At 46.2% G+C, this 539496-nt stretch overlaps 14 protein-coding genes, 1 non-coding gene and 1 pseudogene across 36 annotated transcripts; 11 read left to right on the plus strand and 5 right to left on the minus strand.

Annotated features, from left to right (window-relative positions):
* The first annotated feature begins 590 nt into the window (after window positions 1-590).
* On the plus strand, window positions 591-3397 carry SIGMAR1 (sigma non-opioid intracellular receptor 1). The gene is made up of 4 exons (XM_061163777.1): window positions 591-878; window positions 1012-1212; window positions 1346-1438; window positions 2352-3397. The coding sequence occupies exons 1-4, from the start codon at window positions 728-730 to the stop codon at window positions 2576-2578; spliced, it is 672 nt and encodes a 223-aa protein (XP_061019760.1). The 5' UTR covers window positions 591-727; the 3' UTR covers window positions 2579-3397.
* Window positions 3398-10030: 6633 nt separating this feature from the next.
* On the plus strand, window positions 10031-16217 carry ARID3C (AT-rich interaction domain 3C). Of its 2 annotated transcripts, XM_061164025.1 has the most exons (7): window positions 10031-10351; window positions 12155-12227; window positions 13960-14143; window positions 14300-14583; window positions 15159-15341; window positions 15571-15660; window positions 16117-16217. In XM_061164025.1, the coding sequence occupies exons 1-7, from the start codon at window positions 10031-10033 to the stop codon at window positions 16215-16217; spliced, it is 1236 nt and encodes a 411-aa protein (XP_061020008.1). The 2 variants fall into 2 exon arrangements, with proteins under 2 accessions (XP_061020008.1, XP_061020009.1); XM_061164026.1 differs by lacking the exon at window positions 15159-15341.
* A 1003-nt stretch (window positions 16218-17220) lies between these two features.
* On the plus strand, window positions 17221-24368 carry DCTN3 (dynactin subunit 3). Its single transcript, XM_061163778.1, has 7 exons — window positions 17221-17356; window positions 19368-19452; window positions 20288-20374; window positions 21991-22074; window positions 23137-23195; window positions 23794-23853; window positions 24041-24368. The coding sequence occupies exons 1-7, from the start codon at window positions 17261-17263 to the stop codon at window positions 24128-24130; spliced, it is 561 nt and encodes a 186-aa protein (XP_061019761.1). The 5' UTR covers window positions 17221-17260; the 3' UTR covers window positions 24131-24368.
* A 2016-nt stretch (window positions 24369-26384) lies between these two features.
* Window positions 26385-28576, plus strand: RPP25L (ribonuclease P/MRP subunit p25 like). 4 transcript variants are annotated; one of them, XM_061163781.1, is made up of 2 exons: window positions 26385-26452; window positions 27184-28576. In XM_061163781.1, the coding sequence occupies exon 2, from the start codon at window positions 27217-27219 to the stop codon at window positions 27706-27708; it is 492 nt and encodes a 163-aa protein (XP_061019764.1). In that variant the 5' UTR covers window positions 26385-26452; window positions 27184-27216; the 3' UTR covers window positions 27709-28576. The 4 variants fall into 4 exon arrangements, with proteins under 4 accessions (XP_061019764.1, XP_061019763.1, XP_061019762.1 ...); XM_061163780.1 differs by having other exon boundaries at window positions 26386-26490; window positions 27187-28576; XM_061163779.1 differs by having other exon boundaries at window positions 26388-26490.
* Window positions 28577-46965: 18389 nt separating this feature from the next.
* On the plus strand, window positions 46966-84798 carry CNTFR (ciliary neurotrophic factor receptor). 5 transcript variants are annotated; one of them, XM_061164027.1, is made up of 10 exons: window positions 46966-47101; window positions 54968-55081; window positions 66867-66951; window positions 71159-71392; window positions 77960-78077; window positions 78243-78409; window positions 79457-79620; window positions 83365-83545; window positions 83891-84059; window positions 84154-84798. In XM_061164027.1, coding segments are annotated over exons 3-10 (1119 nt in total). In that variant the 5' UTR covers window positions 46966-47101; window positions 54968-55081; the 3' UTR covers window positions 84155-84798. The 5 variants fall into 5 exon arrangements, with proteins under 5 accessions (XP_061020010.1, XP_061020011.1, XP_061020015.1 ...); XM_061164028.1 differs by having other exon boundaries at window positions 46992-47101; window positions 55008-55081; XM_061164032.1 differs by lacking the exons at window positions 46966-47101; window positions 54968-55081 and adding an exon at window positions 55897-55919.
* A 31453-nt stretch (window positions 84799-116251) lies between these two features.
* On the plus strand, window positions 116252-118142 carry ENHO (energy homeostasis associated). The gene is made up of 2 exons (XM_061164033.1): window positions 116252-116452; window positions 117366-118142. The coding sequence occupies exon 2, from the start codon at window positions 117496-117498 to the stop codon at window positions 117724-117726; it is 231 nt and encodes a 76-aa protein (XP_061020016.1). The 5' UTR covers window positions 116252-116452; window positions 117366-117495; the 3' UTR covers window positions 117727-118142.
* A 113-nt stretch (window positions 118143-118255) lies between these two features.
* Window positions 118256-180483, minus strand: DNAI1 (dynein axonemal intermediate chain 1). The gene is made up of 21 exons (XM_061163956.1): window positions 180472-180483; window positions 180365-180382; window positions 163235-163267; window positions 161395-161493; window positions 161152-161232; window positions 155784-155910; window positions 155418-155539; window positions 154913-155032; window positions 153706-153765; window positions 152311-152445; window positions 147864-147948; window positions 144463-144580; window positions 144164-144207; window positions 133892-134139; window positions 128232-128321; window positions 128017-128104; window positions 127387-127466; window positions 125257-125405; window positions 125052-125151; window positions 121727-121912; window positions 118256-118525 (listed from the first exon to the last, which is right to left on the minus strand). Exons 1-21 carry the CDS (start codon window positions 180481-180483, stop codon window positions 118427-118429), a joined length of 2094 nt encoding a protein of 697 aa, XP_061019939.1. The 3' UTR covers window positions 118256-118426.
* Window positions 180484-185293: 4810 nt separating this feature from the next.
* On the plus strand, window positions 185294-246614 carry FAM219A (family with sequence similarity 219 member A). Of its 4 annotated transcripts, none has more exons than XM_061163783.1 (6): window positions 185294-185644; window positions 237007-237106; window positions 240161-240263; window positions 240500-240580; window positions 241453-241507; window positions 243748-246614. In XM_061163783.1, the coding sequence occupies exons 1-6, from the start codon at window positions 185585-185587 to the stop codon at window positions 243904-243906; spliced, it is 558 nt and encodes a 185-aa protein (XP_061019766.1). In that variant the 5' UTR covers window positions 185294-185584; the 3' UTR covers window positions 243907-246614. The 4 variants fall into 4 exon arrangements, with proteins under 4 accessions (XP_061019766.1, XP_061019767.1, XP_061019769.1 ...); XM_061163784.1 differs by having other exon boundaries at window positions 243751-246614; XM_061163786.1 differs by having other exon boundaries at window positions 237007-237055.
* Window positions 246615-247076: 462 nt separating this feature from the next.
* SPMIP6 (sperm microtubule inner protein 6) lies at window positions 247077-261533 on the plus strand. Its single transcript, XM_061164034.1, has 7 exons — window positions 247077-247211; window positions 255047-255191; window positions 257338-257489; window positions 258454-258529; window positions 258740-258974; window positions 260150-260236; window positions 261400-261533. Exons 1-7 carry the CDS (start codon window positions 247077-247079, stop codon window positions 261503-261505), a joined length of 936 nt encoding a protein of 311 aa, XP_061020017.1. The 3' UTR covers window positions 261506-261533.
* A 1409-nt stretch (window positions 261534-262942) lies between these two features.
* Window positions 262943-270714, plus strand: MYORG (myogenesis regulating glycosidase (putative)). 2 transcript variants are annotated; one of them, XM_061163789.1, is made up of 2 exons: window positions 262943-263115; window positions 266686-270714. In XM_061163789.1, the coding sequence occupies exon 2, from the start codon at window positions 266752-266754 to the stop codon at window positions 268897-268899; it is 2148 nt and encodes a 715-aa protein (XP_061019772.1). In that variant the 5' UTR covers window positions 262943-263115; window positions 266686-266751; the 3' UTR covers window positions 268900-270714. The 2 variants fall into 2 exon arrangements, with proteins under 2 accessions (XP_061019772.1, XP_061019771.1); XM_061163788.1 differs by lacking the exon at window positions 262943-263115 and adding an exon at window positions 263134-264354 and having other exon boundaries at window positions 266457-270714.
* A 5963-nt stretch (window positions 270715-276677) lies between these two features.
* On the minus strand, window positions 276678-287535 carry NUDT2 (nudix hydrolase 2). Of its 2 annotated transcripts, none has more exons than XM_061163791.1 (3): window positions 287410-287535; window positions 279397-279530; window positions 276678-277271 (listed from the first exon to the last, which is right to left on the minus strand). In XM_061163791.1, exons 2-3 carry the CDS (start codon window positions 279521-279523, stop codon window positions 276955-276957), a joined length of 444 nt encoding a protein of 147 aa, XP_061019774.1. In that variant the 5' UTR covers window positions 279524-279530; window positions 287410-287535; the 3' UTR covers window positions 276678-276954. The 2 variants fall into 2 exon arrangements, with proteins under 2 accessions (XP_061019774.1, XP_061019773.1); XM_061163790.1 differs by lacking the exon at window positions 287410-287535 and adding an exon at window positions 287177-287403.
* Window positions 287536-287755: 220 nt separating this feature from the next.
* Window positions 287756-351384, plus strand: KIF24 (kinesin family member 24). 2 transcript variants are annotated; one of them, XM_061163792.1, is made up of 14 exons: window positions 287756-287908; window positions 309812-310459; window positions 312036-312143; window positions 313702-313891; window positions 319603-319700; window positions 322629-322844; window positions 326393-326480; window positions 333587-333708; window positions 334480-334585; window positions 339205-339276; window positions 341094-341203; window positions 346729-348981; window positions 350162-350255; window positions 350948-351384. In XM_061163792.1, the coding sequence occupies exons 2-14, from the start codon at window positions 309837-309839 to the stop codon at window positions 351086-351088; spliced, it is 4221 nt and encodes a 1406-aa protein (XP_061019775.1). In that variant the 5' UTR covers window positions 287756-287908; window positions 309812-309836; the 3' UTR covers window positions 351089-351384. The 2 variants fall into 2 exon arrangements, with proteins under 2 accessions (XP_061019775.1, XP_061019776.1); XM_061163793.1 differs by having other exon boundaries at window positions 312039-312143.
* A 1409-nt stretch (window positions 351385-352793) lies between these two features.
* UBAP1 (ubiquitin associated protein 1) lies at window positions 352794-418352 on the minus strand. 8 transcript variants are annotated; one of them, XM_061163799.1, is made up of 8 exons: window positions 418141-418352; window positions 400332-400372; window positions 377869-377909; window positions 370203-370327; window positions 362540-363463; window positions 355220-355402; window positions 354431-354532; window positions 352794-353930 (listed from the first exon to the last, which is right to left on the minus strand). In XM_061163799.1, the coding sequence occupies exons 3-8, from the start codon at window positions 377900-377902 to the stop codon at window positions 353790-353792; spliced, it is 1509 nt and encodes a 502-aa protein (XP_061019782.1). In that variant the 5' UTR covers window positions 377903-377909; window positions 400332-400372; window positions 418141-418352; the 3' UTR covers window positions 352794-353789. The 8 variants fall into 8 exon arrangements, with proteins under 8 accessions (XP_061019782.1, XP_061019778.1, XP_061019779.1 ...); XM_061163795.1 differs by lacking the exon at window positions 400332-400372; XM_061163796.1 differs by lacking the exons at window positions 400332-400372; window positions 418141-418352 and adding an exon at window positions 417622-417936.
* Window positions 418353-472435: 54083 nt separating this feature from the next.
* On the plus strand, window positions 472436-509787 carry DCAF12 (DDB1 and CUL4 associated factor 12). Its single transcript, XM_061163804.1, has 9 exons — window positions 472436-472816; window positions 474132-474386; window positions 494514-494720; window positions 495774-495834; window positions 502656-502849; window positions 503792-503857; window positions 505096-505258; window positions 507008-507186; window positions 507704-509787. Exons 1-9 carry the CDS (start codon window positions 472739-472741, stop codon window positions 507860-507862), a joined length of 1362 nt encoding a protein of 453 aa, XP_061019787.1. The 5' UTR covers window positions 472436-472738; the 3' UTR covers window positions 507863-509787.
* LOC133071255 (iron-sulfur cluster assembly 1 homolog, mitochondrial-like) lies at window positions 475923-484804 on the minus strand (annotated as a pseudogene).
* A 7881-nt stretch (window positions 509788-517668) lies between the features above and the next one.
* On the minus strand, window positions 517669-517735 carry LOC133071531 (small nucleolar RNA SNORD29). The gene has a single exon (XR_009696470.1). It is a non-coding gene; the product is annotated as a small nucleolar RNA SNORD29 (small nucleolar RNA).
* Between the last annotated feature and the right edge of the window lie 21761 nt (window positions 517736-539496).

Consider the following 539496-nt stretch of genomic DNA (forward strand, 5'->3'; position numbering starts at 1 on the left):
TCTGTTTCTTCTGCTTCTCTGCCTTTATCACTCCCCCGCGGCTGAGAACCTTCAGTTGGTTTACAAGGCCCTCCTCTCACATTTTGTGCTTCTGAATAAAGAAAGAATTATCGGCCCCCAGAAGACCCCACGCTGTGTCTCTTCTCCATGCCTTTGCTCTTGGAGAAGGTCTCACTGGCTCACTGCAATGCCCTTCCCATCGCTCTTAAAGACACTGCTCAAGAGTCACCGCCTCCAAAAGCCTTCCATACATTGCCAAGGTGAAGAGCCTCCTTCCCACCTTCTGTGCTAACAAAGGCGGGCCTTTACCATCACAAGTCCCGGAAGACTCAGCTTCCGAGTCAATGAGCCCAGGAGGGCCAGTCCATTCTGCGTTTCACCGCCTTCCCCTCCAACCGCAAGTAGGACGGCGCTAGGAGAGACCCCGCCTAGAGGCCCCAAGGCCGGCAGCTCAGAGGGCTTGGCCCCGCCCCCTCGCCTGACGCGCGCGGCGGCGCCCCGCCCCCTCGGAGCTCCCGGCTCCCCGCTCCCAGAGAGATAATGGTTCAACCCGAGAGGCGGTGCCCCGGCGCCCTGGCAGTTCCGATTGGCTAGGGCGAGCCGTACCACGGCGGTGGCGGGGGAACGGGTAGTGGACCGCGCGCCGCAGACTCGGAGGCAGTGAGAGTCAAAGCCTCTTGCCCCGGCATCCCCCCCAGCGCTGCACTGTGCCAGGCCACCCACAGGGATGTGTTGGGCCGTGGGCCGGCGGTGGGCGTGGGCCGCGCTGCTCCTGGCGGTCGCGGCTGTGCTGGCCCAGGTGCTCTGGCTCTGGCTGGGCACTCAGAGCTTCGTCTTCCAGCACGAAGAGATCGCGCAGCTGGCTCGGCAGTACGCGGGTGAGCCGGCGGGTGAACGGGTGGAGGACCACGGGTTGGGGCGGGCCGGGACGAGCTGCAGGTTCCGGGGGCACCGTTTCCCAGTTCCGGACTGGTGCTGGCCCTGACTCTGTTGTTCCTCTTACCCCACCAGGGCTGGACCACGAGCTGGCCTTCTCTCGGCTGATCGTGGAGCTGCGGCGGCTGCACCCGGGCCACGTGCTGCCCGACGAGGACCTGCAGTGGGTGTTCGTGAACGCGGGAGGCTGGATGGGCGCCATGTGCCTTCTGCACGCCTCCCTATCCGAGTACGTGCTGCTCTTCGGCACCGCTCTGGGCTCTAGCGGCCACTCGGGTCAGTGCTGGCGGCGGGCCGGACTGGGAGGCTGGGGCTGTACAAAGGCCCATGCCCTCCTTTCTGCCGTTTGGCCAAGCCATAGGATGCTACGGATACCCTGGTATTCAGTGTCCATTTGATTGTTCCTCAGGGCGCTACTGGGCTGAGATCTCGGATACCATCATCTCTGGCACCTTCCACCAGTGGAGAGAGGGTACTACTAAAAGTGAGGTCTTCTACCCAGGTGGGTTGGGTGACTTTGTCAGAGAGGTGGGTCTCTTCATTCTTGGGTGCCTGTAGTTGGGGGAAGGAGCCATGCCATGGAAAACGGGGTGCGTTGAGGGGCCCTCTGCCTAGTTCCTTTGCCCTCCAGGTAAGCCACAGGTGGTTGTGAGACAGTGTTGAGGGTTTCTGCGACTTTCCCCTGTCCAAGTGGAAACATAACTTCCTGTTAACCATGTCTGATTTTTAATCATCCAGTATTCCAGCAGTTACTGGAGTCAGTTGGGTAATCAGAAATGCTGTCATGCCCCAAAGACAAGGCAGACAGGTTTCTCCCCTTTTTTGTATAATGAAGCATTAGGACTGCTAAGTAAGTTTGGGGTTGAATGCTATAAGCGTGGCAGGCATGGGATTTCCCTGGCAGTCCAGTGGTTACGACTGCACTCCCAGTGCAGGGGGGCATGGGTCAGATCCCTGGTCGGGGAACTAAGATCCCGCATACTACACAGCACAGCAAAAAACAAACAAACAAGGGTGGCCGGCATTGTAATTGAACAGCTACATTTCTCAGAAAGCCTAGCAAGTTTCATATTCATCTCACCCTATCTAATAGGCCCAGCCCAAGTTTAGCTAAACTTCTGCTTGACATGAGTGAGGCTTGGGAGTGCAGACTTCCTTGGCTCCCAGACAGTGATGTGGGGCTAAGTAAGACTTCCCCTACGAGAGGACATGAACCAGGTGATGCCACAGAGGAAAGTTCAGGAGTGGCCATCTTAGCCCCTTACCCAACCAGACCAGTGAGGTAAAGCTTTTCTTTTCCTGAAGCTGCCTGTCCATTCCCTACCCCTAGAGAGCCTATAGGCAGGGGGTGGGGGTGGCTGTGGAACGGAAGGGCAGGGCCCAGCTCCTCAGGTGGTTGCTCCCTGTCCCCCCAGGGGAGACGGTGGTGCACGGGCCTGGTGAAGCAACGGCTGTGGAGTGGGGGCCAAACACATGGATGGTGGAGTATGGCCGGGGTGTCATCCCCTCTACCCTGGGCTTCGCACTGGCTGACACTGTCTTCAGCACCCAGGACTTCCTCACCCTCTTCTACACTCTTCGAGCCTATGCCCGGGGCCTCCGGCTGGAACTTACCACCTACCTCTTCGGCCAGGATGCCTGACCAGCCAGGCCTGAAGGAGGACCTGTGGATGGACGGGAGCGGGCGGGCCCGCACACATCCACTTGCTGGAGCCCATGTGAAAAGACAGGAACATACCACATGCAGATACTGAGGCCCTGATGTGTGAGCAGGGACATACATGCTTATACAACCAAACATAGAGAGTCGTGGGAACACATGAGACACACATTCAGATACTGAATCCTGTGTATATGGCAGCATTCACACCCATCCAGAGAGGGAGCCCCACGTATACCAAGGGAGCCAGTCATGTTCCAACACACATCCCACAAGCTCGACTCACTAACTCAGGCCTCTCCAGAGCCTCTCTGCCCCTAGTCAGGGCTCTGGAGTTAGGGATGGGGGTGGCTATTTCACACTGCCTGGGTCTGACCCTTCAGCCCAGCAGCCATTGATTAGGGGGGATGGGGGAGAAGAGGGGCTGCCTTTGGAGGCTCCCTTCATCTGCAGCTATGATGCCCTTCCCCTTCATCTCCCATCCTCACCATATGCCTTACCCCTTTTTGTTCCCCTGCTATGCAAGTATCCTCATGGTCTGTCCCCTACCCTCTGGAGAACCAGGAGAATGGAAAATGCTGAGGTCACACCTCCCTCCAGGGTATGATGGGGAAGCTGGCCTCAGCCCAGGGCCCACTGCTGGGACAAGTACCTGGACAGGTGGACCCAGGTCCAAGGGGCCGTCGCTGGCCTAGAGAAAGCCTTTTCTGTGCACACACCCATCACAGCTTCTGGACACTGCCCTTGCTGCATTCTCTGTTCATCTGTCTGTCTCTGTTAATAAAGACCTGTTGAACAGTTTCATTTCTTTTTGTGTCTGAGCAACAGGAAAACCTCTAACTCCTGGGGGCCTCAGGAAGGTCTCTCCCTCACTGTGTGATTCAGTTTATGACAACGACTTTTTACTCAATACTTCAGTGTTCCCAGGAGTCACCCGCAGGCTCATTGATTCTATAGATTATTGTGCCCAGTCCTCAGAGATCAGTTCTGGGTTGAGGCCTTGAGATCAGCATGTTTCATAAGGTTCTCTCCGCCAGGTTTGAATGCCACAGTTTTAAGAAATTCACGGTTAACTGAGGTGTGTGTCTCTTGGTGTCTGGTCTTAACTCTGCTAGTGCTGTTCTGGGAACAGTCCTGGGATTCCTACCCTGAATGATCACTGGGTGGCAGTGTGCAGCCACTTTTGAGCTGAAAGGCCGCGTCATTCTCCATCTGCTTTGCACTAGGTCTCCAGGGTAGCTTGTTCACCTCCACCCAGAGCAAGAGTTCCTCCTCCAGTCGGTTTTTTCCAGGACCCCTTACTTCAGTGGGAGCTCCCAGGAGTGGGCAGCAGGCACACTATCTGGTGATGTCTGAGGTAGTGAGGGCTGGGACTAGGATGAGATCAGAGAGGTGCCTGAAGTGTACACTCTCACGGGCCCTGCACTTGCCTCACCCTCCTACCTCGCTCTGAGGTTGAGCAAGGCCCAGGCCTCACTTCTTAGCACTCTAATATATTTAAAATGGAAGAAACATGGTTATAAAAAATCTCTTATTCTAAAAATTTGACATTCTAATGAGCAAAAATACAAAAGACCATATATAACCATTGAGAACATCAAAAGTCTAAACTGATCACACAGAATGAATGTGAGGTCCAGGCAAGATGGCCTCCTGAGAGTCCACCATCGCCGTGTGGGCCATGACAGGCCCTGGCTGCAGCCTCTCCATTTGACCACAGGTTGCAAAGTCAAGCCTCAGGATTTCTCTCACCCTGAAACCCACCTTTGCCTCTAGGCTTAGAGCCCACATCTACTAGGGACGCCCCAGCTCCCTGTGTCATTTCTTTCTTTCACATAGGACTAAGCTCCGGGGCTCCTCCCCATCTCTGCCAAGTCCAGTGGTTATTTCTTCTCACTTTAACTTGACACAATCTTAAAACACTCATGTCACTTAGAGGACACTACTCTTCCTTCTTTGCCTCCTTTGCTGGATCTTGCTTATTTCTTCAACCTCTGACTTCCCAGGTCTATACTGCTCTGAGGTGATAGCAACCATTTCTTGACTTTAAATACCATCTAGGAAATTCCCTAGCAATCCAGTGGTTAAGATTTGAGGCTTCCACTGCTGGGGTCCTGGTTCAATCCCAGGTCAGGAAACTAAGATCCCATAAGCCACATGGGACAACCATAAATAAATAAGTACCACCTATATGTCTATATACCAGTTATACTGAGATACAATTGACATGCAAGGTTTTATTAATTTTAAGGTATACAACATAATAATTTGATATATGTCTATATTATGAAATGATTACCACAAGTTAACATTCATCACCACACAGTCATAATTTTTTTCTTTTGATTAGAGGTTTCAAGATCTACTCTGTTAGCAACTTGCAAATATGCCATATAATATTGTTGACTATAGTCAGAATGCTGTACATTACATCCCCAGGACTTATTTATCTTATAACCGGAAGTTTACCTTTTGACCACTCTCATTTCTCACCTCTGGCAACCACCAAACTGTTCTCTGTTTCTATGAGTTCAGTTTTTTGGTTTTTTTTAGAGTCCACATTTAATAACATTTGTCTTTATCTGATTATTTCATTTCACATAATACTCTCAAGAATGAATGGATAAAGAAATTGTGGTATATATCCACAAGGAATGTTATTCAGCCATGAAAAAGAAGGAAGCCCTGCCATTTGCAACAATGGTTGGAACTTGAGGACCATCTATGTGTCTTGATGTGTCATTTTTGGTCTCAGTCTAAACGTCCTCTGAGTTCCAGATTCAGATAGCTGATTACTTTCATCTCCACTTGACCTCTTCACTTGGTCATCTAATTGGCATCTCAAAATGTTCAACACAAACCGATTTCTTTCCCAATCCTGCACCTCCTGCAGTCTTTATGGCCTCAGTTAAGGGCACCTCCATTTATCCAGGTGCTTTGGCCAAACACCTTGGAGTCATCTTGGATCCCTTTCATTCTCTCACATTCTACATTCAAGACATCAACAGATCCTGTCAGATTTATCTTCAAAACATATTCAGCATCTTACCACTCCTTGCCATCTCCACTGTTACCACCCTGGTACAAGCCATCATCATCTCTTGCCTGGATTATTGCAATGGCCTCCTAACTGAGCCTAATGCTTGCATCCGTTGTGGAAGGTCAGAGCCAGACTCAACAACCAGAGTCAGACTTTCACTGTTTGCTCAGACTTTCACTCTGCTCAGCCATTTCCAATGGCTTCCCATCTCATCCAGTCCTTTCACTGCCTCCAAGAACCTACTCCAAGGTCCATGTTACCTCTGACCAAACATCCAACTGGTCACCTTGGCCACTGTGTTCTAGACCAGTGGCCTTGCTTTTCTTCCAACGCATCGAACTTCCACTTCAGGGTATTTACACCTGCTGTTCTGACTGCAAGTCTCTTCCCCAGATATCTGGATGGCCTTTCCTCCCTCAAATTCCTGCTCATTGAGTCCTCCCCTTAACATTGGGTAGTATCAGCCCTTCTGTGTTGGTTTTCAAATAGCAAATTTTTGATACTCTTCCCTTTAAGAAGTGAAGCCTAATTCCCTTCCCCTTAAGTGTAGGCTGGACTTAGTTATGTACTTTTAACAAATAATATATGGCAGAAGTGACAGTGTGTGACTTCTAAAACTAGTCTATAAAAAGCTCTCTTCCCTGTTTAGTCACTCTCTCTGGGGGAAACCAGCTGCCAGGTTGGAGGACACTCAGACATGAGGTCCTCTCCTATGGAGAGGCCCAGCTGGGGAGAACAGCCTCTTGCCAATAGCCATGCAAGCAAAGAGGATCCTCCAGTCCCAGCCAAACCTTCAAATCACTGCAGCCAACATCTTGACTACAACCTCATGAAAAGACAGTTAGCACCCCTCAGCTAAGGCACTCTCGAATGCCTGATCCACAAAATTGTGAAAAAATAAATGCGGTTTCAAGCTGCTAAGTTTGAATGTAATTTGTTGCACAGTAATAGGTAACTAATACATGATTCCCTTTCTATTCCCCCAACCCAGATTTATTTTTCTCCATTTTGCTTATTATACACACTATATATTTCTCCCACTGGAATTATGCCATTATAATAGGGACTTTGCTATATTTACTCCTGTGTCCAACATTGCCTCGCATAAGGTAGGTGCTCCATAAGTATGTGTTGGATGAATGGAGGTCTAGATCTATCTCTCTGTGTGAGGTACAGGCTAAGAGGGGGCTATATATGGGTATAAGATGCCTTTCTTCTTCACAGATGGAGAGAGAGAGAGAAAGAGAAACCAAGTTCCAGTCACCTTATTCCTTCTCCTCTACCCTTCCCCGTTGTGCCTTCCTAGCCTAGACCCAAAGGTGAATTTACTATGCTTCTTTTTTAAAAACAGAATTTCATTTATTTTTGGCTGTGCGTAGCCTTTATTGCTGCTCAGGCTTTTCTCTAGTGGCCGGCTGACAGTACTCTATAGTTGCGGTGCGAAGGCTCCTCATTGCAGTGGATTCTCTTGGTGCGTAGCACAAACTTTGGCACTCAGGCTTCAGTACTTGTGGCACATGGGCTCATGAATTGTGGCTCCCAGGCTCTAGAGCGCAGGCTCAATAGTTGTGGTGCGGCATGTGGGATCTTCCCAGATCAGTGATCGAACCATGTCTCCTGCAATAGCGGACAGCTTCTTTACGACTAAGCCACAAGGGAAGCCCCCCTATTCGTGAAGCCCCACTTGATTCTTTTCCTTGGGGAGTAGCATCCAGTCCCTTATCCCTCTTCATCCCCTCCAAAGCAATCTCCAGACCCTCAGAGCTGGAATTCCCCCCAAGCCAGTTCCCACCTTTCCAATAGGAACCTAACCTCTGTCCCTCTCTGGGCACTTCCTCTCTGAGCAGCCTGGGAAGTTGGAGGGTGGGGAGGGAGGCAGGCAAGCTGAACACAGGAGTTACCTTGGAGGTGGAGCAGAAGAGGGGCTTGACTCTGTCCTGGGAGAACTTACACCACACAAGCCGTGGGAGCAGGGGGCATCGGATTTGAAAGTGGTGGGATCACCAAGGCTTCTTGGTGGAGGTGGTGTCCGGGCTGTCCAATCTGAAATCTGAGCAGGTGGGCACTGGAGTGATCCAAGGGTATGAGCAGGACTGAGTCTCACTGTGCCCTAGCAGGAAATGAGCGGGGGGCAGGGTGGAGGCTGGAGCCAGGGGGAGCACAGGGGTGTTACCCATCAAAAGAGCTTGGTAAGAAGAGTTGGTGGTCCAGGCCAGAGCAACCCGGGTCTGAGAGGAACAGACTGACTGGGAGAGGGTGGAGGAGGAAGAAGAAGGTAAAACTCACCCCTGAACTTCTGCCTCCTAGAGGAATCTTGGCCCTGGCACTAGTGTACCTCAGTGAGTATGAATGACAGAGCAGAGTTTCACAACCATGCCAGCTATCACTCCTACAGAGGCGTGATGCCTCACACACTTGGCATCACCTCTGGGTGACCTTCGGGGCTTTTTGTAGGTCGATTTCCTTGGGCATAGGAAGAAACTGTGGAATGTATGAGGGTGCTTAAGAGTGGGGTCCAGGCTGCTAAGGAATGGCATCTCCTCACCTGGAGGATAACTGGGGGTGGGGTGAGCCTGGAGCAGTTGGAGATAGTTATGCAAACATGGGTGGAGGGTGGCTGGAAAAATGGGCGAAATGTGATCACTGTTGAAATTCGTGAGGAGTGCGGGAGGCTCGTTATTCTAGTCACTCTTCTTGGGAATATGTTGACATTTTCCATAATAGAACGTCAAAAGAGCTAAACACGGTGTAGCTTTGTATCTGCAGGTGATATGTGTGCCCTGATGTTGGTGTGCAATCAGCTCAGAGACCTCTGAGTGTGTGAGTTGCAGAAGTGAGTTCACCATGTGAGAGTATGGTGCAAGCTGCAGCGCGCCTGCAGCTGGGACCAGCACGTAGGCAGGGCAGGGGGAAGCTTCTGCTCTGTCCAGGCCCTGCACTGTCACCCCAGAACCCTGCAGTGATTCCCCTCCTGATCACAGCCAGTCTAGGCATTGGCGCCACAGCATCCCTGTAACCAAGCGTGTGAGACACGGCGGCTGTGTGTGAACTCGGGACAGGGTGTGTTGGTGTGTGAACACGAATGTTGGTGTTTGGATGCCGGGCACGGAGTACTGGTGTGGGGCCCCTACCCCGGACATGTGCGGCCGGGGAAGGACCCTTGAGGACCGGAGTTCAGAGATGGGAGACGCCTCACTCTCCTTTGCACGATCCCCAGCAGCTCTCCAGCGCCCTCTCCTCTCCGAATCTGGCTGTATGGAGGGTGGGAGACACCTGTTGGGGGGCTGGAAGAGCCCCCCCTCCCCTCCTGGGGCCTCCCCCTGCCTCCCCGCCCGCCCTGCCCCGCTCGGGTCCCGCCCTCGCGGCCGCCGCCAGCAGAGCAGCGAGTGAGCGCACGGAGGCCGGAGGGGCGCGCGGCGGCAGGAGCGCACGGCAGGGGACCCTGCGCAGGGAACCGAGCCGCGACAGGGGCCGCCCGAGAGGCGGGTTGAACGGAGGGAGCGCCGTGGAGACTCCGGGGGCAGCGGGCCGCGCCAGGCTGGTGAGTGTGGCAGCCGGGAGCCGGGGAGCAGGCGAGGAGACCCCGGCGTCCCCGGCCCCGTCCCGGGGTCTGTCCCGGGGATCCTCTGTTCCCGCTCCTCCTCGGTTCTAGTCCTCAGCCTCTCTGCCCCGTGTCCGTCTTCTCCCCTGTCTCTGCCCCCCTGTCTGTTTACTGTTTTGCCCTGTCTCTGTCGAATCTCTTTCTCCTGTCTCTGTCTCCTGCTGCGTCGGTCTTCTCTGGTCCCTCTCTGCCCTGGTCTTACTATTTGTCTGCCTCTGTCTCTCTCTGACTCTCCCTGGACAGCCTGTCACTCAGGTCTTGGATATTTATCTCTTGCTCCTCTATTGCCTACCTTCCTAGTCTCCCTATCTGATGTCTCTATTAATCTCATCTCTCCCCATCTCTGTCTCTGCCTGCTGTCTCAGCCTCTCTCCACCTTGGTCCCTGCCGGTCTCTTGCCTCTCCCCATCTCTCGGTCCCATCTCCATTTCTGTCCTCACGTCTCCCTGTCCTTCTCTCTCCCCTCCATCTCTCTCTGTCCCTTGGTCCTTGTCACCCTCTTTGATCTGCTCCGTCTCTACCTGTGCTGTCAATGTCCGTTTCTGTCTCTCTGGGCCCGGTCCCTGTCTCTCCTGCTCCTTTTACCTCTCGGTGGATTTCTGAGAAAGCGATCTTTCTGACTTTTCCTCATGCCCCACCTCCCCCCCCACCCGGTGCTTCCCTGAGTCCATGACCACCTCCCCTGGGTTGGATCCAACGCCCATCATTCCCTCCCCCACAGGCAGCCCTTTCCCCAGGGCCCCGCCTGGTGCCAGCCCCTCCACCCGTGGGGGGACTGCGCCTGGAAGCTGTCATGGAAGCCCTGCAGAGACAGCAGGCAGCCAGGCTGGCCCAGGGGGTGGGGCCACTGGCCCCTCCACACCCACCACCACCAGCAGCACCCCCAGGGCCTTCCTTTCCTGGATCCCGGACCCTGGAGGCCCCTGAGAGGGGGTTGGGGGAGGTTGGAGCTGAGGAAGAAGAGGATGGCCAAGATGAGGAGGAAGAAGAAGCTGGGATAGAAGATGAGGCAGCCGAGGACAGCCGGCCAGGGACCCGGGGCAGCAGCTCACCTTCCAGCCAGCCCCCTGGACCTCATCCCCACGAGTGGACCTACGAGGAGCAATTCAAGCAGGTAGGACCCTCTCAATGTCAGGCCCTCCCCCTTCCTACTCTTTGGGCAAAACAGAGCCAGGGGATTAATAGCACCCCCACCCCCACTGCGCTCAGCAGGATGGAAGGACAGAGATAGAGACCTGGAGAGACAGTGGGAAGACAGGGAGAGACCGTGACAGGGAGAGAGAGATGGAAAGAAGGCGCACATCGCGAGGTGCAGGAGACACCCAGGAAAATGGAGGCTGACAGACTGAAGGCACTTGTTGTTGAGGCTGGAAGGGCAAATGGGAGCGGTGTAGGAGTCTTCAAGAATTCGGAGGGAGGGTGATCTGGGAGCTGCGGATTCCAGTGCCAGCACTATGCCACCTTCTCCACATCAAGTCACAAGGTCAGAGTCCGGGGACCAGTCAGGGTGTCCTGGGATGCCCACCTCTGTCTTTAAAAGTGGAATGGAGGTTGCCACTCCTTTGGCAAGCTGATATCCGCTTAGTCTCTTTCTTGTCCCCTTCTCCCCATCCAAATCCTCTTCCTGGCCCAAGTCCTATGGGGTGACAGTTGCCAGCCCATGATGATCACTACAGTCAGTGGGACTGAAGGGCCCCTGGGCAGCTGGGAATGACAAGACCTTACTCACAGGGCCTTAATTTGAGGCTCTTCATCCCCGCAGAACCCGTCTGGATGTTATTCTAAGGCACTACTCTAGGCTGTCATTAGAAAGTGTTATGCAGGGCACTGATTCTAGGTGTGCTATTCTGGTGGTGTTACTCATAGGGTGTTGGTTTGGGGTATTTTCCCGAAGTGTTAATCTGTGGTTAGACTCTGCGGCTTTTGTGTAAAACTTGGACTGTTTCTCAGGACTCTGTTACTCTGGAGGTGTGGCTCTAGTGACTATTTCTCCTGGGTATAATTCAGAGGCTTATTACTTGGAAAGCACACGTGTTATCTGCAGGTATCCATCTCAGACTTAGGGCTCAGTTCTTGTGGGAGTGTAGATCTAAAGGTACATCTCTGAGGTTTGTTACTCATGGGTATTTTTTTACTCTGAGAGTTCCTATTGGGGGATGGAGTTTACCTGTCGGTGTTTCTCAGGGATTATTACTTGAGTAAAAGACACTATTGCCTTGGGGATTGTCCCTCCTTGGGGTATTTGAGAGCTGATACTGGAAGTGGGTGACTGAGAAGGGGTGGGAGGATCCCTGGCCTTTCAAGTCCTCACCCTACAGGTCTTGGGTGGTCCAGAGCCATTGGCTCTGTGGCAGCTTCTGAAGTGGAGGAAACTGTTCCTGGAAGGAGATCAGACCAGAATGTGGGCTGAGAGGCCCGAGGTTTCAACCCAGCTTTCCTAAGCATCCACCCTGCCAGAGGGATGGGTTAGAGGCATCTCTGCCCCTCATCCCCAGTCCTGGCACACAGACATGTGAGCAGCAAGAAGCCCTTGCAGGAATGAATGAGTGAATGAGTGACTCAGCCATATCTGTCAATTTCCTCAATGTAGAACACAGCACCAGCCTGACTTCCTCCCTGGGGCTCTGGAAGGCAGGCAGAACCTCTGCAGCTTTCGCTTCCCTTACTCCCCAGGTGGATGGTGTTAACTGCCCAGGACAGGGCACTACTAGCCAGTAGAGGGTGTCTGTATGTATCAGGGGGGAAAAAAGTGCCCCTACCTGCCCCCAGGGCAAAGAGCTCAATGCTCTCTCAGGAAGTCTATGTTTCAGAACCTCCTTGCCCCTTCAACTGGGGTCCTTTATCCAGGGGTTGGAGTTGAAGGGGGTCCCAGTGTGGGGGGATACACAGAGCTGGGAAATGACCTGTTTTTCCCCAGCTGTACGAGCTCGATGCAGACCCCAAGAGGAAAGAGTTTCTGGACGACCTGTTTAGCTTCATGCAGAAGAGGGGTGAGTGGGTTGATGTAAGAGAGGGACCCTCACGTACCAGGTTCAAGGAAGGGAAACCCCAGGGTTTAGTCCTCAGTTTGGGTCCTCTTTGCAGAGATCTGGGCTTGGCAGCACCTATCCTTTGGGTCCTCAATAGCGTCTTTAACCTCTGACCCTGCCCCCCTTCTCCACCCAGGGATTAATTAGTGGGCAGCCCGCTGGCAGGTTAATGAGTGTGGGATCAATTGGGAGGGTGGGAGGGTGAGTGGTAGGGGGCTGGCCTGGGGTGTGGGGGTTTCCAGAATTGGGGGACTGGGAGTGCCTTGGTTCTCTTCCCTGGCCCTTCCTCCAGCCTTGTCTCGCCTCAGTTTCCCCTTGCTTCAGGCAGGAAACATCCAATGTGTTCTGCAGCAGGAAGGATTGGAATTAGACCCAAGGAAGGACTTCTCCAGGGGTAGGGGGTGCTTTGGAGGAGAAGGAATTCCTTTCCAGAAATCTCAGAGCCAGAAGTGAATGCAACAAGGGTCCATGAAGGGATCAGGGTGGGCGGCAGTCCATCACTTCAGTTTCTCCCCAGATTCATGGGTCCAGAAGACTGACTCATTATCTCTCTCTACAAAGCTAATTAACTCACTCCTAGAGCGGCCTGATAAGCCGCTAATTAACTGGCTGCACTGGCCCCCCCTCCCTTAGTGCAGCTGGCGGCCAAAGTCCCTCAGGCCCCCACCCCAGGGCAGGTCAGCACCCGCGCAGGTCCCTTCCCAACCAGGGACCCTCAGTGGGGCTCCAGGGCCTTTTGCTCCCCAGGAAGGCTGGGTCATTCCGATCCCAATGGCGCCTCCCTGCCCCTTCCTCCCGGTACCCCCTCCACTGGGTCGGGTAGTGTGGTCTGAGCAGATCCCAGCCCCCTCTTCCCCCAGCTCTGCCTCCCTCAGGTCCCTGCCTTACTCTGCTCCCTGTGCGGGGGAGGGTGTCCCGAGGGGCCGATAATTTCCCCCCATTAATCAGACCGCAGCTAATTGTTCGGGTCCAAAGGCGGCAGCGGAAGGGGCCGAGATCGGTAAGGAATTAACTGGGGCCCATCGCTCAGCGCAGACAGGCCCCTTTGTCAGGACCGGCCGGCGGGGGCGGCGGGGACTGCGGAGTCGGCGAGCCGCGGCGGGGGCTGCTTCTTCCATTCACCATGCCCCTGCCTCTTGCAGCCACCCGGGGGCAGCTGCTTAGAGGAGTCTGGCTCTTCAGTACTGTCAGGAAGTCCTTCCTATGGTCTACCCCAGGGGGCGGCAAACTAAAGCCAGGAGGCCAAATCTAGTCGCCCACGAGAAAAGAAGGGGGTTTAACATTTTTAAATAAGGGGAAAATTTGAAAGACGAATAACCTTTCTGGACGTATGAAATTTGAATTTAAGAGTGTGTAAATAAAGTTTTATTGGACTAGAGCCGCGTTCATTCCTTTAAATATCCTTTCAGCCTGCAATGGCAGAGTGGAGTAGCTCTAAGAGACTGGCCCGGAAAACCTAAAACATTTACCATTTGTTTGGCCCTTTACAGAAGAAGTTTGCCACCCCCTAGTCTAGCCTCCCGTCCTTCCTGCTACAGTGGAGGTTCTGGGGGCTGTGGGCCCCGGCTGCAATCCCACCTCCCCATCTCCAGGGCCTCGCCAAGACAGGTCCAGGAAGCCGATTCCTCCAACTCTCTGTGGATGCCGGCAGGCAGGGTCTTAGTGTCCTGACTCTCTGCTCACCCCTCCTCAGGGACACCCGTGAACCGTGTGCCCATCATGGCGAAGCAGGTGCTGGACCTGTACGCGCTGTTCCGCCTGGTGACGGCCAAGGGCGGTCTGGTGGAAGTCATCAATCGCAAGGTGTGGCGGGAGGTCACGCGCGGCCTCAGCCTGCCCACCACCATCACGTCGGCCGCCTTCACTCTACGCACCCAGTGAGGCCGGGCGCGCGCGAGCGGTGGGAGCGAGGCGCGGGAGCTGGGGGCTGGGGGTTGGGCCCCCCCCCCGCCGAGGGTTCTTGTCCGGGTGTGAGGCTTGATCAGCTGGGCCCAGCCTCCCACCCCACCCCACCCCACCCCGTCCGCTCCTAGGTACATGAAGTATCTGTACCCGTACGAATGCGAGACGCGGGCGCTCAGCTCCCCTGGGGAGCTCCAGGCTGCCATCGACAGCAACCGACGCGAGGGCCGTCGTCAGTCTTACACCGCAGCCCCACTCTTCGGCCTGGCTGGGCAGCCACCTCGGGGCACTTCTGGCCCCGCCCCTGAGCCCGGGCCCGCCCCGCCCACGCCCGGCCCACGCTCTGCTCATGGCCCCGCCTCCGGCATGCCGGCCCACGCCTGCGCGCAGCTAAGCCCAAGCCCCATTAAGAAAGGTGTGAGGGTAGAGCGGCTGAATTTGGAGGGTCTCTGAGACCTAGAAGGCTGCTGAGATAAAGGGAACATTAAAATATGGGAACTCTGAGGTCTGGGAGGCATCAAAGAATAGGGACAGTAAGGACTGATGGGCACTGAGGTTTGGTGCATGCTAAGGTTTAGGTGTCGTGATATTTGGGATCAGTGAAACGTTGGGAGCTCTGGGGTATGGGTTACCGCGCGGTGTGGGGCTGAAGCTCAGGAAAAGGTCCTTTACCTAGAGCAGCTTCATTCCACACCTGTTCACTGATGACTTCTATCTGCATGTGGTTTATGCCTGCTATTTTTCCTGGATTATTTAACAACCAAAAGGAAGGGAATCCCCCAGATTGGACCAACCTAGTCAGATATATTGGCCTTTTTGAGCTCTTCAGCTTTCAGAGCCTCTACGCTGAGACTGGATGGGAGGGGAGATTGAATTTTGTGCTTGAACTTGAGTAACCTCCCTTGGTCCCAGGCCTGTGGGGAGAACTAGACGCAGGGACAGCGTTGTTTGGGCCAGGGGAGCTAAATGATCTGGTTTTTTTTTTTTCAGAGGAGAGCAGAATTCCCACCCCTCGGCTGGCACTGCCTGTGGGCCTGGCCTTTGGACCTGCACGTGAGAAGGTGGCACCAGAGGAACCCCCAGAGAAGAGGGCTGTGCTGATGGGGCCCATGGACCTACCTCGACACGGCGCACCCCCCAGTTTCCTGCCCCGTGGCAAGGTTCCACTTAGGGGTGAGGAGGGACTTGTTGCTGAGAGGGCTTAGGGCCGGTGCAATGAGGGAGGACAGACTCATCACCCAGTAGGCATTGGAGGTGGGGCAGATAGATCCCTCAGTAGATACTTCTGTGATTACAGGTGTGGGGCTGAAGTGGGATGGGGGCCGTCTACAGGGATGGAGGGGGGAGCTTGTAGCTGAAATCTAATTCCCCAAAATGTGACTCCCTGCTCCCTCCGGGACAGAAGAGCGGCTGGATGGGCCTCTCAGTCTGGCAGGCACTGGTATCAGCAGTATCAACATGGCCCTAGAGATCAACGGGGTGGTCTACACTGGTATGGGTCCTGCAGGCTGTTTCTGTTCGCATGAGGTCAGGGGTATTTATGCCGGCATGGAGGTTTTATACTTTCTCTACTAGCATGAGGTTCAGGGATACCCAAACCTGCATGGGTAACATGGGGTTCAGGGGATCGCTACACTGGCCTGGATTAAAGGGGGTGTCTATATGGCATGGGGTCCAAGGCATGACCTCTCTGGCATGAATACCATGGGATGTCTCATCATGGGCTTGTGTATCTGTGTAAATGTTTCTTGTTTACATGTTAGAGGGTATCTATATTGGCACAAGAGTCTCTAACTGACTCAAGGGACTTGTCCTCGTTGGTTGTGACAGGGCTCTGTGTGTGATGTTCTAGCAATCAGGACACTGATTTTGTTTCCCTCTTCTATTTCTTTGCCTTACCTTTTCCTGTTTGTCTTTGCCCTCTACCAATTCCTCATCTCTTTGCTAGGTGTCCTCTTTGCCCGTCGCCAGCCTGTACCAGCTTCCCAGGGCCCAACCAACCCTGCACCCCCACTCCCGACAGGGCCCCCTTCCAGCACCTCACCCTGAGAACTCTTACTTGAAATTGAGAGTCCCAACCCCATTGCTGAGGGGGAAGGAGACCCATTCTTCCAGGGTGCCCATTCTAGGACCCAGCCCTGGGAGGTGACCACTACCCACCCGCCCCCCCCCCCCCACTGCCATATGGACTTGAAGCCAAAGAGATTTCTTTTGATGTTACATCTACCTCATTGTAAAAGGAGGGCCCTTCCTCCCTGGCCAACTCCAGCAGCATCTACCAAAGAGTTCTTCCCCCAATAATAATAAGCGTTCTTTCCATCATCTCCTCATGTGCTCCCCTGTGCCAATGTCATCTCTAGAACTCCACCTCTTTGAGTCAGACCTGCTTCTCTTCAGGAGCCAGGTGAAGGGATGGGTTGGGTTGTTGTGAAGGAGATGTCCCTCAGTTCATATTTGGATAATAAAGCTGCGATCCCTCCCTCTCCAGTGCCTCCTCTCCTTCTTGTTTGGGTCTCTGGGTTGGGGAGGAAGAGGAATTATGTGGTATACACAGGCTGTGTTGGGCCAGGGGTTTTCAGAGAGGAAGAAAGAATAGCAAAGGCCATGAATAGGAGAACTCAGTCTCATGAATCAGAGTACCTGAGTTCAAATCCCGATCCTGCCACATCTGTACAGTGTTGAGTGTTCTTAGGCAAGACGCTTAATCGCTTGAACCTTAGAAGATTCCAAAAGTATCTCACGGGACTACCTACTATTCTATGGGAATGGACCAATCTTACAATAATGGGTATATTTATATGTGCCACCTCGGGGAAAGGGCAGGGGAATCTCTTTGGTAACCTGGAATTGGAAGAAGAGAGGCAAAGTTCGTCTTGACAAGCAGGGAAATTAGCGCCTGACAGGTAGCCGTTGCCTAGGTTACCAGGCAGCTTTTCGTTGGCCCTGCCTGCCACTTCCGCATCGAAGGGCTGAATCATGGCGTCATTTCCTGTATGCAAGGGCTCCCGTCCACTCGGATTGGCCCGCCTTCTCTATTTGGACGGATGTCCTGCCCTCTGGCTATTCCTGGCTGAGGCGGGGCAGCGGTAGCCATGGCGGCTGTGACCGATGTTCAGCGGCTACAGGCCCGTGTGGAGGAGCTGGAGCGCTGGGTGTACGGACCAGGCGGGTCTCGCGGCTCGCGGAAGGTGAGCGGTTTGGGGTCCAGTGGTCCCTCTCTGGGGCAAAGCAAGAGTGGCCTATTGGCCTGGTCCTGCAGATGGATGCTGCAGCTCCAGCCCCGTTGCTCGCAGCTAGGCTATTGAAATAGCAAAGGTCCGAGACCTCCCAGAGCATATCGGACCCTCGGGATCCATTTCCATGGAGGGAACTGTGGGCTTGAGGTGGGCTCAAAGAGGAGACTCTGTCTTTACCCTCGCGGGATAGTTGGGGAGACCGGACACACGCGAGAAACTGACTAATGAGTAAGAGCTTCCAGTAAGCGCCGAAGTCACAGTGAAAGGGACGTTATGGAGCCTTGCCTAATTGCTAAGTGAATTGTGCAAAGAGAGGTCCATGGGACCCCAAAAGAAGCAGACCAGAGATGGATAAGGAAGGCTCCAGGGAGTTAGGGATAAGGTCTGAGAGGGCCAGAATTAGGAGGGGAAAGGAGTGAATACTGGGTGTTCAGATATGGACTGACGGTCCTTCCCTCTAGTGGCTGATTTTGACAGCTCACTTCCCGTCCATTCCCGTTTTTAACTATGGAAAGACCTTTCTCTGAAGGTGGCTGTATCGGGCATACCCTGGAGTTAAGTGCCTCAGAGGTAATGACGTCCATTCGTACACTGCTTGTGATATTAGCTATCACCAGATTGTGTCCCATTTGAGAACTGACTTCTCAAAACATTTTTTCCCTTTGTCATCTATAATGCAAATCCTCCTGATTTTCCTCCTGTCTCTCTGGCTGCTTTTACTCAGTCAGATTGCCGGGAGAAATATCAGTAACCTCAGATATGCAGGTGACACCACCCTTATGGCAGAAAGTGAAGAACTAAAGAGCCTCTTGATGAAAGTGAAAGAAGAGAGTGGAAAAGTTGGCTTAAAGGTCAACATTCAGAAAACTAAGATCATGGCATCCGGTCCCATCACTTCATGGCAAATAGATGGGGAAACAGTGGCTAACTTTATTTTTCTGGGCTCCAAAATCACTGCAGATGGTGATTGCAGCCATGAAATTAAAAGATGCTTGCTCCTTGGAAGGAAAGTTATGACCAACCTAGACAGCATATTAAAAAGCAGAGACATTACTTTGCCAACAAAGGTCCATATAGTCAAGGCTATGGTTTTTCCAGTGGTCATATATGGATGTGAGAGTTGGACTATAAAGAAAGCTGAGCACAGAAGAATTGATGCTTTTGAACTGTGGAGTTGGGGAAGACTCTTGAGAGTCCCTTGGACTGTAAGGAGATCCAGTCAGTCCATCCTAAAGGAGATCAGTCCTGGGTGTTCATTGGAAGGACTGATGTTGAAGCTGAAACTCCAGTACTTTGGCCACCTGATGCGAAGAGCTGACTCATTGGAAAAGACCCTGATGCTGGAAAAGATTGAGGGCAGGAGGAGAAGGGGATGACAGAGGATGAGATGGTTGGATGGCATCACTGACTCAGTGGACATGGGTTTGGGTGGACTCTGGGAGTTGGTGATGGACAGGGAGGCCTGGCATGCTGTGGTTCATGGGGTCGCAAAGAGTCGGACACGACTGAGCGACTGAACTGATTTGCCTCCTCATAAATTTGATCCTTGAATATCCGCATTCCTTACCCTCTAATCTAAAACCTGTGTGAGATCATTCACTTTCATAGTCTCTCCATCTATTCAACCCTTTAATACTGGAATTCCTCACCCTCTACCCTTAAAGCCTAGATCAGTTCAGCCAAGAGGAAGGGATCAGTGAATATATAGTATGTGCTAGTGCCCCATAAACCCTAAAGTAGTTCATTACTTCCCCAGTCACATGAAACTCCCCGAGGAGTACATGATTATCTACCCCTTCATACTGAGGATTCCCAGAAGGTGGAGTTGGATCTCTTAATACAAGAGAAGGGGGTGATTGCAGGGACAAGGAAGTTTGGAGTCTGAGGAAATGAAGATTCTTTATCTCTTCCAAGCCTTGAGCCAAGTGGTAAATCTTGGAATTAACTTCCACTCCCCTTATAGGTGGCTGATGGCCTGGTCAAGGTGCAGGTGGCTTTGGGGAACATCGCCAGCAAGAGGGAGAGGGTGAAGGTTCTGTACAAAAAGAGTAAGTGTTTCCATGAGGTGCCTGCCTGCCCTCCTTCTCAAGCCTATGCCTCCTGGTTCCCTGCCCAGGCTGTTAAGCCCAATAGGTCACTGGAGTTTCCCTTTGGGGATAGCAGGTGAAGACATTTTCCTGATGAAATGGTGGATTGGGGTAGGCTTTCTACTTTGTGGTTAAACCCCAAGCCCATGGCAATGTCCTAAGTTTTGAGATGAGAGCTCTGCCTGAAAGTCCGCTGGGGAAGGAGAGAGGAGGAGTATGGAATTTCCATAGGCAAGGTTCAGGGGCAGGAAAGAAATCAGGCACTGAGAACCCCAGCCTTGGCTCAGCCAGGCCTTTTTGATTATGTCAGAGATAGCAATCTGTTCAGTAACTAGAAATCAGATAAAGTTCTGGCATGTCTTGGTGGCACAGAGGGGCAAGGTATTACCTTCTACCCTTGAAGATAGATCAGTGAAAATGCTGAGGGCCCCAGGGTATTGGAGGCAACTGTGTTCCCAGCTGTAAAGTCTGACTCTGGCCAGCAGGATGGTTAGATAGCATCACTGACTCAATGGACATGAATTTGAGCAAACTCCCGGAGATAGTGAGGGACAGGGAAGCCTGGCATGCTGCAGTTCATGGGGTCCAAAGAGTCGGACACAACTTAGTGACTGAACAGCAGGTGATCAGAGGGAAGAGACAGGGAAGTGGGGATGGGGGCCTGGTGGACCCTGTGGGTATCAGTTCCTCACTCAAGGCTCTCCCCAAGGCTGACCCTTCCCCTGATATCCTTCCTTCACAAGACTGATCCCCACTCCCCAACCTTATTCCATTTTCCATCTTGTTACTTTTCTAGTTGAAGACTTGATCAAATACCTGGATCCTGAGTACATTGACCGCATTGCCTTACCTGATGCCTCCAAGCTGCAGTTCATCTTGGCAGGTAGTGCTGGGTAGGATGTGCACATGCATCTGGGGGAAGTTGGGCACAGAGGTGGCCTCCCTCTCAGTCCTCTCCTGGATGCAGCCCAGGAAGCTGATCTCTGAAATCTGGACTGAGGCTGGAGGTGGACTTGTGGTCCTCTTGTAGGCACTGGGTACAGTACACCCTGGAGCCAGCTGCAGACCAGAGTGCCAGCCACTGTGGAGGTGACTCCAGTGTTCTGTCTATGGCATGCCTCTAGGATTTTCCTTCAGAACCTTCCTTACTTCTGCTCAGTAGACATAGAGCTTCTAGGAAAGGGTGGGGGCAGAGAGCATTGCCGTGGGAGAGATGAGGATATAAGCATGGGTTTCAGCATCTTGCAGGTGGGAAAGTGCTGGGATTTCAGAGTTCTAGACAGGAACTATTGTCTTAGCAATGTTTGCTTATCGGTTAGTTAGCTACTCCACGAGGTATGGTTTGCCATCACCTGTGTTTGTTCATGCATTCAAGTGCTCATCAGGTGTGGTCCGGACTATCCTAGGTGTGAGGTATGCAGTGGTGAACCAGAACATCCCTAAACCACTGCTGTGACTCAGGCACCATTCAGGAGGTCTTCCCCTGCACCGATTCTTGAGTCCAGCCTCTCCACCCCTCCCTGTGGCACTGTCTCGGTGTTCATCCCCTGGCACTTGAACAGTTTCCTAAGTTTTCTTTTTATTTATTTGTTTTTTTTTTTCTTTCTTCTTCTCCCCCCCCCCCGCCCCTTTGCTTATTCCTAAGTCCTCTTCTTGACCCTAGTTTCCCACTTCTTGCATGTGGCTCACTATCATCTTCCCCAGACACATTTCCAGCATGCCACAGTGTTTACTTTGGAACCTCAGTATGTGTGTATCTTTCTCTTCCTACTAGGATAAATTCCTAATTCCTTAGCCTACCATTCAAAGCTCCCTATAGACTGCCGAATCTCCCCTCCCATCTAGCTGTTTCCTGTGCTCTCCTTACTCCAGTTCAGCCAATTGAATTCTTTTTCCTCTGCTGATTGACATGCATTCTTGCCATCAGATGACTGAGATAACAGTCCTCCCTTCTTGAATGCCCTTCCCACTCTGCAGTCATTGAAACCCCCTGTGCACAGGGCCATCGCAGTCCTGCTGCGCTTGTCACTGTACCCTCCTCTTAGTGTCCCAGCTCTCCAGGAACTTGTAATTGTGCCTCTGTGATCCACTGAGCACTACCCGCCTGGTATCTTCCACAAGTCTCCTCTTTCAGACCTTCCCAGGAGCCCTTGGGTACTTCAGGTCCGAAGTACTTTGTCTCCTGTGGCCTAGTAGGGGCTCTCTGAATTTGTGGATAGGAGGCTAGAGGGAGAGGCCTCAGAGTTAAAACTTGGAGAAAGGTTGGATTTGGAGGCACTTAGAGCCTCCTTGGGCTCAAGATAGTTCAGACCAGTGGCATCCAGGAGAGGTGGAGGCAGACTGGGGGAGTGTGCACAGAAAGAAGGGGACAGTGGGCAGAGTGGCTGCCCCCGGCTCCAGAACTCAGCCCTCTCCCTGGCCTGGTCCCCAGCTCCTCGCCTGGGAGTGGCCGTGCCTGGGCCCGCCTCACTGCTGCTCTCTTGTCTGTTCATGCTGCAGAGGAGCAGTTCATTCTCTCGCAGGTTGCACTTCTGGAGCAGGTGGACGCTCTGGTGCCCATGCTGGACAGCACTCACATCAAAGGTACCTTCTGGGGTTGCATCTCCTCTGCTCTACGTGGGGAGGTCGGTGGATGGGCAGGACTTCCCTGGGCTCAGACTGGCTCTGCTCCTTGTCTTTACCCTCACCTGAGGGTACTGGCCACCTGCACTGGGATTAAAATTGCCAGGGCAGAGAGCTCAGCTTCAGAACTCGGGCAGTTTGGCCCTAAGGACACTCAGGTAAGCCCAGTGGCCTCCCACTCTAGGATTCCTTCTGTTTTCTACCCCACCCCTCAGCATCTGTCCTTCAGGGTGTTGCAGAGGCCAGGTTTGACTGTAAGAGTTCCTGCGGGGGCGGGGTGTGTGTGAATGTGTGTGCAGGGGGCGGGGGGGGGGTGTGTGAATGTGTGTGCAGGGGGCAGGGGGGTGTGAATGTGTGTGCAGGGGGCGGGGAGGGGTGTGAATGTGTGTGAATTCTTCCTGCCGCGCCGCCTAGGGCAGTCCCTGGGCCAGGATTTTGACAAGCAGACAGTGACTTTAATTGAATCCAGATATCCATCTTGTCTGTCTCTGGAGGTATTTTTCCCAGCTCCCCCTCCATACCCCTGATCAGTTTCCTGCTGAGCATCTGACAGCCTTAAGCTGTGGGCCCAGCATGGTGGCTGAGGCTCTGGGTGTTGGGTTCCAGGTGACCAGCTTAGGGACCTTGCATTTGTCCTTAGCCCACCTGCAGGCTCCCTGTTCCCTGGGCCAGGCAGCTCTGGTCCCGCCGAGCTGAGAGCAAAGGAACAGATCCTATAATAATCAAAGCTTTCTTTACCTGCCATGCTCACAACACTGGGGTGGGTATATGGGGCAACTCTGGGAACCCCAAGGTTTTGTCTTCCAAGGGCCTGTATCTTCCCCTCCCCTTTGGGTCCTAGAATAGGACTGGGGTGGGCAGGGAGCCCCACCACCACCACCTCCAGCTGCAGCGGTCGATGAAGCTGGCGTTTGTTTAGCTTCTCCACTCAATACTCTAATCCTGCTGAAGACCTAATAGACTATTGAGCAGTCCCGGGGGAAGGCAGCAGCATCACTGGGCAGCGTGCGTTGTGTTTTACAGCCGTTCCTGAGCATGCCGCCCGCCTGCAGCGCTTGGCCCAGATCCACATCCAGCAGCAGGTACGGGAGGGGAGAGGCCCGGTGGGAAAGTAGAGGTGGTGAGGCTCCTTGTCCCCACCCCTGCCTCCTGGGGAAGTAGCCTCAGGAGCTGATGTCAGCTTCAGGGGAAACTTAGGGTTTCTCCTTTGTCTTGCAGGCACCTTCCAGAGGGGAAGGGACTTGCCTAGGGTAAAATCTAGGCCGCCTGCCTCCCAGAATAGGACTATCCTGAGACACCAGAAGATTGATGTTGGGAGGTACCCAAGAATTCCTGGGGGTGATGTGTCCTTGACCAAATGTGGAGGAGCTGTTTTTTCACTATTGCCAGGCTCTAGTGTGAAGTTCAAAGAGGGTTCAGATATAGGGGACAGGGGAGAAGGAGGCATATACCAGTAGGAATAGGTCTTTAAATGTGTGGTTCGCTCCCTCTTCCATCAGCCTCAGGACTGCAGTTAGGCTACCCATAGCAGAGCCTGAAAGTGCCTCTTTAGAAATTTGCTCCTTTTAGCTCTGAGGTTAAACATGGCCTTTTCTGAGGAGCGAGGGTCCTTGATGAGGCAGGCAGTGGGGCGTGTGGGCTCTGTCTAACGCTTTTCTTTGCCCCACCTTGGCCCCACAGGACCAGTGTGTGGAGGTCACTGAGGAGTCCAAGGCTCTCCTGGAGGAATACAACAAGACTGTATCCTTTCCGCTCAGCTGGGTCCCTGAGGAGTGCTGTATGGAGCCTGGCCTTTTACTCCATTCCTAGTTCTGTCTCTCATCCCATCCCAACCAGTCTGTGTGTCCCCCAGCTCCCCCTGCCTTGAGGAAAGTCAGACATCTCTCTTCTGCCTCTCATTCTCATTGTCACCTTGACCTGTGACCAGACAGTGCTTCTCTCCAAGCAGTTTGTGCAATGGGATGAACTTCTCTGCCAGCTAGAAGCTGCCAAGCAAGTGAAGCCTGTGGAAGAGTGAATGGTGCTTCCCATCCCAGGGTGGGCTGGGGCAGCCAGGCTCCAGGACCTGTGCCAGCCTGCCCTTGTAACAGAGCAGAAAAGAGGTGGCTCTGTATTTATTGGATTCAAGACCTACCTGGTTGCACTCAGGTGGGGCTCTGAGGTCAGAGGTCTGGTTACTTGAGATTTGCTCTTTGCACCTCCTCCCTTCATCAGCGTCCTGTTCCAGTGACAATAAAACTGTAGAGACCACTTCAGTAGTGTGTTAGCTTCCTGGTCTTGGATGGGTATGGTGGTGGGGATGAGGGTGGTGGAGGCCAGAGTTGTCCATCTTCCTAGGAGTTGGACCACCAGCTATACTCATCCTAGTCTAGCTTTCTGGAAGATATAGAGCTCTCAGGATGAATGCTCTCATTTGCTTGATGTGAGTGGAACATTTGGTTTTGTATCCATTTATCCCACATTTACCAAAGTGAAAGTGAAGTCGCTCAGTCATGTCCAACTCTTTGCGACCCCATGGACTGCAGCCTACCAGGCTTCTCCATCCATGGGATTTTCCAGGCAAGAATACTGGAGTAGGTTGCCATTTCCTTCTCCAGGAGATCTTCCTGACCCAGGGGTTGAACCCGGGTCTCCCACATTGTAGGCAGATGCTTTACCGTCTGAGCCATCAGGGAAGTCCAGCATTTACCAAGGACACTCTAAATGTCAGATGCCAAACCAGGTGGGGAGGTCACAGGTGGGGTCCACCTGCCCTGTACAGGATAGCTGGGGAAACAGTCATGGAAAAGGGGAGGGAACCATGTGGCACAGGGTTCTCTGGGGGCACAGAAAAAAAAGGGATGTGGCAGGTAGCCCTGGAGAGTGATATGCAGGGTCTTTGAGAACCAAGGGAGCAGCATGTGCAAAGGAGAGGGGAGCCTCTATGTTGCTCTCCTGGTGCTACGAGAAGAGAAGGGGAGCCTAAAAGAGGATGCAGAGGGCTTTGGGGTGGGGGTGAGGCGGGGCGGTGGTGTGGCTGGAAAGGAGGGAGAGTTGGCATATTAAAGAGCAGAGAAACCAATGGCACCTCACTCCACCAAGTGTTTGCTGTCCTCTTGTGGTCTCTGGGACTGCTGCGGCTCCAGGCCCCTTTACGTCGGCCTGCCTGCCACCATACTGGCACGGTCTCATTGGCATCTCAAATCCAACATGTCTGAAACTCTGAGCCATCCTAGACTCTTCCCTCCTCCATCCATCCGAACAGTCGCCAAACCCACCTCGTAGTATCTTCCAACTTAATTTACTTTCCCCCATTCCCACTGCTGTTTCTCTGGCTCATTCTTTCAACAAATGCTTTAACAAATACTTGAGCACTTATTATAGGCGGGGCAACTTAAGAAGCACCGCGGACATGGCCCTGGAACGAACGTGCGGCCAGGAGTCACCAGAGGGAGGCCCGAGAGCTGCGCACACGAACAGGTTTGACCTGCGCCTTGATGAGAGCCCCCGTGGTTCGCCAGTGCCCACAGTTCAGTTCAGTTCAGTCGCTCAGTCGTGTCCGACTCTTTGCGACCCCATGAATCGCAGCACGCCAGGCCTCCCTATCCATCACCAACTCCCGGAGTTTACTCAAACTCATGCCCATCGAGTCGGTGATGCCATCCAGCCATCTCATCCTCTGTCGTCCCCTTCTCCTCCTGCCCTCAATCCCTCCCAGCATCAGGGTCTTTTCCAATGAGTCAACTCTTCGCATGAGGTGGCCAAAGTATTGGAGTTTCAGCTTCAGCATCAGTCCTTCCAGTGAACACCCAGGACTGATCTCCTTTAGGATGGACTGGTTGGATCTCCTTGCAGTCCAAGGGACTCTCAAGAGTCTTCTCCAACAGGGTGAAGTTAAAGTTCAGAACTCGGTGATCAAGGCTCTCGCGCCCGCAGCAGCCACATCACCGGCACCTCTAGCTCCGGTCCAAAGAGAAACCCGCCACTCTGCCTCTGCTACTGCGGTGTGCTCAGCAGGTAACGCCCGCCCTGCATCTTCTAAGGGCCGAATCCTCCGCATCCTTCCGACGCGGACTTCGGACGCGGGACTCCTCGGCTGGCCGCTCCTCTCCCCCGCAGCGCTCTCTCAGCTCGCAAAGCAGTGCTCCTTGCCCGGGGCAGAACAGCGAAGACACCCGGCGTGCTGCGGATCCGGGCGTCCGGGGCCAGCTCACTCCCCGGCGTCCGGCACCTCTCAGTTTGCGAACCCGGCCCCTCAGGCCCCGCCCCGTCCGGCGTGCGCGGCCCCGCGACCTCGGCGCGCTCTCGGCCCGCGCCATCTTGGCTTCAGATCGAGCGTAGGGAGTGCGCGGCCGCGGCGGTGAGAGCCGGAGCCCTGCGGGGCGGGGGCGCCTGGAGGTGCGAGGAGGAGAGGGGAGGCCGGGTCCTGGGCCTCTGCGGTGGCCCGTGGCGGTGGGGACGGCGGGGCCTGGCCTCTCGCGGCCCCGACGCCAGGGGTGGCCCGAGCCTCTGCTTCCCAGTGTCTGAGGGACCCTCGGTTGCGGGGATCGACCCTGGAATCTCTGGATGAAAAGGGGTGCCCGGCCCTGTCCTCGGGGTCCAGGAGTTGGGGAGGGGATCGTTTCTGTCTTTGAGGAGCTTTTGGATGAGGGCTCTTGGCTCCGTTTGGGGGAGCATGGGGTGTGGGGGGGAGGGCTTGGCCCTGACCTCTGGTAGCACGAAATGAGGCGCCTGCGTTCTGTCACCCCGTGGGGAGCCCAGGGTGAGGAGCACTCAGCCTTGTGCTCGGGGAGTCTCGAGTGAGGGCCCGGACCCAGTCCGCGGGAGCCCCAGATGAGGAAAGTTCATTCCCAGTGCCAGGGAGCTGGAGATGCAGTGGCTTGGCCGGTGTTCAGTGTCGGTGGAGGGTCATGGCCCTGTCCAGAGGACTGGGGTACATCCCCCCCTAGGGGCAGGCAGGCATGACCCCTTGTCCTGGGGATGAGGGGTTTAAGGTCCCATTTCTGGAATATCTGGGCAGAGCAGCGCCCTAGGGAGGCAAGGTGGGGGTGGCCTGGGACACAGCGCCCACCATCCTCTGACTTCCTGCAGCAGGGCAGCGAGGCGGACGCGACAGCAGGCTGGATGGAGCACTACCGGAAAGCTGGCTCTGTGGAACTCCCCGCACCTTGCCCGATGCCCCAGCTGCCTCCTGATACCCTGGAGATGCGGGTCCGAGCTGGCAGCAAGATCCGCAACCTCCTGGGCCTGGCGCTGGAGCGGCTGGAGGGCGGCAGCGCTCGCCACGTCGTGTTCTCAGGCTCTGGCCGCGCTGCAGGCAAGGCTGTCAGCTGTGCTGAGATTGTCAAACGGCGGGTACCAGGCTTGTACCAGCTTACCAAGCTGCGCTTCCTGCAAACCGAGGACAGCTGGGTGCCTACCTCACCTGACACAGGCCTGGATCCCCTCACGGTCCGCAGCCATGTGCCTGCAGTGTGGGTGCTGCTGAGCCGAGACCCCCTGGACCCCAATGAGTATGGCTACCAGCCCCCCGGGGCACCCCCTGACCTCGGGCCCACACCTGCCTCCAGCTGTGGCCCTCAGCCTAGAAGAAGGGCTCGCGATACCCGGTTCTGACGACCTGTGGGCAAGCTGTTGTCTAGACTGAGTGTCTAGGATGGCTGTACCTGTGAGAAGACTCTAACTGCTCAAGGTCTCCAACAAAACTTGAGTTTACGGAAGTGGGCCTCCCTGTCCTACTTCCCCTTCCCGCTGGCTCCTGGAAAGGGACTTTTGTGATGAGTGACCGGTGTGGAAAAAGTAACATCCCAAGTCAGTGTGTAGGTCAACTTGCCACAGCATAAATAAAATACAATATTTTGTAGAGAAAGAAGAAGGGTTACTTGCCTTCTACATACAGTGCCTCTCATCTGTCTTCTGACAGAGATCCAAGGAGTGAGTGAGGAAATAAAGGCTCTGTCCGTTTGTCTGATGAACCTCTGCTTGGCCTGCTGTGTGGAAGTGGGATTAAGGGAGTGGGAGTCCCTGCCCTTGACCCCCAGGAGCTCCCAGTCTAGAGACAGGAAAAGTAGGTTCAGATGGGTGCTGGGAGGATCTGGACTGAAGAAGAAGCCTCAAGCAGTAACCTGACTGTCTAGATCCCTGGGTGGCTGTCTGCTTCCTGTTTGGGGCTGGTTGAAGGACTCTGCATTTTTCTCCACTTGCAGCATAGAGACATACCTCGTATTGTTGCACGTCGCAGATACTACATTTCTTACATAAGAAGTGAAGTTTTGTGGCAACCCTGCATTGAACAAGTCTGGCAGCGCCATTTTTCTAACAGTGTTCACTTCATGTCTCTGTCACATTTTGGTAATTCTCAAAATATCTCAGACTTTTAATTATTATTATATTTGTTATAGTGATCTATGATGTTACTACAGTAACTCAGTGAAAGCTCAAATGATGGTTAGCATTTTTTAGCAATAAAATATTTTAAAATTAAGGTATGTATGTAGATTGTTTTTTAGACATAATTCTGTCACATTCATAATAGACTACAGTATAGGTAAACATACGTTTTTTTAAGCACTGGGAAACCAATAAACTTCTGTGACTCACACTGTAGAGATCTTCCTTTTAATGAGGTGGTCTGGAACTGAACCCAAAATGTCTCTGAGGTATGCCTGTATTACAGTATAGTGGTTGAGATCATGGCTTTGGTCACCAGACTGCCTGGATTTGAATCCTGGTTCTGCCACTTACTAGGGAGTTACTGCTCTGTGCTTTAGTGTTCTTATCCATAGAACAAGATGTAGTGCTTGCTTCATAGGATTGTTATGAGGATTAAATGTAGAAATACACATGATTCTTGGATACCACCTGGGCCTGTATACCCTCAGCTCTCCATATCTGTGGATGGAGAACTCGTGGATACAAAGGGCTGACTGTACTCCGCCTTTTTATTTAAGGGACTTGAGTATTTTGGTAAAAAGAAATCCACGGGGGCTCCTAGAGCCAGTTCCCTGAGGATACCGAGGGATGACTGTAAATGTTCATTGCCCTCATTATTAATGAGTCAGCTTACAAACATGCTTTTTCCTTAAAAACATAACCTCAATTCCACATTCCCCCTTCAGTTCTCACCCTTTTTATCCCTAGCAGTTCCTCTTCTGTCTCACCTTGGCTGTAGACTCAGGGTCACCATGGACAGGTCAGGAGCATAAGGAGCGGTGAAGATTGCAGTGGTGGCCAGGAGGCTACAGGAACCAGAGCAGGATTGTGGGCAGTAGTGGACTCTGAAGAGTTGAGCAAATGGGGTCTTCCACTGGTTTTTATGTTCTCCATTGTGTCCACAGCTTGGGTGTCCAATCACTAGGTAAGCACAAAGTGTGGACTCATGGGACCATGTAGCAGGGTGGGCACAGCAGTTGGAGGGTGTTGAAGTGATGTCTGGCTGAGTCCAGGCAGGTGGGGTTGAGATATTGGGAGAGATGGAGTTAGGGGACTGGAGGCCTCAATAAGGGCTTAGAGCAGGCATGAGGGGACCACAGGACCAGCAGGCTGTGGTCAAAACTTGGAGCACTGCATCTCTCTTTCTAGGGTAAGTTGCCCAGAGTGGAGGGGTGAGAGATGAAGATTCAGGGCATACTAGGAAAGACAGAAAAACCCTCTGCAGCTTCCCAGCTGGGCCTCTCAACTTCAGAAGGTCATGAAGCGTCTGATACCATCCTAATGGCTGTGGTCCTGACTCAGTGTCTTGCTACCAGCAACTACTTGACTTACTCTCTGTGTCTAATTCACGTTTTTTGCTCCCTCTCAGCTTCTGCATATTGCCATTTCTCTGAACATCTCTACTCCTGTGTCCTTTACCATCAATAGCTCCCTGTGTATCATCGGTCCCCAGAGATTTGGGACCAGGCTTCTTGCAGACTATTGATCTTTGGCTCAGCATCCCATCTTGATCCAGTGTGTGGCGGCCAGGGTGGAAAGAGCATGTGAACCAAGCGTGGTGACTATGTTGAGGGAGTGATTCAGTAAGGCAGCATCATAGGCTCTGCGATTTGCAGGATGGACTCCCCACTGGGCAGCTCCTCATTAAGGCACCACCTGGGATCTTGATGATGGCAGGGGGAATGTGGAGGGAAACTGAGCTGCAGTCAAATCCGTTGAGAAGAACAGGATCTGCCACTACTGAGAGAATCAGGAGATAGGACACAGGCTGAGGGAGCAACGGCTAGTGAATCTGGGGCCTTTTCCCTCCTTGGCCACTGCGGGGACCCAAGTGAGTCCTACTGGAGGAATGGCAGGGAGGGAGCCAGAGTGAGGCCTTTAGAATCAGAAAGCCTGACCAAGCTTAGGAGGGAGGGAGCATAAGTGCTACGTACATTTGCCAATTCAATTTCTTCTCACTCACTTTCTCCTTAATTCACTGTAATAGGGCTTCTTCCTCCATAATCTCTTCGCGCAAAAGGTAGGGAAGTGGAGATAACTTTTTCAACAAATTATTGTGATGGGAGGCGAGAGATGATTCAGGGATACAGAGAGTTTTATTTGTTTATTTTTAATAAATTAGCAGAGACTAGTTTGTAGGCTGATGGGGGAGGCCAGTAGGGAAAGGAATGGAGATGCAGGAGATTGTGGCTAACTCAGAATGAGACACCTGGGGGCGAGGAAAGGGAATGGGTCTTCAAGTGGGGAGGTACAGGCCTCCCAAGGGGCAGAGGAGAGATGTCTGCCTGTAGCAGGAGGGACAGAGTTGAGGGTGGCTATGCACGCAGGTGGGTATAGAGGTAAAGGTGAGACACGAGGGAATTCAGAGTTCAGAGGCTTCTAATCTCAAAGCAGGAGTCCAGCTCTGCTGCTGAGAGTGGACCTAGGAGGCTGGTGGAGAGTTGCTTCAACTGGGGAAGACAGCTAGTGAGGTTCGGGAGGGTGCCCAGCCAGGGCTGGGAGCCCAGATGAGGTTGGTGACCATGACCTTGTAATATCATCAGTCAGGGTGCACTCCAGCAGCACCCACAGGTCAAGTGAAGATTCAGGAAGCAGGAATAGTGAGACTGGCAAGAGAGTGTATGTGAAGAAGGTCCAAGGAATCCAATCTAGGTCGGGAAAGAAGTGAAGGTAGAAAGGCGCAGGGGTCAGTGGCCTAGAAGTCCTTATAAAAATGGGGTGGAGTGAGGTGGAGTATGTCAGAGAAGTGGGACAGTATCAGATGCTTCCCTGGTGGCTCAGAGGGTAAAGCGTCTGCCTGCAGTGCGGAAGACCCAGGTTCGATCCCTGGGTCAGAAAGATCCCCTGGAGAAGGAAATGGCAACCCACTCCAGTATTCTTGCCTGGAGAATCCCATGGACGGAGGAGCCTGGTAGGCTACAGACCACGGGGTCGCAAAGAGTTGGACACGACCGAGCGACTTCACTTTCAGTTTCATCATAGTGGTACCAGTTTCTAGGGCACCCATAACAAAGAACCACCAACTGTGTGGCTTAGGACAACAAAACTGTTCTGTCTCACAGTTTTGGAGACTAGACACCCCAAATAAAGATGTCAGAGCCATTTCCCTCCGAAACCTGCCTGAAAATCCTTCCTTAATGCTTCCTGGCATCCGGTGTGCCGACAGTCTTTGGTCTTGGCTTTCGGCTGCTTTACTCCAGTCATCTGTCTTCACATTGTCTTCCCTTTGTGTCTGTTTCTGTCTCCAAATTTCTCCTTTTTATAAGGACGCCAGTCATATTTGACTAGGGCCCATCCCAATGGCCTCATTTTAACTTACCTCTGTAAAGATCCTATTTTCAAATAAGGTCACATTGTGAGGTACTAAGGGTTAGGACTCCAACATATTTATGGAGGGATGCAATTCAACACTTCATAGTAGCCAAAGGATGAAATGAGATCAGTGAGTTTGAGAGTTTTAGGATCTAGCAGGACTTGATAGTGGGCATGAGGGTAGATACCTGGTGGTCTAGAGGGAAAGTCACTGAAGATGAGGTTGAATTTAAGAGGCTGGGGAGGGCAATCATGGGTATGTTGAGGAGGTGGGAGCATCCAGGATAGAATGTGCTGAGCATTTTCACTACCTGCCTTAGAGGTGGCGTGCACAGTGAGTCCCCTTGAAGTGGGGACTTCAGAACAATATGACCGAAGGAGCTATATACCTCCCACATGCAAGCAGGTGCCAAGTCCTGGCAATTTTGCTTCCCAGGTCTCTCCATTCCCACAAACTCTGGTGATTTGTGCCCATCGTTGTCTTGCAACAGTCTCCTTGCTAGTCTCCCTGCTTCACTCCCCTCTGAGCTCTCCAACAGGGAACTAGCTGTTCCCTTTGTTTGGAATGCCCTGACAGATACCTGCATGGCTATCTCCTTGCCTCCTTTAAGGCTTTGCTCAAATGTCACCTCAATGAGGCCTGTTTTGACCATTCCATTTAAAACTGCAGAAGAGCACCTCTGATCTCCCTTACTCTGCCCTTTTTCCTCTTACTTCCATGGCACCCTCCGTCTTTGACTCAGTCCCCTTGGACCCTCGGCCCTGGCCACACTAACTCCTCACTCTTCCCACTTGTCATGAGATTGTTCTGCTTCTGAGCCTTTGGTGTTGCCATTCTTTCTGCTTAGAGCTCATCAAGATTTTTCAAAGGACACCAGTGGCACTCCCTGTTCAGAGCCTAGCTCCTCACTCTCCACCCTTTGCCTGGAGCTCCAGGATCAGTGCCGGTTTGACAGGACATAACCACTCCCAGGTAATGTCTGGCTGCACTTTTGAGTTTGTCCATAAGATGGCATCATTTGCGAAGGAATAGCCCATTCCTTCCCTTTGCAGGGTCTGTGCAGTTAGGACACAGAGGGTAATCAAGGCTTGAAATTTGGCCTTCCATAGGCTTAGTGACCTCTCAGGGCTTCCCAGGTGGCACTAGTGGTAAAGAATCCGCTTGCCGATGCAGAAGACATAAGAAACTGGGTTTGATCCCTGGGTCAGGAAGATCTCCTGGAGGAGGGCATGGCAACTCACTCCAGCATTCTTGCTGGGAGAATCCCCATGGACATCCCCGGAGGAGTCTGGCGGGCTACAGTCCATAGGGTCGCAAAGAGTCAGACACGACTGAAGCGACTTAGTGACTTTTCAGTTATTCAACAAATAGCTAATTATCACCCATAATGTGACAGATATTGTCACTGGGCTTGGAAGCTCCAGCCCCATGAGGGCTATAAGTCATATAGATCAGTGATTTCATTGTTGGTGTGATAAGTATAGAAATTAGGCAAGTTCATTAGACTTCAGGTGTTCAGAGTCCCTCATCCAGTCTTTAGGAACAGGCAAAGCTTCAAAGAGAAGGAGGTAGTGCCTATGTAGGATCTCGAATAAGAGCTATGACTATCCTGAGAATCCAGTGGTTAAGACTCCATGCTTCCAGCGCATGGGATGCAGGTTCAATCCCTGGTTGGGGAACTGAAATCCTGTATGGCATGTGGCATGGCTCCCCAAAAACACTGGAAGAAAAGTGGAAAGGACATTCTGTGTAAAGGGCAGGAATGAGCTAAGGCATAGTAGTGAGAAGAGCATAGAAATGATCGCTGGACTGTGAAGTTCAAAGCAGGGAGTATGAGGAATGAGGCTCAGAGGTGGGTGGCAGCCGGACTGGAAAGGCCCGAGTGCGTGGCCGAGGAGTTTGCACGCTTTCTTGAGAGTGATGGCGAGTCTCTGAAGGTGAAGAGGGAGGAGTGGTGGGGGGTATTAGATTGCTGTTTCAGAGACAGCTGTGGCTGCTGCAGGGTGGAAGGTGTCCTGGGGGCACAGGGCAGGGTGAGCAGTGAGGAGGCTGCTGCAGGGAGATGGTGAAGCCAAAATTATGGCTGGAGAAGCCCTGCCCACGTTGCAAGAGCTTTCAAGGCTTGGCGCTTTGAAAGGGTTCTTGTCCCTAGGCAGTCTCTCCCCCACCATTGGAGCTACCTCAGTCCTGTTCTGGAGACTCCTTCAGGCTCTGTTCTAGCTCCTCGAGTTATTCCTGCCAGAAGCCCAGGTCTCTGTCGGTTTCCACGTGGAGGCTACAATGTCCTCGGCCCCTCTTTGTTGGTCTATCTGCGGCCTTCAGCTCTGCTGAGACCTCAGCCTCTTGAAGGTGATCCCTTCGTGCACTCTCTTCTCTGACTCCAGATGGGAGTGTGACTGAGGGGTCTCCTCCACCAGGGAACCAGGGTGAGCCCGGCTCCCTTGCTGTCATGCCCCCACCACCAGAGTTCATGTGCGCACACGCAAGTGAGTGTGTGTGTAAGTGCCTGCATGCATGTGTACTGTCGGCAGGACTGATGCTGAGAAAAGGACATCAGCGTCCCTGGAAAGCAGAGGGGCCTCACCTGAGGAAAGGTCCGGCGGTAGGGAAGTACAGGGGGAATGTTTGGGGAGCAGGGCGAGCAGGGATGTTGTTAGCAGGGTCTGGCAGAGACAAGTCAGGGCCTGCGAGGTTGAGCCTGGAGCCATGACTGGGTACTGCAAGCCAGGGGGCACCACAGCCAGGTTTTGAGCAGGGACTGGGAGAGTCACCTTCATTCACGGTCTCATGAATATGCACGGAACCTGTTGAATTATGCAGATAGAAAGGATGTAGATGTACATGCAAATTCAGTGCTGCCCTCCCTGTTGCTATGGAAACCAAAGAATAGCAAGGGGGTGGGGGGTCCAAACCCTGGAGAGATCAGGCTGGAGAGACTGGAGACTGGGAGACTCTCCTCTGTCACCTGCTTTCCCCATGCCTGCTGTTGACCTCACTCTCTGCCTCATTCTGTCTTTGTCCCCCCTTTGCCTTGCCCTCTCTCCATGGCTCTGCCTCTCTGGATCTTTCTATCCCTGTTCCCATCATCTTCATCTCTGCTTCTCCCTCCCGTTTTTCTTTTCCATCTCCTAGTCTCTGAGTGTCTGTCTGTGTCTGTATGTTGTTGACGCTGTGTCACGGTTCCTCTGAGACTCGAGGACAGTTCTCTTTGACTCTGTGTCTTTAATTCCCTAGCTCTCCCTCCTTCTGCATCTCCCTATCTCTGTGTCTCTGACTCACATCTTATTTCTTCGCATCTCTATTTTTGTGTCTGACTCTGATTGTGTCTATTTCTTGGTCTCTCTCCCAAGGTTCTCTCTCTCTTCTCTTGTGCTCTGTCCCTCGGAACCCCTTATCCCACTGCTTGTCTCCATCTGATGGGAAAGACGGGAAACTGCACATCTGTCCTTGCCTGATGGGATGCTCCAGGCCTGGCCCAGCTGCCAACATGTTCAAGGATTCCTCGGCTCTCTCCCCACATAAGCGCCTGGTTTTGGTCTGGCCCCTGTCACAGTGTTGGCACAGGATCCCCGTGACAGACCCAGGCTGGCTGCCAGGACATCAGGGCTCCCAGCCTCTGCCTGCTGTGTGACCCTGCCTGCTGCGTCTCCCTCTCTGGATCTGTAGCTCCAGCTCTCTCTCTGCGAAGCTGGCGGGCACCTTGAGACAATGATGCACTGGGAATAGGGAATTGACCTCAACCCTGGCCCTCTGCCCAAGGGTTGACGTGAGGGGCCTGGCGGGGACCCAGGTATGGGGGCATTTGGGGCTAGTTGAGACCAATCCTGGCCCCCAGAGAAGATTCCTTGCTGAGCCACAGAATCAAACAGTAGCCTTTCCACAGCCTACCCATGGTTCTGCCTGCTGCAGCCTCAGCCATCCAATTCCCTGTTTGGGGTCCTTTGTATCCCCCTCCTCCATTTGGTTTATGTTCCTAGAGCACCTGTTTCACACATGCTTTCTGCCTTCACAGGTCCACAGTGATACAGAAGTGACACCTAGACTTTTTGTCTCCCCCAACCCTCCCAAGAAGGAACTCTTTGGTCCAAGTGAAGAACCTAGACTCTTCAACCCCCACAGTTTCCCATCCTTGGTAGCCTCAGTTTGGGGGTGCAGATGTCATGGATCAAGGTTGAGACAGAGAACTGCCTCTATACAGGATTCAGGATGGGGTATGGGAAGCTCAGAACAGGACTTGGGGATGAGGGTGGGCGAGAGTGTTTTGAGGGCAGGTAGACCACCCCATGGAGAAGGAAGTGGCAACCCACTCCAGTATTCTTGCCTGAGGAATCTCATGGACAGAGGAGCCTGGTGGGTTACAGTCTAGGGGATCGCAGAGTCAGACACGACTTAGAGACTAAACACGCACAAACCACCTCCACAGTGAAGCGGAGGGCTTCCCCTTTCGGTCCTGGGCTCTGGGGAGGTTGCCTTACCTCCACGCAGGCTCTCAATATGGGGGATCTGGCTTGAGCCCAGGTGTGGGGGCGGCCAGCTCAGTCAGGGCAAGTCCCCTCTCCTCCAAGAGGCTGCCAGACTGAGCCCCCATTCCTGCCCCTCCACAAGGATACAGACATAATCGCTTTTCCCACCAACTGTGATTCACCCATGTTCAGGCCCAGGCGTGATCCTGCTGCTGGGAATTCCGTGTTTGAATTAAAAACCTCCCCGGACACCCCGCCTCCGTCGGCCTGGGCTGGTTGTACCAACATGGGTTGGAGCAGAGTCAACCAGCTGGACAGAGCTGGATGTGGGGAGAGGACAAGAGAGAGAAAGGTGGACAAAGACTGAGAGAAATAGAGTGATGTAGATAGCGAGATGGAGAGAAAGACCAACAGACAGAGGAGGAGACATGGATGGGGAGAAAGTCCAAGCCAGACGGGGCTCTAGTGCCCACCAGGCTGGTGCCAATCACTAGACTGGATTATCTCATTTCACTGAATCTTCACAACAGCCCTAGGTGTTAGGCATGATTATGATCCCATTTCACTCCTGGGATACTTGAGACACCAAGACAGTAAGTCACTTGCCTGAGGCCACAAGGCCAGTAAGTGATGGAGTAGGTATTTGATGGGGCTTTCCTGATGACTCAGCAGTAAAGAATCTGTCGGCCAATGCAGGAGATGCAGGTTCGATCCCTGGGTTGAAAGAGACCCATGGGGAAGGAAATGGCTACCCACTCCAGTATTCTTGCCTGGAGAATCCCAAGGACAGAGGAGCCTGGCGGGCATCAGTCCATGGGGTCACAATAGAGCTGGGCAAAACTCAGCGACTAAAAGAACAAAAGCAACAAGGTGTTTGATCCCTTTGGCCTCCCTGAAGCGCCAAGGAGAGAGACAGACTTAGAGACTGGGAGGGAGACAGATTCCCACGGCAGCACTCCCCGGGAATTTGGGAATCCTGAAATCGCCAGACAGCTGTGTAGGAGGAGGGCCCTTCCCATCAGACCAGCAAACATGTGGCTTCCTGACCTTGTTGTCAGAGACATGCGGGCAGGGAAAGCGGGGGAAGGGGAACTCCACAGAACTGAGTGGACCTCCCTCCTTGCTGCAACCCTGGGGTGCAGCCTGTCCTGGCCCTGCTTCAGATTCGGCCCAGCTGACCCCTGGCTTTGGTGGGGCCCAGGTTGGAAGACTCATTCTTTCTTTCTCACGCCCTTGTGGAGCACCTGCTAGTTGAGAGGCACTTCTGCCCCACATCTCTTCCTCTCTCTTTCCTTTCTCTATCAAGAAACCCTTCCCATGGTCTTCCTTTAGCACCCTAGGATAGCTTCTGCAATAAGGGACCCAGATTTGAGTTGGGGGATGCTTTGATATGGGGGTCAGCCTAGTATACACTGAGGTTGTCTGAGCACAGAAAGGAGGTCCCTGCAGGCTGGCTTTGGGAGCCTTCTGGTTGGAGGCCCCTGGTTTGGGGAGGAGGGTCATCGGCGCAGCTGGTGGGGGCCTAGAGAGCCGAGCTGTCAGCAGCAGAGAGGATCTGGCAAGAAGAAAACCAGGAGCCAGCCTGGGGGAGCCGGGGAGTCGGCGTTATGGTTTCTAATGTCTTAGCCCTGGTTTTAATTACCCCCAGGGTCCCCAGGGTCCCAGACTGCTTCGGGCTCCCGAGCTCAAGGCGGGCTCAGGACCCTCCTGGGAAGTCCAGGGGCACAGGGATGGCAGTCTGGAGGTGGGGGAGCTTTTTCATCCTCTTCTTCCCCTGGCCCTGGCTGAGAGAGGTGCTTTCAGACCAAGCAGGGCCCTGGGGACAATGGGGAGGCTGGGGAAGGGGGCCCACCCTCTGCTTACTGGCCTCTGTATCAGCCAGCTCCAGAGCACCAGCTTGGCCCCGCTGGCCTCCCCCGACTCCTGGCTGCTAAAGCCCAGGGCTCTTTCTTGGACTCGCCAGGCTCCTTTTTGGTCCTGTGACAACCCTGACTCCTGGCTCTCCTCCTCCCTCTGGAGCTACTACCCCTTCCCTGCGCTCTCTGTCATTTAATCATGCTTCCCAGGCTTTCAGCCTCAATTTTCTCCTCCTCCTCCCCCTCATCCCTGCCTTTCCCTGCTCCCTGGTATACCCTGCCTGCTTCCAGCACCTTCATAGTGCTCAGGTCAGTCTGAGATGTTGATGAATGTCCGTGCAGCCAACACGTGCTGGTGTAGAGGGTGCGGGGAGCTGTGGACAGGGACTACACGCCTCCAGGAACCCACCCTCTCTCAAGTTCTCTGCCCTCTCCACTCACACCCCTGCTGGCCACCATCCCACAGACCCTTCCATGGGCCACATCAAGCCCCGATCCCCTCTCCAGCCCCTATCCAGATGATGGATAGCACCATCATCTCCCAGCCACATACCAAAAACCCCGGAGTCCTCTGCGCTTTCGTACGCAAATGTTCCCTCTTGGCTTGGCACACAGTAGGTGCTGATAAATGTCTGTTGAGGTGAATTTAATTCAGTTTTCTCTCTTGAACTCCCCTACTGCCTCTGTCGGTTTCCCTGGGACTTGGTGTTTGTGGCATTCAGCCTCCAAATCTCTAATCTTGTTCTATCTTCTCAATCACCGCAGTTGAGTTTCTGGGGGAAAGTGGGGCCTCTTTTCTCCCCTCTCCCTCTGCCCCAAGGAATCACAGGCTGTCCAGGAATGGAGCTTCAGGAGATGAAGGGAGAGAGCTGGTCTTGGGGCCACATGGCCCTAAGTCTGGTTTGGAAATCCCAGCCCTCTTTCTTATCTTGGAGGCGGTTCGACAGCAGCAGGGATCAAGGGCAGACTCTGGGCTGGTGCTCCAGGGGAACAACCCTTAAAGACATGTGCCTCCCCTGTGAAGAAAGGGAGGGGAGGGGGATCAGGGCCCATGGGGGTGGGTGTTTCTGAGCAGGGAATTAGTTTCATGCAAACTTTTTGCAACACAAGAGGAAAATCTGCATCTGTGATTGTGCAAGTCTGTGCTCTCGCTCCCACCTTCCAACACACAGGCTAGTTGCCCTGTCCTCTTCTGTCCCTCTCTCCCCACCAGCTCTGGATCCTCTCCCCCATCCCTGACCATCTACTTCTCTTTCCAGACAGCCTGGAGCCTAGGATCACCTGGGCCTCGGGACCTCGGGAGAGGAGCCCCTGGACAGTGAGTGTCTGGGGATCCTGCTCTCTGTGTATAGGGGAACGGTGTGGGGGCGGGGGGGTTCCCTCCAGTGGTAATGGGAGCAGATGAAGACAATGAATCTGAATGCCCATGCTCCCTGCCTCCTCCAAAGCCCTGTATTCTCTCTTCCGCCCCATGGCCCTGCCCCTAATCAGGATGGAGGTCTCTCTCCCACTGGTCACTGCTAACACCTCCTTCCCGGCTGCCCCACCTCCAGCCTTAGCCTTTCTCACCATCCTCTTCCTGGCAGGCTCAACTTTCCCACTAGAAGGCAAATCTGGGTCTGTTCCTCACCTACTTCATGCCTTTTCAGGCCTGTGTGGCCTTGGCACCAGAGGTGCTTCAGGATGTGGTCTCTGAGCCACTCAGGAAACCTCATTCTGCCTTCGAGGGCTCTGCTCAACCCCCTACTGAATACCAAACCCTGTTTCCCATTCCTGGGGGTTGTGACCCATCCAGACAGGCTCTCTCCCCTGTGTCCTGGGACTCTACTTCCCCAGTTCCTGCTTGCATCAGTTGTTCACTCACTCATTCGACATTTATTTAGCTCTGCTTCACATGGTAGGGGCATCTGTTCTATGGCAGACCCGGCTCTAGGTGCCTGGAGATGGAGGCAATAGGGCTACCCTCATGGAGCTCACAGGTGCCATCCAAGCAGCTAGGTGGTGGAACATCACACTCACTACTCTAAGGGGAAAGAGTGTGGCACTCTGGGGAAGGGCAGAGGGGCTTATCCAGGCTTCTTTTAGGTGACATGTAGGCTGTTGTTCCTTCCCCAAGGGGCCTATGGAGTCAGAGTCAGCACTCTTACATAGACAGACTTAACACTTACTTACTTTATTTAGTATTCATCTTCCCTGACTAAAATGTGAGTCTCATGAGGGCAGGAGATTTTTAAACCTCTTTTTTATCTTTTTTTCAAAGGCAAAAAGTAAACAATAAAGTGCACACATCTTAAGATCACAACTTAAATTCTGACATACATATATATGCTCTTGGAAACCTCCCTTCCCGCCCCAGCCCACCTCCACTCCCAGCAAAGGTAACTGCAATTCTGGCTTCTCTCACTGTAAATCAGCTTTGCCTTGAGCTTTATAGAAATGAAATCATTCAGAACATACACTTTTCTGTTTGGTTCTTGTTTCCCCCCCTTGCTCAATGTTCTGGTTGTGAGTTTTATCCATTTTTGTTGCGCGTAGCTATAGCTGGTCCTTTTCCATTGTTGGAACTCTATCACAATCTATTCATTCATTTAGTGGTTTCCAGTTTGAGGCTATAATGAATAAACTGCTGAGAACATTCTTGGTACATATGCACAATAATTTCCTTTGGCTATACATCTAGGAGTGGAATTGCTGGGTCAAGGGATATACCTATGGTTTAGCTTAGAAGATCCTGCCCAACAGTGCTCCGAAGTGGTTGAACCAACTTATATACCCACCAGCAGTGTGTGGAGTTATAGTTGCTCCACAGCCTTGACAGAGAAGGGATTTTCATCTGGTTGGTTCACTGCTGTCTTGTCACTTAAGTCAATGCCTGGCATCTACTAAGTGTTTAATACATATTTATTGACTGCCTTATGGATGGAGGAGCCCTCAGCACTGCTGGGGTCCTGTTCCGGCTCTGGTACTAACTTGCTGTGTGGTTCTGGGCAGGTGACTCCCCCTCTCTGAGCTGATTCCCTGTCTGTGTCATCAAGAGAGGGATACTGGGGGCTCTGCCTTCGGTACCAGCTGCATGTTGTGAAAGCTGGACACCTGTTCCTTCGTTGACTCCACTCGTATTGATTGACATCCTACTATCACTGGGGTGGCGGAGGTGTGATCTCTGACATGCTGCTGTCAACCTCTTTTAGGTCAGCCAAGACCAGGTCACTGCCCATCCTGTCCTGGAGACTGCGCCTCCTCCCTGTGTCCAGCCCTGACCCCAGGGGGAGGGGGTCTGGACTGAGCCCGCGGATGGAAAATGTGATTAATAATCAAAAAAACGTCCAAGAGGAAGAGACCAGGAAAACAACTCAGGGAAGGCTCCTCGCCCAGGGGAGGGGGGCCATGTCCTGGGCCTCGGGACAGCGCCGGCCGCTCTCCCGCCGCCCTTTCTGGGAAGCTGCCATAGGAGTGGGTGACTTTAGCCAAAAGTGAAAAAAAAAGTCACCCTAATTATTCAGGAAAAAAGATGTCCCCTTCAATGTAAATGACACTTCCCCCGGGGACTTCCCTCGACTCTGTTACTCCCCTCTTAGTGGTCCCCCTGCTTGGTCAGGCTGGGGGGTCCTGGAGACACTGGGCTGGGGGCAGAGGAGGAATTTCAACATGAAATGTTTTGTTCATTAAGAGAGAACATAGGGGGAAATTCCCTTTCTGCCTGGGCCTGGGCAGCTCAGGCAGATACTCAAAAGCTATTGTGAAAAATTGAGTCTGAGCTGCAGAATGGGTGGTGGTGGCGGCGGGGCGGGGGCGGGGGGGACACGGACCGTCTCTCCTCTCCTCTTAGACTCCTGACTGTCAGCAGTTTCCTAAGCCTTAATCCTTCCTCCTTTCGGGGATTTCATTCCCCAGTTCCAATGTCTCAGGTTGCCCTCAAACTTCCTTCTTAGCAAAACAGAAGGAACTGGGGTTAGACTGGCGTTAGAACTTCCAACTAAGGAGGAAGGAAGGATACCGAAGGCAATGGGGGAGGCTTGGATCTATTTGGAAAATTTAGAATTCTGATAGAATATGTTGGGAGCCGTAGGCAGCGAATCTGAGGGTGCCCGGGGCAAGAGCAAAAGCATCTGTTTCTCACAGCGGCTTTAGAGAACCCCAGTGAGGATGAAGAGGAGATGGCTCCAGAGAACTGGGGGCAATTCCCGGCTGAATACTTAAGTACCACCGTTACGGCTTCAGCCCTAACCCCTTCTCTACCTTTAGGGAATTTGCTCTTTTTCAGTGCCAGAGAGTGGAGGGGTCAGGGTACACTCAGGTGGTGATCCAGATTCCAGAAGGGGGGGTCTGCAGGGGGTACTGTAAGTGGGCCCTAGGTACTGTCCCAGGATGCGGGTGAGTCATCTCTGGGGGGCTGAGCTGGACCCTGAGCGTGCTGGGGGTGGGGGTGCTCTGGGCCCCCCTCCCTGGCTCGGCCCAGGGCTATGTCGGATCGGGTTTCTCGGCGCCTGGAGCCTCCGCGAGGCCGAGCTGTTCCCGAGCCCCGGCCAAGCCGCCCCGGGCGCTGGCACTGTGCAAGGAAGCAGGCGGGGGGTGAGGGGGAGCAAGGGAGGGCTGGGAGGGCGTTTACGTAACTGCCTCTGGGAGCCCGCCCCGACCTGCCAAACCCCAGTGTGGGACTTTGTGTGATTGAGAGCGTGTGTGACTCTGAGTGTGTGCCACGTGGTGTGACTGAGTACATGGTTGTGTGGGTGATTTGTGTCTGTGTGTTAAGTGTGTGATTCCAGGAGTTCAGTCCTTGAGACCTCTAACTCCCAGCCCCAGGCAGGGGTCCTGGACTCCCAATGTGCCATAGTGAGGTTCAATATACACATTTCACTCTTTGAGACTAGGTGTGTGACTTGATGGGCTTCCCAGGTGGCGCTAGTGGTAAAGAACCCACCAGCCAATGCAGGAGACATCAGAGACCTGGGTTCGATCCCTGGGTCAGGAAGATCCACTGCAGGAGTGAGTGGTAACCCACTCCAGCATTCTTGTCTGGAGAATCCAATGGACAGAGTAGCCTAGTGGACACGACTGACTGACTTAGCACACACGCAGAAGGAAAGTTATGACCAACCTAGACAGCATATTTAAAAGCAGAGACGTTACTTTGCCAACAAAGGTCCGTCTAGTCAAGGCTATGGTTTTTCTAGTAGTCATGTATGGATGTAAGAGTTGGACTATAAAGAAAGCTGAGTGCAGAAGAATTGATGCTTTTGAACTGTGGAGTTGGGGAAGACTCTTGAGAGTCCCTTGGACTGCAAGAAGATCCAACCAGTCCATCCTAAAGGAGATCAGTCCTGGGTGTTCATTGGAAGGACTGATATTGAAGCTGAAACTCCAATACTTCGGCCACCTCATGTGAAGGGTTGACTCATTGGAAAATACCCTAATGCTGGGAAGGATTGGGGGCAGGAGGAGAAGGGGATGACAGAGGATGAGATGGTTGGATGGCATCACTGACTCGATGGACATGGGTTTGGGTAGACTCTGGGAGTTGGTGATGGACAGGGAGGCCTGGCATGCTGCGATTCATGGGGTCGCAAAGAGTCGGACACGACTGAGTGACTGAACTGACATGTGATTTTAAATAAGGTGTGTCCAGCATTTGGGGGTACGACAGTCTGGGTGTGTATTTGTGATTTTGGGTAGCCAGGTAAGTGCCTCAAGGTGGACCTTTCTGATGGTTTAACAGGTTAGAAATAAGCACCATTTCCTGAAGGAGCACTGGAAAAGGTAGATGGGGTGGGGGCTGTATTTTCTTGAGGACAAAGGAATGGGAAAGGGTCCTTGACACCCAAAGGCTTGGCATGGCACAGCTATCTCCTGGGAAAGGGGGGTGGGTGGGAGGTGGTCCAAGTGTAGGTCAGGATGGAGGAGGGTGGAGCCAAAAGTCTTTCATGACGGCTATAAAACTCTGAGGAGTTTTACAGAGTCAGGGAGAACCCCCACCTCCAATTTCCCAAGGCCTTCCAGAATGCTCAAATCTGTAATCCCCATCTCTTGCAGGGCACTAGGGCTCTGAACTGGGGACCTTATTTCCTGCTGACCCCATAGGAGAGGCAGATGGTGAAGATGGCGTGGGGTTGGGGGAGGGGGTCAGGAAAGTGGGATGCGGCTTCAGGATAAGTGGGCATGAAAGAGAAGGGGATTGATGCAGAGCTGGGGCTACCGGGGATAGGGGCGCCTATTAAAGCCGGAGAGGAGAAAGGGCCAGCTCCTGCAAGGGCTTTGAAGAGCCACCAACGAGGCTCGGCTTTGCCGCCAGGGAGATGGGGTAAAGGAGGGTTCAACACGGAGACTTAGAAAGCTCAGAAGCTCGTTTGCAGACAGGGCACTGGAGCCAGCAGGAGCAGAAACGCACGAGTAATCTGTTGCCCCAACTGAGACGCAAGGAGAATCTCTTCTGGACCAGGCGGCAGGGGCAGAAGGGAGAAAGGGGCCGCACCCTCGTTGCTCCGTTAGGAGGACGCTGCTGCCTCTGCCGGAGCCGCGGCTTGAGCGAGAACGCGCCTCCCGCACCGCCCGCCAGGTGTCGCTGCGGCCCTGGGGAAGCGGGCGCGGCCGCCGGGTGCTGCGCCGCGAGAAGCTGCGGATAGACTGACGCTGGAATCCGTTCCGACGTGCGCCTCTGGTCTTCGCTAATCCTCGGAAACAGCGATTTATCCGGCTGCCGGACCCACCCGGACCCTGCCCCGGCACCCGCGGGCTTGGGCACGACCTATGGCACCCCCAGCGCCCCCAGGTGGGGAGGGCACGTTGGTCTGGGGCGGATCTCCCCTCTGATCTCAACCTGGCAGAAAGCTGCTGAGTCCAGGACACGGGCAGATCTGGAGGTCAAGTCAGCCCACCAAGAACCCCGCAGATCTCGTCGCCAGACTGCGCCTCGAGGAAAGGGGCGCCCCCCGCCCCAGCACCCAACCTCTCCCAGGCCTAGTTTCGGCGCAGGAGAGGCAATTCCTGACACCCCCATCGCCGCCCCCCGACCCTCCCCCGATTCTGTCGCACCGTCTCCACTCCTTCCCGGTGCCCACCACCCTGTCTCCGCCCGTGGCCTGGGTTCTTGTAGGCTCCTGACCCAGAGAGGCCAGATAGAAGACACCTACTGTGGGTGGGCGTGAGCTGATTTCGGCTGGAAGCCACTCTTTCTCTGTGTCCCCCTAAGCCCCAGCTGGCCCTCTCTGAGCCCCAGCCCCGGCTGACCCCTGCTGGTTGCACCGATGGGATCCTGCGGCCACAGAAGTAAAAGTGAAAAGCCCGGGCAGTGGCGGGAAGGTTTTTTTCCTCTGCAATGGGAGTCCCTGAGGCATTTGTTGGGAAAAGGGCCCGGGCGCTCTGGGCAGCCTACTAGGGAAGGGTGTAAGGAAGTAGCAAGATACTTCCTTCCCCCTCTCCCGGCCCGCAGACCTTGCGCAGCTCCCGGGAGGGGCCAGGCAGCTGGGATTATGGGTCAAAGGTCAGGTGAAAAATCCAAGGGGTGGGGATGGGGGTGGGCCACTCGTTCTCCGCCCCCTGGCATTCACCCTTTCTGTTGCGCTCTGCCGTGGCCTCAGAAGTAGTCGGGTTGTCTAACCTGAATTCCCCCCTGTAATAGCCAGACCCGAGGCCCGGGGGCGTGTGAAGTGAGCAAACCCACCCCCCAGAGGCCCAGGCTGCGAGAGGGAAGCTCGAGGGGTGAACCTCCAGCGCCCAACTCTGGCGCTCGCGCTCTGGCATTGCCGATCCGGGGAAAAAGGGCGCACTCTCCCTACATCCCGCATCCCAGTGGCGGTCACTCCCCAGGCCGCGTGTCCGGGGATGGGTTAGGTGAGGGTGAAGAAGGAGAGGGGAGAGGGGTAGTTGTGGTTTATCACCGGAGACTTGGTGGGAGGCGAGGGCCTGGTCCCAGGCTGGTTAGAGCTCAGTTCCCAGGTTAGGGCTGGTTCCCAGCCTGGTACACCTAGGGTCTTGCGAGCAAACAGCCCCACTTCCTTCGGTGTGAGGGGTGTAAGTGTCTAAGACTGGGAGAGGGGGCGTCGTTGCTGGTGGCGGTAGAAGATCTGGGAGGGGCGGAGACGGCTGGCCTCTCCGGCCCAAAGTGGGGCCTGGGGGCTCCTGCTCCAGCTCTTCTCACGGAGATGCTGGCGGGAGGACCCTGAGAGTTGGCCCCGGGTGTGCCAGGGTGTCCCTGCGAGGCACTCAGGGCTCGAACGTGCGGGAGTGTGCGCCGCGGAGACCTGGCCAAGGCTGAGTGAGCGAGGGAGTGTGAATGAGCGACCCTGGGGGATTGGATGCGCGCCCAGCGGCCCTGGGGGATCCGGCGGAGTGGGTGTGGGTGTGGGTGCGCGCGCGTTTCTGAGACCCGCGGTCCGGGCTGCGCGTGAAGCACGGGCACTACAGCCGTCTGGAGGGCGTTCCCGAGAGAGGGTGAAGGCGAGGGGGCCACGCGTGCCAGTGCGGGCAAGTGTGCCCGCGGGGGGAGGGTGGGAGCCAGCCTGAGTGAGGGGAGTGGGGGCTCACAGGCCTGCGCAGGATGACTGTGCCCGCGCGTGCCAGGAGCGGGAGCGTGCCACGGCGGGGGCGCGCGGGGGCCGTGGTCGGGAGGGGGTCGCGGCGCGCGGCCGCGGAGGCGCGGGGAGACAAGGAGGGAGGGGGAGGGGAGCGAGGGCGCGCGCGGCCGGGCGGGCGCCCGCGGTCACATGGGCGAGGGAAGGAGGGAGGGAGCGCGCGAGGGAGGGAGGAGGATGGGGGGGTTAAAGCCGCCCAGCGCCGAGGAGCCGGTGCAGAGCGGGCGGCGGCGGCAGCGGAGGCGGCGGCTCCAGCCGGCGCAGCGCGGGGCTCGGCGGCGGGATCTGGCGGCGGTGCTAGCTCCGCGCTCTCTGCCTCTCTCCCTGCCGGGGGCGGTCGAAGAGCTAGGCGCGGAGCCCCGGCGGCCCGAGGGCGCGGTGAGTACCTCGCGCGGAGCGCTCGCGGCCGGACCCTCAAACCCTCGGGTTGACCAACAGATCCGCGGCCCTCGTGCGCGCGGGAAGAGGGAGGGGACGTGCGTGGGCCCGAGACTGGGGTGGGGGGGACAGGAAAGTTCACGGGAAACTTTGCCCGTAAAGTCGGGGGCGGGGGCGCAGGAGAAGCAGCCCCCCACGTCCGGGCGCGCCGGGGGTTGGGCGTGGTGGTGGTGGGGCGGACAGTCCGCCGGCGGGAGGTGGCAGGGATCGATTGCCCTAGCCTCCGGGTTCGCCCTCACCTCTCAACGTCGCGCGCAGGGTCTGGGAAAATTCCGGAGCTGGGGGCGGGGGGGGTTCGTAGTGACCCCCGCGTGCCCAGAGGCGGCTTCCTTCTCCAGCAGAAATCTGGACTTGAAAGCGCCCAGGGGTGTGAACGGACGGTTGCGCGTCCGCCGGTATATGGGTGTCCATGTGAATCCGCTTGTGTGTGTGTGTGTGTGTGTGTGTGTGTGTGTCGACGTGAGCCTGCCTGTGGTTTCCTCGTGAGTCCGCCTGGATGTATCTCCAGAATCTCTTTGTAAGTGCTCCCGTGTTGTGTGTCCGTGAGTCTGCCTGCGGTGCATCCCCGCCTCTTTGTGAGTCTGCCGGTGTGTGTCTTCCCCTAGTGCGGCTCTGCTGGAGGCGGCCTGGGTGTCCCCGTGCTGCTCGGAGTAGTGTAGCGCCCGGTGCGTGGGGGCTGGGCCGCGGGGAGGTCACCAGACGGACAGCTCTCCTCCTCGGCTCGGAGCCTCTCCTCTGCCGAGCCTCTCTTCCAGCGCTCGATCTCGCGCCCGCCCGCTCCCTTGGCCCCCTCCCCCCGTCAGTAGCTTCAGGCGGGCAGGACTATTTCACGCCTTGTTGAAAATTCAGGATTTTCTTTCTCTTTCCGTCTAGTCTCTCTTTTGAGAAGCGTCTGTGTGGCTGGCGGTGTTGTGTCTGCAGCACTGGGTGTGTGTGTGCATGCCGCTGGAGAAGTGTGTCTGCAACACTATTTGCTTTGCCTGTAGTACTTGGTGTAATTGTGTCTGTGTCACTGGGGGTGTTCCTGTGGCTGTGATCACGGAGGTGGTGGGTGTATGAAATGCTGGGTGTGTTTATACATCCCTAATTGCTGTTTGTCCGGGGGTCTGAAACACTGAGTGCATTTTTGTGTGTCTAACTCTGGGTGTGATTGTGTACCACTGCATATGTGGGGATGATGGAGCTTGGACAGTTAGATGTTTCTGTGGCTGTGTGTCTAGCCAGAGCTTGGTGGGTGGAGGGGACTGTGTCTCCATCGATTCTGCATACCTGCTCCACTGCTGGATCCACACAGATCCTCTGGGCTGGTTCTTAAGGCTCCTGGTCGGGATTGCTGATGTGCAGCCGAGGTTCACACTCCATCACGGTTAACACCCCGACTGGGACCCTGAGCCTTATGTGAAAAGTAGGAGTTTAAAGTTCACATACAAGACTTCTAGGGGCCCTGGAATTTATACTCAGCTTCATACTGGGACACTTAAACTCATATGGACTCACACTCAGAACTACCACAGGACAATGGACTTGCACTCAGATTCACACTTATATTCTGGTTATCTCCAGTGATACATTTCAGTCCTGGAGCTTACACTCAGACTCACATTGGAACTCTAGGCTCACACTTAGATTCACATTTCTGTCCTGAGGCTCACAGACTAATACTGAGACTAGAGCCCATGCCCAGAACTCCCTGAGGTCCTAGGGCTCACACTGGGACTCACACTGACACCCTGGGGCTTTCTCAGATTCACACGTTCTGGGGCGCACACCCAGACTCACCTGGAGAACCTGGGGTTCATCTGAGCTCAAGGACTCACCTAGGACATTGGGGTTCATACATGCATGCTCACATCTTGGAGTTCACACTCAGATTCACACTAGGACATGCAATATACTCACTTCCATCCTTGGGATCACTTAGGGACCCATACTTATAAAGGGACCCCAGTGCTTATACTCAGACTCACACAAGGAACCTTAGCTAACACTCAGAAAGCCCCGAAGACCAGGGGCTCACATGAACACTAGGACTCTTACCTGTACTGACTTGTTTGGGAATCCTGGGGCTCACAGTTAGATTCCCACTTCAGCCCTGGAACTGACAGTCACATGCACAGTGAGACCAGCATTCACACTCAAACCTAAACTTCAGTCTTGGTCTTCACACTCAGACTGACATCCCTGGTAGTTACATTAAACTTGCTTCCATCCTGAGGCTTAGATTCAGAGTCACACTAGGGCCCCAGTGCTCACACTCAGACTGGCGCTTGCACCTTGAGGCTTTCATATTCACATGGAAACCCTGGGGTTCACACTTAGAATCACACCAAGTTAGCTCTCCATTCTAGGACACTCAAACCCACATTAGGATTATGTTCACACTCCCAGGGGAACTTAGAACTCACGGTTCAACTCACCTGTGCATTCTCTGGTTTATGGTATGTCTCAGGGCAGCTGGGAACAGGAACAGAGACTCTTACAAGATCTATGTTCTCCAGAGGTGGGGAGTGGAAGAGATATGTGTTTGATCACGTCCCTTACTTGGGTTGTGGGCTGGTGGAGAGAGTGGTGGGGAACACCCAGTTAAACCTTTCTGCCTGTTCTTCCAGAGGAGACTAGGCTGTCAATCACTCTCAGGACGGCTGAGTGGCTTTTTGGTTCAGGGGTGACATGTACCCTTAGGGTTCCCTATGAACCATGTACATGCACATCTTTGTTCAATAGTTTTGGGTACCTCTCCTGTGATAGAGAGGCTCAGGTATGGGGAAATAAGACTCATGTCTTCCCAAGACATCTCCCCCATCCTAGTCATTCTTCAGATGGGAGCAGTGTGAAGGTTGACTTGAGGGGGATAGACATCTGGCTTCTTTGACCTTTCCAAGATGGCAAATCTCTGGTTGTGCGGGAGATGGTAGCCCCAGATCTGTGGTGAGAAGGTGGCTGGAGGAGAAGACTGGAGTGGAACGCACCCTCTTCTCCCCTTTTCCTTGGCTGGAATGGGGTTGGGCCACGTTTTGTTCTATCTCCCAGTGTCTCCTGGAATGCCTGAGTCCTTATCCTGTCTCCAGCATCTGCCTGGGGTTCTCCACTCTGCCTCCCCAAAGAGCAGTAGCTCAGCGGGGGTGGGATGGGGTGGCAATTGGGTCAGGTTGCAATCAGTCTTAGGACTCCACCTGCCTTGAAGACACTGCCCAGGGCTTTACACCCTTCTTTTTGTGGAGGCCAGTGCACCAGCTCCCCTTGGGAGCCCACGAAGTATGGAACTGGCCCTCCGGCTCAGATGGCTAGGCTGTAACTGCTCCTTGTCCCAGAGCGGGACACGTGCTCTCCAGCCCCTCTATGAGGGTGGAGGGCTTGAAGGCAAGGCGCCCTGCTCTGCCCCCCCATGGTGAGTTGAAGTGTAAATGAATCGGAAACAGATGGAGCGTATTTTCTTTGAAATGCAGATGGGTTGGTGGGGGGACCATGTGTGCCCGGTTGGGAGGGGGGGTCCCAGAGAACTAGGAGGTTGAGTAGAGAGCTGACCCCTCCTCCAGACCCACCAAGGGATTGAGGGTGTGTGAGGGGAATACCTCAGCTGTGTAAACTCCAGTGGCCCTGGGTGACCATACCCACCCCAGACTCTAGCTTCCTGTGGCGAGGGGCTGGGGAGGCCATGGTCCCAGTGGGCTGAGGGCACTGGTTGCAGAGGGCAAAGAGGGCCCCCAAAGCATAGAACCATGCTGGGTTGGGGGTCACCAGAGCCCAGGAGGTAAGAGGAGGAGCTGGGCAGACGTGGGGAAGAGTTGGACCCTACAGCTGTGGGGAACCAGCTCCTCGAAGCTGGGGCTGGAACACCAGTCCGAAGGGGCCAAAGTTATTAATAGACTAGGGTGGTGACTCCCGGGCGGTCCAAGGGCCCGTCCTGGGGTTCAGGAATGGACTGAAGCATCCTTAGTCCTGAGGGAGGTCAGAGTGCCCCACTGTACACTGCCTCTGCTTCCTCTTCGCAGTGCTCAGCAAGGCTGCAGAGTAACTCACTGCCTGTGAAATCTGGGACCTAGGGGTGGGGGTGCGCAAGGCTCAGCCCCCACCCACCCTGCCCCTGCTACAGACAAGGTACACAGTGGGAAACCAGTGTTGAGTAAACAATCTTTCTCTCCAGTCAGACTGAGTGGTGTTGGTGGGCAGGGCCATGTCCCTAATTCCCTGGCCGGCAGGGATTAGGTGCTCAAGAGATGTTGAGGCATGAACACTGAGTGGGACAGACCGTGGGGAGAGGGGACTCTCCAGGGCTTGAGACTCTTGTGGCTTGAGATTCAACAGCCTCTGTGGCATAACCCTGTTTTTTGGTTTGAATCGCCCCTAAGTGATTTGCAGGCAAGACTAAAGGAAGGACTTCCCTGTATTCAGGGAAGGAGTGCAAAGGATGGGCAGCTTCTTCCTTGAAAAGGTCTGTGGCAGAGGTCAGAGCTCACTTCTGCCCTCCCCCCAGCTTCAGGATTTTTCAGAAGATGGGAAAGTCCTTTTCTCCCCCACGTGGTCGTGAGCATGTCCCTTGCTTTCTCTAAGTCTGGGTTTCTTGGACTCTAGCTAAGGCAGTGGACCCCAGGTCTGAGCCTTTGAGGCTGGGCTTCCCTGGCGGCTCAGCTGGTAAAGAATCTGCCTGCAACGCAGGAGACCCGGGTTCGATCCCTGAGTTGGGAAGATCCCCTGGAGAAGGGACCGGCTACCCACTTCAGTATTCTGGCCTGGAAAATTCCATGGACTGTATAGTCCTTGGGGTCGCAAAGAGTCGGACACGACTGAGCGACTTTCACTTCTGAGGTTTAGCTGCTGTGGCCACCATGGACTGTCTGTATTGGTTATTAATGTCTGTCTGAGAACACAGAGTTCAGATCCTAAAAATACCCTGTCCAGCCAGAGCCTCGGAGGTGCTGGGGTAGCAGTGGCTGCATCTTGATGGGATAGGCACAGAGGCAGGAGAGACAGAGAGAGTGCGGGGAAACTGAGGCAGGCAGCATGGGCAGGGAGTTGCACAAGAGACAGCCTTGCTTTGTAGGGAACAAAGGTTTCTAAAAGAGTGGTGCCAGTTAGTCACATTAGGCAACATTTAAGGTAATCTGTTATCTCGCGCCACCAAGAATTTCCTTCTCAAAGAGCCTGGAGGTACAACTAATAGCAGACATAAAAATCAAGCAGTCACTCGTAACCATTTCAAGTCTAGCTTCAGGATGTTCCAAAACGGTGTGTGACCAAGGAAAATGTCTTCCCCAGGTAGCCTTTTCTGAGCTGCTGACTCTGTCCCTTCTAGAGCTCTTCTTTGCAGCCCGAGTCCCGGTGCGTTTCTTCCACACCCCGTTTTATACATCCCCACCTCACTTCTGACCCCCAGGCCTCAGTGGAGCTCCTCTGCCCCAGAAGAAAGGGACTCACAGTGGTCCCCAAAAGGTAAGATGAGCCCAGCCTCTGAGGACAGATGTCATGTGACCTTGGCCCATGAGCTGACCTTTCTGGGCCCCTCCGTGAAATCACGGGATGGGGGCTGGGCCCTGGCCCAGGCCCCAAGAGAAGGCGGTTTTGGCACCCGTCCAGGTCCCTGACGTCAATGACTCTCCAAATAATGGAATCAATATTGGGGGGGGTGGGCAAGCGTGAACCAGGCCCCAGCGATTAGAAACAGATCAGCACAAACCCACAGCTGACTCTGATAGAGCTGCCTTGGAGAGCTAGGGTGGGGGGCCTGGGAGGAGGTGGCCTTGAGCAGGGGGCTCAGGAATGGAGGCAAAGTCACCGGGTGTCCAACGCGTGGGAGTGTACAAGTGGGCAGAGACTCTGGCACTGCAGGGTGGGAATGATGAGGTGGGAGGTGGGGGGCTGTCTTGGTCCCTTCCGCGTTTGAGCCTGTGGGGTTCTGAGACTGGGGTAACTTGGTGAATGGAGATTTCTTGCAGCCAGTGAGTGATGAAGGGTTCATCTCTCTGCATCCCAGACCTGGGCCCCTTGGCCATGTTAGGGCTCAGAGGTTATACCAGGGGAACAGGGGAACTGGGGGAGGGTTCTGAGTGAGACCTAAACGGCATGACTTTTTTCTTAGAGGCATGGGGCGTTAATCTGCCACAGAGAAATGGGTATTCCCCTTCAGATTGGGAGTCTGGCCTCCTTCCCCCAGTCATGTCCTCTCAGCCCCCTATAAGGCAGCAGGTGAGGATGGAGGGGGCCCTGGGGGTCTATAGGGGGCTGGCCTGGCGGCAGCTGACAAAAAAAAAAAAACAGGAAGAAGGGCTGGGGGGAGTGGCTGTAATTATGGGGCATTTATTATTAATCAGATGAAACTGCTAGAAGCAGCTGGTGTAATATGTGTAGTGATACAGACTCTGCATGCCCCCAACACAGGCACACTCGAATGCGTCCTCACCTACACGCTCACTTATACATGCGTCCTGTTTTGCTTTCAGAGTTTTCTTTTCCTGAAGGTTGGATGACTCTCTGTTAGTCTGTCTGTGTATGTCAGTGTGTATCTGTCTGTTTCTTCATGTCAGCCTGTATCCTCCTCTCCCTCTGTTGTCTCCTTTCCCCACCATCTCTGTCATTCCTCGCCCCATGTGTCTGTCTTTGTCTTCCTGTCTCTGTCTCTGTGGGCCTGTCGGTGTGTCTGTATCTCTTACCACCAGTCAGCCTGTCCCTAACACCTTGTTTGAGTTTCCAGCCATCTCTCCCTGGCTGGCGGTACCTCTGCCTCTCCGGGCAGAGTTAGATGACATGGAGCTCCTTTCTTGTGCGTATGTGTTGAGGCACCTGATCGTGCCTTTAGCAGACACAGCTGGGACCTGTTGTGGTGGGGAATGGAGCAATTGGACCCTGAGAATCTTCCAGGGTCTTGTAGAAGTCGAGGGCTCTGTTCAAGTAACTGGAGTCCTAGAAGTAACAATGACTTTCAGAATAGCTTTCTTCAGAACCATTCGTGTGACATTGGGCAAGGTAAGGTGCTTTTGTTCTCTGAGCCTCAGTTTTCTCATCTGCAAAATGGGAACAGGATTACCTTCAAAGGTTGTTTTGGTGATCTGGTGCAAAACTGTATGTTAGGTCTTCATCATGGTATTTGGCTCATCAAGGGCCCTGAGCAAGTGTTAGCTGTTCCCATTATTATTGGGAAAGGCACTGTGCTGGCTGGGGAGAGATCTGCAGAGGCAAGCTGCACTAGCAGAAGGGCTCCAGAGTGAGATATGCACTCAAATCTCTGTCTGGAATTGATCGGCTATGTGATCTTGGGCAAGTTAACCTCCCGAAATCTGTTTTTTGAGCTGTCAAATGGGAATAATAATAGAACCTACCTCATGGAGAAGTCATGAAGATTAAATGAGATCATGTATATAAAGTGCCTAACACAGTTCCTGGCACATAACAGATGCTCAATAAATCATAGTGGTGATGAGGAGAGGACAGTATGATGGTGTGTGTTTCTGCCTGCTGGGGGCCCTGTGTCCCTGTGTGAATGTGCATGGGAGGATGTGTGTGACATGGAGGTGCTTGTGTCTGTGAACCGGTTGTGTGGGGATTTCAGATGGTCTGTGGGTTTGCATCTATGTGTGGTGTCAGGCCGCTGGCTTCTGGCCTCTCCTTGTCGCTGCGGTTCAGAACCTAAAGTCTGCAAAGGGTGCTTCAGGGAGTCTGGACCACTCCCAACTTTTTCTCCTCTGGACACTGACCTGCTGCCTGCCTCAGTCTCCCCTTCTCACAGTGGGGCTGTGAGTGTGAAATGAGCTCTGAGTTCAACTAAGGTCTGTGGCTCCTCTGTGGCCTGATTTGTGCCCTTTGCCCTTCTAGAATCCAGCCTTGTCACATCATCCCGCCCCCTTGGTTTCAGAAGTCTCCAGAAGAGCCTGGTCTGGAGGAAGAGGAGGACATTGATGTGCTCGGTGTGAGGCCGTTGGTGAAGAGGTATGTGCTGGGGGCCCGGGGGAGGCAGGTCAGTTTCAGGGCAGCTGGCAGGTGCCATGGGGGCCATGGGTCTGGGGATGTGAGTGAAGGAGGGTCTGCAATCCCTTCCTGTTCTTCCCCCCTCCTTCCTCCTGAGGCTTTTCATGGCCCCATGACGGGCCTGTAAAGGGGAGGAGACTTACCCACCATCACACAGGCAAGGGCAAAGCCAGGTCAGAAAACTGAATTCTGCACTGCTGGGGCTGAATCCCGGATATGGGAGCATGTTTCTGTCTCATTGTCAGCCTTCTTCTCTGCCCAAAGCATCTCTCTGGCTTGATTGGTGGGGAGCCGCCGGGCTTGGAGGAGATGGGATGGAGGGTCAGAAAGTCCAAAATCTTCTGAGGCCAGCCTTGGGGGTTGGGCCTGACTCTCCGCCTTTCATTCTGGCCAGGCAAGGCCCCTGGATTGGCAGCCCCAGGGTGGGGGTGCTCAAGAAATCGAGGCGCTGGAGCGGAACGGAAGGGCCTATTGTCGAAAACCCGCCAGAGGCCCACAAAGGCCGGCAGGGCTTTTCATCTCAGCTCCCAAACAGACTGGCCATTTTCCCGGCCTGGAAGTGGGGTGGGGGTGGGGGGGCTGACCCTTCAGAACTAGCAGTGGGGTGTTGTTGAGGGTGGGGTCCGAGCCGAGTGTATCGCAGGCTGACAACATCATGGCCATAAAAGGGACTTAAAATGGAGCTGGGGTTCTGAAGAGTAGAAAAGGGACTTTAGAAGGCTGGAGAGGATTACACTTCTGTCTCCCGGTTCCCAGAGGACCTGAAGAACTTGGAGTGGGGTGTCTATCAGAAGTTCAGGTTTGCACAACAATGAGGGGAACACCTGGGAGGAGCTTGGTGGCCGGTTGGGAAAGTGAGCTGTTGAGCTGTGCTAATCACCCCCCACACACTGGGGACACCTTAGGGAGCCGGAACTGGGATCAGAGAAGAAAAGGCTAGCGGTCAGGCAAGAGAATGGGCTCCCTGGAGCAGGAGGGACTGAGGCCAGACAGCAGGAAGGACTTTCTGCCAATGAACAGTAGCTCAGATGCCCTGACCCTCTCCCTGGGGATCCCTGAGGAGCGCAGAGAGCAGGGGAGCTGGAGAACACCCCCCGGGGGGAAAGGCTGAGACGGCTTCTGTGGGGGCAGAGGAGGAGGCCGTGAGGGAGGACTTGGCAGTTCTGTCCACCCTCCCCCAGCAGCACCTTCAGCACCGCTTTAAAAACAGCTTTTTAATTTAACAAAGTGGATGAAAAACTGTTTTTGGAAATAAAAGATATCTGCTGTCTCCCAGGCTAGCACTCAGCCCTTGCAGAGAACCTCTCTCGGTTTCTCCTTGCTCTTGGTGGCTCATTTCCTCTCTCTGCGTCTGTCTCTCTCTTTTTGGTTGTTTCAGCTCTTCAGCCCCCCAGCTTCCCCTTGGCCTCCCATCACCGTCCCCCCCCCACCCCCCACCCCCCAGTTCAGCCTCTGCGGGAGTGTCATCCTCAGCCTCTTATTTCCTTGTCCCTGCATCTCCTTCTGTCTCTCCGCTGCCAGTCTCTCTCTTCCGGGCTTGTCTCTCTCTCTTCTGATTCGTCTCTGTCTCCCAGCCTGTCTCAATCTCTGTCTCCCTTCCCCCCCTCCTTTCTCCCCCAACCCCTGCTCTAAATGGGTCTATTTAAAACACCCGACGCTGCCAAGTCAGAAAAGCGTCTCCTGATAAAGCGCATTAGGCGGAGGGAGGGAGGAGGAGGGGGAGGGAGGCGGCGGGCGGATGGATTGATTCAAGCCCGTAACCCCATTAATCAGGCATCGTGGATCCCCCTCCCTCCCCCAGCTTCGGCCCCTTCAGAGCGAAAAGCCCCTTAAATATTTATCACCCCTCCCCCATGGGGGCGAGGGGAGAGCAGTGTGGCCCTCTGTGTGAGCATCCCCAGCCTCCTGGTCTCCCCCACCTCCCCCCGCCCCATCCCGTGGGTATGTGTGTGTGTGTGTATACACACGTGTGCATGTGCTCCTGTGTGCATGCATGGATGTGCACACACCTGACAAGCCCAGGGCCCAACTGCCATCTTGCTCTCCCCAAACCACTGGAGTGGCCTGCTCCCCTGAGCAGCCTCTAGGGTACCTTAGGTGTCTGGCCTGGCTTCTGCCCCTCCTGAATGGTTGGGCATGCAGTCCACTGGGGGTCCTCGTGCCCCTCAAAGTGCAGGACTGGAGGACTGGCTGGCATTGAACTGTCATCCTCCGGAGGGAGAGGGGTGAGCTGTGATTCAATGTCCAGATTCCCCCAAATTTCCAACGCAGGTCACTCGGGGAGTAGAGTTGGGGATTCCAGCTTCTAGAGTGCACAAGGTCCCTAGGAGGCTGCTGGAAGTTCCCCCTTTCTCCTCGGAGGGCAGAAGTAGACCTGGGGTGGAATGGGGGCTTCCCCTGACCTCAGACGGGCAGGAAGGCAAGCTGGACCGGGGGGGGGGGGGGGGCTCCCCATCACCCCTAGAGATTAGACTGTCTGGGGGTGATGTGAGACGGAGAGCCTCCGCTGCAGAGGTCAGCCCTGAGTGAGACCGGCCGGGGTTGGTCCCAGTTGGCCTGAGAAGATGGCCCCGGGCGGGGGAGGGGAGGCCGCGGCAGCCCCCAGGGGTGAGGAGGGGCGGGGGTGGTGGTGGGCCGGAGCCGGGAGGGTCCCTTCCCCCTCCCCTCCCCCTGCCTCGAGTGCCACATCTCCTCCTGACTCAGACAATTAGATTCAAAGGATGACCTCACTGCCTGCCGTCCCTCACTCGCTCCCTCCGCTCGCTCGGCTCGCTCGCCCGCCGCGCGCTCCTTCCTCCCCGCCTCCCCGGCCGCTCGCCGCCCAGCTCGCTCGCAGCGGCTCGGCCCCCCGCCCGCCGGGGCTCTCGGGGGTGGGGGGACACGCCGGCTCCCCGGGCCGCCCGGGCCCCAGCCCCGAAGCCCCGGGGGGCCCGATGCCCGCGGGCGGACGGGCGGACCCACGCAGCGCCGGAGGCACCGACGGGGCGCCTGCGCGGGGACCCAGGTCAGTGGCCGCGCGGCCGCGGGGCCGGAGAACTTGTCACCCCCGCCCGCGCCGCCCGCCGGCCCGCCCGCCCCGGCGCTTCCCGCTCCTTTCTCGGCCCCCGCCCCCCGCGGCGGCTCGGCGCTCCCCCTGCCAAGCTGTCTCTCTCCTCTTCTTTTTCTCTCCCCCCAGCAGCCCCCCTCTGCCTCTGCAGCCGGTGGGAGGGACTGGGACTTCCTGAGGTCCCAGGGATGGGGCCGGGGCCCACTGGCTGCAGCCGGACCAGGCCTCCAGCAAGAGGAGGGGGTCTGGCCGTGTCCATTGGCCTGGGGGAGGGGACCGCCACCGGGGTGGGAAGGGGGCTACTGAGAGAGAGGCCCCGGGTGTGGGGGTGACGTCCAGACCGAGGGATGAGCTCCCAATATCTTTCTTTTCCTACATCCTGTGGGCCTCTTGCTTGGCTTCGTTGGTCCCCACCTCTGAGCTAAATAACTTCGGTCCCTGCGGCCTGGTTTCATCTGGCCCCCACAGCCTGTGTTCTTTGGAGCCTTGTCACCTAGCTTCCCTTAACCCGGCTGCCTGAATTCTTTTGTCACTTTCCCTAAGTCCCCGTCACCTGGCTTCCTGGGCTTTGCCTTGCTTGGTGTCCTTAGGCTCTGCCGCCCGGTGTTCCCTCCCAGGCCTGGTCCGTGGAGTCCAGGCAGGCTCGCTTTAGGATGGGGCATCAGGGCTCACACTACACGTGGAGCAGCAAGTGGTGAGGATGTCAACAGCACTGACGGTTGTTCCCAGGTTGGGGCCTGGCCAGCCCAGCCCGGATTCCTTTCTGCCTGGACAGCGACACAGCGTCTTCTCTTATGATGGGGGCCGGGGTTGGGGGGGGGGGGTGGGATGCAGGGTCCAAGGACGACGCTTTAGGATTCTTGTCCTGGTGGTTTGTTAGGGCAGCGCTGGCTTGGCCAAGGCTGTCTCCATTTCTCTTCGGGTCTGACAGTGATGACAGGGCCTTGGCAGGGGCTGGGGCTTGAGGTCAAGGTCTCATCTCCTTCCCCTTCCCCCACTTCCTGCAGCCAGGCCTGACATTCAGGTGCCCTGTAAACAGCTGTAGGCTCAGAGAGGTTTCCCAGAGGCCTGGGCTCACCCAGCAGTTAGCTAGGCTGTGAGCTGCTGCTGCTCCTCTTCTTGGAGAAGAAGTGGTGAGGAGGGGAGGCGGGAGGGCCCTGGGGAGCAGGCTGACTTCTGGGGCTTGCTGGCTCCTGCTGCCACCATGCCACCATCTCTTCGCCTGGGTGCTTCCTCACTGCTCCACTCTAGCCGGGATCTCTCCTCATTCCTGAATGCTGGTGAAAGCAGGGTGAGGAGAGAAAGGAGCCAAGTAGGGAATAGTGTTCTGTTTCCTCAATTTTTATAAACTTTCCCGTTCTGTGTTAGGCCACCCTGAGCTTTATCCTCCCTTCCCCTAAGCACGGGCCTGGCAACCCAAGGTCCCAGCAGGGAGTGACTGTTCTGGGTGTGTATGTGTGTGTTTCCTATGCCGGGTGTAGAGGTGTGAGGGCTGAGGGTGATGGGGGTGGGGGTGGTGGACTCTGAGTTTCTGGAGGTGCTACAGTATCTGTGTGCAAGGGTGACTGTTCTGAGTGTGTGCTGGTATCCATATGTGAGGCCAGAACTGTTTTGATTGAGCATGTGTGTGAGAGTCTGTGTGTGTGACTGTGACTGTGATTCTTGTGTGCATGCACACCAGCATGTGCGAGGATGTGGTAGTGGGTGTCCACGTGGGAGGCCGTGATGAGTGGCGGTAATGGGAGAATACGATGCCAGTGTCTGCGAGAGGGGTGCCTGGGTGTGTCTGTGAAGCTCTAGCTGTGTGGTGGAGATGGGGGGCTTTGGGGAGCTCTGCAATGGTAGTGAGAGCCTGAGTGTGCATTCTGTCTTGGGGAGAAGTGAGCACCGGGTGTTGTGTGCCCCTGAATCGCGGGTGTGTGTGTGTGTGTGTGAGCGTGTGTGTGTGTGTGAGCGTGTGTGTGTGTGTGAGCATGTGTGCGCGCATACTCATGCCTGTGTTTACCCATCAGGAACAGATTGCTCTGGCTTCCCCACTGTGCGGAGGGGAGAAAGGGGGAGGAAGGATGGCTTGCTTTTGCCCAGCAGACCAGAAGCTTCCTCAGAAGTAGTGTGTGCAGTGTGCGTGCGTGGAGGGGGGTTGAGGAGAACAGCACACTTGAAGACAGTCGAAGTTTCTGTTCCCCCCACTCAAGTCTGACTCTGTCCGAAAGACCATCTTCAGTTCTTTCTGTTACACATCGACGCTTCACACGCACTGCCCACCCCCCCTTGTGTGTGTGTGTGTGTGTGCATGCACATGCACCCACATATACACAACTTGCGAGCGTCAACCTCTGTGTATGTATTCGAGGTTGTGTCTGCACCGTAGTGGTGACGGGGCCCTGCATGGGGGGTAGTGGGAGAGGCTGAGGCAAAGAGGTCTTTGTCCCAGCCCCCAAGCCTGGAGAGCGATTCTGTCCATCCTTCTGTCTCCACAGAGGGCTCTGCAGCCTCCTTCCTGCTTCATCTGCTGTGAGTCTGCTGCGAGCCCCCTCCCCTGTCAGCTGAGGGAAGTCTTGGTCAGCCCCGTTGACCTGCCCATCCCCCACCTTCCATGGAGGCCTTCCAGCTGTCTATAACCTCCTGAAAGCGTCTGTTCCTCCATGAGGAGCCGCCTGGCTCCCCCTAGACCTAACCTGACTGGTGTGTGGCCCTCTTCTGCATGGAGGGATCCTCCTGATTCTCCTAGAAGCCAGGAGGGACTCTGGACTGGGGCTAGGGGGAGATGAGTTAGTGCTTGCATCTCAGAATGCTGTGAAGCTGTCCAGAGCCCATGTGCCCACGGGGAGGATATGAACTTCTCTGCCCCTTCCTGCTCCCCATTGGAGAGGCAGAGGGTTGGGTCAGATGACTTTTCAGGGAGCAAGCCTGGACCTTTCTAGAGGACTGCTCTCGTCCAGGCCCGCATACACGAGTGTGGACGAGCCAGCGCCCAGGTCGCCGGGCAGCACACAGGGCTCGAGTGGGGCTCCACGTGTGGGCCCGGCTGGTGCGATGCAGACGGGTATCTCCCTTGGACACCTCCCAGTGGCCCAGCCAGGCCCGGCATGGGAAGCGCGCAACACGCCAGCACACATGTGCAGCAGGGCACGCACATGCTGATCTCAGGGTCCCCGCGGTGCAAGAGGTTGAGGGGTGGGGGGCGTGAGCACTCAAGAGCCCAAGCCGCTGCCAAAATCCATTGGAATCTTGTCCCCCCCCAGGCCCCCGTCTCCGGCTGCGGAGGTCACAATAGCAGGTGCGGATACCCACCCCCACCCCCCCCCCCACAATTCATTCACGTTGGGCCGCCTCCTTTTCCACAACCTCAGCCAGAGAGCGGAGCTGGGGGACTGCTTCCCACCCCCTGCCTCCCTCCTGGCCCCCCTCCCCTTGGTGCTCGGCTTCACCCTGCCCCCTTCCATGGGGGAGGAGTGGGGCTATGTTTGGGCAGTGTCCTTCCCCCAGAGCACGGGGGCGGGGGGGCGGGGGGGGGGCTTGCCCTGGAGTGTGTGGGGATGGGGTAGCTTCGGAGGAGGAGATAAGGCTTGAACCCAGGCACAGCTTCTGGGCCCTGCACCCCTTCAGGTGAGGTGGGGGGGGGTAGGCGCTGAGAGGAGGGCCGGGTCTGGAGTCAAAGAGAAAGAAAGAGACCAGAGACTCAGCCACAGGGAGAGACGCCATGGGGAGTGGGAGCCTGCCCCATGGCCAGCCGGCCCCAGCCCAGGAGCTGGCCCCTGACCTGGGCCCGCCCCCTCCCCCGTGGGGGGCCTGCCGGGCCAGCTGCCAGGGGCCAGGCCTCCCTCCTCGGCCTCCCCCCACCCCCGGCCTCTGCCCCCCGCCCTCACCGCCCACGCTGTCCAGGCTGCCTCGGCCTGGTGGGATCTGGGGGCCTTCTGGCCTCAGCCCCTCCTCCCGCTCCTGGAGCTTCCCGCCAGCCCAGACTGTCTCTCCCAGGCTCCCGCTCGGCCAGGGCCAGCCGGGGCTGAGCCTCCCTGCCCACCACGGCCTTGTCCCTGCCTCTGCCCCTGGTCTGCCCCTCATTTTCTCTCTCCGACCCCAAGAGTACGTGCCTCTCTTCCTCTCTTCACCCTAATTCCTCTGCAGGTCTGAGGCCGGTAGAGTTCCCCAGGCCTTCGAATCCGCCGGTCCTTTTGTCCTGGTTCTTGCCTCATTCCCAGGATGTGTCCCATAGGGCCATTGCAGGGAGAGGAGAAGGTGATGAGGCCCCAAGAGAAAGTGCCTTTCCCCTTTCCTGGAGGATCCCAGAGTCTGGGGTTGCTGAAGGGGACTGGAAGCCATGGAGATGTCCCCATGGCCCCCACTGTAGGCCAGATGCTCTCCATCAGAGAAACACTCCTGACCTCACCCCAGCCCCAGGCCAGGGGGGTGGGGTCCAGGCCAGTGACCTTCACTGGGTCTCAGTTTCTCAAAGGCACCACGTGGGCCCTTGCTATTCATTCATTTTTCAGGCCAGACTGAGCCCACCTGACCTTCAGCACACCCACACCAACCAACATCCTGAAGCCTAAAGCTCTGAACACACTATTGCATATCAGCAGACAGTCAGAGCTGGGCTCCAGGCAGTGGTGCTCAGAGCTCCCATCCTCACCCTGGATGTGGCAGGGATTCCTCAGGGTTGGGTTGTTTAACTTAACCTGCCTTATTTCTGCAGGATGAATAGGGGCTTTCCCAAACTTCACACTTCCCTTTCTTAGGTTTTGCCTTCGGCTGGGCAGGGGGTGAGGGTCGGGGTGCAGGGTACCTGGGACCTTGCTGGGACTGGCGAGAGGGGTCTTTGGGCCCTGGATCCTAAGCCAGAAACTTGGTAGTTGAGATCCCTGATCCAGAGCCTGTCACTCTGTCAGTGTTACGGCTGGAGACTGTCAGCCTCCATGGTGTCAACATTTCTGCGGGCTGGTGTTACTCTATGTGACTGTCCATCTTACCGAGTCTGTCAGCCTCCCTGCATCACTGTGGATGTCACGGTCACTGTCAGCCTGAGTGACTGGCGGTCTCGTTGCATCTTGGAAACCAAGGTGACTGTCACCGTGACTGTGTCAGTGTCCACAGGGGTCATTGCCCTGTTTGTTGGCGTCATCGTGTGTGACTGTGACTCGGTGCATCATCACCCCTGTGGCGACTGTCAGTACCCCGTGGGCATTGGCACCTGTGCGCCTGTGTCGTTTTTAGTGAATGTTGTTCTGACTGTGTAGTGGTGTCCTTCTGTCGTCATGGGACATGACGGTAAGTTGGGGGCTAGGATGGTCTCTTGATGTGTCACCTATGTGTTTGTATGTGGCGACACTGGGCTTCTGTGTCGGGAGAGGAGCTGGGCTTCTGGTCACAAAGGGTTTGGGCTGCTGGGCATTTGTTAGTGGGGTGCCTTCTGTTCTCTCCTCACTGCTGGGTCTGGGGCTGGAGGCCAGGCTGGCCCTCTGGAAAGGTCTGTGGATCCTGGGCCAGTTCGCATAGCCCTCATCTGGGGCTTTACAGGATTTCTGCTCTAGATCTATCCCAGAGCCGTGGGTGAGGACTTGGAAAATTCCTGGGAAAGATGCTCTTTGCCCTGGGATGGGTGGCCTGAGGTGAGCTAGGGCAGGGCAGAGGTGTAGCCTGGATATCTCTGGCCTCAGCTTCCCTACCTGGGAATGGGTCCAGCTGGGACTTGGAGGGAAGAGAGAAGTGAAAGTGGCCTGGGACTTCCTGGACCTATAGGTGGCGTGGGGTTTCCATCCACTCTTATCCCCTAGGGGCTAGGCTCTTGGCTTTAGAAGCCCCCCAGCCCCCTGGAAGCCCTGCTTTTGTCTCAGATCCGCCAGCACGGCTGCACTGACAGCATCCTCCCCTTACACTGCAGGAGCTGAGTGGGCTTAGAGATGCTATCGGTGGGCACAGAGACCCTGCTTGTGTCTCGTTTCTGTGGCTCTCTCCAGGTTGTGTCTCTCCCACTGCCCTTGAATCTCTGCTAGTATCCTGTGCTCCCCGGGTCTTCCTGTGTCTCTTCTTCCATTTCTCCCTCTGTTGGTCTTTTCTTGTCCCTCAGGGACTCGGCTCGCAGCTTTCCCTCTCTCCCTGCCTCTCGCAGCTTTCCCTCTCTCCCTGCCTCTCCGTTCCCCTTTCCCCGGGTGTCTCCCTTTTCTGGGTGCCCCCAGCCGTGCAGCATCTGCTTGGTACCCCATCCCCCAGCCTCTGCAGCGCTCTCGGCAGCGCCCGGCTCCCATAGCTGCAGCCTCTTTGGCCCAGGGCCCGGCCCTTACAGTAACTCATCGGGCTGATGGAGGCGACTTTGATGAAGAAGCCACCCCTCCCCCTGTGGGGACCCGCATGTGTGTGTGTGTGTATTTGCTTGTATGCATTACACTCGTGCCAGGCCTTCTCCTCACCCCCCACGCCCCTCCCAGCTGGGACCAGGAAGGAGCTAGAAGGAGCGGACCACCCTGGCTCTCTGCTCCCATCCTGTCATCTACCCTCTGTCCCCTCTGTCTGCCCCTCTGCCTCCCAGGCCCTGGGTCCTCTCCCGTGTGCTGGGCAGCAGGTTCACCCTGAGGTGGAGTCTCTTGCTGGCTGTGAGGAGAAAAGCGGATGGTGGAGATGATAGGGGAGGGTCTGAGGGCTCCCTGCAAGGGTTGAAGGCGGAGGGAAGCTGTGGGGGGCCGGGGGGAACCAGGTGGGCTTCCAGCCTCTTATCTGTTTCTCTCACACCGGCTCTGAATTTAAAGCTGGCTCATCCTGGGTTCCTTTCTTGGCCCCAGCACTTGCTGACTGTGTCCTTGGCCATTGTCTTCACCTCCTAAGCCTGAGGAGTAGCTGGAGGAGGGGCGTGGCTGAGGGTCAGGAGCCAGGCCAAGTGGTAGCAAAGGCCTCAGGAGTCACAGATGTGGGAGGGGTTGCCGAGGCCGGTCGGGGCCTAGAGAGGCAAGCGGTGCCCGGGAGGGGCAGCCGGGGCTCCAGCGGCCGCCGCTGGAGGAGGTGCAGAGGGCAAGGCTGGCCTGGGGAGGGGCGAGTGCAGCCGTGGACAGGCAGGAGCCCTTCCCGCGAAGGAGCCCCCAGAAGTCAGGTTCTCCCCCCTCCCCCACCCCCACTTGGCTCCAGGCTGACACCCACACTCATCTCCCCTGCTCTAGCCCTCTCTGCAGCGTCTCTGGCTGTTTCTCTGGCAGCGTTTCTGACGGTGTCTCTGGCAGTGTGTCCGACTGTGTGTCTGAGTGTCCCTGGCAGGGTTCTGAGTGCCGTGGATACTTCCTGACTGAGCATCTGGCCGCGTCTCTGGCCCTCTCTCCGGCTGTTTTTCTGGGTGTACGCCTGTTTGCGTCTATCAGTTTCTCTGGTATTTCTCTGCCTGTGTGTCAGGCAGTTTCTCTGGCAGGGTTTCTGACACTGTCCCGGGCCTGCGTCGCTGATGGCTTCTCTGATATATCTGCCTGCATCTGGCTGAGTCTGGTACGGTGTTTCTGGTGGGTCCTTGATTGTGTGTTGGCTGTTCTCTGGCCATGTCTCTGGCTGGTTATCTGGTTGACCTACCTGTTTCTCTGGCTTGTGCCCCACACAGTCTCTCCAGCCTGGGTGTAGGCTCTTTCTCTGGGGCTCTGTCTCTTGTTGGGGGCAGAGTCTCTGCTGTGTGTCTGACTGTACCTCTGGTGGTGGCCCTGGTTGAGTGTCTGGGAGTGGTCTGTCTCTGGATCTCTGCTTCTCTCTTGTTGACAGAACTTTGTCTCTCTTCAAGACTGGAGCGAGCGAGATTTGGAACCTCTTGGGCAGGAAATAGTTGTTTCCCTCTCCTTAGATATAGGCGTGTGCTGGGGTGGAGCAGTGTGAGGGCAGCTGGACCCATCCTAGAAGCAGGACAACACATTGAGGGGCCACTGGATCCATCCTGGCTTCTGGAAACACGTCCTGACCATGCTGTGTGTACCCACGTGGGAGTGTGCAGACCCTGACGTACATCTGCTGGACTGGGGCTCTCAGGCTCCTGGGCTGAAGGGTGATAGGCTGGGGTCCCTGACTGGGATGTATATCTGAAAATCCTTCATCCTTTTCATGATCACTAGTGTTCACTAAAGCAGGAACCACATCTGACCTGCTCACAATGTCCCACTGCCCTGATACCCTGCTGCTCTGAACTTCCCAGAGCCCTGCCGGGCAAGGGGTGGGGGGCGGGCAGGTAGGGATAAGGTGGTAGGGCAGATCCAAGGGGCTCTCTCCCCAGGAGCATGTCAGGGGCCTTCCGTTCAAGGCAGTTTGGAGATGTATAGACCTCCAATCAAGTTAAAGCATTACCCTTTCAGTTTGCAGTGTTTATAGCTAATTAGCTAACCTCACCAGTAAAGTTATTTTTTTTCTAGAAAAATGGCCCTAGCATTACCAGTGTTTTATAACTCATCTGCGGTTGACTACATCCTGCAGCCAGCCTCCTTATCGAACAACAAACCACTGTAGGTTGCCTTCTACCATCTCAGCAAACCTTTGTGTACAGATGCCAATAAGGTTATTTTCTGTTGCTTGAAGAGGGTCCTGAGCTCCATTAAGAAGGGCGCTTGGGGTCAAGGTGCCCTGGCCCTAGGGCTGGGATTTCCCAGTCTTCCCTGAGAATGGGGTGGCGGGGGGGGTGCCTCCCCAGGCGGCTGCTACCTGGGCTGATGCTGCCCCTTTCCCCGCCGCCCACTTTTTCCCCAACAGATGGCTGCTCCGGTCCCGTGGGCCTGCTGTGCCGTGCTCGCTGCCGCTGCTGCTGTGGTCTACGCCCAGAGACACAGTCCGCAGGGTGAGTGCCAGGCGGGCGGGGGGCGAGGGGTGCTCCCTGCTGACTCCCTCCCAGAGCTCAGCAGGACCCTCTCTGGCATAACTGCACGTACCCACCCAAGAGCCACATACTGCCGTGTGCTGGCATCGTCACACATGAACATGAGTCATGTGACTCTGATACATGGGGTGACCCCCTGACATTGTCCCATAAGCACAACCCCCCAGTCACTGCTGGGTGGTTTCATGCTGACGGCATCTCTGGCTGAAGATTGTCCGATCCTCTTCCCCCTACTGTGGATACAGGGTACAGGTGGCTTAGATGGTAAAGAATCTGCCTTCCATGCCGGAGACCTGGGTTCAATCCCTGGGTCAGGAAGAGCCCCTGGAGAAAGGCATGGAAACCCATTCCAGTATTCTTACCTGGAGAATTCCATGGACGAGAGGAGCCTGGTGGGCTACAGTTCATGGGGTCACAGAGTTGGACACAACTGAGGAGCTAGCATTGCGGGCAGCTAGGAGCAGGGCCCCGTACAGTATCTGGTGAAGTGGGGTCCCTTCGGGTTTATGGGGGGTGCAGTGGGAGGCACTGGGAGAGACAGTGGGTAAGAATGCCCCTCGCTTATCCTGGAAGGAACACGGGGACAGGAATGGTAGTCTCAGGACACACTGAGGGGATGGGCAGGATGACAAGTGGGAGAAGGCTGGCCCACCAGTGAGCTGGGATGGCTGGAGGGGTGGGGGGTGCCCAGGTGGGGCCATTGATTTGCCTCCTCCCCTTCCCCGACCACTTGTCCAGTGCAAGCTGCGTCCTCCTCACAGGGACACAGACGCGCAAAGAGCGGAGACGGGCGCGGAGCTACACCCCTGCTGGGAAGGGTGACCACATGACCCCTAGCCCGTCTGCATTTGAGGCAGCACTTAAGATGGCCACATGAGTCCAAGTTCTGACCTCAAAACTCCTCGAATGAGGTTCCAAGTGTAGGGAGCTCCCCGCTTGGTTGTGTCCTGCCCCCCCGCACCTCAGCTGGCCCAGGTAGAAGCAGAGAAGGTGGGGCCCAGGCACATAGCAGGCCCTGATGACTGAGCTCCATGACCCTCAAGGCTGTGGGTTCAAAGAGTTCAGTAGGTCAAGGCTCCTGAGGCCTCTTCCTTATGAACCCAATGCTGAGGCCCAGAGAGATCATGGCATACCCCGGGGCTGCTCCCCAGTGGGTAGGGACTGAAGGGACCACCAGGCCAGCCCATCGAGCCCCACCTGCAGTTGGCATGCCAGGGGCTCGTGTACTGACCCGACCAGCCCAGGCCTGCCGGTCGCCTCTCCCAGTGGCCTTGCCCCGGCCCTGTGCGGGGACGTAAGCTGCATCTTTGGGTGTGAGACCGTCCTTGTGCACCTGACTGTGTGCTTGTGTGGGTGAGACTGTGTGCCTGTCTGAGTGCATTTCTCTGTGTGGTCACATCCTCGTGGGCTGTGCCCTGTGTCCTGGGAGCGGTTGTGTCCTTGTAGCTGAGACTTTTCTGCCATGCGTGATTGTTTCTCTTTGTGTCTGCTGTGTGTTTCTGTCCCTGTGTGTGAGACCATGTGTCCGTGTGTAACTGAGCCTCTCGCTTACACTTCCATTCCCCTACATATATGTCACCGTCACGTCCCTGCCATGGGACAGTGTCCCAGTGTGGCCTTGACCTGTGGATGGTTGTCCTGTGTGTGCGTGTTCTTCTTATGGTGACGGTCCTCATCCTATGTGTGTGGCGACGTGAAGTTGCTTAGGACGCCCTGGGGGGGGACCGTTTCCGGCATGTGGTCCCCATGTGAGCATGTGTGCACAGGTGTGAGGGAGCCGTCGGCTCTGTCCCTGTGCGTTCCCCGTGTCCATGACCTCATCCTGTCTCTGTCTCTTATCCTGGCTTCTAACAACCTTTTCACAGCTGATTCCTTCGGAGCATTCGTCACTGCGTCAGGGCCAAGAACCCCATCCTCCCCCTGCGGCTTGATTTAATTTCTGAAATGGACAGCACATCAGTAGGGGCGCCCATGGGGCGGGGGGCGGGGGGGAGCTGTCCAGAGACAAAGGATTGAATCACGGCCATCGTTGGAGCTGTGGCGTGGCCGTGCGTGTTGCTGTTGTTGTGCCGTTGTAGCAGTTGTGACGCCGCAATGGCCGTGATGGTCACCACATGTTTTCCCTTGCCTCTGCACTGTGGCCTGTAGTCGTCTTCTGTCATTGCATCGTCATGTTCTCACTCCTGCCCTGCCCTTCCATGGTTGGTTTGTCATTGTTGTCAGACTGTGTTTCCATTTCTGTGGTGGGGGGGTTCCCCCGCTGTGTATTACCCCACTGCCATCACACTGGTTGTGCCGTTGGGCGGGTGTCCTTCTCTCGTGGCTGTTCCTGCCTGCCCCAGGAGTAGTGAGCCGAACTGGGACCACGTGAGTGCTGAGCCTCTGTTGGTGGGGGGCCCTTGGGACCGTAATGACCACGCCCCTCTCCCCCCACTCTTCCTGACCCCCCGACGGTCAGTTTTCAGCCTCCTCCTCAGGCAGCTGGATGCAGAATCTCTGCTGGGGGCTGGGGGGTGGTGTGTGCAGAGAGAGGGGCTTGGCCTGCTTCCTGGAAGCTCCAGGTTTTTGGAAGGGAGGCTGGAGGGGGGCTCGGAGGCTAGGGCTGGTGGACTGGGGGGGCTCTATGGCTTGAGCCCTGGACCCTGGGCCTCTGGTCAGAGGGAGGCCCCCAGTCAATCTCTACTCTAGCCTCACAGCTGCGGCCTCCAAGGTCCCCCCCAGCCGCCGCCCTTCCGCCCGTTCATCCTCTGTTCGGCTGGTCCCAGGCCCCACGGACGAGTGGTCAGGGCTGGCGGGGTTTCCTGCTTCCCTCTCCTTTGACAGGGACAGAGAGGCTCAGAGAGGGGCAGGATAGGGCCCTGCAGACACACAGGGATCCCGGCCTGGGGAGGGCCACAGAGGCAGCAACTGGGGACAGATGTTCCAGCCCAGAGAAAAGCAGGGCTGGGAAGGGGTGTGTGAGGGAGGGGAAGGGGGCCGCTGGCAGCATAGGGGGAGCCCTACCTCCTGCGGCCCCAGTGGTGTTAACAAGTCTAATTAAGAGGCCACTGGCCCAACTTAATTGGCTCGTTAACAGGAATTGCCTCTGAAAATCCCCCAACTCAGCGGGGTGGCCCTCTGGAGGGGAGACCAAGGGAGTGTTAACGAGGGATCCCGCAGCCCCCCCCCCTCGCCCCCCTCACTCTGCCCCTCCCACCCTCACTGCACAGAACTGCAGGTCTGGGGAAGCATCTATCCTTCCAGGCTGGGGGGCGGGACGAGGAGAGCAGGCCCGTGTCTCCGCGTGCCCTGCTGCTCGGCCGTGTCTGGAGGTCGGTGTCCAGGCCTTCCTCCGTCCCATGGCCCCCCTCACCTTGCTCTCCTCGCAACAGTTGCCCCCTCTGCCCTTCCACTCCAGTCTCCTGGGTTCTGTCCATCATGCCTGGGTGGCTGAGGCCAGGGCTGGGCTTTGCTTTGGGCTCTGACAGGCCGCTCCTGGGGGCAGGAGAGGCATGGTCAGAGCTCCCGCAGTCCCACCCGCACCCCATGCAGTTCCTGCCTCACCATCACGTTGACAGCTGCCAGGATCTCCCTCGGGCTCCTGTGCCCACTCTTCCTCCTGCTGCTGCCTTGGACAGCTGGGGGACAGGGCCTTGTCGGGGGTTCAGAGCTGTCGGGGAGAGGGAGAGAGGCAGGACACAAAGACCAAGATGGGGAGGATGAAGAGAAGGGAAGAGACAGAGGAAGGAGTTCAGGAGGGGGCCCCTTGGCTCAGTTTGCCTGGCTAGCAGATGTCAGTGACCGGGGCTGGGCCTGTTGGTGGCAGGAGGCTGGGGTTATGGGGGTCAGGAAAACTTTCAAAAGGGCCTGGTGACTGGAGGTGACCTAGGTCTTCTGTCCCAGCACTCTACACACACACTCTCTCTCTCATACACGCACACAGGCTCGCCCAGTCACACACACAGTCCCCGGACACGCACGCACACATCCAAGTTTGGAGACACTCACATACTTGTGCCCTTGCACGCCATGAAGGAATTTTGCAGATCCCTTGTCTCCCTGAGACACTCTCACGCTGAGCCTCAGGGTGCCTGCTCTCGCTTGAGCACGCGCACAGGCTATCATCTGGGAGTGCTGGGCAGGGCTGTGACCTGTGACTTCTGCCTTGTGCCCTCCTCACCCCCCACAGAGACGCCCCACGTGCAGTACGAGCGCCTGGGCTCGGACGTGACTCTGCCGTGCGGCACCGCCAGCTGGGATGCGGCGGTGACGTGGCGGGTGAACGGCACAGACCTGGCCCCTGACCTGCTCAACGGCTCCCAGCTCGTGCTCCGGAGCCTGGAGCTGGGCCACAGTGGCCTCTACGCCTGCTTCCACCGCGACTCCTGGCACCTGCACCACCAGATCCTCCTCCATGTGGGCTGTAAGTATGACTCCCAGCCCCTCGTTTGACCCCCCACTTCACTCAGTGGGGGAGTCCCTGAGGCCCAGACCCTTGGCCCAGATTACACCCCCTTCCTGGTGGTGGTGGAGGTCCTGTCCCCTGTCCTCTGATCTTGTCCAAGCCTGCTGTTCTGACCTCTGAGCCCAGTGTCGCCCCCTGAATCCAGACCCCTGGCATTTTGCACTGGTATCCACCCTCCACTAGAGGTCTTTGAGATCCAGAAATCCTGTCCCCTATGACAAGATGGGCTCAGGAGGGCCGACAGGGCACGGCCCACGTGGGACCTGGTGGGAGGAATCCTAGGTCACAGCTCCGAGCTGGGTTGGTCTCATTCCACCGCATGCTCTTGCAGGGGCTGGCTGTGAGGGCCTTGGGGGAAAAAATGGGATATCTGGTGATGCTGGGAGAGGTGTGGTCAGTCTAAAAGGCCCCAGGGAAGAAGGAAGGCTTCCTGGAGTGGGAGGCATGTGGAGACTTGGGAATTTGGAAGAGACATTGAAAAAGTCCTTTCTGGCCGAGAGCTGAGTGTGATCATAGTCCTCAGAGGCTGAAAGGGCCTGGGAAGGCCACTTGGGTTGCTGTAAATGGCAGAAGGGAGCTGAAGGAGGGGAGGGACATGGTCAGGGTCATGTTGTTGAAAGCTGTTTCTCACTGTGCTGCAGGGCTGGCAGGTGGGTGGGCAAAGCCAGGGGCAGGAAGGAGGCTATTGCTGGGATGCAAGAGAGTGGAGGAGGACCTGGGACTGGAACATGGGGTTGAGAAACTGAGAAGAGTGATTTCGCCTCCAGGAGTCGCTGAGGGATCGGAGGTAGGGAGAGTGGGAGAGTGGACAGTGGGAAGAGTCAAGACAGCTAGTGGGACTGATCGCTGCAGCGGAGACAAGGAGCAGGGGTCAGCTGGAGGAGGAGACAGTGTGTGCTTTTCGTGCCGTGTCTCAGTTTGGCTTTCCCTGGAATCAGAACCCAAGATAATAGTTCGCAGGCAAGTAGTTTATTTGGCAGGTGACAGAAACATCATCAGGGTATGGGAGAATGATAGAGAAAAAGCAGTGAAATTAGCCAATCAAGAGGGAGTTACCTAGCCATTGCTTCTGGGCAGCTGGAGCCCACCCCGCTGGGGGAGCTCTGGGAGCCGAGAAGGCAGAGCAGGTTCTCCTGCCTGAGGGCTGAGGGAGCCCGGATGCTTGCACACTAAGGAGGGCGGGGAGGCTTTCATTCCCCAGCACTTTTGGCTTGATGCCCCGGCAGGCAAAGCAGGTTTTGGTGGCCAAAGAAAGCTCTTAGGCAAATAACTGCAGAGGCGGTCAGCGGGTACGGGTGAGGGATCTGCGGCACCATCTGCTATAGATGTTGGGTTTCAGTCCCTGGGGGACAACCAGGAGTCGATGGCTGGTAGCCAGTGGATCTGAGGTTCTGGGACTCACGGAGAGGCCTGTGCTGGAGATGGGAGTTGAGGGGGAGGGGGCAGGTTGTCAGCATTAATTCTTTGGGAGAGGATGAGATGGTCAAGGGTGAGACTGTGGGATGAGAGGAGCAGAGGACCCAGGACCGAGCCCTGAAGACCATCGCTGTAAAAGGGGTTGATCTAAGGAAATGAGCCACAAAAAGAGATGAGAGATCAGAAGGAGCCAGGCAGGAAGGGAGAAGGGGGAGCAGGTGAGTGGGATTTAGAAGAGGTGTTAGGAGTTTCGGGAGGAGGAGGTTATCAATGTTGCTGAGGGTCAGCTGGGCAGGTCCTTGGTGCTCAGCTGAAGGCATCAACTGACAGAATAAATACTCTGAACATAGTTTCATTTCTTTTCTTGAGCCAAGGATTCAGGCTTCTCTGGCCTCATCCCATTTGGGTGATACACTCCACTCTATTTACTCCCTTGGAGCTGCTTTCTTTACTCCCTCTGAGCTGCTGAGGGGAAGAGATGCTTGAGGGGCCTGTGAGCGGGTCTTTGCCCCACTGTCAGGCGATAGGTGTGGACAACTGTGGGAAAGTTTAGGCTGAAGGGTTACTCAGCGTCCTCCACGAAAACACTGACCCATCAGTGGGGCCAGAGGAGAGGGGAAAGTATGTTTTGGCAGGGATGTTCCTTTCCCCACAGAAAAGCCTTTTTACGTGTTTAAACTGGAGAGATGGCAGTCATAACGAAACGTCTTAGTTGCAAGCCCAGGGTGGAGTGACGCCTGCCCACTGGAGGCTTCCCTGGCCCAACACAGGGTGCGCTAGAAGTGGACCAGGCAGCCTAGCCCTGGGCCCTCACATGGGGAAAGAGGCCACATGCTGAGCGGCATGCAAGGAGGATGAGGCCAACTTGGCACCAGTCACCCACACCCTTGTCTTATCAGCTTGAGCCCCAGAAGTCTTCTGATGGACAGAGTTGGCTGTGATGGCCAGGCGTGGGGGACTCTGGCCCTCATTCCCAACGACTTGATTTTCTCTGAGAGGTCACTGAAGGGAGTATTGGGTCTCGAAGTAATGCCGGTAGCCATGCCCACAGGCCATGCCCACAGCTGCTCTCTGTGACCAGAGCCCAGCCTTTTTATATATCGCGCTGACCACCCTTCAGGCCCTGCCTGTCAGAGTGGTGCTGGCCATGAATTGGCTGTAGCATTAGTAACAGGTACTTATCTCACATTGCCTTGTTTCCTTCTAGGGTTGGTCAGAGGAACAGGAGACATTAATCATGATTGTTTCAGTCACTTTATATTAGTAACAAGAGACTGGGTTTGGCAACATTCAATATCAAATTATCCTTCTCGTCAGCGCTCAGAGAACAGGACAGAGTCACCCCTGATTTGTGGGCCATTCAGACTAAAAATTATTTAATATTTATCTTAAACATGTAAGATTTTCGCGTCTCTATTTCCAAGGGAACCTGATTATAAAAATATTCTGTTGTAAGTCCCCTTAACCAGGCTGATGCCTAAACTGCTTCCTCTTGACCCACCTTTCTTCCCTGAGGCAGATGATCACACCCCCTTCTAAAGAGGCCCCTACCCAGGGTGATGAAAGGACACCCCCCCACACACACACATTAGGAAACAGGATCACAAGGTTCCTTTTAGTAGCATCCTTTCGTTTCACTAGACACTGCTAATTCCATGTCATTCTGATTTTAAGCTGAAATAAATCAGAGGTTGACTAATTTCAAATAGACAGTTCCTTGTCCAGTTTTAAAGTATTCGTATTTGATTGGTCAGGACAGGAACTCCAGTCCCCCTGGTTCAGCATTGCTTCCTCCTCGGCTCTGTTCGCTGGGAAGAAAAGAGCAGCCCATGGCTGAAGTTGGGGAGAGAAAAGATGGGTGGAAGGTGGGCATTTGGGAGTCCAGAAGAGATGTCACGAGATAAGGTTAGGACAGGCCACGGGCCCTGAATGCCCAGGCAAGAGGAGGAGGAGGAGTGTGGGTGCGGCCTGGGAGGGCTGGAGCTGGAAGGGTCACCCCGCCCTGCCTGGCCTGATCTGGCCTGGCCAGGGGCGTGGGCAGCCTGCCCCTCCTCCTCTCTGAGCCGGCGGGCAGGCCTCATGCGTGCCGGGGGCTCCAGCCCAGGCGGGCTGGCGAGATGAGAGGAAAAACATGCGGTTTGGTGGGCTGGACATGGAAAAACAAGCCAATTAGGAGGAAAACAAACAAACCCTGGGCCAGCGAGGGTACACGCACGCATGCACACGCGCACACGGCCCCGCGTGGGGCTCTCGAATCCCCCGCTGCAGGCCAGTGCTGTCATTCGGGCATCTCAGGAGCCCCCACAGGGGCGACTCGGGAAGTCCGGGCACCCCGGAGCATGCGTGTTTGTGATAACGTGACACGCATGCGCACGGGCTTTGGCCCACACACATGCCCTCACACGGCATTCTGCCCATACGTGTGAACACAGGGGGGCACCTTCCCACACCCACGGTTTGAAAAACACCTCCAGGCCGAAGGTCTGTCTGACACCCAGGGCCGCAGGGCCGTGGCCTTGCCATCACTGTCTCACACGCAGTCGCGCGTTTACAGGCCTCTGTACAGAGGACCGCGGCCACACGGCCTCAGACATGTGAACAGTCCCCACATCGCCACAGCCTCACCCCGAGTCCCACACACACGCAGTCAGCGGGCCACACACGTCCGATCGCGGTGACACAACTGCCCGGACTCCCAGTCACGCGCAGGAAGCCCGTCGGAGTCCCACACGCCGCCTCACGACTGCAGTCGCTCACAAACAGCTTCCCCCCTGACGCGCAGCGCGCTCTCCGCAGGCCTCCCCGCTGCACACTGTCCCACAGCCTCACACTTGGTCTCTCGCAGCGCCCCCACCTCCACCCACCCCGTCCCTCAGCTGGGCTCCAGCTGCAGCGAGTCACTCCTTTTCCTCCTTTTCTTTGTTTTTCTTTCCTCCTTTTCCCGCTGAGAAACCTGGTCCCTGTCAGGAAACCCAAGCCCTTCCCTACTCAGGGCCCAGGGCCAGGCAGGAGTAGCCGGATGACAGACAAAGCCCTGCCCGCCCCCCGCCGCCCCCCATGACCTGCCCAGTCAGAGAGGGGCACTGGTTTTCCGCGGAGGTTTGAGGGGAGGCTCGTCTGAGCGGGGGAGGATGGTCAATGGGGAGGCGAGTCGGTCCCTGCTCTGCCCTCCAGAGTCCCAGGTGGCAGGGAGCTGACTCTGCAGGCTTCAGTCCTCACCCCCCCAGCGCCCTCTCCTTTGAAGCCTGGGCTAAGGGAGGGTGGGGCGGGGTGCGGGGGGGAGTGGAGGCTTCTCAGCCGACCTCGGAATGTCCTTTCCTCCTGGGGTGGCTGCCAGCTCTGGCCTGGCCCACAGGCCCCCACAAGGCACTTCCTGTGTCCTTGGCCGCCCCCCCACCCCACCCCCATGCCTCTATGCCCCTGGGCAGATAGGCAAGGGATATGTGAGGCACACAGGATGAACACAGGACAGACACAAGATGAACTCAGGGCCAGGAAGGCTTCCCAGGGGAGGCAGACCGCAGCGGGCAGCAGGCAGGTTGCCCGTTGTGCAGGCTCCGCTGGCCCCCAACTCTCCCTGCAGGCCTGGGGCTGGAGACATCTCAGCCCCCACCATCACCCACTCTGCCTGCTACACACGCGCTCCCCTCGTGCCCCTCTGACCCCCTCATCACTCCTGAGCTCCTCTAATTGTCCCTCTGACCCCCTCATCACTCCTGAGCTCCCCTCATGCCCCTCTGGCCCCCTCATCACTCCTGAGCTCCCGTCACGCCTGTCTGACGCCCTCATCACTCCTGCTGCAGAGCTGGATCGCTCCCTGGGGGTCTGAGCACATACATACCTCACACATACTGGGCATGAACATGAAATCACACAGAGTCACTCACAATCACGTGCACCCTGGATGAGAGCCCACGGTTCCCTGTGTATCACCACCGCCACTCAGCAGGCGTAGACATGCCCTCCCCTTCACCATCCCTGGCTTATGGAGCTGCCCCCTCCCGCTTCCTGTCCACCTGTCAGGCAGGGGGCGGGGTGGGAGGGCACAGAAGGGAGGTGTCAGTGTCCCCGGAGCTGTGGACGGACATTCCTTGCCTGGGTCAGATCACAGAAACTGCCTCCTTCCAGGAACCTGAGCCGGCTGTCCTCACGCCTTACCCAACACCCGAGGGTGGGACAGCTGGGCTGAGTGCTCACAGCAGCAAAAAGAGTGGTTAGAACGCAGGGAGGACTTCCCAAGTACGTAGGTGTGGTCATGTCGGTGGGTATTCCCATCCTGGTGCTTGGCACTGGCTCCGGCTTGCTGTGTGACCTCAGGCATGTCCCCAGCCCTCTCTGGCCATCTGCGTTCCCCAGAGTAAGGCAGCTGCCGACTCTATAAAGGGCTTCTTAAAAGGGTCTGATGGAGAGGCTGGGGACTGGGGCTGGGGTGAGTACACGCCAAGGGAACAACACACACACACCCGCAGTCACACGTGTAGGCATGTGGTGTGAGCTGCATATACGGACCCTCCTACATACACTCCCACATTCCATCACACGTCACTCATGTCACACACACACATGTAACACATACATGCACGTGAACAGTGCTGTCGTTTGTGTGGAGTCTTGTGTTCCTCGTTCTCTCCTGAGGGGAAGCCTGGAATGTGTCTTCAGCCAGGAGTGCACCCCGCTCACCCCAGCAACCAGAGGACCCGGTGGAGCCCCCTACCCTTGACCTCTGTTGCAGTCTCCCTCTGGAGATGGACGCAAGGTGGCAGGAGACGTGGGGCTGGGGCCAGTTCCCCCAGACATCACCTCCGTCCCGTGATTGATGAGCTGAGGCCCGCAGCCCCCCGCTCCCCGTGGTTCCCGCCTCCATTGAGCAGGTGGAGGGGGGCTCCCTCTCCATTCAGCCCTTGTTTTTCTTTAATTAAACATCTGGCTCTCTGTGGCCTGGGAAGCCTCAGACCCTCGCTGACAGCACTCCCCACCCCCACCTCTGGCATTGCCGTTGGGTTGAAGAGGGAGAGCTGGGGGTTTGGGGCCCACCTGTCCCCACACTCGCACCAGGGACTGGGGGTTCAGGAACACCCTGACCGTGCTGTCCTCGCCCCCCCCCCCCAGTGCCGCCGCGGGAGCCTGTGCTCAGCTGCCGCTCCAACACTTATCCCAAGGGCTTCTACTGCACCTGGCATCTGCCCACTCCCACCTACATCCCCAACACCTTCAATGTGACTGTGCTGTGAGTAGACACACCCAGGACCCGGTCCAACCCTGACCTCTCCCAGACCCCCTCATGCCCTCCATCCACACCCTATAGCCCAGCCTTGGGCTTGGCCGTCCCCCAGCATCCACCCTGCCCGATCCTTGAGGTTGGTGATGGTGCCTGGGCTTCACCCCTCCCCAGGCACGGCTCCAAAGTGATGGTCTGTGAGAAGGACCCGGCCGTCAAGAACCGCTGCCACATCCGCTACATGCACCTGTTCTCCACCGTCAAGTACAAGGTTTCGATAAGTGTCAGCAATGCCCTGGGCCACAATGCCACAGCCATCACCTTCGATGAGTTCACCATCGGTGCGTGGGGATTGCGGGGAGGCGGGGGGGCTCCCTGCTTCATCCTGCAGCGGGAGTGTGTAAGCGGATGTTTGCCAGAGGTGTGTATCAGCATGCGCGGGGATGTTTACGTGTGTCTGCCCAGGTGTGTGTGGAATGTGTAGCATGTACATCCACGCATGGCATGTACACGCCTGTGAACATTTGAGTGGATGCCCTTTACCTGCCGGGGCCGAGAGGCCTCTCCAGCAGCTCTTCCCCTCGTCTCTCTGGCTCCCAGAGCATGCAGGAGGGGGAGGGGGGCAGGCCGGGCCAGACCCGTGTGCAGCTGCAGCCTCCAATCCACCCCCCCACAACCACGCTAATGGCTTCCTTACGGCCTGTGATGAATGAGGTGTCAGAATAGGAGACAGGACTGGGACAGAGACCGCCCTCCTCCCAACCCCCATCCCAGCCAGACCCCCTGCCTGCCCCTGTCCCATCCCCAGCCAGACCCTCTGCCTCCGACCACACCCCCGCCACCACTGAGTCCTCAGCCAGACTCTACATGACCTCGGCCCTTAGCTGCTTCCATCAGGTCCTCAAGCCCACTTCCAACCCAGATCTGCAACACCTGTGAACTGTCTTTTAACCTTGACCGACAAAGCAGCTTCAAGCCCAGACTCTTCCAAGGGAGGCCGTGTCTTAGTTGGGAACTGGAAAAGTTGAGGTGGAAAGCCAGGCTTGGGGAGAGTATATGATGCTGGTACGGGAGTGGATGATCCAAGTGATGATGAGGGTCATGATAGAGCATGACACAGGCTTAGTGATTGGGATGCTGGTCATCATGAGGATGGGGTTGGGATGAAATTTATGATGTTGATATCATGAGCTGGTGACAATGACTGTGGGCACAGTCATTGGTGATGACAGGGATGTGAAAGGTGGAAGGAATGAGATGGTTGTTAACAGTAGTTGCCAAAGCTGACAACAGAGGAGACCAATGATTATCGATGTGCACTGGTTGTCATGGTGGCTGGGGTTGTTCCAAGAGATCAGTGTGGTACCAAAGCTGTGTTTCCTAAACAGTGAAGCCTGACCCTCCGGAAAACGTGGTAGCCCGGCCGGTGCCCAGCAACCCTCGCCGGCTTGAAGTGACGTGGCAGACCCCGTCGACCTGGCCCGACCCTGAGTCCTTTCCTCTCAAGTTCTTCCTGCGCTATCGACCCCTCATCCTGGACCAGTGGCAGCATGTGAGTGCCCTGCCCTGCCCTGCCCGGATCCTGACAGCCGGAATCAGAGCCACATGGCCTGGGAGGCCTTGCTGCTGGCTGTTCTAGTGGGAAGCCTGAGAGCAGTCAGAGAGGCTTTCTGGGGTGGAGGGTGGGCCTGGAAGGATGGATGGAGCTGAAGGGGGGCATCCTGATTGACCCCCATTAGGACAGTCAAACACATCTGTCTGTGTGACTCCCCGGGATAGTGGAGAGAGATGCTGGGGGCAGATGGTGGCAGTGTTCCCCTTTTCTTGTCTCTGGCTTCATCCCTGATCAGACATCTCTCTTATACTCTGAACCAGGCTCTGGGCCTGGATCCAAGGGACAGGATAGTCCCTGTTCTCACAGATGGGCTCCAGGGGTCAGAATCAGGCAATAGAGTCAGGCTCAACCCAAGGTGTGAGTTCAGGCCATGACTAGTGTCATGGCTCCAAAGTCAAGCCTAGCTTAGGTGTCAGCTTAAAGTTATGGGTCAGAAGGTGATCTGGGCCAGGAAGCAAGCAGTGGACAGGGGCAGCACGGGGTCAGGCTGTTGTCTGGGATGCTGATCAAGCTACGAGAGAGAGCTCTGGGGATCTGCCAAGGGTTTGGGGCAGACTGGAGTTTCTCCTTGAGAGCCCGGGGTTATGGGTGCTGTGCGAGGGCTGGAGGTCTGAAGGCAAGGACTGGGGCTGGGAGGATGCTCCCCCAGGCAACCCAGGCTAGCACTGAGGGTCACCCTGTACCCCCACCACATCTGCCTGGTTCCAGCCCCATCTCCTCATGCCCCCCTACCGGCTGGCCTTTAAAGTACGTAATTCAATTCCAGGGCGCCTGTCCTGGTTGCAGGCCTGGCCCCCACAAGGCTGCTTATATGCTCATATGTTCCCTGACAGAGTCCGGAGTCCCTCCCGCCTGGCCAGCTGCCCACGACTAATGCATTGCTAATAACCAGGGTCTAGTTTCACAAGCCCCCCTCCCCTGCTAACGAGCTACAGGCAGCAGCCCTGCGTGTCGCGGTGCACACGCCTTGCCGTGGACCTGGCGCACTGCCCACCACACACACACGGGAACATGCACACACACACGTGGTCCCCAGCAGGGACCATGCTCCCACCATGCGTGTGACTAACGTGCCAAGGCCACGCACTGGCCTGCACCATGGGCAGAACTGACCCCCACGCTGACACGGGCAGAGCGGAGGACGTGGGTTCCATGGCAAGGACACGCGTGGCCTGTGGCCCACGTTAGCCCTGTTCCATGTCATGTCGGCATGGTGGTTGGCTAGATGTGTGGTTCTTTTGAACTTGAGTTTTGCTGTGAACAGCATTGACTGTCCCCAGTCCTTCGTCTTGGGGAGAGGCAGGTGTATGATGGGGCGGGGCGAGCAAAGAAAAACATCACTTGGCTTTTCAGGAGGAAGTGAGAGATACAGGCCAGGAATTGCACAAGAATGGGTACCCTGAGGTCTGGCAGGGGCTCTCAAAATGGACCGGGGGAGGCCAGCGCTGGGTCACAGCACCGGTTCCCTGCATCTTTCGGCCCTGGGCCTCACTCAGCAGGAAGGCCGGAGGGCATGTGGCCGCAGGCTGGAGGGAGGCCTCCTAGGCAAGGCAGATGCCAGCAACTCGAGAATTCCTGCCACTTGTGGGGCCATTCTCTGAAGGGGGTGGATTAAGGGATCAGTGAAAACCTGACTAGAAGGGCCCAGGCCTAGGAGACGTGGCTTCCTGGAGAGCCATGGGCTCCTAGGCCACAACACTAGAGGTATGATGGGTTGCTCACCCTTGGCCTGCCAATGAGGTGGTCATTTGAACTGCTCCCCATGGTTCTCTCCCTTTGGGGATAGATCTGGGGGACAGAATCAAAGGAGGGGGCCTGAGAGTGGAATCCTGGCAAGGGGGAGAAGGAGCTGCATGAGCTGGGTTTACTTAGCAGAGGGAGTCTTTGCAGAGACGGAGGGGACCAGAGGTGGAACTGGGCTCCAGCTCCAGGAGGGGAGGGACTCTGAGTCCCACCCATCTTCTAGGGCTAGAGTAGGACTCACTGAGCCCAGGTCTGGGTCCAAAATGTCTTCCACACTGACTCTGGCTCTACCCACACCTCCTGCCTGAGGCCCACAGACCCTGGAGGGGTTGGGAGGCCTTCCTGCCCCACTTGGACGCAGCTACGCACAGACACACACAGACACACACTCGTACTCACAGGCTCTCAGCCTTCCCCCCCACTTGGACCCAGCTACACACACACACACACACATACACACACACACACACTTGTACTCACAGGCTCTCAGCCTTCCCCCCCACCTGGACCCAGCTACACACACACACACACACACTTGTACTCACAGGCTGTCAGCCTTCCCCCCCACTTGGACCCAGCTACACACACACACACACACACACACTCAGGCTCTCAGCCTTCCCCCCCACCTGGACCCAGCTACACACACACTCGTACTCATAGGCTCTCAGCCTTCCCCCCAACTTGGACCCAGCTACATACACACACACACACACACACACACACACAGGCTCTCAGCCTTACCCCCCACTTGGACCCAGCTACACGCACGCGCACACACACACTTGTACTTACAGGCTCTCAGCCTCCCCCCACCTGGACCCAGCTACACGCAGGCGCGCGCGCGCACACACGCGCGCACACACACACACACACACACACACACACACATTTGTACTCACAGGCTGTCAGGTCAGGTAGCCTAGACCCTGGCTTTCTGGGGCCAGGGAATGGGGACCAAAAAAGCCCCGAAGCCAGACATGGCCCAGAGCGGCCCCTCCTCCGCCCCTGCCGGCTGCCCCTGTTTACGAGGCGGCTTAATGAGGCGGCGGGTGCCGCTGAGATGAACCAGAGCCCAGCCTGGGCCTGGGAGGGGCGCCGGACAGGCAGGCCAGCCTGGAGAGTGGGGGAGACCAGCGTGATGGGGCTGGCCGGGCGGGGGTGGGGTGGCGATGCCTCCAGGAGGAAACGGGGCAGCTGTCCTGCTGTCCCGCCGCCCCCGGAACCGCCCCCCACCCCTTTTCCGCCTCAGGCTGGAGGCCTCCCTGAGGGAGAGATCCATCTGGGGCCAGGCTGGTGGGTGCGCTGGGCATCGGGGAAACCCGGGCTCCGAGTTGGAACCCGTGATAACGACAGAGCTGGCTGAAGTCCGTTTGGCCCTCACCCTGTGCCTGCGTCCTCATGACAACCCTGTGAGGGAGATCGTTAACGCCATTTTACAGATGAGGACTGCAAGGCAAGTGGAAGTTGAGCCAGTCACCTAGCGAGGGAGGGGATGGAGGGAGCTGAAATCCAGGCTCGGGCAACCCTGCTCCAAGTCTGTGTGTGTAGCTGTCCCGCTAAACAGCTTCTTCATGGGGGAGGAGGAGGGCAGCTCCGCACTAACCCTCTCTCACCCCAACCTCGAGTTGCCTCCAGCAGGGACCGAGGTCAGGCTTGTGAGAGACCTGGGTGGCAGCAGGGTGGAGATCTCCCTCAGGACTGTCTTTGCTCCCTGGGGGCGGGGGTCTCCTCCCTGGGGTGTCTTTACTCTCCTCTAGAGGTGTTCTCAGTAGCCCCTCCCTCCCCCAGGGACGTCCTCTGGCCCTCCAGGGGTGTCTTCACCCCCGCTCTCCTCCCCAGAGTGTTCTCCCGTCTCCTGGGGGCGCCTCACTCTCCTGACCTGAAGGGTCCACCGTCCCTCCCTCCCCGCCCCACTCCGTGGTGGTTTGGCTGCAGGTGGAGCTGTCAGACGGAACGGCACACACCATCACGGACGCCTACGCCGGCAAGGAGTACATCATCCAGGTGGCGGCCAAGGACAACGAGATTGGGACGTGGAGCGACTGGAGCGTGGCTGCCCACGCCACGCCCTGGACGGAGGAGCCGCGACACCTGACCACTGAGGCCCAGGCCCCCGGTGAGCCTCCCCTCGCCTGGCGCCGCCTGCTGTCCTCCTGGGACTTGGCGCGTCTGCCCTAGGGCTCTCTGAATGCTGTGTGGCTGCCACACGCCCCTCGGTCTGTCCAGCCCCGGCTGGTCCTCGTCCTTGCTGTTTGGACATTCTCAGCAGGGGCCGCTGGATGGAGGGGTCATCTTTGTGCCTGGGGGAAGCAGCCAGAACCTGCCTGATGGGTGAGGCTGGGGCTGTCTCACGGGGGAGGCAGCACTGGTCTGACACAGGAGGCAGGAGCCGTGTCGCGTGGACCCCCAGATCTGGGGGGGGGACCCCAGCCCTCCCCTGAGTTTCCCCCATGTTCCCCAGAGACCACGACCAGCACCACCAGCTCACTGGCACCCCCGCCCACCACGAAGATCTGTGACCCCGGGGAGCTGGGCAGCGGCGGGGCGCCCTCAGCGCCCTCCTTCGTCAGTGTCTCCGTTACCCTGGCCCTGGCTGCCGCTGCCGCCACTGCCAGCCGTCTCCTGATCTGGTGAGTCGAGTGAGGCTGGGCGGCAGAGAGGAACCTGGGGGGACCCCCGGCCCAGCTGCTTCCCTCATGGCCTCCCGCCCTGTTCACCCCCCAGAGCCCGGCATCCTGTGAGGACACGCCAGCGCTCCTGCGGAGGAGCGGGAGGCCGGAGCTGAGCCCGAAGACCCCGGTTTCTATTTTGCACACGGGCAGGAGGGCCTTCTGCATTCTCTTCAGACACAATTTATAGAGACCCCGGCAGGCCCGGGCCTGCCGTCCCTCCCTTGGCCCCGCCACCCCATGCCGGCCCACCTCCCTCCCTCAGGGGAGGGGGCCACGCAGCTAACCCGCCCACCAAAGACCCCACCACTCGCCCCTGTCCTGCCCCCCTGGGGCTGGACCCTCCAACGCCAGCGACTCCCAGGAGCCCTTGGGGGGGCCTGAGGGGAGTCCCTCACATCCAGTCTCCTCCTGTCCCCGCCTCCTGTCTCTCCCAGGGTCTCTGTTGGCCACCATCAGATTATAAGCTCCTGACGCTGGGGGGGCCCAGCCATCCCCTTCCCCCCAGCGCCCACACTTTTCAGTCCCCCACCTCTGCCCCTGTTTTTGTACGACCCTCCCCCTTTCCTACTACCCCCCGCCCCCGCCACAGTATTTAATGCCCTGTCAGTCCCTTCTAGTCTGACTCAATGGTAACTTGCTGTATTTGAATTTTTTATAGATGTATATACAGGGGTGGGAGTGGGAGGTTCTCATTAAACGTCACCATTTCATGAGTCCTTGGAACAGACCGGCTTTGGGAAGGTAGCCCTCACCCCAGGACCTCTCCCCTTCCAGGCCTGGAGGACGGAAGAGTGGGGAGGGGCAGGTCAGCTCCCAGGAGGAAGTGTCTGGGGTCAGGGCTTTCTGCTTCTGGTGAGGAGGGAGGACTCCCTGGAGGCCACGGGCAGAGTTGTGGGGAATGAAAGGTCCCAGCCAGCAAGGCAAGTCTCACCTGGGGATGTCCTGACAGCCCTTGCTTGCTTGCTTGTTTAGTCGCTCAGTCATGCCCAACTCTGCGACCCCATGGACTGTAGCCCACCAGGCTTCTCTGTCCATAGATTCCCCAGGCAAAAATACTGGAGTGGGTTCTAGTCAGCCCTGCAGGCTGCTAAATCCTGGCAGGGCCACGGCCTGTTAAGGGCTGCCTTCGGAGCTTCTGCATCCACAAGTGCCCAGGCCTGGCTTTACCCACAGGGCAGAGGGGCATGAAGGGGAGGAGATCAGGCTCCATCCCGTGGATGGAGGGCTTGTCATCCCTGCCAGCCAGGAGACACAGGCCAAGGTTCAGCCTGGACTCAGGGCTCAGGGCTCAGAGTGGCCTGGGCCTGGGCGGGCGGGAAGGTTACCCGAAGGAGGCCACCTGGCAAGTGTGCTTCAGGGCGGGGAGTGTGGAGTGCATGGTTTACCCTGGGGTTAGGTTACAGCGAGGATTCGGTGTGAGTGGGAGAGGAGTGGGCCTTGGCTTCATAGGGTACTCAGTCTTTGGTCCAGCCCCACACCCTGCTCACACCCACACCCTTCTAGTCCCCAGACTGGGACTCCAGGTTCCTCTTGATTGCTCCTCAGAGGAGGAGCCTCTGGCTGCCCCAGGCCTGCTCAGGTCCAGTCCAACTCTTGTCAGAGCCACCCCCCTGCAGCTCCTTGGCTGAGAAGGCCCAAGGCTGGGGCCAAGTTGGAAGCCGCCTTTGGCCTGGGGGTAGGCGCACAGGGTTAGGCCAGAGCACCAGACCTGGCCGTGCTCTGGGCAGCTGGAGCAAGGAGAAAAGTGGCGTCAAAGCCACGAACATGCAGGCCCTCCCCACCCCCCAGCATGCACCAGGCCATACCACCACTGAGCCACTGACCCCTGGGTCACACATGCAGCCCAGGTTCAAGCCTTCCTCCTTAAGCTGCGGTCAGGAAATGGGCATTCCATTGCTGGTCTCCCTGGCCACCTGGGATGATGTCCTGGGAGGAGGGGCTCCTGGTTCCAGGAGCACTGATGAGTCAGGCCTGGACAGGACTCTGGGTTGGTGAAGGCCTGAGAACAAAGGTGCCTGGCCCTCCTCCAGCCCGGGCGCTGGAGGACAAGGGGGCGTTCCAGGCTGGAGATGCTGTGGAAGGCAGAGGCCGGTGTCAAGCTAGAGACGCCTATGGTTTTTCAAGCCAGAGAGCCCCAGCTATGAGCATGCTGCTCCTCATCCACAGGAAGGGGCTCCCAGGATGAACCTCCTGAGAAGCGGCTGTGGACCGTCTCTGTGTCCTGGATCCCCAGTGTCTGTCCTGGATCCTCTGTGTCTATCTGGTCTCTGTGAGGAGCAGCTTGGAAACTGCTGCATTCCAGGAAACCTGCATTCCAGGCCCAGCAGGGGTGGAGGGTGGAGAGGGTCACCAACTCTTGAGAAGGACATTGTCTTCTCAAGGTGGGTCCGAGCCTCCCTCTTCTCTGTCCTTGTGACAGGAGAGCTATGGTAGGGGGTCTCAGGCGCATGCTCTTTTCTGCCTTGAGAGCCCTGGTCAGCCCTGACCCACCCACCGCCCACCCAAGGCTTGGGCATCATCAATCTGGCCTCCATTAGCAACATGGGAAAGCAATTATGTGGGGCCTGGGGAGGAGAAGGAGGGGAGGGGGCTTGCAGGAACCTCAGAGGCCGATGCAGAGGAGGATCAAGGCATCTCCGTGACTCTATTCACAAGGGAGAGCCCCATCCCCATCCCAAGCCCCAAGGGGGCTTCAGGGACAGTGTCCTCATCTCTGACCAGACTGGACCTGGGCCCAGCAGTGGTCATCCCTCTTTGGGGGTCCTGGCCCCCAACCTCACAGAGGCTGCTCGCCTGGGGAGGGTCTTGGCTGCTGTCTGTGGCTGCCTCCTCCGGCTGGCTCTTCCGCATCCGTTATATCTCGTTGTGGTTCTGGGGAGCTGAGGACAGCCTTGGCATCAGTTTTTGGAGCTCAGTCAGAACCTGGAGAATTAAAACCCTGCTGGCGGGGTTGGGGGTGGGGCAATGCTGGGGGAGATTTGGATCCCACCCCGCGGAGCAAGCAGCCTAGCCTTTCAGCTCACTAGTTCTTGCTCTCTCAAGGGGCACGGGAACCTTCCTCTGTGCCATTCCTGTAGCACTAACTTGTCTGCCCATCATCTTCTCTCTGAACCCATTCCATGCCTATGTCTCCTTCCCATGCCTATCTCTGAACCTTTGTTCTGGTCTCTATCCTTGTGTTTCTCTCTGTATGTCTCCTGTGTCTGCTGCCCGCTTTGTCTTTCTAGCCATCTCTTTCTCTGTCTCCATCCCTGTCTTTGCCTCTGTCCCTTCTCTCTATCTCAGGGTCTTGTCTTTTCCTGCTCTGCTCCCTCTGTCCCTGTGGGTCTGTCCCCATTGCTCAGTCTCTGTGTCTCTCCCTGTGTGTCCGTCTCTGTGTATATATCTCCAGTCCCAGCTGTGTGTCTCTCTTCCTCCTTCCAGACTCTGGCATCCCTTCCCTCTCTCTGCCTCTCTCTCTGTGTTCCTGTCCTGGTCCAGACCCCAGCCCCTGGCTGCCATGCCTCCCTGGCCTGAGCCAGGGGCTGTCCTGGCTTCTGCTGCCCCCTCTCGGCTGCCTGCCTGCCCTTCATCCCCCCGGGCAGGCAGTGGTCAGTGTGGGCATCCCACGCCTGCCTCCCAGCAGCCAGCCAGGAGAGGGAGGTGGTCAGGAGACTGCAGGCAGGAATACCTCCATGCATCCCCCGGCATTGAGAACTCCCTAGAGCCAGTGAGCTCACCAACTCCCTAGGCTGGGGCTCTGAGAAAGCTTATCCTCACATCTAAAGAATAGGGTACTGGCTCCAAACCCAGCCCTGGGACCAGCACCTGTGTGTCTTTGTGTTTGGAGGTCCCTGTGTTCACTATGCCCAGAGCTACTGAACACGAGCAGGTAGAGACAGAACCTTCAAGGGGTAGCACCTCCCTGGGGATGTAGGGCTAAAGCCTGGGGGGCAAGAAGGACTGGAGTGTAATCCTCACCCCTTTTCTCAGAGGAGGGAGGTCTGAGGAGAGAAGTCTGATGGAGCTGGTCTGAGGAGGGAGGCTGGAAGGGACTTACCTGACCGTCACTCTGATGGGGAAGGCTAATCTGGAGGGGAGTGGGTCTGAGAGGGCCTGTGTGACAGGACTGGTCTGAGGGAGGCTGGCCCAGGACAGTTGCGGCTGAAGAGATCTTGTTTGGAAGGGCCAATGTGAGGGCCTAGGCCGATCCAGAGATCTCTGAAGGGACCAGTCTGAGGAGGGTCTACTCTGAAGACATGAGGGTCTGAGAACAGGACCAACTAGCCCTAGTTTGCCTGGGACTTTCCCAGTCTTAGCACTGAATACCCCCTCGTTCCCAGGAAAATAGAATAGTTGGTCACTCTATTTGAGAAAGTCTTGGCCAACAGCACTGGTCTGATGGGAGAGGCCTGTCTATGAGCCAGCGGATCCAAGGGGGCCTGGCCTGACGGTGCCTGAGGTCTGAGGGGAGAGGTTGCTCAAGGCTAGAAGCTTCTTTGAGCAGGAGGAGAAGGGGATGACAAAGAGATGGTTGGATGGTATCACCGACTCAATGGACATGAGTGAGCAAGCTCTGGGAGGTGGTGATGGACAGGGAAGCCTGGCGTGCTGCAGTCCATGGGGTCGCAGAGAGTCGGACACAACTGAGCGACTGAACAGCAGCAAAGGCCCTGAAGGGAGTGGACGGTTTGGGGCCTTCCAGAAGGGCAGTGGCTTGGGGAGTGGCCACCAGGGGGCAGGGCAAGCTCTCAAGAGAACCAGAGCCAAAGGCTCCAGAGGGAGCCAGACAGTGTGGGGCTGTGTGTGAAGGGTGCCCGCGGCATCGCGGACACGTCTGTGTGCCGCTGTGCAGTCCTGTTTTGGTGTGACTGGGGAAGCAGGGTCACGTCTGTGATGTGGCAGCATGTGCCCACTGCGGCTGCAGCTGAGGCCTTGTGCGTGGCTGTGGGGGGCGGAGCAGGGGTCTCTTGGGGCACCTGGACAGGGAGGCTGTGGGTGGACTGTCAGAGAAGTTTCCCTGGGAGGAGCTGAGATGGGGAGGAGAGGTGGACCCAGGCCTCCCCATCTGTGCCCACGCCTGCACACCAGAGGATCCTTGAGAGTGCAGACATGATGCTTTGGTCACTCACAGGGGCAATCCCCCAGGCCAGTCTGCACGACTTGGCCCTGCCTGCCCTCCTCTCCAGGGTCTCTCCTCCTGCTACCTTCGGCTGGTGCTGCTCCAGCTGGACACCCCACGCCCACCCCACTGCACCCCATTCCTCCGTCACTGTTTCTAGTGCTCCTATCTCCATGTCTTGGTTCCTGCTTTTCCCTGCCCGATATCTCATCTGATGCTGCCTCTGTGAAACACTCCCTGCTCATCCCTCTTCATGGTGGGCTGGGTACCCACTCTGTGCAGAGGCCTAGTCCTGTGGACCCCGGTCTCACCACTGGGACCTGTGAGTGTTGGGGATGGGGCTGCTAAGATCTTGTCCAGAGCGGGGGGTCCTTGAGAGGAGAGGCATGGACCAAGCAAGGCTGGGAATCTCCGAGTTAGGACAGCAAAGAGACGTCACCATCACAGAATCACTCCACTTGGTCCTACTCCCCACTAACAAACTGAACAAAAGCCAAAACAAACCAAAACAAAAATGCTGTTACAAGCTCAAGTCCAACCAAACAAGGAAGTTCTTTTTATAAACCTTCAAATGCGATAGCCAAGGAAAGGAACAGAAGATTCTGAAGCAATGTGTGAGTGGTATGTCTCCTAACCCCATGGCCAAAAGTAGCACTGAGAAAAGGCGAGTCAACAGAACACCAAGAATTCTCACTAATACACTGTAATCTGAGAGAAGTGGACTGTTGAATGAGTAGGTAGCCTCAGGGAAAATCTGGGGAGGGGTGGGAGAAAAAAATGCTTTGTAAATGTGTGTGCATGCGAAGTCGCTTCAGTCGGTTTCCAACCCTGTGGACCCATCAGGCTCCTTTGTCCATGGGATTCTCCAGGCAAAATTACTGGAGTGGGTTTCTGTGCCCTCCTCCAGAGGATCTTCCTGCTGTATTCCTCCATGAGACCTCAGGAGAGGAAGGAAGAGGTGTTATGGCTTGGCATCTTCCAGGGTACTGGTCTGAGGGTGGGGGCTCCAAAGCTACAGGATGGGGTGTGCCCCGCCCACTAGCTGTGGCAGGATCTCTAACATGGCCTCAGAGAGGCAGTGCTCAGGCCCCATCAAGGTCAGCAGGCAGTCCCCCCAAGCCACCCTCAGGCCACAGAGATGGGGTGGGTGGACTTGAAAGCAATAGCCAGCTTTTAAACCATAGCTCCCAGGGGAAGACAAAATGGTCCAGACAAGATGGGCAGGCATTTGACTCCAGAGCAAGGAGAGATCTGCTAAATGTGAGCGTGGCAGATGTAAGAGGAAAGAGCATGGCCTCTAGGCACATGGATCAGAGCCACGACATAGGTGGGAGGAAGGGAGGGAGGCAGGGAAAGAACGGAACAGGAGCACGGAAGGCAAAAACTAGATAAACAGCCCAATCTAGAAGAAAGCACAACCAAAGGAATAAAAGTAGATTTCTGGCAAGTTCTTCCTGTTATGGAAGGCTATAATAATAGTACGAAATCAATAGAACAGGAACTCAAAGACAGGATGATAAAACAGCAATGAGATGAAAGAGAGATCACAGAACTAAGAAGAAGTAATAAAGGACCAAAACAGTACCATTACATATATAACAAATAAACCAGAAACAGCAAAGCAGAGAATGGATATGACTGGACACCAAAGTAAGGTGTAGGAAAGACTTGAAATACCAAGAGTAAATGTGATTGGAAAGGTAAAGACATTCAAGCAATTAGAGTGAAAGACAAAGACAAGCCCCCATAAGCATAATTAGCAGCCCTAAAGCCGAGGTTCCAAAAATGGAACAGAAAGAGTTATTAAGGTATGAAACACAGGAAGGCTTCCCCTGAAATGAAACAAGAACTGAATATTCAGATTGAAAGTGCACACCATATGCTAGAAGAATTGATACGGAATAGCATTGACATTAAGACACACTGATTTAGTAACCAAACTTAGAGGATAAAATAAGAATACTTGAGGAATCTAGGCAGAAAAAGCAAGTCATGTCAGGGTGGTGGGGGGAAATTCAGTCTGAACTCAGATCTCTCCAAGGTAACATTCATCAAACGAAGATAATGAAACAAAATCTACAAAATTCTGAGGGTAAAAAAATGTCACCCCCAAAACATAACGAACCAAAGGGTTGATCTCAATCATGAATTTAGGGATACAGAACTCAGGAGTCCTTCTGGAAAAACTAGGCAAGGACAAAATCCAACCAGCCAAGAGATGAACCAAAATAAGGAGCTGAGAAGGGGAAATTCATGGTAAAAGGAGTGGAGCGTGCTCCGGCACTCAGTCGTGCCTGCCTCTTTGCGACCCCAAGCTGCTCTTTGCAGCCTGCCAGGCTCCTCCAGTCATCATGTCTTCCTCCAGCAGATCTTGCCAACCCAAGGATCACATCCATGTCTCCTGCGTCGCCTGCATTGGCAGTTGGACTCTTCACCACTGAGCCACCTGGGAAGCCCCAAGAGGACTGGTGGTGAAGATTAGTTCCTTTAGATTAAGATTTAACTGTTGGGAATTTTAGTTGCAGAATGGAATGTAAATATTATAAATCCTGATAAAACAAAAACAACATTGGCAACACAGTCTTGAATGGAGGGAAGGGGCGGGAAGGAGGGCAGAAAATGACATTTTCTTTCATAGTTCAGAGCAACTAATATGCAGATAAAACCAAAACATAATTGTAAAAATGCTACTCTAATCTCTTAACTGAAATTGTTTTTCTTAACTTGAGAGGGTGCTTTTAAGAATGAATAGCTTTTTGAGGTGAGGAAATATTTAGTTGAAGTTTGTTTATTTCTTCATTTTCACTTTAGTTTCTTTCCCCTCTTAAATACAACAATGCACTTTGCCCTTTAAAGAAAAAAAAAAAAACTTCTATAGTGTGTCTCATTCATTTTTCTGCCTGGCTCTATTTCTACTTCTCCATCTCTCAACCTCCCGTAATGCTTTATGCATAAAAATGTTAATACTGACCATTTCGGTCTGGTGAGATCTTTGAATGACTGGTTGAATTTTTCTCTGTATTCTTTTATATGACTTAAAAAAATCATTTAAAAAATAAATTTGCATCTTTTTTCTATTTTTAAAAAACTGTTCTCTCTCCCTTTTGGTTTAAAGTAAATCACCTAATCTTGAGCCTAAGACTCCTCTTCAATCTGGAGATTACAAGATTTACATTAGAAGATGTTACGAAGATTGTGAGATAATCTACCACCCACCTTGTGGTAGGCTGAATAATGGCCCCCAAATTAGTTTGCATCCTAATTCCCAGAAACTTTGAATGTCCATTTACATGGTAAAAGGATTTCACAGCTGTGATTAAATTAAGGGTCTTAAAATGGGAAGATTATCCTGGATTAACAGGTGGTGTGGATGTAATCACAGCTATCCTAATAGAAAAGATGCAGGAGTCGTCAGAGAAGGTGATGGGATGATGGAAGCAGAGGCTGGAAAAATGTAGGAAGGGCCCACAAGCTAGGGAACACAGGCAGCTGCTAGAAGCTGAAATGGCAGGGAAATTGATTCCCCTCCAGAGCCTCCCAGTGCCAGGTCCACACTTTGACATCAGTCCAGTGAAAGTGGTTTCAGTCCTCTGACCTTCAGACTGTCGGAGAATAATCTGTGTTGTTGGAAGCCATTACGTTTGTGGTAATTTATTAAAACAGCAACAGGAAACTAACATAAGACATCCCCATGTGCTGTCCTGTGGTCCAAGTTGACCTCCAGAGCCATCTGTTTCATCCTCCCAACTCCTACTTGTTCAGTGTTCAAGTTTCCCTGACGTCGCCCAGAGAGGAGCGTGTATCCCCCATCACAGCACTCACCACTCTCTGTTAGAGCTGCTCACGGATAGGTGTCTCTCCCTCCCAGGCTGTGTTTGTGAGGTCAGGGCTGGAGACCAGTTTCCCTGCTTCCCAAGCCCAGCAGAGGACCCAGCTCAGTAACTGCTAAATGAACAGATGGGTAGGTGAGGGCAAGGTGAGCAGCTGGTGCCATGTAAATAATCATTACTCTCATTCCTTGGTGTCAGGACCCCTCTCTTCCCGATTTCCACCTGGCTCTCTCCCACCAGCCTCTCCTCGTCATTACTCGCATGCTTCCAATCTCTAGAAAACGGATCTGTGTCTTTATCTCTGAATTCTTTTCCTTGGTCATTGATCCAAAACACATTTGCTGATACCTGTTGAGTCTATGGATAGGTTTACCTTTGGGTGTGCATTTGTGTGTGTGTGTGTCATGGAGACCCGTGAACCCCTTTAAGTGTATTTTCCTGGATATGCAGGACATGTACAGTGAGCGTTAGACATATGTGTACTGTATGGATGGGTGATTTCATGTGCATGCCTGTGTCTGTGGGTAAGCTTGTTGTTTCTGTACACATGTGCCTTTGCTTACGTGCTGTGTGTCTCTGATTGAAGGTTATGTGTCTGTGTTAGTGTGTGTCTGTACATGCAGGGGGAGACACCTTTTGATTTCTGCTCCCAAGCGATCTGGCCGCCTGAGGCAGACATTTGTGTGCCAGCTTAGCCCATAGGGTTGCTGTCTTCCCTTTCCTGTCTCAGGCATACAGCTGGGCCTTTTTCCTCCTCTCCTGGGATGACAATCTCAGGTTCAAGGTTTAGCCAGCCACAGACATCTTCCCGCCTCTGGCCTTCTGGAGGCCTAAGCTTCTTGAGGTGATTTTGCTAAGAAGAGGGGCAAAGTCACCCAGAGAGACCCTCCAAATGAAGAAGGGGTCTGCTTTTGCATGGGTAAGTGGGATCCACAAACACTCCCTAATGATGACCTAGGAGAGGGGTCAGGGCAGGCTTAGGAAGGAAGGATCCTGGACATTGAGCTCCAACCTGGGAATCTCAGTAGAGACCATGTACACCACAGCATCAAATATCCAGTGTCTTGGCACAGTTGAAGAGGATAGAGTGGGGTGGTACCCCCCAAACTGACCTTCCTACTGCTTCAGACCTTGGAGAGGAGTTACATTTAATTTGGTTTGGTTTAACACTTGAACCATTTTAGTAAATAAAGTGTTGAAGTGTTAGTCACTCAGTCATGTCCGACTCTTTGTGACTCCATAGACTGAAGCCCGCCAGGCTCCTCTGTCCATGGAGTTCTCCAGGCAAGAATATTGGAGTGGGTTGCCATTCCTTTCTCCAAGGGATCTTCCCGATCCAGGGATTGAACGTGGGTCTCCTGCATTGCAGGCAGATTCTTTACCATCTGAGCCACCAGGGAAGACTGTGTGGATCAGAACAAACTGTGGAAAATTCTTAAAGCAATGGGGGTACCAGACTACCTTACCTTTATTCTGAGAAACCTGTATGTGAGTCAAGAAGCAACAGTTAGAACCAGACATGGAACAATGGAAAAGGAGTTCAACAAAACTGTATATGGTCACCCTGCTTACTTAACTTCTATGCAAAGTACATCACGTGAAATGCCAGGCTGGATGAATCATAAGCTGGAATCAAGATTGCTGAGAGAAATATCAACAACCTCAGATATGCAAATGATACCACCCTAATGGCAGAACATTGTGTGTGTGTGTGTCTGTTAGTCACTCAGTCATGTCCGACTCTTTGCGACCCCATGGACTGTAGCCAATCAGGCTCCTGTGTCCATGGGATTCTTCAGGCAAGAATACTGGATGGGTTGCCATTTAGCTTCTTGATAAAGGTGAAAGAGAAGAGTCAACATTTAAAAAACTAAGATCATGGCATCCAGTCCCATCATTTCATGGGAAATAGAAGGAGAAAAAGTAGAGGAAGTGACAGATTTTCTTTTCTTGAGCTCCAAAATCACTGTGGACGATGACTAAAACCATGAAATTAAAAAACACTTGCTCCTTGGAAGGAAAGCTATGACAAACCTAGACAGCATATTAAAAAGTGGAGACATAACTTTGCCAACAAAGGTCCATATAGCCAAAGCTATGGCTTTTCCAATAGTCACGTATGGATGTGAGCATTGGACCATAAAGAAGGCTGAGTGCTAAAGAATTGATGCTTTTAAATAGTGGTGCTGGAGAAGACTCTTGAGAGTCCCTTGGACAGCAAGGAGATTAAACCAGTCAATCCTAAAGGAAATCAACCCTGAATATTCACTGAAGGACTAATGCTGAAGCTGAACCTCCAATACTTTGGCTACCTGATGCAAAAAGTCAACTCACTGAAAAAGACCCTGATGCTGGGAAAGACTAAAGGCAAAAGGCGAAGGGGACGACAGATGACAAGTTGGTTAGATAGCAAGTCCAACTCAATGGACATGAGTTTGAGAAAACTGGGGGTGATAGTGAAGGACAGAGGAGTCTGGCTTACTGCACTGCACGGGATCGCAAAGAGTCAGATACAACTTAGGACTCAACAACAACAATATAATTTATATAAAATATATTTCATTTATAGAATTATATGGTTTATAAAACAGAGAAACATTACCAATTTTGCCAGCCTGAGCACACCCAATCTCTGGGCTCACTGTTACCAGAAAAGCAAGCACATACCAGTTGTAGGAGAGACTGTGGAGAGGCAGAGAATGCCACCCTGGGGGGGAATGAGGCTCCTCCTGTGGGGACGAGCGGACTGGGTACAGAGTTGGAGCAGCAGAGAAGGTGGACTTGGGCAGGCTGGGCTCTGAAAGCCAGGCTTAGGTTCAGGAGCTTCTGCTGAGAGTCAAGGGGCCCTGGGAGCTGGGGAGGTTGTGTTGGGAAAGACTGCGCTGGGGCCATGCAGAGGAGGGAAGGAGGAAGTGAATTCAGAACCCATGATGGTGAGAATAAAGCAGGACTGCGTGAGGTGCTTTGAGAGAATGTCGTGTGAGCACTAGGGCCGGGGCGATAAGAACCATGGCTTTTTTCGCCTTTTTAAAAATTTTTTTAAAAACTGAAGTACAGTAGCTATACAATATTATATAAGTTCCAGGTGTACAATAGAGTGACTCACAATTTTTAAAGGTTATGCTCCATTTATAATTTTTATAAAGTATTGGCTATATTCCCTGTGTTGTATAGTACTTTCTTGTAGCTTATTTTATACACGGTAGTTTGTAACTCTTACTTCCCTACCCCTGGGTTGCCCCTCCACGCTCCCCTCTCCCCACTGGTAAAAACCAGTCTGGAGAACTGTGCTTTTAGAGCACAGAACCACCACGTCTTGAGCGTAGGGTGGAGAAGAAAGGGAGAAGAAAGAGACCTGGGCAAGCCCTGTTGACTGGAAGACAACAGGGCTGTTTATTGAACTAGTGAGCATCGGAGGAGGATAGGCTGTGGGGAAGTTGATAATAATTGTGCCTCAGACACTCAGTCACTTGCCTGTGGTTACATAGCATGTAAGAGGCAGCCAGGCTCAGATGAAGACACATCAAGTGTAAGCATGGAAGCATCCAGTCCGTAGTTACCAGAATGTGCTCGGGGCTCAGGTAACCTGGGCTCCTGTTGACCTGGGACAAGGTGATTAATCTCTCTAAGGCTCAGTTTCCTTAAGTGGAAAATAGGAAGACAACACTTATCTCATAGGGTTGTAAGGATTTAATGAGATGATGTATATAAAGAAGTTAGTACACTGCCTATTATGTTGTAAACACTCCATAAATCCCAGCTCCTAATAACCACAGCAGCAGCAGCAACAAATACTAGTCTGGGACTTGGGAGTGAAGGCCTGGGTTGGTGTTAAAGCACTATTGACACAACAATGGGTGCTTAACTCATGATGCCAGGGAGGAGCTCACTGGAGAAGAGGAGAGGAAAGGAGGGCGGGTGCAGAGAGGATAACCCGCCCTGGAGGCTGCAGAGGGGCCCGAGAAGCGAGAGAGCCATGCAACATGGCAGAGTTGAGGGTAAGGCGGCAAATTCATTTTTTAGAAAAATTAATTAACTTACTTATTTTTGGCTGTGCTGGGCCTTTGTCACTGCATGCGGGCTTTCTCTAGTTGCAGCGAACAGAGGCAACGCTCTAGTTGTGGTGCCCAGGCATCTCATTGCAGTGGCTTCTCTTGTTGCAGAGCACTGGCTCTAGGGCACGTGGGTTTCAGTCAGTAGTTACAGCTCCCAGGCTCACAAGCACAGGCTCGGTAGCTGTGACGTGCAGGCTTAGTTTCCCCGTGGCATGTGGGATCTTATTTCCCGGACCAGGGATTAAACTCATGTCCCCTGCATAGGCAGGCAGATTCTTAATCACTGGGTCACCAAGGAAGTCCCTCAAGTTTGGGCTTTAATCTAGGCTGTCACTGCTGCTATGGGGCTTTAGAAAAGCCCCCCAATTGCCTTGATCCCCCGTCCCTTCACCTGCTCCACTGACCTGGTCTGTGTGCAGGTGAGGGAAATCTGTGATGCCTGTACAGATCTGGGTGCTTCATAAACAATAGTTGTTGTTTTAGTAGGAAGAATAAATGTTCCCAGAGACAGTGGTTTCGTGGGAGACAAAGAATGGTAGGGTTTTAAGAAGGGATCCACGGCCTCACTGCTGCCAAGAAGTCAACAAAGATAAAGGCAGAAGTGTATTCATCGGATGTGACAAGGAGATGAAAATGACCTCGGTGAGCCAGCTTGAGGGATGCTGAGCACAGAAGGTGGGGCAGTGGCTGAGGAGTGATGGGAGGTAGGGAGTGGAGCTGAGCAGGCAGGTGACTGCTTGGCAGGGAGGAGGGAAGATGATCAGGTGGGGAGATGGGGAACCAGAGCACATGGCACATTTGCCCATCCCAGAGTGTGACTGCTTTGTATCAACCCTGCCTCCACCTGAGGTGCTGGCTCCTGGCCTGGGACTGTTTGTTGTCTACACAAAGCCTCTCTGTCTGGGCACAGACCATGTTACCATCCCAGGGCCATGGGTGCTCCCTGGGCCCCAACCTGGGTCACCCAGCGTCAAGGCCGGGCACCTCCTCCCTCCACCCTACTTTCCGGGGTGGCAGAGGAAAAGTCAAAGTGGTTCACACCTTCTGCCAGGGCCTTTGCTTCTGTTCCTCTCCCTTCATGCCTGAATCTGTGCAGCCCGGGGGAGATGGAGAGTAATAATAAAAATAGCTATCAATTATATCCTTTCTCCTGGTTCCTTCTCACCAGTATTTAAACAATCCTGTGTTATAAACCCATAAGATAGTTTTATTTTATTTCTATTTATTTAAAGAACCATCTTGCCTGAGTTAAAATTCAGGGTTCTTTTTTAAAATTTATTTTTATTATTTGTTTATTTGGCTGTGCTGGTCTCAGTTGCAGCAAGTGGGCTCTAGTTCCCTGACCAGGGATTGGGGTTTCCCAGGTGGTGCTAGTGGTAAAGAATCCACCTGCCAAAGCAGGTAGAAAGACATAAGAGTCTTGGGTTCGATCCCAGGGTTGGGAAGATCCTCTGGAGGAGGGCATGGCAACCCACTCCAGTATTCTTGCCTGGAGAATCCCATGGACAGAGGAGCCTGGTAGGCTGTAGTCCATAGGGTCGCACAGAGTTGGACACGATTGACGCAACTGAGGACAGTATGCACGAGCAGTGATTGAACCCAGATCTCTTGCATTGGGAGTATGGGGTCTCAACCACTGCACCACCAGGGAAATACAAAAAAATTTCAGAAAAATAATTCCTCTAATTCCACATCCTTCTGTATCATTTCTCTTTCCACGCAATTTTTCCAGTCAGTCATCTATATTGCATGCACTTCTTATTCCTGAAGTAAGAAAAAGCTAGAGAGTTCCAGAAAAATATCTACTTCTGCTTCATTGACTACGCCAAAGTCTTCGACTGTGTGGATCACAACAAACTTTGGACAATTCTTAAAGAGATGGGAATACCAGACCACCTGACTTGCCTCTTAAGAAACCTGTATGCAGGTCAGGAAGCAACAGTTAGAACTGGACATGGGACAACAGACTGGTTCCAAATAGGAAAAGGAGTACGTCAAGGCTGTATATTGTCATCCTGCTTATTTAACTTATATGCAGAGTACATCATGAGAAACCGCTGGGCTGGAGGAAGCACAAGCTGGAATCAAGATTGCTGGGAGAAATATCAATAACCTCAGATATGCAGATGACACCACCTTTATGGCAGAAAGCAAGGAAGAACTAAAGAGACTCTTGATGAAAGTGAAAGAGGAGAGTGAAAAAGTTGGCTTAAAACTCAACATTCAGAAAACTAAGATCATGGTATCTGGTCCCATCACTTCATGGCAAATAGATGGGGAAACAGTGGAAACAGTGACAGACTTTAATAGATGGGGAAACAATGGAAACAGTGACAGACTTTATTTTGGGGGGGCTCCACAATCACTGCAGATGGTGACTGCAGCCATGAAATTAAAAGACACTTACTCCTTGGAAGAAGAGTTATGACCAACCTAGACAGCATATTAAAAAGCAGAGACATTACATTCCCAACAAAGGTCTGTCTAGTCAAAGCTATGGTTTTTCCAGTGGTCATGCATGGATGTGAGAGTTGGACTATAAAGAAAGCTGAGCGCTGAAGAATTGATGCTTTTGAACTGTGGTGTTGGAGAAGACTCTTGAGAGTCCCTTGGGCTGCAAGGACATCCAACCAGTTCATCCTAAAGGATATCAGTCCCGAATATTCATTGGAAGGACTGATGTTGAAGCTGAAACTCCAATACTTTGGCCACCTGATGCGAAGAGCTGACTCATTTGAAAAGACCCTGATGCTGGGAAAGATTGGGGGCAGGAGGATAAGAGGATGACAGAGGATGAGATGGTTGGATGGTATCACCGACTCAATGGACATGAGTTTGAGTAAACTCTGGGAGTTGGCGAGGGACAGGGAGGCCTGGCGTGCTGCAGTGCATAGGGTCGCAAAGAGTCGGACATGACTGAGCAACTGAACTGAACTGAACTTACTCCTGAAACCACTATACCCCATCTCCACTGCCCACTGCAAATATAGAGTGAACTGCTTTTTGCCAAGATAATAACCTCCTTGTTCTGATGTCCAATGGTCCCTTCCTATGAACTACCTGGACCTCTCTTTGGCATTTTGGATTGCTGATCTCTCCCTCCTTCTTGAACCTCTGTCCTTTCTTGGCTTCCTTAAAACTATGTTCCCTCCTGTAAATATAGTAGAACATAAAACTATGTTCTACCTCTTTGAGAGCTTATTCCTTATTTACTTTGAACATGTATCTTTTCCCCTGTATCCATGAACATCACTATGGTATCCTCCTTTAGGTTTCTTTTCCCTTCTGGTGGCAACAGCCTTTTACTCATATGATTTCATGGGAGTCACATCCTATGACCCCACCTCCCTTCCCTCTCCACAGGTCATTGATGTTGTGGTCCAAGCATAGGTTGGAAGAGAATTTCCAGACATGAGGCAGAATGAATGGAGAATAGAGTTTATTAGAGCAGATGCTGATAGAACAACAGGCTCATCTCCTGACAGACCAGGGAGACCCAACGCCTTTCATGGGCTAGTAGCCAATTTTTTTAGCCTCAAGACAAAGAAAATTCCTGCTGGAAGGGTGGCATTAGGTGATTGGTTAGGGTGCTATGACAAATCTAGACAACATATTAAAAAGCAGAGACATCACTCTGCTGAAAAAATGTCTGTATAGTCCAAGTTATGGTTTTTCCAGTAGTTATATTTGGATGTGAGAATTGGGCCATAAAGAAGGCTGAGTGCTGAAGAATTGATGCTTTCAAATTGAGGTGCTGGAGAAGACTCTTGAGATGCCCTTGGACTGCAAGGAGATCAAACCAGTCAATCCTAAAGGAAATCAACCCTAAATATTCATTGAAAGGGCTGATACTGAAGCTGAATCTCCAATAACTTGGCCACCTAATGTGAAGAGCTGGCTCATTGGAAAAGACCCTGATGTGGAAAAAGACTGAAAGCAAAAGGAGAAGAGGGCAGCAGAGGATGAGATGGTTAAATAGCATCACGGACTCAAAGACATGAATTTGCGCAAACTCCAGGAGATAGTGGAGGACAGAGGAGCCCGGAGTCCTGCAGTATATGAGGCTGCAGATTTGGACATGACTTAGTGACTGAACAACAATAACAATAGGGTGTTATAGGGTGGGTAACAGGGTGGGTATTTTTATCTAATACGGAGTCAGGGGGCTGGCCTGTTTAGATCGAGGTGGGGGTGGTGGTGCTCATGGCAACGGTTGCTATGGGGTTCAGTCAGTTTCAGGGATGACCTTGGTGCAGGGCTCCACATCTGTGACCTTGATATAGGGCTCTGTAATTGGTGCAAGGAATGGCACCTGACCAAAGCCAGGCTGATGAGAGCAAGTCCTTAGGAATTTTGGAGTTTGAACTGAGAAGCATAAACCTGAACTGGAACTGAAAGAGATGAACCAACATTCTGTTAGGTACCTGGATTTAAACTGTCAACTTGAGCATTATCAGAAGCTGGGTTTGTTATTATTATTATTATTATTATTATGGTGGTGACTGAGGAAGTGTAAGATGCTTGTCTGGAGAGAAGAAAGGAGGGAGAGAAGGTAGGGTGGGGACAACAAGCAGGGCTTGTTCAAGTCCTCTGGCTCTTGCAATGTACCTCCTTCTTGACTGCTGGGACCTGGGCCTCTCAGGTCCAGGATATCAATATCAGAGAAGAGCTGATAACTTAGCTTCTGCAGTCCTGCAAGGTGCATGAATGATCTAGCTCCTAGCAGTCTGAGGTCAAGACTGACACATTTCCATTTCTGAGTTAAATAAGTTAAAACTTGCCCTGTTGTCCTCTCACTGCTTTCAGACCACCATTTTAGATATCTCCATCCTGCCAGGTGTGGGTCCCCTGGTGACTCAAGCAGTAAAAAAATAATATCCACCTATCAATGCAGGAGACCCAGGTTCAATCCCTAGGTCGGGAAGATCCCCTGGAGAAAGAAATGGCAACCCACTCCAGTGTTCTTGCCTGGGAAACCCCATGGACAGAGGAGCCTGGAGGGCTACAGTTTATGGGGTCGCAGAGTTGAACGTGACTTAGTGAGTAAACAACACCACCACCACCCTGCCAGGCAAACATGGTGATGCCTCTCACCATAAAGTGACTTGAATTGGATGCAGGAAAGGCAAGGGCATCATTCAAGGACAGGTTGAAGAAAGGTTTCCAGCCTTGTCACTCCAGCCTATGATGTCCCAGGAAGCCAGAAACCACATCAGAGGGACTGAAAGTGCTTCCAGACATAGCGCTAAAAAGGAGAAACTGCTCCAAGAGCTGGCACAAACCTTCTGTCTTCTTGGCAAACCTGAAGATTCAGAGAGTGTGGTTCTACAAAATTCTAGCATTGATTATGGAAGTGGAAGTCTTGTTGTATTCATGGATGTTTTCAACTTTTCAATAGTGTTCCTAGCTGGGCAAAATTCTCGTTTAAAAACCCAGCTTCCGGAGAGGGTGTGGAGAAAGGGGAACCCTCTTACACTGTTGGTGGGAATGCAAACTAGTACAGCCACTATGGAGAACAGTGTGGAGATTTCTTAAAAAACTGGAAATAGAACTGCCATATGAGCCAGCAATCCCACTCCTGGGCATACACACTGAGGAAACCAGATCTGAAAGAGACACGTGCACCCCAATGTTCATCGCAGCACTGTTTATAATAGCCAGGACATGGAAGCAACCTAGATGCCCATCAGCAGATGAATGGATAAGGAAGCTGTGGTACATATACACCATGGAATATTACTCAGCCATTGAAAAGAATTCATTTGAATCAGTTCTAATGAGATGGATGAAACTGGAGCCCATTATATAGAGTGAAGTAAGCCAGAAAGATAAACACCAATACAGTATACTAATGCATATATATGGAATTTAGAAAGATGGTAACGATAACCCTATATGCGAGACAGAAAAAGATACACAGATGTATAGAACAGACTTTTGGACTTTGTGGGAGAAGGCGAGGGTGGAATGATCTGAGAGAACAGCATCGAAACATGTATATTATCAAGTGTGAAACAGATCTCCAGTCCAGGTTGGACACATGAGACAAGTGCTCGGGGCTGGTGCACTGGGAAGACCCAGAGGGATGGGATGGGGAGGGAAGTGGGAGGGGGGGTTCAGGATGGGGAACACATGTAAAATCCATGGCTGATTCATGTCAATGTATGGCAAAAACCACTACAATATTGTAAAGTAATTAGCCTCCAACTAATAAAAATAAATGAGAAAAAAAAAAAACAAAAAAACCCAGCTTCCTCAATACAGAAGTCAGAACTAAAATTCCAGGCACCCCTTGCATTTTGTCTACAGGCATGCTACTTCCCCCACATGAATCTTTGATTGGAAGTGAGCAATCTGAGCGAGGTAAATATCACTAAAGTTCAGCAGTATTTCTGGTTCTCCTCTCCTTCTAAGCACCAGGAGGACTGTGCTTGTGGTCATGAGATTTGTTTTGATCAATGCAGTGTGAGCAGAAGCCAGTATACACTTTCCAACCTCACTCTCTTCTGCCACAGCCAACTCTGAAGGTTCATATCAAGAAGGTAGCATCAGGACTTCCCTGGTGGTCCAGTGGCTAAGACTCTGTACTCCCAATGCCGAGAGCTCAGGTTCAATCCCTGGTCAGAGAACTTGATTCCACATGCTGCAACGAAGAGGTCACATGCCACTATTAAAAGACCCTGTGTGCCTCAACTAAGATCCAGTGCAACCAAATAAATACTTTAAAAATTATTTAAAGAAGAAGAAGGTGGCATTGTAAGCTGGTGGAGCTTCCAATAGCTTAGATCCCTCAGTGACTACAGTGAGAAGACTCTTCCTCTCCCTTTCACCCATAATGGAACTCTAACTGAACAAGAAATACATCTTTGCTGTTTTAAGCCAGTAAAATCTGGGGGTTGTTTGTAAGTACTGTGTTATCTAACAAATTCTGACCGATATGAAAGGAGGCAGGTTGGACATAGGACTTCAATTTCCTATAGCACAAGTGTCTAGCTTTTGGGAGTGGTAGTGGCAACAGCAGTGGCTTCCTAGTGGTTACAATACTGAGTTCTTGATTCACGTCAACATATGGCAGAAACCATCACAATATTGTAATTATCCTCTAATTAAAAATAAAAATTAAAATAAAAAAAATACTGAGTTCTTACCACCGAAGTGCCTTAGGGCTTAGTATTTGGAGCAGTAATGACTGCCATTTCCTCATCAGGTTGTATGGTGTGGTTTGGGTGTTGTTACTAGAAACATCCTCAAGTCCATTCCCCTAACCCTCCTAACAATGCTGAGCTAAATAATATCTTTTATTTTTTTTCCAAGAGTAATGTGACTTTATTTTTTTTTTCATTTATTTTTATTAGTTGGAGGCTAATTACTTTACAATATTGTAGTGGGTTTTGTCATGCATTGACATGAATCAGCCATGGATTTACATGTATTCCCCATCCTGATTCCCCCCTCCTACCTCCCTCTCTACCCAATCCCTCTGAGTCTTCCCAGTGCACCAGCCCCGAGCACTTGTCTCATGCATCCCACCTGGGCTGGTGATCTGTTTCACTAGATAATATACATGTTTCAATGCTGTTCTCTCGAAACATCCCACCCTCGCCTTCTCCCACAGAGTCCAAAAGTCTGTTCTGTACATCTGTGTCTCTTTTTCTGTCTCGCATATAGGGTTATCATTACCATCTTTCTAAATTCCATATATATGTGTTAGTATGCTGTAATGTTCTTTATCTTTCTGGCTTACTTCACTCTGTATAATGGGCTCCAGTTTCATCCATCTCATTAGAACTGATTCAAATGAATTCTTTTTAATGGCTGAGTAATATTCCATGGTGTATATGTACCACAGCTTCCTTATCCATTCGTCTGCTGATGGGCATCTAGGTTGCTTCCATGTCCTGGCTATTATAAACAGTGCTGCAATGAACATTGGGGTGCATGTGTCTCTTTCAGATCTGGTTTCCTCAGTGTGTATGCCCAGGAGTGGGATTGCTGGGTCATATGGCAGTTCTATTTCCAGTTTTTTAAGAAATCTCCACACTGTTCTCCATAGTGGCTGTACTAGTTTGCATTCCCACCAACAGTGTAAGAGGGTTCCCTTTTCTCCACACCCTCTCCAGCATTTATTGCTTGTAGACTTTTTGATAGCAGCCATCCTGACTGGCGTGTAATGGTACCTCAGTGTGGTTTTGATTTGCATTTCTCTGAGGATGAGTGATGTTGAGCATCTTTTCATGTGTTTGTTAGCCATCTGTATGTCTTCTTTGGAGAAATGTCTGTTTAGTTCTTTTGCCCATTTTTTGATTGGGTCATTTATTTTTCTGGAATTGAGCTTCAGGAGTTGCTTGTATATTTTTGAGATTAATCCTTTGTCTGTTGCTTCATTTGCTATTATTTTCTCCCAATCTGAGGGCTGTCTTTTCACCTTACTTATAGTTTCCTTTGTTGTGCAAAAGCTTTTAAGTTTCATTAGGTCCCATTTGTTTATTTTTGCTTTTATTTCCAATATTCTGGGAGGTGGGTCATAGAGGATCCTGCTGTGATTTATGTCGGAGAGTGTTTTGCCTATGTTCTTCTCTAGGAGTTTTATAGTTTCTGGTCTTACATTTAGATCTTTAATCCATTTTGAGTTTACTTTTGTGTATGGTGTTAGAAAGTGTTCTAGTTTCATTTTTTACAAGTGGTTGACCAGTTTTCCCAGCACCACCTGTTAAAGAGGTTGTCTTTTTTCCATTGTATATCCTTGCCTCCTTTGTCGAAGATAAGGTGTCCATAGGTTTGTGGATTTATCTCTGGGCTTTCTATTCTGTTCCATTGATCTATATTTCTGTCTTTGTGCCAGTACCATACTGTCTTGATGACTGTGGCTTTGTAGTAGAGTCTGAAGTCAGGCAGGTTGATTCCTTCAATTCCATTCTTCTTTCTCAATATTACTTTGGCTATTCGAGGTTTTTTGTATTTCCATACAAACTGAGAAATTATTTGTTCTAGTTCTGTGAAAAATACCGTTGGTAGCTTAATAGGGATTGCATTGAATCTATAGATTGCTTTGGGTAGAATAGCCATTTTGACAATATTGATTCTTCCAATCCATGAACACGGTATGTTTCTCCATCTGTTTGTGTCCTCTTTGATTTCTTTCATCAGTGTTTTATAGTTTTCTATATATAGGTCTTTTGTTTCTTTAGGTAGATATACTCCTAAGTATTTTATTCTTTTTGTTGCAATGGTGAATGATATTGTTTCCTTAATTTCTCTTTCTGTTTTCTCATTGTTAGTGTATAGGAATGCAAGGGATTTCTGTGTGTTAATTTTATATCCTGCAACTTTACTATATTCATTAGCTCTAGTAATTTTCTGGTAGAGTCTTTAGGGTTTTCTATGTAGAGGATCATGTCATCTGCAAACAGCGAGAGTTTCACTTCTTCTTTTCCTATCTGGATTCCTTTTACTTCTTTTTCTGCTCTGATTGCTGTGGCCAAAACTTCCAAAACTATGTTGAATAGTAGTGGTGAGAGTGGGCACCCTTGTCTTGTTCCTGATTTTAGGGGATATGCTTGCAATTTTTCACCATTGATGGTAATGCTTGCTGTGGGTTTGTCATATATAGCTTTTATTATGTTGAGGTATGTTCCTTCTATTCCTGCTTTCTGGAGAGTTTTAATCATAAATGGATGTTGAATTTTGTCAAAGGCTTTCTCTGCATCTATTGAGATAATCATATGGTTTTTATCTTTCAATTTGTTAATGTGGTGTATTACATTGATTGATTTGCAGATATTAAAGAATCCTTGCATTCCTGGGATAAAGCCCACTTGGCTATGGTGTATGATTTTTTTAATATGTTGTTGGATTCTGTTTGCTAGAATTTTGTTAAGGATTTTTGCATCTATGTTCATCAGTGATATTGGCCTGTAGTTTTCTTTTTTTGTGGCATCTTTGTCTGGTTTTGGAATTAGGGTGATGGTGGCCTCATAGAATGAGTTTGGAAGTTTACCTTCTTCAATTTTCTGGAAGAGTTTGAGTAAGATAGGTGTTAGCTCTTCTCTAAATTTTTGGTAGAATTCAGCTGTGAAGCCGTCTGGTCCTGGGCTTTTGTTTGCTGGAAGATTTCTGATTACAGTTTCGATTTCCTTGCTTGTGATGGGTCTGTTAAGATCTTCTATTTCTTCCTGGTTCAGTTTTGGAAAGTTATACTTTTCTAAGAATTTGTCCATTTCATCCAAGTTGTCCAGTTTATTGGCATAGAGCTGCTGGTAGTAGTCTCTTACAATCCTTTGTATTTCAGTGTTGTCTGTTGTGATCTCTCCATTTTCATTTCTAATTTTGTTGATTTGGTTCTTCTCCCTTTGTTTCTTAGTGAGTCTGGCTAATGGTTTGTCTATTTTGTTTATCTTTTCAAAAAACCAGCTTTTAGCTTTGTTGATTTTTGCTATGGTCTCTTTAGTTTCTTTTGCATTTATTTCTGCCCTAATTTTTAAGATTTCTTTCCTTCTGCTAACCCTGGGGTTCTTCATTTCTTCCTTCTCTAGTTGCTTTAGGTGTAGAGTTAGGTTATTTATTTGACTTTTTTCCTGTTTCTTGAGGTAAGCCTGTAATGCTATGAACCTTCCCCTTAGCACTGCTTTTACAGTGTCCCATAGGTTTTGGGTTGTGGTGTTTTCATTTTCATTCATTTCTATGCATATTTTGATTTCTTTTTTAATTTCTTCTATGATTTGTTGGTTATTCAGAAGCGTGTTATTTAGCCTTCATATGTTTGAATTTTTAACAATTTTTTTTTCCTGTAATTGAAGTCTAATCTTACTGCACTGTGGTCAGAAAAGATGACTGGAATGATTTCAATTTTTTTTGAATTTACCAAGACTAGATTTATGGCCCAGGATGTGATCTATTCTGGAGAAGGTTCCGTGTGCACTTGAGAAAAAGGTGAAGTTGATTGTTTTGGGGTGAAATGTCCTATAGATATCAATTAGGTCTAGCTGGTCCATTGTGTCCTTTAAAGTTTGTGTTTCCTTGTTAATTTTCTGTTTAGTTGATCTATCCATAGTTGTGAGTGGGATATTAAAGTCTCCCACTATTATTGTGTTACTATTAATTTCCTCTTTCATACTCGTTAGCGTTTGCCTTACATATTGCAGTGCTCCTATGTTGGGTGCATATATATTTATAATTGTTATATCTTCTTCTTGGATTGATCCTTTGATCATTATGTAGTGTCCTTCTTTGTCTCTTTTCACAGCCTTTATTTGAAAGTCTATTTTATCTGATATGAGTATTGCGACTCCTGCTTTCTTTTGTTCTCCGTTTGTGTGAAATATTTTTTTCCAGCCCTTCACTTTTAGTCTGTATGTGTCTCTTGCTTTGAGATGGGTCTCTTGTAGACAGCATATATAGGGGTCTTGTTTTTGTATCCATTCAGCCAGTCTTTCTCTTTTGGTTGGGGCATTCAGCCCATTTACATTTAAGGTAATTATTGGTATGGTAAGGTAAAATAAGGTATGGTCCCGTTGCCATTTACTTTGTTGTTTTGGGTTCACATTTATACAACCTTTAGGTGTTCCCTGTCTAGAGAAGATCCTTTAGCATTTGTTGAAAAGCTGGTTTGGTGGTGCTGAATTCTCTCAGCTTTTGCTTGTCTGTAAAGCTTTTGAATTCTCCTTCATATCTGAATGAGATCCTTGCTGGGTACAGTAATCTGGGTTGTAGGTTATTCTCTTTCATTACTTTAAGTATGTCCTGCCATTCCCTTCTGGCCTGGAGGGTTTCTATTGATAGGTCAGCTGTTATCCTTATGGGAATCCCTTTGTGTGTTACTTGTTGTTTCTCCCTTGCTGCTTTTAATATTTGTTCTTTGTGTTTGATCTTTGTTAATTTGATTAATATGTGTCTTGGGGTGTTTCACCTTGGGTTTATCCTGTTTGGGACTCTCTGGGCTTCTTGGACTTGGGTGGCTATTTCCTTCCCCATTTTAGGGAAGTTTTCAGCTATTATCTCCTCGAGTATTTTCTCATGGCCTTTCTTCTTGTCTTCTTCTTCTGGGACCCCTATGATTCGAATGTTGGGGCGTTTCACATTGTCCCAGTGGTCCCTGAGGTTGTCCTCATTTCTTTTGATTCTTTTTTCTTTTTTTCTCTCTGCTTCATTTATTTCCACCATTTTATCTTCTACCTCACTTATCCTATCTTCTGTCTCCGTTATTCTACTCTTGGTTCCCTCCAGAGTGTTTTTTATCTCATTTATTGCATTATTCATTTTTAATTGACTCTTTTTTATTTCTTCTAGGTCTTTATTAAACATTTCTTGCATCTTCTCAATCTTTGTCTCCAGGCTATTTATCTGTAACTCCATTTTGTTTTCAAGATTTTGGATCATTTTTATTATCATTATTCTAAATTCTTTTTCAGGTAGATTCCCTATCTCCTCCTCTTTTGCTTGACTTGGTGGGCATTTTTCACGTTCCTTTACCTGTTGGGTATTTCTCTGCCTTTTCATCGTGTTTAGATTGCTGTGTCTGGAGTGGGCTTTCTGTATTCTAGAGGTCTGTGGTCCTTTTTATTGTGGAGGTTTCACCCAGTGGGTGGGGTTGGACGATGGTCTTGTCAAGGTTTCCTGGTTAGGGAAGCTTGCGTCGGTGTTCTGGTGCGTGGAACTGGATTTCTTCTCTCTGGAGTGCAATGGAGTGCCCAGTAATGAGTTTTGAGATAGGTCTATGTGTTAGGTGTGACTTTGGGCAGGCTGTAAGTTGACGCTCGAGGCTATGTTCCTGCCTGGCTGGAGAATTTGCATGGTATGTCTTGCTCTGAAACTTACTGGCTCTTGGGTGGTGGTTGGTTTCAGTGTAGGTATGGAGGCTTTTGGATGGTCTCTTATTACTTAATGTTCCGTGTAGTCAGGAGTTTTCTGGTGTTCTCAGGTTTTGGGCTTAAGTCTCCTGCCTCTGGATTTCAGTTTTATTCTTCCAGTAGTCTCAAGACTTCTCCAACTATACAGCACTGATAATAAGACTTCTAGGTTAATGGTGAAAAGATTCTCCGCCGTGAGGGACACCCAGAGAGGTTCACAGAGTTACATGAAAAAGAGGAGAGGGAGGAGGGAGATAGAGATGAGCAGGAGGAGAAAAATGGGGACTCAAGAGGAGAGAGACAGATCTATGCAGTTGTCTGTTCCCAAAGTGTTCTCCGTAGCCCAGACACCCACCGAGATCACAGAATTGGCTTGGGAAGAGAAGGGGGAGGGAGGAAATAGAGGTGTTCTGAGGTAGAAAACGGAGAGTCAAAAGTGGGAGAGAGTAATCAACACACTCCTGAGTAAAATTGGGAACTGAATATTGGATTCTTAAATGTCCAAAATTTAGATCACATACTGAAAAACAAAGATTAAAAATCTAGAGTAGAGGTTAGACTCTTAAAAATACAATATTGAAAACAAAAACAAAAACACAAAAAATTTTAGAAATATATATGAAGTTTGGTTTAAAAATAGGGCTTCTTTTTTTTTTTGCAAGGTTATAGTGAAATGAAAATGAAAATTAAGGAGTAGTAGAGGAGTAATAGAGGACTTTAAAAGAAAATAAGAGAAGAAAAAGAAACGAAAGAAAAAAACAAGAAAAAATTTTTTTCCTAATTAAAAAAATCATAAAAATATATGAAAATGAAAGTTAAGGAGTAATGGGGGAGTAGTAGGGAATTTTAAAAGAAAATAAAAGAGAAAAAAGAAAAGAAAAGAAAAAATTTTTTTTAATTTAAAAAAAAAAGGGTAAAAATATATCCAGGAATTTCTCTGGGGCTGTTGCGGTCAGTGTGGGTTCGGTTCAGTTTCAGATAGCTCCTCGTTCCAGCTTACACTTCTCGATATCTATAGGCTCCTTCCGGTGTAGTCAGTGTTACCTACAGGGATTTTAATCTGTTGCACCGGTCCCTTCTGAAGCGGTTCCCTTTGTTTATTTGGCTTCTGTTTGCCGGTGTCTTCAGTGTCTAATTTCCACCCTGACACAGGCGGGCAGAGGTGGTCTCTTGTTCAGGTAGCTAGTTCCCTGGCTCTGCTGGGAGGGGGCGGGGGTGGGGGGCGCTGTTTTCCCCGTCTATGCTGCTCAGGCTCCCGGCTGCTCTATATGGAGCGTGCCCTGCGCTGCGTGCGGTTCCAGCCCTCAGGTGTTCCACAAAAGCGTGGACTCGGTTGCGCCTGCGTTTTGTGCCTTCCCCGGCCCGAGCAACTCAGGCAGCCAGGAGCTTGACGGGCGCACTCTCCCCGGGTGCAGTGTGCCTTCTCCCCTCCGCGGCCCCAGCCTCAGTTTCCGCCCACGCTAGTCGGGTGCATGCGCCCTGTGTCTAGCCATGACCCTCCCGGCGGAGGTCGACCATCCAGAATCTCAGGAAGTCTTTGGTTAGAAACTGGAGGCCTGATTGCAGTCTGGTAGGGGATGCCGTCTTTGGGGCCGAGTTTGCCCCTTTCCCCTCCCCCCTGCCTCCTGCCTCCAGCGGGGCTGGGCCGGTCTGCAGCCAGCTAGCTCCTCTGGACTTGCTCAGACCCTTTGTTCTGCGAAGACCCGGCAGTGTGTTCGGGCCTGTTAATTTTCTCTCTCTCTTTTGCTGTCCCACAGTTTAAGTTGGTATCTCACAAAAGCTCCCTCTGATCGCCCTCAGGGCACTCAGGCCCGGTCCTTACCCTAAGCAATGCCGCCTGCTCCTCTCCGTTCAGCCCCCACTTGCTGGTGACGGATGCGGGCGTCTGGGGTACTTTTCTGCTGGGAGTTGCTTTTAGGCACGTAATCTGTGGGTTTTATTTATTTTTTTCCTCCCAGTTAAGTTGGGTTGCCCTCCGAGATTCAAAAACTTCCCGTAGACCCGCCAGTGCGGTGTTTGGAAACCTCCTCTATTAAGACTCCCTTCCCGGGACGGGTCTCCGTCCCTAGCTCTTTTGTCTCTCTTTTTATCTTTTATATTTTGTCCTACCTCCTTTCGAAGACAATGGACTGCTTTTCTGGGCGCCTGATGTCCTCAGCTAGCGATCAGAAGTTGTTTTGTGAAGTTTGCTCTGGGTTGAATTGTTCTTTGAATGAATTTGTAGGGGAGAAAGTGGTCTCCCCGTCCTATCCCTCTGCCATCTTGGCTCCTCCTAAATAGTATCTTTTAACAAATCCCTTTTATGCTTCAACTATTCAGAGTGGATTCCATTATTTGTGATAAAGAACTCTGACTGATAAACTTGCTATATTTAGTAAATCGCATGTTCCATCAATTATAAGAGGCAAGTTATTTGAATTACTAAATGAATAATATGAATCACTAAAAAAAATAGAGGCTTGAAATAAAAAATAGAGGCTGTTACATGTCATTAATGGTAAGATATATTCTGATTTTAGAGTTGTTTAAATCAGAAAAAAAATGTGCCTCTGGATCAATGAAATATGATATTAGCCAACGAAATTCTCCCCACCCCCACCCCAGATGAAATTGACAGATGGCTGATTTTAAAAGAATAGTTGTAAAAGAATAGTATCATCTGGGAGGAAAAATAAAACCATACCCAATCCTTATAAATGCAGAGATATGTGATTGCTCAATTCCAGAAAAATCCCTAAGACACCACCAGAAAGTGTAGTGCTAATCAGTTCAGTGTCCCATAGAGAAACCCTTCCACAATGGTGGTCTCAGAGCACTGGATAAGGAATCTCATTTTTGTGGGCAAAGCCTGGGGCATCCAGATTGGCTGATGGAAGAACTCTGTAGTCAAAGAAGTGAGTCAACCAATAGCTGCCAAGAGATTCTCTAGTCTCATCATTTTCATTGTTACTCATGGCCAAAATACATTCTATTATGGCCACTATATAATGGCCACTATATAATTAGTGGCCACTATACAATGCTTTCTTTCTACTCCATTTTACTCTCTATTTCTTCCATCTCTAACTATCAGGAGGCTTTTATGTGGGTGGGTGGGGAGGAGTGGTTTAAAGGGTACAAAGAACATTGGTCCTGTGATTTAACCTCCAGAAGCAGCAGCTGGATGTGTCATTGAGCTGTCCTCCACTGAAAAGGAAGTTAATTTATTGGCATATACACAGTGGGATAGTTGGATTAAACAGGTGAGGGCATTTCTGGAACCATACATATAGGTAAACAATGTGTTTGTGCTGTGCAAACAATGAACTATAGTGAACAATGCCATTCTGCTTTTTCAGAATCTCTCTTCTTCTGCTCTATTCATCCCAAAGTCCATACAGTTATGACGGTAGGGCCATGTTAAGCAATCTGTTCCTCATCCATTCCTTGGCCCCAGTTAATTGGTCCAAGCCGCTAACTAAGCTGAGCCAATCAAAGTGCTTCCTGAGTAACATGCAAACTGCAGCCAAGAAAACGAAGCCAGTGTCTTTTTGGATGCCTAGACAGTACGATTTTAAGCTTTGGGGTTGTCTGAAGTTTTGTTTTTCAGCACATGGACCAGAAGAGCATTGGAAGTCAGTCTCGGGGTGGGGATGACAATACTCAGGGAAGGCAGGGGATGGAAATGAAGGAGACAGGCAGAAAATAAGAGAGATGAAAAGTGGAGAGAGAAGCTAATGGCTTTTGTACCTATTAGTTTCAGTTGTTCTTGAGGCATCCTTGTCTTTAGGTTTCAGGTATCTGATTATAAATGTATCTTTTTGTTTAAACCAGTTCCTATTTTTCCTGGATGAGTTCTTTCACTCTCTTGGTTTGACTGCTACTCCTGTGCTAAAACTCACAAAATGTTATCTTCAACCTGGACCTCTCTCCTGCACCTCAGACCTGTTTATCCAACCATCTAGTGAACATCTCAACTTGGATGTCCAATTGGCACCTGAAATTCAACATACCCAAAACGGAACTCATCACCTCCCCACTTCAAACCCCTGTTGAAACTTACTCCTTTTCCTGTGTTCTCTATCTTAGCAAATAGCATCATGGTACCACTATCACTGGGCTTCCCTGGCGGCTCAGCGGTAAAGAATATGGAACCCAGGAAACCCGGGTTCCATCCCAGGGTGGGGAAGATCCCCTGGAGGAGAACATGGCAACCCACTCCAGTACTCTTGCCTGGAGAATCCCATGGACTGAGGAGCCTGGTGGACTTCAGTCCATAGGTCTCAAAGAGTCAGACACAGCTGAAGCATCTGAACATGCACACATGCATCCCTATCACCAGCCTGGGGGTTATCCCAGACTTTTCCTCCCTCTTACTCCTCATATCCAATAGGTTTAGGGCTCTAAGTCCTGCCAATTTTAACTTAGAGAATTGTATTCTCAATGCTTTCTTGATCTCTCCATTCCTATTTCCCTACGTCATTTCAATCCTTTGCCTACACTCTCAAATGCCTTCAATCCCTCCTTCTACCCAGCAGCCCAAATCATCCTTCTAATTTCTGAATATGATCACATTTACTCCTCTGTTCAAAATTTCTTCAGTGGCTCCCCACTGTCTTCTGGATAAAATCTAAACTCCTGCAGCTGGGTCACAAATTCACTCATATTACACTCAGATGTGCAATATTATTAGTCTTCTCTCTTTCCTAGAACTGATTTGATCTTGTTCACAGTGCCCCCACCCTGCTGGGTAACAGGAGCAGGGGAAACTAAAATTAATCCACTCTGGTAAATTCAGTCGGGTCTGAAAATTTATTTTAGACAGGTCTAAGTAACTCAGTAGGTTTGGATGACTCAGCCTTTCAGGTTGTTTTACCCTTCCCTGTCTCATTTTCAAGATAAGACTTGGATTTATAGAGATGTCATTGAGGGAAGGGGGTCCCTTACCCTGGTCCCTGGGGTTGTGTCACTTGGCATTTGCTGAGATGTGGCATTTGCTGAGATGTGTCTGGTATAAACACCATCCTCAGAGGAAGCTATTACAGATAAGGAGGCTGAGGCTAAACTATTTTACACATGAGGAAGCCAAGGCTAAAAGAGGTTGAGTGACTTGCCCAAGGTCACAAAGTTAGTTAAGTGGCAGAACCAGAAATCAACACCACCCTGATTCTGATTGGCACTTGGATTTGCATCCAGAAGTCCAGAGATAAGTTAACATTGGATTTGGGAGCACTGAGAAGACTTCACGGTATAGAGCTGTGCTTACCCATGGGAGAGTATGTCTAGTGGAATGAGAAAAGGGTCCATTCAGAACACTGAGGAATCACTGGCATATAAAGTAGGGTAGGAAGCCCTACCTGATGGCTCCTGCCCAAGCAGACCTTTCTGTTAGAAGAGCTTCTAAATGGAAGAGTCAGGAGCTTCTAGGATGGACAGTCATGCCTGATTCTATTCCAGCCACAGCTAAGCCATCCCTGAAAATACCCCATTCCCCTCTGTCCTAGGCTCCCCCATAGAAGGTCAGAGTACGAAGCCTGACCAGTACTGGGTGGGAATTCAACATGTGTCAAAACAACTTATGTTGTCAGAGCTGCTCACACCTCCTGAGGTCATGGAATGTGGAACCAACCACAGACCCCCTGAAGTGGGGATGCAGGGTTCACATTCAGGTGAGAGTGGACGTGCGGGGTACAGGGGATTTCAACACCAGGAGGTTCGGTCTCCTCCCGGATGTGGTATCCCAGTGCCTTCCTGCAGATGAAGGGGGTCAGAGACCTCTCGCAGATATGAAGGGCTGGTCCCCTCAAGTAGAGGGATACAGAGGCTTTGGCCTTTCTCAGCTTTTGGGTGTGCAGATCTTCCTGGTGAGGTAGGTGCAAGAAATCCCCGCAGATAGGCGGGTCCCGCTCATGTCCCCTGCCCCGGGGGAGGGATCCGGACTGAATAACCCCTTCAGCCCTCTTCCCACCCCCGCCCGCGCCCGCACAAGGGGCGGGCCAGTCTGCTCCAGGGCACAACCAATGGCAAGGGAGCCTGGCACGGGCAGCCAATTAAATAGCGGCAGCGGCGAGGGCTGGCTCCTCCTCCGACAAGCCGCCGGCCGCGGCCTCCCAGGAGGCGGGGCTCCTTCGCTGTTTTTTGCGGCCGGCGGAGCCTGGCCGAACCTAGCCGAGAGACCAGTCGAGCCCAGCCGAACGCAGCCGAACGCAGCCGAGCCTAGACGAACCCCGCGCCCAGACCGCCGCCGCCGCCCGAGCGCCGCCGTGCGAGCAGGCGAGCGGCCGCGGCCGCGGAGGAGGCGCCGCCCCAGGGGGAGGAGGTGGCCGCTCGCCGCAGACCGCCCGCGGCAGAGGCCGCCCCGGTCGCGCCGCGGCGGGAGCGGCCGGCGGAGGCTGCGCTGCTGAGGGGGAGGGTCGGGGGAGGGGACGTCACCCCTGCCCGCCTCCCGCTGCCCCCCGCCCGCAGGCTCCCGAGCATCATTCGGCGCCCAGCATCCCGCTAGCCCGGATCCTCCCGCGGGCGCGCACCGGGCTTAACTCAGGTAAGAGGGGCCCACCCACCACGGGCATGGGGGTTGAGAACCAGAGACGGAGATAAAGAGGCTTAAGACTCAGAGACACAGCCGGGGAGAAAGAGAGTCAGACACAAAGACAGACACGCTAGAGACGCTCTGAGAACTACAGAGACCTTACAGAGAGGGAGAGAGACACGTCCACGGGGACAGATGGACACGCAGCGGGGAGAAAGAGAGACGAGAGCCACAGGAGACCTAGGCATACGGAGACCGATCCAGAGATAGACAGAGAAAGAGACTAGGAGAGAAAGGAGACACGAGAGACGCTCAGGACTCAGAGGTGGGGACACATGAGAGAGCTACAGATGGGTACACACCGGGGCTGGGTATACAGAGGCCGAGGCGCACATCCAGGCAAGAACCGAGGGACAGAGTAAGAGCCAGACACAGAGACGCACGCACCTGACCTGGCGAAACAGCCTCTCCGAGAGGCGCACCTAGGTACACGGTTTTGGGTACACAGACCCACACACGCCTGCCAGGCCTCCACAAAGTTCCCTCTGTGTGAGCTGGCGCCTCTGGAGGTCTCCTGGGCCGGCTGGCTGAAGTCTTGAGAGCAGGGAGGTGCCCAGGCCACACCAAAGCTGGTCACAGTGCCCATCCTTCAAGGCCTTGGGCTTCCTCAAGCCCACCCGCTCCTACAGTTCTTCTGAGGGCTGGACGTTCAGTGGACAGGTCCAGGTCATGCCCACTCCGGCTTCCCCACTGGGGCCACACCCCCATCCAGGTGCCCAGAGCCAGGTCCTGGCTCTGTGGAGTGTTTATATCTGTTGGGAGCCCGGAGGTCTGGGAGAGGGCTGTCTTCTCCACCCTCTCCCCCTCGGCCTCACCCTCCCCTTTCCTTCTCACCATAGTTTGCCTCTGCTGTGTACCCCCACAGGCTCAGACATCTCCACTGCCCAGGGATCACTGACTGTGTGGAAGGCCGGCTGTCCCAGCGCCCAGCTTCGGCATGGGTCCTGCCGTTGAGGCAGCTTCTCAGCCTGTGCTCGTCTGAGGGTGCGCCCGTCATGGGGGCAGCCCTCTCCCAGGGGGCCCTCATCGCCATCATCTGCAACGGCCTCGTCGGGTTCTTGCTGCTGCTGCTCTGGGTCATCCTCTGCTGGGCCTGCCACTCACGCTCTGCCAACATCGACTCCCTCTCCGAATCCAGTCCCAACTCCAGCCCTGGCCCCTGTCCTGAGAAGGCACCCCCGCCCCAGAAGCCCAGCCATGAAGGCAGCTACCTGCTGCAGCCCTGAAGGCCCCTGGCCTAGCCCAGAGTCTGGGACTTAAGTCCACCCCACCTGGCACCTGGAATCGGGATCCCAGGGTCCAGCCGGCCTGAGGTCCAGAACTCAGAGTCCAGCCTGTGTGGAACTGGACCTAGCCGCCCAGTGTCTGGTCGGCCTGGCTCCAAGAGGGGCCCTGCTGGCCCTAGGTAGACAGGCCTGGGGCAGGGGTTCATGAGTTGGTGCTAGGGCCAGGGCCATCTGGACTCTGATCCATCCCAGCGGTCGGGGGTGGGGTCCACCCTCCCCCTAGGCCAAGCGCCTCTCGGCCCTCAAGGTTGGGGAAGCAAACTAGAATCCATGGCAATAATGGGAGGGTGTCCAGGCTGGGCCCCTCCTCTGGTCCTCCTACTGTTTGCTGGATAATAAATGGATCTAAGGCTCTACCCTAAGATTCTCTCCTCTTCCTGGGGGGTCCTGCTGTAGCAAAATTAAAGATGTGGCTGGACTTCCAGAGACAGGTTTATTTGTGCAAAGTAAGCGAGGGTAACAGGGGTTGAGGACCGAGTCCTGGGGTGAGGTGATGGGACCAGGGCCAGAGCAGGGGGCTGGGACCTGATCAGGGGTAGTTGTCAGACACATACTGGGTACTAAGGCTGGGCTGGGGTACCGGGGTCAGGGGCTACAAGTACTAGGTTCAAGACATGGGCCAGGTTCGGAGGCCAGGCCCTCAGGTCTTGGTTTTCACTTCCCTCACCAGGTTCAGCAGTTTGTCCAATTTTGCGATCTCCACAGCTGGCCCCTTCTGTACTTCCTGGCCCTTCTTCTCCTGGGGAGAAGTACACAGTAGGGAGGACTGGTGAGGGAAGGGCCACCTCTCCCGCCTCCCAGCATCACCTCCTCAGCCCAGCTTACCCCAGCACTGCCGCGCCCTCTCCTCCCAGTTAGCTTCTGGACCCCTGCCTCCCTCTCCTTCCTGGTTAGCGTCCAGACCTCTGCCTCCCCCAACCTCTGCAGGATCCTTCCCCATCTCACGTTCGGTGACCAGGGCCCAGCTAAGGCCTGGAAGAAACATCCAAGTCTTGTTTCTGAACCTCAGATGGACAAGGAATCCTGATGGTGGGGGCAGCAGGGAGGGGGGCAAGCCAGGAAGAGCCGTAGTCCCAGACCTCTACCGGTCGGGACCACCCTTCCTACAGGAAGCTCTCTGGCTGAGTCCTAACAAGGAGCTAAGGTGTGTGTGTTTGTGGAGGGAAAGTGTGGACAAAGCCACAGGTGCTCTTACCCAGTACTCCCAGCTCAGGCAGGGAGTGGGGTACCATTTGGGGCCAGGCCTGCTGTGTCGGTTATTCCCAGGTGGGGGAGGGTGTCAGGAGGGCAGATGGCACGTCCCATGTGGTTCCAGATGTCCTCAGCTGGGACTGTCCCCGAGAACAGCGGGTCTTAAATTAATGACCCCACCCCCCACCCCTGGCCACGGCGTTTCACATGTGGCGCAGTGGTAGAGAATCTGCCTGATAATGTAGGAGACGCAAGAGACGTGGGTTCGACCCCTGGGTCGGGAAGATCCAATGGAGTAGGAAATGGCAACTTACTGCCTGGGAAATCCCATGGACAGAGGAGCCTGGCACGCTAGTCGTGGGGTCACAAAAGGGTCAAATATGACTGCGTGCATGCGTATGCGTGCGCGCACACACACACTTGCCTACAGGGCACTCTCATCCGTTCGCTGGTAAGCTGGGCCCTGAGAAAACGTGCTGGGCCCCTGGGTGTGTGTGACTCCCAGGCCTGAGAGCTCCTTGGCAGACCAGCACCAGGGCCATCCTCCCTTCTGTCCAGGCAGCGGGGTGCGGGCTGGGCTGGGGGAGCTGCCATTTCTTGCCTTCCCTCTGTGCCCGAGCCCCCTGCCCTCTCAGCCACCTGTGCCCAGGGCTCACTGGCACCTGCCCCAGCCTTGCCTGCTGGGGACCCAGCCTGGATCTGGCCATGGCTGTGAGGTGGGGGGAGAGGTGGGGCCCGCGGGCCCTTTTCTGGCCCATCTTGGCTGCCGACACCCGGTGGAGCTCAGATTTCCTCCTGGCGTGACTCCTGCACCTGTTTCCAAATCTGTCTCCCTCTCCCCTCGTGGCACAGCGCCTTCGCCCCTGCCCCGCTCACCCCCACACTCGTGAGGCAGAGGACAAAGATGTCTCTTTCTCCCTTCCCTCTCTCTCTCCCAGGTTAACCTCATGTTCTCTTTTCACCCTCACCTCATCTCCTGGGAGTCAGGAAGCCTGGCTTTTAGTTGTTAACTCCCTATATGACTCTGGGCAAGTTCCTTGCCTTTCCGACCTACAGCTGCCATCTAGACAGTAGCTGGGGAAAGCAGGCCTTGACCTTTGGTGGGCTCTGACACCAGTCACAGGATGCTCCTTGGGCTGGCAGTCAGGCCTCTGTGGCCCAGCCCTCTTGGGGAGATCAGGGAGACTGCAGCCTGCAGAGGGGGGCAGGAGGGATGCCCACAGGACTTCCTCTGGCCCGAGTCACTTGGCTGCGGATAAGAGTCAGGTGGCAGTTTCACAGGAACTGCCAGTCCATGCAAGAACTAGCCCCCAGCTGTCACCTGCTCAGGTTCTCTGACACCCAGGTACCCATGTCCTCAGATCCTCAGAGATATTGATGCTGACCCTTGCTCTGAGGAGTTGACTGTGGAAGACCCTTGCCTCTCTGGGTCAGAGTGGGCAAGGCAGGCCTCCCGCCACATCTACTGCCTTCAACGTGTGATGGCTGTCCCCCAGCCCCCAGAGGTCACCACCATCCCTCCCACGGGGCTATCCAACTCTACCAGCTTAAGCCTGGGTCTTGCTCCTCACTAAATCAAGAGCAGATTTTATCTGTTCCACAAATTGTAATGCCTTCCTCAGGCTCCTGGAGGCCAACTAGCAGGGCTTAGCAGAGTTTAAGACCACGCCCAACCCACCCCCCCAGTCCCACCCCACCCCCAGCCCACCACAGCCTCTGGGCCACAGCTGCAGGCACTCAGCAGCCTTCTGAGTATTTATAGCCAAGTCCACCCCCTCCCCCAGCTGGCTACAATTACAGGCCCGGCCAAAACCCCAGCCCTTGCCTCCCTGGCCACGGTGGGGAACAGGCCAGGCTGGCGTGAGAGGGTTAGTGCAGCGGCGCCTGCCTTGGTGGTGGCACATGGGGGCAGGTGTCAGCAGTTGAAAGAGGACCCTGCTGTTTCCTCAGACTGCAAGTAAAGGCCTCAGATGGCAACCCGGGGGTACAGTCATCAGGGTAATGTGGCTCAGCCCCAGCTCAGCTCTGACACTGGTTCAGAACCTAGCAGGGAGCAAATTCTCTCCTAGCACCCAGATGGACAGGACTGGGATCTAGGGTTTCGGATTTTTAAGTTGAACCCTTGGGCTCTGGATTCTAAAGTCTGGGTTCTTAAGTGTGAATCAGGACTCTGAGATCTAGACTTTGAGGTCATGGCTCTGGGCTCTGTGGCCTGTATTCAGAGCCCTTGCGCTCTGGCCAGGATCTCTGGATCATTCTAGATCCCAGAAAGGAACCAGAGCTCAAAAGGAGGACTGCCTAGCTACTGACCTAGTTACCCTCCTCATGGCTCATTTCCTGCTTCCTGTGTGGACCCACAGCTCCCAGTTCAGGGACCATTGAGGTTGAAGCTCTGTGCAAGCCCAGCGAATGACCGGAAACTAAGCCTCGAGCCCCTGCTTGGATAACACCAAGCGAGCCAATGATGCTCATGTACTTCCCCCAGACTTTGGACTGTAGTCACCTGCTTACCTGTTGTCTCCACCTGGGGCTCAGATTCAGCGTGTCAGAACCCATCTGTCCCCCTACAAACCTACTTCTATGCTCCTCACTTGGACAACGACACCACCCTTACCCTGGGCCTCGAAAGCCAGAACCCTGGGGCTATCCCCTGGCTCCTCCCCTTTCTCTCACCACCCACCCGCCTCCCCACCATCCTGCCATCCTGGAGACTTTCTTTTGTGGCAGCCCGAATTCCCCAAGACTGTACCTTCGGCATCTTTCGCAAGTTGGGTGAGAGCTTGAGGCAGGTGACTTGCCCTCGGTCATCGCCCACAATGATGATGGGGTGGATGGGGTTGAACTGCACGTGGGTGAGCTTGTTCTTCTTTCTGGCCACCACAGGCTGGTTGCAGATGGCCTCGTACTTGTTGATGGACAAGTCAAACACGTGGGTCTGTGAAGAGGTAGGTGTCAGCACAATCAGGGAAATGGGGTCCCTGTCCCACCTCCCCCCAACCAGAGGAACTGCCCCTGGACTTTCTGGAGCTGGAGGCAGTAGGAGAGGCGATTTGTATCTCTGTTTGTTTTTCCTGTGGTTGAGGGAATGACAATAAAATGTTTAGGAGAAAATTTAAGTCTCTACAGAATTAACAGTAATAGCAGCTGCCATTTATGGAGCAGTTACAGCTTCCCTGGTGGCTCAGATGATAAAGAATCTGCCTGCAGTGCAGGAGACCCAGGTTCAATCCCTAGGTTGGAGAGATCCCCTGGAGAAGGGAATGGCAACCCACTCCAGTATTCTTGCCTGTAGAATTCCATGGACAGAGGAGCCTGGTGGTCTACAGTCCATGGGGTTGCAAAGTGTCAGACACAACTGAGCAACTTCTACAGTATGATGTACTAGACTCTGGGCAAGCATGTTACCTGGTTGCATCATCTAATTACAATAGTCACAGCCACTCTATCAGGTAGGTTCTGTTATTTTCCACATTTTATAAATGAGGAGATGGAGGCTCTTAAGCCTGACTTGCCAGTAAGTGGCAGAGCCAGGGTTTCTACCAAATGAATATATGTCAGGTGCTTGGACAGTGCTTGTCATATAGGTGCTGAACAAAAGTTGGATCTTATTTTTACTGCATTGTAAGTCCAAACCATTAGCAAGTTTTGCCTAGATGACTATGCAGCATGCTAACTGGTCTTCCTGCTTCATCTCCTCCCCTTCTCTTATCCATCCTCTGTGTAGCAGCTAGACTTAACTTTTAAAAATCTGGAATCCTCCAATAGTCTCCCTGGGTATGCTACATAAAAATTCTGATTCTTTAGATTCTGCACCATTTGCTCTCATCTCAGGCTCTCAGCCCTCTGCCTACTAGATCCCGGCCACCCTAACTTCCTGTTCCTTAAACCTTTCCAGCGTGTTCTCCCCTCAGGGCATTTGCACTAGCGGTTCCTTTGTCTGGAAGGCCTCACTCATCTTCACCTGACCCTTTTGTGTGACCCAGCTCTCTACTTGAATGTCACCTCTTTAAAGAAGATTTCCCTGATCACTTTATCTAAGAGACCACCCAGTCCTTTCCTTTTGCATCACTCTATTTTTAAAGATATAACAGCTTTGAAAATGGAAGTGTTAGTCACTCAGTCATGTCTGACTCTTTGCAACCCCATGGACTGTAGCCTGCCAGACTCTTCTGTCTATGGGATTTTCCTGGCACGAATGGGTAGCCATTCCCCTCTCCAGGGGATCTTTCTGACCCAGGGATGGAACCCAGGTCTCCTGCATTGCAGGTGGATTGTTTACCATCTGAGCTATCAGGGAAGCCCCATAACAGCTTTGTGGAGATATAATTCATATACTATACAATTTACCCATTTAAAGTATACAATTCCCATTTTTTAGTATATTCAGTTATGTAACCATCACCACAACCAAGTATAGAACATTTTCATCACCCCAAAACAAACCCTTATACCTATTACCAGTCATACTCACTTTCTCCCAACCCCTCTCTCCCTAAGTAACCACAAATCTACTTTATTTCTGTAAATCTGCCTATTCTAGACCTGCATAAATGGAATCAGAAAATGTTTGGTCTTTTGTGACTGGTTTCTTAATTTTTTAAAAGATTTTTTTGATGTGGACTATGTTTAAAGTTTTTCTTGAAGATGTTACAATATTCCTTCTGTTTTCTGTTTTGGCTTTTTGGCCAGGAGGCATGTGGGATCTCAGCTCCCTAACCAGGGATCAAACCTATTCCTCCTGCATTGGAAGGCGAAGTCTTAAACACTGGACAGCCAGGGAAGTCTCTGAGACTGGCTTCTTAAACTAAGCATGCTTTCAATGTTCATCCATGATATAGCATGTATCAGTAGTACATTCCTTGTTAGTGCTGAATAATACTTCTTATGGATAGAGTACTTATTGTTTACTCATTCATCAATTACAGACATTTGGGTTGTTTCCACTTTTTTGGCTATTATGAATAATGCTGCTGTGAACATTGGTGTACACACATCATCCTCTTTTGATCTCTGCCTAGCACTTAACTCTATCGGGGGTTTGGTTGTTGTTTTCTATTTCTTTCCCTTCACTGGAACATAAGCTCTGTGAATCACCTGAATCACCAGGCCCTGGCCTGGAGTTGGGAGCCACAGTTGGCCCTTGGATAGACATTTGCTCAGCAAATAAATGACTGACTTAAGGGTGATGCCTTAATACACTCTATTCTTTCCTGGCAGGTGCCTCTCAGCTTACATCAAAGTCCGTAAGTAAATTATGTTGCATAAAAACTTTCCCACAAAAAAGTTTCCCCACAAGCTGTTTTTGAGCTTTCACCAATTCTTATTGTTGCACAGACCCCTCCCATCTCCCCTCTCAGACTCAGCTTGCACACTCCCAGGGATGGGGACCTCACTACCTTTTAGATGCTATTTCGACCACAGATTGACCCTGGTTAATAAGTTTCTCTTTATATCAAGCTGGCACCTGCCACCCCGTAGCTCCCTCCCCATGGCCCTCAGAGAAGACAGCTCCTCCTCATGGGATCTTATCTCCCATCTTGCTCTCTCCTTCAAGGAGAGCTCCACTCTCTCCTCCAGGCCTCATGGGATGACAGACCCCTCTGTTATTTATTTACTTTTGGCTGTGCTGGTCTTCTGCCTGGATGCGGGTTTCCACTAGTTGTGGCAAGATGGGGCTACTGTCTAGTTGTGGTGTGCGGGCTTCTCATTGCAGCGCTTCTCTTGTTGAGGCTCACAGGCTCTAGGCATGTGACTTCAGTAGTTGCAGCATGTGGGTCCAACAGTTGTGGCCCACAGACTTAGTTGCCTCATGGCATGTGGAATCTTCCAGGACCAGGGATCGAACCTGTATCCCCCGCGTTAGATTCATAACCACTGGACCACCAGGGAAGTCCCTGAATGACCCGTCTTTTGACAGGGCCCCGAGTGGCCTGGCCCTTGAGGATACACAGAGTCCTATGTTCCGCCTTCCCCCAGCTGCCCTGGGCCTGGGGTGGGCCCTCCAGGAGGGACGGCTGAGCTGGCTCATCCTGTCTTCAGTAAGGGGTCAGCAGGGTCAGGAAAGGGGCACTTACCTTCCCGTTGGTGGTGACTGCTGCGAACACAGTGGACGAGTACGGTGCCCAGGCCACGTCGCCCACAGCTGAATTGAGGTCATAGATGAACATCGGGGTCCTGCAGTGGGGAAGGGCAGAGAGCAGAGAGATCAGGGGGTTCATGGTGCCAGAGCCCTACCGGTCCCTGCCCAGGGTGCAGCCCAAGGGAGGGCAGGCCCCTCACTTGATGGTGTGGTCCCATATCTTCACTGTCCAGTCGGAGCTGCAGGACATGAAGACCTTGGTGTGGTAGGGGTTCCAGGACACGGCATCCACGGCCATGTTGTGGGCGTCGTAGGTGTCGAGGAATTGGCTGGAGTAGGATTTGGAGCACTGGGGTGGGGGTGGGGACGCGTGAGTGGGAGCAGTCAGCCACCACTTCCCCAGGGGGCCCTGGAGGGTCAGAGCCTAAGATTCCTCTTCTGTCCCCACCCTGCCTCACTGTCCCAGCTGAGCTGGGGCCAAGCTCTTGGCTGTTCTTCTCACTTTCAAATCAACCAGAGAGAAAGGAGGGGCTTAAGGGACTGGGGTTTGGGTGGGCGGGGGAGCCTTCCTGGAGGATGAGGGAAGTCTGCCCAGAGGATTCCAGGCCAGGCAGAAGTGGCCTTTCCTCCCTGAGGCTTCCCTGGGAGCTCAGCTGATAAAGAACCTGCCTGCAATGCAGGAAAGTGAAGTAGTGAAGTTACTCAGTTGTGTCCGACTCTTTGCAACCCCATGGACTATAGCCTAACAGGCTCCTCCGTCCATGGGATTTTCCAGGCAAGAGTACTGGAGTGGGTTGCCATTTCCTTCTCCAGGAGATCTTCCCGACCCAGGGATTGAACCCAGGTTTCCCGCATTGTAGGCAGACGCTTTACCATCTAAGCTACCAATGCAGGAAACCCTGGTTCAATTCCTGGGTCGGAAAGATCCCCTGAAGAAGGGATAGGCCAACCACTCCGATATTTTGGGGCTTCCGTGGTGTCTCACACGTCCAGGGGATCACAAAGAGTCAGACACGACTGAACGACTAGGCACAGCACAGCCCTGAGCCCAGGCAGAGCAGGTCTAGGGGTTCTGGTGGAGGTGTGGTCTAGTCTGTGTCCACGCCGAGGCCTGTGGACAGGCCGATGGAGCCCTGGATCCACCAGCAGTCCACAGACAGAATCCTTGCAGCAGTGGTAAACATCCCACCTTTCTCAGGTAGGGGTTCCCCTCGTGGCTCAGATGGTAAAGAATCTGTGGGAGACCTGGGTTCGATCCCTGGGTGGGGAAGATCCCCTGGAGAAAGGCATGGCAACCCACTCCAGTATTCTTGTTTGGAGAATCCCAAGGACAGAGGAGCCTGGTGGGCTACAGTCCATGGGGTCGCAAAGAGTCAGACATGACTGAGTGACTAACACTTTCACTTTCATTTGCTCACAGAAAAACAAGTGCAGAGCCAGGAACAAGTCCCAGTCTCAAGATTTCTCATTTGGTTTCCTGCCCTGGCCACTCTGCCCTTCACTTCCTCCCTCCAGGAGACTGAGTGACTGACTGGTCTCTTCCTGTCTCCCGCAGCTACAAGGAGGGGTGGAGAAGGGGGGTGGGGACATCTTTTGCATTCAGATCGGCTCTGCCTGGGCCTCAGGGGCTCCCGGGAGGCTGCCTGTAATTAACATTCTGAGTTTCTGCGCCTAAGAAAAGCTTGCAGCAGAGCTATTTCTGGATGGATGAAGGTTCAGAAGGATGTTCACCTACTAACACTGAGACCTGCAAAAGCAGGCCACGAAGTTCCACCCCGCCACCAGCTGGGAGGAACCCGGTGTTTAGAGATAGGTTTTCTTGTTACCCAGCCTTCAAAGCTCAGCTCAAGTTCATATCTTCTCTAGGAAGTCTTTTCAGGATGTTCCAAGCCCCCCCTCTTCCCCCGCAACCCCTGTGCCCAGCTCTACCTCCTTCACTCCCAGGCAGGGAGCAGGACGTGAGGGAAAGCTGCTGGGCTAGGCTAAAGTCACCCTCTAGATTCTTCCTCTCCTTTCCTGCAGTCAGCCCTTCTTCCTAACACCCAAGCAGCTTTCAAGAAATGCATTCTGGGAGGGGACATGTGTATGGATTCCTATGGCTGATTCATGTTGATGTTTGGCAGAAACCAACACAATACTGTAAAGCTATGATCCTTCAATTAAAAATAAACATATTTTTTAAAAAAAGAAAGCAATGCATTCTCTTTCTCCACAAAGCCTTCTAGAACTGATGAGCCCTGAGATCCATCCGAATATGGTCTGTAGAGAATGACAAACTCCCAGGTCCAGTGGCCCTGGAAGGAGCTGGCATCGGCACAGCGCCGCCTCACCTTATAGATTTTCCCCTCCTCTGTGCCCACCAGAAACAGGTAGTCGATCTCTCTGTGGAAGTCAAAGGCAGTGCCGCAGCCTTTGGGAGAAGAGGGAACCACTTTAGGCCAGTTCTGGAAGGGATGGAGGCCCCCAGCATCCTCCTCTACCCAGTAGGCCCTCCCCTGGGACAGCCTGAGTCTGGGTCCTATGAGGGCTGGAGCCAGCCGGGCAAACAGAAACTGGGTCCCTGGGCTGCTTCTAGAGCCCGGCAGTTGGGACTCTGCACACGGGCCAGGGCTTCTGCAGACAGGAATGGGGCCTGGATAAACAAGGTGGGGATTGAGTTAAACAGGGTCGGGGTCAGGATAAACAGGGACGGGGTCTGCAAACAGGGATATGGTCTGTGCAAACAGGGATACGGTCTGCATAAACAGGGGAGGAATTGAGTAAACAGGGATGGGATCTGGGTAAACAGGGGCCTGATCTGCATAAACAGGGAGGGTCTGCAGACTGCTCAGGACCAGACTTTCTCCTTACCCCCTCCTACCCGGCAGGAGGGGAAGTGGGGTGTGCAGAGAGAGAGAGGACCAGACCTCCTGGGCCCGGGTGATGTGGCCGGGCTGGAGGTGAGGTGCAGGGGCTCTTACCCACTGTGTGTATCTGCAGGCCCTCGAGATCTTCCGTGGTGCTGCCCTCCACCTTCAGCTTGATGACGTCAGTGTGAACCAGCTCACTCTGCGGTCACACAGGGAGGAGAGGCGCACCGGTGGGGCTGGACCAGCAGGGTTGGAGTCCCCCTGCCATTTGGCTCCCCCCACTTCCCAGCTTCACCCCTGCATGACCCTTCCTGGGAAACACGCACCTTCACGAGCGTCCAAGACACGATCCTGCCGTCGGATGACACAGAGAAGAAGTTGAGGTTATGGTCCATGTCATCCTTCTGCCACCTGACCTGCAACGGCCCACACTGTGAGCTCTGGGGTCCTGCGAGGGTGTCGGGTTAGGGCTGCGAACGGAGCAGGGCTCACTCGAGGACCCTTCTGAGGCCCAGAAGCCAGTTCTGGGAGCCCATTTCCTAGGGTCCCATGATGGGCCCATCCTCCCTCCTCACTCACCGCCCCCCCCCCAACCCAGAGCATCCTGAGGCAATGTGCCAATGTCCCCGGGCTCAGCAGTGGAGGTACCTGGTTCCTCTCTGCATTGGCTGCTAGAAGCCCTGTTGTTTTGTTTGTTTGTTTAGAGAAACTTGTTATTAAATTTTATTTTCATTAAATAAGTACCTTTTTCCCACCCTCACCCACATGGGGGGAGGAACAGAAAGCCCCCAGCCCTTCCATTTGTGGGATTCCATGTATAAAACCTGAGATGGTGAGGATGAAGTATAAAAATACTGTTTACAAAGGGAAAGACAGTGTCCATTGTGACCTTAACTTTCAGACACCCCGATCTGCAGGCCCCTTTTTGCTCCTTTAGAAAAACTCCTGGGAATCCGTTTGGATGTAGGACAAGCCTTTCTTCTGGTAGGGTATGCGGGGGTGGGGGGGGCGTATGTGACGTGAGTTGACCAGTTGTGTCTGACTCTTTTCAACCCCATGGTCTGTAGCCCACCAGGCTCCTCTGTCCATGTGGATTCTCCATGCAAGAATACTGGGGTGGGTTGCCATTCCCTTCGCCAGGGGATCTTCCCAATGCAGGGATCGAACCCAGGTCTCCTGCATTGCAGGCAGAATCTTTACTATGTGAGTCACTGGTGGTGGGGGGGGGGCGGGCAGTGAGGGGATGGGACGGGGAAGGGGGTGGGGAGCTCCCAAACCCCAACACAGAATAGGAAGCTATTTTTGTAACAAGTTGTTAGAAAGCAGTGGCTCTGCGTTCGACCTCCTTATGTCGAAAGCCCATCAACCAGCTTCCTCATTTCTAAAACAGAAACCATAATAGCATGAGTTTGTTGTAAGGAATAAATGAAATAATGAACGTGAAGCTCTTAGGTCAGAACACTGCAGATATTAAGTGTTCAATAAGTAATAGCCATCATCCTAGGAATCAAGATGCCAAGGTTCTTGGGGGGCTTTTTCCTGCTTGCTTCCCTCCCCACCCAGGCTTGGTTTTTTTCCAGGTAGCCTTTCTTCTGTTACCACCTTCACTTCACCACTAGCTCCTGTTTCTAAAATCTTGCTCCCAGCATCTCAGATATGAGCTGCATTTCTCCAACTGCAAATTGGGGTTAATAATCCTTCCCCACCCATCTTCTCTGGGCTGGAAGCAAACATATGGGAAAGTGTTTTGGAGACAGAGCTGTTGTCTTATGAAGATGACACGCTTGAGGCTCAAGTTTCTGTTGCCAGATGTGGAGGCCCAGCAGAGCTGTGTCTGGGAGGGCTGGGGCGGGGCTGGGTGCCCAGAGCTTTCCAGCCTCCAGGCCTCCTGCTCTGGGACCACCATCTTTCCCCTGTCACAAGGAGAGGCCCAGCGAGGGCGGATGGGACCCCAGGGGTGCTGTCTGTAACCACAGTTGTAACCTGGCTCTTGAGCAGCGTACGTGGGGCGGGGGGTGGTGTGGAGGGGATTTCTTCTCCGGGGGACCACCCCCCAGGCCTGGCTGTCAGAGCTGCAGGAGGCAGACCTCGTCCTGCCTGGGCCTGTCGGGGCAGGCTGCTCTTCTGTGATTTCACCAAGAGGCCTAGAACACCGCACAGCCTGTGAGGCACGTCAGAGCAGTCCTGATGCCGAGACAGCTCCCTCTTCCGTGTAAAGGGGGGAGCGGATGGGGGTGTCAAAGGCCAGACAATAAGAGGCACAGGGGAGCTGCAAAGGGAAGTGTTTAATGAGTGGCCGCTGGCGCGCATGGAAATTCTATTTCACACCCCACTTAGCAGCCTGATGCCCAGTCGGGGGTGGTGCGTGTATTTGCAGGTGTGTGTGTATGAGTGTGTGTGTGTGCAAGTTGCACACATGCTCCTGGAGTGGAGGTGGGAGGGTAGGAATAAAGAGGGCATAGAGGGGGCAGGTGGAAGTGGGATTGAGAGAATGAACGAATGCCCAGGAAGCAGGCGGTAGGGAGGAGACAGAGGCCTGCATCACTGATTCCTTCTCTTCTGCATTCTCTCATCAGGGGAGGCGTGTTTCACACCAGGGTCTGTTCATATCCTTCCTGCCTCCTACCCCAGTGTAGCAGAGGATACACACACACACACACACACACACACACACACACACACATATTCTGCAGAGTGCTGCTAGTTTTGGGGCTTCCCAGCCGGGCCTAAACAAGGCTACGCTACCTAGATGGGAGGCAGCCTGTGCTGTGGGACCAGAACCCTGTCCCCTTTGGAGTCCCTAGCTCCAAAACTTTCCATGGCTCCCTGTTACCAACAGAACAAAGTCCTTCGGCCCCCAGCCTGGCTTTTGAGATCAAAAACAATCTCTCTGATTTCTCCCAAGACATAGTCCCTTGAAGAAGGACCTAAGACTCTGATGTCTCTGATACCTCCTTCACGAGCCCCGGCTCTTTTTCAAGCTCCCGGATATATAACCAACTGCCTGTAGGATGCCTCCTCTGGCTTCTTGTATTAACTTCTGGCCAGAATTCTGTGGCAAACCAGAATTTCAGGCGCCATCACCAACTTTCCCTTCCCCCATAGCCAGCCAGTCACTTCCTTCTCTTGATTTTACTCCTCAACAGCTCTCAACCCTATTTTCTCATTTTCATCTCCGCTGCCCCTGTTGTGGCTCAGTCTTAAGCTCTTCTCATGCTGCGGCTGGAAGGTATCTCCAGGACACTGCATGACTGTGGGATTTCTTTGCCCCCAAATCCTCTGATGGTTGGACAGTGATTTTCAAATTATGCTGGGAGGAGCTCTTGGGAGCCTTGGGAAAGTAGCTCAGGGGAGGTGGGGAGCGATGATAGGGGACCCTCAAGCAGTCAGGACTCTGATCTTATCAGAGCAGCCCCACTCTCATCTTTATAATACATTGAGCTTCTGTACTTCACTAACACTAGGCTTCCCAGCTGGCACTCGTGGTAAAGAACTTGCCTGCCGATGCAGGAGACTTATGGGACATGGGTTCGATCCCTGGGTCGGGAAGATCCCCTGGAGGGGGAAATGGCAACCCACTCTAGTATTCTTGCCTGGAGAATCCCACAAACAGAGGGGCATGGTGGGCTTTACAGTCCGTGGGGTTACAAAGAGTCGGACACAACTGAAGCAACTTAGCACGCATGCACTAACACTTCATTTGAGACCACTGACATGTGGAAGCCAAGCTTCCTCCTTGCCGGAGAAGCACACTCAGGACTGGGCACTTAGGCTCTTCTCAGGTCCCGCTGCTCCTCCCTGTCCTGCATGCGGTGCTCCCCGTGGTGCGTCATATCCAGCAGGCCCCTCTGCTTGTGCCCGTGTCTTTCTGGCGCATGTGACCTCTCTGCAGCCTTCTTCATCAGTGCACACTTCCTCATGCTTCACAATTCTGCTCAGGTGCTTCTTCCTTTAGGAAGACCTCCTTGGCCTTCCGGTCCCTGCTTCTCATCCCCCGGCACTCTGGACAATCCTCAGCCCTCCTTGACACTTAGCACACGCCCTATCTGCTCAACCTTGGCTGCTGTGTGTCCCCGCCAGGAACTCCGGAGACCAAACCCTTGAGCATCGTCAGCCTCCAGAGGGGTGGACAGGCAGGAGTTGCTGAATGAATGAATGAATGAATGAAGAGACGAATGAGGAAGTAGGGAGGGAAGGAGAGCAAGCGAAGGAAGAGAACAGGAAGTCGTTAAAGGAGACAGAGACAGGCAGGCCCCTCCCACGTCACAAGCCCTGATTCCAGCCAAGAACTCCGAGTCTTCAGTTTTGCAAAGGCAGCAGCCCTGTTCTCCTGAAAGGATGGTGGGAGAACAGAAGGCCACCCTGTCCAGTCTCCCTGGCATCCATCCAGGGAAGGGGGAATGGTCTCCTGCGAGCCCCACTTCTCTCTCCAACTTGCTATTTGACTCTGAGAACAGAGGAGAGAGGGAGTAGGCTGGTTGGCCGTGGCCTCTCGCCCTTTCCTGGGCTTGAGGAGAGTCAGGCCACCCTGAGATGCTCTGCGCTTGGCCGGGGTCTGTGTGTTCGAGCTGGCAAAGCAAGGGCAGGTCTGATGCTGCTTTAGTTTGATCAAAGCAAGTCTTTTCTCTCCCTGGGCTTTAATGTCCGTGCAGACATTCTCCCCATGTCTGGAGCCCTGAATGCCTGGATGCGATGACTCGGGAGGTAGGCTTTCCAGAGGAGAGAACCCCTGAAGCTGCAATTCTGGCTCCAGCTTTGGTTGCGGGGAGGGTATTTGGTGGGAGGAGGTGCCTCCTTCCTGTGCCCCAGATCCGGGTAAAGGATGAAGCTGAGAGGCCCCCACTTCCCCTGTGCCTGGACAACCCTCCTTCTGCTCAGGCCTGTCTGGGAGCCAAAAGCCAGGGCCTGGGCATCCACGTGACTCACGAAGTTCAGGGTCAGACACACAGGGGTACAGAGCCCGCCGGCAGACCCTGTCAGGTCAGGGGGCAGAGGACAATGAGAAGACAGACCCCCAGCACTGTCTGAGCCCCACAGAGGCCTTGGGCAACTTGAGACAGAAATGTGTGCTTAGATTCTCCCAGGCCAGACCACGGGGTGAGGGTGCCTAGGCTCAAAAGGAGGGGCAACTTTGGAACACAGTGAGGAAGGCCTATGAAGCCAGAACTAAGAGGCTCTGAGAACAAAACTGTGAAACCCACTCCCAGCGCAGTAAGGTGGGAGATGCAAAGTCAGGGTGAAATCCAGCCGCAGCGACCACAATGGTCTTATTCCATGCCTATCTGGAGAAGCTGGGTACTCACAGGCCCCACCTGCCAGGTCTTACAGCCCCACCCGGAAGGCAGAGAACCACCAGCACCTACCCTTGTCTGGGAGATCCCTCAAATCTAGCCCAGATGGCAGAACAGAGTCCCTGTGGGCAGTTGAGGAAGACCATAGACCCCTGGCTTCCTGGGTAGCTCACACAGTAAAGAATCTGCTCGCAATGCAGGAGAGCTGGGTTCGATCCCTGGGTCGGGAAGATCCCCTGGAGAAGGGCATGGCCATTGCCTGGAGAATCCCATGAATAGAGTAGCCTGGCGGGCTATAGTCCATGGAGTCACAAAGAATCGGACATAACTGAGCGACTAACGCTTTCACTTTTCATAGACCCCTGGAGCCCTTAACGTACTCAGTGGAGGCCCATCAGGCCCAGGAGCCATCCAGCCACCAGCTCTGAGTCATTGAGCATCATTCCTCAGAGATCCGCGGCCCTTAGCAGATGGAAGGGCAGGAGACCACCGCCCTCATGGCAGACCCTCTTGCCTCCTGATGCTCGCCTCTGCCCTTCTCACGCCTGGCTCCTTGGCCTCTAAGCCGGTAGTTGTCGTCCCCAGCCCCTGGCCTGTGGCCCTCTCCTCCCCACGGTCCCTTCCTCCTGTGCTTCCCAGGCCCACCCGCTGCCGCTCAGCCACACCCACGCCTCCCACCCGCTTCGGAGGCTGACCTGCCACACGGGGTCCGTGTGCTTGCCAGACTTGGCTGAGCTGCGGAAGGAGGGCTGGGACTGGGGCTTCTTGAGGTTGTAAATGGCCACGTTGCCATCGTAGTGGCCCACCACCACCAGGTAGGGGTGGTCCACGTGCATGTCCAGGCACATGATGCCACTCTCGCTGCTGAAGATGTACTCAGGGAAGCTGGGGTTCTTCATGCTGTATAATAGCAGCATGCCACGGCTCTGCTTCATGAAGTCATCTGTCCCGGGGAAGAGGCGGCGGTGGTGTGAGGGTCCGAGTCCCAGCCCCTCCCCCGGAGGGCCGACAAGCCCTGCCCCCCTCCGTCTCCCACAGAGTGTGTGGGGAGATGCAGGGGTCAGGGGTGCTCTCTGGTCTTCATCTTCTCCGTCTGCAGAACGGAACCATGAGACTTGGCCCACCCCCTCCTTGGGGCTCAGCGGTGGGCGCAACAGACAAGGTGACCGGGTGTACTTGAGGGATGGACAGTCATTCTCCTTAGCCTCCCTGGGGGTACAGGAAAGGGGGTTGCCAGCTCAGAGTTGTTACGTGAAGGATGTGGGTGGGCTTGGGACAGAGCAGTATCCCCAGATGCCCAGCCCATCTGTTGTGCTTAGGTGCTGGGATAATGGCCGTGTACCCCTCATCCCCAGCCAAGGATAGGGGTTCTGTCTGGACTAACATGGAATTGCCTGTGTGGTCCCACACTAGCCACCTGTGGGCATCTTCCCCTACCCTCCAGCCCCACAGTCCCCAGATGCAGCCGAGCCCTACCTCTAAAGTGAAATTGTCAGTTGCTCAGTCGTGTCTGACTCTGTGCGACCCCATGGACTGTAGCCTTTTAGCCCTGCATCTTCTTCCCTGGTGGCTCAGAGGTTAAAGCGTCTGCCTGCGATGCGGGAGACTTGGGTTTGATCCCTGGGTTGGGAAGATCCTCTGGAGAAGGAAATGGCAACCCACTCCAGTATTCTTGCCTGGAGAATCCCATGGATGGAGAAGCCTGGTGGGCTACAGTCCACGGGGTCGCAAAGAGTCAGACACGACTGAGCAATTTCACTTCACTTCACTTCAGGCTCCTCTGTCCATAGGATTCTCCAGGCAAGAACACTGGAATGGGTCACCATGCCCTCCTCCAGGGGATCTCCCTGACCAAGGTCTCCTGCATTGCAGGCAGATTCTTTACCCTTTGAGCTACCCGGGAAGCCTAGCTCTACGCTTGCTCCCAGATTTGAGAAGTCCCAGGCCAGCCAGCGGGGCTTCGGTAGGCCACCATGGTATCTGTCCCTCTGGCCGGGGCACAGTTTTTGGTGGTCGACAGCGGACCACTTAGCAGACGTCCTTCTCCCTGCCCACCCCCAGCGAGCGGGTGATACCAGTCTTTCATTCTCTGCTCACCCGGCGCCCACTGGGATCATGCAGTCACCGAACAGAACACAGCCCCTGCCCTGAGTTCTGGCTCTCCCACCACCAGCCCAGGACCCTTCCCAAGCTCAGAGGAGCCAGAGCTGGCAAGGCGGATGTCTAGAACAACCCCCTGCCCCCCTCTTGGGGGTCCTATGCTAAGGCAGCCTTTTAGCTGACACAAGGGCTCTCCCCTGTGCCCCCAGGGCTAGCTCCTCTGACCCCCGCAACTGCAGATCGGGCCCTCCTGACAAAACGGCCGGTCCTGAGGTGTGGAGCCCGTGGGTGAGAAAGAAAGGGAGGCAGCCCCAACTTGGTAAGTTTTGCAGAGTCATTCTGTCTTATTCCTAAGGCTGCCCCTTTCTGAGGGGAGCAGGTGACTGGGCTGGGCTCCCCAGGCTCTGGGAGTGAGCTAACGACCACCGTCCCAGGTACCCTCGCCCCGGGCCTGCTGCAGGCAGAGCTGACGCTTCCTGGGAGCCAGGGTGGCCTGCAGTGAGCACGCTGGCGCGCCCACCAGCACGGCCACCTGTGGGGAAGCCCACCTTCCCTTGCTGTGGCTACTTGTCAACCAGTCATGGGCACGGGGCCTTCCTATGTAAGGAGCGGCTGCCCCTGGAGTGGAAGGTACCGCGGACCAGCCTGAACCACAGGGAGGCACACCGTGGTTCCAGAAGGAAAAGGCTCCTGCTCTGGGGCAAGTGAGGAGGCCAGGCTGGTCACCCTGCGCCTGGCATGTCGCCGAGCCAGTAGGGGACTGGCCTCGAGGTAGGGGCGGGAGCTGGCAGTACCTCACCCCGCAGGGTCCAGGGTAAGCCCCAAGAGCTAACTGTTCAATTCCAGGAGAGTTCCACAGTTGGCTGAGGGAGTGTCTTTCCCAATCAGACCATGAAGGAAACTGAACTGGGCAGTGGGACAGTCCCTGGTAGCGCCTTTGGTTCATTACCCAAATCCTGAGTGCCTGACTGGGGCCTCCCTCTGGGCTGAGCCTGGCAGGGACACACCCAGCCCTCTGGAGACATGGGCCTGCCCTCGGCGGCTCCTGGTGTGGTGACAGGGAGCCAGACCCCTGAGGCTGAATGGGCAAGCCCTTGCCGGGTCATCTAAGTATGAACTGCCAGGCCGGAGGTGAGTTGTCGACGCCCTGGACGCCCTGTGGTCTGGATGCCAAGCAAGACTGATGGGAGGAGTGGGCGGGCAGGAGGGTGAATGAAAAGGTGGGCAGTTGGGTGACAGATGCTCAGGCTGAGGATCTGGATGCTCTCCTTGCTACCCCAAGGGTCAAAGGCAGGCGTGATCCCCACACTTGCTCTCACTATGCCCCAGGGATCTGGTCCCTTGAGGGACAGCAGGGATGACTCACTTTTTCTAGACACACTTCGAGCAGCCCCTGGCCTGCCACACCATGCACAGAACCTTCACGACCAGTGGAACCAGGAAAGGAGGGTTGGAAACCCTAGGCTGGCTCAGTAACTCTGCAGTGTGAACATCTCTGACCTGCTCCCAGAACCACCAGATGCTGAACTATGGCCCCCAGATTATATAGGTGGATAAACTGAGGCCCTGGTGGCTCAGAGAGTAAAGAAGAATCTGCCTGCAATGCAGGAGACCTGGGTTCCATCCCTGGATCAGGAGGATCCCCTGGAGAAGGGAATGGCTACCCACTCCAGTATTCTTGCCTGGGAAATCCCATGGACCGAGGAGCCTGGCAGGCTACAGTCCTGGGGTTGCAAAGAGTCAGACACGACTGAGCAACTAACACTTTCACTTCAAACTGAGGCCCGGGGGGTAGAAATGATGTGCCCGAGTACATTAGACCCATCACTTGGTGCTTGTCACACCCAATATCCTGTTTAGTTACCCTGCTCAGGGTAACAGCACGAATCCAAACTTTACATGAAGGTAGAGAAAGGAGGGCAAGGGGGCACCAGACTTTTGGGGGCAATGGGGCATCTGGCAAAGCAAATAATCCCTTCAGAATCTGGACGAGGGGATGTGTAAAGGCCAGGGCAGCCACTTGTGATGAGAGGAAAGTTCTGGCAGAGAGAAGCATGGATTTCATAAGACAGGGACACAGAGAGCAAGCAACCGGCCACACTAAAGCCTTAGCGCCTGCCAGTGCTCCCAGGCCACACACATCCTGACAGTAAGCCTCCCGTTCTTAACCTGGCTCAAGTGATCTCTGTTACTTTCAACCAAACAAGCCGTCCTGACACAAAGATCACAGCTTCTAATCATGGCTAGACCATGTGTTTCCTGAATTCCAATTCAGGGCTTTGTCTGCCAAACCACACCAGGAAAACAGAGAAAAACTCTCATTCAGCTAGGGCTTCCTCTCTATCTTATTCTATGATGTTCTTGTCCCTGACTCTGGACCCCTGTGAACCCTCACTATTCTATCCTGTGAGGGTACCCAGAGTGACGTCAGGGCCCCAACCTGCAACAGTGCTACAGGAGAACATCATCCTGTCTTCCAAAAGTCCTAAAGTGACATCACCACTCAGACCATCGGTGGTCTCCATGTGACATCATCGCTGAGGCTACCAGCAGTCCTGGTGACATCACTGCCCAGCCTGCCATCATTCCCAGTATGATGCCACCAACCAGGTCATCAGAAGTCCCAGTAAGACGTTGACCTCAAGGTCACTCCCAGTGCCTCAGTTCCCAGTGAGTGGTAGAATCCCATCATGTTCAAGGCTCACAGAGCCCCGGGCCCTGGGGTACTTGATCCTGAGTCCCACAAACTACCCGGCTCCCCAGCGCGGGACTGGAAGGTCCAGTGACACAGGTAGAAGCCCCCAGTTCCACACTCCATTATATAAAGAGACAGGAGCCCTGACGTCTGGGGCCAGTGAAGGAATTTCAGGTTCCTCTGGGGCCATGGGATTTCAGTGAATCTGTGTTGGCTGGGTGGAAGGGAAAGAGGAACAGAGGAAGAGGGGAAGGGAGAGGTGATAAACCATCTGGCCTATGACTCCAAGACAGGGGGAGAGGGAGGGCCACTGGTCTGGCCTTCGCTTCACTTTGTAATTTTGCCTTCTCCAAGAAGCCTTCTAGGCCATTCGGCTTCTCCACTATGAGTGCCCACCTACCCCCTGGAATTCCTCAACCTGTACTCTATTATTACAGGTGTATTACTATTGCAAGCAGATTTTTCCTTAGCCTGCCACCAAAGGATGGAGCATGGCCTGGCATGGCCCAGCAGGCTTCCTCTCTCAGAGGAAGAGCTGCCTCCTGCTAACCCTGCTTCGCTGGATAATCTCTATGGCCTCTCTGACTCTGGCCTTCAATGATTCAGGAGGTTTGGGGGAGGAGAGTCAACTCCCTAATAGAGCGTGATCTGGCCATTCTCAGAAAGCCATCGTCTCAGGGGAAGGGTGGCTTCCTTCCACATTTGACTGAAGCTCTCACTGCCCTCAGCACCCTCTCCTGGGGCCTGGGCAGCGCCACTACTCCACCCCTGCCCAGAGCTCTAGATGGTAGGGTGCCGCTCTGGAGAGTCCTGGCTGTCAGGAGAAGCCTGGGATTCTGCTCAGGATTCAGGGAGTGCAGAGCAGGCAGAGGGCATGTTGGGGCATCCGGCTTAAGCCAGGCCAGTGGTCAGAGAGAAATAGGTGCCAAGCTGCAGAGACAAGAGTGCCAAGCCAGCGACAGCCAGCAGGCCTCCTCCTCTCTTCCTGCAGCTCCCTGATGAATCCGGCCCAGGGCTTGAGCCCAAGGCAGCAGCTGTTTCATGATTCCCTTATTAAGTCATGTAAGAGGCACTCGGAGGGGCTGTGGTGGGCAGAATAATGCCCTCCCCGATGTCAGTGTCCTAATCCCCAGAGCCCATAAATATGTTACTTTGCACAGCAAAAGGGATTTTGTAGATGTGATTAAGTTAAAGACCTTGAGATGGGGAGATTATCCTGGATTATCTGGGTGGAACCAGCGTAATCACAGGGGTCCTTATAAGGGAAGGAGGGAGGCAGGCAGGTCAGAGCTCTGACACCAGAAGCCGACGTCAGAATGAGGCACTTGCTAGCTGGAAAGAGGCCACAAGCCATGGAATACGGGCAGCCTTGAAGCTAAGAAAGACAGGGAAATGGATGGCCCTCCAAACCTCCAAAAGGAACAAAGCCCTGCTGACACTTGATTTTTGCTCAGCAAAACCCATTTTAGACGCTGACCTCCAGAACTGTAAGATAATAGATGTGTGTTGTTTTGAGCCGTTATGTTCAAATCAGTCAATCCTGAAGGAATTAACCCTGAATACTCATTGGAAGGACTGATGCTGAAGCTCCAATACTTTGGCCACCTGATGCAAAGAGCTGACTCATAGGAACAGACCCTGATGCTGGGAAAGATTGATGACAGGAGAAGGAGATGACAGACGATGAGATGGTTGGATGGCATCACTGACTCAATGGACATGAGTTTGAGCAAACTCTGGGAGAGAGTGAAAGACAGGGAAGCCTGGTGTGCTGCAGTCCACGGGGTCACAAAGAGTTGGGCATGACATAGTGACTAAACAACAACAAATCCCTTATGTTTGTGGTAACTTGTTACTGCAGACAGAGGAAACTAATGGGGTCACAGGGAAGTGTGACCCAAACTCTACTTTTAGGAATCAGAGGGAGAGGTCACCCAAGATGGCTGTTCTCTTGCTCTCTGCACATCCCCCAGTCAACCAGCCCCTGCTTCACCTCCACCTGCTCACATGACTTTCCAATCCTCTTAATCACAGGGCTTACTCAATAGCTACCTAAGTGCTTGCCCCTCACCCAGCTGCTGGCTCCCCTGGCGACTGATGAGCCAACCTGATGTCAATTCCCCTATAAATGGTAGGCTCCTCCTCCCCCAGCAGTGAAGGTTTTTGCCATGTCCTGTCTGTGGTCTGACATATGTGGTAGGGACCTTTTGCTTCTGACTTACAAGACTCCCTATCCAGTTACGTTTAAGTTGTGGGTTTCTCTATCACTTTCGCCTTCTCTGGTCTCACAGTGGGGCCATGTGGGGCTAGCAGGTCTGTGGTGGGGGGCAGCCCAACAGGCCATAGATGATACATTTTCTAGGGTGATTTGGAAGCAGTCCCTCTAGAAATCAGGGGGATGGAAACTAATGACCCCCAGCTCTCCTGATGACAGTAAGGAAACCCTTCCTCAGTTTCCCACATCCCAGCCCTGCCCCCTTGGACTCTAGGCACAGACTGCCTCTTGGGTTAGGACTTTCAGTCTCCAAAGGCAGGGGACGAGCCTAGGGCTGCCCCCAAGAAAGGACATTGGTGTTACAGGGTTCCGAACTGCTAGTATGACCCTGAGACAGGTGCCAGGCTGGATCCAGCCTTCCAGGCGTCTGGGCTTTTCCTAGAGTTCTCACCCAATTAGGAGTTGGGATATTTAAACAGTGTGGGAAATAAGAGCAAGGCCTTGGAGACAGAATACATCAAGCGGGACATTTAATTTGATTTAGGGAAAATGAGGCAAACATTTGAGAACCTAAATAACTAACCAGTAATTAAACTAACAACAGGAATGCCCTCGCACTACAACCCGGTGAGCACAGTGGCCTTTATGGACTGTATTTACAAAAAGACCTGACAACATAATTAGTCCTGTAAATTTTACGCGGCCTGCAGCTGAGGAGTGATGGATTTTGTGTGTGGAGGATGAACGGGGAGAAATGAGGTGGATGAATTTCCATTTTCAGTAAATGAAATTAACACTGCTTAATTAGTGAAGCTGACAAATAAATGACCGGGGATGATTTAAATCCCTCACAAGTGGATCCCTGGCCTGGGCAGGCTGAGGGACCAGCCAGGAGGCGGTGGGACAGGGTGGGAATGGGTGTAATACTGGGACTCAGGGCCTGACTTTGGCCACTTTTGAGGGTGCTGTCCCTCTGAGGCTGGGCTGAAGGTCAGCTGGCTCGTCCGCCCTTCTAAGACATGACCTGCTGGGAGGTGTCCTCCCCGTCTCCTGTGTGAGAGCCAGTCAGGACACATACAGGGTCTAGGACCTGATCCACCATCCCTGCCTGACAGATCACAGGGAGTCCCCATTTCCCTGATGTGAATGGCCTAGTGGGCCCTCAGTGCAGCAGGCTGACACAACGGTACCCCAGCTTGACCCCATGGGCCATCTCTTCCTAGACTACCTCCCTCTGCCCTCCAGTGTTCCTCCATCTGCACTCACCTGCTGACAGCCTTTCTCCACTCAGCTGAGACACGGAGCCTGGCCCCAGGGGGAGCCCCAGTCTCAGCCCTGTATGCAGCCTGACATGCCCACCACCTGGTACCCAGCAGCCACGAGGGAAGGCAGGTGTGACTGCTCTGTGCTGTTGTAGGCGATTGCCCAAGCTCTCTTCCCCACCTGCTTCCTCCCAGCCTGGCTCCAGCCAACTGGCCTTGTGCCCAAATGCGGGCTCGGCCCCAGTGATTCCTAGGTGCCTGCCTTCCCCTGCCCGAGTCTTATTTGACCAGGTCAGAGAGTCAACATTGGGGTATCCCAGGCAAAAAGAGTCCTGGGCTGAACTCACCAGGGTCAAGCCCAACAACAAACCCAAACTCTCACTTCAGAGTTTGTCCACACGAGGCAAAGTCTGATGATGGGAGGCGGGCATCTGGGAATTTCCAAAATAGGGTAATGGAGGCTGGTGAGCAGCTGCTCCTCACAGCAACCCATCCGGGCATTAGGGTGCCTTTTTCCTGGCCTTGGCTTTGCTCACTTTCTTCCAGGGAGACACCTGGGTATTTGCAGCATGGGGCTCCCTGGGGAAACTCAGGAGTGAATGCAGGAGCCCTCTGAGTCCCAGTCCAGCCTGGCTCTGCTCAGGCCTCTGCAGGGTGGTACTGAGATGTGCAAGGCTCTGAGCCAATAGATGCCCAGTGGAAAGCTGGTCAACAGCTCCCGTGCCAGTGAGAGTAACCACCGCCTCTGCTGGGCCCAGCTGTCTAAGAGAAGAGGTGGGGCCTTGTCTGACTCCTCCCTGTCCCCAACAGGCCTCTCTGCAGCCCTGCCGGAAAGCTAGGAAACAGAAAGACAAATCAGCAACATTCATCGTCATTTCTGTGCAGATGGTTCCTACAGCTCAAGGGGCACATTTGTTGCTTTTCTTCCACGTGTGTCTCATATCATGACAGGGTGGGGGGGTACCAGGCGTCAGCCTCTCCAGGTCACCAGGGGAAAAACCAAGGCTCAGAGCAGCTTTCAGCTTCAGGTCACACCACTGGGAAGTGACCCTCCAGCCAGAAGGCCTGCAGCTGATAGCGGTGCCACCCAGACACGTGGGTGTGGCCGACAAAGAACAAAGAGACCCTTCCAGGGCGCACGCCTGCCCAAAAGAGGCCACTGGGTCTGTTGGAATTGGGGCTACCAATTCCTGATGGGGGTGTCACTCTGCGCCACTGCCTCTGGCTAACCCTGCCCCCAAGGACAACCTCTATATGACCCCAGCCAGCTGACATTCCACTCTGGCCCTCGGTGAGAGGAGGAGACGGGAGAGCTGAAGCAGTTTCTCCTCCCACCTGCTGGGGAGCCTCCCCACTCTCCCCACCTCGGTCCTGGGCAAAGAGCCTGGGCTGAGAGCAGCCCCAGAGAGGGGTCCCCACCCACTCCTAGGAGGCCCGCTCAGCACCCGGCCCACGTCCAGGCCCAGTAGCTGCAGCAGGGGGAGGAATGTGCTAGCTCCCTGCCAGGGGGGGTGGGTGCCTCCTGCTTGGCAGCAGCCCACCCTCAGGAGTGGGGACACAAAGCGGGCATTTAGGGCATCCTCGGAGGCGGCGCAGACCATGAGACTGGGAGCAGCTCCAAGGGTTTCCTCCCCGAGAGGAATAACAAACACCCACTCCTCTTGGCCCTCGCCTCCCTCCCCCACCCCGGGCAAAGAATGGGCTGGGCGGACAGGCGGTCTGAGGGGCAGAGACCGGGAGCTTGTATGCCTGCCAGCCAGCAGTAGCTTGGAGAATGGGAAGGCTTTTCTGTTTGCAGAAGCTCATTCTCTCAGCCAGAAAGCACGCCGTCAGCCTGGGGAGCTGTGGCTTGCACGAAGTCTGGGGCCCTCTCCTGTTAGGAAGGGGGAATGTCCAGGCCAGAGGGGAGGCAGGGGCTTATGCAGGGCCCAGGAAACAGAAGGAAAGCCATACAGTTCCCACAGTGCTGCCTCCCACTGTGGGGTGAGGGAAGCTGGTGGGGAGAGAACATCCCGTAAGGCAGCGGTCTCCGAGCGGGCAGGGGCCAGCGATGAACGTCGAACCCTTGTCCTCCATCTGCTCCAGAAACTCTCTTCATGCAGACCCCACCATCAAGGCCCTCCCAGGTCGGGTCCAGCCCACCTTCTCATGCTTCTCAAGCCCACTTCTTCGGCTTCACTCCACGCTGGTGGCTCAGAGCCTGCCCTCTCTCTTTGGGATGCCTTCCCTAGTCTCCCAGCTGTCTTTAGCCTCCAGTCTCCTGCCCGCAATTCCTCCCTGCAGTGGTTGTATCCCTACCCTTCTCAAATTCCTTCAGTGGTTTCCCTTTGAGAGAAGGTCCAAGCTTCTTGGGATGGCTTACCAAGCCCTTTGGGCTACCCGGCCCCCTCTACAGCTTCATTTCCTCCCGTACCTCTCCTGCCTCCCAACCTTTGCTGCTGCCTCAGATGGAAGTCCTCTGCCCCTCCTGCTTCACCATAATAACTCCTTCGAGGCTCATTTTGGCTCATCCTTCACGTAGCACCAATTGCCCGTGTGACAACGGGGCTTCTCCCCTAGACTGTGAGCAGCGTGACCAGATCTTAGTCACCTCCCTAGCTTTCACACCTGGCAAAGAGATCTGCACTGAGTAGGTACTTAGTGTTTGTCGGTTGAGTAAGCAGGTGAACAAATAGCCGGTGAACAAATTACTTACAGGAGCCATGTCCCACTGCAAACAGATCGTTGTACTTTGGATTCCTGCAAAAGAAATGAGAACCCATCAGCCTAGGAAATGGACATGGTTTGCCCATGGACACAGGCCCTCCCAGGTACACTGGTGCCTTAACTGCACTGCAGACAGACACTGTTGACCTTGGAGACCTAGGGTGGTTCCATAAGAATCCCAGTCTCACTTTCTCCCACAATGCTACGTGTCACCTTCAAGGTGGTTGAGCTGCTGGGTACCCAGCGGGTGCTCAGGCACTCCAGGTTTTCTGCAATGCCTCTACTCACCAGAAGAGGGCGGTGACGGCCAGGCGCTTTGCTTTGTCATTTTGGAACTTCCAAAGAGGCAGCAGGGTACCCTCCTGGTCCCGATACTCGTCAGCAGCATCCTCATAGTACTTAAAATCTTAAACACACACAGACTGAGTCAGCCCTGGACTACCGTTTTCTGCCTGGACCTCTTTGGCCAAAACAATTAACCTCTTTGTGTTTCCGAGTGGGAATAGTAAGAGTACCTACCTCAAAGGACTGCTGTGAGGATTCATTGCTAATATCTGTAAAGCACTCAGAAAAATACCTGGCACAGAGTAAGCTTTCTGTAATGTTGTTGTTACTGTTATCGTTGTTTTTGGAGATGAATTACACTAAAGTGGCTATGTTCCTGAGGATAAAATTCCAGGTTTCCCCATCTTCATATTCACTGCCAAGCCCACCACAGTCAAGATGCCTGGCTCCCTCATGGGTGCTCCGAACTCAAGTTCATCTCCTGCCCTAAACTCTCTCTACCTCTCGTTTCCTCTAACTTAGGCAGGAGCCGCATCCATCTTTCTACTTGTCTATACCAGAAATTTTGGTAATCCTTCAATGATCTCTTTTCATCATCCCTCATATTTTCCTTCTGATTATCTTTTTAATCTATTCACTTCTCTCCGGCTCCACAGCCACAGTCTAGGTTCAGTCCCCAACAGCCATCACCCAGACTATGACACCACCCTCCCAGGCGGTCTCCCTCCCTCCAGACATTCCTCCTCCAGCCCACATTCCGCAGAGCCATGAGAGGGAGAACAAATAAGCCAGCTCCCCCACTGCCCTGAAAACCCCTTGGTGGCTCCCGTGGCACAGGGGCTTCCTGATTGAACCAAGGCTCCAAGCCGCTACCGTGTCACCTCCAGCCAGCTGTTGGCATACTCTCTACATCAAAGTGTCTAAAATGCTCTGCTCCTCCCGGAAACTCCCACTCTCTGTAGATCCAGATCAAGCTCCTCCTCCTCCTCTGTGAGGCCTTCCCTTTGTTGCTGAGCAGAGTTCACCTCCTCCTCCGCCCCACCCCTGCCTCTGGTCTGCTGAAACATGGGTCACAAAGTGTTGTGCGTTTGCCTGTCTCCCCCAGCCCACAGCTCTAGGGGGACAGGAAGCACTGTGTTATCATCTCTGGAGCCGCAGTGCCTAACACAGGGCCAGCCACAGAGCGGCCACCCGGTGGTTGTTCAAAGAAGGAACAAAATATATCAACGAAAGGGAAATAGTTCTCAGTCTTCTTTCCAACCAAGGGTGCCCCAGTAGAAAATGACCCTCTCATCCACCATGGTCAAGGACAGGCCCAGGCACAGCCCCAGCCTCTTTCCCAATGTCCCACACTTTGATGTTTGGGGACTTACACCCAATCCTCAAAAATGGTTCAGAACAAAAAAAAAAGATTAGAGTGGTCAGAGGCATGAGCCTTGATCACATCAGAAATCCCTGAGCTCGGACTGTCTTTGAAAAGACTTCATTTTAGAGGGAGAGATTAATTGGTAACACTTCTGTTTTCACTTCTCCTTCACAAATACACTTTCCCAAAGGGAAAAGTGTATGCAATTAAAAAAAAAATCAAAGTTCAATGCATTTTTATGTGCCTGTGTTCTTATAAATGAAAAAGGTTCACCAAGGCCAATTTCTCCATGGATATTAATCATGCTTGCAGCCCTTCAGTGGGCTGCTTGCAGAGGCTGGGTTTCAGGAAGCCAAGCTGTGTGAGTGACAAATTCATTCACAGCTGCCGTGTACTTTTGACAGCTCTGAAAAGCACTCAAGGTCGTTTTCCAGCCTGAATGATAACAAGGGGGCTTGTTTAGGCGGCTGGTCTTGGCAGCCCTGGCTTCTCTGTCCCATGGGTGAGCAATGAGCATCAAGTCACGGAGAAGAGCCCTGGGCTGTCAGCAGAGGAGATCAGCCAGCAGTGGGGAACTGCCAACTCTGGGGAGGCAGCCGCTCCAAATAAATGCACAACCTCTCAGGGAAATACAAGCCACTTGGGAATGTGCTGTTCATGCCATGGGAAGGATTCCGTTTCCCTGGCTCTGTCAAAGATGCCAGAATTTCCCAGGCCCCCAGGATTTAAGCATTTCTGAATCAGTCTCTTGCTTCACCACATCACTAATTAATCACTCGCCCAGACCTATTGAGTGTTCATTTGAAATGTCTCTTCCAGATCAGTGCCTCTGTGGTCTCGTGCTGAAGCGCTTAGGCTCTGGATCCAGGGGACCTGTCTTGGAGTCCCGACTCTGTCCCTGACACCTCAGGCTAGCTGTGGTTTTGAACAAGTGGCAACCTTTCAGCCTGACTGTCTCATACATAAAATGGAGGTCATAGTGGTATTCACCCGACAGGGTGGCTGTCAGGATGAACTAAAGTAATACATGTAAGGAGCATAGCACAACACCAGGTGCAGAAGCCATTCCCAGGGAGGGCTGGCGCTTGCTTTTCACTATTCAACAGCTCCTTTTCCTCCATTGCTGAAGATGCATCCTGAGTAAGGTGTAGGGAGGCCCACTCGACCCACACCTGAACCTCACCCTCACCTCTGCCCCCATCTTCCGCCTCGTCATACCCTTTCCCCTTCCTCCAGCCCTGCTGTCCTCGGGCTGTGTTCCTGCCTAGAGGAAGCTTTGAACTCTGCAGAGAAAGCTCAGATTCCCTGTGCGATATTCAAGGCCCTTCCTTAACTGGCTCCAACCATCTCTCCAGCCTGAATTCTCCCCACTTTCCAAGAGAGCCCCTGTCAGGGTCACTGAGCCTGCTTCCCCTCGTCCCCAGAGTCCTTTCCGTTCATTTTCACTACTGAGTGAGTCACTGCCCGTGCTGTCCCCTGCCCGAACATCTGCCCTCCGCTAATCTCCCACTCAGACGCCACTTAGCCCTTGGCATCCAGCTCAGCCCTCCCTGAAGCCTTCCGTGACCGTGGCCGCTCCTCACTTCCTCCTCCTCCGTTCTCGAGGAGACCAGAGCAGTCTCTGTCTGCAGTCTAGCACTTAGACTGTCCCTCAGCTGGACAGAGCAGAGAACAGAACACAGAACTAGGAGGCTTAAGACCCAGGTTTGGGTGCCCTTGGCCTTGGCTTCCTCATGTGTGAAGCAGGGATAAAATCTCTGCTTCCCCACAGTGTGGGGAAGATGACATTAAATAACTAACATGCCGGTGTCTTTGCTGCACCACTGTCAGATCGCATCACTACACCCATTTTTTTCTTATGCCACGGTTCCTATTTGAACTGTGTAAGTCTTATTTCCCTAGTGACGTCCAGAGGACGGAGGGGTTATTTTTCTCCTCTTGCCCCTGTATGACCCAGCATGGGACACTCAAATACTTACTTTGTATGAGCGATTTTTAATAAAGTAATAATAGCAGTTGCTGGCACTTTAAATCTTACCCTGAGCAACATCGTCATACGTGTTTTGGTTGACCATCCGCTCCACGATTTTAGCTGCCTGGGTCACTTTGGTGATGTCATCGCTCTGTGGAGATACAGGGGCCGCCGGTCCTCATAAGCCAGCATTCTGGAAGGTCTGGCCCTGAGCTATAGCCCTGACTTGCAATTGGCTCAGCAAAGCCTCTCTGACCCTGCCCACCCCAGATAGCTCTGTAAAGGTTCTCACCACCCTTTTCCGGGAATGCCCAGCTCACAAGTGGCACGAGGCGTCTGCACTGCCATAGTTGGCCTCTAGGTAGAGCTTGCCTCCTGCTCTTTCATCCTGAGTTTATTCTGGAGATGGCTCGTCTCTAAGCACAAGACAGGGCCCTGAGGAGAGCCCAGAAAGGGTACCGGAGGGGAGAGCAGACGGGGCCGGGAGGAGGCTTCTCTGGTGGGGACAGAGGTTTCACCAGCCTGAGCAACAACAAGGACTGCCATTAAAGGTCCCAGAAATCTGTGGTCCAACTTATTCAGTCAAAAGGTGAGGGGTATGTAAAATAGATAGCCAACGGAAATTTGTTGTATGACTCAGGGAATTCGAACTGGGGCTCTGTAACAATCCAGAGGGGTAGGAAAGGGTGGCAAGTAGGAGGAAGGTTCAAGAGGGAGGGGGCATATATACACCTATGGCTAGTTCATGTTGATGTATGGCAGAAATCAAGCCAATATTGTAAAGCAATTATCCTTCAATTAAAAACAAATTTTTAAAAAAGTTGAGGGGAAGGTCCAGGGAGGGGAAAAAGACATGCCTTTACTATAGAGAGTATGAGACAGAACTGACTCCTAACTCAAGGCCCTGCCCATGGCCAAAGACAAAGCAGGAGGTTTCATATCAGGGAAACATGACTCAATTTGAACAAAAAACAAGTTCATTATCATGTGAAATTCCATAAATCCCCAATGGAACACAACTACAGCAGGTTGAGAGAGGAGCAAAGAGTTTAGGGCTGGCAAGACAGGTCCAACATGTCTAGAGCAGGTGGCAGGAATGAACCAGTGGAGTGGACAGCCCTCCAAGGGGGCCCCAGAGGGCCACGGCTGTCTGGGATGAGCTTTCCCAGGACGGCCAGTGTTGCGCAGAGGTTAAGAGAATGGGTTCTGGGGCCACACAGGTCTGCATTCCCACCCCCTCCCACAGATTAGGAGCCCAATGGCAACCTTAGGTACGTGAAGGTCTCTGTGATTTAGAGTACTCCTGCTACAGTAGGGATGGATGATGCCTTCTGCATCATAGGGTCATTGTAGGGCCCTAACACATGTAGGACATGTAATAATCACCGTGGTGTTAGTCACCCAGTGCCCAGTGGTAACTGATGGTGGTGTCAGAGGGAACATGCAGCCTGGTGTAGTGGGGACTGACAAAGTCACACATGGGGGCTGCCCTTTGAGACTTTTTGATCAGTTTTCAAACTGACTCCAGAAAACTCACCAAGGACACTCATTGGCGTCTTATAATCATAAGCCTCAGAGCTCACCTGGAACCAGCTACTCCCCCTACCCCCTGACCCAAAGCAAGAATCTGTCCCCCTTAGCAGCTTCCTGGCAAGTGTTTCTCCCCATGCCAGGCAGTATTTTGTGTAGTCAGACAGCCTGCTAACTGAAACCTACTTCCCTGAGTCTTATCCCCATGGTCCTAACTCTGTCCTCCAGCCACAGAGGTGTGTGTGCCAGGGGACAGCTCCTCTGATGTGGGAGGACAGTGCCTCATCCCTCAAGTCAGTACTCCCTCAGGTGACCCCGCCCAGCTCCACCAGCCTTGGCGGCCTCTTAACAGTCAACACCTTATCAACCAGAATCAAGCAAGGGCTTATCTTGGGGGCTGTGCATACATCACCTTGGGTTCTCAAGACAAGCTTGCAAATCAGGCATCATTAGGCTGTTTCCTTGGGCTTCCCTGGTGGCTTAGTTGGTAAAGAATCTGCCTGCCAATGCAGGAGACCCAGGTTTGACCCCTGGGTCAAGAAGATGCCCTGGAGAAGGAAACTGCAACCCACTCCAGTATTCTTGCCTGAAAAATCCCGTGGACAGAGGAGCCTGGTGGGCTACAATCCATGGAGTTGCAAAGAGTCAGACACAACTTAGCAACTAAACCACCACCACAGATGAGAGAACAAGTTTTTAAAATTTTCAGCTCGGTGACAAAGTCAGGATATAAACTCAAACCTATGGACTCCAGGGCCCATGCTCTGAGTCCCATACAGAGAACCATCCCTCCCCAGATGACCACCCTGGTCCTGGGGGACTCAGGGCTCCAGATGTGCTCTGAGGAGAGAGTGTGGTTAGGGAAACTATGCTACTGGAGCAGACGTGGCTCTTTATTGACTGAATTTGTGGCCTCTGAGCCCTTTCCTCCATTCCTGTCCTAATTGTTCAGATCAGAAGAGCTTACATTCATTTCTGTACATTCACTCAAATCATTAATGAGACAGAAACCTGAGATCTACCACTGCAGACCTTCCTCGGGGTATCATGAAGCTACTCTGCTTTCTCCTCTCCCATACTTTTGAGCTTTATACAAACCTAATCAGATCCAGGTCTCTGAGAAAGGGGTATCACTTTGTTCACATGCTGAGCCTCAGCAAAGCGGAAGGCAACTCTTACCTCTACTCTGGTCTACAGACAGCCTGTCCTAGTACTTGGGATCCACAGTTAGAGATCAGTTCCCTTGGGGGAAGGCTGAATAGAATACTAAAGTATTATTTTTAATTTATTTATTTTTACCTGAAGGATAATCGCTTTATAATAATGTGTCAGTTTTTGCCATACATCAGCGTGAATCAGCCAAAGGTATATATATGTCCCCTCCTTGAAGCTCCCTCCCACTCTTAGAAGCATATACACTACCATGTATAAAATAGATAGCCAGTGGGAATTTGCTGTATGTCTCAGGGAACTCAAACTTGTGCTCTGCGACAACCTAGAATACTAAAGTATTAACTGGCTATGTTACACCCCCAGTATCCTGCTCCACTGTATTTCTTGGTCCAGAGGGCTGGAATCTGCCTACATCACAGCTTTTCGTGTTAGTCAAGCTGAAAGAACCTGGTGTGTATTCCTGCCTCCCTGAGGGTGTTAGACACCAATTCTGGTAGGGTTGAGACCTAAGGACAATTTTCAGCCTTAGTCAAAGGGATCTTTCTTATTTATACTTCATGAGTCCTGGTGACTGCAATTAAGGTTTCTTTAACCATGCTCCCAGTACAGAGCCCATAGCCAAACCCTGATGGATTTTCAAGTGAATCTTGACCCAGGCCAATAGCCCCCCTGAAGCCCCTAAACTCTAGGAAACGGTGCAGGGGAAGTTAAGGGGCTGGACAAGGCAAATGCAGGGCCAGAACTTATCTTTCACCTCAGGGTTCCAATACCAGCACAGTCATGATCACCCAAGTGCTTGCTCTGATCACACGAAACTCAACTGGACAGCTCCTATTAAGTCAGGGCCTGGAACCCTCAAACCTCCCCTAAAATGTGACTTTATCCTGGGCATGGAATTGAGTGGAAGTGGGCATACTTTAGAGAAAGGAAGGGTGTGATCTGGTTTCGATTCCAGGGTGGAGCAGAACTAGTTCCCTGAGAGCTGTCGGGAGCTCTCCAAGGTGCTGAACATGACAGCTTTCTGTGGACCTTGTCCTTCCTGACCCATTCATTGCAGGTCAGACTCATCCTGATCTCCATACTGGGACCCTGGCTCCTGACCCAGCTCTCTCTCTATTGAAGGGACACACATGGCCCCTCAGCATCTCCCTGTGGTGACCATCCCTATAGTGACTTTTCACCGTAACTTCCATGATGAACCCCAACCTATGCTGGCTACACCCACAGTGAGCTCCCAACCATGATCTCTACCATGACTCTTGCATAGTTCTTCATTGCAAATACAACCCAGGGTGGCCACTCATTGGCCTGGACTCTCTGGTACTTGTGATTAGCTCTGACTTGCCTTCTGGACCTCAAGAATTGAGTGCAAGTAAACCCAAGGACTGAAGCCCAAAAAGCAAATCTCCCTCCCAAACCTCATGAACTTTTGTCCAAGGAGGTGGAGCCTTATCCTCACATGCCACTCTGCCCTGGGAAGCCTCCCCAGCTCTCCCAAGGTGCATATCAGGCTTTTAATAACATCCATGTCTCTCGCTGTCTCCTAGCCCAACAATTCTGAATTCCTGCTAGCCTCCAGACCTATAAGAAATTGTGGGGGGGGGGGGAGGAATGTGTGGAATGCCAGAGGCAGTTATAGCTCTCCTCATACTTTCCTACAAGAAAAGAGTTGTTCATAAGTATCACTAGCATGCCTCCTGTCCTTAAGTGTCTGTGAAGTCCTACCAGACAGCCAGGCTCCTTTCTACCCATGAGCCAAGAGCCCACTCAGTCATTCTCTGTGACAGAGCCATGGGAGCCCTCACCAAACCTGGGACTCCAGAGATGTCATCTTCCTCATGGCCATCTTCCCCATCTTTTTAGCCACTGGGGTCTTTGTCTTCTCCTTCTCTTTAGTCTTTTCCTGCTTCTCGAGCTCTTCCATGTAGGCATCGTAGATCTCCCACTAGGCGAAGGCAAGATGAGAAGGATCATCTCGGGGCAGAATCTTCACCAGGCCAGCTCCTCTTCAGCCTTTAGGGCTTGAGGAGTCAATCCTAAACCCAGTCACATGCCTTCATAGCATCCTCTACTTGGCCCACTGCAGTTATGCATTCAGTGACACTCACTGCTAATGGTCAGCTCTAGGACAGGAATGATGGGACACTCAGGGCACCCCTGAAAGCTGGGCTTTCCACTCTGCAACCCAGGGGCTCGGTGTATCAGCTGGAGATCAGTATCATTCCAGCCTACCACCTCCGCCAGGCAGAACAAATGGGCAGCGATCCACTAGATCACCTTTTTCTTAGTGATTTATGAGACTCTGAACTAGGAAATTTTAAAAAATGACCCCCTATTATGGAGATGGGATAAACATATTGGCTCAGGCCGGCTGTCTACAGCCTTGATCATACCTTCTCAGCATAAAGAGAGAAACAAAAAGTAAGGGAATTCCTGCTAACTGGATCTGACAGCAAGAGAAGCCCAAGGATAGTAGCAGAGGAAGCCGCATGGACCAGGGGCTGGGCAAATGCCCCAGGTGTGTGCTCCCCAGAGCACCTGCAGGCCAGAGAGGCACATCCCCCCTTTAATAACTCCCCCAGGGGCCAGTCCTGCACACTGCACTGTACTTCCGTTATCTCACTCAAAGCCCCCCGGCAGCCCTGTGAAGCTGCCTGTCATCCTCATTTGATAAAGAAACTGAGGCATGCAGAGTGACATGGTTTGCCTAGGATTGTACAGTGTGAGCAGCAGAGTTGGGGCCTGAGGTCAGGTTATCTAGCACCATATCCTGCCCAATCAGTGTGGTTATCCCATAGGACTTGAGGGGGGAGGAGGGTCTGCAGGAACACTTTTGGCTGCCAGAAGGCCAGGGTCAAAGCGCTAACACTGCAGAGCCAGCTGTGAGGTGCCACGGGCTGCAGAGAGTCCTGGGGAATGTACCTTCTCCCCAGTCTTGGAGGAACTTCTAGAAACCATACCTGTGTCCCCCTTGGACAGTCTTATCCTGGGCTGTTTCTGAGCCCTCTGAGTAGAGACCTACTGTCTCATGTGCCTGGAGTTCAGATACTGGACAAGGAGCCGGGAAGTGGGTGGATGGGGAGGGCAGACTTCCAGAGGAATCTATGACCACACCAGTCTCCCTTGTTGTTGAGGGAGCAAAACAAGGATCCGGGATGGGGGTGGGGTGGGAAGTGATGGCTTTTAGACTGGCCCAGGGTCTCACCTGGTTGGCTGTGGCTGAAAAGTTTGTCCTAGGAGGAGGCTCCATCTGACATTCTCGGTCCTAGAGAACAATGACAACGGGTGACCCACAGGAAGCCCTTAACTCCTCTTTCTGCAGTGGCATAGCCACATGAGAAGCTCCTCTTTCCACAGTGGTATAGCCACATGAGAAGCATTTTGCTTGGAGCTGAGGGAGGCGTGGGACACAGCACTGGGGAAGTAAAGAGTGGCCTGGGAGAAGGACAAACTGATGCAGTGAAAGCCTAGATTTTTCATGCAAGCCTCCTTCAGAAGGAGCCTAAACTAGAAAGTAGGGCCACTGAAGCCCGACTGTGACAGTTTCAGTCAAGAAGAACTCCAAGTGGGGGTTGGACAGGTCTACAAGAAGTCAGGCCTTGGCCAGCCTCCGGATGCTTGACCAGAGGTCAACCTCTGGCAAGCCATTGGGCCAACCTTCCTCACCTCAAGAAGATTTCCCCCATATACTGGGGTCTCTGGCTTCACCAGGTGAGTGCACCGCACCCCCCCCCCCACCATGTCTCACCCAGATTACTGTCAGCACAGGGACAGTGGTTAGGAGCTGCCAAAAACCCACCCTGCAAATATTTTCTCCCATCCAGTAGGCTGTCTTTTCATTTCATCAATGGTTTTCTTTGCTATGCAAAAACTTTTAAGTTTCACTAGGTCCCATTTGTTTCTTTTTGCTTTTATTTCCTTTGTAAATATCTGCCCTCCTCCCGGACTGACTTGGGTAGAACACTGCCTTACATGTGTGTGTCTCTCACCTGAAACCTGACAGGTGCTTTCAGCCCGTACTCAGGTTCCTCCTTTACGAGCCAGGGAAATACCAGCCAGTCTATCAAAGAGACCATCAGCTTCAGTCAAACTGGCTCCTAGTCTTGTCTCCCTGGCACACTCCGATCTCCTCTACCTTCCCCAAACTCTGACCTCAGCTTCGAGGCCCAATTCATGTTTCAGTCTATTGATAGAGGAATCCAGCTTCCTTGTTATTCCCTCTGAACTCCTGCCTGGATGACTCACAGGGACATGCACACATGCTCCCAGCTCTCCTTGGAGAGCAAAACGGTTCCATCTGCCCTGTCACCTGTCAGGCTGAGGGCTGCAGGGGCTGGGGTCAGGCCTGCTTCTTCCCCACTATGGACAGTGTGGACCTTCGAGGCAAAGGGGCTGGGCGGGGGTTGCTTTACCCGGAGAGGGTTATTGAAGGTCTGTGAGGCCCTCTCATTGAAGTTGAACTTGTTGGTGAGCTTTCGCTCCTTGGGCTGCTTAGGAGTCATCAATTCTTCTTCAGCCACTTTCTGAGATGCCTGGGGGGGTGGGGTGGAGAAAAGGCCCACAGGACCAGGACTCAGCTGTGAGAAGAAGGTGGTGTGGGATGGGGAGTGGGGAGAAGTCGTGTCCTGGGGTAGGATGGGAGTGTTAGGGAAGGATGATGCCAGAGGTCTTGGCACCTGTGGCCTCTTCACTCCTCACTTTCAGTACCCACTCCCGAGTGTCCTTGAAGCCTCCAGTCAAAGCTGGAGCCGTAAGGGGTGGGCACATGCGTGCTCAGTCGTGTCTGACTCTTTGTGACCCCATGGACTAAAGCCCGCCAGGCTTCTCTGTCCACGGGATTTTCCAGGCAAGAATACTGGAGTGGGTTGCCATTTCCTCCAGGGAAGGGGTGGGATGGACAGCAATGTTATACTGAACCTCAACTATAGGCACATCTGTTTGACTCCCAGCTTCAGCTTCCTTGGGCTCTTCTTCTTCTTCCAGGATTTCTGTTTCCGAAATCACCAACTTGGCAGACTCCTGAGAACCTTGGTGGGATACTGCTGTTGAGCCCAAAGTCCCACACACTCCCCTACCCCCTGGCAGAGCAAGGCCTTCTTGGTTTCTATCTTGCAGACCTTGCCTGCCCCAGGGTTCTCCCAGACCTCTCCAGGAGAGCCAACTGTGAGACTTTATGAAAGGAGAGGCTCTGCAGTGGTCTGGCTTAGCCACCTCCTCCCTACAGTGACCAGAGAAAGGGGACCGGGCTCTGGGCTGTGGCCTCAGGTTGACCCAGGGGCTCACCGGCTGCTAACTCATCACGGTAGTGCTGCCGCCGCCCTTCATCCGAGTCTTTGGGGATCAGGTTCCCGACCTGGGTGAAGTGAACTGCTAGTTGGTCCACAAAGCCAATGAGCTTGTATGTGCCTTCCTGGGAAGAAAGGGGCCACATCAGACCAGAGATCTCCAAAGGGCTGGCCTCAAAATACAGTCTGCCTTCTCTCTAAAGGCCTGAGATGGTCCATCTGTTAACAGAATTATAACTTACTAAATCCTCAGTTGACCTGAAGTTTTCACTGCATTCCAGTTTCAAGAAGAGAAAACAAATGAAGTTGTGGCTGTTTTTAAGTTCTCATTAAGACTTTCTTTTTGGCTTTTCTTTTTAAATTTTATTGAAGTATAGCTGTTGTATTGGGTTGGCCAAAACGTTTGTTTGGATTTTTTTCATAACAGCTCGCAGAAAAATCCCAACAAACTTTTGGCCAACCCAATACAATATTATATAAGTTACAGGTGTACAATATAATGATTCACAATTTTAAAGGTTATATTCCAAGTTTTGTTGTTGTCCAATAATAGTTATTATAAAATACTGGCTATATTCCTGTGTTGTACAGTATATCCTTGTAGCTTATTTTATATTTAATACCTAATAGTTTGTACCTCTTACACCCCTGCTCCTATACTACCCTCCCCACCTTCCCTCTCCCCACTAGAAACTACTAGTTTGTTCTCTGTATCTCTGAGTTTGCTTCTTTTTGTTAATTCATTAGTTCATTGTGTTTTTTAGATTCCAGATATAAGTGATATCATATAGTATTTGTCTTTCTCTGACTTATTTCACTTAGCATAATGTGCTCCAAGTCCATCAATGTTGCTGCTAATGGCAAAATTTTATTTTTATGAGTAGTTTTCCATGGTGTATATATATATATATATACACACCACATCTTTATCCATTCATCTATTGATGGGCACATAGATTACTTTCATATCTTGGTAATTATAAACAGTGCTGCTATGAACATTGGGGCACATGCATCTCTTTGAAGTAGTGTTTTTGTTTTTCTCAGATATATACCCAGAGTGGAACTGCTGGGTTGCATAGGAGTTCTATATTTAGTTTTTTTCAGAAACCTCTATGTTGTTTTCCACAGTGTCTGCATCAATTTACATTCCCATCAACGGTGTACGCATCCTCACCAACATTTGTTATTTGTGGTCTTTTGATGATAGACTTTCTGACAGGTGTGAGGTGATACCTCATTGTGGTTTAGATTTGCATTGCCCTGATGATGAATGATGGTGAGTATCCTTTCATGTGCATGATGGCCATCTCCATGTCCTCTTTGGAAAATGTCTAATCAGGTCTTCTGCCCATCAGGTTGTTTGTTGTTTTTTTTTATGTTGAGTTATATGAACTGTTTGTATATTTTGGAAGTTAACCCCTTATCAGTCATATCATTTGCAAATATTTTCTCCCATTCAGTAGGTTGTCTTTTTGTTTTATCAACAGTTATCTTCGCTGTGCAAAGGTAACCATTTAATTAGGTAACCGTTTAATTAGGTCCCATTTGTTTCTTTTTGCTTTTATTTCCTTTGCTTTAAGAAACAGATCCAAAATATGTTGCCACAGTTTATGTCAAAGAGTGTTCTGCCTATGCTTTCCTCTAGGAGTTTTATAGTTTCCAGTCTTACATTTAGGTCTTTAATCCATTTTAAGTTTATTTTTGTATATGGTGTTTGAGAATGTTCTAATTTCTTTATTTTATGTGTGCTGTCAAAGACATATTTTAAAATACATTCATCCAACTCTGAGTAGCTCTGAATTGACCTGTCACTGACTCCTTCATCCATGTCAAGAGATTCTATCTCGCCTGCCTTACCAGAACTCAGAGAGGTCACACATAGTCATCAGACACACCTGACCTGGCCTTTTCTCCACTCTATTTAGTGGATGCCAGGGCTAGATAGATCCTCAGAGACACCAAGTCCCCCATCCCTTAAGAGGATCACAAAAATCTAGAAAAGATTGGGGCTTGGCACTTGTCAAGTCTCATGGCAAATGAGAAACATGGCTAGTATTAAAGCACAGGCAACCTTGTTCATTCCTTCGTCAACAAATAATTTTTGAATAGACACAATGTACCAAGTATTTTCTAGGTTCTAGAGATACAAAGCTTAGCAAAAGCAGATATGACCCCTGCTTTTATAAAGCTTATAGTCTGGTTCCTCCAGGCTACCTCCTTAGTGATCAGCATCCTAACCCTAAAGTTTGAGATCAGGGGTCCATTCCTTTTTTTATATTATTTTATTTTATTTATTTTTGGCTGTGCTGGGTCTTCATTCCTGCGTGGGGGCTTTCTCTAGTTGTGGCGAGCAGGGGCTGTTCCCTAGTTGTGGTGCATGGCTTTCTCATGTGGTGCACGGATGTCTTCTCTTACTGTGGAGCACGGGCTGCAGGGTCATGGGCTTCAGTAGTTGTGGCTCATGGGCTCTAGAGCATGGGCTCGGTACTTATGGCACATGGGCTTAGTTGCTCTGAGGTATGTGCGATCCTCCCGGAATTGAACTTGTGTCTCCTGCATTGGCAGGCAGATTCTTAACCACTGGACCTCAGGGGAAGTCCCCAACCCTTTTCAAGTCATACAGAAAAGTATTACCTTTGTATGGCACACTGGGGTAAATTCACCACAGAGGAAACCAACCTGTGGGCTGGTACCAGGCCCAACTGTCCCTGGAGAACAGAAAGAATCACTATTTCTGCACACAGAATGGGACACGCTACCTTTAAAAGTCACCATAAGGCTCTTCCTCTCTCAGTAACATAGATGGATGGGGAAATGGGACAGTGCAGTGCTTAGAAGCATGGTCTATGGGTGTGGGCAGGACTGGATCCAAATCTTGATTCTGCTCCCTATTATCTGTGTGATCTTAGGCTTAGCCACTCTAAGCCTTAATTTCTTCATCTGCAAAATGAGAATGAGTAGTTTGCAGGATAGTTAAGTATTGAAAATAATGAAAGCAATCGATCAGGCCCTCGAAACAGAGTATCTGACACATAATAAGTGCTCAATAAAAATACTAGCTATTATTTTGACAATGGAGATGTCCATGGGAATAAATTATCCATACAGTTGTCCTTTGAGATGTCACCTTCATCCTGTCGCCAGTAGTGACTAGGACCTTCCTCTTCAATTTAGGGATGGAATTCAGATTCCATTGCTTCTGTGCAAGGAGGAGGGGCCTGCTTAGATCTGAACACTCTGCCTCCCCAGACCAGCACTCCAAGGGAAAGTAATAGCTTTGGAGACCTAAAGCTCTTAGATCTCAGGGAAGGACTCGGAGGCCAGCTCTGTGGGAGGGATGCCAGGCAGGCCTGGGAGGCTGTTAGAAGGTTGGAGGAGGTGGGCCTGCTTGGGAACCCACGGCTACCCAGCTGGCAGCTGACTCACGGGAATCTTTTCTAATAACGGGGCTTCCAAGAGGGCAAGAGAGGTGCATTGACACCAATCCTCTGCCTGTAGCATGCCTCCCACTGAGTCCCAAAGAGATCCTCTTTCGGAGGTCAAAAGAACAGGAGCTCATACAGCGCGCTGCACTCCAACATAAGCTCAGGGACGTGAGGCAGCTTCTCTCTGCCACCCACCCCCTGCCCCTTAACGGGCTGCCTGAGGGACACCATGAGCACAATTCACGAGTGGGACCTCTCAAGAAATACACCTGAATTTGTCCCAACCTCTTTGTGGAGGGGGTGCCTACTCAATCTTGAGTAAACAGCAGTGTGTTCACAAAAAAATTCACAAAAACTGGTACACGAACATTCATAGCAGCATTGTTCATAATAGTCAAGAAGCAGAAACAGTCCAAATGTCCATCAATTGGTGGACATTCATTTGGGTAAATGACATATGATATAGTCATATGGTTGAATATTATTTGGCAATAATAATACCGGGACATATTACAGCATGGATGAACCTTGAAAACAGTATGCTAAATGAAAGAAGTTAGTCACAAAAGATGACATATTATTTGATTTCTCTTGTATGAAATGTCCAGAAGAGGCAAATCCCTAAAGCTGAAAAAGGGATTAGTGGTTGCCTAAGGTTGGAAGAAATGGAAAACTAGGGAGTGACAGCTAAGAGGTATGGGGTTGGTTTGGGGGGAAATGAAAACATTCTAGAATTGCTTGTGGTGAAAGTTGCATAATCTATAAATATACAAAAAGTCATTGTATTGTACACTTTTAAATGGGTTATTCTATAGTATGTAAAAATTATATCTCAATAAAACTGTTTTTAAAAAAAGAGAAAGAAACTGTTCATAGTGTGCTATCCCAAAGGAAAAGGACAGGAGAAGGAGGTTTAATTTCCATTGTATATTCATTGCTCTTTCAAATCTTTTGAAGCAAACAACAATAACAACAACAAAAAATCTTTTGAAACTACTACCATGGGTTTCTAGATTTCTTTTATATATTCAAAACTCTGTATCTGTACGTGTGTATGTATGTATACATACCATTTTTTTAAAGAAGCAGTGTAATGTTGCTTTAGAGTCAATCAAACTAGTTCAAATTTTGCTTTGAATCCTGGCTATGTGACTTTTGTAATTTGTCTCATCTATTTACCCTTGGTTTCCATAAAATGAAGGTAAAAATTGTTCCGTTGCAAAGAAACCTGAGGATTAATGAGATATCCTATGTAAAAGTTCTAATATAGGACCTGACATTGGTACACTGGCCCCTGGAGACCCAGTGATTGGTGTTAGTGACTAACACATTACATACATTGGAAAAGCACTTTTCCTACCAAATTATTCACTTCAGGGTTCTTGAAAATAGTGGCTCTGCGGGGCACTTAAAACAATGTAATTAGTGAGACTGAAGGAAGATTCGTAAAGAAATTTCAAAAATCTCTAGAAAACGCCATGTAAAATCTCAGGGTTTCAGCCAGAAAACTCACTTTAAAGGTGATTTCTGCAAGAACTGAGAGGCAGGACTCCCCTGGTGGTCCAGTGGTTAAGAATGTGCCTGCCAGTGCAGGGGACATGGGTTTGATCCCTTGTCCAGGAAGATCCCACATGCTGTGGAGCAACTAAGCCAGTGAGTCACAGCTACTGAGCCCATATGCCATAATTACTGAAGCCTTTGCCCGAGATTCTGTGCTCTGCAACAAGAGAAGCCACTGCAATGAGGAGCCCTCACACCACAGCTAAAGAGTAGTTCTCCCTCGCTGCATCTAGAGAAAGCCTGCGTGCAGCAACAAAGACCCAGCACAGAAAGAAATAAATTAAAGTTTTTTAAAAAGAGCCGAGGGGCTTTTGCAACATAGCAAGTCACCAAGCCAAGGAGCACCCAGAGGCCTCTACCCCAGAGAGGATGACTTACTTTGAAGCTGTACCTGACAATGTTCTGGGGTGCGTGTGGGTTGTTGGCCGTCAGAATCCGGGTGAACTCCTCCTTCAGCTCCTGAGGGAGAGAAACACCCAGAGGGTCAAATGTAGAGGCCCCCACCCCCTCTGAAGATACCCTGGGATGTAAGCAGACATCTGGCAACCTAGGTTCTGTGCAGAGTCCATCTCCAAGGCTGGAGGTGGTGGAAGGGGTGGGAGTAAGATGCTGCTCACTTACCGCATCAGTCAAGTCCAGTTGGTCAGGGGGTTTAACTGTGGCTTTGGACTGTGCCCATTCATCTGTCCCTTCCCCTACTTCAGTCCCTGAGTCTTCATCCTGGACAAAAACCTCACATGAGAAACAAGAGCCTTACCTGCTTAGACAAGCAAGCAGAACTGCAGGGAGCCCTTTCATTCACCATCCTCCCAGAAGCCAAGCTCTGCCCCAAGACATAGAATGCAAAGCATACGAGACAGCACTCATGCGAGGGTCCAAAGGAACTGCTCAGACAAGAGTTCTCATTGCCTGGAGGATCATGGCCACCTCAGTCCTGGGAGTCTGGGTTTAGCTGGAATACTGTGGTGGGTCTTTGGCCCCAGGAGCGAGATCAGAACCGGCTCATTCTTACTGCTTCCCATGCAGCCTGGAAGCTAATAGCCAGGACCAGCTGTGAAAAGGCCCCCAGCCATTCTTTAAGCTACTTCAACTCTGATTCACATTTTACCTTCCAGTTTGCCACCTTAAGGTTATTCTTACAATAATACTCCCAGTACTTTTTAACTTGAAGCCTCATAGTCCTATCAAAGCCTTGAAGCAAAAAAAAATCAATAAGTAGAAGTTTTCCCCTTCCCTGATAGACAGTTAAATACCTTGCCACAGTGGCCCAGGACATATTAAAAAATATTCACCCTCACTTGCAATCAAAGACATGCAAAATAAAACAATGCAATTTTTTCATTATTGAACTAGTGAAGGGCGGTGACCTCTTCCCCATGAGAACACACAGAAGATCTCCTTCATCCCTGTCCAGAAGAGGAGACACAAGAAGAAGCTCCTGGTGCAGAGCTCCAATTCCTACTTCATGGATGTGAAATGCCCAGGAGTCTTTAAAATCACAGCTGTCTTTAGTGAACACGCACAAACAATAGCTTCATGTGCTGGCTGCTCTACTGTCCTCAGCCAGCCTACAGGAGGAACTGCAAAGCTTACAGAAGGATGCTCCTTCAGACAGAGACAGCACTAAAAGCACCCTAAATCCAGAAGGATGGGAAACCATCCTAACCAGTGCATTTTGAACACAAAAAACAAGCAAGCAAGCAAAACAAAATGAAACAAAAAAACTATTTAAAACCAAAGAAAACCGAACAGACCAAACCAATATTCAATGTTGGCGAGGTTGTGGGAAAATGGGCACTTGTAAATTAGTACAACCTTTCTAAAGAGCAATTTGGAAATATTTATCAAAAGTCTAATAAGTATTGAGTTGGCCAAAATGTTTGTTTGGGCTTTACCATAAGATGTTAAGGAAAAACTTGAACTATCTTTTTGGCCAACACATTATTTGTACTCTTTGACCCAAATTTCTATGTATAGAAATTTATGTTAAGAAAAAAAATAAGGATAGGCCTAAAGATTTAAAAGCATGAATGTTTGTTGGAGGGTTGATCATAATAGTGAAAAAGAGGATATATTTAAATGTCCGACAGTGGGGCATGGTTGAACAAAATTATGGAATGGCCTTAATGAACATAAGGTAAAATATTGTGCATTAATTTAAAATGATTCTATGAAAGTATATTTATTGACAATGGAAAGTACTCTAGTATGTAAAAAGCAGATAGTAAAAGAACATTCAGTTTGACTCCATTTAAAAATAAATACATGTAATTTTTATATGTGCATTGAAATATCTGGGAAGATATAGCATTACATGTTAACTAAGAGGTTTCCCAGAGTGATTGGTTTAAGGGTGATTTTAACATCCTTTTTGCTTTTCTTTAAAAAGATATAACTAATATTTCAACAGAAGAAATGCTGTTAGTTTTTTGCTGAGAAACTGCGTGGTCTCAGCACTTACTCTCTTCCTCGTTCCTCTGCCAATGTTGATGCTCTGAAAAAAGAACAGAAACAGAAGATAAGTCATAAGTGACTCTCCACAGGAATATCAGAAAGAGAATTACAGGGGGGCTTCTGCCCAAGGACCTCAAAGACAAGCGACACTGAGCTTCCTCAAATCTCACAGTCTTCTCATCGGCAACAGGTGCCCAGCCAAGGAGGCCCGATATCTGAGGCAACCTGATTCCAGCATCAGTGAGACTGATCTCTGAAGAGCAACCGGGTAACTTACTGCCTGGCATTTCTTATCTGCAATTAGCTCAACAAACATTTTAAAAAATCATATACTAAGTGCTCATCTCTGTGCCAGGCATTAAGGGGATTCTGAGGGCAGATTATATTTATAAACAGTTGTTTATGATGAAGGTTTGGGTACTCTGCTGTCTCAGAATATAGCAGGTATTCAAAACACTTATTGAATATATGAATGAATGCCATCAAACCCCTTAGTAATCATGACCCCGGGAAAACGTTTCTCCTCTTGAAGCCTGTTTTCTCATCTACTGTAAGATACACAAGATTGGATATGATGACCTTCCAGTTCTAGCATGCTAAAATTTTATGTTCCCAAGAGTAGCATGCTTTTTTAAAAAATTATCTATTTACTTATTTATTTTTGACTGTGCTGGGTCCTCGTTGCTGCATGTGGGCTTTTTCTAGTTGTAGAGCATGTGATTTGGCGCACACAGGCTTCAGTAGTTGTGGCACACAGGCTCAGTAATCGGGGCACACAGGTTTAGTTGCTGTGTGGCATGTGGGATCTTCCCAGAACAGGAATCGAATTCGTGTCCTCCGCATTGGCAGGCAGATTCTTAACCACTGGCCCACCAGGGAAGTCCCAAGAGTAGCATGCTGGATTCAACTAGATAAACATTTGTTGAGCATCTACTCATGTGTCAAAGACTAACCTAGGCAGTGAGACAAAGATGAAGAGAGATGAGGTCCCTACCCCTGTTTGCTCAGTGTCCATGGAGGACACAAGCATGTGATCAGTGCTCATTATTTAGTCACTCATTCACTCAGCATGTTCTCTTGAAAGTCTGCTCTGTGCCAGCAGTAGAGACACGTGCCCAGGGTGTTCACGCATGGAGACACCTAGCCAGCCTGGTGGCTGGCTCACTGAGGTAGCTATTTCTCAGCTCAATACCAAAAGACAAGTATGGGTTATCCAAGTGGAGAAAATGCTTTTCAGAAAGGCTGTCCAGAAGAGGAAAACAGCATGTGAAATGGCAAGAGCAGAACAATAACAGAAACTATAAAATGCTCCACCAAAGAAATAAAACAAGACCCTGCAGTATAGACACTGAACAAATAGTTGTTTCAGGTCATGGAGCAAGAAGGAAATCGGAGGAGACTGGAGATGTGTGTGTCAGGGGAGCGGTAAGCTTGGAAGAAGCAGGTCTAGGCCTTGAAGGAGGGGGCAAGGTAGTCAAGGAACCAAAGGGCACATGTTGGTGACAGCCTGGCACTCCAGGCAGAGACCCTGGCTCCCAGCTCTCGCTGACCACCTGAGTGATCTTAGAGGAGGTCTCTGGGTCCTAGTTTCCCAAATGCAAAGTGAGGGGGTTAGACCGGAAGGACTCTCGCAATTCTTCCATGGCAGGGGCTGTGGAGAGGCTTTGATGGTGGATGGGGAGGGGATTCCAGAGAGTCAGAAGGGCATGTCCTGGCTTAGGCAGGGATTGTTGCTGGGAGGGCAGCAGCAGGATTCAGGTTTCTGCCAGGCCGCCTAGGTTTCCTGGGATGGGAACCTTCCTCTGAGGCTAAGCCACATGAGCCAGAAAGCGGCTTTCCTTTGAAGAGCCTCTAATCCCTAAGGTAATGAGATGGAAGCGCCACAATGTCCAACAGTTTTCTGGCCCACGACAGAGCACTGGAGGGCCAACCCCACCCCAGGCTGCCAGCCCTAAATAGGAAACGAGATCCAGTTACCATTGCCCCCCGTAAATATGTCTGTAAAACATTTATCTGGCAATAAAAGAACTGACAAGGCAATTTGAGTGTAATTGTTTTTGGCAGTTGGAAATATTTCAATTAACACTCTGTAAAAGCCACACTATAATAAATGCAAAACAGGCCAATGAAATCAGCTGCAGCCCTGACTTCCCAACCATGACAAAGGAGATTGAATGTCAGGCCACCACCTTGGGCTGTTGGTCTTCCAGAAGGAGAAGCCTGAGGCAGACAAGCCTGTATTCCTGAAAGGTTTCTGAGGGTTCCTCCCAGAAGCTGTCAAACCGCAGAAAAAGACAGCCCAAAGTCCCTCATCTGGCCCTCGGAACTCTATCATGCAACCCCGCATCTCCGGTCCAGCCTGCTCTCCCGCCACTCTTGAGATGCAAACCAGCAAGGTATTCACATTTCCTGAGCTTGGCCTCTGCTTTCCCACTCCTGCACCTTTGCTTTTACCATCCCTCCTGCCAAGAATGCCGTCTTCTCCTTCTCCCTCCCTGTTCCTACTCTGTGTGTGCATGCGTGCTAAATCGTGACCCACTCTGTGACCCCGTGGACTGTAGCCTGCCAGGCTCCTTTGTCCACGGGATTTTCCAAGCAAGAATACTGGAATGGGTTGCCATTCTTCCTGACCCAGGGATCAAACCTGCGTCCGTTACATGTCCAGCATTGACAGGCAGGCTCTTTACCACTAGCACCACCTGGGAAGCCCTATCTCGGCTCCCACTATCTTGGCCTAACAAAACCCTACCCAGCTAGCCTCTGCTAGTTCCATCATCTAATCCTGACCTTTCTCCTACCTCCCTCTATTCTTTCTGTCTGCACTCTGAGCAAGGATCTGCCCCGTCTCACATCACCACCATTAGCATTGGCTGTGGAGAGATGAAGGACTAAATATAACTTCAAATACTCTGTTGTCTCCAGGTTTTGTTCTGCAAAAGGGGACAGAATTATGAAAAGAAACATGAGAGTGCAGCGCACATCAGAGGCAGCTAGGCGATCCCAGCAAGGGAGATGCCCCATTCTAAAACACTGACCAAAGAAGACCCTCTACTCTTGGACGCGGCATTTCAGTCATTCTGTGAAGTCAAGGGAGGAGCCCGTGAAGGAGTGGTGCCCCCGCCCCCACCACCAGGCCACCAGGGCAATCAGGGTAATTGATGATCAATGGGATAACAGATTTCCCAGCCTGAACTCCTTCATAGTAAAGCACTTTTCTATTTTCACTGTTAAGAGATTTTAGTGTGAGCATCCTGAAGGCAGGAACTGGTAATGACCCCACCGCCTAGAGGCTACTTCTCAGTTCTCTTACAGGACCTGGCATTGCTGAGGGCTCCCTTGCTCCTGCTAGAAACTTCTCCACCCCCAATAGTTCTTTCTCAATATCCTTGATCCCTCCAGGAATGGGTGCTTGACCCCCTCGTCTTCTGTATCTACACATTCTCCTGGGTGCTCTTATGCCCACCCGCAGGTTCATCTTCTTCTTTGTCTTGAAGCTCAAATGACAAAGCTTAGATTTTCAAATTTGTGACAGAGTACTCAAACTCAGTATCTTAAAAAAATCAACCTCATTGTGTTCTTTTTACACCCCAACCATCATCTTTTTTTTCCACTCCAAACTTCCATCTCCTCTAGTATTTCCGATCTCACTCAAGTGTACGACCATTCAAGCACCCAGGTTGGAAACTGGGAGCCGTCAGTCACCTGTCTTTCCCTCATCCTTTTACTAGCATCATATTTCTAAGTCTAACAATTCTATCACTTTAATATCTTTTATAACTATCCTCTCCATTCATATCCCCCTTTAATTCAAGTCCTTACTCCCTCTTGCCAAACCACATTTGATTACCCTAACTCCACTTTCTCTCCACTCTCATAATTATATCTATCACCATTTTCAGCTATTGAGCACTGACCCTGAGCCAGTCATTTACTAAGCAATTTATGTACATGATCTCGTTTAATCTCCATAAACATCCTGTGGGGAAGGATTATAACATCATTATTCCTGTTTTACAGATGAGGACCCTGAGGCATAGCAAGATGAAGCAACTGACCCAGAGCTGACCAGAACATGAACCCAAACTCTTAATCACTGTAAGTAATCTTCTTAAAACATAAACTTGATCACTCTCCTACTTTAAAGCCTCTAAGGGCTCTCCGTCACTCACGAGTGGAATCCCCAAATCCCTAACATGGCATCCACCACATCTCCAACTCTTTTCCTGCCACAGCCATGGAAGGGTGCTTTGAAAAAGAAAGTTCAATGTAACAGATGATTATTATTGCCACCTACTGGGCATTTGGGGCTTCCCAGGTGGCGCTAGTGGTAACTTGCCTGCCAATGCAGGAGATATAAGAGAAACAGGTTCTTCTCCTGGGTAGCGAAGATCTCCTGGAGGAGGGGGCATGGAAACCCACTCCAGTATTCTTGCCTGGAGAATCCCATGGACAGAGGAGCCTGGCAGGCTACAGTCCATGGGGTTGCAAAAAGTCAGACACAGCTGAAGCCACTTAGCTCACACCGGGCATTTATCTGCACTTAGACTTGTTTTGGGGCTTCCCAGGTGGTGCGAGTGGTAAAGATCCCCCCTGCCAATGCAGGAGACATAAGAGGTGCTCTAGCTCTGGGTCAGGACGATCCCCTGGAGGAGGGCATGGCAACCCACTCCAGGATTCTTACCTGGAGAATCCTACGGACAGAGGAGCATAGGGTCACAAAGAATTGGACATGACTGAAGCAAGCGAGCACGCATGCAGACTTGTTTTGATACACGACATACTGCACAGTGTAAGCAATCCAGCTGTCCCTGAATATATTTTAGGGGTAAGTCAGGAGATCAAAACTTCTTAAACTGATCCCTATTATGAAGATATTATTTTAAAAGCAAGTATGTGCTCAGATGTATCCATGGGGCCCAAATATGGGCTTTGAAGTCAACCATACCTGGTTTGAGTCCCTTCTCTGCCATCCGCTAGGCAAGTTACTTGTCTCCTCAGTATCCTTATCTCTTAAATGGGCATCATACCAATGCCCTCTGAAGGCAATCATAGCCCATAGTTATGAGGATTCAATGAGTCAATGTACATAAAGTGCAAATTGCAGTGCCTGGCCAGTTAAGGCCAGGCCCAATAAAGGACTGCTGGTAGTAGTATTATTCCCACTTACACACCCTGCTCTGCCCTAGCCATGCAGGATCTGTCTGTCCCTTTGCTTACTAGGAAGCACTTACTCTGGGGATGACTACAAGTCTTCAGCAGCTCACATGTCCACCCAAGAGTTCCTTGATGAAATGTGTTCTTTTCTGGAAAGAGCGGCTCTTTGAAGCGTGCAAACCCACAGACCCTGCATCCTCCTTCCTGGGGCCCCAGGAGATTTTGTTCACCATTTCAGTTGTCTTGGTCCTTATTTTAAAACTCCCTAACAGGTTTCCATTAAGCTAAAGTGAAACTAAATACCTCACCAGCTTGCAGTTTCCGTTTCTAAAAGGGTAAAAGCTCTTAGTCCCAAAGGAACAGTAATTCACCAACAAATCTTCCTCCAGCTTCACTGACTGCATTTCAAATCCCTGAGCCTAGTGCAAGCACCCAGAAGGTGCTCAGTAAGTATGGTTGAAGGAGATCTCAAAATTTTGAAACACTAGGTGAGAGTTCCTTGGATAGCAAGATCAAACCAGTCAATCCTAAAGGAAATCAACCCTGAATATTAATTGGAAGGCCTGATGCTGAAGCTCCAATACTTTGACCACCTGATGCAGAAAGCCAACCCACTGGAAAAAGAGCCTGATGCTGGGAAAGATCGAGGGCAGGAGGAGAAGGAGGCAACAGAGGATGAGATGGTTGGATGGCATCACCAACTCAATGGGCAAGTTTGAGCAAACTCCAGGAGATGGTGAAGGACAGGAAAGCCTGTTGTGCTTCCATGAGTCACAAAGAATACGACACGACTTAGTGACTAAACAACAACAAAGATAAACACTAACAGGTACTATCATACACTATTGCGGGCATGCCAACTCATGCAGGGTTAACTGGCAATACCTGCCAAAATTTCAAATGCATATACATCTCAACTCAGCAACTCTGCTTTTTTGAATTTTTTCTATATAAATACTATAGTATTTATATATATACTATATATATATGCATACTATATGCATAAGTATACTTATGCATACTATAATACATATGCATAAGATGTATGTACAAAACTGCTCACTGCAGCCTTTTGGTAATATTTCAAAAATGGGGGAAAAAAAACTAAATATTCATCGATAGGGGCCTAGTGAAATACATTATGGTATAGCCATTCAATGGGATAGTATGTATATTTTTAAAAGAATGAGAAAAAAGAAAAAAAAGAAAAAGAAAAAAAATGAGGTAACTTTTATGTATTGTTATGTAAAGCCTCCAAGCTTTTTTTTTATTGTTAAATAAACAAGCAAGTTACATAAACAGATGACCCATCATCTTACTGTAAGAATTTATGCACATATGAAATTTCTGGAAGAATAATATAGATTCCGTTGAGAGTGGTTTGGTCCAGGGAATGTGACTCGGGAGTTGCAGGGAAGGGAAAAAATGCAGTTTACCTTATACTCATTCTCATGGTTTTAATATTTTAAATGTAAATGTGCATTAGTTTTATAATTTAAAATGCTAATTAAGAATTTTAAAAGTTAATACAGTTAAAGAGGGTAGTTTTGGTTTTTTTTTTCCCCCCTATTAATGCAGTGTTAGCATAGTGCTCAGAATGCAGAAAAAGGAACATGAGACCAAATTCATGCTTCCCTGGAAGACCAAGAGGGAAGAAGCCAAAGCTATGGGCCTCTTCCCAATTAAGGCTAGAGACGGCAAGGCAGGGTAGGGTTTAAAACCTGAAGCTCTAGTGTAAGCCTGGCTGGATTCCTGATTCTGTTACCAACTACATGTGCGACCTTGAGCAAGGTATTTATGTCCTAATCCTCATTCTCTCATTTATAAGGCAGAGAAAAATATTAGTACTTTCCTTAGATTTGCTGTGAGGATAAAATACAACAATGCATGATGAGAACCTTACTCAGAGCCCAGCACTCAGTAAGCCCTCAAGTACCAGAGGCAGTGTTATTACTTTATTATTCTATCATGGTCTGCTGTGCATGCCAATTGAGTCTCAATCTGAGGGCATTTATTGAATAGTTGAAAAGTGTGTTGTCCAGGTCCAAGAAATCCTTGTCAGAAAGGAAGCTATAAAATCTCAGGGTGTACAGCAGAGGGATGAAACTAAAAAAACTTTCCCTTTATAAAGCATCTTTCAGTTTCCTGAACATTTTGAAGTACATAATCTCATTTGGCCTTTATTCTTATCTTTGTGGGTAGATGCTGAATCTTGTAAGAAAATTAGAGATACCAAGGGAACATTTCATGCAAAGATGGGCACAATTAAGGGCAGAAATGGTATGCACCTAACAGAAGCAGAAGATATTAAGAAGAGGTGGCAAGAATACACAGAAGAACTGTACAAAAAAGGTCTTCACGACCCAGATAATCACAATGGTGTGATCACTCACCTACAGCCAGACATCCTGGAATGTGAAGTCAAGTGGGCCTTAGGAAGCATCACTACGAACAAAGCTAGTGGAGGTCATGGAATTCCAGTTGAGCTATTTCAAATCCTAAAACATGATGCTGTGAAAGTGCTGCACTCAATATGCCAGCAAATTTGGAAAACTCAGCAGTGGCCACAGGACTGGAAAAGGTCAGTCTTCATTCCAATCCCAAAGAAAGGCAATCCCAAAGAATGCTCAAACTATTGCACAGTTGTACTCATCTCACACGTTAGTAAAGTAATGCTCAAAATTCTCCAAGCCAGACTTCAACAATACGTGAACTGTGAACTTCCAGATGTTCAAGCTGGATTTAGAAAAGGCAGAGGAACCAGAGATCAAATTGCCAACATCCGCTGGATCATCGAAAAAGCAAGAGAGTTCCAGAAAAACATCTACATCTGCTTTATTGACTATGCCAAAGCCTTTGACTGTGTGGATCACAATAAACTGAAAGAGAAAAATCTGAAAATTGGAAAATCTGAAAGAGATGGGAATACCTGCTTCCTGAGAAATCTGTATGCAGGTCAGGAAGCAACAGTTAGAACTGGACATGGAACAACAGACTGGTTCCAAATAGGAAAAGGAGTACGTCAAGGCTGTATATTGTCACCCTGCTTATTTAACTTACATGCAGAGTACATCATGAGAAATGCTGGGCTGGATGAAGCATAAGCAGGAATCAAGATTCCCGGAAAAATATCAATAACCTCAGATATGTAGATGACACCACCCTTATGGCAGAAAGTGAAGAAGAACTAAAGAGTCTCTTGATGAAAGTGAAAGAGGAGAGTAAAAAAGTTGGCTTAAAGCTCAACATTCAGAAAATAAAGATTATGGCATCTGGTCCCTTCACTTCATGGCAAATAGATGGAGAAACAGTGGAAACAGTGACAGACTTTATTTTGGGGGGCTCCACAATCACTGCAGATGGTGACTGCAGCTATGAAATTAAAAGATGCTTGCTCCTTGGAAGGAAAGTTATGACCAACCTAGACAGCATATTAAAAAGCAGAGATATTACTTTGCCAACAAAGGTCCATCTAGTCAAGGCTATGGTTTTTACAGTGGTCATGCATGGATGTGAGAGTTGGACCATGAAGAAAGCTGAGCGCTGAAGAATTGATGCTTTTGAACTGTGGTGTTGAAGAAGACTCTTGAGAGTCCCTTGGACTGCAAGGAGATCCAACCAGTCCATCCTAAAGGAAATCAGTCCTGAATGTTCATTGGAAAGACTGATGTTGAAGCTGAAACTCCAATATTTTGGCCACCTCATGTGAAGAGCTGACTCATTTGAAAAGACCCTGCTGCTGGGAAAGATTGAAGGCAGGAGGAGAAGGGGACGACAGAGGATGAGATAGTTGGATGGCATCACCGACTCAATGGACATGAGTTTGAGTAAACTCTGGGGGTTGGTGATGGACAGGGAGGCCTGATGTGCTGTGGTCCATGGGGTCGCAAAGAGTCAACACGACTGAGCAACAAAGAGAAGAGGTGAATCTTGTCAGCTTCTTTTCTGAATCTACTATGATGTTGTCATATGTTTTTTCCCCCTTTTTTCTGTTAATGTGAAGAAATATATTGATTGGGTTTTTAATGTTGAGCTAACTTTGTCTTATTGAAATAAACCTCACTTGGTCTGATATATTATTTTTTTAATACATTGCTGGAACAGATTTGCTAATATTTTGTCAGATTTTTTTGCATTTATATTCATGAAGGATGTTGTCTATCCTCTTTTCTTATAATAGTTTTGATTTTGATATTAGAATTATACTGACATCAAGTAAATTGGAACTTGTACCCTTCTGTTTCCCCTAAGACTTTGTATAAGATTGGTATTATATTTATTCCTGACATATCTGATAAAATTCATCAGTGAACCCATTTGGCCTGGAGTTTCTTTGTGGGAATGTTTTAAATTATGAATTCAATTTCTTTAAATAGATATGGTCTTCATATTTTCCATATTTTGGTGTGTTAAGGCAAACTGTGTTTTTCAATAAATTGGTCCATTCCATTTACATTGTTGAATTTATTGCCATAAAGTTGTTGATAATATCCATTTATTACCCTTTTTAATGTCTGTACAATCTGTAGTGATATCACATTTTTCATTCCTGTTATTGGCTATTGTGTTTTCTTTTTTTCTTGATGAGCCAAGCTCATCAAGCTTGCTAAGTTTTTTCAATTTTATCAATCTTTTCAATGAACCAATTTCTGACTTTGTTAATTTTCTCTATTGTTTTCCTCATTGTTTCTATGAAACAATAAGATAAATGAATAAATTAATAAAAGAAAGGGAATCGATGAAATAGATTTTGCTTCTGTTATTCTGAATTTAATTTGCTCATCTTTTTCTATTTTCTTAAGGTAGAAACTTAGAACATTGATTTTAAATCTTTTTTCTTTTCTGAAATAGGCATTTAAAACTACACATTTTTATTAAGTCCAACTTCAGCATGACCCCACAATTTGTGATGTTTTGTTTTCATTGTTGTTGTTCAGTCACTATCTCATGTCCAACTCTTTTGCAACCCCATGGACTATAGACTGCCAGGCTCCTCTGTCCATGGGATTTCCCAGGCAAGAATACTGGAGTGGGTTGCCATTTCCTTCTCCAGGGGATCTTCCCAACCCAGGGATCAAACCCCCATCTACTGCATTGGCAGGCGGATTCTTTACCAGTGAGCCATCTGAGAAGCCCATCCAATTAAAAGTGCTTTGTAATTTCCTTTGTTTTTGTTTTTTTACATTTAGAAGTACATTCATCAATTCTTAAATATTTGGGGATTTGCTATTTATGATTAATTTAATTTCATTTTGGTCAAACTATTCCTAGTATACTGAGATTCTTTCTGTCATGGATTGATGTTGAATTTGAATTGAATGAAAACCTGTAAGGTATTAATATTTTGAAATGTATTGAGACTCACTGTATGTCCCAGTGTATGGTCTATTTTTTTTTTTTAACGTTCTGCCGTTCTTGGGTTCTATAAACGTTAATTAGGTCAAGTTGGTTAACAGATCTACATATTTCAACTGAGCAAAAAGTGTTAAAATCTCCAGCTATCATTGTGTCCTTTATATTTCTCCATTTAGCTCTGGTCAGTTTTTGGTTGATGTATTTTGAAGTGCTATTAGTAGGTACATACACATTTGAGATTTCATATCACCTCTTGAATTGATCTTTTATCATTATGAATTGTCCCTATTTTTCTTCGGAAATACTCTTTGTCTTGGAGCCTACTTAGCTCTGATAATACTATAGTCATGCAGCTTTCTTATGCTTGCTACTTGCCTGGTATGTTTCACCACACTTCTATTTTTCAAACTATCTATGTCTTTACACTTAAACTATACTTCTTACAAGCAGCATAAAGTTGGGTCTTGCTTATTTTCCCCCCTAGCTTGATAAACTCTTCCTTTTAATTGAAAGTATTGGTGTGGTTGTCTTTACCATTCTCCCCTTTGTTTTCTATTTTTCATCTGCTTTTTCCTCTGTTCATCTTCTCCCTTCTTTTACGTTAGTTGAGGTTTTTAGTATTTCATTTTATTTTCTCTGTTGGATTTTTAGCTGTGCCTTTTTGTATTACTTTCTAGTGGTTACTCTAAGGTTTATTTATTTATTTTTTTCATTTATTTTCATTATGCTCTAAGGTTTATAGTATGTACTTTAAACCGGTCATAGTCTATTAAGAATAAATAACATACCACTTCATATTTAACAAAGTAATAACCTTATCACAACTTAATTCCGTTTATCACCACAACCTCATCTTTGAGGTTGTTGTTACCTATTTTATTTCTATATACATTATAAGTTTTAGCTTACAGTGGTGTTATTTTCATTTTAAACAGTCATATGCCTCTTAAGAAAATTAATAGAAGCTAAAAATATCTAGTATTTTATCTTTAGGCTCATATTTACTATTACTAGTACTTTTGGGGCCTTCCCACAGACAGAGCTTCCATCAGGTGTTATTTTCCCTCTGCTGAAAGAACTTCTTTCCATACTTCTTTTGTTTTTTTTAAGATTTATTTGGCTGTGACAGGTCTTATTGCATTATGGCTTATGCATTTGGCTCTCCCATGCAGACGTAGGAGAAGAGGGGATTCTTCCCCAACCAGCGATCAGACCCATGTTCCTTCCACTGCAAGGCAAATTCTTAACCTCTGGACCACCAGGGAAGTCCTGCTTTCTGTACTTCTTGTAGTGAAGGTCTGTTGATGACAAATTTTGTCAGTTTTAGTTTATCTGAAAATGTATTTACATAAAACTCTGCCTTTTGAGGGATATTTCTGTTGGACATAGGATTCTGGCTTGATGGGAATTTTCTTTCAGTGCATTAACTATGACATTCCATTGTCTTCTGACTGCTTTTGTTTACAACGGGAAGTCAGTCACGATCTTAGTATTCCATTCTGTTCATTGTGTCATTTTTCTCTGGTTACTTTCAAGATTTTATTTTTATTCTTGGCATTCAGTTTTTTGATTGTGAGCAACCTACCCTTGATTTTCCTTGATTTATCCTGCTTCAGGCTCATTGAACCTCTGGCTAATAATATGTTTTCCACCAAATTTAAGAAATTTTTGACAATTATTTTTTTTAACTACTTTCCCTCTCCTCTTCTTCTTTCTGGGATTCCAGTTACTTACAAGTTACAGATACAAATATGACATATTCCCACAGGTCCCTAAGGCTCTTTATTGTTTCTAATCTTGTTTTTTTCTGTTTTTCAGATTAGATAATTTCAATGGTCCATCCTCACATTTACTATTAGGACTAGCCAATAAATTTTCATTTCTGATATTTATTTTTCTATTGTTTCCATTTTGGAGGCTTAGATTCCCCATCCTTTAAGACAATGCATTTTTTAGTCCATAAATGTATTTTAACAACTGCTTTCAAGCCACTGCCTACTAATTCCAACACTGGATATCACTGGTATCACGGTGCTCTCCTTCGGATCTCTCTCCCTGAGCTGTGATCAAGAAATTGACCCAAGAACTTCCCTGGTGGTCCAGTGGCTAAGACTCCATGTTCCCACTGCAGAAGGCCCAGGTTCAGTCCCTGGTCAGGCAGGATGCAACTAAGAGTTCATATTTCACAGCTAAAGATCCTGCATGCCGCACCTAAAAAAGAGGGCATATGCCGCAACTAAGACCCCGTGCAGCCAAAAAAAAAGAATAAGTATTAGTTAATTAATGATACATTTGAAAAAAGAGTTTAAAAAGAGAAGAAACTGACCCAAGGCAGAAAGCAAAGATAAACATGTGACTCATGTTTGGGTGTTCTCCTTCCCTTAAGATTGGGCAAGTACCTAAACCAGCTGCTTCACATATTGTGTCCAGGATTACGGGCTGTTCATATGGGATGGTGAGTCCAGTATGAAATGCTCCATCATGGCCACAATATATTTCCTATGTCAAGGTCTTTAAAAATTATGCATAAAGTGTGATGCATTTAAAAATTCATTGTAGAAATGTGCTATTTAAAAAAAAAAACAAAAACCTCTTTAAGTAAAAGGCTTTTGTAAAGGACAGAACCTTTTGTAATGTAAATATCGGCCCTGAATGGAAGCAACCAGTTGGAAAATATCTGAGGCCCTTTCCGAACGTATGAGAAAGACTTACCAGAAGCAATGTAGAAGTTACTTTCAGTAAAGCAGGTTATATCCTGCACCGGAGGAGCCAAGGAAAGACAATACCTTCTTCTAAGGGAAATTGCCCTGCTTCACAGCTTTGGCGCCTTAGAGAGTCATAGGACCTTATCCCTCCTTGATGCAGCCTAGCGTGAACAGGTAAGCTGGGGACAATCAGATTTCTTCTCCAAGGGTTTGAATTGGGACCACAGAGAGAACTGGTGGAGGGATGTAGATAGTGATGGAGACCTTTTACGAGACAGAAGAGGCCACAGTAGCCATGATGAGCTGAAAACACAGTAAGTTATGAGGGAGCTGAAACCATAGAAAAGTTGACTGCTTGGGAAATGAAAATAGGGAATGAAATATAGTTGCTAAGAAAAGTACAGCGGGGACTTCCCTGGTGGTCCAGTGGTTAAGAAGCTGCCTTGCGATGTAGGGGATGTGGGTTCAATCCCTGGGCAGGGAACTAAGATCCCACATGTTACGGAGCAACTAAAGCCCATGTGCCACAACTACGAAAGATCCTGTGTGACACAACAAGGATTCCGCGTGCCTCAACTAAGACCCAGTGCAGGCAAATACATAAATATTAAAAAGAAGAAGAAAAGCAGAGAAGCTATGAGAGACGTGGAGAAAGAAATTAGTACCAATATCTGTTTCAGAACGAAGAGTTTTCTGAGTCTAATACTAGGCTATCTATGTATTTATAATATCTACCCACAAACCCCTAAATATACACCTTCCTCTCCACCCATCCCACCTTGTATTTGAGGTAACATAAGTGAGCCTCTATTCTTTGCCACTTACAGAGCTTAGCTAAAGGCACATATATTGTGCCTTACAGTTTACCAGGCTCATAAAGGGCAGAAGTTGGATAGGCTCAGGCATTCCAGGCAGAAGGAACAGAATCATTAACAAAGACGCAGGGACCTGGATCCAAGTGTCTGTCCAGGGGTTAGCAGATTTGTTTTATCCATTTGTATTCCAATTTGTTCCAAAGCAAGATTTGAGGCTGAATGTATGACACATGGAAAAAATAAGTAACTGAGAAAATGGATGTCTGATAGGAATAGAAATAGGAAAAGAAGGTTAATGTCAGGAGTGGGGTCCCTAAAAAAATTAACAGAATTGGGTGCTTTGACTAAAACAAGGAGGCATGAGTTGCTTCTTCTGCAGGCCTACAAGGAAAAGTTAGGGTTCAGAGTATTGCAGTACATACCTTTCCATCAGACTTCCAGGGTGGCGCTAGTGATAAAGAACCTCCCTGCCAATGCAGGAGAGGTAAGAGATGTGGGTTCAATCCCTGGGTTAGGAAGATCCCCTGGAGGAGGGCTTGGCAACCCACTCCAGGATTCTTGCCTGGAGAATCCCACAGACAGAGAAACCTGGCAGGCTACAGTCCATAGGGTCACAGTCGGACATGACTGAAGTGACTTGGCATGTATGCACACACCCTTCCATCAGTCATTTACTCACCCACTAATTCATTCAGTCATTATTTATTCATCCAGTATTTATTAAGCATCTACTATGTACCAGATGCTAGGATGGCAGCTAAAGAAGAATAAAAGTTGAGTTGGTCCCACTCCAAGGGTTCTCAAATCTAAGAACGGAGCTAAATGGAAGACATAAACACACTACATAAACCAGAATCCAGAGACTCTGTGAACAGGACAAAATATTGTCAGACACAAAGCAATGAAACCAGTTTGATCAACAGCCGTGTTCTTTGCTCACGTCTTCCATACCACTCAGTCTCAGCAACTGGGAAAACTGAATACTCCATACCAATTTCTAGCTGGCAGAAAAAACAGTTTCGTATGGCTTGTTCACAGCTGGAGCCAGAGAACCAAAATTATTCTTCGGGATCTGCTTGCAGGTTGCAGAGCCCAGGGAAAAGCACAAGACACCTCTGCTATTATTATTCGACTACCTGGCAAGTACTGAGTACTAGTCATGTATGGTAAACGAGGTGAGGGGCGGGGATGGGGGTGGTGACCGAACTCCGGCCTCAAATGCTCCCAGCTGTTTTGTAATCTGATAATTGTGCATGAAAAACCTCAGACCATGACTCTGAAAATAGCAGGACTGTAATCATAACAAAATGGAACAACCACTGGCAAAATTTATCTTCTAGTTATCACTTCCAGAAGGAATTCTGTAACACTACTAGGGAAAGAGAAGAGAAAATTCTTTCAACTTCCTGTCACTAAGCCTCTGAATTATCCTCATCTGCATCCATCCCTTCCTCCTTTCTCCTTTTCTGTTACAAAGTGTTCCACCTCTTGGCCACAGCTGATCCACTTCCACCTCCTCAGACATTGGTTCTAGTCTTCATTTTATCTCTTTCATCTTCAACTTCTCTCTGTTTCTGCCAGGCAAATGCCTCCCCTTAGCATTTAACATATTCAAGCCTTAATTTCATGTGGAAAAAAAAAAAAGAAATCCTGTCTACATGGTCTTTATGCCTTCTTAGCTCAATACAGTCTGCTTTTTATCTCTAAAATTGTTTCCAAGATCCTCAATGACTTCCTAATTATCAAATCCAATGCTGTGTCTAGTTCTTCTCTTCATTAGCAGATGCATCATGACTGACCACATAACCAATAAACACCCTCCTCCCCAGAAAAACATTATTCTTCCTTAGTCTTCTAATCTCTCTGGTCAGTTCTTCTTATCCTACATGTTGAACCTTTGTCCAAACCTTGAATCATAGTGTTCTTTCTAGAAATCTTCCCTGATTCCCCCAGAATCAGTGTTAGGATCTCCAACCACAGGCTTCCACTGTACCCAACGCTACTTCCTCAACTGCATCCCATAGTTCACTTAACAATCATTCATCGAGAGCTTCTAATGTAATGGCCACTGTGTTAGGAGCTGAGAATACAGCTGTGGGGAAAAACATCCACAGGCCCTGCTCTCAAGGCCTCACAGTCTAATGGCAGAGACATAGAGTAATAAAATAATTACCCAAACAAGTGAATAATTACACCCTGGGATGCATGCTCTAGAAGAGAAGATCATGGACAATGAAACTATAAATATAGAGAAAATGTCACTCTCTTTGCTAACAAGGCACAGGCCGTTAAGCTGGCTGTGGGGGTGGACCGGAGTCTTGTGAGTGAGTGCCGCGATGAGGGAGAGAGGGCGTGGAGAATGTTCCACAAAGAAGGGACAACAAAGAACCCAAGTACAGCAGTGACTGGGCAACAGCGCTACAAGTTAAGGCTTGGACACCCAAGCAGGCCTCAGCCCACATAGGCACCTGAGGGGTTTTTTGTTTGTTTGTTTGTTTTACCTGAGGGGTTTTTTTAAAAATTGGTCCCTCTTTGGGACTTCCCTCATGGTCCAATGGCTAAGACTCCCCAGCTCCCAATGCAGGGGGCCTGGGTTCAATCCCTGGTCAAGGAACTAGATCCCACATGCTGCAACTAAGACCCAGGGCAGCCAAATAAGTAATAATAATAATAATAAATAAGATAAACAACTGGTTCCTCTCCTAGAAGAAGTAGGAAGTCACTGAAGGGTTTTGAGTGGGGGATGACATAATCAGATTGACAGTTCAAAAAGATCCCTTGGTACGGTATAGAGAATGGATCGGAAGGGACCTGGGTAGATGAGGGGAGTACCGGTGACAAAGCTTGACAAAGCTTTTACAGCTGTCGAGGTGAGAGATGACGGTAGACAGGGCTAACGGGGTGGCCGTGAATAGGAACAAAGTGATCTGATTCAAGAGATTTAGGAAGTAAAGGGGCAAAGTATCAGATCGAGGGCTTGAAAATGAGATGAGGATGAGAGTGTAAGGATGTGAGGAAGTAAGGAGGACATGAGGAGAAGGGTCACAAGAGGGAGGATCTTACTTAGGACAAAAAGAAATGTATCAACTTGCCTTCGATTCTGCTTACCTTCTCCTGTCCTTTCTTCTGTGGATCCCAGGCCTAGTCATCAGACTCAAAATCTCCGAATCATCTAAGACTGTCTTCTGGACTTGCACCCACTCTTGCCCACTTACCCCTATCCTCATTACACCTCATCAAGATCAGTATTTCTAAAAGTATTGTCCCAAAGGGGCTTTTGAAGAGATCACACGAAGTGATCCAAAAATGCAAGACTTTTCTTTGGTTCCTACAGGAAAATGATGCAAAATTCCAGACTTTTGATTTTTTTTTTTTTTTTTATGGTAACTGAGTTATAAAAGAGTACTAAAACTTGTTAGTCATAAACTAAAATTAGCCTTTAACTGGAGTTCACAGAAGACTCTAATTCAGTTCTCTGCTGAGGAGTCTGGCTGCCAGGCAATGTTTGGCAACGATGCAAAACTCCTCTTGCATATACACATGCAGCCAGTTGGAATTCTCGAAATTTTCAGGAAGGACACTCTGTTATTGGGGTATTACCAGTGATGTTTTGAGCTGGTCCTGGTTTATGGTGCCTGACGTTCATGAATTTTAATTACAAATTATGATTCATGGAGCTTCATCATGATCAATTTAATATGCCATGGTTATTTGATTAACCCTCTGGAATAGAGGGGAACACGTCTCTGACCGTATTTCCTGCCACTTTTCCTCCTCCCTTCCTTGCTGATCCAGAACATGTGTGAGCAAGCTCCCATCTCAGGAACTTTACACTTGCTATGCCCTCTGTCAGGAATGCCTTCCCCCCAGAATATCACACAGTTAATTCCTTCACTGCCTTCAGGTCTTTCTCAAATGTCACCTCTATGAGCCACTGCTTCCTCCCCTCTCCCCCGCCAAACCACTATGTTGAAACCATAATATTCCGGTTCCCTGAACTTCCTTTCCCTCCCTGCCTTATTTTTCTTTAGGACACCCATCATCATCTGACAAATGATATATTTTACTTACTTGTTTATTGACAATTTATCTCCAACTAAAAGATAAGCTCCATGAGAGCAGGGATTTGTGTTTGTTTTGTTTGCTGCTATATCACCAATGGGCTATATCACCAATGGTGACTCAATGGTAATGAACCCTCCTGCCAATGCAGGAGACACAGGATCAATCCCTGGGTCGGGAAGATCCCCTGAAGAAGGAACCCCCTGAAATGGCAACCCACTCCAGAATTCTTGCCTGGGAAATCCATGCACAGAGAAGCCTGATAGACTGTAGTCCATGGGGTTCCAAAAGAACCCGACACAATTTAGCGACTAAACAGCAACAACAAATATCATAAATACCTAGAACAATACCTGGCATATAGTAGGTGCTCAATAAATAATTGTTGACTGAGAATATTTATATCATCAGCATTTTTGTCCTCAATTTCCAACACCCAGCTCTTAAAGCATAGGTACATATATTTCAAATCTGAACCATTCACAGCCTTACTACCAAAGCAGATATAAATATAAACCCAGAAAAGTGTGCTTCTACAGTCACATTTCCTTGTTATCACTCCCCACCAGTCTCCTCATCCAAGGCTCACCCTTTCCTATCCTTCAAACTCACCCAGATCAAAATTTCCAAACAACAATTGGAAGCATTCAGGATTCATATTGCACCCATTTTCAGGATTTAATATATTCCAGGTATTGTGCTAGGTTCAGGGGAATCAACAATGAATGAGACAGACATGATCCTTGACATCAGAGTTTACAGTCTAGTGGGGATATCACTACATCCTGCCTCCAGAAAGGGACCTTAACCCTTGATAGGAGAATATGCTGGGCAAACTGATATGTGATGTATGAACAGGAGATTAAGGAGAGATTTGGGGCAGGTTGGCATGGGGCAGGTGGGAGCAGACAGAAAAGACTGTACCAAGCAGTCAGAGGAAACAGCAGTGTCAAAGGCTTAGAGGAGAACGACAGCATGGATGTCATTTTCCAGGAAGTGAGGGCACTTCAGGTGTGGTGGAACTAAGGAATCTTCAGAGAGCAACGAGGAGATCTGAAGTCAGGTGGGTAGCAAAGGTTAGAACTGCCAAGGCCTTCTAGGCCATACAAAGAAGTTGGGCTTTTGGGACTTCATTCTGAGAGCAAGAGGGAGCCAATAGAAGATTTGATCACTGATACAAACAGTGGAGTTTAAATTCTTCTCCGTCCCCTAACAAATCCAATCCTGACCTTCCCTCTCCACTGCCTCCTTCCTGAAGCTTCTCTGCTGCTCCAACCTGCATACCTCTCTCCCTTTCAACCCCAGGGATCGCACCCTCCCTTATCTTTATATGCCTTTGTTCTGTCTCCCCCACAGGCCTGAGTTGCCAGAGGACAGGGACTTCTCAAGGTTCTCTAGGTTGTCCCACACCCAGTTCACAACTGACCCAGGCTATAGGCCTCATGGAGACAAAAGAGTGATGAATATAACCTAGCACAACCCAGCTTCTGCTCACATCCCACACAAGTATATTTACCCTGTTCTAAAACAACCCTTCCTTCCAAAGCGGCAGCACTGATGTGTGCAAGGCCAGCTGACCCCCGTTTCTGTCTCCTGTCACCTCTCTCCACTCTCAGTTTACCTAAAACCTCTAATCTCTCCCCTAATGGACTGGAGAAACTGATTCCCAAGCTTGTTCAAACCCCTAGAAAAATCCAATCTGTAGTTGACAGAAGCAGATTAGTAATTCCTTGGGACTAGGAAGTTGGGGAGAATGGACTGGGATGAGGCACAAGGAAACTTTGGGGAGTAGAGGAAGTGTGCTATATCTTTATTGTGGTAGGGGTTCACAACTGTATAACTTTGTAAAACCTGTCAACACATACAACTAAAATGGTCCATTTTGTTGTATGTGAACCAGTCCTCAGCAATGCCAAATTGAAAACAAGCTGCATGTCAATTAAGAGTCAGTAGCCCCAAGGACAGTACGAGCTTCAAAACACAGTTCAACCCTGACATAAAACTAGAGCAAGGCCATATAGGAAAAGCAGCCTTTCCATGGTTGCAGAGATCTAAGAATGGTGGGCACACCTGCTATGGAAGGCCAGGTGAAAGAAGCAAAGGAGACCAGGCAAGTAATATGGAGGGGTGCATGCTCAGTCGCTTAGACGTGTCTGACTCTTTGCCACTTCATGGACTGTACCCTGCCAGGCTCCTCCATCCATGGAATTATCTGGGCAAGAATACTGGAACAGGTCGCCATTTCCTACTCCAGGGGATATTCCTGACCGAGGGACCAAACCTGAGTTTCCTGCATCTTCTGCATTTGCAGGCCAATTCTTTACCACTGTTTCACCTGGGAAACCCAATATAGAAGAAGCCAGACCCAAATATGTAAAGTCATAAACAGCATGCACACAGATACGGTCTCCAAATATCAAAATATTATTTTTTTGATATTATTTAAGAATAAACAAACAGGAGCCCTGCCTCACAAAGCAAGAAACTGCATATTAATCATAAGATGATAATTCACAAAGTGAAAGTCGCTCAGTCCTGTCTGACTCTTTGCAATTCCATGGACTATATATAGAGTCCATGAAATTCTCCAGGCCAGAATACTGGAGTGGGTAGCCTGTCCCTTCTCTAGGGGATCTTCCCAACCTAGGGACTGAACCCAGGTCTCCTGCATTGCAGGTGGGTTCTTTACTGACTGAGCTATCAGGGAAGGCCGATAATTCATAAGAAGTTTGGAAAAAGTGATCCTTGTAGGACTGAGTGGCTTTGCCGCAGAGAGCCCCTCAAGAAGCTGGGCCTTACTTCTCCTTCCAGGGTGAGCTGGGTGGGTTAAGAGGGGTGACTCTTAGGTTTCCTGTGAGAAGAGATGACATCTGTCCACGTGGCAACAAGGGCAGTCCGGATGAGCCAGTTTGGAGTGTGCAGTGTGTGAAAGGAGATGGGAAAAGAGCTTCTTTTCTCTTGGTCTTTGTCTGAAAGCGCTTTCCTCACATCTCCCAACACAGGAGACCTGAAGCATAAAACCCCACATAACCTGTGTCTCCTGCACAGTTCTCCTGCACTTCTGTGAGCTCCCGAAGGCCTGCGTCTCCACCTAGCCCATCACTGTGCACTCAGCAAAGGACGGGAAAAATAAATTCTCTGGGACAAGACTGTGAGGGCAATGAGGGACATATTGGTAAGAGACGGGGTGGGGGCTTAAGGAGGATGGGCTGGTCAGGACGGGTCATGGAGTGAGGGAGTGGAATGGTGAGAGGACAAGGGAAAGAGTGGTAGGACACAGCGGATCGGGGCAGTGTGGGAGAGGAGGCTAGGATTAGTGGGAGAGAGCAGTGACCGGGTCAGAGGTCACTGGGAACACAGGCGAGGAGTCACAGGGAGAAAGTCAACAAGGATAGGAAGATGAAGCATCAGTAGAAGAGGGATGATCACTGGCAGCGAAGGTCAGAGGTCATCAAGACAGAGCAGGTCGAGGTGTGTTACCTGCTTACGAGGAGGCGGTTGTTTGTGGGGCATCTTTGAAGAAGCAGGAAGCACCTCAACACTTGGAGAGCCTACAAAACGCTCCTCTGCCTGAGGACAAGAAGTTTGTCCGTCCCCTCAATGATGCACAGAAAATCCAGATTCTCTTTCACTTCAATTCCCAGTCTCAGGGGTTCTCTGGGGACAGCCGACGTTGTGGGTCCTCCGCGCCCTTGCAGAAGGGAATCGTCTCCTCCCTCGACGCGGTTACCCAGCAACTAACCAGCAGCCAAGGCGCAGGCGCCTCCGATGCCCCCTCCCGGCTCGAGGGGAAGGCGGGGCTGGGCGCGCGGGGAACCACCGGCTCCACCAGGCCCCGCCCCCTGAGGCTGGACGACCGGCGGCCCCGCCACTAGAACTCCTGCATGCGGGAGGGGCTCGGGCTCCAGACACCGCCTCCTCATGAATAATGCAGGATTCAGGCGGTGTCCCGGACCCGGAAGTGGAGTTGCCGAGTCACCGCAGTGGCTGAGCTGCTGACAGGAGGCGGCGGCGGAGGAGGAGGCGAGGCGAGACCTGCGGCTTTGCCGGGCCACTGACGCTGTAGCGCTCGGCAAGCCGACGGAGCCACGCCGGCCTCAGCCCGCCTGCAGATCTCCTGCCCCGCGCCCAACCCTCCGTCTGCCCGACTGGTCCGGGGCGGCCTAGTCTGCACCACCCACCCGGCACCTGGGGCCGCCGCCCCGCGCGGTCCCCGTCGGCGTCCCCGGCCGCGCCCGGCCCCCGGCCCGCTCGCCCGCCGGCACCATGATGGAGGAGATCGACCGGTTCCAGGTGCCCACCGCGCACTCGGAGATGCAGCCGCTGGTGAGGGGGCGGGCGGCGGGCAGGCCAGGGCCGGGAGGGGGCGCTGCGGGAGGGGGAGGGAGGGAGTCAAGCCTTGGGGACTGTGCGGACGCCTCGGATGGGGTAGAGAGCCAAGAAAGCGCATCGCCGGGGGAGGGGGACTTGTAGGACGAGAAAACCGTGGGAGAGTATGTGGGATGACAGCAAAGAGGCCTATAAGGGCGGAGAGCACTGTCAGCGGAGACAGGCCGAGGAAGCTACGGGGATCGCCGTCGGATGGAACCGAGCGGGGGCACAGTGGTGCACAACGTTAGTGGAGGCCCATAGCGGGGAAAGGAAGGGAACTGTCACGGGGCACCGCCGGTGGCAGGCCCAGGGGGCGAAGATGGGAGGTAGGGAGGCGTTTAGACCTTAGAGGCCTGTGATGCTCAGAGCGGGGGAGGGGGCCAGGAGCAGTCAGTCTGAGGGACGCGAATAGGTTTGTAGAGGAGAAGGGGCCTGCCCGACAGCTCACTGGCAATGGGTGGGAACGCGGGGCCCGGGCCGAGGACCCGTAGGGGGACGGTGTCCATGCAGGACCCGGGAATTCGGTTCTTCTCCGGAGAAGAGTGCACGCAATCTAGGCTGGGGATGCAGGAGCCGGGAAGAAGAGAGCACGGTGGCGAGATGGAGTATCCAGGGCTCAGATGAGAGAGCTCGGAACCGGCGGGAGAGGGGGCGGGGCCGCACAGGAGCCGCCTGTGCCCACCGGTTCGGAAGAACCCCGAGCATCCTAGGCCTGCGTGCTGGGAGTCCTTGCTAGGCTCCGATCCTGCCTGCGGTCCGGGAGTCAGGGAAGAATGATGTCATCGCTGCCGGCGCGGAGGGGATGGAAGGGGGAGGGCCGTGCACGGAGGCTGGGCTGGGGGAGACCATTCCCACTGGCGTCGGCTCCCCGTGTATACCTGACTGGCTTGTACATTTGCCCGGGGAGACACGCTGAGGCCTAGCGGCGGCGTCTCTCCCACCAGTATAGGGAGAGGGAGAAGGCGGGGAGTGCCTCGGCTCTGTTAGCTTTGCTTTTCCTTCTTCCCCACTTGGAGTCCGGGTGGGAGCTGGAAGGAGGCAAGGCAGGCCGAGAATCTGAAGATGTGGGTGCGGTATTCTCTGAGCTCAGCTGGAGCTGAACAGAGCTCTCCAAGTCTTGAAGCTCTAGGCTTCCTAACCCTCTCCCCTCTGTGTTAAGTGAAGGTGAGGAACAGATTCTACCTTTGCCCCCCACCCCCACCCCGCCCCTGGCTGACAGACGTGCTTTGTGGTATTCTGAGCAAGTAATGTGTCCGTTACAGCAGCCAAGACAGATCTTGGCAGGACCCGTGACCTACTCTAAGCCACACCTTTTGGAGATGGTAGAGGAATCATTAGAGGCCACCTGGCAGGAGATGTGTCTTTTTTCCCCCCTTTCCTGATGACTTAGACAGTTCTAGAAGCCCAGACAGACAAGTTCTACAGAAGTGTACAATGTTAAACGGGGGAAAGAGATGCTGATGGACTTCTTTCCTAGCCTGATGCCGTTGTTGGGTCGTTTGAGGGCCAGAAAATCCTGGTAAGAAGTCTGTACCATGAACCTGAAGAACTTCAGGCTGGGCTAAGAGAATGTTCCTTTCTGGATTATCCTTCCAGCCAACCTGGCTTGTCAACCTAAACTGCCCTTCCAGTTCTTATCTAAGCAAGAATCAAAAAGAGGGCAGATGAAGGAGCAGAGGAAGAGATCCAAGGCATCAGAAGAGAGCAATGAGTTGGTTCTTGCCTCCTATCTGGGGTTCCTAAGATGGGAGGCAATAGCTGTTTTCCAGGGAGCCGGGAGAAGGAAGGGGTCGCCAGGCTCCCCGGTTGTCCCTGATGCCTCTGTTGTTGAATGAAGTTATCAACGATGGTTTGTTTGAGTGAGTAGTGGCCTCAGAAGACTTCTGAACTGCTTCTGGTCTGTGTGGCTCCAGAGTAGAAGTGCTTCTGGCAAGGAGGCAGGCAGTCAGCTTGGACTCTTTTCTCCAAGTCTAAAGGAGCACTTCTCTGCAAGAGGATACTTTGTTGAGGCTGAATCTTATGGAAACAGCAATACAGTCATCCCCCATTTAGGGATCATAGCCATCGCCCCGCATGTCTCTACCTCCCCATCTCTGTTCCCACATCAAAGTTGAGGATTCCTAGAACTCCTTCAGCTTCCCAGGTGGCGCTAGTGTTATAGAACCTGCCTGCCAATCCAGAAGACATGAGACACAGGTTTGATCCCTGGAGAAGGGCATGGCAACCCACTTCAGTGTTCTTGCCTGGAGAATCCCCATGAACAGAGGAGCCTGGTGGGCTACAGTCCATGGGGTTGCAAAGAGTTGGACACAACTGAAGCGACTTAGCACGCATGCACGCATGCACAGAACTCCTTAAGTGCTCTCTGTGCTACTGAAGCCAATAGAATCTTGTGTGGAGTTTCCCTAAGAGTCTTCATTTCAGGGCGTAAGGAATCAAGGTGGCATACTGCAGAAGAGAAGAGCAGAGTAGCTCTTTAGGGGTGTTTGGATAGACCATGAAAACCAGGGTCTAAGACTCAGCTGTGACCTAGTTCATTTTTTGCCATTATTTATTGAGACCTCTAGGAAATCTCTCTTCTCTGGACTCAGTTTTCTCATGTATGAAGTGAAGACAAACTATTTCTCTAAATAATAGTTCCTTGCTCTTCCAAAGAATATCATAGCATCCTGATGTCATTGTTCCAGCAAATTCATTCACCAAATACTTGGTGAGCACCAGCTCTATTCCAGGGACTGCGCTAGGTACTAGGGACACAGTGGTTAGCAATACAGATATAGCCCTGACTTCTGGATCTCACAGTTCCACAGAAGTTACTGTTCATGCTCACCCCCCTCAGGGTGAGGCCCTCTGAAGGCAGAGTGGGGGCTGTCTCCTTAAATCCTGAGGGAAACAGGGCAATACTGGTGTCAGTATCATTGTCCCTTCAGGACCAAGCTGAACTTACTGATAGTAGCCTGTCACATGGGTTTGATCAGCAAATAACCCTATCCCACCCTAAAGTGGCTGGAAGATTCCAGGGGCCATTCCTTACTTGGAAAGATGAACTCTAGATGGAAAACATCTTTTTAATTTTACTTGAAAGAGAAACTTGCCCTTGAATAGGAGGCCTAGGGGACTGACAGGAGCTGGGAGGAAAAGCGCAGCCCGCAGACCTGGGTGTTTCCAAGGTGCTAATTTAAGCATTAGTTCTCTGTGGGAGGAAGAGGAAGAGGTCCCTGTTCTGTTGTTGGTGCTGCTGTTGCCACAGCTGCAGGAGCCTCCTGTCCCGGGTGGGAATTTGCCTGAAGGGAGTCCCCTCCCTCCTGTCCTCATCACACCAGTTGTTTAATTGGCGTGGCTGCGTCTCTGCAGCTGAACCAGGCCTGGGCCCAGCCCTGAGAGCTCCACAAGCTCTCTTTCTGTCTCTTCATGAAAGGAATGAGAGCTCCTCTTGGAGACCGAGTCCCTGGGTTCCTCTCCTGCTACGTCTATCTCCTAGACACTTCTGAGTGTTTCTGAGCACAGATTTTCCCCCAAGAAACTGACAGGGACAGGCACACCTTGTATGTCAGTTCTGTGGCCAAGCCACACACTGCAGTGATCTAGAGAGGCTCCCAGCTGTCCACAGTTCACTGTTGAGCAGGTGGGTTGAATTTTGGCTATTGTTTGTATCAGCAGCAGGGATAGGCTCTCTGGCCCTATTGTCTGTCTGCTGGGCTGGTTGGTACAGCCTCACAGTTTATATGTCTTCTCTTTGACTGTAATTGGAGAGGAAGAGATTTGGTGAAAAAACAGGGGTGGGGGGTGGTGGCACATTTGGCACCAGGTGGGGTCTCTGTGCACTTGAGAGAAATACTAGTCTAGCCTCACTGAAACCCAGGTTACCCATGAACACATTTGTTTAGTTCATGAGCATATGCTCAGTTCCTGGTACTTTACAGATAAGGATAAGTAAGATCTGTCTAGGGGGTGGCCAGGAGAAGGCTGGGCTCAAAGGGCTGCAGGAAGGTTTTAGATACTTGTTAGGAAAGGGTGGAGATCAATGGAGGGCATTCCTGGAAAAGAGGGATACCTCCCAGGGGGAATGCTGAGGTTCTGACCCTTTGACCACGTGAGATTGGAAAAGAGTTTCAGACTCCTCCTGACTCCTGGCACTCAGGGGTGGGGATGGTCAGGACATTAATTTAACGGGTGGGCCACCGCAGCTCCTGAAAGTGGCAGAGGGAACATTGTAAAGCTAGTAAGAAGCCACTATGGAAAATCGACCTACATATATTCTGTGGTTGGGGCACCTTAGGTCACCTCCTTATATCCATAGGAAGATGACTCTTCAGTTTAAGGGTGGATTCTCCTAGTGGTCCACATAGCTCATGACCCAATTTCTCAGGCTCTGAAAGAGGCACACCCTTCTCTCTCTTCCTATATTGCAAAGTGAGGATCAGGTTTGCTCAGACCTGCAGCTCCTCCCTATTGCTCACCTCCTCAGTCAACAAACACTAACAACCTGCTTTCTGCTAAATGTTGTGCTGGGCTCAGTAGCACACCCTCTTGCTCCAGAGATGGATATACACAGTCAAGGCAGATCGAGGCACTCAGGGTAATGAACCCTGTAAGAAGTAAGAACCAGGTTCACCAAGGCCTCTCATCTAGTGGTCAGAGAAGGCTTCACAGAGGAGACATTGCTGAATGGGCTCTTAGGAGAGGACCAGAAACTTGGCGATATTGTCAATATTGGCATATTTGTCAATATGAGGAGGTGAGGACAAGAGTTGCAGGTAAAGAGCATAAAGGAAGGATCAAAAGGATGCATTTGAATAAATGAAGGCTTATAGTTAAGGAAATAACATGACCAAATTTGAATTTAGGACTGTCACTCCAGCAGTGGTTGAGAGACTGGAAAAGGTGAGACTGGAGGTTGGGAAACTAATATGAAGGTGGGTACAATAATAATCTGGGCTTCCCCGGTGGCTCAGACAGTAAAGAATCTGCCTGCAATGCAGGAGATCAAGGTTCAGTCCCTGGATTGGGAAGATCCCCTGGAGAAGAGAATGGCTACCCACTCCAGTATTCTTACCTGGATAATTCCATGGACAGAGGAGCCTGGCGGGCTGCAGTCTATGGGGTTGCAAAGAGTCAGATACAACTGAGTGACTAACACACACAATAATAATCTAGGCAAGAAATGATGAATGCCTACACTAAAGCAGAAGGAGAGGAAGGAACATATATACAGATACAGTAGGAAGGAACATATATACAGATACAGTACCTGTTTGGAGTAGAGTGGAGAGGTGGGGAGTCAAGGATGACTCCCAGGTTTCTGGCGTGGATATCTGGATGGCAAAGAGGTACCATCGCCGCCCAAGGAAATTTGAAGGGTCTGTGTATGTTTTGCTTCAGGAACTGCTCGTTTGGGGGAAGACTGCTTTTCCTCTGCTTTGTTGCTGAATCCGCAATCTTGGGTGATGGGGGACCCAGGAGTCCTGAAAAACTGAAGAGCAGAGTGACACTGGCCCCACAGCCTCAAAAGGATATGGAGAAATGCACTCATCTGCCAGTGAATGCTTTCCCTCTGTAACCTGCTTTGATGGATGCAAGTGAATTGGTGGCAGTGAGGAGCCATGGTGGATTTTTTTCTTCCCAGCAGCACTTTGATAAAGAAAAAATAAAACTCTCTGTTGGTTGTGAGAGTGTTTGATGTTGCAGTTTCTGGCCTTGCCTTGCCTTCTATCATCATTCTGGTCAAACTTCTGGTTTTCTGACTGACTGGTTCACTGATTTCTTCTAGAATAGTTGTATGAGTTATTGCTTCACTTGCAAGAGTCAGAATGGAAAGGAGCATATATACAGATGTTCCTTGGCCATCATAACCTTCCTTCTCCTTCCTTCTCCTTCACCTGGTTTAGGAGCAGCGCCCAGGCTGCTGTCTTCCAGGCAGGGTAGCAGACTTCTGGGTTGAGATCACTCTAGGGTGAGCTGGCTTCTCAAACCCCCCCAGTGTAGCCTTTGCAGATGGGCATGTGGTACCAGGAGGTTACCTGGCTCCATGGTGGCTGGGAGACAAGCTGAGTCATTTCCAACTCCCAGCTGCCTGCTGCCCTCGACTGACTATGGCTCAAAGTGAGCAGAGCCTTCCTCACTTGAACCTGATCAGCTTCAGGGACTCTCCACCCTCTTTGAGAGGCCAGATGGAGCCTTTTTTTTTTTTTTTTTTTCGTTTATTTTTATTAGTTGGAGGCTAATCACTTTACAACATTGTAGTGGGTTTTGTCATACATTGACATGAATCAGCCATGGAGTTACATGTATTCCCCATCCCGATCCCCACTCCCACCTCCCTCTCTACCCAATCCCTCTGGGCGACCAACACTTTTTGACAAGGGGCAGGTGGCCGGCCAGGGTGAGTTGGAGCGGTGGAATTGGTTCTTCAGGTCTGGCCCTGCTGCTCAGCATGGTTGCTGTGAGTCCCGAGTTCAGCCCTGTGGATGCACACAGTCTCTGCAACCACTCACCAGCCCAGGAACCTGGGGCAGTAATGACTAGAGCTGCCACAAGCAGAGGTGTGCGAGTCTTTGTGTGTGCACACGCATTCATTTCTCTTGGGTAAATAGATACTCAGGAGTGGAATCATCAGGTCATGGAGCCTTTTGTCTGGAAAGAAGACATGGGAGACTCAGCTGCTTCTTCTTTTTAAAAATATTTATTTATTTAGGCTGTGCTTAGATGTGGCACATGGGCTCTTTAGTTATGGCATGTGAACTCTTAGTTGTGGTATGTGGGATCTAGATCCCTGACCAAGGGTAGAACCCAGGTTCCCTGCATTGGGAGCACAGAGTCTCAGTCACTGGACCACCAGGGAAGTCCTGAGACTCAGCATCTTGGCTTAGCTGCTTCCTGGCTTCCAGCAGAACCCAGAAGGACTGGTGCAGGAAGCCTCGGAGGAGGCAGGAAGCAGAGAATCAGGCTTAGGGCTGATACCCAGAGGCACTGGTTGAAGGAAGCAAGAGGCGTGGCTCAGCAGACTCTCAAGTCATTGTTTCCTAAGGAGACTCTGGTGGGAATCTGGCGGGAGTCTGGGCGGGAGAAAGGAAGGAAGGAAGGAGGCAGAGCTGGGAGCAGCTCTGGATCTGGCTCGGCTCTGCAGTTCAGAAACTGGCACGTGACCCAGAGGCCTCACCCTGGAGCAGCAGAGTGAGCTCCTGGCTTTAAGGAGGGACTCTGGAGTGGGGAAGTTGTCTAGGAAGAAGGCCCAGAGGGTCTGGAATGGGTAGGTGGGGGCCGTAGAAGTTCCCTCTACACTTTACATTCTTAGGAAACAGTTCAAGGAAATATATACTTGTGTTTGTTGTTATTCAGAGATGTCAAATTGAGGATCAGATGGCTGTGTCTCTTGAGGGTGAATTTTAAGTTTCTATAATGATGATAATGTATGTGAGTGTGTATACAAGTAAGAGGGGACTAATGGCTATAAAGGGGGCTTCCCAGGTGGTTCAGTGGTAAAGAATCCTCTTGTCAATGAAGGAGACATGGGTTCCAGCCCTGGGTCAAGAAGACCCCCTAGAGGAGGAAATGGCAGCCCACTCCAGCATTCTTGCCTGGAAAATTCCATGGACAGAGGAGTCTGGTGGGCTACAGTCCCTGGGGTCACAAAGAGTCAGACACGATTGAGCGACTAAGACACACACACACAGTGGCTATAAAGAGTGTTCTCTGAATGACCATTCTAGCCCCAGGAAGTATTAAGTATGACAAGGGGCTACACCTGTTAGGGGAAGCACACTGATTGAAACCGCCCACCCTGGTCAGGTACCATAGTAACCATTTGCATGAGTTGTTTTATGGCAGGAGATCCTGATAAGGAATACGGAACTAATAGGCCACCACCAGCCGGAAGAGTTCGGGAAAGATCGAGAGGAGACACTACCTGTCCGTCCACTTCCCAGAATCCCTCCTGCTAGCATCCATCTTGGCTGAGCGATGCGTGCGCCACCAGGAAAGACTCTGAATTAGAATGATTGGCCAAAGACCACCCGGAAACTAATCCCATCACCATAAAACCCAAGACTGCGAGCCACGCGGCAGAGCAGTTCTCCTGGGTTCCCTTACCTCCTGCTCTCCACTCGGGTGCCCTTTCCCAATAAAATCTCTTGCTTTGTCAGCACGTGTCTCCTCGGACAATTCTTTTCCGAGTGTTAGACAAGAGCCCAACTTTGGGCCCTGGAAGGGGGTCCCCCTTCCTACAACACACCCAGGCAGAAATGAGCCCAGCTACTGTGGTTCCTGGCCTGGCTTTCCCTGTTTTCATCACCAGATTCTTGGCTGTCTTAACCAGAGTCCACCCCATCTATCTATTTGGAACAGTACCTGAAGGGGTACTTTAACTAAGATTGATTGAATTAATTGCACCCAAACTGTGGTGTGAGAACCATATATATTTTACAATGTAGTTAACTTAAACATAATTATGTGTAAACTATAAATGATTTATAGTTCCCATATTAATTTCCAGTTTTATCCTTACAAAGGAATTAGTGAAGCTTTCAGGCAAGCCTGGCTCAGACCAGCATTTCCTATAGTACATTCTTAGGAATATTGGTCCTTTGAGATACTTTATGGGGGGATAAAAGAGTCTATAGACAAATTCCGTTGGGAACCTATACACTCTATCCTATCACTATGTTTGCTAGCATTTTAAAGACTCTGAGAAGCCCTGCAATAAAGAAACCTTCCCAGCTTTGTTTAACCCAGTGTTTCTCAAGCTTATGTAACTATGGAACTTTTTCTTTGTTATATCTATTAACATCTTGCAGAACCGTTGTGTTTTTGTGGAATACTCTTTGGGAAACTCTGACTTAGAAATTAGTCCTATGATTTCCCTGGCAGTCCAGTGGCTAAGACTCTGTGCTGTCATTGCAGGGGACCCAGGTTCAATCCCTGCAGGGAACTAGATCCCACATACTGCAGCTAAGACCTGGCACAGAACAAATAAATAAATTAAATAAATAATTTTTTTTTAAAAAGAAATTAGTTTCCGTTCTGATCGAGTCTAGGTTTCTCTTCTTCCAAGCTCTTCTGAGCCTGTTTTATAAGCCACACCGTTTTGCCTCCTGCTAGTTTCTGATAGGATGTTGCTGCTTTATGTGGGGATCTGAAGTTGTTGCAATCAGTAGGAAGTTCTTAGTGAACTTTGGTCAGGTATGGAAGAAAATATCAAATGCCTAGTTTTTTCTCAAGATAATGCTAAGGGGGGTGGTGTTGCTTTCCTTCAAGTCCCTCTACTAAATGCTGCTTTGGTGAAACCAGCATTTTCATCATTAACTTTTCTTTTTTGGACAGCTTCAGTGAGACATAATTCATATCCTGTACACTTTACCCATTTAGTATTTTACTTTTAATTGTGGTGTGGCTGCTGCATGCCTCAGTTCTGTTCACCCCTTATTCCAGTGCCCACTGATTAGTACCAGCTGCCTGGAGCATGTGTTATGGTGAATTCTGAGACTAAGTACTGGTTCAAAGAGAAACAGTGAGCTGGTTGAGCTCTCGTGTCTGCCATAGTCTTCAGTGGGGAAATGTCAGCTCTAGTGTTCTGCTTGCTATAACCTTGCATCGTGATAGCCATCCTAGGCAAGCAGTGAAGGAAAGGAGTTCTGGAGATGGTAGCCGGTTTAGCAATCTGTTTCACTGAGCGCTGGAGTCTTAGGATGTGGCTCCTTAAGAAATGAATGGAGAAAACTGATCTTTCCTACCCTGACCTTCAGCATGGGTTTTTGAAGTATTGACTTGATATAAAGGTAACAATCCTTTGAAAATAGGCCATGTAAGAGGGAATAACCTTGACTCTACTGAGCAGATAAGAGGGGAAGAGAGAAAAAAAAGAAGGGAAGAGAGGCAGATTCAGAGAGAGATCTCATAAATATGTCATAAGCGGTTGGCCACACTAAAGATGAAACTATAAGCAAAGGAGCAAGAAGAAGTAGGCTCCAAGAGGAAATCCTTAAGCCAGCAGTTATGGGAGGGGAGAGGCCCTACCGTGGGCTATACAACCTTAGCATTCTGTTTCCCAAGCTAAACAGGCTTTGTTTCTTTCTTCTACCATTTTCCTGGACTCTGGTTTCCAAATCTGTAGTCATCCTGGCTGCTCCAGTGGGCGCTTTTGAGTTTCCCACTCCTGGCCATAGGCACAGACCTCTTCATGTGATCTGACCAGTACAGATAACTGTGGGGCTGCCACCATCCAAAATACTGCTACTGTACTTCTCTTTATTGTCAATGGAAGTTTTATGATCATGTTTAACGGCTGTACCTATTTTCTTGTTTTGGCCCCACCACATGGCATGCGGGATCTTATTTCCCTGACCAGGGACTGGACCTGTGCCCCTTGCAGTGGAAGTGCAGTATCTTAACCACTGGACCACCAGGGAAGTCTCTGTACCTATTGTTGTATTGAGCTTAGGACACATCTGAATTAGGGTAGCCCTTTGCCTAGTAATGTAGAACGAAGGCAAGAACCTCCAATGAAATCTTAGGCCCGGCTGGCTGCTAATATAGATAAAAGTCCATGGGGGCTAGTGAGGTAGTGGTTTCATACTTAGTAGAAACTATGCTTCCTGTGTGTAACATGACTCCTTTGCTCAGAGATGTAGCTGGCTGAATTCAGCACCTTGGAATTTACATGTGGAATTTAAATAGGAACCTCGGTGAGGGTGTGTGAGTGGGTAGACTAGGGTAGACCTTCAAAGAGAGCTAGTGCTATGTGGACAGATGCTTAATGGAAGTCCACTGTGTGATGTGGCCACCAGACAAGCTAATGTACTATTAGGCTATGTTTATAGAATTCTGGGGTTTAGGTCTTAGGAGGCAAGAGTCCTACTCTGTACTGGTCAGCGCCGTCCAGATGCTGCATCTGCAGCTGATGTTATCCTTCAAAAGAAGAAAGGACTGAAAATGAAAGGAGTCAAAACCGTGTCCTGTGGGAATAGCTGGAAGAACTGAGGCGGTTCGGCCGGTAAAAACAAAGCAGAAAAAGCAACAGTCTCAGAAAAAAGCATTAAGCATTTTAAGGTTTTCAGATGCCTAAAGGACTAGAGTTTAAAGGAAAGATGGATAGACTTCATATTACCTGTGGCTTCACAGGGAGGAACCAGGGCCTTTGGGCGGGAGCATGGACTTGCCTCTGGACTCCAGTGCCTCGTGTTTTCTGTGGCAGCAGTTCCTAACTGGGGCCAGAAGCCAGGCACCTAGAAGACACGTCGCTCTTTGCAAAATGCCACACTCTCTGTAGAGCAGGAGCTAGGAACAACATTCCAGCATTAAACATGACTTAAGTGTGTGCAATATAAACATGCCCCCCAAAATTCACTGTGGAGCTTAGTATGAGCAGGACTTTCCTATTTGTCTGTCATTATGTGTTTCTAATCTTTCCTCTCTTTCAGGGCCAATCAAAAACACCATGTTTTTCATGTATCCTTTCCTCTCCTTCAATAAGATATGAATTCTCCATTCTACCTATCCCATGGCCTTAATCCATTGTCTTTGTGTGAAGTTTATGGATACAGTTGTCTTATCCTTATCTTGGATTCCTTGTTAAGGTAGATGCAAAGACATTTCCAAAACACCTGAACCCCACCTTGTGCAATAGATTGAGAAAGTAATTTGTGCCTACATTACAGATATGCCAGCAGAATTCCACAAAGATAAATAGACTTGGCCATTGCCCAGCTGGTGGTTAGAATGGCTGAGACTAGAATTCAGGCATCCTGACTCTCAGGCCCATGTTATTTCCCTCACAATCTGGAGCTTAAGTTCTTCTGTATCAACTTCAATTTCTCTGCTGGCTTTTAAGGCATCTGTACTATTTTTCCTTCCAGCTGGCTATACTTTCTACCATTCACGCCAACTTTCATCCCAGTAGGTCCAGCAATGCCCTCCTTTCACCTCCTTTCATCTTTTGGCATCTTAAGGCCTCCTCTCCTATTAAATATTCTCTCTCCTCTCCTTCTAGGCCGATTCCATTCTTTCCCATGCTTCAGAAATCCATATAAACTGTTCTTCCCCAGGAAGCCTTCCCTGACTATTGATACTGAGTTCTCAACCAATCCCCAAAGCCTAACCTCTAGCATGTAACTTGATACATATGACATCCTGATTTGCAGTGTCCACTTATGATGCATTGTGAGTCTCATCACCCAACCGCCAACTGCCTCCCCCGCCATTTTTAACTCTTGGATGGATAGCTTCTGCTCCCAAAGCTCACAGTTTGGCAAAGAAGAAACTTGCTCTCATGAAACAAAATTATAGAAGACTATAGCTGCATCCTTTAAAAATGAGTAAGAGTGGGGAGGTTGTGAGGTGATTCTAAGGAGGGGAGCAGGAGAGACCCAGAGGGGGATGACTAGGTGGGACTTCATTAGCAGAGTATATGGAACATGTAGGGAATTATGAGAGATTCAGGGGGATACATGAATTGGGACACTCATTTGTGATTCAAAAAATAGCTTTTGAGCACCTGCTATATTCAAAACACCATACCAGACACACAAGGAATGATATGGTAAATAAAGTGAACGTGGGCCCTGCCTTTATGAACTGGCAATCCAGTGGGAAAGAGAGATGTCAAACAGATAAGATGCACAAACAAAATTACAGTGAAAACTATGACAAGAGAGAGAGAACAGACAGGAACAAGGTAGCGTGAGAGAATAATAAAGCTTCCCACGTTAGACTGGGGGTGTCAGGAGAGGCTCCCGTGAGGAAGTGATGTTTGAGCTCAGACCACAGGATGAGAAGGAGCTTGAGTGCTCTGACAGAGAGCGACTCACTAGGACTTCCCTGGTGGTCCAGTGGTTAAGACACTGCCCTGTAGTACAGGGGCCACAGGTTTGATTCAAGGTCCAGGAACTTAAGATCCCACAGGCCACGGGGCTCTGCTACTCAACTATTGAGCCCACTTGAGCCCATGCAGTGCCACAGCTAGGGAGAAGCCCACATGCCATGACTAAGACCCACCAGAGCCAAATAAGTGAATTTTAAAAAAAAAAAAGATTTAGGGGCTTCCTTGGTGACTCAGTGGTAAAGAATCTGCCTGCCAATGCAGGGGACATGGGATGGTCCCTGGACCGAGGAGATCCCACATGCCGTGGAGCAACTAAGCCCATGCACCACAGCTCTTGAGTCCGAGCTCTAGAACCCGTGAGCCACAGCTGCGGAAGCCGGAGCACCTGGAGCCCATGCTGTGCGTCAAGAGAAGCCGCCACAGTGAGAAATCCGAGCACTGCAACTGGAGAGTAGCCCCTGCTTGCCTCAACTAGAGAAAAAATGCCCACACAGCAACAAAGACCCAGCACAGCCAGAGACAAGTTAATTAAATCTTTAAAAAAAAAAAAAAAAAAAGATTTAAAGGGCACTTATTTGAAAAAAAGTGAAACATGGGGGAGTCAATCCAGCCACTCCCCTGTTGGTGGCACAGCTGATGATCACGCTGCCCACTTTGTTGTGAGGCTAGAAAAGCTATGAATAGAGTTGTGATGTGTAATATTTAGTGAGCAAAAATCTCAGTTCTGCTGATGAAGAACTCCTACCTGGGTCTTCCACCATTGGATGACTTGCATGCATCCTCTTGGAGATGAAAAAGCATATATAAGGCGCTCTTAGAGGAAGGGCAGAGTGCCAACCTCGATGTCCAGTTCTTTGTCTGTCAGGCATAGGGTTCACATTCTCCTTAGCACAAAAACCAAATGCTACAAGCTGTTCTGTCCAGGGGCAGGCGTGCCTCTGGTGTGAAAGCCAGCAGTCACGTTGGCATGTTAATTGCAGCAGCTGGTGAGAAGGACCTCCACTGGGCCTCCTGCAAATCCTGGAGGGGTCCCCTGAGGACTTCAGCTTCCAGAAAGTCCTCTCTGCTTTCAGCAGGTCTGCTGCTTCCAGCCCTGGCTCAGAGGAGGTCATAAACTTAGAGGATGATGGGGATCATGATGTAGGAAGGTGGTGGTGGCTGGTACGTAGTTTGGGGAAGAGGAGGTAACATTATTACATGGAGTCAGGGAGAGAGACCAGGCTGGGGGATGATATTCAAGACAGAAAACACTGGCAACAAAGAGAACCCATCAGCAACCAAGATTTGCTCAGCTCTCAGCCTCCCCATCAACTTCCTGATGGAACTTCATGTTTCAGAGCCTTCATTGGCCAGGGGCAGAGCTACAGCAACCAGGCAGGCTTAGGGAACTCCAGGAGAGGAATTGGTCTGAGTGTCCTTGAGCGGGGTGTATATGTGTAGAGATCTGGGAGAGCTAGTGAGGGGCATGGGCCTCAGGGCAGCAGCTGTGCACAGCCCTGGTAGGTAGTTGGCCAGGCATATTCCAGCTCTAACCCTGTTGTTATGACCTTTGGCCAAGCTCCTAATCTTTTAAACTATTTATAAAATAAACATAAGATCATGTATATGAAAATGAACTGCAAATTACTGTATCATTTCTGATCTAAAGGTTGATGGTGATTAAAGAGCTGGTGATTTCCATTTTTTGCCAGTGCCTCCCAAGGGAATTTTTACAGGAGAGGGTGAGGAGATGGTTTATTATTCTTATCACCAAATGAGGACAGTCCTTGGCCTCCTTGGCAGGGCCCTGGTTAGGCCAGGCTAGAGATGGAAGACTCAATGGACATGAGTTTGAGTAAGCTTCGGGAGTTGGTGATGGACAGGGAAGCCTGGCGTGCTGCAGTCCATGGGGTCGCAAAGAGTCGGACACGACTGAGCGACTGAACTGAACTGAAAGATGAAAGTGCTCTGTGCTCCCATTGGTTCCCAGAGTAGGCTTTATTGAGTGGGCTTGGGCTGGAGGGCTCTGCCCCTGGCCTTTCAAGCCCTGGCTGTTGCATAGTCCTGTTGGTGGAGGGGGCCTTCCTGGAGAACCCCACTACTGACACTAGTAAAGGAAGTCCTGCTTTCATTTCAGCTCTCAAAGGCCAACTCTCAGGCTTCAGGAAACATTTGAAAAAGTCCACATTGCAACTACTCTCCCCACAGGTCAGTGGGCTGGAGAAGAAGGCAGTTTCCAGTCTGCAGACTTTCTCAAAGATGTTAAAACACTTTGTCATGGAAAATTTCAAACACATATTAAGTGGAGAAAAAGGTAAAGTGAACCACTCGACTTAAATCATTATCAACCTAGGGCTAGTCTTGTTTCATCTGTACCCACCCACTAGATTACCTTCAATAATTATTTCATCTGTTGTCCTCTGTCTCCGGTATTTCTGCAGAGTGGTAATTAAACCTCAAGGTCCGATCAGATTCTAATTCAACTTTTTTGTGAAGGATACTTCCAAGGTGGTGCTCCGCATCCCATTGCATCGTATCAGGAGGCACTGGACACATGGCTGTCCTCCGTGTTGTGTTGTTCGAATTGATTAGTGGTGTAGTTAGCCTGATATCTCCATCACAAAGGTTCCTCTTCAGCCTTCCACCTAATGTTTTTAGCAGCCATTGATGGCTATCACCTCAGTCCATTTTTCCTTTTTAATTTATTTTAATTCAAAAATAGTTGATTTCTCCTGTGCCTCAGATGGTAAAGAATCCGCCTACAATGCAGAGGACCCCAGTTCGATCCCTGGGTCGGGAAGATTCCCCTGGAGAAGGGCAGGGCAACCCACTCCAATATTCTTGCCTGGAGAGTCCCACGGACAGTCTCAAAGAGTCGGACATGAATCAGCAGCTAAGCACATAGAGTTGATTTACAATGTTGTGTTAGGGTCTGCTGCTCAGCAAAGTGATTCAGTCATACATTCTTTTTCATATTCCTTTCCATTATGGTTTATCATAGGATAATGAATGCAGTTTCCTGTGCTATGCAATAGGACCTTGTTGTTTATCCATCCTATATATCATAGTTTGCATCTGCTAGTCCTGAACTCCCAATCCATCCCTCTCCCACCCTCCCCCCACCTTGGCCACCACAAATCTGTTCTCTGTGTGTGATTCAGTCCATTCTTTCATCAGGTGCTTTTTACACATTTGAACAACAGAGAACCCCTGTCAATTCTCTGCTTTTGTCCCCAGACATACCACAGCTTTCCCTAGCCCTTTCTTCTTTAGGTCCTTTTTCTACCACTGCCCTTATCCTATGCCATCATTTCCTTCCTTATCAACCCAAGATGGCCCCAGGATGTCTTTAGACCGCATGTGCCCAGCCCGCTTCATTGTGGACCTGGGTTCTGAGGGAGCGTCCTTCCTTGGGGTCTGTCCTCACTGAGAGAGCACTGTCTGTCCTCATGAAGCCCCTAGGTGCCCTCTGTGAGTCCCGTGAGGGCCACACTGGACAGTGCTGGCAAGTAGCAGCAGCTCCAGTCCCCTCCTCCTCTGGGAGACTGATCAGCACGGGCTGGGTTTATTTTACCTTCCCAAGCATTTCTGAGCAGCCTTCTTTTATGCTAAAGAGGGTCTTTCTCACTGGTTTCCTGAGCTTCCTGCCCCAGCCTGGGCCCTGGCAGGGACCCAAGCCTGGTTTCCTGTTTAGCTGGACTGTGGGCCTGAAGAGGCAGGAGGAGGGGATGGATGGGCAGGCCCCTTTCTCATTCCAACCAAGTTCAAAAGCCTCTGAGGGCTAGAACATAGCCGCCACCTCCTGGGATTTTAGCATTTCTGCGCGGCCCTGGATCTTCACTCCCGGGTGCCCGTCTTCACGGAGGAGAGACTGTAAGGATATGCATTTCCGAGTGCGCATGTGCGCCCAACAACCAGTGAACGCACCACGGGTACTGCGAGCCGGCTAACCAGGAGGGCACACAGGGCCTGAGAGCCACTTCCTGCAGACCGAACCACCCGGGGCCCTGCTCCCCCACAGTCGTGCTGCACTTCCACCACCCAAGCCTCACCAAAGGCAAAGGAACATCTGATAGGGACTTCCCTGGTGGTCCAGTGGTTAAGACTCTTCACTTCCAACGCATGGGGCCGATGGTCTGGGAACTAAGATCCCACATGCCACATGGTGTAGCAAAAAAAAAAAAATTAAAAACAAAGAAAAGAGCATCGAATAGTGCAGGAAAGCTGAGAAGTGGAGGCTGGCTTCGCAGTAGCCAGAAAACATTAGCTTTGTAGTGACAGCTCATCTACCAAGTACAGAATTTCTGATGAGTCTCATAGCCTTGGATGCCCCTATTCACATTCTTCCTATGTCCAATTCTTCCCTGGGCAGTGTGGATCTAGGTGCAGTTGCTCTCTTGACAAGAGACCTATTGCAGATTACTTCTTTGTCCCTTTCTCTTGGATGGCTGCAGCAAGAATTGTGGGGAGCCCTATCCTTTCCATCCCCACGAAAGGAGGTATCAGAGGAAAGCATTGCCAGGTAGCAAGGATGCCCAGTACAGCACCTTACAGCTCAATGGCTTCCCCCTTGTGCTTGCTATAAATACCCAAACCCTTAACGTGGCCTACAGGCCCTGTGTGGTCTGGTCTCTGTGGTGACCCAAGGATGGAAGAGCAGATGAAACCAAGGAGGGTCTTGGAATGCAGGAACGGAAAAACCAGACCCTTATCATCCCTCCCTCCCCCATGTTGTAGCTACTAATGGATTTCAGGTCCCCTGAGCAGTGTAACCTCTCTCCCCTGCTACTCCACACAGGGAGAAGGTATTTGCTGTACTCTTCCCCCACCCAGTATACGTGCCTCCTCCAATCAGCAAATGACCCACAAGGCCCCATCCTGCACCTTGTACCCTAGACTAAGGATGCCTGTTCAACGTCGGTTCTGCCTTGAGCTGGCCTGCTATTCTAACAGCGTCTCCCACTCTGATAAACTTTATTCTCTTCTTATTCTGCCTCATGTCTGGAAATTCTTTTCCAAACCTCACACAGGCCATGACAGTCTCCAGCTCATCTCATACCACATTAACCCCATCAGTACACCCAGCCTCAATGGCTTTTCCCCTACTTCCCTGGCGTCCTAGGCTCCCTTCTGCTGCAGGACCTTTGCTCCTGTTGTTCCTTCTGCCTGGAATGCCTTCCGTGCACCTTCTACCTTGTTTTGGTTACTCTGACACATCCTTCAGATCTCAGCTCGGCTATAATTTCATCACAGGGAGCTCCTCTTGAACTTCTAGACTTGGTCAGTGGCCTTCTCCTTGCTTCACTTTAAAAAATTTATTTATTTTAAATTTCTGGCTGCCCTGGGTCTTCATTGCTGCATGCAGGCTTTCTCTGGTTGCGGGGAGTGGAGGCTACTCTCTAGTTGCGGTGCAGGGGCTTCTCATTGTGGTGACTTCTCTTCTTGCAGAACACAGGCTCTAGAGTGCACAGGCTTCAGTAGTTGTGGCACATGGACTTAGTTGCCCCACAACATGTGGAATCTTCCGGACCAGGGATCTTTTCGCATTTTGCCTCCTGTGCCTCACAAGTTTTCTTACACATAGTAAACACTCACTAGATACCTGCTGAATGAATGAATGAACGAATGAATAAATAAACTAAATGGATTCAATCTTCCTGTCTCTTTTACTTGGTAACCCCATGTCCTATCTGACTATCATATTCAACCATACACCCTCCAGATGTGTGTCCTGCTTTTTATGACAACTGTGTGTCTGCCACCAGACAGACATTTAATTTCATCCTTTCAACAGTGTGAAAAGGGTACACCCTTACTCTTCAGAGAAGGCAAATGAGACCAAGGTCACACAGTAATGAGTGGCAAAGCCCTGTTTCAAGCCTAGGTGTGTAGTCAAAGCCCATGCTCCTAACCATAACACTACACTGCCCCCTTTTGGGAGTTTGGAGAGTTGTCACTGAGCAACTTCTATCACAGGGTAACTAGTTAATTTCAACCCTAAACCCATACTTTTGGAACTTAAAAACCCCAAGAAGCTATAATCCAGTTCCAGAGGAGTCAGACTGTGGACGGACACAGGGAAGGGAATTCAAGCTGGACTCCCCAGTGTCCCGGACTGCATGTGTCTTGAAGGCTGTCTCTTATCTGTTTTCCATGAGCCCTTTGTAGCCTCCAGGGCTTAATGTAGGGTCCTGTTTTGAAGAGCTGGGGGGCCAGCCCTGGAAATGGCCTGATCACAGTGTCCTAGGGAGCAAGCGTGGCCTGATTAAGATCCTAGGAAAGATCATTGAGAGGCGGAGAGTTTGTCTCTTTGTGATTTAGTCACTAAAGATAGAGCTCTGCAAATTGGCTGCAAAGCTTTCCTGGGAAATTCAGACTCAGTGAGAGGGCAATATCTCTTGCTGATGATTAGAAAAACTCAAGTTAGTTAACATCCCAAGCTCTTTTCTGTGGCCAAGGAAATTGGGATTGATGAATCCTTTAGACCAGATGGAAACAAAGTAAATGAAGACAGAGCAACAAAGAATTACCATTTGCTATAGGTGTCAGGCATGCTGCAAAGCGTTTTATATACATTATTTCATTTAATTCTAACACTGGCCCTGGAAAGTAAAGGGATATTAAGAAAGGTAATTTGCCAAAGGTCCTACAACCAGCTGGCCTTAAAACCATATAATCCACGTCTTCTGATTTCAAAACCTGAGTATCCCCCCAAACCCCTTTTGATGAGGACATACATTATCACAGCCTCTCTGGAAAGAAACTGGCAATACAATGTATGCAAGACCACTGACCCCCTCAGCAGTCCTACTTCTAAGAATACATTAAACTGAAGAAATAGACAAGTATATAAAGATATTATAATAGTTATAAATAAATATATATCTAATATTATGTAATATTGTAACATTATAGTAGTTATAAATAGCTGTAACATTATAATAGTGGGGGGGGGAGAAAAGAAAGCAAACAACATGAATCTCCATCAGTGGGGGTTGATTAAATAAATCATGGTACATCATCCCACAGCATACATGCAGGCCAGCCTTTTAAAAGAAGGAAAGATCTAATCCATTTGAATGCAGAGTTCCAAAGAATAGTAAGGAGAGATAAGAAAGCCTTCCTCAGCAATCACTGCAAAGAAATAGAGGAAAACAATAGACTAGGAAAGACTAGAGATCTCTTCAAGAAAATTAGAGATACCAAGGGAATATTTCATGCAAAGATGGGCTCAATAAAGGACAGAAACAGTAGGGACCTAACAGAAGCAGAAGATATTAAGAAGAGGTGGCAAGAATACACAGAAGAACTATACAAAAGAGATCTTCATGACCCAGATAATCTCGATGATGTGATCACTCACCTAGAGCCAGACATCCTGGAATGTGAAGTCAAGTGGGCCTTAGGAAGCATCACTATGAACAAAGCTAGTGGAGGTCATAGAATTCCAGTTGAGCTATTTCAAATCCTAAAAGATGATGCTGTGAAAGTGCTGCACTCAATATGTCAGCAAATTTGGAAAACTCAGCAGTGGCCACAGGACTGGAAAAAGTGGAAAAACTGGAAAAAGTCAGTTTTCATTCCAATCTCAAAGGAAGGCAATGCCAAAGAATGCTCAAACTACTGCACAATTGCACTCATCTCACACACTAGTAAAGTAATGCTCAAAATTCTCCAAGCCAGACTTCAGCAATATGTGAACCGTGAAGTTCCAGATGTTCAAGCTGATTTTAGAAAAGGCAAAGGAACCAGGGATCAAATTGCCAACGTTCACTGGATCATCAAAAAAGCAAGAGAGTTCCAGAAAAGCATCTATTTCTGCTTTATTGACTATGCCAAAGCCTTTGACTATGTGGATCACAATAAACTGTGGAAAATTCTGAAAGAGATGGGAATACCAGACCACCTGACCTGCCTCTTCAGAAACCTGTATGCAGGTCAGAAAGCTACAGTTAGAACTAGACATGGAACAACAGACTGGTTCCAAATAGGAAAAGGAATACATCAAGGCTGTATATTGTCACCCTGCTTATTTAACTTCTGTGCAGAGTACATCATGAGAAATGCTGGGCTGGAAGAAGCACAAGCCGGAATCAAGATTGCCAGGAGAAATATCAATAACCTCAGATATGCAGATGACACCACCCTTATGGCAGAAAGTGAAGAAAAACTAAAGAGCCTCTTGATGAAAGTGAAAGGAGAGAATGAAAAAGTTGGCTTAAAGCTCAACATTCAGAAAACTAAGACCATGGCATCCAGTCCCATCACTTCGTGGCAAATAGATGTTCCGAGAAACAGTGGCTGACTTTAGTTTTTTGGGCTCCAAAATTACTGCAGGTGGTGATTGCAGCCATGAAATTAAAAGACGCTTATCCCTTGTGTCAGGTGAGTGTATGCTCCTCAGTTCTTTGTCTCATCACAACAAAAATTTGGAATGACGGACATTAAAGCCCCCTCGGCGGGTCACAGCTCTCAGGTCTTGGACAGACTGTATTATAGCTCTCAGGTCTCGAACGGACCGCGTTATAGCTCTTAAATAAATCAGTGTTACAGCTCAGTATTACAGCTGTATTTTATTTAGATAATAGCAGGAAAATCCATCTTCAAGGCGTGAGGGCACGTCTATCCAAAGACGTGAAGAGAAGAGCGCCCCATCATGCGGGAGAGAGAGAGAGAAGAGGGCTTTGGCTCCTCTTTTTTGTATGTTTTTCTGTCCCTGGGCCTGTCCTATGTAAATTGGGCCAGCCAGGAGTGTTGTTTGTTTTACCTGAAGTTCTCACTCCGGTCCTCGGACCTTCCTTTGTTCTATTTTTGTGGGCTTTTCCTTCCAGGTCTTTTAGCCACTGCCATTCTGGACTCTTTTTCCCTATTCTCACTACCTAACACTTGGAAGGAAAGTTATGACCAACCTAGACAGCATATTAAAAAGCAGAAACATTACTTTGTCAACAAAGGTCTGTCTAGTGAAGGCTATGGTTTTTCCAGTGGTCATGTATGGATGTGAGAGTTACACTATAAAGAAAGCTGAGCGCCGAAGAATTGATGCTTTTGAACTGTGGTGTTGGAGAAGACTCTTGAGAGTCCCTTGGACTGCAAGGAGATCCAACCAGTCCATCCTAAAGGAAATTAGTCCTGGGTGTTCATTGGTGGGACTGATGTTGAAGCTGAAACTCCAATACTTTGGCCACCTGATGCAGAGAGCTAACTAATTTGAAAAGACCCTGATGTTGGGAAAGATTGAAGGCAGGAGGAGAAGGGGACAACAGAGGATGAGATCGTTGGATGGCGTCACCAACTCGATGGACATGAGTTTGGGTGAACTCCGGGAGTTGGTGATGGACAGGCAGGCCTGGCACACTGCGGTTCATGGGGTCGCAAAGAGTCGGACATTACTGAGCGACTGAAGTGAAGATCTAATACAGATTAGCATGGGAAGATGTTCAAGATATATATTTTTTATTTTGGTAAAATACATATAAAAGTTAACATTCTCACATACATTTGGAATATGGATGATCTGATTAATCTATGTTTAAATTTATATATACATTAAAAAAATCTAAAAATATGTAACAGACTGGTAACAGTTCTGACTTACAAGGGAACTTTCACATTCTTCTATGTATTTGAATTTATTGTAACCAACTGATGGAAATCAGCATTAGGTTTTCTCTAAATCATTTTCCCCCATTTTAGGAAACAAGTGGTGAAAATCATTTTCTTTCTACTGTGTCATTGTCTACCCTGGAGATTAGCTCTTGCCTCATAATTCCCACATTTTCTAAGCAGACATGCAACAAATCGGTGAGATGAATTGGCTACGGAGATGCTGCCAGATACTTGTATGCCACTTGTCTGACTGATCTAGCCCCTGCTGGGCACCTCCAGCTTTCGTTTGGCTGCATTTGACCCAATTCTTCTCACTTCCTTCTCAAGTTTTGCAGAACCCTGAAGATTTCAGGAGGCAGAGCATGTCTTTGAGAATGGAAAGCCACCTGCATTGATCAGATACACTCCTCTTCTCTCCTGGTTAGGTATGCGCCTTCTCACCTTCACCACAAAAGAAAAACATGGGGGCAAAATTGTTCTCACACTCCCCAAGGCAAGGATGTGATGACTGGTGTGTCAGTTTTCTGAGTGGTTCTCTTTGGCTCCTGGCCTTTCTCCCTTTGATGCTGTGATTCTCAGTGTGGCCCTTTTGTGTGGTAGAGTAGGGAAGGGGTCAGGAGACTTAGGACCAAGCCCGAGCTGGAGGACTTCAGGGAAGCTGCTTAGCTTTACAGGGTGTCAGTTTTTTCTCTATCAAATTGGGATAAACAATAGATGCTGGATTTTTAGGGCAGTGAAAATACTGTTTGATACCATAGTGATGGATACATGTCATTTTACGTTTGTTCAAACCCAGAGTGTACAACACCAAGAATGAGCCCTAATGTGAACTATGGATTTGGGGTGATTATGATAAGTCGGTATAGTCCATCAATTTTAACAAATGTACAGACATACCTCAGAGACATTGTGGGTTTGGTTCCAGACCACTGCAATAAAGCAGATGTTGTGATAAAGGGAGTTACACACATTTTTTTTTTATTCCCAGTACATGTAAAAGTTATATTTACACTACTTTACTGTAGTCTATTAGGGCTTCCTAGGTGGCTCAGTGGCAAAGAATCTGCCTGCCAATGCAGGAGATGCTGGTTCAATCCCTGGGTTGGGAAGATCCCCTGGAGAAGGAAATGGCAACCCACTCCAGTATTCTTGCCTGGAGAATCCCATGGACAGAGGAAACTGACAGACTACAGTCCCTGGGGTTGCAAAGAGTCAGATACAGCTGAGCGACTGAGCACATGCATCTGGTCTATCAAGTGTGCAATAGCATTATGTCTTAAAAAGACAATATATATACCTTAATTTATAAATGTGTGCATTGAGGGAGGCTGTTGTGGAAGTTTCTCAAAATAAGACAAAGAATTTGCCACATTGTTTGGCTCTTCCTTTCGTGAACAATTTTTCTATAGCATTTGATGCTATTTGATAACATTTTACCCACAGTAGAGCCTCTTTCAAAATTGGAGTCAGTTTTCTCAAGTCCTACCACTGCTTTATCAACTAAGTTTATGCAATATTCTAAGTCCTTTGTTATCACGTCAACAATCTTTACAGCATCTTCACCAGTGGTAGATTTCATCTCAAGAAACCTCTTTTCTTTGCTCATCCATAAGACGCAACTCCTCATCCATTAAAGCTTATGATGAGATGGCAGCAATTCAGTCCCATCTTCAAGTCCCACTTCTAATTCTATTTCTCTTGTTCTTCCTCCACATCTGCAGTTATTCTTCACTGAAACCTTGAACCCCTCAAAGTCATCTGTAAGAGCTGGAATCAGCTTCTTCCAAACTCCTTGATATTGATATTTTTACCACTTCCCATGAATCACAAATGTTCTTAATGGTATCTAGAATGAAAATCCTTTCTAAAAGATTTTCAACCTACTTTGTTCAGATTCATCAGTGAAATCACTCTCTATGTCAGCAATAGCCTTACAAAATGTATTTAAGTAGTAAAACTTGGAAGTCAGAATTACCCCTTGATCCATAGACTGCAGAATGGATGTTGTGTGAGCAGGCATGAAAACAACATTAATCTCATTGTACATCATCAGAGCTCTTGGGTGACCAGGTGCAGTGTCAGTGAACATGAATATTTTGAAAGGAATCTTTTTTCCTAAGTAGTAGGTCTCAACAGTGGGCTGGAACAGTTGTGCTGTTATCCAGGCTTTGTTGTTCCATTTATAGAGCACAGGCAGAGTAGATTTAGCATAATTCTTAAGGATTTTTGGAATGGTAAGTGATCATCGGCTTCAACTTAAAGTCCCTGGATGCATTACCCCATAACAAGAGAGTCAGCCTGTCCTCTATCGAGTTTTGAAGCCAAGCATTGACTTCTCCTCTAGCCATGAAAGTCCTAGATGGCATCTTCTTCCAATACAAGACTGTTCCATCTACTCTATTGAGCATCTGTTTTTTAGTGTAGCCACCTTCATTCATTATCTTAGCTATATCTTCTGGGTGACTTGTGGCAGCTTCTACGTTAGCACTCGCTGCTTCAGCTTGCACGTCTATGTTCTGGAGACAGCTTCTCTTAAACTTCATGAACCAAAAACTCTGCTAGCTTCAAACATTTCTTCTGCAGCTTCCTTACCTTTCTCCGCCTTCATAGAATTGAAGAGTTAGGGCCTTGCTCTGGCCTAGGATTTGGCTTGAGGGAATATTGTGGTTGGTTTAATCTTCTATCCACACCACTAAAGCTTTCTTTATATTATCAATAAGGCTGTTTCATTTTATTATCATTCCTGTGTTCACTAGTACTTTTGATTTCCTTCAAGAACTTTGTGTTTGCATTCACTTGCCTAACTGTTTGGGGCAAGAGGCTGTTTTCAGCCTGTCTCAGCTTTGGACAACATTCTTCACTAAGCTTAACCTTTTCCAGCTTTTCACTTAAAGTGAAAGAAATCTGATCCTTCCTTCTACTTGAACACTTAGAGGCTGTTGTGGGCTATTAATTGGCCTAATTTCAATATTGTGTCTCAGAGAGTAGGGAGGCCCAAGGAAAGAGAGAGAGACAGGGGAACAGCCAGTTGGTGGAGCAGCCAGAGTACACACTACATTTATTAAGTTCATCATCTTATATGGGTATAGTTTTTGGTGCCCCCAAACGATCAGTAATCACTGATCACTGATCACAGATCACCATAATAAATATAATAATGATGAAAATGTTTGAAATACTGCGAGAACTACTAAAATTTGACCCAGAGACATGAAGTGAGCAAATGCTGTTGGAAAAATGGTTCCAATTGTCTTGCTTGATGCAGGTTCACCACAAACCTTCAATTTGTAAAAAATGCAGTATTTGCGAAGCACAATAAAAGTGGTAAGCCTGTATCACACTGGTGGGAATGTTGACAATGGGGGAGGCTATGCATATGCGGAAGTAGGGGGTATATAGAAAATCTCTGTGCCTTTCCCTCAATTTTGCTGTGAACCTAAAAAAATTAATATTAATAATAATAACAATATAAAGATGCTGTTTCTATCTCTTAGGATTATCAGAGATTAAGTGAGGTAATATTAAGCGGAAAGGCTTTGAAAGCATAAGTGCAATACACATATCAAGATATGTATTTTTTTCTGAATTTAACCTTTTCTGATTTGTATTATAAAGTCTAAAGTCATAAGCATGTCTCTAAATCTGTTTGCTGTGATAGGGAGATGTAGGAGAGATACTGAACAATCTCAAAAGGTCACTTCATTCTTAACCAGCCTGAGGAAGGGGGAGGGCAGAGGAGAGTAGAGACTCATTTTGTATCTTAACCTCTTCTGTATTGTTTTAATTTCCCCCATCAACGCGTATTACTTTTGTAAGTTAAAGAAACCAATAAAGTTTTTTTAATGGCTTAAAATGACACACTAGTCTGAGTCTGCCAATGCCTTCCTTGATCTTGAATTCCCTAGACTCCAGAACCATGAGAAATAAATTTATTTTGTTTATTAAAAAAAAAAAGACACACTAGTTAGGACCAGAGGCAGAAATAGGAAGTCATCTGCATATAGGGCTGACAGCTGGAACAAAGAGAACAAAGGATTTGGAAAGATGAGTAATTGGAGAAGCAGCCAGATTGGTAAAACGTTGTTACAACTATTGAATGTCAGGTCAAGGAGTTTTTAAGTGGTGGGAGCCATTGAAGGGTCTTGCACAAGGAGATGCTGTAATCAGAGCAGTGTTTAATTCCCAGAAGAGTAATTTAAGAGCAATGCACAGGGTAAGTTGAAAGAAGAGACACATTGGGGTGATAAGTGGGTCACCAGTGTAGTGGGCCTGGAATAAGATGATAAGGACCTGAAGCAAGATCTTGGCTGAAAGAATGCTTTTTAAAAAAAGATAAATGTTAGATATTTTGAAGAAAGTGCTACCATAGGTTCATGATTAACTTGCCAGAAAGATTAAGGAAAAAGAAATGGGTCAAAATGACCCCACAGACAGGTCAAAAAGACAGGAGCCAACTTGAAAGAGCTCCCAGTGGCCAAAACTGGAACAATTTAAGCAACAAAATAAATAACAGTTGCATTGGATTATAACCGGCCCCAGGGATATTAATATACATAAATCCATACTGAGAAGAATGAATGACTTAATACATAAATAAATAAACTGAGAAGGAACAAGTGTTCCTTTCAGAAGAATTCCAATTTTTTATGTAAAAAAAAAGCTTATTAAAATTTAAAGTTTACATTTATTTATAAAAAGAATGAGGAAAATTTTAAAATAGCCATTAGAACATCATAATACATATTGCTGCTGGCAAGATCCACTGATTGCTAAAAACTAGTGGGTGAGACTTTAAGGAGAAACAAGATATTTGCGTAGTCTATCAGAATCTCTCCCAAAATTTGTATTGTTTACTGTGGTAGTTTTAACATATGTCCATAAATTCTTTGATCCTCTTCCCTCTAGGAAGTAAAACTTAATTCCCTTGCCCTTGAGCGTGGCCTGGAGCTAGTGACTTGTTTTTAACTAGTAGAATATAGTCAGAATAAGAGAAAAATTGTAACTTGATAGGGGAGAAATCTGGCAAACACCACCCTAAGTGATTAGTTAACATCACCAGCATTAAGTCATGTTCCCCTGATATCCTGTGATGAGAAAGACACATCACCTATATAGTGTTCTTCCAAGAAATCCCATAGCCTCAGTCTAATCATGAGAGAATGATAGATAAATAGAAATTGAGGGAACATTCTAGAAAATGCCTGATCTTTTCGGTCATTTCTACTCCTGAAAGCCAAGAAATGACTGAGAAACTCAGGTGACCATGGAGACATGTCAATGAAATGCAACTTGGATCCTGGGACAGAAAAGGGGATATCAGTGGAAAAACTGGAGAGATTGCACAGAGTCTGCAGTTTAGTGAATAGTATTGATTTAATCAGTGAGCCATGGTTCTACAAGACGCTAACATTAGGAAAACCTGGGTGAAAGGTATATAACTTTCTCAGCACTGTCTTCACAACTTTCTGTAAACAAAATTATTTCAAAGCTAAAAGGTTTTTTGAGTTTATTTAACTGGGAAAGTGGTTGTGCTATTAACAAAATAAGGGTAGTTAAAAGGAAGAACTAGCCTGGGGAGAGGGGCATGACATCAGTGAATCTAGTAGACAATTGGAAATGTGGGTCTGGAGCTTAAGAGAGCAGTGAGAGAGATCAATTTGAGAGTAAAACCCATAGAGAGATTGCTTGAAATAATAAGTTTACGTTACTATTGTATTTCCACGTGCCAGGAGAGGCCATGTGGAAAGAGAGACAGCGGCCTTACTGAGAAAGTCATCTATATCTGGAGCATGAGAGGAGGAGCCACGGGGAGGATGGTCAAAACAAATAGGGATAGAATGTTTTTATACAAGCCAAGAGAAAACAGAATGTCTAGAAAGATCTGGTCAGCACTGCCCAAGATCGCCTGAGAAAAGATGATTGGATTTTAACTGGGAAGTCAGTATCAGAACAGGAGAGGTGGGGGGAACTCAGCCAGGACTCAGGCATCAAGGGAGCAGGCTCAGCCAGGCAAACAGTCTTGTGTAGGTGCCAAGAGGAAGGAGCCCGTGGAGGAGAGTGGGACACTCAAGGGCAGAGGGGTAGAAAGTGCTGGCCAGAGCAAGTGGGCCAGCGGGCTGTGGCCTAAAGCTCAGTAAGAGGAGAGGACCTTGACCTCTGATGGCAGGAAGCCCCTGCTTTCTCCTGTCTGCAGGACTCAGGCTGAAAGCTAGATGCCCTGGATCAAGGACTGCTATTTACCGCCCTGAACTTGAAGGCCATTCTCTTTCCCAAGACCCAGCTTATCCCTACAGGGGCCTAGAAAGTTGGGCCAGATGGGAAATGAAGAAAACTGAACTTACTCATCTTCTCTTCAGCTTTTATCTGAGATGGAAAAGAATCTATATTTTAAAACTGGGCATTAAATAGTATTACAAAATGATTTCTATGAGGGTGTATGTATGTATGATAAGAGCTACTCCTTTATTGACTGCTTACCATATGTCAGGGCCTGTGCTAAGCACTTTAATCCCATTTAATTCTTCCAACAACCCTGTGAGATGGGTACTATTACTTTTCCCATGTTGAAGATGAAAAACAGACTCAGAGATATAAGAAATTTTATTAAGACCACACAGATAAGTAAATGGCAGAGCTAAGGATTACTCATGCTTTTAACCACTGCACTCTACTGCCTCTTACTGACAACTCACATGGGTGTGCACACATACATGCACGCACACACATACACACACACACACACACACAAGGATCCAGGCTGTGTGCCAGGAGATTTACATTGGCTATAGCTCCAGATGATTGGATTAAGGGTGATGATTTTTTTCTTCTTCTTTTCTGCTTATCTGGACTTTGTGCAATGACTACAAATTCCTCTTGAATTCAGAAAAAGAAAGAAAGACTTTATTTGTTTAACTTTTGATATTCTTTGCCGAATTTCTGTAACATCCAGGATGGGAACAAAGCAGGTGCACTCTGCTCAAGCGTGGACAAAGGAGACTACCTTTGCTGCTGCATACAGGCTCCGCAGTGACAGTCCAGAAGATCTGGCATTTGTGTGTATGCATGTGTGTGTCAGTGTGTGTGTGCACAGCCCCAAGCTGTCTGGGGATGTGTCACATGGAGAACTCTCTCCCTTCCCTCTGGCCACCTTGTCCCTGAGCCAGGCTCATTTGGTCCTGAGCTTCCGCAGGGACTGGGAGATATTTTCTCACACACACACACCAGTATCCTCAAACTCACCCCTTCTTGCAAAACTGGCCAGGGAGTGAGGCTGCTGGCGTGAAGCCCAGTCTGCAGCCATAGGGAGTGATTAGAGTCATGCTGGACCTACTTCAGACTGTGGGCCATGGGTCCAAGCAGGCAGTTGGTATCAGGCATGAGCAGAGAGCAGCCAGAAGCATTTAAGATTTGCATTAACTGACAGGCAGGGCTCTTGGTCAAAGTCACCCAGGTCTTCAGATGAAGGCGGTTCAGGACCCTGGACAGCTCCTAAAAGCGCCTGGTCGCTGCCAGGTCTGAGAAGTCTAGGTGCCTGAGTCCTTCAGGCACTTACTTATTGGATGCTGAGCCACTTTCCTGCACATGTCTCTAGTTGTGAAAGGGGTCTGGCCTCTTCTCTTTCCAATATTAGTCCTATGGATCCAGGGACTCCCCCTTAATTCCTCCAGCCCCTGCCCCACCCCATATCACCCCCATACACATCTAGCCAGACTGAGCTCTCTGCTGAGGTCTCCATCACTGTGAAAGTGACATAAGCCTTCAAGACAAGCATGTCATGTCCTGAGCTGTCCTTGATCAGGAGATATTACCCTGTTACCTCTGGGCTGTAGGACACTGAGTGAGTGGGGGTGTGGGAGTGGTAAGAGTCTAGTAGAGCAAGAAACGTTAAAAGAGCCTTTGTCTCTAATAGTCCTCTTCAGTCTGAGAGTAGAGGGTATGAGACAGGGGAAACGGGAAGCACTGAGCAGGTTTCAAGGTCTGAAGCTGGAACCTTTCATGAGCTCTCACTGCATCTTCAGCCTGGCAGTGGGAAGACACTGGATTTAAAGACATCTTTTTTTAGGGGAAGGGCATTGACATCAGGTGGAGGGGGGCAGGTCAGTCAGCAAGTAGAAACAGAAACAAAACAGCCTGTCACTCCAACTCTAGACACGCACATGGCCCCTAGGTAGAGGAGAGTTAAATCAGCCCTATAGGGATGTCTCCTTCCTTATGCCTCAAGTCATTTAAAGGAGGGATGTGTGTGAGGTGTCTGGAAGGGCAGAGAAATCATAATCATCTACTAGGGGCTGGACTTTCTAGCTGAAATTCCTCCTCTACCTCCAGGCCTCTCCTATGGGTGAATGAATCAGATACCGGCAAACGAGGTTACTGTGCGCTTTAATTGCCTGGGCAGGTCAGGAGGGGAAGTAAGTGCCTGCACTGAGCCGGAGTGAAAACACTCGGGATCCAAACCCTTCCCTCCTAGGCTCCCGGGTCCCTGACTGAAGGCAGTGTCTGAGCCCAGAGGCCATTACATGCCTTCTCCTCAGAGAACCTGCTGGTCATGGAAGCAGGTGCTATAGCAATAGTGAAACCGCTAGGGAACAGCTGCAGGCGCCCTCCCTTAGCACCAGGCAGTCATAATGGAACAGGGAGAGGCCGGGAGGGGGAAGGAACATCCAGTGTTCGCTGAGGCCTGGGTGGACCTGGCAGAGTTTGGGCTGGAAGGACTAGGGCTAGTCCTCCTGGAGATGGGAGCATTAACAATGAAGCAACTGATTTATGGATGAAAAGAGGATCCGGATCCAGACCGTCCTCCAGCCTGGCCCCTCTCTTGCCCCTGGCTTCCAGGAGAGACCCTTACTATGGAGCTAAACACAGGCCTTTGACACACAGGGAAGCCTGGAGAAGGAATGAGAGCAGACAGGACTCTGCCAGATCCCAAGAGAGCTGTTTGTGTTGGGTTTTGTTCAAGTAGAACAGGCCTAACCTCAGCCAGGGCTTGCTTTTGGCTGTTCTCTCAGGGGCAAAGGCGCCCCATGCTTGCCTTCCTTACCTTGGATGCTCCATAGTCATTGTTTTCCTTAGGAGCAGTGATTATGTGACCACAGACCTTACTAAATTGAATACAATCCTGAGTATTCAGAAGAGGAAACAGTTCAGAACTCAGGGGAGGGAGCAGCTGGCTGGAAAGAAGGGCTCATGAATTCTGATCCCAGGGCTGCCATCTGGCATCAACCCGGGACAACTCATTTACTCTCTGCCCTGGAGGCTCTTCCTAGAATCTCGGGGCCTGAATAAAAACAGATCTGGGCACTCCGAGAGTGAAACAACCTGTCTAGACTCTCAAAGTCAGTGCAATCCACAGGCCCCACTCTGCAGCCAGAGGCTGTGTTTACTGTTCAGGGAGATTTCTCACATTTTTCTTTGCCATCTCCTTGCCCTTATGTCTGACTCCCAAGAGCTCCCCTGCCTTGCGTGGTTCATGCCTGGTACACATGACTGCAAGCCCCAGGTTGTCAGAAAGCACTCTGAACAGACGGAGGAGCAGAGCAGGGACCCCCCCACCTCCCTCCAAAGGGCTTTCTGGTGGCTGGGATGCCAGGCGGGCTCCCTCCCACTCCTCTGACACTTGACAGTAAGAGTTGGGCCTTATGCATATGGTGACAGGTGTGCTTATCTGCAAGCAGAGTCTGAGCCTGGCCCTTGAGTCATGTAGAAAGCTGTGTCTGCTCAGCTAGGAGTGATCAGTCTCCATGAGAAAGTGACTGAGAGTTGAGCTGCTGCTTCGACCATGAACCTTAAGTGAGTTTTTAACAAGGTCAAGCCTTCAAGTGAGCAAGTGAGTGAAGGTTTGGGGGAATTCCTACTTTGGCTGTTCTCCAAAATAACTTCCTGAAGGGCAGTCTTTCACCTACATAGATGAGGTGGTCCTACAAAAAGCACAGAATGCCACATCTGTCTGGGGCACTATTAGACAAGGCCCTGGCACCCCCTGGCAGGCCACCAGCCCTTTGCCACCTTTCTGTTACAGAAATATCCTTGCTGCAGCTTCAAACCAAGTGGAGGCAACCTATTTGTCTGTTATCAGATGATGTCTGTTCCTTCTCCCTGCTAGGCACTGGGAGGACATGGTGGAGGCTGGCATGGTCCCTGCTTTCCTAAATATTTGTTAAGCAAATAAATTATACAAATAATCATTAGAGTAAAATTTGATAACTGCATGAAAGAAATGTATGAGGAAAGTATGTTGTAGGGGGACCTAATGTAGGGGACACCAGGGAACCTGGTGTTCATGGGAAGCTACTTTTAAAAAAACTATTTTTAGTTGCACTGGATCTTCCTTGCTATGCATGAGCTTCCTCTAGTTGCTTAGCAAGTGGGGGCTACTCTCTAGTTGCAGTGCCTGGGCTTCTAACTGCAGTGGCCTCTCTTGTGGAGGCAGGCTCTAGGGCATTCAGGCTTCAGTGATTGCAGGTCCCAGGCTTTAGCGCGCAGCCTCAATAGTTGCTGCACACAGGCTTAATTGCTCCACGGCTTGTGGGATCCTCCCAGACCAGGGATCAAACCCGTGTCCCCTGCATTGGCAGGGAGATTCTTAACCACTGGACCACCAAGGAAGTCCCAGGCAGCTACTTTTAAGGGGTGATGTGTCAGCTGAGCCATGAAGGACAAGATCTAGCCAGAAGGGGAGCAGGAGCAGGATGGGGTGGGGTGGGGGGAGGGGATCATGGCGCTCGATTAGGAACAAAGAAGACCTGTGATGCAAAGCATAGTAAGCCTGGGGAAAAGTGCCTGAGATGAGGTTGGAGAAACAGAAGGGAAGGCAAGTAACTGCTTCTTTGCCTTCATCCTGGTCTGGATAACTCCTTTTCAAAAAAGGGGGGGAAGGGTAGTTGAGATCCACTCAAACTGCTATGGCATGCCCCCACAAGAGGCTGGTCTCCTTAGCTCAGGGCGCACTCACAAGAACACTCAGGAGAGGCTCCCGCCTGGGATTCACACAGAGTGATCCTCACAGCCCAGAGGAGGTGGGAGAAAGGAAGCAAGAAAGATTCGACACCTACTTTCCCTACAAATCCTCTCTGTATGTTTCTGCACGACTTTGAACTATTTATTACTACATGACAGAAGCCATTTCCCTATTTAGATGGTTCTGCTGGGAATTCCACGCCATCACCCCCCTCCTGAGGACAGAGATTTTTAAAAAAGTCATCTTCCAAGATTTTATACTTGGATTTCAGGAACTAAATTACATTACTACGTCCGGTGAGACGGCGCCATTGCCTGTTCCTATCTGCGTGCTCCAGGCACTGTGAGGCCGATAACATCAGTGAGTCGAAGCAACTCAATCCAGACAATTTGCAGCTGGCTGGAACTGGGCCAGAGGAGGGGGTGGGGCGGTGGTGGCAAAATTCTCTCAGAATCCAGAGCAGCCCACGGTTGACTGTACTCTGTGACCCAGGAGTTTCCAATTCTTCCCATAGACCGTCAGTTTTCCTACCTATACAGAAAGAATTTGTCCTAGGCCCAGCTACATGTAACAAGGAGTGGAGAATTACTCTCTTAAACATCGCAATAGGACAAAATCACCAAGGAGCCAATGCTTTGGTTTCCATTGGAGTGAAAGATGGAAGGGAGTAGGGGAAAGAGTAGAGGCCATAATATGACAAGGCAGATTGCCACTGCCTGTGAAGTTATGTGTCCACATAGAAGCCCTAGTAGCTCCGTCGGTAAAGAATAGGCCTGCAATGCAGGAGACCCAGGTTTGATCCCTCTGTCGGGAAGATTCCCTGGAGAAGGAAATGACAACCTACTCCAGTATTCTTGCCTGGGAAATCCTATGAACAGAGGAGCCTGGCGGGCTACAGTCCATGGGGACACGACGTAGTGACTAAACCACCACCCCATGGGAGCCAAAGGGCTTCCCAGGTGGCACTGTTGGTAAAGAACCTTCCTGCCAGCGCAGGAGATGTGAGATATGGGTTCTCTCCCCGGGTCAGGAAGATCCCCTGGAGGAGGGCATGGCAACCCCTTCAGTATTCTTGCCTGGAGAATCCCATGGACGCAGGAGCCTGGTGGGCGACAGTCATGGGGTTGCAAATAGTCAGACGGGACTGAAACAACTTAGCACACATAGAAGCCAAAATACTCCTGAAAAATGGTTATTCTGGGCTGCTTAGAATCCGAGATGAGACTAACTTTGTAACTAACTTTCTGACTGCTGTAAGGTTGTAGAGTGAAGAAAATAGCATTATTCCCCTGACAGGGAATATAGGAACATTTGGAGCTTCCTTTCTTATTGTAACCAAAATTTAACCCTACAGAACAAGCATTCCTTTCACAGCAAAAAAATTTTCAACTTGTTGGGTTGTTTCAAATGTATCAAATAGCATAAAACATTCCTTCAACTCTGGCAGCATTCACAGACCTATTTTTGTAAATAGCCAAACACAGTCTCTTCATCTTCCAAACTTTTTGTTTTGTTTTGTTTTCAAAATACAGTAGGCCCCCAAAGTCAAGTTTCAGGGAGAAGTCAGTCCAACCTCATTGGATTTGCCAGTCCTCTGCCCCAGCACAAGCATGGGCCTCCTGTGCCTCAGCGCCCTGGGCACGCACTCCCAGGTTCTGGTGTTTGGTTGCAGGAGACAGAGAAACTAGGGTCTGTTACATCCACTCTGTACTATTCCCTAACTTTTCTCACAGTCCAGTTCAGTTCAGTCGCTCAGTCGTGTCCAACTCTTTGCAATCCCATGGACTGCAGCACACCCGGCTTCCCTGTCCTTCACCATCTCTCGGAGCTTGCTCAAACTCATGTCCATTGACTCGGTGATGCCATCCAACCATCTCATCCTCTGTCATCCCCTTCTCCTCCTGCCTTCAATCTTTCCCAGCATCAGGGTCTTTGCTAAAGTCTGCTGTTCACATCAGGTGGTCAAAGTATTGGAGCTTCGGTTTCAGCTCCATCCTTCTAATAAATATTCAGGATTGATTTCCTTTAGGATTGACTGGTTTGATCTCCTTGCAGTCAAGGGACTCTCAAGAGTCTTCTCCAACACCACAGTTCAAAAGCATCGATTCTTTGGTGTTCAGCCTTCTTTATGGTCCAACTCTCACATCCATACATGACTACTGGAAAAATCATAACTGTGATTAGACGGACCTTTGTAAGCAAAGTAATGTTTCTGCTTTTTAATATACTATCTAGGTTTGCCATAGCTTTTCTTCCAAGGAGCAAGCGTCTTTTAATTTCGTGGCTACAGTCACCATCTGCAGTGATTCTGGAGCTCAAGAAAATAAAGTCTCTCACTGTTTCCGTTGTTTCCCCATCTGTTTGTCATGAAGTGATGGGACTGGATGTCATTTTCTTAGTTTTTTGAATGTTGAGTTTTAAGCCAACTTTTTCACTCTCCTCTTTCACTTTCATCAAGAGGCTCTTTAGTTCTTTGCTCTCTGCCATAAGGGTGGTGTCATCTGCATAAGAAGGGTGTCTGATTAGCAATTATTAATAAGTCAAGGAGTTCCCTGGTGGTCCAGTGGTTGGGACGGGGTGCTTTCACTGCCATGACCCGGATTCAATCCCTTTTCAGGTAACTAAAATCCTGCAAGCCACATGGTGTGGCAAAAAGAAAGAAAATGTTTTTAAGAAATAAAAAGAAGCTATAGTATGTTAGAAATAAAACTATTAAAAAAATAAAGTCAAGCAGTTCTTTAGTTTTACCTTACTTTTGCCAAAAAGTATTATTGAAGGTATTCAGAGTATGAAATCCTGATCACTAAATAATCACGGTCACTCACAGTATAGGTTCTGAGACTGAGCATCCGCTGGGTGTTCATAGTTGGTGCAGTGTGTATTCAGGTTCTACAAAAATCTCAATGCAGGCTGTCCCCCTTGAATCCCTCTGCCCCAGATTCCTACGCTGCTCTTAAGAGGTCTGTGCAGGCTTCCTGCCAGAGGACTAGGAACCCAAGGATCTTTGCTGTTTTTGCCGTCTCATGGGGGGCATCCCAGGACTTGGCACAACTACACACCCTTTGGCTTGCTGTTATTTTGAGATGGGCAGACCCCAGTCAGAACACCTTGCCTTCAGCCCACTCTTGCCCACACTTCCAAGAAACAGCAAATCTGCATTGATCTCTGGACTGTGGCTGGACTTCTCTACTGAAGGGTTTTCTCTCTGTGGGGAGTCTCAAGCCTCCCAAAGATCAGACCCATAATTGTTGAGAACAAAGTTAAGTTTTTGCCAAAGTGTCAGCAAACCAGAAAAGAAGCACTATGTCTGAAGTTCTTTTTCTGGATGTCTTTGAATAGCTCACCTTTCTCTGTTGGCTCTTTCCCCTAGTCTTAACCATCCCCTAGTCTCATTGTCCTTCTCAAGACCTTGTCCTTCCCTGCCATCCATGACATCAGCCTCCGTTGGTCCCCGGTCTCTCTGCCCACAGCTGTCAGCTTTCTTCTCTCCACCCCCTTCAGCTTTGGTTGGTGGCCAAGGTCTTTCCTCCCACCTTCACATTTATAGGCACACATACACACACCCCTGCACAAAACAAAATCATTAAACTTACTCTTATTTCTGTTTCTCTGTTATTTGGTGGTATCGCAATTCACTCAGGCACCTGAGTCAGGAAGAAACTTGGGAGTCATCCTAGCCAAGGTCTCTCCCTCAAACTCAGATGCAATCAGCCACTGAGTCCTAAACGGTTTGACTTTGACGTGTTTTCTTCTGCATCCCCTTTGCTCCAACCCCACTGACTGCCTTTTGCCTATCACCTCTGGCAATGCCTCTTATCTGGTGCCCTGCCTCTGGTTTGCTCATTCCTTCCTATTCTCCCACACCGCTCCCAGAGTGATCTATTTCTATAAATCTGACAGTGAGCTTAAAATCCTTCTATTACTCCCCATTATTTCCAGTTAAAGTCCAAAGCCCTGAACAGGATGTTCAAAGCCCTTCATGGTCTTAAGCCTTGGTCCCAGTCTAGTCCCATCTTCCCCCACTTCACCCCGACATGTAACCTCCCAACAAGACAGCCATTCCTTCTGCCTGCCGTATAGTCATGCGTGTCTTCCTTCCACTCCTCTCTTCTTTGTTCTCTATTCCTTTCTTCTTTAAGTTAATTTTTATTGGAATATAGTTGCTTTACATTTGTGTTAGTTTCTGTTGTACAGCAAAGCAAGTCAGCCACGTGTGTCCACACATCCCCCCTTCTTTGGCTTCCCTCCCGTTTAGGTCCCCGCAGAGCCCCAGTCGTTTCCCGTTCTCACTGGCGCCCTCTTAGTTATTGGTACATAGTCGTGTGTATGTCAGTCCGGATCTCCCAATTCATCCCACTCGCTTCCTCTCCTGTTCCTTTCTTCATCTGGTTCACATCTGCCTCCTACTCATCCTTCGTGCCTCAGTGTTCTTTGAAGAAGTCTTCCCTAACTCCAAAGAGTGGGATAGATGCCTCTGTCTTATGTCCCTAAAGCACTCAACACAGACTTCTTTCTGTTCTAGCCCTTCTCATATTATTATTAAAATTGCCTGCGTATTCATTTACCTTACTTACTGGCCTATGAGCTCTTCATGGGCAAAGGCCATATCTTCTTTGTATCTGCAGCACCCAACACAGTGCCTAGCATGTAATATAAAGGACGGGACCTGAACTGAATGAGCGGCTGAGACCTTTTTGTCTCCCTTTCTTGTGCTGCCCTCTGCGTTCCTCTCATGGGCTCAGCACTCTCAGCTCCCAGGGATTTTCCCTGCTTGCTGCTTCCTGCCAATCTCTCTTTCTCACTCCATCTTGAGTTATTGACAGCTTCATGGCTCTAATACTTTCTCCCTGTGGAGGACTCATTGAGCAGGAGGCCGGTGATCAGAAAGCTTGCATGCCATTTTCTCAAAAGGAGCCCCGAAAGTGTGCAGAGCACTGGAGATGTGATTAAACCAGTGCCAGCCTTTGAAGTGCCTGCTTTACAAGACAACAGTCCCTCAGCTAAGTTCTAATGTACTGTTAATCTCATGACTTCATCTGATGTCTCTGAGGAGGGCCTGGGATGTTTTAAAATGAATGAGTTAGATTCCAATCCTAGTGCTTCCACCTTCTAAGTGTGAATTTAAACATATTGCTTTATACAACCTGGTTCTTCATTTCTAAAACGGGAATATTTACCTTACTTGATCTTTTAGGAAGATGAAATGAGACAACATACATAAAGCACCTAGCACCATCACTATACATAGAGCAGATGTTCAAGGGATAGGAACTAAAAAATTTGATAAATTCCGGAAGAACCACACGTGGGCTAAGCTGTTCTGAGCAGCTCCCTGCCTGGCCCCAGCCAGAGGTCTTATCAGAGCTGCCTCCAACGTGAGCTCTGGGTAGATCCCTAATCTCCTCCCCAACCAAATCATCCTCCTCTCTTCACACTAAGAATTCACCAGATTAAGGCTGGGGCAGAGAGCACTCTGAGGAGCTGCCCAGGTGTGGTGTCAGTGTAGAGGGGCTGGCCTAGAGGCCTGCCCTTCAAAGTGTGGTCCCTGAACTAAGAACGCTGGTATCACCTTGGAGCTTCTGTGAAATGTGGATACTCATATTCATGCTCCACTCCCAACCTACTGAGACCCTCCTGGGTGGCTCAAATGGTAAAGAATTCGCCTGCGATGCTGGAGACCTGGGTTCGGTCCCTGGGTTGGGAAGATCCCCTGGAAGAGGGCACAGCAACCCACTCCAGTGTTCTTGCCTGGAGAATCTCATGGGCAGAGGAGGCTGGCGGGCCACAGTCCATGGGGTTGCAAAGAGTTAGACACAACTGAGACTCTGACACTTTCACTTTCCAGACCTACTGGAATCTACATTTAAACAATATTCCCAGGTGATTTGTATGCACACTACTGTTTAAAAAGTACCACCCTAAAGGTACATAGATATGCTCAGTGGTGTGGAAGGATATAAGCTGTAGAGGTGTGTCAGAATGGTCTAGAAGAGATGAAGCCTGCTCAGGTGTAATCAGAGCAAAGAAGGCATTCCTCAGAGAGAAGGGCTGCAGAGCTCTAGGGGGCTGTTTGAGTAAGTGTTGATTATTTGTTGTTTCAGGGTCCCTACCTATGGATGCCTCAGGATTGAGGTGGTACCCTTGAGTTATCCATTCAGCATCACTGCACCAGACAGGGAGTGACAGGTGGGCAGGGAAAGACTCCCTCCCACCCTGAGCCCGGGGAGCCCCTCTAGCAGGGACTCTACGATCATCTAGCTTTGCAGAGGAGTATTGTTTCCCTCTAGGGACGCATAACCAGCAAATGGCCGTCTTCACAGCTGAGAACTTACCTTGAGCTTGGGCTAGTGTAGAACCTCCCCTCCCCCTACTCTTCAACCACCATCTGCCTTCTCTAGGGAAACTCAGATAGGGTTCACGAGTCTCTCCCTCCTTTCTCTGACCTCCTCCTCTCCTGGGCTGGGCCCTGAGCCCCCAAGTGACCTTCGCATCGACCTCCCTGCTGCACAAAACAGGCCTGGTGAGAGTGACTGCTGGGGCCAGCTGTATCCCTCTCTTAGGACTGTGAATCCCTGTTTGCCTTCCCAATGAAAACACTTTCCAGCCACCCACCTACAGCCTCTTGACCCTTCCCTGTGGGACAGTTGTCTGTCTCTTGTGGTAAAGGAAAGGCCCCGATGTACTGAGCCCCCACATCTCTGTACCTGACCCACAGAAAGAGGGTGGACTGGGTGTCCCATGACAGAGTCGGGATTGTACTAGCAGCAGCATTAAAAAGTAGTGAGATCAGAGTCCTAGCCCTGGGGCTAAACCTCACCAATCATTGCTCTAAGTCCTCTTGCCAAAGTACCCCTTGACCTAGCGCTGATCCTCTGCTTGGATCAAAGTGAAAGTGCAAATTGCTCAGTCGTGTCTGACTCTTTGCCACCCCATGGACAGTCCATGGAATGCTCTAGGCCAGACTACTGGCGTGGGTAACCTTTCCCTTCCCCAGGGGATCTTCCCAACCTAGGGATCGAACCCAGGTCTCCTGGGTTTCAGGCAGATTCTTTACCAGCTGAGCCACAAGGGAAGCCCCCTGATCAAAGAAGAGCCTGACCCTCTTTGTCTGGGAGGATCAACAACCTCCACTGCTATCACCGTCTCTGTGCTTCCCCCACCCTTCACGCATTCCTGCCTCTCATGCGCCTCTCTCTGACTTGAATAGGCTAATTTGTGTGCCTGTCAATTCCCCACCTTTAGACTAAAGTCTTCTTGGCAAGAACCAGGTCTTAGTGTTTTTCCCTCCTCAAAATGCATTTTGTCCTGCCTGCCCCCTTGTTGGTCTTCAGTGAACATCAAATTGTTTTGTTTTGTTTTTTTTAACAAGTTGCAAGCATTAAGCTTCCCTGGTGGCTCAGACAGTAAAGAATCTGCCTACAATGCAGATTTGATCCCTAGGTCTGCAAGATCCCCTGGAGAAGGAAATGGCTACCCACTCCAGTGTTCTTGCCTAGAGAATCCCAGGGACAGAGGAGCCTGGCGGGCTACAGTCCATGGGGTCTCAAAGAGTTGGACATTACAGAGTGACTAACGCTTCACTTTCAAGCTCACCAATGCTTAATTATTGGGATGACCAAAAAAAGGAAAGAACAGGGGACTGCTCTGGCCAGAGGGATGCAAGTTGTCTTTATGGGCAAAAAGTGGTGCTTGCCAGACATAATGGAGACTGGAGAGTTAGATGAGTCTGTAAGGGAGAGGAAAGGCAGAGGCAGGAAATGCCACAGAGGGGAGAAGCTACTTAATACCAGCCCTCCAAGTCCATTGTCCACCACAGACAAGTAGTTCTTTACCCTTCCAAGGCCAGAGGAAAGGGGTCCAAGATGGCAGCCCTGGGAAGACATCCCATAGCCTTTCAGATGACTGCCTTCTTGGGAAATCCAGGAGTCCAGAAAAGTTATGAGCCAGTGCAAGCTTGGCTTAGTCTCTTGAGTAATTGAAGCTTATCAAACATCCTCAAGCGAGATTTGGAGCCAAAATCCAGATGAAGATCCACAAGTAGTCTGACGCAGACCAAATGTCACTGTTTGTTGACATTTCTGTTGCGTCAGCTTCCTATCATGTGCAGGGATGAGAGACCAGTCTCAAGGACTCTCCAACCAAACGCCTTCTATCAATTCCTTGGCAGCATCTCTCCTTGGCGTTCTGTGCCTCCTTCCTTACGTTGAGGAACTAGAATCCACATCCTGGAAAGAAACCAAAGGGTCATCTGGACCACACTCCTTAAAGCTCTATTACCCCTGAATATCCAGTCCCCTTCTTTGCCTCCTTTGGACCCTGTCCAAGTAGAAGGCCCCTAGTGCCGCAGATCCCTTGGCCTCTTTAACTCCCTTGATTTTAGAATCATTTCTATGCAAAGTCTCATCTCCAAAGTCTGCGTTGGCCGAAACTGAATTAAATAAGAGAAGGGACTGCCTCCTTTCCACTGCCCACCCTCTTACCATCTTCTTCTGCCTCGGGCCCTACCAGTTAATCTCTTTTCTTCCCCATTTTTTCCCATTGTGGTAAAATATATATAACATAAAATTTATCACTTCAACCATTGCTGATCTACTTTTTAAAAGAATTTTACACCTTCACCCCTTTCTCCATTAAGTGAGATGACCTCTCCCTAAAGAGGTTGAAATAGGAGCAGGTGATGGGGCAGCAGGATGTGGGACTCAAAAATGTTTTGGTTCACCAGACTGTAGAGGCTAAGACCTGTGTCTCTGCCCGGTCCAAGGTAAGACAGGAGCCTGCTCAACATCTGGCTCAGAGGATGAGCTTGGGGATAGGGATGAAGTTCAAGGACTAGGCCAAGTCAAGCCTCCCGGAGGAACCATGGTTTCTCAATTTCTGGCCCTGCCCCTGTCTCCTGGGTCAGGAGGCTCATCCCCTAGGCCTTTATGCAGAGGCTTCCCCCAAGTCACTGTTGCTATCTAGTTGTCCCTGAGTTAGGCATTTGCCCTATCTCCCAAACAAAGGCTTTTTGTTCGTAGGATTTCCAGGTGAATAGGAACAGGAATGAATAACAGAACATCAATCTAGGATAAGCAGCCCTAACCACGGGGAAGGCAAAGCAGGATTCTAAATCATTTTTAAAACTCACAGGTCCCTTGTCTCCCCCAAATGAATCTGGGGCTTCCGTGGTGGCTCAGTGGTAAAGAACCCCCCTGCCAATGCAGGAGACACAGTTTAATCCTGGTCCAGGGAGATCCCACATGCCTCAGAGCAACTAGGCCCATGCACCACAACTGCTGAGCCCTCTTACTGCGACTCCTGAAGCCCAAATGCCGTGGAACCACACGCTCAGCAACAAGAAAAGTCATTGTAATAAGAAGCCTGCACACTGCATCTAGAGAGTAGCCCCTGCTTGCCATAACTAGAGAAGAGCCTATGCAGCAATGAAGACCCAGCATAGCCAAAGATAAATAAATGCAATTTTTTTTTTAGTGAATCCAATTATTTGCCATTCCCAGTGCTAGCTCCGCATCTTTCACCATCCTTTTCTCTCCCTGTTTCTGAATAGCTATTTTTGAAAACTAAATAATAGGTAAGGGAGTGGGAGCTGCCAGTCTTTCTGGAATAACTGCAGAGCCATTTTGGTTCATTGTCTCACCCCAAATCTGAAAGCAAGGGAGACCTCCTCGGTGAGGTTTGCCTCCTGGATCTGCAGCTTCAGTCCCAGTGCCTGCAGCGATGTGCACAGGCCAGGGACCAGCTGCAGCGTGGCAGAGCCTCGCCCAAGCTGCAGTGTAATAGTCTTCTCTGCTTTTGTTCTTAATCAGTGGCCTCCAGTCAGGAATATTTTGTCTGGCAGGTAATGCCCAGAGGAAATTCTGTTCTTTGAAAGAAGATTCCCAAGAGGGAACCAGGCAAATAGGACTGGAGAAGAGCTCTCTTGGAAAACAGTAGATAGATGTGATGACCTGAAATACCCTGGAACACAGTGAAAAATCAAATACTAAAAAACCAGCTATAGCTATTGGTTGTGACTACAGGCATTGTAAATTGGAACAATCCTCTGGGAAAGCAGTTTGGCAGTATGTATCAAGAATCTTAAAAGCGTTCACACTTTTTTATTTATAATAGTGCAATATTGCAAACCACCTAAATGTCCAAAATAAGTGAAGGGTTAAAAAGTTATTGTATGTCCCCTTTATGGATATGTAGCCATGAAGCTGATGGTTAAGAAAACTATGTAAAAATATGGAGAGTTGAATATGCCCTAATACTAATTTTTTTAAATATAGAATATAAGATACAGTGTGTTTTTCTTTAAATGTTGTTCTATGAATAATTATTAGTAGATGCTTTCTGGTTATAGTAACAAAATCCAACTCAAGCTAGTTTAAGCTAAAAAGGTGACTAGACTGTATGGACACTAGATTTTCTCCTGATACATGAGGACAGGTGTGTAATCAAACCTTAGAGGGACAGGACAAGTTCTAGAACCAGAACTTGAAACCTAGGGAAAAAGACTTTCTAGCTCTTGTGATTCTTCTTTCTGAACATCAGCTTTATTCTTGTCTCCCTGCCAGTGACCTTCTCTGCTACCTAATCTACAGTCTTAAGCTTCACGTCTCCTCTTAGAAGCCCCACTTCTCAATTCTGGGGGATGCCCTGATGGGCTCCACCTGGTCTAGGCAAGGATGGGACCACATAGACCCAACAATGTACCTACTTAAGGCCCACGCCTGTGACCATGAGGACAGGCAAAACACCAGCTCCCAGAGAGGGAAACCCCCTAGTGTTGCTACTGTAGTATACATAAAAGACTCAGATACACTAGAACATTAACAAAGATTGCCTCAAAGTGGTAAAACTAAATGTGATTTTTTTTTTTAATTTTACCATGTATCACTTTATAATAGAAAAATCTATTAAACTTGCCATGGCTAAAGTTGTTTCTAGCCATGGGGCTCTGCATTCTGGTTCTCCCAATGACAGTCACCACAAAGCTACTAAAGCTTAGTGGGTGGTGCTTCTTTTTGGGAATGAATTCCATCCTAGGAGCTGTTTAAGGAGACAGAAAATCTTCAGCTATACACACGACCCCCTTGAGTTCTTGAACTCTAGCCCAGCCATGAGAATCCTTTCAGCTTCCTTCTAGGGAGCTTTGCTTCATCCCGTAATGCTCTGCAGAAGTGTGGTGCATGTGGAGAAGGTGTGTTTTCTTCCCTACAACCAGCACCCAGTCCAGAGCTGGAAAGGAGTGGCCACTCAGTGTTGACTTTGTTTGAACTGAGTCTTCTTATAGAGAAAAACCTTGAGGAGTGAGGAGATTTAGGCTGATAAGAGAGGCCTCCCTGAACTTGGCAGGGTCCTCTGACCCCTTTCCTGAATTCAGGCTTCATAGACTTCCCTAGCTTTTCTGTTCTTTCCCCCTCCCCCCCTCTTTGTAAGAGCTACAAACAATATTTGGAGAGACTGTCTCTCTTATGTTTCCCTGACTGCCTTCCAGATATTCCCCAAAAGACCTTACACCTAACAGAGGTCTTTGTCCTTTCCTATAAGTGGGGCCCCTAAGAGTCTGAATATGTCCTGAAAGGGTAGAAGTCCTGGCCAGTTGCCTGGCAGAAATGCTAGCAAAGAGGGAGATAGGGAATAAAAGTGGGAGCTCCCCAACCATGGTACTCACAGGACCTCTGATCCTTCTGCAGAGTAGGAACTGTCATTGGCCAAATGATTCTCATGTTGAGCCAAAGAGGGATGGGAATGCCTAAGAGGCTGAATGGACAGCCATCTGCAGGGAAGCTGAGAGGTCTAAGCAATGCCTAAACTGCTACTGAATATTCTTGGACTGGATGTTAGGTTTCTGCCAAGCAATGGGCATTGGACAGAAAGGCATAGAGTTGCTTTTTTTTTTTTTATCTCCCTCTAAAATATGAGATCTAAACATGCTTATTACCACCCCTGCCAAGGAATGTTTTGGGGGAGTGGCATAACTCTTCAGGGAGCCACAACCTTAGGAAGTTTCTGAGCTGAACCACTTGTGACAGGAACAGAGTTGGTCTTTGATACCCTATCTTGCTGTCTCTCTGCCCATCAGAGAGTGGCCTGAGCTCCAGAGCACCCCCTGTTTTCCTTTTCTTATCAGTACTACCTGTCCTCCTGGCCCTGTTCCTGTTCCTGCTCTAAGTCTGTTCTGCTTTCTCCCAGGGGAACTGAACAGGGTACAGACATGACTATTCCAGGGGTAGCCTTTCAGCATTTCATAACTCAGAACTGCTTCCACCAGCTCTCTCCTAAAACTAGAGGAAAATCCATGTGTGTTAGGCAAAGAGAGGTTAGATAATGTTGATACTAGCACTTTGACTCTTCATACCTCATTCTAAATCCATTTCATTTTCCATCTTCCTGAAAATTAGTGCTTGAAGGTGAGGACAGAGGTTACCTTTCCTGTGGGAAAGTGAAAATTGAATCATGTCGTTACCTTGAATCATCTGTGTTCAGTCCTTAAGACAAAGGCAAAATTGTTCAGCACCACGGAGAGTGCCTTTCATCCTGAAGACAAGATCAAGAGCGGGTGCAAGTTGAGGATTTGTAGCTGAAACCCCTGCCAGTCTGATCTCCTTCCACTCCTGTCCAGCCAAGAGTTCCTCTTTTCCTCAACCCCTTAGCACTTGCCCCCTTCTTTTACTTAACTAGGCTTTTAGGAATGAACTCCCTTAACTTTCCACCCACCTGTCTCCATGTTATCTGCATCCCCCACCCATCTTCACCTCCTTTCCATTTCAGTAAGAAGCATTTCTCTTCTCACCTGATTCTGGTTCTATCTTCTCTTGACTCCTCAAAGACCACATTCCATTGAACATCTCCCTTTCTACTCAATTTTCTTTCCCTCAGTGTGAAACAGTGGTCATGTGTTCCCTCCCTTCAAAGAATCCTTCAACTCCAAAACTCCCTCTGACTGTCATTCCTCCTCACTCCCTCTTCTCAATTTAGCTCCTTGAGAGAACAGCCTGTGTTCACTGTTTCCACTTCCTTATCGCCCATTCCCTCCTCCATCCCTTGTGGCCTGGGCTCTGTTCTTACCATTCAACCAAAACTCTGTTTGCTGAGGTCGCCTATGACTTCCTTACTTCTAAATATTATCTTTATCTTATGGACTCATGTATTAATTTGACACTGTTGATTTGTTTCACCTGGAAACTGCTTGAATATCTTCCTGGATCTTTTTCTACATCTTGTCTTTCTGCTCCTACTCAATCTTCTTCTTCCATTCATTTCCTAAGGTTGGATGCTCTCCAGGACTCTATTCTTGGTTCCTGTTTGTTTTCACTGTGCTTGTTCTCCCTGAGGAGGTTTACTCTCCTCTGTGGGCTTCAATCACCATCAGTCCACAGCTCTTTCTTGAGATCCTGAACCTCAATTCCTACTGACTAATGATGTCATCTAGTGTCCAAAAGATGCTTCAAAGCTCAACCTGTCCCAAACTGAGCTCATCTGGTTTTCCCTGACCATAGTTATGCCTTCTCCTGCATTGTCTGTTTTAATAATTACTACGAGCATCCCTTTCCCAGTTACCCCACCCAGAAAACTAGGAGTGTCTGGACTCCTTCTACATTTTATCTCAGAGGTCTGCCACTCTACTCTCTTTAACATCCTCCTTTATGGCTTTTTATCTTCTGCTTAGTTCAGGTCTCTGTCATCTCTTGCCGGCATTGATGCAATAGTTCCCTAAACTCCAGTCTCATTTCCTTCCCACCAATCTTTTATGTGACTTTTAGAGTGTCCTTCTCCGTCTCAAATCTGATCATGTTACTCCCCTACTCAAGGCTTCATTGGCTCCTCCGCCATCATCTTCTGAGTAAAGAACAAAATCAAGGCCCATCTTCCACCATGATCTGAGCCCTGCTGGCCCCGCAACTTTATTTCCTGTCACTCTTCATCATCATACCTTCTAGGTTTCCACTGTAGCAAAATATTGACTGTTCCTTGAATGTGCAATGCTAGTTTCAGGCTTCTGAGCCTTTGCAGATGTTCCCCGAAAATCCTTCCTCTTAAGATAACTGGGAAACTGATGTCTGGAGACCTTTTCGAGAGTCTTCGTCTGGGAAATTTTCCCTGATCACCCTCCCTTTGTCCCTTTCCCTCTTCTTTTATGGCTCTTGTTACATTTACTGATAATTACTTAAGGATGGGTCTATTTCTATGTATCTTGATGAGCCCCGGGCTCATCACTGATAACTAAGTGAGGAGAGAGAGGAGACAGAATGCTCCCTGATCAGGCCCCTCTTCACCCTGCTGAGCGAGCATCTCTTCCACAGATACCTCCCCACATAAGCCAGGCCCCAACCTGGGTGGTGACAGGACCGCTGCTGTGGATCAGCCACTGCCAGGGTACACTGTTCATGGCCGTGTGTCCCACAGAGCCTGTACTGATAAAAGTTTCAAAGCTACCAAACATAGAGTGTGCTGGATGTAGTATATATACTAAGTACTACTCTAAATGCTTGCATATTAAGCACTAGATTACATAGTCTCACTTTATCCTCACAGAAACCTTTGACATAGGTATTAGTATTAGCCCTACTTTATAGAAGTAGAAACTAAAGCCGAGATCACATAGCTAGTATTATAAATGGAGGATCCATGATTTTTTTTTTTAAAGAATAGTCTAAATGGTAATTTGTTGAAGCTAGTAATTTGTTTGATAGGTACCCAGGATCTCTCTATACTGTTTCCTCTGTTTTCATGTAAATTTAATAAGTTCTACAGTAAAGCATTTTTAAAAGATTGGGCTAAATCAGTGTGTTTTAAACTCCCTCCCCCACCTTTCTTTTAAGGCAATAAAACCCTTTCTTCAACCAAAATCTTGCAGAAAGGCTGCTATGTAAGTGAAATGAAAATGGATCTATTCTGGGGATCTCCCTGGTGGTCCAGTGGTTGGGAATCCACCTTGGATTGCAGGGGATGTGGGTTTGATACCTGGTCCGGGAACTAGGATCCCCCATGTTGCAGGGAAGCTAAGCCCCGTGTGCCGCATCGTGCCCACACGCCACAAACCAGAGAGCCCACACACCGCAACGCAAGATCCCACATGACACAGCGGAAATCCCGTGTGCCACAGCCAAGACCTGCCACAGCCAGACAAATGCATAAAAACGGACCTATTCTGGCTTCAGGGAAGCCAGACCCCCTCCTGTTGCTTTCCTCTCACACTCAGCCCTGCCCAAGGCACCGGGTTCAGGAAACACAGTTGAATGAAAATCACTGGACCAGACTAACTCTGAAGATTCTTCTGGTACTTCTGCCTTCCTCTAGTTATATTGGTTTTGCGCTGGTCATTAGCTGATTTATTCCATCCCAGAAACAGTGAGATTGAGCTATTAATCATCTCCATAGTCTTTGGAGAATTTCCGCGCAGGGTTGTAGAAACATGGGCTGCTGCTAGAGATGCATTTCAACGTCTGTCTCTGCTGAGTGTTTATTAATAACCTTGCTAATCGCCACTCTAGTTTCTGGATCTAGCTAATTCCTGTCAGATGTCCTTGGGGGGCATTTTAAATTTTCCCTGATTTCTTCCAGCCAGATGCTTCCTTCTGCCTGGATTCCTCTCTGATACTTGTATTCATGAATATTTCACATCTAATCTCCCTGATTACATTTCCATGTGGTGGTCATGGTGCATTGGCTGCACCTCCCAGGAAAGACATACAGGAAGCCCACAGTGAAGGCTTGAGTTTGCAAGCACAGTGCCAGAATCTTTGTTCCCGCCTCAAAGATGGCCTTCCATCAAAGACAGTGATGGGGAAATGCTGAATGGGACCTCGCAGTCTAGGGCTTTACATGCTGGCTCTTGGCCTAACGGGACTGGCAGTGTCACTCAGGAATCCCAGTGGCCTTAGGGAACACATGTGGGTCCCTGTGACCAGAGTTACTCAACAGCTTCCCACTCAGGCCCCATCCTTCCTGCGCTGGCCCCCTCCAGTGTTGCCACCCAGGACCTCCAGCCTGAGAGAAGACACTCTGATGGACTCATCTGCACCAAGGAGGGAAAAGTTAGCCACAAACGCCCAAGGACTTGAGTTCTTAAAGTTAACTGTGGGAGAAGGCAGAGGTGACGGGGAAAGAGACAAGATGAGCCAGGGGGCATAGTGTCCTGGAAGCCAGGGGAGGAAATCCTTTCCAAATGGACATGGTATGTGTGACACGTGACAAACTCTACAGAAAGAGGAAAGGAAGTTGGAAATCTGTCAGTGCTTCCCTGGGAGGGACCCGCAGGCACGTCTGTGGGTTTCCCCTTTGAGAAGCCCTCGCTCAGGCGGCCTTGGGAGTGAGCCGTCCCTGCAGCCTAGTGCTCACCGGCAGGTCTCCATGCCCTCTGCAGGCGGCACTTGCCAGGCTGTTTTGACCACAGAAAGACATGGATAGGTCACTGGAGGCCTCCTTCTCCAGGGCAGTAGGGGACAGGTGCTGCCAATGATCAGCCTCCCAAGGAGGATCCGAGCCAGGGAGGCAGAGGATGGACAACTTGGCAAGACCAGTGGCTTGGGAGGTTGCCTGGGATGCATGCACTGAGCCCCCAGTGCCCCCCACCTGTTCTACCCTTCTGTCCCATTCCCCTCAGTGACAGCGAAGGCCGGGAATCAGAGACGAGGACACAGGCCTGGGTTCTGCCCTCAGGAACTCATAAACCACTGTGGCAACACAGCCCACGCAGGCCTTGCACTCTGGATGGCCTAAAGAAACACAGACAAGGCCAGGATTTCCCTCCAAAACATTCTAGACTTTTCCCTTTTCCTTTAGTGGCAAGCATGTTTTCATCCCCCACTGCTTCATTCTAAAGGGAAACTAAACCACCATAATGGCTGCATAGCCGCCCTTTAACAGTCGCCAGAAGCCACTCAGATCCCTGGCCTGGCCCCACAGGGCCCATCCTCCAGCATTCTCCCTGCCTGTCTGTTCTCCATGTCCCCAGAGGCAGAACAGGCACAGCCTTGGAGTCTCTCTGCGATCCTCTGACCTAAAGCTTACCCCTCTGTGATCTTAGGTGGGTGGTTAGGATGGCCACATCCTATGTCCATGGCTGGTTATGTTTCTCAGGGAGACGGTGAATGACTCCCGCGCCTTCCAACTGACTGAGGCAGAGTAGGACAAGGCCCTAGATCTTGTAGCAGAGATTTGGGGTGGTTCTGGAGAGAATAGTGAGGGTAAAGTAGGACTTGGGGCAACATAACACCCATAGCAATGGGAAGAAGTCAGTAAAGAGGGCACTGAGGGAGACCAAAATGGTTCCAGACCCTGGACAATGCACAGAATGCATGCTGTCTTCTTTGTCATCTGTAGGGTCCAGCCCTGTCTGGGCAACACAGGACGAACTGGCTACCGGCTGACTTGCCATGGTCTGTCTTCTCACCTGCCATTCCCAGCCAACCATTCAGGTTCTCTCCGGAGACACTCTTTAGGATCCGTCTGTGAAATGGAGATGTTCTCACTAGAACTGCGTGGCTACAGCCTGGAAGTCTAGCCTGGCTCGGCCAGTCAGTTCTCTGGATCCTGGGAAGGGATCAGCCAGAGCTGGGGAAACAGAGGGAGAAGGCCCGTCTCAGGGAGCACCTGCTCAGATCTTAATCCAGACTTAAACTCACAGAAACCTAGAAAGATCTTTCTAAACAAGGCAGGGCCCTAAGGAGCATGGCGACTAGTATGGGAGGCAGGAGAAGGTGGTCCTGTGGGTTTAAAGAATCACAGTAGGCTTCCTAGGGGTGGCAGATGACATGGGACTTAAAGGACAGACACCCAGATGGGTGTAAATAGGGCCCAGATCCGGGCTCTTCCACCCAGCTCCTGATCTTCCTTCCGTAGTAGACGGGTCTGTCCCTTCCTTCCTGAACCCCACTCGCTGCCAGGGAGAAATACCCACAGAGGATAGGTGAGAACAGCCCCCTGTGTTCACCTCCTAACAGCTCCCTGTCCCCCTGCTTTCTCCCCCAGGACCCAGCCGCCGCCTCCATCTCAGACGGAGACTGTGACGCCCGGGAGGGTGAGTCAGTAGCCATGAATTACAAACCATCCCCGCTCCAAGTGAAGCTGGGTGAGTGTGTCCGGGGGGTGAGGGAGATGTTGGGCGTGGACAGGCAAGGTGCGCTGGGCTGGGTCTGCGAAGAGGTACAGCTCAGGCTAGACAATTCCAAGACTCTAGCCACCAAGTCACTGGCACCGCCCGGAACCTTCTCTCCTGCAAGGCCAAGAGGGAGGTGATAGTTCTCTACAGGAGCCCAGAGCTCTAGAGGCATCTCTGGGGCCCAGAAGGCTCCAGATGTTCTGGGGCATAGCTGCAGGAACCCCAGAGAGAGGGTTGGAAGCCCCATCAAACACTGGACCAGGTTGAGAGGAAGCTGCCTTAGAAGTGGGCATCAGTTCCTGTGTCTGAGGGGAGAAAGTAGTGAGGCTTCCGAAGCCTAGAACCTGGCTCCTCTCCCCTAGAAGCTGAGCCCCGCTCCCCCTTCCTAGTCAGCCTATCTGGGTATCTCCGGATCTTGTTGGCTCCTGTTTGGAGGAACTTTCCCTTAGTTTCTTAATAAACCCCAACCTCTCCTGACTTCCCGGGGTCACCCTGCCCTTGGGGGTTTATCTCACGTCCGCTCCAAAGTCAGTTTATGCCGCCGCCCGCTCCTGTGAGCCTCCTCTCTCCCAGGCACTGCCCAGAGCCCCTGCAGCAGCTGCGCTCACCTTACCTCCCCCCAACACCCCGTCTCTCCCTCAGGGACCATCTCACTCACCCAAGGCTGCCATACATAACAGACTTCTAATTTTAAAAACTGGTTTCAGGAATTCCCTGGCGGCCCAGTGGTTAGGACATTTCATTTCCACTGCCGAGGGCCTGGGTTCAATCCCTGGTCAGGGAACTAAGATCCCACAGGCCATGAGGTGCAGCCATCAGTAAATAAATAAAAAGTTTGTTTTCGCGAGTGAAAATATAGCTAACACAGGGCATCCAGGAAAGAGTTAACAATTAAATGCAGGCCACGACCATCCTTCAGAACTTCTCTGCCATCCCGGCCGGCCGCCCTCCTGCTCATCTTTCTCCCCAGACTCCAACTGCCCATCAAATACTGGGCCCTCTCCTTAGTCCTGAGAAATCTGTTTTAAAAACCTTGCTCTGCAGCTGCCAGGACACCTTTTCAGAGTCCTGTTATATTATTCAGCTTTTCTTTTTTCCTTTTAACTTGCTTTTCTCCTTCCAGACCAAATCCAGGGAGCCCCTCAGGCTGTTTTTCTAAACAAGAGAGCAGTCCTCTCAGTGGAATTTGTTCATCTTCCCAGGACAGGACACCAGACTCAAACTCCAGCCAGTTTTATTTGCTTATTATTGTTTAATTTAACAACACAAATATTTAACAAGTATAATTTCTTTACTCTGCCCCATCATTTTCTCCTCCCCAGAGATGATCATTCCAAGAGTTTTGCTTTTGGTTTTTAGTCTTTTCTAGTTTTATTTTGTATTTGAACACAAGTGGTATCATACTGTCCACATTTTCTGAAGCTTTTTTCTTTTATGTTTTCTGATTGATGTCTTAGAGCCCCTTCTAATGTCAGTATATAGAGAATGACTTCTTTTAATAGTTGCATTGTAGTCTGTAGTTTGCTTTTGCAGTTTATTAGCATTTTTCCACTGTTTCAAATAATTCCAACATGCTTTTAAAAACAACACTTTCCCCCGTGACCACTGTATTACCACAGCTCCTCTAGAAAAATGCACAGCCCTGTCCTCGGTGCACTGAGAATCCCCACCAGGAACTTACAAGGCAAATTGCACCCCCTAGAGGCTTGGGGTGGTAATGGCAGCTGCTGCCTGCAGGAAAGGAGGTGAAGGTGGGTTTGAGGGCGTGAGATAGATGAACAGTGACAAAGAAAGAGGGTTAGAGAGTGGGAGATGAGAGACATGGAGGTCGAGAAAATTCCAGAGTCCCAGTAGCTATAAATGCCCATCCCATCCTTCCTCTCTGGAACTTGTTGTTTTATGAGAGCTTTCCCCAGGCAGTCCTTTTGCCAGTATCAGAGCTGCTGTGAGGAGGAGGAATGGGAAGACAAGCCTCCTGTAGGGCCGAGGCAGAACCCGACTACTGGCAGCAGAGCCACACACCAGGCAATGGGTCCCTTGGTTGCCAGTCCCATGAACCTGGTAGGTTCTAGAGCCTCAGAGAATCCATAGGCTGACCGAGGAGTCAGAAGTAGTCTCGGCAGAGGGCCCCCAGCCTGCTGCCCCTCCTGCTCCATAATCTTCAGGGCTTCTTTTCCTTTCCATTAAGCCCAGACTCCTCTGCTTGGCATTCAAGGCCTTTCTGCTCCAAGTCTGTAATTAGAGGGGGCCCCCAGTCCCTTGTGCACAGGACCTGATACATGACTGACGACACAGATGTTTGCTGAATAAATAAATGACTGAAGAAATGTATCCAACTTTTCCAACCCGGCCTTCCTCCATCTTCGTCCCTCCACCCTGTCCAGATCCACACTTACTACACTCACTTCTAAGTGGACTTTTCTCTACACTACCCTTCCTTCTTCAAATGCCCTTCTCGCTCAACCTCAAGTGGGATTCCCTGGTGGTTCAGAAGGTAGAGAATCTGCCTGCAGTGCAGGAGACCCGGGTTCAATCCCTAGGTCAGGAAGACCCCCTGGAGAAGGGAATGGCTACCCACTCCAGTGTTCTTGCCTAGCGGAACCTAGCGGACAAAGGAGCCTGGTGGGCTACAGTCTATGAGGTCACACAGTTGGACACAACTGAGCGACCAGCATTTCCAGTCTCCACCTCAAGGTGTCACCTGCAGGAAGCCCTGCCATCCTTCTATTCCATCTCTCCCTCTCCAGCCTTTCTCTGGGTCAAGCACATGCTAGCTGCCCCACTTAGGAGTACAGTTCCTGGAAGATGGGGGTCAGCCTCCTCCTGTCACCCTTCACTCTCTGCCTCAGGTTGTGCCGAGCAAAGCACTGTCTCTTTCAAGCAGCAGGGCCTAGAGTTGGATCCTTGCCTCAGTTCTTAGAGAAGCAAGGGATTTCACCATGGGGCCAGCCCGGGCTGTCCTGAGTGGTAAGGCAGCGCGGCCCTGGAGGCAGGACACAGCTTCGTTCCCACGTCCCCCTGCAGAGAAGCAGCGGGAGCTGGCCCGGAAGGGCTCCCTGAAGAACGGCAGCATGGGCAGTCCCGTCAACCAGCAACCCAAGAAGAACAACGTCATGGCCCGGACAAGGTAGGCCCCGCCCCACCAGGGCCCTGCCAGCCGGCTCCTCTCTCTGCTGGTTCTGAGCCTCCCCTCTTCCCTCGCTCCTCAGGCCCAGCTCCTCTCCGAGAGGAGAGAGTCTCACAGGATCAAGGTGGCGGGGTGGGATGGGGCCGGGAGGGAGGTTGTGGGGTGTGGCCAACCCAGTTCCTTGCCAGGTTGGTATGCTTCAGTCACCAATCCAATCCCCCAAATTCTCCCCCCAGGCTGGTCGTCCCGAATAAAGGCTACTCCTCGCTTGACCAGAGCCCGGATGAGAAGCCACTGGTAGCCCTTGACACAGACAGGTGTGTACAGAGACATCAGGGCAGCCGGGCAAGCCACAGCAGTGAATGAATGGGAATAAACAAGTGGGCTGAACAGGCCACACCTGCTCTGTCAGAATAAGGGTGTCCCTCAGCCAGGAGCTCTCCGAGGGTGAATCCCCCAAAGAATGGAGATGGGGGGGAGCAGACAAAGGAAAGGGGATCAGTGCAATCTGCTGCTGTTCTGGGACAGCTGACCTGGCAGCTGCCCCTCAAATGGGCCCTGATGCCGTGGTGCCCTGCCCGCTCTGAGGGGGGAGCCCTACTGCAGGGCACAGACCTGGCTAGACCTAGACTTTGGGAAAACCCAACAAACCCAGATGATTTGAGCCTAGGAAAAAGAGGGGCAAGGCTGTGGGGTAGTAGCAGCTTGATTTAGGAGGAGGTTAAGGGTATTTGGTTAAAGGTTAAAGGTATTTGGCTTCCAAATACTTGGGCTTCCAAATACTACCCTTGGTTTGGGCTTCCCTGGTGGCTCAGACGGTAAAGCGTCTGCCCGCAATGTGGGAGACCTGAGTTCAATCCCTGGGTCGGGAAGATCCCCTGGAGAAGGAAATGGCAACCCACTCCAGTACTCTTGCCTGAAAAATCCCATGGACAGAGGAGCCTGGTAGGCTACAGTCTATGGGGTCGCAAACACTTTCAAGGGTAGTATGTATTTAGAAGTGTGGAGCTAAGGAACCTGGCTTAAAACTGCATTCCCACAGCAAGCATGGTTTCTGCTGAGATTGTGCTGTTTATTTGGAAGTGTGGGGGGAGGGGGAGGTATTGACTGATGTGGGGGAGGGTAAAGAGAGTTTTCTATTTAATGTCTGGAAATCACTTCCTCTCTGCCTTCTCTCCTCTGCGGCCAGTGATGATGACTTTGACATGTCCAGATACTCCTCCTCTGGCTACTCCTCCGCTGAGGTGAGGGCCCACTGCTTCCTGCCCTAAACGCACCTTAGTAGGACCACCTCTAGGGGAAGGGGTGGGGCTAACACCAAAACACCCTGAGCAGAGCAGTGGGCAATAGAATGGGAAAGACTAGAGCTCTCTTCAAGAAAATCAGAGATACCAAGGGAAAATTTCATGCAAAGATGGACACAATAAAGGCCAATAATGGTATGGACCTAACAGAAGCAGAAGATATTAAGAAGTGGTGGCAAGAATACACAGAAGAACTATACAAAAAAGATCTTTATGACCCAGATAATCACAATGGTGTGATCACTCACCTACAGTGCTGGAATGCGAAGTCAAGTGGGCCTTAGAAAGCAACACTATGAACAAAGCTAGTGGAGGTGATAGAATTCCAGTTGAGCTATTTCAAATCCTAAAACATGATGTTGTGAAAGTGCTGCACTCAATATGCCAGCAAATTTGGAAAACTCAGCAGTGGCCACAGGACTGGAAAAGGTCATTCTTCATTCCAATCCCAGAGAAAGGCAATCCCAAAGAATGCTCAAACTACTGCACAGTTGTACTCATCTCACATGCTCGTCAAGTAATGCTCAAAATTCTCCAAGCCAGGCTTCAAAAGGACATGAACCGTGAACTTCCAGATGTTCAAGCTGGATTTAGAAAAGGCAGAGGAACCAGAGATCAAATTGCCAACATCTGCTGGATTGTAGAAAAAGCAAGAGAGTTCCAGAAAAACATCTACTTTTGCTTTATTGACTATGCCAAATCCTTTGACTGTGTGGATCACAATAAACTGTGGAAAATTCTTCAAGAGATGGGAATACCAGACCACCTGACCTGCTTCCTGAGAAATCTGTATGCAGGTCAGGAAGCAACAGTTAGAACTGGACATGGAACAACAGACTGGTTCCAAATAGGAAAAGGAGTACGTCAAGGCTGTATAGTGTCACCCTGCTTATTTAACTTATATTCAGAGTACATCATGAGAAACGCTGGGCTGGAAGAAGCACAAGCCGGAATCAAGATTGCCGGGAGAAATATCAATAACCTCAGATATGAAGATGACACCATCCTTATGGCAGAAAGCAAAGAAAAACTAAAGAGCCTCTTGATGAAAGTGAAAGAGGAGGGTGAAAAAGTTGACTTAAAACTCAACATTCAGAAAACTAAGATCATGGCATCCGGTCCCATCACTTCATGACAAATAGATGGGGAAACAATGGAAATAGTTACAGACTTTATTTTGGGGGGCTCCAAAATCACTGCAGATGGTGACTGCAGCTATGAAATTAAAAGACGCTTGCTCCTTGGAAGAAAAGCAATGACCAACCTAGACAGCATATTAAAAAGCAGAGACATTACTTTGCCAACAAAGGTCTGTCTAGTCAAAGCTATGGTTTTTCCAGTAGTCATGTATGGATGTGAGAGTTGGACCATAAAGAAGGCTGAACACTGAAGAATCGATGCTTTTGAACTGTGGTGTTGGAGAAGACTCTTGAGAGTCCCTTGACTGCAAGGAGATCAAACCAGTCAATCCTGAAGGAAATCAGTCCTGAATATTCGTTGTAAGGATTGAAGCTGAAGCTGAAACTCCAATACTTTGGCCACCTCATGTGAAGAGTTGACTCATTGGAAAAGACCCTGCTGCTGGGAAAGATTGAAGGCAGGAGGAGAAGGGGACGACAGAGGATGAGATGGTTGGATGGCATCACGACTCCATGGACATGAGTTTGAGCAAGCTCAGGGAGTTGGCGATGGACAGAGAAGCCCGGTGTGTTGCAGTCCATGGGTTGCAAAGAGTCAGATTGGACACGACTGAACACTGAGCGATTGAACTGAGGTGGAGCCTGTGCTGGGCGGGGCCTGGGATAAGATCTGACTGCGCCTCCAGTGCAGGGAGCAGAGTTAGGGGCGGGGCTCGGACCCAGGTTGGAACAGGGCCCTGAACTGCAGTGGGGTGTGGCACAGGGGCGACCCCTTATGGGCGAGGGCCTGAAGTAGGGGCGGGGCGAACAGAAGCAGGATCTGAGGTGGGAAGTTGCCCCTAGAAAGGGGTAGGGTGAGTAGCAGGGCCAGGTGGAGCCCCAAGAGGATGTGCCTGTAAGGGAGGCCAGAACTGAGGCTGGGGCCTAAAGGAGGTGCAAAGCCTGGGGTTTCTGGAGAGCCAGGGATGGGACAGGGCTGGGTGTGGACAGCTGGTGCCTGCGGATGGCCCCGAGCCTGACCTCCCTCCCCTTTGTCTACAGCAGATCAACCAAGATTTGAACATCCAGCTGCTGAAGGACGGCTACCGGTTAGATGAGATCCCCGACGACGAGGACCTGGACCTCATTCCCCCCAAGTCCGTGAACCCCACCTGCATGTGCTGCCAGGCCACGTCCTCCACCGCCTGCCACATCCAGTAGCGGGCGGGGCCGCTGCGGCCGCCGGGGTGGGGCCACCAGGGGCCAGCTTGGACCGGGCAGGGGCCAACCCCTCCCCTGCTCGTCCACCAGCCCCCCGGGGCCCCGCGCCCCCTACAGCCGCCAACCTCGTAACAGTCATTGCTTCCTCCTATGGTAGGACGTGTACCTCTGTGTGTTCATGGAGCCGGAGAAACCAAAACCAGGTCTCTCTCCACCCCCGGGGGCTAAGGAGGGGAGGGCTGTTTGTTCAGTTACTTGGGGGACCTTGCCCAGCATCCTGCCCCCTCCCCGAAGCCACTGTCTGGTGGAGGAAAGGGGTGACTGGACTTCGTGGAGGCTAACAGTAATGAGTAAGGGGCAGGATCACAAAGCCAGGGGTTTGGCTCCACCCCAGTGAAGCCAGGAACCCCCAGCACCAGCCAAGGAAAGGGGCTGGGAGGAGAAAGGCCCAGGCCAACAGGGTCAGGGCCCAGCCCCACAGAGCCGCCTCCACATGCTCCCTTGCTGGCCCACGTACCATTTGCATTTCTCCCCTCATCTCCAGATGGGAAGTCTGGCAAAGCTGCCCAGTGGGATATTGTCCCCCATCCATCAGATCACTGCCATCTTCCTCCACTTTGCCCCATTCACCTCCTTCCTTGCTGTCTGGATTGCGTGGTGGGTGAGGTGGGCCTTAGAGACAGCCAGAGTTTAGATGGTATGATCCGTCCTCACCTGCCCCTAACTAACACATCTATCTCTCTGCACCCCTTCCGCTGCCCCCCACATTTCTGTTCTGTTCATCTGTCCTGGGTTGGAAGCAGGAGGTAAGGCTGGCCTCGAATGCCCCATTGTGGTCTTACTCTAGCACAAGATCCTAGAGGCTGCTTCCCAGGAAGACTCTTCAAGAAAGCAAGCCTGGGAGAATACAGTGGCAGCAGGTGTATGGTAGGGATGGCTTGGCAGAATGTGTGCGCACCTGGGGCTGTCAGAGTGTGTGTCTACATCTCTGGGTTGGGCCTGTCTCTCTAGATGACTGCGGTGACCATGGTGGGGAAATGACTGTGTGACCTGTTAACAGTGTGAGGCCGCTCAGCAGTTCAGTGGACTGACAGCCCTGGGCGGGGGTCAGAAGTCTGAGTTCTGGCCCTCGCTCGGGCATGCTTCCTCTCACCTCCAACAAGCCAGTTATGTTCTCTGGCCTTCTGTTTCCTACACAGCATAGTGAGCAGCATCTGAAATTATTTTGAAGGTTATTTCAAACCTGAAGAAATTTCTTCATAGGAATTTCCTTGGAGGTGGACAGGGAGGTCTCTGGTGTCTTCGAGTATACCTGGGGTCTTCCTGAGCTGCATGTCTGTGTGGAGAAAAAAGGGGGAAGTTCCTATGGGACCTGTGTATGTCTGAATACATGTGGGTCTTTGGGGGAATGTGCATGTGTGTGTCTGTGAATGTATTTGTGTATGTGGATATCTATTGTGTGTGTAGCTGTACCTGTGTGTGTAGCTGTATCTATGGGGTGTGTGAGAGTCAGAATGTATGTATCTACTGCTGCTTCTGCCACTGTTACTCATTGGTGGAGGGGTGGGGGTGGTAGCCAGAAAAGCTGAGGATGAAAATCAAGAGGGAGGAGGGGACCAAGGCCCTCCCCTGGGCCTGGGCAATACAGACCTGCCCCCAGGTGAAGAAAAGCGAAAGCACAGATGGCCTCCACCCGCTCAGGTCTCTGCTCCTTGAACCCCATATCCCAGGGCCATTCCTCAGGCCGACCCCATCCCGCACATGCTGGCCAGTCCTCTCTGATACATACCACTCACATGCTGCAAGTGTGCCCAGGCCACACCCACAGCCCAGCCCCTGGCTGCTATCCCGGGAGGCTGGAAAGGGGAGAGGGCAGAGAGGAGAGAGAGCAAGGCTGCTGGCTTAGGAGGGGTATCACTTCTCCCTGCACCACACCCAGGGGCTACCAGCTCCCCTCAACTTCTCCAACCCAACCCCACCTCCTCTTAGTTCAGGGAGGAAATGCCAAAGGGAAGCAAAGGACAGAGAAGTCAGCTGCAGGACTCACATGGCCCAGACTGGTCCCCACCTGAGCCCATTGCTCCCACCCTGATCAGCAGACCCACCCCCTGTCATCTGGGCACCAGAGCCATGCCTCCTGCCACCACCACCCCGGGCTCCTTGACTCACCCTTCAAGAACACGGGTACCTCCTCTTTTCTAGGCAGGGCGCCCACCAGGGCTCATTTAGACGGCGGCCTTTGCTGCTGACGTGCTATGTGACTCTGGCCCACTGCGCAACCTCTCTGGCCCTGAGGAACAAGGGAAAGGCTCCCTCCCCACAGGACAGACCTAATCCCCTGGCAGACAGGGGCCTCTCGCTGAGGCCATGTGGTGGAGAGAAGTAGGAAGCTGGTGGCTAGCACCCTCTGGGTGTGGGGAGTGCGCAGTTCCCTCCTTCCTACCCAGGAGGCTGGAGGGGAGAACGGAGGCCTTGGCTTGCCCTGCCGCCCTCCCCCTGTAGATACTGCCTTAACGCTCCCTGCCCTCAGCACTGGCTGCCACTCAGCCCGGTTTCTCCGTGCTCACTAATTTATTTCCAGGAAGGTGTGTGGAAGACATGAGCCGTGTATAATATTTTTTTTAACATTTCCATCGCAGTATTGACCATCATCCTTGGTTGTGTATCGTGTAACACAAATAATGATATTAAAAGCATCAAACAAGCTAGCCTCAGCTCCCTACCTGGGGTTGGGGCCAGGGGCAGATGGGCCGGGAAGGGCAGAGAACTGACCCTCTGAACTTGACCCCTCGGGATCTCCATCCCTCTTCACCACAGTGAGAAGCTTTGGCCTAGAAGGTCTCCGGGGACCTTGTGAACTCTTGGAAATTGGGCCCTTTTGAGAGGCTGAAGGCAGGAAGAGACTGGGGTGGGGAGTCAGTCTTCACCTCCCCGGAGATGGGGCTGAGCCAGATGATATCATAATGGGCCGTGCCCATCGTAGAGAGGGAGTCAGGGTGGGGTAGGAGCAAGAAGGCTGTGAGGGAGGGAAGCTGAGAGACCCTCCACAGGAGGGGGTCACAGCAGCTAGGGGTACCTGCCGGGCTGTCTGGGAAAGAAGGGGTGGTCACTGATGTCTTGCAGGAGCCCTTGGTAGGTAGAACCCACCACGGCGTCCCCCAGACCCCACTATGTTCCTCTTTTCCCGAAAGACCAAGACCCCCGTCAGCACCTACAGTGACTCCTACAGGGCCCCCACCTCCATCAAGGAGGTCTACAAGGACCCACCTCTGTGGGCCTGGGAAGCCAACAAGTTTGTGACCCCGGTAAGTGGCAAGCTGGTGTGGGAGGCTTGGGGGAGTGCAGTCCAGAATGTATGGCTGTGGGTGTCTGGATGACTGATGGTGTGGCTGTCATTGTGTTTTTGTAATTATTTGTAGTTTTGTGTGTATGTGATTCATTTGCTTAGGCATAAAACTTCTAATAATATATACAAAGGAATACAAGATCCTGCCCTCACGGTACCTTGCTACTCCACCAGGATAGGGGATGGAGAGAGACAGATGATAAGAAATAAACAAGACTGTCCAAAATTCTGTAAAGGAAATAAACATGGTACTGGAAATGAACGGTAACCAGGGAGAGCTACTTATATGGAGAGTGATGGAAGAGCTTTCTCTCTTTCAAGGTGACATTGAGTTGAGGCTGGAAAGGTGAGCGACAGCTAGCTCACCTTTGAGCTATGTGAGGAACTGAAACAACAGGATTCCGGGCAGAGTGATCAGAAAGTGCAAAGGCCCTGAGGCTGCCTGTGGGCTGTGCCTACAAGCATGTTTTTATGCATGCATGTCACAGTCTCCTGTAGTTGAAGACAGGTGGCCAAGTGGGGGTGTGCAGCTTCACAGAATGGAGAGGAGATGTGGGAGTCTAACTGTGACTCTGCCCAAGGAAGATTATCTGTGTGTAGCATCCAACAAAACTCGGCTGAGTATTTACGTGTGCCAGGTACAGTACAGTTACAACCATGAAGGGCCAGGCACTGCCTCTGAGGAGCTCTCAGCAAGAAATGAGCAAAGTGCCCAATGTGAAACATGCAACAGCAGAGGCTTGTGCTGGTGGAAGAATCAGAAAGAAGAGCTCATTCCTGGGACCTGAAGGGCAGGTCTACTAAGAGATCCAGGAGGGACTTCCCTGGTGGGCTAGTCATTAAGAACAAACCTGCCAATGCAGGGGACACAGGTTAAATCCCTGGTCCAGGAAGATTCCACATGCTGCGGAGAAAGTAAGCCCATGCACCTCAACTACTGAGCCTGCAGCTAGAGAAAGCTTGTGCAGAGCGACAAAGACACAGCGCGGCCAAAAAATAAATTAACTGGTTTTAAAAATGAGAGCCAGGAGGAGGATGCTTCGAGCAGAAGAGATATAAAAAAGGGCAACGCCGGGTCGGGGACCCACCAGGTACTAAGGACTAGAGCAGAGAGAGAACCCAGCCCTATGGTAAGAGAGGGGCCTGCAGACCACGAAGAGCCACAGGTTGTGTTGAGAAATGTGGTCATCATGCTCCAGGTTTTTGATCCCGGGAGTGTCATGCTTGGATTGTAAGCAACTCTGGCCACCGTGGCAAGAGATCAAAGGGACTGGGACTGGGAAGGGAAGCCCCGTGAGATGGTGAAGGATAAGGGGAGAGGATGTAGGTGGGAGATAAGGAGAGTCTGTAGCAGTGAAAAGGGGAATTTGTTGAATAGGAGGACATTTTAAAAATTATTTTTGTAATTATAAAATAAATATATGCTCAATGCAGAAAATGGGGATAACTAAGAGAAGCACAAAGAGAAGGGCCTATAATTCTCACTACCCAGAATAACCACTGATAATTTATTACTCCATGCCCTTTCAGGAAGCAAAAAAAATTTATGAAGGTGGTGTCATGTTGTATACCATGTTTTGAATCTTGCTTTTTCTGCAAAACCATCTATCAAGAACATTTTCCTGTGTCGAAAATATTCAATAATGTAATTTTAATACCTGTATGATGTTTTACTTTATGAATGTACCAAAATGTAGTTCAGGAATTTTATATTATTGGAAATTTAGATTGCTTATAAAAGTTTGCTAGTATAGTCATTCTTGTACATTCATTGTGTAACATCAACTGTTCTCTTAGGATAAATTCATAGATATGAAACTGTTGGGAGAAAGGTCACATCCAAAAAACTTTTGGGATATAAACTTCAAATTGCTGTGATGAGGTCATAATAATCTACATGCCCACCAGCAAGATATGAAAATGCCTGCCTGCTTTTCCAAACTCAATAGGAGAAAATTTTTAGGAAGTAGGTCAACACATCTTGGTCACCATCTGGATATGAAGATGAGAGAGATTAGGATGACTCCTGGGTTTAGGGCTCTGGAAAACTAGAGGAATGTTAGTGCTACCAGCTGAGATTTGGAATGCACATTAGAGAGAGGTTTGGGGTTCTTCTGGGGGCAAAAATATTCAAAGACTTCCAGGTAAAGATGTCTGATGGGTAGCTGGATATACTTATCCGAAGCAAAAAAAAGAGGTCTGGGCTACAGACGTAGATTTTGAAATCAACATATTGGTAGTAGCTGAAATCATAGGAGTAATTCAGACTGCCAAAAAAGAGTAAGAAAATGGCCAAGGACAGAACTTTGAAGAACATCAATATTCAAGGGGTAGGTAAAGGAAGAAGAGCCATGAAAGGAGACAGAGTGATAGGAGGAAAAATCCAAGAGAAACCAACAAAGACAATATTATTAGACAAAACTCAGTATCAAACGTTGTCGGCACAGAAAGGGATCTCTTGGCTGTAGTAACCCTTAGCCACCTGACTATACAGCTTCGTTGAGTGGAAAGGAATGAAAGTCAAATAGCAGTAGGATTAATAATGAAAGAAAAGGCTTCTGCTTCTGACAGTATGGTGGTCTAAAACTCTGAAGGACGCTCCTGCTTACCAAACAACTAGGTCTTGCATAAAAGTTAATTTTTATTTGGTTTTGGACTGTCAGTGGAGATGAGTGGTAAGTATACTAAGATGACAGGATTGCCCTGAGAACAAATGCAACTATCAGTACTACAAGCAGGAGTTTAAGCCTTAAACTAGCTGCAAGATGGAGCAACTAAACCTGGAATCCCCAAACTGAACCAGAAAACCTGTAATTCCCAAACTGAACCAGAAAATCCAATGATCCCTGGCTCCCTGCCCCACCCACACACACAGGTATATATATTCTGTGTTGGAAAATATCTTCAATGTAGGTCTCTAGGTGCCCTTCAAAGTACAGTCATTCACATCTGAGCTCATAATAAGAGATATAAGGAAACAAACCACCATATGACAGAGGCAGTAGAAACAATAAACAACAGCCTTAAACCTCTAAGGACATAAGATATTGGAATTAACAAAGAATACAAAATAAATGGCAACCCACTCCAGTATTCTTGCCTGGAAAACCCCATGGACGGAGGAGCCTGGTAGACTGCAGCCCATGGGGTTGCAAAGAGTCAGACACGACTCAGTGACTTCACCTTCACAAAATAACTATGAGTCTTTAAAAATAAAATGTGAAATCATCAAAAAGAGCAAGAAATAAGAGATTGTGTTCTTAAAAGGACAGACAAATTTTTAAATGAATAGAAATTTTAGAAATAAAATATATGTTAAAACCAAAACCTCAATGGATGGGTTAAAGAGCTAATTAGACACAGCTTAACAGTGTCAGTGAGGGTCTTCCCTGGTGGTCCAGTGGTTAAGAATCTGCCTTCCAATGCAGGGGACTCAGGTTCGATCCCTGGTCAGGGAACTAAGATCTCACATGCTAGTGGAGCAACTCAGTCCGCACACAGCAGCTGGAGAGGAGCCCACGCGCCACAATGGTGAGTCCACACGCCACAACAGAGACCAGGCCCAGCCAAAACTTAAAAAAAGAAAAACCTGAGTGTCAGTAAAATGAAAGAATGAAATAAATTTTCCAGAATGCAGCACAGAGAGACAGAGAGAAAATATGGAAGAAACATCAAGCAACATGAAAGAAGGGGAAGATCTCACACAACCACTCAGAGTCCTAGGATGAAAGAGCAGAAAGGAGAATAGGCATTATCTGAAGAGGAAAAGGCTCTGAATTTTCCACAACTAACGAGAAATGAATCCAAGGATTCTCAGGTAACTCATTCAAAACTGCACAGCACCAGCTTAACAGATGACCTTAAAAATATGCAGAGAGAATTATTTTCAGTGCATCTTCCTTTCAACACCAATAAATAAATAAGATAAAGACACTTACAGGCAAATAAAAATTAAAACATTTACTACCATAAGACCTACTATAAAAGAATTTCTAAAGGATATACTTTGAGGAAAGGGAACTAATCACAAAAGGAAAATTTGAGATAAAAGAAGGAATGATGAGCTAAGAAACTGGTAAATGAGATAAATGTAAGCAAAACTGTCTACAGAAAATCATTATAATAATTTTAGCTTGTAAAATTTATTTTTTTAGCTTGTAAAATTTAAAGAAAGAACCAAAATATTAGAAAACAATACCATGTAAATTATATATTGGAAAACAATATCATGTAAGATACAAGGATAGGAAAGGAATTTTTATAAAAACTGTCATTATTCAATTATTCACAGATGATACAGTTGTACTATAGAATCTGAAAATTATTCAAATAAGAGAATTTAGAAAGTCAGATGAATATAAGATAAGTCAACCACATTTCTTTACATCAAAAACAAGTATTTAGGAAGCATAATCTTAAAGTATATATCATTTGAGCATCAAAGAGTAAAACTTAGTAGAACTAAATAACAGTCTATGCAAAACTATGCAAAAAACTATGCAAAAAACAGCCTATGGATAATATTATAAAACTTTGAATACTTTAAGAAAATACTTAAATGAAGAGGCATAACATGCTCTTGGAGAGGAAAAGTAACTAACATAGAGATTCAATACAATTCTGATTAAAATCTGAAAAAGATTCTTTGAAGAATTTGTCAAGCTGTTTCTAAAATTTATAGAGAAGAGCCAAGGCCCAAGACTAGCTAAAACACACCTGAAGAAAATGAGGACTTGCTCTATCAGATAATAATATTTATTACCAATCTACAGAAATTCATAAAGCATAGTATTACTGAAGGGATATACAAACTGATTAATAAAATAGACCAGAAATGGAGCCACACATAAATGGAAACAATATGCAACAGAGATGATTGAAAGTAAAGCTATAAAGATGTATCAGGGTGGGGTAGCTTTACAAATACGTGGGAGGGACTTCCCTGGTGGTCCAATGGTTAAGAATCTACCTTCCAATGCAGGGAATGCAGGTTTGATCCCTGGTTGAGGAGCTAAGATCCCACATGCTGCAGGGCAACTAAGCCTGCACACTGCAGCTACCCAGCCGGTGCCATCTGGAGCCTACATACTGCAACTAGAGAAGCCCCCACCCCACAACAAAAGATCTCGTGAGCTGCAACTAAGACCCAACACAGCCAAGTAGATAAATACTTTAAAAAATTTGTGGGAGAAGTTAGATTACTCAATGAGACAACTGATCACCTTGTGGATTAAAAATAAAATTGATCCCTAGTTCACCCCAAACACAAGAAGCAGTTCCTGACAAATTAAGGCTTAAATATAGCAAGTAAAACTATACAGCTTTTAGAAGAAATTATATATTATCTCCATTATTTTAGGTAATGGGTGGATTTCCTAAGTCACAAAAGCACTACCTAAGAGATTAATAAATTCAATTATATTAAAATTAAGAACTTATGTTCATCAAAAGACACCAAAAAGAAAATGAAGATATAAGCCATGAACTGAGAGATGATATTTGTAACATGTAACTGACAAAAGAATATGTAGAATGTATAAAGGATTATAATTCTCTGGGTTAAGATTGAGCACATGTTTTGACTCCTTCCTAAAACTCCTCTAAAACTACAATAAATGGACATTTAAGACATCAGTTCACAAAAATAGTGGAAAAGTGGGACAATGACAACAAAATTTCAGAAGCTGGAAAGTGTGATAGTTAAGTAACTGACAACAGTTCTGAGAAAGCTGAATCCAAAGCTAATAGTGGGAAACAGAAGGCATAATTCAATTTAAAATTGTGGAATTTTCAAAAGGTTCAGAAATTAGTAATATTAGGCTTCTCTGGAACTGAAGATGGGACAGGACCAAGGCTGAAACAATGATTTGAATGCTGTTAAAAAGCAATTAAAGGGACTCCTTTGGTGGTCCAGTGGTTAAGACTCCATGCTGCCAATGCAGAGTGTACAGGTTTGATCCCTGGCTGGGGGAATTTGGAAACTAGGATCCTGCATAATGCTTGGCTTGAACAAAATTAAAAGAAACAATTAAAACCACTAACTCCCTCCTCTTCTCTATGCCATAGGGTAACTACTTGCCCATCTCTGCAAAAGTCAGAAGGCTTATTTTCTGGCAAGGATCTCAGGACTGGGAATTCCAGGCCCGGCTAAGGTCAGGGTACCATATTAAAAACAGGTGAATCTCCATATGCTGAATGCTAAAACCCCCAGCAGCCCTATTCTCCACTAGGTTCTCAAAACACTGGCAGCCAGGTACAACTCTGAAGCCAAAGATTGAAAGAGTCTCTTCAGAGAGATCTGATCAACCCAAGAGAAAAGATAGAGTTTGCAACAAATAGTCTAGCCAGACCAGCCTACAATGATGCCCACCCACAGCTCAAAGCCTTCAGTAAGTTTTTATAGTCTGCTATTCATGAACAGACAATCAAAGATTATAAATATCTGAGGGAAGCCTCAAAGGGAAACACTGAAGATATCTGTGGGTTCTTTTAAATGCCTACGTGTGTGTGTGTGCATGCACGTGTGTGCACACACACACGTCTGTGGGTTTGTGAGCATGTCTGAGTGTCTATGGATATGTGAGCATGTCTGACTGTGTTTGCATAGATGTACATCTGTACGTGTGTCTATGAGTGTATCTGGGTGCACAGATCTATGTGTATGTCTGGACGTGCATGTGTTTGCGTGTATGTAAAACTCAGGGGAGTGCTAAGTCTTGGGGCCCCTCCACCCACATGGAGTATGACCGTGCAGGATCTGCCCAAAGAACAAAACCTCAGCTAGCATGGAGGATTCAAGAAGCCCCTCAGCTGAGGGATTTTCAGGAGCCTAGGAGGGCTAGGAGCAGCAAGTTCTCACCCCTGGCCAAGAGAAACCTCTGCTTTTTAGATCACATGGGGGAAGTGTGGTAACAACGTCAGCACCCCAGCACCTTGCTGCCCGCCATGATGAGGAAGTCCTTTCTGGTATTTGACCTTGCTGGGTGTCCCACCTCTGTAACCCAGCTGCCTTTCATCCTGGATGCCTACAGAAACATGGGCCCACAACTAACCTGGCAATCTACATTTAGCTGAGGAGAAGGGAGCCCCCAAAGGGAGACCTTGATCTGGAATTGTGGGTGATAGGATAAAATGAGGTGAACCCCAAGAAGCAGAGGGACCTAGAGTCTGAACCAAGATCAGGGGAAAAGTCAGGCTAGGATAAAGAATAGCACATCGTGAATGTCAGGGTCAAGCGTAATACTGGTGTCAAGATGAGAGCCACAGCAGAATTCAGGTCAGGCTGGAGTCAGAGAATTCGATTTTTGAAGTAGGTGCCCCTCTGTCCCCATTCTTCATCTCCTTTAGGGTGCCAGATTCTTCGAGGGTCCTCTCTGTCCTAAGCACCTGCCTAAGGCAGCCAGCTCCCAGGGCAGCCAGCCTGTCCTGAGGCTCCAGGTTCTACCACAGGTCTATTGTTCTGTTGGGGGAGACCCAGACCCTGATCCCAGCAGCGCACAGTCTGAAAGAAAGAAGACAAGAACACCCAGCTCTGCCCTTAGAAGTCCTAGTCAAGGAAAGGACAGAAATGAGAACATCAGGAAATCACTCTGATCGAGGGCAAATGTCAGGTTCCAAATCCTTAGATGGAAGAAAGGGTGACTCAGGCAAAGCTGGCCTGGATATCCCTCCAGCATAGGGAGAGGGGTGGAACACCCACCTGGGCTGACTCAAGAGCTAAATCTAGGTCCAGCCAGATGCCAAGGCTGGGGTCCCCATGCACCTAGCCGTCTCTTCCCCTCTCCCCTTGCCCAGGGCCTGACTCAGACTGCACAGCGCCATGTGGATCCTGACGCCCTGCAGAAGATGCTCAAGTGTGCTGGGCAGGACTACAGCTACAGGGGCTCCGTACCAAGCCACCCCTACTTCCCTGAGAAATACTGGCTCTGTCCAGAGGAAGGTAGGGCCTCACCACTCACCCATTCAGTGACCCCAGCAAAGACCCTACACCTGAACCCAACTTGAATCCTGACCTCCACCCTGGTCCTTATCCCCATTCACAACCTGGCTTTCTATTCTTATCTCCCCCATTCTAGCTTGAGTCCCAACCACCTGCCCTGACCCTGACCCTGACCCCTGACCCCGGAGGAGGAGATCCAGGCTCTACCTTTTGGGAGCTCCCAGTCTGTGCCAAAGAACTGGAAGAGGCCTTGGTCTTATCCCTAGAGTAAGGGAGGGAGCATTAACCTCCTCCAAACAAATTCCTCCATGTGTATTCTGGGTGCCATCTTCTCCCGTCTTCTTGGTGGCCCTGTTCCATCAGTTTCCCCTTCTCTCCTGCATCCCCTTGCCCCACCACACCTCTCTCCACTCAACCTGGAAGGCTTTTCTAATTTTCCTCTGCCTAAAAATTATCTCTTGCTCCTCCCCCTAACAGTGAAGATTCTTGAAAATAAGAGTTACTCCTTATGCCTTATGAGAAATCATCTTTCTCATTTGGTTAGGTGTTTATTATTTGTCTCTCTATACATTCCAAAAGAGCAGAATGTCCTGTTTTTATTTAGAACAGGCCCCCTCCATCCAGAATAGCATCAGGCTTCCTAAGTATTTGTTGAACGAATTGATTAATGTTCAATTGAAATTGGGAATCTGCATCTCCTACACTTATATTTAATGTTATTAAAATTGATCTTGTATGGTTCCAGTTACCTCATCCATGGAACTCTTCAGTCTTTTCCTTATGAGACCTACCCTGTGCATTTCATTCTGACAACTCTCTATTTTATGAAACTCCTTCCCTCCATCTGTGAAAGGAAGATGTGAAACCCCACGAGCTTCTCTGATGCCTCAATTTCCTGGGTCTCTTGTCTAATCATTCTGGAAACATAGGTTTTCTCGGGATGCTGATCTGAGCCCTCCTCTCTCATTTCTCTCCTGAGACCATTTAATTTAACCCATAACTTTAATTACTGACAACTCCAAGTCTTTATTTCTAGCCTTGACCTCTCACCAGAATTCCACTCTCCTTTATCTGATTATGATCAGATTTACCTAAATGGCCCCAAACACTTCAAACTCAGCATGTCCAACCCTCCAACCCGGACCCCCCAGTCCCAACACACTGCCCCACGTGTACACACACCTGCTCTTCCTCTGTGGCCCCTGGACCTGCTTTCCTCATCTCTCAGGTGTGTTCTTTCACACCATTAGCGGGGTGGATCACAGAGGAACTTACAGGACAGACTCAGGGGACTGCGTGGGTGTAGCTTTGGAGGGTTTTTACATGGGGACTTTCATTTATGATAAGTGCCAAAGTTTCTATGTAGAGATTGGATTGTAGGATTTCAAAATGAGGTAGGAAGATCAATAGACTAATAGCAATAATAATCACAATAATAATGATGATGATAGTCTTCTGTGTGCCAGGCATTGTTCTCAGTGTTTTACATATAATAACTTATTTAAATCTCACAACAACCCTGTGGGGTAGATAGTATTATTAGTCCCATATTAAAAGTAAGGAAACAGAGACAAGATGAAATTAACTAGATCAAGGTCACACACAGTTAATATCTGGCAGAGCTGAAATTAGAACCACAGGAGTCTGTCTGCAGAGTCCATCCTATTAACCATGACATTATTGTCTCCTGGCTTAGGCACTGTGGAAATACAGGAGTAAGATCATGGGGGATTGGAGGAAGGATTTCGTCAAGCGATTTTAAGGAGGCAGAATAAGCAGACTTTGAGCCTGCATGTGGAAGATGAAACGGAAGATTTGAAAGGCGGCCTATTTCCAGGGTTTCCACGTTGGCTGATTCAGAAAGGGTGGTGCTAGGATGAAAAGTAACCAGCTCAAAGGACACAGACCCCGCTCAGAAGCTTGCTTTAGCTGGGATTCAGGCTGCATCTCAGTATCTAACACAAATGTGGGGCCAGGATGGGCTTTTCTGGCCTAAGGGAGATTAGTGGGAGTCCAGCTTTGTGATAGGGATCAGAGGAGAGACATTTAGGGGCTCCCCAGATCCTGGGATAGAATAAGGAGTAATCCTAGAAAAAAAAAGAATAAGGAGTAATCCTGTCTTATATATCTCCACCCTGTGATCAAGCAGACAAATGCAACCCAAACTACCTGTGTGGCAACCCAAACTACCTGTGTGGCAACCCAAACTACCTGTGCAGTAACCGGTATAACACGTGGAGGATGGGGCCTTACAACTGCTGGAACAAATGTACCACATACCTTCCCCGGCTGCCTAAGGTACCTACTGTGCCCAGCAAAGACGCCTGGGGTCTGGGATGGCACCCCCACCATCTGCCTCCCAAATCACAGGGTCTGACATCTCACCATTAGTTTCTCATCCCTTTCCCACCAAGGTTCCAAGGCCTTTTCCCACTTGTGAGACTAGGGTTTATATTTGCTAGGAAACAAGGGAGCTCGGGAGAGAAGCTGTGCTGGGCCCCTGAGTCCCAATCTCTAGGAACTGGGTCTCCAAGGTCCCAATCTCTGGCTAGGCTGTGTGGAGACAGGGGCTGGTGCAAACTCCTTCCTGAAGCTTGCCACCTGGCCCCTCGCTAGTGGTCTGGCCAAGGAGTCAATGATAGGCTGAGTCTACCTGCTCCTCTCCTTTGTGATGATAACAAGGACAAAAGGAGGCAGAACAAGGCCCTCCAGAGACAGAGCAGATAGATACAGGACAGTCTTCCAAGGAGATAGGAAAGAGTCCGCACATGACCTCAGGCATCAAGAAAGAAGGAATATGAGAGGATTGCCGGCTATAATAGGGGCTCTTAGCTGTAGGTTGATGGCTGACCCCAGGTTAACTGAACCCTTCTGAATTAGAACTTCCTCAAGAATCAGAAATTCTCACAAGGTCCCCAAATGATTCTGCTGGACAGGCAACAATGCAATATTTAAAAACTCCTTTTAGAGAGACACGGAGACACAGAGTCGGCTAGATAAGGGGGTCAAATCAAAGGCAAACGCTGAGACAGGGATGGCAGGGACCCAGGTACAGACCGGGTCCACCTACAGCTCCACTTCCCCCACCTCCACGCCCACCCCCCAGGGAGGCGGAGTAAACGGCGTTGCCCGGCGACAACCCCAAACACTCTGAGCTTTGGAGAGTAGAAGGCGCGGCCTGGGACTAGTCTGGGTGTTCTGGGAGAACCCACCAAGACTTCTTCCGGGTCAGAACTTGAGGTAGCGTTTCTGCCACTTCCAGGAGGCCGGGTTGGAGACAGTGGTTCGAGGAATGCCCTTGGTGTATCCTCCTAAGCCGGAGCGACTCAATGCCTACGGTAACAAATGGAGGGAAAGCAGAGGGAAATGGGTAGACCAGAAGGCCGGAGGGATGGAGACTCGAGATGTGGAACAAATGTTGAGGGTTCTGGGGAGGTTGTAATCCTGTCTCGGCTTGTGTCTCCATCTCTTCCTGTCTCTGACCTCCTCTCTGGCCGTTCCCGTGACTCTGTGTCTGGGTCTCCCGGGCTCGGGGCTCGCGGGCGCAGAGCGCGAGGTAGTGGTGAACATGCTGAACTCGCTGTCACGAAACCAGCCGCTGCCGCAGATCACGCCCCGCTGCGGGTGTGTGGACCCGCTGCCGGGCCGCCTGCCCTTTCAGGGCTATGAGAGCACTTGCTCGGGCCGCCACTATTGTCTGCGTGGGATGGACTACAGCGTCTCCGGGCCACCCTGCACGGAACGCCGCCTGCGGCCTTTATGCACAGAGCTGCCTACTGTAAGGTTCGCAGGGCCGCGCGCGGTGTCGCCGGGCTCCGCCCCCAAACAAGCCCCGCCCCCAGAGCCCAGCCCTACCCCCCACCCCCTCCACCCCGCGGGTCTGCATCCCGCGCCACTTCTAGCTCTGCCCGGCCTCTGCGCCAGACCCCACTCCGCCTCCAGCCCGCGCGGTCCCCTTGCTGGGCGCCACCCTGTCCCTTCCTCGGGCCTCATGGCCTGAGCAGACTGCTGAGGGGAGAGACCTGCACAAACTGGGCTCAAGGTCCACCAGGCTCTTGTTTGTCTTCTGGAGGCTCCGCTGGAGAGCTTCTTGGAGGCACACACCCCGCGCACCGATTTCATCCCGTTCCCTCGCTCGCCGGCCCTGCCCTCTACCTGGCCACCAGGCCCTGGAGACGCAGGTTCTAGCTTGCGGAGCGCCACGTGTCCTCAGAATACTGTCCCCTATTCCTGGGCCTCGTGGTTGGTACATCGGCAGGGTTATCGTTGGGTTCTAAGAGGGCGAGGAAATGGTGACCACGTGGGTAACAGAAGGGTCCTGGCCTCCTCGGAGCCCCGCACCACCTCCGGAGATGGACAGCCTCCCGTGTTATTGTGGAGGAAACTGAGGCTCGGGCGCTCAGCAGAAGCTCAGATTGCCATCTATCTCCCTGCACCTGGCGTTAGACAAGGCGGGCTGAGCCGGGGAGAACTCCAACATCCGCGTCTGCCTAGAGAGCTGCGAAAGGGGGAGGGGGTCCTGAACCATGTCCCTAACCCTGTGGGGACACCCCGTCCCTCCCCAGGCTGAGAGAGCCTGATGTATTGAGCGAAACTGGGTCTTATCACTCAAAAGGGTGTGGAGGAGGGAGAAAGTGCCTAAGCCTCAGAAAATCGCCTCGTCGATAAGCGAGGATCCAGGGTACTCAATGACTGGACCCCTAACCCTCCCCGGAGTACAGCGTTCTCCGCGGTCCAGCCTGGGCGGCAGAAACCAGGCCTCGTGGGGAGAGGGACTTCCAGGTGTCTTCCTGGAGGCAATACTTCGAGGAGATCTTGAAGGGCCAGGAGGCTGGAAGGGAGGATCTCCGAGCCGTAGGACAGACACCTGAAACGCGGCTCAGGGTCCTGGTCTGGGCTGGGGTGTGGGGAGAAGTGAAAAGGTCCGACTCCTTCCTGCCCACCGTTTCTTCCTTCAGGAGTGTGTCTCCCTGCGAGCACCGACCCGGAATGCAATGTGCTGTTATAACTCCCCAGCCGTCGTACTACCCCTGTCCGAACCTTAGGTAAGTCTGGCGCACACACATGCAAATTCGCACCCACAAAAGAAGCTGTAACCTTGAGTGGCGGGGGACCGAGGGACTAGCTGGGGTGAGAACTGTTCGCTGTAATGCACCGACGGGAAGATGCCACAAGGGGGCGCTAGTGCCATGGGGAAGTCAAACTGGAAGTCAACTAAACCAGAGCCCCAGGAGAGGGCATGGAGATTGGCATTGAAGAGTTACACATTGGCAGTGGGGCTTCAGGAGACGGCACTGGCAACCCACTCCAGTACTCTTGCCTGGAAAATCCCATGGACGGAGGAGCCTGGTAGGCTGCAGTCCATGGGGTCACTAAGAGTCGGGCACGACTGAGCGACTTCACTTTAACTTTTCACTTTCATGCATTGGAGAGGAAAATGGCAACCCACTCCAGTATTCTTGCCTAGAGAACCCCAGGGACGGAGGAGCCTGGTGGGCTGCCATCTGTGGGGTCGCACAGATTCAGACACAACTGAAGCGACTTAGTAGTAGCAGCAACAGCTGCAGCGGGGCTTCAGTGGGGCTTAGAGTCAAGAGATCAGGGTGTTAGGTTCAGGGCTTGAATTAAAGGGTTCAGTTCAGTTCAGTTCAGTCGCTCAGTCATATCCGACTCTTTGCGACCCCATGGACTGCAGCATGCCAGGCTTCCCTGTCCATCACCAACTCCCAGAGTTTGCCCAAACTCATGTCCATCAATCCAGTGATGCCAGCCAACCATCTCATCTTCTGTCACCCATTCTCCTGACTTCAATCTCACCCATAATCAGGGTCTTTTCCAATGAGTCAGTGCTTCCCATCAGGTTACCAAAGTATTGGAGTTTCAGCATCAGTCCTTCCAGTGAATATTCAGGACTGATTTCCTTTAGGATTGATTGGTTTGATCTCCTTGCAGTCAAGGGACTCTCAAGAGTCTTCTCCAACACCACAGTTCAAAAGCATCAATTGATGCTTTTGAATTAAAGGGTAGGAAGTCAATGTTAGGGAGAGGGTATTGGGAGTCAAAAATTTAACAGTAGTACCTGAGGTCAAGAGGTCAATGTTGGAGCCTAGGGTCAGTATTAGGGGCAAAATGTTGGGATAAGATTAACACTGAGAATTGGAGTCAGATGTATGCGGGTCCAAAAGGGCTGACCCATCTCTCCACACAGATGGGACACAAGTCACTTCAAGAAGACTGGTGGCTCCCAGAGAAACAACTATGTCGTCCACCCTGAGTTTGTGTCCGAGACCTATCCTGACTACCACTGCTGGTAGAAGCCCGGGCTGGCCGGGCCAAGGGGGCTGAACGATAAATAAATTCTTCATCCTAAAGGCTGCCTGCAGCATCCTCACCCAGCAGGATCTGGCATGAGGAGTCAGTCACTCAGGCCTCTGCCACGCCTCGTCAGCAGAGATGCAGTTTCTCAAAGTCATCCTGCACTGAGCCCTCCCCACCCCATCATGTCAGTAGTTCCCATGGGTGGCACTGAGCGCCCTCCTGACGCATAACAGTAGCTCTATGAGGGGCATGTCCTCCTCCTTTCCACTCCAGAGCCCAAATGGGCCCACCTAGCCACTCAGGAGGGCCCATTCACCTCCCATCCCAGGAGGGCACAGCTGACATTTCCCCAATATCCTCCAACCTAGACGTCCCATCACCCCCATACCCCAGAGACCAGAATTCTCCATCCTGCAGTCAGAGTCATGTCCCTCACCCAACCTCTTGATCTCTGTTCCCAGAGTCTCCGTCACAGCCACCCTAAAGTCTATACAGAACCCCTTACTGCCCTCCTGGACCCAAGACCAAGGGGTGGGGTCCAGAACAATTTTGGAAGATTTCATGACCAAGAAATCTTTCATTTCAAGTCACACAACAAAGCCCTGTTTCTCTGTCCCTCAAGAAGCAATGTTTGGGGTGTTCTGGAGTCTCTGGGGTCGTTGGTATTTTTTCACCCCATTCCTCCTGGGTGCAGGTGTATGCTGGGTCACACCCACCTCCTCGCAGCACGGGCACTTACAAGGGCGATCACCAAGGGAAGTGGGTGGGGGAAGACTTTGCAAAATACCGAGCAGAATCTGGGCTTCCCAGTCCCTAACCTCAGACACTGCTGGTCTGGTCCGGTGGGAACTGACAGATCGGGCCTCCCGGATGATGGAACTAGGCTACACTCCGTGGGGTCCTTGATTGGATCCAACCTGCATTGAACCGCTGGGATCTTCCCAGAATCCCCCTACCCTTTTTCCATCTGGGAAAAGAGCTGATGAGAGCGTTATCCCAAGACGGCCCCAACCTGCCCAAACCTGGAGGAAAAGGAATCCCGAGAGCCAGCTCTGGCCCATTACCCTGAGGCTCGCGCCTTCTCACACACATCCTAAATTTAGCCTTGGAGGTGTGAGTATCCTAACTTTCGGCAGCGGCACTTTCCCCCAGAACTACACTTCCCAGCAGGCCTGGGGAAGAGCCCCGGCCGCGTGTGGGTGAGCAACAGTCCACCAGGGGCGGGCCTGCGGGCGAGTGGGGCGGGGACTGGGGGGAGCGGGGAAGCGGGTGGTGAGCCGGGAAGCACCAGGCAGGCGGCTGGCCTGAGCTGCCCCGAGCTGGGCACAGAGCAGAGGCGGGGAAGGTAGGGGCTAAGGGGCGTGGCCTCTAGTCCGCGTGACAATGTGGGAGGATGGTCCGACGCCAGCGGCGGAGCTGGACTTCGAGACTAGGCGAGACCGAATGACCGGGGCGTGGCCGAGCAGCCAGGGGGCGGGGCCTGAGGGCGGCCTCGGCAGTCCCCAGCGACGCAGCGCCCCGGGTCGCACCGTAGCAGCTCAACTTCTGCAAGCTTGGAGGGGACCTGCGGTAGCCTCCCTTCACCCCCACTTCTGGGGTCACTGCCGTGAGTGAGCCCCGAGGGAAGACCTTGGGTGGAGGGTGCTGGGGGAGTATTTCCTGCACTTTCTCTCCTACAGATGAGTAGGTGGGGTGAACCTAGACACCTGGGCTCCTTTTTGGGCCGCGGTCACCAGCTGGCGGCCGGCCCCTTGACCTCAGTCTGTCCCTTCGGACATTATAGCTGCAGCATTGGCAGTGGGTGTAGGGTATTCCAGGCTGTAGACTCAAGTCACTCGATACCCCCGGATCCCTTCGCTGCGCAGGACGGGGAGAGGGGCCCGGATCGAGTTGCCTTTGACATTTCCACCCCCACCTTACCCCTGGGAATTGTGTTGGACAAACAACTCAACGTGGAATGGCCTCCCTTCAGTTGGGTTGGGCCTGACCCTCCCCGTTAGAGCTAGCTAGAGGCCGGAAGCCAAGATTGAGGTTGACCATCAAGTGGGGAGAGGCTTGGCTAGGGCAAACCCCCACCTACCAGCCTTAGCCGGTGGTTGGCCAGATGGCGGAGGCGGCAGATTACAGGGGTCTCCAGGGCCACCGTTAACACCGGAACCGCAGTCCCTGTACCAGATGCCATTAAAACTGCCACTTCCCACCCCCAAGAAGCCTTCCTGGAGCCAGCAGCAGCACCAGCCCTTGGGAGGACAGGCCTCACCATGCCCACATCCACCCGATGGAAACCTGTCCCACCCCTTTGGCCACAAAGCTCCTCTCCTCTACTGCATTCAGAGAGCCAGTAATTATCTCCCATTCCTAAAACTTACCCTGTGGGGGTTAAACTGGGATTTTGGACTCAAGAAACCTTGCTACCTGAGTGACTTCAAACAAGCTCCTTTTTCTGTTTGGGCCACTATTTCCTCATCTGTAAAGTGGCACTGCTGCTATGCACCCCCCAACCTGGTTCAGCGTTATTGTTAGGGTTCAGGGCCTGTGGGTTTTTGTTCTTCACCAAAGAACCTCAGAACTGTAGTAAGAAAAGATTCTTAGAACCCAAGTGTTTGAAAAGGCTTTTGAGGACACCTTGGTGGCCTCTCCATGCCTCCAGGGGTCATTAGATGGTTGGCTTAATATGATAGTTTTGAGGATGAGCTATCTCTCTTATATTAGATACAGACCCTTTCTCCCTAGATGCCCAGAAGGCACCATGGTTGTCTTGAATGAATTTTGGTGGCCTGGTCTGCCAAAGCCTGCTTTGGGTCTTGCTTAGCTTAAGGGCTTAAGGGTGTCCATGGTGGCTCAGGTGGTAAAGAATCTGCCTGCAATGAACCCAGGGTTCGATCCCTGGGTTGGAAAGATTCCCTGGAGATGGGCATGGCAACCCACTCCAGTATTCTTGCCTGGAGAATTCCATGGACAGAGGAGCCTGGTGGGCTACAGTCCATGGGGCCACAAAGAGTCAGACGTGACTGAGCGACTTAACACTAGCTTAAGGGCATCAGCTAAAGGCTACTGCCTACACTTTCCAGGACTTTTCTAACCTACGCCTACAGGAAGGGAGTCCATAGTGGGGTGGGGGAATTTTGAAGGCTAAATCGTGTAGGATGAGAGAAAGGGAGTAAGAGGCTGTTCTAGACCAGCTGGAACTAACCAATTTTGAGAGTTAGGGGAAGGAGCTCAGAGATAAGGCCCCGAGATAGAACCTCACTGGTAGGGGATGGGGGAGGATATTGTTGGGAGCTGTATATTGACATCTGGGATCAAACTTCTGATCGGCACCTGGCATTCTTGATAATGTCCTTGGGGGAGAGTAGGGGAGGTGAGAACCCTGAGCAGTTCTGGCAAGTCCTTGGAAGTCTCTGGGGACTTGGAAACAGACACTGGAATCTGGGAGGAGTCTAATTACTGTTTGTCAGTCTCCTCTTTCCTCCCCACCATGCCCCCCCCCCCCCACCAACCTCCAGCTGGAGCAGATGGGCAGCTGGCGGGCTGGCAGTGTATATATCTGTGTATGCACCTGGTTGGTGCTATTTCTTTGTTGGACTCTGCCCTGAGGGCGGGGACAAGAAGGGTCAGTAGCCTTGAACAGCAGGTTAGGACATACCTCCTCCCAAGTCTGTGTTTCTCTGCAGTCATATCTGAGTCTTTAGCATACAGTATGCATAAGTGTATATGTGTAGTAGTGGGTGTCTGACTGCCAGAGAGTTGGGGGTGGGGAAAAGAAATTGACCCAAGATGGGAGGGTGAAATTTCCTAGAGCAGGTAGCCTAAAGGATTTAGGTTAAGGAAGGAATGAGGTTGGTAGTCATAGGATAAGCCTGGGTGGAAATGGAATCAGAAGGACAGGTGAGACCATGTATGCCTTGAGCCTCAATTTGAAAAGCTTAGTCTTCTGAACATCATGGGGGTCTTGAGCAGCTCCCTGAACTAGGGAGAGATGTAATCTGATAAGTGCTCTAGAAAGATCAGGTTAGTACCTGGGAGCAGAAGGCCTTGGGGGAAAAGAAGTTGAAATCAGGGAGGCCTATTGAGGAAGTGTCGCAATGGTGCAGGAGAGAAATAACAGTGCTCCCATGAGGATAGGAGCAAGCAGGACAGTGGGAGAGTGCTGGAGACAAAGCCAGGAGGTAACTGGCCCACAGATGTGGGTGCTGGGAGCAGAGCAGGAAGGTGAGCAGGGACAGGGACTTGGTGGTCCTGATGGCTAAGAGTAGAGGGGCGTTTGAGAGCAAAGAGAGGGAGATGTGAGAAGCCTCCAGGCCTTCATACTAAGCTCCTGACCCTTTCCTAATGTCCAAACCCACCCTGCCCTCCCCCCAGCCCAAACCAGGCCCTAGGACTGAGTCTGGCTTCAAGTAACTTGTCTAATCTCCAGATTTAATATGGCTTCTGACTCAAGATTAAATTCCATGTCTGAGCCATTCCCCTTCCTTTCTCCTCTCCCCCTCCTGCATGGGGAAGCCAGCCCTCTGCAGCCCTATGCACGGTGTTAAAGATCTCAAGGAGCTCGCAGGCTTGTCTGCCTTCTCACAATCGTGGCCACCACTCTGGGAGACTAGGCCTTCTCCAGATCCTTCCCCTTCTCATCAGCCTGAACAGCCCCCATGTGTGATCCAGGGAGGCCTGATTAATTCTGTGATCCTGGACAGCTCCCTGACTCTGTCTGGGTTTGTTCCTCCACCAGGAAAATGGAGATGCATGTCATCTGCCCCTCCCCTTTCAGAAAGTGAAAGTGTTAGTGGCTCAGTCCTGTCCCACTCTTTGAGACCCCATGGACTGTAGCCGGCCAGGCTCTTCTGTCCATGGAATTTTCCAGGCGAGAATACTGGAGTGGGTTGCCATTCCCTTCTCCAGGGGACTTTCCCAACCCAGGGATCAAGCCCCAGTCTCCTGCATTGTAGGCAGATTCTTTACCTTCTGAGCTACCTCTCCTTTCAGAGTTCTAATTTTGGCAAACAGGGTGCCCATGAGAAAGGGTAGGTAAGGTGCAGACAGAACATCCTGGTAAGAGTAAAGTCTTGAGATCCCAGTATACAAATGCCCAAAATACACACTTCTTTCTTACAAAAGCAAATGTAAATACTGTGGAATGAGAAGGCTCAGTGCCACCTCTCTCTTCCCCTTCCTGAATCAGGCCGGCCAGGTTCAGATTGGCTTTGTCGGGTGCCCGCCTGCCCGCTCCTTCCTTAACTGGGGGCTGATGCCCCAGAATTCTCAGGAGAATTCCCAGGCCTACCCCCGCCGCCGCCGCTCTGGGAGCCACACAGGTTATAAGACTCCCGAGTCCGTCGCAGCCGCAACCATGTACACCTTCTTGCCTGACAACTTTTCCCCTACCAAGCCCAAGCCGTCCAAAGAGCTGAAGCCGCTGCTGGGCTCCGCGGTGCTGGGGCTGCTGCTCGTGCTGGCCGCGGTGGTGGCCTGGTGCTACTACAGCGCCTCGCTGCGAAAGGCGGAACGCCTGCGCGCCGAGCTGCTGGATCTCAACCGCGGTGGCTTCTCCATTCGCAACCAGAAGGGCGAGCAGGTGTTCCGCCTGGCCTTCCGCTCGGGCGTCCTGGACCTGGATTCCTGCAGCCGCGACGGCGCCCTGCTTGGCTGCTCTCGCACAGCGGATGGGCGCCCGCTGCACTTCTTCATCCAGACCGTGCGACCCAAGGACACAGTCATGTGCTACCGCGTGCGCTGGGAGGAGGCGGCTCCGGGGCGCGCGGTGGAGCACGCCATGTTCCTGGGCGATGCTGGGGCGCACTGGTACGGCGGCGCCGAGATGAAGACCCAGCACTGGCCCATCCGCCTGGACGGCCAGCAGGAGCCACAGCCCTTCGTCACCAGCGACGTCTACTCCTCCGATGCCGCCTTTGGCGGCATCCTTGAGCGCTACTGGCTGTCATCGCGCGCGGCGGCCATCAAGGTCAACGACTCGGTGCCCTTCCACCTGGGCTGGAACAGCACGGAGCGCTCTCTGCGACTGCAGGCGCGCTACCACGACACGCCCTACAAGCCGCCCGCCGGCCGAGCCGCTGCTCCCGAGCTCAGCTACCGCGTGTGCGTCGGCTCGGACGTCACCTCCATCCACAAGTACATGGTACGGCGCTATTTCAACAAGCCGTCCAGGGTGCCGGCACCCGAGGCCTTCCGGGACCCCATCTGGTCCACGTGGGTGCTGTACGGGCGCGCGGTGGACCAGGAGAAGGTGTGGCGTTTCGCCCAGCAGATCCGCCAGCACCGCTTCAACAGCAGCCACCTGGAGATCGACGACATGTACACGCCTGCCTATGGCGACTTCGACTTCGACGAGGCCAAGTTTCCCAACGCTAGCGACATGTTCCGCCGCCTGCGCGACGCTGGCTTTCGCGTCACGCTTTGGGTGCACCCGTTTGTCAACTACAACTCTTCCCGCTTTGGTGAGGGTGTGGAGCGGGAGCTGTTTGTGCGCGAACCCACCGGCCGGCTGCCGGCTCTTGTGCGCTGGTGGAATGGCATCGGCGCAGTGCTCGACTTCACGCGCCCCGAGGCCCGCGACTGGTTCCAAGGACACCTAAGGCGACTGCGCTCGCGCTACTCCGTGGCCTCCTTCAAGTTTGACGCTGGCGAAGTCAGCTATTTGCCCCGGGACTTCAGTACCTACAGGCCGCTGTCTGATCCCAACATCTGGAGCCGGCGCTACACCGAGATGGCGCTGCCCTTCTTCTCGCTGGCCGAGGTCCGCGTGGGCTACCAGTCCCAGAACATATCATGCTTTTTCCGCCTGGTGGACCGCGACTCGGTGTGGGGCTACGATCTGGGGCTGCGCTCGCTCATCCCCGCGGTGCTTACCGTCAGCATGCTGGGCTACCCCTTTATCCTGCCGGATATGGTGGGTGGCAACGCTGTATCTGAGCGCTCAACCAGCGGCGGCGATGTGCCGGAGCGCGAGCTGTACGTGCGCTGGCTGGAAGTGGCCGCCTTCATGCCAGCTATGCAGTTCTCCGTTCCGCCCTGGCGGTACGACGCTGAAGTGGTGGCCATCGCGCACAAGTTCACGGCGCTGAGGGCCTCTCTCGTGGCGCCACTGTTGTTGGAGCTGGCGGGTGAGGTCACTGACACGGGCGACCCCATCGTGCGCCCCCTCTGGTGGATCGCGCCCGGCGATGAAACGGCGCATCGCATTGACTCACAGTTTCTTATCGGAGACACGCTGCTCGTGGCACCCGTACTGGAGCCGGGCAAGCAGGAGCGGGATGTCTACCTGCCCGCAGGCAAGTGGCGCAGCTATAAAGGTGAGCTTTTTGACAAGACACCAGTGCTGCTCACCGATTACCCCGTTGACCTGGACGAGATCGCTTACTTCATCTGGGTATCCTGACCCAGTCCAGGGTCCAGAAACCTAGCAGCCCTAACCCTAGTCTTCATGTAGGCCTTTAACCCTCAAAATCACAACCGTGTATCCCCCAGGAAGTCCCCAACTTTATACCACCCACTAAGTGGGTAATTGACCTAAATGTGCTGGAACCGGCTGCTGTAGTGCGGGGGAGAAGACACTGAAGCAACCACCCCCACCCCCAACTCCAGTGCACAATTGTTACAGCCGTCCTCTCCACCGGCACTCCAGTCTACAGAAACTCCTTCCCTTGGATGGGGGCAAGAGAGCTCAGAGGAAAAAAATCAGCTCTCTTCTTGTAAAACACAGTTGGGTTTTAAACGCACAGAGAGGGGGACTTTCCGTGGTGGTCTAGTGGTCCACTGCAGGGGGCTGGAGTTCAGTCCCTAGTAGTGGGACTAAGATCCTGCATACCACAGTGGCCAAAACAAAAACAGAAAGGCGCAGAAAGAAGCCTCACCTTCCGTCTTTGTCCTTCTGAAGTGGAGACTTGGTCCTCTTGAAGGTCCCAAAATAGCCTCCTGCCACACTTAGAAAGGGCACATTCTTGGTGTTGGAAAGTGCCAGGCCCCGAGTTCTCAGCACTCGCCTGACCTGTGGCTGACCTGGTCCCACCCAGCTGGCTACAACGGATGGAGGTACTTGGCCAACTGACAAGGAGGCAAGTGGTCCCCTCCCAAAGGCCGGGAGGACAGAGCCATCTTCATTGTCCCTCATTTGAGAAGAGACTCCTAACCCCGTCCTAAGGCATCTGTGAACACACATGATGCAGCCCTGGGCCAGGGCCACTGCCTGATGGGCAAAGACTCGCAAGGCCATGCAGGCCAGACTTGGTGCCTTAACTCAAGAACCTGTGTGTGTGTTCTGTGTGTATGTGTGTGTGTGAGACAGAGAGGCACCACGGTCCCTGGGTCTGTGGAATTAACACAATACCTCTGAGGCTGCATAAGCCTGGAGGGAGGGGGCAGGGAGCAAACTTGAGGTTTTAGACTTTGAACCTGGTCCCTTCCTAGGTGATGCCCCTGGGACTCTCATAGAAAATAAACAGCCCTGTCCAGATTTCGCAGCTGCCTCACTCCGTATACACATGGCAGAGGTGTGGCTTAAAAGGGAGCCATGTTAGGGAATTCCCTGGTGGTCCAGTGGTTAGGACTCCACGCCTCTTCCACCACAGTGGGCGCAAATTTGATCCCCAGTTCAGGAATCCCACCAGCTGGGTGGGAAAATAGGGGGCAGAAAAGACAAAAAAAAAAGGGGGGAGGGAGTGGGGAAAGGATGTTTTTATTCTGGCGGTGGTGTGCTTCAGCACACAAACTATTGCATACAGCGACACCCACAAATAATACACACAGGGTAAGATTTTTCATTTTAGTAATTTTTCTTTGCTAAGAAGAGCAGCCAGAGAGTTTTTTCTTCCTTTGCAGCTGAGTCTGGGGAAGGAGTGGCTTGCCAGCCATGGAGAGGTGGGAAATAGGGCAGGGTTCAGCTTCCCTTAACAGCTCTGACAGCAGAATCAGCCCCTCACCCCCTAGAGAATGCATCTCTGCCCACTCCTCCATCCCCTCGATTTTCTTTGTGAAGAATTCTAGTGAAACTTTAGGAACACTCACTCCTGATTGTACCATTCATCTACAAACTGTGTGGCCTTGAGTAAGCTGCTTCACCTCTCTGAGCCTCAGTTTCTTCATCTATAAAATGGTGATAATAATGCCTACCTCCCAGGTTGTTGTGGGAATTATAAGCACAGATGTATGTAAAGTGCCTGGCACAAGTAGGTGCTCAATAAAAGCTATTATAGTAGTTTTTTTTTTTTTTTTCTTGCTTAAAAACAACATGGATTTTTTTTCCAGGCTCCAGGTCCCAGCCCAGCTGGCTCGCTCTGAGCACTCAGTTGAGTTTGAGTTTGTGACCTGGGGGACACTGTGGTCCAGGAGAAAGGCAAGAGAAGAGACATCTGAAGTGGAATGTCAGGAGCCAGGAGTCCCCAGGAGATGGGGAGTACATGGAATTAGCTTCCCTCTCTTTTTGGTCAAGAGCATTTACCAGTCAGTATTCAGTGATGAGCCTTCCTAGGTCCTGGTGCACAAGCATGGGATATGTGTGGAGTGACTGTAGAAGGAAGACATATAAGCTGGGTCCTGGGAAGTTTCCTAAGTGGCCGGACAGCATGACTCACACTTAAATGGCCCTCCACTTCAGACTATGCAGTCTGAAACAGTTGACCTAACCTCTCAAGCAATGGCTTCTTTATCTTTAAAATAGAATTTCTAGGACTCATTGAGATGTGTCTGTAGAGTACTTATGCAAAAATTGGCAAGGAGTAAGTGTTTAGTAAATGGTAACTCCTATTAACTCTTGATAGTAAACAAGGACTAAAGGAAAACTGCCTAAAACTTGTGCTGTATCCTACTGGGTAGCCTCTAGTCACATGTCACTTCTTAAATTTAATTTTTAAATAAATGTAATTAAAAATCCAGTTCTTCAGGCACGCTAGCCACATTTCAAGTGTTCAAAAGCCATGTGTGACTAGTGGCTCACATGTTGGACAGTTCAGACTACAGAACATGTAGCATAAAGTTCTACAGCCCAGCACCAAGCAAGTGTGTGCTGAAATGGCATGGGAGGGTGGAGGTGGGTAAAGTAATCCGGAGGGCCTAAGTCATCTGGCCTGGAGGAGGAGTATCCTTTAGCAGAGCACTGAGGGAGCTCCCTGACCGTCCAGCAGCTAGGACTCCACGCTTCCACTGCAGGGGGCTAGGGTTCGATCCCTGGTCATCAGGGAACTAAGATCCCACAAGCCATGTGGTGTGGCCAATTGAAAAAAAAAAAAAACAAATGAAGTCAAATGTTAAGAATTTTAAGAGGGCGTTGAGGGCAGGCAGCTCAGCTGGAGGAGGGGACACAGCATGCCCACTGAGCACTCACTGTCTGCTAGGGCAGGGCCAGAAGGCAGAGTGCCCTTGACTGGCCACATCCCAGCCAAATGGGCCTTGACTTGTAGTCTGGTTTCTAGTCTGGCCTCTGCCATTGACCCCATTAATCACAAAAGCACAGATGAACGAACTAAAACACTGAAAAAAGGAAGAGGGCATTGACTTGAGTCACACAGATTAGTCCCCAAGGCTGGACTGGAACCTGATGTTCTGTATTGAGATACCTAGAATCTGCCGCCCAGGCTTCACCCATCTTTCAACAGCTTGGCCCAGCTCCTGTCTGTACACATCCAAGGTTGTGAAATCACGGAAACGTATGTCTTTGAAGCAGCCACCCAATGGGTCCGATTCTAGACCAAGAAGTGTTTCCCTTTCCCCCACTGACAACAAAAAAGAGGTTCAAGAAGTTGGGGGTGGTGGCTGGAACGGTAGGAACCATGAGAAAGAGCTGGTCTTGGGATGGGGGGAGGGGAGGGACCAGGACTAAAAGCTCCCTCTACCCATTTGCTAGGATGCCAGAAACTCTGCCCCCTTGGAGCCTTGTGCAGCCCCCCACCATCCCTGCCAGCACCTCTTGTACATTCCATGTTTATCTCTGCACATCGGGGTGGGAGGGAGGGCTAATTCCCCTCGATGGAGCTTCCAGCAGCCTTGTCATGGCCATTCCCCACTGGTCTTTTCTGTACCACTCAGGGTGGGGGTAGAGAGGCTGGTATGCAGGAATGGAGAACTCCCTTCTCCAGCGGTAATGGGGGCGGGGAGCTTGAGTGGACACTGCAGAATATCTGAGACTGGGGACTAACACCCCCGTTCTGTGACCACGTACAGCCTTAGAGTCTGCCCCAGTTTCCCTTCCAGCACTATATGAGTCAGCTGAACTCTGGCCAAGTCCTCTCTCAAGACCAAGATTTGAATTTTCTGGGAGGCTCTTTGCTCTGTTCTCCCAGATCTGGGCAAAGGATCCCTCACCCTGGTTGACTACAGAGCCAGTAAGTCTTCTTTTGTTGGTTCCCCTCACCAGGATTTCTGGTCCCTTTTCTCAAATCCAAGGCAGTATTGACTTCTCCATCTCCTGGCCACTACCCCATGTCAGATCTTATCAGTTCTAGCCTGGACCATTGCAGCGGATTCCTCACTGTCCACTCTTGAACACTTCAATTCAATCAGTATAGCAGGCAGCCAAGCAAATCTTTCTGAAATTCAATCAGGTCATTTAGGAAAAAATTCAAGCTCTGATGTTCAAGACCTCTAAGATCTAAATTCTTCTCACACTTTTGTTTTGCTCACACGCACATGCTTATGAGCATATTTTGAAAATCATTTGAAGAGATACTCCCTTCTGTTCTGGGAACAGCTGCACAGCCCATCCCTATGAGAGGAGGCCTGCCCAGACCAGCCTTGAAGAAGACTGCAGCGGCAGCCCGGTGATTTCCTTTCCTGCCATTGTCCAACTCAGTGGGACTTCTGCGGATGCCCTCCCCTCTTTGGTACACACCCCAGCTCCCAAGGAACAACATGGTTTTTATCTTCAGGCTAGCTATTTTATTTCATCTTGCCCAAGGATCTTTCCAGCAGCTTGAGGGGAGGAGAGAATTTCTTTTTTTCAAGGCACTTTACCATTTTAATGGACTATAGGGGAAAAGAGAAACTGAAATTTTTGTTAAATTGAGGCATCAGTAACATATTAACTTCAGGTATTCAGTATAATGATTTGTTATTTGTATATATTGCTAAATGATCACCACAGTAAGTCCAGTTAACAGCTGTCATCAGTTACAAAATTTTTTTTTTCTTGTAATGAGACCATTCAAGATCCACTCTCCTACCTACTTTTAAATATGTGATACAGTATTAACTATAGTCACCATGCTGTTCATTACAGCCCAATGACTGTATGTATTTATTTTACAACTGAAAATTTGTACCTTTTCACCCCCTCACCCATTAAGAGAGGGGAGAATTCTTGGCCTTATAAGGTTAAGCCCTGAGTCTGAGGGTGGGGTTGGCGGAGTGGGGAAAACTAAGGAGGAAGAGGTTCAGTCCCTGGGCAGGGAGGGGGTCCCGGTCTGAAGAACAGGAAGAGACTTTGCCTCTGACTCAGTATCCTACTGCTGTCTTTCCCCTCCATAGCCCCTTTCCCCTCCTCGGGGGGTCCTGTTGAGAGCTTCCTATTACATAATCTGAGGTGGAGGCAGGGTAGGAAGGGAAGGAAGTGAAGGGGGAGGGTTAGAAGGAAGGTGGAGAGCAAGCTTTGCTGGACTCTGTAGCACAGCCTCTAGGGGGCTGCAGTGGGGTTGGCACTGCCCCCCTCTAGAGCCTAAGGGACCCGCTGGATCACTCAGGGAGCAGTCAGCCTCTGCTTCTCACCAGTGGGGGCCCCACCTGGGGTCCCACACTGGCACCAGTATTTCAATTTAAATTCTACAATTAAAATCACCCCTATAGCTTCATGCCTTTAGATCTTCAATTCAGCAAACAACTGCTTACTGTGGAGGTATAAGATACTGCCTCTGAGAGTCAAAAGGGCATTTTGGTTTTCCAGAGCCTCTATCAAAGGCCCCCAAGAGGGGGCAACTTAGGACCACCCTCGTGGAGATTAACTTACTAGAAGCTTCTTCACCCCAGGATGGGCTTCCCTGGTGGCTCAGAGGGTAAAGAATCTGCCTTCGATGCAGGAGACCTGGGTTCAATCCCTGGGTCAGAAACCCCTGGAGAAGGGAATAGAAAACCACTCCAGTATTCTTGCCTGGAGATTTCCATGGACAGAGAAGCCTAGTGGGCTATAACACGTGGGGTTGCAAAGAGTCAGACACGACTAAGGACTAACATTTCACCCTGGGGTGGTGCAGGTGGTAGTGGAGAAAATAAGTGCAACTCCAAGAGAAGCCTCTTTGGGTGTAGGTGGGGACAGAACAGTGTTTAGAGAATGAGTGGTTGTCAGGGAAAGCTTCCAGGAGGAGATGCTCTGGAACCTGGATGGAGGGCCTGAGACTGAAGGGGAAATTGCAGTCTTAGCCCCATAACCCTTGAACAAGCCCAGACAGCCAAAAGCAAAGTGGTGATGACAACAAAGCCCACTCACCTGTTAGACCCCAATCTCAGTTCTGCTCTCACCCTCCCTCATCCACTGCCCATTAACATGCCCCAGTCACACCTGTCAATTCGTCCCACAAAGTGAGCAGCTGAATGCAATTTATCCACCCCCCTTCTCCAAAGTACCTGTGTTTTAATGGAAAACTCTGTAAGGCCTAGAAGAATGACTCCAAAGCTACACAAGATATTCTAAAATAAGAGTCCCCTGAGGCACCTAATTCTCGAAGGACCTCACATATAGACAATTGCCAGGGCCATCCAGCTTCTTAAGCCTCAATATTCCCAGCTTAAAAAAAAAATGAGCAGCAGAATCAGGTCATTTTCCAGGTCCCTTCAAACTCTGATGTACAAGTGCTGAGCATTTTGAGATTCCACAGACTCCCTCAGACTCCCATGCTGAGAGCACAGGGCCGGCCAGCCCTCATTAGGAGGCAGCCAGTCTGTGGTTTGGCACCACTGCCCAGCAGGCATTTATTAAATCAGTAGGATGTGGTCCCTGCTGGCTTGGAAAGAGAACACTAAGCTCCAAAAACTTCCTGCAGCAGGCCTCCTTCAGGGAGTGTCGCTTGGAGGGGTGAGGAACAAAACCGTTCAGGCCCCTGGCAGGGCTCCAAGATCCTGTTCACTAGTACTTCTGCCCTGTCTACACGGAGGGGCGGTGACTGAAAACATCTGGAAGCCTGTCGGAGACCCGGGTGACTTCTCTATTTCGTCTGGGGGTGCCTGCTCTTGACCCTGGTAATCCAGGTTGACCTTTGCCAATGCCCCTTCCCAGCCAATCTTCTGCACTTCATTGGGCAACAACCCTCTAATGAAATCCACATGAACCCAGCTGCTAACAGCTCCTGGAAGGGCTGTAGGATCTAACACCTTCCCTGCGTTCTGTGAGCCCTAGTAGCAAGCGTTAAGAGGGCCATGGCCCAACTCTTGCGCCTCTGGATCTTCCAGCAGAATTGTGGAGAAAGGGAGTAGGTAGGAAGAGAGGAATGCCAATGAGCAAGGCCTGCTAAAGGTGGAGAAGGCTGCAGCAGGCGAGGATGGCACAGGGAAGTGACAGGGCTGCAGGTGGCCCAGCAGAGGCCCCAGGCTCAGGCCTGCTCCTCGCCAGTGACCTCAGTCACACTGACACCACGCTGACCGTGGGAGTCAGGACTGGGCCGGGAGGCGGGAGTGTGTGTCATTGACCTGGTGGCCCAGGGCTGCCTGACCCTCCTGTCCCTGTTGTGACTGGGGATCTGTTCCAATGTTCTCTAGGTCTCTATTTTAGGAAATACTTACTGAGCACCTGCAACATGTGTCCCTGGTGCCAGGAAAAGATACATCAGTGAGTACAATCCTACTCTGTTACCTGCGGAGGACTGGGGGACCCACTGTGGATACCAAACTCCACAGGTGTTCGAGTCCCACTATGGGTCCTCGGCACCTGTGGATATGGCGGGCAGACCCAATTCCTTCACTCCAGTCCCACTCACTGGTTGTCCTGTCCACTAAAAGCCACAACATCTCAGGCACGTCGGTGGGGTGGGGTGAAAGTGCCTGGAGGTCCAGGGGCAGAAGAGCTACCCTGGTCATGTTGGGTCTTCCTGATTCTGACTCCCTCCCTCAGCTTCTCTGGGGTACAGTGTTTGGACCCAGGGTTCCCTCCGGCTAAGGTTGGAGCTCTGATCCACTCTAGTTTTCCTTCACCGCCCCCTGCCCCACGCCCATAGCAAAAGTCCATGAAATAAATACAGCAGGTTAGAGGGAGAGAGAAGCTGCTTGAAGTTTATTCATAAAGTATAAGGAGGCACTCACTGGACCTGGGCTTTTTTTTTTAAACTCCTCCTTTCCCTTCCTTTCCACCTAGCTGAGATTCTTGCTTGCTCTCCTCTGAGAGTCCTGAGCTGATTTTACTAGCCTCTCTGCTCTCTGCTATAATAAGCCACAGACCAAGGAAGTGAAGTGAAGTGAAGGCAGGTCATCTCAGAAGGCCCTGAAGGATCCTACTGAGGCAAAAGGCCGGACTCTGGTCAGTTCAGGTCGCTGTGGAGCAGAGAAACTGGTGTCCTTCTTGGAGTGCTGCCTTCATCTCCTCAAACTGAGCCAACTGGCAGGCATCCTCCAGCCCCAGCCAGCGGTAGGCTTGGTGCTCGTGGGAGAGGTGGACCTCCACATCGCAGTCCTTTACCTCCGCCAGCCAGTAGATGACAATTTTAGGCTTCTCCCTGGCCACGTAATTGAGCTCCCTTCTGAAGCCCTCAATGATGGTCAGCTGGCTTGCTTCTATGCCTGCTTCCTCCTGGGTCTCCCGAAGGGCTGTTTCCAAGTCACTTTCTCCTGGTTCCACATGGCCTGGTGAGGAAAAAAGAAGAGGAAGCAAATATAATCATCAACAAAGCTTGATTTTCCAGGTCAGATGATTTAAAGCTGGGGTCTCTGGTGACTTTTCTAGGTGTTGCTAGGCTTTGGCAATATCCTATACTGGCGGGGAACAGGGTACAGGACGGGGAGGGTCTGGCTCTGTGGTGTCTGGGCAAGACCCTTCCCCACCCCAACTTCGCTACAGAGAGTGAAACAAACCATACATTTGGCAAGTCTGGTCTAGAATGCTGCTCCTCGATGTGGAAGAATCGGCCTCCCCCAGACCTCTGCTCTATTTTCCTCTGGAGCTCTCTTCATCCCATGTTCTCACGGAGACCCTTCCCTGGGAGACCTTAACGTGACTCTCCCAAGGAGGGGTGGTCCTTTCTTGCCAGGTGGGAGCTGGCTGAAGAGGGAGGTCTTCACTTATAGCCCACAGTGAGGACTTAACACTGTCTGCAGTTGGTGCCCGAAGTCCCAGGGCCAACGGTCAGGCTCTAAACCCTATACCAAGGCACCAGCAGCTGTTTCCAAGTAGCTATCAAGGCTCTTCCAAATTGTTTTCATCTTTCTAACTGAGTAAGGCCAGATTCTAGTTTCATAGGGAAAGTCCTGATGGGAACTTAGACTAAGGACAAGCCGAGAGCCAGTTCTAAGAAAATTTGTTGGCAAGGACCAAACCCAAGCAGACAACTGCCAAGAAACTGTTGTAAGAGAACTTGAAGCTCTGCAGACTGGAAGCAGCCCTCGGCTTTGCCTCAAGGCCCTCCCTGCAAATTCTCAGCTTGCCCAAGGGGGCCAAGAAGGCCTGGGAGGGGTCTGGCAGCCTCGATCAACACATGGCTTCAACAAGTTGCTGGGGGCTCCTGCTTCGGGAGCTCCTGGGAAGCAGGAATTCTTAACTGTTCTCTTCTTAGCTCAAAGACAGGGCTACATCCTAGTCTCCTCCTTCCCGGGGGTCCCCAGAGCAGCGCCCCAGTCAGCTGCTGCTGCACAGCTCCCACAGAAAGCAACCAGGAGTCTGGACTTAAAATTCCATTTCTGTCCATGGCTGCTGGGGCATTTTCTCTGGAAGCACCTCCATATAGCTGTGGACACAAAGATAGGCAGGTACTGCATCGGGGGAGGCAGGTGGGAGGGATGCTGGTGGGCAGAGAGGTGACGCTGATTCGGGATGCTTGACCTTCCCTCAGAACTGTGTGCGAACCTCTAAGCACACCCCACCCAACAGCATCTATTCAGCATTCTGCCCAACAGTGCTAAGATGGTAACTTCTCCCCCGCCTAAGGCAGGGAAAATTCAGAGATTTCCTTTGAAATCTTTCATTGACAGGCACCATGCAGTGTGACTCAGGTGGTCAGGAGGCAAGTGTGAATATTCCTATTCATAGTATTGGTGACACCTCTTTTTTTATTTTTTCACTTTGTTTCTTCCCAGTGGAACTCAAATGTGCCAATTGTTTTTCCTGTTCCCACTTCCTTGTTCTCCAACCTTAAGATGTTAGTCGCTCAGTCGCATCCGACTCTTTATGACCCCATGGATTACAGCCCACCAGGCTTCTCTGTCTATGGAACTCTCCAGGCAAGAATACTAGAGTGGGTCGTCATTCCCTTCTCCAGGGGATTTTCCCAGCCCAGGGTGTGAAGCCAGGTCTCTCAAATTGCAGGCAGATTCTTTACCATCTGAGCCACCAGAGAAGCCCTCCTCCAACCCTGGAGGAGCCTTGCTCACCTCTCCCCCACCCCACTTCCCCTTAAAGTCTCTGCTCCCTTCTGTCTGGGGGCTGTTCACTCTTAACCTGTAGCCCAGGAATGCCCTAGCCCCAGGGTCCCCAGTGGCCAGCTCAGTGCCTCTTCTCGTTCCCCATCATTCACTGGAGAGGCTGACACTCTGGTGATTGAGACAAGGAAACCTGGTATTCAGTCTCAGAGTTCTATTTCGGTTCTTCTCTGGCCTGGCATGTAGACCTTGTATGCAGAAAGGACCGAGAGCTTCTGCCCACACACCCACCTCCTGCTACACAATCACCGGGAAGCAAGTGCTGTAGGGTGCCTGGCAGCGTGGATTTCTGAACAGCGCTTGGCATCTCCCCACAGCCCACCCCCTGGCCTCCCACCTTTGGGAGGAGTCCAGTGATGAATGCCATCTGATGCCTGTAGCAGCAGAAACTCAATTGCAGCGTTGTCCACCCTGGGGATGAGGCGTCTTCGGAAGATGATCAAGCCACATGCTCTCAGGGCCATGGTCTATCTGAAGGCGTAACAAAGATGTGCCAAGTTACACAAAAACAGGAAGATCCATACTGAGGAGGCCGGAGGGGGGCAGCACTCTGGTGCCGGGGAGTCACACAGACCAGCTAACAGTGACCTCATTACCTACATGCTGAGGACCAATGTGGAGAAGCCAGGAGTCAGATACAGGCCTTTGTGTCTAACTGCAGGCCCCAGCCTCTAGCTGGTAGTGTGGGTCTGTCCCAACTTTTCCGGGTCTCTTTGCCAGAGCAGGGCCCGTGTGTGTGTGTGTGTAGAGATGCGAGATCCTTAGGTGTAAACTCACCAAAACTGGAGAGCTGCTAGGAATGGGAGAGACGCAGTACAATGTCATCATCAAATCCACAATCCCATTTCCCCTCAGCTTGAGACTCTGGAGCAGAGAGACCCCAAAGTATGGTTTCTTTGTATTTTTTAACTTCTATCGTTTAATTATTTTGGGGCATAGTTGATTTACAATGTTGGTTAGTTTCTGCCGTACAGCAGAATGAATCATTATACATATACCCACTCCATTTTAGATTCTTTTCCATATAGGTCATCACAGAGTATTGATTAGCATTCTCTGGGAAACAATGTGGTTTCTGATGGCTTAGAAGGGTCACTTAGGAACGGTGGCTTAGTGTTCTAAAAATTTATTTGTTACTGGTTTTTTTCAGTCTTTTATGTTTTGGAATGTGATACATTCACATGGTCCAAAATTCAAAATATAAAGGGGCACCCATGGTAGAAAGTCTTCCCATCCCATCAGAGGCGAACTAGCAGAGTGGTCAAGAGTATGAACCTGGAGCCTGGGTTCAAGTTCAGGCTCTGCCATTCATTCACCATGTGATGAGCTCCCAAGGCTCAGTTTCCTCAGCTGTGAGACAGGATAATAACAGCTCTACTCTAAAGGGTTGCTGTGAGGATTACATGACTTAACTTTGTCAAATGGTTTAGAACAGTGCCTGCTGATTAATAAGCACTCAATAGACTTCAATAGGCACAGAAAAATGTCTGTGCATCATTAATACCGTTTTCTGGAGGATGAGATTATGGGGAAACTTTCATTTTCTGCTCCATATATATCTGTATTATTTGGAAATTTACTGAGACCATTAACTTCATAATCAGCCATACAATAACAACAGAGTTTTTTTTAGTCTTTTCCATTTAGCCTTCTTTCCACTGCAGGAAAAAATGTCAACAACAAAAGACAGGAGGGACTTCCCTGGTGGTCCAGCCTTTAAGACTCTGAGATTCCACTGCAGGGGGTGTGGAACTAAGATCCTGCATGCCATGCGTGCAGCCAAACACACACACACACACACACACACACCCCAAAAAACATGGAAGATCCTTTCAATAAGGCCCTGCTAAAGAAAAACTTGTGGCATTTGTTCATGCAGCAAATATTTATGGAGCACCTACTATGTACCAAGTACTGTGCTTGGCCTTTGCCTTTGCATGAATATAGAATATAGTTTATAGTCTAGTAGGAGAGGAAGACTTTAAATAGTTAAGCAAATTTAAAGATATTTGTCAATAAGGTCTGTGTTCCAAAGGGAAAATGTATGATTGGAAACTTGACCTTGCCTGAGGGATCAAGGTATACTTCCTACACTTGATCTTAGCCAACAGGCCGAGAAGTGATAAGGAATGCTTCCTGAAAGAAAGGTGTTTGAGCAGAGAAGTAAAGGATGAGTAAAAGGTAAACTGGCAAAGGGAAGAAGGAACATGTGCTCCAGGTAGGGGGAACAGCATGGACAAGGGTTCCCGGGTGAGATGGCAGAACTGGAAGAAAACCGGGTATCTAAAGCACAGCTGAGGTCTGAGGGACTGGCCAGGCAGGCAGAGGCCCGAGCTGCAGGGCCTCGTCTGCAGGATTCCAGGGCTGGAGAAGAAGCAGGTGCTCCTGGGTGGCACAACTGATGCTGAGAGGAGTGGCTGGAATAGGAGTGGATGATCTCCATGGCCCCCTTGATGCTGCTCAATCAAGATGAGCTTCCCTGGCGGTCCACTGGTTAAGCATCTGCCTTCCAACGCAGGGTTCAATCCCTGGTTGGGGAACTAAGATCCCACGTGCCGTGGGGCAACCAAGTCCATGTGCCACGACCACCGGGCCTGAGCTCTGTGGAGTCTGTGACCCTCAACAAGAGAACCCCCGCACCACAGTGAAGACCCAGTGCAGCCAAAATAAGTAATTTTTTAAAAAATGAGGTAGAGACAAATGTGCTGCTTGTAAAACACTTTTCAGACACACTAAGTGGAAAAAGAGTGGCTCATAACAGTATGTAAAGTGTGGATCCTTCCAAGTTTAAAATTCATATATAAACTGCTATCAGGGCTTTTATTAAATGTGGTGTTCTGCTCCCTGGTCTCCCAGGGAATAAATACATGCTAAGGACTTTATTCTGGAAGCCAGAAGGAACCCTGTCACCAAAGAACTAGTGAAGGAAGATTTCAAATTACTGGTTACAGGTTTAGGTAGGAATAGGTACCTGATCCCAGACCTTCCTATCGTGATGCTCAGAAAGCATCAGTAAGTTACAGGTGTAGGGTACCTTGCCCCTGCTTCGAGTAGAGTCCCATGAGATGGATGTTGGGACAAGCTTAGGGATCCAAGGCTAGAGTGCACAGTGCCCGGCCTAGGACAGGAAGCCCCTGGGCATTCTTTCACACCACTGCCGTCACCAACGCTGCATGAGGAAACAAAGATGCCTCCATGGGGGCCAAGAGAGACAAGCCTGCGGTGGCCATGTGGCACCACCGGGGAGAGGGCAGCAGGCCAGCACTGTCCTATGGGGAGGAGGCTTAGGTTAGTGACAAGGGTGCACCCTACCAAAACTGTATCTCAGTAGATACCTGTATTCAGTGGTGACCACAGCTAACAGTCAGACCAGAAGAGCTAGGATCAAGAGCCAGGATCAGACAGATGTTCACTTTCTACCTGTGCTCTGTACCCAGAGAGGACAGAAAGGCAGAACTCCTGTTCGTCTCCAATCACTTGGCTTGAGCCAGCTGAACTCTACAGTTTCTCCTTCCTTCCCCATCCATGCAACCATCTCCTTATCCTTTCAGCAACAACTCAGATGTCACCTTTTCTGTGAAGCCTTCTGGCTTCTAATCCCTCCATCTTCTGGGCCTTTAACATGGCCTGAATAATCTACTACTGTCATGTTTGATAAGAGAAACAGAATACTGTAAGAATTCAGGGTAGGGAATAGACCTTGTCCAATCAGGAAGTTGATGGAGAAACCCATGTACCTCTGTCACCTCTGCATCTGGTGTTAGGCCTGAAGTCTCTGTAAGCTGGTGAGGCCAGCAGCTGGAAAGGAAAGCTGACTGTGAAGTGGAAGACTTCTGTCCACTGTCTCCAAGCTCATTGACTTGGGTGACTTGCAGGAAAAGCTGGAGCCCTTTGCCACAGAGCTGAGCGTACACCCAACCCGGGACTTGGAGCAGCTGAAGGAGGTGATGCAGTAGGAATTGGGGAGCTGCGGGCCTGGGTGCTGTCCTGCACCCCAAAGTGAGCCAGCAGATCAGAGTGTCCAGAGGTATGTCCTGCCACCATGCCCGGGATCCGGCTCTGTCCTTCAGTGGACCAGCTGCTACTTCACTTCAACCTTCCAAATCTTGCACAAAATTCTCCTGAGGTCAGCCCTAACCTGGAACTATCCAGGAAGGGACTCCTGGGAAACTCAGTTCCAGCTTAGCTACATGGACATGGTACAAAGCCATCACAAGCACTCACATCTAGTATGGTAAATCTCTGCACCTCTGGCAGGTAAGAGCCAGACTGTGAGCTGTCTCCTGGGACCCAGCACAGCAGCTCTCAACAGATGTTCATTGACTCAACAGAACTATCTCCCCACCTCCCACTCAAACAAATGCTCAGGTTCTGTTCTGGGACTTTGGGAAATAGCCCAGTGTTTTCCTGAAGAGTGCCATTTACATAAAAGTCAATGGAGCTATTGTTGGAAGTTTTCTGTTTTTCTGGAGACCGTGGAGCTGAAACTGTCCTGGGGTTTTAAAGTATCCAGATTTCTTTCTTCCTCTCTCTCTCTCACAGATACACATACACACACTCAAACACTGAGTGGATTCAAACCTCAGGGGGTTAAAGAACACACCATCTAATATGCAAATATGCCTGCAGCCAGATTTCCGAGGTGAGAACTCCAGGCTGACAGCAGGCAATTCACACTTCAGCAAAGTAGCAAAGTGCCTTAGGTGGTTTAAAAAAAACCTGAACAAAACCCCCTCAATGTCAGCAGAAGGTTCCAGAAGCTAAGGAAAAGTGCTCCTGGCTTTCTCTATAGATACAATTCCCTCACCGCCTAGGAGGTTGAGGACTTAGGTGCCAAAAAATAATTCACAGATAAATGTCTATACTGATGTGCTGTGGTCCAATATTTTCATCAAATTAATCAGAGTGCTATTGCAAGCAAGGCTCAACCACAGGAGCTGTCACAAATGTACCTTTAGAAAGAGCTCTCCAAATCCTCCTGCAACCTGTTCCTCATAGTCTAAAATCCCTCTAGCAGAAACAGTATTTCACCCCACCATGTTATCAAGAATCTACCCCATGCAATGTTTTTTTATCTTTTATAATGCTCAAGACAACTCTTCACAATAAGCATTGGTACCTCCAGTTTAAGATAAGGAAATTCAGATGTTTAAAATACTTGCCCAACCGCCTAACTGGTTTGTGAATGCTGAGATTTGAATCTAAGTAAAAGTGAAAAGTGGAAGTATTAGTCACTCAGTGGTATCTGACTCTTTGCAACTTCACGGACTGTAGCCCTCCACGCTCCTCTGTCCACGGAATTCTCCAGGCAAGAATACTGGAGTGGGTACCCATTCCCTTCTCCAGGGAATCTTCCCAACTCAGGGACCTAACTTGGGTCTCTTGCATTGCAGGCAGAATCTTTACCATCAGAGATACAGGGAAACCAAGTCTAACTCCAAAGTTTGTATTTTTTCCACTATACAGCTGTGCTTACCGTGAAACAGCAGGGTGTAGGGCACAAGTGGCCCTGAAAGAGGATACGAAAATGATTTATTAAATTGCTTCCAGTTCCAAAATTCCCACACTTTGATCTACATTCATATGGAGGATTTTAAAGATGTCTAACTGGAATCCTATTCACAGAAGTTTTAGTTGGAGGCTGACATAGATGAAGATCCTGTTGCCCAAAGACAACCCTGGAGGGGTAAAGTGTAGTCTGATGCCCCTAAACTTTGTCTCTCTGATAAAGGTTTCTATGCCTCTGCTTTTGTTTTTTTTTTTTTTGGGGGGGGGGGGGCGGGGGAAGCTGGAGCCTATAACCACACGTTCAAAACCATACCCAGTAGCCTGAGGGTTCTCAAGCACGAAGTATTGGGGACACACTTGATGCCAACCTTGGACAAGCACACAAGTAACTAACTTGGGGCACTCGTGTCCTGGAAATTTGCCCAGGCCACTCCACTATGAGGAGGAAGGTCAACTCTGCCTACCCACAAGCAGCTAGCTATGTGACTGCTCAGCTTCTCTTCACATCACACATCATGATGGTCTCTTCTCCAATTCTCCTAGTCCCTTCTTCCCTTTCGAAGAAGTGAACAGAAATAAGGCTCTCATCTTTGAATAAAGCAACAACAACAACAAAAAGATAAAACTAAAAAAGAAAGAAAAGAAAAACCCCCAACTACCATAAACTGATGAGCTGAGACAAAGAAAATGTTCCCTCAACCTCACCTTTACCTGGACATCTGCCACTCTCTGTTTCAAAGACTAAGCTGCTGCGTCATCTTGCTATCTTTGCTGTTTGGCTGAGGGAGGAAATGGGAGATTTCACCTGTAATGACATGAATACTGGCTTCAAGGATGAAGTCAAAGTCAGACAAGGTTGGGACAAAAATCGTTTCTGGTGAAGGAGAACTGTTAAGTGGCCTATTAGTGCCATCTGCTGTACAATTTTTGCTTTCCAGCAAACATGGGGAATTCTAATACTAGAGCCTGCAAGGATTCATTCTCTCATCTAATGTCTGTTGAGTGTGTCCCATTCGACAAGCAGTGTGACAGGACTGAAGAGTAGATAGGAAGCTGAATACTAGTGAAAGTGGAAGGTATTTAAACAGACAAGTCACTAGATGTATTTTGTGCATCACAAAGGTATGTGTAAGATGTAAAGACAGCAAAGATGGAATGATTATCTTTAGGTCAAGGGGTACTTCCATAAGGGTTTTAAAGGATGACTACGAGTTTGCTTGCTTGCTAAGTCACTTCAGTTGTGTCTGACTCTGTGACGCTATGGACTGTAGCTCTCCAGGCTCCTCTGTCCATGGGATTCTCCAGGCAAGAATACAGGAGTGGATTGCTATCTCCTCCTCCAGGGGATCTTCCCAACCCAGGGATTGAACCCCCCTTCTCTTATGTCTCCTGCATTGGCAGGAGGGTTCTTTACCACCAGCGTCACCTGGGAGGCTTCCCTGGAGGCTTAGATGGTAAAGACTGCCTGTATTCCAAGTATTTTCATCCTTTCTCAGTCAAAAACAGAATGCACAACACAGAAAAGCATGGCTGGCTTTGCAGTGAAAAAGACTTAGCTCCCTAATTCAACAGCATTTTATTTTGAGCAACACACTTCTCTAAGCCTCCTTTTCCAAATAAGGAAATACCAACCTACTATTAACAGTTGTTGCAGAGTTTCAAATAATGTATACCTAGGGTCTGACATATCAGAAGTACTAGATATATGTCACACTTAATCCCTGTATAAAACATCATCAGAAAGCTTCTCTGTTATGTTTTAATGACATGCTCTCAGCTTTCACTAATAGTTGAATAAAAAAATGACTTTTCATATTTTCTGCAAAACTGTCAGTGAACACACTGTTCATCACACCATGTACATCCCTGACAGCCCCCCAAGATGTTTTAATATAGCTACTATGAAGAAATTTCACTCTTTTGAAGAACAAATTGTTTCCTTAATTATTAGTTATTTAACTGACAAGTTTTGAACTAAATTGGGCACTCAATTACAGTACATCTACTGGTTCCATTGGCTAATATATTTTCTTATTTCTAGTATGAAGATAATAGCTACCACTTTTGGAAGAGCTACTACTTGTCAGGCATTTTGCCACGTGCTTTACCTTCATTATTTCACTTAATTTTCACAAGAACCCCATGAGGCATTACTCCTCGTTTTCAGAAGAGGAAAAAGAAAATTACAGCTCAGAGATGAGTCTGGGTAGGGACTCAAAAGCAGATCTGCCCACTCCTAACATCAGTGCTCTCAACCTGGACTCGACACCAGCTACCTTTGGCTATTTGATTGCATTCAACTTCTTTAATGTCATTCATATATTTATTTATTTTTCCCCTTGAGAGATATAATAGATAAATAAGGTCCAAACTAGGCCACAAGGAAAAAAGAAGTTTTTAAATAGTAAGGACTCTCCTGTGACTTCTGTTCTAACTGTCACGATAGTATCCATTCAATAAAGGAAGTAATTAGAAAATATAAAACCTCTCTTGGAAAGTAGGCAGGGTTTAAAGAGTAACAAAGTTAAAACTGAGGCCCAAGGAAGGGAAGGTATGGCGCTAGGGTGGCTGGGCCCCACACCCGGTACTCTGGGTTTCCGACGACCTACCCGATCACCACTCGTTTCGGGACAAACAAGGCTCGCGGGGCCCCCAAAGGGTCTCCCTCCTTTCTCTCTGCAGCGGCTGGAGTCTGGCCTGCCCGCGCCCCACAGCCAGCTGGAGAAAGACAGGTCCACGACCCTACAGCGACCGGAGGTTAGTCAGCTGCAGACTCATTGCTCCGAGCCTCAATTTCTCCGCGGAGAACTAAACCCAGTAATCACTCTTTAAGGCTACTCACCCCGAGTAGAAGGAGGCAAAAGGCGGACCTTGGGCGAAGACTGGCAGTCCGTCGACCAATCCCAAGAGCTGGGTTGCGCTTTGGACGACCAACTGCTCGGGGCGGAAGGATCCTGGACCCGCCTCAAAGGTGCGTTCCTCTCGCTTAGAACATCGCGAGATTTTCATTTCAGTGGAACGATTGGTTGAAGGGCGGAAAGTGAGAGTTACGCCCACTGTTTCATCGGGTTTCTGATTGGCCTTCTAGAAGAGAAGGCGGTCCACGTCCACGCGTTCCCTCGATGCTCATTGGTGGACGGTGTGGGACTGCCGGCGCGCGGGCGTCGGCGCGGGCGTTCGAACCGGCGCTTGGGGGCGTTGCCATGGGGATGAGGCCTGGCCGCAGGCTCCAGCTTGTGAGCTGAGAGGGTTCCAGTCGCCCGCCTTGGGGCTTTCTCCTCTCAGCGTTGTCTTCAGTCTTCAGACAAGGTTGACCGAGGAGGAATTTGGAAGCCTCCGAGGTGAGAAATGGCGGAAGAGAATCAAGGCGGGTTGGCCTGGTCGAGAGCCTTAGTGCATGCCTCTGCCGGAGAGGGTGAGCAGGGCGCCCGCCGAGCGCGTGAAGAGGCGGGCAGTTGTAAAGGAAACCGGGAGTTGACGTCTCCCGGTCGGCCGTTCACCCACTCGCCTACCCTTCTTCCCCACTTCTCCCGTGAAACTTTTTCTGAGTCTCGGAGTCTTGCTTTTGGACCCAAAGCCCTGACTGGAACCTCTCTTAGAGTGCTTCTGTTCTGCCTTGGGTTATTTGTGTACTTCCGTGAACCGCGTTCTTCTCCCTTCTCCCGTGTAATTCTGAAGTCTCTGAGGCAAGGCAAGCATCTTTCATGTTTCACACATAGATTTTTTAGGAAATATTTGTTGAGTTGAATTTAAGTCACCACAAATAGATTGGATTCCTCTTTATGCCCTGCCCCGTTTTTCCTCCCTTACAGAGATTATTTTTTAATTTTTATAGAACTAGGAAGAGGGCATTCTAATCTCATATGCACAAGGACCTGGAAGTTCACGGTTGGCCTTTCCACTCTGTGTGAAATGGAGAACTTTTTGGTTGCTTACTGGAACTCTTCCTACCTTATGGCTTTTAGTCTTGGTCTCCCAGTTTTTATTGAACTTTCTCTTAGTGTTGCTTAAAACAAACCCTTCTGTTGTTGCTGTATGCCAAGAGACATAATCTCAGTTTCTTAGTGACCCACAGCTATTGTCACATTTTCAGTGTGTTTTGGAAAACGTTTTATTTAAATCCTTTTCTCTTTTGTATTTGTATTCTGCTTGTAGTCTACTTGAGCACATATAACAGCTGCTCTGGTAGCCTTTCCATTTATCAGGTGTCCCTGATAGAATTGTATTACCAAGACTGTTGTTTCGTTTTTAACTCATAAGACTATATGTTGCCATTATGCTTTGTTGATTCTTATATCAAAATCATAGCTCAATGCTGACTTTAATAAAAGGATTGAAAAAAGTTAGGTATAGCAGCTCTGTTCTTAATTACTTTCCTGTGAAAGTTTGAGTAAAACCTTATAGTTAAGCCACAGACCTATGACATGTAATGGAAACCCGACTGGGGATTCAGAGTTTGGTTTTGGCTCTAACTCACTCACTATGGCTGGCTTTGCAGGTCATTTAGCTCTTTTAGATTTCTCTTTTTCCATGTGGAAAATCAAAAGGTTAAATTAGAAGTCCTGTGGCTCTATTATCAATTTAGTCAAGCAGTTGTTGGCAGGTAGAGATCACACACTCAGCCTTCCAGAGACCATACAGCTGGAGGTAATTAATAGCTACCATTATTGAGCATTTACCCTGTGAAAAGCACTGTATCAAGGGCTTTATATAAATATACATTTTTCTTAGCATAGTACAGTATGTACTACCCACATACCACTTCATTAAAGACTTTTGGTTTCTGTTGTTAATGAAAATCTTTAACTATTCATAGTATGGCCTTGGAGCAAACTAGGGTATGGTTCTCTTATCTTCCAATTGAGGAGGAATAGCAGTTTCTTTCTCTGGACTCCACTTTTGTTGTTGGTAAAGTGAGTTGAAATATTCTTCTCAGATCTCTTCACTTTAACTGATGAATTAATCCAGTTTCCTGTGCTCGCTCAGCAAACCTATTCATAATTTGTTCAGAGTAGGTCGTCAACAAATTTTGTTAAATGAGTGATGGATTTCTTCTTGTACTTTGAGTGTTGTAGTCATTATATACTTCCCAAGATGATGTCTCAAGGACTTCGATGTTCATCATCCTATTAAACAAGAAGACTTTTCTATAAGCATAATCTAATAGGTACCATTCATATTGGAAAAATTCAGTTTTCCACCAGTATGTCTTTTTTCCTGTGTAGGGAAAAACCACATGTGTCAGGGTTCCCCCTCCCCGCCAAAACAATTTTCTGTGACACCAGCTGGGTGTTCTACAATTTACCTCAATCCAGCACTGTTTACCTGGAGGTAGTGTCAGATCCTAGAGGTTAAGGGCTTAGTCCCACAAGACTGCTCCATACCACTTCAGACACCAGTCACAAGTGGTAAGTCCTCAGATACCCACAACTTCTGTCAGATTTGACTACGAATTGGAAGTTCGCAAGCCCCCTCCTCAGGTTCAGTTAATTTGCTACAGCAGCTCCCAGAACTCAGAGAAACGCTGATGTTTACCAGGATGTTAAAGGATATGATAAAGGATTCAGATAACAGTCAGATGAAGAGGTCCATAGGGCATGGTCTTGGGAAGGTTTCAAGTGCAGGAGCTTCTGTGCCTATGGAGTTGGGATGTGTCACCCTCTCGGCGTGGATGAATACACCAACCCAAAAGCTCTCTGAACCCTGTCCTTTTGGGATTTTCACAGAGACTTCATCATACAGATGTGATGAGTTATTAACTCCCCTGCCAGCCCTTCCCCCATCTCTGGAGACTAGGAGGTAGTGGCTGAAAAATTCTAAGCTTCTCTTTGTGGTTTAGTCTTTCTATCCAGGAGCTGACCCAGAGCTGCCACTAAGAGATACTCCTAGTGCTGTTATTGCTTGGGAAATTACAAGGGTTTTAGAAGCTCTGTGCCAGGATCTCAAGGCAGAGACCAATGTATAGCTTCTATTCTTACTCTTGGGGTTTTTTTTTTTTTTTTTTTTTTTTTAGTGCTTATGTTATTTGATTGCTTATTTAGCACTTTATTACATTATCCCAGCTAATCCTCACAAAAGCAAAAAATCTCTTCCAAGTCACTATCATTTTCTGCCTGTTTAACTGCAGTAGCTTCCCACTGATCTCCCTCCCTCCATTTCTGCCCGTTCTCTGCGATCCATTCCACCACAGAACTGACAAAGTAATCTTTAAAGATCATGTCCTTTCCCCTGCTTAAGATCCTCCAAAGACTTCCTGCTTCACTTTAAATTCCAGACACCTTTATGTGGCCCACTGGACTGCATTTGATCTGTCCCCTACCTTTCTGTTGTCATCTCATATAACTTTCTCTTTCATCTACTGTGCTAGAGCCAAACTGATCTTCTCTTGATTGCTTGCTCATGTCATGCTTTAGGGCAACTTTAGGGCCAGTGTGTTTGCCTGGTATGTTCTTTCTCTTGATCTTTACATAAATGACTCCTTCACATTATTTCAGATTTCACCTCAAATATTCTCTTCTGAATGAAGTCTTCTCTGATCATCCAATGTCGAAGTAGAATCTTCATCCTGCTTTATTTTTTTCATCACACTTGTCACTATCTGAAATTATCTTGCTTATTTGATTATTGATTATCTCCTTCCATTAAAATAATAGCACCTTGAGGGCAGTGACCTTACCTGTTTTGTTCCTCAATGTTTAGAAAGAGCCTAGCTCATAAAAGACCTTCAAGCTATTTCTTGAGTGACTAGATGAAAGGTTTTTGTTACTGTGACCATAGCTTTGTCCATAGCAATTTGTTTGTGTGATAGGAACTTCTTTCATTTTCTTGCTCAGAAGTAGTGAGTCAAGACACCAACTCTGCTATAGTTTTCCTAAGTAATCAAACTATGCCTGATACAAAAGTTTTACTACTGGTGACTGCAAGTGGTATCAAATGCTTTTTTATAGTTTTAAAAATAGTGCAGGGATATTTATGCATTGAATAATTATTGTATGTTTATTATTCCCAGGACTCTTTAGGTTCTAGGGATAAAAAGATTAATAAGACACATTCCTTGACCACAAGATGCTATTCTAGTGAAGGAAATAGACATACTCATAGATAATTATAACAATGTAGCTTCAATAATAAAAATATGCAAAAAGTATGATACGAACATAGAAGGGAAATCCAGCCACATATGGGGAGACCAGAAAAAACTCATTTGTATTTTAATCAGTGGGTAAGAGAAAGTTAAAATGAGGTTCGATGAGAGTCAGAGGAGCCCATTTAAGAGTACAGTGTGAATAAATGCAAAGATAACAGTCTAAGAAGTTGACTGAACTGAGGAGTGAGGTGGGGAGAGGAATGGGCTAGACTGTAGACCTTGTTGTTGTGTCTGACTCTTTGCGGTCCCCTGGACTGACCCATACCAGGCTTCCCTGTCTTGTACTATCAGTTTGCTCAAACTCATGTCCATTGAGTCAGTGATGCCGTCCAACCATTTCATCCTCTGTTGCCCCCTTCTGCCCTCAATCTTTCCCAGCATCAGAAGCTTTGTAGGACATGCTAACGAGCTTGGATTTTGGCCTTTAGATAGGTGACAGGATGCCACTGAAAGGTTTTAAATAAGGGAGCAGCATGGTCATAACTATGCTCTCAAAATAATGATCTGGTTCTCTAGTGCAGTCGATGGCTTGGAGGGGGCAAAACTGGAGGTGAGGAGAGCAGTTAAGAGGCATGTGATGATCTAGGTGAACCACCATCTGAGGCTGAACCATTCTTGTGGTAGTAGGAATGAGAATATCTAAGGGGAGATGTGACAGATACTTAGATTAAATTGACTGGACCTGTTGATTAGGTTTGGGATTAAAGGAGAAGGAATCTAAAGATGCTTCCCAGTTTAGCTCTGAGTGACTAGATGGTATTTTGTCACTTACCTCACCCCAACCCCCACTTCTCCAAGGCACAGAGAAATGGAGGAACAGATTTCGTGGGGAATGAGTTTAGTTATTGACAAATAGTTGGAATGTTCACTCTTGAGGGATTTTTGATGATTATACCTGCATATTTTTGCTGCAGGTTGGAGGAAAAGATATCTGTAAGATGGTTAGTTTTATTGTGAGGTGAGATAAAGTTACACTGAAATTCTGAAAGTAGCTGGTTAATAATATTGCACGATATTCAGGCCAAAACGACTAGAAGAGTTTTCACAAGCAATGAGGAGCAGTAGTGTGTCTTTTATAGTCTTTTAAGTTACCTGCTTATGTTGAGATTTGATTGGTTAGAACTAGTGGTATAGAGTTGTGTAGCCAACATACAGATATCTTATTGCTGTCAAAACAAATTCATATAGCTGTTTTTAATAAATTATCTCTGCATTGGTTTCATTTATATAAAGCGAGGTGATAATTGCCATCTCTCATAAAAAGTCTTCCAGGATTAATCAAGTAGCATAATTAATTCAGTTCAGTTCAGTTGCTCAGTTGTGTCCCACTCTTTGAGACCGCATGGACTGCAGTACACCAGGCCTTCCTGTCCACCACCAACTTCCAGAGTTTACTCAAACTTATGTCCATTGAGTCAGTGATGCCATCCAGCCATCTCATCCTCTGTTGTCCCCTTCTCCTCCCACCTTCAGTCTTTCCCAGCATCAGATCCCAGTGAATGGAATTGTTTTAATTGTCCTTTGTTTTCTCAGCATCGTTCCTTTAGAAATTATTTCTGGTGCCATTGTGGTAATAGTTCCCAAGAGAGTATAACCCTGAGTAAAAGAAATCTCTTATCATGTTAGTAATTTATAAAACTGTAATCGTTATTTTTCTACAACAATATCTTTATAGAAAACCATAACTATATATTACATAAAGTTATTTAACAGTAAACAATATAACTATATTGTAATAGCTATTAACCATGTGGGATATATTTTATGATAAGTATTTTATAACTGCCAAATGGCAACAAATCTGAAAGTGACCAACATCTACAATTGGATTGTACGTGTGTGCTGTCTCTTCAGTGGTGTCCAACTCTGTGCGACCCCGTGGACTTTAGCCCGCCAGGCTTCTCTGTCCATGGGATTCTCCAGGCTTGAATACTGGAGTGGGTTTCCATGCCCTCCTCCAGGCATCTTCCCAACCCAAAGATCAAACCCATGTCTCTTACATCTCCTGCATTGGCAGGTAAGTTTTTTACCACTGGCACCATCACAATTGGATTAGGCCAAGGTTTAAAAAATAAAACACTGAGTTTAAACCCTATATTGGTTACCACCTGTTCCAGGGAATTATTTCAAAATTAAACCTCTATATTTAGAGAGAGCAATACTTGCACTGTTTTAAAATAACTGAGTCCAACAGTTTAGTTATGCTTAGAAACTTAGAAATTTTAAAGTGTCATAGTGGGGCTCTTGAATGAAATTGCGGTAATTGCAAAGCATTAGCTACTTAACCATAAACCTTGAAACTTTTTTTTTTCAGTTGCAAAAATAATCTTTCACAAAGTACTTTTGGGTATAACTCATATGATTTGTATCCCAAAATTCACATTTAGCCTTAAGAGTTACATTAGGAATCATATATTTTTATCCCTTTGCAGCTGTTGTTTTAAGCAGGTGTCTAGTATCCCTTTCTTAAGACCAGTGGTCTATAGATAGAACAATATCTGGAGCTTGAAATAACTTAATTCTCTTGTTGGAGGAAGAGTATATACTCTACTAGCCACCCTTTAACCTCCCACTGGCAATATTGAATTCTTGTGTTCTTAATTAGGGATCTTATGCCTATTGTAGGGTACACAAACGTCTTAATGCAGTTTCATTGAGAATATTGGATTTGTGTTGTATCCGGTTACTAACAGTACTGTGTGACTTTGTTTTTTAAAGTGATCATTATTACCTAGGGCCAGATGGATTGATGGTTTAGTACTACACATACTAAAAAGGCATTTACTAAAAGGCTTTGAAACTTTATGGGTGAGTTGTATGGTATATGAATTGTATCTCAATACAGTTGTTATCTAGATAAGTATTTTTTAAGTGGCTATTGTCACAATTTAGGGGAACTCAGATAAAGAAATACTTCTTGGCAGTCAGAAGCTATTTTAGTCCTTGTATAATATTTCACATCACCTCTGTATTAATGAGAGCATGTAGTATGTTCTAATGCCTGCTGACCTGCCTGTGGAGTCCTTTTCTTTCAGAAACAGTATATTCATTTAAAACATATATAACTCAGTAAGTAGAAAATGGAAAATAGTAAGGTGTTTGAAAAGACCACTGAGGTTTAGCCTATCAAAGCTGTGTGACCTTAGGCAAGTCACTTAATCATTCAGAGCCTCAGATACCATATAAAATGAAGGTGTTGGAGCAGATCCTAGTTCTCAAACTCTGATGTACACAGGGCTAACCAATTAATGGAAATGAATAAAGTTGGTGGGTATAAAGAAATAGGGAGCAGGGGGACTATGGTGTATAGGGTAATATATGTCCTTCTAAAGAGTAGAGCCATAACTTAATTTTAATTGTTCCTGCTTCTTAAATATTGCAATTTAAAAAAATTTTAAACATTCAAGCCAGACTACAAGATGTGAGGAAATCCTTCATGGGCCTAGTATTATAGACTTTGTTGTTATTGTTCAGTCTCCCAGTCTTGTCCAGCTCTTTGCAAACCATTGGGCTACAGCACGCCAGGCCTCCCTGTCCTTCAACCACCTCCCAAAGTTTGCCCAAGTTCATGTCCATTGCATTAGTGATGCCGTCCAGCCATCTCATCCTCTGATGCCCTAGATCAGCTATAAACAGGATGATCTCTGTTGACCGGGAAAGCTGTAGGATTCTTTTTTCCCCCCTTAATATAAATATTATGTGATACATTCCAAAGGGTATTATGAAGCATATATATGTAAGTTACGAAGCATAATACAAAATGAATAAATGTCTAAGACCTAGCAGATAATGTCCTGTATTCTCTTCTGTTCACCACTTTCTTGCTCTTCCATCGGAAATAGCCATTATCCTACATTTTCTATTTTGATGCTTAAATAATGCAGTGGATTTGCTTGCTTTTGAAGCCTTCAGTTCAGTTCAGTCGCTGTGTTGTTTCCAACTCTGCGACCCCATGAGCTGCAGCATGCTAGGCCTCCCTGTCCAACACCAACTTCGGAGTTTACCCAAACTCATGTCCATTGAGTCGGTGATGCCATCCAACCATCTCATCCTCTGTCATCCCCTTCTCCTCCTGCCCTCAATCTTTCCCAGCATCAGGGTCTTTTCCAATGAGTCAGCTCTTCACATCAGGTGGCCAAAGTATTGGAGTTTTAGCTTCAACATCAGTCCTTCCAGTGAATATTCAGGACTGATTTCCTTTAGAACTGACTGGTTGGATCTCCTTGCAGTCTAAGGGACTCTTTAAGAGTCCTCTCCAACACCAGAGTTCAAAAGCATCAATTCTTCGGCGCTCAGCTTTCTTTATAGTCCAACTCTCACAACCATACATGACCACTGGAAAAACCATAGCCTTGACTAGATGTACCTTTGTTGGCAGAGTAATGTCTCTGCTTTTTAATATGCTGTCTAGGTTGGTCATAACTTTCCTTCCAAGGAGTAAGCGTCTTTTAATTTCATGGCTGCAGTCACCATCTGCAGTGATTTTGGAGCCCAAATAAAGTCAGCCACTGTTTCCCCATCTATTTGCCATGAAGTGATGGGACCGGATGCCATGATCTTAGTTTTCTGAATGTTGAGCTTTAAGCCAACTTTTTGACTCTCCTCTTTCACTTTCATCAAGAGGCTCTTTAGTTCTTCTTCACTTTCTGCCATAAGGGTGGTATCGTCTGCGTATCTGAGGTTATTGATGTTTCTCCCGGCAATCTTGATTCCAGCTTGTGCTTCATCCAGCCCAGCATTTCTCTGCATATAAGTTAAATAAGCAGGGTGACAATATACTGCCTCCTTTTTCTATTTGGAACCAGTCTGTTGTTCCATGTCCAGTTCTAACTGTTGCTTCCTGACCTGTGTATAGTTTTCTCAAGAGGCAGGTCAGGTGGTCTGGTATTCCCATCTCTTTCAGAATTTTCCACAGTTTATTGTGATCCACACAGTCAAAGGCTTTGGCATAGCCTTAGGAAAAGGAACATTGTTTTCTGGGATTTCTTTTTTTCCTCATGATGTTTCTGAGATTTGACAAGTTGTTTAGTATAGTTTGTTCTCTTACCACTATTGTATAATGTTCCATTGTTTGAATATACCCAAGTTTATTTATCCTCCTGCCAGTGGGCATTCAGGTTATTTTGTTTTTGGCTTTTGTGAACAGTGCTGCTCTGAACATTTTCTGTGTGTGCCTCATGAAGCTCATGTGCAGAGGTTTTTCTAAGGAATATACCTAAGAGTTGAGTTGCCTTGGTTGTAGGCTATAAAAACACTCAACTTTGTAAGATAATGCCACACAGTTTTTCAGTGTTGTTTACCCCCATTATTCTTTGTTCTGAATGTTCTCCATAACTCTGCCTTCTTTAATTTGTTTTCTCTTCTTCCACACCTTTTTCCCCTTAGTGAAGATAACCTGCCTCACTGCACCTTATTTTCTTTTTCTAGAAAGCCGCATGTTCTCTGCCATTTCATTTAAAACGTTTCCTCTAACATAATCCGATCATATTTAGAAGTAAATATTACTCTTTTACAGTTACATTTTAAATAACTTCCTAAAAGTGCCCTTAAAAGGCTTTTCCATGCAGAATATTTATTTTTAAATTTAATGGTCTTTTAAAGAGCTTTGTAAGTTGTATTTGTCAGGTTTGATCTAGGAGTTCTGTTTACTGTGTGTGTTTTTTTAATTACCTCACAAATGATCTGGTTATTTCCAGCATTTGTGAACTTTTAGTTTCTGGGGTTGCTCAGGATAAATAATTTGAAATTTTGTTGTTTAATGGAGTGAATTTTTTTAAACTTGAGAACATGAATTATTTCTGAAATAAATTTGAATATTTTTCTTTTAAAAAGCTGTGACACACAAATGTTACCAACTTTTGTTTTTTCTACCATCAAAGTTACCCAAAGCCACATTTTAGTTTCCTCTTCATTGTGTTCTTTATAACAAAAATAAATACCCCTTTAAAGAATTGTTCAGTTAAACATTATAAAGATAACAGATTATTTGATACTATGAAATACATGGAAAAATGAATCAGGTTTCCTTTTGTTTTAAACAGGGCGATTTATTTAAAATAAGTGAGGGTAGAGTTCCTAATATTCTTAATAAAATGAAACTGGCTTTAGTTTATGCATTATGAGGCTTATATTGAATTACTTCTTAAAAACTATGGCCATAAACACCCACCTGGAACATGTTCGATATGCCCTTCTAATTTATTCAAACAAAGCTCTTGAGATTTTCATTCTGTGCTACAAGAGTCTAAAAAATAACTCAGCCTGTGCATTCTTAACAGCTCTTCACCACAGCTTAAATTTCCACAGAAACTTTCAATACATTTTCTTGATTTCTTCTGTGGTTAATTTTGTTTTTGTTAATGATAGAAGTAAATGTTTTAGGAGAAATGCTTTTCTCTTTTAGATGCTAGTGTAACATCTAAAATTTAATGATACTGGGTTTCTTTTTGGAGTGGTAAAAATGTTCTAAAATTGTGGTGATGGTTGCCACAACTCTGTGAACATACTAAAAACTATTGAATTGTACACTTTAAATGGGTGAGTTTTATGGTATGTAAATTATATCTCAAAAAAGTTATTAAAGTTTAATGATGATATGGGGGTGTATTGACACTTTTTTTCCTTTTTCTCTTTGATAATTTAAGTATTTGAAATGTCACATGAATTTCAGAAACTGAAAATAGCTTGGCTGCTTTAGAACTTGGGCAGTTTTCCCCCAGTTTTTCTGACTGACCAGGAATATATAGACCTTAGATTTAGGTTGTCTACTTTTATAGTGAGCAAAAACTTTTATTGGAAATATTGAATAGTCTTAAGGGACTTCCCTGGTGGTCCAGTGGCTAAGACTCTGGGCTCCTAATGCAGGGGCCGTGGGTTTGATCCTGGTCAGGGAACTAGACCCCACATGGCGCCACAAAGATCCCGTGTGCTGCAACTGAGACCTGGTGCAGCCAAACAAATAAATACTTTTTTAAAAAAAGAAAATTGAGATTTTGAATTGACATTTATACAATCAAGCAGCAGTAGATTGTGATACTTTCTTCAAACTTGTTTCACTATTCATTTTTCTGTTAAATTAGACTGATTTAAGAAAATTTTTCCTTATTAGCAGATGTCATTTAGGTCAGTGAAAAAAGAGCTATGAAAAATAGTATGATCATTTTAACTTTTTCCCAAAGGCCTAAGAAAGGAAAAATCCCCCAAATTTCAGTCTTTGTATGTTAAATAGATTTAAACTAACAGTGACACTAGATGATTTTATTTTATGAAAAATTGTAGAGAATACACTCGACATAGTGATGGAAAACAAATCAAAGATTTTGGGATCATGGGTGGAGGAGAGGATTGACTCCCAAGGGGCACTGGGAACTCTTGATGAGACTGTCTTGGTTGTATTGGTATTTTGATTGATATAGTGGTTACACTAGTATGTATTTGTCAGAACTTATGAAACTGTACTAAAATTGGTCTAGTTCGTTATACATAAATTATACCTTAGTATTTTGATATATAGCATCATCTAATAACTCTATATAATATATAGTAACTAGGTGTTTGGACTTCCCTGCTGGCGCAGTGGTAAAGAATCCACCTGTCAATGAAGGAGAGGAAAGTATTTGTACAGTTGTCATCGATGAAATAATACTAAGTTAGTAGAAGCCTACACATAGTACTACTATTATTTTGCAAGTGTAATTCCTCTACTTCCATACCTCTAATCTCTTACCTTTTGATTCTCTTACGTATTCAACTTTTTATCAATCAAATAATAGAAACCATCTTTTAATAGTTTTAAAAATCTTTAATATGATGTATCTGTTTCTAATAAGTCAACACTTCTTTTACATGCCAGGCACAGTGACCCAGTGCTGAATAAGAGCATGGCTCCATTTTTATGGAGTACTTTAAAACTTTCAAATTAGTTTTACATAAATATTTTATCACATCCTTTGAGAGGGGGAAATGAAACTCAGAGAAACTAAGTGATTTTGCCCAAGGTTACACAGCTAAACGATTGAGAGTTATCTGATTCCAAGTTCAGTTTCAGGCAGTTTAGGTGGGTAGAGTTACATAGTTTAGATAGATGAATGAAAAGTTTGAGGGGACATGTTAAATAGCTGGATCTTATCCACATCCTGGAATGTGAATCAGCTTCCTTAATTGTGTATAAAGTTGCATGAATTCCCCTTCCAGTTTATTTTCTCTGCCACCAGGATAAGAAAATTTGAATTTCTGCCAACTGGATTTCTTCCAAGACTCTATTTCTGATTGTTACCCCAACAGCTGAGACCTAGCCTTCTCTGGGTTTGTCACAAAGGAGCATTGTGCATACTTGTGGCATTGAACGTGAGTGGGCCCTCATGTAAAAACCTGCCCATCTGACCTCCATTCTTGATTTGCAGGGCATTTTCCTGGTGGTGGCAGCTGTGAGAGGTACCATGCTGCAGCACAGATCTGCAGGAGGCAGTCATTCTGCTGAGCAGGGTCCACAGTGGGCCTCTTAGGGGAACTGGCAGTGAGCTGTCTTTGTAGCTGCTTTTGACGGAGGCAACATGGAATAGTGCAAAGAACATGGGACTAGCCATGAGAAGACCTAAGTTTGAATCTGAGAACTGTTCCTTGAGAGCTGTGTTAAAACTTGGGCAACTCACTGATTCATTCTAGTCTTTTTCCTCCTGAGTAAAATGAGCGTGTGACATGTGCATTATGGATGAATCTGATAATCATTATACTAAATAAAAGGACCCAGATACAAAAGAGAATATATTGTATAATTCTATTTAATAAGCTTTCAGAAAAGCAAACATATATGTAATGACAGAAACATCATACAGATCAATTCAGTTCAGTTCAGTTGCTCAGTCATGTCTGACTCTTTACAACCCCATGGACTCAGCACACCAGGCTTTCCTGTGTATCACCGACTCCTGGAGCTTGCTCAAACTCCTGTCCATGGAGTAGGTGATGCTATCCAGCCATCTTATCATCTGCCGTCCCCTACTCTTCCTGCCTTCAATCTTTCCCAACATCAGGGTCTTTTCCAAGGACTCAGATCAGTGGTTGGCTAGGGCCAAGGGCAGAGGGGAGGATGGAGTGCAAAGAGATGTGAGGAATCTTGTGAGGGTGATGGAAATATTCTGTACTATAATTGCGGTGATGGTTTTACAGGTGTTTACAATGGTCAGAACTCATGGAATTGTACCCTGTCGTGCACTCACACCCAAAAGGAGATTTTTGAAGCTGTTTCAGAGCTTAATAAGAAAGAATTGAGGGAATTCCCCACCAGTCCATGGTTAGGACTCCATGCTTCCACTGCAGGGGACATAGGTTCTATCCGTGATAGGGAACTGAGCTCCTTGTGCCTTGTGGTTCACCAAAAAAAGAGAGAAAGAATTGAAATAGGTTTGGATTATTTACCATGGGTACAGGAGGAGAGAAAAACAACCCAGTGAAGTTACAGCTCATGTAACAGGGAAGCTCAGACACTGAACCAAGTCAACAGTCATCCACCTTGACTTCTAACCCATCTTTTATCAGTTTGCTATTTTTATCTGAATCTTTATAAACTACTAGTAGTAGGGGATGTTTAAAACTAGACACATTTCTTAAAATACTTGAAATACTTCATTTACTAAAAATTTTTATCTATATTCCGTTGTCTGGTCATTCCACTTTTTAGTGATCATTATATCCTATCACTTTTATGTTGAGGAACTCCATTGACATCCTTATTGTCACAGTGCGACAAAGGTGTCAGTGTTATATTTTTAACTTCAGTATGTAAGACGGGCTGCAAGAAATAAAATGGAAATGACTTGCCCTTCCCAGCCCCCAAATTCTCATCTTGTTTTCTATTAACGATTGTAAATGCCTCAATATCCTTCTTAATAAAGCCTTCCAGAAGCACAACTCATTGTTTGGAGTTGACACTGAAGTCAGAAATTGACCTAAAGAGAATATTTAGTAACTCAAATATGCAGTAGTTCAGTTCAGTTCAGTCACTCAGTCGTGTCCCAACTCTTTGCGACCCCGTGAACCACAGCACGCCAGGCCTCCCTGTCCATCACCAACTCCCGGAGTTTACCCAAACTCATGTCCATTGAGTCGGTGATGCCATCCAACCATCTCATCCTCTGTCATCCCCTTCTCCTCCTGCCCTCAATCTTTCCCAGCATCAGGGTCTTTTCCAATGAGTCAGCTCTTCACATCAGGTGGCCTAAGTATTGGAGTTTCAGCTTCAGCATCAGTACTTCCAATGAACACCCAGGACTCATCTCCTTTAGGATGGACTGGTTGGATGTCCTTGCAGTCCATGGGACTCTCAAGAGTCTTCTCCAACACCACAGTTCAAAAGCATCAATTCTTCGGCGCTCAGCTTTCTTTATAGTCCAACTCTCACATTCATCCATGACTACTTGAAAAACCATAACCTTGACTAGACAGACCTTTGTTGACAAAGTAATGTCTCTGCTTTTTAATATGCTGTCTAGGTTGGTCATAACTTTCCTTCCAAGGAGTAAGCGTCTTTTAATTTCATGGCTGCAGTCACCATCTGCCGTGATTTTGGAGCCCAAAAAATAAAGTCAGCCACTGTTTCCCCATCTATATGCCATGAAGTGATGGGACCGGATGCCATGATCTTAGTTTTCTGAATGTTGAGCTTTAAGCCAGCTTTTTCACTCTCTTCTTTTGCTTTCATCAAGAGGCTCTTTAGTTCTTCACTTTCTGCCATAAGGGTGGTATCGTCTGCGTATCTGAGGTTATTGATATTTCTCCCGGCAGTCTTGATTCCAGCTTGTGCTTCATACAGCCCTGTGTTTCTCATGATGTACTCTGCATATAAGTTAAATAAGCAGGGTGACAATATACAGCCTTGACTTACTCCTTTTTCTATTTGGAACCAGTCTGTTGTTCCATGTCCAGTTCTAACTGTTGCTTCCTGACCTGCACACAGCTTTCTCAAGAGGCAGGTCAGGTAGTCTGCCACTCCCATCCCTTTCAGAATTTTCCACAGTTTATTGTGGTCCACACAGCTAAAGGCTTTGGCATAGTCAATAAAGCAGAAATAGATGGTTTTGTGGAACTCTCTTGCTTTTTTGATGATCCAGCAAATGTTGGCAATTTGATCTCTGGTTCGTCTGCCTTTTCTAAAACCAGTTTGAACATCTGGAAGTTCACGGTTCACGTATTTCTGAAGCCTGGCTTGGAGAATTTTGAGCATTACTTTACTAGCATGTGAGATGAGTGCAGTTGTGCGGTAGCTTGAGCATTCTGTGGCATTGTCTTTCTTTGGGATTGGAATGAAGACTGACCTTTTCCAATCCTGTGGCCACTGCTGAGTTTTCCAAATTTGCTTTCATATTGAGTGCAGCACTTTCACAGCATCATCTTTTAGGATTTGAAATCCCTCCACTGGAATTCCATGACCTCCACTAGCTTTGTTCGTAGTGATGCTTCCTAAGGCCCACTTGACTTCACATTCCAGGATGTCTGGCTCTAGGTGAGTGATATGCAGTAAGTAGTGTCTATTCTAGATTAGCTGCTTGTGGCTGTGTAGAGTTCTTCCTTATCTCCAAAGGGAAGATAAAGGCCAGTGTGGTTGTGTTCATTCTTTTCCCTCTTTTGCTAATGCCCAGGCCCTCTCTGCTTAAGACAGGCATATATAACCTTTAGCTGGATGTGGGACAAAGGGCAGTTACTTCCAAAACAGAAATACATATTTCTTGAAAGAAACCTGATTTTAGATTTCAGCCAGGAAATATACAAGATGAAGCTCTTAAAGATTAAGACAATTGATTGAAACACTTGAAATATATAAAACCCATGAGTTAATAATGAATTTTAACTGCCCCCCCCCCCAAAAAAAAGGCAGATTTCCAAGAGAACTCATTGGAAACCATCCAAAATAACTAGGCCACTACTTAACTCTGAAAATTAGAAACTGGAAAGAAAGAATACTCTTATGCCTGCCTTCATGTGCAAACTCTACTTTGGATAATCAAATAGCCCTAGTTGTTAACAGAAAGTTTTTCTTTATAGGAAAATTCCAAAAAGAGTGATAGATTCAGAAAAACACCATTTTGCAACCCCAGTGAAATGATTGAGGCAGGTAACTGTCATCAGTGGATGAAACCATTGGATTAATTGGTTGATGAGAGTACTTTGCAATGAAGGAAGTCAGTCTGCCATTTGCAGACATTGTATGTTTTCTGGTGTGATAAACTGTGAAGCACATGGTAACACCTATGAAATATTTTTGCCCAAATTGTAGAACTTGATTCAAATATAGGGTTGCCAGATTAAGCCAGCATAAAATAGGACACTTAGTTAAATGTGAATTTCAGATGAACAATGAGGAATGTTTTTAGTGTAGTATATCCCATACTTAGGACATATTTGGTTTCTGTGTTAAGTCAGTGGAATATAAAGGAAAAAAGAAAGAATAGGGTACTGCCCTGTCAGACAAAAGGAGACATAACAATGAAATTCATGATCCTGGTTTTTATTCTGATTTGAACAAAAAAAATATTTTTGTAAAAAGATACTTTAAAATATATATGCATATTTAATATAAATAGAGATTTTCTTTTAGATAATTGGGTAAATTATATTATGGACTGAGTATAAGATACCAAAGAATTATTTTTAAACTTACTAGGTATAATAATGACACTAGGGTTACATAAGAAAATATCTGTTTAGAAAATTTAGAAGTGAAATGACATATCTAGGATTTACTTTTAAAATATTTCAGCAAAGAAAAGAAAGAATAGGAGAAGCAGGTGTGGGAAATTTTGATAACTGAAGAATCTATGGGTAGATAACATGGGAGTTCATGGTACAATTCTGTTTACTTTTGTGATGTTTGAAACTTTTTTAAGGAAAAGCATTTTAAAATGCTGTTGGTAGATCATTATTCCTGCTATTTGCCAGGCACTTAGTAAATGCTTTACAGAATCTCCATACTGCATAATGAATACATTCATAGAGTACTTTTTAAAAAATTTTATTTTTCTGATTGCAGTGGGTCTTCATTGATGTGCACAGGCTTTCTCTTATTGTGGTGAATGGAAGTTACTCTCAAGTGGTGCACGGGCTTCTCATTGAGGTGGCTTCTCCTGTTGCAGAGCGCAGACTCTAGAGTGTGCAGGCTTCAGTAGTTGTGGATCTTGGGCTCTAGAGCACAGGCTCAGTAGTCATGGTACACGGGCTTAGTTGCTCCATGGTGTGTGGAATCTTCTTGAACCGGGATCAAACCCGTGTCTCCTGCATTGGGAAGCAGATTCTTAACAACTGGACCACCAGGGAAGTCCCTGGTTTTTTTTTTTGTTTTCTTATGTATCTGGGATGGGGCTCAGGTATCTATATTTCTTAAAGTTCCTGGAGTGATTCTGATCATTATCCCAGAAGAAGAGAGGATCTGGACTTTTTGTGACATGGAAAGAAATGTGATACAAAGCATATCTATTTTTTAAATTTTTATTGGAGTATAGTTGATTCACAATGTTGTATTAGTTTTTGATATACAGCAAAGTGGATCACAGCCTTGTTGTGGTGAAGGGGCTTTCATAACTCAGTAAAGCTGTGAGCCATGCTGTGCAGGGCCACCCAGGACGGATGGGTCACAGTGAAGAGTTCTGACTGAACATCCAGTGGAGGAGGAGATGGCAACCCAGTCCAGTATTCTCGCTGCGAGAACATGAACAGTATATATAGGCAAAAAGATATGACGCTGGAAGATTACCTGACCCCTCAGGACGGAAGGTGTCCAGTATGCTACTGGGAAAGAACGGAGGGCAGTTACTAATAGCTCCAGATAGAATGAAGCAGCTGGGCCAAGAGGAAACAGCGCTCAGTTGTGGACGTGTCTGGTGGTGAAAGTAAAGTCTAATGTTATAAAGAACAATATTGCATAGGAACCTGGAATGTTAGGTCCATGAATCAAGGTGAATTGGACATGGTCAAGCAGGAGATGGCAAGGTTGAACATCAACATCTTTAGGAATCACTGAACTAAAATGGATGAGAATCGGCAAATTTAATTCAGATGACCATTATATTTACTACTGTGGGCAAGAATCCCTTAGAAGAAATGGAGTAGCCCACATAGTCAACAAAAGAATCTGAAATCCAGTGCTTGGGTGCAATCTCAAAAACAACAGAATGGTCTCATTTCGTTTCCAAGGTAAACCATTCAGTATTACAGTAATTCAAGTCTGTGCCCCAGCTACTGATGCTGAAGAAGCTGATGTTGAATGGTTCCATGAAGACCTATAAAACCTCTAGAACTGACACTAAAAAAAAGATGTCTGTGTAATCATAGGGGATTGAAAAGCAAAAATAGGAAGTCAAGAGATAACCCGGAATAACAAGCAAGTTTGGCCTTGAAGTACAAAATGAAGCAGGGCAAAGGCTAACAGAGTCTTGTTAAAAGAACATGCTCATCATACCAAACACCGTTTTCCAACAACACAAGAGACAGCTCTATACATGGACATCACCAGATGGTCAGTACCAAAATCAGATTGATTATGTTCTTTGTAGCCAAAGATAGAGAAATGCTATACACTTAGCAGGAACAAGACCTGGAGCTGACTGTGGCTCAGATCATGAGCTCCTCATTGAAAAATTCAGGCTTAAATTGAAGAAAGTAGGGAAAACCACTAGGCCATTAAGATATGACCTAAATCAAATCCCTTATTATTATACAATAGAGGTGACAGATTGATTCAAGGGATTAGATCTGGTAGACAGAGTGCCTGAAGAACTATGGACAGAGATTCATAACATTGTACAGGAGCCAGTGACCAAAAACATCCCCAAGAAAAAGAAATGCAAGAAGGTAAAGCAGTTGCCTGGGGAGGCTTTACAAATAGCTGAGGAAAGAACAGAAAGAAAAGGCAAGGGAGAAAGGGAAAGATTTACCCAGCTGAATACAGAGTTTCAGAGAATAGCAAGGAGAGATAAAAGGCCTTCTTCAATGAACAATGCAGAGAAATAGAGGAAAACAATAGAATGGGAAAGACTAAAGATCTCTATGAGAAAACTGGAGATATCAAGGGAACATTTCATGCAAGGATGAGCACGATAAAGGACAGAAACATTAAGGACCTAACAAAAGCAGAAGAGGTTAAGAAGAGGTGGCAAGAATACACAGAAGAACTATACAAAAATGGTCTTAATGACTTGGATAACCACGATGGTGTGATCACTCACCTAGAGCCAGACATCCTGGAATGTGAAGTCAAGTGGGCCTTCGGAAGCATCACTACGAACAAAACTAGAGGAGATGATGAAATTCCAGCTGAGCTATTTCAAATCCTAAACGATGATGCTGTTTAAGTGCTGCACTCAGTATGTTGGCAAATTTGGAAAACTCAACAGTGGCCACAGGACTGGAAAAGGTCAGTTTTCATTCCATTCTTTTTTTTTTTTTTTTCCATTCCATTCTTAAAGAAAGGCAATGCCAAAGAATATTCAAGCTACCGTGCAATTGTGCTCATTTCACATGCTAGCAAGGTTATGCTCAAAATGCTTCAAGCTAGGTTTCAGCAATGTGTGAACTGAAAACTTAGAGATGTATAAGCTGGTTTTAAAAAAGGCAGAGGAACCAGAGATTAAATTGCCAATGGAGAAAGCAAGGGAATTCCAGAAAAACATCTTCTTCACTGACTACACTAAAGACTTTGTGTGGATTACAACAAACTGTGGAAAATTCTTAAAGAGATGGGAGTACCAGATAACTTTACCTGTGTCCTGATAAACCTGTATAAAGGCCAAGAAGCAACAGTTAGTACCAGACATGGAACAACGGATTGGTTCAAAATTGGGAAAGAAGTATGTTAAGACTGTATATTGTCACCCAGCTTATTTAACTTCTATGCAGAGTACTTCATGTGAAATGTTGGAGCTGGAATCAAGATTGCTGGGAGATATATCAACAACCTCAGATATGCAGATGACACCACCCTTATGGTAGGAAGCAAAGAGGAACTAACGAACCTCTTGATGAAGGTGAAAGAGGAGAGTGAAAAAGCTGGCTTTGAAACTCAACGTTCAAAAAACTAAGATAATGGCATCTGGTCCCATGACTTCATGGCAAATAGATAAGGAAACAATGCAAACAGTGACAAACTTTATTTTCTTGAGCTCCAAAATTACTGTGGATGGTGACTACAGCCATGAAATTAAAAAACGCTTTCTCCTTGGAAGAAAAGCTATGAAAAAACCTAGACAGTGGATTAAAAAGCAGAGACATCACTTTGCCGACAAAGGTCCGTATTGTCAAAGCTATGGTTTATCCAGTAATCATGGACGGATGTGCGAGTTGGACCGTAAAGAAGGCTGTCAGTTCAGTTCAGTCGCTCAGTTGTGTCCAACTCTCTGCGACCCCATGGACTGCAGCACGCCAGGCTTCCCTGTCCGTCACTATCTCAAAGAATTGATGCTTTTAAACTATGGTGTTGGAGAGGACTCTTGAGAGTCCCTTGGGCTGCAAGGAGTTCAAACCAGTCAATCCTAAAGGAAATCAGTTCTGAATATTCATTGGAAGAACTAATGCTGAAGCTGAAGCTCCAATACTTAAGCCGCCTGATGGAAAGAGCTGACTCATTGGAAAATGTCCTGATGCTGGGAAAGACTGAAGGCAGGAGAAGAAGGTGGCAGAGGATGAGATGGTTGGATGGTCACCAACTCGATGGACATGAGTTTGAGCGAACTCCAGGGGATAGTGTAGAACTGGGAAGCCTGGAGTGCTCAGTCCACAGGGTTGCAGAGTCGGACATGACTTAGTGACTGAAGGGCTCTTGACCAGGCATATAAGTCACATAGTGTCATTTCCACCACTTTCTGTTGGCCAAAACATGTCACAAGGCCAGCCTAAATGCAACAGAAGTAAATTTCATCTCTTGGTGGAAGGGCCTGCAAAGAATTTTTCTTTTTCTATCTACCACAAATGGAAAAGGACAGGATGAGTTTAGAATGTGCTTTTTAGCCCCTTTGACCATTTCTGTACCCTAAGAAGCATTTCCTCCAAAGTTTATTACTCAGGGTCCTTTAATTACTACTTTTACCTAGCCCTGACCTCTTTTTCTGTTTCTCCTAGAAGGGAGATAAAATATAAATTAAAATGAAAAACAGAAAAGCTTTACCAAGAACTAAAAGAATTTTGAAAACTCTGAATTATTTTAAAAAAATTTTTAGAGAAAATGTAGTTTACCTACTTTTCAATATTCTTATGAACTTGAACTTGATTAACAGTGATAGAACTCCTCAGGGTCCTGACTTTAATAATAGACTAGGATTATGTGTTATTACCACATCATTTGTTAGTATTTAACTAAATAGCTTGTGTTAAATTTTTTAAACATTTTAATGTATAGCCATTAAAATTTTTGACCATAGTATTAATTTCCTAGGTAAATTGTTTTATTCATGTTCTGTATATAGGTAGACGTCTACAAACACCTGCCTTTTAGAATGATCTGAAATCCTGAATTAGTAGATTCTAAATTAATGATGTTTTTACTTCTTTATTCAACTAACTTCTACCAGTACTTAGTATATACAAATGTGATTTTCTCTGAATTATATTCATGATCCTCTGTGAGTCACTATTTAATTCTGCTTTCTATTTTGAAACAGTTCTTAGCCTTTGTTCGTTAATCATGGGAAACAGTTGTGCGACATGCCTTGACATTAACTTGAACATCTAAAATTAGTCCTGTAACAATCAGCAGTTGGGGAGAAGGTTTCAGTAGTTTGTGGTATATGTTAAGTAGACATTGCAAGGTTGGAAGGAACTCCCTAGAAATAAGTAAGTGATTTGTGTTATATGTGTGTGCATGTACCTATGTGTATGCATAATTGAAAGTCTCTTTTTATTAAGCAAAGGACAAATTACTACAAATGCATTATAAGCAAGTTTACACATTATGCTATTTAATAATTTTAAAAGAAAAATGTATTTATTGAAAACCTGGAATGCTGGATGGATTTTGCTGTGTATTTCTTTTGTGGTTTTCTTTTTTTTTTATTTTAAGGAATAATTGTATTATATATACTATATTTCAAGTGAATGGATTTTTTTTTCTCTTCAGAGTTTATAGAAACCCGTTCACAAAAATGACATCCTGGTTGTATGAATGTCTTTGTGAAGCTGAACTAGCACAGTATTATCCTCATTTTACTGCCCTTGGCCTTCAGAAAATAGATGAATTAGCCAACGTTACAATGAAGGACTACTCCAAATTGGGAGTCCATGACATGAATGACCGCAAACGTCTCTTCCAACTTATCAAAATCATTAAGATTATGCAGGAAGAAGATAAAGCAGTCAGTAGCCCAGACTATCGTCTTCAGACAAGCAGTCTGTGTGTCAAGCCTCAGAAATCCAGATCTGGCCCTCGTAGGCAACTGCATTTTGATTCCCCTGCTGACAACAAAGACAGAACTACCAGCAACAATCAGTTTGAACTGTGTGATTTATCAGATTTTTCTGCAAGTGAACAGAGGTCTAACTACATAAAAGTACTGGAGCACATGCTACCAGATGATTCCCAGTACCGTATACAAACAGGAATTCTGAGTACCACTGCCGCTGATTCCTACATACAAAAAGAAGCGAAGACTTCACCCTTTTCATCAAATCACTTTTCTCCAGTACAGGGGGATTGTGATAGTTCAGTTATTCAAAGAGTCTCTTATGTTTCAGGGTATAATTATGGAATTCCTCATTCCTATATCAGGTAATAACTTTTTCTTTTTTTCTTTTTTTTTTGGTTCTGGAGGGAAGGGAGCCTTAGGCAAGGGCAGGGTTCTCCATGACCAGAGGAGACCAACTACTCCATATTTACAGAAAATAATAGTGAACAGCTTCTGTGGTGATAATGCAGATACCTTGACTGGGGGAAATTGATGAGGAATTTGGACTTTCCAGATGGGAGAAAGATGATATTGTTCATGTGCATCAAGCAGCTGCTTTACCAGGGTCTGCTGCAGACCTGTTTTTATTAGCATGACATGATATATCTAGTGCATCCATGAAGATAAAATAGTTAACTTGCCTCTGCAGTAGGAAAAAAAATGACAAAATCCACAGAATTTTTTTTTTTTAAGACTATCAAATTAACTTCAACCAGGGGTCATGAAGCTTAGTTTTAAAAAAAAAAAACACTGTTTAATTCAGCTAGTTGAATTCAATAGGTCTTTGGAGCAGTTGATTTACCTGCAAAATTTGAAATAAGATCCTGATTTTGAGTGCTTTTTACAATTCCAGCCCGGGAAGAACAGATGAGTTTGGTCATTGCAAAGAGTAAGATACTTCTGATAGCATGTAGAGTTTGGGAGCCAGAGTGACAATAAGTTATTTTCACTTAGTGCTTTGAGTTAGAATTTGAAAAAGGTCCCTAAGAGTTGAAATATCAAGTAATCCCTAATACTAACCTTGGTATAATAGAAAATACATTCTTTTAAAAATAATGCGTATTGCCTGTTTTGTTCTTTTAAAAGTTACGGTTGGTGAGTTGTGGAGAAACAAAATACATTCTTAAGCCACTTAAAAAAACTTAAAACAAAGTATTTCCATGTGGTTTTGTAGCAGCTAAGGTTTCAGAGGATTTCATAACCAAGCAGTTCTTTTATTCTAAAAGAATAGAGGACCCAGTTTTAAAGGTAAAGATACCTTTAGTAATTTGAAATACATAAATGAATTCTATAGTGTTTCTGAAAAAAAATTTTTTTTGGCTTGGTTTAGCAAAGCACAGAGCATGTAGTATTTTTTTCTTCTTTTAGTTGTGAAAGGACTAGATTGTTCTATGACCATCAATGCCATGATTGTTGCTGTCCTGTTGGTTAGCTCAGCGGTGAAAGAACAAATACTTTTTTGAATGTTAATCTTTTATTGAGCAACATATAAAAATCTAAATTGGAATTATTTATAAATAGAATGAAGATATGACTTTCCATTATTTATTTAGATAGGATGGATATTTTAGTTTAAATATTGCTGCTTTATTTATTTCGCATATATAGAATACCCCCTCTGCCTGTCCTGATTCTAGATATAAAGATCATTAGAATATCTGGAGACTCAAGACTCTTAGTGGGCAGGGTGAATGGGAAGTCAGACAACCTTAGAGTGAGCTAAGTGCTCTCACAGAGGTTTATACATGGCAGACCCAGGATGAAAGGTATTCAACTGAGCTTTCTCACCTTTTGTATCATCTTACTCTTTCCATTCCTTATTATATTAGAGAAATGGAGGTTAAGAAAGCTCATTGTCCCAGTAATTCTCAATATTGTCTTCTTCCCCTAAATCCTAAGTAGGAGCCAGAGTTTCAGAACCCTGAGAAATTCTCTCACCAACTTGAAGCTTCCTGTTGGTGAGTCATCCCTACCCGAAGAGCATTCTCTTTGGATACCTCAAATTAGGTAAGTTCAAAATAACTTATTGGATTCTGAATTTTAATAAAAGTAAGGCATTTAGAGGACTGGTTGCCCTGACTTATTTAAGATCGTGAACAGACCTAACTCTAGCTGTATTAACTTTGCATGTCAGACAGATATATAGTTTATTTCTTCTAGGGAATATTGCACATTAAAACTAGAGCCTTAAAAAAAGAAACAAGCTAGAACCTTTTAGGATGCATTAAAAATGTGTTTTATTCTGAGAAATTCCCAGTAGCCCAATGTTTAAGATTCAGTACTTTCACTGCTGGGCCTGGGTTCAGTCCTGGTTGGAGAACTGAGATCCTGCAAACCCCACAGCATGGTCCAAAAAACCCAAAGAAAGTTTGTTTTTTTCTTATAAAAAATAAAACACATGCAAAAGAAGAGAAAATACAACCATGAACCCCCACATGCCTGCCGTTCACTTTTAATGATTGTCAGGATTTTGCCATACTTCAAGTCAAAATGGTTCTTTTTTAAGATGTCTACTATACATTGGTTAAAAAAAAATAACATGCTTCAAAAGCCTTGAGTAGTTTTTTATGCATTATATTAGAAATTTTATTTCCTACTTTTTACTAATTTAGATCCTGGTGAAAAATAATTTTCCAGCCAGTTGGAGGTCTCAGAAAATTGAAATTGATATGAAACAATTATATAGTGAAATATCCTGTGTAAAATCTATTATAAAAGGCTGTTTAGGGGCTATTAATCAAATTCTAAAGTGTAAAGGAAGGGAATGATTTGTCTCTCTAAGACATTCTAAGTGTATGTGCCAAAGGCATTGGTCTTGGTAAAATATCTACTTTCAAGGATTCTCTTTTCTTGTTACCTTGCTTAAGAGGCATTTCTGCATAGGTAAAGTGGTCAGTGCTTAGATGTATCATATATGCCACCATTAGGCTCAGCTAGTAAACCTGATGAATTTTGTACTCTTAACCCAAGGAATATTGCCTCTCTACTGGATGTTAAGGTGGATGAGTTCACTGAACACAGCCAGAGAAGAAATGTGTCTGAATAGAAGGATGATTTAGTGGTGGACAGCACCAGTCATAAAATCGTCCTGGGAGTAGGATCGTGTTCTAACAAATAAATACATATCAGGGTAGGCAGAAAAAAAAGAAGCAAGAAAGACAAAGGGAGGGTCAGAATATACCTGGGAGAAACATGGGGAAAATACATTGAAACCTACCACCAAATTCAAGGTATTTAATAAACCCAGGTAGGATAAAAAAACAAAATTAGATTGAATGGTCAAGAAAACAGTAAATGTACAATAATAAGGATTGAAAGGAAGCAAGAAATTTGCATTTGGGTGGGATTGAGTAGAGATGGAGATGGAAGTAAATCAGGAGGATTTCGAGCTAATGAAAGAGCTTTCTCAGTGTCAGCACTTTAGTATATAACAGATATTGTGTATATATGTGTGTGTGTGTTTGTATTTCACCTAATATATAACAAAATATACTGATACTTTGACCTCTTAGGTAGCTTTACCCCATTAACTAAAAATTAAAGCCCACTTATAAACATATATCAGACAGAACACTTCAGAGAAAGAGAATCCTTGGACTGAGATGGAGAAAATCAGAGTTTGTGTTCGAAAACGCCCTCTGGGCATGAGGGAGGTACGTCGTGGAGAAATCAACATTATTACTGTGAAAGATAAAGAAACTCTACTTGTTCATGAGAAGAAAGAAGCAGTTGACCTCACACAATATATTCTACAGGTATGATGCTTTCCTTCTATGAAACTAACATTATCAAGTGTCAAGTTTTTTGTTTGAGTAGCAGTACAGATTCTGAAATTCAGCTTTTAGGTTTGAGTGTTGGCATTCATTCTTTGTGACACTGCATTAATCATTGATAACACTTAGCCTTCATTTTTAAAAAATATAGTGCAGTAGGAGATAACGCAAGCATAATTCCTCCTCTCTCGTGCAGTAGAGTTGCATTGTACATTCACTTACCATGCTTTATGTGAATTTAATTATGCATATTTAGTCATAAAAGAGCAAATGGGAGAATAAAAAGAGTTTAAATAATGAACTGCTGGTAGGAAGGACAGTCACTGAGTTGCCCCAGACCAACTGTGAGATGGTCACATAGTCTCAGTTCTCTCCTGTCTCTCAGTGTGAACTTACTCTGCTGAGTGCAAGTCTGGAGTTTAAAGATGGAGAGCAGCCATGGCCCCAGGTTGCCAGCCAGCTGCTTATTTTGATTCTTAATTATGTTTAGGCATAGAGTTAAGTTGGTAGAAATTGGGTTCCTGAAGAGGCCACATTGTATAAGGTAGATTGCAGTGAGTAAAGATAATCCAGGAATGTGATTTCACATTGAACATATATGGGTTTAAGTAAAACACTGGTAGCTCAAACACATTAAGGAATGTTCACTCCCCTCCAGGATGATTATGATTAAGTCCAGTAACAAAGAGTTTGATATCGAAATGAATTTATTCCCAGCTCTTAGGTACCCTTTCAGTAATTCCTTCAGTCTGTTATGAAAGCAGCAAACCCCATTAATGGAAGATATTATAATTTAGGCACTCTTAAAATCATGAAGCAATTATGAATAATCTATTAAGATCTGGGAATTCAGAGTTTCTCTTACTCTGAATCTGCCTCCCTAAATGTTCATATTATGTCCATTCTATTCTCTCTGTCTCTTGCTTCAAAACTCAGTGACTAAGAGTTCCCTGGTGGTCTCATGGTTAGGATTTGGCATTTTCACTGCTGTGGCCTGGGCTCGTTCCCTAGTCAGGAAACTGAGATCCTGCAAGCCAAGTGGTGTAAGAAAAAAAAAAGTATAAAACCCAGTGATTAGTAGGAAGAAAAAAAATAAGGTGGTGAGTAATCTGGTGTGCAGACAATTCACCTTGGTCAGCTGAGATTTTACTCTACTAAAATAAATCCTTTAACACTGAAGTCAAGTTGTTAATACTGTCCCCTCTTTAACACTTACATTGTTCTTTGTTTTCTTTGCTTACCAAAATTGGGTTTCTCAGTAACAGTCAAAGCAATCCACAGGGTCTTTCTATGGGCAGTAAATTACTAGGCCACTGTCTAACCAACTCAATCACTTTAACAGCCTTATCGATTGCTGGTCAGTGCACAATCTATTCGGTCTAGGTGGGAGGTATTTATATTGAAGATGGTCCAAATGACCAATTAGTTGTAATGCTATCTAGTTTCATGGCTACTTATAGCCATAGTAATAGCCCTATCCAGTCACCATCTACCCAAGACTGCCTTAATGATGCTTCTGTCACAGTAATTCCCTCAAGGAGGCATCATTTTATCTTTTGTATTTTTCCATTATCCCAAAACACAATAACCTTACTTCTTTGTCATTACCATTGGTCAATACTTATTGAATATCCATAGTTTCCATAGCTCTTTCTCTGCTGTTTGAACTTTGGACCTTTGCTGTCATAGGTCAAACTCCTTACTTGTCAATGCTTATAATATGTGTTGAGAGGCCTCCCCACCCCCACCCCCCCACCCGCCCCCGCCCGCCTCCGCCTTTCTTCCTTAAGTAGAAAAAAGAAAAGGGAGGTTCATAGCAAACATAGCAAGTACATATTGATCCTAGATTCTTTGGGTTTTATTTTTAATCTTATTCAGGTATTCAAACAATAGGTTTATGTGTCCTTTAATTAAATATCTTATCCTTTCAGATCTTTTGTTACTTAATATATGTGATCGTATACATACATTGTGTTGTCATACTTAACCATTAAATTTTATGATAACAACATAATGAGTAAAAAAAAAAACAAGGAAACAGACCTGTTTGTTTCATCCCCAATTTCTTAAATAAAGGAAAATATATATAGATTAAAAAAAGATGGTACTGAAATATATCAAATCCAGTAGTGGCCATCTCGGGGTAGTAAGATTTACAGATAATTTGATTTTCTTATCTGTTGTAATCTATGTTTAACTTTTTTTTCCTGCAATCAGCATTATTACTCTTATATCAATAAAATCAGAACTTTTGAATAGGATATAGATCATGCTATGAAGAGTGTCTCTAATCTCATTTTGTCCTTGAAGACAACCGGTATTCTAAGTGTATCTTTCCAGAGATATTTTAGAAATACATTTATAATCTGAAAAAAAAAACTTCTTTAAAAAATAAGCTATGCAACTCATATCATATCAAGGCTAAAGTGATTTTTTATTTTTTTGGCTGCACCCAGAGCAGCTTGCAGGCTCTCAGTTCCTGACCTGGGATTGAATCCAGGCCACAGCAGTGAAAGCCCAAATTCTAACCATTAAACCACCAGGGAACTCCAGGAAGTGAATGTTAATCAAACTTCATTGATAAAATATGGTCAAATGAAAGTGTATATGATGCAGAGGACTGTGAATTACAATAGTAATCTTGCATGTTCACATATCTTTCATGAGAGATTCGTACAGAAGTATTGGAAAAATCAATACTTAAGTTCTATTGGAAGGAAAAATTGTTGTTGTTCAGTTGCTAAGTTCTGTCTGATTCTTCGTAACCCCATGGCCTGCAGCACGCCAGTCTTCCCTGTATTTCACTATCTCCTGGAGTTTGCTCAAGCTCATTGAGTTTGATGGCATCACCAACTGGAGTCAATGATGCCATCCAACCATCCCATCCTCTGTTGCTCTCTTCTCCTTCTGCCCTCAGTCTTTCCCAGCATCAGGGTCTTTGGCAGTGAGTCAGCTCTTCTCATCAGGTGGCCAAAGTATTGGAGCTTCAGCTTCAGTGTCAGTCCTTTCAACGAGTGTTCAAGGTTGATTTCCTTTAGGGTTGATTGCTTTGATCTCCTTGCAGTCCAAGGGACTCTCAGCATTTTTCTCTAGCACCACAATTCAAAAGCATCAATTCTTCGGCACTCAGCCTTTATGGTCCAATTCTCCCATTGGACATGACCAGGAAAAACCGTAGCTTTGACTATTATGGACCTTTTTCGGCAAAGTGTTGTCTCTGCTCTTTAATACGCTATCTAGTTTTGTCATAGCTGTACTTCTAAGGAGGAAGCATCTTTTACTTTCATAGCTGCAGTCGCTGTCCACTGTCATTTTGGAACCCAGGAAAATAAAATCTGCAACTGTTTCCATTTTTTCCCCATCAATTTGCCATGAAAAATCAATCTTCAGTTCTATTAGATGGAAAGATACTAATTCCTGTAATGAATGAATGCTTTCAAAAGTGTTTACCCAAGGGCACTTATAGAAAGAGGAGAATAGTCATATACTCAGTGAAATAAAAGAAAACCAAAACCAGTTTATTCCCACATTTATTCCTCTTCATTTTTAAAAATTTTCCTGAGAAATGCCAAAAATGCTTTTGATATCATACTTAACTATAAAAACCTACAGTGATTTCTGAGCAAAGAATGGATTTGTCTCCTTGCTTAAAGACCTGTTTATGAGTTAGGTATAAATCATGTCCATTAAAATCAGATTTTAGAAATGTATTTTGCTGTTTATTATTGCCATTTTCAAGCCTAATCATTTCAAGCCTAATACATACATTTGATTATATGTATGTATAGATACATATAATGTATCTATATGACCTATATGACCATCTACCTATGACCCAGCTTCAAATTTACATTTTACTGTTCTTAAAATCAGTTACATTTTTCAGAACACTAAATGTTCACAGATCTCTCTGTCATGCTGCACAGGTTCATGTTTTTCTCACCTCCTAACTTCCGGAGACTTGTTTCTTTCCTTTTTTTGGCCACACTGTGCAGCTTGCGGGACCTTAGTTCCCTACCCGTGCAGTAGAAGCTGGAGTCCCAACCACTGGGTGGCCAAGGGATTCCCTGGAGAATTTTTTTCTATTGATAAATCTGGCTTTGTGACTCCAATTTCTTCTCAAATGACCTAACAGATTTCCATTCTGAAGTAATGTATATGAATCAGAATCATACTTGGGGTAAAGTGACCCATAGTAAACTGGCTTAAGCCCATTTCCACCAGAGAAGCAGCTCAAGATGCAGACAGACCTTATTTTAAAATTAGGGAAAAACCAAAGCTAGAACATGGACCTTTGTTAACAAAACCTTCTATGTTGGTGTTCTAATTTTGCTGAAAGATGTCAAATCTAGGGGATTTGATGCTCAATGGATGAATGTGGACACAAAACCATAACAGTTGTATGAAGATGTAAAATGCTAAAAATATTTTTCCTGTTTCCTTTCCATTTTTTAAAAATACCTGAATTGTGCCCTGTACTACAGTTGTTTGAAGAAAAGTTTTGTTTATTGAAAAAAAAAAAAAAAATTTCTTCTTAAAATTTTTTCTTAACTGAATATTTAGAGTAGGCCCAAAAGGTGGCATAAAATATGACTTCATCTCTCATTCATTATGTGTGGGCTGCCATTATGATACTACAGTCAGACTTGAAATTATTAGGATTTTTTTACCCATATATAGTTGGGCTGCCAACATGATAAGCCTCTAAATTATGGAAATAATTATGGTTGCTGAACTAATGCTTTCCAGACCCAACTTAATGGGGTCTCCTACTCTCCTCTTTCAGATTACCATAGTTTTTCATTTGGGAATAATCTTGGATTCCTTTCTCTCCCCAGCTATCATATCCAGTCAGCTGCCAAATTTCTCATGCGCTCATGTCTTTTTATTTCCATTGTCATTGTCTAATTTAGACCCTTCTTAACCTAACCTAGAATTCCATGGATGGAGGAGCCTGGTAGGCTTCAGCCCATGGGGTCGCAAAGAGTGGAACATGACTGAGCAAATTCCCTTTTCTTTCTTTCTTTAACCTAACCACTAGTGTTCATATTTCCAATACATGCACAATAGAAGGCAGATTAGTCTTCCAATAAAATGGCTCGGCTCATCCCTCTCTTTTGCAAAGTTTTTTGCCTTTCCACTTTTGCTAAATTAAATATAAGCATTCCCTCCTCTCCCTTAATGCTGGTGTCCCAAAGCCCCTACAACACAGTCCTAACTCCTTATTCTTACCTGCTATTTCACTTTTCTACCTGCCAATATCCTGTATTTCAAACACAGTAAATCCTCCCTGTCTTCTGAACATCCTTTGTGCTTTCCTGCTTTGCCTCTTTGCTCATGTTTCCCGCGTGCTCAGGCTGGGCTGTGAGAATAACCTCCACAGAATTCAGTTCCTCTCCTAGACTTAAGGAGGATTGGCTCACTGTTAACACTCATTAATCTACTTCCCTTAAGAGAGAACAGAAATCATGTGGCTTGGTTTTTACAGTATAAGAATATGTCTACAGAGATCTCAAGTAAAACTAGGCCCTGTCATTTGACAGTTGCTGATTGCTTATTATCTCTTAAGTTTGTCATGGACAGTTAACTATTAGTTAAAAATGTATTTGCACCTTTATCATGTGTCAACTAGAATAGTGATGAAGAAAATCCGGAACGTATCTCTTTCTGTAAAAATCAAATTTCTTTTTCAGCATGTTTTTTATTTTGATGAAATCTTTGATGAGGCATGCACCAATCAAGATATTTACATGAAGACTACTCACCCACTCATTCAGCATATTTTCAATGGGTACGATAGAAATTATTTGCTCCTCTTGCCTTTTATTTTCTATTTTCCATAAATCTTATTTCTTTGTAAATATTACTTATGCTTTTCTATTATTGTGAATCAAATATGAAATTGTGTTTTGACCTAATGAATTTAAATTAGACTCTTCTGGAAAATTCCATGTCTCTCCTTTTGGATTCACAAAACATTTAGAAATATTCAGCAAAATTTTCATTTACATTGGTGATATTGATTCTTTGTGCTTAGTGGAAAAGTATAAGCTGCCAACAATATTATTTTATCAAAGTCCTTAGAATAAAAAGATGTATGTGGTTGTAATTAGTTTGAACTTTTGCTAATAGGAATTATGTATTCTAGGTATAGTTTCATTAATTTTTTTTCAAGTAGGATAGATAAGTGACTATCACTTTTCATAGATGTATTTTTTAATTTAAAAATAATTATTTACACTTAGTAAACATTAAATGGGACATTTAATTGGGGGCACTTAGTAAACATTAAATGGGACATTTAATGGGGGGGGCTCTGTTATATATTTAAAATATATAGTAGTCAGGTATGGGTAGAAAATGTTGGGTAGTTGATTTCAGGGTATTTTTACTTTTATTTTTTAAAATAACTTTTATAACTTAAAAATTGAAGTATAATTTACATACATCAAGATGCACAGATCTTAAGAAGTACTTAGGTTTGATGAGTTTTGATTTATCCAAGTAACCAGTATTCGGAATAAGATACAGAACGTTTCCATCACCCCAGAAAGTTCTTCCACCGTCACCTCCAGGTCTTATATAACTACTGACTTGCTTTCTGTCACAGTAGATTAGTTTTGCCTATTCTAAAATGTCATAGAAATAGGATCGTTATAATGTATATCTTATGCCTGGCTTCTTTTGCTTAGCATAATGTTTTTTGATATTAGTACATGTTGCATGTAACTAGTTTTACTGCTGAGTAATATTTCCTTCTATAAATATTCCAGTTTTTTTAATCCATTCTTCTTTTGATGGACGTTTGGGTTCTTTCCAATTTTGGAGTATTATGAATAAAGCTATATGAACATTTTTATCCAAGTCTTTTTATGGACATCTCTTAATTTATCTTGAATGAAAATCTATAAATGAAATTACCAGGTCATTGGATAGGTCTATAAGAAAGTGTCAAACAATTTTCCTTGCTCTATTTTATTTTCCCAACAGCAATGTATGAGAATTGAAGTTCTGTACCCTCACCATATTTGATATGGTCAATCTTTTTTATTCTAGCCAGTTTAATGGGTATGGAACTATATCTCGTTATGTGTTTTGTTTTTTTAAAATAAATTTACATTTCCCCAGGATCTAATACCGAGCATCGTTTCATGTGCTAATTTGGCCACTCAGATATCTTCATTTGCCTGTTTTTTGGTGTCTTTTTATTGTGGTTGTATGGAAGTTTGTTTTTTTATAAACAGGCTAAAGTGAGATTTCTTTCTGCTTCAGTTTCTTATGCACCAAATTTAAGGAGTGCATTTTGAGAGAGCAGGTTTCTAAAATAAGTTAACATTTAAATGTTAAGACATCATCAGTAAAAAATAAGAGAGTTGCAAATTAGGTGAAATTATTAGGTTAAGTTCTATAATGTGTAGTAAGAGCTTTCTTCATCTTTTTTTTTTTATTTAAAGTTCATTACAAAAATGTTCAGAAGATAAGGTAGATGTTGTTCTTTATTATTTTTATTCTGTTAGATCTTCTTCAGTGTGTTTACATTTTTCTCCTGTTATTCTTTTCCCTGTGTGACTGTAATTCTTTTCCTATAATTCTTTTCCCAACTGTGACTCTGTATTCAAGTGCCCACACTGTTGGGAGCCATGATTTAAAAGACAAGGTGTAACCAACCAGTCTCTGCTTCTAAACAGCTTACATTTAATTTGCTCCCATGTCTAGATTCTCACACTTCAATGATTCCTTTGCTCTTGTCAAATCACTGTTTCTTTGGTTTCTGTCTGGCTTCATGTCCTTTCTGTGTATTCATCTCTCTGTCCACCTCCAGCCTCCCCTTCCCCTGTGTCCATACATATTAATAGAATATCTTTCTTGCTACTTTTATCATCAATCCATAGGATGCCTATATAAGAATCTAGCTACTTACTGCATAATATTATGTTCACTCTCTGTTTAGTACTAAATAGTACTAGGACTACATAGTACATAGGATCCCATAGTACTCAGGTAATCTTGGCCTCATCTCCTCCTAAAATACACTGTGGCTGGCAGGTTGGTCTCCCAACTTTTCTGTCCACCTCTTACTTTACAGTTTTCACACCCATCCAGCTCATGTACACACACATATCCACATGCAGGAACAGTGGCTTCCACTTAGAATCATAGGACATCAGGGCCATAAGGGATCTTGAAAATCAAATAGCCCGTAATTTATTGATGAAAGTGAAAACTAAGGCCATAAGAGGTCTTTTGTGAGTCCTCCTTCAAATATTTTGCTTCAATTGATTTTACCTCTGTTTAAACTTCCTTAATGTTCTTATAAGTGATCACCACCATATTGTATGATCTTCTATTATTATTATTATATTTAGTTTTTTATTACTTCTTTCACTGAACTTATCTTTAAGGATTAACACAATTTTTTTTTTTCCTCAAGGATCCTCTAAAGCACCTAACATTGGGTCTTTGTTTCCATATCTTCTAGAGTTGTCTTATGGTTGTACCAGTTCCATGAAAAATTTCTATTAAAAAAACTTATATACTGCTTTGAGAATTCTTTTCCTCCTCCTATATTTTTATAATGTAAAGGCCTCTTCTTAAAGGACCATATATTTTATAGTTGAATTTTATGGAGGATTCTTTTTCCACCTGACTTGTCATTTAAAAATCTGTGTTAGCAGTTCTCTTAAAATTTAAAAGTAAATACAAATGATTCTTCCCCCAGAGGCAGTGCCACTTGCTTCTCATATGGACAGACAGGTGCTGGAAAGACCTATACCATGATAGGAACTCATCAGAACCCAGGACTGTACGCTCTGGCTGCCAGAGACATCTTCAGACAACTGGAAGTGTCCCAGCCAAGAAGGCATCTTTTTGTTTGGATCAGCTTCTATGAAATCTACTGTGGACAGCTTTACGACCTTCTAAATAGAAGAAAAAGGTATTGGGTATGAGTGGGAAACTGTAAATCTATTCTTTATTGTTTTAAGCCAGAGCCCCACTGAAGCTCCAGTGCTCTGGCCACCTGATGCAAAGAGCCGACTCACTGGAAAAGACCCTGATGCTGGGAAAGACTGAAGGCAAAAAGAGAAAGGGGCGGCAGAGGATGAGATGGTTAGATAGCATCATCAACTCAATGGACGTGAATTTGAGCAAACTTTGGGAGATAATGGAGGACAGAGGAGCCTGGCGTGCTACAGTCCATGGGGTCACAAAGAGTCTGACACGACTTAGCAACTGAACAGCAATAACAACCCGCTGAACTGTGGGATTTAATGAGAGGCTTTGGTATACCAGTGCCCTTTTATGAATGAGGGTCTCCTGAATCAGAGGCATATTTTTTAAAACTGTCAAGTCAGCTACAGAAAAATGTAAATTATCCTTCCAGCAGTGTTTTATAAGTGATCAATATTGTAATGTTCATCAAAAGACTATGTCTCTTTTATTGTGGTCTTTGAAAGGTCATAATTTCAGGAAGTCAGGAAACCAACATATACTTAAATCCCTTCCTATTCTTTTCATCTATTATTATACTGGAAGAACTATAAATAATGTTTTCCCACTTCCTCTTGTTTTTTCTCTCAGTAATCTTAGGGTGAACTTAATGATAGTTTTCTGATATCAATAAAAATAAAATATTTTTTTCACATAGACTTTTAACTCTTATAAGGCTTTAGCTATTCCCTTTACAACATAATACAGTACTTTAGAAATGTGTTCATTCAGTAACAGATTTTAAATCCCTCTTGTATTCTTCTGGCATAAAGTTTTGCTTAGGTTGAAACATGACTTTCACTGAGTGGGAGGCAATGAAGTTGTGAAAGTATTGACTGACTGGGAGAACAGGGAAGAGAGGGAGGGGCTGGGGAAGTGGAGGGACAGAAGGTTGTCCTGAGAGAATTCACCAGACCTGAGACCTGTCGGGAGCAGCCACACCAGGTGGAGGGGAGAGAGCTGAGGCTGAGCGTGGTGGAAGTATGGGAAAACCAAATCACATGAAAGACACTAGCCCCCTGCAAAGGTATCCAAGCCCCATGGAGTTGTCTAAAAGGTCATGCAGGTTTCATGTGCTCCAGGACAACACTGGAATGGGGAGTAGGGGTGGAGGAGCAGCTCCAGTTCATGGAGAGCATGATAGGTAGGCCCCATCACAGAGGGGCACTAGGGTAGTGTAACTGGAGAGGTCACAGAAGTGGGCTTAGGCAGGCCACCACTCTGTGGACTATTTCAACCAAAGAAAGGACCATCAGTATGCCACAGTTCAGAGAACGTACTGGAGTTGGGGGTTCAGTCATGACACAACTGCCAAATAAGGAAGGGGTTACTTTCAGGAAGAGATGCTTTTCTTTTCTGTTCTCTGTGTTGGTTTTGAAGCTTCAAGTTAGCTTCACCACAGCTTCTCTTTCTAGCTTAATACCCTTATTTGGAGCCTTTTCCAGTCAACAAGGCCACTTCCTTTAAAGAACAGTTGGTATAATAATAAAAGCCCCTATTGTGCCGTGCTGTGTGTGTGTGGTTTGTTTCTTTGTGTGTACAGTTCTTTAATGAGCTACATCAATATATTGCCCTGTATTTCTGCCTTTGATGATAGCCACAGGAGTGGGGATATGCTGACTTCTGGGTAAAAGCTTCTCTGGGGCTCTCTAGAGAAAACTCACACTTACTCTGAAAATTTCTTGAGCTGGGAAATGTTAGGGTTTTTTGTTTTCTTTTTTTAATGTCTCTGGTTAATTGGCTCATATCTCTTTTTTTCCTACTTTCTGAGACTTCTGAAATGTCCTGCTTCAATGATAGCACCCTTTCTTATTTGTTTAGAGCTGTTACAACTTATCCTGTTGTTTTTAAATAAAATATATTTTCTGTAAAAGGGGCTTTGACAAAGGTAAATAGAAGTATATGTGCTCAGTCTACCTCTTACACTAAAAGCCAAAGTTTATAGATCTTAAAATTAGCTCTTTAAAGTAGAAGATAAGTTGTCTTTATACCTTTGCATAAAAGTTGTACAAGTATACTTCTTGCTTATATGATTTGAAAATACAGCAGTACACTTTAGGCTATTCATTAGGAACTTTCTGGGGTGAGCTCAGGGAATAGGGTCTGGGAAATACATTCAGGAGTGATGTGAGGGTGCTGAAAACTTGATTCTTCTTTTATTCCCAAAGCCCAACTGTTCCAAGAGAGTTGTCTTCTGAGAGGTCATGAGCATCAATGAGGCTGTTTCCCTATCCTTCTGTAAAAATTTGGAAACTTGGGGTGAGGGATAGACAGAGAAAAACATTTTTTGAGAAAATCTTTTTGTTTGGCTATGAAGTGAAATTCCAGTATTCATTTTAATCACTGTCTTCAGTTCAGTTCAGTTCAGTCGCTCAGTCGTGTCTCACTCTTTGCGACCCCATGAATCACAGCACGCCAGGCCTCCCTGTCCATCACCAAATCCCGGAGTTTATTCAGACTCATGTCCATCAAGTCGGTGATGCCATCCAGCCGTCTCATCTTCTGTCGTCCCCTTCTCCTGCCCCCAATCCCTCCCAGCATCAGGGTCTCTTCCAGTGAGTCAACTCTTCGCATGAGGTGGCCAAAGTATTGGAGTTTCAGCTTCAGCATCAGTCCTTCCAATGAACACCCAGGACTGATCTCCTTTAGGATGGACAGATTGGATCTCCTTGCAGTCCAAGGGACTCTTAAGAGTCTTCTCCAACACCATGTTTCAAAAGCACTATCTTGCTGAGGGAGAAAATAATCTTAGTGTCTTTGATAGATTCAATACCTGCCCCTTGGCAGATCTGGTTTGATGGTGGTAGATGTAACCATTCATTACACTACGCTCAGGCCTGAGGCTTTTGTTGCAGTACTAACTCTTCCTTGCTTCCTTCAAAAACATATCAGGACTCCTTATGTTGCAAGTAGTAAAATAAAACCCTACTGTTACTGGCTTAAGCATTTAGGGAAGTCATTGACTAGAAAGCCTAGAGAAGCCTTAGGATCTTTTGACTCTAGAGGTTCAGAGATGTTATAAAGACTCAGTTTCTTTGCATTTCTGTTCTACCTCCCATGGTATTAGTTTCATTCCAAAACAGTCTTTTTTGTGAATGCAAAATGGCTACCACTGCTCCCAAGGCCACACACTTTTCATTTCTAGAGGGAAAAAGGAATACCTAACAATCAGAGACTAGAACTTTATTTTGATTGGATTAGCAGAGATCCTGTATCAACTCCTGAGTCAGTCACTGTATCCAGGAGTCCACTGATTGGATCTGGGTTAACTACTCATTCTGTTCCTTGTAGCCAAAGTTGTTGATGTATGTACAGCCATCAAAGACCACCCTTGAAGCCTAACATTGGAGTCAGGAGGTGTGGGGTTGGGCAGGGAGAAGGCATATCAATCCCACTCAATAGCAAAACTGCTACATGATGGGGGAGTGGTGGAATGGGTTACGAGGGGTCTGTTACTGGAGCTCTGCCGAACCAACCATGTTCTTGTCTCTGCAGGCTCTTCGCAAGAGAAGATAGCAAGCACGTAGTACAAATAGTGGGACTGCGAGAGCTTCAGGTGGATAGCGTGGAGCTCCTCTTAGAGGTAATCTTCCTCCTTTACTGCCCCACTGTAGCAGCCCAAGTACAAGGAAAGACATCATTTTGCTGTCTCACAAGTATAATGGACTCGGATTTAGGCAAAGGGTGGACTTCCCTCATAGCTCAGTTGGTAAAGAATCTGCCAGCAATGCAGGAGACTCCAGGTTGATTCCTGGGTCAGGAAGATCTGCTGGAGAAGGGATAGGCTACCCACTTCAGTTCTTGGACTTCCCTTGTGGTTCAGCTGGTAAAGAATTCACCTGCAATGTGGGAGACCTGGGTTTGATTCCTGGGTCGGGAAGATCCCCTGGAGAAGGGAAAGGCTACCCACTCCAGTATTCTGGCCTGGAGAATTCCATGGGTTGTATAGTCCATGGGGCTCAAAAGAGTCGGACACAACTGAGTGACTTTCACTTCACTTAGGCAAAGGGCAATGACAAACACGCCATTTCACATTTCTGAAATACAAATCCTCTTCTGAGAGGATGGCTCCTTTCTCTACAAAGTCTCAATGCCTTGATAGTGGGAAGTAAGGCATTTGGGAAAGCCTAATGCAGGAGAGGATACTTTGGGGCCAGTTTCAAAGGCTGCTAATGTGCTTTTTCTATGGTAATGGGCTCTAGTAAAGGCTGCTAGAGAGAGAGATATTCATATTTTAAATAAAAATTTTAATGGATAATACCTTCACATGGACTCAAAATTCAAAAGTTACAATGAAAATGTTCCTTTCATTCCCTTTTCTTGAGGCAGTTAATTTATTTTTTGTTTTTTTGTGTGTGCATCTGTCCAAAAGTATTTTAAAATCTGCTTTTTCATGCTCACGCTTTTAAAATACCAACCTAGTGATTTTTTTTTAGTATTTTCAAAAAATTGTGCAGTTGTCACCACTATCTAATTCCAGAACATTTTCATCACACCAAAATGAAATCCTGTACCATTAGCAGTTACTCTATTTCCCCTGCACCTGGTACCTGAAAACCATTAATTTCTACCTGTATGAGTTTACCTATTCTGGCCATACCATATAAATGTAATCACACAATATGTAAGCTTTCTCTGGCTTTTTTCACTTAGTGTAATGTTTTCAAGGCTCATCTATGTTGTTGAATGAAGTACTGATAAATGTACTTCATTCCTTTTTATGGCTAAATAATATTCTATTGTGTGGATATACCATATTTCATTCATCTATCAGTTGATGGGCATGTAGTTTCAACCTTTTGGTTATTGTGAGTAATGGAGCTGCGATCATTCATGTACAGGTTTTGTGTGGACATATGTTTTCAGTTTTTTTGAGTATATGTGTAAGAGTGGAACTGTTGAGTCATACTTTTTGAGGAACTGACAAACTGTTTTCCAAAGTAGCTGCTCCGCTTTATATTCCTACCAGCAGTGTAGAAAAGGGGGGTATTGTTTTAAAAGCTCCCACAGTGATTCTAACATGCAGCTATCATAGTCATTCTAGTACATCCAACAAGCCTGGCTAGAGTCAAAGGGAGGAGACTGGAAGGACAAGTTGGGTACTTGACAATAACCACCTTTAGAACAGCTTCACAGTACATCCCTCCAGGGCCTTGGGTGTGTGAAATGGCAGGGTGGCCCACCATTGACACGAGTCTTTTTCTAACAGTTTCTTTTTCTTGGGACAAATAGGTAAATTTTATTTAAAGGCTGGGAGCTTGTATTTATGTGATTATCAGACTCCTGAGTCCTGGTATCCAAAATCCAAGGATGGCACCTTTTGTGGCTGTTTTTAACAGTCACTTGAGAGCCAAGACCCTCTTTCCAGTGATCGCAGAGGCAGATGCAGAGCAAAAGAGAGTGGGACATGTTGAAGGGCTCCCTTGAGACTGTTGACTATTCTTGACCTGTCCAGAGCTCCCTCCACGGCAGAGTCCTCAGGAGAGTGTTTCTCATACGCCTGTTGCCTGTGGTCTTCATGCCCCCACCTAGTCATTCCTTTATTTGGCTGGGAGTCTCAGGAGAGTTGGTCCTCACGATGCTGTTGTTCCTGGAAATTAGACCAATTGAATGAGAAAGGATCAAACACTAAAAAGAAGTCCCTTTTCCTTGGCTATGGGTCATAACTGTGTTAGTGGACAGTCCAGTGAAGAGTTTATGGCACTGCTCTGTCCTAAGGTGTATTTTCTAAGACCAGCAGAGAGAGGTTTCTTGTTAGTGAACATATTGCCATTGTTGCCATATACCCTCAGTCTATAATACATATGAGGTAGTACAAGAAGGAAGCCAGCTGAGATCAAGGTGGAAAGGTGACATAAATTATGGATATCTGACATGGCTACCCTCGTAAACATTTATTGACTTGGAGCAGCAGCACTTGCTAACTCAGGTGTCACCTTTTCTCTCAGGTGTCACCATCCCCCTCGCTCAGGTGTCACCTCTGCTTTTGCTCAACTGTCACCCTCAGGCGTCATCTTCATGGATGTCACCATCGCAGATCACTCACAGGCTCACACAGGCATGGCCACTTGTTGCCTGCCGGCACAACTAGCAGCTTCATTTTTCACACAGGATTGTCCTTCCTCCAAGAGGTTTCTCCTTCCAGGTATATTTTATTACCTGGTCTTAACAATGTCCAGGCACCAGGGTTTCCCTGCCTTTATAGAGGACTTGCTGATTCATCCAGATTTGGAATCAAGATTTTGTCAGGCAAACAATGGGCATTTTTTCACTTCTATAGGTTTTCAAGTCTTTCTTACAGACATTACATGTACCTATAGGTATCCATTCCCAAACTTCTAATAAATCTGCTTCATGTTTTAATGCTGCCTTGGCTGTAATTGGTAGCCGAGGCCCACAGAGCAAGAGCTTCCCTAAGATAAGTCTCAGTCATATGCTGGTGATAGAGACTTAGTCTATACACAGTGCCTCTCCTGCTCAAGTGCTCATAGCCCATCTTTGGTATTTGTGCTGGAAGCTTGGTGATTAAAGCATGGATGGAGCTGGGTCCCAGGGCTGTGTGTCCTTGAACACATCTTTTACCTTTCTGAGCCTGAAACATGTGGATGTTATATGATTGGGTTGGGTGATAGAGAAGGAAATGAGATAATGTACATATAATGCTTACTGTGATGCTAGTTGAATTTGTCACGTCTGTTATTCTTTTTTTAAATATATTTATTTATTTGGCTGTATCAGGTCTTAGTTGTGGCGTGAGGATCTTTAGTTATAGCACGTGACCTCTTAGTTGCAGCATGTGGGATCTAGTTCCCTCAACAGGAATCAAACCCAGGCCCGCTGAATTGGGAGCATTAAGTCTTAGCCACTGGACCAGCAGGGAAGTCCCCACATCTATTAATCGTATTAATAAGTCCCCAACTATTTTCCAGTGCCATAGAATTCCACAGTTGTCTCTCCTTTCTATTGTAGCAGGTCCCCATTTTACTACTCATGTAACATGTTTGTCTAAAGGGTCTAGATCAAGAAACTTGCCCAGTAGACTTTATTATGGAAGGAAGACTTTGAAAAGAAAGAGGCAGTGAGAGAAACGGGAGGCCTGTGATTTTTAAGGTGATGCATTAATTTTATTCTGTTTCTTGACTTGCGTTTCTCTCAGATTGTCTCTTTTTGTTCTTTATCCTCTTCCTTTCCTTTTCCTTCCTTCCTTCTTTTTTAAAATTTTTAATTGTACTTGGGAGCCATGGAATCTCATGTTGATCCATAAAGCTCTAATTCTCCATGGATCTCTGATTATTTTACATTTTTTAAAAGAAATAGTTTATGTTTTGGAAGTTTACACAAATATGTTAGTTCTTTAGTATATATTTTTAATTAGTATTTATTGAGAACTTATATGTGCTAATTGTAGTACTAACTGCTTTACATACTATGTGTTATCTCTTTTTGGTCTCAAAAATAACTTATGAAATTACTATTTTATAGATAAGAAAATGAGGCCCTGAAAAGTTAAGTAGATTTTCAAGAGTTGAGACAACCATATTGTCAGAACTGGCATGTGACCCCAGACAGTTTAACTTCATATTTTGTCTTTAACTGCTACACTTGAGTTGTATGCCACTTACAAAAGTTTGCCTGATGATCTTTGCAGACTGCCTCATTTTTACTCATCAGAGCTCAGCTGCTTTATTCCACAGTTGCTGAAAAACATGGTGATTGCAGACTGCTACTGAGGCTGAGGAAACGACCATACACCAGAAATTCCCTCATGTCTTCCCTAAAAGGCATTTAGTCAGGAAAGGTCGTGCCAACATGTTAGATTTTCTGAGATGCACTCACAGGTACCTAGTACATCATGGTGAATAAGGTGTACTGAAAAGCCAAACATAAAACTCTGTAACGGAACCTCGGAAGACAGTCTTTCTTAACTCCCCTTGTGGGGATGAACCACAAGGCCACCCCTTTGGCTTCCTGTCAGTATACACAGTTCCTGACTAGGTATGACCTTGAGGCCTCTCTGAGCTCTCATTAGATTCCAGCAGAAGTAGCATCATTGCTGTCATCATGTGGCAGAGGGTACCTGGCTTCTATCCCAGCCTGACCGTATGCTGCCTGTATGACCTTGGATAATTCACTTAACTTCTCCTTTATCTATCAAGCATATCGCTTACACAAATCACAAATGTAGACATTTAAAAGATCTCTGTTTCTTCATGAAGTTTGTAAAAGGCTCTGTGTGTGTGTGTGTGTGTGTGTGTGTGTATCAAAAGAGCTATGAGAACCCTGAAACTCTGGGAGGAGGAGGAAATGCACCAGAATCTTTTTAACTCTGAAGTTATGGAAGGTATATATTTTCATTTTTATATTTTTCCTATATTTTCTAAGTTTTCCACAGTAAGCTTGTCTTTCTTTTCTAATGAAAAAAGAGAAGTTTAATAAAAATAATACAGATTTTAAGTAATCCATCATCCTTGCATTATGATCTTTGAAAGTGTGAAATCAGAATGATAGGAAAGGCCAGGATAAGGAAGTACATTTAAACTAGATGGTTCACGGGAATTCCCTGGCAGTCCAGTGGTGAGAACTTGACACTTTTCACTGCTGTGACTCCAAGTTCAATCCCTGGTCAGGGAACAAAGATTCTGCAAGCTTCATGGCATAGATAGGTAAGTAAACTAGATGGATCAGTCATAGATCTGGTCTTAAGTGACCTAGCCAGCATCCAGCCTTATTTATCAGTATTTTGGGGGAGGATTTTTTGCTGTTGTTCTTTGGCACTTACCACAACCAGTATAAGGGATACTACTCTAACTCTTCTGATTTCTGATTAGCAGCAACAAGCTGTCCATGCAGTTGATAATCCAGTTTTGTAAATTAACAAGTTCTGCTCTTTACAAAAGGATTTATCAGGTAGTCCCTTTAAACTTTTAGCAAGCTATTTACAAAATGAGTGCATTTAAAATCTGGTTCTAAGATACAATTCTAAATCTCACAGGTAATCTTTAGAGACATAACTATCACTTAGGCCATGAAGAAACTTAATAGTAGTTAATTTTTTTAAAAGTACCTACCCCTGGAGAAGGAAATGGCAATCCACTCCAGTATGCTTGCCTGGAAAATTCCACAGTCAGGGAGGCCTGGTGGGCTTCAGACTATGGGGTCGCAAAGAGTCAGACCCCATACTGAGCACACAGTACATGCCCGCCCTCTAAGCATGATGCACGGGAGACATACTAGTCCTCAACATTTAGCAGTCTTAAACTGGGAAGGAGGGGGATGGTCAGCTTCTTTGAGTGGAAGTTGTTGTAGCTGCTGCTGGGATGTCCTCTAAGCTACAAAGACCAGCTCCTATCCCCATGAACTTGAGAGAAGACCAAGAATCAGGCTTTTGATATATCATTAAGGCTCTTATAAAAGGGTTGTTTATTGCATTATTTAAGTATAGGTATACAGGCGGAGTCAATCAGTGAATCTCTATAGTGGGGCAAATCTCATACTCTACCAACTACATGCTAGGTAATTTAAAACATGAAAGAAATGTTAACTGTTGGCATTCTTGCTAGTTAATTGTCTGTGAGTCTGTTAAAAAAATAAAATTTGATCATTATCAGTCAAAAAAAAAAAAGTACCTAACCCTGCTAGTTAAGGTATTTTATAAACTGTTGTTGAAGTTTGACTCTGTCAACTTTTGAACTCTTAATTTGGAAATGGTAGCCATGTTCAATATGGTAAAAATTAAAATTTTGAGAGATTGAGATAGGACTTCCTTTAGTCTAATTCACACTGCAAATAAATGAATTTATCATAAGTGCCCCCACAATGTAGTGGAAACCACATGGGCTTTGGAATCAGCCACAGATGCTAGATGTAGAATTTGGTTCTGCCACAAAACAGCTATTTGTGAGCAAGTCAACCTTTGAATTTATTCCTCAGTTATAAACTGAGCATAATAATCATACTCACCTCATCTTAGGCTACTGGGAGGATTCTGTCAAATATTTTTAAGGTTCATCACCTATTTGATTCTCAGTAATTAACACTTCCCAAAATCAGGGCAGCATATTCATATATGGCTGTGTTTTCAGTGGCTTGAGGCCATTCCCGAGGCTTCACCTCTTCTCCCCCATTCCTTTGTGGCCAGAGGGATCCACATTAGTCTTTACTCCCATTTGAAGGGGCAGTGGTCTCCAGGGTAATCATGGGCTCATAGCAATTTCGATAACTCATCACTTCCATGTTTCCACATGTCAGGCCTGGTCTCCTTTATGACTGCATTGTGGTGGAACAGGTGGATGTGATTATTCATTCTGGGATGCACATTTCTGTCCTTTGCTTCAGTTACTACGACAGATGGGTATTATGGGACCTTACTCTGGAGCCAAGTTATGCCCTGCAGAGTTGAGTCAGGATAAATCCATCAAAGATATTAAAAACAGTGTATGAGATCAAGAAGTAAATTAGCTCTTGAGCTGTTGAATGTTCTCCCCCAAGATTAGTTTTCCACATTGTTGTCATTGCTCTTGGGTACTTACTGTTTATGATTTAGTGTTTAGGCAGTTTTCCACATAGAGGGAAAAGACTGCAGTATACTGACAAATCTCTGTCTGGTTTGTGCTGCTCTCAGCCAACTCTTAGGAGCCAGAAGGCTTTGTTTACTCCTTGCAGAAGTCACCCTATGGATTTTATTTTCAGGTGATCCTCAAGGGCAGCAAGGAGCGCAGCACCAGGGCCACTGGAGTTAATGCAGACTCCTCCCGCTCTCACGCTATCATCCAAATTCAGATCAAAGATTCAGCCAAGAGGACATTTGGCAGGTGAGCTGGAAATATGCAGGGAACTGCATTGTCTGCCTTTCCTTAATGTGACTTTGAAATATGTGTTGTCAACAACAGGACATCCTGCCCCATAGAGTTCTTTATTTCAGGGATACACCATAGAGTTATTAACTCTGAAATAAATCATTGCACCAAAGTGCCACCAGTTGATTAACCATGAAGTAATGACCTATTGTTGGTCAACTCTAAGTTATTAAAAGGAACATTGATTACTTCTAGTGTGAAACACAGTATCAGCAGAGAAATAGTAGGAAATGCATCTCAGAGAGCTTACAGGCCAAAAAAAAGGAAAATTAATCCATCCTTCTTGAAAGAAGCCATACGACAGTTGGGTACATTCATCGCCTCTCTGGTGCTATCTTAGCATCACTCTGCCACAGTGATGGATGGGCCTATCTCACCTCTGAGTAATGAGTCTTTCAAGGGGTGGGGGGCTGGAAAGCAGCCCACAAAAGTCTCTATTTAATTATCTAAGTGGTCACCTAAGTGATTTGCATTGTAGTCATTTAGCCTTATGGGAAGAATGTTTAATTAATTCCAATCATACTTTCTCACAAATGGTTAAAGCCAACAGAAGGGTATAAGTGGATTAAAATATTGTTTGGAAAGTTTTGGAAAACTGACAGTAATGTCTTTAACTTTCCTGAGGATGGGCTTGTGTTGATTTCTTCCTGCCATCACAAAGTGTTGGCTGATATAAAAAGAAACCAAAGCCCCAAAGAAGTCTTGCCTGCTATGTCTGTTCTCTAGGATCTCTTTCATTGACTTGGCTGGCAGTGAAAGAGCAGCGGATGCCAGAGACTCAGATAGACAGACAAAGATGGAAGGCGCGGAAATAAACCAGAGTCTTCTGGCTGTAAGTTGTTCAAAACCTTTCATCTAAAAGTCCTTCTTGAGAGATTTTTCCCATCTTTACATGCAGCCAAAATGGGTGAGGGTGGGTTGGAATAAGGCAGTGGAATTCCAGGGTTGGAGATGGAGGCTGCCCGGTGAGATTCTCGGCAGTTCTAGACAGCTCTTCCTCTCTCCCTGCCTTCTCTTCTTCTGGTCAGTCCTGCCAGTTAGAAACAAAGAAGTATTTCTGCAGTTGCGTGAATGGTTCACTTAAGTACATTTTCTGTTCTCGTCAGGTTTTGATATTACCATCGGGAGGCACAGAATGTCTGATTATCTCCTTTTGTGATTTTGAGAATTAAGAAAGAGTCAAGTGTTATCAATCTAATTCCTCCATTATTATGTTTCCTATCAACCTTTATGCCTTGTGGTTTTAGCAGGTGTTAGTGAGCATTACTTTTATCCCATTGCTTTATTAGGAATTCCAAAATGGTGATATTCTAATCCTAATATTCCTCTGTATTTATTAGGTAGAAAGAACTTTCCCCCAACGATCTGATTATCCTGAAGTGTAACTCATACAATGGAGGCTAGATGAATGCTTGGTTCTTTGCCTTCTTTCACCAGTTTTCAGAATGAGTTGATGTCCTGGTAACCTGAACATGACCATGAGTTTGTTGTTCTTTACTTTTTTTGTTTGTTTTTGTATTATTATAAACTCACTGTCCTCTCTCTCTCTTTTTTTTTTTAAATTTATACATTTTTGGCCCTTGTGTTCCTGTGTCTTTTTGTCACAACCCTACTAGTCCTTGGCTTTCTAGTATGACAAAATGTTGTAGGCTTATCTTGTACATTTTTTCCCCAGAACTTAAATCAGCCATTTCTTCAACAAGCCTAAGTTTTAGAGGGAAATGGTATTTAGGGAGCATTTAGGAGTGCTAGTGGTGCTTATCACCACTGGGTGAGTTCTTACTTCTAGGTCATTTTGATGGACAGAGACGGGGAAAGTGTATCATGGATTCATACTAATAAATTAATTAAAAATTAAGACTACAGGGTTTTTGCTTAGCTTTTTTGAATTTATATTTCTCTCCCTTTTCTCTTATGCTAAAATTCTTAGTTCCCAACAACATTAATGTAATTAATTTGCTCTACCTCCATATGTATGTATACCAAAATAATGGTATATTACTTTTAATATGATTATTGAATTCAGATTAAGATTTCTTTGCAGTTGTCCTTTTTACCCTTATGTTGTATCCCTCTTGGGATGTACAGTCATAATATTATATTGCAAAGTCTCTTTAAATAATTCTGTGTGTTTAAGCTCACCAATTTTGTATTCAGTTAAAGAAAAATTATGAAGTAGACACATTCAGAGAAGGCTAGTGTCCATCTCGGTCCTCTCGATCCTGTCGTCCCCCTCCCCTTAGGTGACCGTTTTCTACCAACGTGTTTGTTTGTGCTCACCCCTTTCTCAGGGGAAAAAAGAAAAGAAAGGCTAGCATACTGTTAACACTGTTCTGCAGTTTGCTTTTTTCACTTAACAGTATCCTGGAGCTCATTCACGACTGTGTATAGAAACCCCCATTCCTTTTTAGTACTGCCCTGTTTCCATCCACATTAAGTCTTTTTGATTAGAACTGAAATCTCCTACTAGACACATTACTCTCAGGTCTCATGAGGGGTAAATTGAGAGGCTGAGAGAGGTGAGAGAGTCAGCATCTTTTTATTATTATTTAAAATTTTTGAATAATTTTAGATTTTAAAAAAGCTTCAAAAATAAATATATAGCATTCCTTCACCTAGCCTTCCCGGTGTTAACATTTTATATAACGATAGCAATTTAAATCAGGAAATGAACATTAAAATAATTCTATTAACTGTCTGCAGACCTTGTTTGAATTTCATCAGTAGTCCCACTCATGTCCTTTTTTGGGTCTAGTTACCTATAGTTGTCATGGCTCTGTAGTCTCTTCAGTTTTTGTCAATCTTGACCTTAACGCCTTTGAAAAATGCTGGCCAGTTATTTTGCAGACTGTGTCTGAATTTGGGTTTGTGTAATGTTTTCTCATTATTAGGTTGAGATAATGAATTTTTAGCAAGAATAGCACAGAAGTTGTACCCTTCTCAGTGTACTGTGGCCGTCAGTATGTCATTACTGGTAAGGTTAAACTTGATCACTGAGTTCAGGTGGTTTGTGCTAGGTTTCCCGGTTGTGAAGGTATGATTGTTCCCTTTGTAATAAGTATCTCATGGACAGATATTTTAAACTATGCAGTACCTATAATGTCCATTGATGACTCTTACCTGTAACAGTTATTACTGTGGGGTTTACATGATGAGGTTTTTCTGTGTCCATCATTCTATATTAGAGGATCCCCTTGTGGCTCAGTGGTAAGGATCCGCATGCCAATGCAGGAGGTGCAGGTTCGATCCCTGGGTTGGGAAGAGCCCTTGGAAAAGGAACTGGCTACCTACTCCAGTGTTCTTACCTGGAGAACCCCATGGACAGATGAGCCTGGCAGGCTACAGTCCATGGGGTTGCAAAAGAGTCAGACACGACTTAGTGACTGAGCACACAGTCTACATTAATTAGTTGGAATTCTACTGCAAGAAAGAGCTGGTTTTTTCTCTTTATTTATTTATTTACTTATAACAGTAAATGGGTATTTCTTTCATTTGCTAAATTAGAATCTATTTCTATCATTACTTATTTTCTTGCTCACATTTTCCCAAATGGCTGTTGGGAGTTCTTTCTGGGCTTCTGTCCATAAGTTCTTTCAGGTTGGTTTTGTATCCTTTTGACATGCTCATCATTTTTTGAGCATCTTCTTACCTTTTGGCACTACAAGGTGTCACACACTCTTCCTTGCCCTTGCCCTGAAACCAGTCATTTCTCCAAGGAGCTAATACACTTTTGAGTACGTACTATATACTAGTGAGTTTAATCTTCACAACAGATTCTCTTATTCCCTCTTTATAGATCAGGATTCTGAAGCTCAAGTTAAGTGAATTTGCCAAGGGTCTACAGCCTCTAGCTAGAAATCTTTGATTCTCATGTTTAAATTTATGGTCTAGGAATTAACTAGGAAACCTATGAGGTACCTGTGGAGAGGGCTTCCCAGGGGGTGCTAGAATCCGCCTGCCGATGCAGGAGTTACAGGTTGGATCCCTGGATCGGGAAGATCCCCTGGAGGAGGGCATGGCAACCCACCCCAGTATTCTTGCCTGGAGAATCCCATGGACAGAGGAGCCCCGAGGGCTGTAGTCCATAAGGTCGCAAAGAGTCGGACACAACTAAAGCAGCTTAGCATGGCATGGCACCTGTGGAGTATCCTTGGGGCTTGGCTGTCTTTCTCACATGGGAGACAACATGTGAAGGAGCCTGGAAAGCCTTAAAGAATAGGATCAAAATCTTGTGTTTTGTGAGGCGTACAAAGATGCCCCTTTTTTCTTTCCTGGGTATTTCCCTTGCTTTTCCCTTAGAGCTTAGTAAAGTCTACTTTCCATTCTGATTCAGCAAGGCTAAAGGGACCCAAGGGCTCATAGAAATTGATGGCCACACTTGGGTTTGAGTATGTAAGGGGCAGGTGTAACTCAGGGGCCAGGTTTGGTTACCTGTTATCCCTTCTAGAGAATCTTCCCAGTACTAAAGTTTGGGGATATTGAACTGACTTGTAATAAGAGGAAATTCCTTTATACTGTCTTATAACCTTACAGCTTCTTGGATAGGGAAGGGTTAGCTGTGGACATCTATGGCTGCTGCCAAGAACAGTCACGGGAGACTCTCAAGGCTAATTACCTTTTCTTGGTGAACTCCCAGCACTGGCAGTTCCAAGGGATCCCTTCCATTCTCTTCCCTCCCTTTTTTCTCATTTACTGTTGCTTACCCTAGATTCGTGACTCAGAAATAGAAGGTCTGTCCTCCCTGGTCTTGTCCCCTCAACCCCTGCTCTTTCTGATGGGCTTGTTGCCCTTGGAGATGTACATATCCAGATTTCTGCTGGCACTAGTGATGTCCAGTGAGCACTTCTTTGAGAGGCTCTGCCCAGGAGCAAGTGACATGACCTTCTTTGCCTTTGGGCCACCATCCCTACTTTTTTTAATGAGGGTGTAGACCTAGGTCATTTCTCAGTTCCTTCCCAGCTCTGCCTCTAGGATTTCTCCTGTTCCATTCAGACAACTTGTATCTGAATCTGTACTTGAAGCTGTCCCTACAGGTGTGCATGTGTGAGCAGGGAGGCAGGTGAGTGGCATGGGTATTTTCTCTATTTAAGTGCATCTTGTAGTTGGGAAGAGTGTGAGGAAAGAAAGGGAGCCGGCAAGCCAGAACTGCCACCACATAAGTTGGACTCTGGGACCAATGGGAGGGTCCCTGGGTTTGTCACTTCTGCGCTATCAGCTCTAATCCTAGGTTCACAGCCTTTAAGTTGAGAGGGGGCCAGGGGCAGGGTAGGCATAGCTAGCCTATGTTTTCCAGTCTACCTTGATTGTTCTTGTTGAGCAAGAAACTACCAGGGCATTTTGACTTCTTTGGAGGAGGGTTGCATGAGTGTGGTTTATTTTTTTAAAAATCTGATCTGTTAGTCTCACTTTGCATGTGATATTTGATGTGCTTGTTATTCTACCACTTTGCAGCTGAAGGAATGTATCCGTGCATTGGATCAGGAACATACCCACACTCCTTTCAGGCAAAGCAAATTAACTCAGGTAAAGTTAAATATGAGCTTTGAGTTCTGGTTCACTCGTGTGTTCCTTCTTCCATTCATTTAATCATTCAGGAGAGCATCCATTGCCAGCAAGGCATGATGTGGTGGAGGGCGGGCGGCGAGGGAGGGGGAGGAGGGGAGGAGTCACCTTCCTTCTAGGAGCTCTCAGTCTTGAAGAAGAAAGGGCATCCTCAGGCAGGGATCCCTGCAGTACACAGCAGCCAGGCAGCGGTGGTCACCGTCCAACAGCTTTCCATTTATTTCTAACAAAAACAAACCTTGTGGATTTAGTGGCGACTCTGAGCCTTTGAAGGGGATGGTAGTGTAGTTGTCTTGGTTCTCTCTTAGTTGTAGACTTAGATAGACCAATGTTTCAAGACAAAAAATAATGGCAGCATTTAAAAAGAATGAGATGGATTTTTGACATGTCCTTCCAGAAAAGATGACCAAGATCAATAGTTTAAAAATATGAAATAAGAAAAAAAACAAACTACACATAAAAATTATGCATCTCTGTTAGCTGATTATTTTGAGTAGTAGGACCATAGCTTATTTTTTTTCTTCCATTTTTCTGTCATGAAAATGTGCTTTATTGTTAGGAAGCACCAAGAAGAGTGGCGAATGGAGGACTCAGCCTAGGTACAAACAGCTGTGAAGACAGTTACAGGGACCCCTGGTTCCTTTCTGCACCAAGGCTGGGCACAGTAGGGGACAGACGAGGCAGGAGGCGGTCTTGGTGAGGCGCTCTGTGTTCTGGGAGGAGTTCCCACTCTGCGGCTAGACCAACAGCTTCATGGGAGCTGGGGCAGAACCCATGATAACATAGCTCCTAACTTGTTAGAATCAGTCATCTATGGGTTAGATGGTTTCTTCTCAAACATGACTATAGCTGGGAACTCAGGAAACCCTTCTTTTGGGTGGTTAGTCCTGATTCTGACATCGGCTTTGTTATTTTTCAAAACTTGTCCTCCACCCCCAGAAATTGTGTTCCTGTTTAATTAAATCAGTAATTTCACACATAAATCCACTCACAGAATCATACACCTTTTTCACACAAACATAAGTTTTAGATCTTTCCAGCTACCTAAGTACGTGTATCCATAATTAGTTTTTATGGTTGTATGCAGTTTATAATTTTTTAGTGTTACTTGTTTATAGACTTAGAGATTTCCCAAATTTTACTATTATAATATTGTAATGAATATCCTGTGTATACTTTTTTTTTTAATCAGTTGAGCAATTGTCTCTTTAGGATAAAGTCTTTGAAGTGTGATTGCCAAACCAAAAGTAGGAACATTTTTTTACCAAGTTTTTACCATATTACCAAACTGCCCTCCCAAAGGCATGTACCAGTTCACACTGCATAGTACGTGGGCAGCCTAGCAGTGTACAGGAGCACCCTTTCCCTAGACCCTCACCAGAGCAGGTTCATGTGAGTCTTTCTTCATCTTATAGGCCCCCAAATTTTAATTTTTTAATTTATTTATTACTTGACTGCACTGGATCTTAGTTGAGGTAATGAACTCTGAGTTGCAGCGTGCAAACCCTTAGTTGCAGCATGTGGGATCCAGTGGACCCCCCACCAGGGAAGTCCCCACAAATTTTAATTTTGTAAAATGCTTTGTTTGCATTTCTTTGATTAGTGGTGCAGTGAGTACCTGTTTTGTTTGTTGATTGATCATTTGTGTTTCTTCTTTTGTGAATTGCCTTTCTGTAGAAGGTGGTAGGTATGAGTATGGCCCAGTGTCCTGAACACAGTATGTAGTCAGTATGCCCTCTGTTGGCTGATTTCACTGACCTGCCTTCTGTTTTGAACAGGTGCTGAAGGACTCTTTCATTGGCAATGCCAAAACCTGCATGATCGCCAACATCTCACCAAGCCATGTGGCCACTGAACACACTCTGAATACTTTGCGCTATGCTGACCGGTGAGTGCCCTCAGGTATCAGAGTAGGGGTGTGTGTGTGTGTGTGTGTGTTTGTGAGAGATGCATACACAAGGATCTGACCTTGAGCTCCCCAAACCTGTTCTTGGGATAATAATTCTACTGCCAGGGGAATGTGCAACTGGTCATGTGAAGAATGTGTCTTGGTAGGCCCTGTCATTTTACAAGTGTGAACGTGACGAGGAAGGTGACATGTTCCCTTGTTCAGGAGACAACTCCATCAGTGAATCTTAAATAGCTAGCCGGAGATGAATTATTTTTCCAGAGTGGAAGGCTTCATGAGGTTTTCTTCCTGCCAGCCTCAGCCCTAATTGTTAGGGATAGAGTACCTATTATTTGTTAAGGCAGAAGTACTCAGAGCTATGTAAGTCCAGAAGAGATCAACCTTGTTTTATGGAAAGAGAAACTGAGGCCCAGAAAAGAGCAGGGACCTTGAAAGGGCTCATTGGGAGTTGGTGGCAGAACTAGTACCTCTGACTGCCAGGTCAGGGCTCTAGTGACTTTGGTATCTGCCAGGGCCCCTCCCATCTCTTACCCTGGGGTCAAGTGTCTCCTACGTTTGACAGTGCTCTCGTTACCATCCTTTCCTCCGGCTGCTTTGCTGCCTGGTCCTACCGTACAACACCTCCTCTTGGTCTCTCAGAAGCTGTCTCCAAAGTTAACAGACTACTTGAGGGGAACCTGGTGTTCTTAAAATTACTGTTGAAGAATCTTTCGTATACGTGGCATTTTATGACACTCACTGGGAAGGAAAGATAAGCTATCATTTAAGTTCCATGAGAACAGGAACCTTATCTTTTTCTCCACTGTCTCTATCCTGCCCAGACAGTACTTGGTACCTAGTAGGTGTGTTATTAATATTTGTGAATGAAAGGAGGAGCGCGCCCTGGGCGTCAGGGCTTCAGTGATGTTCTCTGTGTATTTTATCTCATCTCATTTCAATAGGAGAGACCATTTACAAAGTGGCTACTAGAATGGACTCTAGAGTGAAACTATCTGGGCCAGTACCCTGCCTCTGCCACTAGCTAGCTGAGTGATCCTGGGCTAGTTTTCAACTTCTCTGGGCACCAGTTCCCTTAATGTGAACACGGATAATGATAGCACCTACCTCATGTAACAGTTACTTGGATTCAGTGAGATGACATGTATGAAGGGCTTAGGGCCACACCTGGCACAGAGTGAACGCTCATTATATATTAACTTCAACAATAGTAATATTATAGGCATATGCTCAGTCATGTCTGATTCTTTGTGGTCCCTGGACTATAGCCCACCAAGTTCCTGTCCATGGACTTTTCCAGACAAGAATACAGGTATACTGTGGAAATACTGCAACTTTGGCTTAGACCACTGTGATAAATTGCACTGAAGTCCCAGGTTCATTTCCCAGTGCATGTAAAAATTATATTTACACTATACTGTGTAGTGTATCACGTGTGCAGTAGCATTATGTTTTTAAAAAACAATGTATGTACCTTAATTTAAAAATAATCTTGTTGGAAAAATGGCACTGATAGACTTGCTCTATGCAGAGTTGCTGTGAACCTTCAGTTTGTTTAAAAAAAAAAAAAAATGCCCTCTCCACAAAGCAAAATGCAATAAAATGAAGTACACCTATAATAGGTTTCCTGAATAAGTTTCCTCAAGGAGGATTCCTAATTGCATGGCTTCCTTAATGCCAGCGTCCTAGCCCTGCTAGAAGATAAATGAAGACTGAGATCAGCTAGAAGACATGGGATGATCCAAAATTGTTTCCCCCAAACCAGTATGGCTTCAAGTTCCTTCCCCCCATGTGTCCATTACCCTGCTTCAACAGTTACTAACCCTAGGTCAGTCTTGTTTCATAAATCCCTCCCTGCATCACAGACATAACAAGCGCTTGAAGTGAGAACATCATGAGGAGCAGAGAATAAAACATTCCTCTCAGCGCTTCAGTAAAGGAAGATGAAAGTAACCCTTTCTCAGGGGGGATGTATTGAGTACAGTTGAGAAATTATTTAAAGTAATTTTTGTTAAAAACTTGAAAAAGTGGCTCAGACAGTCTATTATGGAAGGGAATATGAGGAAAAGAAAGAAAGGCAGAGAAAGACAAAGGAACAGGCAGAAGCCTTTGCAATGGCTATGAAAACCATTCTTAAACAGCCTGAGAGAAATGCCCAGAAGGACCCAGGTGAAAAGGGATGGGCTTGCTATTGCTGTGGAACGGAGGGGCACCTCAAGCGATATTGCCCTCAGGCATCTAAGCCGCCCCTGGCTCCATGTCTGGTCTGCAAAGGACCACACTGAAGGAGAGACTGCCCCCAGAGGCGCAGGCTTCAGGGGTCGGACTCTCAAGACAACCAGGACTGAAGGTGCCCGGGGTTCCCCACACAAGCTCCCGTCCTAATTACACCTGAGGAACCCTGGGTATTGATAACTGTGGGAAGCCAATCCATCAATTTCCTTTTAGATACTGGGGCAACTTACTCCATGCTTACTGAAGCCCCTGGCCCACTTTCTTCCCAATCCACTTCTGTAATGGGACTGTCTGGACGAGCCAAAAGTTATTATTTCAGTTATTCTTTATCTTGCAACTGGGATTCTGTGCTATTTTCACACGAGTTCCTGATTGTGCCAGAATCACCCGCACCCCTTTTGGGGAGGGATATACTGAGCAAGGTCCATGCTTCTGTTTCCATGAATATGGAGCCCTCCCTTTCTCTCCCTTTAGTTGAACAAAATATAAATCCTAGAGTATGGGATGATGAAAAATCTGTAGATCGAGCACAAAATGCTATTCCTGTAGTTGTCAAGCTCAAAGACCCGCACTTATTTCCACATAAGAAGCAGTATCCACTGAAACCTGAGGTTAAGGAAGGGTTAAAACCCATCATTGAAAATTTAGAGGAACAGGGACTATTAGTTCCCTGTAACAGTCCATGCAATACTTCTGTTTTGGGTATAAAGAAATCAAATGGTAAATGGTGACTAGCTCAAGATTTACAAATAATAAATGAGGCTGTAGTTCCCTTAAAAAAAAAGAGTAGAAAAAGTATAATAGAAATAATCTTTCATTCAAAGCAGTCTGAAAAATTATTGAAAGTAAGTATGAAAGTCAGGTAACAATCTGTACACACACAAGATGAGAATGATTTTATTGCTTATTTGAAATTTTCCTCTGATTTAAAATTTTTCTCTCTTCACATACTAAAACAATGTTAGTAAATAGTACAAAAATAAAGTTCTAGCTGGACCCCTAACAGGTTTATCAGAAAAGAGCTCAGTAACAAGAGTGATTTTGGTAAAAGGTAGAGTACACTGGAAGTACTTAGCATCAGTGACCAAATTACCTGTAAGATTTCTTCTGACACCCTCAGATTTCTAGAATTACTTCTATGACTCCCAGGAAGAAACTTTGGTGTCTCTTTTAACAAAACTAAAAGAGCTCAGTTTTATAACAGGAGGTAATGTGGAACCATCTAGACTTGCTGTGGCAACTCTCAACTCATTCCTTGTGTGTATGTCCTGCTGCAACACCTCAGCAAAGGCCCAAGAACGCAACATGATTTTCAGTTTAGTTCAGTCGCTCAGTCGTGTCCGACTCTTTGCAACCCCGTGAACCGCAGCACACCAGGCCTCCCTGTCCATCACCAACTCCCAGACTTTACCCAGATTCATGTCCATGGAGTCGGTGATGCCATCCAACCATTTCATCCTCTGTCGTCCCCTTCTCCTCCTGCCCTCAATCTTTCCCAGCTTCAGGGTCTTTTCAAATGAGTGAGTTCTTCGCATCAGGTGGCCAAAGTATTGGAGTTTCAGCTTCAACATCAGTCCTTCCAATGAACACCCAGGACTGATCTTTAGGATGGACTTGGTTGGATCTCCTTGCTGTCCAAGGGACTTTCAAGAGTCTTCTCCAACACCACAGTTCAAAAGCATCAATTCTGTGCTCAGCTTTCTTTGGATGTTCAACTCTCACATCCATACATGACTACTAGAAAAACCATAGCCTTGACTAGACGGACCTTTGTTAGCAAAGTAATGTCTCAGCTTTTTAATATGCTGTCTAGGTTGGTCATAACTTTCCTTCCAAAGAGTAAGCGTCTTTTAATTTCATGGCTGCAGTCACCATCTGCAGTGATTTTGGAGCCCAAAAAAATAAAGCCAGCCACTGTTTCCACTGTTTCTCCATCTGTTTGCTATGAAGTGATGGGACTGGATGCCATGATCTTAGTTTTCTGAATGTTGAGCTGTAAGCCAACTTTTTCACTCTCCTCTTTCACTTTCATCAAGAGGCCCTTTAGTTCTTCACTTTCTGCCGTAAGGGGGTGTCGTCTGTGTATCTGAGAAACTTGACTTCAGTCATGACTTTGTCTCTCTGCTTACTATGTTACCTGCTTCCCTGCTTCTCAGACCTAAAAGGAAGTCAGGTCTCAGTGTCAGGTTTACTATCTTGGTTTTCAGAAATGGCCAGGGGGTCATTTGGCTACTACTAAGTGGATTAAAACCAAAACAATGGAAAAGACATTTTCTGAGAGCTCCCTGGCAAAAGTACAACTCCCTCCATAAGGGATTTCAACACAGAATCTACAAGCACATCACTGGAGAGTCACATTTTACTTGATGTCTCCTTGTAAATCCAAATTCTTCCACTGCTTTTATTTTGTTTTAGGTATCACAGAGTGAGAGACTCTGATCTTGGCAACTTAATCCTAGCAGACTTAATTCTGGATTTTTCCATGTTCTCTAAAATTCCCTTGTAGAATAGAGCATGGTTCTCTTATTTCTCTATCTAGGGGCTGATTTTTGCCTCCCAGAGGATGTTTGACAATGTCTGGAGACAATTTTGATTGTTGTGACAGAGAACAAAGTCTGCTGTGATCGTGGGTAGAAGCCAAGGAAGTTGCTAAACATTCCACAGGCACAAGACAGCTCCCCACAACAAAGAATTGTCTGACCCCAAACACCACTGGTGCTAAAGTTGAAAACCCTGGGAACAGACAGGTTGTTTCTACCTCCATGGAATTAGCACAAGCCGACTTATTTCTGAGAGCTTGTGCTTCTTGAAATGCCCAGCAGGTTGGAGGGAACTCATTTTCTCAGAGAAGCCTAAAAGGAGGTGGTTTGCAGGAAGAGAAGGTTCTGATTATGGAATAGTAGGTGAGGAGTAGACACATGGCTCCTGAGTGGGCTGATCTTCAGGACGTGTGGTATGGGCCCTGCGTGGACCTAAGTTCTGAAACCAGCTCCTCTGGCCTGTCCCTCACATGCATCTGTGGTATTTCAAACACTCTCCTGATCATGGAATATTGTGTGCATGCTAATATCCTCAGAGAAGACACTGATCTTTGTTCAAGTAAAGTGACGTATTTCATATTGAAATAGAATATCCCCTTTATTCTTTCCTTTATTCTCTCCCAGATAATAATTCCCAGTTCTTGTAATACTTTTCTTTGGTTTTTGTTTTCTCTGAAAGCTGTAGGAAGGGAATTACAGGGATGTACATTAACATAAAATGGTCATTTACAGGGTCAAAGAACTAAAGAAAGGCATTAAATGTTGTACTCCAGCTAACAGTCGAAATCGAACATCTGGAAACTCTTCTAACTCTTCTCCAAAACGAATTCAGAGCTCTCCTGTGGCCCTGCCAGGGGACAAATGTTCTCCCAAAAAAGTCAAGCTGGGGCTTCAGCAGCCACTCACAGTGCCATCTGGTTCCACGAGAGGGAAGGCCCATCCTCTGGCTAGTCACCCAGTCAATATCCCTTTTGCTTCTGTACCTAAGGTTCCCGGCAAAGAGGGTGGCTCTCGAGGGAGTCCTCCCCGGGAGTGGGTCATTCAGACTAGCTCTAGCAAAGGAACTGTGCCGTCTGGACATGTAGCCATAAAAAGGGCAGAAGAATCAGCTGCATTATGCTCTGAGAAAAACCCAGTTGGCAACAAAACCACCCTAGGCGGGGGAAGCAGGGCGCCAGGCCCAGGAGGGGACCTGGTCCGTGGTAAGCCACCCTCCCGCTGCAAGAAAGTGCAGACTGTGCAGCCAGTGCAGAAGCAGCTTGTGTCACGAGGCGAGCTCTCCTTTGGCAGCGCCCACCGCTTAACGGAGTATGGTCAGGGCAGCAAGGAGGGCACACCCAGCCGGCCTGCCTCTGAAGCTTGGACCAGCAACATCCCTGCTCGTCAGAAGGAGCGGGAGGAGCATTTGCGCTTTTATCACCAGCAGTTCCAGCAGCCACCTCTCCTCCAGCAGAAGTTACAGTACCAACCCCTGGAAAGGTTTTTATGCCGGTCCCGGCCCCCAGAGGGGCAGCTCCAGAGTGACATCCCTTCTCCCTTCCACCCTCATCGTGCTGAGAGTCATGACGGAGCCCAAGTCCCCCAGGCGGAGGACCCTGATGACAGCGACTTCAGTGAAGATTCTTTTTCACACGTCTCCTGTCAAAGGCCCAGAGAGCAGGGAAAGAGCCCGGAGAGCAGTGAAGGCTCGTTCTTCCTTCATCAGAGGGAGCAAGGTCCTGAGGAGCGGGTGGCTGAGAGGCAGCAGAGTCTGTTTTTCAGCCCAGATGGTGACAAGGAGGGTGTAACTGGAAGCTGGGTCTACTCCAGGGACCCCGCAGGCCACAGAAGGATAGCACTCGATCACGGCCGCAGCCCAGGTCAGGTGCCCTTGGACTGGAGCAGAGAGGAGGACTCAGACCTCTCAGGGCCTCCTCCCAGAGAAGACCTGGCAGGGAAGCCTTACTGCTCACAGGTAGACTCTGTATATGGTCGGGGAAGAGGTGGCGGCCTTGCTTTTGACCTCAGACAGGAAGCCTTCAGAAGTGAGGTTCCTGGGCAGGCCGAGGGCAGCTTGCCATCCCTGGAGGAAGATGGTTTCGCTTGCTCACTATCCCACATTGCAGTTCCTGGGTCCCCAGACCAGAGAGACACAGTGAGCACACCCCTGAGAGAAGTCAGTGAAGACAGCCCAACTCTGGAGACCAGAACAATGAAAGACAGTAACCCTTTCCAAGGAGAAGACTCTAAAGGTGAATTAGGCACGAGCTCTGAGTATGCTTCCGGACTGATGGCTCCGCTCACCGTGTCCCTCCTGGAGAGCCTGGATGATGGGGGCCCTCCTTCCTGGGAGCAGCCGGCTCAGGATGGAACTGTGCGTGGTCTCATGGCAGCAGACACAGAGGGGCCAGCAGTGGGCCACACAGTGTCATCGGGTGATCCTGAGGCAGTCCCGCCAACGTCTTCGGCAGCCGAGCACCTGTGGCTCTCCTCATCTCCCCCCGACAACAAGCCTGGGGGCAGTCTTCCAGCCCTGTCCCCATCGCCCATCCGTCAGCACCCGCCTGACGAGCTGCCCGACGGGGAGGCTGACCCGGGGGAAGCCTGCCAGAGCAGAGACTCTTCTCCCGCACTCTTCTCCCGGGGGCATTGTGATGCCAATGTTGAGACAGAGCTGGATGGCTCCCAGGGTTTCCTGGGAAAGCCCTTCCTCACCTTACATCCTGGAGGACCTCACGCTGGGCCTACACTCACCCCCCGAGCAGGAAGTAGTGATGTGGCTGACCAGCCCAGGGCCCAGGAGAGAAAGCAGCTGACAGGGCCCAGTTGGCCGGAACTGGGTTTCTGCACAGACCCCATCACACTGTCTTGCTACAATGAGGACATTGCATGGCTCAAACATAGGCCAATCCCAAGGCCCTTAGCAAGGCCAGGCTCTCCCCTGGTGGCCAGCTGCTCTCCCAAGACCACCAGGACACTCCGTCAGCCTGCCCTGGGGCAGGCACAGTAAGTTGGACTCTCCTACCTAGACTTGGGCCCTTTGGCATCCCTGCTCCCACCCCAGCTTATTGTTCTGTCTGTTCTGGGAATAACTATGGTTGGCTCAGAGACAGGCTGTTTGTCCACCTTTTCAAGGGAGCCTGCCTAGATGCATCTGACATGAGCAGTAGGAGTAAAATGTATTGGAGCAGGCCTGCCAGGGTGGGTGGGCCCTCAGCCTGGGAAAGCTGGATGTGAGGGAGAGAAGGGAGGACCTGACCCCGTGACCAAGCCTGAGGCCCAAGGTGAGACGAGAATCCTCCTCGTTCTGGTGGGTATGTATTCCTGCGGTGCTGCTCCAGGACACAGCAGCAGCAGCCGTGTGCCCCCAGAGGCACAGCTCTAGGCACCTTCCAGGACGGCAGAGGTAGGAAACAGGGGCTGCTGACTGTGCTTTCCCCGAGGAGGCTGGATGGTGCCGCAGAATGAGACTGCCTTGGAGGATGTGAAAGGAGGGGGGGTGTCGAGGGCTAGAGGCACAGGAGGGCAGGGCGGCATCAGATGCTTCTCTGTGAGGCCGCAGCCCTCCACTCTGGCTCCCGATTCCCTGGGCCAGCTGTCTGCCTGCTCACTGGGGCTCGGCCTGGGCCTTGGGCAAAGAGAGGGGCATGCAGGGATGTCCAGGGGAGGAGCTCACCTATAGCCAGGGGTCAGTCATGCTGTTGTGTGGTCTCTACCCATCAGGGGGGTCTGACAGAAGGCAGGTCCTCCAGCTTCTAGCCAAGACCCCTTGCTCTGGTCCCTGAACTCCCCACCGAGAGGAGACAGGCCCACAGGCCAGGTGGCAGGCTCTACCTGGGCCATGTGCCGGCTGCAGCGGCACAGCCTTTAGCTTCCGTGCAGGGAAGCTGTGAGCAGCGCCTGCGGAGGAGCAGCAGCAGCCAGCCCTGTCTCAGTGAACCCAGGAGGCCCTGGCAGGGGGCAGCTCCCAAAGCCACTGTCTTCCCAGTACTTCAGGGTGTTGCCCTAGTCCCTGACAAGCCCTGAAAGGAACGGTGGAGAGGCAGGAAATGGTGGGGAGCTCGTTCCCATCAAAGCCTTGACCTCTTTGGGAGGAAGCAGCTCCTGGCCTAGAAATGAGGTTCAGTTCCAGAAAGCTGTCCATGAGATGGGAGGCCCAAGGCTCACAGCATCCTCTGGTCCCCAGGCAGGTGGTCATCCAAGCACACCGGGAACAGCTGGATGAAATGGCTGAGCTGGGCTTCAAGGAGGAGACCCTGATGAGCCAGCTGGCTGCTACCGTAAGTGGTCTTGGCTGGACCCTCCAGGGCTGTTGGGACTTAGCCTGCAGCTGGTTTTGACGTTGTTTAGTCACTAAGTCATGTCTGACTCTTCTGCAACCCATGGACTGTTGCCCACAGGCTCCTCTGTCCCTGGGATTCTCCAGGTAAGAATACTGGAGTTGAGTTGCCATGTCCTTCTCCAGGGGATTGTCCCGACCCACCAGGGAAGTCCACCTAGTTTGATAGTCATCCCTGTTTCCTGCAGTATGTGCAGAAAGGGTCTGCTGCCACACTATAGCTTTGTTGAGGCTTTGGGCCTTCTCTTGCCACTCCTCTGAGCTGGCTTGAGGGGCACAAGGACACATAGGAGATGGCGTGACACTCCCCATTCCCAGGCCAGTGTTTCCAGCCTCTCTCCTTGCCATTCTGCCTTCCTAGTGGCTCGTTGGAGGCCCCTCCCTGTGATGGTAACAGTGACTTGCCTTATGCAGACCAGAGGTACTTCTACAAAACCACCCTTTTGCCCTGCAAATACCTCTCTAAAGAAGTGGGCCCACCCTATGCCATGGGTGACTATCCTGCAGGTTTTCCAACCGGAGGAAGGGCCCTGGGCTCTGAAATCCTCCTGCAAGAGAAGGGATTAGAAAAGCAGATATGACAGAGGGCCAGTAACAGCAAAAGCTCCCTTTGACCTTCGTTTCCTTTCTCAGGATTTTGACGGTTTTGTGATCCAGCTAGATGAAATCATGGTTCTGAAGTCCAAGTGCATCCAGAGTCTGAGGAGCCAGCTACAGCTATACCTGGCCTGCCACAAGCCAGCTGCAGGCCCCGAGAGGACAGCGGTGTCTTAGAGTTGGTACGGGGTGGCTGGGCTCTCAAGAGCTGGAGGGGCCTCCACCAGGTCCTCCTGCAGATCTCAGCACCCACTGCCTTGTCCTGCCATGGTGGTCCCTCCCTTACCACTCATGGCCTGGGCTGGGTCCCAGCTCCTCTCTCAGAGCCGAGCATCTGTCCAGTTCCGAGCACAGGGGCTTCTGCAAGGAAGGACAGATGAGCCTGAACAACTTCTAATGGGTCTCTCCCTTTTCTTTGGAATTGAGGATTTGTGTTACTGACCCTTTGTGGAAACAACAGTTGGGTCTAATAACCCTGTAGATGTTTCTGAATTTGGGGACCTGAGGATGGGGGGATGGTCAGCGGTAACCTACAGGTTGGAGGTCACAAGCTAGGGGAGATAACATGCTGAGCCTAGAGGTTTTATCAGCTGGATTCTGTGCCTTCCTCCAGGACTTGGTCAAAAACTAAAACGCTGGTGCTAGTGGGGTGGGGGCTGGGTGAGATCTGCCCCACCAGCCCTTGGGAGATTGATTTGGGGCTTTAGGTTAGCTTTTGAAAATGTATAATGAATAAACCTTAACTGGATGTCTTTAACAGGAGCAGATGTAGGACAGGTCTTATGCTTCCAGTTCCCCTCCCTCCCTGCAACACAGTATTTAGACAGAAGAGGGCACTCGCATCACTGCATTCTTTTCCAGTCTCTGCCTTTTGCTGAGACCATCTGCCTGCATCACATTCCTAAGTCCTGTCTGTGAGTCCTCACCCACCATACCTCGGCACTAAGTGCTCTGGCCAGTGAGACTCTACAGCCGTTTTACACACATACATGCACCCCTTCATGTGAGCTGTTCACTGTGTATCTTTTTAGCAGAAAGAAGCTTAAGATAAGAAATACCAGGTAGTCTATCACTTACCAAGGCCACCTTGGATCAAGTTGAGATTCACATGTCAAAGCCTTGGCCCTGACACCCACTTTGATATGAAATTTTGTTCTCTTGTAGAAGTTAAAGGATAACTTCTCCAAATTTTAAAAGAAGGGTTTAATTAATTTTGAAGGCCAGAGGAGGGACTAACTGGCTTTCTGAGACAATGGCCATGCCTCATCTGACCACCAGAGGGCGGCCTCTTTCCAGCTTGCTGCTTCCCAGCCCAAAGGTTCTGTATCCTCACATCATCACTACAAAAATTAGAGACCCATCCAAGCCAAGAGCACAAGGAGGACTGTGGGGGAGAGAGTATTACAACTAAGGACAAGAAGCTAGGGATAAATCTAGTGCCATTGAGTGCAACAGCCCCACTGAGCGCTAGTGAGGCAGTCTGAATCCCCGTCCCACCTGCGGAACACAGACATGCCTGCTGCTGCTCACAGGACCAGGGACTGACTCCTCACCTCTGAGTGCGTCTCCCGAAGGCCCAGCCTGTCTCACCTCCACAGTCAGTCTTGAAAGAAGGCACATGTCTATGTCCTTAACCCAGAGACCGAGCTAGGTCAGGTTTAAACAGACCTTTGTGTCTAGGCCTGCCTTTGCAAACCAAAAACCAGGGCAGACCATAGGGCCAACTCCTGGGTTCCACAGGTCTAAGAGTTGGAAGAAAGTAGTGAAATGACAGAAAATGGTTAGCCTCTGTTCCATCCCCAGCAAATCTGCTTACCACTCACTAACCTCCACCCTGTAGTGAAACATTCCTTGGCAATAAAGAAATCATCACAACAGGATATACCTTTTAGATTTTTATTAGTAGTACTCTCTGAAGAATCAAAATAGTTAGCAAATTACTTTAGATTCATCAAGACTGTATATCCTTTGTATTTAGATCTTTAATGATGTACAACATAATACAAAACAAACCAAAGAGACTGATTTCTATGACTAGGTGTTATTTGTTGTGTCTTCCTAGAGCAGGGGCTGGAGGGAGAGGCTGTTCTCCAGGGAGAACTGAGGTGGAGTTAGTGCTGGGGGACTAAATCATGGCCTGCTTTTTCCCCGCTTGATGTGCTGGGAAGGGACCAATGATTCCTTAAACTGACAACTGCTTCCTAGAGTAGGGGACTCTAAAATCCTGGGTAGCAGAAGATTGTAGTCCAAACCAGGCCAAAAGAAACAGGCTGGGGCAGGGAAGTGTGGTAACTGCCTGGCAGAAAAGGCAAACTCAGGGCCCCAGGGGGTAAAGGGCATTCTCTGCACCTCAGAGACATTGCAGAACCAGTGTCACAGTAAGTGACATTGTTAAAAAGGGAAGGAAACAAACCCTGGAAGAACCTTTCAATTGCACTCAACCTGGATTAGAGGTCAGCCCACTCTTGCGGACGAAGGAACACTAGCCCCGAAGCAGCACTGAGTCTGGCCCCACCACCTGCTCCTCCCCAGCTCCTTTTGGCAGCTGGGCCAGGTTTCGGCTGAAGCCATATAGATCCCAAAAAGACCAGAGAAGTCAATCTGGAGGGCCAAGGCGGGAAGGACACTTCTCAGGATACAAATACTTTTAATATGGAAGGAGCCAGGACAGTTCTGGGGGCATGTGCATGCCCAAATCTTACCCACTCTCTCCCCAGCTCAGGACCTAAGCTTGTAGAGACTTGGCAAGCACAGTCTCCACACCTGACCTTCCACCCCCAAAAGGAAATCCGGAAGTGCGCCCCTTCCCCTTCCCCACGGGGGCTCCTCAGGGCCTCCTGCAGGGGTGGCTCTGGCAGGGCCTAGGCAGGGCCTCGTCTCAGCTGGCTCCCGCCCGCGCCATGAGGTCTTCCAGAGCATTGTCCTGGTCGTTGTTGTGTAATAGCAGAACTTCCTTAATATCTTTCAGTTCAAAGCCCATTTCCTTAAATTTGCTCATCAGCTGAAGAAACTCCATCATCTAAAGAGAAGAGAATACAGATTCAAGAAAGGGTTCTGGCCACATAGCACAGTGGTGAAATCCATGCCTGAGGGGCTGCTTGGGAGGGCATCCTTGCCAGAGCCCCTCAGGTCCCCGAGCAAGCAGAGGAGGGCTGATGCCACAGCCAGTCATCCTTCAGGAGCCACGCCCAGGCCCCAAACCTTACTGACCTTCATTCAGGTCCCACCATCCACATCCACGCTCCCATCCAGCCTAGGCAAAATGACTAGCCATCATCCCCATCATCCGAAAGTACAGCTTTTGCCCAGGTCGTTTTTTTCCATCCCTTCCCTGGGATAGACGGTCTTCAACTTGGTACTTCACCTGAGCCAAACATCCACATGCCTGTCTGGACACGGGAGGTTCTTGCTCCAACTAGTTCTGCCTACAGCCACTGGGAGGGATGAAGGTGTGGAACAGGAGTGCCCCCAGGACATACTGCTTTGTCCCTTCTTTCCAGAGGGTTCCGGGGAGCCTACCTTTTCCTCTGAACACTGCTGCATTTCCAGAGCCTCTTCCACCAAAAGAGGGTCGAAGCCCTTCTCACAGAGCTGTCCATGTGCAAAGAGATAGTCGAGAATCTAAGAAAACAGAAAGGGTTAAGCACGGACTGCCACTGTTTCTGTGCTTCCCAAAAGTCTCATACCAATCCACACGTCTGCTCTTCGCCTTGACTGTTACATCCTGGATAGGACTTGACGTTGTACCCTGAACTGTGTCCAACACAGCCGGACCTGTGACTATTTGCTGATAGACACACCCTTCTAAATATGCACTGACAGTCTTCAAAGGAGTTCCTGTCAGCCAACTCATCTCCCAACTGATGTCAGCTCCACAGCCTGGGCAGGGTACTCTCCTAAGAAACCACCCAAGTCAGAAAGGGCCCCCAAGGCTCGGGGCTCCAGCACCCTGGATCAGAACCGCCTGGGTGCTTCTGATGGGCGGACATTTATGGAAGAAGACATCTGACCATACCACAAGCCTATTCTGCCACTGTCTCAGGAGAAGCAGAGAAGGGGGGTAAGTGGGTAGTCCTTAACTCCAGTACGCCCAAGTCTGTCCCTCAGCCTAGGTCCCAGAGCAGCCCCCAGAGCAGAAGCACTGCTGGAAACCCCCAACAAAGCCCCCAAGTCCTGCCGCCCTCCCTCATCACAGGAAAAGAATGGCGCTGAGAATGTGCGGGACTCTAGGACAGACGCAGGGCGCTTCCAGCTCCGAGATCTGGGACCCCTCTCCTACCCTGGCCCTGTGGCTGACTAACCGCTCACCTGCTCAATATTCTCTCCTTTCTTCTTCATGGCTCTCAAGACACACTCGTATGAGTAGCCCATGTTGACCACTGTCTCCACACAGTGCCGCTCACTGGGGGACAGCGCCTGCAGTTCAGAGTAAGCCTGGGGACAGCTGGGAGTGTTGGGCACTTGTGACACTGAGAAATTAGGAGGTGTGACCTGGTGGCAGAGAAACAAAGGATTAAGGCAAGAAGACAGACCCAGGCCCCAGAAGACAAGTCACTGAGGTGGCCCGATCCAGGGGTTTATCAACCCTGACCAAATCAAACCTCCAGTCAGGTAACCTGCCTGCAAGAAAGGGCCAGATCTCTGGCCAGACATCCTGAGGAAGAACTCTTTGTTCTTCCCCTCTTTGGGGTAGGGGAGCTCCAGCTGAGGGACAGAGAAGTTGGGAAGACACCTGCAAGTGTGGCTGTCCTCTGACCTCATCCCACCTTGCAGAGTGAGGAAGCACCATGGAAGCAAGTGCCTCTTCCTGCCCAAACCCCCTGGGTTCATAGTGGAGGAAGAAGTTCTGAAACCTGCCTTTGGGCAGCACTTTGCTGGCTGCTAAGACCTCTCTCCAGGGCTCCACGATCCCTTTCCTAAACTGCCGTATCTGAGTACTAGAGGGATCATTCATCTCAAACCCCCTCACTCCAAAACTGACTGTCCCAGTAACCATGTCCATCACGTCTCAGCGTCCGTCGTCACATCTGTCACTGGGCTGGGCAGACGGCCAGCTCAGGGCTCCCATGCTCGGGGCACTGCCCTTTTGCCCACACCCTGTACTGTGCTTTGATTCCCTGCAACAGCTACTGTCCTACAGAGGCAGGCTGAAGACGGCCACCCCTCCAGGCGGTACCCTTGAGGACTGGGACATGGTCCCTAGGGCCCAGCGTCTACTGCACTGGCTACAGGCAGCCTACTCCTACCACCGGCCCCCAGCCTGACTGGACAGATTCTCAGACTTAAACCCCACCACCCCTGCTGATAATAATCAGCCCCAAGGCAAAAAGGCAGCTCACTCCCAGGCCGAAGGACAGAATCACCATGGGAAAAGCTCTCTGACAACTTGGCTCATCTCCCGAGAACCAGGAAAAATCATCCAAGAAAATTTTATTTAACCCTCTCCTTTTTTGGGGGGTGGGGGAGAGGAAGGGAGGAGGAAAGGAGCCTGCTTATCCTAGAAGCATGTTCAAAATTCTATAGCTATAACCAGATGCTCTCCTCCAAGTCAGCTGGGGGAAGCCAAGAAGATTCCACAGGCCTCGACGCCCGCAGCGTCTGCTGAGCCCTCTCACCAGAGCACACTCCAGGCAGTGCAGTCCTGGGGCTCAGCCGTCAGTGACAAGAGTCACAACAGGGCACGGGAACCGGAGCACACAGCCTGGCCACTCTGCAGGCCCCAAGACTCCCTGTCCTTTTTTTGCCGGGCTCTGCCGGGCCTGAAAACACCAGTACCCAAACAGCATCTTGTTCCCATTGCTGGCACAGTACTTATCACACAAGAAGGAGGTCCCAGACGTCGGGTACATGTCACAAGCAGTTCTGAATGCTCGCAGCCTGGCTCTGAGCTTGAAACTTACATGGCCCAGATATGTGTGTGCGCGCTCAGTGGCTCAGTCATCATTGACTCTCTGCGACCCAAGGACTGTAGCCCGCCAGGCTTCTCTGTCCTTGGAATTTTCCAGAATGGGTTGCCATGTCCTTCTCTAAGGGATCTTCTCAACCCAGGGACTGAACCTGCATCTCCTGCGTCTCCTGCATTGGCAGGCGGATTCTTTACCACTGAGCCAGCTAGAAAGCCTGGGCCCTGATACATTGATCCTCCCTTCCAAAATCCACTAAAATGATAATAAAACTGTATTAACCTTTAAGACTAAAGAAAAAGAGGGTGTAACAGAGGACAATGTATTTCAATGAAATTTTAGAAGGTGGAATGCTAACGGAGGCAGAGTAACTGGCAGAAGCAGTGAAGTTACAAGTGGGAGATGGGAGAGTCAGTTCAGCAGGAGACCCCTGAGGAGGTTTCAGCATTTGGAAGTACCAGGTACTGTTGGGGTAAGGCAAAGTACGAAGGCAGTGATCAGCAGAAAACCCTCAGGCAGACCTTCCGCACCCCACCTTCTGCGGAGATAGAAGGTTTAGTCTAGAAAATGGGAATGAATTCCAAAAAGGACTGAAGATACCAGGCACAGCATCTGGCAGAGTGAGGTACAAGAACAAAACAGGATTAAGTAAGCCTATCTCAGTATCCTCACTTTCTGTAGCTTTCAGGCAGATTTCTTAGATATAACTTTAATAGCCCCAAGATCTTCATATGTTGATGTCTTACAGAGCTCCCTTCAAAGCCCTGGTGGCTCAGGCGGTAAAGCATCTGCCTGCAATGAGGGAGACTCGGGTTTGATCCCTGGGTCGGGACGATCCCTTGGAGAAGGAAATGGCAGCCCACCCCAGTATTCTTGCCTGAAAAATCCCATGGAAGGAGGAGCCTGATAGGCTACAGTCCATGGGGTCGCAAAGAGTCTGTAAGGACTGAGCGACTTCACTTTCACTTTCTTAAAAGCCTTCTCTGGTGGCTCAGATGGTAAAATCTGCCTGCAATGCAGGAGACCCACGTTCAATCCCTGGGTCGGGAAGATCCCCTGGAGAAGAGAATGGCAACCCACTCCAGTATTCTTGCCTGGAGAATTCCATGGACCGAGGAGCAATGGAAGTCGGGCTACAGTCCATGGAGTCACAAAGAATCAGACACAACTGAGTGACTTTCACTTTCACTTCAAAGACAACTAACTAGTCAATCAATCAGCAGGCACACCCCAACATATATATTCCCCCCATTTTGACTGTTTTTCTTTTAGTGACTCACTCTTAAAAGTGAATAGAAAGCCAAAGCCACGAACATAAGACCAAACCAGAAGAGGGAAAAGACAAAGCACTTGGAAATTTAAAATAAAGTAAAATTTCTATTTAAAAGATTATGAGATTTTTTAAAAAGGTATGATAGTCAAGGATACCTTTCAGATAGTAAAACATAAAGTCAAAGAGATAGAAAAGAGATAGCAAATCAGAAAAACAGCCAAGGAGGTCCAACATCCAGTTTATAGGAAGAACAGAGAAAACAGAAAAGTATAATACCAAAAACAAGCAAACCACAACAACCAGATTTTGAAAACTGAGCTGATCCTTTGCTTGAAAGGATCGAGGAGGGTCAAGCACAGTAAGTGAAGAAAGCCCATCACTGGTAAATGTCAAATCTCCAGAAATGAAAAAAAGGATCCCAAAAGCTTGTTGGAGTAGGGGAAGAAATCCGAATGGCACAGTACTGCCAGAAATCAGAGGTGCTTGTACTTCCATCTGAGAGCTTTCTGTTTTTAATCTTTGTTTATGGCTGCAGGGGGTTTTCACCGCTGCGCGCGCACGTTTCTCTAGGTGCATCCAGCGGGGGCTGCTCTCTAGCTGTGGTGCACAGGCTTCCGTGATGGGGCTTCTTGCACTGCGGAGCTCTAGGTGTGCAGGCTTCAGGAGCTGCGGCCCCGGGGCTCCAGAGCACAGCTCTGGCACAGAGGCCTAGCTGCTCTGAGGCATGTGGAATCTTCCCGACCAGGGACCGAACTCAGTCCCCTGTGCTGGCAGGCAAATTCTTAACCAGTGGACCACCAGGGAAGTCCCTGAAAGTTTTTTTGTTTTTAAGCGAGTAATGTCTTAAAATTTTTTAAGGAAAATGATCTTCAACTAAGAAATCTAAATTGAGCCAAACTATTATTCACACATGAGGATAAAATTTAGACATTTTTGGATATTCAAGAATTCAAAAACAACAGGTTAACCAACAAAATTGAATGTATTTGAATGAGAAAATTACCACTAGGTCTTTGGCACTCTTGGAGCATTTGGTTAAAACTAGCAACAGGCACAAAGAAATTACACAATTTTTAATGGGGCAGTTAAACTATAAGAAATAAAGGCTACCAAGAAAATCCTCATCACCACTACAGTATATACCATCCCAATCATAATATTAACTAACATTAATTGAGCCAAAATTTGTGATATAAATATGATGGAAGATACAAGAAGAAGGTGGAGGAAAGGCTACTATAAGGGCTAAATCCTCAACTACTGTAACAGGAAATATAAACCTGTCTAACAAATTTTGAAAATGCAATGTAAGCATCCAATTTAGAAATACAAAGATAAATCCCAGTATAAACAGTTTGAAGAGTTAAAAGTACCTGACTATGGGAAGCAAAACTGGAGTCAGGAAGAGGTGAGGCGGGTAACTACTCTTTTTCAATATAAGCCTCTTAAATGCTACTTGGTTTCATTAAAATACTCTGATAAAAATAAATTCATTTTTTATTTTTTAAAATGTTTCATTCAGTTCTTCTCTGTGTCTTTCTTTTTCGAGGCTTCCTATTTTTTTTTTTTTTTCCTATTTCTTTTTTTGGCTGTGCCACATGACCTATGGGATCTTAGTCCTGTCCAGGAGTGGAACCCAGGGCCACAGCAGTGAAAGTGTGGATTCCTAACCACTGGACAGGCAAATCCTCTCCTTTTTTTAATCTAGAGATGGAGAGTGTAAGTATTAAAACAATGGCAACATGAGAAATGATCAAAAGATTCAAGCACCAAAAAGCTAAGAGATTATATATTATCAGAAATCATTTGAAATACAATTTAAGAGCGAACTGGCACTTCTCATATCCTTCCTGGCCCCAGTGAGTAAATTGAGAACTCAAGTACAAGGAAAAAGGCAAATGTTTCACTGAAGTAACTCTGATAGAGTAGAGAATATATAGCCATACCTGGAGAAAGAGAACCTGATGGCCGATGAGCCTAACCTGTGAGCAGAGCAAGGCCTCTGGCGGGGCTGAGATGCAGTGGGAAGAGACACTGATTTGGGCTAGACCAGGCAGTTCTGTGCTGGACACAGAAGAAGGGCACATCACACGACTGTTCCTCTCAAGATGATCCTATGGAGTTCTCAACTTCTAAGATTAGTTTATACAATGACACATGAAAATCTGAAAAATGAGACCCAAACACTGGGCCTGAAATAGATGACAAGAACTAAATTCCGGAAATTCCCTGGGAGTTCCCATGTGAAGGATGTATACGGCCCAGCTGACGACCATCACCCCCTACCTCCAGTCACTGTCTTGAAGAGAAGTGCTTCTCTCACCAGGAAAAGGTTCTAACTAGCAGTTTCAAAGACTCACTAAGATAGAAAGCCAGGATGGAACTAGGCTTTGCTCCTAGGAGTAAGGGTCTCAACTTCCTTAAAAGATCACCACGACTCCATCTCTATTTAAAGCTACCCCCAGAGGGCAGCAAATCCCCAGTCCAGGATGAAGCAGGGACCCTCATACCCTAAAATGGATGGGCCCAAAAGAAACTGCACAATCAGCTGTGTCAAAGAATGATGAATGTTCTGGTTTGAGATATACCCTCTGCAATTAGTTCACTGGCTTTGGTCTCTCAATGGTTCACTTTAACACTCTTTAAGTTAGATGGGAGTGAGAGTGGGGGATGGTGGTGGCTGAGGATCCCTAACCGTCTGGAGTGTTTTTAACTTCTCTAAAGCATACAATGAATTAGGGAGCGGAGAGGAGTATCCTGCTGACCAGAGTCCAACCACAAACCAGGGGGAATCAGGATAAGGCCCATGCTAAGAGATGTTACAGGGTTCACTGGGTACTTCAACAGTAAAGAATCCACCTGCCAATGCAGAAGACACGAGTTCCATCCCTGGGTCGGGAAGATCCCCTAGAAAAGGAAATAGCAACCCACTCCAGTATTCTTGCCTGGGAAATCGCATGGACTTCAGGAGCCTGGTGAGCTACAGTCCTTGGGGTCGCAAAGAGGCAGACATGACTGAGCAACTAAACAAAAACAAGAGATGTTTACGCACTCTACCGAGTTTCTCTGGGCCAAGGTCCATGGACATTTACAGGCAGCAGTAAGCTCTCTGACAATGGAAGCACTCACACAGAAACAAACATTTACCAAGAACGTTACTGCTGGGAACTTGCACTCTTTCTGAGGCAGGCCAAAGCTCATCTTTTCTACCAGCTAAGAGCAGGCTGATTATAGTCTCAGAGATATCCGATCAATACAGTCAGGCTTCCTGACTCTAAATACTGCCTTGATATGCTGTTATTTAAAAATCCGAACTGGTATAACAAAAGTTCTTGGACTTCTATGACTTCTATTCTATTATATTGTATTATAGAATAATACAATAACATATTGTTCTGTGCTGCTGAAACAACCACACAAAGTAACCTCCCTGTATATGCAACTTCTCTGTGTGACCAAATCAGATTTCCTTCAAGATGATACAGTTCAGCTCAGTCGCTGAGTCGTGTCCAACTCTTTGCGACCCCATGAACTGTAGCACACCAGGCCTCCCTGTCCATCGGCAACTCCCAGAGCTTGCTCAGACTCATGTCCATCGAGTCGGTGATGCCATCCAACCATCTCATCCTCTGTTGTTCCCTTCTCCTCCTGCCTTCAATCTTTCCCAGTATCAGCATCTTTTCCAACGAGTCAGTTCTTCACATGAGGTGGCCAAACTCAAGATGACACAAGTTACAATTTTTTCTATCAATCCACCCTTCAACACTAAATCTGTTCCAATCTTCCCCTCTCCCTCCTTTGGAGAAAACTGCATCATTCTTAGTAGTAAGCCAAAAAAAAGTAATTGCAGTATTAAAATCCACAGGTTTAAAAATGGCAAACTTCCAATACCAATTTCAACCTTTGGCTCAAACTTCCCACTACTAAAGTACCACCTAGTCTGAAGAAACATAACCCCAAATCAGTCAAACACACAGGAGCCAGCTTCAGGGCAGAATGAGATGGGAGGAGGGAGGAGAGGGAAGTAGGGAGAAGATAAAATAAGGAGTACCAAGCAAGTGTAAAAAAAAAATTAAGAAAGTCAACAGGAAAAAGTAAAAAAGCACAAAGAGAGCAAACCTTTAAAAAATGCAAACACAAGACATGGCAGCATGGGAAAAAAACAAACTGATTAGGCAGGAAAACATCATTCACATGCTACCCATTATCTTTTTGAAGGAAAAGATTAAAAAGATAGAGGGAGGAAAAAAATCATTACCAGGTTAGGTGCAAAGCTAATCATCTCTGTCCTCAGAAAAATACTCAGAACTACATGTACTTAATGTAATCAAGGTCAATTTGGTCATGCCCCATCCTTCCCTAAATCCTGAAAAGAAGAATGTGAGGGTGGCAATTGCTGGGTAGGATTTAGAAATCTGTGGCGCTGAGACGCAGGGGATTTAAAAGGCTTACCGTGGGACGCGTATTTGGAGGTGCTGATTCCTCTGTGCACACAGACAAGACAGACAGGGAAGGCGTCTGGGGAGGGGTCAGGGTTGGCACCTCTGCGCCACTGTCCAAGTTCAAAGCTGAAAGCCCAAGGGTAGGAAGCCCATTGAGCTCACTGGCACTGCTTTGGGTGGAAGGCTTTAGGGAATTCCGGAACGTGCCACTGCGGAGGCAGGATGTGCTATGGAAAGTGCTTGCCATCTTGGGTGTCTTCTGACTGCTGTCATCAGAGTCAAGTTTGGGGAAGGACAAGGACTTGATATTGCTTACTGCAGGAATGGGGGGCAGGGACACTTTGGAAGACAGCGACATCTTTTCACAGCTACCCAGCTGTGGTAAGGTTACAAAGCCATTGGGTTTGTGAAGAGGCTTGAAATCTAGGGTGGCCCGCTCCAGAGAGGCCAGGACCTCCTCCTCCTGTAACACAGACCCAGAACCGCCTCGAGGCAAGTTACTGTCCAACAACTGGGCCATAATGGGTCCACTGGTTCCCACCAGAATGTTTCTCAGCTCTTCCTTCTCATCAATAGTTTTTAACTCCAGATTATCGAATGGGTCTTCTTCACACTCGAAGTCAGCAGGATTGAAGTCCGCCTTCGTGTGGGGCGGGCTGAGGACCTTCTGCTTCGCGGCGCTGCTGCTGACCCGGGTCGGGGTGAGGATGCTGTTGTGCTGTAAGCTGGCGAGGATGGGGTTGATAGGAGGCGGCATGGAGGCTGCGCTGTGGGTCCTGGAGAAGCTCATTTTGCTGTCACCCTCGGGGCCACTCTGAGAATTCACTTTAGCTTCTGCTTCCTCAGCCTTGCGCTCTGCTTCCCACTGGGCTTCTTGGATCTTCTTAATATCTTCAGCCCACTCAATGGTTTTCTTTTCCAAGGAGAAGTCATACTGCAAAGATATATCAGAGAAAGGTGTGAACCAGGTGGCCATCCCTCCCCCACTGAATTCACTTCTTCCTCACCTTGGCACAAGGGAACTGGACAAGGCAGCATTTAAGGTGCACGGGGGGATCCCACCTCAGGAAAACTAAGACTTCCTAAGCTTGTAAGATTTCATCAGACTTTGCTCCCTGGTTACACACAAATTATTGAGGAAGGCCTCCCACCATCTCTAACCATATACCCAGGTCATATGTACCTTGCTGCTTCCTTGCTCCTCTCCCCACAGGCCCTTTCCCTTCCTAGAGTTCTTCACTGGAGGCTCTGGCAGAACTCAGCCAGCTCCTCTGTGAGGCTCTCCTGACGGCCCGTTCCTTCCTCTGAACTCTTACAGTATCTGTCTCTACCATGTGATGCTGAGCACGTGTGACCACATGGAGCTTTAATCTTTCTCTAAAACATTTCCCCAACATTGTCACAAGCCTCTTGTGGGCAGCAACTGGGCTTCAGACCCTCTTAAGATCTCTGTTATCTAACACAATGTCCTATGTGCTCAATACTAACAACAGGCCCTAGTATTTAAGAAGCACTTACAAGGTGCCATGCCTGATTCTAAGCACTTTTTATGTATTAGTTCTCTAGATTTCTCAACATTACAACAGCTATGCTCAAGGTCATGATGCTGCTAAGTGGTTGAGCCTGGATCTGAACCCAGGCAGTGACAATATATTCTATGCTCTAAACCACTAACAAATTACAATGAACAAATTGTACTCTAACTGTAGGAAAAGTGCTTATTCAGAAATCTAGACATATTCAAATTAAGATTTTTACAGCGCAAACTCAACAAAAACAAACCACCTCATAAAAATATGGCCAGAGGATCTGAGTAGAATCTTCCAAAGAAGCCATACAGATGGACAGAGGCACATGAAAAGATGGTCAGTATCACTAATTATTAGGGAAATGCAAATCAAAACTACAATAAGGTATCACCTCACGCCCCTTAAAATGTCTACTATCAAAAAGGCAAGTGCTGGAGAGAACATGGAGAAAAAGGAACCTTCATACATATTGTTGGTGGGAGCATAAACTGGCACAGCCACTGTGGAAAACGGTATGGAAACTTCTCAAAAGAATTACCATATGATCCAGCAATTCCACTTCCGGGTATTTATCCAAATTAGACACAAAGACCAAGTCAAAAAGATACAGGCACTCCTGTGTTCATCACTATTCACAATACCAAGACACAGATACAATCTACATGCCCATCAATGGATAAATGGATAAAGATGATGTGGGGGAGGGGTGTGTGTTTATGTATGTACATATGTGTGTGCAACACACACACACAAAAACACAAACAACATGAAATTAAAGAAAGATGAAATTCTGTCATTTGCAACAACATGGACAGACCTTGATGACATTATACTAAGTGAAGTAAGTCAGAAAGTGAAAGATAAATACTGCATGATTCCACATGTATACACACACAAGCATACAAAACAAGAACACAGAGAGAAAACAGGTCAGTTATGAGCCGAGGGACAAAAATTGAGTAAAGAAGGTCAGCAGTGTAGTGAGAGATGGAAACGAAATTCTGGTGGTAAGGGTGCTACAGTGTATACCTGTCAAAACATAATGCTATATACATGAAACTTCCACAATGTTACAAATCCCTGTTACCTCAATTTTCTAAAAAAAAGATTTTACAGTATAAACTGCACAAAAATTCACTTCAAGGTTCCTTCATAGCTTTAAGCATTGTTCAGTCACTAAGTGGTGTCTGACTCTTTGTAACCCCATGGACTACAGTACACCAGGTTTCCCTGTCCTTCACTATCTCCCAGAATTTGTCAAATTCATGTTTGTTGAGTGGGTGACACCATCAAACCATCTCCTCCTCTGTCACCCTCTTCTCCTCCTGCCTTCAATCTTTCTCTCCCAGCATGAGGGTCTTTTCCAAAGAGTCGGCTCTTTGCAGCAGGTGGCCAAAGTACTGGCGCTTCAGCTTCAGCTATCAGTTCTTCCAATGAATATTCAGGATGGATTTCCTCTAGGATTGACTGGTTTTATCTCCCTGCTGTCCAAGGTACTCTCAAGAGTTCCAGCGCTACAATTCAAAAGCATCAATTCTTCAGCACTCAGCCTTCTTTATGGTCCAACTCTCACATCCACACCTGACTTGGAAAAACCACAGCTTTGACTATACAGACCTTTGTCAGCAAAGTGATGTCTCTGCTTTTTCATATGCAGTCTAGGTGGATCATAGCTTTTCTTCTAAGGAGCGTCTTTTAATTTCATGGCTGCAGTCACTGTCCACAGTGATTTTGGAGCCCAAGAAAATAAAAATCGTCACTGTTTCCACTTGCAGCTTCAAATATAGATCAATTTATAAAAATTTCATTTGTATACTTGGAAAAAATTACCTATTAAACAAAATTCACCTAGAACAGGAGTAAAAACCTCTGGTGTTCACCCTAAGGCAACAAAGCTGAACAGTGTGTCTGGAGACACAGTGAGAGTAAAGAGGAGAAAGAGAGAGGAAAGAGGCCTACCATGACGAGCCTCAGAGCAGAAAACACACAGTAGAAGAAAGCAGTTTCATCCCTAAACCTTTCAGCTGCAAACACCACAAGAGAAGCCTGGAAACGCACATGTCCAGAAGTTCATTTACACACTCCTGAGTCAGTTACTGAGCCGCAGAAAAACACTTGGGGTATCACAGGGCTTCCTTTCTACCTCTAACGGAACAGTGAGAAAACAGCACTGGCCAAAGGTTGATGCTTCTAACTAGGGAGGAAATCCAATTGTGCAACTGGTTTCCCCCACCAAAAACAGGTGTGACCAACTTCCCACTGCCTGTAAACACAGGTCTCTGAAGTTTTACTCCCAAAAGCAACTGGAAATTTCTTCCCTCTGTAATAAAACCTTGAGATTTTTTTTTAAGTTGCCAAAGTAATGTAGAATACTTGGAACATAGTTTAAAAAAAAAAAAAAAAAACCAGAAAAAATTAGGAGAATTATTATAATGAAAAAGAATGTGATTTTTGAGTGTGCAATGATAATAACAGCATCTAATATTTATGGAGTACTAGAAATCAGAGGGAGAAGGCAACGGCAACCCACTCCAGTACTCTCGCCTGGAAAATCCCATGGACAGAGGAGCCTGGTAGGCTGCAGTCCATGGGGTCGCAAAGAGTTGGACACAACTGAGTGACTTCACTTTCACTTCTCACTTTCATGCATTGGAGAAGGAAATGGCAACCCACTCCAGTGTTCTTGCCTGGCGAATCCCAGGGACGGGGGAGCCTGGTGGGCTGCCGTCTATGGGGTCACACAGAGTCGGACACAACTGAAGCGACTTAGCAGCAGCAGCAGGAATCAGAGTAAGCATTATAAATGCACTATTTTACTTAATGCTTATAACAATCTTATAAGATTACACAGCTATTACATGGCAATTCCAGCCCATGAATCAGTGAACCAGAGTCTGCTCTAAGCTGTGACACTAAGGGCCACCCTCCACTATGTGGCCACCACTACTGTTTCATTTTCAATGGAAACTGTTTGGGCCTGGGTGCAAGGTCTCCATATGATTTAATGACTCGCTTTGATGACCTTTAATCTGAATCCCAAGGGCAAATATGAAAAACTTACACGAAGCTTCAAGCTACCTGTTTAGGGCTCTAGGTCTGACTCCTTTCTGGATAGAGAGGGAGCAGCACCAACACCACAGCCCAACCTCCTCCCGGGGAGCGGAGGCAGTCAAAGTTTAAGGGAGCTATCTGCAGTTAGAGAACAAAAACACTTCAGCTAGCCCACACAGGAACCGAGCTTGGAGCCTTGATCTCCTCTTTTGTCATTAGTGGGCACTGTGAGTATGGCAGGCAAAGAACCAGGCACTCCTTAGGGCTTCACGCAGATCAAACAGAAAATTCCTAACAAAGCCTACAATGGCAACAAATGTGGGACTCTAAACAAATTTTCTGAATGATTCAATGAGGCAGTGAATAATATGAGAACTACGAAATAAAATGCAGGTGTTATTTAACTCATGTTGCTAATAATGTCCTGCACACGGGGTACTATTTACTGAGTATTTGTTGCTGCCGATAAAAAAGCCACCAGGCAAACAGAGCAAGGTGAAACTTCATACGGGAAACTGCCATCTCTTCTGGCCCAACAAATTCTCCATACCAAAGGAGGATCAGTTCAGTATACAAAAGCAGATAAGATATTCAACATTACCTGAAACTAGGGAAACGCACATCAAAACCACCATAAAAGAGGGACTCCCCTAGCAGTCTGGTGGTTAAGACGCACAGCTTCTACTGCAGGGGATGCAGGTTTGATTCCGGGTCAGCAAACTAGGCCCACATGCCACACCGTGAGGCCAAAAAGAAGAAAAAAAACCATGAAGCCACTGCACACCCATAAGGATGTACATAACCAAAAAGACAGATGATAACAAAAGTTGGCAAGGATATGCAGAAACTGGAAACTTCATGCAGTGTAGGAAGGATTATAAACTGGTATGGCCACTCTGGAAAACAGTCTGGCAATTCCTCAAAAGGTAAAACACAGTTAATATATGATCCAGCAATTCCTCTCCTATGTGCATACCCAAGAAAACTAAAAGCATATGTCTGCACAAAAACCTGTATACAAACATTCACAGCAGTATTGTTCCTAAAAGCCAAAAAACTGTAAACCGTCAAAGATGTCTATCAACTGTGGACTTCCCTGAAGCTCCAATGGTTAAGAGTCCTAGCTTTCACTGCAGGGGACACAGGTTCAACGCCTGGTCAGGGAACTAAGATCCCACATGCCGCTTAGTACAACCAAAAAAAAAGTTTATCACCTGATGAATGAATAAACAAACGGTGGTATATCAACACAATGGAATTATTCAGCTATAAAAATCAATGGGTAAAACTTGAAAACATCATGTTACACAAAATAAACCTATCACATATGTATTTATACACTGTCATATATAAAAGACTAAATATTATATTACTCCATTTATATGATATTCCAGAATAGACAAATTCATGAAGACAGAAAGCAGATTTAGTGGTTGCCAGGGTTTGATGGGAGGGGGAAATAGGGAGTGACTACTAATAGACACTGGATTTCTTTTCAGGGTGATAAAAATGTTCTGGAATTAGATGGTGGTAATGGACATGAGTTTGCGTAAACTCGGGGAGTTGGTGATGGACAGGGAGGCCTGGCATGCTGCGATTCATGGGGTTGCAAAGAGTCGGACACGACTGAGCGACTGAACTGAAGTGAATGGTTATACAACTCCAAATATAATAATAAAAAGACTCCACTTATTTGCATACCTTAAAAGGGAAAATTCTGTGGTATGTGAATTATTAATCAATAAAGCTATTATTTAAAAATGTAACAAGTTCTCCCACTATGATTACTCCCTACTAAAGACTAGAAAAAAACGAAGTTTTTATTACTATTTTTTGGCTGTGCCATGCCACTTGTAGGATCTTAGTTCCCCAACCGGGGATGGAACCCAGGTGCTCAGCAGTGAAAGCACAGGACAATCCTAACCACTGGATCGCCAGGGAATTCCCAAGTCTTTTTTTCTCCCAAAGAACACACTTTAGAGTAACATGGTAATGCTTCAGTAAATTCCCCGTCTTTGCCAAGAAGTTGTATTTTAAAAATCTAAAGTCACAGAAGTAAGTATCTGGGTGAGTGGTGTACCCTTCTGTTTTTCCGTATAACCTGTCTAAACTGTGAGCTCCTGAGGACAGTGGGAGGCACCTGTCTCTATCCTGAGCCACAGCAGAGTGTCCCTCAAAGGCAGGCATTCAGCAAGTGTAGGAAGCCACACAGCATGGGGGCATGTGCTGCTTTCAAGGTATACTTTTATACACTTACATATAACTGAGCTTTAGAGATGCAAGGACTGAAAAAGAAGCTATTGCAGGAATGGCATTTAAGCATAGTCTAGAAGAATAGATTTTTAACAGGCAGACCACTTTCAGTATAATGAGAAAGAGGAGACTATTTTGAGCGGATATAAGCACTCATGAGAAAAGCGTAATACAGACAAGCAGTGCATGTAGTACATCTGACAAACCGCCAGTGTCCTGGTTTGGAGCGAGTGTGGAGGAGGTGATAAGCTAGGGTACTCGACCATAATCTTATGTTGAGACTTGATTCAGTAAGGGTTGGTGAATCATTGGAACTTTTTATATTCAGGAATATTATTCTAGAAACAATATGAAAAATAGAAGGAGAATTCTGTAAACTCCTCTGTAAGCAGAGGAGCCCATTAAAGAGACTACGGAAATAGCCCAGGTGAAAAACTAAGGTAAGGATAAACTAAATGGCAAAGGGACAACACAGCAGAGAGAAAATATCACAGAACTTGAGGGACCAAGAAGGTAATGAGCACATTCAGAGAAGGAAAGAGGAGCAGCAAGTCAGGTGAGCAATAGCAATTTGTGTTGGGCAAGGTACAGAACCCCAGGAACATACAACCTAACAGAGTATACAAGATCTGTAAAAGATATATAAACATATACGGAGGTGTTGGGGGGGTTGGGCACATGTGCATGCCTGTGTGTGAGAGACAATGGGAGCCAAGCAATAACAGGAGCTATCAGAAACATAAATAAGAGAAGGTTTTTTTTTTCTATTGCACTATACATCAAATTCTTACTCCTTAAAATTTTAAATGTACTAAACTTTAACTAAAAATAACCACTTACCTGTACTTCTCTGACAACCTGCAAACAATCAGGCAAGGAGAAGCCAATAGGAAGACCAACTTTAGCTGGTGTTTTGAATTTGTCTCCTATCTTAAATGGGACATCATCAAGGTAACTGAAAGTCCCTACAATCAAAAATAAAGTAGAAAATATCAGCAAAGAACTTATTATTTGTTTTTGTATAATCTTATGTCTAGGATACAACATTAATTTATGCTATCCTAAGACTAGAAGTTACAGAGTTCCTTCTCTGACTGCTTACCTTCTTCTGACCCTAGATCTCTAAGGAAGAACTCCCACTTGAGGCTACTTGATTTTACTTTGGTTGGGAAGATCCCCTGGAGGAGGGCATGGCAACCTACTCGTTTTCTTGCCTGGAGAATCGGCATGGACAGAGGAGCCTGACAGGCTACAGTCCATAGGGTCGCAAAGAGCAGGACAGGACTAAAGCGACTTAGCAGGCACGAATACTTGGCACAAACGCCAAAGTACTCACAGCAACCTAAAAGGCCTCCCCAAACGCCCATTTCCTCTCTCGCCCTCAACTCCTGGCTTACTGCACTAGGTCACAGTGATTCTCTATTCCTCAACCATGATGTGGTCAAAATTACCTCAAAAAGTCTGCACTGGCTGCTCCATCTGGAATGCTCTTCCCTCAGATAGTCACATGGCTTACTCCTTCATCTCCTTCAAGTCTTTGCTCAAATGTCCCTTTCTAAGTGAGGCTTACCCTGACCACCCTTTAAAAAATTACACCCACATCCTAACCACAGTAATCTCACATCACTATCTATGTTTCTCCATAGCACTTATTACCTTCTAACATATTATGTAATTTTCATTTTAATTGTATTTATTGTCTGTCTTGCCCAATAGAGTACAAGTAACTTGCAAGTATTTAAGTTTTATTTACTGATGTAGTCTCAAAACCTACAGTGCTGCCCAGCACATATAAGGCACTTATTAAACACTGCTGAACTGATGACAGAATCTTGACAGAATCTCCACAAAAGAACCTCTTTGGTTAGGCTTTCTCTATTCCAGTAAGGATCATTTTTTAATTAACACATAGAACTACTCTAAAAAAAAATTTTAAGTGATATTTTGGAGATGTGGAAGGAAAACCAGACAAGACCAGGGGAATCAGATGAGGATTATCAGGAGACACAAACCATACACAACTGAACTGCTTTTAGCTCCCTAAATGTTCTCTGTCCATCACAGATGAGTAATACAGAAAGATGGGACATTATAATCAACTGACAGGATCAGACAAAATGAAGTCGTTCTTGTCTATGAATCTTACTAGGTATACACTCCAAATCAGACCATCTTTTCTTTTCTGATCAGGTTTGGGGCTACCTTGCTGGCAGAAGTATCAGGGACAATGAAATACAGTTGATAAATTTTGCTTTTTGAATATTAGCAGCTAGTAGAATAAGACTTGTTTCTAGGTCTCACACATGGATATCTTCTGGAGTATTCTCACGGACAGATTAAGACAATTACACATCTTCCATGAAGAGGCTTCTCTTAATAAAAACTCTGTAGATTTCAAGACTTATCAAGGTCAAGATGTATTTGTAATCTTGTCATCATTCCCATTTCCCAAGAGCAGTAGACACTGCTCTGATATACCTGAAACCTCCAACAGAAAGAAGGCTTCTGTTCCTACCCTTGGGGGAGAGGTTCTACCTCTTTCCCATATAACCTTTGGCTAGAATTAAAACATCTTAACTGTCTCTCACTCAGATAGTAGATTAAATCCACAACTGTGTTCAATTTAATAATTTTTCTGAGGCACAAACCATAATTGTTAACCACATTCTCGCAGTTTTCAAATTGGTCATATTTGTGTAAGTGTTTTCTCAGGCACCAATGCCTGTCACATTCCCACCCTTATTTACTTGATTAATCATGTCTTGTTCTTTAAGAATGAGCTTAAGAAAAACTTCCTTCTCAATCTCAGAACAGGTCTTACCCACTCTGCATTGTTAATAGTTTGTTTCCTTATACTCCCTGCCCACCCCCCACCAAAGACTTTGATCAAGACTTTAATCAAATTCCTATCCACATCTCCTAGGCTCAAAATAACATCCAGCAGATGAGATCTGCTCAATGAGACTAAAGACCACATGGTCTTATACTTCTCTTGGTATTTATTAAAACTCAAAATGATTTACCTAAAATGGCAAAGCTAGTGATGAAAATGTTTTAACAGATATTCATGCAAGATGTAAGCACATTTGTAAGGCTCTGCAAAAAGTCACAAAAATGTACCAGAGGTACCAAAACAATCAGGTACCATCACAGCTTGCCAACAAAACCCTGGTTACAACACTAAAACCTTCTGCCACTTAAAATGCTTTCCAGTACAGAGATCAAAAGCAAGGCTCTTTTTACTTGTAGAGAAGTTTTACCTGTTTTCCATGAAAACAGGTGCTCAGAAGTTACTGAAAGAGTCTACCTTCAGCTAGGTCCCTGATTAACTGGAAACAAAGCTAAACTAGCATTTTCTAAGCAGCACTGGAAAGACTTACAGTCAAGTTAATAATCACAAAACCAAGTCTTCTGTTTAAGAAAATTTTAAGTACACAAAGTAGGTTAATTATATGACACATACATATTTTAAAAATCCTATGTATAATAATACTTACGTGCATATATGATAAACAAATATAAGAAAACCTATCCACATTAATACTAACAAAACTTTCTTAAATGAATAGTTCTTTTAGAGTTTGGTAATGGGGAGTTGAGGGGGGGAAAACTACAAAAAAAAAGTACTGAAGATATGTGAGCCAAATGATAATATCTTTAAAGAAAGGTGTTCAGTTTCCCTGCACACCTTCCAGTTAGAAAATTATGACAGTGCTGTAGATGCACACAGACGACTTCTATTCTATAAACGGAAGTAGGTCTTGGCTTAGGGACGGACCAGAGCAAGCAGAACACCTTGAAACAACTTCGATTTCCCTTTATTAGCACCAATTACAGGTAACCGGTTTAAAAAGCAGTTTCATTTCACTAACAAAGCCAATGCCCGGGTGATTTAGCAGTTCTCTAACCTTCTGCCCCCTCCCCCAGGCTTTGTTAACAGGGAATGAGTAAACAAGTTTCATGATTATTGGGAGGAGGGGTTAGAGCTAAAAGGCAAAAGGGATTTAAGAGACAGCAACAAAAAGCAACTTTTTGAATAATGGACAGAGATTAGGACAACTGAATGAGGTTGCTTTGAGGATTACAAAGAATATTTTTACAAATATAACCAACTATATACCTTAGGAACTATTCATTTTTAGCCAATATATCAGAATATCTATTTAAAAACATCAATTTCTCTTGTATCTCAATACATTTTATTATTAAATAGATTCAATAAAACCTCAACCACATGGCCAAGAGAATTAAGCACTGTGGCTAACAATTTTCTGGCTCAACCCAAGTACCTTTCAGTTTCATTCTTTATTACTGAAGATCCTCCTAAAACATCTGAGACCATTACCCTCAGTTTCATTTAAAAAAACAAAGTACTCTGATGGAGGGGTTGTTCCTTGAGGTCAGTTTCTGCACACTGCTTGCCATTATGCCATGGTAGAAGGAAACAGGCTGAATGTGTAAATGACTCAGGATAAATTCTGAGATGGTTTCATTCTGTTTCCTTTCTTTCCAAATTGCTGATATGTTTATGATCTTGTAATCTGCCTGATTTTCTGAAAACAATGTAATTCTACATGGGGATAGAAATTCATAATAGAGGGTAGCAAACAGATTACGCTTAATGCAGATTTGAACTGTGCGTTCAAATTGAAGTTTTTAAAAAAGACTAGATCAAATTTAAAATTAGGTGAAAATGGCAATTCCATTAACCATCATTACCTTAAAGCTGTAAATCAGGTAGGTTAACAACTGCAAAATCAGATCTATAGATAAATGGAAAGACAAACACACACACATGTACACATACACATATACAATCATATAAGTATCACTACAAGATAAGAAGTCAAAAGAAAAAGTCATTCACACCCTAACAAAAAACAAGATAACCTATAAAATCAGCTTTTTAATATGCAGGGTCTGGCGTTAAATCAAAAATAAGAACAAAAAATCAAGAAAAAGTGATCCATCATCAAAAGAACCCAAATGCAGGGATTGCAAAGATACTGGAATTCTCAGAGAACTTTAAAAAAACTGTAATCAATGTGTTAAAGGATCTAATGGAATAGGTGAATATGTGTGAGCAGATGGGGAATTTAAAAAATGGAAATAAAGAGAGACAAATGGAAACAAATGGAAATTCAGTATGAGAGAATAAAATTTTTGATAGTTCATAAGCCAGGCTATGCTAATCAGAAGAATATACTCAGAAGAGGAAAGAATTAAAGAACTTGAAATTAGGTCAAAAGAAATTAAAAGAATTAAAACACAAAGAGAAAAAAAAATGGAACAGAGTCTTAAGAGATCTCTGGGACAATAGCAAACAGCCTAATGTGCATGTGGTTAGTCTCAAAAGGCTGAGAGAGATATATGTAGCAAAAGAAATGAGAGAGAAGATAATGGCTGCAAATTTTCAAAAGTAGTAAAAGACATCCAAGAAGTTTAGCTAACTCCAAGCAGGGTAAAAACAGAAAAATCACACCAGAGCACCTCATAGTCGAAATGTTGCAAACAAAAGCTAAAATCTTAAAAGAGGGGAGATGGGCATCATATTATGTACAGAAGAAAATGATAAAAGGATGGCTGACTTCTCTATATTACACTGTTACTTAAAAAACAGCAGTAACACATCAACTTTTAAAACAATCTGTGGACTTCCCTGGCAATTCAGAGTTAAGACTCTGAGCTTCCACTGCAGGGACACAGGTTCCCTTGGCTAGGGAACTAAGATCCCACACGCCACACAGTGTGGCCAAAAAATAAATATATACATTTTTTTCTATCATTCAGCAGAAAAAGTAATTCAATATCTTAGTAAAAATTACACAAAGAGCAAAATAAACATTTCTAAAAGTTAGCTAAAAACAGTCATAAATATGACAGCTTGGCCTTTCAAAGGAGGGAGTTTAGTTTTATTAAGCCCAATTACAAAGACATTTTTTTCTCAAATGGCATTTTTCCAGATACTAAAAAGTCATTTGTTTGTTGAAACATTTTTTTTTTAAATCCTTTAAAATTCACTTCTGGAAAATAACTTTTTCTCAGATAAAACAAGTGGAAAATTAATTAAAAATTAAAGACTGACATTCAGAAAGCCCGGCTCTAAACTGAGCCAAAGGTTTACAATTTGCGTAATATAAGAAAAATATTTTTAAAGGTCTTTGGAAAGTTTCTATATCTCTTATTCTATTATTTAGGTGTATATGGTTACTGATGACAGTGAAAGAAGTTCAATCTCAGCTGAAAAGAAAGAACTTGAAGAAAAATAAAATACTAGTTATAAGAGCACAGTATAAGATACAGGCAGCCCAAATATTTAAATTTTAAAAAGTATTTTCATATTCAGTCATGAGAGCAGCTGTTACCTCCTTGTGCACACTTCAAATGACCTAGAATTACACACACACACATTATCTAATCCCCAACCAGATAATACCTAACTTAGCGGGGAGCAACCCAGAGGCTCATAAACTAAATGGTGTCAAATCAGATACTCCCTTGACAAGGAGATACAAAAACTTTAGCTATATGATGCTAGCCACTTAAGTTCAAAAATCGAGTCTCAAGAAGCAAATGTAACTAGGGAGGCCATTTTTGGCCCTGTGCACTCTACACAAGTAGGTCAAGAAAGCAAGTCTATAAACGGAATAAAAATGGAGCACGTCCACAGAGAAGAGCACAAGAGATGGACAGAGTTGTAGACATGGTTTCCTGGGTTTCTAATTTCAGCCTTGTAAAAGGCCAGGCGGAATCTGATTTCCTGCATTCAGATGCCTACAAGACTGACTATTAAATATTCTCCACTCATTCACTTTAATTTCTATTCCTTAAGCTACATGGTATCTAAAAATAAGATTCTTTATTTTAAAAACCGAACTAAAGCCACCAAAATTCAAGTAGGAGCTCAGCGAATTAAAGCAGAGGCCAAAGAGAGAAAATCTTCTGAAATTTTACTCAGATAGAATGTCTCATTTAAACAATAATACTTTGGGTTAGGAATGTAAAGAGGAGGAAGTCCTTAAAAAATTAATCTTCACTGATCAGAATTATAATCTTCTCTCCAGACTGTTTAGCTGGAATACATAATAAACTAAGGTCCAACTTATTTTCACTCCAGTGAAAACGGAGTTTCCTTGTTCTTTTCTCTCCTAGGTCTTCCCTCTCTCCTTGGCTCTGTCCTCTCTTTTCCCTTGAAAAAGTGACCCAGAGGCAACTAAGATCTGCCTCTCTATATCATGTGAATACTTTGAAAAAGTCCTGTAATAATCCTTAACGGAGTTAGCTTACCTGGAAGATCTGATGCCTGACCCGTTACACAGAATACAAATTCCAGAGTTTGAATGACTGTTCCAAAAGGATTTAACAAAACATATGCAAGCAATGTATGTAAGCATATGCACAGTGGTGGTTCAAAATATTAAAGCTGTTACACAAAATATATAAACAAGTTAAAAACCATAGTAACTGTTGTACTACTCTGACTCAGCTAGTGATATTTTGTAGATCAGAAGAGCATAATGATACATGTTGCCATTCAGTCTAACAAATCACTTTTACAATGACATAATTTTTAAAATGGTTTTAAATAGTTTTAAAAACCCCTTTTAAAATAATTGTGTTATCTGGATATTTCTGGTGTTTCTTATCTTTTACTTATGAAAAGATGGTCTAATTTTAACTTCCTAGGTACTTCCATTCCTCTCAAATGCAGATAACAAAGTTTATTAATATAATCATTTTGGAAGGTTTTATCTCAGAAAAAGATGATAAACTATTAGTTATTAAATGCAAAATTATAATTCCTATTGGTTAGTTGCTAAGTCGTGTCCAACTCTTTGCCACCACATAGACTGTAGCCTGCCAGGCTCTCTGTCCATGGAATTTCCCAGGCAAGAATACTGGAGTGGATTGCCATTTCCTTCTCCAGGGGATCCCAACCCAGGGATCAAACCTGTGTCTCCTGCATTGGCAGGAGGATACTTTACTGCTGAGCCACCACAGAAGCCCAGAATCGTCATTACAACTACCAATACTTCTGTAACAGCTTGACCTGCTAATCATGCCTCATCTGTAGTAAATTACTTCTTTTTATGGGGGGAAAATACCTATATCAAAACATTATAAAATGTTAATTAAAGGCTTAGAATTGTTCACACCTGATGGAGAAGAGATGGACCAGCGAATAAGAAAGGGCATGGTAACTACTTGAAAATACTGCTGAAGAACAATAAAAACAAACAGGCTCCCCGTCCATCTCCATTAGTTTTGAGTATAATAAACACAATGACACTCAAAGTGTCAAAAGTTTAACTAGCCACTTGAAGAAATGCTTCAATATTAAAGTTATATGTGAAGTTCTATGGAATGCATATATGCTACACTGTCGTACAACTTTATTTTTCTCAATCGGCTCATTTAAATAAACAAAAAGGGACATTTACTAATGTGATTTCAAATTCTCTGATCAGATCAAAACTTAAACCATAATATCTAACAGTCCACTTACCATGAAAATCTGCACCCAACTTCTTAGAAGCCATTTAGAACCTGAAAAACAAAGAAATATGTCTTAGCCACACTACGCCTCAAGGGGATATAAACAAACCATCATAAGAAAATTTAGATACCAAAAAAACCCCAGAAGACTAAAGGGTTCCAGGACTGATACAACCTCAAACTTCTCAGTCCCAAAGTCTTAAAACAGAAAGCAGAAAGGAGGAGAAACCACTTTTCTATACAAAAACAATCCTGTAATCTACATGTTCTGAAAACAAACAAAATATTAGAACAGCAAACTGGCCACTAACCAATTTATATGCAAACTGTCAAAAAAACCCTTACTAAACACTTATCTTCCTGATATAAACTACAAATGTCAATACTTGGCAGTTTTCTCAAGATTTTTAAACCATCCCATTTAATTCAGTTGTGTAAATACAGACCTTTTATTGACAATGAACTGTAACTGTTAAGACTGACACTTCTGAATTAGGGAGTCGATGACGTTCACTCTTACCTATCTGTCTGACTGTGCTGGCCTCAGCTGCAGCATGCAGGATGTCCATTCTTCATTGTGGCATGTGAACTCTTAGTTATGGCATGTGGGATCGAGTTCCCTGACCAGAGATTGAACCCGGGCCCCCTGCATGCACTGGGAGTACCGAATCTTAGCACCTGGACCACCTTGTACTGTTTTAATTTTGTAAAAAATTCCAAAAAGGGGAACCTTCCTGGCATTTCAGTGGTTAAGACTCCATGCTTCCACCATGGAGGCCAGGGTTTGATCTCCAGTCAGGGCACTGAGATCCCACAAGCTATAATTCCACAGGCTGTGTGTGTGGTGCTGCCTCCAAAAATGTGAAACACTAAAGAGGAAAATCCACAAAACCACACATCTAGCTGAATACTATCTTTGCACTTTGCCCCTACATAAGCAGGTACAAAGTCCTTCTCTTGCACAAACAACCTGAGTTCTTCAATTTAAAGTTTATTTCCCGTGACACAGTGTTTATACCTTTAACTTAAGACATAAGAATAATGAATTTATAGTATGGTCTCTACCAACCTGCATTACATACAGTACAATGAAAAGCATCATACTCAAAATGATCTGCAGGCATATCCCACTCTACTGCAATTCGATTTTCTGCACAAATTAAAGGTATGCTCAACCTTACATTGAGCAAGTCTAAGGAGTGAGGCGCCATTTTTTCTAAAGTATTTGTTCACCTCACATCTGGTCACATTTAGGTAATTCTCACACTATTTCAAACTTCTTCATTATATTTGTCATGGTGATTAGTGACCTCTGATGCTGTAATTGTTATGGTATTTTTTAGCAATAAAGTATTTCTTAATTGAGGTATACATATTGTTTTCTTAAATGATGCTATTATTGTATACTTGATAGGTTACAGGGTAGTGTAAACATAACTTCTACATGCACAGGACAACCAAAAACCTGTCTTCTTCAGTGGTCTGGAACCAAACCCAAAATACCTCCGAGGTATGCCTGTATCTTCCACTTAAAGTTTTTTTTAAAAGAAGGTAAGAACATCACACTTATGTGAAAAATCTTCAGAATTATTAAATCTGTACAGGGTTTTAAGAAACTGACAAGTTGATTTTAAAATTTACATGCAGAACTCCCCTGGTGGTACAGTGGGTAAGAATCTGCCTGCCAATGCAGGGACACAGGTTTGATCCCTGGTCTGGGAAGATTCCACAGCCAAGGAGCAGCTAGGCCCCATGGGCCATAACTACTGAAGTCCACGGCTGCAACTACGGAAGCCCACGCGGCTAGAGCCTGTGAGCTGCAAAAGAGACACCCACACAATGAGAAGCCAGGCACTAGATGAAGAGCAACACCTACCAGCTGCAACTAGAGAAACCCCATACACAGCAACAAAGACCCAGCACAACCAAAAGTATTTTTTAATAATCAATTTTTTAAGTAATAAAATTTACATGTAATGGCAAAGCAAACAGCCAAAACAATTTTGAAAAAGAACAAAGTTGGAGAACTTACCACCTAACTTCAAGTCTTACTATTAAATTATAGTAATTAAGATAGTATGGGGACTTCGCTGGTGGTTCAGTGATTAAGAATCCACCTGCTAACGCTGGGGACACAGGTTTGACCCATGGTCCAGGAACTAAGATCCCGCATGCCACGGGCAACTACCGAGCCCACACAGTACAAGTACTGAGCCCATAAGCTCTAGAGCCCGTGCTCCGCAATGAGAAGCCCACGCGCCACAGCCTGAGAGAAGCTCCCACTGTCGCAACTAGAGAAAGCCCACACCTAACACAGTGAAACGCCTGAGTGCCACAGGAAGTCCCCACACAGGCAAAATTTACAAAAATTTTTTTTACAATCCAAAGGATAATAAATTAACTCCTTTAGTGGGGGAAAAAAAGCAGCTACCAAACCAACAGAACAAACCACTTCCAATAGCCCATTCCTGATTCCAACTTAGCCAAGGCCATCTCATAGAGGCCGTTCTCTAGCTTATTTCACATCCCAACTTACCGTCCTACATTGATTAGAAAGTCATACTATATGTTGTCCTGATGTTCAGGGACCCAACACTGTAGGCAGTGTAGGTGTCCCCACATTAAGACCTACTACTAGCCAGCAAGTGTCATTCAACGGTAGTGTTTAAGTGTCAACAGCAAACAGTTACCACGCCATTTCTATTACTCATAAAAAGTTACTGGTTAATTAACTGCTATGGACTTAACCACAACACTGAGTAGAAGACAAAGGCTGTGCTCAACCCCATTAAGGATAAAAAGTATTATGGAAAAAGCACGCACTCACAGATTTCAAAAGAAGCTATATTTTAGAACATGTGAAAAGAAAAACATTGGAAGGAAATACATTAAAAATATTTAAAGTAAAAAATAAAATTTAAAGTGGCTGCCTCTAAGTGGTAGCACTGGGAATAATTCATAAAATTTCTCTATAGTTTCTGAACACTCTATGGCAAGCAAGTACTAGTTTTATAATGTCTTTAAAGCTTTACTTTAATAGTTTCAATTTCCAGTATGATGTTGGGATGAAGCATTCTGGTTGCTATTCTACTAGTTAACAGAATTAAAATTTTAAAGTATATGGGTCATCAATCTTCAAAGAACCAACAAACCATACTGAAAATGACTTAACTTTTTTTGTATGAACTGAAGACTTCATATAATCTTACAGGCTTCAATATCATCATAATGTACATAAACCACAACAATACAGGGAGACTTTTAAACCCGGAAGCAAGATTCTTGGCAGCCTCAATCTTCCCACAGAGGCACAGACCAGAAATGAGTTTTTTCTATATCTCTGTTGAAAGCAGGAGAATCTAAGCATCTAGATCCTCACAGACAGGTGCGGGAAATTAGTGTTTTCATGTCTGTTCCGAATATTTATTGATATTGATATTATATTCTTCAAATATCAGCTATTTGAAGCAGCAGCTGTTTTTGAGAGGTAAATAGCTTAGCAGAGGCTCTTTTTTTTTTGAGGTGATGATTTAATAAATTATTTTGAGAATAAGCTAACATCAGGAATGTCTTAAAGAAGTTCCACCAAATTTAAATGAATTTTTAATGACTTTTTGAAAAAGGTTCAACCAACGACAACGCACAGAAGGGGAGAAAATGATCTGCAAATTTGATCTGCAAATCATCTATCTAATAAGGGAATTTTATCTAGAATATATAAATAACTCTACACTTCAACAATAGAGGCAAATAACCCAATTAGAAAATGGGCAAAAGAATCTGTATAGTCAATTTCCCAGAGAAGATATACAAATGACTAAGAAACACATGAGAAGATGTTTAACACATCGTTATTTGCCAGTCAGGGAAATGCAAATCAAATAACTATACCTCACCCCATTAAAGCACACATATTATCAACAACAAAGCAAAATTTCTCTTAAAGAACAATAAATGAAAATTAAAACACCATACCCCTTTATTACTAGATAAACAATTAGAAAGTATTAAATAAACAAAAAACAATTTAAAATTCTTTAAAATTATGCCTTAATGAAGGTGATAAAACATAAATTATCTAGGGGTCTTCTTTAAATATTAAGATAGCTCACTGAGTGCAACTCTGATTATATTTCTCACAAACCTTAAGAATATAAGAAATTCATCCATATTTGGTCACTTGAAGAATTTTCCTAATGTCTGCTATGCTATGCTAATCTCTGAAGTATCAAAAGTATTTTAGGGACTTTCCCAGCGGTCCAGTGGTTGGGACTCTGTGTTTCCAATGCAGGGGGCACAGTTGGATTCCTGGTTGGGGAACTAAGATCCCACAGGCTGTACAGCGTGGCCAAAAATAATTTTTCTTAAAAAAAAAGAAGCGTTTAATAGCTACTTGGGATCAACTTTCTTTTCCTGGAACATCTGAGCAAAATTAAGTGCTATGTGTGCATGTATAGAAGCTTCCACATAAACTTCCTATATGTTAATCATAAGTACTTTTTTTGTAACATTTTCGTATAATCTAAATGTTCAATCACAGAAATGATTAAATAATTGGAAATAAAAAAATAGGTTGTGAAGAGTATTCACTAAAAGCATATGAATGATGGGAAATAAATTTAAAATTGTTTTTACAAGTTGAACTGAATTACTTTTACTATGTAAAAAATGTACACAAAGTAAGACTGAAAAAAATAAACTTTACCCCAAATGTAAAATTATAAATGTTCCCAGGAGGCAATAAATTTATAAGCAATCATAAATTTCCACTAAAATAAATATAAATGCTTCTATTAAAGGAAAAGTAGAAAGCAGAACAACAACACATTTTTAATTCATAAACTTTACATTAATAAAGTGCAGAACTCCCTCAAATGGCCAAGATTTAAAAACGATGTTCTATTTTACTAGTTCAGTGCCATTTCAGTTCAAATGATACAGGAAGAAAACCTAATAATTTAAATTTTTGAATCACTGATTGAAGACATCTAAGAACAAAGAGAGATGGGGAAACAGGTAACAAGAAGAGAAATAACCGCAGAGAGAGAAAAAGCTAGAGGGGAAGAGGCAGAAGAGATAGAGTAAGGAATGGAAAAAGGGAAAGGTGAAGAGGGTAAGTGAAAGGAGGGAGGTAAGGGTAGGAGACCAGGAGAAGGAAAACATTTTAAGCAAGGCCCAGTCAGCTTCATAAGGGAAAGAAAGAGCCCAAGAGCAATGTAATATTAATATCCTAAATTTCTTTCCTTTCTTGTACCATCATCAAATTACTACTACAAGAAATTACACTCTACAAACAGCTTCAGAACACACAGCAGCAATTTAATCACTCAATAAGCTATCCCAGTCACACACAACAATATGAGCTATAATCATCAGGAGTTTCCCAAGATACAAATTAATCAGGAAATTCTCAAACTTACAGAAAAAGGCGGCTTTGGGAACCAGCAAATTGCAAGTCTGAAAACAAAGTTAACACCCATACAACATATATATGACAAAAATCACGCACGCAGGGGCCTTGACAGTCCAGCGGCTGGGATTCAAGTGTTTGTGACTTCTTGTTTCCACTGCACAGGGCAGAGACTCAAGCCCTGATCAGAAAGCTAGGAGCCCATATGCCATGCAGTATGGCCAAAAAGGGAAAAAAAAAAAAAATCACACGTGTAAATGCCAGTGAAATGTCAATACCAGGCTATCCTATACTCATGACAAAGAGCTTTCTTTTCTCTCAGTCTCAGAGACATTTTGGGGCCTTAGCTTTTCTCATGGGTAAAATAAAGGTAGTAGACTGAATAATCAACCAAACCTAAATGTACTATAAATCTATAATAGTAGAATTAAGGAAAAATATTCAAGATGTCCTTTTAATTATAGGGGACTGGAATGCAAAAGTAGGAAGTCAAGAAACACCTGGAGTAACAGGCAAATTTGACCTTGGAATACGGAATGAAGCAGGGCAAAGGCTAATCGAGTTTTGCCAAGAGAACACAATGGGTATAGCAAACACCCTCTTTCAACAACACAAGAGAAGACTCTACACATGGACATCACCAGATGGCCAACACTGAAATCAGATTGATTATATTCTTTGCAGCCAAAGATGGAGAAGCTCTATACAGTCAGCAAAAACAAGACAGGGAGCAGACTGTGGCTCAGAACATGAACTCCTTATTGCCAAATTCAGAATTAAATTGAAGAAAGTGGGGAAAACCACTAGACCATTCAGGTATGACATAAATCAAATCCCTTGTGATTATACAGTGGAAGTGAGAAATAGATTTAAGGGACTAGATCTGATAGACAGAGTACCTGAAGAACTATGGACAAAGGTTCATGACACTGTACAGGAGGCAGGGATCAAGACCATCCCCAAGAAAAAGAAATGCAAAAAGTAAAATGGCTGTCTGAGGAGGCCTTACAAATAACTGAAAAGAAGAGAAGCAAAAAGCAAAGGAGAAAAGGAAAGATATACCCATTTGAATGCAGAGTTCCAAAGAATAGTAAGGAGAGATAAGAAAGCCTTCCTCAGAGATCAATGCAAAGAAATAGAGGAAAACAACAGAATGGGAAAGACTAGAGATCTCTTGAAGAAAATCAGAGATACCAAGGGAACATTTCATGCAAAGATGGGCTCAATAAAGGACAGAAATGATATGAACCTAACAGAAGCAGAAGATATTAAGAAGAGGTGGCAAGAATACACAGAAAAACTGTACAAAAAAGATCTTCACTACCCAGATAATCACGATGGTGTGATCACTCACCTAGAGCCAGACATCCAGGAATGTGAAGTCAAGTGGGCTTAGGAAGCAATCATCACTACGAACAAAGCTAGAGGAGGTGATGGAATTCCAGTTGAGCTATTTCAAATCCTAAAAGATGATACTGTGAAAGTGCCGCACACAATAATGTCAGCAAATTTGGAAAACTCAGCAGTGGCCAAAGGACTAGAAAAGGTCAGTTTTCATTCCATTCCTAAAGAAAGGAAATGCCAAAGAATGCTCAAACTACCATACAAGTGCACTCATCTCACACGCTAGTAAAGTAATGCTCAAAATTCTCCAAGCCAGGTTTCAGCAATACGTGAACCATGAACTTCCAGATGTTCAAGCTGGATTTAGAAAAGGCAGAGGAACCAGAGATCAAATTGCCAACACCCGCTGGATCATTGAAAAAGCAAGAGAGTTCCAGAAAAACATCTATTTCTGCTTTACTGACTGTCAAAGCCTTGGACTGTGTGGATCACAATAAACGGTGGAAAATTCTGAAAGAGATGGGAATGCCAGACCACCTGACCTGCCTCTTGAGAAACCTGTATCAGGTCAGGAAGCAACAGTTAGAACTGGACATGGAACAACAGACTGGTTCCAAATAGGAAAAGGAGTATATCAAGGCTGTATATTGTCACCCTGCTTATTTAACTTATATGCAGAGTACATCATGAGAAATGCCAGACTGGAGGAATCACAAGCTGGAATCAAGATTACCAGGAGAAATATAAATAACCTCAGATATGCAGATGACACCACCCTTATGGCAGAAAGTAAAGAAGAACTAAAGAGCCTCTTGATGAAAGTGAAAGAGGAGAGTGAAAAAGTTGGCTTAAAGCTCAACATTCAGAAAACTAAGATCATGGCATCCGGTCCCATCACTTAATGGCAAATAGATGGAGAAACAGTGGAAACAGTGGCTGACTTTATTTTGGGGGGCTCCAAAATCAATGCGGATGGTGATTGCAGCCATGAAGTTAAAAGATACATGCTCCTTGGAAGGAAAGTTATGACCAACCTAGACAGCATATTAAAAAGCAGAGACATTACTTTGCCAACAAAGGTCCATCTAGTCAAGGCTATGGTTTTTCCAGTGGTCATGTATGGATGTGAGAGTTGGACTATAAAGAAAGCTGAGAGCAGAAGGATTGATGCTTTTGCAACTGATCCAGAGGTGGACAGCAAAGACAGAGGACAGAGGTTGCAGTGCAGCCTGACCATGGTGGGGAGCAGCGGTGGCAAGCATCAGGGGGAGTGGCAGAGTGAAGCAAAGGGAACCGCACCTCATCGCTGAGGTCCTGGTCACAGGAAGCAGCCTAGCAGAGCTGCCTCTGGCCCCTGACATCACAGAACTGGAGTAAACACAGGCCCTTCAGTGTGGTTCCTTTTCCTCGGGGCTGCAGACATTGCGGCCTCCTCCCAGCTTCTCTCCTGTCTGTGGTCTGGCTCCTCTGCTGAGCTGTTAGTGGATCCCTGGAGGGCTCCAGCTACCAGCCTGAGCCATTCCTGCCCAGAATTGCCTGGATCCTGACAGCAGACAGGCCTGGAGCTAAAACCAGACCCTTGCTGTATATACCTTCTGTGAAGAACAGCCTGGGCTCTTCCTGAACAAAGAAGTATTAAACATTTCTTTTTTTACTTTTTTTGAGGGGGAGGAGCCAGCAAACACACACAGGTGGTCCAAATCCCTCTTCATACGAATAGAAGGCAAAGGAGACATGTTCTAAAGTGCTCCCCACCGAGGGCCACCTGGGCAACCTACAGCCCCCAAAGGGCCCAGGACTAGAGACTCAAATTCTGCTTCTGTTCTGTGGTCAGGCTTCTCTCTGTCTAGCTGTAAACAAAGATGAAAACCAAAAAAAAAAAAAAAAAAAAAGAATGCAATCCATGATGAGCCAGCATTACAAAATGCCTCAAACAACATAGCATCACCACTCATAAAGCACAAACTATAAGAAAAAAATAACTAGGTAGAAATACATAATTTGTAAGATAAATCTAACATATCATGTCAAAAGTAGAATATACCTTTTAAAGTAGCCACGGAACATTTTACAAAAAACTTGAGTAATTATTAGGCCACAAAGAAAATTCCAATGAATTTCAAAAGTCAACAGTAGTACAGCCAATAGTCAAAAGGGAAAAAAATTATAAATTACATCAGAAAATAAAAAAGCCCTACTGCCTGAATTTCTAACTGTCTCTTAAAGAAATCATGGCTCAAAGAGGGACCCAGAAGGGAATTCCCTAGCAGTCCCATGGTTGGGACTCCATGCTTCCACTGCTGGGGGCCCAGGTTCCAGCCCTGGTCGGGGAACTAGGATCTTACAAGCCATGTGGCATAGCCAATAAAAGGGCAACCAAAAATAAAACACAGAAGGTAACAACAATGAAAATACTACAGTTGAAAAAAAAAGAAAATACTACAGTTGAGAACCTACACACAATATGAGGCTAAAGTGGTACTCAGGAACATCTACAGCACACAGCATACTTGGGGAAAATTCAGTGTGAGAACTCAGGGAAAACACAAGCGTGAAAACAGCAAAGATATGGGCAGAAAATAATCAATTAAAACTCAGAAAAACAGATCAACTAAATAAACCCAAGAGCTGATTCTTTGGAAATTAAAACCATCCAGCTAACGTAATTTTAATGGGGGATGGGGGGGAAATATGTATAGAAAACAGAGGAAATTAAAATAATCCCAAATCATTGCTTTGTTCACCTGCTTTCAAATACATTTGAGAACCCGGATAAAATAGATGATCTTCTAAAAAAATATTAATTATCAAAACTGACCACAGAAGAGGCAAAAATCTTAACATATAACCAAAGAAGAAATTGAAAATTATCAAAGCACTCTTGCCACCAAAAAGAAACCTTAGTCCAATGATTTTAACGGTTCGAAAACAGAAAAGTTTCTAATTGTTTTTAGAAGTGAGACTACTGGGACTTCGCTGGTGGTCCAGTGGCTAAGACTCCATGCTCACCAATGTAGGGGGCCCAGGTCAGAGGACTAGCTCCCACACACCAAAACTGAAGATCTCACATGCTGCAATGAAGATCAAGATCCCACATGCTACAACTAAGAACAAGTGCAGTCAAATAAATAAATACATGTATATATTTTTTTAAAAAACAGTAGGACTACTGATTCCATAAAAGAAAAAACTACAGAAAAATCTCATGTATAAATACAGATTAAAAAATCCTCAAAAAATGAGAATTTACAGGAAAACATCATGTCCAAGTGGGATTTATGCTATGAATACAGGAGAGTTCAACGTTAGGAATCTGTTGATATAATTTGCCATATATTAATATATCTAAAAAGAAAAATCATATAGCCATCTCCTTAACGTAACATTAAAAATAGTAACAAAAATCATCTCACCCAATACCAAAGCCAAAGAATACTAACTAATGGGGAAACTATACAAAGATTCTACTAAGCATAGGTACAAGACAAGTCCACTATCACAACTGCTTTATTTAACATTAGATAAAAGGAATAAAAGGTATGAAATCAGAAGACAGACTTTCCCAAGGAGGTCCAAAAACTGAAAAACTACTACAAACATAAGAGAATACAAAAGGGTGTTACTGGATACAAAATTAATATTCTTAAACAAATAGCCTTCATATATACAATGATCAGATAAGAAGTACAATGGAAGCAAGATGTACCATAGGAGATAAGACAACAAACTGCGGAAAATTCTTAAAGAGATGGGAATACCAGATCATCTAACCTGCCTCCTGAGAAACCTGTATGCAAGTCAAGAAGCAGCAGTTAGAACTGTACATAGAAAAATGGACTGGTTCAAGATTGGAAAGAAGTATGTCAAGGTTGTATATTGTACCCTGCTTATTATCTTATATGCAGAGAACATCATGTGAAATGCCAGGCTGGATGAATCACAAGCTGGAATCAAGACTGGTTGAAGAAATAAAAACAATCTCAGACATGCAAATGATACCACCGAAATGGCAGAAAGCAAAGACGAACGAGCCTCTTGATGAAGGTGAAAAAGAAGAGTGAAAAAGCTGGCTTAAAACTCAACATACAAAAAACTAAGATCATGGCATCTGGTCCCATTACTTCATGGAAAAAAGATGGGGAAAAAATGGAAATGGTGGCAGATTTTATTTTCTTGGGCTCCCAAATCACTGTGGATGCTGACTGCAACCATGGAATTAAAAGACGCTTGCTCCTTGGAAGAAAGGCTATGACAAACACAGACAGCATATAAAAAGCAAAGACGTCACTTTGCCAACAAACTCTGTATAATAAAAGCTATGGTTTTTCCAATAGTTATGTTCAGATGTGAGAGTTGGACCATAAAGAAGTGCCGAGTGCCGAAGAATTGATTCTCTCAAACTGTGGTGCTAGAGAAGACTCCTGAAAATCCCATGGACAGCAAGGATATCAAACATGTCAATCCTAAAGGAAATCAACCCTGAATATTCATTGGAAGGACTGATGCTGAAGCTGAAGCTACAATACTTTGGCCACCTGATATGAAGAGCTGATTCATTGAAAAAAACCCTGATGCTGGGAAAGATGGAGGGCAGGAGGAGAAGGGGATGACAGAGGATGAGATGGATGAATTGCATCACCAGATCAATGGACATGAGTTTGAGCAAACTCCAGGAGTTAGTGAAGGACAGGGAAGTCTGGTGTGCTGCAGTCCATGGGGTCGCAAAAAGTCGGACACGACTTAGCAACTGAACAACAACAAAAGGAAAAAAACTAAAGCTATTAAGACACAAAAAAAGACTTAGACAATTGCTAAAAAAAAAAAAAATGATAATCTTGGCTAAAACATACAACATCACTAAGATCAATTCTTCCCTAAGTTGCTGTATTAATTTGGCATAATGCAAATTAAAACTGGAATCTTGTTTTTGTTTTTATAACAATATGATTCTAAAGATCATATGAAAATATCAATTAACAATAGCAAAGAAAATTTCAAAGAAAATAATAAATGGAGAACAGCCTATCAGATATTAAAATACTTATTACAAGAAACAACACTTAAAGCTGTCCTGTACTGGCACATAAACAGACCAATGGAAGAGAGTAGAAATCCCGAAAAATATCCTAATTTAGACATTTAAAGTGCCATTTAAAATCTGTCAAGTGATGAGACAATTAGCTACCTAGAAAAAAGTAAAGTTGGATGCTCATCTCACAGTTCCATACCAAATTCCAGACAAAAGTACCGTATCAGTACACTACTGCCCAAATATATAAATCCTATTTTCACTCTATACAGAAAGCTAACAGGCAAAAATAACTTTCTGAGGTTTAAAGTGCAACAGAATGCCTGCTTCATGAAAAACTTCAAAAACAAAGGTTATTTTTAAAGGCAAGTTGCTGACTGTACAAGGTTTTTCACTAATTTCTCTTACAATTGAAGTTTTCACCAAAGCTACTGATCACATAGTATACTAAAGATTTTAAGAAAAACAAATAGTGGAGTGGGAGGGAGGTTTAAGAGGGAGGGATATATGCATACTTATAGCTGATTCACGTTGTTTGAAGTATGGCAAAAACCAACACAACATTGTAAAGCAATTATCCTCCAATTAAAAATTAAAGAAAAAGCAAAGCAACTAGTGATTCAGTGCAAAGGTCATTTCACACAGCTTAATAAACACCGATTAGAGTTAAACATGAGCTTTCTAAAATTCAAAAAGCAGCAAGTAGAGACTTCTTTGGCAGTCCAGTGGTTAAGACTCTGTGTGTCCAATGCAGGGAATGCACGTTGAATCCCTGGTTCGGCAAAGAAGATTCCATATGCATGCCATGCGGTTTAAAAAAAAAAAAAAGGCAGTAACTAAAAAGATAATACAGTACTGTCAAGACAAATAACCAACCCAATCTGATGTTATCAGAACTGCAATTAAGAACTCTACCTAATTCCAAAATGGGTCAAGAAAAATCCAAACAAGGATTTTCCTGGACTCTGGATGCCTCTTAATCCTCCAAACATCTAGCACAGCATCTTATCTTTAGCAGAGGTGGCTTTTCATAGCTTCTTGCCCTCTCAAACTTTCTGAAAATATGATAATTCTATATCACTAATAAGTAATTTGGTAATGAAACCAGACAAAACGCCCTTAAAATCAAAAAGTTAAACAATGATTTCCTACAGTTACCAATAAATAGTCTGAAATTATTAGGCCTATGAGACTAACATATGTAAGAACAGGAATGTACTGACTAGCTAAAACTTAGTATTGGAAGTCATAACATAAATCATTAGTCAATTAAAAATTTCAAGTCAATATCTTAGCCAATTCATTAAATTCACTTAAAATGTTTTCCTCTATGTAATTTCAGAGTTGTGAGTAAGAGTACAATATCCCAAGAGGAAATACAGCCACAAACCTATCCAATTAAATATTTTAAACTATGAATAAAAATTAACTGGGGAAAAAATAATTTCAAGAAATTGTTGAACCAAAATATCATCTGGGACCTCCCTGGTGGTCCAATGGTTAAGACTCTGCCTGCCAACACAGGGCATACATGGGTTCAGTCCCTGGCCCAGGAAGATTCCACATGCCACGGAGCAACTGAGCATACGTTCTGCAACTACTGAGCCCATGAGCCACAACCACCAAAGTCCGCACACCACAGAGCCCGTGCTTTGCAACAAGAGAAGCTGCCGCAGTGAGAAGCTCATGCACTGCAACTACAGAGTAGCCTCCACATGCCACAGCTAGAAAAAGCCTGTGCACAGCAACAAAGACCCAGCATAGCCAAAAATAAATAAATAAATAAAATAAACTTGGGTTCTAGTCTCATTTCTTTCATCAATTTGGGATGGTTTGGAATCAGTCAAAACTTCTGAAAGAAAGAAGGAAAAAAAAAATTCAGGGCTTCTTCTGTAAAAAGAGAAGCCTGGAGTAAATGATCTCTGACAATCTTTTCAAAACCTTTAAGGGTCCAGACACATACTTTTATAACTTTGTACTTCAGTCATCTTTATAGCATATATATATAAGGGGCTTTCCTGGTGACTCAGATGGTAAAGAATTTGCCAGTAAAGGAAAATCTGACAGTAAAGAATCTGCAACACAGAAGACCCCAGTTCAACCCCTAGGTCGGGAAGATCCTCTGGAGATAAACTACCCACTCCAGGCTTGGTCTTCCCTGGTGGCTCAATCAGTAAAGAATCCTCCTGCAACCCGGGAGACCTGTGTTTGATCCCTGGGTGGGGAAGAGCCCCTGGAGGAGGGCATGGCAACCCACTCCAGTATTCTTGCCTGGAGAATACCCCCGGACAGAAGAGCCTGGCAGGTTACAGTCCATGGGGTCGCAAAGAGTTGGACACGGCTGAGCGACTAAGCATACACAGCATATACATATATGTAAGAAAGATACCAGAAGACTTCACATTCTTACTTATGAGGGCACATAAAAACATGTAATCACTTGTTGAGTCTATGACTCAGTAAGTGTACAGAGTCCACACCCATGTTTTTCTGAAGGAGAAAATGGTTATTATTTGACACTAATAATACTATTTCACTCTACAAGAAGCCAACACAAAATAACTGGTTAATGTAAAATACAAAGAAGCTAATTATCATACCAGACGCTATTAATCTGAGCTGAGAGAAGTAATCACAGACATAACTTCTCTGTCCTTTCAGCAGTCTTCACACTCAGTGGGTTACATCATTCTGACTGTCCCAGTCATGTGAAAACTGAATGATTTTTTTCCCATAGAAACAAAGAAATAACAGAGCTTTGTTCCCTAAACTTAAGAACTCATACCCTCAGGCGAACACTGTGCAGTAGTAACAGGGAACAAATAAAGATGGCACAATGTCATAGAATATCAAGGATCTGAGGTTAGAAGGTTAGGGTTGCTAAGTAATTTCACAGGCAAATAAAACACCTTTCTGTAAATATAAGTACCAGAATAATTTTATTTAAAGTTCTATCAAGTCTTTAAGAAAATAATTATTCCAACACATAAATTATCCTTAAATTATCCTAATGCAAAAAATGGAAGCAGACAAACACAGCTTTGCAGTTTAGTTTTATACAGGATTTATTTATTGCCTAGCTTTCTCCCCTAGGCTTTAAGCACTGCAAGTACAAGAACCACTTTGGTTTTTGTTCACTATTTCACCAAACATACTGCCTGTGAGTAGTGCTCAGTAAGTACCTACTGAATGAATGTTGCCAAATTTCCAAGCTATTATATAAGATTAGCATAATACTGACACCAAAACTTGACCAGGGAAGGAGAAAAACAAGAAAATAAGAAAGAAACCTAGGCATGGGTGCTAAGTTGCTTCAGTCGTGTCCAACTCTTCGAGACCCCGTGGACTGTAGCCCGCCCGGCTCCTCTGTCCATGGGATTCTCCAGGCAAGAATACTGCAGTGGGTGGCCATGCCCTCCTCCAGGGAATCTTCCCGACCCAGGGATCGCACCTGGGTCTCCTGCACTGCAGATTCTTCTCTGTCTGAGCCCACACATACTTATCACTAATTTCTAATTAAAACAGCAGTAAACTGAACTAAACAGCAGACTCCTGGCTGTAGGATATTTTTCAGGAGAAATTAGTGCTGACTTCAACACAAAATTTCAAAGGAGGAAAAAGAAAAAGGGAAAATAGAAAGGAGGGAATCTATAAGTTAAAAAAAAGAGCATAAGAGATAAATCTAAAGCAGTCACAATATACAGATTTCTTTATTTGGATACCAGATCCCAATCCAAATAAATTGAGAAAAAAAGACAAAACAATTGAGAAAATAGGAACACCCACTAGACATATTAAATAATAAGTTAAATTTTAAGGTAGGATAATGGTATCAGTTTTTTTTCTTTAATTCCTATCTTTCAGAGATACCCCAAAATATATTTACAATTAGAAAGCTACATCTGGGATTTGTTCCAAAATGACTCTGAAGAGGACATGAACATGAAACAAAATCATTATAGTAACTAAAAATGCGGTATAATTTCTAAAATTTGTGAATTACTATACTGCACACCTGAAATTTATTTTTTAAAAAAGGAACAAAAAAATAATTTAAAAAAGGAACAAAAAAGATTAACAGCTGTTACAGTTAGATCTACATTTATAAGTTTAGAACATTATAAAATAAAGAACTAAAACAAAAAGATGTTACTGCCATAGTGTGAAATGACAGAGGCTGCAAATAATCACATTTTAATTTTATAAATTTTCTAATTTTAATTTTCTAAAACTACGCATTAAACCTAACTCATAATTGGCAACCATCATTATCAATAATCTATAGTTTCAGCAAATGCTAAAACTAGTGGGTTCAAGTTCCACAAGAGTAACAGCATATGTATGTGGTCTCAAAGTATCTCCCCCCAATATATTTTTTTATTAATTATAGTGGAGAAAACAGTAACTTTCTCTTGGCAGACACCACTTTAACCAAGTGACCAAAACTGATTAATAACACCACCAGTAACAAGACAAACTGACGCCTCCATATATGATATACTGAAAACACATCAATTCTGCAGTATTTCTGCCAAAAATTAATCTATCATGAGAGGGTATCAAACAACCTGAATCTAATCATGAAGAAGTATCAAAACAAACTGATCTTGAAGGACAGTCTATAAATGATCTGTACTCTACAAATACATCAAAATCATGAGACCAAGACTAAAAAACAGTTTCAGATTAAATAAAGTCAATTTAAGTGACAAAATCACTAGATGTACTACATGATCCAAGATGCTTTTCTGTTGCTGAGAATATTGCTGGGCAATGGGTGACTCAATAACAGTTAATTTCCTGATTTTGATCATTAATATGTGGCTATGTAAGAGAACATTCTTATTTTTAGAAAGCACACACTGTAAAGTAGTAATAGGGTATCATGCCTGCTATATTTCAAGCAATCATGAAAAAGATAGTATGTATAATGTAAATACAGAGGACAGATAGATGACACAGGAGGAGAATAAACGAAGATAAAAAATATGAAACACTTCAGTATCTCAGTAGAAGGTATACAGGAACTCTTTGTACTATTATTGAGAGTATTCTGGTGAATCAGAAATTGTATCAAAATAAAAAAACTTAAAGATAAACTCAATAAGCACATATATTTGCACGGTTTTTTAATCAGGAAGGATTCATACCAAACTGTTAACAGTGGTCAGTTCTGGGAGAAAGTAAAAAGAAAGCTTTGATATTCTGTTTTCTATACTTAGGTAATTTTTATTCTGGAGCTGAAAAATTCAGTAACTGAAACAAAAAGTTCACTAGATGGGTACAAGTGTAGATGTGAACAGGCAAAAGGAAGAATAAGCAAACTTAAGATAGAGCAATGTCTATAAAGAAAGGAAAAAGAATAAAGAAAAGCAAACAGAGTCTAAAGAACCTGTGGGATGCCTTTAAGCATAACAACATCCCTTTACAGGAGTCTCAGAAGAGAAAGGACAACAGAAAGACTATCTAAAAATATAATGGCCAAAATCTTCCCAGATGTGATGAAAACATCAACCTACAAATCCAAGCAGCTCAATGAACTCCAAGGAGAATAAACTCAAAGAGATTCAAATCCAAACACATTATAACCAAACTGCTGAATGACTCTTTAAAACCAAGAGAAGGAACTCATCATTTACAAGAGAGCCTCAATAAGATGAATAGCCAATTTCTAATAAGAAATTATGAAGGACAGAAGACAGGAGGATGACATATTTAAATTGCAAAATAAAACAAAACACTGTCAACCAAGAATACTGTATCTGGCAAAAACTGTCCTTCAGAAATGAGGGAGAAATTGAAATATTCTCAGATATATAAACCTGAAGGAGTTTCTTGCCAGTGGACCTGGCCTACTATAAGATATGTTAAAAATGCTTCAGGCTGAAATGGCAGAATACTACACTAACTCAAAGCCCTAAGGAGAAATAAAGATCTTTGCTAAGGATACATAGGCTAATACCTTTTTTGGTTTCCAACTCCTCTTTTTTCTTGTACAGAATTTTTTTTAATGCACAAGAATTATTATAAATCTATGTTATTGTCTTTCCATGTCTGGTTTATTTTACTTACCATAATGTCCTCTAGGTTCACTCATGTTGTATATAAAGTTGCAGTCTGTGACAACAACATTTAAAAGGGATAGGATGGAACCATATAGGAGCACAGTCTCCGTATGATACTGAAGTGGGTTATCAGTTCAAACTAGACTGTTAAAAATTTAAGATGTTAAATATAATCCTCAAGAGAAATGAAAACATACACCCACATAGACAAAGTGAAAACAACCCAACTGTCCATCAACTGATGAATGGGTAAATAATATGATATACCCACACAATGGAATATTATTTGGCAATAAAGAAATACTACGGCATGGTTAAACACAGAAAACATGGTGAATGTAAGAAGTAAGTCAAAGAAGACTACATATTATGTTTTCATTTATGTGAAATATCTAAAATAGGCAAATCCACAAACAAAGTAAATTACTGGCTGCAAGGGGCTGTGGGAAGAGAGTAATAGGGAATGAATGTTAATAGGCATGAGGCTTCTTTTTAGGGTATTGAAAACTCTCTGGAACATTTTCAACAGACTGCAGTGATGGTTTTACCACACTGTGAAAATACTAAAAACCACTGAACTGTACACTTTTAATGAATGAATTTCGTGGTGTATGAACTATATCCTAACAAAGCTATTTTTAAAAATGCAGCCCTAAATACACAAGAGGACAGAAGGTAGAAAAAACTACCACAATCAAAGTGTTTCAAGCTCAGGATCAACGGTTTTAAGCAGTTCCCAAATCTGTCTAACAAGACTTTCTCAGGAGAGAACTGAAATAATGAAAAAGAGAAATAAAACCTCTAACAGCCGGTACTCACCTCTTCCAAATCAAGAGGTGAGTACCAAGAAAAATGCACTCGTAAAAACTGAAATCTAGACACATCATAAAAATTTAGATCGTCACCAGATTTTTAAAAATCTGAGTTAAAAAATAGCTTCCAGATAGACTATGGTTATCTTCAAAGGAAAAAGTAAGACTAGCCTCAAGAACTTTATCAACAGCTGAGGCTATAAAAGTATGGAGCTATTATCTTCAAAAAATCTAATTAAGAATAGTTCTAAGGATTTCCCTGGTGATTCAGTAGTTAAGACTCCACCTGTCAACGCAGGAGACAGGTTCAATCCCTGCTCCAGGAAGACCCCACACGCCACGGGGCAATCCTGTGGAATGTGCACCTGTGCCACAACCACTGAGCTGGTGCTCTAGAGCCCACGCTCTGCAACGAGAAGCCCACACACCGCAACTAGAGAGTAGCTCCCTCTCACCCCAACTAGAGAAAGCCCCGCACAGCAACAGAGATCCAGCACAGTCAAAAAGAAATAAAATAAATAATAAATAAAATATAGTTCTAAAATTAGAATCCTAGTATCCAAATGAGTTGGCAAAATGAAAACATTTCAACATCCAAAGACTGAAAATTCACTATTCATTGATTTCTCCCTGAAAAAAGAAGAATCCAGATAAATAATTCAGCAAAGCATAAAATTAATCTAAAGTAGGTGAAATGTGGAACATCAGAAAAGGCAGTGGGCAGGGACTTCCCTGGTGAAAAGATGGTTAAGAATTCACCTTGTAATCCAGGGGACACGGGTTCCATCTCTGTTCAGGAAACTAAGATCCCACAGGCCAAAGAGCAGCTAAGCCTTGAATTCTGAGATTGCAAGCTCTCGAGCCCTCACACCACAACTAGAGTCCATGTACTGCAATGAAAGATCCCGAGTGCCACAACTAAGACCTGATGCAGACTAATAAATATTTTTTAGAAAGAAAGAAAAAGCAGTGGGCAGATAAATCAGTAAAATATATCTAGTCCAAGGTAACTCCCAACATAAAAGTAATAGATCTGGAACTGAAATCTGAGATGACCTAAAATGGGAGAAATCTGGGAAAGGAAGAAGTAAAACAAACTTGTCTTATTGTAGAGATCACATACGCAGCACACATAGATTTAACGTATTAAAAATTACATATAAAAATTTTAACAACAACCAACAGGAAAAAAGGAGTAAGATAAGCAACTTTCAAGTAACTAAAGAAGTCAAATATAGAAAATTCATCAAAAGGAATAATGATTTTGAAAAACAAGAAAAAAGGAAGGAAAACAGAAAATGTAGAATAAGAATAAAACTAAATATATTTTTAATCACAATTAACATGAAAAAATTTACTCCCTCTGTTCAAAGACCAATTTTCAGCCTGAATTCCAAAAAGAAAAAGTATAAAAGATAAGCCTTTTAGAAAATGGGAACACACAGGTGAGGAACTGTTATGGAAAAGATAACAGTGTGTTTCAAGTCTAGGAAACAAAATCAACAAAGGCTCCTCATCCTTTGAAAACTGTCAACTAACATATTTTGCTTCAGATTACTGCATGCGGCAATGAAGATAACAAAATTATTGGCAACTGTGATAAGGTAGCTTCTAAAGCTAAAGGTACATTCATGTCTACATTGACTTGTGAGTCCCTGAAAATCAAATAGAAAACCCTCTAAAGGTAAAAGATTTTTTTTAAAAGGTAGATATAATTTTAGCATACATATGTACTAAATCTTTTGAAACTCCTCTCGAAAATAACCAAAGCTCTACCACCCTCCAAAGAGTGTAGAAGTATCCCATTAAGTTTCTCCTCTCACCATCACATAATTTTTAAAAAGTCATAAAAAGAATGAGAATACTGGCATATTTTATTTTAGGGTAAAAAATAAAATCACAGCAGATAAAAGTGTCAACAAAGTGAACTTTGTACATTAGCAAAATATTAATATTACCTTTTCATATCCATGTTGAATAGAAATACAAATCCTACCAGGTTACTGGACCCAAGTTGCTTAAATATAACATCCCAGTGTCTAACTGAAATTTCCAACTACAAAGTCACAAATATGACATATTGGTTTGCTGTACTACAGAAACGGAAGCTTCTGTTAAAAGTATATTTAGGAAATTCCAAACATAAAGAATTTGCTTAATTTGCAGCATTTATATAATACAGAACTATTTCTAAGGCAGACATAAACGTAAGTTGTAAAAATCCTCATTCCCTAATACAATAATCTTATGACCTCTATCAACATAGTGTACAAGTTATCCAACTATGTACAAGCTAGTTAACTTACCTATAATGCAACTACTGTATATTCTTTTCACAAAAATTAGAAATATTGACAACACTGTAAGCAAGAACAGTGGTCTGGAAAACTACCTAGAGCACAATGAAACCATCAGTGCCTGGACCCATATTAAAAATCAGAATACCACTGATTTCAAATTTTAAACATGTCAATTCTTTTCTAAATAATAATTAAGAAAAACAGAAGAGAAAAAATAATAAAGCCAAAAGTTGATTCTTTGCAAAGGTCAATAAAATTGATAAAACCCCAGGCTAAGCTATTTAGTAAAAGAAAACAAAACGCCTGATTTCAGGAATGGAAGACTTCTGAACATCACTATAGAACTTCAAAAGACCAAAAGAGAATACAATACAGAATTTTATGCCAAAAGTTTGGCATTTTAGGTGAAATGAACCAATTTCACAAAAAACACAAACAACCAAAGCTCACCCGAAATGAAATAAATAGCCTCAATAGCCCTATACCTTTCAAAGAAACTGAATCTGAGGTTAAAAATCTTATAAAGAAAACTCAGGGCCCAGCTGGCTTTACTGGTGAAATCAACTATTCAACACACTCTTTCAAAATATTAAGGAGGAAGGAATAATTTCCAAATCAGTTTATAGGGCAAAAAATTATCTTGATACAAAAACAGCCAAGACCTTCCAAGAGAAAACGATAGGACAATATCCCTCCTAAACATCAATGCAAAAATTCTTAAAAGTTTAGTAACTCAAATCCAACAACATATAAAAGTGTACCATATAGGGACAAAGTTGAGTTTTTCCCAGGAATGCAAAACCGGTTGCATGTATTGGTTGAATATAATTAAAAATAATTGGTTGAATATCTTTTTAAAAATTTAATCAGTGCACCGGCTTCCCTGGTAGCTCAGAGGTAAAGAATCTGCCTGCCAAATCAGGAGACACAGGTTCAATCCCTGACCCGGGAAGATCCCACATGCCACCGAGCAACTATGCTGGTGTACCCACAACTACTGAGCCCCCAGGCCACAGCAGAAGCCCACACGCCCTAGAGGCTCTGCTCTGCAACAAGGGACGCCACCGCAATGAGAAGCCCCTGCTCACCACGATTAGAGTAAAGCCTGAGCAGCAATGAAGACACAGCATAGCCAAAAATTATTCAATATAAATAACACTAAAAAAACACTAGTCAGTGCAATTCACCATACTGACAAATAAAGAAAAACCATACAATTATCTCAAGAGACACAGAAAGTTCATTTGACAAAATTCAACACCCATTCCTGAAAACCTGAGTAAACGAAGAATAGAAGGGAATTTCCTCAACTTGATAAAGGGCATATATTAAAAAAAAAAAAAGAAAAGCCTACAGTCTACATCATACCTAACGGAAAAGACTTTCCTCTTAAGTTCAGAAATAAGGTAAGGACGTCCACATTCCATCACTTTTATTCAATCTTGTATTGGAAGTTCTAGCCAGTACCAAAAAAAAAAAAAAAAAGAAGAAGGAGAAAATAAACATATGAAACCTTATTCTGGACAGCAAGGTCTGTAGAAAGTCTAGTGGAACCTACAAAAGAATAACAGAACTAGTAAACTATACACAAGTTTAGCAAGATTAGAGAACATAAGATTAATACGTAATTATTACATTTTATATCCCAGCAATGAACAATCAGAAGCTGAAATGTTAAAAATCATCATGTACAGTTTCAGTTCAGTTCAATCATTCAGTCGTGTCCGACTCTGCGACCCCATGGACTGCAGCACACCAGGCCTCCCTGTCCATCACCAGCTCCCGGAGTTTGCTCAAACTCATGTCCATTGAGTTGGTGATGCCATCCAACCATCTCATCCTGTGTTATCCCTTCTTCTCTTGTCTTCAATCTTTCCCAGCATCAGAGTCTCTTCCAGTGAGTCAGTTCTTCACATTAGGTAGCCAAAGTATTGGAGTTTCAGCTTCAATATCAGTCCTTCCAATAAATATTCAGGGTTGATTTCCTTTAGGATGGACTGGTTGGACCTCCTTGCAGTCCAAGGGACTCTCAAGAGTCTTCTCCAACACCACAGTTCAAAAGCATCAATTCTTCTGTTCAAAGCTCAGCTTTCTTTATAGTCCAACTCTCACATCCATACATGACTACTGGAAAAACCATAGCTTTGACTAAACGGACCTTTGTCAGCAAAGTAATGTCTCTGCTTTTTAATATGCTGTCTAGGTTGGTCATAGCTTTTCTTCTAAGGAACAAGCGTCTTTTAATTTCATGGCTGCAATCACCATCTGCAGTGATTTTGGAGCCCAAGAAAATAAAGTCAGCCACTGTTTCCACTGTTTCCAGTGGACAACAAAATACTTTAGACTGGGTGACTTATAAAAACAGGAATGCATTTTTCACAGTTCTCAAAGCTTTGGAAGTTCAAGATCTAGGCAAAAGCAGATTCAGTGTCTGGTTACAGACTGCTTCCCAGTTGTTGATAGTTGTCTTTTTGCTATAACCTCACATGGTCATGGAAGGAGGTAAGGGACCTCTTTTATAGGGTACTAATCCCATTCCTGAGGGTTCCTCCTCATGACCTAATTATCTTCCAAAAACCCAATCTCCAAACATCACCACATTAAGGATTAGGTTTCAACATACAAATATTGGCATACACAAATTTTCAATCTATAGCAAAGACCTAAATAGATGGAGAGACAGATATACCATGTTCACAAGTTCTAACTTAATATTTTTAGGGCATTGATTCTCCCCAAATTGATCTGTAGATTCAATATAACTGCAAACAAAACACTAACATGCTTTTTGTAGATAGTCTAACAAGCTAATTCTAAAATTCACAGAAAAATGTGAAAGGCCTAAACAGCCAAAATAACACTGGGAAACTTCCTGATTTCAAAATTATACAGTTATCAAGATAGTGTGATGGCATACAGACAGATAAGTAGATCAAAAGAATAGAACAGAATTCAAAATCAGATCCTCATACACACAGACAAAATATTTTTAATGTGCAAGAGCAAATTCAACAGAGAAAATGTAATCTTTTCAACAAAAGGTGCTGGAACAAATAGATATCTATACTGTAAAAAAAAAAAAAAAAAAAAAACTTCCATTCATAGCTCACACCACATATTAAAAAATTAACTAAAAATGGACTACAGGCTTTGTAAAATCTAAAACCATACAACGTCTAGAAGAGAACATAGAAAATCTTTCCATCCTGTGATTAGGTAATCACACCTGTGATTAGTTAACATCTTAGATATAACACCACAGCACAAATTGTAAATGAAAAAATACAGCATTAAAATTGAAAACTTCTCAAAAGACACTGCTAAGAGAGTAACTCTCAAATGCATGAAATGTAAATTTAAATGTTTATAAGCACAGAAAACTCAGCAGTGGCCAGAGGACTGGAAAAGGTCAGTTTTCATTCCAATCCCAAAGAAAGGAAATGCCAAAGAATGCTCAAACTACTGCACAATTGCACTCATCTCACACGCTAGTAAAGTAATGCTCAAAATTCTCCAAGCCAGGCTTCAGCAATACGAGAACCGTGAACTTCCAGATGTTCAAGCTGGATTTAGAAAAGGCAGAGGAACCAGAGATCAAATTGCCAACATCCGCTGGATCATTGAAAAAGCAAGAGAGTTCCAGAAAAACATCTATTTCTGCTTTACTGACTATGCCAAAGCCTTTGACTATGTGGATCACAATAAATTGGAAAATTCTGAAAGAGATGGGAATACCAGACCACCTGACCTGCCTCTTGAGAAATCTGTATGCAGGTCAGGAAGCAACAGTTAGAACTGGACATGGAACAACAGACTGGTTCCAAACAGGAAAAGGAGTACATCAAGGCTGTATATTGTCACCCTGCTTATTCAACTTATATGCAGAGTGCATCATGAGAAACGCTGGGCTGGAAGAAGCACAAGCTGGAATCAAGATTACCAGGAGAAATATCAATAACCTCAGATATGCAAATGACACCACCCTTATGGCAGAAAGTGAAGAAGAACTAAAGAGCCTCTTGAAAAAGTTGGTTTAAAGCTCAACATTCAGAAAACTAAGATCATGGCATCCGGTCCCATCACTTAATGGCAAATAGATGGAGAAACAGTGGAAACAGTGGCTGACTTTATTTTTGGGGGCTCCACAGTCACTGCAGATGGTGACTGCAGCCATGAAATTAAAAGACGCTTACTCCTTGGAAGGAAAGTTATGACCAACTTAGACAGCATACTAAAAAGCAGAGATATTATTTTGCCAACAAAGGTCCATCTAGTCAAGGCTATGGTTTTTCCAGTAGTCATGTGTGGATGTGAGAGCTGGACATCCAAAGAAAGTTGAGCGCAGAAGAATTGATGCTTTTGAACTGTGGTGTTGGAGAAGACTCGCGAGAGTCCCTTGGACTGCAAGGAGATCCAACCAGTCCATCCTAAAGGAGGTCAGTCCTGAGTGTTCATTGGAAGGACTGATGTTGAAGCTGAAACTCCAATATTTTGGCCACCTGATGGGGAGAGCTGACTCATTTGAAAAGACCCTGATGCTGGGAAACACTGAAGGGAGGAGGAGAAGGGGGCGACAGAGGATGAGATGGCTGGATGGCATCACTGACTCGATGGACATGAGTTTGGGTAAACTCCGGGAGTTGGTGATGGACAGGGAGGCCTGGCACAACTGAGTGACTGAACTGAAGCACAGAAAACAAAGACAGACAACAGAATATACAGTGATTTTTAAAAAGGTAAGCTTTTGAGTAAGAAAGATTAGGGTTCAAATTCCAGCTCTGCCAGTTACTAGCTACGTATCCCTTGAACAATTTAACATGTGTAAAATGGGGATAATAATACCAACAACCTCACTGAGTAACTGTAAAGATTAAAGAAGATAATGCATATAAAGTACTTTGAACAATCTTAATCCATGTTATGCTTTTAATAAATGTTAGCTAGACAAATATCTTTAACAGTGGATATTTCCATTAGTGGAATTTTTCACCTTTATACTTTTTCTTTTTACATATTTCTGTATTCTGAGTTTTCAAAGTAGTTCATATTCCAAACAATATGACTTTTAAATCCCTCAAACGAGTACAAACTAAAACAAATAAACCTAATTGTACATGAAGTTAGAAAAGTGACAACAAACAAAAAATAATTTCATGTGACTTTGTGTGTGCGTGTGTCACTCAGTAGTGTCTGACTCTGTGGCCCCGTGGACTGCAGCCCATCAGGCTCCACTGTCCATGCAAACCTCCAGGCAAGAATCCTGGAGTGGGTTGCCGTTCCCTCCTCCAGGGGGTCTTCCCGACCCAGGGGCTGAATCCGGGTCTCCTCACTGCAGGCGGGTTCTTTCCTGTCTGAGCCACTGTTAGCACTCAGCATTCTAACCGTGCATATCAGCAAAACATGCAGTAAGAACACACATAACTGCAAAGATTTTAGGCTTTACTTCTTCTTGTTAGCAGTAAAGTCAGCGTTACTACTTTAAAGCTATTTTTGTACGTGCAATACAGCAAATAAGTAATTATATTTATTGTAAGGGACCAAGATTTTTTATGTGAGAGGAAAAAAAAAGGTAAAACATTAAAGAAGTAAAAACTATTCTTAAAATTAAAAAAATCAATACATGTAATTTTTAAAAATATTTGTATAAGGACAGTACCATTGAGTATCTCTAGTATCCAAATTTTGAACTCTCAATCTCATTTCTGCACTTACTCTTTTTCCCTCCAGTTTTACTCAGATATAACTGACATTGCTGTTATTCAGTCACCCAGTCGTGCCCGATTCTTCAAGACCCCATGGACTGCAGCACTGGCCAGGCCAACCTGTGCTTCACCATTTCCTTAAGTTTGACCAAGTTCATGTCCATTACACTGCTGATGCCATCCAGCCATCTCATCCTCTAACGCCCTCTTCTCCTGCCCTCAATCTTTATCACGGACTGTTCCAATGAGTCAGCTATTTGAATCGGATGACCAAAATACTAGAGCTTCAGCATCAGTCCTTCCAACGAGTATTCACGGTTGATTTCTCTTAAGATTGACTGGTTTGATCTCCGTGCCATCCAAGGGACTCTAAGGAGTCTTGTCCAGCACCACAGTTCCGAAGACATCAATTCTTCGGCACTCCACCTTCTTTACGGTCCAGCTCTCACAATCACACATGACCACTGGGAAGACCATAGCCTTGACTATACGGACCTTTGTCGTCAAGAGTAATGTCTCTGCTTCTCAACATATTGTCTAGGTTTGTCATAGCTTTCCTGGCAAGAAGCAAACATCTCCTGACTTCATGGCTGCAGTCACCATCCACAGTGATTTTAGAGCCCAAGAAGAGGAAATCTGTCACTACTTCAACCTTTCCCCCCTCTATTTGCCATGAAGTAATGGGGCCGGATGCCATGATCTTAGTTTTTTAAATATTCAGTTGACATACAGCACTGTATAATTGACTTTCAACACTGTACAAGTTTAAAGTATACAACATAATGATTTGACTTACATGTATTATGAAATGATTATCACAAGTTTAGTGAACATCCATCATCTCATATAAATACAAAATTAAAGAAATAGAAAAAATTCATGTGTGTACGTGATGAGACCCCAGGATTTACTTTCTAAACAACTTCCATATATAACATATAGCACTGTTCATTACATTATAGTGTACATTACATCCTACTACTTATTTATAACTGGAAGGTGGTACCTTCTGACTGCCTTCATCCAATTCCCAACCCCCTCCTCATTTCTGTAGTCACAAATCTAATCTCTTTTTTTATGAGTCTGTTTGTTTTTGAAGTATATTTGACCTACAACACTGTTAGTTCCTGTTACACACACAGTGATTTGGTATTTCTATACATTTCAAAATGATCACTATGATAAATCTAATTATGATATATCACTATATAACTACCGACTATGTACCCCACACTGTACATTTCATCCTCATAACTCATTTACAACAACCATCCATTTGTTCTCTGTATCTATAGTTTCTGTTTTGTTATGTTTGATCATTCGTTCTGTGTTTTAGATTTCATATAACTGAAATCATGCATTATTTGTCATTGTCTGATTTATTTCACCTAGCATAATATCCTCTAGGTCCATCCATGTTGTTACAAATGGCAAGGTTTCACTCTTTTTTATGCCTGAGTAGTATTTCATTTTATATACATACTTATATGTATATATGTATGCTACATACCATTCATCTGTTGATGGACACCTGGGTTGCTTTCATATCTCAGCTACTGTAAATAATGCAGCAATTAACACAGGGACGCATGTATCTTTTCTAATTAGTGTTTTTGCTTTCTTTGGATAAATATTCAGAACTGAAATTGCTGGATCATATGGTAGTTCAATTTTTAATTTTTGGGGGAATCTCTACACTGTTCTCCATAGTGGCTGCAACAATTTATATTCCTACCAACAGTGCATGAGGGCTCCCTTTTCTCCATGATTTGCATTTCCCTGATGATTAGTAATGTCGAGCATCTTTTCATGTGCCTGACAGCCATCTGTATGTCTGCACTGAGAAATGGTTGCTTTCAGATATGGAGAAAGAACTTCTAAGATAAACCTGGGCCATTTGTTGTACATGAAAATAAGAAATTTTCCAAAGATTTATAGGTTATATCAAAAGGCTACCAAATTTTTAACAACTTGTGCATCAAAAATAATGACTATAATTGTTTTAAACACATTATAAAGCCACAAGTCTATGGTGATATTCAAAAATCCATAGAAAATCATCAGAAAAAAAAAAAACACAAATAACCTACTACCATTAAGAGATGACTATTATACCAACTTTGAAATTGGTAATTAAAAGAAAAGAATTAAGCATTCATCATTCCTTTCCAATGGGAACTACACTTGAGGGTAACTCTGCTGATGAGAGAAAGTTCTTCAAAGAATGGCACCTCATAAACATAAATATGAAAAAAAAAGCGTGATGATACAAGTTCATAACTTCTAATTAAATAATTGATTCAAGTAAGTATTATCAATGGATGCTAAATTATTAGGTAAAGATTAACAGGGAGCTTTATAATAGAAGGATGGGACTGACACCATCTGAACATAACTAGAATCACAAAAAGTGGGACAACCATTCATTACGTACCTCATGATGGGATGTAAAAAGAAGGACACAGCACCACTTCTATGATGGCTGCTACCCCCAACCAGACAACAGAAACATGAATTAAATCAAGTTTCTAACCCTTTCTTTACAAGAATTAGAGGAACAAGCAAAAAAGACAACACAAGAATGCACAGACAAATCCTAAATTTGGAATACCTTCAGAACAAATGGCCTGGTTTCTCCAATGAAAAGGTGATAATTACCATATCACAGAAGAGATTTAACAGACCTGAAAACCAAATAAGTGATAAGTATGGACCTGACCTAAGTTATGAATGGAAAAAACTATCCGTAAAGTTACACTTCTAAGAAAATAAGAGAAATTTTCATATAGGATGGTTATTACATTAAGGAATTACTAATAGATAATTGCATGATAATTATATTTTTTAAAGAAAGTTAACTGTTTTATCAGTTAGAAACACATAATAATCTATTTATAGGAATGTTTGAGATTTGCTTTAAAATATTTCAGGCACTTCCCAATCCCCAAAAAAGGGAGGAGAAAAGACTTGAAAAAGATCAGTCAAATGTTGATCTTTGTGCAAGCTAGGCAATGGGCACATGGGAACTCATTACATTTTCTCCTTACTCTCTGGTACACTTTTAAATTCCCATAATACTGAAAAAATAAAAAGGAACCCTTAGATATTTTTTAAGTGGTTTTATTGGAGCTGCTGCTGCTAAGTCACTTCAGTCGTGTCCAACTCTGTGCGACCCCATAGACGGCAGCCCACCAGGCTCCCCCGTCCCTGGGATTCCCCAGGCAAGAACACTGGAGTGGGTTGCCATTTCCTTCTCCAATGCATGAAAGTGAAAAATGAAAGTGAAGTCGCTCAGTCGTGTCCGACTCTTAGCGACCCCGTGGACTGCAGCCTACCAGGCTCCTCCATCCTGAACAAACCATTTTGTACAATAAAGAATTTGGTTAGCCTGAAAGTTAAAGTCGCTCAGTAGTGTCCAACTCTCCGTGACCCCATGGACTATACAGTCCATGGAATTCTCCAGGCCAGAACACTGGAGGGGGTAGCCTCTCCCTTCTCCAGGGGATCTTCCCAATCCAGGGATCAAACCCAGGTCTCCCACATTGCAGGCGGATTCTTTACCAGCTAAACCACAAGGGAAGCCCCTGGTTCTTGGAGGTATCCTCTAAATCCTTGGAATTTCCCAAGTGATACAAAAATCTTTGTTTTTCTTGGTGGGCCCTAGACCATACTTGATAGTTTATGCTAACAAGATGACTTAGGACAGAGGATGACCATACCATAAAGACAAATCATGTGATTTTAAGCCATGTAATATGTTCAACCTTCAGGGAGGGGAAGAGCAGGGATGAAGATCAAATTCAACCTCGTGGCCAATGAATCATGCCTAAGTAATAAGTCAATAAAATGAAATCTGGACACAAACTCTGCTGAGCTTCCCTGGTTAACAATGTTCTGTGGATCTGGTGACACAATGACGTGTCAGGAGGGTGACACATCCTGATTCCACTGGGAGAGTCATTTTCATATTTCGGACCTTCCCAGGTTTCACCCTATGGCATCTTCTGACTAGTTCTGATTTGTATACTTTTTGCTATAACAAATCTGTAATCATAAAATATAGTGCTTTTCTGAGTTCTGTAAGGCATTGTAGCAAATTATCTAACCTGAGGGCTGCTTGGGAACCTCTAAATTTGTAGCCAGTTGTTTCAAAATGTTCTGGGAACCCTTGAACTTGTGGCTGCTATCTGAGGCCAGTCTTCTGAATGACTATGCCTTTAACCTGTCCTGGGTGTTCATTGGAAGGATTGATGCTGAAGCTGAAACTCCAGTACTTTGGCCACCTCATGCGAAGAGTTGACTCATTGGAAAAGACCCTGATGCTGGGAGCGATTGGGGGCAGGAGGAGAAGGGGACGACAGAGGATGAGATGGCTGGATGGCATCACTGACTCAATGGGCATGAGTTTGAATAAACTCCGGGAGCTGGTGATGGACAGGGAGGCCTGGCGTGCTGCGATTCATGGGGTCGCAAAGAGTTGGACACGACTGAGCGACTGAACTGAACTGATGTGTGCGTGCGTGCGTGCTTTAGTCCCTCGGTTATGTCTGACTCTGCAACCCTCTGGACTGTAGCCTGCCAGGCTCCTCTGTCCATGGGACTTTTCAGGCAAGAATACAAGAGCAGGTTGCCATTACCTCCACAAGGGGATCTTCCCAACCCAGGGATCAAACTCACGTATCCTGCATTGGCAGGTGGATTCTTTACCACTGTGCAACCAGGGAAGCCCATTAACCTAATTCTAGGTAGTGTCAGAATTGCACTGTGAACTCATAAAAGACATTCAGGGGACAAGTGAGGAAATGTAAGTAAGTACTGCTATAATATGATAATATGAAATTATTGTTGGGAGTTCCCTGGGGGTCCAGTGGTTGGGACTCAGCACTTTCACTGCCAAAGCCCAGGTTCAATCCCTGGTCAGGGAACTAAGATCCCACAAGCTATGTGGTGTGGCCAAAGAAAAAAAAAGAGAAACACTGTTTACCATAGATGGTTGGGCATGGTTAACAGTAGTATATTTATGAAGAAAAATGTCCTCATTTTTTTTTAAAAGTTATGTAACATTCTAGTGTAAAATGTCTATAATTTAAAATATTTCTGAAAATAAATGAGACAGCAAAAATGCTGTTAAATCTTGTTAAAAGGATACCCACAAGAAATTGTACACAATTAACTAAAACGGGTCAAAAGGGCACAGTAAGAAAACACAGGAATATACAAATAGAATTCTAAAGTGAAGAGGTATGTTATCTGGCTTTCATTTTCCCCCCAATGGAAAAACTAGCTAAATAATTACTTGTGTGTGTGTGTGTGTGTTAGTCACTTAGTCATGTCTGACTTTTTGCAACCTCATGGACTGTAGCCTGCCAGGCTCCTCTGTTCTTGGGATTCCTCAGGCAAAAACTGGAGTGGGGAATCATTTCCTTCTCCAGGGAATCTTCCCGACCCTTTGTTCCCCACTTAAAGCTCGTTCCCAATCAACTTTTGTTGATTTAAAAAAATATCCCTGCCTGGTCGCAACAAAAGGCAATTAATTTCTCAGACTTATATGTCTCATTCATTCAACATCTGTTTAAGGTGTACCTACTATTACTGCCTGATACTTCTCTAAGTACTTTGCCCACAAGGGTTCATATAGTCAAAGCTATGGTTCTTCCAGTAGTCATATACAGACGTGAGAGGTGGAACAACTGATGCTGAAGCTCCAATATTTGGCCACCTGATACAAAGAGCCGATTCACTGGAAAAGTCCCTGATGCTGGGAAAGATTGAGGGCAGGAGAAGAGGGTGTCAGAGGATGAGATGGCTGGGTGGCATCACTGATGCAATGGACATGAACTTGGTCAAACTTAAAGAAATGGTGAAGGACAGGGAGGCCTGGTGTGCTGAAGTCCATGAGGTCACAAAGAGTCAGATATGACTTAGCGACTAAACACACACACACACACACACACACACACTTCTCTAAGTGGCAGCTATAACAGGACAAAACACCTCATTGAAATTAATTCTAATGGGGGACGTTCTCTGGTGGTCCAGCTTGGGAACCGCCTGCCAATGCAGGGGACGCAGGTTCAATCCCTGGTCTGGGAAGATTCCACATGCCATAAGGCAACTAAGCCCATGTGCCACAACCACTGAAGCCCATGCTCTACAACAGGAGAAGCCACTGCAACAAAAAGCCCTTGCACCACAATTAAGGAGCAGCCCCCTCTAGTCACAACCAGAGAAAAGTCCACGCATAACAACGAAGACCCAGCACAGCCAAAAATCACGTAAATAGACTATTAAAAGAAAAATGCAAAAAGACAAACATTAAGCATAAAAGAATAAGTAAAACTTACTGAGAATTGCTGGATAAAATGTAGTATATTACCTTTAGAAAATAAGGATATTAGCTGACAGTGAAAAAGTATGCTTCTAATGAAGTACATGTTAAAAACTTTACATAATTTTCAAAACTATATGTTGAAGTCTTACTTAGTTTTGAAAATACCATCACATACATCATCTTATCCAAACCTTACATTCTATGAGATATAAGCAAGTATTCATATTCTTGTTTCACAAACTAAAAAGTTCAAGTCTGAAAGAGATGGTTAGTTTTTAAAAAGGAAACCTGGAACTACAACTTTAGACCTTTAAACTCACTCTAGAGTTCTCTTCATTGCAATATAATCTCTCCAGGCAAAAGACACTAATTAAAAACCTTATAATAATTTTTTTAAAAATCTCATAAAATGTCCCAAATCAACCTCACATTATAGTAAATTCAAAAGTTTACTATTCAAAGTATGATCCTTGGGCCATCAACATAAGCTGAGAATTTCTTTAAAAATGCACAATCATAAACCTACCCACAACTACTGAATCAGAATCTACATTTTACCACAATCTCCAGGTGATCTACATGAACAATAAAATTTAACGATCGGGAACAGTTTAAAAGAACTTTTCACAATGATAAAAATGTTTTATATCTCCACTATGTGGCTATCATATTGGACAGACCAAGAACATTTCAAACTAGAATTCTGCCTAAATATAATTTCTTATCCACTAAATGAAATAAGCCTGTTACCGTAACATGTACTCTTCCACTAAATTCTGTCAGCAATACATACAAACCAAAACCATTCTTTTTTTAAACATAACTCAAAATGTATAGCTTCCTAGAGACATTTGGAGTAAGACCTATGTTATTACAGAGTAAGTCATACATTATTACTGGCTGCATTATATAATTACATTTATAAAAGACTCATTTAATAATCTTCCAATAATTTTCATATGGGTTTCAAAGAAATGTTCCATTATCTTTAAATTCTGCTTATATAAAATGCTAAGATCTCTGAATAAGCCAGGTAAGTGAAATATTATTATCAAAACTACCTACTACAAGGATAAAGTTAGATTCCCTATTAAATTATAAGAACTAGGTGGAATTTCCTGTTTTAGAAAACAGATGGGACATTTGAATGAATGAATAGCAATAATCAATGAACAATTCAAGACCTTCAGTGATTTTAAAGTATTTCAGAACAAAATTTGTGGTAGGTTGGTTGGTTAGTTTCCTATTGCTATTATCACTTGGAAATAGAATAACCTTTGATGGAAGAAAATTTTTTGAGATTTCACTGGCTACCCCTAAAACCCACTCCACATCTAAGTGAAGTGAAAGTCGTTCAGTCATGTCCCATTCTTTGCCACCCCATGGACTATATAGTCCATGGAATTCTCCAGGCCAGAATATTGGAGTGTTTAGTCTTTCCCTTCTCCAGTGGATCTTCCCAAACCAGGAATCGAACAGGGGTCTCCTACATTGCAGGCGGATTCTTTACCAACTGAGCAATCAGGGAAGGTCTAAAATTCATGCCACCTAATAATTTGTAATCCAACAATGGACTCTGAATTCCACCCACAGAAAGGAATCATTTATCATACATGGTGTGGCATAAGGTATAATCTACCAGAAGGAGGAAAAAAGGAAGCTACTGCCCATATCCTTTCCCAATGAACTCTAAGAGGAAATGTTAACACTCCCAACTATAGGAAGATGTTAGGATTAGGAAGATCTAATTCTTACCAGTGAAGGAAGAAATGAGAAAGAGGATATGAACTGGGACTGGGACTAAGACCATGATGATGAGATGCAGCACAAAACAAGCAAAGCCAGTCTGACCTTTAGTTTCCAAAGGGTTAATAAAGGTTAATTTATTAATAAATTAATAAAGGTTATTATCTAACAAAAGGTTATTAATAAATTAATAAAGGTTAAGGATAGGCCATCCAGCAACAATGAACAGTAAGAGACTGAGAATTAAAGGTAGCCAAAGATGAAATTTAGCATCAAGATCTTTAAGTTTGTTTTTCTTATCTACTTACCCATCAAACCTGAAGGTAACTAAAAATTTTCTATTATACTTTTCTATAAACTATAAGGGACATTCTAAAGTATGGTATTTATGCAAGGACTCTCAAAAATCTAGGGAAATACCTTTCACAAATATCAAAGGTGTACTGTATATCACTATACAGTATTTGCAGTATAATTAAAGCCTGGTGGATGTTTTATATTTCAACGTGATCTTTGCCAGGATCAGGACATCCAACTCCCTAGAAGAACAGTTCTTTCTCATGAAAAGAAAAAAGTTTTTAAGAGGTTTTAATACACAAAAGAGAAATTCAAATCCCTCAAGATTTTAATAAAAATAACCTAAGAGGTAAGAGTTTAATGTAGATAGGAGACAGAGCCTAAAGAACGGGGCAGACAGTTTAAAAAACAAAATAAAAAAACTATATCCTCCATCACGTATGTTCTAGCTGATTTGCAATTTTCATCATAACTTTTTTTTGGTCGTGCTGCATGACTTGCAGGATCTTAGTTTCCTGACAGGGATTGAATCTGAGCCCTCAGCAGTGAAAGCACAGAGTCCTAACCACTGGACCACTAGGGAATTTCCCGTCATAAATCATAACTTTAAATAGTTTCTCCAATACTAAGAAGAGTTATTTCATTCTTTTAAAAGTATCCAATGAAATTTAAATACCATAAACATATGATATTAATCCCACCTCCCCAAAAAATACCCCCCACATATAAACAACTCGTTAACTGTGAAAATGTACATATTTCTTTTTTATTTAACCATGTAATTACATTCCACCTGATTATATAATACCATATTACTTGAAAATAAAGACAAAAAAACTCTTCCAAAATGTTTCCAAATCAGCTCTTTGACAATTCACAGTTATTCTTGATAAAACCCAATACCAGACAGACTAGACATCAAAAAATCTTTCTGAACATATTTTAGTAGAAATCCCAACTGCTCAAAAAAAGTGACTCATTATTAGTTATCCACACAAGAAAACTCTCTCACTGTCAAACCACACGGTTAACATTTAGTAAAATGTATGTGTTCACTAGTTGTTTCAGTCGTGTCCGACTCTTTGCGACCCTACGGACTAGAGTCGGCCAGGCTCCTCTGTCCAAGGGATTCTCCAGGCAAGAATACTGGAGTGGGTTGCTATGCCCTCCTGCAGGGGATCTTCCCAACCCAGGAACTAAACCCGACTCTCTTACATCTACTGCGTTGGCAGACAGGTTCTTTACCATGAGCGGCACCTAGGAATTCCAATAAAATGTATACGTCATTCACAAACCTGTTAAGTTTCCCAGCTTGGGGAAATATATATAACCTGTGTGTACAATTCAGGTTGCTTTTAAAACCCTTTTAAAACCCTCTGGCCTGGGACTTCCCTTGCGGTCCAGCAGTTAGGATACCAAGCTTCCACTAGAGAGGGCATGGGTTCAATCCCTGATCAGGGAATTAATATCCTCCATGCCACATGGCCAAATAAATATTTTTAAAATAAAAATAATTTTTAAAAAACCCTCTGGTTCTTAAAACTCCAAATACAATACGAGCACAACTCCTGAGACCTGGCCTTTCTCATCAAGCAAATATTGGTACTAAATGTCAGATTAGATGCCACATGACACATAAACTTTAGTACTTATTAAAATAACATGCAAATAAAATAAAATAAAATAACATGCCTAGCAGAAGAGGATTTCCTAAATATGATACAAAAAGCATAAAAGTCTGGAAAGTTCATTCAGTTCATTAAAACCATGAACTTTTCTCATCATAAGACTATGAAGAGATGGTAAGACAAGTTATAAACTGGGAGAGAATATTTTCAAACCATAAATTAACAAATAATTAGTGTACAAAATACATAAAGAACTCTCAAAAATCAATCAGGAAAAAAAAGAAGACTCAAAAATAGGCAGAGAACTTGAACATACGCATCACAAAGATACAAATGGCTAATGGACATACAAAAAAGATGCTCAACTTCAGGAAATGCTAATAAAACACAGTAGATACTCTTTCAAACCCAAAAGATTAGAAAAAAATTTAAAAGTCTGACAATATCAAGTGCTGGGGAGGAAGTGAGGCAACCAGAACACACACTGCTGGCTCTTGACTCAGTAAACCACAAGATTCACAAATACCATAAACCAACTCAGTGACTCAAACACTGGAAGTGTTTAGTAAGCATTAAGCAACTGACAATGACCAATCCAAAATTCTGAGAACACAAGTGGATTACTGCCAAATACAAATTTCGGCCCTTGATGAACCAGGTCTGACCTGACTCAGCAATTACAATTATAAAAACCTTTTAGTCCTTTATCCAGTTTATACAGTTCATTTTGTTAAGTACAAAATATTCAGGTATTTATTTCCTCCTAGAACTGATGACATCTTAAGTGACTAAAGCTGTAATGAACTATTTATCATTCCGGTTATGCTATTTCAATGAGAACAAGTAGTTTCAAATGGCATTACTTTTAAAGCTCACATTTATAGTTTAAATTTACTTCATAGGAATTGGAGTGGCCCTGTGACCATGTAAGAGGGGCAAAATGATGTAACAGACAGAGTAAGGACACTGAAATTGGACGAATTTAGAGCAGTAACCTTGCTTTAAGTTACTCAACATTTCTGATCCTCAGCTTCCTCAATACCTAAAAATCAAGCCTATCTTTGCCTACACAAACAAATCCTATGAATAAAAGTGAGATGATGTAAAGTGTTTACGATGCCTAGCTTATTAATACAGACCCAAGGTTAGCCCCATTCCCTTTGTAAATCTAGCTCTCACCTAAAATTTTTGAAATCTGAAATGTTAACTCTCAATTCATAGGAAAATAATATTCTAACATTCAAATTATTTTCAAATATTACAAGACATTGTGTGCTATGAAAAGCAACACCCTGATTATATCTTTCTCTACTGAAAGGCTCTTTTCCTATAAGAAATTAGATCCTGGAAAAGAGGACAGATTTTCAGTTATCTTCATGACACAGAAGTAAGGATTCTCATGCTATGTGGGAAACTAAATCCAATTGATTTCCAAGCTTCAATTCAAGGTTTTCTTGATTCTAAGAAGCTTATTTAATACTTAACGGTGGAGGCTGCTGTTCAGTCACTAAGCTATGTCCGATCCTCTTGCAACCTCCTGGACTAGCTCTTTAGGCTCCTCTGTCCACGGGATTTCCCAGGCAAGAATACTGGAGTGGGTTGCCGTTTTCTTCTCCAGGGGATCTACCCCACCCAGGGATCAAACTGGAGCCTCCTGCACTGGCAGGCAGATTCTTTACCAATGGGCCACCAGGGAAGCCCTAATACTTACAGTACTGCGTGCTAACTTTTGCATTTCTTGAGAAGGGCTATCTGAAGAAAATTACCTGTAACGATGACCTGATAGTAGCTTGTTTTTGGCTTTGGTTAGTCTGTGGGAAAAACGGTTATGCTTAAAATAATCTACATATGGAAAAAACCTCAAACATTCAACAATATAATTAAATAACAGGAAAAATGTATAATACTGACAACCACACTCTACAGTAATGAAGATACATTTATAATGCTGAAAAAAATTCAGAGAAATTTGAATTAAACTTCACTGAATTAAACTTCAGGAATCCTCATTTTAAATACCTTCCCATAGTTGAGATAGGAAAGAAAAGTTGCACAAGATAAAGTGATATTTACCAACCTAAGAAATGGGAACTAACAACTTCTGATGAGAAGGCATCACAGAACTAATACAATCATATCAGGATACTGTCTTCTTCAAAAGAAAAAGAAAAGCTTTCAGATATACAAAAAATGTGTCATGATAAAAAAAAAAAAAAGTATGTCATGATGAAATATTGAGCCAAATACCACACAAAGGAAAAATTCAGGAAGTTCTTATATTTACATAATTTTCTTCCTTAGTCTTCATTTCAAAAAAACATTATTTCTTCCAATGAAGCTGTACAGTGATACAGTCTCACTAGAGAAACATTAATTTTCCCATTTCCATAACTATAATGACTTATTAATGCAACACAAAGTAGACAGTAATAAACAATGAATAAATAAGTCACAGAATGAATAGGATGGATCAGAAACACAACTTTAATTTATAAAAACCTACTATAAAAACACACCAAAAAAATCCTACTTTATAAAGTAGGTTAATGTAGACAAAGGAATTCTTTTAGACATCGGACATTTTACATTCTTTGTTACAAAATAATACAGAAACTTTCAGTTTAACTTTCAGTTTGGGACACTTACAAGAAAGAACAGGCTCTATCACTAAAGACTAACTGCCCTGTTTTTCTTATCATCAAATCTGGCAAAATTCTAAAGAAAAATATCCATCATATCTACCCAAATTCTAAAATACTAATAATTAGAACTGAGCAAAGAAGCCCTATTAAGTGTAGTTAGAACAAAAGCTACTTAACAGATAACTACCAAATCTGTTCTTGCAACACTCCATGGAGTCTAAAAAACTCTCAAAAATTTATCTCACTTTAATATGAAATGTATTTTTATGGCTAGCCACACTTTAAACAAGAACATGTGCAAACAACACAAAGGTCAGAGATAACTATTAGAGATCAAATAAATGAACTATAACTTCATGTTTCACAAGAAAGATTAGGAACTGTTTCTGACCCCCAAGTGGACTGGACAGATAAGTCTCTACCCAAGAAACAAACAAAAGCAGCAAGACTAACATACCTGGAGAAGACCAGGCAATGTCGAATATATCCCCAGAGATCACTCGCCCCGAGTCTGGTCTCCTCCCTTTCCCCCTAATCTCATCGCCTCAGAGAAAACTAAATCTGTATCTCAGGTCCGCAGCTCACCCTCAACTCCCCATCACTCACCTTTACTAAAACCTACGTCCCTCTCTCCCCGACATCCTCTATTTCCCACCGAGCTCTCGTTCCAGACAGCTACGTACTGCGCCTATTTTCCAACAGAACATTAGTCCCCTTAATCCGAACTCACTTATTTTTCCGCATCGCATCTGCCCTCCGCCCCTTGAATGCTGGTCCCCTCACCCTGTCCCTTCTCCCAGAATCCTTCCCAAGTTACCCATCTCTGGCCCCCCGGCCCTCACACCCCCTGAGCTGCAGCTCCTCCATTCCACTCAGTCTCCAGCTTCCTCCCCGTCCCTCCCCCAGCCGTCTCCCGGTACCGGCTCCCTCTCCCAACTCCGCCCCTCTCCTCCCTCCCCCAGCGAGGCCCCCTCACCTGAATTGCCGCAGCCGCCGTGCCAGAAGCCGAAAGGTGCTGCCGCCGACCGGCCTCCCTGGCTCGGTCCCTGCTGAGCTCCTGACGGCCCCTAGGGAGAGCGAACACTACCACCTCCAACTCTGCCCGCCCCGGGCCAGACCGTCACCGTAGTCACCGCCAGTACCACAGCCGCCATGTTGAAGTCCCACTTCCCTCCTCCTTCCCCTCACCGCTCCTCCCCTTTGGGCGTCTGACGTCGTGGCGCCGCGCCCCACCCCTCGAGCCAATGGGAGGAGTCATGGTGACGTAGCTAATTTCCCCTAGGAGCCACATCTGGTCGCATCTGCAGGGCTGCAAATGGAACAAGTGAACCCGGCTGACTGGGGGGTTGGAGGAAAGCTGCGGGGGTCACCAAGAGGGTAATGCGTAGGGGTTGGAAGAGCCTCCCAGGAGGAAGCCCGCGATTCCTGAATCTCAAAGAGAAGCGCAAAGGCTTTCTAAGGGGACCTACTTAGAAATCAGAATGTCTGGCTTCAGGTCCTGAGTCATGGACTTTCTGGGCCTCACTTTCCCAATTTATAGATTGTAAGGGATCAGGATCCTGTAAGGCCTTTTCAGAACAGACCTCCACCCATGTCCTCCTCCTGCCTTTTGTCTCTAGAAAAATTTAGTCAAGGAATAAATTTAATCAGACAAGTGGAAAAAATACAGAAAGAAAGGGAAACAGTTAAGCATTACAAAGCAATACTTTAGCCATTAAACGAAGTTGAGGACCTTTAGTTCTTCCTCAAGGACTATAGAAAATATTCTGAGCTCTGTCATTTAAGCTGTCTTGCAGATACTGAAGCCCCTACCCCCGCCCCTCGACCCGCACCACCACCACCACCACCACCGAGTGGAAGAAGTTAATTATAGGCAAGCAAGAAGGAAATGGCAACCCACTCCACTATTCTTGCCTGGAGAATCCCATGGACAGAGGAGCCTGGCAGGCCATGGTCTATGGGGTTTCAGAGAGTCAGATGCAACTGAAGCGTCTAAGCACACATGCAAGCACATAGACCCCAAACAAGTTGGAATCAAAAGGTTTTGATTACCTCACCACCATCCAATCATAAGAATTCCCACAAGCTGACCACACCCTGCTTCTTGAACACTATAAAACTCCTTACTATCCCCACCAGGGTGGAACACACAATCTTGAGGGCATAAGCCCACTGTGCCCCTTTTGCCTGGCAAAACAATAAAGCTGTTATTTTCTACTTCATCCAGAACTCTGTCTCCGTGTTTCTGTTAGGCACTAGTGAACAGAGGCCAAATTTCAGCAACAAAATGAATGGGTTGAAAGATGACCTCTAATAAATCTCCCTCCAATTCTGACATTCAATGGGTTTAAACCAGGTAATCCAATCCCAAACCTTTACTTCCTTCTGTTTCCTAGAATCAGGTGCCTGGATGTTCACAACTGAATGAGATAAATCTATGTTCCAAAAATTTCCTAGTTGGTGGGAGAAATACAAGCATAAACAGTAACTCTAGAAAAAGAGTGATGGTGGCTTCAGTTGCTCTGGAAAAAAATGAGTTTTAGCTAAAGGATTAGGAAAGATTTACATCTCTACACTTTCTTGATTCTACAGGTAAAGAATGTATACATTCTGGTATCTTATTCTCTAGCCCAATTTTCTCTCTAGAACTCCAGAGCAGGTAATTGTATTTTGAAGAGTGCAGCAGTGTTTTGTTTTGTTTTGTTTTGTTTTTTTGAATGCAGGAGTTTTAATGAGAGAAGGTGGGTATTCCAGAAGGGGGGCAGTCAAAATGAACAGAGTATTTTCTGTTCCTATTGGAAATCATCAATTCTGGACAACTTACCTACTTAATTCAAACACAGCCACAGAAGGTTTGTGGAAAGAGCAGTGATCTGAGCAAATCTCCTCAACAGGAGAATTGAAATGGTAGCAGTGAATAAAACGGGTTGGAGACTACCAGGTAGACTTCTTTGAGTGCCTGCATGCTCAGTCGTGTCCAACTCATTTGCAATCCCATGGACTATAGCCTCCAGGCTCCTCTGTCTATAGCATTTTCCAGGCAAAATTGCTGGAGTGGGTTGCCATTTCCTCCTCTAGGGGATCTTCTCAACCCACGGATCAAACCAGAGTCTCCTGTGTCCCTGCATTAGCAGATGGATTCTTTACCCCTGAGCCACCTAGGAAGTCCAAATATTAATTTATTCCTTTTGGTTGCTTCAGGTCTCAGTTACAGAATACAGGATCTTTCTGGGTGGCATGTAGGCTCAGCAGTTGCCCAATTTGAGTTGCCGTTTGCCTTGGGGGATCTTAGTTCCCTGACCGGGGACTGAAGCCTTGTCCCCTGTGTTGGAAGGTGGATTCTTAACCACTAGACTACCAAGGAAGTCTGGTAGACTTCTACATTGAATGAAATACTTACACCTGGACTAAAACAGAGACAGTGGGAATGAAGACTGGATCAGCTGGAACAAGACTTAGGAAACAGACTCACAAGATTTAGAGACCTTCTATATGGGAGGAGCAATCATGAAGAGGAAAGAGCCAAGTTTTGGGGGTGTCTTATTCACAGAAGTGAGACCTGACTTTTACTGAAGTACCAAGGGAAATAACGATGAGTGTAGCTGCCCAAACTGAGATTAAGATGATGGCAGATTTTCTGGACAGACTCTCAGAAGGAAATGTGAGCTTGGAAATCAGGAAGGAGGTAAGGAGCACATAGACATAGAACAGTGGTACTCCTTAAATAAATGAATTCTTCATTCATTTATCCAGCAAGTGTTTATTGAATGCCTGCAGTATGCCAGGCATTGTTCTATGCACTGGTGATACAGCAGTATATAAAAAGACCTCCTGCTGCCCGCTCACCCCACCCCCCGAAAAAAAACCCTGCTCTCACAAATCTTACATTTTAGAGGAAAATAGTAATAGTGGTTACAGGTGTTACAAAGAATAAAGCAGGGAAAGAGGATAGAAAATATCCAGGTTTGAAATGTATAAAGGATGGCTAGGGAAAGATGGCATCTGAGAAAAGACCTGAAGGAAGTGAGGAAATGAGTTAGGCAGATACCTAGGAGGACAAAATGCCAGGCCAAGGGAACAACAAGTACAAAGGCCCTGAGATGAAAGCTCACCTTCTATGTTCTAGGAACAATAAGCAACCCAGTGTGGCTGGCATGGAGTGAGCAATGTGGAGATCAATGGGAGCTGAGAGCAGAGAGATAACAGGAGGCTAAATCACATAGGGATTTGTAGATCATTTTATGGACTTTGGCTTTTTAAGTCAGCTGAAAGCCATTGAAGTGTTTTGAGCAGAGAAGGAAAATGATCAAAATTTTTATCAGGATACTCTAGTGACAACGCTGAGCGTAAACCAAAGAAGGACAAGCACAGAAGAAGAAAGACCACTTAGAGGTGATTGCAGTCGCTCAGGCAGGAAATGACAGTGCTGGAGACTGAGAGGCAATAGCAGTGAAAGTGATAAGAAATGGTCAGGTTCTGGGTACACTTTGAAGGTAAAGTTGTAAGAATTTGCTCACAGATTAGATGCACAGTGTGAGAAAATCAGAAGACTCAAGGATGACTTTAAAGTTTTTGATCTGAGTCAAATTTTTGCACATATGGCTAGAAGAATGGAAAATGAGATTAATTAAAATTTCTGGGACTGGGGACCCTTTGGAACACTGACAAATAGGGCATGGGGAGATAAAGTTGAGAGATGCAAAGGCAGTAGCAAGAAGTAGAAAAGGAATGAGAAGACCATGGTACCCTGGAGGATTAGGAAGGAAAACCCTCTGGAGGACTGGGCATGTGCCTCTCCTCTCAGAGAAGGACTCTCTGAGACCAGAGACAAACCTCCTCCATCAGACAGGGGCTTTCTGAGATTCCTCATCAGCCTTGGTCTCCTGATCTAGCAATTCGTCTTCTCTGTCTTCTTGCTTTAAGTGGGGGACCAGGTAGCTAACCGGGGCTTCCCAAGTGGTGCTAGTGGTAAAGAACCTGCCTGTCCATGCAGGAGACATAAGAACTGTGGGTTCAATCCCTGGATTGGGAAGATCCCCTGAAGGAGGGCATGACAACGTATTCCAATATTCTTGCCTGCAGAATCCCGTGGACAGAGGAGCCTGGAGGGTTACAGTCCAGAGGGTCGCAAGGAGTAGGACATGACTGAATCGACTTAGCACACACACAAGTTGGTGACCACCTACTCCTGAGCCAGCCTGCCATGGAGGCAACTCATCCTTAAGAAATGGAAAGACGGGATTTCTATGGTGGTGCAATGGTAAGGAATCCGCCTGACAATGCAGGAAACATGGGTTTGATTCCTGGTCCAGGAAGATCCCACATGCCTTGGAACAACTAAGTTCGTGTGCTACAACTATTGAGTCTGTGCTCTAGAGCCGTGCAAGCTGCAACTACTGAGCCCATGTGCGGCAGCTACTGAAGCCTGCTCACCCCACAGCCTGGGCTCCACAACCGGAGAAGTCACGGCAACGAAAAGCCCTCCCACTGCAACGAAGAGTAGCCCCCACTTGCCTCAACTAGAGAAAAGCCTGACAGCAACAAAGATCCAGCACAGTCAAAAATAAACAAATAAATGAAAAGTATTTACAAGAAAAGAAGAATTCACCTGCCAATGCAGGGGCACAGGTTTGATCCCTCGTCCAGAAAGACCCCACATGCTGTGGGGCTGCTTTAAGCCCTTGCGCCACAGCTACTGAAACCCGCACACCTAGAGCCTATGCTTGCAGAGAGAAACCACTGCGATGAGAAGCCTTTAATTACATCACAACTGGAGAGTAGCTCCCACTTGCCCAACTAGAGAAAACTGTCACACACCAAAGAAGACCCAGCACAGCCAAATCAACAAATAATAAATCTTTTTTTAAAAAGAAATGGAAAGGCACAGAGAACTGCATTTAGTTTACCCTGATAAACCATAGCGAAAAAGGATATTACCAAAAAAAGAATGTGTGTGTATATATATATATATGTATGTATATGTATATGTATACATATATATATAAAACTGAATCACTTTCCCATACAGAAGAAATTAACAGACCATCGTAAATCAACTAAACTTTAATTTTTTAATTTAAAAGAATATTTTAAAAAAAGAAATGGAAAGAAAGTGGGGACGTTTTCTAGAAAAACAAACAGTTCTTAATCTTCCTAGGAGTGACTCATACTTGTCAGTTTCCAGGTGTGGATTCCAGTGGTAACTCACCTGGGGTCAGAAGATGGTGAACAGGGTGCCAGCCCTCTACTTTTCCTATCCTGTGTCTTCCCCTCCCAGGGCCAGCATACCTGTTGGCTTAGAAGGAGCACTCCAGGCAAGCAGCACCAAGTTTGCACTCCTCCTGCTTCTCCTCTTCTTTCTCTCTCCCTTCATACGCTAGGATTTGGGGTATTTAAGAGAAGAGACAGGAAAGACATACAAGCAACTCTACACTGTTTCATTCATTTAGCCATCCAACATTGACAGAGTCCTACTATGTGCCAGAGCCATGAGTCTATAAAGATGCTCTAAAGACGGTTAAATAAGGAAATTAGAGAGGTGTACAGATAATGATGTATACTCAGCGCCAAAGAATTGATGCATTTGAACTGTGGAGTTGGAGCAGGCTCTTGAGAGTCTCTTGGACTGCATGGAGATCAAACCAGTCCATCCTAAAGGAATATGAATACAAATCCCTATGTGATTTAGCCTCCTTTTACCTCTCTGCTTTCAGCTCCCATTATTATTGCTCACTCCATGCCAGCCACACTGGGTTGCTTATTGTTCCTAGAACATAGAAGGTGAGCTTTCATCTCAGGGCCTTTGTACTTGTTGTCCCTTGGCCTGGCATTTTGTCCTCCTAGGTATCTGCCTAACTCATTTCCTCACTTCCTTCAGGTCTTTTCTCAGATGCCATCTTTCCCTAGCCATCCTTTATACATTTCAAACCTGGATATTTTCTATCCTCTTTCCCTGCTTTATTCTTTGTAACACCTGTAACCACTATTACTATTTTCCTCTAAAATGTAAGATTTGTGAGAGCAGGGTTTTTTTTCGGGGGGTGGGGTGAGCGGGCAGCAGGAGGTCTTTTTATATACTGCTGTATCACCAGTGCATAGAACAATGCCTGACATACTGCAGGCATTCAATAAACACTTGCTGGATAAATGAATGAAGAATTCATTTATTTAAGGAGTACCACTGTTCTATGTCTATGTGCTCCTTACCTCCTTCCTGATTTCCAAGCTCACATTTCCTTCTGAGAGTCTGTCCAGAAAATCTGCCATCATCTTAATCTCAGTCCTGAATATTCATAGGAAGGACTGATGCTGAAGTTGAAGCTCCAATACTTTGGCCACCTGATGTGAAGGGCCGACTCATTAGGAAAGACCCTCATGCTAGGAAAGATTGAAGGCAGGAGAAGAAGTATTCACGATTTATATAATGACAATACAAATTGGTGAAAATTTTTTGTAGAGCAATTTGGCAGTGACTATCACAATACGTTGTGGAATTAAAAAAGCAAATTGCAGAATAATGCATATTGTATTCACTTTTGTAAAATAAAACTACATATAGATAGGTATTAAATGCCTAGATTAAAAACTGGAAGGAGGGAATTCCCTGGTTAAGGGTCCTTCTTCCAATGCAAGGGACATAAGTTTGATTCCTGGTCAAGGAACTACGATCTCACATGCTTCGGGGCAGCTAAGACCATGCACCACAACAAAAAACAGGCCACAGTGAAGATCCTACATGCCACAACTAACACATGACTCAACACAGCCAGAAACAAGTAAGTAAATATAAAAACTGAAAGTATACACACAGAGCTATTAACAGTGGCTCTGGAGGGGACAGGACTTAGCTGAAGGAAGATGGGCAGCAGGACTTGGAACCAAGCAAGGAAGGGAAGTAGAAATCATGTATTACAGAGGATGGCAGGCCCTGCTGGGAAATACTCCCACGGTTAAAAGAGAGAGGAAGAATCACCGGGACTTCTCCCTTCCCCCTTTTCTGCCAGTGCCTCACTGGCAGTGAATGAATCTAGCTAGTATCCAGTCAGCAAAGGAGTTTGGAAATGCAGTTTTCAGGAGAAAACAGAGAATTGGCTTGAGAATGACAATGTCATGACCAATTTCAAAAAGTTATTGTGTAGTTCACAAAATCAGTGAGAGAGATGGATATGAAAAACAGGAGAAAACAATAGAAGGCAAGGGAAGAGTCTTTCTGTAAAAGAATAAAAGTAAATAGTAGGGCTTTTCTGGGGCTTCACAGGGGTCTCAGTGGTAAAGAACCTTCCTGCCAGTGCAAGAGGTATGGGTTCGATCCCTCCGTGGGGAGACCCTGGAAAAGGAAATGGCAACCCACTCCAGTATTTTCGCCTGGGAAATTCCAGAGACAGAGGAGCCTGGCAGACTACAGTCCATGGGGCTGCAAAGAGTCGGACATGACTGAGCAGCTAGACAGCAACAACAAGGGCTTTCCTGGTGGTCCAGTGGCTAAGACTCTACCTGCCAATGCAGGAGATGTGGCTTCGATCCCTGGGCCAGTAAGATTCCACATGCTGTGGGGCAACTGAACCTGTGCGCCACAACTGAGTCCAACCTCTAGAGCCTGTGCTCTGCGACAAGCGAAGTCACCTCAATGAGAAGCTTGCACACCAACTAGAAAGTAGCTCCCGCTCATCTCAACTAGAGAAAGTCCAAGCGCAACAACGAAGACCCAGCATAGCCAACGAAAAAAAAAGACCAGGTTGGTGGCCCAGTGGTGGGGACTTGGTGCTTACATCGCCAGGGCTCACATTCAATCCCTGGTTGGGGAACTAAGCCATGTGGCAAAAAAAAAAAAAAAGAATTTTTGGAGGAAGACAAACATGTGAACAGACAACTACAGTAGAGTTAATTGCCACAAGCTCAAGGGCAAGGCCCGCCGCTAAACTGAACTGTGCCTTGTATAAGATAGAAAAAGCCACCCTCTCTGAGTGGATGTGGTGCCAGGGTTTACAATTTGGCAAGCTGAATGCAGCTGGATTTTAGCTCTCTGGACCCTCAGCCAGGCGCTTTCATACAGAGAACAAAGTGAACATCCATGCACAGCTGCCTGGCTCAAGGAGACACCTATGAAGGAGAGTGGGGCTTCGTAGGTGACTCAGTGGTAAAGAATCCACTTGCAATGTAGGAGCCACTAAAGATGCGGGTTCGATTCTTGTGTTGAGAAGATCCCCTGGAGATGGACAGGGCAACCCACTACAGTATTTTTACCTGGGGAATCTCATGAACAGAGGAGCCTGACAAGCTACAGTCCATAGGGTCACACAGAATCTGAGAATACCGAAGCAACTTAGCACACACGCACGGAGGTAGCCTATAAGGATGTACACCTGTGGAGCAGGACGCTCTGGGAGCCCGGCCTCCTGGCCCAGAACATCATTAGAAACCTCAATGATTTCATTTGTTTCTGATGCTGCTAACTGTGACGAGGAGTTGGCAAAGAGAACCCCTGGAAATTTGGAAAGGCTCCTTTGGAAGGCAAAATTGACAGATGGTGTTTACAGCTTTGCTTTGGTTCTCCCATCAGAGTGAATGCCAGATGTTTTCCTTGGTTTCCAAGACAGTGTGTGAGCTCTAAAAGGCTCCTTTGCCCAAAGATAATGAAACATCAGTAGGAGTTAAATGAGTATGTCAGCAAGTGAATTAATTGTGTGCCCAAGGTCAGCAAAATTTGATTTGCTGCTGTGTGAATCCAAAGTTTAGTGTCAGTATTCTAGTATTAAGAAATGTAATAGAATCAGTGTCCCATTGTAAAGGGGCAGTTGGATAAATCCATATGAGACAATGTTATGCAGCCATCAAAAAGGATGTTATAGGAGACAAAATTATTGACACAGTAAGATCAGTGGTTGCCAAGGTTTGAAGAAGGGGAATGAGTAGGTGAAATACATAGCATTTTAGGGCTGTATCTGTATGACACTGTAATGGTGAACATACATTTGTCAAAATCTGCAGAACTGTACAGAGTAAACCTTAATGTAAACTACAGACTTTAGCCAATTACAGTGCTTCAATACTGGTTCACTGATTGTAACAGATGTACCACACTAACGCAGTATGTTAATAGTAGGGGAAACGGCAGTGGGGCTGGGGGAATATGGGAACTCTGCACTATCCACTCAGTTTGTTTCTGTAAACCTAAAACTGTTCTAAAAAAAGGATGTTCCAGAGTATGTAAATATGAGGAGACTACATTACTAAGTTAAAAAAGAACTACTAACAATGTCTACAGTATGGTCTCATTTTTGTAATGTGATATATACATGCACAATATAATTTTGAATCTGAAATTCTGAAAGCACATATGCCAAAATATTTACAGTGGTTAAGTCAGTGGAAATATTATGGGTAGTTTCTAATTTCTTTTTGTTTGCTTATTTGAAAATGCTTCTGAACATTTTTTATTACACAAAACGCATGAATACTTTCCTGTTGTAAATGGTTCAAACAATAGGAAGCATATTTTAGGACTGTTGTGGTGTGCTCCCCCAGATCTCCACCCTTCAAAACAGAAGTGTTCATTCCCCCAGCTGCTAGGAGTGTTAATGCCTGATCCCCAGGTAACCTTACCTGAGGTTCATTTCAAATCATGCCTTTTTCCCCAGGGCAGCCCACACTCAAAGACTGATTGACACAAGGGCATAAAGGTCCAGTTACCTTGGCTCCAAATAGAGACAATTCTGCAGGTCCATCCTAACTCCAGTGCTCTGCCTGGAATAGCCCGAAGCTCTTTTGTGAATGCCTTGCAGCCCATAACTTCTGCCCAACCTTGCTTCCTTCACCCTCCCACAATGAACCTGAAAGCTCTCTACAATAAACTTCCAGGATTCAAATCTCTGCTTCTTAGAGAACCTGACTGACAGGGATCAGGGCCGGGAGTGAGCCAAGAAAGCAAACTCTAAAATGGGATTTCATGCATATGAATAGCCTGGTGAGCTACAGTCCATGGGGTTGCAAAGAGTCGGACACAACTGAACATGCACACGCATGCTTACACACCATGAGTCTAGTTAAATATATTGTCAATGATAAACAAAGCCAGACACTACTTAAGGTGAAAAGGACAAATTTTTATCTGTAACATACTATTACAACAGGGAAGAGAGTTCAGCATGAACCAAGCTCAGCTTTGACTGGTAGAGAAGTGACAGGAGAGAATGAGGGAGAAGGCAGGGTAAAAGGTAGAGGCTTGAGTAAAACTCAGGGAATTGAAAAATTACAAAGGGCTGGTTAGTGTAAATGCCAATTAAAGCAACTATGTCTGTTACTGGCCATTATCTAAGTCAGGATTCTATCCTTCCACAGAGCGTGGGAGAGCCTTATCTATTCTGATGATTACATTTCAAAGGAATGGCTTTCAGTCCTTGAGAAAGACACTATGGAGTTATAAGAGATAAAGATACATCTCAAAGGGACAGGAGAAATACTCATAATTGTAAGCCCTTTTTAGTAAATGCTCTAAGAAAGAGTGGTCAGAGGCCTATTGTCAGATGTGGGATAAAACAAAACACATTTTTTTTTGGTAACTGAGTTTTCTCAGGCACTTTAAGGGGATTATTCTAGGGCTGCTCCCTTGAGTTGTTACAAACAATGTTAGTGTTTTGTAAGACTTTCAGTGCAAGGGAAAGGGACTGAAAAAATAATTTGAGCCAAGAGTGTATAGTTTTTATAGGCTCAAATTGAGTCCTAAACAAGAAGAGGGCTCAGAGGAGCTGGGCTAGAATTTAATCAAAGACAGCCTTTGTCAGACTGTAAGAGAACTGTCAGCTCAACAAGTCCCAGAGCTCACACGGGGCTGGAGGAGTTCAGTTTTCAACCAGAAAGGAGAACCCATTGAGAATGTGGGGAATTTAGTAGAGACCCCCAGAGAATCTCACACTTAAAGTTATACTGAACCAGCCCTAGAGTAAAAGCTTCTCTAGACCTTCTGTAATAAAGGTTAAAAATAAGCCTTGAAAGGGTCAAGCTTATCTGAAAGTAATTTAGCAGCAAGACAAAACAAAGGTCAATGCTACTAAAAGGGGGGAAACCCAGACTCTCAACAATGTTACATTCACAATCTCTGGCATGAAAGTTTTTTAAATCCAAGACATGCAAAGAAGCCAAAAAAAAATGTGATCCAGAACCAGGAGAAAAAAAAAATCATTATCTGATCAAAAGATGGACAGAAGACCTAAACAGACATTTCCCCAAAGAAGATATACAGATGGCCAACAGAAAGATGAAAAGGTGCTCAACATGGCTAATTGTAAGAGAAATGCAAATCAAAACTATAATGAGACACAACCTCACTCCAGTCAGAATGACCACTATACTAAAAAGTCTACAAATAACAAATGCTGGAGAGTGTGTGGAGAAAAGAGAACCTTCCTACCCAGTTGGTGGGAATGTAAGTTGGTGCAGCCACGATGGAAAATAGTATGGTGGTTCCTCAAAAAACTAAAACAGAGTTGTCATGTGATCCAGTAATCCCACTCCAGGACATATATCTGGACAAAACTATAATTCAAAAAGATAAATGCACCCTATGTTTATAGCAGCCCTGTTCACAATAGCCAAGACATGGAAACAACCAAAATGTCCATCAAGAGATGAACAGAGAAAGAAGACATGGTACCATGTATAAAATGGAACACTACTCAGACACAAAAAAGAATGAAATAATGCCATTTGTAGCAGCGCGGATGGACCTAGAGATTACTATGTTAAATGAGATACATCAGAAAGAGAAAGACAAATACCACGTGATAGCACTTGTATGAGGAATTTAAAACTTAACCCAAATGAATTTATCTAAGAAACAGAGGCAGACGCACAGACATAGAGAACAGACTTGTAGTTGCCAAGCGGGGGGGATGGAAGGGAAGGATGGAGTGGGAATGTGGATGCAAATTAATATGCATAGAGTGGATGAACCACAAAGTCCTACTGTATAACACTGGGAACTATATTCAATATCCTGGAGTAAACCATAATGGAAAAGAATACAAAAAACAATGTGTATGTTCAACTGAATCACCTCTCTGTACATCAGAAATTAACACAACATTGTAAATCAACTATACTTCGGTAAGAAAAAAATCAGTCATTAGAAAGAGGTGATAGAATTAACAGGCAAAGACTTTAAAAGAATTATCATAAATATGCTCAAAACGTTTAAAGACAAGTGTGAACATAATGGAGTGAGATGGGAGATGTAAAAGAACAAAATCTTACTTCTAGATATGGAAAGTACAATAGGCCAAAAGAAAATTTTACTGGATGAACTCTTCGCATGAGGTGGCCAAAGTATTGGAGTTTCAGCTTCAGCATCAGTCCTTCCAATGAACACCCAGGACTGATCTCCTTTAGGATGGACTGGTTGGATCTCCTTGCAGTCCAAGGGACTCTCAAGAGTCTTCTCCAACACCACAGTTCAAAAGCATCAATTCTTCGGCGCTCAGCTTTCTTCACAGTCCAACTCTCACATCCATACGTGACCACTGGAAAAACCATAGCCTTGACTAGACGGACTTTTGTTGGCACAGTAATGTCTCTGCTTTTTAATATGCTATCTAGGTTGGTCATAACTTTCCTTCCAAGGAGTAAGCTTCTTTTAATTTCATGGCTTCAATCACCACCTGCAGTGATTTTAGAGCCCCTCAAAATAAAGTCAGCCACTGTTTCCACTGTTTCCCCATCTATTTGCCATGAAGTGATGGAACAAGATGCCATGATCTTAGTTTTCTGAATGTTGAGCTTTAAGCCAGCTTTTTCACTCTCTTCTTTCACTTTCATCAAGAGGCTTTTTAGTTTCTCTTTACTTTCTGCCATAAGGGGGGTGTCATCTGCATATCTGAGGTTATTGATATTTCTCCCAGCAATCTTGATTCCAGCTTGTGCTTCCTCCAGCCCAGCGTTTCTCATGATGCACTCTGCATATAAGTTGAATAAGCAGGGTGACAATATACAGCCTTGACATACTCCTTTTCCTGTTTGGAACCAGTCTGTTGTTCCATGTCCAGTTCTTACTGCTGCTTCCTGACCTTTTAGATAGTACTAAAAGGAGACGCCAATAAAATTGACATCATTGCAATAGAAAGTATACAGTATAAAACACAAGGGAAAATAAGACTGGAAAAAAAATGAATAGAGTATCACTTCTTTGTGAGACAATAACTAGTGTTCTAATACATGTGTAATTGGAGTCCCAGGAGGAGTCAGGAAAATTTTTTTAATAATGTTCACATTTTCTTGATTTTTCTGAAAAACCATTTATCCAATTAGGAAGAAGACAAACCATACCAAGGCACATTCTTGAAAAACAGTAAGATAAAAAACAATCTTAAAGGCAACCAGAAAAAATAAATAAAAGAAAATACATAGGAATAGATATAAGAAAGATTAAAGATCTCTCAACTGAAATTATGCAAGCCAGACAACAAAATGACATCAATGAAGTGTTTAGTTGCAAACCATAATTCTCTACTCACAAAAAATATCCATCAAAAATGAAGGGAAAAAAAGCAAGGAAAAAATAGCACATTTAAAAAGTGGTCATACAAAAAAACAAAAAGTGGTCATACATATAAAGGAATATTTTCAGCCATAAAAAGGAAATTCTGGGAATTCCCCCGCAGTTCAGTAGTTAGGACTCAATGCTTTCGCTGCTATAGGCTCAGGTTCAATCCCTAGTTGGGGAACTAAGATCCCACAAGCAGCACAGAGCAGGCAAAAAAATTTTTTTCAACATGCTACAACATAGATGAATCTTGAAGACACTTTAAGTAAAATAAGCCAGTCACAAAAGGACAAACATTTTATGATTCCACTTACACAAAATATCTAGAGTAGTCAAATTCATAGAGACAGGAAGTAGAATGATGGTTGCTCAGGGGCTGAGGGGAATGAGGGAATGAAGTTTCAGTTTTGCAAGATGAAAAAGCTCTGGGGATTGGTTATACAGCATAAGCATACTTAACACTACTGAACTGTACACGTAAAAATGATTAAGATGGTTAGGTTTTATGTTATGTGTATTTTACCACAATTAAAAATTAAAAATTTTCAGGGACTTTCCTGGTGGTCCAGTGGTTAAGGATCTGCCTTCCAAAGCAGGGGATGCAGGTTCAATCCTTGGTTAGGAAACCAAGATCCCACAAACCAAGGGGCAACTAAACCCAAGGACTGCAACCACTGAGCCCACTCACTCTAGAGCCCACACACAACTAGACAGCCCACATGTTATAGAGGCCATGCTCCACAGCCAAGACCCAACATAGCCACACACACACATACAAAATTGTCAGCACAGCATCTTAAATCAACTATACTCAAATAAAAATTAAATTTTTTAAAAAATTAAAACATTTTAAATGATTAAGATGATCAATTATATGTATCTGTATTTTCTACACTTTCTTAAAAATTAATTTTTAAAATGAAGGGAAAATAAGACTTTTTTCAAACAAACAAAAGCTGAGAAATTTTACCCTCATACACTTTTCATGGGACTATAAATTGGTGCTGCTATTGTGGAATAGTATGGAGATTCCTCAAAATATTTACTATATGATACAACAATTCCACTTCTGGTTATTTATTGAAGAATACAAAAACACTAAGTCAAAAAGATATTGCATCCCTATGTTCATTATAGTATTATCTACAATAGCCAAGATGTGGAAACAACTAAAGTGTCTATTGATGGATGAATGGATAAAGAAGATGTAGAATACTACTCAGCCATAAAAAGGAATGAAATCCTGCCATTTGCAACAACATGGATGGATACTGAAGGTATTATGCTAATTAAAATAAATCAGAAGGTAAAAGACAAATATCATATGATAGAAGTCATATGTGGAATCTAAAACAAATAAATAAAACAAAAACAAACTCATAGATACAGAGATCAGATTACTGGTTACCAGAGGGAATGGGATTTGCTGAGGTGGGCTAAGAGGATGAAGGGGGTCAACTGTGTGATGATAGATGGTAATAGGCTATGTGATACATAAAGGTGTTGAACTATAATTCTATACACCTGAAATGTATATATTTTTTAGAAAAAGCTGAGAAATTTTATCACCCCCAGATCTATAATATCAAAAATGTTAAAGAAATTTCTTTAGACAGAAGTATGATGATACCAGAGGGAAATTTAGATCTACAAAAAGGAGAAAAGAAAGCCAGGATTGGTAAATACATAATTACAAACAAAAAAAAAATCTCATTTTAAAATATATTTGAGATAATTGACGGTTTACAAATACAGGATTGTATTTTGTAGTTTATAACATATATAGACTAAAACATATTGCAATAACAATACAAAGAACAAAAGAAGAAAAGGGAAAGGGCTCAGGGGGCAGAAGAAGTAGAAGAGAAGAGGAACGACAAAAACACATGGGAGAAATAGAAGACAAACTGCAGTATGGTGTGTTGAAACCATATCAGTAATTACATCAAATATAAATGATGTAGAAGTTCCACTTTCAGCATGAGAGCATGAGGATCTCAGAGGAAACCGATGAAAATTATTTTTAAAAAAGTTTAGGGAGAAGGAAATGGCAACCCACTCTAGCATTTTGCCTGGGAAATCCCATGGACAGAGGAGCCTGGTGTACTACAGTTCATGGGGTCTCCAAGAGTCAGACACAACTTAGTGACTAAACAACAACATTAAAGAATACAGATGCTGTTCATCTTGCTCTGAAATTAAATAATTCTGAACTGATGGGAAGAAAACTCAAAGTCATGCCTTCTGTCCATAAAGAGAAGTTAAAACAAAATTCAAATCCTAGTTTGAAGAATGTCAGTAAACCTAAGCAGGGACTTAACTTTGCTTCCAAAAGTGCACAAAATTCTAAAGGTTTGTTTATTGGAGAAAAAGCTGTTCTCATGAAGAAGAAAAAGAAAGGACAGAAGACAAACTAAGACACAGAAAAAGCAGAAGTAACAACCCGAAGCTTTTTTTTCCCCCTCACTGACTACTGGTAATAAAATTGTGATAAAAAAAAAAAAAAAGAGTTTAAATATTTGGAAATGGCCCTATGAGCATAAAGCAAATGAAGAAACATTTATTTTCTAAAAAATCTACTTAAATTCATTAGGAACTGTTACAGTCTGTGTTGTTTGAACCAAGAATCTCACTTGGTCTTCTTGCTCCCAACTCCGTAAGACAGAGACTCTACTGAAGACTTGTACAGTCGAGAACCCAAGCCCCCTCATCCCCCAGGCTCTCAGTCAGAGGGCTCTCTTCTTAGAAGGGACAGTGAATACATCAGCATTTCTCATTCTACCCCCAGCTACCTGTTGCTCAGACTAAATTCAGGGTAAGGGCAGCCAAAAGGTGTGGGGTTCCTTTCTTCTGCCCAGACCTCACTCATTGGGTATGGTGCAGATGAAAAAACTGACTATTCTTGAGGCTTATCAGAAGGGGTCTCAGGCAGAGAGGCAAGCCAAGGGGACCCATGCCTGCTCCCTCCCCTCACATCCACAGAGCAGTCAGGTCCGAAAGTGGGATGTCACTTAGAAAGAACTGCACCATTGCGTCCTCCTCCAGCACAAGAGATGTGGCTCACAGATTTTGACCAGAGGAGAAGCAGGCCATAGAACAGTGAGTTCTAATCCCTTCTCAAAGGAATTGACTACATTTGCAACCCAACCATCGAGAAATTCAATCCTAAGAGTGCTCTCAAAACCAGTGGAAGTTGTGGCAAAAGACAACTAGGAGAAGATATTAATAGAGAAGTTATTTGACAATAGGCTCAGATATAAACCAGCTACAATGCCAAAGAAAAACAGAAAAAGAGATGACTGCCGAGATCCTTCCTGGGCTTAGAACAAATCTCAGACACTGACCTCAGGAAGAACCCTTTCAAAGGAGCCCAAATTTGGTTGGATTACTCTGTGAAGCAATTGATGTCCTAACATTGTGGAAAATAGAGTAATCAGACAATTAGAGAAGCTTAATAGCTGAGTGTAGTCAGAGACAGGGAGAGCCAAAAAAGGAAAAACATGGGGAACAGAAACTGCCTATGAAAGTGACCAGATGTCCAATTTAACCAACAATGATTTCAAAGTAGCCACTAGAAGGATGTTTAAAGAACATATTAACACAGAGAAAACTAGTGGATTACGTTTCTGTGGCAGGGAAATTACAAGGTAAACTTAGGAGATGTTACATGGAAAAATCAAGGAAGCTTTCCAAACATCAATGGAGTTACATCAAAAGTTCACAGGAGTTCATCTTGAAGGAGCTCCTATCATCCAAAGCTGGGTAGATTTGAAAACTGAAAAAGTAGTGACTGTTGTTGAATGAAACACAATGAATCTCTAAAAATCCAAAATGAAATCTGAAAGGTAAAGTAAGAAAAAAAGTACTTTTACCAAATGAAGCAGCTCCAAATTGAACAGAAAGAATTAAACATGTATCCTACCTTTTCAGTAGAAACCATATTTCATTGAAACTAAATTGTCCAAGTAATGAGAAAATATTCTTCAATATCAAAGATAACTTGCAAATAAATGTATTAAAAAGTAGTTGAAAAATTATCATTTCCCAGTACACAATTGTCTTATTAATTCAGGCAAAGTTTATTAATTGATGCTAATCATTAATGAGTGGTTGATAGGGAGCTGTGCCTTTGTATCTCCGAAGCAACCCCACTCTGATGGTAAGGTGAAGAAAAATATAAATTTCAAGCTGTCACTTCCTCAGTCCAGCAATCAAAATAGGTCTTACTCTCATTAATGGTGGGACAAACCAGTGCTATGTATCTCCTTGGAAGGTGAGGGGCAATATACAATATCATCTGTGATGTATTTTGGTTGAAAGTGTTTAAGTTGAACTAATGAAGCCTTTAAATCTAACTTTCACTTACAAGAAATATAAGAACACATTGAATGACAGCTTGAGGAAGTAATCAGAATGATTCATAGTGAAACATTCGGCAGGAAAACTGGTCTAGTTTCGTTAGCAAGCCAGTATTATTTTTTAAAAGGAAAAAAGAAGAGAAAATACATAAATAAAAGGAAAGTAGATTTTTAAAATAGTTAAAATGGTAAATTTTGGGATTTCCCTGCTGGCCCAGTGGTTAAGACTCTGAGCTCCCAATGCAGGGGGCCTAGGTTCGATCCCTGGTCAGGGAACTAGATCCCACATGCTGCAACTAAGACCTGGTGCAGCCAAATAAATGAATAAATATTTTTTAAAAAAATGGTAAATTTTATGTGATATACTGTTTACCAAAATAAAGAAACCTACTCTACCGTGAGATGTTGATAGTGGGGGAGGCAGTACAGGGCCTATGGTACAAACTTCTGTACTTTTTGCCCAATTTTGTCGTGAATATAAAACTGCCCTAAAAAGTAAAGATTTGGTGGTTTTGTTTTTTTTTCTTGGCTGCACTAGGTCTTTGTTGCTGCTCTGGGGCTTTCTCTAGATGTGGTGAATAGCGGGCTTCGCTCTAGTTGTGGTATGTGGGCTTCTCACTGCAGCGGCTTCTCTTGTTGCAGAGCACAGGCTCTAGGGCGTGTGAGCTTCAGTAGTTATGGGGCATGGGCTTAGTTGTCCCAAGACATGTGGGATCTTCCCAGATCAGGATTTGAACCTGCGTCTCCCGCATGGACAAGTGGATTCTTAACCACTGGACCACCCGGTAAGTCCTAAAGTTATTTTTTAAAAGTACTCTTATAAATTTAAAAAGGCTTAAAGGGACATAACAACCAGATTCAAAGATTTGCAGTCTGGTCTGTGATTGGATCCTACTTTGGACAGACCACCTGTATAAGTCTTTTTTGATACAATTGGAGAAATATGAATAGGAAGTGAGAATTAGATCATTTGAGAATGCAAGAGATTTAAGAACGGCTGCATGCATGTGTGCTAAGTTGCTTTAGTCTTATCCGACTCTTTGCAACCCCATGAACTATAGTCTGCCAGGCTTCTCTGTCCATGGGATTTTCCAGGAAAGAATACTGGAGTGGGTTGCCACGACCTCCTCTAGGGGATCTTTCCCACCCAGGGATCAAACCCAAGTCTCTTATGTCTTCTGCATTGCCAGGTGGGTTCTTTGCCACTGAGCCACTTGGGAAACCCTTAGGAATGGATAGATTGCTTTAAAATAATTCAGCATTGGAAAAAAAAAAATAATAATTCAGCATTGGGATTCCCTGGTAGTCTGGCAGTTAAGACTCTGCCTTTCCATGTCATTCCATTCCTGGTCCAGGAAATAACGATCCCACATGCTGCTTGGTGCAGCCAAAAAGTAAAGTAATAATAATAATAATAATGAATTTTAAAATAAAATACTTAAGGATAAAAAATTGAATTGAAAAGGGAAAAAAAATCATTGACTAAAATCCAAAGAAGTTTAAAGAGAAATATTTATCTGTTCCTAAAGTAATCACTCCTTTCAAAAAATCATTACAGTTAAATTTAAAATTCATAAATTAAACAAAATAATTAAATTAAAATACTATAAAAATATGTGTGAAGAACTTTCCTGATTAAATTTATTTTGACCTAAGTTATCACTGTAGATTAATTTTTCACCATATATAGATTAAAAGTTATGAAAGAGGGACTTCTCTGGAGGTTTCGTAGTTAAGAATCCACCTACCAGTGCTAGGGACATGGGTTTGATCCCTGGTCCAGGAACTAGAATGCCGAAGGGCAACTAAGATCACGTGCCCTAGAGCTCTGCTCCGCAGCTAGAGAGTAGCCCCCACTGGCTATGACTAAAGAAAGCCCAAGGACAACAAGCCCTTGCGCCTTATCAAAGACCCAGTGCAGCCAAATATAAGTAAATAAGTTATGAGAGAAAAAAAGTGAAAAAGGAACACTCTAGATCAGCACATTTTATTACAGTTAACACTATAAACTCAAGCAGAATTGAAAAAACGTTACAAAACTAAATGGCTCCAAATTATAATAATTACTGTCCTTGGGCTTCCCAGGTGGGTCAGCAGTAAAAGAATCCACCTGCAATGCAGGAGATGCAGGTTCGAACCCTTTGTCGGGAAGATCCCCTGGAGGAGGGCGTGGCTCCTAGGTCTCAGTTCAGTTCAGTTCAGTCGCTCAGTCTTTGCGACCCATGAACCGCAACACGCCAGGCCTCCCTGTCCATCACCAACTCCCAGAGTCCACCCAAACCCATGTCCATTGTGTTGGTGATGCCTTCCAACCATCTCATCCTCTGTCGTCCCCTTCTCCTCCTGTCCTCAATCTTTCCCAGCATCAGGGTCTTTTCAAATGAGTCAGCCCTTCGCATCAGGTGGGCAGAGTATTGGAATTTCAGCTTCAACATCAGTCCTTCCGATGAACACCCAGGACTGATCTCCTTTAGGATGGACTGGTTGGATCTCCTTGCAGTTGGTTTATTAAATATTTCTTTTCTTTTCTTTAGTTCACTACTAATTTTTGCAATTAGTAGTTTTTATCGAAGAAGCAATTTTATCATGAATATTATTTTAAAAATTAAGCAAGAAGAAAGGATATACACAGACCCAGCACAGCCAAAAACATTTTTTTGTTGTTGTTTATTATTTCACTTTAATATTGTATTTGGCATCCTGGCCACACAGTAAAGCCAAAAATTAAAGTAACAGGTTGAACATGGATAAAAGGACAGGGGAGGGCAGAAAGTTGGGACTTGGACCTGAAGATTTCAAAGCAAGCCACACAACACAGTTTAGAACTTTCTATTTGCACAACAGAAGGTGGAGCCTGAAGCTGCTGCTGCTGCTGCTAAGTCACTTCAGTCATGTCCGACTGTGTGATCCCATAGACGGCAGCCCACCAGGCTCCCCCGTCCCTGGGATTCTCCAGGCAAAAACACTGGAGTGGGTTGCCATTTCCTTCTCCCCCAAAACATTTTTTAAAGGGTGGGGGAGTGTCTGGCTAGCCTGAGTTTTTCATTTGGGGCAGAAGGGCATCTTGACTGCCAGAGCCCCAGAGTGTACATTCTCGAAAGATAAATCAAACTACACTACTAGAATAAGGGAAATTAAACACTGGGACTGGCAAAAACATAGATTCCACCATTACTTAGCATGTGCTTGGCGTATACATACATCACCTCATTTACTCCTCACAATAAACCCTGTGTGTTAGGTGTTAATCTCTCTCAGAGACTGCAAGAGGATATGGATCATGAAGCAATTCAGCAGCCTAATCAGCATTTGAAGTCAGGTCAAACCCCCACTTTCTTTCTTTTTGGGGCTCACTGTGCTGCACGTGGGATCCTAGTTCCCCGACCCAGGATCAAACTCACGCCCCTTCAGTGCAAGTATGGAGTCCCAACCGCTGGACCACCAGGGAAATTCCAAAACCTTACTTCCAAAACTCATGTTCTTTCTATTACAGCACGCTATCCCACTGGGGAAAAGATTAAATTTCCACTCCTTCTCAGTTTTCCCAACAGTAGAAAGAAGTAATTACTTGCTCTGGGTGTCCTGAGTGACTTGGGTCTCTCAGCTAACAGGTTTGCAGAGCAACCAGGGCTCCCTTGGAAGTGAGGGGCCTCCTATTTCCTTTGCTTCTTCTGTCATTGATTAGCAGAGGAAGAAAGGGGGAAAAAAAGCTTAGTGTAATGGCATGCATAATATTCACTGTTTTCCAAATGCTTAGTTTTGGTTGCCTTTGATTTCATTCACCAGTTCAGAGGCTCTGGATCTCTGGGGCCACGAGTGGTAACTGGAGTATGGAAGCAAGAGCAGGAGCCCTTCCCATCACACAGGAGCTGGTCTGAGGTGGGGTGACCTGCTTCCTGCCCAGGGGTCCCAGTAGTTTATCACTTTATCACTCCAAGCCCAGCTCTGCCCACAGGCTCCCGTGGCCACAGTCATGCTGACAGATGAGGCCTGCCCACCCTCACCTGCCGGAACCCCATGCAGATCCTAAAGTCCCAAATGAAGGCCTCCTGATCTGATGACTGCATATGAGCCCAGACCAAAGCAGTGGCTAGAGAGGAATATAAGTAATAAGATTCCTGATATATCAGGTGAAGGACAACTAAGGTGGTTTTTTGTTTGGTTGGTTTTTGTCTGTTTTGTTTGTTTCGTTTTGGCTGGACATTTGGAAGAGTTGAAGTAGAAAAACTGATATGGCGGCAGACTTCAGGGAAAAATGAGGAGCTGGATTTTGGCCTTGCTCTTTCTGAGACCCCAAGGTAGAGATGACATACAGGCAGCTGCAACTCTGGTCTGGAGTTGAAGGAGGGGTAACTAACACAGTGACGTCCATGTGGTGACAGCTTAAGTCTGAGACCAGGACCAAGGCTGAATCTCAAATGTAGGATGGAAAGGTTTGTCACTTTTCTGTGAGACAGGCTGAGAAAGGAAGGAAGGAAGGAAAAGAGGGCTGGGGCTGTCACGAAGATACCCTGGAGAAGGAAATGGCAACCCACTCCAGTACTCTTGTCTGGAAAATCCCATGGACAGAGGAGCCTGGTAGGCTGCAGTCCATGGGGTCACAAAGAGTCGGACACGACTGAGCGACTTCACTTTCACTTTTCACTTTCATGCATTGGAGAAGGAAATGGCAACCCACTCCAGTGTTCTTGCCTGGAGAATCCCAGGGATGGGACAGCCTGGTGGGCTGCTGTCTATGGGGTCTCACAAAGGTGGACACAACTGAAGCGACTTAGCAGCAGCAGCAGCAGCAGTGAGGTGGATGAACCTTAAGCCTGTTATATAGAGTGAAGTAAATCAGAAAGGGAAAAACAAATATTGTGTATTAACCTATATATATGGAATCTAGGAAAATGGTATCCATGAACCTATTGGCAGGGAAGGAATGGAGATGCAGGTATAGAGAACAGACTTGTGAACACTGGGGGAAAGAGAGAGTGGGACAAATGGAGAAAGTAGCATAGATGTGTAAAATAGATAGCTGGTGAGAAGTTGCTATGTAACACAGGGAGCCCAGCCAGGCACTCCGTGATGATCTAAAGGGGTGGGATGGGGGAGGGGAGGGAGGCTCTAAAGGGAGGGGATATATGTATAATTATGGCTGATTTGTGTTGTTGTATGGCAGAAGCCACGACAAGATTGTAAAGCAATTTTCCTCCAATTAAAAAAAAAAAAAACTATGACTTTAACAAGCTAAAAGTTATACAAGCCAAACTTTTGATCTTTGTCACCAGTTCCTGGTCTTAAAAATCTTTGAAATTTTGGGGGTGTTAGGAATAGTTTTTGGTTTTTATCACCAGCCCCTGTCATCACATAGGAGTTTATACTAAGAAGGTGATTTAGGGTGGGGATCCTAGATAGTCATAGGGTAGGGCTGGTCCCTGAAAAGATCAATGAAAAGAAGTTTACACTTTCAGCTTGGGAATTCCCTGGTGGTCCAGTGGTTAGGACTTGGCACTTTCCAGGCCCAGGTTCAATCCCTGTTGCTCAGAGTGGCCAAAAAAACAAACAAAAACAAACAAAAAAGCTTTCAGCTCTACACTAGATCGCCCGAGGATGGGAAGGGAGCCAGGGAGGAAGTATAACAACTGTTTAATATAGAGAGTCTCAGAGCCTCTAGGTTGATAAACACATTTAAAAAGCAGAAGTGCTAGGAGATGGCTGCACCTACAGAGGGAATGGAGAGTCCCCACTACTACCTCCACCCCTCACTCTTTGCCCCAGACATCTCCTCCATTTGGGTGTTTCTCCTGAGTTCTATCCTTTGTAACAAATGAGTAAAGGTAAAAAGAAAAAAAATATGTCCTAAGCATAGTGTTTTATATTCCTCTTTGCATTTAATTCTCTTAACAGTCCCAGAAAGTAGACAATATTATTAACCCCAATTTACAACAAAGGAAACAGGTTTAGAAAGTGGAAGTTTTTGCTTAGCACTTTCAAACCCTAGTCCTCCTGACCCCAAAACTGATGCTCTGAACTGCTGTATGGCCCTGCCCACCTGAGGCTGTCCTGTCCTTTATGTACTGAGGCCAGAGGACCATCTCTTTGCCAATTCTGAAGGTCCCCTAACTCTGATTTCTGCTTCCACTGGCAAGGCAGAGAGCTGAATTCTGTGTTAAGCAAAGAGCTGAATTTTGTAATGTCCAAATCACTTCCTAAAACTATTCCTTAAAATTAGCATTGGTACACAACTTTATGGATTTCTCAGATGGTGCTAGTGATAAAGAACCCACCTGCCAATCCAGGAGACATAAGAGATGTGGGTTCGATCCCGGGTAGGGAAGATCCCCTGGAGGAGGGCATTGCAACCCACTCCAGTATTCTTTTTTTTTTTTTCCAGTATTCTTGCCTAGAGAATCCCTATATACAGATGAGCCTGGCGGGCCACAGTCCATAGGGTTGCAAAGAGTCGGACACAACTGAAGGGACTTGGCATGCACATAGCTTTATAGGTGCTTCAGACATTGATTCCTCAGGCCTCAGAGGCTCCTCACTCCTGTCCCTCTGGTTCCCAGGAGCAGCCTATTGATCAGGTGATTGAAACTCGTGATTGCAACTCAGGCCAGAAGGTTTACCAGGAAAAAGAGAAGTGTTTCCAAATTGTGAGAGCGATTAGAAAACAAAACAAAAACTTTTGAGCTCACTCTAACTCTCTGGGCACATCACACTCAGAAACTGGGTGAAGTTTCTGTAGAACCCAGAGAGAGGGAAGAGCAAAGTCTCATTTAATGGACTTTGTGCCAGGACCAGCCCTGGGCCAAGCTCTGAACCAACAGGTGGACGTGGCTTATTCCAGTAAAGAAGGAACTTCTGGAAGATTGGAAGTGTGGAGATGGTCTGCGGATCAGTCAGAGAAATGGCTGGATAGGGTGAACAGTGAGACATGAGAGAGAGAAGTTGGAAATTCCCTGGCGGTCCAGTGGTTAGGATTCCCAAGGCATTCAATCCCTGGTCAGGAACTAAGATCCCATGAGTATGTGGCATGGCCAAAAAAAATAATAAATAAAGAGAAGTTGATAAGAAACGTGAGTCACCCTCTAGAGCAATTTTCTTCATTTTTCTACTACTCTTGCCCTCATCTTTAGCTCTATTTTCTTTTTTCCCCATATTCTTGGGAGAGTAGGAAGGAGTAGATGAAATTGATGGGAGTTTACTGCTCAACAGCAAAAAAAAAAAAAAAAGATGAAATAGTTTAAACCAACTTTGTCCTCTTCTTTATCAGCCCACAATTAATGTCATTGTAAATGGTAAATAGAAATCTGAAAAAATCCGTTTTTGCTCAGGATTTTTCATTATAGAGGCTGATTTTAACTAGATCAATGTACTGTAATTACTAGAATTCTGCTATTATGTCATTAACCTGCATTTAAGCATAGAAACGGCAAAGTGATGATGATGACAGAAGCAGTGACAGGAAAGATAGGGCTCTTAAGGAACAAATAGAAAGACTGCAGGAAAAAGTGTAATCTGCTCAGAGTGAACAAAGGAGTCTCTTCCTTGTCATATTTCAGGTATTGTGATTTGGGACGTTGATAGGTTCAAAAAAACCAGTATATTTCTTTAGTTTTAAAAAATGTTTTTAATCATTAGAAGTAATACATGCTTATTTGTAAGGTCTTAAATGTATAAAAATTTACACAGGAAATAAAAGTTCACTAATTGGAGGTAATTGTGTTGTTAATTAGTGTGTATATTTCTTCTTGCTTAAAAAATGGGGGATGCTATTATTAAGTACTTGTAGATCTGTTTAGATGATTGCTTTCCTTCCTGAAGATTTTTGTGTATACATCCCTGTTAACATTTCTGATTATGCCCTTAAAACAGATTCTAAGAAAAATTACTAGCATAAGTAATCCAAATATTAAAGGTTAGACTACTTTTATATTGCCAAAAATGATGCGCTCCTCACCTCATCAGGCTCCCCAGGTGTCTCAGTGGCAGTCTTCCTGCCAATGCAGAAGATGTGGGTTTGACCCCCTGGAGGAGAAAAGGGCAACCCACTCTGGTATTCTTGCCCAGGAAATCCCGTTGACAGAGGAGCCTGGCGGGCTACAGTCCATGGGGTTGCAAAAAGTCAAAAACAACTTAGGGACTAAACAACTCATGTTATCACTGGTCTGCCTTTCTATACCTCAGTATTTATTGAATCATGAAAGTTAGGGGTACATACCACAAAGATAGGGTGAAACAAGCAATACCTTTGAGGTCTCTTGGTCAAAAATGTGATTGTTTCTGAAGAGGTTTTACTAACTCCTCTGGAACTTTGTACCCTATTTCCAGCATTTTATCATGATCCTGACTGAGCACTTAGTACGCTATGAAACTGATGGGACCAGTGTGTTAACACCATGGTATAAGCACACATAGTAAATTCTTTTTAATGAAAACTCAGGTCATAAAACATCTGCTTAGAACTTGAGAAAAAAAAAAAAGAGAACTGTATAGAGAGGCTCCAGCAGATCTTCCTACAGGTTTGTGGAAAACTTTGATTAGGATAATAAACATCGCTATTCTCAGCCATGGGAATTCTCTCCTAGCGCAGTTAGAATGCAATCTGTAAGTAATAGAGCTTCAAAACGACATGACTTAAGCAGTGGTTGCTCAGTCAGTAAAGAATCTGCCTGCATTGCAGGAGACCCAGGTTTGATCCCCGGAGAAGGAAATGGCAACCCACTCCAGTATTCTTGCCTGAGAAATCCCATGGACAGAGGAGCCTGGTGGGCTACAGTCCGTGGGGTCTCTAAGAGTCGGACACGACTGAGCGACTAAGCACAGCGCATTCTCAGCCACAGGGATTCTCCATTTTAAAAAGCATCAGTCCTCCCATCTTCTCTTTTTTAAAAAAAAAATAAAAAAATTAAAAAAAATAAAAAATAAAAAGCATCAGATTTGTTAGGTTATATGGTACCTGTAAGCGCTTTAGTTAGGGTTCATTTGTTCCTACCATTGCTCATCAGAATATTTAGGCTTAAAATTGGCTCTATATCACTCAGACTCCTAATTGCCAGTCTCTTTGTTGGAAAGCCTAGCTGTAACACAAAATAGAAAAATGCTAAGGGAAGAGTAAGAAGATTTTAAGAACTTCTATAAATCCAAAATTCAAATGATAACCGTGCCTCTGGAGGCGCTACTAATAAGTTCCCTGAGGTTCTTACAGACAGCAGACTGCAACATGTACTCTGCTAGATTTAAGTTAAAGATTTGAAGTAGAGTGGTGTCTTCAGACACCAACACCCCAAGCAAGTCCTTATCTTTTGTTCTAGACAAGAGTGATTAAAGCAGAAGGCTTAAAGAGGAAAAAAGTTTCCTTAAAAAATCTAGAGTAAATTTTTGGTTGGAGGCTTATTTATTGTCAACAGCCTGATCCTATGGGAATCTGAGTATATTAAAGTTTATTTATGTACATGTAGAAGAAACTTTTCATTTTATGACAATTTTTTCCAGTTAGGCTCAATAAGTCACTGATTTTCAGTAAGACAGATGACTTCTATTTTAAAAGATAAAAAACAGTGAGGTTTGGGTTTCCTGTTTTGTGGCATACTTAACAGATCACTGGCTAATTCTGAAATATAAATAGGTTAAATTTTTTTTTCTTTGCTATATAAATAAGTTGCTATATAAATTTTTTTCTTTGCTTATAAATAGGTTAAATATTTTTTTCTTTGCTTAATGCCCTAACCAAAAAAGGGAATGATTTCCAAAATTTCTTCTTCATAGTTCTTTCCTTGTCTGGGCAACTTTTAAAAAGTCATACTTCAGGGGAAGGGCTTCCCTGGTGGCTCAGAGGGTAAAGCGTCTGCCTGCAGTGCGGGAGACCCGGGTTCGATCCCTGGGTTGGGAAGATTCCCTGGAGAAGGAAATGGCAACCCACTCCAGTACTCTTGCCTGGAAAATTCCTTGGACTGAGTAGCCTGGTAGGCTATAGTCCATGGGGTCACAAAGAGTCGGACAGGAGTGAGCGACTTCATTTTCACTTTCACTTTCAAGCATAGAAAAGTTATTTCCTTTCTCACCCTGATGACTCAGCCTTGAACTTAAGTCAGGTCTGCAAAAGGGAGATAAAGGAGTAGAAGTCTCCACAGAGGGAGGAGAAAAACACTCCTTCAGCCAGAATCGGTTTCCACCCAGAGGCAGCTCTTGGATATTGGTGGGTGGCCAAGAGTGGGCTGATGTCAAGGGGTCCCCTGATGTTTGCCAGTCCCCAAGGTATCAGGGACACAGCTGGGTGGGACGGATCTCTGCCTAGAGCTCCATCCCCTAGTCCTACTCTCTAACAAAAGTAATCCCACAGCCAGATGGTAGGGAATGGGAAGTAGGGAAGACTGGAGAAGAGGAGGACTGGCCAGATTAGCAGGCGGTTCCTTTGCCAGAGCAAGGGTTTAAGTGTCAAAGAAGGGCACACATGGTCTTCCAAGTAATTAGAGAAATTAAATCCCCAGCATTTTTTAATCTATGTACATCCAGACTGTTTTAAAAAAAAAAAAGAAGAAGAAGAAGAAAGGAAGGAAAGGGGGGAGGGGGGGAAAGAGAGGAAGGAAGGAAGGAAAGCAGAGGAGAAAAAGAGAAAGAAAGAAAGAAAAAGAGAGAAAGAAAGGGGTGGAGGGAGGAGGATGAAAAGCTCTTTGAGTCTTTGCTTGGGCAAAGTACTACGTCTTGACATTCCTTCCCAGAAGCACTAGAGTTTTCTCATTTCCCTCTTTTACAATTTCCTGAATCATGTTTTATCCTTTATCTCTTCCTCTGGCCCCTACCCTCTCCCATCTGGCTCATATACTTAGGAGAATTGGCTGAAATACAATCTCTTGGCTGCGGCCAGAAATTTCTCTCTTACGGGTTCTTGCTGATTGTTTCAGCTGAATTCCCATTAATAGTAGAAAAACTTCATTATCAACACACTCAGTAATGTTACAACTTGACCTGGGAGCTTAGGGGACTGCTTGATACTCCTTCCTTGACTAATTGTGAAGGATGAGGGCCCCTTTGTCACTAGCACTGCCTACACACTGATGATGACAGGTGTACAAGATCTACTGTAAGAGATACCCCATGGTTCTGGCCAATGGGAAGGGGTTTTACAAAGAACCAGAGGGGCAGATGGCCTTACAGAGCTACCTGTGCCTAGAATGAACTTCATAGACTGTGATGGGCCTTTATGAGTGTTGATTTCACCACTACAGAAGGTGAACGGCATCCCTAGCAGTGTGATAAAGGGGAAAGACTGTTGACATGGTTTTGTCCTGCCTCTGCGGTAATTCTGGAGAAGGAAATGGCAACCAATCCAGTATTCTTGCCTGGAGAATTCCATGGACAGAGGAGCCTCGTGGGCTACAGTCCATGGGGTCGCAAAGAATCGGACATGACTGAGCAACTAAGCATACATACACGGACACACGCTGTCATAATTCACTGTGTTGCTTCTGCAAGTTGCCTTACCTCTCTGAAACTCAAATTCCCCCTTTGTAGAATGGAGATGATATTGTTTTATTTCTCAGAGCTTTTGAAAGTTTCAAAAGAGCGCTGTGATAGTGTTTTGAAAAGCATGAAGAGTTATAAACTAGAATAGAATGTTATTTTATTCATCTTTACCCCTAATCATTCTTGCCGGGGTCCAGCCCCAGCAGGATCCAGGGGAACCCTCAGGATGAATGGCGTCAGCAAATGAGAGAGAGAGAGAGAAAGAAAAAGAGAGACCAGACTAGGAAAGTGCGGCAGAGTCTGGCAGTTGCTTTATTTTTCACCATAGCCTTTATAACCTAAGTTGGTACATTTCTAGGGGGCAGATAAGCATACAGACTTAGTTTAACATTATATCAGCTTGTCCTTCATGAAACCAGGTGTGCTCTGTATATTTTTGTTTATGATAGGCTTTTCCCATAGATTTTTTGTACATTATCTTCTGGCCTTGAGGTTAGCAGAAAACAGAAAAGTGGCAGTCTCATGGTACAGCAAGTTGTAACATAATAGACATACAATCCTGTTAACATAAAAGTCAGTCTTTTTGCAGAAATTCTCAGCCAAATTTATCTAAAATGTTTAACACACAAAGACTCTGTGGCTCTGGTGAGGCAGCCCCTGTTTAGTGCTCTTGGTTAAAATTAATAATTATCTTATTGTTTTTACACTAGGGCTAAACTCTTATTTTACTAGATCTCCAACTGTATTAACAACAGTTTCCACTGCACAACCTCAGCACATTAACATCAATCAAACGTTGATCTAATAACCACTTTTAAAACACTGTTTTTTGTATTTTTTAATAGGGCTTCCTCACCCCCCAAAGGGCTCTGTGCCTATTAGGGCCTTTTTAATGGTTAATCTCTATGTATAATATCTTTTGGCTTTCAGGCCTGTTGACAATTTATGGTTTGCACCTGGTGCAACTTTAAGCAAATTCAGTAGCCGACCCTGTCTTTCTTATAATTAATCTATTTTCTTTCTAATAAGCGTCATCTCTCTGGGAACTAGATAGGATTACATTTTCACAGAACAGAAATGCAAAGGATTGCAAAAACAGCAGATATGGCACAAAACAGGCTCTTAGTCCAAAAGTTAATTACCTGCAAGAAGTCACCAGCTAATCTCTATCTAAACTATTTTCTATTAGGCACATTTGTGGCTATAATATTTGTGGAGCTTTTCTCACCCCGCGAAGGGGCCTATGCTTAATAGTTTCTTTTGTTAGCGTACTATGTTTAGGATGTTTAGAACAATCATGAGCATTTTGTGCAATGAGAGCACACATTTATCAAACAAGCCAGAATGCCAGCTAAAGGGTTTGAACTGAAACATTTCCTTCATCGCTGGCCCCTTCATAGGGTACCAGCGTCCAGGAGATTTATTAATTAGGGTTTTAAGTTGGTTCTCATTCAGTGAAAGAGGAGCAGGAGAGCTCTCCGCAGGCAACACAAGAATCCGCAGCAGGGCAAACAAGAACAACAGCAGAAAAGGGGGGAGGATATAGGGTAGGGTAGAGGCCGAGGCCAACCTGGAGGGTCCCTTATCCTAGACGGCCTTGCCTGTCAGGTATTTTCCTCGTGACCTCGTCATGGATGGGGTCTCTGACGGCCTTGCCTGCCTGGTATTTTCTTCATGACCTCGTCACGGGCGGGACCTTCCATAACGGCTCCCGAAACAGTCTTTTATATTTTAAATGTATGAATAGATCCCTCATTCCCGATACCAACTCCTGGGAGATCAAATTTGATCTGAATCACGCAGTGATTTCAGAAGTTACCAAGCATGGACTGAAACGGACTTGAAGAGATGTGGATCACTGGGTCATGATTTAGCAGGTTCACTGAGGGCATGTGTTCGCTTATTCACACAACAAAGGAGGCAGAAATGAAGAGATCCCCAACAGCTTGTAAGGGACTCTGGCCAGGGCTTCCCTGGTAGCTCAGTGGTGAAGAGTCTGCATGCCAGTGCAGGAGACATGGGTTCAATCTCTGATCCGGGAAGATTCCCACATGCCAAGGAGCAACGAAGCCTGTGTGCCACGACAGTTGAGCCTGTGCTCTAAAGCCCATGCTCTGCAACAAAACAAGCAACCGCAGTGAGAAGCCCGAGCCCTGGAACTAGAGAGTAGCCCCCGGTCACTGCAACTAAATAAAAACCCTCGCAGCCACGAGGACCCAACACAACCATAAGTAAATAAAGAAAAATGTTTTTAAAATAGCCTCTGGCCAACTATCTTATCTAATTACCATGCTGAAGAGTCAGCTGGTACCAGGGAAGGAGAAAAGCAGTTGCTGCTCTGCTATTTCTGTAGACTTTAGGGTTCTTGTTTGGAAGATTTTTTAAAATACCTCCAGCTGCCTTGAAAGCACCATTCACAAGGCTAAAATGTAGTAATCAGGCTAAAATGTCTTTAGTTGTTGTTTTTTTTCAGACTAGCAAATATTTTAAAAATTCATAATACTCAGTGTTGGCTAAGATGTGGGAAAATAGACACTCTCATAAGGAAAGTATAAATAGTAGAACCTTTGAAGGATGATGTGGCCTTTCTACTCAACTCCAAATTTTACAACACAATCAGGCTATAGAAAGGAAGAGGGATTCCCTAGGTCTTAAAAGTCCACTTTATAATAATTCTTAACATTTTGGAGCATTTTCTAAGTCATATATGTGATCTTATATGATCTTCAGTATAATTCAGTAACACATTCATTTGAAAAATAAGGAAACCAAGGTTCAGATGTATTCCCTTGATTTGTTCAGAGTCTCACTGTTAGGAAGTGGCGGAAGCAGGATTAAGATCCCTAAAATCCAGCTGGTGTCCTTCTTCCTACAGAACAAAATGGACAGAACACAAAGGAACGGTCTTCTTACTAGATAGGACCAACAATACTTTCTGGAATAAGATGGAATACAAGTCAATTTTTTTTTTTTTTACCCTTTATGAGTCTTGTTAATTTATTCCTTTTTATTTGTTTTTTTTAATGTTTATTGACACCAATTATGAAGTCGCTCAGTCGTGTCCGACTCCTTTGCGACCCCATGGACTGTAGCCCACCAGGCTCCTCCATCCATGGAATTCTCTAGGCAAGAGTACTGGAGTGAAGTCATCTGGGGAGGCATAACATCTACCAAAGTGTCACTTAGGTATTTTGTTAATTTTTAAAAATTGTTTATTTATTTAGTGGCTGTCCTGGGTTTTTGTTGCTGCCCAGGCTTTTCTCTAGTTTCGCTGCATGGGCCTCCCTTTGCAGTGGCTTCTCTTGTTGCAGGGATCTAGGGCACTCGGGCTTCAGTAGTTATAGCACATAGGCTTGGTTCTTGCAGCTCCCGGGCTCTAGAGCAGAGAATCAACAGTTGTGGTGCACGAGCTTAGTTGCTCCACCCAGGCGGGATCTTCCCTGATTAAGGATCGAGCTCCTGTCTCCTGTATTGGCAGGCAGATTCTTTACCACCGAGGGACCAGGGAAACCCCGAGACAGGTGTTTTTTGATATGCTCTATGGATTATCAAGTTTTGTTTGGTTCCAGTGACAGAAACTGTATTCAAACTGCAGCAGGTTTCCCAGAGGTTATCAGGCTTGACTTTTATCCCTAGGTTCTGCTTTCCTTAGTGTTGACTTTAAGATAGGCTCCCTCCTGCTGGATCCCAGCAGCTCCAGCACTATATATACTCTTTTAGTGTCATGATCTTAGCGTTATGAAAGCATTTCCCCCCACAGCTCCAGCTTTGAGCAGAACTGGATTACGTATGCATTCCTAGGGTTAAACGGTTGGGTCAGCCCAAGTCCAAAGCACATGAACTGAAATTGAAAGTAAAAGCAGATTCTGTTACCAAAAGCAAGGATACTGAAAAGACCAAAACAATACTTAAAATACACTATAAAGTAACATAAAGAAGTTAGATATTTTGATTGGAAAAAGGAAAGTAAAGGCATTTGTGATTCTCACATTGAACACTTCCTCAAAAGACCCTTTTGTGGAAAGACAGAAGGCCTCCCAGGAAAATTACAGTTCCTCTGTTCCCTACAAATTGATTTGTACAAAGAGAGCAATACCCTCCATCCACAGTGACAAAGAAGACGCACCTGTCCATGGCTTGTCCACGTGCCTACTGCCTCACTGCTGTGGCGGGGAACCTCTGAGCAACGAAACGGTTTCCATACTTACAGCTATTCCACTTGTAGCCAGATTAAGCAGGAAAAACATAGAAGATATGAGTCTGTTGATATGTCTAGAGCTAAAAATCTGGAACCAGTGGGATATGGAAGAGCAAATGTGTGTGTATACATGTATTTGTGTGTATGTGTGTGTGTGTGTGTGTGTGTGTGTGTGTGTGTACAGATTTATGTATCACTATAGGAAGCAAGGGGCTTCCCAGGTGGCTCAATGGGAACGAACCTGCTTGCAATGCAGGAGACACCAGAGATATGGGTTCAGTTCCTGGGTCGGGAAGATCCCCTGGAGGAGGGCATGGCAACCCACTCCAGTATTCTTGCCTGGAGAATCCATGGGCAGAGGAGCCTGGAGGCTACAGTCCATAGGGTCGCAAAGAGTCGCAGATGACTGAAGTGACTGAACACAGCACAGCCCACAGGAAACGCAGGATAGATTAGAAGAGGGGAAGGAAGGAAAAAAAGAAGAAAGGAAAAAGTGAGAGTTTGGCTTTCTTAGTAGGTTTCATATCCTCATTGCCTTTCTTCTCTTCCTCCTGCTCTTATTAGTTAGGATATTGACTAGATGGAGACAAAAATATCAGTGGCTTAATCAAAGTAAAAGTTCTGTTTCTCTCTCAGGTAAGGCTCTGAATTAGTAGACTGTGCAGGGCTGATCAGAAGAATTGATCCCCAAGGTCACCCTGGGACTCAGTTCTAGCCGTCTCATTACTCCTCCCATAGTGTCCACAGGGTCAGTGTTGACTCACCATTATTATATCCCAAAGATAGAATGAGAAGTTATGCAGCTTCTTGTTAAACATGTGACCTGGGGGTTGCCAGCATCACTTTGGCTTACTTCCTTTTTGGCCAGAATGCAGTCATATTGTCATTTCCAACCGTAAAAATGTAGTATCATGGTTAAAAAACATATTATTATTTTTTTAAAAAAGGGACTTCCTTGGTGGTCCAGTGGTTAAGGGCTTCCCAGGTGGTGCTAGAGGTAAAGAACCCACCTGTCAGTGCAAGAGACTCAGGTTCAATCCCTGGGTCAGGAAGATCCCCTGGAGGAGGGTATGGCAACCCGCTGCAGCACTCTTGCTTGAAGAATCCCACGGACAGGGCAGCTATGGTCCATAGCGTTGCAAAGAGTCGAACACAACTGAAGCAACTTAGCACCAGTGGGTGAGAATTCGCCTCTCAGTGCAGGGGACATGGATTCAATCTCTGGTTAGGGAACCAAGATTTCACATGCCATGGGGCAACTAAGCCCTCGTGCCACAATTAGAGAGCATGCCAGCTGCAATGAAGAGGAAGCGCAGCTAAAAAATAAAAAGTGTTAACAGCTGACTGCCACGCACCCAGCTAAGGAGGATTCATTTCTAACTGAAAGATGGGGTTATTGGAGAACAATTAGTGGTCATTCTCCTTCACTCCTCCAATCAAAGACAGATTCTACTCATCTGTCTCCCCTGAAACACTCAACATCCTTCAAGAATTAGTTTATATGACCTCTTTTAAGAAGGCATTCCTGGTCCTCTCCCTCGATTGAGCTCCCATGGTCCTTTCACACATCTTATGTCCTTTAGGCTGTCTGGCATTTTAGGTAGATGGGTTCTCCTACCAGTCTATGAGTTCCTAGAGGACAGAGATGAGGTCCAAGTCAGATCTCTGCCACCCACCACACCCATCACAGAGTAGAACCCAGAAATGATTACTAAATTAGCGAACCTGCTTCTCTTTTCTCAACCTCTTGAGAGCAAGTTGGAAATATTATTAGAATGTTGAAAAGTTGGAAACTCCTAAATAATTCAATGTTTATTTTCTAAAAGCAAGTAACTTCTCCAACATAACCATATTTCTTAATTGTAGTTTGACAGATTTCCTTACATTCTTGGAGGAAAAGAAAGAAGAAGGAAAAAAGGAGCAGAAAAGGGGGAAAGAAAAATCTCCATGTCTTTGCAGTGATCTGTGTTGTTTCACTCCCATGCTTAGACAGGTTGTTTGCAACCCTGACTTAACCTCCACTTCCTGCTTTCCCAGAGCCTAAAGAATGGCCAGAAGTGAAAACATATGGTTTTCTCAGTTCTTCTCTAAGCATGTGTCCTTCCCCTTTGCATGTATATGGCTTTCTGGATTCCAGTATATACAGGAAACTTTCAGAGTCCTTATTCCCTCCCCTCCTCAAATATCACTCCCTACATTTTCCTCCCTAGAATTTTGGTGTGCCTGTTATTTGCTCCAACTATTATTTTTTTGTCCAGGCAAGTGCTAATTTGTTCATTTGCCTTTCAATGTTTTTAAGGAAAGTCCTCTGTATAGCTTCTCTGCCCCATAGAGTTCCAGGTTAAGTAAAACAAAAGAAAGCCCTTTACATCAGTCCTTTGGGGAATCCTCAGTCAGGTCGAAAAGACAAACTATTCTTTTGGAACAAGGTCCCCTCTGCTTCTTCCAGAAGCAGGTACCCACACCAGAAACATGGGCTGCCAACTTTAAGACAGCTACCAGACCAACTTTAAGACCGCACCAGAGAGCAGTGGAGAGAGTGGGGCTGGGATAAGATAAAGCATTACAAAGTATCAGTCTGTCAATATTATTATATTTTATCAATTTATTTGCCAAGTCTCTCTACTGAGAAGTTATTATTTTTCTCTTTTCATAATCTGCTCAGAAGTGAATCACTAAGTCTAGCTTATACTCAGGAAGAGGGAAATTAAGCTCCATTTCCTGGAGGAAGAAGTATCAAATAATCTGTGGACATTATTAAAACTATCAAAGTATTTCTTAATTGAATTGATTGATTTTTATGTATACCTGTTCATATTTTTTGCCTGTTTTAATTTCACAATGTTTTATTCTTTTTATGCTTTATTCAATCTCTTATTCTTTCTTTGACAATTCAGAGCATACTTATGTTAAAGTCTTTTCAAGATTGTTCTTTGTACTTTTTCCAGAGAATAAGATAAATTTACTTGTTCCAAATTACAGGTCCTCCATGTTGGATCAAATCTTATTGGGACATTTCAAGATAATGGTGCTACCATTTTAACCAGTCATTGTCATGACTGTGGGCTCTTGAATGCCTCTAAGTGGTGAGAGGTGTTATGGAACAGCCAGAAAAAAATAGCTTCTTCATTGTGTATGTGCTCTGTTTATGTAAGGGTCTTGTGTATTGTGTATATGTATGTGGTGTGCGTTCTGTGTGTTGAGTGATGTGCCATATGTCTTGTGTGTATTGTGTGTGGTATGTATGTGTGTTCTAGAGTATGTTGTGGGTACATGGTATGTGTCTTATGTGCTATGTATGTGTGTATTACTGACTTGTGTATGTCTTTTTTTTCTAATTTTTATTTATGCATTTATTTATTTTTGGCTGCACTGGGTCTTCACTGCTGCATGTAGACTTTCTCTAGTTGTGGCCAGCAGGGACTACTCTCTAGTTCTGGTACGTGGGCTTCTCATTGCAGTGGCTCCTCTTGTTGCAGAACACAGTCTCTAGGTGCTTGGCTCAGTAATTACAGCTGATCAACTCTATAGTACAGACTATAGTACAGACTATAGTACAGACTCAGGATAGTACAGATCGACTCTATAGTACAGATTTTTATAGTACAGACTGCACTGGCTTAGTTGCCCTGCAGCATGTGTGATCTTCCCAGACCAGGAATCGAACCCGTGTCCCCTGCATTGGCAGGCGAATTCTTAACCCCTGGACCACCAGAGATGCCCTGTGTGTGTCTTTTTAAAGTATAATTGGGCACTTGCCTGCTGGTCTTCACTTCCATTACCAGGGGCACAAATTTAATCCCTGGTTAGGAAATGAAAATAGACACAGGGATTCTCGTTTCAGTTCCAAAACCTTGTTTATTCATTAGGCTGTTCCACTATTTCATTGCTTTCAGTTCTACAAGATACAACTGAGCTGCCTACTTCATTGCAAACTAGTTATTTTTACCTATAAGAGGGCCTTTCTAATCACAAGCTAGCTTTTGTATGATGATTTTTATTGGCCAGCAGCAAACAGAATGTGTGCTACCTGCTCTGTTGAGGTTGGAGGTGATGATGTTAAGTAGAAGATGAGGTCGCTTTGGAAATTTCTTTTTTTTTTTTTCCATTTATTTTTATTCATTGGAGGCTAATTACTTTACAATATTGTAGCGGTTTTTGCCATACATTGACATGAATCAGCCATGGATTTACATGTGTAGAAATTTCTTTATCATAATTGCAGCAATTTTCCAACTAGAAAAGACCTCATTGGTCTTTCTCTATCAATGTACTCTACCTAAAAAAGTCTGGCTTATGTTGGCTGTAAGATTTTTGATTTACCTCCTCAACAGAAATCTCTTTTGAGAACAGTTTATTCAAAGTAGTTGATAATGACAACATGCAGTAGCAGAATTGATAACAATGTGTTGAAATAGACAATACTCATGTTTCTAAAGGGTATGAACTCTGACATGACCTTCCTGAAAGGTAATGGGATTTAATCTATCAAGAACCTAAAAATGCTTATACCCATTGACTTAGCACTCTTCCTTCTGGGAGTTTATCCTATGATATCAGAGCTACGCACAAAGCTTTCTCCAGGAGCGTGCATAATTCATCGTGCTATTTTGTTAATATCCAATATTCATAGGTTGAGGAATCAAGGGGTGGAAACGGAAGTGGTACCCTCACTATTATGCCTAGTAATCTACTAGCAAAATTTTTGCTTTCAGAGCCCATAACCTAATGCTCTGTTTTAGTTTCAAAGGGAGAAATGCTTCTGCTGGAAAATACAACAATTCCATTTAACAAAAGTTGAGACTGCCACCTGGCTAATTTGAGCTCCTCTTGTTTTCAGTCAACAGGCAAAGAAGGGAGTTACTATACTGGCTGGGGTAATGGATCCTGATTACCGAGGGAAAACTGGATTGCTACTATACAATGGAGAAATGGAAGGTTACATCTGGAAATACAGGTGGTCTCTTAAGAGATTATCTTAGTATTACCATGCCCTGTAACTAAAGCCTATGGAAAACTATAACAACCCAATTTAAGCAGAACAACTTAGGACCCAGACTATTCAGGAATAAAGGTTTAGCTCCTCCTACCACAAAAAACACAACCAGCTGAGGAGCATGTTGAGGGCAAAAGGAGTATGGAACGGGTATTAGAAGAAGCTTTTAGTTATGACCACATGACAAGTTGCAGAAACAAGGAAAGGACTGTAATTTTATGTATATTTCTTCTTTTTTTTGTTCTGAATATGTTTGTTCAGTTCAGTCACTCAGTCGTGTCTGACTCTTTGCGACCCCATGGACTGCAGCACGCCAGGTCTCCCTGTCCATCACCAGCTCCCGGAGTTTGCTCAGACTCATGTCCATCGAGTCAGTGATGCCATCCAACCATCTTATCCTCTGTAGACCCCTTCTCCTCTCGCCTTCAATCTTTCCCAACATCAGGGTCTTTTCCAATGAGTCAGTTCTTTGCATCAGGTGGCCAAAGTATTGGAGTTTCAGCTTCAGCATCAGTCCTTCCAATGAATATTCAGGACTGATTTCCTTTTGGACTGACTGGTTGGATCTCCTTGCAGTCCCAGAGACTCTCAAGAGTCTTCTCCAACACCACAGTTCAAAAGCATCAGTTGTTTGGCGCTCAGCTTTCTTTATAGCCCAACTCTCACATCCATACATGACTACTGGAAAAACCTTACCTTAAACTAGAATATGTTTGTGATGTGTTTCAAACACCTTTGTTCCTTATCCTTTTATATAACATAAGATGCATTAATGAAGCTAACTTTACGTTGAAGTGTTTCACTTACAAGATATCAAAGTGAAGCATGGACATCACCCAAAGATTTTGTGTCCTCTTCTGGGGAAAGTTGCTGCTGCTAAGTCACTTCAGTCGTGTCCAGCTCTGTGCAACCCCACAGACAGCAGCCCACCAGGCTCCACTGTCCCTGGGATTCTCCAGGCAAGAGTACTGGAGTGGGTTGTCATTGCTTTCTCCCGTCTGGAGAAAGAGTTGTATTTTTGGTTATATGCGGGATAGTTGTATTATGCTAGGCGAAAGTATGATTTGATTATGGTTCTTATCTGAAGATTAAGTCTAACTTGAGCCAAGTATAGATTTTAAGTTGACAAGGGGTGGACTGGGATTAGTTGTATGTGTCAACTCTGCTAGGCTGTTATTGTTGTTCTTTGTTGTTTAGTTGCTGGGTCATGTTTGACTCTTTTGAGACCCTGCGGACTTTAGTTAACCAGGCTCCTCGTCCACAGGATTTCCCAGGCAGGAATACTAGAGTGGGTTGCCATTTCCTCCTCCAATCTAGGTGTTGTTGTGAAGGTATTTTGTAGATTAGAAATGGCTGGTCAATATTCTACATAGTTAACAATACTGTATTGTACAGTTGAAAGTTGCTAAAAGAGTAAATCTTAAAAGTTCTCACCACACATAAAGAAAAGTAACTACATGAGGTGATAGATCCACTGGATCATCGAAAAAGCAAGAGAGTTCTAGAAAAACATCTATTGCTACTTTATTGACTATGCCAAAGCCTTTGACTGTGTGGATCACAATAAACTATGGAAAATTCTTCCAGAGATGGGAATACCAGACCACCTGACCTGCCTCTTAAGAAACCTGTATGCAGGTCAGGAAGCAACAATTAGAACTGGAACAAACAACTGGTTCCAAACAGGAAAAGGAGTACATCAAGGCTGTATATTGTCACCCTGCTTATTCAACTTATATGCAGAGTGCATCTTGAGAAACGCTGGGCTGGAGGAAGCACAAGCTGGAATCAAGATTGCCGGGTGAAATATCAATAACCTCAGATATGCAGACGACACCACCCTTATGGCAGAAAGTGAAGAGGAACTAAAGAGCCTCTTGATGCAAGTGAAAGAGGAGAGTGAAAAAGTTGGCTTAAAGCTCAACATTCAGAAAACGAAGATCATGGCATCTGGTCCCATCACTTCATGGGAAATAGATGGGGAAACAGTGGAAACAGTGTCAGACTTTATTTTGGGGGGCTCTAAAATCACTGCAGATGGTGACTGCAGCCATGGAATTAAAAGAAGCTTACTCCTTAGAAGCAAAGTTATGACCAACCTAGACAGCACATTAAAAAGCAGAGACATTACTTTGCCAGCAAAGGTCCGTCTAGTCAAGGCTGTGGCTTTTCCAGTGGTCATGTATGGATGTGACAGTTGGACTATGAAGAAAACTGAGCGCTGAAGAATTGATGCTTTTGAACTGTGGTGTTGGAGAAGACTCTTGAGAGTCCCTTGGACTGCAAGGAGATCCAACCAGTCCATCCAAAGGGAGATCAGTCCTGGGTGTTCATTGGAAGGACTGATGTTGAAGCTGAAACTCCAATACTTTGGCCACCTCATTCGAAGAGTTGTCTCATTGGAAAAGACTCTAATGCTGGGAAGGACTGGGGGCAAGAGGAGAAGGGGATGACAGAGGATGAGATGGCTGGATGGCATCACCAGCTCAATGGACATGGGTTTGGGTGGGCTCCGGGAGTTGGGGATGGACAGGGAGGCCTGGTGTGCTGCGATTCATGGGGTCGCAAAGAGTCAGACACAACTGAGTGACTGAACTGAACTGAGGTGATAGATGTGTTAGTTAACCTTGACTTTAATGCAATAATCTTTAAAAAAACCTGTCTTCCTCCTTTTTTTCCCTAACAGTTAAATCTGACCCTACAGTGTCAGATCCCACAAGGTAGGGGCTCAGTCCCGCAAACTGCCCTCAACTTCAGGTTCAAATGGCAAGTAGTAGGTCCCCAGGGTACTGACAACTTCTGTTTCACTTGGATATAAGCAGGGGTTCCCATAACCTCCTCCCCTTTGGATTTATTTGCTAAAACAGCTCACAGAATTCAGGGAAACTCTTACATTCACAGGTTTATCATATAACAAAGGATAGACAGACTGCCAAATGAAGAGCTACATCAAGTTGGTCTGAGAGAGTCCTGAGCATAAGAGCTTCTGTCCTTGTGGAACTGGGGGTGGTGCATCACCCTACCAGTAGTACATGGATGTGTTCACCAACTTGGGAATTTCTTGAACACTATAGGGTCACAAAGAGTCAGACACGACTGAGTGACTGAACTGAACTGAACATACATTTGGGATCTGTATGGTTCAGTTCAGTTCAGTACAGTCGCTCAGTCATGTCCAACTCTTTGCGACCCCATGGACTGCAGCATGCCAGGCCTCCCTGTCCATCACCAACTCCCAGAGTTTACCCAAACTCATGTCCATTGAGTCGGTAATGCCATCTAACCATCTCATCCTTTGTCATCCCCTTCTCCTCCTGCCTTCAATCTTTCCCAACATCAGGGTCTTTTCAAATGAGTCAGCATCAGGTGGCCAAAGTGTTGGAGTTTCAGCTTCAATATCAGTCCTTCCAATGAACACCCAGGACTGATCTCCTTTAGGATGGACTCGTTGGATCTCCTGGCAGCCCAAGGGACTCTCAAGAGTCTTCTCCAACACCACAGTTCAAAAGCATCAGTTCTTCTGTGCTCAGCTTTCTTTAGAGTCCAACTCTCACATCCACACATGACTACTGGAAAAGCCATAGCCTTGACTAGACAGACCTTTGTAGACAAAGTCTCTGCTTTTTAATGTGCTGTCTAGGTTGGTCATAACTTTGCTTCCAAGGAGTAAGTGTCTTTTAATTTCATGGCTGCAATCACCATCTGCAGTGATTTTAGAGCCCCCCAAAATAAAGTCTGTCACTGTTTCCACCATCTCCCCATCTATTTCCCATGAAGTGATGGAACCAGATGCCATGATCTTCGTTTTCTGAATGTTGAGCTTTAAGCCAACTTTTTCACTCTCCTCTTTCACTTGCATCAAGAGGCTCTTTAGTTCCTCCTCACTTTCTGCCATAAGGGTGGTGTCGTCTGCATATCTGAGGTTATTGATATTTCTCCCAGCAATCTTGATTCCAGCTTGTGCTTCCTCCAGCCCAGCGTTTCTCAAGATGCACTCTGCATATAAGTTGAATAAGCAGGGTGACAATATACAGCCTTGATGTACTCCTTTTCCTGTTTGGAACCAGTCTGTTGTTCCATGTCCAGTTCTAATTGTTGCTTCCTGACCTGCATACAGGTTTCTTAAGAGGCAGGTCAGGTGGTCTGGTATTCCCATCTCTGGAAGAATTTTCCATAGTTTATTGTGATCCACACAGTCAAAGGCTTTGGCATAGTCAATAACGCAGCAATAGATGTTTTTCTGGAACGCTCTTGCTTTTTCTATGATCCAGTGAATGTTGGCAATTTGATCTCTGGTTCCTCTGCCTTTTCTAAAACCAGCTTGAACATCTGGAAGGTCACGGTTCATGAAGCCTGGCTTGGAGAACTTTGAGCATTACTTTACTAGCATGTGCTGCTACTGCTGCTAAGTCGCTTCAGTCGTGAGATGAGTGCAATTGTACGGTCATTTGAGCATTCTTTGGCATTGCCTTTCTTTGGGATTGGAATGAAAACTGACCTTTTCCAGTTCTGCGGCCACTGCTGAGTTTTCCAAATTTGCTGACATATTGAGTGCAGCACTTTTCACAGCATCATCTTTTAGGATTTGAAATAGCTCAACTGGAATTCCATCACCTCCACTAGCTTTGTTTGTAGTGATGCTTCCTAAGGCCCACTTGACTTCATATTCCAGGATGTCTGGCTCTAGGTGAGTGATCACACCATCGTGATTATCTGGGTTATGAAGATCTTTTTTGTACAGTTCTTCTGTATATTCTTGCTACCTCTTCTTAATATCTTCTGCTTCTGTTAGGTCCATACCATTTCTGTCCTTTATTGAGCCCATCTTTGCATGAAATGTTCCCTTGGTATCTCTAATTTTCTTGAAGAGATCTCTAGTCTCTGTATGGTGACTGTATGGTGGTATATCACATAAGCTTGATCAATTATTAGCTCATTCCTTTCTCTGGAGAATAAGAGGTGAAATGAAAATTCCATGCTTCTAATCATGGCTTGGTCTTTCTGATGAACAGCCCCCACCTAGGAGTCATTAAAACAAAGATATTACTATCTTTGTACCAATTACCCCAGAAAATTACAAGAGACTTAGGGAGACTATCAGGAACCCAGATCAAAGACAAACTATTAAAACCTAAGATGTGCCTAGTGCTCTTTTTTTTTTTTTTTTAACCTTTATCTATTCACTGTGCGAGGTCTCATTTGCAGAATGTGGTATCTAGTTCCCTGGCCAGGAATCAAACTTGGGCCCCTCGCATTGGGAAAATAGTCTTAGCCACTGGACCTCCAGAGAAGTCTCACTCCTAGTCTGTTATCACCTAGAAAATTACAGGGTTTTAGGCGCTCTGTGCCAGATACTAGAGGCAGAGATCAATACATATTTTTTCTATTTTTTACATAATCATTTTGCAATATTTATGTATATCAAATATCACATTATATACCTTAAACATACCCTAATATTATGTCAATTATGTTGCAATAAAATTGAGAATTTTTTTTTCAATTCTACTATCAGTTGACTTTAAGTAATGAAGCTTACCCTTGATAACGTGAGTGGACCTCATTCATTCAGTTGAAAGGCCTTAAGAGCAAAACAGATCTCCCTGAGGAAGGATTTCTGCCTTGAGACTGCCATGTCAGCTCTTTACTTGTTTTTTGAGCCTTTTATGTCTGCTATTTTATTTAAAATAATAAACCCACCCATAAGTGGAAGGAAATTAAAAAATATTGTGTTTATTTCTTAGTAATAACTTTTAAAATATTTTTTGGAAATTTGGTATTTATGTTACCAGAATGAAAATGTTATTATGTAATTATCTGACGATAATAGAATCCTTACTCCATTTTGTAAGTCATTTTATTTTTCTATCATTAATTGACGCCCATGTCTTTGTTTTTATTGCCTTGTATTTGAGTTGACAGATATAGCTAGTAAAAGATATTTCAACAAAATCATACATAATATTCTTTTCAAATTCTTACATTTATATTTAACTCCCAATTAATCATTTGTGAAAAGTATTTCAAAAATACACGAAATGTATTTTTGATGAGGCAATTTTCACTTATCTTTTTCCAAATAAATCACTTGAATTTATAAGAGGCAAAGTTTCATCTGTTCTTTTTCTTTCTTATCTTATTGAGATGACAAATAGAGTTGAGATTGTTTAGATTGTTTAAAGGTAAGGAGGAAGAAAAAACAAAGACCTTGGATTATTTAAATTCTATTTCAATTCTTGAATGCTTAGACATTGTCTGTCCTTAACACAAATTTAATCAGTGTGTGTCAAATTATACATAAAATAGAGAAATATAATTTCCGGTCTCAAAGTAGTGGATGTTCTGGATGAAATATTTCAAGTCCTGAATAAAGAGAAAGGATAAGAATACTAGGACAATGCTAACATAAATTCCAAGTTCAACCAGGCCCAGAAATAGTTGAAAAAATAGCAGAGGTCCTGGATTCCATTTCTCACTCATGGGTTGTCTGCCTATGTGACTTGACTTTTTTGGCTTCAGTTTCCTATAAATGTATGAGTTCAATGAGATGAGCTATCTTTATAATGGGCTTCCCAGGGATGCTAGTGGTAAAGATCCTACCTGCCAATGCAGGAGACGTAAGAGACGTGGGTTCAATCCCTGGGTCAGGAAGATCCCCTAGAGGAGGGCATGGCAACCCACTCCAGTATTTTTGCCTGGAGAATCCTATGGACAGAGGAGCCTGGCGGGCCATAGTCCATAGTCACAGAACTGGACACGACTGAAGCACCTTAGCACACCTTTAATAATCTACGACCCAGGATCAGAAAAATATTTCCACAGGGGTGAAATAATTACCATTCACATGCCTTGGGGACTTCTCACATTTTCACCTCAGCAGAGACCAGTTGTTAAGCTACCATCTGTGCCAGTTCATGTGCCTATGTCTTTCAGGTCTCTCTTTTTGCTATGTTTTATTATGGTTTGTATGAATTCAAATTCCAAGTACTTTTGCTAACAGAAATGATTTCCTCCTGAGCCCTTTGCTAGCAAAGATAATTAATTAGCTCCAACACATTCAGGGAAATGTGTTGTGACAACATCTGCTTTGTTTGTTCCAAAGAATCTATGCAAGTAAACATGAGGAATTATTGTTACTAAGCATGTATAACACAATTCAATTTGTCCAGAGTATTAAAGTATTTGATAGCATTTCTTGTTATTTATTCTTCCTGGCAAGACCAAAACAAAGAGAAAGTCAGAAAGAAGCAGGTCCTTTGTCCGCCTGACCGTTGATGGGCTTCCTGTAGCACACTGTGTTGTGATGGAATGGTTACCAGGGCTGACTTGGAGGTTTGGAAGTGACGATGACGGGAATTATTTCGGTTTTTATTTAAAACTGTAACACAGTATAGTTTAGGGCTTCTTGCTGGCTCAGTGGTAGAGAATCCGCCTGCCAATACAGGAGACGTGGGTTCGACCCCTGATACAGTAAGGTTCCACATGCTACGGGCAGCTAAGCCCGTGTGCCACAGCTGTTGAGCCTATGCTCTAGAGGCTGGGCGCCACAGCTACTGAAGCCCTAGAGCCTTTGCCCGACAAGAGAGGCCAATGCAATGAAAAGCCCATGCGCCGCAACTAGAGAGTAGCCCCCAACTCTCCGCAACTAGAGAAAAGCCTGTGCAGCAATGAAGACCCAGCCCAGCCAAAAATAAATAATAAAAGTTTTTAAAAATAGTATAGTTTGAAATAATCTTTTAAAAGAACCATTTATGGATATATAAATACAGATACAGTTACATTAAAAAAAAAAAGAATTAGAAAGTTACACATCCATATGTAAACAGTGGTTATCTGAAGGGTGGAATTACGGGGGATTTATTTTTTGTGTCTTTTTTAAACATTTATTTATTTATTTCATTTTTAGCTGCATTGGGTCTTAGTTGCAGCACTCGGGATCTTCGATGCATGATTTTCGATCTTCCCTTGTGGCGCACAGGTTTCTCTCTAGTTGAGGCTCCTGGGCTCGGGAGTCGCAGTGCTCGGGCTTAGCTGTCCTACAGCATATGGATTCTTAACCACTGGACCACCCGGAAAGTCTCTTTTGTGTCCATCTTTTCCTTTCTTGCTTTCCAAGATTGCACTTTGAACACATTTTTTTAATAAGAAAAAAAAGCTATTTTAAATAAGTAAATAGATTTACTCAAGATTCTGAAAGCAAGTTATTGCAGCATTACTCTCATCACAGTATATGGATTCTTAACCACTGGACCACCCGGAAAGTCTCTTTTGTGTCCATCTTTTCCTTTCTTGCTTTCCAAGATTGCACTTTGAACACACTTTTTTAATAAGAAAAAAAAGCTATTTTAAATAAGTAAATAGATTTACTCAAGATTCTGAAAGCAAGTTATTGCAGCATTACTCTCATCACAGTCTCTTCCCTGTACCTACTGTTGACATCACTATGAACATACCTAGAGGACTTTGTGAAACATACATTTGACTTACTCTTCATTCAATCATTCAACATCTAGGGAATATGTCAAATGTGGTAGATGTCTTCCCAGGCACTAGGGATAAGGGTGTCCTTTGCTTGAGTAGCTCTCAAGCTAGCGGGAGAAACAGTCATATTGGTAGAGAAAACAGACCATTACAATACAATGTGATAAATTAGCCATAAAAAGTTTCTGTGGGCACACAGAGGAAGAGTATCTTAGCCAGATTGAGAGATGAGTAATGGTAGGAGGAGACTAGTCACAAAAAAGATGATGCTCAGGTCCAAGAAATTATTTACTAAGAATGAATGATTCTGGGATTTCCCTAGTGGTCCAGTGGCTAAGACTCCACCCTTTCAATGTAGGGGGCCTAGGTTTGATCCCTGGGGAACTAGATCCCACATGCCACAACTAAAAATCCTGCATGGCACAATTAAGACCCAGCACACCCAAATAAACAAATATTTAAAAAGGAAAAGAATGAATGATTCTTATTAGATACTAGAATGAGTAGACTAACAAGGGACACATTAATCTTGGAAGTTTCAAATTGTGCTCATTCACTAATTTATCCATTTATTCAACAATTATTCGTAGAGAGGTAGTATGTGATGATGGAGAAGGCAATGACACCCCACTCTAGTACTCTTGCCTGGAAAATCCCATGGATGGAGGAGCCTGGTAGGCTGCAGTCCATGGGGTCGCTAAGAGTCGGGCACGACTGAGTGACTTTACTTTCAGTTTTCCCTTTCATGCATTGGAGAAGGAAATGGCAACCCACTCCAGTGTTCTTGCCTGGAGAATCCCAGGGACAGAGGAGCCTAGTGGGCTGCCATTTATGGGGTCGCACAGAGTCAGACATGACTGAAGTGACTTAGCAGCAGCAGCAGTAGCAGTATGTGATGAAAGTGAAAGAGGAGAGTGAAAAAGTTGGCTTAAAGCTCAACATTAAGAAAACTGAGATCATGGCATCCAGTCCCATTACTTTATGGGAAATAGATGGGGAAACAGTGGAAACAGTGTCAGACTTCATTTTGGGAGGCTCCAAAATCACTGCAGATGGTGATTGCAGCCATGAAATTAAAAGACGCTTACTCCTTGGAAGGAAAGTTATGACCAACCTAGATAGCATATTAAAAAGCAGAGACATTACTTTGCCAACAAAGGTCCATCTAATCAAGGCTCTGGTTTTTCCAGTGGTCATGTATGGATGTGAGAGTTGGACTGTGAAGAAAGCTGAGCACAGAAGAATTGATGCTTTTGAACTGTGGTGTTGGAGAAGACTCTTGAGAGTCCCTTGGACTGCAAGGACATCCAACCAGTCCATCCTAAAGGAGATCAGTCCTGGGTGTTCATTGGAAGGACTGATGCTGAAGCTGCAACTCCAATACTTTGGCCACCTCATGCAAAGAGTTGACTCATTTGAAAAGACCCTGATGCTGGGAGGGATTGAGGGCAGGAGGAGAAGGGGATGACAGAGGATGAGATGGCTGGATGGCATCACCAACTCGATAGACATGAATTTGAGTAAACTCCGGGAGTTGGTGAGGGACAAGGAGGCCTGGTGTGCTGCAATTCATGGGGTTGCAAAGAGTTGGACACGACTGAGCGACTGAACTGAACTGAACTGAGTATGTGCTAGGCACTAGAGATATAATGGTAGCAAAAATAACTATAGTTCTTGTTCTTGAGGAGCTTATACAAATAACCATGTAGATAAACATAAAATTTAATTGTGTCAAGTGCTACAAAGGAGAAGCATATGGTGCTATGAAACTGAATAATTCAGCAGGGAAGGATTATAACTAGTCAAAGAGGCAGGGAACACTTTTCTGAGGAAGTAACATTGTAACTGAGACCCAGAGAATGACTAAGTATTACAATAGCAAATAGTCAAAAAGATGAACTTAGTTCAGTTCAGTCGCTCAGTCGTCTCTTTCCGACCCCAGGACTGCAGCAGGCCCTGCTTCCCTGTCCATCACCAACTCCCCGAGCTTGCTCAGACTCATGTCCATCGAGTCGGTGAGGCCATCTAACAATCTCATCCTCTGTCATCCCCTTCTCCTCCTGCCTTCAATCTTTCCATGAACTAAACAGAGGTAAAGCTGTGCCCAGGTCCTGGAGCAAGAGGGAGCATTTTGGTTAGGAAGAATTGAAAGAGGGCCAGTAGGGCTGGACCTAAGAAAGGAAGAAGAGTATGGTATGAGATGTGGCTAGAGTCAAGTTAGGAACCAGATCAAGCAAGGTCTTATAGGCCAGATTAAGGATTTTATCTTTATCCAAGGAACAAGAGAAAGACATTGAAGAAAGTTAACCTGGAGGTGAGAATGGGGATGACTTACTCAAATTTGCATTAAAAAAATCTGCAGAACGCAGAACAGAAAAAAAAAAAGAGGTAAGAGTGGATATTGGTAGTTCTTCTAGGAGACCTTCACAAATGGTGGGATCAATAGGTGACAGATTTGGACTAGGGTAATGGAGAGATGTGAATTGACTCAAGATACTTATAAAATAAATAGGGTTTGGTGATGGAATAGATGTGTGAGTATATGAGAGGGTATGAGAACTGGGAGAGGCAAAGGTGATTCCCAATTTTTCACATACCTGGAGAGAATTTTCGTTTTGTTTGTAAAGCTGAAGGCAATGTGGTGAATTCAATGTCCTCTCAGGTTCATCTCATCCTATGGCTACGGTCTTAAAAATTTTCCCCTTCCTGGCCTGATTGTCTCTTATAAATTACAGAAGAATAATCCAGGTGAAAGAATTTAGAATGTTTCTTTTTTCCTTGCTGTTCCACACAGCTTGCAGGATCTTAGTTCTCTGACCAGGGATCAAACCTGGTCTCCCTATAATGGAAGCACAGAGGCCTAACCACTGAAATGCCAGGGAATTCCCATAGAAAGTTTATTTCCTTATACTGAGGTATACTTACTTAAACTGCACAATCATTAAACCTACAGCTTGATGAAATTTTATATATGTGTACACTAGTATAATCATCACCAAGATTAAGATATAGGTATTTCCAGCACACCAGAAACCTCCTTGGGTTCCCTTCCCAGCTAGTAACCACCAAGAATAATGACTATTTTGACTTCTATTACTGTAATATGGGCTTCCAAGGGGGTAGTAGTCATAAAGAACCTGCCTGCCAATGCAGGAGACACAGGAGACTCGGGTTCAATCCCTGGGTCGGGAAGATCCGCTGGAGGAGGGCATGGCCTGAAGACTCTTATGGACAGAAGAGCCTGGTGGGCTACAGTCCATAGGGTTGCAAAGATACACGACTAAAGCCACTTAGCACACACCCATTACTGTAATATTGTGATATAAGAAATACATATATCTGGTTTCATCTCTGGTTCAGCAAGAGCTCCTAAAACTCTTGTAATTTACCAAGTGATACTGTTTAGAGGAGAAGCTATTGTTATTCATAATAAGTCCCTTTCAACCACACTTGAGTTTCTGTTAGTAAGGCGACTCAAGATGGGCCCCTAGGGCTTTCCTGGCAGCCCTGCCATAAAGAATCCACCTGGAAATTCAAACAGGAGACACAGTTTGCTCCCTGTTCTGGAAGGATCTCACAGGCCTCAGAGCAACGATAGCAACTAAGCCCACAAGCTTGTGCTCCAGAGCCCAGGAGCCACAAGTACTGAGTCCATGTGCCTCAAATACGAAGTTTGCTTGCCCTAGAGCCCGTGCTCTGCGACAAAAGAGGCCACAGCAATGAGAAGCCTGTGTACCACAGCTAAAGAGTAGCCCCTGCTCTCCACAATGAGAGAAAAGTCTCCACAGCAACGAAGACCCAGCACAGCCAAAAATAAATAAAAATTTTTTTTTTTTAATTAAAGAAGGGCCCCTGGAAAACTTTAGGATGGGGGCTGTTTGCCAGAGGAATCAACTTTGTGATTGGAATGGTGAAATTTTCAATCCCACTCTCCTAATTGTCAGGAAGGAGGGAGGGACTGGGGACTGAGTTAATTATCAAGGGCTAGCGATTTAATCAAGCATGCCTACATAGTGGGACCTCCATATAAACCCTAAACCATAGGGTCTGGAGAGCTTCCAAGAGTTGGTCAACATATCCATGTGCCATGAGGTGGAACACCCCAAACTCCATGGGGACAGAAGTTCTCATGCTTCAGGGCCCTTCCAGATCTCATGTACCTCCCTCATCTGTTTATTTGTATCCTTTTTAATATTCCTCATCTGTGCATGCTCAGTTATGTCCAAGCCTTTGTGACCCCATGAACTGTAGCTCACCAGGCTCCTCTGTCAATGGAATTTTCCAGGCAAGGATACTGGAGACTAGGTTGCCATTTCCTCCTCCACGGGATCTTCCCGACCCAGGGATCAAACCCACAGCTCCTGGCATTGGCAGGAAAATTTTTTTACCACTGAGCCTCCTGGAAGTCCCTAATATCCCTTATGATAAACCAGTAATAGTATTTATGTTCGGTGAACCATTATGGCAAACTATCGAACCTCAAGAAGTCATGGGAACCCTGTTAACCTATTTTACTATTGATTGACATTTGAACTACTTTCATGAATTATTTATGACTATTATGAATAGAGTTACTACAAATATTCTTGTAAATGACTTTTGGTGGACAAAAACACTCATTTCTATTTGGGTTTACAGCCAGAAGTAAACTGCTTCATCATAAGGTACATGTGTTTAGCTTTGGTAGGTACTATCATAGATTTTTTTTCCAAACTGTACCAATTTACCACACCCACTAGCAATGTATGAGAGTTCCAGTTGTTTCTCACCAATACTTTGGATTATCAGTCTTTTTTTTTTTCCATGTTAGAAATTTTTATTCCCCGTCTAAGATTTCACAATCAGTATGATAACAAGGAGTGGCTGGCTGACAGTGTAAGCAATTTGACACTAAATGGCGAGGATAGAAGATCCTTAAATACGGCTATGACTTTTGTCCCTGATGACCTGCTTCAGGCCTGTGGTACTCCTGCCAGGAAAGCGTGATCATTGTTTGCGAGGAACCATCAGACGGACCCAGCTGGAGGGTTCTTCTCTGGGATGAAAGGTATATCCTATGAAACTGCAAGGAACACGAAAGACAGGTTAAGACAGAGGAATGTGTCCAGACTGGGAGCGGCTGGCTGCTGCTGCTAAGTCGCTTCAGTCGTGTCTGACTCTGTGCGACCCCATAGATGGCAGCCCATCAGGCTCCTCCGTCCATGGGATTTTCCAGGCAAGAGTACTGGAGTGGGTTGCCATTGCCTTCTCCCTATCAGTCTTTTAAAAACAACTGTAACTTTTAAACTTCCAAATGAAGTTTGGGAAGACCGAGGCAAAAGGAGAAGAGGCCAGCAGAGGATGAGTTGGTTGGATAGCAATACCCATTCAATGAACATGAACTTGGGCAAACTCCAGGAGAGAGTCGGACACGACTTAGCGACTGAACAACAACTCACTTTCAAAAAACTCTTCATTCTGTTTTATTTCCACAGAAATGGTGAGCTCCGCTGGAAGGTACATTCAGGGATAGTTCCTGGGATGTCAAGATGAACTGCACCAACCTGGAGGGTGAGCCTATAACCTATATAGCGGCAGAGGAAACCAAGATCTAAGCGCAGCCCAACATGAGCCTAGAGATTCTCAAAGGAATTCCAGACTCTTGCCCAATGAGCTCCTGAGTCATCCAGGGCATTATGAGGCAAGACAGAACTGGAACAACAGGCTCAAAAAAAGGAAGCTGACCCACTTCTGATCCACTCACTGTGTGTATGTCTCCGAAGGGCTAGACCTGACCAAGTAAGATGGAGCTGCCTTTCCCAAGGTGGAATTAGGGGTTAGTGGCAGTGCTGACTTGGGATGGCGGAGGACACTGTCTCAATCTGGTCTTTGGTTCGGCTTGGAAAACAAACCCAGATCTCCTCCTAGGCAGAACTTCAGATGGGCCAACAGAGCTCCCTGGAGGTATGAGGCCTGAGGCCTGAAGCCTGAAGGGATCAGCAGGTAACTGGGCACTAACAGCCTGAGACCCATCAGGAAGCTTTTTGCTTCCTCAAAGGATTTCTTTGCCTGAAGAAAGGTGGGGGCTGGCACTCACACCCCTACAGAATCTTCTGGAAATGGAGGCAGAGGTGATCCTGAAGAAGCCCCCTTGCCTGGCGACCAATGTTAGCCCTCATTGAACTGAAAAGTCCAAAGCTCCTCTCTTCTCAGTGATTCAGATTTTCATGCTATCTGCCCTGATGGAGACACAACCTGGGCCCTGGGGGACGGGCAGGCAGTGGCAGTCCCCGGTTCGTTCCGGTCCTCAGGACTGCGTGGGCGACCTAAGAAACAAATCACAGTGGCACGCCTATTTCATACAGCACAAAAGACAGTTTGACCGGCAGGTCACGGGACTCTAAAGGGAGGCGAGGTCCCACGCCGCAGCTAAAGGAGACGTGACTTCGGGGCGGTTGCGACTAGGGCAGCAGAGACGGTCAGGCGGAGAAGGAGGCCAGTGGAGGGAGAAGACTGTGGGAAAATGAAGCCTGAGAGCTCCCCAGGGGTAGTGTTGAGGGTTACCTGGGCTGATTGTGGCAAGCAGGGTAGGTTCTCTACAAGTGTGAAAGTCCGGATATGCTGGCGATGATTTCCAGTCAGACTCTAACTTGTGGGCTGGGGTGAAGTGTTAGTCTGACTCTTTGTGACCCCACGGACTGTAGCCCGCCAAGCTCCTCTGTCCATGGAATTCTCCAGGCAAGAATACTGGAGTGGGTAGCCATTCCCTTCTCCAGGGGAATCTTCCAGACCAAGAGATTGAACCTGGGGCTCCTGCACTGCAGTTAGATTTTTTACCGTCTGAGCCACCCGGGGTGGGGAGAGGAAGTTAACGCCTCCTCTCACAGAGTCCAGCCCTTGGCGCCAGGGCTTGGTTTCATAGGTTCCAGAAAACGCGCAGGGCTCAAGAGATAACACCAGTGGCGACTGCGGGGCAAAGGCGTGTTGAGAGGGAGTCCTTCCGCGAGCAAGGTTAAACGTCCTCACTTCCGGGTACGTCCGGAAGGGCGGCTGCGGCTGCGGTGTTGGCGGCCAAAGCCCAGATTCCTTTGCCCCGAAGTCGCGCACCTCCAGCGGCCGTCAAACGGCAGTTGAAAAAGAGCGGGCGGCCGTAAGCAACAGCCTCGAACTCTAAGGCCAGCCCTATACCCCGCCCTTCCCTCCGGACTGCGTCTCCGTGGCGACGCGAAACGAACTGCGGCTGCGCAAGGGTGACGGAGCGCGGGCGAAAGGGAGGGGGTGTTTTGGTTCCAGCCGCTCGCCGTCCTTCCTAGACCCGGTCGTCTACAAGCTCGGGTTCCTGTCTCCCTTTTCCTTTCCCTTCCCTTTCCCTGCCCCGGTCTTCCCTCCCTCCTTCCCTGCTGCCTGCCTGCCTTTTTTTTTTTTTTTTCCCATTGCTGCCCGGGGTCCGGGCCATTTTCCGGGCCGGGCGCACTAAGGTGCGCGGCCCCGGGGCCCAGTATATGACCCGCCGTCTCGCTCCCCCGCGATTCCCCCGCCCCATGTGGCTGCGGGGCCGCGGCGGCGCTGCCCACTATGGCCAGGAAAGCAGTTAGCAGGAAGCGGAAAGCGCCCGCCTTGCCGGGAGCTGGGAGCGACGCTCAGGACCCACAGGTGAGAGCCGAGACGCCTGGCCCCGGGTGATAGAAGGCCGAGGCACCTGGAGGATAGGGTTCGCACTTTGGGAACCAGAATGAGGTCCAAGGTCTTGGCGGGGGGCGGGGGGAGGGGTGATGTGCGGAGGTGCGTAGAGCGGAGCCCTAGCCTATAGGATCAGGCCTGGGTCCTTAGGAGTTCTTTGGATAGCAGATAGGCCCGCAGGGGTCAGAAATTAAAGGGGAATTTGAAAACGAGGCCTGTTCTGGGGAGACCTACAGGCGGGAATGGGGCTTGAGGAGAAAACAGTCTGGGCTTCGGAGAAAGAGAAACCGAAGTCGAGGAGAATCGGGAACAAAACCTCGCCTAAGATACTGGGAGGGAGAGTGAGGTCCGTCTTTCGGTGGCCGGGGGACGGAGATGGTTGCGGCTCTCAGGAATGGGTACCCAGGCCCCCTTAGATAAATAGTTTACAGATATCACCCTGTCCCGCTCTCTGAGTCTTGAGTCTCTTCAGACTCATATTTCCCGTTCCTCCCACCCCGTTGGTGTTTGATTTTTCGAATTCTACAACTGCCTGGAGCGCGGACGTGGTGACAGGCAGACGGCCATTACTAGGGCATCCCTGAAAGACCTGGGACCCCAGTTGGGCTTCTTGGGCCGCACCTACCATGCTCCACGTAGAGTACAGGCTGAGAGGGAGAAGGGGGGCCATTAGAGATGCAGCCCAGGTCTGTATGGTAATCTCTGGGCCCTTCATTCCCTTCCCTATTAAGGATAGTTTTAAGGTTAAGGAATCCATCTGCAATGTTGGAGACCCTGGTTCGATTCCTGGGTCGGAAAGATACCCTGGAGAAGAGATAGGCTACCCACTGCAGTATTCTTGGGCTTCCCTTGTGGTTCATCTGGTAAAGAATCTGCCTTCAATGCGGGAGAGCTGGGTTCAATCCCTGGATTGGGAAGCTCTCCTGGAGGGAAAGGCTACCCACTCCAGTATTCTGGCTTGGAGAATTCCATGGACCGTATAGTCCTTGGCATCGCAGAGTCCGACAGTACTGAGCAACTTTTACTTTCACTTTAAGGTACCTGAATCCTTCACTTCTAAAAGGCCTTAAAAAACCTATTGTCCTCTTTTATGCTTTCATTCCTTTGTCTTCCAAGTCCTTTTTTCCCACAGCATCTTTTCTGTGGCCTTTGAGATTGACTTTCCTGTTGCATTGTATTTGTAGCTCTGTTCTATGTAAATCCTGCGAGGTGAGTTCTGTAATACGGGAGGATCCCTAATTCTGACAAAAGTCGGCAAAGCCTTGATTTCTCCTTTTGCTCTCCACAGTTCGGCTGGGATCACTCACTTCACAAAAGGAAGCGACTCCCCCCAGTGAAGAGATCCTTAGTGTACTACCTGAAGAACCGAGAAGTCAGGCTACAGAATGAAACCAGCTACTCCCGAGTGTTGCATGGGTATGCAGCACAGCAACTTCCCAGTCTCCTGAAGGAGAGAGAGTTTCACCTCGGGACCCTTAATAAAGTGTTTGCATCTCAGTGGCTGAACCACAGGCAAGTGGTGTGTGGCACAAAATGCAACACGGTAAGTGTCTGGGTGGATATGGACTTTCTCCTGGCTCTGGATATATGGCTCCACATGCCCTAGTATCTCACTGCTGGTTTTCCCCATCAGTTCTTTGGGGAGGAGACTGCCTTATTATCCATTACATCTCCTCTTATCTGTCCATGACTTCTTCTCTATTCCTTTTTCCACTCCCACATTTCTTTTCTGATAAATCTTCAGAGGAGTCTAGTTCTGCAGGCCTCTTGTATTATGGATGTGCCACTGCTTCTACATTTTTTTTTCCCTTCTTTTTTATGCTGTTTTTTTAAGTCAGAGACCTCAGAGGAGAGGAAAGAGAGGAAAGAATGATAGTCAGGGCATCATTCAGGATACAGGATAGTGAAAACCTTGATGTTGTTTGCTAGCCTAAGGGTATATGTAGAAGCCTGAAGATAGTTCAGTTCAGTCGCTCAGTCGTGTCCAACTCTTTGCAACCCCATGAATCGCAGCACGCCAGGCGTCCCTGTCCATCACCAACTGCTGGAGTCTCCCCAAATCCGTGTCCATTGAGTCGGTGATGCCATCCAACCATCTCATCCTCTGTCGTCCCCTTTTCCTCCTGCCTTCAATCTTTCCCAACATCAGGGTCTTTTCCAGTGAGTCAGCTCTTCACATCAGGTGGCCAAAGTATTGGAGTTTCAGCTTCAACATCAGTCCTTCCAATGAACACCCAGGACTGATCTGCTTTAGGATAGACTGGTTGGATGTCCTTGCAGTCCAAGGGACTCTCAAGAGTCTTCTCCAACACCACAGTTCAAAAGCATCAATTATTTGGTGCTCAGCTTTCTTTATAATCCAACTCTTAAATCCATACATGACTACTGGAAAAACCATAGCCTTGACTAGATGGACCTTTGTGGAAAAAGTAATGTTTCTGTTTTTTAATATGCTGTCTAGGTTGGTCATAACCTTCTTTCCAAGGAGTGAGCGTCTTTTAATTTCATGGCTGCAATCACTATCTGCAGTGATTTTGGAGCCCAAAAAAATAAAGTCAGCCACTGTTTCCACCACTTCCCCATCTATTTGCCATGAAGTGATAGGACCAGATGCCATGATCTTTGTTTTCTTAATGTTGAGCTTTAAGCCAACTTTTTCACTCTCCTCTTTCACTTTTATCAAGAAGCTCTTTAGTTCTTCTTCACTTTCTGCCATAAGGGTGGTATCATCTACATATCTGAGGTTACTGATATTTCTCCTGGTAATCTGGATTCCAGCTTGTGCTTCCTCCAGCCCAGCATTTCCCATGATGCACTCTGAATATAAGTTAAATAAGCAGGGTGACAATATACAGCCTTGACGTACTCCTTTTCCTGTTTGGAACCAGTCTGTTGTTCCATGTTCAATTCTAGTTGCTTCCTGACCTGCATAGGAATAAGGCAAACACTTTATTTTAGGGGATAGAATCTAAAGATGTATTTTTTATTAGAAAGGGCAGGGAAGTGTGTTTGGTGGTATATTTCAGGAAATAGATGCTTGGTCTTTGCAAAGTAGCCTTCTGAAAAGGTTTCAGAAGCAAGAAAGTTGAATATGACATGAGTAGGAGAGTATTTTTTACATAGCATGATTTAGATAATTATAAGTGAATGAAGGGAAAATTTTATCAGTAAATTTAGCCAGAACAATTAAAAGCATGGATAAAATAAGTCAATTCATGATTGGCTATTGTGGCTATGATTGGGATAGAAGAGTAGAAATAGCATGATGTCAGGTAAATAAAGACAGGGCCTGCAGGTAGGAAGTGGTTTTGAATAATGTGAGAAAAGATGGGATATAGGTCCAGCTGCTGTCTCTGTTTTCACCTCACCATGAGTGAATAGTTTATCCTGGATAGAAATGTATCTTGGATCAGTTGACAGAGAAGATAGCTGTAGATCAAGAAAGTCTTTTTTAAGTACTAGGAGAAGTGTTTATATATATATACACGTAATTTTAAAATTAATTTTTGGCTGCACTGGGTCTTAGTTGCAGCAGGAGGGATCTTCTGTCTTCATTACAGCATGCAGACTCTTAGCTGAGGTGTGTTGGTGCTAGCTCCCTCTGTATGTGTGCACTCACTTGCTCAATTGTGTCCAACTCTGGACTCATGGACTGTAGCCTCCCAGGCTCCTCTGTCCATGAGATTTCCCAGGCAAGAATACTGGAGTGGGTTGCCATTTCCTTCTCCAGGGGATCTTCCTGACCTAGGAATCGAACCTGTGTCTCCTGTGGCTCCTACAATGGCAGGCAGATTCTTTACCACTTGAGCCACTTGGGACCAGGGATCAAACCCAGGCTTCTGTATTGGGAGTGTGGAGTTAAGTTTTATTTTTAATTGTTTATTTACTTTGTTGTTTTTTTTTTTCGGTTGCACTAAATCTTCGTTGCTGCACACGGGCTTTCTCTAGTTGCAGCCAGCAGGGGCTCCTCTGTTGCAGGCGCACGGACTTCTCATTCTCTTGGCCTCTCCTGTTGCCAAGCCCAGGCTGTAAGCACTCAGGCTTCGCTAATTGAAACACGTGGCCTCAGTAGTTGTGGCGCAAAGGCTTGGCTGCTCTGCAGCATCTGGAATCTTCCTGGACCAGGGATCAAACCTGTGTCCTACGTTCAGTTCAGTCGCTCAGTCATGTCCAACTCTTTGCCACCCCGTGGACTGCAGCACGCCCGGCGTTTCTGTCCTTCAGTATCTCCTGGAGCTTGCTCAAACTCATGTCCATTGAGTCAATGATACCACCCAACCATCTCATCCTTTGTTGTCCTCCTCCTTTTGCCCTCAATTTTTCCCAGCATCAGGGTCGTGGGTGTGTGTGTGTTCCTAAATAAATGGAAAGATACTCTGTGTTCATGGATTAGAACACAAAGTGATCTACAGAATCAGTGCAATCACTATCAAAATCCCACTTGGCTTTTTTGCAGAAATTGACATGCTGAGAAATGTATGAGAAATTCATACAAAATTTCAAGGAATCCAGAACAGCTCTGAAAAAGAACAACAAAGTTGGCAGGTGGACTCTTTTTTTAAAATTTTCAGATGCTTCACTTTATTTTCCTTGTAAGGCAGCCATGCATTACACACATTAAGCACGTGACCGTCACATGATTTCTTCCCTCAATAAGCCCCAGAGTTTCTGTAGCTCTCCTGGGGCCTATAGCCCGAGCAGTCCTGAGGAGTCAAATGTTAAAACATTCTCCATAGCCACGCGTACCTTTGATGTTTGGGTTACTGAACACACACTCACTGGATAATTTGTTTTCAACCTAGTCCCTTTCTGTTCCTTACAGTGTTAACTGTGCTTTCTTCTTGATGAACGCTCTGACTCCATCTTGAGCAGCTTCTTCATCAGAGTCTCCTTCTGTCTTTTTATTGGAGAGTGTAGGAAAGGCCATTACGGCCCCTGGTTCGGATACCAGTTTTCACACCAACAAGTTCAGGCTTAGCTTTAAGAAGTTGTTTTATCTTGTTTGCCTTGAAGGTGTCAGGGTGAGGGGGTTTGGGTGGGCTGCAGCTTCCTCTTGCTTACAGCCTGGACGGTGGCCTGGACGAGTGAAGCCAGCATCCTCAGCGCCTTGCGCTGGAGCTCAGCCACCTCAGCCTCTTTCCATAGACATGGCGAGCACGTTCGCAGGCGGATTGTTATGCACTGTAAGACCAAGGAGGTCTCCGCAGACAAAGATTTACATATCAGTTTTGAGGAAGAGTACAATACCATGGTGGTTGAGGCCAAGCTTTCATTTCCTCTCCTGTTGAAGGCTGCTTATTATAAAGAAGCCTGTCAAAAACTAATAGTGGTGGCAAGCTCCTGCAAAACTTCCTTTTCTTAGTGTCTCAGGCTACCACTCTTGTTTTAAGCGAACTGTCATCATTGTCACTTGACTGCAGAGGAATTTAGAGGAATTCATTGCACACCCTACACAAACCATCATAGTGTTTTGCTCAGCAAATGTTGCTAATTGTAAACTGAATCATCATAGTCTTTTGTTTCTTGAACTTACTGATGACCTTTTGAAGGTGAGAATAACATTAAGTAGTAATTTAACCTACTCTTAATACGTTCCTCTTTCTGTCTTCCTATTTCCTCATGACTTAAAGTGTTTTCCTTCCTAGGTCCTTAAGACTCAAAGTGGAAGCTTGTTTTCTTTTTGTAGTGTTTTTCTTTGCTTAGCTTTCAGAACCAAAATTGGGAATCAGAAACAGTGCTCTTCTCTGAACTTTGTAATATTTGGCAAATGGTTCCTTTTTCTGTGCCTTTGTTTTCCAATCTGTAAAATGGGAGTGGTAACATCCAGTGCTGAGAATGTAGCTGTATACATCTTCAGAAATATTTCAGGTTAGCAATATCTTATTCTTCAAAAGGAGGAGTGGTGATAATGAATCCAAAGCCTTTTCCCATGCTCTTAGCACTCCCTGGGACTTCCCTCAGTTTAAAAGGAAAATTACTTAAACAATTAGAACTCTCTTTGACTAGTAGTTGAAGATTTTGGGAAGGGAGGAGTTCATGTCTGATTCTTGGTAGTAAAGTTTTGATGTATTGAAATTTTACTGTCAACGAAATGATTTAGATGTAGGAAAAATGTACCACAACTATTTATATTCTAAAATAATCTTTTAATACATATCTGTGGGTTAGAAGCTCTTTTTCTCTTGGCTGCTGTTGTTATTTATGAGCTATGTGTACACAGGTCACTTGACACAGATCATTTCCAGATTAACTGACTTGGGGCTATAGTACAGAAACATTAGTTGAGGCAGTGGGTTGTCCTGCCTCTGCTAAAATATTAGCAGAGGTATTGTAAATTATTCTGTAGCTTGATTCCTGCAGTGAGAATTTCCCTGTGCTGTAGGCTGACACTCAAACTAGAGGCCGTCCTTCAATCTCTCTGAATTCCCTGGGCCTGGTAATTACAGGAATTAGATGGTCAGCTTATGTTGTTGTGGTGGTTGTTTATTTTTTCCCACACCACACAGCTTGTGGGATCTTAGTTCCTTGACCAGGGGTCAGACGTGTGTCCCCTACATTGGTAGTGTGGAGTCCTAACCACTGGACCACCAGAGAATCCCTAAGCCGATATCCTAAACATTAATAACATTGTTCATTCACTAAGTTCTGTCTCACTCTGCGACCCCATGGACTTCAGCATGCCAGGCTTTCCTATCCTTCATCGTCTCCTGGAGTTTGCTCAAACTCATGCCTATTGAATTAGTGATGTCATCGAACCATCTCATCCTCTGTCGCACCCTTCTCCTCCTGCCCTCAATCTTTCCTATTATCAGGATCTTTTCCAGTGAGTTGGCTCTTCACATCAGGTGGCCAAAGTATTGGAGTTTCAGCTTCAGCATCAGTCCTTCCAATGAATGTTCAGGGTTGATTTCCTTTAGGATTGAAACATTAGTACACTCATATTTTTACTGAATTATTTAAAGAAGAGGAGGTAGTCTAGCCTTAATTGGAATATGGGTTGGGGAACCAGGATGGATAGGTATATTTTGCTGGTTTAGTGTTACAAACTCAGGTTATGTACAAAACCGTACAGAAAAGCTAAATAAGAGTAGCTTGCCAGGCACAAAAAACCATTTGAAGAGAAAATATTTAGTTTTGTGTTTTTAATTAGTTGAAGTTTGAGAGGGGGTAAAGATTGAAGTTGGTGGTTTAGGAGTCACCTGTGTATAAGGGATTATTAAAACTGTTCTGTTACCATGGAGAGAGGGTAGAGAGGTCACTCTTGGGTTTTATAAACCTTCCCTAAAATTGCAAAAGTGTCATTTTATGTATATTTTCTGGGCATAATGTGGGGAGAGTGGTGTAGGGGAGCAGTCTATAGATTTTATTACATTTTCTTTGTTTATTTGGCTGCACTGGGTCTCTGTTGCAGCACTTGGGATCTTTAGTTGTTGGCATGTGGGATCTAGTTCCCTGACAGGGATCGAACCCAGGCCCCCTGCATTGGGAGCCCAGAGTCTTAGCCAATGGACTACCAGGGAAGTCCCTCACTACATTGTGAAGGGGTGTTGTGAGCCAGAAATGGGTAAGAACCATTGATATCGACAGAGAAGTTCAAATAGAACCTTGGAGAGCACCTGCATTTATGGGGCAGGAAGAACTGCTATAGGGGGAACAGGGAGGTCAGAGGAAAACCCAGAGAATACCAAAAACAAATCAAGAAAGTGGATATTTTGCGAGGGGTCAGTTTGGGAAGGATGGTGATAGGCAAGAGTGATAAGGTATCCAGAGTTTGGGGTATTTAATTTTAGACATGAACTCTTACTTCCCATTTTTTGACTTTTGGAGACTCACTCACCTATAGTAGATAAAATTTCTCCTTGTAGCTAGGATGATCTCCACCATAGGGAACTATGGAGCCTCAGTAGAGGATGTTAGAAAGGATTTACGAGGGTGACTTGGGGAAAGACTTAAGTATTAATAAATTGGATTTTCACAGGAAAATCTCCTATGAAATTATTTTCACCAAGACCCCAAAGCCTAACTGATAGTAGCAGGCTAACTCCTGGTTGCCAGAGCTGCTTTTATCTTTTTCACCATCTCCCAAGTCATGGTCAGAGATATACTGCTGACTTCACTGTTAGGCCTGGTGAATCATCATGATGCAGACAAGATGAACTTGGGCTGCAGTTTGCTGCCAGATAAGAGGAAGAAGGACCTTGCAGAAGCCTAATTTGGGGGTGGAGTGGAATGGTAGTTACCAGAGTTAAGAAAACAGCTAAATTTTTATGTCCTTGAGTTGACATATTCAGATTCCTAAAATCATAAAAGCAGAATATGAAACTCAATTTGAGATACACGGAAACAAAGGAAAAATGTGGGAGTTTTGTTCTGACCAGATTTTTTTTTATTCATTCTTCCTTGTCTCACTATTTTATTTTCCCAAAGGGATTACCTTTAAAAAATGCTTTAAAATGCTTGCAGAATTCCTTGGGTTCAGCCAGATGTACATCTCAGGTTAATAGCATTCTTATCTGTATGATCTGCCCGTATTTTGTAGTTAAGATATTAACCTGCTAACTAGGTTTTAGTTTTTTCAGTGGCATATGGTTATTCTTTGTCTAGTAAAACATGTTCACAGTTATCCCAAAATTAGTCTTCATCTTATTTTAGAATATTTGATTCTTTTGATTTTACATGTGAAAGCCATAGAATTGCTATCTTGGCAAGTTTATTCTGCTGGGGCACTTGTGCAGAAATGTTTCTAGGTTGGAAATCATCGTGGAAATACTTCCAAAAGTCTGAAGTTCTATGTCAAGTTAATTGATGTTATAAGGCTTAGGAAGAGGGGCAGTAGAAATAAGTTTATACCTATTATATGTGATGGTGCTAGAGTTGGCAGCTCCTTTCTAACTAATCTTCATCTTGAGAAGACCTTGCTTGGCTTAACACAGGTATGGGCTCCAGAAATCCTGTTCAGTGTATTGCAGGCTTTGGTCACCCTCTGTATGTGAGAGGATTAATGGTCAAGAGTGGTAGGGCCTGACCCATGCACTTGAGAGGCAAGAATATACAATGGACAAAAGACAGTCTTCAATGAAAATTGATGCTGGGAAAACTGGGCAGCTACATGTAAAATAATGAAATTAGAATGTTTTCTTATATACAGAAATAAACTCAAAATGGATTAAAGGCCTATGTTTCAGACTGGAAACTATAATAAAACACCTAGAAGAAAACATAGGCTGAAAACTGACATAAGGACTTCCCTGGTGGTCCAGTGGCTGAGACTACACTCTTAATGCAGGGGGCCTGGGTTCAATCCCTTATCAAGGAACTAGATCCCACATGCCACAACTAAGAGTTTGCATGCTGTAACTAAAGATCCCACATGCCACAACAAAGATCGAAGATCCCGTGTTCCACAGCTAAGACCCAGGACAGCCCAAAAATAAACATTAAAAAAAAAAACTGACATAAATCACAGTAGTATTTTTTAAATATATCTCCTAAGGGAAAAGAAAAAGAGCAAAATAAGCAAATGGGACCTAATTAAACTTTAAAGCTTTTGTACAGCAAAGGAAACCAGCCACAAAATGAGAAGACAACCTACTAAATGCAAGAAAATGTTTGCAAATGATACAAACAATAAAGGGTTAACACCCAAAATGTATAAATAGCTCATACAACTCAATGTCAAAAGAACAAACAACCAATTAAACATTGGGCAGACAGACATTTTTCCAAGAAGACCTACAGGGACTTCCCTGGTGGTCCAGTGGTTAAGAATCCACCTCACCGTGCCAGGGACACTGGTTTGATCCCTTAGCCTGGGGAGAGCCTGCATGCCTCGGAGCCGGTGTGCTCCTGAAGCCCACGCGCTGAGAGCCCATGCTCTGCGGCGAGAGGAGCCACCATGAGGAGAATCTCGGCAACCAAGAGGAGCCCCGTTGTCCACAATAAGAGAAAGCCAGCTTGGGGCCGCAGAGGCCCACCATGGCCGAAAACTAAAAATACATCTCTAAAAAACAAAGAAGATACACCAGATGGCCAAGAAACACGGGAAAACATGCTCAGCGTTTTTAGTTACCAGAAATATGCAAATCAAAATCATGAGATGTCACTCACACCTGTCAGAATGGCTATTATCAAAAGACCGCAAATAACAAGTGTTGGTGAGGACGTGGAAAAAAGAGAACCCTTGTATGCTGTGCATAGGAATGTAAATTAGTACAGCCACTATGGAAAACAGTATGGAGCTTCCTTGCAAACTAAGGATAGAACTGCTGTAAGATCCCAGCAATTATGGATCATAATTTGGATTTCTGACCAAAAAAAGTAAAAGTGAAAACCCTAGTTCAAAAAGATACAGGCACCAGTGTTCATAGCAGCATTATTTACAGTTGCCAAGATATGGAAGCAACTTAAGTTTCTCATCAACTGATAGATAAAGAAGATGTGAGGGGCTTCCCTGGTGGTCCGGGGGCTAAAGACATCACATGCTCAGTGCAAGGGGCCCGGGTTTGAGCCCTGGTTGGGGAACTACATCTCACATGCTGCAACTAAGATCAAAGATCCTAAGTGCTGCAACTCAGACCCACCACGGCCAAATAAATAAAAATTAAAAAAAGGATGTGAGATACAAGCACACACCCATACATATATACATGTGTGTGTATGTTCAGTCACTAAGTCATGTCCAACTCTTTGAGACCTCATGAACTGTAGCCTTCCAGACTCCTCTGTCCAGGGGATTTTCCAGGCAAGAATACTGGAGTGGGTTGCCATTTTCTCCTCCAGAGAATCTTCCCAACCCAGGGATCAAACCCATGTCTCCTGCTTTGGCAGGGGGATTCTTTACCACTGAGCCACCTGGAAAGCCCGTATCCACATACATACATACAGACACAATGATGGAATACTACTCAATCATAAAAAACGAAAATTTGCTGTTTGCAACAACATGGGTGGGCTTGGAGGGTATTATGCTTAGTGTAATAAGTCAGAGAAAGACAAATACACTATGTGTTATCACTTACATGTGAAATCTAAAAAACTAAAAATTAAAGTATGTACAGAACAGAAACAGATTTCTCAGATATCAAGAATAAACTAGTAGTTACCAATGGGAAGAGGGAAGAGGGGAAGGGCAAGATAGAAGTAGGGGATTAAAAAAAAAGTAGGGGATTAAACAGTACAAACTAAAAACAAAAAGAAGTACAAACTACTATGTGTAAAATAAACTAGAACACAGGGAATAGAGCCAATATTTTATAATAACTTTAAATGGGAGTATAAGCCATAAAAATTTTGAATCAGTGTTGTATACCTGAAACAAGTATAAGTAAATTAGCCTTACTTGAGTAAAAATTCTTTTAAAAAGATTAGGGCCTGAACAGCAATCCTGTGGAAGGAGTCAAGAATTTTAGGGCAGCTTTTCATAACCGGAATATTGGTAAATGTTTTGGTGGTTTCTTCCTTCTCTGGGGCTTCACCTCTTATTGCTGGGTGTTTCACATTCTTGGCTGCTGCCCCATAGATGACAGCAACCCTGCACCTTGGACCCTCAGTTACTGTGACCGTCAGGCCACATGCACCTGTGTACACAGGTAGACATGCATTTTCAGACATTGTACCCTCAGTTGACAACCGCCTCAGAGCCTGAGGTGTGCTCTTTATTTCAGATACAGTCTGTTGGAAGCTTGGGATGTTGGAGAATGAACATAGGGGTAACATGCTGACTCTTGCCCTCCAGGCTTTATTTTCTAATTTGATCCTTGATAGGCAGTTACAATCAGAGAAAACCATCTTTACTTCTTGTCAAGCTGACACATGGGCATTATTTTCTGCTGGATTGTGAGTGGTGCCTGGATCTGGTTGAAAATGAGAGTCAGAGGAAAGAGTTTTTCCTGGTGATATCTAGGAGTGCTGCTCTCCAGCTTGACCTTAAGCAAGATTCTTCCTGTGTTTCCTGATCTGGGAGATAAATGGAAGAAACTAACCCAAGAGTGGCAACTGGGTTCAACCCAGAATTAGGGTTGGACTGCAGCTTCTGGTTTCTTAAACTGATTCCACTTGAATGGTCTTACAGGCCTTCAGATCCTTAGAGGCCACCAGTCACTCTCATACGTTAAGTGGGGATGTTTTCATCAGGACAGTTTTTGAATGTGAGAAGAAATAGGGTAATGTTTCTCCATTTCATTGGTTAGAATGTAGTAGGACAGTTTTGTGGTTTGTGTCTACTTTTACTAAATTTATAAACATTTATTGATTTTCTCCTGAGGATAGCAGAATGCTGCTTTGTATGGGATTGGAGTGAAACAATATCTATAAACAGTATTTATAGAAACAAATCTGACATAGCTGGAAGGGACTGTAAAGATAACAGTTCTAACTAACCACTGACCTCCACTTTTTCTTTTAGAGTTGGAGAAACAGACCTAAAGGGAGAAAAGCCTGAGATTCCATATTGAGTTAGGTGTGGACCCCAGTTTTCCTTATTCTTTCTCAGAATTCTTTGTTATACCAGGTACTCGTCAGCCTTTCACTGCAGTACCCCCCCAGTGGCAGAGAACTGCCTGACCTCTGCTCAGTTTGGTTGAGATGTGATACGTAGCTATGGACAAAGTGAATGACAGCATAGATACCTCACTAGAAGTATCAGCCAGGACTGCTCCAAGAAGGAAGTCATTCCTAGCTAGGATATTCAGAGGAGATTTCCTGGAGGAGGAAGAGGCTTCTGCAGTGGCAAGGAAGCAGGAATATCCATTTCATAGCAGAGTCCGAACACACAAGGAGTGTTGAGGGACCCTAGATAGACTCATTTGGCTGATGCTGGGCAGAAACAAGAGAAAGTAGTTCGAGTCACTGGCGGTTTGGTTGATGAGACTAACTGAATCTCCTTTGGATAACATTTTTTCTTTTTCCTAGACTCATGTCTAGTCTTTAATATTGAATGATCCTGTTAATCACCTTTCTCACTTGGAGAATTGAGTCACATGCTTCGCAGCAAGGCCCCAGTGAATTTATGGCCTGTTCCGGCAGCTCTGGAGACTTGGAAGATGGGGAAACCCAGGTCACTGAGAGTGAAGGTTTGCTAACTTCTTGAGGAAAGTTAATAAGACAGTCTAGTTACTTCATTTGGTTCCTGTTTTCCTTGGACTTTTCCTTCAGTTTTCCTTTGCAAGTCCATATTCTAAATTGATGTGTATTTGATTTCTTTCTGATTGCTTAGGCCTTTGTTTCATAAGTACCACCCAGGAGCTATCTGTATCATAGTCACTTGAGGTATGTGTTTAAAATGCAAGTTTCCTGGTCCCCACTCTAGTACTGATTCAGGATTTTTCCTTCACTGAAAGCTAGAAATTGGAATTTTAAACAAACTTACAGGCAATTTTTATATGAATCATTGGCTTAGGCTTGATGCTATATATAGCAGTAATGTGTGTGTGTGTATATATATATATATATATATACATATGGGGGTTTTTTTTTGTCATCTTTTTAAATCTAGACCATTTGTTTGAATCTTCCTTGTATTTTCTAAACCACACTCAGGGCACAGATGGGACATCATGTTTAATGGATCTGAAGAATTTTCTTGTAGGCATCTTGGTTAATATCTGTTTAGTAGGACTTGCTTGGTCCAGTGGTTGAGAATCCACTGGCCAACGCGGAGGACGTGGGTTCTATCCCTGGTCTAGAAAGATCCCACATGCCACGGGGCAACTGAGCCCATGCGCCATGACTACTGAGCCTGAGAGCCTCAGCAAAGAGAAGCCTCAGCTGTGAGAAGTCCGTTTGCTGCAGTCCAGGCACGGCAATGAAGAGCAGCCACCACCTGCTGCAACGAGACAAACCCCGCTTGCAGCAACAAAGACCCAGCGCAGCCAAAAAAAAATCTGTTCAGCAACCAGTTGGATGTAATCAGATCTTATTTCCGCACTGTGAGGAAGCCTTTGATAAATAATTATTTTCTTTATATGCCTGTTACTTGTCTCAACAGACAAAGCAAGAAATTCTTTTAAATTTTTATATTTTGACCTCACCATGAAGCTTGACCAGGGATTGAACCTGTACCCACTGCATTGAAAGTGCAAAGTTTTTTTAGGTCAAATCTTAACTTAGGTCATTAGTTTCCAATTTCTTAGTCTCTTTACTAGAAGAGTTAGACTAAACTTTAGTCAGAAGTATAAGGTTCAGTTATTCTGTATTGTGTATTTGGATTCAGAGATTCATGGGTTGAATCTAGGCTCCATTTCTTACATTATTTATTTATTTGGCTGCACCATGTCTTAGCTGTGGCAGTCAGGATCTTTGATCTTCCTTCCGGGATTTCAGTTGCAGCATGTGGGATCTAGTTCTCTGACCAGGGATCAAACTTGGGCCCCCTGAATTGGGAGCATGGATACTTAGCCACTGGACCACAAGGGAAGTCCTGGGCTCCATTTCTTATTAGCTTTGTACCCTTGAACAAATATCTTCTAAACCTTTCTTTCACCTTTAAAATAAATGGAGCAAGTAGTATCTGCCTACCAGAGTCATGAAGAAAATTAGATAAGATTTTGGTTAGCATAGTGCCTAGATTAGTAAATTGTCAATGTAATTGCTTAGTAAATTGTTGATGTAATTAATGGCAGTGGTGGAGGAGGAAGTGGTAGCAGTAGTTTGATGGTTCTCGTCTTTAGGTGTATTTCTGGCCAGATTCCGGTACTCCAAAGATAAGAAGTTGGCATTTTTCTACCCTGTGAATGACCTGTTTTCTTTTTTTTTTTTTTTTGACCTGTTTTCTGTATGTCAGTCTTATCCCAAATAGCTTAAGCATTTAAAAACTACTCATGTAGATATTATTTATATGAGAAAATATAATTAGGAAATTATTTTTAGGAAATTATATTTAATTTCATCATGAAAAGGATTCAGATAAAAGATGTTTTCTGTATACAAATTAAAGTGTTACCTAGTTCTGATAAGAATGCAATGGAATAGATAATATATGTATAATGCCACTAAAACCCTTTTTTGAAAGTAATTTAACATTATGTTTCAAAGACCTGGGATATATTATTTATTGAATGAAGAGCCTAAAATATTGTGCCCTTTGACCTAATCATTTTTTAACAATAATTATTGGAAGCTATTTTTATCAAAATGCTAATAATAGAATACTTAAGTAATTTATGGTAAATCAAATCTGTGTGATATTATGAAGACATTGACATAATTGTGAAGACTGTAATAACATGCAGAGCTTTTTTTTTTTTTTTTTTCATGCAGAGCTTTTGATACGTTAAATGTAATGAGGTACGGAATTCTCTCTCTGCTGATTATAGCTATGCACCATTATACATGCATGTGGTTAAGGACTGAATAGGCATTTGACAAATGAAAAACAGAAAATAGACTTGACAAGAGATACGATTCTGAACAATCTTCCCTGCATTTTTTTATTTCCAGTATTGTAGATAAAGTATTGTCAGCAAACTCTATAATTTAAAAAAAAAATTTGTTACCTTCAGCTAGATGAATCTTGTATTTTCTTATCCTAAAGCAGTGGAGAAGGTGGCCTTGCCCAGTTTCATTCATTGCTTGTCTTGTTTGCTGACAAAGATGGAGCAGTTATGTAATATACCTCCTCTCTGGGGAAAGGGTGTAAAGAAGGAACTTGGAAATAAGGTGGTGTAGGATATATGGCAAAAGGAGTTTCCCCTCCCCGTCACACAAGTATTTTGAGCTCCAGATAACACCTGGAGAGGGGTCTTGCCTTTCAGTAGGCAGTACATAACCATATTACTATTAAGTCTTTGTGCTATAATGCTCAGGAAATAAGAATGAGGGGAAAGGATTATATTATTATTTTAATACTGTTATTATTAAAAGCTTATGATCTCTCATTATACCAGATAATTAGTTAGTGTATAATGACAATCTGCTCTTTAGTAGTTTGCAGTTTAGAGATAAGGCTTCCTGTTAATTCTGGGTAAAATAGCTTATGCCTTAAGATGCTCTAGGGAACATACTCTGAGGGTATCTTGTTTTCTTCTGAATAATCCGTACACTAAGTATTAGTATCCTTCAATACTATAGAATTTATTTTTCATTATTCATGGCAGGAAATGAAGATTTGTGTAAAATGAGGTTAGTTGGTCAAGTCTTTTGCTTAACCTTCTATCTTTATTTTTTTTAAATTAATTAAGGTGATTTGTTTATGTATTTTTTGGCTATGCTGGCTCTTCCTTGCTGCTTGCAGGCTTTCTCTAGTTTTGGAGAGCCGGGGCTCCTCTCTGTGGTGGTGCAGTAACTTCAGTAGTTTTAGCACGTGGCCTGGCTCCCGGGCTCTAGAGCGTAGGCTTTACCACTGTGGTGCTCGGGCTTAGTTGCCCCGGGGCCTGTGGGATCTTCCTGGACCAGGGATCAGACCCACATCCCTTGTATTGGCTGGTGGGTTATTAACCACCAGAAAAGAAGTCCTCCTTTTCTTTTAAAATAATGCATGTCATATGTGTTTTTTGAGGGAAAAAATTAACATTCTAGGACTTAGGTCTTTAAAAGGGTATTCATGTAATAACATAGCATGATTTCCATGTAAGTAGCATTATTACTCGTCTCAACAGACAAAGCAAGAAATTTTTTTATATTTTGACCTCACCATGAAGCTTGACCAGGGATTAATGCCATTAAAATAGCATTGTTTCCATGTTAATAAGTGTCCTCTACTCCATCGTTCTTAAAGGCTGTATCATAATCCACTGAGTGGTTATTCCCAACCACCTGTGGTGTTTCACTAGTTTAAAAGTCACTGTGACTTGGGACTTCCTTGGTGGTCCAGTGGTTAAGACGCCATGCTTCCATTGCAGGGGGCATGAGTTTGATCCCTGATGGGTGAATTAAGATCCCGCATGCCACAGTGCAGTTTAAAAAAAGTTTTTTTTAAAATAAATAAGTAAATAGAATTCATTGTAATTAAAGCTGTTCACTTGTCATTATTTCCTTAGTGTAACTGCAGCATTTACACATTTTTAATCTTTGATGCGTATTGGCTAACTGTTTTGCTGTGTTTCTTAGTCTTGGCTCTCTCCTTTGCCCCTCCACATCTCTGTTGGGGACAGAGAATGTATTCCTCTGCTAGGTTTCAGTCCTTTTCCCTTTCCCAAACTCAAGCTGCCCTCTGGCCTTTAATTATCTGACTCTGTATAGTTCATCCTGATATCTGTGCCTCCTGTGTGGATTTACTTTTCCTTTCTCCACTAGCTTCTGCCTAACACACCTTGAGTTTTAGAGACTATGAATCTCCCCTCCCCCCATTTTATTAAGCCATCCTGGCTTTCTGTATAGGCACAGTTACACGTGTCTTTATGCAGATACATGCAGGCTGAGGTGTCCTCACTAGTCTTAGAATCTTCCTGATTCTAAGCCTTTGCTTTTTTTTTTTCCCTCTGCCCTGACTTATAAGCTGCAGGGAGCCATTAAGCCTCATGCTGCTGGTTGCTGGCAGGGATCCCAGTAGGTGAGTGGGGAGCAGTCCCATTCTGGGAGATGTTACAGGAGCTGTCTGAAGCCTTGGCCCCTTGTCACACAGCTTGGGGAGACAGTGTGTGGCACCCCATCCGCGTCTCTTAAATTTCCTTTGAAAAAGCAAGGGGGCTCCCTCCTTTACATGCTGCTTTGTCGTTCCTTGGTGAGGGTAAGGTTGTGGGTAAGCTCTTGGTTTCCTCTACAGAGCCAGCCATTTGCATCTCCCTTGTATGAAATTTTGTTCATCTATTCTGTCTTAAAACCTGCGAAATGAAACAAAACATTAGAATCGACTGTCTCTGAACTAGTACTTTTAAGGCACCTATTCTGTGCTGAGCCCTGTGCTAGATACTTCATATTTTATTAAATCTCTTAGCAGCCCTACTAGATAAATAATTTTATTTAAGTTTTCTAGATAAGAAGCAAGATTCAGAAAGGTTGAATGACTGATCAAGTTCACATAGCTGCTAAGTAAACATTCTTAAACCTAGACCTCTCCCAAGTCCAAAACTGGAGAGGTTGGACTTAAGACTTTCTTGGACGTGAATAAATAAAGCCTTTTCTCTTTTCCTTTTCTGGGAGGCAGAAATGGAGCCTTGTTTATTAAGACATAGGGTTGTTTCTTATCAAATGCGTTGTCCTTAGTGTACAGAGCAGATTGTCTCTACACCAGTGCTTCTCAGACACTTCCGTGTGCTTGGAGATCTTGAGAAGCTCCAGATTCTGCTTTAGTAGGTCTAGGGTGAGGCCTGAGACCCTTGGTCTCCTGCAGGCTTCCAGACGTCCCTTTGACTGGCACAGCCCTAGATCAGTGGCCTTTAAACCTGAGCAGTCAGTAGATTCACCTGGAGACGCTTGACAGATACTCAGTTCTACTGGCCCAAAACTCAGAACTTTCTAGTTGAAGGAGTTTTATGGTAGCTATGGGAATTGTTTTTGTTTTGTAGTTTTTTTTAAAAAGAAAGTTTCCCAGGTTATTGTGATAAGCAGTTTGAGAATCACTGGTCTGGAAGCTGACATATTACGTGTACGGTGTCCCATACAACACAAAGGTGTGAGTGGGCAGTAAATTGTGCTGTATTAAACATTTGAGGGGCTGTGTTGGTGAGGTTAGGGCTTCCCTGATGGCTCAGATGGTAAAGAATCTGCCTGCAACGGAGGAGACCCAGGTTCAACCCCTGGGTCAGGAAGATCCCCTGGAGAAGGGAATAGCTACTCACTCCAGTATCCTTGCCTTGGAGAATTCATGGACAGAAACCTGGCAGGCTATTAGAAAATAGTAAGAAACCCAATCATATTCCTTGGAAGAGCTAGCTCACAAACCCCAAGAACAGAAAGTATTCATGGATCTCAGAAGGAAACAGCTAGGAATTGGAAAGCCACTAGGAGCCAGGGGTGTCCATGCTTCCTAAATTCACTGTTTCCTTTTCTCTGGGAATGGCTTCGGTAGAAAATGGGCACCAGTTTGGTTTAGCGCCACCAGCCAGTTCCATACTGCTGAGAATTTGAATGACCTAGTCTAGTCTAGGCTCTGAGCTGGTTCTCCCTGAGGCGGGAGGCCACCCCAGAACAGCACTGTGACCTGGACATCTGGGCTTACATCAGATGAGCTCAGCTACAGGGCGCCACTCTGAACGCAGGGACGCAGGGGTCCCCCAGCATCTTTAAGCAGGCCCCGGGTAAGGTGGTCACTCTTAAGAGCTTACTGTGTAGCTCTGTGTTGTTGGGGCAGGAGAGCAGAGCCAGGTAAGATAAAGCCCCTGCTCTTGGAACTGAGAGGGTGTTATCAGCTTAATGGAGAAGAGAGATGAGTGGATATTTTAAAACTGTGATAAGATCTAAGTATTGTGAGTAGAGGGCTATCTTGGGAGCCTACAGGAGAGGAACTTATTCAGCCTGGACATTAAGAAATACTAGGAGAGGACATGTCTGAACTGAATCATGAAACGTAAGGACATAATGGCCAGGTAAAGAGAAGATTAGGTGAAAGCATTTCTGGCATTGGAACAGCCTAACCATGAAGTAAAATCACTGTATATTTTGTGTGAGTAATAATTTATAAGCAGTTCTTCCTTTTTTTTTTTTTTTAAATAAAAAGTTTTATTGGAGAAAAATAGAACCACCACGTACACAGGGAAAAGAGCACAAAAATTCAACTGATACAGAACTGAAAGTCACAACAACCCAATGTTGTTTGCAATTACTTTTCAATTTCTTAAATGGCTTCCCTCAATTTTTTAAATAGCCTTGCCAATTTTCAGCTGAAATAGAATCAAGTTTTCAAAAAATTAAGAGCCTCAGCGAAGGGACCAGCTTTTAAGATAACAAAGGTGACACCAAGAGTCTCCTAATAGGACCAATTCTACCGAAAAATTTCTGAAGCACATAACTACTGAATCTGGTAGAACAGTAGCTCAGAGACCATCAGGGATTAGTTAGAACACTGACTCAGACGGTCCAGTATTAAGCAGTTCTTTCTATAGTATAACGTCCATGGAAGGATGTGAAGCTGGAGAGATAGATAGGGTCCACGTTGAGGAGAATCTTGATGCCATGCTGAAGGGCTTGAATTTAGGGGAAAGTGAAAGTGAAGTCGCTCAGTTATGTCCGATTCTTTGTGACCCCATGGACTGAAGCCTACCAGTCTCCTCCGTCCATGGGATTTTCCAGGCAAGAGTGGGTTACCATTTCCTGCTCCAGGGGATCTTCCTGACCCAGGGATCGAACCCAGGTCTCCTGCATTGTAAGCAGACGCTTTACTGTCTAAGCCACCAGGGAAGTCGAATTTAGGGGAAGGGGAACTATTAGATATTTTTTAATGGACATGGGAGGATTTCCATTCTTTAGGAAGATGAATGATGATAGTGTGGAGTATAGGTTTGTTGATGGCCTTGCCTGAAGGCAAGTCATGTAGAGGAGAGAGGATGAAGAAGAAGGAGCCAACTGTAAGAATATTTAGGAGGAAGTTAGGAATCTAGGGTGAATCCCAGGCTTGAGTGATCAGGAAGATTATGGTGGCATCAGTTGAAATTAGCAGTTCAGGGAGGAAGATAATTTGTTTTAGACACATTGAGTTTGAAAATGCCTGTCAGACACATTGGTGATGGCACCAGTTAGGTGGAGGCTCGGCCTTAAGTAGTTGTCAGGGTTTACAGGTTTGGGAGTGGTTCCCCTCCCTCTTCCTTTCTTTTTAAAATCCGCCCCACCCCCAGTCTCTGCTTGACCCTCTTATTCTAGCTACTCTTCCTTTTCTGTTTCTCTTTTAAATTTAAGACTTACCTACTTCCTCCTTTCATAAATCGTCCTATGCAAGCAGTAGGTTGTTTATACAAAGATTTGACATGTTTTGGCTTCACTCTGAGATTTGCTGATAGAATTTTAAGTGAACCTCCTAGACTATAAGGTATATGAGGACAGAGATCATTCCTAGTATTAGGTTTCTCACACCTAGAACAGTTCTTGGCATTGAATTGGTGCTGACTCAGTGAGCAAATAAAGGAATGAATCACTGAATCACATAAAGAGTTTAATAATAGACTCCATTGGGGATGCCCTTTCTCTAAGACTGATCTTTTCTATCAAGCATTTCTCTGAGTTGAATTTTGGAGAATGAAAGAGGGTTGGTTTGTTACGGAAGTGGATAAGAGCATTTCAGGCAGAAGGAGCAGCATAAGCAGAGACATGGAGGCACGGAACAGATAAGCAGTTGAGACGCAAATCTCTCTTACTCTCTCATATCTCAGGTCACTCTAGCAAACCTGGTATGGTTTATACTTATGTCTAATAGTGGTTGTGATGTGTTTTGTTTATAATTTTCTACACATGTGTTGATAAGAATTAGTGATACATGATACGGTTGCACTGGTAGAAAACCTTTCATCAGGTTCATTAGGTCCAAAGTCTAATACAGGTCTTCTTTGAAGCCATCTTTGAATGTCAGGCAGAATTTACTTCTTCCTCTTCTGTGTTTATATAACATATTATATAGCATATTATACCTATCTCTGTTATGTTTTCTTATTTACATGTTTCATTTGACTAGAGTAGCCCTGACTTTGCAGTTAGTAGACATTAATTAAATGTTTGATGGATAACTGAGTGAATGAATGGATATTTATACGCAAGGTCAGCCACACTGAAGAGAAACTTCACCTTCTTTATCTCTTTTCTCTTGTAGCTGTTTGTAGTGGATGTCCAGACAAGCCAGATCACCAAGATTCCCATTCTGAAGGACCGGGAGCCCGGCGGTGTGACTCAGCAGGGCTGCGGTATCCATGCTATCGAGCTGAATCCCTCTAGGACACTGTTAGCCACTGGAGGAGACAACCCTAATAGTCTGGCCATCTACCGGCTGCCTACACTAGATCCTGTGTGTGTGGGAGATGTAAGTCTTTAAGCAGAGCCCAGCAGGTAACATGGACCTTCCTCCCGTAAGCCCTTCAGGAAGGAACAGTTTGCTTACTGCTGACTTGGCGGCTGGGGTAGGGGTGAGGAGTTGTAATGGTGAGATGTGGGTATGGAGATGTCAGAGTGGGTACTGCGCTCCCCACAGAGAGCTTCAGATGCTGACAGAAGGGATGTTTGATACAGGTGTGAGCAGCACACCTCAGATGCCAGCAGCAGTGGGTTGGTGTTTGAGTCCACAGTGTTTACACCTTTCCTACTGCCCATGGTCAGAAGAGTTTATTAAATTATTCGTTCAGCAACTAATTTTTGACCCTTCTGTGGCCAGGCATTGTTTTAGACTCTGGGGATGTAGCAGTGAATAAAAGAGACAAAGCCTCCCTGTCCTCCTGAAGCCTGTGCTCAAGTGAAGGGAGGCGTATAAACCAATAGAAATGTACCAGCAGTAAGTCAGAGTGGGAAGTGCCGTGGAGAAGAGGAAAGGCAGGCTAAAGGGAGAGAGTGTGGTGGAGGATGCTATTGCAGAGGGTAGTCAGGGAAGGCCTCTTTGATAAGAGTAACACTTGAGCAGGGAGGCTTAAAGGAAATGTGGGTACAAGCCATGCTGATGTCTGAGGAAGAGAGTTCAGAAGAGGGAAGAGCATAGAGGTCGGTTCTAGCTGTTGGCCCGGGAAGCACAGGGGAGCGTGCCAGGATGAAGTTGGAGGGATGAGAGGTGGATGATGGTGTGTAGGAGCCACAGTAAGACATCAAGAGACAGAGTGCTGGAGCAGTGTGTCCACCGGCCGTGCTTATAGCCCGTAGGCAAGCCAGCTTCATTTCAGCTTGGAGCTTCTCAAGACACAGTTAAAGATTGTAGGATCATGCCATCTGGGTTGTGATCACCAGAGATCAAAATTGTAATTTTTACAAGATGTTTTCGTTCAGACTTTTAAGCTTTTCAGGGGTGTACATTGTAATCCTCATTTCGCTCATTTCTTTTTTCCTTCCCCCCTCTCCCCCACCTCCCACACCTGTCACTCCCTCCGTGAAGGACGGACACAAGGACTGGATCTTTTCCATTGCGTGGATCAGTGACACTATGGCCGTGTCTGGTAAATTGCCCTTTTGTGAGGAATTCTGGTGTGGCAGGGAAGGAGGGAGGCTAGAAGTTAAAAAAGGGGTCATAGTGTAACTGGAAATAGCCCAATAACCAACCATCAGCCAGGGGCCAGAAAACGTTATTTCTAGTATTGTCTCTTTCTCTGACTTAGCATGTGACCTTGGATAAGTCTTGTCCCTTGTATATTCCTAATCTGGAAAGTACTGGAAGTACTGGCACATTTATTATTCATACTCTGCCTTTTTTTAAAGAGCCTGTGTGATGGCCGCTTAGCTTCAACATTTTGTTGGGATTTGCTGAGACAATAGTTCGGAGAGTGGTTTTGGAAAAGTTGTGCTCTGGAAAATATTTGGAGCAATTATTATTTTCTGTACAACTATATAGTGTTGATAAAGCTGAACAGGATTGGGGAAGTTCCCCTCCCAATGGTAGAACAGTCAGGAAAAATACATGGAAATGAGTGAAGAGATACTCAAATGCTTTCTGAATACCCACAGCAGCCTAGAACGTAGGCCCAGAGTGTCAGCCAGCTTTTCTGGGTACCTGGCTTCCCAGGTGGCACAGCCAGTGCAGCAGACACAGGAGATGAGGGTCAGGAAGATCCCCTGGAGGAGGAAATTGCAACCACTCCGGTATCCTTGCCTGGATAATTCCATAGACAGAGGAGTCTCAGGAGCTACGGTCGATGGGTTTGCAGAGAGTCAGACCTAACTGAGCGATGGACCATGCCTGCATATATATGTAAAATATAATCGTCCATTCCAGATTCCCAAATTTTAAAAAATCACAGGAGTTGCTAAATTAAGTACTTGATATGTTATTTCATAGAATCATCATAACAATCCTAGAAGGTTTACATTGTCAGCCTCATTTCACAATTGAGAAGATTTAGATTCTGAAAAGCTATAATTTGCCAGAGGCTACAGAGACAGTGAGAGATGGAGTCAGGATCTGAAGCCAGCTCTCAGTTCAAAGCCCATGCTTAGAACTGCTACAAAGAAAGCTAAGGGAACATAAATGTTTCTTTCTTCGGGTTTTTTGCAAGGCAATAGAAAACAGCAAGGAAGGAAGGAGAAGTCTAATGGACAAACATAGTCACAGTTCAGAAATTTTCAGTAGCGGTTCAGAAGCTTTTGGATTCCCTGTCATTTGTCTTCCCAAGAAATGAGAGCTCCTGGAGGGCAAAGACTGAATCGTGTCCCCTCTATAGGGACTATGTGTATGACAGTAAGCTGAACTAAATGGGGTTGTTGGGAGCCAGGACATGACTTTTTTGGAGAGCTTTCCTTCTCTTTTTTAATATATCCTGGGAGTGTTCTGTGTTTTCAGGCTGATAGCTTCCAAGGCTACATTTTGTGAACAGTAAGCAGGTTTTAAGAATACTGGCTCTGAAATAGGAACAGACTCACAAATATAGAATACAAACATATGGTTACCAAAGCGGAGAGGGAGGGAGTCGGGACAGATTAAGGGTATGGGATTAACTGATACAAACTACTGTATATAAAATGAAAAAGCAACAAGGATATACTGTATAGCAGACAGTATTATGCTCAGTATCTTATAATAACCTATAATGGAATATCATCTGCAAAAATACTGAGTCATTATGTTATCTACCTGAAATTAGTATTATAAATCAGTTATATTTCAGTTTAAAAAGAAGAAAGAATATTGACTCTGAGAGAACTATACTCTGAAAACTGTACAACATTTATGAAGGAAATTGAAGATGTTGTAAAGGAAAGGAAAGATATATCCTATGGTCTTGGATTAGAGGAATTAATGCTGTTAAAATATCTGTATTTCCCTAAGCAATCTACAGATATAATGCAATCCTTATCAGAATACCCATGACATTTTTTCATCAAACTAGAGCAGTCCTAAAATGTATATGGAACCACAAAAGACCCCGAATTGCTAGAGCAATTTTTTTAAAAATTTTGTTTGTTTACGTGCTTTTGGCTGCTTTGGGTCTTCGTTGCCGTACACAGGCTTTTTCTAGTTGCAGAGAGTGGGGGCTACTCTTCGTTGCAGTGTGCAGGCTTCCCATTGTGGTGGCTTTTCTTGTTGTGGAGCATGGTCTCTAAGCACTTGGGCTCAGTAGTTCTGGCTCTTGGGCTCTAGAGGACAGCCTCAGTAGTTGTAGCACATGGGTGTAGTTGCTCCATGGCATGTAAAATCTTCCTGGACCAGGGACCAATGCGGGTGGATTCTCGTCCACTACCACCAGGGCAGTCCTGCCAGAGCAGTCGTGAGATAAAAAAGAACAAAGCTAGAGATAGCATGCCCCCTGACTTCAGACTAAACTACAAAGCTGTGGTCATTGAAATAGCATGGTGCTGGCACAAAAAGACACTCAGAGATCAATGGGACAGAACAAAGAAGTTAGCTCGTCAGTAAATCTGTGGCAAAGCACATACAATGGAGAAAAACCAGTCTTCTCAATGAGAAGTGCTGGGAAAACTGGACAGCTATATGTAAAAGAAGGAAATTATTGATAGCACATTTTCTCACACCAATATACTAAACTAAACTCAAAGTGGATTAAAGACATAAATGTAAGACTGGAAACCATGAAACTGCTAGAAAACATAGAACACTCTTTAAAAAATATAAATCATAGCAGCGTCTTATTTGATCTCCTGAGGCAAAGGAAACAGCCAAAAAAGACCACCTATGGAATGGGAGAAAATGTTTGCAAATGATATGACCAATAAGGATTAATATCTAAAACATATAAACAGCTCATACAACTCTATAAAAAAAATTAACAGCCCAGTTAAAAATTGGTCAGGGAACATCCCTGGTGGTGCAGTGGGTAAGAATCCACCTGCCAATGTAGGGGATACAGGTTCAGTCCCTGGTCGGGGAACTAGGATCCCAGAGGCTGAGGAGCAACTAAGCCTGTGTGCTCCGGAGCCCCACAGCTGGAGGATCCCTGCACTACAACGAACAGTGCCACATGAGGCAGTGAGAATCCCATGTGCCACAACCGAGACCCAAAGCAGCCAAAGTAGCATTTAATAAAATAGGTAGCCGTAGAATTCCCTGGCAGTCCAGTGGTTAGGACTCTGCGCTTTCACTGCCAAGGGCGCAAGTTCAGGTCCTGGGCAGGGAACTAAAATCCCACAAGCCACGTGGCACCTCCAAAAAGCTAAAACAGGTAATGACAAGGACCTGTTATTTAGCACAGGGAACTCTGCTCAATATATTGTAATAACCTAAATGGGAAAAGACTTTGAAAAAGAACAGATATGTATATATGTAACTGAATCACTTTGCTGTACAGTTGAAAGTAACACAATACTGTTAATCAACTATATTCCAATGTAAAGTAAAAATTTAAAAAAACAAGATGTGGTAATATACACAATGGACTATTACTCAGCTATTAAAAAAGAATGAAATTCTGCCATTTTCAACACCATGGATGGACCTGGAGGGTATCATGCTTAGTGAAATAAGTCAGTGAAAGACAAAAACTTATCACTGGAATGTGGAATCCAAAAATAAAATGAATGTATAAAAACAAACAGTTTCACAGAAAAAGAGAATAAACTAGTGGCTACCAGTGGGGAGAGAGCTGGGGCAAGATAGAAGTGTGGAATTGAGTACAAACTACTGTGTATAAAATAAGCAACAGGGATATATTGTGCAGTACAAGGAAATATGGCTATTATTTTATAATGACCTTAAATGGAGTATAATCTATAAAAATATTGAATCACTGCTGTGTACCTGAAACAAATATAATATTGTAAATCAACTAATACTGTAGTAAAAAATTAAAATCTAGGGACTTCCCTGGTGGTCCAGTGGTTAAGACTTCCAATGCAGGGGGCACTGGTTTAATCCATAATTAGGGAAGAGCCCATATGCTTCATGGAGTGGCCAAAAAAAAAAAAAAAAAAGATTAAAATCTAAATCTAAAATTTAATCTAAAATTAAAATCTAAAAATCTATCTTTAATCTAAAAGATAAAATCTAAATCTCAATAGAAATCTCATCTTCTATTGAGACTTTAATTATGATAATATAGAACATACCTTCCTTATAAACTGTAGAATAATAAAACCTCTACATACACAACAAAAACCCATCAATGTTCCTAATATATAATTTTGCCATCTAAATTGAGAAAATACAGCTTTGTAGAAATAATAATCTTCAAATGCTGTGTTCTCCAAATTGTTGCATATTGAAAGTAGCTTGTGTTTCAGTTTCCTGATCATCCAAATAAGTTGATACTCTTCCCTACCCTAATGATGGAGATGCCCTGTGACATGCTGATGACATATCGTAGGATACACAACACCACATACAATTATGGAAGCTAAAGAGTAAAATCACAGTATACATCTTAAAACCATAATATGTGCGGAGACAATAAGAAACCTAATTTGGAGGAGTGATATATAAAGATTGAGAAACTGCCTCAAAATTTTGCAGTAATAAGCAGCTCAGTTGCAAATATCAATAGCTCCAACATTCGGCTGTGCAGGAGGGCAGGGGGAAGATTTTTCTGGGGGAACTGCCCTGGCAGTTCAGTGGTTGAGACTCCACATTTCAGCTGCAGGGGGCCTGGGTTTGATCCTTAGCTGGCATCCTAAGATCCCATAATCTGCACAGTGCAGTCAAAAAAAAAAAGCTGTTGAATTTTCAGTTACGCTTCATTTACATCCAAATCAGCAATTTCATACTCTGAGAGGTCACATCAGCAAGAAAGTCCAGATAGTTTTAAGTCAATGTAGATGTCTTGTTTCATTGGGTATAAACAAGGTTCTGTTATTTACCAAAAAAGAATGTTTGATGTACCATTAACATTAAAATAGGTTTTGCTGCATTAAAAAAAAGAATAGTGGCTCTGATAATAAAAGACCTGAATTTGAATCCTGGTCATACCGCTTATTAGCATAGAGGACAAGTTATTTAAGCCTTTTTAAGACTTGGGTTTAAACATGGATTATGATTATACATACTTTAAAGGGTCATTGGGAAGATCAAATGATACAGTGGTTAGTGGCTGCCATAGTGAAAATGCTCAATACTTGTTAACCAGTGTTAATGTTCACATTTGATGAACATCAACCCCTTGATGATGAACATTTCCCTCAGATTCAGGGTATTCAAACTCATCATCTCCCTCCCAGGACCACACCTCTCCCTACCATTGACATATTGATAAATGCTCCTACCTTCTACCTAGGCACACAGCAAGGGAACTAAGACTGTTCAGTCTCCATCGATTACCAAGCCCTGTTGATATGATTTTCTAAAATATCTCTTATACCCATCAATTTATTTTCTGTCTTCTCTGGGTGCTCATCATTTTGAATTACCCCAACGTCCTTCTGTGTTTTCTCTCCGATTCTAGTCTTATCTCCTCTAATCTAATCTTCATGTTGCTGCCAGATTAGTTCTTTAAATAAATTTTTCCTTACTGCAAAAAGTAACATATGTTTGTTATAAGAATTTTAAAAATTCAAACAAAAAAGGAAAGCATTACCCACACAATCTCTGCCTAGAGATAGCCACTGTTGACATTTTTAAATACATCTTGCTAGTTTTTTTTTTTTCAGTACCTATTCCAGTTGTTAAAATGGAATCATTACTAGGTTAAAATAGGATCATTTAGAAGGATAGATAGATGTATGTTACACCACGTATAAGAAAACGATGATGGTAGACTCTAGATGTAAGTATATAATTCATTGTAAAATTCTTTCAACATTTCAACATGCCTGACATTTTTCATAATAAAGCTTGTGGTGTTTTATTTTTTGAACTTGCATTATCACTCTTAAGTAGTTCTCTAGATGTGCCCTTCTCTCGGTGGCCTTTTCTGTATTTCACACACATTGAACCCTCTGTTTTGAACCTCTGTCTACAGACTTTATGGTGCAAATTGCATAATATTTCTCCCATGTTAGACAGTTTTTACTGTGAGGTATTCAGGAGATTTAAAGTGTGGGAGGGGCACCTTCTGGTCTGAATGGAATGTTGGCAAATATTGATACTGAAAGGAATTTGAAAATTTTTTTTAATGGTTCTTGATATACTGTTTTATATCTATCCAATAGACCCATTTTAAGTGCTTCATTATTGTTTCCTAAGGGAAACAATTTATGTTATTAAACACTCATCTTATGTAGAACAGTCATTCTTAATTCAGGGGTTGTGGTCCGTTTAAGGGGCCTAGGAACCTCCCTGAAGTTGAGTGTGCAATGTAGATCTTTGGTGTATTTTTCTAGAGAAAGAAGTCTTTAGCATTCTTAAGTCTGAAGAAGGGGTACTGTGACTCCAGAAATGTTAAGCACCACTGATCTAGAGTGGAGATCACCTGTGCATTCATGCCCCAGTAAGCTGAGCATTTGGCTTGGAACATTATTGAGCTTTGTCAAATGTATTATGTTCTCTTTTGAAAAGTCTCACCAACCACATTACACTTAAAGGTTACATTTTGGGACTTCCTTGGCAGTGCAGTGGTTAAGACTCTGTGCTTCCAATGCACGGGGTGCAGACTCGATTCCTGGTTGGGGAACTAAGATCCCACAGGTTGTGGGACAGGCATGGTCAAAAATATACATATATGTGCCTATATATTAACTCCTACACTTGAGTTGAATCATCCTCCCAGTGTAGCTGTTAAAATGCATATTGCTGTTCGTTTTGGTCTGGGCCACTGGCCAGACTTGCACACATGTGAACATGGTGCTCGGAGAACTAGGCTAAGAAAGTCCTTTTGGCTTCCGTGGGAGTGTCTCGTGGCGAGCTGGTATGTCTGATGCCCGTGGTCTCCTCTCCCGGCAGGCTCGCGCGATGGTTCTATGGGACTCTGGGAGGTGACCGAGGACGTGCTGACCAAAAGCGACGCAAGGCGCAATGTGTCACAAGTCCCTGTGTATTCTCACATCACTCACAAGGCCTTAAAGGACATCCCCAAGGAGGACACAAACCCTGACAACTGCAAGGTCCGGGCCCTGGCCTTCAACAACAGGAACAAGGTAGGAGCTTGCCAGAGGCCCCTGAAGCCTATTCCCCCTGCTTCAGCTCCTTGGCTTATGTCTTGGAAGATGCACTTCCCTTCTCTTTTCCCAAGTCAGAGCTTACTGCATAATTCGGTTCTGAGCTCAAGCAGCATCTCTTAAAGACTGAGGGATGCTCAGTAACAATCTCTCTCTGAGAAAGATCATAACTAAAATTATGAAACCTACCCCTTGCAGTGAGTATTCTCTGCATGGTTCATGTCTGTTAACCTCTCAGAGTTTCCCCAGGGCCATTCTGACCTGTCTCTCATCTGCACGTGACCTTGCAGGTGCTCTATTTTGGGTATGATTTTCCTACATGCAGTCACTTTCTTCTCTCTTGTATTCAGTTCCTTTTCATTCTTCACAGCCTCTTCTCAATGCTTCCATCAAGTCTAATCATCTGAGTCAGATCTCCTGAAACTGAACTATTAAGTACACTGCTGGTTTGAAGACCCAGACCCATAAGAGAAGAAAGGCTTTTCCCACAATTTGAGGGCTAGTTCCCTTAGCCTCCCATCTCTCATCCATATTTAGGGGTTAGGGGTAGATGGATCTCCTACCTTAGACCCTCTACTTATAGCAGCTCTCACACTGAGACTTATAAAACTGGCTTTCATGTGTGTGCTCTGTTCTAACTGTCAAACAGGATGTGACGTGTATGATTGTATGCTACTGGCTTTTTGAACCTTGGGTGTCTCCGTTCAAGCCTGGACTAGCTTCTTGGGTTCTCTCAAGAAGCAGCCTTGCTTTACTATGCTGTCCAGCTGCATTTCATAGGGTGAGATGAGGGGCTGATAATCCCTGGCACCATCGCGGGATCCAAGTGAGGAATGGAGGGCCCCATCCTGCAGGTATTCTCCTGCTTACTGTTGTATGTGAGTTGCTGTGCGTATGACCTGTTTTTCATTGCTTTTGCAGGAATTGGGAGCAGTATCGCTGGATGGCTACTTTCATCTCTGGAAGGCTGAAAATACCCTATCTAAGGTGTGAAGAACATGACTTAGTAATTTCACCTTAAAGTTATAATACTGTAATCTTGTGAATTATTCATTCTTATCTAAAACATGAATTCTTGAAGTGTCTGGACATGTGATCACATGGTACATGAACTTCTGAGCCTAGCCTGCCTCTTTTGAAAATCTTTTAAGGAAGTCAGTGGGGTGATGCTTTCACATTGTTCCCATTGCAAGGGCTTGCTGAGAGACTCCTTAACTCGCAGTCTTCCATTCCACAATGCATTTCAGTATTTGCTTATGGATTGTGGACTATTTGCAACATTGTCAGGGCAGGCAAACCTAAATGTTAGGAATCGTTGACAAAAATCTATTAAGAGAAGTCTTCTCCAAAATAATCATGTTAAGGTATGGGTGTTGGTTGCTTAGTCATGTCCCAACTCTTTGCAACCCCGTGGGCTATAGCCTGCCAGGCTTCTCTGTCCATGGAATTCTCCAGACAAGAACACTGGAGTGGGTTGCCATTTCTTTCTCCAATGCAAGGTATGAGTTTACAATATTTGCAAGCAGCTTTTGCCTAAAGCTAAACGTACCCGTGAATCCTTTGCTCTGTTCTTGTCCCAGAGGCCTTTGAGACTTATTCCTTCTTTGATGGAATCTCTTTCAAGAGGAAGCAGAGCTCCAGGAATTACTGATTCCTTCATGTCACAGGAGCGTTGTGCTCCACCACCCTTGCTGGGTGCCTCAGCTGCAGTGGGCTCTGAAGATTGGCTAAATGATAAGGATCCAGGGTCAGCGCTGATTGGGCTGCCTGGGGTTGAGCAGAGCCACGAGTATGCTCTCTGTAGTGTAAGCTGCCACACAGTGGGCGATTTAGGCTGCAGGTCGCCAGAAACAAGGTCCCCTAGCTGAAGCTTGGTGAGAAGGTTGGGCTCTTCCTGGCAGAGAAAGCAGATGGGCCCTTGGCTTTAGTGCCCTGGAGTTATCCCTGGAAACAGCCTGTTGTGTTTGGCCTTTCTCTCTGCTGCTTATGATTTAGTTCCAGCTTGACCTTTTCCCCTAACCAGTCCTCTTCAGTACCTAGATCTTGTTTACTATCACCACCTTTGTTTCTCTGACATACCTGGGGATGGAGCAGTGTGTCTTTTGATCTCTGACTTTGCGTGTCTTGTGGGTGAGGACAGCCCACAGGGGCGGGCAGCAGAGGACAGCGCCCTTCCGTATACGCTCTGGTATTACCACGGTGACCTTTCTCCTCTCTGTTTTCAGCTCCTCTCCACCAAACTGCCATATTGCCGTGAAAATGTGTGCCTGGCCTATGGAAATGAATGGTCAGTCTATGCAGTGGGCTCCCAAGCTCACGTCTCTTTCTTGGATCCGCGGCAGCCATCATACAACGTCAAGTCTGTCTGCTCCAGGGAGCGAGGCAGCGGTAAGAGCCCTGTGTGCCCCTCAGGCTTACAGCTGCATCGCCATTGGTTTTTGCCCTTCTGTTTCTATACTGGTTTCCAGACAAGTACAGTGATCTTTATGAAGGTGTTTGGTGACACAGAGGGGAGCTGGAATGCCTGCGTGGCAGCCGAGCTTCAAACACTTTAGACAAATGTGTGGTCACAGAAGCCTTTGATGGAAACCAATCGTCAGGATATTGGTGGTTTCCGTGCTCCCTCACATCACCCTGCTCTCTTTCCTGTGTTAGTTTCTTTGTTGGAGCTCTGCCTGAACTAGGAAATTGATTTTATGCTAAGGGATGATGCAGTAGACTGAGGGGGATTTTGCAGAGGGCGGTGAGGAAACTTCTGAGGGTGATAATGTTATTTTGGTTGTGGTGATGGTGTCGTGGATATATACATATATTAAAACTTCACATTGTGTACTTTGACTATTTGCAGTGCATTGTATATTGATTGTATGTCAATAAAGAAGATATTTAGTTCTGGCCACTGGATGAACTAGACTTCAAAACCCCACCACCACTAGTCTTTAATAGCATATTCTCTCAGAGGGCACCCTCATTCTTTATTGAGGAATAAAAAGGCATGTTTGTACTGTACTTAAAGATTTCAGAATACTTTTGTCAGCCGTCTCATTTCATCTTAACAAGAACCCTGTGGGAGGCAGTTTATACCCCATTTTATAGAGGAGGAGACTAGGACCCGTATCGGTTAAATAACTTGCCCAACATCATCACACCGGTTGGTGGGGGAACAGCCCAGGGACCAGAATCCAGAGGATCCAATTTAACAAAGTGTGTTTTCTTCTTATCTCTCCTTAGTCCCCCTTCTCCTGCAAAAACGTGGCTGCCATTAAAAGACACTGCATGGATTACACTTTAGCTTCTCTCTTTCAAGTAGTATTTATTTTCATGCAAATGTTGCAGATATGGCCTTTGTTTTCGGCTTGTTTGTTTTCAGTTATCTTTGAAATACTTACATTTCAGAACTGAGAGTAACTGTGTGTAAGTAAGGGAAAGAGTAAATCGCCTTAGCAGGAATGATGTCTGCAGTGAAGAGATTTTGGTTACTGTTACAGAAGTGGCATTCAAACCTAGTAAGGAGATACTGATTTCACAAATACTAATGAGACCTCTTCAAATCGCATGCTCTTATTTAATCCACAGATGCAGCAGATGTGTTTTCCCTGTGACCCAAAGGGATTAGGTGACTTGTCTTAAATTCACAAGTCAGAGACTGCACCTTTAAGTCTTGAGTTCTAGGCTATTTGCCACTCTCCTAACACAGTTAATACCAGATAAAGACGTCTTGCCGTGCCATGGTAGTGGTTTTAGGTCAAATACAAGAAAGTCCTTGTTAATGTAATGCTTTATAAATATGCACATTACCCTCAGCTTCAGTGCAGGTTAGAAACATAGAATGGAGACGAGCTCAGAGTGATGATGGATGACTTCAGAGTGAGCCAAGGGGAGGCAAGAAGGTTCAGGGCAGACTTGTGGTCCTAGGCCACAAGCATCTCAGGCATCATCAGGCGCCTCTCTGAGGCTTATGGGAAGGTTCCTGTTAGTGTGCGGGTGGCCAGTGTGGCATCACGGTGCTCTGGCTTGTGCATGAGCTAGGTCTGCCACAGGAAAGGTGCTGTGGGATGTCGGGGTGGCGTGTGAACTCAGTGCCAGAGAAATTCAGGCTCACAGATCCGATCGCCCTTTTCCTTTTCTTTCTCTCAGGGATCCGGTCGGTGAGCTTCTACGAGCACATCATCACTGTGGGCACAGGGCAGGGCTCCCTGCTGTTCTATGATATCCGAGCTCAGAGGTTCCTGGAAGAGAAGCTCTCAGCTTGTTACGGGTCCAAGCCCAAACTCGCAGGAGAGAACCTGAAACTAACAACTGGCAAAGGCTGGCTGGTGAGTTAAGCCCAGGCCTCACATGGCTACCGGCCAGTGACAGAAACGGAGTCCTTACACTCCCACCCCTGCTAAGACGTCATAGTGTTTCACTAGTAAGAGGCAGGTCAAGGTGATTTTTGTTTCTGTGTCTGCACATGCATGGGAAAACTGAGGCCCAAAAGACAAACTAGTTGACCTAGGATAACCCGCAGATGATAACAGCCAGAAGGAGAAGGAACCCCCCCCTACCCCCCCCCCCCGCCCAAGACTGCCAGTGAATTATTAAAGCACTGGTTCCAGCAGTCCTGAGAAGACCTTAGGCTTGCATAGCACTTTTTCATCCTACTTGGCTCCTCCCTAACGTCATTTGGAAAAATGGGGCCCCAAGTCCATGAGCACCAGTCTCCTGGGATCCAGTGATAGATAACAGGACCTTCTCCTCTCAAGGGGCCCAGAAAGCATCCTTGTCCCTTCTTTCGCCTTTTCTGCCCTTCTGGCAAGTGCTAACAGAGTCTCTTTTTTTTTTTTCCCATAGAATCATGATGAAACCTGGAGGAATTACTTTTCAGACATTGATTTCTTCCCCAATGCTGTTTACACCCACTGCTACGACTCGTCCGGAACGAAACTCTTTGTGGCAGGAGGTCCCCTTCCTTCAGGGCTCCATGGAAACTATGCTGGGCTCTGGAGTTAATGACAACCAACTCTCTCCCCAAATGCAGAGATTTACACTAACTTCCATCTTCAGTTTCCATTTCTTCTTTTGATTTTTTTCCAATTGTGTGAGACCCTCATATTTTAGTGGGAACACCAGAGTTTGCCTATGCTTTAGGCACTTGACAGGAAGAACCTCTGTACAGAAATTTAAAGGACTTTTTGTTTTTTTGTTTCGTTTTTTCTTTTTTTGGTAAGCAGACTTTAACTTTCCTATCTTTTTTCTTTCTGGCTTCTCAACCAGACATTGTTAATTCCTGTTTGTATTTTTTCTTTAAGTGACACACACTCTCCCCTCTCTGGGTTCCTTAGGTTGACATAGTCATCCTCACCCTTACTTCACTCTTGAGAGGTAGGGCTCCTTTATAATTATACAGTTGCTGTCCTAGACTTTCTGTGAAAGTTTGGGGGCTGTGTGTGTGGTGTATGTGTGTGAGAGAGAACTTGTGTGCCTGTAAGTACCGTGTGTCATTGAAGTTACCTGGAGTGAGGATTACTGTAATTAAAATATTTATAAAAGAAACAACTTTATTCACAGAGTCTAGCTTTGGGACTGGTCTTTATCTTGTTTTGTAAAGTCTGACACTGATTATAGAAAGTAAAAATAGAAAGGAAAACAAACCACCAGTAGGAAACCCTTTGAATTCGATTGAAAGCTTCCTGGGCCTCTGACGCCAGGACTGCAAAGTAACCCATCTCCCACCTGCCCCTCCCCTTCTGTGTGACCCCCGGGGAGGACATTTCTGTGTATGTGTCACTTCCACTTCAGTTTCCCATCTGGTCCAATCCGCGGCCACTCCCCCCAAAACAGCAGAGTCTCAGTTCAAAATGCGGCTCTGGCAGTTGCAGAAGGCCTAGTGGGACTTGGTAAAAAGAATTTCCATTCCAACCTCCCTCTCCCTCCTCTCAGACAAGACCTGATATGGTTCCTCAGGGACCTGGAATGGGAGACCTCAGGTCTGCTAAAATTCACATGCTTCGGTCCCTTTGGCTTTGAGGAGAAACTTCTTTGCCTTTCTTCTAATCTCCCCAGCGGGTTTTGCGTTTGTTTTTTTAAAACAGGTTCAGTTCAGGAGGGTGGGGATGAGCAGGGGCTTTATCTGTGTGTAGTGAGTGCCTCGTGTGTGGAATGTGTGTTTTCTGAAGACAGTGGAGCCACTCTTGGCTCAGCCCTGGGATGGCGACGGGGTGGCCTATAGCCAGCAGCCTTGTGCATGTAAAAGCAGCGATGTGATCAGTGATTTGTTTCGCCCGTGAACTGTGTAGTCTGAGGTTTTTGAACTTGCAGGCAACTGACTGACCAGTTACTCCTTGCTTTTTTATGCATCATATTGCAGATAAGAGCTGTTCCCACCCCCACATTCCTCCACCACTCTAAGCACATACTCTGTTTCTGGTAGCAGCCCATTCTGGGGGAAAGAAGTCATATTCCTGCACTCGCGTCCAAGTCGCTTTCCTAGTTGTCCCCCCTGCTCTGGGTATAACTGAAGAGATTGAAAAAAAAAAGTATCTTCTCTTTGGTGATGGCGGGCTAATGGGGAGGGGAGACAGCAAGTCCACCCTGTATAGTGTTGGCAAGGCATACACCACAGGTTCTAGAATTCTCATCTTCTAACCTAGAGACATAGGTGCTATAAACAGTGAATTAAGCAAAATGCTGGATGCTACAGATCTTTTAATTGTCTTAATTTTTTTCTATTATTAAACTACAAGCTGTAGATTTCTTAGTTCTCACAGAACTCATTTTAAACCTACTTGTATGAAAAAATAATTTTAGGATGTTTTGTACTGTTGCCAGACCCTCTTCTGTGATGGGTAATGCGTTTGATTGTTTGAGGTTTTGTTTTTCAAAATGTAGCACTTGACTTTTTGCCAAGTAAAAATAAATAAATATTCCAGTGCGAAGTGGTTTGAGTATGTGTAGCCAAGAGGCAGCAGGAAAAAGGTCCCCAGTGACTGGTTGGAAGGCCAGTTTGGGATTCTCGGATTGCTTGAAGCAGAACACAGGAGTTCCCTCAAGGGTAAAGGTGGGTCAAGGGCAAACACACAGACACTAATACCTGCTTCCTCTTGGTCCCCAACCCTGGCCCAGGAGCAGTTGCTCCGGAGTCCAGTTGAGAGTAGGCATGCCTGGAGGAAGTGGTGTGGTGCTTGGAGAAAAGCAGAGACTGACGGAGGGAGCATGCTAGTCCTTGCTCTGAGTGACTGGATGAGCAGAGTGACCAGCTCCTCTTACATAAACTGGGGGTGGTGATGGGCCCCATCTGCTTCAGTGGGGGGGACTGAGAATGACTGAAAGTGCCCCAGGAACAGGCTTTCATTTTGTCAAAGTTGGAACCGTAGATCCTAACTGTAAGAGGAGAAACCAGTGTCTTTAGTAAGTGATGTTCTTCCCAGTGGGCTGTCGCGCTGAGAAAGGTGGACTGCTGAACCCTACCACACTCCTCACAGTCATCTCTGGAGGACCCATCAGGACTGGGCCTCAGAGTCAAGCAAGCTGGATACAGCTGCTGTTAGAAACTGCTTGAGAAGATGATTCATACAAGCAACTACCTATTGATATATGATCAAAGGCTGCAAACAGGAAAGGGGAAGCGAAAGAGTTGAAGCGGTGGAAAGGGCTTCCCAGAGGAGAAGAGTTAAAGCATTTGGAAAGGGACTGAAATTAGCCTTTCCCAGAATGAGATGTTTCAGAATCCCCAATCCATGGAACAGTAATGGGCATTTGCAAAATGTCCCATGTTCAGATTACTTGGGGGAAATGTAGATGAAAACAAAGACATGTTTCTTCACAACCTGAGGTTTGGGGTTACCATGGGACTCGTGCATGAGACATGCTCAGAAAAAGGTGACGGAGTGTGAGGAGGGCCTGGCCTAGACCTCTGGCCTCCGTGGAATCTTGGCCCTGCTCCCACTTTCCAGCCAGACTTTGAAGCAAACTATGTATCACAGAAGGGCTTTGTGGGCTTACTTGGTCCCTCCCCTTCCTGCCAGCAGGCCTTAACTCCCAGGCCATGAAAGAAAGTCCTTGTTCTCAGGCACATGCCTCATTTGAAATGGTCTACTGGCTCCTCCTATCATACTTTGGGTCCTTTTGCAGACGGCTTTGGAATCTCATTTATGCTCCAGGTCCCCCCATTCCTGCCACTCCGAAAGTGGATTAGTATTAATCTGGTCCATCAAGATAACAATGTTAAATTTATTAGTGTTCCTAATAAAGCTAAAGATTGCCAACCCAGAGCTCTCTGATCCCAAACATTGCCTAGAACAGGTAGGAAAAGTAAGGGTGTCAAGATCCTTGCTTTAGGATTGGGGGGTCAGTCTTCTAAGATCCTACAATCCAAGTGTTTTCCTTTCTTTTCAGTTGGCTAGTGTCTCAGAGACAACAATGTTGGGGCACAGGGTATGAAGGGAAGAAAACAAATATTCCATGTTTCTTGCTTTTAGCCACATCTCATTTCATACTATTGTGCTGAAATGGCTGGAAGCTTTGAAAGGGTAGAAACATGGGCTTCTAATTCTGTAGTTACTGACAAAGACAAAAAAAAAAATTCAGGTTTGTTAACTTGATTCTCCTGCCTTCATTTCAGTTCCTCCAAAGAATAATCTAGAGAAACAAATGTTAGAAATTTGTTTCTAAACTACCTCTAGAGAGAGAGAGGTATGAACTGAACTCAAGATGGAATTGTGTAAACCTGTGATTCAGCTCTCCAGACAGGTGTGAGTTGTCCTCTTAAATTCCCTCTGGGTTGAGCCTCACATCTGAACACTCCTCTTGATTAGTGTGTAATTGCTGAAGTCAGAACTTTTAAACGATAATCATACTCATTAGCTCAGCTCAGTGTCACATGTTTACTGCCTTTGTTGTTAAGCAGTATTCAGAGTTGTAATTAACATCCCTAGTGCTCTGAACAGGAAGAAAACAAATGATCAACTCCCATCTTAAAATAAACTTCCCTCACTCATAGCTACTTTTTCCTTAGCTGATGACAGCTTGGATAGAGGACTGGAAATAATAATCCAGCTTCTTTGTTCTCCAGGGTCAAGGCCATTTGTCAATGCAGAGAACACTGTGCTGGTTACCTTGGCCTGAGCTGTAGCAGTTTGGGCCCTACAATGTGTTGCTTACCTAAGAAGCATCCTTGACCATCACCACCCCTATTCTGCTTCCCTTGGCTCTTCTGCTAAAAACGCAAAATCATTGCTCTAATCACCACGCTTAAGTGTCCACCATTAGATCTTTCTCTTTTCTTGAGGGAGGAGGATGTTGTATTACCTGATTAAAGATACTGGGGGAAAAAAAAAAGACACTATTGCTCCTCCTTTAAAGTGCCAATTGCCCAAGGTGAGTGTGGCCTGCAAGGGGAGGATATGGGTTCAGTTACAGTTTTACCACTGATGCTCATGGACATGAATTTAAACAAGTCTTTACTCCTCTCTGGACATGAGTTTTTTTGTTTTTTTTTTTTTTAATCTTATACAATGAAGACAGGAATTCAAATTAGACATTAGATTTCTGTCATCCACAACTATTGTACTGGTGCAGGGAAGCCTAAGAAGAATTGGAAGTAATCCTCTACTAGTGTTCTCAAAGCAAGTAAATAGAGTAGGGTTTATTAAATGAGTCTTATTTTCCTAATAATTTCCAATAAAACATTGGAAATTGTAGGTTGAATGGTGTACCCACAAAATTCAAGTCTACCAGAACCTCGGAGCAGTGATAGGATTAGTCACTCAGTCGTGTCTGACTCTGTGACCCCATGGACTGGAGCCCGCCAGGCTCCTCTGTCCATGGGATTCTCCAGGCAAGAATTGTGGAGTGAGTGGCCATTCCCTCCTCCAGGGGATCTTCCTGACCCAGGGATTGAACCTGGGTCTCCTGCATTGCAGGCAGATTCTTTACCATCTGAGCCACCAGGGAAGCCACCAGATCATCACTGTGACCTTTAAGGTCTTTGTCGATGTAATTAGGAAGGATTGAGATGGGCTTATACTGAGTTAGGGAGTCCCTAACTCCAATGAGAGGGCTTCCCTGGTAGTTTAGACAGTAAAGAATCTGCTTGCAATGCAGGAGACCTGGGTTTGATCTCTGGGTGAGGACAATCCCCAGGAGAAAAGAGTGGCTACCAGTCTTCTTGCCTGGAGAATTCATGTACAGAGGAGCCTGGTGATCTACAGTCTGTGGGGTCACAAAGAGTCGGACATGACTGAGTGACTAACACACACATACACACCAATGAGATTGACTTTATGAGACAGAAAAGGACATACGGGATCAACCAGAGATGATGATGTGAAGATATAAAGAGATTGGAGTGATGCCAAAGAATGTAAGCCAAAGAATGCCAGGAGCCACCAGAAGCTGGAAGAGGCAAGGAATGAGTCTCTTTAAAGCCCTAGGAAGGATTGTGGCCCTGCTGACATCTTGATTTTGGATTTCTGGCCTCCAAAACCATGAGAGAATGAATTTCTGTTGCTTTAAAGCCACCAAATTTGTGGTAATTTATTTCAGCAAACCTAGCAAATTAATACAGAAGTGTTCTGAGGAATTTTCAGATGCCAATTTCTATAAAATCACATTTGAGATTTAAGAAAAATGTTTTTCTTTTCTGATAGTACAAAGAGGAACTGTACTTACATAGTAGTGCTAAGACTTATAAAAGCAAAAATTAAAGCTTGAGGATTTTCCTGGAAGTCCAGTGGCTAAGACTTCATGCTCCCAATGCAGGGAGCCCAGGTTCAATCCCTGATCAGGGAACTAGATCCTGCATGCTGCAACTAAGACCCAGTACAGCCAAATAGGTAAATAAAAATATTTGCTTCTGGCTGAAAATCCTGTTCCTTCCAGAACTGAGGCAGTAATCCCTAAAGCTGCCTACCCCTGGTTGTTTCTTCCTATCTGAAACTGCCTCAACATTTTAAACTTTTACTCTAGGTCCCCTTTTCATAATGTGGACAGTAGGGACTCAGGGAGCTTTCTCATCCTGGATTTATTAGCCAGAAAATATGGACAGCTCTCTGCAGTTCCCCCTTGAAAATAGGAGAAAACAGAAGATCTAGTTAAGGCCTAACACACCTAAACCTGCTTTATGATAGGATCTGTCCCTGGCCTGCCTCTATGGACCTGGAGCTGCTAGCCAGAGTCAGAAGGATGCCCAAGCCAACAGAAAAGTCAGCACTGACTTTACCGTTCCTAAGCTAGTGGTTTATTTTATTTACTATGGTCTTAATTGGGAAGACTGAGCCTAGCAAAATGGTATTCGTTGCATTGAAAAATTATTATCTCAGGACTTCCCTGGGAGTCCAGTGGTTAAGACTCCACACTCCTAATGTAGGGAGTGAGGGTTCGATCCCTGGTCTGGGAAATAAGATCTCACATGCCGCACAGTGTGGCCAAAACAAAAAACCCACAACAGAAATTATTGATTGTCTCTATTGACCCAGACTTCTGGAAATTTTAGGAAATATTCTAGACAAGTATGCAAAGACAGATGTGTAAGAATGGTTGTTGAGCATTATTTCTTTTTAATATGTTTTCTCAACTTATCAGAGTGCTTTTTATTTATTTATTTTGGCTGCACTGGGTCTTTGCTGCTGCAGCAGGCTTTCTCTTGTTGCCGAGAGCAGGGTCTACTCTCTGGGTGCGACGCGTGGGCTTCTCATTGCAGTGACATCTCTTGTTACAGAGCACGTGCTCTAGGGCATACAGGCTTTGGTAGTTGTGGCCCACACTTAGTTGCTCTGAGGCATGTAGGATCTTCCTGGACCAGGGATTGAACCCATGTCCTCTGCATTAGCAGGAGGATTTCTAACCACTGGACCACTAGGGAAGTCCTGTCGTAGCATTAATTAGCAAAAAGACAAAACAAACAACTGGAAGTTCATGCTCAGGCTCAGTTGAGGGCTATAGCTCACCAGGCTCCTCAGCCCATGGCATTTCCCAGACAAGAATAGAGGAGGGAGGAGCATGCTTCAAGATGGCGGAGTAGAAGAACATTCGCTCACCTTCTCCTGCCAGAGCACCAAAATTGCAACTAGCTGTTGAACAACCATTGACAGGGAGATACTGGAACCCACCAAGGAAAGATACCCCACGTCCAAGGACAAAGAAGAAGCTGCAGCGGAACAGTAGGAAAGGCACAATCATGATAAAATCAAATCCTATACCTGTCAGGTGGGCAACCCACAAACTGGAGAATAATAATACCAAGGAAGTTCTCCCATTAATGTGACGGTTCTAGGCCCCACATCAGGCTCCTCAGCCTGGGGATCTGGACAAGGGCCTGGGAATCCCTGGGGAATCTGACTTTGCAGGCCAGTGGGATTTGATTACAGGCCTTCCACAGGATTGGGGGAAACAGAGAGTCCACTCTTAGTGGGCACACACCAAATGCTGTTCACACCAAGACCAAAGGGAAAGGAAAAGTGACCCCACAAGGAGCTGAGCCAGACCGACCTGTGAGTGTCTGAGGGTCTTCCTGCAGAGGCGTGGGTTGGCAGCGGCCCACCATGAGGACAGGGTCACTGGCAGCAGCAGTCCTGGCAGCTACATCTCTCGTAAGTCCTCTTGGAGGTCACCAATAGCCCTCCCGTAGAGCCAGTATGGGCTTCCCTTGTGGCTCAGCTGGTAAAGAATTCGCCTTCAATGCAGGAGACCTGGGTTCATTTCCTGGGTTGGGAAGATCCCCTGGAGAAGGGAAAGGCCACCCACTCCAGTATTCTAGCCTAGAGAATTCCGTGGACTGTATAGTCTATGGGGTCGCAAAGAGTCGGACACAACTTCGCGAGCTTCACTTCACTCACTCTAGAGGCTGTAGACGCCAGGACTGGGTCGCCTCGGGCCAAACAGCTAACAGGGAGGGAGCACAGCCCCCACCCCATCAGTAGACAATTGGATTAAAGTTTTACTGAGCATTGCCCTGCCCACCAGAGCAAGACCCAGTTTTCCCCACAGTCAGTCCCTCCCATCAGGAAACTTGCATAAGCCTCTTAGCCTCATCCACCAGAGGGCACATAGAGGAAACTGGGCAAGAATACTGGAGTGGGTTGCCATTTCCTTTTCCAGGGGATCTTCCCAGCTCAGGGATCTAACCAGTAACTCTTACGTCTCCTACATTGGCAGGTGAATTCTTTATCACTGCATCACCTGGGAAGCCCATTAATAAGGAAAGAGTTAAATTTTTTTTTTAAGAGTTAAATTTTAAGATTAAAAATATTATGTTTTATTTGGCTGCTCTGGGTTTAGGTTGCAGCACCCAGGGCCCCTGCATTGGGAGCACAGAGTGTTCACTGCTGGACCACCAGGGAAGTTCTAAATAAAAATGTTAAATATTCTTGGTTAATCTTACTACAGAGAGAGACCACCACATACTGTTCCTCCTGATGGGTTGCAATAGGAAATTAACAGGATTGCTTAAGAACTACTCTTGCTAGAAAATCAAACTTGATCTGAGCAAGCTTTTAAATCTTTAAGTTTTCAGAAAATACAGTGGCTAGAACATATTAATGGTATAGCAGGGATGCAAACAACCAAATGCAGAACCTAAGGAAAATGTTCTACTTTTTTCAGTCAACAAATAGCATGAAAAAAGAGAACTATTATATATTAAGGGAGACTTGAGACAGGCATAGGAAGCAATGTAATGCATAAGGGTGTTTATATCCTAATTCAAAACAATACAACTGAGAAAGATAATCAGGGAGAGAATTCCCTGGCAGTCCAGTGGTTAGGGGCTAGTGGTAAAGAACTTTCCAGGTGGCGCTAGTGGTAAAGAACCTACCTGCCAATGCAGCAAGCTCATTTGCTGGGTAGGGAAGATCCCCTGGAGGAGGGCATGGCAACCCACTCCAGGAGTCTTGCCTGTAGAATACCATGGTCAGAGGAGCCTGGTAGTCTATAGTCCATAGAGTTGCAAAGAGTCAGACATGACTGAAGTGACTCAGCATGTGTGCACCAGTGGTTATGTCTCAGCACTTTCATTGCCGGCAGGGTTCAGTCCCAATAAAAAAAAAATGCCACTAAAAAAGAGAAAAAACACAGATAATTAGGGAAAACTTAACACTGACTGGATATTAGATAATAATAAAGAATTACTATTACTTTTTCTAGGTATAATAATGATATCCTGAGTATGGACTTTTTTTTAATAATTACATTTTCTTTTAATCTTACCCCTTAGAGATATTTTATTTACAGATGAAGTAACATGATGTCAAGCATTTCTTTTAAAATAATCCTAGGAGAAACTTCCCCACTGTTCTAATGGTTAAGAATCTGCACTTCCACAGCAGAGGGCACAGGTTACATCAATGGCTGGGGAACTGAGATCTCCTATCCTTGAGGTGTGGCCAAAATTAATTAATTAATAATAATTCAGAGGGTTAGATTATTTTAAAGAGTTATGTTGGTAATTGTTGAAGCTGTCAGGTGGGTTTATGGGGGCTTGTGATGCTAGTCTTTCTAATTATGTAATATTAGGGATTTTTTTTTTTGAAGGTTTAAAAAAATTTTTATTTAGAAAAGCTGAAAGGATTGTATGCTAATTTGAACAGGCAATCTGTACAAGGATTTTTCAGTTTTGTATCCTCCACATCGGATTCCTCTCAACTTCAGACTGGAGCTGAGCAGATATATGGCTTACTCCTTTCCCCTAAAAGTATTCTCAGGCACTAGACAAGGAGCTGTACCTCTGAACAATGGTAACTGGCAATAGTACCTACGGAAGGACAAAGCTATGAGTGATACAAGTTCCCTACACACACAGTACCCCACTGTTATCTTTTCCAGTTTCTCAGGTGTTCATGTCTTTTCATTGTTTAAGTCAGAGTGAGCTAGTTTGATTCATCATAGAAACTAGGGATTTTTTTACAATAAGTTTTTTCGATGGTACATAACAGGTAAACCTACATGCAATGACAGAATAATCAAAACATAGGCTATATTATTAATTAAGAAAGTTATAAGCCAGCTTCTATCTCTTGTAAAATTCATACATATCTAGATTTAAGTAGAGGAAAAATCTAAAATGTTATCACTAGTGGTTCTCTTCCTGTGTGTGCTCAATTGCTCAGTCACGTCTGACTCTTGGGGGCCCCATGGACCGTAGCCTGCTAGGCTCTTCTGTGCACAGAATTTTCCAGGCAAGAATACTGGAGTGGGTTGCTGTTCCCTACTCCAGGGGATCTTCCTAACCCAAGGGTAGAACTCCTGTCTCTTTTGTCTCCTGCATTGGCAGGTGGATTGTTTACCGCTAAAACCACCCGGGAAGCCCATGGGTCTTTTTTTTTTTAACCCCCTTCGGAATTTTGGTAGCAGAGTTTTATTGATTTTTTTTTATTCCCTTGCTCATCTGTATTTTCTAGTAGTGTCATTTAAAATACACCTCTCCCAGGCTTCGGGGGTGGCTCAGTGGGAAAGAATCCACCTGCCAATGTAGGAGACATGGATTCAATCCCTGATACGGGAGGATCCCACACCCTATTGGAGCAACTATTGAGCCTGTGCTCTAGAGCCTGGGAGATCCAACTACTGAGGCTGCATGCTCTCCAGCCCCAGTTCCACAGTAATAGAAACCTCTGCAATAAGAAGCCCTCAACCATAACAGAGAATAGCCTCTGAGAGAGTAGCTTCCGATTTCTGCAACTAGAGAAAAAGCCTGAAGCTTCAGCTCAGCCAAAAATAAATAAATTAAGTTGAAAAAAAATTTTTTAATAAAATAGAAATAAAGACACCTCAGTTTTTTTCCCAACATAGGCTGGTTGTGAATAAGTAGTTAGTAATCAAGGAGGAGAGAGATTTTTTTTAATGTTTATGTATTTATTTGGCTGCACTGGGTCTTAGGTGTAGCACATGGGCGCACACGGGCTCTTCAGTCTTTGTTGCAGCATGTGAGATATTTTAGATGCATTGTGTGAATTCTTAGTTACAGCATATGGGATCTAGATCCCTGACCAGGGATCAAACCCAGGCCCCCTGCATTGGGATCATGGAGTCTTAGCCACTGAACCACCAGGGAAGTCCTGAGGAGAGAGAAAATTGATTGCTCCTTTGCTCAAAAAACCTAGAACAAAAATTCCTCACTTCCCTTTTCTGGGGCATGAACCTTCTGCTTAGCCAGCCAACGCATCCAACCCTCTCAATTCACACAGCACTTCCCTTGTCAAAACTGCTCACAACCAGACTTCCCTGGCCATCCAGTGGTTATGACTTTGAGCTTCCAGTGTAGAGGGTACAGGTTTGATCCCTGATGTGGAAATTAAGATCCCACAAGCCATGCAGCAAGGCCAAAAAAAAATTGCTCACAACCAAATCTTTCAAGGTGTGGTTCAGAGCCTAACTCTTTTAGGAAGTCTTCTGTGATCACACCCCTCTCAGGGAGCCCTGCTTCTCAGGGTCTTTCGGAGCTCAGGCAGGTACCTGATCTTTCCCAGAGCCTCTGGGTCTTCTGGAGAGGCTGAGTAATTCCTTTGGGGCAATGAATTCATCATATACCCAGCAGGGGGAGCCAGAACTTACTTCCCAACCTCTGGAGGCACCATCCCTGTGTAAGCAAACTCCATATGGAGTGTGATCAGAGATAAGTACAAAACGTGTTTTTTAAGAGGGGAGGAAGAAGGAGTAGGCTGGGCTGTAATGTAAAGTCTTAAAGAAGACTTGTTTCTTGTTTCGTTTTCTATAATGGACTTTTCAGAGTGACCATCCTTGAACCAAACTCCTCTATGCATTTATGTACAGATTTAACTTACAAAAATATATGCACACAATTTCTCAAAAGTGTGTGTGTGTGTGTGGTTTAAAGCCAGATAGACCTCACCATGCCAGGAATGAACAAGATGTTGCCACTGAATCTCCAAATTCAATAAACTGAGCGTTGGAGGAATGAGGTAGGAGGCAGTCTGGAGAAAGAGCACTGGGTCTAAAGTTGATGTTCCTAGCGGCATCCTGTCTCCAATCATAAACCAGCTATTTGACTGTAGGCTGTCTGAATCTCTCTGGGCTGATGGGGAACTTCTGCGATAAGAGATGTGAAAGGGCTTTGAAATAGGGCACAAGTGTGAAGCATTCTTAGGGTTCCCAACAGGCTAAGCCATCTGTTGAGATTTCACAGTCTCAGGAAGATGGCTAGCCTCCCTCACTCAAACTCAAGTCCAAATAATTATGACTATGGGGCAGCTAAGAGCATGGGAACTAGCTGGAGTTAACTTGGACAAAAAGCTCCAAGCCTTCAAGCATCCAGCCAGGCCTTTACCACACCAGGAACCAGAAGCCCCTTTACCCTTTCTGGGCTCAGCCTCCCGTTTTAACCACGGAGAGAAGGGAGGCTTAGCCACATTGCCTATGCCAAAGGAAGTCATTATTTGGCCTTTCCCTAGGACACAGGGGACCTGAACAACCCTGGAGAAAGAAGCTGAAAGCTGGGTTCCTAGAGTCATTGATGGGATGTAACTTCGCTAAGAAATCTACTAGGAACTGAGCTGGTAGAATTGGAGCAAGGTCTCAAGGAAAGAGATATTTTTTAACTAACCAGGGTTAGGGCTTGATGAACATTAGCTTTGCCCTCTACAGGTCCAGTTTGGGTTCATCTATGTTTGGCCACCTGACATGAACAGCAGACTCATTGGAAAAGACCCTGATGCTGGGAAAGATTGAAGGCAGAAGGCAAAGAGGGTGACAGAGGATGAGATGGTTGGATGGCATCACCGATTCAATGTACATAAACTTGGGCAAACTCCGGGAAACGGTGAGGGACAGGGAAGCCTGGCATGCTGCAGTCAATGGGGCCGCAGAGTCGGACACGACAGAGCAAGTGAACAACAACAGTCAAAATGTTTGGAGTCAGGTTCTGACTTGTGTTTTCCCTGAGGTCTTTCCCCTCTTTCTGCGCTGTTTGTTAGCTGACCGTGGCTACAGTCGAGGCCAGTAGTTTTCTGCAGGGGCTATTCCTCAACAGGACATGTTCAGGCCTGCAGAAACTGGCTTGACTTGCTTCTGAGAGTCTTAACTCCACCCCAGACTCCTCTGGCTTCAGGGAAAGGAGGAATCAGGGTGGGGGAGGAGGAGACAGGATACAGTCAAAGGTAACTGTGAAATCAGGAGAGGTAACTTTACTCTGAAGAAGGAGACGTTCCCTAGGTCTCCCTGAGCTTTCACCAAACTATTTCCTCACACAGCCCAGGACAGACTCCAGCCCTCTCTGTCTCTTGTCTAGTGGGCATCTCTGTTGATTCTCCAGGAAGTCTTTCCTGCCCGACACCATCACACGGGTCTCCAGGAGGAGTCATCTATGATCAGGCCTCACCCTTTGTAGACTAGACTCAGGTTCCTTGAGGCCAGGGCCTGGGCTGTTGTAAGGTTCTCCCCTAGGTCTATGTGGAATCGGCACTGGACTGAGGAGAAGAGCAGCCCCTGGATACTTCCATCCACCCATCTAGTCTCTGCTTCCCTCAGCATATGACAGCAAAGTGCCCTAACTTGGAGTTTTCTTGAATCCTGTTGTATCTTATGTTCCTGGCAGCTTGCTGTGTTGCACACTTTAAGGCAAATTTATGGGGCATAAATTTGAAATGTCAGTAAATAAAATGATGACAGGCTGGGTTTCCCTGCTGGCTCAGTGGTAAAAAATCCATCAGCCAATGCAGGAGACACGGGTTCCATCTTTCCCGGACCTGGGAAGATCCCATATACCTCAGATCAACTAAGTCTGTGCTCCACAGCCATTGAGCCTGTGCTCCAGAGCCCGGGAGCCACAACTACTGAGCTTACATGCCACAACCCCAAAGCCTGTGTACTCTAAAGTCTGTGCTCCGCAACAAGAGAAGCCACCACAACAATTGCTGCTCACCGCAACTGGAGAGTAGCCCCTGCTTGCCGCAACTAAAGAAAAGCCCCATGCAGCAACAAGGACTTGGCACAGCCAAAAATAAATAAACAAAATCATCTTTAAAAAAAAGAAGCCAGACACAAAAGAAAATATAAAAAAAAAAAAATGATGACAGTTACTTCCTTTTAGCTCCAGGTCTGCTTTCCATCCTCCCTGTTCAGGGCCCCAGTTTGGTCTCTTACAACACACTTCCTTATCCTCTGGCTTCTGGTTAGTTTCAGCCAATGAAGGCTAAAGGAAGGGGAAAGAGGGATGTGAGATTGTTTATTCCACATCACAATCACACACCCCACCTTTCTAAAAGCAGGGTCTGCAGACACCTTTCCATATACTCTCTTCTCCCTCCCATTGTCTCCTCAGTTCAGTTCAGTCGCTCAGTCATGTCTGTCTCTTTGCAACCCCATGGACTGCAGCATGCCAGGCTTCCCTGTCCATCACCAACTCCCGGAGCTTGCTCAAACTCATGTCTATCAAGTCAGTGATGCCAACCAACCATCTCATCCTCTGTTGTCCCCTTCTCTTCCTGCCGTCAATCTTGCCCAGCATCAGGGTCTTTTCCAGTGAGTCAGTTCTTTGCATCAGGTGGCCAAGTATTGGAGCTTGAGCTTCAGCATCAGTCCTTCCAATGAATATTCAGGACTGACTTCCTTTAGGATGGACTGGTTGGATCTCCTTGCAGTCCAAGGAACTCTCAAGAGTCTTCTCCAACACCACAGTTCAAAAGCATCAATTCTTCAGTGTTCAGCCATCTTTATAGTCCAACTTTCACATCCATACATAACTATTGGAAAAACCATAGGTTTGACTAGATGGACCTTTGTTGGTGAAGGAATGTCTCTGCTTTTTAATATGCTGTCTAGGTTGGTCATAGCTTTTCTTCCAAGGAACAAGCGTCTTTTAATTTCATGGCTACAATCACCATCTGCAGTGATTTTGGAGCCCAATGAAATAGTCTCTGACTGTTTCCATTGTTTCCCCATCTATTTGCCATGAAGTGATGGGACTGGATGCCATGATCTTAGTTTTTTGAATGATGAGTTTTAAGCCAACTTTTTCAATCTCCTTTTTCACTTTCAAGAGGCTCCTCAGTTTCTCTTCGCTTTCTGCTGTAAGGGTGGTGTCATTTGTGTATCTGAGGTTATTGATATTTCTCCTGGCAATCTTGATTCCAGCTTGTGCTTCATCCAGCCCAGCATCTCACAGGATGTACTCAGAATAGAAGTTAAATAAGCAAGGTGACAATATACAGCCTTGACATATTCCTTTCCCAATTGGAACCAGTCTGTTGTTTCATGTCCAGTTCTAACTGTTGCTTCTTGACCAGCATACAGATTTCATAGGAAGCAGGTAAAGTGGTCTAGTATTCCCATCTCTTTAAGAATTTTAAGAATTGTCTCCTCAGGTCCCATAACGATCAAATTTCCCCCTGTCACTGACCTGGGGATTATCCTTTGTCTCATGCTGGGACCCTGATAAACATGGCAAGTACCGCTGAGATATATGAATTACCACCTAACCTAGCTATGTCATTTACCTGTGGGACCTTAAGTTACTCAGCCTCCCTGAGTCTCGGTTTCCTCCTTTATAAAGCACTGCAGGGAGGGAAAGGATGCTCTGAGAGCATTTTCAGCTTTTAGACTCTTCAGTTCCAAGGTGATAAGTGTAGCTCCTACAGAATTTAACCAGGAGACTCGTGGGCCTGAATGGAAAAATATGTAGAATTATTCCATTGGGCATCTGGATGTAGGAGTTACAGAGGTTACCTCAGAGTTAAGAATTGGTGGAAAAAGGTAAAGAATACCTCCAGGGATTTCCCTGATGGTCCAGTAGTTAATAATCTGCCTTCCAATGCAGGGGACATGGGTTTGATCCCTGGTCAGGGAACTGAGCCCCCACATGACTCAGGGCAACGAAGCCCCATAATTGGCAACTATTGAACCCACGCACCACAGCAGGAGAGTCTGCGTGCTGCAACTAAGACCCAAGGCAGCAAAATAAAAAAAATTTTTTTTTTAATTTTGGAAAGGAAAGGAATATTTTAAAAGGAAAGGAAGAAATACCTCCATCTGTGCTGCATGTGTGTTTATTTTAAACATGGTCCTTTCCAAGAAATTCTCTAGCACGTGGTCAGAGTCTGCTCTTAGTTCATCTTCAGCCCTGTTTATATTTGTTTTCTCTTGTTAGAAAATGTAGGAAAAATCTCTTTCTCTTGATGTTGTTGTTTTTTTTCCTCAATCTGTTTCTATTAATCTAGTCTCTCTGTATTTGTTTTCTTCTTTTTATTTCTCTTTCTCTCCAATAAAACAAAGGAAAGGAAAGGAAAAAAAAGGTATTCCCCTCAGCACGTACTTAGCTGGGGAGAACCGAAAGTTCCTAAAGGCAGGCTCCTGGCAGGCATCCAAATGAAGTGGTGGAAACTCACCAGCACCTGGGGCTGCCAGTCATCGGGGAGCGTCCCAGCGCTGGAAACTTTCGGCTCTGGAGAAGTGTTCCCAGACTGAGACCCAGACTGACAATTTTAACTTTACGCTTTGGACTGAGTCCACTGTGGAATCTACTTGGCTGTCTCTTGTACCCCTTGGATGGCTTGTACCTGTGATTTCAGGAGAAGTACTTGAAAACCAGAGAGGGAGGCTGAAATTTCTCTTTAACTGGAGTCATAGAGGGCCCTAAGATTTCTAGAGCTGGAAAGACTTCAAAGATGATTTATACTAAAACCTCTATGTTTTACAAATACAGGAACTAAGATCCTGGGAGGGGAAGGGTCTTGCCCAAGGACACACAGTAGATTAACAGCAGATTGAGTTAGTCACTCAGTCATGTCCAATTCTTTGCGACCCCACGAACTGGAGCCCGTCAGGCTCCTCTGTCCCTGGGTATTCTTCAGGCAAGAATACTGGAATGGGTTGCCATTTCCTCCTCCAGGGGATCTTCCCAACCCAGGGATCAAACCCCTGTCTCCTGCATTTCAGGCAGATTCTTTACCATCTGAGCCACCTGGGAAGCCAGCAGAGATAATACCCATTAAAAGGTACAAAATGCCACATATTAACTCTTTTAATTCTCATCACAACCCTATGAAGGCAGTATTAGTATCATCACCTTCTCATTTTACAGATGAGAAAATAGGCCCAGAGAGGAAAAGGACTTGCTTGCACTGAAGTCTATGTTCTCTGATACTTCACACTACCACCCCCAGGGTGATGATGTAGCTTGCTGTAGCCTGACAAACTCTGAGGCTTGAATGATGTGGGGAATATTCCTGTCGCAAAAATCAGCAGATGTTACAATCAGCTTGTTTTGTTGATTGTTAAGGCTTAAGAAAGTGATGAAGGGACTTCCCTAGTGGTCCAGTGGTTAGGAATTCACTGGCTAATGCAGAGGACATGGGTTTGATCCCCAGTCAGGGAAGATTCCATATGCTGTGGGGCAACTAAGCCCATGTGCCACGACTACTGAGCCCATGCTCTAGGGCCTGCAAGCCACAACTACTCAGGCCGCATGCTGCAACTACTGAAGCTCACACACCACAGAGCCTGTGTTCCACAAGAGAACCTACTGCAACGAGAAGCCCCATACCACAAGTAGAGAGTAGCTCCAAGAAAGTGATGAAGATCCAGAGGCACAGGGATATGTAGAGTCTCCCCCCACCATGAGAAAGATGGAAGGATCACCCCCAAAACAGCCTTGGATTTAAACAAGTTTCCAGATGCATCCCATTCTCTCTCATGTGTAACCTTAAAGTAAATTCCTTTGTTCTTAAGTCTTCCCCATATAAATAAAGATCATTTCTGGAGTGTGTGTGTGTGTGTGTGTGTGTGTGTGTGTGTGTGTGTATTTAGGTATAATTTCTATAAAATAAAATGCAGAGATATTAACAGTTGAGTTTTTACAGTGTATATCCCCAGGCAACCACAACTCAAAATGAGACATAGATCATTCTCATCATTCCAGAAAATTCACTCAAGCCTCTAACCAATAAAATATCCACCACACACACACACAAAAATATCCACCACAGCTTCCAACCTGCCCTCCCCTAACCACTTTCTGATTTCTTTCAAGTACATAGGATTTCAGCCTTTCAGCTGCTCAGGCCAAAAACCTTAGAGTCGTCCTTTACTCATCTCCTTCTCTCACACCCCACATCCATAGTGTTTCTTGTCAGGCAGATTTTCAAAGTGTATCCAACATTGACTCGCTCCTCATCAACTCCACTGCTGCCTCCGTAGTCCAGGCCACATCATCTCTTGCATTCTGACTGGTCTCTGCTTCCTCATCTTCCCAAGCTCCTCCGTTCTCTGTACAGTCTGTTCACGCAGCTACCTGAGCCATCCTTAGTCATGTAAATTCAGATCATGACACAACTCTGTAAAACTCTCCAATACTTACCATCTCTCAGGATAGACTCAACCTCAGTCTCTACCACTGGCCTTTTTGGATCTCAACCTACTGTTCCCCACTAGTTTACTGGGCCCCAGTCAAACCAGCCTCTTTACTGTTCCCTGATTATACAAGCATATTCCCTTCTCACAGCCTTGATCCTTGCTGGTTTCTCTACTTGAGATGCTTTTCACATGGCTCATTTCCTCAGTTCATTCAGGTCTCTGCTCAGCTGTTATCTAATTATAGAGAACTTCCCTGACTGTCCATTCAAAATAGCACATTCCCTGACATTCCGACTCCAGACTCTGTTTATTATTTCTTCCTAGTCCTTAAGACCTTACATTATATTACATCTGCTTATTTGTCTTTTTTCCCCTGATGAGTGTGCTGGCAAAATGTTTAACAACTAGCTCTCTGTAGAATGTGAATGTGTTAGAGAACAGTTCATGTGCCTGACGCACAGTGAGGGCAAACAAACCGAAACATCGGCCTTTTGAGCAGAAAAAGGCGTACTGCAGGACCAAGAAAAGAGAACAGATGGTTCATGCTCTAAAACTCTAGACTCTCCCATAGTATTTGGAGAAAGGTTTTTTGTTTTCTTTTGTTTAGGCAAAATTTGGAGTGAGGGCTGCAGGATGTGTGACTTTCTTCTGATTAGTTGGTGTTGAGGTAAGAGGGCGGTGCTCCAAGGATCTGGGGCTCAGCCTGAAGTTACCATCCTCTACCTGGGTGGGGATCCTAGTTCCCACAGGATAACTCAAAGATACTATTTTGTTTGCTGTTAAAGTGCTGCACTCAATATATCAGCAAATATGCAAAACTAAGCAATTTCTACAAGACTGGAAAAGGTCAGTTTTCATTCCAGTCCCAAAGAAGGGCACTGCCAAAGAATGTTCAAACTAACTACTGTACAGTTGCGCTCATTTCACATGCTAGCAAGGTCATGCTCAAAATCCTTTAAACTAGGCTTCAGCAGAATGTTAACCGGGAACTTCCAGATGTACAAGCTGGGCTTCAAAAAGACAGAGGAACCAGAGATCAAATTGCCAACATGTTGGATCATGGCGAAAGCAAAGGAGTTTCAGAAAAACATCTACTTCTTTTTCATTGACTATGCTAAGTCCTTTGACTGTGTGCATCACAACAACTGTGGAAAATTCTTAAAGAGATGGGAGTTCCAGACCACCTTACCTGTCTCCTGAGAAACCTGTATGTGGGTCAAGAAGCAGAGTTAGAACTGGACATGGAACAACTGACTGGTTCAAAATCAGGAAAGGAGTATGTCAAGGCTGTATATTATCACTGTGCTTATTTGATGTCAACTACAAATTGGCTATTGCCAAGGGCATTTGCCAGTGACTGAACAACAACTACAAGGGCATTTGCCGTCTGCTTCCACGGAGAGGGAACCCTGTGCTACTGCAGCTGTTGACCTTTGACATGCCCTGAAAGAAGTTCAGGGTGAAGAATGAGGCACTCTGTGCTCCAGGGAAACTGGTGGAACAGGTCTTCAGATAGATATTTTCAGGAACTGATTTTCATGATCTGAATCCTTGCACCTCCTCAAATCTAGAAAAGCACACTAAATCCCTTCATGGTGGCATCAGTTCCTCATGACCAGCAGAAAACCTTTTGTAAAATAAGTGCTTGGCTGCATTAAACTCCTGCTTCATCAAAACCATATGTACTGACCTTCCCCCACTACCTTTTTGGAACAGTTTCTCAGAGCTATCTGAGAGGCGTTAGCTAGGACTGTCTCCCAGACTGCAGTCCCCACTTTGCGTCAGATAAAACCTAACTAGCAACTCTCACCTTGTGCATCCTTTTTTAGTCGATACTAGCTTATGTGCAGAAATTTTTGTTGTTGTTGTTTAGTCCCTAAGTCGTGTCCAACTCACTTTCAACCCCATGTGTTATTGAGTTCAAGCACTGTCTGCTCACTGCACAACAGGCCAGTTAACCAAGAGAGACGAGGTATTGGGGCAAGGAATATGACTTTATTCAGAAAGCTGGCTGACAGAGAAGAAGGCAGACTAATATCTCAAAATAATCATCTTGTCAAGGTCTGGATTTGTTGTTCAGTTGCTCAGTTATATTTGACTCTGCGACCCCATGGACTGAAGCACGCCAGGCTTCCCTGTCCACTATCTCCAGCAGTTAGCTCAAACTTGTGTCTATAGAGTCGGTGATGCCATCCAACCATCTCATCTTCTTCTTCATTTGTTAAAACAAGTCACAAGAGTCAGGGAAATATTTATTTATGTTTCTCAGTTTATTGTAAAGGATATTATAAAGAATACAGATGAGCAGCCAGATGAAGAGGTACACAGCGCAAGGTCTGGAAGGATCCTGAGTGCCGGAGTAGAACTATGGTATGCCACCTTCCAGACCAGAAGCTTATAAATCTGCCCTGAGGTCAGTGGGCATAACTGAAACTCTCTGATCACTGGGACTTACAGATCACCAGTCCAATACGAGCCAGTGTAGGAAACCTCCCCAGGTCAACCAGTAGCATAACTAAGGTGGGAGAGAGTAGTAGTCGTCGTCGTCATCGTTGCCCAGTCGTTTCCGACTCTTGGTGATCCCGTGGACTGTAGCCTGCCAGGCTTCTCTGTCCATGGAATTCTCCAGTCAAGAATCCTGGAGTGAAAAAAAAAAAAACAAAAAAAAAAAAAACAAAACAAAAACAAACAAACAAAAAAGAATCCTGGAGTGGGTTGCCATTCTCTTCTCCAGGGGATTTTCCCAATCTGGGGATCGAACCCAGGTCTCCTGCATTGCAGGCAGATTCTTTACCATCTGAGCTACAGAGAAGCCCTAAGGTAGGAGAGAAAGGGCTTATTGTGAATAACAAAAGACAGACAATCCTACCACTGAGATAAATACAAAGATTTTATCAGCTTTCTTCCAGGAACCAGGGCTCAAATACAGATGGTCTTCTAGCCCTCTGTATCTGTGCATTCCCATCTGCAGATTCAACCAAGGGAGGATGGAAAACACCCAGGGGAAAAAAAAAAAAATTCCACCAACTTCCAAAAATGAAAACTGGAATTTTCTGGGCACCAGCAACTGTTTACATAGCTTTAAATTGTATTAGATATTATAAGTAATCTATAGCAAGGAGGTATAAATTAAAATATAAAGGAGGTAAGTTAAAGTATACAGGAGCAGGAATTCTCTGGTGGTACAGTAGTTAGGACTCTGAGTTTTCATTGCAGAGAGTGTGCATTCAATCCCTGGTTTGGGAAATAAGATCTGACAAGCTGTCAGTGCAGCCGAACAGAAAATATAAGGGAGAATGATAAATGCAAATACCATGCCACTTTATATAATGTACTTGAGTATCTGTGGATGAATACTCTGGGTGGGTGGGGTGGGGTGGGATCCTGGAGCCAAGCCCCTCTGGATACTGATGAAATGAAATTCATATTTAATGGCAAGACAAGAAAATTTAAACAAAATTTTTCTTTGCCTGTTTGGGCCTCCTCTCTCCCCTTTCCTGTGTACTATGCATAGCTACATAGGAATTCCCTGGTGGCTCAGATGGTAGAGTCTGCCTGCAATGAGGGAGAACCACGTTCGATCTCTGGGTCAGGAAGACACCCTGGAGAAGAAAATGGCAACCCACGCCAGTATTCTTGTCTGGAAAATCCCATGGACGGAGGAGCCTGGCAGGCTACAGTACATGGGGTTGCAAAGAGTTGGACATGACTGAAGAGACTTCACTTCACTTCACTTCATGCATCTACAGGAACCAGACCTCCTTGGGAGATAACAGTCCTTTTTTTAATTTTTTTTTAGGTTACTCTCACACCATTTTTATCATCTTGCTATAAAAAAATTACTTAAAACTATTTCTTTTGAGTATAAATGAAAAAGATTAGAATATTTGGTCAACTAGAAATATTGCTAGGCACAGGTGTCTGCAGTTGCATTGAAGCATAGATTATGGTGGAAACAAAGCTGAAGAAGCAACAGGGAGGGGTCTGGGGAGGCCCTGGGGCTGGGGGGAATCATACACTCGATTAAAGGATTGGGTGGCCACAGTCTTCCACCATGCCAGGCACAGATAACATTCCTTTTTAATCTCATCAGGCTTCTCTCCTGGCTCAGCTGATAAAGAATCCACCTGCAGTGCGGGAGACCTGTGTTTGATCCCTGGGTTGGGAAGATTACCTGGAGAAAGGAAAGGCCACCCACTCCAGTGTTCTGGCCTGGAGAATTCCATGGACTGCATAGTCTATAGGGTTGCAAAGTGTTGGACACCACTGAGCAACTTTCACTTTCACTTTCTTTCAAGAGTCACTACTCCTTAGGAGATAGTTCAGTTCAGTTGCTCAGTGGTATCTGACTCTTTGCAGCCCCATGGACTGCAGAACACCAGGCCTCCCTGCTGCTGCTAAGTCACTTCAGTCGTGTCCAACTCTATGCGACCCCATAGACGGCAGCCCACCAGGCTCCCCCGTCCCTGGGATTCTCCAGGCAAGAACACTGGAGTGGGTTGCCACCTCCTTCTCCAATGCATGAAGGTGAAAAGTGAAAGTGAAGTCACTGAGTCATGTCCGACTCTTAGCGACCCCATGGACTGCAGCCCACCAGGCTCCTCCGTCCATGGGATTTTCCAGGCAAGAGTACTGGAGTGGGGTGCCATTGCCTTCTCTGTCAGGCCTCCCTGTCCATCACCAACTCCCAGAGTTTACTCAAACTCATGTCCATTCAGTCGGTAATACCATCCAACCATCTCATCCTCTGTTGTCCCTTTCTCCCACCTTCAATCTTTCCCAGCATCAGGGTCTTTTCCAGTGAGTCAGTCCTTCGCATGAGGTGGCCAAAGTATTGGAGTTTCAGCTTCAGCATCAGTCCTTCCAATGAATATTCAGGACTGATTTCCTTTAGGATGGACTAGTTGGATCTCCTTGCAGTCCAAGGGACTCTCAAGAGTCTTCTCCAACACCACAGTTCAAAAGCAGCAATTCTTTAGAGATTTCTTAGGAGATAACCTTGCTTCTTAATCTTGCAAGGGGCCAACACGACCTGAGACCTACTACTTTGTACCTGTAGATCTGGATTGTGTTAAATCTATGATACGTCATTTGTCTCAAGAACTTCTATAATTGTGCTTTGACTTCCAAGGGGAGAATAGTCCTCACAATTTTCTAAAAGACTGTCTCCCAGGCTATAATCCTCAGGTTGGCTCTAATAAAATTTTCCATTTCTTTCTTAGATTGACTTTTTTTTCAACTGGAGGATAATTGATTTACAATGTTGTGTTTACAACGTCTTTACAATGGGCTTCTCTGGTGGCTCAGCTAGTAAAGAATCCACCTGCAATTCGGGAGACCTGGGTTTGATCCCTGGTTTGGGAAGATCCCCTGGAGAAGGGACTGGCTACCCACTCCAGTATTCTGGCCTGGAGAATTCCATGGACTGTATAGTCCATGGGGTTGCAAAGTGTAGGCCATAACTGACTGCCTTTCACTTACTTCACAATTATTGTGTAGGTTTGCTGTAACAACGTGAATCAGCTTTAAGTACACACATATCCCCTCCCTCTTGAGTCTCCCTTCCACTCCCGCCTCATCCCACCCCTCTAGGTCATCACAGAGCACCAAGGTGAGCACTCTGTGGTGCCTGTGGATTGAATTTTAAAAAATCACTTATTTATTTGGCTGCATCAGGACTTAGCTGCAGCATGCAAACTCTCTCTTTGTGGTGTGTGGGCTACTTGTTGCAGTGTGCCGGCTTCTCTAGTTGCAGCGCATGGGCATAGTCGCCCAGCACCATGTGGGACCTTAGTTTCTCAACCAGGGATTGAACCTGTGTCCCCTGCCTTGCAAGCTAGATTCTTAACTGCTGGACCACCAGGAAAGTCCATTTTCCTTAGACTGACTATTGATTAACTTTTTCATCAACAATACTGAGGGACAACCATATCATATATTTGGCTTTACATTTTTTAAAAAATTTCATTGGAGTATAGTTGATGAGGAGCCTGGTGGGCTATAGCCCATAGGGTTGCAAGGAGGCAGACACGGCTGAAGCAACTTAGCATGCATGCACATGCATAGTTGATGTATAATATTATGTGAGTTACAGTTGAGTAATACAGTGATTCACATTTTTTAAAGGTTATACTCCATTTATAATTATTATAAAATATCGGCTATATTTCCTGTGTTGTACAATATATCCTTCTAGTTTTTTTTTTCCACACTGTATGACTCGTGGGATCTTAGTTCCCTGAAAAGGGATTGAACCTGGGCCCACAGCAGTGAAAACACCAAGTCTTAACCACTGCATGGCCAGAGAATTCCCTATAGCTTATTTTACACATAATAGTTTGTACTTCTTCATCCTTTACCCTTATGTTGTCCTTGCCCTCTTCCCTTTCTCCACTGGTAACCACTAGTTTGTTCTCTGTATCTGTGAATCTGGTTCCTTTATGTTATATTCACCAGTTTGTTGTATTTTTTTTTAGATTCAATATATTACTGTTTTCATACAGGGTTTGTCTTTCTCCATCTGACTTCTTTAACATAATATGATACCCTCCAAGTCCATCCCTGTTGCAAATGGCACAATTTCATTCTTTTTTATGGCTGTGTAGTATTCCATTGTATACACATACTGCATCTTCTTTACCCATTCATCTGTTGATGGATATTTAGGTTGCTTCTATATTTGGCAACTGTAAATAGTGCTGCGATGAACATTACTGTGCATATATCTTTTTGAATTAGTGATTTTGTTTTTTTCTATCATATATTCAGAAGCAGAATTACTGGGTTACATGTGTCTGCTTTTTTCCTTGGTTGGAGGGTGGTACACCAACCCAGCTTGCTGGATCTCAGTTCCTCAAGCAGGGATCAACCTGTACCCCCTGCAATAGACGTGTAGAGTCATAACCACTGGACTTCCAGGGAATCCCTAACATGTGTATACTTCTTACCACACAATAAACAGGAGAAAAGGGTAGGAACTTCATCAGTGAAGTGAGCAACTTACTAGCTGAATAATACCTTTTGAGTACTGGAAAAATATTTCTTTAATTTTTGTGGTATCCATAATGCAACAGCTACAGACATGAGACACTTACAATTTGCTTTGTTCATATTTTCTCCATCACTTTCTTAAGTCTAGACAATGAACAAAACTAGCTCTGATTTGTAGCATTTTCTGATTTCTGTGGGTAAATACTCCCACCATAGCCTATTTCAAGCTGCCAACAATGATGTCACTGACCATGAGTTAGGAAGAAATGCACTGTAGCAGACCATTATATGGTTTCTCCTCCATACAAATATAATAGCGAAGATAATAGTAACATTGGAGAAAGGAATGACAACCAACTCCAGTATTCTTTCCTGGAGAATCCCATGGACAGAGGAGCCTGGCAGGCTAGTCCATGGCATCACAAAGGGTTGTACATGACTGAAGCCACTTAGTAATAGTAACATCACTAGAAGGCAATGAATTGGAGTATTTATTATCTTTATTTTTATATAACTTTTTTTTTCTTCTTTTTTCCATTTATTTTTATTAGTTGGAGGCTAATTACTTTATAATATTGTAGTGGTTTTTGCCATACATTGACATGAATCAGCCATGGATTTACATGTGTTCCCCATCCTGATCCCCCCTCCCTATTTTTATATAACTTTTTAAAGTTTATGTAATTCAATTTTTGAGGACTTCTCAAATTTCTGAAAATTTAGCAAGTGGCTCTCGTGAGCCCATAGGAGCCAGCTCTAGCACACCCTGGTTTCTTTTTTTTTCCTGGTTTCTTACTAGACTATAAGATCCACGAAAATAAGGCCTGGCACATAATATATAGTCAATAAATGCTTCTTGCATAAATGAATGAAAGTAATTTCAGTGTTATTCAGTTTCTTGCCACCTAAAGAACTTGATTAAATTAATTTGACAGGGATGTAAGAGGTGGGTACTACCTGAGCTGTTGTCAGACCCTCATGCCATTTCTAAAGAAATTTGGGAGCAGGTTAGCTAAAGGAGTAAATTGGTCAGGGAGGCCTGAAAACTCCAGATTGAGAATGAGGGGAGGGTGAGAACATCCATAACACTGTCACTCAGTCATCCTCCACAATGCTGCCATCATTTGTTTTTTGTTGCTGTGTTTTTTTTTATACTGCTGTATTTATTTTTATTTTGACATGTATACACTGGTGTATTTGTTTATTTATTTTTGGCTCTGATGGGTCTTCATTGCTGCACTCAGGCTTTCTCTAGTTGAGAAGAGAGGGGACTACTTTCTACTTGTGGTGCACAAGCTTCTTATTGCAATGCAGGAAGAAGAACACGGGCTCTAGGCACTCGGGCCTTAGTAGTTGCAGGGCAGTGTTTCTATCAGTTTTGGCTCTTGGGCCCTAGGCGGTGCAGGCTTCAGTAGTTGTGGCTCTCAGGTTCTAGAGCGTGGGCTCAGTAGTTATGGCACATCGGCTTGCTCAAGGCACGTGGAATCTTCCCAGACCAGGGATCGAACTGTGTCCTCTGCACTGGCAGGTAGATTCAGTGTATAGTTTCTAGTCTCTGAGGTCTTAGCTGCTGCCCCATCCTCTCTGGCATAATTAATTCTCTACTATTTTCATACACTGGATTGGGGAGATGTTGGTCAAGGATACAAACTTTCAGTGATAAGAAGAAGAAGTTCTGGGACTTCCCTGGTGGTCCATTGATTAAGAATTTGCCTGCCAATGTGGAGGACACCAGTTCAATCTCTGATCCGGGAAGATCCCACATGCCTCAGTGCAACTAAGATCCTGAATCACAATTACTGAAGCCTAAGTACATAGAGCCCATGCTCCTCAACAAGAGAAGCCACTGCAATAAGAAGCCCTAGCACTGCAACTAGAGACTAGCCTCCACTCACTGCAACTAGAGAAAAGCCCGTGTGCTACAACAAGATTAGTGCAGCCAAAAATTTAAAATGAATAAATTAAATTTAAAAAAATAAATAAATTTTAGAAGAAGAGTAAATTCTGAGGATCTAGTGTACAGTATGGTGACTACAGTTAACAATACTGTCTTGTATACTTAAAGTTGCTATGAAACTGGAGCTTTCACATTCTCACCATAACAATACAAAAAAGGGACTTTCCTGGTGATCCAATGGTTAGGACTCTGTGCTCCCACTGCTGGGTGCCTGGGTTCCCTCCCTGGGTGGGGAACTAAGATCCTGCATGCTGTAGAGTGGCCAACAAAATAAAACAAAAGCAAAAAGCAAACCAAAAAAACAAACAAACAAACACAAAATGGTATTAATGTGAGGTGAAGGATTTGTTAGCTAACCTTGTGGTAAACATTTGGCAACATCCATGTGTATCAAATCATCACATTGTATATCTTAAATTTACATAGTGTTGTATGTCAATTATATCTCAACAAAACTGGAGAAAAAAAAAATTGACATATCTGTTTCCCTGCTAGACTGTGAAAGCCTTGAGAACAGAATCTGATTCATCATCTCCCATGGCCCAATTTAGTCTCAGGAATTCACTTAGTAGGCAACAACAATTGTTTATCAAAGGGATAGTCTAGGGAGAGGAAACCATAACAGCTAATCTCTCTAGGCCTCAGATCTTCCTCTTTAAAGATAATGTTTCCTTGCTTGCCGGGAAGCTGAAGGAGATGAGCTTACAGGTCATTTCTCAGATCCATGAGATGCTTCAGAATTTCCCCTAGAGCGGAGCCCACTTTCAGATGTGTTGAGAAGCACTGTGGTTTTATCCTTCACCCCAAAGGTATTTGATCTTACTTTAAGAAGCCAACAGGTGTAGCTATTCTGTTGCTGCCAAAGGCCACACTGAACTATCTTTGGCCCGGAAGAGGGTCCAAACTGTTGGGAGATTTGTGTTTGGCTGGGGGAATGTCAGAGAAGATCTGGGCTCAACAGGTTGTCAAGTCCCCTCCACAGCCAGGCTGGGAATTTTCCTCGTCTTTCATCGGAGCAGATTTCTCCTGGCAACTACTGTGTGCTTGTTCTTGGAAGCACGATAGGAAACTTTTGCTCAGGTTTACTCAGGAACTGAAAACTGACAAGCAAGTGAGTGTTGAGTGGAAGTATTCTTTCTTTAGTGACCGCAGCTGGCCCACTCTCAAGATGGCAGAACTGGCGCTGTATCAGCAGAGGATCTAAGGGGGTGGCCTCCTCATGTAGAATATCCATCCTTCCACCTGTCATTCCACCATTCAATCTGAATTCCTCAGTGTCTCTAAGGAGGCTTTTCTGCTTCTAGAAACCCAAGTGACATTCCACTTCCTCTGGAAAAAGCATTTTAGCCAGAATGAGTAACAGGAGGAAATAAAATTCCTTAGCTTAGCGTCAAGATACTACACAATCAGACACTACTGAGCTCTACAATTTTATCTGCCACTGCACTGATCCCCAAAGAAGTCTCCTTTAGCCAAACTGGTCTTTGAGCCTATCTTGCATTTATTACGCCCTCTACTTGCTGTCCATGCAATCTCCTCTGCCTGGGATATTTGGCCACCCATCTTCCCCTAGCCTGTCTCTCTTTCTTTTCTCAGTAGATATTAAGAAAAAAAATTATTATTTTTATTTGGCTTCGCCAGGTCTTAGTCAGAGCACGTGGGATCTAGTTCCTCAACCAGGGATCAAACCTGGGAGCAAACCTGCCTTGGGAGCTCAGAGTCTTAGCCACTGGATCACCGGGGAAGTCCCCTCAGTAGATATTTATTTATCATCTACTCCATGGGAACGCAAAGGCATGTTCCTTTCAGACATGACTGAAGCGATTGAGCGTGCACACACAGACACACACACAGTGAAGCACTGTGTCAGGGTTGGGTTTTTTTGTTTGTTGTTTTTCAACTGTTTACAGCTCCCAGAACAAAGCTTGACACGTATTGGGCATACAGCAAACCCAATGTGAAGCTTGCCTTGTTTTCCTTCCATCTCTAGAATTTGCTGGGCTTCCCAGGAGGCGCTGGTGGTAAAGAACTTGCCTGCTAATGCAGGAGACGGTAAGAGCTGGGAGTTCAATCCCTGAGTCAGGAAGATCCCCTGGAGGAGGGGGGCATAGCAAGCCACTCCAGTATTCTTGTCTGGAGAATCCCATAGACAGAGAAGCCTGGTGGGCTACAGTTCATGTGGTCTGAAGTGACTTAGTACCCATGCTAGAATTTGCTAAGTTATAATTTGGACATGCAGGTGGATATGTATTGTTTTCTGCATTTCCCTTGTAAGCAAAATATAGAAAGTAAAAAATTGAATTTTGTAAGACTGAAAGTATCACTCTTATTCAAAAAATACTGAGTATGCTTGCTATGAGCTAGAAATGTAGACACAAAAGGACATGCTCTCTCATCTCGAGAAGCTTTTAGTTCCATGGGAAGAGGCAAGCAAAAACACTAATGATTTTGGAGAAAATTAAATATTATGCTTGGAATTAGGGAGATCTGAGTGTTAATCTTGACTCTGCAACTTGTTAGCAGTATGTTTTGAATTAACCCTTTCTGAGAGGTGATGATGCTGATGATACTTCAGAGTTGCTGTGGGAAAATAATTCCTATTAAACATCTTTCTCTGGGTCTGGGATTTCACATGGGCTCAATAAATATTAGTTTTCCTTCATTTTTCCTTAAACCACAAGCATTCATTGAGTCACTCTGAGTCTCATGAAGAATATAGGCCAAGAGGGAATTTAGAACAAGTACCAGATGTGATTTTCTGCTAACTTATAGTCTGTTAAAATAGCGAGACCCACACACATGAAGAGTTAATAATACTGTGAGACTGGATCAAGGAGAGCTGGGATTTCCTGGAGAGGTGGGCCTGGAGAGGAGATGAGACTTGTGTTGTGGAAAGGTAGGTATTGGGGAGGGACAGTAAGGGTATGTAGTCATGAAGGTCTTGGGATGAAGGAATGGAGGTGCTCCGAGGGATAGAAGTGAAAAATAAAGTAGAGCAGGGAGTATGATTGCTGAGAGAAATATCAATAACCTCAGATATACAGATGACACAACGCTTATGGCAGAAAGTGAAGAACTAAAGAGCCTATTGATGAAAGTGAAAGCTGAGAGTGAAAAAGTTGGCTTAAAATTCAACATTCAGAAAACTAAGGTCATGGCATCTGGTCCCATCACTTCATGGCAAATAGATGGGGAAACAATGAAAACAGTGAGAGACTTAATTTTCTTGGGCTCCAAAATCACTGCAGATGGTGACTGCAGCCATGAAATTAAAAACACACTTGCTCCTTGGAAGAAAAGCTATGACAAGCCTAGACAGCATATTAAAAAACAGAGACGTTACTTTGTCAACAAAGGTCTGTCTAGTCAAAGCTATGGTTTTTCCAGTAGTCATGTACAGATGTGAGAGTTGGACTATAAAGAAAGCTGAACACTAAAAATTGATGCTTTTGAACTGTGGTGTTGGAGCAGACTCTTTAGAATCCCTAGGATTGCAAGGAGATCCAACCAGTCCATCCTAAAGGAAATCAGTCCTGAATATTCATTGGAAGGACTGATGCTGAAGCTGAAACTCCAATAATTGGCCACCGGATGTGAAGAACTGACTCACTGGAAAAGACCCTGATGCTGGGCAAGACTGAAGGCAGGAAGAGAAGGGGACAACAGAAGATGAGATGGTTGGATGGCATCACCAACTTGACAGACGTGAGTTTGAGCAAGCTCTGGAAGTTGGTGATGGACAGGGAAGCCTGGCGTGCTGCAGCCCATGGGGTCACAGAGTTGGACACGACTGAGTGACTGAACTGAATTGAACTGAACTGAGGGAATATGAACTAGATTATGGAGGGTTTTGAGAAGTGGTCAGAGTTATTTTATGCTGTTTTTAAAGCAGTGTGTTGATTTTTGAACAGAGGAGTGGTGTGTTTTAAAAATATAATTCCTCTATACATTTAAAATGTACTTACTCTATAAAGGATAAATATACAGTTACCTTTCTTTTTGGCTGTGCAGCATGCAGGATCTTAGATCCCGGACCAGAGATCAAACCTATGCTCCCCGCAGTGGATACACAGTCTTAACCACTGGACTGCCAGGGTTTAACCACTGAACTGTCCCCTGTTAAAACATTTTTTTTTAAATCATAAAAGACCTGAGTAATAAAGGCAATTTGAAAATATAGAGGTGAAGAATGAGAAAATGTTATCTATAATCTCATTGTCTAAACACTTGTCCGTGCCGTCGCTTCAGACCTGCTGACGCTCTGTGACCCTGTGGGCCATAGCCTGCCAGGCTGCTCTATCTGGGGGATTCTCCAGGCAAGAATACTGGAATGGGTTGCCATGCCCTCTTCCAGGGTATCTTCTTGGCCCAGGGATCAAACGCATGTCTCTTACGTCTC

This window comes from Dama dama, chromosome 16 (assembly GCF_033118175.1).
Source record: "Dama dama isolate Ldn47 chromosome 16, ASM3311817v1, whole genome shotgun sequence".
In the NCBI taxonomy this organism is placed as follows: domain Eukaryota; kingdom Metazoa; phylum Chordata; class Mammalia; order Artiodactyla; family Cervidae; genus Dama; species Dama dama.

Coding starts and splice junctions, on each gene's coding strand:
- UBAP1 (XM_061163795.1), bottom strand. CDS start 377,902: ATGGCTTCTAAGAAGTTGGGTGCAGATTTTCATG. Junction 370,328..377,868: donor GTTGGGTGCAGATTTTCATG/GTAAGTGGACTG, acceptor TTTTGATTGTAG/GGACTTTCAGTTACCTTGAT. Junction 354,533..355,219: donor AAGGAGAGAATATTGAGCAG/GTGAGCGGTTAG, acceptor CTGTTTTCTTAG/ATTCTCGACTATCTCTTTGC.
- ENHO (XM_061164033.1), top strand. CDS start 117,496: ATGGGGGCAGCCCTCTCCCAGGGGGCCCTCATCGCCATCATCTGCAAC.
- SPMIP6 (XM_061164034.1), top strand. CDS start 247,077: ATGTTCCTCTTTTCCCGAAAGACCAAGACCCCCGTCAGCACCTACAGT. Junction 255,192..257,337: donor CTGGCTCTGTCCAGAGGAAG/GTAGGGCCTCAC, acceptor CCTGTGATCAAG/CAGACAAATGCAACCCAAAC. Junction 258,530..258,739: donor GGAGCGACTCAATGCCTACG/GTAACAAATGGA, acceptor TCGCGGGCGCAG/AGCGCGAGGTAGTGGTGAAC.
- FAM219A (XM_061163783.1), top strand. CDS start 185,585: ATGATGGAGGAGATCGACCGGTTCCAGGTGCCCACCGCGCACTCGGAG. Junction 240,264..240,499: donor AACGTCATGGCCCGGACAAG/GTAGGCCCCGCC, acceptor TTCTCCCCCCAG/GCTGGTCGTCCCGAATAAAG. Junction 241,508..243,747: donor CTGGCTACTCCTCCGCTGAG/GTGAGGGCCCAC, acceptor CTTTGTCTACAG/CAGATCAACCAAGATTTGAA.
- DNAI1 (XM_061163956.1), bottom strand. Junction 125,152..125,256: donor ATATGGGACCACACCATCAA/GTGAGGGGCCTG, acceptor TCCCCACTGCAG/GACCCCGATGTTCATCTATG. Junction 118,526..121,726: donor ACTTGCGAAAGATGCCGAAG/GTACAGTCTTGG, acceptor ACTTCTCCCCAG/GAGAAGAAGGGCCAGGAAGT.
- NUDT2 (XM_061163791.1), bottom strand. CDS start 279,523: ATGGCCCTGAGAGCATGTGGCTTGATCATCTTCCGAAGACGCCTCATC. Junction 277,272..279,396: donor TCACTGGACTCCTCCCAAAG/GTGGGAGGCCAG, acceptor TTTCCTCACCAG/GCCATGTGGAACCAGGAGAA.
- DCAF12 (XM_061163804.1), top strand. CDS start 472,739: ATGGCCAGGAAAGCAGTTAGCAGGAAGCGGAAAGCGCCCGCCTTGCCG. Junction 472,817..474,131: donor GCGACGCTCAGGACCCACAG/GTGAGAGCCGAG, acceptor TGCTCTCCACAG/TTCGGCTGGGATCACTCACT. Junction 507,187..507,703: donor CAACTGGCAAAGGCTGGCTG/GTGAGTTAAGCC, acceptor TTTTTCCCATAG/AATCATGATGAAACCTGGAG.
- RPP25L (XM_061163781.1), top strand. CDS start 27,217: ATGGAGCACTACCGGAAAGCTGGCTCTGTGGAACTCCCCGCACCTTGC.
- CNTFR (XM_061164027.1), top strand. CDS start 66,867: ATGGCTGCTCCGGTCCCGTGGGCCTGCTGTGCCGTGCTCGCTGCCGCT. Junction 78,410..79,456: donor CTTCGATGAGTTCACCATCG/GTGCGTGGGGAT, acceptor TTTCCTAAACAG/TGAAGCCTGACCCTCCGGAA. Junction 83,546..83,890: donor CACTGAGGCCCAGGCCCCCG/GTGAGCCTCCCC, acceptor CATGTTCCCCAG/AGACCACGACCAGCACCACC.
- DCTN3 (XM_061163778.1), top strand. CDS start 17,261: ATGGCGGCTGTGACCGATGTTCAGCGGCTACAGGCCCGTGTGGAGGAG. Junction 17,357..19,367: donor GGTCTCGCGGCTCGCGGAAG/GTGAGCGGTTTG, acceptor CTCCCCTTATAG/GTGGCTGATGGCCTGGTCAA. Junction 20,375..21,990: donor GCTGCAGTTCATCTTGGCAG/GTAGTGCTGGGT, acceptor TTCATGCTGCAG/AGGAGCAGTTCATTCTCTCG.
- KIF24 (XM_061163792.1), top strand. CDS start 309,837: ATGACATCCTGGTTGTATGAATGTCTTTGTGAAGCTGAACTAGCACAG. Junction 313,892..319,602: donor TCACACAATATATTCTACAG/GTATGATGCTTT, acceptor TTTCTTTTTCAG/CATGTTTTTTATTTTGATGA. Junction 350,256..350,947: donor TGAGCCAGCTGGCTGCTACC/GTAAGTGGTCTT, acceptor TTCCTTTCTCAG/GATTTTGACGGTTTTGTGAT.
- SIGMAR1 (XM_061163777.1), top strand. CDS start 728: ATGTGTTGGGCCGTGGGCCGGCGGTGGGCGTGGGCCGCGCTGCTCCTG. Junction 879..1,011: donor GCTGGCTCGGCAGTACGCGG/GTGAGCCGGCGG, acceptor TTACCCCACCAG/GGCTGGACCACGAGCTGGCC. Junction 1,439..2,351: donor AAGTGAGGTCTTCTACCCAG/GTGGGTTGGGTG, acceptor CTGTCCCCCCAG/GGGAGACGGTGGTGCACGGG.
- MYORG (XM_061163788.1), top strand. CDS start 266,641: ATGAGAAGGCTCAGTGCCACCTCTCTCTTCCCCTTCCTGAATCAGGCC.
- ARID3C (XM_061164025.1), top strand. CDS start 10,031: ATGGAAGCCCTGCAGAGACAGCAGGCAGCCAGGCTGGCCCAGGGGGTG. Junction 10,352..12,154: donor ACGAGGAGCAATTCAAGCAG/GTAGGACCCTCT, acceptor GTTTTTCCCCAG/CTGTACGAGCTCGATGCAGA. Junction 15,661..16,116: donor CAACGGGGTGGTCTACACTG/GTATGGGTCCTG, acceptor TCTCTTTGCTAG/GTGTCCTCTTTGCCCGTCGC.